This window comes from Erythranthe guttata, chromosome 14, assembly GCF_056151865.1.
Source record: "Erythranthe guttata isolate IM_541 chromosome 14, IM_541, whole genome shotgun sequence".
Taxonomy (NCBI): Eukaryota; Viridiplantae; Streptophyta; class Magnoliopsida; order Lamiales; family Phrymaceae; genus Erythranthe; species Erythranthe guttata.
In genome coordinates this window covers 1,258,079-1,811,244 of record NC_142546.1, presented here as the reverse complement: position 1 = coordinate 1,811,244, position 553,166 = coordinate 1,258,079, and the positions used below count along the sequence as shown (strand labels likewise).

Genomic DNA, 553,166 nt, shown 5'->3' with positions numbered 1-553,166 from the left:
GATATGAAAATTTTGATTATATATCATTATTTAATTTTTCTTGACATAATTTTCAGTGCCACGTCAACTCCCCCATTAGGTTTAGGGTTTTCAAAGTAACTTTTAATTTAACATTGATTTAAAAATGCACAAAACTTTTTTTTTAATATTCGTGTATATATATAGAAAATATAATGTGCATGCAATCTGCTGATTCTTTTTTCTTTTTAATTTATTTATGATTTTTTGGGAAAGATAACAACCCTCAACTTGGAGAAAAAGAGTGGTACTTCTTCACACCGAGGGATCGAAAGTATCTGGCCGATTCAGATAATATTTTCTGATAGAGAGAGAGAGAGAGAGAGAGAGAGAGAGAGAGAGAGAGAGAGAGAGAGAGAGAGAGAGGAAATTCATATTTTCTATTTTTTTTTTTTGAAAACCGGTTCAACCGGTTAGAACCGACCCATAAACCGGTTGTTCCAATCACTATTAATAAATTTTACTAAATAAATTTTATTTTGGAGGGAACTCGTTAGTTTTGAGCGGTTTATTTATTTTTATTTTTGAATGTTCTTTCATTCAAAAGAGCTATAATATTGCAACCGATATCTTCAAAATATATATTTAATCACGAAAAAATAAAACTATTAATTTTGTGCAAACGTGATGAAAGCACAAAACTCTATCTGAAAGAATCCTAAATGCAAACAAACTCTAACTTATTAAATAATATATATAAAAATATATAACTACATAAGTATATAATATATATAATATATATACTAGTAGTAAAGCCTCAGCTAAATCACAATTAATTATAATTATTAATGGACAATCAGGCGTACATTGCACCAAAATCGGAGAAGATGGAATCTTGTTCAACCTCCGGCGAAGCAGTGATTCCGCCGGCGGATGATAAACCTAAATATCCGCCGGGTTACCGCTTTGTGCCAAAGGACGCAGAACTCATCGTCGACTATCTAGAGGTGAAGATAAAAAATCTGCCGATTCCACTCGATGAAATAAACGATGTTCATCTTTACGAACACCATCCTCAATTCTTGGCAGGTTTGTATTTTTAATCCCTTTTTTTTATTTTTTATTTTATTTATTTAGTGAGTGTTGCGAACGTTCGTTTGTTTAAAGTTTTTTGAGTTTTAATTTATCGAGCTTTGTAAGTTGTTTTGTAGGTCGTTCATAATCGAGTTGAGTTTAAACGAGTTTTAATGGATATGAATACGAGTCAACTATACTTGATTTAATTTTATTTTTTTGAAGTTTTATGAGTCGAGTCGAATGTCTGTTTGTTTAAAATTTCTTGGATTTTTATCGAGCTTTGAAAGTTGTGTTTTTAGGTCAGTCGTAATCGAGTTGAGTTTAAACTGAGTTTTAAAGGATATACGAATACGAATCAACGAGATTTGTTTCGATTATATATAATTATTTTATTTTTTTCTAATCTGAGATCGATTGTATTTTGAGTAACGAATTAGTACCTGACAGGTTTTTCAGGTGCCTAACTGTTGGCTCCACCGTTAGGTTTAATTTAGGGTTTTCAATGTAACTATATTCAAGATGATGACGTGTCAAATATTAAACAGTTTTCATGTTAGGTTTAATATAGTAATTTTTTGTTAATTTTTTATATTTTATTTTGGTAATTATCTATTAATTTATAGAGTTTAGCCCCCAAAATTTAAATTTTGTACATTTTAGCACATAAAAAATATTTTTTACCTTCTCTTAATTCACACCCATATTTTAGTCCCTTAGATCCGCCCGTGTAATAATATATATACAATTTTACCGATATCGTTAGTAATCGAGTTGAGTTCAAACGAGCTTTTAATCGATACGAATACGTGTCCACTATATGAAAATTTTGATTATATATCATTATTTGATTTTTCTTGACATAATTCTCAGTGCCACGTCAACTCCACCATTAGGTTTAGGGTTTTCAAAGTAACTTTTAATTTAACAGTGATTTAAATGCACAAAACTTTTTTTTTTTTAACATTCGTGTATATATATATAGAAAATATAATGTGCATGCAATTTGCTAATTCTTTTTTCTTTTTTATTTATTTATGATTTTTTGGGAAAGATAACAACCCTCAACTTGGAGAAAAAGAGTGGTACTTCTTCACACCGAGGGATCGAAAGTATCAAAACGGACAACGGCCTAGTCGATCGGCAGGCAATGGCTACTGGAAAGCTACTGGTTCCGATAAAGTGATCTCTTCCGGGGGTAAAATCGTCGGATACAAAAAGTCTCTCGTTTACCACGAAGGGAAAGCCCCAGCAGGAATCAAGACTAACTGGATTATGCACGAATACAAAGTCAATCAGCCCGGTCGAGCAAAAACCTGTCCTACCGATATGAGGGTATACAATCTCAAACCCTAATTAAAACCCTAATTTTCACTACACGAATATCACTTTCATTTTTTTTCGATAAGAAAATATATATATTTTTGTTATTTTACTTTTTTGCAGCTAGACGATTGGGTTTTGTGTCGGTTATATATAAAATCGGAAAGGGCAAACAACAAGCGAAAGAGAGGTGACGAAACTGCCCAATTAGTGAAAGAAGAAGACGAAGAAAATAATGAAAATCAAGAAGATCAAGAAGGAGAAGAAGCCGCCGAGACGAATTCCGGAAATGAAGATCAAGAAGCCGCCGAGACGAATCCCGGTAATTATAACGAACACGCCACTATTGGTAGTAACGAATACGCCAATAATATTTGTTATATCGAATACCCCAATAATATTTGTTATAACGGATTTGGCGAAACTATTAATAATACGGATACTCTGTTATTCGATCCCGTCTCCCCCTTCTGCACCAACATCGAAGACCATCTAGTGGACACACCTCCTCAAGTTTATAATTTGCCTCCATCTTCGACTTTTCCCGATTATCCTCAAGTTTATAATTTGCCTCCATCTTCGACTTTTCCCGATTATCGCAACGACAGTCTAGTATTGAGTGATAATTATAATCGGGCCCCACATTACATCCAGCCGCCGGCGCAAGTTTATTTCGAGGATCATCGGAGCGTGCACATGCCTTATGATATCGATTATCCGAGATACCAGTTCATGGAAACTCCCGGAACATTCCAGAACAGTCACGGGAATCAAGGAATCTACGAACGAGCTCCTTCGTCGTTTGGTAGTTCGTCTTTACCTTCGACCAATACTACCGGTGCCTCCGATCCTACGGTAAAACCTCAGGATAATTGTAATGATCACCTTGATTATAATCAGTCGATGCCAAGGAAAAGACGTCAACAGTAGGCGTAAATTTAGCTTAGTCTTAATATGTTTAGCTTTACTGTTTTTTTTTCCAACTAATTATGGAGTTTGGAGTAGAGGTTTTTTAAAACTAAGCTGTGAAACCTTTTTGCAACAATTATTTGTCATTGCTCAAATACAGTTCATGCTTGTGAATTATTACATTTTATTTTTTAAATATCATAAAATATATATAATTAATTACATCTGCATTAAAAAATCATTATTTGGGTAGCTTCTGTTCAATACTAAATAATACTTTCTCAGAAGACATATTCATGTCTATATATTGGCTTTTGGCTTACGAGCAGGAATTCGCCTCGTCGCAGATCGCATCGTCACAAACTCCTCTGCAGCAGAAGGATGAATACCAATCTGATAGAATATCAAGAACATTATAATTAATTAATTAATCAAAAAAATTTGCCATAACTTTTAGTTTATATACCTCCTCTGGTAACTTTGACGAATAACCGATAAATATATATTTCATATTAAATAAGTCGATGAAACTTAATTACCGTGCTGTCAAATTGAGCTTTGGTTGCTCCACATTTGAGTGCAACAGCAACACCCTGTAAAACAAATCCAGAAAAATACGATTTAAAATCGTCTTTTTTCTATATTAAATTAACGCTCGTAAATATTGCCTTCTTTTAATGATTAAATTGATGTGCAATACTTTATATTTTGAAAAATAAAAAAGAGGGAAATAATTGTAATAATATACGAAGTGAATTTTACCTGCATAATCTCAGGTGCGTCGGGCCCACACATGGACGCTCCAAGAACTTTATCACTCTCGGCATCGACTACTAGCTTCATCATCGTCTTCTCTTGGCGTCTTTCCAAAAAATAAAAAAATAATAATAATTAAAAAAAATGCATAACCATAGTAATAAATAAAATAAAATTAAAATATACCCCGAAATGGTGTTCTTCATTGGATTAAATGTCGAAGTAAAAACCGAAATATCGCCATTTGAATTCTCCAAAGCTTGTTCCTCACTTAAACCAACTACAGATAGTGGTGGTATGCTGTCAAAGTAAACATATACGGTACGTACATACAAGTAAGATTGTGTATAAAAATATATCTTTCATTTATTTAATTAATTAAAAATAAAAAATACGGCCCGTTTTTTAAATTCCCGAACATTTGACAAACACAATGCAGTACCAAAGTTTCGGTAAGAAAAATAACGGTAGTACCAGAAAACAGCACATGGAATATGGTTATAATCAGCTGCGGTAGGCTGTCCACCGAACACTGTTTTCTGTAAAAATCAAATAAAACAACTCGATTAACGGAAAAAAGTAAAATAAATTAAATTATATACCATTGCATTATCTAAGTCGATTAATTCATAAATGAAAATGGAAAGTAGAACGTACAGCGAAGCAGGTTCCTTCCATCAAGGCAACGGGAGTGAGATTCATTCGGTTTGTAACGTCACCTATTGCCCATATGCTCGCTATGTTTGTGCGAGAATATTCGTCAACCTGTAATATAATTGGATAATTAAACTATAGAATACAATTATATGATATGCAACAAATCAAAGATTGAATATCGAAATTTCTGCAACAATAATATGGTAAAAAAAACCCGCGATAATGTTACCTTTACAGCTCCGGTTCTGTTATCAAGCTCGACTCCTACAGATTCCAGATTTAACCTTTTAGTGTTGGGGGCCCTACCTGTAATAAATTAGAAGATAATCATTTTATCGGCCTCTGACTTTACGGAAAAGGTTAGCTCGATTAAGTTCAGAAAAAAAAAATTCTAAAAAATCTACTCGACGGAGTACAGAGCAAATTATCACATGCCCCGTTTCCCGAATCAGAACATCGAAAAATTGCATAAATTGTAAAAGCAAGTGCAAGGATGGCAATAATGTCAAATTACCAGTGGCAAAGAGTACAACATCTGCTGTGATTTCTTGGCCATGGTCGGTTCGAACTTTTATACAACCTTCTGTTTTCGTCAGCTGCATCACAAATATATTATCATTAAGAAAATAACACAAAGAGATAGACAACGCATCATTTCCGGGTTATAGTTATTTTATCGTATTTTTCTCCTTTTAAATAAATTTGTACGTCTCACGAAACGAATATTTAAAAATTCATAAATAAAACAGCACCTCAGTTAAGGTTGTGTTAGGATGCAAGTTGATACCCCTGCCTTCCAGATTTTTCGCAACCACTGTTCTCATTTCATCATCGAAACCTCTGATACGAAACAAATTTTAAAAAATCGAATCTTTGCTTAAATGTAAAATGTGTTATGCAGACGGTAAAAGTTAAAGAAATAAATTGACCTTAAAGGAAGTTCTTTTCTGAAAAACAAATCCACAGTCGCACCCATCCCTCGCCATATCGAAGCAAACTCCACAGAAATATAGCTACATTAAAAACAAGTGATAATCTATTAAATTTCTTTATTATTAAAAAAAAAAAAAACAGAGCATAATCAGAGAATATACCCTCCACCAAGTATGACAGCTCGTTTAGGCAACTCTTCCAAGCTCAATGCCTCGTCTGATGTTATGGCTAATTCCTGCACATCATATCAGATAATATTTTCTCATATTAAACAATCAAGATATTAAATAAATAAATAATAATAAATAAATAAATAAATTGCACACACTTGGCCAGGAATAGCTGGACGATGAGCCCGACTTCCAGTGGCAATAAGAATGTGTTTTGCGGAGTAGCTAATTTTAGTTCCGTCCAGTTGAATCAATTCAACTTGATTAGGGCCGATAACTCTTCCCTCTCCTTCGAAAAGCTTTACTCCCGCATTTGAAAGTAAGCGCTTGTAGATTCCGTTTAATCTCACTATTTCTTCTGTCTGCAAGTTTATTAACAAAAATCAAGAAAATACGTATAGATAACATTCTTGAACCTGAATATATGGTATTTATCGAACGAAATCCTATACATTCGACCGACCTTTTTGTGTAGAAGTTTCTTCCAATTGAAATCAGTTCTCTCGTTCAGTTCCCACCCGTAATTCTTTGCGTCCTGCAAAGCCCAATAGTATTACTTGACCAAATAAACTATTCAACTCACTAAAGATAGGAATTGCATAAAGAATCTCACCTCGAGTTCAGCACCATAAGCAGCACCGTAGACCAAAATTTTCTTAGGCACACAACCACGAATGACACACCTGAAACAGTGAAATCATTAATTTCTTAAGCTTCACTACCGATCACATTACTAAGGACATTAAACGTATCCACAAACAAAACAGATTGGCTTAGAATACAACATTAATCAGTGACGTAAATCAATACTCAGAAACATTGCAGTATAATTTTAAATGTTGATAGCTTGATTTCAGAACATAATAAAAGTTAGGAACGAATTTCACCACAACTTCTCGAGTAATTGGAAAATTAGAGACTGTTCTTAAGCATTCGGACTGTTACTAAAATCTTGCACCTTCCAAAATACAAAAAAAAAAAAAAAAAAAAAAAAAAAAAAAAAAAAAAAAAAAAAAATCAACTTGACAACTAACTACCTAAGTAAACAAATAATCCAATTGCAGCTCCATAGTCGAGCATTCCATTATTGACACTATTTTCAAAAGATAAATTTCAGGAGAAGCCTAGAAAATACAGGAAATTAAGAATAAGCCAGTACCAAATCTTCGATGCAATATATATCCCAAGTACAGCATTCACGGTTAGAAGTAGCAAATCTATTGTAAGTAAACCTAATATTCATATTAACTTACGTTCCACCAACTCCTCCAATAGTTTCAGAGCTGATAGGATGAAATGGAAGCTCGCAGATACCAACCTGTAACACGACACATTTTTTTCGTGACAGATCAATTAGAAGCACATGGCACTACATAAATAAAAATCATAAATAAATATAATTTTTTTTTTAAAATGGCAGAAGCATAAGAAACATGCAAGAGGATTCTTTGACACAACCTATACAATCGGAAACAAAAATCAGGAGAGACAACGACAAAGATAAATATCTAACATCTTTATAGCATCACTTGACTAGGAAAAATTCTTAGCCTAATGAACAAATTACACGATTTGTATACATATAAAATTGTATATCTGCATTTTTCGGTATTTATACCTTAGCTCCATACTGGGCTGAAAACCGTGAGGCACGAACTCCGCCACTCCCTGCACCAATTACAAACAAATCAAAGTCATAGTGAGTATTCTCTTCGTTGGCTTTTTCCACCTCCCCATCGATAAGCATCTTCCTCGCCATTTCGACTATTCTGTATGAAAAAAATCCCAAAAACGAGAACGGTTACAAAAAACCAAACAATCGACGAGGAAAAAAAATATAAAACGAAGCCCAGATCACAAGCAAACTAAGATCAATCTGAGTTTAACAAAATAAAGTACACCTTTATGCAAAATTGTAAAGGATCATATGCTAATAAGAGATTGCTTCAACTTATCTATTTTACTTTATTTCGAAAAAGCCATTGATGAAAATCACGTTTAGGTCAAAAAGTTGACAAAAGTGAAAACAGAATCACAAGCAAACTAAGATCAATCTGAGTTTAACAAAATAAAGCACACCTTTATGCAAAATTGTAAAGGATCATATGCTAATAAGAGATTACTTCAACTTATCTATTTTACTATATTTCGAGAAAGCCATTGATGAAAATCACATTCAGGTCAAAAAGTTGACGAAAGTGAAAACAGAATCAGAAATTAGGATAAACAAATTCAGGATCAAGGAATTAAAAAAACCGGATTAAAATTACTACAAACAGAGTACATGCAATGGAAATTAAATTAAACAAAAAAAAAAAACCCTTACTTTCTGGATGCGTTTGAGGATTTTGAATTGAATGCGAAGAATTTGATGCGCTGCTAAACTGTTTTTCGGCACTGGTAATTACAATCGATCGTCAATTTTGGGAGCAAAGGAATTTTGATTGGTGATGCTTACGTAATATCCTAAATTAGTATCCAATTGTAAGGAAACCAAATCGTCTGTATAGAAATTGATATGGCAAATTTGAGTGATCTTTCCAATATTCGAGCATCAATTATTTCCTAAGGTCGTGTTTGCAAAACTTTTTAGAACAGCTTCTGAGTTTTTTATGTATATATATTTTTTTCCTTTCTTATTATAATCTGTTTTTAGGGGCTTATAAAATTAGTTTTTTGTTTTTTCTTCTATTAAAATAAGCTGTTTTAAGTTAATTTTTATAAGCTCTTCTTGACCTGCTTTTTTTGTTTAAGTTTATTTTTCAGCATATTTACAAACATTCACAACTTTAATAATACACACTTAACTCATATTAAACTTCTGCTTCTCAATATTTTTTTACAAACACCACCTAAGTTAGTGATAGGTGCTTATTTTTAAAATCAACTTTAAACAATTTATGTGGTGTTTACAAAAGCTTTTTAAAAGCAAAAGTTAGAGATTGTGAGTTAAGTAGATTTTAAGTGTTTATTTCTAAAAGTTAGGGGTGTTTGTCAATTCACTCCAAAATCAACTTAACTTAAAAAGACAGGATCATGGATGCTTAACAAATTATAGTTTAAAGTTGATTATTTTAAGAAAAGCAAAAGCAAAAATTCATTTTACAAAACACTTCAAAGTGATTATGAGCAACAAAAAAGAGAGCTGCAAATCACTTTTCAAAAGCGTTTGCATACACCACCTTAACATTTTTAAGTTTGGAAAATGCAATTGGCAGAATTCGTATTAATGGAAGTGATTGTTACTCATTTTTTTGAAAATTACAATTAAAAAAAAAAAAATCGAAAATTTCCAGACTATCGAAAGTATCCAAAATTTCAAAACTTTACGGAAATCTAAACTGAAATCGAAAATGATTGCTTATACAATTACCAAAATATCTTAATAAATAAAAACTCATTTGGCTTATAATTAACCTTATTACCCACAATGCATCAAATTATTAGCCAGTTTCGAAGTGGAATACATCTTTACAAACGCGAAAGAAAACGAATAAATTTACACTTCAACACGAAAATATCTATCACATAACACAACATATCGATTCACCATCTCTCACTTCCCTTCGAGAAAACTTCGATTCGAAGAATCAAACAGAAAAATCCTCCGAAAAAACTCTCAACACGAAAAAAGGTGGTGGTTAGCACGAACAGTGGAAAACCGCATTGCCGAAGCACTTTGCTTTGGTTGCAATCTTCTTAACACCGGCTTCGTTGTGAGAAGAATTTACAACGTGGGGCGTTCGATCCATTAAATGTATTTGTGGGGGCTTTAGTACAGTTTTAGAAGTTGATAGGGCCCACTGCATTCCCCATATAGAAAGCGGCCTCATGTATATTAGAGATCGAAAGTGCCCGTCCATTGTCCAACCTTCTGGAGTTTGAAACGCGTATCTACATCGAGAAAATACGATGAATAAAGAAATTAGGAGATATTAAACGGCGCATCGATAAATCAATTAGCATGTAAACGAAGTCTCGAAATTGAAATTAAGTTGTTATGATTCAAACGAGACGGATGTATAGTTTATCAGAGTACGGAACAGTGATTCGAAAAGTTAGGGGATTGTTACTAGGGGTGAAAATCGGACGGATTGGATCAAAATTGACACGTCGGAAAATTTCCACAAAAAAATTCGGAAGTGAAAAATTAATTTCAACTCTGTTAAGAAAAATTGGAAAATCGGAAATTGGAATGAAAAAAATTGTTTCAAAATCGTAAATTTTGGGTCGAAATTGGCGGAATTCAAAATTTTGAATTTTTTAGTCGCCTAAAATATAGAATACATAATAATATTGATATTATAAGTGTAATTTTCGCGGTGTATAATCGAAATTTTCAGAAATTAATTTGTGGAAATCGGAATCTATTTTAAAAAAATTCAAAGAAGTCTTGGTGTTCCAAAGTGGTAAATTTCCGGATCGGAATCGGGGGAGTCTGAATTTGCGAACAAGAAATAGTCTTGGTTTTAGTATATAGAAATTCCCCCTTTTTTTTTTTTTTTTTTTTTTTTTTTTTTTTCTTTTTGACGAAAAGTATATAGAAATTCTTCTAAAATATATCAATTTAAATACAATAAAAAAAAAAGTAATTGAGATTTAGACACGATAGTGACGACATACCCGAATCCTTCTTCAGACCATCCTGCAGTAAAAATGCCCTCGGCAGTAGCAAAAGCCTGCTCCTTCATCCCAGCGTGAATCATAGTAGCGGCAGCCCCGTAAGTGACACCTGTCCAAATCTCGCGCGACTGCATGCAAGTCTCGTCCACCTTACCGTTAGGGTGCATCCCGTTTACCGCCCCCATCCTGCCCCCCCTCACCTTCATCACATTAAAATCGTAAATCTTCTGCAGCGCGCTACTAATCTTCTCGCCGGAAAAAAGATCCGGCAACCCCGACGCCGCCGTGTACCACTGCCCCGCCAGCTGGTCCGCCTGTATCGACTTACTATTCCCGCTCGACCCGCTATCGTAATTAAAATACTCCCCGTTCCAAAGCTTCTCCTCGAAGACGGCCTTCCCCTTAACAAACTTGTGGGTGCACTTGTCGGCAAACGATTGGTCGCCTAGCTGGAGGGCCATGGCGGCAGCCGCCTGTAGCGCCGCCAGCCAGAGGGACCCGCAGTACGCACTTACACCGTGGACCGTCCACGTGTCGTAGGTTTGATCCGGGAAGCCATCGTTTTCGATTAACCCGTCGTTGTCGCGGTCAAACTGGTCCATGTAGTCAATGGCGGCACAAACGGCCGGATAGACTTGGGCGGCAAAGGAGAGGTTTCCGGTGGCGGCAAAGTCCCGGTAAACTTGGAGGACGAATTTAGGGTTCAGGTCCTTCCATCGGCTTGTATCGTGTATGTTGTAAGCGTTCATCTCGTGCCAAGGGTCGTGCATCCCGAGGTCGTGCGGGACCGCCCCTTTGACTTTTCGCATTCCCGAATTGCCCTCGGCCAGGAATTTGACTTTTCTCGTGTCTTCGGATAAAACGGCTCTTGCGAAGTCGCGTTGGATGGAGAGTTCGATTTGGGGGAAGAGTTCTAGAAGGGCGAACGAGGCGTAGAAGTGTACGTCGTACGTGCACCACATTATGTACTCTACACCCTCGAGGTAGAGGAACCTACCCACGTCGTCGTCGCAGTCATTGTTTGTGGGCCCCGCGGAGTTGCTATTTACAGCGCAAGTTTCGAAAGTGTCGGATTCTTCTCCTTCTTCTTCCGAGGCGCTTCTAGAAGGATCATCTGCGGAAGTATCGGAACCGTTTAGTGCTGATCTGTGAACTACGCTTGCTTCGGTTTTATTCGATTTCGTGCTATCCGTGATTATTGACTTGATACCACTCGAATTTTCAGCTGGGGTATCCGAATCTATACAAACATATTTAAAAAAAAAAAAAATTTAATTTAACATCCTTCGATATTAATTAAAAAACCAGAATGCGAATCTGGACTCGAATAAGAGAAAGAAAAAAAACGAAAAAAGAAATACATCGACGATGGATTAGTATTTATTACCAATCCAAACTGTTCCTCCAGCAACTAGAAAATAAAGCTCGTTGAACAGAGTAAATTTGTACCTGCAAAAAACACATAGAGCAGAAGCATTCTTATTAATTATTCTTATATACGAAATAGTACGATAAATTCGTAAATTCGTTCTATTTTTCTGCCAACGACAATAAATTATTATTACCATTCGGGCAAACCGTCGTCCCTAAGAACAGGGTTCTGCCATTTTTCGATCTCTTCCTCCCATAACATATAATCTGTTACATATCCAAACAAACGGAACTTAAGGAACGACTCGGCGAATATTACGACTCAACGAAAGATAAATTTAAGCACTGACTTGTAAGAGAATCGTGCACCAAGTCCTTAGCCGCCATTTTCGAAGTGCCGTAGTATTTAGTGTACCTCCTGCACTCTCGTAGAAATAATTAAAAAAAAAAAAGGGACAGGTGGCAGATCATCACGATGTAAGTATCGGAAAAAATCGAGTTGAATGAATTTACCTATTGTACGATTTTCCTTTACAGAATTTAATCTTGGGAGACGACCAAGCGACGGAAAATGCAACAGTGCACTTGCCGTGAGGTTCGACCCACGCAGTAGCGGAAACGGCAGCGCAGTGCGTCTCTCCGGGCGACGAAGGCATACTGGGTCCTTTGTTGTAATTCTCTCGATCGAATTGCCCATCCTAAATATTTCCGGATTAAATAAATATAATTAAATTAATGGTGCGAAATACGATGCGTCGACGTAGGTTAGTGATCTTCACCTGCACCATCGTAGCCCACATGTTTTTTGCAGTTACGCCGCTACCTTCGTTCAGACCGAAACAGGGCAAAACCGACACGCTCACGTTCTGAGTTTCGCATGCAGCTATTGCGTACGTCACGGGAGGGTTGTTTTTCGCGGTCCTGAACGCGATTATTAATTAAAGAAAAAAAAAGGGAGGTACTATTAGTAAACAAGTAATCGAAAATTATAAATTCTCGTGTGAACCGTACATAGTCTCGTATCGTAAGTATACAACAATAAGAAGAGTTTTTGCTTTACTTCAAACGGATTAAATATTAAAGCAGTTATGATGGCAAGCAAATATAGTCAGCATGTTTGTTAAAGCACGGGACTTTTTTAGGGATATAAGACTAATACTATATAATAGGGTAAATTATGGCCACCCCTGAGATAAGGTCAATAACAAAAAACCCCCCCATGTTTGGGTAATTACAACCCACCCCTCAATTACAAACTTCTTACACGCCCACCCTTACGGTATCAGATTTAGTGGAATCTTCTAGATTATGTGGAATATTCTCCTGTTTGTACCCGTTTTACCCCATTCGAGCTCCACATTTTGAAACAAGATGATCATAAGGTGTGTCTCTTATAAGATGTGTCTCTTCAGATGCTGGATTTTTGCACAAAACGAGTACAGACTAGAGAATATTCCATAGAATCTAGAAGATTCTGTTGAATTTGACACCATAAGGGTGGGTGTGTAAGAAGATTCATAATTGAGGGGTGGTAGTAATTACCCAAACATGAGGTTTTTTTTTCGTAATTTGACCTTATCAGGACGTAACTAACCCTATATAATAATGTTGTCCAGAAACATCAGGGATCGTAGACAGACTTACGTTTGCCTACTTAAACATTTGGACAATCAAATAGAAAACATACAAACCAACCGTCATATATAACAATAGAGTTTGATGACTTGCTTGTGATGCAGTAGCACTCCCGATACTCCATCTTCACCGCTATTTAATAATAAAAAAAAAAACGAAAAAAAAAAACAAACCCAGGTGTCAAAAATACAATTTACGTCGTAACACGTTACTGATAAAAAAACACTAGTTTGTAATATCTACTCACATAAATGGCTCGTTCACATGATTTCCCGATAGATGCGATATACCTCCAATAGAATTCTGCATCCGAAACAAACGAGTAATAACTAATAACTGATTTACGAGAGTGATAGTTCAAAAAGTAAATAAAATAAACTCACCGCCCACGTAAAAAGAAGGCTGACTTTTGCCCTCTCCTTTCCGGTATTTACCAACTACACAGAAGATACGTATAGTTTCGTGTAAGACGTAATTGAGTTTATAATACAAAAGAGTTAAATATGTAATGCAGAAGTTACATACAGTGTAAACAAATACAGCTGTCGGAAGACTGCTCTCCCGATAATTATGCGGTATAAATGGTGATATCTGTCGACAAGATATTTTCAATTCTGGGTCCGGTTCACCTGCAATAACAAAAGAACGCAACAACATGGTCCATTAATATATATATATATATATATATATATATATATATAAATCGTTTTACACAACAAATTACCATCGTATATAGTCCAAGCCCTAGGAAACAGTGCATGGTACGTCGAATGCTGACCGTTCAAGTTCCATCCCCATGATGATATACCATGATCGGTCGATTTACTGTCAGATAAATAATAAAATAAAATTATACAATTTAAATATGGGAAGAAATGTTGAATTCCAGTTAGTAATATTGACTAGCGGACGCCGTATATCACAAATCAAAAAGGAACAGAATCATGTCAAATTCCAAAATCGAATAAAATGGTAAAAATTTTATGGCAAGAAATAAAGTGTATAAATCCATACCCTAAACCTTCGTGCTGGCCAGGAGCTAGAACAGATGCGTATTTTTTGTTCCCTCCATCTCGAGATATGAAAATCTGTCGAATCAGAGCATTAGTTTAATATACTTGCAGATATATATATATTATCGTACTATATTATCTTTTTAATCACCGGAACCATGAAACGAATAACGAAAACAAAAGAACAATACATTATTCATTTGTAATTTCTATAAAAAAATATTGTTCACACGGATCACCAAACGAAAAAAAGAATCAAGAGCGTGTTCAAAGTTTCCATTAACATTGAAGAGAAGCAAAGAGAAGAGCTTTACAGAGAATTGATTGGCCATGACAGGCGAAGTCTCGCATGTACCAGGAAGTATTTGGAAATGTCTGAATTCCCCTCGGAAACCTCTCGATATGCTACCACTTCTGCATATTACATACAGAAAAAAAAATAAAAAATTAAGGTCTCGTAAAAGTTAAAACCGAGATGAGAGAAAGAAATAATTTCAGCATAGTGAAACTGTTACGTACCCCATTCCACCGAGTGGAACTCCTTGTGTTGCAGAAGGTTTGCAACTTTCTCGAGTAAAAGGATCTATTGGTGCTTTCTGTACAAGGAGGGCAAATAAGTCAATACAATATACGTGCTCAACATTTTATTCTCGTTTTCGCATTTATCAAAGTTGGTTGTTTTTTTTTTTTTTTTTTTTTATTAAAGAATGTTCAAAAGGGTAGGCGATTTACTCTTCCGTGAGATGCCTCTTCTCGTATGTAATGCCAGAGACGTATTCCGAGCCGAACCTGTAATTTTGCAACGATTGTGTGAATGATCATTCGAAAGTTACGATTTTTAGAGAGAGGTGATTTACCATTTTAATGGCTTCGGTAAAGGTGATGCTGAATTCTTTAAGAATACTAGCATGGCTATTTAATTTCCTTCTCAACGCTTGCTCGGGAGGGGCGGCACTTTCAAAATCAAACTGTCGACACATGCAAAATAAAAAGGGCATTATAGTCAGTCCCCGCTAAATCTATCGAAAAGAAAAAGAAACACGAGGATCGAACAAAAACAAGAAACAATAATCTCTTAAATTGTTAGTTTTTTGCTTTGCTTCAAACGTTTTTTCGAGAAAATACCATGCCAAAATCCGGCTTCGATGGAACAAATACGAAAGAAAACCAAATCTATATGACTACTTTGCCCTTTCTTATACGCAACCAATTCAGAGCAACTAGTTAAACCGAACAAGAAGGATGGCAACATGTCGTGTAATTACGTAAATGCCAGAGCAAAACTACATTCAAATTGCTTCATTACTCAAACTGCAACATAGGTAACTATTAACAACGAAGGGCAACACGCATTTTATCTTTTTAATCGTCAATATTAGAGAATATCGGCAACCACATTGTCAAACACACAACACCTACTAGTCAATACACTCGATACCGCACGAAATCATAAACGATCACATAAACTGCAACCTTCTAAAGCCACTAATCATAGCATCTACAAAATAAAAACTCAAAATTTCTAAAAAAACAATATATATAATAAAATTCTAGTCGAAGCAAACGGAATTCGAAAGAGTAAAAAAAGCTTACCAACTGCAAAGTTGTTCGAGTTATGTACTCTTCGGGCGGCCAAGAATTCTTTCTAAAATGAAACAAATTCCCACTCACCATCCTTCACTTTTCCTTACAAAATTCTGTATGTATATATATTGAAGGGCTAAAGATTGGGTTTTTAATCAAAATAGTCAGAAACCCAAATGCCCCAAAACTAAAAAGACTTGTTATAACTACTTATATGTATAGACTATATATATATAATCAAGAAAAACAAAAACCCTCTAAAAACTTAGCGTCAAATCCTCCCTAAAAATTCAATCTTTAAAGCTAATCCACTTGCAGAAACCATCTAATCTAACTACTCCAATCAAATTCAGAATCCAAAACCTCAAGAAACCATATATATATGGCGGGTCAGATAAGAAGAGAGAGAAAGAAAGAGAGAGAGAGGGGGGATCGAAAATATAGGGATTGGATTTGGAGTACTTTTAGGAGAACAAACAAATAATTTATTTTTAATTTTAATTTGTGGGTTTTAATTTAGGGGAAAACTAAAAAAAGAAATTGGAGTAGTGAATTTGATGAAAGAAGAAAGGGGAGAGCATCCACCACCTGGAAACGATGGAGCTCTTCTGAATTGCCAGGTGGTGTGATTCGATATAATGACTAAACAACACTACTAATGTATCTCTCTCTCCTTTTTCTCTCTCATCTTATAATGTTATTGTGTGTACATAATAATATCTGGTAAAAGGTTTCTAGAGAGAGAGAGAGATGAAAATTGTTGGATGAAGAAAATAACGGGGATGTAAAATATTGACTAGGAAGTAGTTGCAGAGGGGATTGCATCAGTTTTCCACTACGGAATTGTTGAAAAGGGACGCCAACTTGTTCGCCGCCATACTTTTGGTAGCTTCTTTTTTCTTTTCACGTTTGGTTGGCACAATTCAACCAATTTTTTATTTTTTTTGGGGTGGAAATGTAACTGCAGTTAATTGTCGAGTTGTACCCGATTGTAGTAAAAGAGTTGGAGTTTGAGTCTAGCCGAACGTACGGTTGTTCAATAACAATAGTCAACAAAGGGGAATTTTCCATCAACAAAATAACTGATCTTGAATTGTGTGATAAAAGTTTGGATATTATTTAAAAATAATAATTTAATGTATTTATTTGCAATTTATACCAAAAACTGACAAGGCCTTTTTGTATATATCTAAGATACAATATTTGAGAACTGTAAATATATGGGGTGGTGGCGCAGTTGGCTAGCGCGTAGGTCTCATAGCTATAGAGTAATCCTGAGGTCGAGAGTTCGAGCCTCTCTCACCCCAATTTTTTTTTACTTTTCTTTTAATATTTATTTATATTTATATCGTTTTATGTTCACGTAGAAAACAAAAGGGGTGGTGGCGCAGTTGGCTAGCTCGTAGGTCTCATAGCTTAAGAGTAATCCTGAGGTCGAGAGTTCGAGCCTCTCTCACCCCAATTATTGTATATTTTTGGTGGCAGAAAGTTGTGGATGTTCGTTCGTAGGGCCGTCTATGGATCGATTTCACCAACCAATCCATTTTGAAATATCTTTTTTTTTTTTTTTTATTATAGATAATCAGCCATCAATCATCAATAACAATCATTGAGCTTAGTTGGTCGTGTAATATCAGTCAATCAACTTTTTTATTTTTATAAAAAATTCTCTAATATTGACTAAACTCAAAAACATAAACATAATTACGATAAAAATTTGAATTCTTGTTCAATTCATGTTAATTGAGAAACACATAAAGTTTCAATATGTTGGGACATCAAAGCTGCTTCTAAGTCAAAGTCAGCCATGTACGACGAATACTCTATAAAGAGTTGCCAAAAAAGACAAGCAGATGACGAAGTATTGTTCAGAAAGATGGAGAAAAGAAGAGAGAGGAGCAACTCGTTCAAACTGAAAGTAAAATTGCAATCTAGACGTCAAAATCAGAAAGTTAACTCTGGGCTGGGCTTTCATTGTCTCGGGCATTTTCATAACTTTGGGCCCCGTAAAAAAAAATATTTAAAGGCCCAAAATATTATATTGATTATGAAGCGTACTAATTAAGTTTGGGCCGAGTCAAAAAAAACATTTATAGGCCCAAAAATATTATATTGAATATGAAGCGACCACAGTGGGAGTCGAACCCACGACCTTTTGATCCGAAGTCAAACGCGCTAATCCACTGCGCTATGCGGTCTCAATGGGTTACTACTTATACCAATATCAAACTATAAATTTTCATAAAATGTATCTTCCGAATAAAATAAGATAAGAAAACAAATCTACAAACAAATATGAGAGAATTCACCTTGCATTTAAAATTACAAAGTTCTTTTCTTTCTAATATTGTTCCTCCAAAATCTATTCAAGAACATCATCAATCAACTTCTTTATCTTCAAACAGAAAAAACAAAAACGAAAACACACAGTGAAACGTGCAAAGTGAGAAATCAGTTCGTCGCCACTAAAGCCGAGTCGAACTAATGCCACTCAATTCCTCCAAGTGTGGTGGACCCCACTCCTTCCCACGAGTTGGTGCACCCAACTTCTTCGTTATCAACGCCTTCCATATCTTCGCTCCACCAACCCCGCCCATTCCCATCTGTCACAAATGAAGGAGGCACAAAACTTTTTATGTCATTACGAAAAAAAAAAGTGTACTAATGTATGTAGGATAAATGGATTAAAAGAGTACAAAAATTTCGTGACATTTTGTAATTAATAACGTAGGAAAAATGGCGACTCACAATGATTGAAAAGAGGTTTAGTTTCCTCATGAGTGGCAAAAGCCTTCCTTCTCGAACATTGCACTGGTTTCGAATCCTCTCCAAGAACCGCTAATCGCTTCCGCGAACATGGCTTTTCTTGATTCTCACCTTTTTTTTTTTTTTTTTTTTACATGGAAAAGTTAATATCTTGTAGAATTTTCTACCACTTGCAAGAATTTTTCTAGTCATTTCCATTCCTCAAGAAAGAAGATAAAGGAAGTCGAAGAAAATCGAAAAGGGCTACTTGATCGGGAAAACAATCGGCTAAGTATATGCTAGCAAGGGCAAATTTCTCAATCAATTTGTTGATAGATTTAAGACATATATCTTATGAGGGCTCAAGAAGATTACACTAGTAGAAACTAAGAAAAAAACGATAGGTCGTAAATATTGACAGAGTGGAAACTAAGAAAAGCTTCGATACAGACCCGTTTTTTGATCTACAAAAGACAATCAATCGAGAAAGAAGTAGCATCAATTGTCAAAGTAAATTTTACATGCTTTGTAGAAAAACATATATCTTACGTGGGATCAAGAAGATCTAAATATAGATAAAAAAGGATTTATCCTATATGTTAATGAACGTTGTTCCATGATCGACAATTACCCTTTTTTAATTAAATCTTCTTCATAAGCTACGCTACAAGTTGGAAGCAATTAAAACGATTGAGATTGAATGAAACCAAGATTAGTTACGGATGAATGCTAGAAACTAAGATTTCTGACATATAAACCCGTCTTGGTCTAAAAGACAACCAATCAAGAAACGCACGTACAACACAATGAAGTTGCACAAGTAAATCAAATCACTAGGATTTAAGATGCTCACCTTCGAATACATTCCTTCTCTTTCGTGCTTGCTTAAATTCATCGATGTCAATAACCTCAGTCTTGTCGGTCGGACAAGAATTCCTCGTATCATCTTTTTCGTTTTTAACATTCTTGAACAAATCGAAAGCATCACCGATTGAGAACTTTGCCCCTGCTTCCCTTCCTTTCTTTATATTACTCTTAATTAAATGTTCATCACTTAATTGAGATGAACAAGGCTCCTCTTTCACCTGCCATAACCCAACATATAATTTTACAGAAATTTAACAATGAGCCTGTACATTAAAAGTTTGGATAAATTACATATACACCCCTGAGGTGTTCTAAAATAACTTTAAGGTCCCTATGATATTAGTAATTACAACCACACCCCTGAAACAATTACCGGAGCCAAGATTTCATGTTCTGGGCAACCATATGAACTATATTCATTTTAGCATACCTCAGGGGTTGTTTGTAATTTGCCCTAAAAGCTTTTGTTCGATTTTGAAGATATTGTTAACGAAAAAAAAAACGAACAACATTAAATATATTCTCGAAAACACAGACACACAAAAACCAGACAAAGGTTACCTGAACCGACGAGGGTAGCACAGAACCTCTGTGCAACTTCTTGTTAAGGAAATCGGAGAACGAAAGCTGCGAACCCTTTTGAGTGGGAGCTTTGATTTCGACGTTTCTCTTACAATCACTCGACCTAAAACACATAGAAAATAATTGCCAGAAAATAAAATTAAAAAATTGAAATGTTCATAAATTGGGGAAAACAATTATTGAAATTGGAATTTTTTTTTACCGATTGGAGTCACGGAAGAGGAAAGTAGAATCAATTGAGCGTTGCCCAACTGGCCTGAGTGCACATTTCTTCGACTTCATCTCTCTATCGCTGTTTGCGTTCGCTTTTTTTTTTTTTTTTTCTTCCTTCTGATTTTCAAATTTGGTAAATTTTGGTAAGGAGATTTGGCGCCAATTTTCAAATAATTTTCAAATAAATTGGCGGCTATGAAAATGAGGTGGGTTTTGTGTGTTATTTAAAGGGAATTGTTTTTTACGGTTTGAAAATTGCTATTTGCGGTTTATAATAAAACCCCCCAAAAAAACACTTTATTTCACTAAAACCCCTAAACTTCCCAAAAAAGTTCAAACCCCCCCCCCAAAACGCGTAAAAGCCCAACTTGGGCATCCATTCATGCAGTGCACGCCCAAGTTGGGCGTGCAAACTGCATTTGGGCGCCCGAGTTGGGCGTCCAGTGCAAAATTTTTTTTTTTTTTTTTTTTTTTTTAATGTTCGAACGCCCAAGATGGGCGTCCAAGGCGTGTACGAACGCCCGGAACGGGCGTTCGTACACGCCTTGGGCGCCCATCTTGGGCCTTCGAACATTTTTTTGCGAAAAAAAAAACCCTACAAATCGATTTGTAGGGCTTTTTAACATGAAATTGGTTCCGTAATCGACCTACCCAATGCATATTACACATAAAAGAGTCAAAATTACATCAAAAAATCGAAGCCCAACCCTTCTTCAAGCTTGATTTCGAATTTTTGATTTTTTTTTTTTTTTTTTGCTATTTGCAGTTTTGGGGGGTTTTTAGATATTTTTAAAAGTTTTGGGGGGTTTTGTTAGAAACCGCGAATAGCAATTTTGTGACCGCAAATAGCATTTCATTATTTAAACTAGGAGATTATTGTATTTACTACCCCTGTGGAATTCGCAATTTTGAAATTCCCCCCTTTCATAAAAGTATTAGCAAAAACACCCATGTGCCTTTTTGAAGAGGAGAGTGGAGAGGGGAATGGCAATTTAACCTCTTTAAGCTTCTTGAATTTAAAAAAAAATCAATTTGGTCCTTTTACTTTTGTAAATTACAAGTTTGAGGGCTGGGACTTTTCTTGTTGCAAAAAACTCGCGGAGCATTTTTGTCATTTCACAAACTGGTTGACGGGAAAAAGGTAGATATATAAAATAAAATTGAAGTTCTTTTTTTGAGTCGATATATAATTGATGTTTATGTATATTATAAATTTCAATTATCTCAATGGCGGATTTGGTGGAGAACTGTAGCGGCGGATTTGGAAAAGAAAATTAAAGTTTTTGGAATCTTCAATTTAATCCCAGATTTATGGTTTCTAAAATTTCAGTTTCGTTAGGGTAGTTTTTGCAGTTTACTCTATATTAATATTATAATTTTCTATTGTTATAAATTATTTGTATTATTATATAAATAATTACATAGATAAGAAACGAACTGACATCAATTTAAATTCGTTTTCTATATGTATTAATTATTATATTATCATTATTATTATACACCATTATTTATAATTTAAATACACATAAAAAGAAAATTAAAAAGCTCTCAATTAGAGGAAAATATATTTATATTGATCAAATCCAAACAATTTAAAAAACATCAAACTTCTATCCTAAACTAAATTGAAACAAATTCCTAAGAATCCTCCTATCTAGGTTGATGATCATTGGCCATGTTCTTCATCACCAAGCGGTGAAACGAGGGTTTCAACATAGACAACCGTGTCGATTACACCGTCAAGCATACCAACTCGGGACTTCCGCACCACGTTTCTTCCGTTATAAACAACCACATTATTTCCAAAAGCGACCGTGATATCTCCATTCTTCTTCAAACATAACGGCGACGCCCCACAAATTACCTTCCCCGGATAATCCAATTCGAATTCCGAAGACGTCCAAATCTTAGTCCAAGATTCTCTCACGCCGTACTTCATCATAACCCAAACACTAATATCGTCGACGCTACTACTTAAACTAATCAAACTAAGATAGCCTCCCAACTCTCTCAAAAACGGTCGAACGCGTTTCGAATAGTTTTCTGGCCGAGCCACAACTTCATATTTCTCCTTCCTCAAATCAAGAGAAAAAATCTCGCGAACCCCGTCATCTTGCGCGGCCAGCCAATGCAGCTTCCCGTTCACAAACTTGCCAGTATCATCCAACAAAATACCCTTGTCGAAACTTTCGATTTTCTTCCAAGTGTTATTTTTGGAACTATAGATATGTGTATGATAGGGTTTCGCGTAATCACTAATTATGCAAACAACCTTGTAATCGTCCGCGTACTCATCGTACCCCAACGAGTACGTAAAAGGTGGTGCATTCAATAATTCCGATCGTGTAAAAGAAGAGGCGTGTGGAATATTCCTCATGTTTCTAGTAAAAGGATTCAATAGAAATAAATATCTCAAATAATTGACGCTGATGAGTATCAGCCCGTTACACGATCCCAATATCCGAACGTCCTCGATCTGAATATCGTAACCGGATTTTTTCATGCGATGACTATCAAGAACCGTGTCGACGGGATCGCCCTTACGTAATAAATTCTGAATCGGACACGAAACGAGGCTTCTCGGTTGGCAAAATACACGCATATATCGGACATTCTTATAGGATTCATCGTAGTTTAACATCAGCTTACTACAGTCGAGATTTCCGTCGGTGCTCGATTTCTTGGCGTGCTCTTTGATGAAGCTGTTGCTGGAGATCAAAGAATTCCACGATTTCGAAACGCACTTTAATCTCAACAGGATTTTGGCTGGCAAAAAGTATAGGATTTCTTCGATTAGTTCTTCAGGAAGTTCGAGAGAGGTTTCTCTCTCCACTCGTTTCTCCATTCTCTGTAAAGAAAAAAAAAAACAATCTGGAAATTTAGTTTAACAAAAATCTAAAAGGAGATTCATGATTTATATAAACAGAAAAAATAGATAGAATCCTAATAGAATTTGAACTCCGTTAAGTTATAACGCCGATAAGGAATAAGGATTATTATATTCTAATATTAGGATTCTAGTATGATTCGATTACCTAGATTAGTTAGGATTTAGTTATCTAGTCAAACTCTATTACCTTGCAATATTTCTCTATATATATTCCATGTAATCAATTATAACATAATAGGGGTTTCTATCACGTATTATTATTTGTCTCCTTCTCCATTTCTATTCTTCATATATATTCAGGTTAAACTGCATAAAACCCCTCTGTGTTATGGAAAACATGCACCAAACCCCCATGTGTTAACTTTATTACGTAGAATCCCCTGTATTTTATTTTAGCTTGCATAAAATCCCCCATTCCGTTAACAATTAACACCTTTAACTATTTAGGGGGTTTCTTGCAAGTTTTTCATAACACAAGGGGGTTTGGAGCATATTTTCTTCAATATATGGGGGATTTATGCAAAAATGTTTTATTTATCTAAAATTCGTATTTTTTTTAAAATTAAGTCAAACACATATATTCAATTGAAATATAAATAATTAAAGACTACTGATAAGGATGAAATTTCTAACAATTTTTTTTTTTTTTTGGAATTTTGTCGTTTCCAATTCAATTTTTTAAATTTTAGAACATTGTTTTTCTCATTTGGATTTCCAAAATTTGATTCCATTTCTTAATAAAAAAAAAAACAATTGCATCAAAATTGAAATTAAATAAAAAAAATTGGAAATTTCCAATTTTGAATAAAAAAAGTATTTTATCAATATATTTTAAAAAAATCAAAATTATATACTTATAAAATTAATATTGTTATTTATTTGTATAATTTATGTTAGATGTATTATATAAAGAATATAAATAATATGAAACTTTGAATATAGTTTTGATATAAATAATTATATTAATAATTTTAAAAATTCGTCTTTCAAAAATTGAATAAATGTATTTGAATTAATTTCAAAAAAATAATTCAACATTTAAATAAATAAAAATAAATTTTATATAAATTTCACTTGTATTATAAATAACATGCACCAAACCCCTTGTGTTATGAAAAACTTGCATGGAATCCCCTAAATAGATAACGGTGTTAATTGTTAACGTAATGGGGGATTTCATGCAAAATAAAATAAAACACAGGGGGTTCTATGCAATAAAATTAACACAGGGGGATTTGGTGCAAGTTTTCCATGACACAGGGGGTCTTATGCAGTTTACCCTATATATTCATAACGCTCTTAACTTGGTAATTTCTTTTGCTTGATTTTTTTGATTTTTTTTTTATGGTAAGAGAATAATATTACAGCCTAACACAATAATATTAAAAATATAATAGAGCACAAATTGCAATTTACTAAACTTCTAAAACTTTAAATTAGGGGGCTAAATTGTAATTTTCCCAAACATAAAATCAAATTGGATTTAAGTATAATAAATCCAAAACTTTGGATCAAATTGCAACTTTTAAAATTTCTTAAATAAAGAAAATAAAAACACATTTGTTATGGGAAAGAAAAGGAAAAAGAAAAGAGAAGAGAGAAAATTGGTCTTCCCCAAAATTCTTCTTCTCCATTGAAATCACCACCACCACCAAACTCGCAATACCACCTCCGGCAATCACATCTTCACGCCACCGCCGCCCTTTCCTTCCACCACCCCCCTCCTCCACTCTTCTCGTCCTATCAACCGCCAACTTCTCCTTGACAGTTCCAACCCAGCCGATTCTTCTTTTGCAAATTCTGGAATCTTAGCAAGTTTAGCAAAAATCCAAATTAAAGTGTGTTGTATATGGTTGAATTAATGGTACATGAAATTAATGAAAACTTAATTTCATTAACTAGTATTATCAAATACTCTTAATAGAAGTTAAGTTTTTGCAAGGAGAGTATTTTCTGGCTTATAATCTATTTTGTAAAAATATTTGAAACATATGTTTTTTTTATATATTTTTGCTTTGCTTAAAATAAACAATTTTAAGCTATGATCTCCAGACTATTTGCATCAATTTAATGGTTTAGAGATAATTTATAATTAATTGACATTTAAATTGGACATTTTTTTGCAAATGAATGAGTAATCTTAAATGTCAAGTTCTTACTTCTTAGCAAGCATAAACAATAGCAATAAAAGAAAAACATATTCATATCTAACCAAATTACTAAAATCAAGCCCTAATTGATCCTCATAAGATGATGATGATCATATGCCAACTTCTTCGTCACCAAACGGCCATACTAAGCTTTCGACGTAGACAACGTAATCATTCATATAATCAAGCATCTCAACTCGCGACTTACGCAACACGTTTTTCCCACCATAAACAACAAGCAAATTACTTCCAAAAGCCACCGCAACATCTCCGTTTTTATTCAAACAAAACGTCGTCTGTCACCTGACTAATTTGCTTCCCCGGATCAGTAAAATCCGAAAAACATCCAAATCTTAGTCCAAGATTCTACCACACCATACTTCATCATAACCCAACCACTAATATCCTCCAACCTATTGCATAGGCTTATCAAACTAAGGTAGCCTCCGGAATCTTCAAGACTCGGTATGACATGATTGGAGTAGTTTTTCGGCCGGCCCACGATTTCGTATTTCTCCTTCACCAAATTAAGAGCAACAATATAATCTCTCGATTCCCGTTTTCGTGCACAGCCAGCCAATGCAGCCTTCCGTTCACAAACTTGCCCGTATCATTCAAAAGAAAAACACCCTTGTCGAAATATTCAATATTCTTCCAAGAATTACTTTTGGAACTATAGATATACGTGCGATAGGGTTTCTCCTTTTTAATGCAGACAACCTTGTAGTCGTCACTACGGTACTCGACGTACCCGAAGCCGCATATAAAATTTCGAAAATTCCAAAGAAAAGGAATCTCCTTAATATTGCCCATAAAAGGGTTCCATAAATTAAAATAAAAAAAACCCCAATTGATGGCGATGAGTATTAGCCCGTTACAAGAACCCAAGATCCGAATCTCCTCGATTTCGATATCGTAAGAGTTTCAATATGAGCTGATATCCGAGAGACGGGGTGATGGAATCTTCTAGTTCGTTCTCGAGAGAGAATGCCATTAGGATTTCTTAGGTTGCCCTAGCGTTTCTTTCTTTTATATATAAGATAAACATTATTTATAATTTAAATACAAATAAAAAGAAAATAAAAATGCTCACAATTAGAGGAAAATATACTTATATTGATCAAATCCAAACAATTTAAAAAACATCAAACTTCTATCCTAAACTAAATTGAAACAAATTCCTATGAATCCTCCTATCTAGGTTGATGATCATTGGCCATGTTCTTCATCACCAAATGGTGAAACGAGGGTTTCAACATAAACAACCGAGTCGATCACACCGTCAAGCATATCAACTCGGGACTTCCGCAACACGTTTCCTCCGTTATAAACAACCACATTATTTCCAAAAGCGACCGTGATATCTCCATTCTTCTTCAAACACAACGGCGACGCCCCACAAATTACCCTCCCCGGATAATCCAATTTCGAAGACGTCCAAATCTTAGTCCAAGATTCTCTCATGCCGTACTTCATCATAACCCAAACACTAATATCGTCGACGCTACTACTTAAACTAATCAAACTAAGATAGCCTCCCAACTCTCTCAAAAACGGCCGAACGCGTTTCGAATAGTTTTCTGGACGAGCCACAACTTCATATTTCTCTTTCCTCAAATCAAGAGAAAAAATCTCGCGGACCCCGTCGTCTTTCGCGGCCAGCCAATGCAGCTTCCCGTTCACAAACTTGCCAGTATCATCCAACAAAACACCCTTGTCGAAACTCTCGATTTTCTTCCAAGTGTTATTTTTGGAACTATAGATGTGTGTCTGACAGGGTTTCGCATAATCACTAATTATGCAAACAATCTTGTAATCGTCCGCGTACTCATCGTACCCCAACGAGTACGTAAAAGGTTGTACGCTCAAAAATTCCGATCGTGTAAAAGAAGCGGCATGTGGAATATTCCTCGTCTTTCTAGTAAAAGGATTCAATAGAAATAATTTTCTCGAATAATTGACGCTGATGAGTATCAGCCCGTTACACGATCCCAATATCCGAATGTCATCGATTTAAATATCGTAACCGGATTCTTTCATGCGATGACTATCAAGAACCGTGTCGACGGGATCGCCCTTACGTAATAAATTCTGAATCGGACACGAAACGAGGCTTCTCGGTTGGCAAAATACACGCATATATCGGACATTCTTATAGGATTCATCGTAGTTTAACATCAGCTTACTACGGTCGAGATTTCCGTCGGTGCTCGATTTCTTGGCGTGCTCTTTGATGAAGCTTTTGCTGGAGATCAAAGAATTCCACGATCTCGAAACGCACTTTAATCTCAACAGGATTTTGGCTGGCAAAAAGTATAGGATTTCTTCGATTAGTTCTTCAGGAAGTTCGATAGAGGTTTCTCTCTCCACTCGTTTCTCCATTCTCTGTGAAGGAAAAAATAATAACTTTGGAAATTTAGTTTAACAAAAATCTAAAAGGAGATTCATGATTTATATAAACAGAAAAAATAGATAGAATCCTAATAGAATTTGAACTCCGTTAATTAAGTTATAACGTCGATAAGGAATAAGGATTATTATATTCATAATCCTAATAGGACGCTCTTAACTTGGTAATTTCTTTTGCTTGATTTTTTATTTTTATTTTTTTATGGTAACAGAATAATATTACAGTCTAACACAATAATATTAAAAATATAATAGAAATCAAATTGCAATTTTACTAAACTTTTGAAACTTTAAATTAGGGGATTAAATCGTAATTTTCCAAAACATAAAATCAAATTGAATTCAAGTATAATTAATCCAAAACTTTGGATCAAATTGCAATTTTTAAAATTTCTTAAATAAGGAAAAGCAAAAACACATTTTTTTTGGGAAAAAAAAGGAAAGAAAAATGAAAAGAGAGTAAATTGCGTCTTCCCCATTGAAATTGTCGCGACCACGGGCGAACTCCCACCGCCACCACCTGCAATCACCTCGTCAAGCGGTTGTTTCCATACAGAGAGAAAGAACATGTCTTCCCCAAAATTCTTCTTCTCCACTGAAATTACCACCACCATCAAACTCACAACACCATCTCAGGCAATCACATCTTCACGCCACCGCCAATGCCTCCGCCGCCGCCCCTTCCTTCCACCACCCGCCTCCTCCGCTCTTGTCGTTCCCTCCACCGCCAACTTTTCCTTGCCAGTTCCACACCAGCCGATTCTTCTTTTGCATATTCTAGAATCTTAGCAAGCCCAACAAATTACTAAACTCCAGGCAAAGCTCTAATCGCCACCATTGTCAAAGCCCTAATCGACGCCATCATCGGAAAAGATGATAAAAAGCAGAAAAACAACGGGGAGGTTTGGATCCGAAGGCATCAAGTACCTTGCATAATGGGGAGCTACTATCGGGAGACGCCGGAGAAGACTCCAAAAAATGCAAAAATTAGTTTTTTTTCGTGAATTTTTTTCTTTGAAAAACTCTATTTTCGATGGGGGCAGATATTTTCTTGGATTTTCACGGGTTATTGATGGGTTTTGCAGAAGAATAATGAGCTTGAATCTTAGCTTCAAACCGAACCGAATTTCTTCAGAGAGAATGTTGGAGTGATGGGGCGAAGCGGAGGCTGAGGATATGGATGGAAGTGAGACTGGATAGAGTGTTCGCCGGAAGGAGAGCGGCAGTCAGCTATGTTCAGTGTATGTTTTGAAAATTGCAAACCAACCAATGACTTAAGGAAGAAGAGGGCCTTTCTGAAACTTCAAGTTACTGAATTAAAGAAAAATTGAAAACTTTATTTGGGATTATTTTTGAAATTTATAATTTAAAGTGTATTTGGGTCTTTTCACGCCAACAAATTGAACCCCAATCACATAAGGCCCTTATGTGCCTTATGATAAGGGCATCTGTAGTGAAACCCCAATAAAACACTCCCCAAATAGTGGGGTCCACATGCCACCTACACAATTTACTATCTCCCTAAAAAGTAGGACCCACATTTAACACTCCCTAAAAAAAGGTTCTCTAGTGGTACATTTAAAACTCCCTAAAAATTTGTTCAAATATCTTAAATAATAATAAAATATTAAGAAAGTAAATATAATAATGTAATTAAATTTGATTCTTTGTATTTAATTAAATTAATTTCGTATTAGATTACATTAATTAAATATTAGTCACCATTTTTCTTACGTTGTAATATGTATTATTTTATTTTGTTTGTATCTATATTTATATTGATAAAATAATACAAAACATTCAACAAACATAAATGAAATAAAATTAACAAAAATACATAATAGATTGTAGTAAATTGAACAAGCTTGTTAGAACATTCCTCCAACTCTAGACATAAATAGATTAAAGAAAAAGACTTCATAAAATTAGTTTTTATTTTTTCTAATACGGCTTAAGATCTCTATTTGTTGTTCAATAATCCAAGCTTTACCTTCCTCTGTAGGTGCCGATTGAGGATCCATCAACATTATTTCTTGCTCGCGTTGTTTTTGTTGATGTTCTTGTTTAGCTGCAATTTCCATTCTCTTTGTTTCTATTTTAGCTTGTAATTTCTGATGTTCGATTGCATTTCTCCTAATGCCCTCCTCTTCAAAGCGACTTGATTGTTTTTTTCTCATATTAGAAAACTCCTCTACAAATAAATCGATGGAATCGAGATTTTTCTTTCTTCTAGCATTTTTTGCATTTTTGCGACCATGATGACGTGGTAGTCCATGTGCGCCATCATTAGATACCCCATCATCAATTTCATGGCCGGTTGAAGTTGGAGTCGTAGCTGGGGCTGATTGATCAGATGATGGAGGTTGGGTATTTGATGAATCTTCAATTTCATCATCATCCAAATCAATTTCAACCCTTTTTTTTTGGAAGTTTTTTTCTGCTTTCCCTTCTGCTCAATGGTATAATTATACCATTTGGAAGTGTCTTTCAAAATCATCCAACAAGAGTCATATTTGAATTGATGCTCTTCTTTGTCATTGTATAGTTGTTTTGATGCAATCATCTATAACAAAAATCATAATATATTAATGGTTGAACGAAAATTATATATAAATACATATATGAATTTTATTTACTTACATTATCTTCTGCATTGTTTCCACTACGTTGAGCTCTCTCAATCGTACGAACATATCCAGAAAATTTGCTTACACAATGTTGAATGATTTTCCATCGGTGCGCTAGCCCTGACGCATTTCTACCTGGATCATATTCTAAAATAGATATAAATTCCACTCTAATTCTCTCCCACAACCTACCTCTTTGTTGGTCAGTACCAACTATTGCATCTTCTGAAACACGTAACCAGGCCTTGCACAATGCTTCATCTTCTTCCATATTCCAGTTTTTATTTCGCCCTAGACCCTTGGTCTTTTTACCTGATTTGCTTGTACTTTGTGATTGCTCTTGATTTGGTATTTGAGATGGTCTCGCATAGACGAAAGGATTATAGGAAAATTGTGAAAATGGTTGTGATTGTGTATTGAAATTGTAAGGATTGTATGCAAATTGTTGAGGAAATGTTTGAGACTCGTTTTTTGGTGGTGGTTGAGAGCTATACTCAGGATTGATTCCATAATTGAAGGGAAAACGTGGATTCCTAGTAAATTGAAAAACTTTATTGTTATAAGTAAACCGGAGGGATGAATGATAACATCATGTACAACTAGTATTTATAGAATTTTGTAGATAGATTTTAACATGTCAGTAGATTTTGTAGATAGATATTTTGTGGATAGGTTTTGTTGATAGATTTTTAGTGGATAAATATATGGATAGATTTTAAGTGGATAGATTTTGTGGATAGATTTCTCGATTTTCTCAATTTTAGTGTTGTAGACATGTCAGAAGACCTCAATTATTTTTTCTCAACTTTACAGACTGTCTATAAGTGCATTATTTTCTCGATTATCTCAATTTTAGATATTTTGTCAATTATTTTTTACTTTTTTTCCAACTCTAATTATCTCATTGGTTTCCGAACCTCAATTATTTTCTCGAGTATCTCAACTTTAATTATTTTATCTTTTTAAATTCAATTATCTTATTGGTTTCTCAACTTCAATTATTGTAATGATTTTCTTAACTTCAATTATCTTGATTTTCCAGCTTCTATAAATATTTTCTTCTGATAGAATTATATATGCACAATAAATTTTATCCCATAATATGGCTTCTTCATCTGGATGGTTTCCTTCAAATGAATTTTCTCACATTAAATCATCTAGTTCTTCATCTTCATCTTCATCTTCATCTTCAGAGGAGGAAGAACTTCTTTCTCTTCGTATGGAGAAAGAATCTCAAGAAATGATTAATTTTATCCCCGGGTTAATTTTAGCATCTGAGGAACAACCGCATCAGCGACAATATATATATCGTGATCGCGAAGAGAGTCATAACTTATTATGGAAAGATTATTTTGCTGAAAATTGTATTTTTCCATCATCTTATTTTCGCAGGCGTTTTAGGATGCGCAGGGAGTTGTTTCTTCATATTCATAATGATATTGAAAAGCATAACAGATACTTCATCCTTAAGAGAGATGGACGTGGTCGTCTTGGCTTCTCATCTATTCAAAAGATAACTGCTGCACTTCGGATTCTTGTTTATGGAGCATCCGCTGATTACTGTGATGAATATTTAAAGATAGGGGAGGCCACTGCTAATGAAACTTTAAGAGAGTTTTGTTCATCGATAATCGAACTTTATGAAGAACAGTACTTGCGGTCACCAAATGCGCACATGATATCCATCGTCTCCTACAAGAAGGTGAATCCCGAGGTTTTCCAGGTATGCTTGGATCTTTAGATTGTATGCACTGGCAATGGAAAAATTGTCCAACTGCTTGGCACGACACACACAGGAGTCACCACCACAAACCAACTTTAATTTTAGAAGCAATTGCATCGCATGATACATGGATTTGGCATTCATTTTTTGGCATGTCGGGTGGAAATAATGATATTAATGTCTTGGATCATTCTCCACTGTTTGATAATATCATACATGGTAGAATGCCTCCGGTTAATTATACTGTGAACGGTCGTTCATATACGATGGGTTATTACTTAACTGATGGTATTTACCCCAAATATGCAACTCTTATTCAAACCATTGCTCATCCCACCACTGCGAAAGAAAAATTATTTGCGGCAAAACAAGAATCAGTTAGAAAAGACGTGGTGCGTGCATTTGGTGCTCTACAAATTAAATGGGGTATAACGCAAGGACCCGTTCGATATTGGTCAAAAGAGGATATATGTAATATAATGAAAACATGCATTATACTCCATAATATGATTATAGAAGATGAACGTGGAACTGACCTCGAACCATGGGCACCACTTCCAGAAGAGAATTTCCGCCCCCTTCAATATGAACGAGATCCATCGATTTTGGCAGCCTATATCTCAGCACGTCTTAGTCGGATCCGCAATCGACGAACCAATGAAGATTTGAGATATGATTTAATGAACCATTTGTGGAATATCTACGGAGAAGAAGATGTCTAAATATTTATTGTTTATGTGTATTTCTAATTGTAGTTGTGATTTAATGTTCTTTTATTTTCACATTGTTCGTATTATATTTTATAATGTGATCGAATTTAGTAAAATTAAATTTCATGAAAATTTATTTTGAAATTTCTTATAATAAAAGTTATGAATATGAGAGACATGTGTGGACCAATCAAATAAATTAAAATTAACGAATTTACAAAATTTAGATTTAATTGTAAAATAAATATTTCTTGTATTATTATAGTGAAATTGAATTATTAAAATTAAAATATAAGTTTTTCTTTTACCATATTAATGAATTTAAATATAATATTTATTTTACTATTAATATTAAAATCAATGAAATTTAAATTTGTAATTTCTAAAAATTATAGAATAATTAAATAATTATTAGAATTAATTATTACTTATCATAATGGAAAAAAAGAAAAAGAAAAAATAAATAATTAAAGTCAGATTTGGTTGGCACGCATTCAGAAAATACATTAAAATAATCAAAAAGGGCTCCACATACACTCCCCAACCATAGATTAACTGTGGGCACTTCAATTGGGAGTCCCTTGCCACATTGCACATTTAGGGAGGCTGGAGAAAAGCACTAGAGGAGTTAAAATCATCAATTACTCCCAATATTTTAATGTTCCGACAAAAATAATAAATTGGGAGTGGCACTACAGATGCCCTAATTGGTGAGTGTATTGATAAGTGTTCATTTTGCATGATTTTCATTTATCAATTCTTCGAGTTTTGGTCTTCGTTCGTCCGAGTTTTCGGCTTTATTTGTATATATTATGTTGTTTTTGTTTTATTTATATTTTAGGTAAAGATAAGCTATTTTTGCCGATTCGAGACGATTTTGGAAGCGAAGTCGAGAACCAAACCAAACACGTGCAAAAGTGCATTCTCGCGGATTGTGGCAGTGTTTGGTATTTAAAGCATAACTTTCTCATGCGACCTCCGATTGAGCTGATTCAAGTGGATTTAGAAAGCTAACTTCAATGGCTACAACTTTTGTGAAATGCACAATTGTCGAATTCGGGGTGAAAAAGGGTCAAAACAGTGTTTGAAGTTGATGCAGAGGCCAGATCGCGATCCAGCATCACCGGATCGCGATCTGGTGGCAAATTCCAGTCGCAGCGAAAAGTTGGGGCAGATCGCGATCCGCACTTCCTGGATCGCGATCTGGGAAGGCGGTGGGCAGTTTTCGAGGTTGCCAGATCGCGATCCAAGAAGCCCAGATCGCGATCTGGGCACAAAAATCGAGACTAGATATTTTTCTTTGATATCTCACTATAAATAGAAGGTCTCCTTTTCATTTTTCACATCTCGACCATCTCTCGACTTTTTCTTCGGTTTTCTCTTCGGTTCTCGCCTGTTCTTCGCGGGAAGCTTCGACGAGGGTTTCGACTCGGGTTTTTCATAAGCTTTTCTTTACGTTTAGTTTATAATTTCTCGTGTTCTTCATTTTGATGCTATGTTTGTAATGAACTGAGCATTTTCTTTTAGGGAAATGAAACCTTGTATATATTGATTTTGATTTCCAGATCTGTGATCTATTTGTCGTTCTTTGATTCTGTTTATGTTTTCCTGTATTAAATGCTTTCGATTGTTTGGCCAACAATTGAATTGATTCTAAATGGGAATGAACTCGAGAGAGGATTTCTCGTTTGATTTTAGGAAAGCATAGCTCGGGTTGTGGAAACGGAGACGTGATGCACCTCGGGTAGCCCTTAAGGACTTGACCTAAATGCTCTCTTAATATCAGGTTCTGAACGGAGACGTCGGACCTGTGGGTAGACTCTAACTACACTGGAGACGGGGGTTAGGGTACTTTAGTGTCTGGGTTAGCGAACATAGAATTGACAATATATTTCGATTTGTAGATCTTTATCGATAGTACACTGGTTGATTTTACCCTAGAAGCCATCACACGTCGGAATTCCTCGCGTATACTAGCGGACCGTTGTTTTTATTATTTTTGTTTCCTTTTGGCTTCATGTCATCTCCCATCTTTTTCTCCCGTCTAGATAAAGTTTAGGATAGTATAATTACGGTACTTGGTAGATTTAGGAACTTAATTCCCTGTGGATCGATATCTGGAATTCACTATTCTACAAAACGCGATACTGTACACTTGCGGTTATTTATACGTAGGTTTTACGCGTATCAAGTTTTTGGTGCCGTTGCCGGGGAATTAGTTTATCTTGAATTTACTAATATCGTTACCAACTATCCTTACTTTACTTTAGACATTTTTTCTTTTTTTTTTTCTTTTGATTTTTTTCATTTGTTTTTGCAGATTTGTATACATTGATGGCCTCAATTTTTGATATCTCTCTTTACGATATTCAATCCAGAGCTGATTACATTCAACAAGAGTTGGAGGATATTGAAAGACATCGAAGGTTGAACCCAGAAAATGGAATTGCACAGACAAATGAGCACTTGTGCTATTTACAAGACGAACTCCTCTTCCTGGCAAATATTTTCGAAAATTTTCATAGATGTCACATTCATAAACCACATCCGACCATCCTTTATGAAGACAACGCGGTATTTACAGATTTTCGTATAAACGATGAGGTTGAGCACCTTGAGGGAATTATTCATCCCAGTTCTGTAGATACTTTTGCGTGTGAAGAGAATGGGATGAAGATGATGGTAGATGCGGAATTTGACGAAGAAAATCCTATCCACATCGTAACTCCGGATTTGAGTGTGAGCGAGGAGACGAGTTTCAAATTTGAGGTAGAGCTTACTCCAAAGCTCGAATATCTTGTATACGAGTTTGAGAGATCGGTAGGCAAGCAACTCATCCTAGTCTCCTACCGACTGATTTCCAAAGCAAACGAAAAGTTCCATGGGATGGGATGTGCACTGCAAGATTGCAATCTAGTCCATGATATGATTGCAAAGTATGTTTCAAGACTGATGGATGGATGCGCAATCTACAAGGTTTTGGATTGGACATAGTCCGACCAAATCATGTCGAGCCGTCGACAGTAAAACATGCGCTGAATGGGAGGCAACCTACTATTTATTTTACGTCATTTATTTTGTTAGTTTTCTTTTATTTTTGCATTTTTTGGTTTAAATCTAAATTTCACCCATCTTTCTTGATTTTTGCCGGTATCTCGTCCCCAAGGAAAGAAGAGTAAGAAGTTCGGAAGTCTAGACAACTCCGGCAATTCGCCCTCGGTGCCAAAATCCACGGCACCCCGTGCAACCAAAGAACACTTTCGCAACCGTAGAACACTGATCAATCTGCGGCACGACTGTTCAGGGCGTATTTCTTTCTCATATCTTTTATTTTTCGCATTGAGGGCAATGCATGATTTAAGTTTGGGGGTGAGTTTAGCTTATTTTGATTTGGTCTTTTCATGCATATCATATAATTTAGTTTCGTTTATGTATTTCGATTTCCGTAATTGTGTTATGTTTGTCACATGCATTTCATTTAGGATCGAGTGTAATTTGCATTTCCGGGTTCTATTGAAGCAAAGCAATTAATGAATTAGTAGATGGGCTAGTTGATTTTAAAATTGAAATTATGGATCACCGGCTAATTATAGATGAACCTTCAGACTGCGTTTTTGCAACTTGTGTGGATAGCCTTTCGAATCCTTTCCGATTAAGCTTGAGCGCATTTTTCTGAGGGGTATAATAGCCTGAGGTTTGGGGGGCGAGTTAGAATTGAATTATGTGTTCACGATTTCCAGTTGTTGGCTAAAAGTTCTATCAATGGTCTTTACATTTTTATTTTATGTTCGATGTAAAAAAAAAAAATATATAAAAAAAAAAGAGAAAAATAATAATTTGTGGTATTGTTGTGATTCACGCTCTGATTTCCCCGCCTTTCTGACTCGAGCTTAACCCGTTGGGTGCACCTCGTCGCCTAAGTCTCTCGAGCTTTCGAGCTTGGGGGTTTCTTGGACTAAAGTTCGATACATGGGTCAGGGAGATAACACAATGGTGTCGAGCCTTGCACGAGTCACGATTATGCCCATTTCAAAAAAAATGAAAAAATAACGAAAAAGTTGTGATGAAAATCACCAAAAATATTGTAGTTGTCATTTCTTTTATTTGAATAAATAGACCTACTTATGCCCAACTCGAGTTTTTGAATTTCTGAATCAAAACTTACTTTTCACCCACATTTCTACTCAAAACCCTCGATAATTGTGTTTATTGTTTAATTACGGATTCTTGAGTCTATCTTTCATTTTGGTGTAGAAACAACTAATTGCGTCGGTAAGAAAGTCGAATACCTTAAGCCGTATGCCATTCTAAGATTTTAGGTTATCTAGCTCGTTTCATCTTTCGAATTAATTGCAATGCTTTGACCAATCCGGCAACTTTGTGGGTGTGTTGTCTGAAAACCCTCACGAGACACAACTCGTCCTTTGGGGGTACCCAGGGGTTCAACGGCTTGTTGCATACGCTAAATGCAATCGTGTTTCCCTACGTTAGTGGCCTAGGTTTAGTTTTTTTTGCTTTCGTCGTTTTTGTTTTTGGGTTGTTGTTGTTTTGTTTTGATTTACTCGGGACGAGTAAAGATCTAAGTTTGAGGGTGTGATAAGTGTTCATTTTGCATGATTTTCACTTATCAATTCTTCGAGTTTTGGTCTTCGTTCGTCCGAGTTTTCGGCTTTATTTGTATATATTATGTTGTTTTTGTTTTATTTATATTTTAGGTAAAGATAAGCTATTTTTGCCGATTCGAGACGATTTTGGAAGCGAAGCCGAGAACCAAACCAAACACGTGCAAAAGTGCATTCTCGCGGATTGTGGCAGTGTTTGGTATTTAAAGCATAACTTTCTCATGCGACCTCCGATTGAGCTGATTCAAGTGGATTTAGAAAGCTAACTTCAAGGGCTACAACTTTTGTGAAATGCACAATTGTCGAATTCGGGGTGAAAAAGGGTCAAAACAGTGTTTGAAGTTGATGCAGAGGCCAGATCGCGATCCAGCATCACCGGATCGCGATCTGGTGGCAAATTCCAGTAGCAGCGAAAAGTTGGGGCAGATCGCGATCCGCACTTCCTGGATCGCGATCTGGGAAGGCGGTGGGCAGTTTTCGAGGTTGCCAGATCGCGATCCAAGAAGCCCAGATCGCGATCTGGGCACAAAAATCGAGACTAGATATTTTTCTTTGATATCTCACTATAAATAGAAGGTCTCCTTTTCATTTTTCACATCTCGACCATCTCTCGACTTTTTCTTCGGTTTTCTCTTCGGTTCTCGCCAGTTCTTCGCGGGAAGCTTCGACGAGGGTTTCGACTCGGGTTTTTCATAAGCTTTTCTTTACGTTTAGTTTATAATTTCTCGTGTTCTTCATTTTGATGCTATGTTTGTAATGAACTGAGCATTTTCTTTTAGGGAAATGAAACCTTGTATATATTGATTTTGATTTCCAGATCTGTGATCTATTTGTCGTTCTTTGATTCTGTTTATGTTTTCCTGTATTAAATGCTTTCGATTGTTTGGCCAACAATTGAATTGATTCTAAATGGGAATGAACTCGAGAGAGGATTTCTCGTTTGATTTTAGGAAAGCATAGCTCGGGTTGTGGAAACGGAGACGTGATGCACCTCGGGTAGCCCTTAAGGACTTGACCTAAATGCTCTCTTAATATCAGGTTCTGAACGGAGACGTCGGACCTGTGGGTAGACTCTAACTACACTGGAGACGGGGGTTAGGGTACTTTAGTGTCTGGGTTAGCGAACATAGAATTGACAATATATTTCGATTTGTAGATCTTTATCGATAGTACACTGGTCGATTTTACCCTAGAAGCCATCACACGTCGGAATTCCTCGCGTATACTAGCGGACCGTTGTTTTTATTATTTTTGTTTCCTTTTGGCTTCATGTCATCTCCCATCTTTTTCTCCCGTCTAGATAAAGTTTAGGATAGTATAATTACGGTACTTGGTAGATTTAGGAACTTAATTCCCTGTGGATCGATATCTGGAATTCACTATTCTACAAAACGCGATACTGTACACTTGCGGTTATTTATACGTAGGTTTTACGCGTATCATGTATGTTTTGAAAATTGCAAACCAACCAATGACTTAAGGAAGAAGAGGGCCTTTCTGAAACTTCAAGTGACTGAATTGAAGAAAAATTGAAAACTTTATTTGGGATTATTTTTGAAATTTATAATTCAAAGTGTATTTGGGTCTTTTCACGCCAACAAATTGAACCCCAATCACATAATTGGTGAGTGTATCCCATGATCAGCTCGTACGGGCCTTAATGTCGTTGACTATGCAACACAGAGGGGTATGTGGTAATTGTTTTGACAGAAAATTTTACAAGGGGTGATGTGCAATTTTGTAAATCGTTACAATCCAAGGAAGAATGGTTAATTAAACTAAATACAAATTACTTAGTTTTGCATATCTCTAGTTCTTAATATTACTATAAATAAAAAAAAGAACTGAAATCTACTTATTTTCGTTTTCTATATGTATTCACTATATTACCATTATTATTATATACATTATTTATAATTTAAATACGAATAAAAAGAAAATAAAAAAGCTCACAATTAGAGGAAAATATATTTATATTCAAATCCAAAAAATTTAAAAAACATCATATTTCTATCCTAAACTAAATTGAAATAAAATCCAATGAACCCTCCTAGCTATGTTGATGATCATTGGCCAAGTTCTTCATCACCAAATGGTGAAACGAGGGTTTCAACATAAACAACCGAGTCGATTACACCGTCAAGCATATCAAATCGGAACTTCCGCAACCCGTTTCTACCATTATAAACAACCACCTTATTTTCAAAAACGATTATGATATCTCCATTCTTTTTCAAACACAACGGCGACGCCCCACAACAAATTTCCGTCTTCGAATATTCCAAATACGAAAACGTCCAAATCTTAGTCCAAGATTCTCTCACGCCGTACTTCAGCATAACCCAAACACTAATATCGTCGACGCTACTATTTAAAGTAATCAAACCAAGATAGCCTCCCATATTTCTGAAAAACGGTCGAACATATTTAGAAAAGCTTTCTGGCCGAGCCACGATTTCATATTTCTCCTTCCTCAAATCAAGAGAAAAAATCTCGTAAACCCCGTCATCTTGCGCAGCCAGCCAATGCAGCTTCCCGTTCACAAACTTGCCACTATTTTTATGCAACAAATAACCCTTGTCGAAACTTTCGATTTTCTTCCAAGTGTTATTTTTGGAACTATAGATATGTGTATGATAGGGTTTCGCATAATCACTAATTATGCAAACAACCTTGTAATCGTCCGCGTACTCGTCGTACCCCAACGAGTACGTAAAAGGTTGTACGCTCGAAAATTCCGATCGTGTAAAAGAAGCGGCATGTGGAATATTCCTCATCTTTCTAGTAAAAGGATTCCATAGAAACAAATATCTCCAATCATTGACGCTGATGAGTATCAACCCGTTACACGATCCCAATATCCGAACGTCCTCGATTCGAATATCGTAACCGCATTTTTTCATGCGATGACTATCAAGAGCCGTGGCGACGGGATCATCGTTGAGTAAAAAATTCTGAATCGGACACGACACGAGAATTCCCGGTTGGCATGATACACGCATATATTTGGCTCTCTTACGAGAGTCATCGTAGTTTAACATCAACTTATTACGGTCGAGATTTCGGTCGGTGTTCGATTTCTTGGCGTGCTCTTTGATGAAGCTTTTGCTGGAGATCAAAGAATTCCATGATTTCGAAACGCGCTTTAATTTCAACAGGTTTTTGGCTGGCAAATAATATAGGATTTCTTCGATTAGTTCTTCAGGAAGTTCGAGAGAGGTTGAGGTTTCTCTCCCCATTCGTTTTTCCATTCTCTGTAAACAAAAAATAAAAACCTGGAAATTTAGTTTAACAAAAATCTAAAAGGAGGTTTCTCTCTCTACTCGTTTCTCCATTCTCTGTAAAGAAAAAAATAATAACTTGGAAATTTAGTTTAACAAAAATCTAAAAGGAGATTCATGATTTATATAAACAAAAAAAATAGATAGAATCCTAATAGAATTTGAACTCCGTTAAGTTATAACGCCGATAAGGAACAAGGATTATTATATTCATAATCCTAATAGGACGCTCTTAACTTGGTAATTTCTTTTGCTTGATTTTTTTTTTTTTTTTTTTGATGGTAACAGAATAATATTACAGTCTAACACAATAATATTAAAAATATAATAGAGACCAAATTGCAATTTTACTAAACTTCTAAAACTTTAAATTAATGGACTAAATTGTAATTTTCCCAAACATAAAATCAAATTGAATTTAAGTATAATTAGTCCAAAACTTTGGATCGAATTGCAATTTTTAAAATTTCTTAAATAAAAAAAAACACATTTTTTTTTGGGAAAGAAAAGAGAGTAAATTGTGTCTTCCTCCTTTGAAATTGTCATTATCACCGGCAAATTCCCACCGCCACCACCGGCAATTACCTCGTCAAGCGGCTGCCTCCATACAAAGAGAAAGAACTTGTCTTCCCCAAAATTCTTCTTCCCAATTGAAATCACCACCACCACCACCACCAAATTCACAACACCACCTCTGGCAATCACATCTTCACGCCACCGCCGCCCTTCCTTCCACCACCCGCCTCCTCCACTCTTCTCGTCGCAAAACTCCAATCGCCACCACCGCCAAAGCCCTAATCGCCGCCATCATCGGAGAAGATGATAAAAAACAGAAAAATAACGGGGATATTTGGATCCGGAGGCATCATGTACCTTGCATAATGGTGGGCTACTATCGGGAGACGTCGGAGAAGACGCAAAAAAATGCAAAAAATAGTTTATTTCGTGATATTTTTCTCTGAAAAGCTCTGCTTTTGATGATGGCTGATATTTTCTTGGATTTTCACGGGTTGTTGATGGGTTTTGCAGAAGAACACTGAGCTTGAATCTTAGCTCCAAACCGAAGCGAATTTAGTCGGAGAGAATGTTGGAGTGGTGGGGCGAAGCGGGGGCTGAGGATATGGAGGGAGGTGAGGCCGGAGAGAGTGTTCGCCGGAAGGAGATCGGCGGTCAGCTATGTTCAGTGTATGTTTTAAAAATTGCGAATCAGTCTCTGACTTAAGGAAGATGAGGGCCTTTCTGAAACTTCAAATGAATGAATTGAAAACTTTATTTAGGGCTTATTTTTGAAATTTATAATTTAAAGTGTATTTGGGTCTTTTCACGCAAGCGAATTGAACCCCAGTCACATATCTGATGAGTGTATCACACGACCAGCTTGTAGGGGCTTTAATGTCGTTGACTATGCAACACAGATGGGTATGTGCTAATTGTTTTGACACGGGATGTTTTTTTTTATCCATTAGAGATTACATAGGGATGCCGGATGCTAAAACCTCCAAGTATAACATTTTGAAGGGGGACAATTCACTTTAGAAAAAAAATTGAGGGAGTAAAGTGCGGAAATTAGAAATTTACGAGGGGTGATGTGCAATTTTGAAAATCGTTACAATCCAAGGAAGAATGGTTAATTAAACTAAGAGTTAATAGCATTTCGCCACCTGGACTTTGCCCGTTTTTGCACTTTGCCACCTTAACTAAAAAAAGTTGCACGGTCGCACCCAAACTTGCATTTTTGATGCACATAACCACCTGAAGGGAATATTCTGGCGAATCTTCCCACTTTCCGGCGCACGCACGCTGCACATGCGAAAGTACATGGGTTTTTTTGTCTTTTCCTTTGCATATCCTCCCAAAGACCTAATTTCGCCCAATTTTCCCTCTATCTTCTACCTCCATCTCTGATTTTCTTCCCTTCCTCATACCTCATCAGCAGTGAGAATCCACAAACCCCAACAACTTTCTCTGATTCGATGATCGTTTCCTCACCATTTTTTTTTATCGGAAAAAGAAAGTGTTTTTTTCTCACTCCTTTTCGACTTCTGAGCTGTGACTTGTGCAAGAGGAAAATAAAATAATCAAGTCCCATTTTTTCTTTGACTTTTTATGATGTACGTCTCTCTCTAAATCTAAATCTCCAGAACCTATGTTCGGTAGAGAATTTCATAGTGGCAAATTCACACTTTTTTAAGCTATCTCATACTAATTTATAATCTATTTTTTTTAGATCAAGGATGTAATTCCGAATGAGTGGGTTGCACAGATAGAGGCAGGTGTATTGATTACATTCATCTTTCCGATTCGGAATTATCAGTCATCTATGATTAAAGAAAAAAAATAGATTTTTCACAATTATTGGGTCATAATTGTTAAGGGAAGGAGAAACAAAATTTTCCAGAAAATTATTCCTCGGAATTAAAACCTAGTTCTCGATTTTGAAGTATGATAACGATAAATGGGAGAATTATTTTTGGGCCACAATCCGATATATTCAGTCTACCTGCGGCAGAAGACGCCACCATTAGCAGCGACCCTCTAGATGTTGATGTTGATGGGCGGCGGCGAAGGAAAATGAGGTCTTTGGTACACGAGAACCCCCTCTAATCGGCCTCATGAAACTGAGTTCTTTGCAGAAGAGTCCTTGATGGAGGAGGTGCTGGGGCGAATGGAAGACACCAGCGCCGTGGAGGAGCCGCCGTGGAGGAGGTGGCGGTGAAATACTGATTCGAGGGGGAGGAGTTATCTTGTGAGAATAATGTTTAGAATAATCAGTGGAGTTGTTTGAAGAATGCTTGGCAATAGCGGCCATCGAAGAGGAGATAAAATTGGTGGAGTTTCTTGAATTGATGGCTCTTCTCCAGAACGCCATATCCACCACCTCATCTTGATCGCAAGTTCTTCTCTCCAGCCGCTTGAAGAAGATGATAAAATTATGAAAATAATTAGGGCCCACAATTTTTTTTAGTGGAAATGACCAAAAAATCCTTACATTAAGCATGTGCATCGGGCGTGTGCCGGAAAATGAGAAGATTCGCCGAAATATTCTCTTTAGGTGGTTATGTGCATCAAAATAGTGAGTTTGGGTGTGCCCGTGCAACTTTTTTTAGTTAAGGTGGTAAAACGCAAAAACGGGCAAAGTATAGGTGGCTAAATGCTATTAACCCTTAAACTAATTACAAATTGCTTAGCTTTACATATCTCTAGTTCTTAATATTACTATCAAGTTAAATCTGTAACGCTTGCTTTGGGTTATTTGGTAGTAAGGATTAGTTGGATTTCGTCATTTTCTAATTAATAATTGCGACTTAAGGGTGATAATATTCAAAGTGTATATATGTAGATTGATATACTTTTATATTTGCATCAATGATCAATTTTAATATTCCGAAGGTGGACGTTAAATTCAACCAATGTTTGTTCTCTTGATAATGTTTTCTTATAATTATTCCTCGACGTTCCTTTAATTTGCCCTTTTCGTATATTATTTTAACTGTATTCACAATCCCCAAATTTTTTTTCGCACACGCATAAAAGAAAATTAAGTAAGATACTCTTTGTGGAAAGTGGCGAAGTCAGGATTTCATCACTGAGGGGCCCGGATATGTATATTCGGATCTTTTTTTACAAAATCAGAAGATAAGGAAAATGATTTTTTTTAGTATTTTTCGCATTTATTTGGGTTTTAGGTGCATTAAATAATAAAAAAATGGTAGATTTAATATTATAAAGACGTAATACAATACAATGAAGATTTTTACAGTTGAGGATGACTTGAGTCCATCACTTCCCAAAGGTGGATTCGCCTCTGATTCCAAGATATAGATCCATTTATTATAGGAGGACAATGCAAAAACAAAAAAAAAACTATTCAAAACATACATAGTAGTAAAAAATATTAAAATTTGATGGGCTCCCGGACGTACACTGGCTTCCCCACTGCCTGTGGGATCGACCGGAGATCGAACGAACGGCTGCTAACGCCATGCAAGAACCTTTTGGTTGAATTCGAACAGGGTTTTATGACGGGAGAATCGGGCTTCGAATTCGATTTCTTGAGGTGGAGTTCGATGAATTTTTCGCAATAGATCGTAAAACGCCACCGTTTCGAAACGCACTTGAATCTCAGGAGGGATTTTACCGGCAGATTGCAGAGGATTTCGTCGATGATTTCTTCGGGAAATAATTGATGGTTTCTCTCAGTTTTTGCCATTCTCTGTAATCTTTTCTTTTTCCCCTTCTATTTTTTATTTTATTTTATTCCAATATATGCAGCAATTTATTCGTTATATAATTTTAAAAATTACCACTTGCCTCCACAACTGAACGGCCAACCCCATTTGAATTAATTAATTTCTGGATGCGCAACTGTACTTTATTTACATTTCTGACCATGGAATATCGAGAATGTTACTTTAGAGTCCAAGTTGTGGAAAATTTAGGAAACTACATTTTTCTACCCTAATATTTACCTCAATTTCATCTTTGGTCTCCTTGTTCACATAAAAAAAAAATTTAGTTCCTAATATTTCAACAATTTAACACTTTCGGCCATTTTCATTGATTTTCCGTTAGTACTAACGGAATCAAGCATGTGTCATTCTTAACTGACGAGTAAAGACCAAAAGTGTTGAAATGTGAGGAACCAAATATATTTTTGGTGAATATGTGGAACCAAATATGGAAACATGTACAAACTTGAGAGGCAAAAACTGTAATTTTCTGAAAAGATATAATTGAATAATCAATACGATTGGTTTAAGGGTCAACTAATCTTGGACATAATAACACACCTGGTTATTTACACCGGGTGGATTTCAACCGTAGATCTACACATAATCACGCAAAATTCGACACCGTTTGGGGGTTCACAAAAGCTTCACATGATTTTACGATTGGGTGAAATCTATGTTGGTTTTCGATTTGTCGATTTATTATATTTTTACTTTATACATTAATATTTTCATTTTTTGTTACATAAATAAAAAAAAGAACTGAAATCTATTTATTTTCGTTTTCTATATGTATTCAGTATATTACCATTATTATTATATACATTATTTATAATTTAAATACGAATAAAAAGAACATAAAAAACTCACAACTAGAGGAAAATATATTTATATTCAATATGAAAAAATAAAAGCATCATATTAATATCCAAAACTAAATTGAAATCAAATCCTATATATGAACCCTACTAGCTATGTTGATGATGATCATTGGCCAAGTTCTTCATCACCGAATGGTGAAACGAGGGTTTCAACATAAACAACCGAGTCGATTACACCGTCAAGCATTTCAACTCGGGACTTCCGCAACTCGTTTCTTCCATTATAAACAACCACATTATTTTCAAAAGCGATTATGATATCTCCATTCTTCTTCAAACACAATGGCGACACCCCACAAATTTCCGTCTTCGAATATTCCAAATACGAAAACGTCCAAATCTTAGTCCAAGATTCTCTCACGCCGTACTTCATCATAACCCAAACATTAATATCGTCGACTCTACTACTTAAAGTAATCAAACCAAGATAGCCTCCCATATTTCTGAAAAACGGTCGAACATATTTCGAAAAGCTTTCTGGCCGAGCCACAATTTCATATTTCTCCTTCCTCAAATCAAGAGAAAAAATCTCGTAAACCCCGTCATCTTGCGCAGCCAGCCAATGCAGCTTCCCGTTCACAAACTTGCCACTATTGTTTAGCAACAAATCACCCTTGTCGAAACTTCCGATTTTCTTCCAAGTGTTATTTTTGGAACTATAGATATGTGTATGATAGGGTTTCGCATAATCACTAATTATGCAAACAACCTTGTAATCGTCCGCGTACTCATCGTACCCCAACGAGTACGTAAAAGGTGGTGCAGTCCAAGTAGAAAATTCCGATCCTGCAAAACAAGAGACGTGTGGAATATTCCTCATCTTTCTAGTAAAAGGATTCCATAGAAATAAATATCTCCAATCATTGACGCTGATGAGTATCAACCCGTTACACGATCCCAATATCCGAACATCCTCGATTTGAATATCGTAACCCAATTTTTTCATGTGATGACTATCAAGAGCCGCGGCGACGGGATCCTCGTTATGTAAAAATTTCTGAATAGGACACGACACGAGAATTCCCGGTTGGCATAATGCACGCATATATTTGGCTCTCTTACGAGAGTCATCGTAGTTTAACATCACCTTACTACGGTCAAGATTTCCGTTGGTGCTCGATTTCTTGGCGTGCTCTTTGATGAAGCTGTTGCTGGAGATCAAAGAATTCCACGATTTCGAAACGCACTTTAATCTCAACAGGTTTTTGGCTGGCAAATAGTATAAGATTTCTTCGATTAGTTCTTCAGGAAGTTCGAGAGAGGTTTCTCTCTCCACTCGTTTCTCCATTCTCTGTAAAGAAAAAAAAAACAATCTGGAAATTTAGTTTAACAAAAATCTAAAAGGAGATTCATGATTTATATAAACAGAAAAAATAGATAGAATCCTAATAGAATTTGAACTCCGTTAAGTTATAACGTCGATAAGGAATAACGTAGATAGAATCCTAATGGAAGTTGAATCGATAGATAAGGATTATATTAGATTCATAATCCTAATAGGACGCTAACTTTGATAATTTCTTTTGCTGCATTGATTTTTTTTGTAACAGAGTAATATTTACGGTATTAAAAGGGTAAACTGCACAACACCCCTGTAAATTTCTAATTTTCTCACTTTACCCCTCAATTTTTTTAAAAGTGAATGTCTTCCTTCAAAATATTTACACATTGCCCCTATAACAAAGTTCCGATGGATTATTCATCGGTTGGAATTGAGTATTTTTTGTTGCATGTTGCCCCTTTAAATGTTATTTTTGTTGCACTTTATCCCCTTAAAAACACTAACTTTTTGCATGCTGATCCTTTAAAATGTTATTTTTGTTGTTCAATCCCCTCCCAAAATTGGCTTATGAGGCAAAGTGCAACCAATATAATATTTCGAAGAGGGATTATCCTTTTTTTTTTTTCTTAATTATTTTTTATTAATTTAGGGGAAGTGCGAAAATGAAAAATGTACAGGGGTGAAGTGCATTTTGTCCTAATAAAAAAAGGGGTTATTTTACATACCCCTAGCCACCAAATAAACTAGGGACAAAACCAAGCCCAAATCATCCTTTAACATACCCCTGAAGAAGCGAAAGTAATATACTACCTTTATATGCAATTTTCGACCAAACTGCATTCAATATTTCTGGTTCTGCATTTATCACTTTCGCTGATTTATTTATTTATTATTATTATTTTTTTCATTTTTTTAATAAACTTGTTTGTTAAATTTATATATATATATATATATATATATATATATATATATATATATATATATATATATATATATATATATAACTTTTTTATTTTTTAATTTTTTTAATTTTCAAATCAATATGTTTCCAGTACTGAAAATAACTACATGTACTGTACTGAAAATAATTATATGTAACTGTAGTAACTATAGTAATGCGTAGTTATGTTCCTTTTTTTAGAAAATATTTTTAGTCGATTAATTATATACACACACGAATACTGGCTAATACAAAAGAAATTCATAAACCCAAACAACAAAAAATTACAAATTTCAATATTTGTATTATAAATCACCTCAAAACCAATAAAATACAAATAAAAAATACACAAATATATGCATATGTAACTACATGTTACTATAGTAATGTATAGTAATATACAGTTAGGGGTGGTAAACGAGCCGAGCCGGCTCGTGAGCTCGACGAACCGGTTCGTAAAAAGCTCGAACTCGGACTCGAGGTTTTCGAGCTCGAGCTCGAGCTTTCTGACGAGCCGAGCTCGAGCCCGATTTTAGTTGTTCATCAGCTCGCGAGCCGGATTTATTAATATTTTTTTATTTTTTTTTATTTTTTTTTTATTTTTTATATGTTATTTTTATTTAAAAATGTATAATAATATAAAATATTATAGAAATAAATACAAATATTAAAAAAAATATATAATCACAATTTTGTGTTTATTTTGTAATTATTGAAAATATTTTTTAATAATAAAATAATAATAAAATAATATTTAAAAAAAGAAAAAAAAAAAAAAAAGGGATTGGGCTCGAGCTCGAGCTCGAGCTCGACAAAATTAACACGAGCTCGAGCTCGAGCCAGAAAAAGAAGAACTCGACGAGCTCGAGCTCGAGCTCGAGCTCGACAAAATAAACTCGAGCTCGAGCTCGAGCCAGCCAAAAGAGGCGAGCTCGGCTCGAGCTCGGCTCGTTCACACCCCTATATACAGTACTGTATACAGTCTGTTGAACAAAGCAGATGTAACTTCAAACAAAAATTTTGACACCTTCAAGGAAAAGATCAATGATATTCATTAAGCTGCAATTGCAAAATCAAAACAAAAAAAAATTATTTTAGTGCAAATGAACAAAAAATAAAAAAACATCCTCAAAAAACAACAAACACTAAGAGATTGAGAGAAATAAAATCTGAAAATATAAAAATAAAATAAAATATAAAAATATAGAAATAAATCTGAAAATATAAAAATGAATGAAATTGACATCAAAATATGGATCCCGGCGAAATAAATTCAACGGTGAGTGGCCCGTCAAATTCCGACTGACGAAAAACAAATTACATCTATTGTAAGAACACCATCGTCGAAATACGTCGACTAAAAGAAAATGCAGAAACAGATCTAGCATTCCAAAATGAATGAAATAACCATCAAAAGAAAGAGCTCGACGAGAGGAATCCAACGATAGTTGAACCATCGAATTCCGACCACCGGAGAGAGAGTTATGACTCCGAGCCGCAAAATCGCCGGTTAAAGACCTTGGGGGGGGCGTGATTTGGATCTGGGAATTGAAAGAGGAAAATAAACACCGATATGGGTTGGACTAGGGTTTAAAACTACTTTAAAAGGGTATTCTGGGTACTTCAGGATGGGTTAAGGGTATGTCAAATTGTTATCCAAATAGAGGAAGTATGCACTAGGGTGTAAACAACATGGTAGTTAGTGGGAAAATTACAATTTTCGTCCTCAAACATTACCCACTTTTTCGATATTGTCCCTAAACATTTTCGAGTTACAATAATGGTCCGTAATGATGTCATTTTTCGACAATTTTCGTCCAACCGTTAGTTCTTGCTGTTAGTTTTGATGGAAGTATGACGTGGAATTATAAATATCATTATAATGCATATGACATGAATAGTTAATCTACGTGGCCGCCCACGTGCTTCTTGTGCAGTTGCACCATAGCTCCATCAGCGTCGCCATGCACATGGGTAGTAGAGAACCAAGCAATACGCATTTTGACGTTGCAAGAGAATCACCAAGCACATACATGACCCCCAAAAGACCCATTTCGAGTCTCCCAAGATTAAGTTGGTAATAACTTCAACACAATATATTTTAGTTCGAATTTGAGTTTTTCCGATAAAATAGATCCAAGGTACTAGAGCAAACAGCAAACCTCTGTTTCAATGCCAATTTGAAATCCAGAAACTTCTAACTCACAATAGCAAAATTTGCGATTAATTTCAAAAACTCTATAGCCAAAGAAAGGATTTTTGCTACCATTTATTGATTAGTTCCAATTAAATAATACAAAACATAATTAATTACTTAATTCACATTAAGTCCTCTGCAGTTCATAAAACATAATTCAATAATCAATGAGACCTCTCTCAACTGCATCTCTCTCTCTCCCATTTTCTATTTTTTTTTTTTTTTTTTTTGACAAGCTCTACCTTCATCATCTGTACACCATCATCCCAAAATTATTTCTCTCTCTCTCTCTCTCTAACCAAACAGGAGTCTCTTTTACCCCTCTCTGCACCGATATTTTTTGTCTCATTTTTAATCATCAACGATTCAGTCAATCTTGCTTATACCCATTCTCTTCACTACAGCATTTCTAATGGCTTCTGTCTGCATGCAGAACCCATTCGGCTCAGGCTCAACCCCGCCATGTAATTCCTCACCTCCTTTCTCACCATCTCCTGCATCACCGCCAGAAACTCCGCGCTGAAAAACTGCTTCTCCCCCACAACTCCTGCTGGCTGAGCCGCCGGAGAAAACTGGTGCATCTGAAGAGGCGGCGCCGCCGCCGGGGGAGGCGGCGGCGGCGGAAGAGATGAGATCATTTGATTTGGGTGCTTGGGTGGAACCATCATTGGTTTTAGAGCATGGTTCGGGTCGGGTTCGGGTATGGGGTTATGGATCGGTTCAGTAATAGAATTTAGATTCGGGTCGGATCCGGGAAGTGAAAGGCTGAGTGATGTGACCGGTTCACGGGTTGGATCGGGCGGGGACTGGGAGATCCCGCCGGTTCTGGCAATCGGTCGGTAGATAAGGTGGCCGGAATGGCTCGAATCGCTCATATCCGAACCGGACGGGCTGCCCGGGTTGAAACAGAAGGCGGAGGTTGCCGGACCGAGGCTGGCCGATCTCTTCAGCGGCGGCTGCGCCTCCGGATCGAAGTTGTTGAACTCCTCCGACATGGAAACGCACTTGCGCTTGAGCGTGGAGTTCCAGTGGTTTTTGATTGCGTTATCGGTCCGGCCGCAGAGCATCCGGGCGATGGTGGCCCACTTGTTGCCGAACTTGGCGTGGGCGCGGACAATCGTCTCGTCCTCCTCCGGCGCGCGAAAACGCGCGGTGCTCCACCTGCGGCGAGAGCTAGTTGGTAATATATTCAAAATTCAACAAAGTGAACATACAAAATTCAAAAATGAAGTTATATGGATAGGTATGTGTGATGATGTATCTTAGTTGGTGCTTCAGTGTGCAGAAATGGAGAGCAGAGAGGTGTTGCACTGTGAAGAAATGGAGAAATAGGTATGTTGCCCCTTCAACCTACATAGCCCAATTAATTACATTTTTTTAACAAAACAATTAGCCACGTGTATTAGTTGTTCATATAAGTCGTCAACATTTCAAGTCCATGTCATACTTCCATCCAAACTAACAGTAAAAACTAACCGGAGGACGAAAATTGTAGAAAAATTGCATCATTAGGGACTACTATTGTAACTCGAAAATATTTAGGGACAATATTGAAAAACTGGGTAATGTTTGAGGACGAAAAATGTAATTTTCCCGTAGTTAGTTATATATATTTTCGAAATGATGGGTCCCTAAAATAATCCCAATAAAAAATATGTGATACACCGTATTTAATGCCATACGTTTACTTTGCCGATTTTATATCCACGACAAGATTTCTAAGTAATGACAATATAATGCATTTACTTTGCCACGAGAATTCGATTTCTTGTGGTGGAGTTTTTATGACTCCGAGATGCAAAATAGTCGGTTAAAGACTTTGGGGGGCGGGATTTGGATCTGAGAATTGAAAGAGGAAGATAAACACCGATATGGGTTGGGCTAGAGTTTAAAACTGATTTAAAAGGGTATTTTGGGTACTTCAGGATGGGTTAGGGGTATGTCAAATTATTATCCAAATGGAGGAGGTATGCACTAGGGTGTAATCAACATGGTAATTAGTTATATATATTTTCGAAATGATGGGTCTCTAAAATAATCCCAATAAAAAATAGGGATTATTTGAGATAACCCCCTTATATACAATGTATCATTAGACTAAATTTTTTTTTTCTCCTTTTTGAGATAAATCCAATTCTATTTTATTAAACAAATTATATTATTAATAACTTGTTATACCCTTTCTGAATTTTTTTAACCTACTCAAAATCCGAAACACGTCCCTTCACTTATTCCTCTTCTCCCTTCCTTCTCTCCACAATCACGCAATAATCTCGCCCCACAACCTCGCTTCACCTTCTTCCTTCCTTCTCTCCACAATCACGCCATAATCTCGCTCCACAACCTCGTCGCCTCACCGGATGACCACACCATCTCCGCCCTTCTTCTCTTCGGCCGCAGCCCCTCTCTTTTCCCTCCACCATCGCCGCCCCTCGCTACATAGTACCAGATCTGTCCAAATTCGTAATCCTCTTCTCACTCGCTGACGAGATCCGCTTACCCACGAAGTTGGTATGTGTTCCCAAAACGCAGAACGATTTGTCTCATTCCCTCTATATTTTGTCGGCAAATAGATAAGTTCACCGCGGTTCTCTTTCTCGTCGGCGGTTGTTGATTATAAGGTATGCGAAAATACTTCGTCGCTTTAGGTTTTTTGATTTTTCATCCCATGATTTCATATTTTTTTTATATAAATTCTTCTGATTTCAAACATGGTTTGGTTTTGAAATTTGATAATGTCTGATTTCAAACATGTTTTGGTTTTGAAATTTGATATTTTTTTAGTAAGGAATACAATACGAATTAATAAGGTGAAGCACTAAATATTATCGAAAATTCCATAATTTCCAAAAATATTTTCAAATTTTGAGTATTTTTTTTCTGAAAATTTAGAATTATAATTTATTTATTCTATTTTTTAGCTACAATTGGCTACTGTTTGGCTGTTATTTTGCTGCTGTTTGCTGTTTTTTTGCTGCTGTTTTTGCTGCTGTTTTCTTTTGGCTTTACTGCTGTTTGGCTCCTAATTTGCAGCTGATTTTGTTTCTGTTTTGCTGTTGTTTTCGTATTGCTTTGCTGCTGTTTTAAGATGTTGGTTTGCTGCTATTTCTTTTGCTATTATTTTTTCTTTATATCCATAAATAAATTCTATATGATGGTTAACAAAATAGAAGTGACAACTAGTTGAATTGTTGAATGAGCTATTATATATATGAGATTTTCAATATACTTTTGAGGCTCCTTCATGTTTTCGGTCACTATTTGAATATTTGTTATTATACTTTTGTTGTAATTTTTTAGTGGATTAACTTATTTCGTAGTGGATTATGTTAATATTTTAGTGGATTTCGATAAATTTTGTAGTGAGTTTTGACGAGATTATAGTGGATTTTAAATTCTTGCTTTGGAGACCGAATTTTAGTGAATGAATTAAATTGACACGTTGTTGTCTTATTTTTCTTTAATTTGGTTTAGGTTCTTGCACAAGCGGGTGATGGCAACAAGTGAGACGATGTTGGGTGATGATAAGTTTGTAGTGTTTATCACCGGGTCACTCTAACCTAACGAAAACCACGAGCAACACTATCATAAATTCGGAAGCTTGTAGTGAATTTTGATAATTTGTTGTTGATGCATAAGTGTTTTTCTACGATAATTTTTTAGTGGATTAACCATATATTACGTTAATTTTGTAGTTGATTACTTTAACCTATAAAGTGGATTTTGATAACTTTGTAGTGGATTTTGATAATTTTGTAATGGATTACGTTAATTTAGTGGATTATTTAAATTTATATTCGATTTCGATACGTTTGTAGTGCACTATATTAATATGAAAGTTGATTACGATAATTTCATACCGATTTCTACGTTAATCGAATAGTGGTTTTCGATGAATTTATAGTGGTTTTCTATGAGTATGTAGTGGATTTCAATCCATATATTACGTTAATTTTGTAGTGGATTACTTTAACCTATAAAGTGGATTTTGATAACTTTGTAGTGGATTTTGATAATTTTGTAATGGATTAAGTTAATTCGTAGTGGATAATGTAAATTTATATTCGATTTCGATACGTTTGTAGTGCACTATATTATGAAAGTTGATTATGATAATTTCATACTTATTTCTACGTTAATCGAATAGTGGTTTTCGATAAATTTATAGTGGTTTTCAATGAGTATGTAGCGGATTTCAATCCATATATTACGTTAATTTTGTAGTGGATTACTTTAACCTATAAAGTGGATTTTGGTAACTTTGTAGTGGATTTTGATAATTTTGTAATGGATTACGTCAATTCGTAGTGGATTATGTAAATTTATATTCGATTTCGATACGTTTGTAGTGCACTATATTAATATGAAAGTTGATTACGATAATTTCATACTGATTTCTACATTAATCGAATAGTGGTTTTCGATGAATTTATAGTGGTTTTCAATGAGTATGTAGTGGATTTCAATCCATATATTACGTTAATTTTGTAGTGGATTATTTTAACCTATAAAGTGGATTTTGATAACTTTGTAGTGGATTTTGATAATATTGCAATGGATTACGTTAATTCGTAGTGGATAATGTAAATTTATATTCGATTTCGATACGATTGTAGTGCACTACATTAATATGAAAGTTGATTACGATAATTTCATACTGATTTCTACGTTAATCGAGTAGTGGATTTCGATGAATTTATAGTAGTTTTTAATGAGTATGTAGTGGATTTCAATCCATATATTACATTAATTTTGTAGTGGATTACTTTAACCTACAAAGTGAATTTTGATAACTTTGTAGTGGATTTTGACAATTTTGTAATGGATTACGTTAATTCGTAGTGGATTATGTAAATTTTTATTCGATTTCGATGCGTTTGTAGTGCATTATATTAATATTAAAGTTGATTACGATAATTTCATACTGATTTCTACGTTAATTGAATAGTTGTTCTCGATTAATTTATAGTGGTTTTCAATGAGTACGTAGTGGATTTCAATTTTTTGTTAAACTTGCGGTAAAAAAAATCAATTAAAAAAATGAAAATTGAAAAAAAAAAAAATTTAAATCGAAATTACAAAAAAATTGTAAAAGATGAATTTATAGTGGTTTTCAATGAGTATGTAGTGGATTTCAATTTTTTGTTAAACTTGCGGTAAAAATCCAATTAAAAAAAATGAAAATTGAAAAAAAATTTATATTTTTTAAATGGAAATTACAAAAATATTGTAAAAAGAATCAAAAGAAAAACAGAAATACGTGACTTAGAGGGTGTTTGGCTAAGGTTATAAGATGTTAGAAGGAGCTTATAAGATGTTTTAGAGCTTATAAGCTCTTCCAAAGCGTTTGGTAAATTTTTAAAAAAAGATCTTAATTTTTTAAAAAATAAGCTGTTGGAGACCAAATAAGATCTTTTTAAATAAGTACATCTACCCCACATTTTTTATTTAAGATCTTATAATGAATAAAAATAGGAAATAAGCTCATTATCCAAACACTCTAAAAATTAATCCTAAAAATAAGATGTAAAAGCTTATCAGCTCTAAAAACATCTTATCAAATGTAAGAGCTTATCAGCTGTTTAAAATAAACTTAGCCAAACATCATCTTTGCATTGTGAGAGAGATTTGGGGAGTCGGTGAGAGATTTAAGGGCAGTTATTTTAACGGAGTTATTTTTAGCAATACTAATTTAATTATATTTTTATGAATTTAATAAAGGTAAATGAGGTATTAACCTTAATAAGGATTATCCTAATAGTAAATAAAAATATGGATTTATGCCTTAAAAAGTTTGTATGAGGGGTTATCTCATATAATCCCTAAAAATATGTTATGTGATACACCGTATTTAATGCCATACGTTTACTTTCATACCCACGAGAGATTTCTAAGTAATGACAGTATACGCCTCTGGAGATTTTGTAGGAAAGTATTTGTATTGATCGGATGTCTTAAATTTGTTAGATGCTTACAAATGAAGTGTCTATTCCTATTTATACTAGGCCACATTCTTAATAAACGGGTGGAGATCTACTTGATTTAATTTAATGGCTAGGAATTGTTCAGTAGAACGCTCCAAATAATTCCTACAAAATATCTACAAAGGAGATGGTTCTAGAAAATTTTCTAGAATATCTACAAGACATTTGGGCCATCTTGGGCCTAATCCTATTTGGTGTAAGTCTTGGAGTCTTTAACCTTTTCAACTCAAGAGAAACTGGCAAATGATTGGGCCAAAAGTAACTAACCGTGTACTTAATCAAATCTACACTTCAAATCCAGATGTAGATTTGACATGGGTCCGGCAGGAGAGAATACTTACGAGGAAAGACAAACTTGAAGAAAAAAAAGAATATAATAATATAAAAAAAAATAGTAAATTGGTGAGTGGTGAGCCCCCACCATTCGTTATCGAAGGCACTATTCGTGGCTTATTTTTCTTTCCAACTTACCTCACTAATAAGACTTTGCAAAAATGAATATGATACTCCAATATGTCAATTTCTGCAACCAAACGCTATTTCCTATTCTCTCTCTCTCTCTCTCTCAACAAATTCCACACGCTTATAGTTATGATATATATAATATATGTTACACTTGTATGCATTTTATATATAAATTTATAATCTCCCTCCCTCTTTCTCTCTCTAGGAATATGGTAAGAACTGGTGAAGGCGAAGGTGCACCACCACCACCACCGCCGTCGCCACCAGCAGTGCCTTTGCCTGAATGTTGTATGTGTGGAGATTGTGGACTATCTTCTGAGATCTTCACATGTAAACACTGTCGATTTCGATCCCAGCACAAGTAAGTTGTCGAATTGATGTTCAGATATCAATCTTGATTTCTATACTCATTTTGTTTCACCGAGTTTACCTCGATTTCGCAGTTGGTAATCCTTGTTCACGAAGAGTTGATTAATTAGTCTTTCATTTTTGAAACTTCTGAACACTTTCTGTTACTTCTTGTCAATTTTTCCGTTAGTACTAATGGATCAAGCTCGTGACCATCACTGCTGACGGACTAAACGATAAAATTAACGGAAATGACAAAAAATGTTACATTGTTGGAACATAATAGACTAGATATATTTTTTTCTGAACAAGGAGGACCAAATGTGAAATTGAGGTAAACTTGAGGGAGGAAAATTGTATTTTCCCATAATTTCCAATCCCACATACATCTTAATAGGGATAAATATACTTTGTGCCCCTCAAGTTTACCCTAATTTCACATTTGGTCCCCCTTGATCAAAAAAACATTTTCAGTCATCATGTTCAACAATATAACACTTTTGATCATTTTCTGTTAATTTCACTGTTAGCCGCTAGATTATGCTAGCAGTACTTTTGGACAGTGATTGGTACGTGTTTGATTTTGCTAGCACTAACAGAAAATTGACGGAAAAGACCTAAAGTGTTAGATTGTTGAAACGAGTGACTAAATCAATTTTATGTGAACAAGATGAACCGAATGTAAGATCGAACTAAACTTAAGGGACTGAAAGTATAATTTTCCCCGATCCTAATATATGCTGCAGATATTGTAGCAATCTGTATCCAGAAGCTGAATCCTACGACACCTGCAATTGGTGCCTCAGCCAAATTAAGGATGTCAAGAAAAGTACAGGAGAATCCAACACAAAGATCACATATCCTAAGTCAGCATCTCGCCGAACCACAACTAGTACTTACCATCAAGATCGAATAAAAAAGTCAAACAAAATTGATCATATCAAGAAGCAGAACAAGTTCTCGAAGGATCGATTTAATGGCGGAATTATTACGAGGGCAAAGTCGTACGAGGAGATATCTAATAACGGTGGCGGGATTATTATAAAACAAGTGTTTAGGAATAAGGTGAGAAGGTATAAGCTTTTGGATGATGTCTCAAGCTAGCTAGCTAACATATACATGAACAAAGCAATTTACAGCTATTACAGTTTTCATCCCTAAAGTTTTTTCCGATTTTATATTTGGTCCCATATGTATAAAAAAACACAATCGGTCCCTCATGTTTCAGTGATTTAACATACGGTCATTTCTGTCAATTTACGGTTAGTTCATCAGTTAAGGTAGAGATGTGAACACACTAAAAAATAGTGATCTTTTTAAACGAGGGACCAAATATGTTTTTTGTAAACATGGTGGACCAAATGTGAACTCAGTGAAAACTTGAAGGATGAAAACTATATTTTATTATTTCCACCTATACTAATACGTGTATGTGGTTTTGCTTGTATTTCATCTGTTTTTTTCTCTTACTACCCGACTAATTTTCTTTGGGAAAATTACAGTTTTATTCCTTCAAATTATTTGTTCCCCCATGTTTACAAAAAAAAAAAAAAAAAAACAGTTGGTCCCTCATGTTTCAACAATTTAACACTTTTGGTCTTCTATGTCAATTTATCGCTAGTCCGTCAGAAAAGACATCGATGGGCAACGAAAAATTGACGTAAAAGACCAAGAGATTGTATTTTTGAAACATGAAGGGCTAAATCAGTTTTTTGTCAAGAAGGATCAAATGTGCAATCGAAGTAAACTTAAGGAACAAAAGGTGCATTTTTCCAATTTCCTTTATAAGACAAATTTTCCTATTTCTTATTTTAATACAAATGGATACTGTAGGACAAAAATAATTTCATGGTGACAAATTAACAATAAATTAAAGTTGACAAGAAACCACTACCAAACTATTTATTTGTCTTAATTTGACAGCGTTTGTGCCACGCTCTTTTATAATATCATAATTGACTTTTTAGCATAACAAATAAAATTGAATCATTATGGAAATATCTAAGTAGTAGGACCCTAGATGTTAATCTGGTGTAATAAAATGAGTGATCTTGAATCATTGATCTGTACATAATAATATACACTTTAAGAATCGACTTGATGAAATCCACTATTTCATATATCGCAAAAAGAAACGATCCATCGGGATCAGGATTGCATAATGGATCAGATTGCACCAATATCAAGTCAGTTTAGTGAATGATTATTTATATTGATCTATGATTCAAATTTCGAATTTTTTTTCTTCCGAATTTCTCATTTTTTAGATCTTTTCAGCATTCCAAAATGCAAAATAAACCAACCCTCATTAGGAGAGTTGGTACCTAGCCTTACCAATAGGGTAAAAGGTCTAGGGTTCGAGTCCCCCCTCCCCTACTTCACCTTGTAATGACTTGAATTACTCAAAAAAAAAATAAAAAAAAAATGCAAGATAATCGAATTATGAACCTCTAACATACGTCTTCTGACCAACAAAATCCGAAAGTGTCCAAATCTTAGTCCAAGATTCTCTTAGACCATTCTCTTTCATAATACAAACACATGTATCAATCATAGGTGCATAACTAACCAAACTAAGGTACCCTCCCAAATCTCCCAAGCTTGGTTGAAAAGAAATCCAAGTCGAAAAATTCTCCGGCTTAGCCACAATTTCATATATCTCCTCCACCAAATCAAGAGAAACAATATCAAGATCACCGCCGCCATATTGTGTCGCCAGCCAATGACACAAACTTGCCGGAATAATTGGGGTAAATTGGGTTATTGGTCAAAATTGAATAATAGTGCAAAAATATTATTGTTTTCTATGTAAATCTAATGCATAGATGGTGATACTAAGCTTTCAACATAGACATCGGACACAAAATTAGCACCAACCATATCAATTCGAAACTGACGCAACTTCTTTCTCCCGTTATAAACAACAATATACGATCCATAAGCCACTGCTATATCTCCATTCTTCGTGACCCACAGATCACCACAACCCGAACTTTTAGTCGTCCAAACCCTAGTCCAAGACTCCACATCACCGTACTCGATCATAACCCAAACACTTGTACCTTTCTTACGCTCGGGACAAATCAAACCGAGGTAGCCTCCCAAAGATACCAATTTCGGTATATTACGCCCATAATTACTCATGTACTGTCGCGGACAAGGCACGATTTCAAATTTCTCGTCCGAAAAATTAAACGAAACTATATCCCACCAACCCCAACCACGACGACTGTCAGTGGCTAGCCAATGCAGCTTTCCGTTCACGAGCTTGCCGGCGAACCCTTTTCGAAGTTATCGATTTTCTTCCAATAATTACCCTTCAAACTATACATCTCCGTCTGAAAGGGCTTCGAATGCAGGTAAAAACAGACAACCTTGTAGTCATCGTTCGCCTCATCGTACGCGAACCCGTACATGAATTCTCTAACGGATGAATCGCATCTTCCGTCGAAATACACCGACGGAATATGCTTGGCATCCGTGGTTGTGGGGTTCCATAGGAAGAGATGGCCTGTTTCAGCGAACATGAGAACTAGACCGTTGCATGCGCCCAAGATTCGAAAGTCGAAGCACCACTTTGCGAGCGGACGGTCAATGAGAATTTGGGTTCTCGGATTTTTCTCGTATGTCTCTTCGTATAAATATCCGAGAGAACACGATCCGAGGTTGTAGTAGTTAGTACTCTTGTCGTGGGATTTTACGATGACCTTGTGATGGGTGAAACGCGGGTCGGCGCTTGAGTTCTTTAGGTGGCGCTTGACGAAATCTTTGTCGGTGATCATAGAAAGCCATGATTTCGAGACACACTTGAATCTCAAAAGGGATTTCACTGGCAAATTGTATAAGATTTGATCTATTATTTCCACAGGAATATGTTTTCTATTATTTCCCATTTATCTGGAAAGAATCTGTATTTGATTCTGAATGCACGAGTTCACTCACCTTAAAATAGATGGTATTTTAGTTATTATCTCTAAAGGAAAGGACTGGCTAATTTTTAGGAGAAAAATCAGAAAGAAAAGTTATTTCTTACTCGCAAGTGAAAGGACCAATTCTCACTTCTTTCGTGCGGCGGAGCCAGTACAGGATCAGAGGAGCTTGGCCCCCACAAGAATTCTGGAGTCACTATTTTTTATGTAAATATTTAGAAAAAATATTGTTTAATTGGGATAGAGGGGCTATGGCCCCCACAAGAATTCTCGAGTCACTATTTTTTATGTAAATATTTAGAAAAAATATTGTTTAATTGGGATTATATATCGGCACCCATCATACAAGTTTTAATACATTCGGCCCCGCAAATTTAAAATCCTGGCTCCGCCAGTGAGTGATGGTAAGACACAAAAAAACCATGAAAATGCTGCATTTTAAATGCATATGCTTCTACGTCTCGTTATTATCAAATCCCATGTATTTCTCTCCATCGAAACAAAGAAATTAAATAAGAATAAGGTGTTTGTCCCTCAAGTTTGCATCAATTTCACATTTGGTACTCCATGTTGGGAAAAAAACACATTGGGTCCCCCGGGTTTCAGGAATTCAACATTTTTAGTCATTTTTATCAAATTTTCCTATAGTACTAACATAATCAAGCGTGTGCCCATCGCTTTCTTAACGGCGGACTTGCAGTAAATTAATGGAAACGAAGAAGTTTCGCATACCCATGACGAGATTTCTAAGGCAAAAGCTAATCAACACGAGCTAAAGAGATAATCAATAAACACACCAAAAAATAAAACATAGAGTAAAATACAGTTTTTATATCTCAAGTTTGTACCGATTTTACATATGGTCTCATATTCACAAAAAGAACATTTGGTCCTTTATGTTTCAAAGATTCAACATTTTTAGTCTTTTCCATCAATTTCCCGTTAAAACTAACGGAATCAAGCTTATGCCTATCACTGCCTTAACTAACGTACTAACGATAAATTGACGAAAATGATCAAAAGTATTAAATTACTGGAACACGAGGAACCAAATGTATTTTTTGTGAACATAGAGGTCAAATGTGAAATTAGTGCAAACTTGAGGGATGAAAACTGTAATTTCCCTTAAACACATACTTCCAAACTACTCAACCATATCAAGTATGATATCACTTAAAAAAAAAGTTGAAACCAAGAGTACCGTGCAGCGTCCGGAAATTCAAAATACCGAAATTCAAAAAAATCTTACTACGTTACGAACTACGTTTTTTTCTTTATCACCAAAAGAGGAAAATCAAAAATCGAAAGGTAAACCGAACCAACGTTTGAGAAAGCACGCCTCCGGCCGGATAATACGTTGATCACAAGAAACCTTCTTCTTTATCACCAAATGGCGAAACTAAGCTTTGAACACTTACAACGGCCCTAAACAAATCGTCAATGGCAGCGGCCCGAGACTCGTGCAACTTGTTTTTTCCATTGCAAAGAGCTACACACGGTCCGAAAGTAACTAAGATATCTCCATTACTCTTCAAAAATAACGGCATTGCGCCTCTAACATACGTCTTCGGATCAGCAAAATCCGAAAGTGTCCAAATCTTAGTCCAAGATTCTCTCACGCCGTACTTTTTCATAACCCAAACATATGTATCCAACATAGGCGCGTAACTAACCAAACTAAGATACCCTCCCAAATCTCCCAACATCGTTTGATACGGAATCGAAGTCGAAAAATTCTCCGGTTTAGGCACGATTTTATATTTCTCCTCCGCCAAATCAATAGAAACAATATCAAGATCACCACCACCACCACCACCATATTCCACCCGCGCCGCCGCCGCCTCCGCCAGCCAATGCAGCTTCCCACTCACAAACTTGCCGGGATCATCCAACGGAACAAGACCCTTTTTGAAATTCTCGACTTTCTTCCAAGAAAGACTCTTGCAACTGTAGATTTGCGTCGTGTAGGATTTCGGATTAGTGACGTCATCAATGCACACAACCTTGTAGTCGTCGGTCGACTCGTCGTAACCCAACCCATATACAATATGATCCCCAAGATATCTCTCTTTAGGGTTAGAAGCCGGAATTTCATTCGACTTTGTAGTTGCAACGTTTAATAGAAATATCATACCTTCCGCATTCGAAGTGATGAGAGCTATCCCGTCACACGATCCCCATATTCGAAGGTGGCACCGGATACTTTCCCGCCGGGGAATGTGGGCGTCTATAACCGCGGTGGTGCCCTCGAGCAAATACGGAAGACTATACGAACGGGTTTGCTCGCCCTGTAAGTACCTGTGTTTGAATTTCATGGTGATCATATGATGGGTGCAGTTAGGGTTTGTGCTCGATTTCTTGAGGTGCTCTTTGATGAACTCTTTGCTGGAGATGGTTGAACGCCATTGTTTCGACACGCACTTGAATCTCAACAGGGATTTCACCGGTAGATTCGGTAATATCTGGTAGATTATTTCTTCCGGAAGATTCATGGTTTCTCTCTTGATTTCTTGTTAACCTAATAATAATGTAACCCTATTTGATTTTCTTGTTAGCCTAATAATATTGTAACCCTATTTGAACGTGACCTAAAAGAATATTCCAATATCTTGGAATGAGACGTGGCTCAATTAACTTATGGGTAAATTAGGACTCTAATTCGCCCTAATATACGATTCCATATATAACAAATTATTCCCTCTCAAGAAGTGAAACACTTATTTTGGAATACAAAATATTAAATTTAAATTGTTTTTGTACCATGAACAAATATCAAATTTAAATAAATATTTGGGCAAATAGTACTTAACCACCTGCAGATGACCTCCTTGTACTTGTAATATCAACACATAACCCTTTGTGGTTCAGGGGTAGCTTCCGTTAATTTTTCCAGATATAATATATTTTAATTTATGGTAAATAGCATTTTGCCATATGTATTTTGTCTGTTTTTGCACATTGCCACGTTAACAAAAGATATTTGTACGAATGCACTCAAACTCGTTATTTCGAGCCACTTAACCACTTAACCACTTACTTTCAGATTTTCAAGCGAATATTGGAATAGTATGGCACACACACAAGGCACATGGGCCTCGCGCATATGCTGAAATATTCCAATATTCGCATGAAAATTAGACGTAGATGGTAAAGTGGCTCGAAATAACAAGTTTGGGCGTGCCCGTGCAATTTATTTTTTTGTTGAGAAGACAATGTGCAAAAAGGGCAAAGTACAGATAGCGAAATGCTATTTACCCTTTAGTTTATGTTAAAGTCTACAAAAGAAAATCAAGAGCCCTGCGTTCAAGACCCCGTAAAACTTCTCGACCCCCAACCTAAATTTCGGGTTCCGCCCTGTTTGGATAGTTCGTTTTGCAACAAGGTTCAAATTCGAAACTCTATTTTGATAAAACAAAATTAAAGTTTAACTCCGCATGGAAATTGGCTGATCCATGTTTACTATCTGGTGTATTTCACCAGACATCCAATAGATTTTTATTGTGTGTACACACTCGGCATTCTTCGAGTAATTTTCAGAGTTAGTACCAGTTAATATTGTTCAACGGAGCACCAGTAAAAAAACTATACATTTAATTAGGACAAGGTAATTTATATTACACAAGGAGAAGCTCGCAAATTCATACAGTAAACAAGGTTAGATTAACTTCATGGACGACAACCAACAATTCATGCCTGTATGCAACGCACAAGTCTACTCCTTCACGAACAAAATTATAACCAAGAACTCATCAAAGGGCTAAATAAATTAAAAAAATAAAGTATCCCGATTCTTCAATAACAACGTGAACAAACATTAATGACAAGTAAAAAAAATAAAAAATAGTTTAGCTTAAATTATGAGAAACCCTAACCCCGGGAAAATAAGGCCTGATTACGAAAACCCCTCTGACCAGTGTTTGACCGTTTAGTGTGTCTTAGCCTCGTAGGCATCGAAATAACTTTGCCATTAATGTTAATCTACTACCGTGAGCTTCCTCTTCCGCTTCCTCTTCGGTTTCGGTTCCTCAATGGGGAAGTAGAAACTCTCGATATATGGAACCGGAGCCATCTCAAGGAGCAAAAGCTGTGTATCGCCTTCAATTGTTTCAAACTTCTTCTCAGAAGGGCTATAACTAACTAATATTCTATAATATACTTCAAACACGATCTTATTTTCGACAAAAAATAGTGGCCGCAAATATTCCAACATGTCAAATTGAACAGTCATCAGCTCCTTCCAAGAATTACTGTCCATGCCATTTTCCTTTGTCCAAATTTGAACCTTGGTTCCCGCGCAGAAATAGCCATACACGCACAAAGAGCTCCTCAAATTAACCAAGAAAATTCGTTCGCAATCCTCTAATTTTTCCGGCTTCTGCAACATCTTGAACTTGTCATCTCTCGGATCGTAATAAATTATTTTTCTACGCTTCCAAACCCAATAGCTCTCACCGTCAACACACACACCGGCCGATCTACTATCCACTAAACCTTCACCAGAGCCTTCAATTTCGTATTCTTCTTTCATCGTTATCCAGGATTGTTTCTTACAAGAATAAACGGAGTAGTAGTACCAATCCGCAACAACAACCTTGAAATCGTCCGTGTTTGGATCACGACAAAGCCCAAAAGCCGCCGCACTGCAGCGATACCGATGCCAAAGCTTTTCGGCTGTTCGAGTGGATGGATTCCACAACACAAGTCTATGGCGTGTACCGCAGGTTAAGAGTATCATCCCTTCACAAAAGCATAATACCGACTCACAACCAAAGGGGGCTTCAATTTCTACAGGTAGGGTTTGGAATTTTTTATCTTCCAATTTAACCATGGAAAATTGGAAAGGAGAAGTCTCGTACGTAAGACATAGAACAAGGTTCGTCGAGTTCGAATACTTTGATCGACGGATATGATTTTGGACGAATACCGGATCTGTGATCATAGTATTCCATGACTTGGAAACTGATTTGAATCGAAGAAGAGATTTAACTGATAGCTTCGATAGAATAATTTCTATGATTTCCGGTGGAAGATCTGATTTATCATCCGCCATGGTTTCAGAGTTTGTAGGCGGCGTGGTTATTGATTCTGCGAGAGAGTTGTATGGAGCTAATTAGAATATTATTTTTCCTTTATCTTTAAAAAGAGAGATTAAATTTTGAGCGGATCAACTGATATAATTTCACTAATTTTTTGACACGTGGCAATCTTAAGTCTAACTCTTAATAAATCAACGTTGTAGAGGGGTTATGGATTTTTATTTAAATTATCCACGTGTGAATCATTCTATGACATTCGATTTTCCTATTAAAATAGACCAGTCTAAATTTTCCAAAAATAATAAGCTTTTCAAAATATTGTTCCAAAAATAATAAGGGTAAATTACACCTACACCCCTAAGTTATACTAAAAAAAATTGATGGTCGCTGGAGTATTGGTAATTACAATCACCCCTGAAATATTGTTAAAAATCCTAACGAAATAATGCATTGGATAAGTTATAATTTCAGGCTGTGGTGGAGACATCATAGAGCTAGGTGTTGACATGGCATCTAACATTTTTCTAATTCTTATTATTGTATATAAGATTTATAAATTTCCGGTGTTGACATGGCATCTAACATTTTTCTAATTCTTATTATTTTATATAAGATTTATAAATTTCCGTCTATAGTAGCATTAACCCCGCCGAAAACTAATATAATGCATATCCATCCCCAAAACATGAAATCTTGTGCTTGTAATATCAGCACATAACCCCTTGTGATTTAGAGTGCTTCCGTTAGTTTTTTTAAATATAATATATTATAATTGATTATAACTAACATTTTGCCATCTGTATTTTGCCTTTTTTTTTCACATTGCCACCTTAACAAAAGAAATTTGCACGAGCGCGCTCAAACTTGTTATTTCTAGCCACTGAATCTCTTAAATATTCTGGCGTACACACAAGGCACATGTGCTGAAATATTTCAATATTCGCCTGAAAATTAGACATAGATGGTTAAGTGGATCGAAATAACAAGTAATTTCCAGAGTTAGTACCAGTTAATATTGTTCAACATATATTTAGGACAAGGGTAATTCTATATTAAATCAGGAGAAGCTCGCAATTCATACAGTAAATTAAACAAGATCAGATTAACTTCCTGCACGACAACCAACAATTCATGCCTGAAAGGGCTCAATAAATAAAAAAATATATATCCCCTCTTTTCGAAAAGAGAATCGACTTGTTATGCGTGGATAAAAGAATCTTCGACACTGAACTAGATCCTATACGAAGAGACGAAAAAAAATAGAGACTGACTATATATCTATCGAACGCTTCCGTTTCCACTTCCTCTTCGGTTTCGGTTTCTCAATGGGGAAGTACATACTCTCCATATATGGAACCGGAACCACTCCACCGCGAAAAAGTAGTTTGTAATCTTCACTTTCTTCAAACCTCTTCTCACAAGGGTTGTAAATTATTAATTCATCGTCAGTTACTCGGAATACAATCTTATTTCCCACAGAACATACCTGAAACAACGACGAATTCGACATATTATATTCAACAGTTATCAATTCCTTCCAGGAATTATTGTCTATGCCATTTTCCTTCGTCCAAATCCGAAACTTGAATTTGCCAAAGAGATTGCAATACAAACACAAAGAACCCCTGAAATTAACCAAGTAAACAATTTTGCTCTCCCCTAAATTTTCCGGCTTACCCAAAATCTTGAACTTGTCGTCTCTCGGATCGTAATACACTATTTTGGTAACATACATGTCACTCCAAAACCAATAGGTAGCCCCGTCAACACAGACTCCTTTCGGTATATTATTCTTCATTGGATTTAGACCTAAACCGGTGTATTCAACTTCGTATTCCCTTTTCATCGCTATCCAGGATTTGTTCTTACAAGAATAAACCGAGTAGTCGTACCAATCCGCAACAACAACCTTGAAATCGTCAGTGTTTGGATCTCGGCAAAGCCCGAAAGCCGCCTTCCTGCAGCAATTCCGATGCCAAAGCTTTTCGGCTGTTCGAGTGGACGGATTCCACAACACAAATTTCATGCATGCACGGTTGGTTAAGAGTAGGATGCCATCACAAAAGCATAATACCAACCCACACCCAAAGGGGGCTTCTATTACTACTGGTAGGGTTTGGAATTTTTCGTCATCGTCGAATTCAACCACGGAAAACCGGATTGGAGAACTCGACCTCACACGACTTAGAAAAAGATTCTGCGAGTTCGATTCCTTAGATTTTTGGATATGATTTTGGACGAATACAGGATCTGTGATTAGAGTATTCCATGACTTGGAAACTGATTTGAATCGAAGAAGAGATTTAACTGATAGTTTCGATAAAATAATTTCTATGATTTCCGGTGGAAGATGTGATTTATTATCAGCCATGGTTTTGAAGTCTGTTGGCGGCGTGGATATATTTGCAGCATGTTTGTGCATATATACAATTCCGTGAGTTACCGGTTCTGCAACAGAGTTTGTATGGTATTTTGCTTTTTCCTTTTCTTTTGAAAATATGGTAATTTATAATATTTATAAGAAAAAAAAAATCTCAATTTTCCATAATTACATCGTCCCTTGCAATTTGTAGATTTCTTATATTAGGGTGGTAGGTGTAAAAAATTTATAAACTGTAGAGGTTGGATTTAGTTTCACTAAAAGAATGGATTTTTTTTTTCGTAATAACACTTTATGTTAGAAAGGTGGTTGTAATTTACCCTTGAAAATATAGTTCCGAAAAAAAAATAGAATATACAACCAATTCCAAAGTCTGATATTTTGTACATTTTTTCTTATTCATGTAAAGTCTAAAAAAAAAGGATAAATATCATTTAATTTCCTGTGGTTAAAAGCTTTTCTAGATGACCCATTTTGCTTATAATATCAACAAATAACCTCCTTGTAGTTTCGTTAGTTTTTCCGTCAAAATTAATCGCGTGTGTCAAAATTCAAGGGGTCATCTGCAAAAAAAAGAAAAGGAAAATGAAAGCACAAAGGGGTCATCTGCAAAAAAAAGGGAAAATCAAAGCACAAGGGGGTCATCTGCAAAAAAAAAGGAAAAATGAAAGCACAAGGGGGTTATCTGCAAAAAAATTACGGCAGCTAAGTTTGATGGAAAAACTAACGAAATCTATCTCCATCAACCACAAGGGAGTTATGTGTTGATATTACAAACACAATGGAGTAAAAGAAAACACGATCCTCTCCGCTCGCTATCCGCAGGTATCCGCTCCGTTTAAAACCCGCTGCCGAAACTATTAAGGTTTGATAATGATTTTGGTAAAAGAAAAGCAAACCGTCATGGTTTTGGTAGGGTTATGATTTTACCTCTACGGTCATGGGTACCCGATCATTTAATATATATATATATATATATATATATATATATATATATATATATATATATATATATATATATATGCAAAATCTTAAATAAAATATTAAATAATTTAGGAATGATATATTTGTATAATTTATTTATTTTTCTTTTCTTTTTTTCTTCCTCTTTTTTTAGAGTTGCTTAAACGTTATTGGATTTGAAGTCAGGTTTTGGTATGCTTTTGATTTGAGTTATATTAAATGGTAATGGTTCTGATATTACACTTTTTCGAGGGTACCCTCCGTTGCCATCCCTACCGCAAGCTCAATGTGCCAAGCACTCGCCGTTTGTGCGAGTGGGCATCTGATTTTGGACCAAAAAGACCCAAATACAACAAATTTATCCAGGATTTTTCACAAGCCCAAAGTGAAGTTTTTAGAATTTTCAGTTAAATCCCTAATAATATCAGAAAAACCTCTCTCCAAATTGCATAGTACTAAATTGCGATTTTCATAACTTCTTAAAACCTAATCATCTTTTTTCTCCCTCTTTTTCTTTAGCAACAATAAATTAGAAAAAAATGAACGGTTGGAGCAAGTGAAGTCTGTATGAATTGATCCAGGTTTGAATTCTCTTGTCAATGGTCGCTAGTTCGATCTTGTCATACATAGTTAGCCTAGTGTGGTTTACATCTCTCGTATGATTTGCAAGCTATTATACGAGAGTGTTGGCTTATCCAGTGCACCTAAAAGGTAGTCTGCGGGTTCCTTCATTGCTAACAAATGAAGGAATGGGTTTTATAATTTTTGTTTCTTTTCTCCGTTGCGATTTAAGAAAGCAGCCGGCCGTCCTTCGGTTTCTCCAACTGGTTTTTGCAAGAAAAAGTCACCGCTGAGAAGATGGCTTTTTTGGAAGCATGAATGACTGAATTAAAAATTATAAAATTTTCACTTCAGTACTGAAACTTTTGGGGTGAATCCGTAATTTTAGAAATTTACAATTTAAAGGGTATTTAAATCTTTTAGGTCAAAAAACGCACCGCCACTCGTATATATGGCGAGTAGCGCACGGTAAACTGTCAGGGACCTCTTTTAACTTTGACTAAAACTTCTCGACCCCCAACCTAATTTTTTTGGTTCCACCCTCCTTGGATAGTTCGTTTAGCAACAAGGTTCCAATTCTAAACTCTATTTTGATAAAACAAAATTAAAGTTAACTCCCCATGAAAATTGGCTGATCCATGTTTAATATCAGGTGTACACACTCGGTATTCTTCGAGTAATTTTCAGAGTTAGTACCAGTTAATATTGTTCAACGGAGCACAGTAAAAAACTATACATTTTGGACAAGGTAGTTTGTATAAGGAGAAGCTCACAATTCATACGGTAAACAAGATTAGATTAACTTACTGGACGACAACCAACACAGGCGGTTAAGTTTGCCAGAAAAACTAACGGAAGCTACCCCATCAACCACAACGTAAACAGACATTAATGAAAAGTAAATAAAAATAAAAAGTTTTAGTTTAAATTACAAGAACACCAGAAATAAGGCCTGATTACGAAAATCCCCATGTTTGCGTGATAACAAAAATCCCCTTTGACCATTTAAATTCGCAGAAAATTTGTGTTTTTCTTTTTTTCAGTGTGACTTAGCCTCTTAGGCGTCAAAATAATTTTGACATTAATGCTGATCTAATACCGAAAGCTTCCTCTTCCGCTTCCTCTTTGGTTTCGGTTTTTCAATGGGGAAATATAAACTCTCTATATATGGAACCGGAACCATACCATTGAGCAAAAGCCGTGTATCGTCTTCAAATTCTTCAAACCTCTTCTCAGAAGGGCTATAAATAACTAATCTTTTAAAATCTACTCGAAACACGATCTTATTTTCGACAAAAAAATATAGTGGCTGCAAGTATAGAAACTTGTCACATTGAACCGTCATCAACTCCTTCCAAGAATTACTGTCTATGCCATTTTCCTTTGTCCAAAATTGAACCTTGTCTGCGGCATAGAAATAGCAATACACGCACAAAGAGCTCCTCAAATTAGCCAAGTAAATTTGTTCGCAATCCTCTAGTTTTTCCGGCTTCTGCAACATCTTGAACTTGTCATCTCTCGGATCGTAATAAGTTATTTTTCTATTATTCCAAACCCAATAGCTCGCCCCGTCAACACACACAACGGCCCGTCTACTATCCACTAAACCTTCACCATAGCCTTCAATTTCGTATTCTTCTTTCATCGTTATCCAGGATTTGTTCTTACAAGAATAAACGGAGTAGTAGTCCCAATCCGCAACAACAACCTTGAAATCGGGCGTGTACCGCAGGTTAAGAGTATCATCCCTTCACAAAAGCATAATACCATCCAACAGCTAAAGGGGGCTTCAATTTCTACAGGTAGGGTTTGGAATTTTTTATCTTCCAATTTAACCACCGAAAATTGGATAGGAGAAGTCTGGCTCGCACGACATAGAATAAGGTTATGCGAATTCGATTCCGTAGATTTTTTGACATGATTTTGGACGAATACAGGATCTGTGATCATAGTATTCCATGACTTTGAAACTGATTTGAATCGAAGAAGAGATTTAACTGATAGTTTCGACAGAATAATTTCTATGATTTCCGGTGGAAGATCTGATTTATCATCCGCCATGGTTTCAGAGTTTGTAGACGGCGTGAATTTATATATATATACACACGTACAATTCCAGGGTTATTTATTGATTCTGCAGGAGAGTTGTATGGAATTTGGCTTGTGTATTTAAGGGAAAATTACATTTTTCGTCCTCATACTTTACTCACTTTTTCAAAACTGTCCCTAAACATTTTGGAGTTACAATAGTAGTCCTTAATCATGCCATTTTTTGACAGAATTGGTCCGCCGTTAATTTTTGCCGTTAAGTTGGATGGAAAATGGCATGTGCCTCTCACATGCCTTCAATTTACAACACTACATGAAAATGGACTTTCAACAACACGCATTGCGTCTTGTTAAAACATATTTTTTATAATTATTATTTTTAATTAAAATTTAATATAAAATCGAAATCACGTAAATTCCAAAAAAATCAACTCATTTCGGAAATATTATTTAAAACATCAAAATATAGTTTAAAAATTTAAAATATTGTTCCAAAATCGGCATTTTTGGAATTCAATTAAAATATATCGTTTCAAACCAAAATAAAAAAACCCCATAGGAATTGGGAAATTAGAAATCTCCATTCCAATTTTCACCTCTAGACAATTCCAAAAATCTCAATTGTGAGACAATATGTCGAGTTTTAAATCATTCAATAAGGGTGAAAATTGGAAAGGATTTTTCTTATGCCGCCTAGTTTGATCGAATTTTTATTTTATTTTAAAATAATATTTTCATTCAATTTCCAAAAATTCCGATTTTAAAACACAATAATATTTTTTTAAACAATATTTCTGAATTTATTTTGAAAAAAAATATCGAGTTTTAGATTATTAAATAAGGGTGAAAATTGGAACGGAGTTTTCTTACTCCGCCTATTACGATCATATTTTTATTTTATTTAAAACAATAATTTTCATTTGGATTCAAGAAATTCCGGTTTTAAAACATTATATTATTATTTTAGACAATGCTTCTAAAAATATTTTGAAACAATTTATCGAGTTTTACATTATGAAATTAGGGTGAAGATTGAAATGGAGGTTTCTTATCCCACCTATGCGGATCGAATTTTTATTTTATTTTGAAACAATGTTTTCATTTGAATTCCGAAAATCTTGATTTTGAAAGCAATATTTCATTTTTTAAAACAATGTTTCAATTGTTTAAAGAATATTTCTCAAAATAATTTAAAACAATATATATCGATTTTGTTTTTTTGGAATTTATATAATTTCGAATTTCAATCAAGTTTTAATTATGAAAATTATGTTTTAACAAGACGCAATGCGTGTTGTTGAAAGTCCATTTTCATGTAGTGTTTTAAATTGAAGGCATGTGAGAGGCACATGCCATTTTCCATCCAACTTAAGGGCAAAAATTAACGGCGGACCAATTCTGTCAAAAAATGGCATGATTAAAGACTACTATTGTAACTCCAAAATATTTGGGGACAACTTTGAAAAAGTGGGTAAAGTATGAGGACGAAAAATGTAATTTTCCCTGTATTTAATTAGAAGATTATTTTTCCTCTATCTTTCCAAATATTGTTCCAAAAATAATAAGGGTAAATTACACCAATATCCCTAAGTTATGCTAAAATAAATTTTCGTCTAAGTGTATGTCGATCGGTCCTCAGGACATAAAATCTTGGCTCCGATAATTGTTTCAAAAGTATAGCTGTAATTACACATGGACTTTAAAATTATTTTAGCATATCTCAGAGGTGTACGTGTAATTTACCAAACTAGTAATTCACCCGTGCGATACACGGGATCAATTTAAAAAAAATATATATTTTGGATAAAATAAAACGAACGAAAACTTTGAACAGTTGACATACATGTAAATAATACCAAAAAAAAAATGTTTTATTGCATCAAAATATTCATTTGTTTGTGATTTACCTTCATATTCGCTGAAAATCTTTTGTGCACACAACATTGCTCGTAATTTTAGTTATATCTCCCGAATCTGAGTTGATAAATATCTTTATCTCAAATCTACTTTTAACTCTGGACATTGCGGTGTACAATTGCCTATCCACCTTAATATTAACACTAATATTACACTAACAACAACTACTACTACTAATACTAAAACCAACATTGATAATACTAATACCAATACTAATATTAATACTAAAACCAACACTAATAATAGTAATATTAATATTAATCCACCCGCAAGGGTGGCCTAGCGGTTGGAGCAAGAGAGCTTGTGTCAATTGACCCAAGTTCGAATCCCCTTGCCAACGGTCGCTAGGTCGAGCTTGTCACACATGGTTAGCCTAGTGTGGTTTACATCTCTCGTATGGTTTGCAAGCTATTATACGAGAGTGTAGGTTTACCCAGTGCACCTATATGGTTGGCTGCGGGTTCCTCCATCACCAAAAAAAAAAAAAATATTAATATTAATCCTAATATTAATACGAGCCAATACTAATAACAAAACTAATACTAATACTAATACTAATGCTAATGTTAATACTAATACGCCAATACTAATAACAAAACTAATATTAATACTAATACTAATGTTAATATTAATACTAATACTAATACTAATACTAATGCTAATGTTAATGCTGACTTGCGTAGATTGTACAAGCTCGCTCCCTTGTAGACAACATGGGGAGTTAATGTGAGGGGGAGTACCCTATAGGTACTTAGTATCCAGAAGATACCCTGATGCCCTATTGTACTCTTTTTCCTTCGTGCGATGTTTATTTTTCCCAAAGGGTTTTCGTTAACCGCCAAGGTTTTAACGAGGCAACATATGTTGATTGAAAAGATTGTGTGTTGTACTCTTTTTCCTAACCGATGTTGTTTTTTTCCCATTGGGTTTTATTACTCGGAAGGTTTTAATGAGGCAACATGAAAAGCACAATAGTGGTTCGATAGGAATCCCCAAGGGGGAGTGTTGTAAATAATATATAATGTGGTTATTCCTATCTTAAGCCACTCGGAGTTTATAACTCCCCACTACGCCACTATAGATTCTTAACTTACCCATTATCCCATAACTCCTCCATCCATGATCTATGTAGGGTATAACTTCCGTGTAACTCTCGTAACTTCCGGTGGTTTGCACCTATATAGATGAGAATCTCAATGATCCACAATTTTCTCTCTACGGATTGTTGTTTTTGCTTTCTCTCTTTGTCTTGTTATTTATATTCTTATGTATTTCCACAAACACAAACCAAAGAGCTAGATAAATAAGCCATTTTACAACAATTAATAAGAAATAAAATATTTAATGAGTATAGTAAATTAAAAGAAAAATGGGTTTAATACGTAAAACCATTAAAACACAGAAAAATAGTATTTTTTAAGTATTAAAATTAATAAAAAAACTAATAAAATAATTAAAAATTAAAAAACCCGGGTTGACCCCGGTTGAACCGGTCCAACCGTGACCCAAATGCCTAGCCGGTTTTGTGTTCGGTTCGGTTATGATAACGTTGCATTGAAGTTTGAAGGAAAAACTAACGAAAACTACCCGTCAACCACGAGGGAGTAATGTGCTGATATTAGAAGTATAAGAGGTCATCTGCAAAATCTTGTAATAACCAAAGGTAGTAGGATGCCATCACAAAAGCATAATACCGACCATAGCCAAAGAGGGCTTCTATTACTATTTCTAGGGCTTAAAATTTTGTACAAAGCATATCAAGTGTTTGCTTGATACTATAAACTGCCAACTAACTGTGTACTGATTAGAAGTAAGAAGCATATATGAATTTATAACACATACTTTTTATATACAAGAACTGAAACAGCTAAATAAATTGCTGCAGGAGAAACCAAATAAATCCCACGTCTTCGAAACAAGAATAGACTGTAATTTCACTGTCTAACATGAGGGAGGGGTCTCTAATTTCACTATCTAACAGGGGTCCAAGTGAAATTAACCCCATCACATGAATGGCAAAAATAAATACAAGGGAAAATTGCACATCACCTCCTATAAATTTTTTATTTTCGCACTTTACGCCCTCAAAATTTTTAAAAGTGAATGCCCCCTACAAAATGTTATTCTTGTTGCAGGTTCCCCCGATAGCAAAATTCCAAGCGATTATTCACTGGAACTCAGTATTTTTATTACACGTTGCTCCTTTAAATGTTATTTTTGTTGCACGTTGCTCCTCCTTGAAACACTATTTTTTTGCACGTTGCCCCTTTAAGTTTTTATTTTTATTGCACAATGCCCTCCAAAATTGGCTTCCGGGGCAAAGTGAAACCAAAATGGTATTTCAAAGGGGAGTATCCCTTTTAGAATTTTTAGGGTGAAAAGTGCAAAAATGGAAAATTTATAGGGAGTGAAGTGCAATTTTTCCTAAATACAACAAAATAAATATCATTGGAATATCTCTGACACTGAACTAGATCATGTATGAAGAACATAAAACATAACTCACTCAGTGTGACACTAAACTATGAAATGCTAAATAATACTCTATTGCAAACACTTTCGCTTCGTCGTGGGCTTCGATTTCTCAATGGGGAAGTACAAACTCTCCACATATTGAATCGGAACCGCTGCAACGTCCAAAAGCTGTGAGTCCTTATCAAATTCTTCAAACCTCTTCTCGCAAGGGTTGTAGATTACTAATTTCTCACAATCTTTTCGGAATACGATCTTATTTTGGATAAAACATAGTGGCTGCAACACCGAATACATCGACACCCTGTCATATTTAACACTTATCAACTCCTTCCAAGAATTATTATCAATGCCATTTTCCTTTTCCCAAATCCGGATCGTGTTCTTGTCCAAGCCACGGAAATCGCAATACACGCACAAAGAGCCCCTCAAATTAACCAAGAAAATAAATCGTGTATCGTCTGTGTTTTCCGGCGTATCCATCATCTTCAACTTGTCATCTCTCGGATCATAATACATTATTCGAGTAACGTATTCGAAACTCCAAACCCAATAGCTAGCCCCATTAACACAGACTCCTCTCGGATGGCTGTCCTTTAGACCTAAACCGGCGTTTTCAATTTCGTATTCTTTTGTCATCGTTATCCAGGATTTGTTCGTACAAGAATAAACTGAGTAGTAGTACGGAGCCACGACAACAACCTTAAAATCGCCGGTGTTTGGATCACGACAAAGCCCAAAAGCTGCATACCTACAGCTTTTTTGATGCCAAAGCTTTTCCGCTGTTCGAGTTGATGGATTCCACAATACAAGTCTCTGGTGTGTACTGTCGATTAAGAGTAGTATGTCATCACAAAAGCATAACACCGATATACATCCAAAGGGAGCTTCTGTTACTACCGGTAGGGTTTGAAATTTATTATCTTCCAATTTAAACGCGGAAAACCGGATAGAAGAACTCGTAATCGAACAACTTAGAAAAAGCTTATGCGAGTTCAATTCCTTAGATTTTTGGATTTGATTTTGGACGAATACGGGATCGGAGATCATAGTACTCCATGACTTTGAAACTGATTTGAATCGAAGAAGAGATTTAACTGATAGTTTCGATAGGATAATTTCTATGATTTCCGGTGGGAGATCTGATTTATCATCAGCCATGGTTTTGGAGTTTGTTGGCGACTTCGATTTGCAGCAGGTTTGTGCATATATATATAGAGAGAGAGATAGATAGTTTTATACGTTGTATGGAATTTGGGTTTCTCTAACTAATTAGAAGATTAAGTTTCCTTGTCTTTTAAAATTTGGTTAAACTATTATAAACAAAATTAATTAGAAGATTCTGGTCTAAGAATTTCTTTTTTATTGCAAACTACACTAGAGACGTAAACTATACTAGGTTAAGTATGTGTGACAAGCTCAAGAGATTCGAATCTGTGTCAATTGACACAAGCTCACTTATTTCAACCTCTAGACAATCACCTGCGGGACAGGGACAGGGTCTGAGAACCCTTTTTTGTTAAGGAAAATCATCGCCAAAACTTCGATATATTCAATTTATTATAGCATAACTTAGGGGTGTAGGTGTAATCTTCTAATTAGCTACAGAAGCCAAATTCCATACAACTCTCTCGCAGAATCACTAACCCTGGAATTGTACGTGTATATATATATATATATATGCACACACATGGTGCAAATACACGCCGCCTACAAACTCTGAAACCATGGCTGATGATAAATCACATCTTCCACCGGAAATCATAGAAATTATTCTGTCGAAATTATCATCAGTTAAATCTCTTTTTCGATTCAAATCAGTTTCAAAGTCATGGAATACTATGATCACAGATCCTGTATTCGTCGAAAATCATATCCGTCAATCAAAGTATTCGAACTCGCAGAACCTTCTTCTATGTCGTACGAGCCAGACTTCTCCTTTCCAATTTTCGGTGGTTAAATTGGAAGATAAAAAATTCCAAACCCTACCTGTAGCAATTGAAGCCCCCTTTGGTTGTGTGTCGGTATTATGCTTTTGTGAAGGGATGATACTCTTAACCTGCGGCACACGCCACAGACTTGTGTTGTGGAATCCATCCACTCGAACAGCCGAAAAGCTTTGGCATCGGAAGCGCTGTTCGCTTGCGGCTTTTGGGCTTTGTCGTGATCCAAACACGGACGATTTCAAGGTTTTTGTTGCAGATTGGGACTACTACTCCGTTTATTCTTGTAAGAACAAATCCTGGATAATGATGAAAAAAGAATACGAAATTGAACGTATTGGTTTAGGTTTCATGGATAGTAGACCGGCCGGTGTGTGTGTTGATGGTGCGAGCTATTGGGTTTGGAATAATAGAAAAATAATTTATTACGATCCGAGAGATGACAAGTTCAAGATATTGCAGAAGCCGGAAAAATTAGAGGATTGCGAACGAATTTACTTGGCTAATTTGAGGAGCTCTTTGTGTGTGTATGGCTATTTCTGTGCCGCAACCAAGGTTCAAATTTGGACGAAAGAAAATGGCATAGACAGTAATTCTTGGAAGGAGTTGATGACGGTTCAATGTGACAAGTTTCTATACTTGCAGCCACTATATTTTTTTGTCGAAAATAAGATCGTGTTTCGAGTAGATTTTAAAAGATTAGTTATTTATAGCCCTTCTGAGAAGAGGTTTGAAGAATTTGAAGATGATACACGGCTTCTGTGCATTGGTATGGTTCCGGTTCCATATATCGAGAGTTTCTATTTCCCCATTGAGAAATCGAAACCGAAGAGGAAGTGGAAGAGGAACCGTAGATCAACATTAATGTCAAAGTTATTTCGATGCCTAAGAGGCTAAGACATACTGACAAACGAAAAAAAACGCATTTTCTGCGAATTTAAACGGCCAAACACTGGGCAGCTGGTCAGAGGGGATTTTCGTAATCAGGCCTTATTTCAGGGGTTCTCGTAATTTAAAGGTAAACTTTTTGTTTTTTTTTTTTTTATATGTTTGTTCACGTTTGTTGTTATTGAAGAATAGGGATATTTTTATTTTTTTAATTTATTTACCTCTCTGATGAGTTCTTGGTTGTGCGTTGCTAATCTAATCTTGTTTACTGTATGAATTGCGAGCTTCTCCTTGTGTAATATATAAACTACCTTGTCCTAAATGTATAGTTTTTTTTTACTGGTGCTCCGTCGAACAATATAAAATTCAGGTTTTGTTTTGCAAACATCACCCCTATGAAATCTCTAATTGCTCAAAACACCAGTGTGTCAAAAAAAATTTAGCAAAGACCCATTTGAAAATTAGTCAAGGTTAAAAAGGCCCTTGACAGCTTATCGTAACAAGACCTTCGCTTGTTGACAACTTTTTGATGAGCAGATATTTCGCTCAATTACGATCCATACTAAAAAATGTTCTTCGTTCGATGCCTCAACTGCCTTCTCCCACATATCTCTTTCCTTCGCTCTAGACCCACCCCCTTCCGTAGAACAACCCAGTCGATCCCTTAGTGGAGGGAAACCAAGGAGCCTTTGCATATCCCAAAAATGGTGCGTTATTTATGAAATTTCTAATTTAAAGGGTATTCCAGTCTTTTCACGTCGAAAGATCAACCCCCGGTCGCGTTTGTGGGGAGTGTATTGCACACGGTCAACTCACAGGGACCTTTAGAGACTTTTGTGATAATTGGAGATTACACAGGGTGATTAGTGCTAAAATCTTTTTTAGCATGTTCTACTGTATTGAACAGTAACCAAACGGCTAAATTATTAAAAAAAAAAAAAAAAAACATTCCACCTCGAAAACCAAAACAAAATCGACTTGTTACGACCTGATTAAGCAACATAATAATAAGCAAAACAAACATGAATGAAAACTGATAAGTAACTACTACGACCAAAACATTAAACTACGCAAAAACGTGTGCATAGACATATTTACACAAATCAACAACTTTGCCTATGTCTGATTGTTGAATGACCATCTCAACAAAAAGGTTAAGTTGTTAGTGAAATATATTATTTAATATTAATACCGATCATAACTTCAATTGTCACTTCTCCCTTAGATTTTTTTTTCTTCATAAACAACAATCAAATGGCTGCATTACGATACGGCGAATTCAAATAAAAAATATCGAAAACATACTAATTGTTAAGCAAAAACATAGACTATGAGATGTACTTTTTGCGAACTAATAATTAATTCTATTCGTTGAGCCTTGATCATTTTTCGCTTCGTGCTCCTCTTCGGTTCGGGTTTCTCGATGGGGAAGAACAAAGTCTCTATATAAGGAACCAATCCATATCCAAAATCCTGTGTATCTTCAAATTCTTCAAACCTCTTCTCATTAGGGCAATAAACTACTAATCCATAACCTTCCATTCCCTTTACTCGAATCACAATCTTATTTCCGACGAAACATAGCGGCTCAAACAACAAAATGACATCTCCACATTCTCAACAGTTATCAACTCCTTCCAAGAATTGTCCGCAATGAGATTTCCCTTTGTCCAAATTCGAACCGATTTCTTGTCTCTACCACTGCAATTAAGACACAATCGCCCCCTCAAATCAACCAAGTTAATCCATTCGGTGTCCACTACATTCTCCGGCTTCTGCAAGAATCTGATATGAGTGATGATGTCATCCCTCGGATCGAAGTAGATTATTTTTGTAACATCCAAGGTACTCCGAACCCAATAGCTAGCTCCATTAACGCACACTCCCGGTGCACCTCTTGTTCGACAACGGCTAATGGATTGATCGTATTTAATCCGTTTCTTCATGAGTTATTCTTACAAGAATATACCGCGTAGGATTTCCCATCAAGAATCGCAACCTTAAATCATTTGTGATTGGATCATGAATCATGATAAAGCCCGTATCTCGAACTAATCGTGTCGCATTCACCGGGGAGCCGAAGGGCTTTCTCTTCTCCAGTCGACGGATTCCACAATGCAAAATTCATTTGAGTAGCAATCCATCACAGAATCATAATACCATTTCTAGTAATTTTACAATTTGGAGTTTTCGACCTTGTAACCCCAGTTTCCCGAGTTATTAACCTTTTCAATGAACATCTTAACTTCAAAGTTTGAAGGAATACAGTCAGCTATGCTAAGAACATCAACATCAGTTTCGATTGGCCTAAAACAGTTGTCATGTTTTAGCCAAATTTTGAAACTTCCCTTCTCAGTGTACCCTAAAGCATTTGGAAAATCCTACATATCAAATATACGAAATTGGTCAATATCCACAAAATCAAAACATTCTACTTGCCCTCCTATATATATTCTAGTTGGTTCATGCCTCATAATTCCACCATAAAAAAGATTTATGCTAAAACATGTGTGTTCACCCATTTCAGCTAAGTTTATTATTTGGGTGTTTGAGGAAGAAACAAATCAAAACAAAAAAACAAAAAAAAAGTAAAAATGACAAAACAAAATTAGACAAAACAAAAATCACATTTTCACACAATTTAACAACATAGCTACAAAGTTAAGGATACTTACGGTAGTTTGGAGTCCACTGAAAGCCGGATTCACTCCTTCTTGACATTTTTTTCTCCATAAATCACCCAAAGCAGCGCAGTGTCTGAGAAGGGAAAAACTCTTTAAATGTGAAAATGTTTGGATTTTTTTATGGGTTTATGACTTCGAGTTTGGTATGGATTCGAGCAAGAATGCAGATTGGATTGAAAATTTGGGAGTGGGTTGAGGAGATTGAAATTGTGAAATATGGGAAACTTAGGGTTTATGAGAATGAAACGTGAACTGTGAATTGGTAATTTGGGAGAGTGAGTTAGAGGAATTAGTATATTCGTGTGTCAGGTCAACATTTAATATTCAATATATTATTCCACGACACATTTAACGGCCACATAGAGTAATCAAAAGTGACAAGTTAAAGAACATATTTCGTGTGAATTGAAATATTTGAAGACATAAATTATTTTAGTGGTAAAGTTTAGGGACATAAACTGTAGTTTTCCTATATTAACTGCGTACTATTCTAAAAATATCCAACAAAATTAGTTGGGTATTTTTGTAAGGAAATCATCGCCAAACTTCCACTTCTGACCATGTAAGTATTTTTCATCATAATTAATGATTGAAGATAATTATCTTACAAATATTGGATACATTTTTAAATCCAAAAAAAAAAAGAGAGAGAGAGATATATGGAAATAGAGACTATCTATATATCAAGCAACAAGGATATATTGGCTTGCGCGGTAAAGTGCAACCAAAATAGTATTTCAAAAGGGGAGTATCCGATCCCTTTTTTGAATTTTTTGGGTGAAAAGTGCAAAAAACGGAAAATGACATTGAACTAGATAATGTATGAAGAGAATAAAACATAATAAATTAAGTGCTAAATAATACTCTATTGCAAACACTTCCGCTTCCTATTCGGCTTCGATTTCGATTTTTCAATAGGGAAGTACAAAGTCTCCATATATTTAACCGGAGGCATAGCAATTTCCCAAACCGGCGTGTCCTTTTCAAAAGCTTCAAAACTCTTCTCGCAAGGGTTGTAGATTACTAATCTATCACAATCTTTTCTGAATACAATCTTATTTTCGATAAAACATAGTGGCTCCAACTCCGAAAAAATCGACACATAGTCATATTCAACCGTTACCAACTCCTTCCAAGAACTATTATCTATGCCGTTTTCCTTTTCCCAAATCCGAACCGTGCTCTTCTCTACGCCTTCGAAATAGCAATACAGGCACAAAGAGTCCCTCAAATTAACCAAGAAAGCCACTCTGTCGTCTACTTGTTCCGGCTTATCCAGCATCTTGAACTTGTCATCTCTCGGATCAAAATACATTATTTTTGTAGTAACGGATCACATAACCCAATAGCTAGCCCCGTTAACACAGAGTCCACTCGGATTTGTGATCGTTAGACCAAGACCATCGTGTTTCTTTCTCAGCGTAATCCAGGATTTGTTCATGCAAGAATAAACCGAGTAGTGGTGCCGATCCAAAACAACAACCTTGAAATCGCCGGTGTTTGGATCACGACAAAGCCCGAAAGATGCGTAACAACAACAATCTTTGTTCCAAAGCTTTTCCGCGGTTCGAGTGGATGGATTCCACAACACAAGCCTCCTGTATGGAACGTTGGTTAAGAGTAGTATGCCGTCACAAAAGCATAATACCGACCCACATTCGAAGGGGGGGACTCCGTTAATACTCCTAGGGTTTGGAATTTTTTATCTTCCAATTTAACCGCCGAAAACCGGATAAAAGAACTCAAATTCGAACTACGTAGGAAAAGGTTATGCGAGTTCGATTCCTTAGATTTTTGGATTTGATTTTTGACGAATAAAGGATCGGAGATCATCGTATTCCATGACTTTGAAACTGATTTGAATCGAAGAAGAGATTTCACCGGTAAGTTTAATAGGATTGTTTCTATGATTTCCGGTGGTATTGTTTTGCATAACGTGTGTGTATGTATATATATATATATATATATATATATATATATATATATATATATATATATATATATATATATATATATATATATATATATATATATATATATATATATATAAACCCCTCATGTTTGGAGGAAAAAAAAAGGGTAAATTACAACCACCCCTGAGATATGGTCAGATTACGAAACACCCCCTTTTGTTTAGGTAATTACAACCACCTCTTAACTATAAATCTTCTTACATAATTCATCCTCGTGGTTTCAAATTTAGTGGAATTTTCTAAATTATATGAAATATTGTGGACCCGATTTATTCCATTCGAGCTCCACATTTTGAAGCTAGATGATCATAAGATGTGTTTTTTTGGCTTGTATATATCAGATTGTGGTGCATCAGAAGCTGCATCTTTGTACAAAACAAGTATAAACTAGATAGTATTTCACGGAATCTAGATGATTATGTTGAATTTGATAACATAATGGTGGAGACGTAAGAAGATTCAAAGTTGAGAAGTAGATATAATCATCCAAACATGAGGGGTTTTTTCGTAATTTGACCATTCCTTATGGTGGTTGTAATTTACCCTAAAAAGAAAAAGGATGATTTTTTATTTTTGATTTTTTTCCAGCTATATATATATATTCAGTGCAGTAGGAAACGTGTCCAATCAGAATTGGGCCAATATAATAACTCTACCGGTGACCAAAGTCAACGACCTAAATCGTTAACCCTAATTATAACCCTCACTTCAATTCATCAATAATAACAATTCCAGAAAAAAAAAAAAACTCTGAAAACCCTAGGCATGGCTGTGGAAGAAAATAATTCAGTTCTTCCACCGGAAATCATAGAGTTCATCCTGTCGAAATCAACATCGAAATCTCTCCATCTGTTCAAAACGGTTTCAAAGTCATGGAATATTCTAATCTCCGATCCCGTATTTCGGCGAAGCCATCTCCACCAATCAAGGTACTCGAAATCGCGGAATCTTTTTCTACGTAGTTTCGACTCCAACAACTCCCATGCATGTTTTTCGTTGGTTAAATTTGAAGATCGAAAGTTCCATACCGTACAACAACAACTCAAAGTCCCCGATAACTTCACCAAAATATTGTGCTTTTGTGACGGTGTGCTCGTCTTATCCAAATCCGACTCGTTGTACGATAGATTTATGTTCTGGAATCCGTCAACTCAGAAAATATATATTTCTCCATTAAAAAAATTCAAGCCAGCTTGCAGTTATGGGCTTTGCCATGATCCAACGATTGGTGGTTTTAAGTTTATTATCGTATACGGGATGCTCTACTTTGTTATTTCGTGCAACGGCAAACGCTGGACTCTGACTCGAAAAATAATGGAACACAATATGCATGGAGAGATGAGTTCTCCGGTTAGTGTTGAAGGGGTTGTCTATTGGGTTAAATGGCACTTGGATTCTAGAATTATTAGATATCGGATAACGTATTTCGACCCGAAAGACGACAAGTTCAAGATTTTGCAGAAGCCGGAAAATGTGGTGGAGACGACGAAGTTCTACTTGGTTGATTTGAGAGGGCGCTTGTGCCTGTACTGCAACGGCCCCGGAAACAATATGTACACGGTTAAAATCTGGATGAAGGGAAAGGGGAGGGGCAATAGTTCTTGGAACGAGTTGGTAACCATTGAGAATGTGGAGACTCCGATTTGGTGGTTTAAGCCACTAGGCATCGTGGAGAATAAGATTTTAATTCGTTTGGCATCGGTTGCAAAAACGTTGCTATACAACCCTTTTGAGAAGACGTTTGAACAAGTTGAAGATCTTACTTTTACGGAATTGGTTCCGTATATGGAAAGTTTGTTCTTCCCCGACCCGATAATTTGAAGGTATAAATTTTTTGCAGATGACCCCCTTGTACTTGTGATATCAACACATAATCCCATTGTGGTTGATGGGGTAGCTTTCATTAATTTTTCCGTCAAACTTAACTGTCTGTGTCCAACGTCAAAGTAACTTTCATTTTTCCTTTTATTTTTGCAGATGACCACCTTGAAGTTTGACACACGCGGTTAAATTTGACGAAAAAACTAACAGAAACTACTTCATAACCACAAGGAAGTTATGTGATGATATACTAACACAAGGAAATCATCTGCAAAAACTTGTAACCACATAAAGTTAAGTGTTATTTACCCTATTTTTGTGTAATAAATTAAGCCTCAATTCTTGTTTCTGATTAGAACTAATTTAATTTGGGGATTTAATTCGGTTTCAAAATTCTATACATTCCACGGAACATGTGGTTTTTTTTTTTTTATTCATGGATATGACTCATATATATATATATATATATATATATATATATATATATATATATATATATATATATATATATATATATATATATATATATATATACTCTCTCTCTCTCTAACTCATGTTTGTATTTATTTCCGAAATTAGATAATAGATAGGGATAATTACACTTTTCGTCCCTATAATTTGCCACTTACACGATTTTCGTCCCTAAACAAGATGAAGTTACAATTTTCGTCCCTAAACATGTCACTTTTATGCCGTTTTTGTCCCTCCGTCCATTTGTCCAGTTAGTTTGGACGGAAAATCGCACGTGCGCCGCACGTGACACACAAAAACACCTCACTTCCCCTCATAATGTTCAGATTTTCAGAATATTACATAAATATCCAAATTCTCGGCCAAATCCTAAGCCCAAATTTTCGAAGCAAGAGTTGTGCGTTAACCTTCTGTACAACTTCATTTTGCAACCGAAATTCTCTGCAACGAAATCTCTGAGGATGAGGGCTTCTAAAATAGCTCTTGTTTGTAGAGCAATTACTGCTAAATCTTCTCATGAACGCGGTATTTTTACTTCTTCTTTCTCTTTCTCCTGCCACAAATTTTCAACTGTGTCCAGAGCAGATTCGATTTGTATAAATGAATTAGATGATACTGTTTTCTTGATTCGTAAAATGATGAGAGTGCGGCCACAGCCCTCCGTTTTTGAACTCAACAAACAATTGCAAGTTATTGTCAAGATGAAACAATACTCCGTCGCCCTTAAACTGTTCGACGAAATGCGTCAATGGGGTGCCCCTGTAAATGTATACACGATGAACATCTTGATTAATTGTTGTTGCCATTTGAGAGGGGTAGACTTCAGTTTTGCTGTCTTTGGCAACTTCCTTAAGCACGGTTACGAACCAAATGTTACGACATTCAACACTCTCTTAAAAGGTCTCTTTTTGGATGGTAATGTGGCCGAGGCAGAGAAATTGTTCAAGAAGATTTTGACTTTGAAACTCTGTGAGCTAGACGATGTTACGATTCTTACTGTGATTGACGGGCTCTGCAAAGCTGGACGTGTTCATACTGCCCGTGATTTGCTTTTGTTGTTGGAAAAGACTATCTATAAACCCAGTGTTAAGGCCTATAGTGCGGTAATTGATTGTTTATGCAAGGGCGGAATGGTGGATAATGCACTCGAGCTCTTGTTTGCCCACTTTCTAATTGTGCTTTCAATGATGAATTCATAAGGAATTGAGAGGTTTCGAAAATTGGGGCTTAGGGTTTTCCGGAGAATTGGGGCTTAGGGTTTCTAAAAATCTGAACGTTTTGAGGTGTAGAGGTGCTTTTGTGTGTCACGTGCGGCGCACGTGCGATTTTCCGTCCAAACTAACTGGACAAATGGACGGAGGGACAGAAACGGCATAAAAGTGACATGTTTAGGGACGAAAATTGTAACTTCATCTTGTTTAGGGACGAAAATCATGTAAGTGGTAATGTATAGGGACGAAAAGTGTAATTATCCCTAATAGATACTTACACCACTGGATGAAATTGAACCGTAGAACTACGCATAATCACACACGCAATCATCTGTATGTGTGGTTAGTGGGTAGTTATTTAATCAAATCTACGGTTCAAATCCATTTCGTGTAAATAACCAGGTGTAGCATCTAACTACCCGTATTTATTCGTACTAAGTTCTCATGGATTTGACATTCTTTCCATTACAATATCCGATTTCATCTGTTCTGTAAATTTAGATTATCAGTTGTTTGTTAAGCTTTTATTAGTTATAATTAGGTGACTTACGAATCCAGATACTATAGGATTGGAATCTGGCGATAGTATGATTCAAGGGAATTGAACATTATATTCCCGGAACGCATATACAAAAAACTAGAGTGGCAAGGGACCGATTCGACGGTAGTGTAAACAACAGATATTCAATTTTTTTTCAATTTCCGATTCTACTATTTTTTTTTTTTCGTGCAAAACTCTCGAAGAAGGTGGTAAACGAAACCGGCATCAAATTTTAACAAAGAATTAATAATAGCCTCTAGCATTGGGCTAGTATAGATTATAGTTACACTCTCTTAAAATATAGCATAAGAAAACGAGTGTCTCGTTTATCGACTACCATATCTCAGCCTATTATCAAAACCGGACAGATAACTCTCGCTTCCTCTTGTTATTCGTCTTCATAACAGGGAAGAACAGACTATCCAGAATCGGGTACAACTCAAAGTTGAATAAATCGTTGTCTTCAAATTCTTCAAACGTCTTCTCACAAGGGTCGTAGCAGACGATTCTTGTACCTTCCAATCGAAGTACAACCTTATTTTCCACAAAGCACACTGGCTCGATCGAACGAATATGAATATTCTCCAAACCCTCGACGGTTATCAACTCCTTCCAACAATTCTCGAAAACGCCCTTCTCCTTTATCCATATCCGAACCGCCGTCCCGTCTCCGATTTTGCAGTAGAAACAAAGGCCGCCTTTCAAACAAGCTAATTGAAATAGGTCGTCGTCGTTTACTTGTTCGGGCTTCCGCAAAGTCTCGAGTTCGTCGGTTTTCGAGTCGAAACGCACAACTTGTTTCGTTTTCCTCTCGTCGCGCAACACCCAATAAACAGATCCGTCGACGGAAATTCCCGGAACGCTGCCGTGGTACGGAAAACCTAACTTCTCGGTCCACGAATTGCTCTTGCACGAAAAAACGGCGTACATCTCTTTACAAGTAATCACAACCTTGAAATCGTTTGTTGTGCGTTCGTAACAGATTCCGAAATTAATCGAACCGCTGTAGACGAAATCAGGCGGGAAGGAGAAACGCGCCGTCTTTCGAGTTGACGGATTCCACAAGGTGTATCCCCTCGTCCGCCAGTGTATCCAATTCCAATCCGACGACGTTAACAGCAGAACGCCGTTATCACAGCACAACGCGTTATTCCATCCGTAGAATACTACTTCTTCCTGCAATTCTTTACCGTGAAATTTAACCAGAGAAAACCCTCGGTCAACGGATCTCTTGCGGAGAAAGAGATTCGGAGGGTTCGACAATTGGGGGTGGATCTTGGCGAAATCGGGATCGGAGATTGTTCTACGCCATGATTTCGAAACTGCTTTGAATCGGAGAAGAGATTTCGATGGTAATTTTAATAGAATACTTTCTATGATGTCGAATGGAAGAAACTCTTCTGTTGCCATGGCCGATTACTTCTTCTTCGACTACTGGTTTTAGGGTTCGGAGAGAAGTTTTTGAATGGTGGCGTGGTTTTTCAGTTTTTAAAATGGAAAAATTATACTTTTCACCCCCTTAAGTTTGCACCAATTTCACATTTGGTCCCGCATGTTCAGAAACATTACATTTGGTCCCTAATGTTTCAATAATTTAACATTTTTTGTCATTTCCGTCATTTTACTGTTAACTCGCAGTGATGGGCACTTGCTTGACTCCGTTAGTAATAACGTAAAATTGACGGAAACGACTAAAAGTGTTGAATTTTTGAAACATGAGGGACTAAATGTTTTTTTTTGTGAACATGGGGACCAAATGTGAAACTTGTGCAAACTTGAGGGATGAAAAATATATTTTTTTCTCTTTTTAAAATTTTAAAGAATCATTATTGGGTGGGAGATAGATAATAAATTAAGAAAAATACATTTGTATCCCTCAAGTTTGCATAGATTTCACATTTGGTCCCTCATGTTCACAAAAGACACATTTGATCTCTCATGTTTCAATAATAACACTTTTGGTCATTTCCGTCAATTTACCATTAGTCCGTCAGCTAAGACAGTGATGGGCAAATGCTTGGTTCCGTTAGTTTTAACGGAAAATTGATGGAAAGGACTAAAAGTGTCGAATTTTTGAAACATGAAGGACCAAATATGTTTTTTTGCGAACATGAGGGACCAAATGTGAAATTGATGCAAACTTGAGGGATGAAAACTGTATATTTTGCCATAATTAATTTGGTAGGGATAGCCTTTAGATAATCTTCTAATTAAGGACAAAATTGCACTTTGCCCCGAGAAATTTTCATTGTTTTACTTTCCCCCTACAAAATAGAAGAATTTGGCCTTTCAAAATTTTGTTCTAATTGCACTTTGCCCCAAATTACAATTTCCGGCGTATGTTTCACCGGAATCGCCATTTATCCGTCCATTAAAGAGCATTTGAGTCATTTCATCATTCCCACCCAAATCCTAATATTCTTATATGTTCTAGCGGAAGAAAAATACAACTCATTCAATAATTTTAGAACAAAAAGGGGCAGTTTTTCACCGGAATTCACATTTTTCTCCGTTTTCAACTCATAATTTATTAACTTCTGCAACGGGATCACAATAATAGCTTATAAATGAAGAAGAAATTGAATATTCTCACAATTTTGGGATCACAGTATATACACAGTTCGTTTTAGGAGAAGAACCCCCAACTTTTTTGTTCTTAATGTTTTTATCATTATAACAAATGAGGGTATTAGCATTTTGATGAAAATGAAGAAATGACTCAAATGTCCTTTAAGTGGACGGATAAATGACAATTCCGGTGAAAAATACGTCGAATATTGTAATATAGGGCAAAATGCAACTGGAACAAAATTTTAAGGGTAAATTACAACTACACCCGATGTTAGCTAAAATAACTTTAAGGTTTATGTGGTATCGGTAATTACAATCATCCCTGAAACATTCTTAGAAACTCTAATGAGAAAATACATTGGATACTTTATTCCGATAGAGTTCTAACGGACTATTAGTTTCAGGAGGTGGTGAAGATAACATAGAGCTAGGGGGTGAAACGACTATCCCAACATTTTTTAAATCACCGCTAGCTCCCACTAGAGCTTCTAACAATGTCTCAGGGGTGATTGTAATTACCGATACCATAGAAACCTTAAAGTTATTTTTAGCTTACCTCAGGGGTGTAGGTGTAACCTTTTTGAACTTGTATGGGAGGAAAGTGCAAAAATTGAAAATTGCTAGGTGCAAAATGCATTTTGTCCTCCAATTAGATATGGAAATCGAAAACTCATACGAATCCTCTAGCATTATTTTTAGGCTATTATTTTTAACAAAGAATCAATAATAGCCTCTCTAGCATTGGGCTATTATCGATCATAGTAATACTCTACTAAAATACAGCATAAGAAAACGAGTGTCTCGTTTATCGACATAGTAATACTCTACTAAAATACAGCATAAGAAAACCGAGTGTCTCGTTTATTGACTACCATATATCTCGGCCACTTATTACCAAAAACCCGACAAGTAACTCCGCTTCCTCTTGTTACTCGTCTTCATAACAGGGAAGAACAGAGTATCCATAAACGGAAACAACTCGATCCCAAATAAATGAGTATCTTCGAATTCTTCAAACGTCTTGTCACAAGGGTCGTAGCAGACGAATCTTGTAAATTCCAATCGAAGCACAATCTTATTTTCCACAAAACACAATGGCTCGATCGATCGAATAGGAATATCCTCCAAATCCTCGACGGTTATCAACTCCTTCCAACAATTCTCGAAAACGCCCTCCTCCTTTATCCATATCCGAACCGCTGTCCCGTCTCCGATTTTGCAGTAGAAACAAAGGCCGCCTTTCAAACAAGCCAACTGAAATAGGCAATCGTCGCTTATTCGATCGGGCTTCGGCAAAGTCCTGAGCTCGTCGGTTTCCGAATCGAAACACACAACTTGTTTCGTATTCTTCTCGTCGCGCAACACCCAATAAACACCTCCGTCGACGGAAATTCCCGGAACACTGCCGTGGTACGGAAACCCTAACTTCTCGGTCCACGAATTGCCCTTGCACGAAAAGACGGCGTACTTCTCTTTACAAGTAATAACAACCTTGAAATCGTCTGCTGTAGCCAAAATCCCCAAATTAATCGAACCGCTGTAGCCGAAATCAGGCGGGAAGGAGAAATCCATCTTCATCCGAGTTGACGGATTCCACAGGAAATATTCCCTTGTCCACCAGTGCACCCAATACGTCGCCGTTAAGAGAAGAACGCCGTTACAACAGCACAACGCGTTGTTCCATCCGTTGGGGCTTTCCAAAACTGCTTCTTCCCGTACTTCTTTACCGTGCAGTTTAACCAGATAAAACCCTTGGTCAATCGATCTCTTGAGGAGAAAGAGATTCGGCGGGTTCGGGAATTGGGGGTGGATCTTCGCGAAATTAGGATCGGAGATTGTGCTACGCCATGATTTCGAAACTGTTTTGAATCGGAGAAGAGATTTCGATGGTAATTTTAATAGAATACATTCTATGATGTCGAATGGAAGAAATGTTCTTGATGTATTCTCTTCTTCTGCTGCCATGGCGGATTACTGGTTTTAGGGCTCGTAGAGAAGTTATGAATTGGCGAGAATTATTTGGCTTTTAAAATGGACCCCACCCACTAAACAAGCGACACGTGGCTTGTTAGCGTAAATAATCAAAATAAACGGGTAAATAATCTTCTAGTTAAGGACGAATTAAAATATTTTGACTTTCCCCCCTACGAATTCAAAATAAATACAAAACTGGCCTTTAAAAATTTTGTTTTAATTGCACTTTGCCCCGAATTGCAATTTCCGGCATATTTTTCACTGGAATTTCCATTTATCCGTCCATTAAAGGGCACTTGAGTCATTCCATCATTCCCACACAAATTCGAACGTTTTTTTATGTTCTAGCGAAAGAAAATACAACTCGTTCGCTATATTTAGAACAGAAAAGGATTTTATTTTTACACAATAAATAAAAATTGCACCGAATTACTAGAAGAAATTATATTTTCTTACAAAACAAAATAAAATAAAAATAGATTTTTATCACTAAATTGTTCGATCAATGAATCTTTTATTGTAGTTAGTGAAAATATTTAGTAGAAATCTTTGATATAATTTTCATGTAACTTGATAACAAAGTAGTTGAAGCATTTTTTTGTAAAATAATTATTTTGTGATAAAGAAAAATAATTCGATGTGATTTATTTTTATTTTGCACTTCATAGTTTTGGAATGATTGATGAAAAAATAATTTGACATTTGGCTTTGTAAACAAATACCACTAAAAAATATTAAAGGGTAAATTACAAACACCCCCTGAGGTATGGTCAATTTACAAAAAATCCCTCTTGTTTAGATAATTACATCTACCTCCTTCAATTATGATTTTTTCTTACACCTCCACCCTTATGGTGTCAAATTAAACATAATCATCTAGATTTCGTGGAATGTGTTCTAGTTTGTACTCGTTTTGTGTAAAAATACAGTTTCTGATGCACCATAATCTGATATATGCAAACCAAAAAACACATATATATATTATGATCATCTTGCTTCAAAATGTAGAGTTCAAATGGGATAAAACGGGTACAAAAGTGATAATATTCCATATAGTCTCAAATATTCCACTAAATTTGAGGAGTTGAGGGGGGGTTTGTAATTTGACCATACCTCAGGGGTTGGTTGTAATTTACCCAATATTAAATTGTCTTTTATTAGCTTTAAAAATTCATTCGAGGTGCATTATGCATTATATATTGTGTTTCAAGGGTGAAAAATGCTATTATTTTTTTTCGAGGGTGCAAAGTGTTGAAATTCTATATTTCAAGGATGTAACTGTAAAATGAGATTAAGCCAAAATTTTGAGGAAAAAATCGATTTTGTATAATTTATACGGGGCGAAAGTGCAAATAATGAAAATTGCCAGGGGCCGAAGTTCATGTTGTCCTCCAATTAGGAAAGCTAAAACTCATACGAATCATCAACGATCAGAAGACTATATATACTCGCACGCTGCAAAACAATTTTAATTAAAAAAAAAAAAAAAAAAACTCCCAGAAATTAAACCACGCCGCCATGGCTTCGTATGATGTTCCAAACGACATCGTAGAGAATATTCTGTTAAGATTAACGGCTAAGCATCTTCGTGGACTCAAAGCAGTTTGCAAATCATGGAATACTATGATCTCCGATCCTGTATTCATCCAAACACATCTCCACCGATCCAAGTATTCGCACCTTTTCCAATCTAAGTTGTCGTTGAATTATTACGGCGAAGGCGCGTGTTCGTCTTCGTCGTCGGCTCGATCGAGAGATAAGTACCGTTTGTTTGAATTGCAAGGCGAAAAAAAATTCCGAATCGTAGAAGAATTAGTAAGCCCCTACTCCGGCTGGAAGGCGGTTTTGTGCTCTTGCAACGGTGTATTGCTTCTAACCGACTCTTTGTCGAGACTATATGTGTTGTGGAATCCATCTATTCGAGCGGAGACGGAGATTTGGTTCCCGTATGATTTTTACGACCGTCACATGAGTTACGGGCTTTGTCACGACCCGACTTTCGACGATTTTAAGGTTGTTTTTATTTGTCTGGACTACTATGCTGTTTTCTCTTGCAAGAACAATTCATGGTCGATGAAGAACCGGTTCTCCTATACGGGGCGGGTAAAAAATTATTCGAGGGGAATCTTTGTTGACGGGGCGATCTATTGGGTTTGGAGGCGCGAGACTAGGGTTGAAGAAATAGTATATTTTGATCCGAGCGATGACAAGTTGAGGGTTTTGGAGAGGCCGAAATATGTTGAGGAGAGAGGCAAGCCGATTTACTTGGCGGATTTGGGAGGGAGATTGTGCGTGTATTGCAACGGGAGGGATAAGTCGGTTGTTCGAATTTGGACAAAGGAGTTAAAGGGTTCAGACGGTGGTTCTTGGAAAGAGGTGATGACCGTTGAAAATGTGCGCGCGCCCGTTCGTTGGTTAAGGCCGTTGTGCTTCTTGGGGGACAAGATTGTAATTCGGTTGAATGTTTTGAAAATAGTGGTGTATTGCCCTCGTGAGAAGACGTTTGAAGAAGTTGGAGTCGAAGGCTTTCGGTTATCGTCTTTTGAATTGGTTCCGTATATGGATAGTTTGCTCTTCCCTACTCGAACAAACAAGCAAACGAGGAAGCGGAAGTATATAGAATCTACTTAAGGCTCAATTTCGTGTCCTTTTATTTTTTGGGAAAAAAAATTTCTTTAAAAAAAATTCAAAAACGTGATCGTGCATGTATTGCAACGCGAGAGACGAGTTGATTGTTCGAATTTGGACAAAGGGAGAGGGTATTATGGATAAGAATTCTTGGAAGGAGTTGATCGATGACGTACCGTTGAGAATGTTTCTCGGGAAACAAGATTGTGACTCGATTAAATGTTTTCGGAAATAGTGTTGTGTGAGAAGACGTTTGAAAGCGAACGAGGAATTGAAAGTGTTTAGAAATATAGATTTAGGCTCAATGTGTAGGCTTTGTAGAGAGTCTCTCTATAAGTCGATTTCCATCTCGTCAATTCGTGTTTCGTGTTTGTTCATTCTAGATTCTTATCGATTTTTGAAATACTCTCCATTGCGAATATTCATCTTCAATCTGTTTTAAAAAATTGAGATGCAAGTGAAATCCGATTTGTTGAGAAATTTATCGGTTCTCTGTTAGTTGAGAACGACAAGTGCAATTAATCGAGCTTTTTTTCTCCGACAATGCATTGTTCTTGCACGAAAAAACCGGGTAGTAATTTCAATACATGACAACAACTTTAAAATTTAGATTTATACGGTAACCGGTTCATAACACAAATTTATTGCCCGAATAGTCGGTTAAAAGTAGCTTACGGTCACAATCGGTTAAAATTATACGGGCCTTTGGATTCTTGTACGGTTCGGATTTTTCCATATTCAAATTAACCAAAGAAAAGTACTCGATCTTTGGATGACGTCTTACATAGAAAAAGATTAGCTGATTTTTCGAGATGATTTTCGACGAATACCGGATCGGAGATCATATTTTCCATGATTTGCAAACTGTTTTGAATCGAAGAAGAGACTTAAGTGATGGTAATTTTGACAGGATAATTAGAAGATTAATCTTTCGATGAAGAAAAATAAAATAAAATCAATTAATTAATTCCATAATCGTCTTACAATTTGATGCAAATTATGTGAAGGATGGAAATTCAGAATTCCAAAGATTATATATCACATTACGATTCCCATCCGATTTTTTACCAAAAAAATTGGAAATCCGGAATTGAAAAAACCGTTCCAAATTTGAGATTTTTCATAAAGGAATCGGCGGAAATCGGAATTTTGTTCCAATTTTCACCCCTAATTGTGACAAATATGTACCTATCCCACCTTAGACTGCAAAAGGTGGGGGATTATTTTAATATGTTTTATAGTAATAGGGTGGCTAAATGAAATGACCAATAATTTAAGGGGTCAAAGTAAAAAAATAATTCTTTCTTTTTTCGAATTGCTTGAACAAAATAATTAACGAAATCCCTAATTGAACAACTAGCAACAAAATCCAAATTATCGGCAATCATAAAATCGCTTACGAATCGTTTGCCTCGCAATTCTTGGAAAAACCCAGCCTCCTCTCAGCTAATTTCTCGTCCACCTCGCCCAAATTGAGAATTTCTCTCTCTACGCCTCACTACTGAAGGTGAGTATTTCTTTTCGTAGTTGGAATTGATTATTTATCCTTAATTTTACGGCGATTCAGTGTAGAAGATACTTCGAACCCTTAGCCGCTGAATGATTTTTCATATTACCTGCGCGTTTTTGTTCTGTTTAATGTTTTGTTTCTTACTGTCATTCTGATTTTGAATTTTTGCAAAATAATTTTAACCCTTTAGTTCTTTTGTATGGTTTTTGTTGCTGAAGAAGCTTGGCCAACTGGGTTCCCTTTTTGAAGTTTGATTTTTTTATTTTATTTATCAAACTCATGCTTGTGATGTATACATTTCCGTTTTCGTCGTTTTCAACTGTGGTGGTACATGAATGATTTCTTGTTAGTTGTGAAGAAAGTTATTATAGTTATTGTAAATTAAGGAAAGAATGTAGCTTTGTGGAGCAGATTTTTCAATTGCTCACCTACTGTTTCACTAGTACAGTTTGAGCTTCCTCGATCAATGTGACGTGTTTTTAAATTGTAATCGACACGTTTATGTGACGTGTTTCATGGGATGTACTATGACACTATTGCTAGAACTTATTTTTATTCTCATGGTTTACAACGTCCAATTAGTGAATTCGGTTGCTAGCCGAAGGTGGGAAAGAAAGTATGTTATATAGTTCGTTTTTAAAGTCATTCGTAAATTTCGGACTAGTCAGATTCGTACGTATGTTTGATCTGAAATTCTTTGAATATATAGGGAGTGTGTTTTCGTTACCAGTTGTAATTCTTTTTTTTTTTCTTTTAACACTTAAATCGGTTCTCTTGCAGAATCTATGTTAACACCTGGTTCCTTTGCAACTGGATCAGCAGTACAAGCGATGGAAGGAAACTCACTACATTCTGCAAATTTTTCTTTCAACGGAAATGTTCAGTCAGCACAGGCAGATCAACCGAATAGAACAGTATGTATTAGCTAAAATTAGTTTCTTTATTCCTTCAATTTCCGTGATAGTTTTTGTGCATGAGATGCGACACATTGTATTGATGACAATCGAACTTGCTATTTAGTTCCCGTCGTGAGTTTTTGGTTTCTCGTTCGCATTCGATATCAGTAGATGTTAGTTTGACTGTCATGCTGCACAACTGGTATTCATCAGTTCTAAGCTCCTTCTTAACTAATGTATATAATTAACAGTCATTTTGCTTAAATTTGTGCATAAAAACCTACATCAATTGTGCCTTAAAAAGTGGCAGTTTCTGACAAGTTCTTTCCCTCTTGCCAAGCATTGTCTATGATGTTATAATTGTTGTACTAAGTCTGACCAAGACTTATATTACGAAAACATAATATAAGTCTTGGTCAGACTCAGTACCTTGGCTGTGAACTTGTTCGTTATTCAACTGCTGCAGTGTTACAGATCTTATTCTCATAATTGGGTTAAATGCTATTAGCCATTTCTCGTAATTTAATTAATAGTTCTGTATTTGTTTCCGGCTGTAGAATGTGAGAGGTGACGGTACTCAAGAAACGGGAGCAATTACTTCTTCACCAGCCTTTATGCAGTCTTCTTCTTCTCAGCCCGCCCGTCCAAATTCAAGTCCCTCAACAACTCATTTTGCATCTAACAAGTTCAGCAATACCACATGGATGCCCACTGCCCCGACATTTCAAGTGCCTACAGGAATTCTCAAAACTCCTACACCGGGTCCACCTGGACTAACTTCCTCTGCACCTTCTCCGTCAAATCTAGATTCCGGTGCACTTATAAGACCATTCATGCATACCGGCCCTTTTCTCTCTAACCCTTCCATTCAGCATAATGCTGCTCCGCCTGGACCGTGGTTCCGTCCACAGCAGATCGGTGCTTTTGGTAGACCACCATTTTCACCATATGCTGCTGTTATTCCTGGTCCCTATCCAATGCCGACTCGTGGTACACAACCAGTTTCTGTTTCATTTCCTGATATTCAACCTCCTGGAGTTTCCCATGCTGCATCAGCTTCCATTTCTGGACCGACGGAGTTACCTCCTGGAACTGGTAAGCCCTGAATTTCACCTTTTTAATATTGTTGCATTTTTTTTAGTCAGGCTACTTTATTCTGTCATGTAATGCTGCGAGAATATTCTGTAGATAACAGTAAACATGGTGGTAATGCTGTAACAACCAAAGATGAAGCTCCTACCAAAGAATTGGATGCTTGGACTGCACACAGGGCAGAAACTGGGACTATATATTATTACAACGCATTGACGGGGGAATCTACATACGAGAAACCTTCTGGTTTTAAAGGAGAGGTACTGCAACCATTACTAGTTTCAAAAAATGAGTTTTAAGGGGAGTCTATGTATTTTTGCTGAAAGATTGTTGGACAAAACTGATAATTGCTGATGATGGTTCTGTTCATTATGTTTTATCTTCCAATATATTTTTCTTGATGGTTCTGATTGTATGTTATTTTTATGGATGCAGTCGAATAAACCAACTATGCAGCCAACTCCTATATCATGGTGAGTTCTCTAACAGAACACTACTAATTTTTGTACCTGGACTTCATCTTTTGCTATAGTTATATTTTTTGTGTCAATGTCCTCTTTATTAGCTCTCCTGTTATTTGTGTCCTCTTGACTGATTGGCTTATCGAGGAACTCTTCAAGCTAAATGGATAAACGTACTACTGATGGTTTGTGACTGATATTAATGAAGTCGTTAATTGTGTAATTGGTAGGAATGAAACAAGAGAGCTTCTTAACAGAAATGTAAGAGATGCAACATAGCTGTCCTCAGTGAAAAACCTAGGGAAACCTGTACTTGGATTCTAAGAGTTGTGTTCGAGATAGTAGCAACTATTTTTCCCTTTGCTCTTTAGGGATCATTACTACGAATTTCATAGCATGTTAATTTAACTGCCATTGAGAGCGGTCTTCTACTTTAATGATTCTGTTGTCACCTCTATGTTTCTTGAGTGCTGATTTAATTGTTGGCACTGGATACCTTTTTATCTCTGTAGAAACTAACACATACAAGTCAAACATAAATAAAGAGCTTTCTCATCTATTATTTCGTATATCTGACTAAACCCCGAAACTGTTTCTAAACCATGACAACTTTCTATATTCAGGTTATTCTGATCTCGTCTCATGTTCTTATGTACTCAGGGAGAAATTGATTGGTACTGACTGGACAACTGTCACCACTAATGATGGAAAAGTATATTATTACAATGCTGCAACCCAGGTATGATATAGTCAAATTCTACTTAAGATACTCCCCCATTTTGAGGCATTACCGAAATGAATAGTAGATAGAAGTTTACTGGTTTATCAATTGTAAGCTAGTTATAGGTTTTCCATTGTCGAGTCAGGTGCACGCTATCAATATGTCATATGCCTTAAATTGACTGGATTTATAAATAAATGCATTCGTCAGTAATTCTTATACGTAAATATTATAAAAGTTTCTATTGGAATTCGTTGTGAATATAAATGCTTTATAAATAACATTGACTGGATGAAGAGAAGTTGTTAGATTGATAAATTTTGGTGTGCATAGTGTGAATTTACAGACAATCAGGGTTGTATACTTGCTGTAGGATCATCAATGTAATACTAAGGAAAATTTGGATTTTCACTTTTGTCTTTTGCTTGTGTCGTCTTTGTTCGTTATGGTTACATCTTTGTAATTTCCTGTATTGACAGTTCATATTGTTTCTATAGCTTTTTCTGTGACGACTTTACGGGTAATCTTACAATATCATCTGCTTTTTAATCAGTTAAGTAGCTGGCAAGTACCTAGTGAGGTAACAGAATTGAGAAAGAAGCAAGATGCTGATGCTTTGAAAGCTCAATCATTGTCGGCAACATACACTAATGTAGTAGCTGAGAAAGGATCCGACCCTGTTAGTTTAAGTACGCCCGCTGCTAACACAGGTGGCCGTGATGCGACAGCTGTCAAATCTTCTAGTGTATCTGGTTCATCTTCTGCATTGGATCTCATAAAGAAGAAATTGCAGGATTCTGGACTCCCTGATTCTACTTCTCCAGGCCCATCTTTGTCAGAAATTAACGGCTCAAAATCAATTGAGTTTCTTGAGAATGAGAATAATAAAGATAAGCGCAAGGATGCAAATGGTGATGGTGATTTGTCCAATTCCTCTTCCGATTCAGAGGATGAAGATGGTGGTCCCACTAAGGAGGAATGTATCCTCCAATTCAAGGTTTTTTTTTTTCTTTTTTTTTTGTTAGGGAAAAACTAATTCTTTTATGTCAAATATTTATGCTCATATTTCACATCGTGTTAAATTCAGTTAGTTCTCACTTCTCATTTTTACTTTTGGAATTTCTAGGAGATGCTCAAGGAACGAGGAGTGGCTCCATTTTCCAAATGGGAGAAAGAACTTCCTAAAATAGTTTTTGATGCACGTTTTAAGGTATGTTATAAGTTAATTCTTTTATGGATGTGGTATTTTATATATCTCTGGTTTCTACATGTATGATTGTTACTTTATGTTCGAACATTTTAGATGTTTAGATCTACATGTTTTATTTTCATTTATTTTCTACATTCTCCTTGCATTGCTATCACCAAAGTCTTATAGAGTATGCTATCTTAACTAGATGAAATATTAATGATTAGTTGGTTCCGATTCGCATTTGTGCCATTTTGGTATCAATCTCTTCTAGAATTTATTTATCTACCACGCTTTGTATTCCTTAGTTTTAATTAAGCCAATCTGTGCAGGCTATTTCAAACCACAGTGCCCGAAGAGCACTTTTTGAGCACTATGTCCGCACACGTGCCGAAGAGGAAAGGAAGGAAAAACGAGCCGCTCAGAAAGCTGCTTCGGAGGGTTTCAAGCAGTTACTGGAAGAAGCAAAGGAGGTTTGATGCGATTGTCTCCTATTAAAGTATTCTCTGCTTCTTTTGGCATTTGAATTCTCGATGCACATTCGTGGATATAATATGGGGATTAAGACATGTCTTTTTAACGTTCAGGATATTGATCATAACACTGATTATGAAACATTTAAGAGGAAATGGGGACAGGATCACCGGTTTCAGGCCTTGGAACGGAAAGAGAGGGAGTTTTTGTTAAATGAGAGGTATGATTCATTGCTGCATTAATACTTATACCATGGTGCTAACTATATTTTTGTTTGCACTGAAAAGATACTTATCCATCCAATCTAACAGGGAAGGTTGGAGTAATTTTTAATTTAAGAGCGTATAATTATGACATCTAAAAGGGGGTTCTGTGTAATTTACAGACCATAGGTGTTGCAAGTAAATGTAAATAGTTCAAAAACATCGCAATAAGGGGAGGCGTTAACCAGCGAGTTATTATTTTATTTTATTTTTTTATCACTTAATAACCCACATTTAACAAGTTAGATAATTAGGTTTATGTCTCATAGACTTTTAGTAAGATAACAGAGTAGAAACTTAAAATTAAAATAAAAATATTAAACAACTGAAATAAAATTAATAAATAATAAAATATAAGTTGTTTGGTCGATATTACTCGACCAACCAATCCAATTATAAACTATCCAATTATACATGGGTTGGTTTAATTGTTAATTATCAATAAAAAATTATGGATCGGAAAGGGGTTTAATATGTGAATAAAAAAATATTAACCGAGTTCTTTAAGTTCTTGGATTTGTTTGATGAATGCAATGAAGCTTCAATATGTCCTGTAGACTACTTTTCATAACCTAAATTCTGCTTTGCTTTCAGGGTTTCTCCTCTGAGAAAGATAGCTCAAGAACGAGCTCAAGCAGAGCGTGCCGCTGCAACATCTGATTTCAAGTCGATGCTTAAGGACAATGGAGATGTTACTTCTACTTCCCGTTGGTCCAAGGTAGTTATTTTTTTTTTCTTTTAATAAAAAGTAATAACTGGTCTAATAAATCGGCCTACAATAAAACCCAAAGGGGATAGAATGTGGTCAAAGGTGGGTTTATGCCAAGAGGTGATGTTATTTATAGTTCTTGCTCAACTGTAAACCATATGTCATCATAGTTTCCACAGTCGTATATGAATGTTAGATAGCATGGAGATACTCATTGCCCACTGATATTGTAGATTCTTTCAGTCAGTACTTTTAAGGGTGAACAATCAATCGTTTGTCTCTCGTTAATGGATGGTGGTAAAACAGGTGATGATAAAACTTTTCTTACTTTAATTTTGTATAATTTATATCCCCAAGGATCGTAAATAATATAATTTGAAATGCGTATCTTGTGTGTTGTTTGTGTGTAAAAATTGCAAGCGTGAATAAGAATTTTGGTATTACTAGATACAAGTGAATTTTATTTCGTAGCTGTCGTGAAAATCTGTGAACTATTCCATTTTCTTGAAAGAATGCAAAATGCAGTTAGTTTCAACTTGTACCTTAAAAGGTCTGTTGTCTCTGATAGGTCAAGGATAGCTTAAAAAGTGATCCCAGGTACATGTCTGTCAAGCACGATGATAGGGAGAAATTATTTAATGAATACGTAGCTGAACTAAAGGCTGCTGAAGAAGAGACAGTTCGGAAAGCAAGGGCAGTACAAGACGAGGAGGTAATAGAAATGCCCTTAAAATTGCCAATTCTGTTTGAAATATGTTTTTTTTACATTCTCATTTGCTCCAGTTGTTTTTTTTTTAAATTATTTTATATATATAATTGACTATTTTAATTATTTTATTTTATTTTTATAGTTGAAAGAATATGATTACTTTCTTCAAAATGAAAAAAAAAATCACTTCCTGCTCTCTCTGTTATAGTAATTGATTCTGTCTCGAGCAATGGAGGAGGCCAGTAATTAGCGGATAAACTATCGATTTTTTTATTAAGTTATCTAATTTCTGCTTTCTTTGTTGTGTATTTTAATTGATTATAGGATAAAATAAAGGAGAGAGAAAGAGCTCTACGCAAGAGGAAAGAAAGAGAGGAGCAAGAAGTTGAGAGGGTGAGACAGAAAGCTCGACGGAAGGAGGCTATTGAATCGTATCAAGCTTTATTGGTAGAAACAATAAAAGATCCTCAGGTATTTTATATGATTCTTCGAATATCTCTATTTAATATTTGTACTATCTATCCTATCCGATTGGTCGAAGCTTTAAGTATCTTCGGGAACTAATTATCCTCTACCGGAAAGATTCTTGGAATATATAACATTATTTTTGACAATCAGCCATGGGCACTTATCATTGCTCTTTGTATAAAGGCAAAATATCTCTTGAAATTTGAAACCGTTGAAATTTTTAACCGGTGTGGTCTTATGTGTGCGTCCTTATTTCGATTCTCGTTTGCTTGATTTTTTTCCCTGAATTAATTGATTTATCTATTCTAGGCATCTTGGACAGCATCAAAGCCTAAGTTGGATAAGGATCCTCAAGGACGTGCCGCAAATCCTCATTTAGATAAATCCGACTTGGAGAAGCTTTTCCGGGAGCATGTCAAGTCTTTGCACGAGGTTAGCTTTTTTTTCTTTTTCCCCTCGTGTGAAGTCTTCCGAATTCGTTTTAACAAAAGAACAGTTCTTTCATTAACTAATTACTTTGGTATCGTCTGAATGAGGTTGATAATAGTGTGCAATGACAAAATGAAAAATAAAGAATTATCAGGCGACGTGTGATTGGCCAGATGGCTGAAGTAGCAAGAAATTTTTCTGTTCTAAATATAATAATTTCCTTTGTAGTAAATCTTTCTTTTACTATATAAGTAGAGGGCTATTTCAAATTCTTGCATACGAGTCTTGATAACAAAACACTTGCAATGGTTCTTGTGTCTTTCCTCCTCTCGTTGTACATATATGTAGCGGGTAAATTACGGCCACCCCCCTGAGGTAATTCCAAATTACCAAAAAATCCCTCTTGCTTGGGTAATTACAAGCACTCCCTCAGCTATGAATCTTCTTACACGTCCACCCTTATGGTGTCAAACTCAACATAACCTTCTAAATAACCTTTTAGATTCCGTGGAATGGTCTCTAGTTTGTAGTCGTTTTAAGGAAAAATACAGTTTCTGATGCACCACAATCTGATATTTATAAGCCAAAAGACACATCTTATGATCATCTTGTTTCATAACGTGGAGCGCGAATGGGGTAAAACGTGTACATACTAGAGAATATTCCACATAATCTAGAAGATTCCACTAAATTTGACACTGTAAGGGTGGAAGTGGAAGAAGATTCATAGTTGAGGGATGGTTGTAATTACATGAAGGGTTTTTTCATAATTTGACCTTACACCAGTGGCCGTAATTTACCCTATACTTAGCCTCTCAATTTTGTTTATATGTACAACTTATCCTTATTCAATTTTAACAAGCAACTCAGCCTCGGTTTTTTATTTTTTATTTCTTTCAATTGTCTTATTGGATTCCTTGATGATTGTAGAGATGCGTGGGGGAGTTTAGAGCTCTATTGACAGATGTCATAACTGCGGAAGCTTCAGCTCGAGAAACAGAAGATGGTAAAACCGTAATCACATCTTGGTCTACAGCTAAACAAGTCCTAAAGAGTGATCCTAGGTATAACAAAATGCCGAGAAAAGAAAGAGAGTCCCTGTGGCGTCGACATTCTGAGGAGATCCAACGTAAGCTGAAGAAAGATAGCGATCAAGGGGAAAAGCCCGTAGAAGGAAAAAGTAGAGCTTCTGCCGAACCTGGGAAACACTTGTCTGGTTCAGGTAGAACGCACCACAGAAGATAACTGCCCCTTTCTTTTCGTATCTTGTGGATCTTTTAGGTGAGTTGCAAGTTGTAATAACCTTCTGTGTTATTTATTTTGAGTTGGCTATGTATTAACTAACATGATTTTGCAATGTGAATTTTGCCATAAATAGAAGAATTAGGGAAATTTATTTGTTTTACATTTTTATTAGATTCTATTGTGCATATTTCGAATACTTTTTACATATTTTTCTGTGTAAATTGCACTTACTCCCCCTGTGGTTTGAACTTTGTGCATGACCCCCTTGTATTTTCGCCCCTCATGTTTCGCTCTTTTGATCCCTGTTGTTCCCAAGTACACATCAAAAGTTCAATTTTAAACATATTTAGTCCCCTCCTTTACATCTAACGGAAAACACTATTTTGGGCCCAAAATTGAAATTTAAAATTATTTTGGGCTAGAAAAGATTATAACTTTGACTATTATCTTAGGGAGAATTATACTTTTGGTCCCTTATGTTTGGTTCGATTCCACTTTTGGTCTCGCTTGTTCCAAAGCGAACAAAGTTCACCTTCAAGGTTCAAACCTTCAAGGTTCAATGTTAAACACTTTCGGTACCCGTCGTTACATGCCCGTTAGCAAGTAACGAAAAACCCTATTTTGGGGACAATTGAAATTTAAATCTAAACCCTATTTTGGGGACAATTGAAATTTAAATCTTTTTTAGGCTTGAAAATAATTAGAAATTTAAAATATACTACATATAATTAAATTTTTAATAATAAAAAAAGAAATTAACTAAACAAATTATTTTTATAATTAGAAACTCTCTTTAAATTTTTAATAATAAAAAAAGGGTAAATAGCATTAAACCACCTAAACTTTTTAAGATTTTGCGGATCACCACCTGAACAATTTTTTTTTGCACAACTTCACCTATACTCAATTAATTGTGCCACTTTGCCATTTTTTGCCTTTTTGCAGGTCAAAATGACCGGTTCTCAACCCATGTGCGTCGCACATGACAAATCCAAGGCTATTGACGTCTTTTCCATTTTTAAAATTGAATAAATGTTAAATAGAATAATTAAAAAGTTAAAAAAAAAAAAGAAAGAAAAAAAAAAAAAACAACAAAGGGCTTCGCCTTGTTCACCAGCAGAAGATTCTGATCCACCATAGATACTACTGCTGCAATTTTATTTTCCCTAATCATCACCGTCATCAGAACAAAAACGCCGCCATTTACAGCCCTAATTTCACATAGCTCCTCCTCATAAACTCATCAAGGACAACAGCGTTGGCGGCGGCATATCATATCCAACCACCCCCACCCTACTCATCTAACTCACAACTTTCATCAACCATTTCTCTCATGTTGCAGCCGCTCACCACGAGGAACCAGCTCTGCCCTCTTGCACAACAACGAAGCTCACCACCATCACCACATCTTCTTCAGATCCGCCGCTATCTTGACTGAAATTGGACCTAAAATTAGGTCAAAAATGTTCATTTAATTTCCCCCTTTCCCCAATTCAGGTTATATGAACACTATTTTCTCTCGATATCTTCCTCCGAATGGACTAGATCTTCTTCCAACGAATGGATGATTAGATGAGATTCTCACAATTGAGGCCGTCCCATGCCGCGGCGGAGGTGTGCGGCGCTCGGCCGTGAGATCGGGTGTGCGCAGGTGGGCGGTGGGTGGTGAGATTGGTGCGACGGCAGTGGTAATCCTTGAAATTGCAGAGGCGAGAAAGTATTTATGTCAGTGGTGGTTTGTTCGGAGTTTTCGGGCCATGGGTTCAAAATCAAGGCAGAGTTGCTGGGAACAAGATGACGTTTTACTTTTTCTTTTTCTTTTTTTAATTATTCTATTTAAGAAAATTCCATTTCAAAAAAGAAAAATAAAATAAAATAAATTAATAAAAATTAACATTTATTCCATTTTAAAATGGAAAAGACGTCAATAGCCTTGGATTTGTCATGTGCAACGCACATGGGTTGAGAACCGGTCATTTTGACCTGAAAATAGGCAAAAAAGGGTAAAGTGGCACAAGTAATTGAGTATAGGTGAACTCGTGCAAAAAAAATTGTTCAGGTGGTGATCCGCAAAAACTTAAAAAGTTTAGGTGGTTTAATGCTATTTACCCATAAAAAAAAAATTAACTAAACAAATTATTTTTGGTTTACCGAAACTCCTAAATTGTAGGTTAACTAAGTAGTAGTTTCGACATATGTGCTCGAGTCTGACAGATTCAAGAACACGAAGAGTTTGTCGCAGAGGTCGAATAAAAGCAGCACCCCATCGCAAACGTGCAAATGTCACAGAGGTCGAATAAAAGCAGCACCCCATCGCAAACGTGCAAACATCGTAAACTCTCCAGCTATAACTTTCATTACTTGTACAGTTTGGAGTTTCCGGTCCTCTAGTTTAACCCAAGAAAACGTCTCTTCGGAATGTAACAACTTGCGTAGAAAAAGATTGTGCGAGCTTGAAGTTTTAGATACTTGGAGATGCGTACGGACGAATATGGGAACGGACTTGTTCCCTTAACAACGAACTGTGCGGCCTTAACTCTTTTCCGTCCCTCGTCATAGTTAAGTCAGCCTCCCCGAAAGTGTTGCGAAAGCTAAATGATAGAAAACGAACAAAGAACTTAAGAAGATAATAGAGTTTTGTAGGAAAGTACTGTATTGCTTGAATGTCTTGGATTTACAAATGAATCTCTACTCCTATTTATACTAGGCCACCTTATTAATGGAGGTGGAGATCTACTTGATCTAAGTGCTAGGAGTTGTTCACTAGAACACTCCAAATAATTCCTACAAAATATCTACAAGGGGAGGGTTCTAGAAAGTTTTCTAAAATCCTCCGAGAATATATACAAGGGCCTATTTACATTTGTGCCATTTTGGGCCTAACCCTATTTGGGTTTAGTCTTAGACTCTTTAACCCCCTCAACCCAAGGGAATCTGACAAAGGGTTGTGCCAAAACTGGCGAGCCATGACAACACGCTTGATTCCGTTAGTTTTAACGGAAATTTGATGAAAATGACTAAAAGTGCTAATTTTTTGAAACATAAGGGACTAAATCTTTTTCTTTTGAACATGGGAATCAAATGTAAAATCCGTGCAAACTTGAGGAAACTGTATTTTTCCCTTTTATATTTGGTCCCTCATGTTTCTATAATTTAACATTTTTTGTCATTTCGGCTAATTTACCGTTAGTTCGTCAGTTAAAGCAGTCATATACACACGCTTCGTTCCGTTGTTACTCAAGGAAAATTAACCATAAGGATGGAAAGTGACGAATTTTTCAAATATGATGGACCAAATGTAGTTTGGTGTGAATATGAGGGAGCAAGTGTGAAATCGGTGCAAACTTTTGGGATGAAAACTGTATTTTTCCATATATACGTACTATTTAGTTCTCGTTAAATAATTTAACAAAATTCAGTTCAAATCTTGTTACAAACTAGTGAGAAAATTACAGTTTATGTCCCTCGACTTTACCACTAAAATGATTTATGTCCTTAAATATTTCAATCCACGAAATATGTCCTTTAACTTGCCAATTTTGATCAGTTTATGTTCTGCCGTTAACGCCGGCAGCTAACTTCGACGGAAATAACACGTGTGGCTCACGTGACGTCTATGAGGTCGTTAAATGTCGAGCTGGACAACACCCAGTGTCTACTTGGCCGATGAAACGTGATGTGGAGCGACACATAAAATCTCTTCCCCTATTTCTATTCTAAAATCCCTAATTCACCATATCCCCAATGAACCCGTAAATCCAACCTCTAAAATTCCATTTCGAATCCTTCAATTGAGGTGAAATTCGAAAATAGCAGAATCGTCTTCTCAAGTTTTTGAATGTCCGCGTAGTTAAAGCTTATTATTTAGGTGTTTGAGGAAGCTAAAAAATCGGAAAAGAAATAAAATAAAATAAAAACAAAAAAAAAAAGCAAAAAACAAAAATTAGACAAAACAAAAATCACATTTTCACGTAATTTAACAACATAGCTATAAAGTTAAGGATACTTACTGTAGTTTGGAGTCCACTGAAGGCCGGATTCACTCCTTCTTCACATTTTCTTCTCCATAAATCACCCAAAGCAGCGCGGCGTCTTAGAAGGGTAAAACTCTTCAAATGTGAGAATGTTTGGATTTTTTTATGGGCTTATGACTTCGAGTTTGGTATGGGTTCGACCAAGAATGCGGATTGGATTGGAAATTTGGGAGTGGGTTGAGGAGATTAAAATTGTGAAGTGTGGAAAATTAGGGTTTATGGGAATGAAACTGTGAATTGGTAATTTGGGAGAGTGAGTTAGAGGGAATTAGTATATTCGTGTGCAATGTCAACATTTAATATTCAATATATTATTACACATCACATTTAACGGCCACATAGACGTCACGTGAGCCACACGTGCTATTTTCGTCGAAGTTAGCTGCCGGAGTTAACGGCAGAACATAAAGAGATCTATGTGGCAAGTTAAATGACATATTTCGTGGATTGAAATATTTGAGGACGACATAAATCATTTTAGTGGTAAAGTTTACGGATATAAACTGTAATTTTCCCCAAACTAATAAATGTTATTAAATGCTAATAACATTTAAAGGGTTGTGTGTTTAAAAAAGAAGGGTAAATTACAAACACCCCCCTGAGGTATGGTCAAATTACAAAACCCCCCTCTTGTTTGGATAATTACATCTACCCCCTCAACTATGATTTTTTTCTTACACCTCCACCCTTATTGTGCCAAATTCAATATAATCATCTAGATTTCGTGGAATGTTCTCTAGTTTGTATTCATTTTGTGTAAAAATACAGTTTTCGATGCACTACGTACAAACTGATATACACAAGCTAAAAATCACATATTATGATCATCTTACTTCATAATGTAGAGTTTGAATGGTATAAAACGGGTACAAAAGTGATAATATTTCATATAATCTCGAAGATTCCACTAAATTTGAAGAGTTGAGGGGTGGTTGTAATTATCCAAACAAGAGGGGTGTTTTTGTAATTTGACCATACCTCAGGGGGTGTTTGTAATTTACCCAAAAAAGAATGTATCATGTGGTCTATTTTGTAACTTATTTCAATCAATTGGTTTCAACGTAATATAGTTTTCATTATGTATTGAAAAAAAAAAATTCGTCCCTCAAATTTATCTCTATTTCATATTTGGCCCCTCAAGTTAAGAAAAATAGATTTAATTTAGTGCTCGTGTTTCAACAATTTAACCATTTTGGTATTTTCCGTTAATTTACCATTAGTCCTTGAGATAATACAGTAATGGAAACATGCTTGACTCCATTAGTGCTAACGGAAAATTGACGGAAATAACTAAAAATTAAAAGTTTGAAACATAAGGGACGAATTTTGTTTCATTATGAACAATGAGGACCAAATATGAAATTAGGGTAAACTTATAGGACGAAAAATGTATTTTCCCTTATGTTATTTATTAAAATTTAAAGAGAGTGCTCTCCGCAAGAAAACCATTTGTTGCCCATAGAAAACTGACGTGTACAACAAATAATCTTATAATCTTTTGGAGTAAGTAATGGTTCAGAGTTATGTAGTACCGACACTTCAATGTCTTAATGTTTCCGTGTTTCAAACATATTTTGTGCCCGACAAAGACACCTAATGGACACCTTATGGGTCATTTAGCAATTTTTAAAAGTTAGAAAAATGTTTGAATAGGAAATTTTCAAATATTTTTGTTGCTTGTATGAAAATATATAAAAAAGAATTTATGTATAAATAAAATAAGAACTTATATATGTTTATATAGAATATTTATAAATATATCCTTATACTTTTAATATTTACATGTTTTCCCCAAACTCTCATTCCCCATTTTTTGGATATTTCGTTTCCCCGAATCCGTTTCCTCTATTGTGTGTGTGTGTGTGTGTGTGTGTGTGTGTGTGTGTGTGTGTGTGTGTGTGTGTGTGTGTGTGTGTGTATATATATATATATATATATGGGGGGAAAATACTGTTTTTGTCCCTTAAATTTGCACCTATTTCACATTTGATCCCCTCAAGATCGCAAAAAACACATTTGATCCCTCATGTTTCAAAAATTCAACCTTTGCAGTCATTTCCGTCAATTTTCCGTTAGTTTTGACGGAATCAAGCGTGTGTCCGTCAATGCCTTAACTGATGGACTTGACGGATATGACCAAAAGTGTTGAATTATTGAAACACGAGAGACCAAATGTGTTTTTTGTAACTATAAGGTAATCAACCATATGTGAAATCAATACAAACTTGAGCGATGAAAACTGAAAGTTTTCCGTATATATATATATGGCTTTGGTGAACTTAACATATGAAAAGGAACTTAACTAAAACGTAACGAAATCAAGAAAGTAAATTTCAAATATATAGATTAAGAATACATACTTAGATACTCTCCGGAAACGGAACCATTACATCAACGCAAGCTAAATCCGCGTCGTCGACTAGTTCAAACGTCTTCGCCCAAGGACTGTAGAGCGACATCGAACGCTTCGACACAATCAAAACCTTATTCTCCACAAAACACTGCGGCTTAAAGCAACTAATCGGCGTCTCCACATTCTCAATGGTTATCACATTCATCCAATTATTAGTACTATTGCCACACCCTTTTTCCTTTGCCCAGATCTCAACCCTAGTTTCGTCCTCCCCGTTTCGATACAAGCACAAGAAACCCTTCCAAATAGTCAAATGAAACGATCTATCGTCGTCTTTTAAATACTCCGGCTTCTCCAAAACCCTAAACTCGTCGTCTCTCGGATCAAAATATACTATTTCCGTACAATTATCCCGCTGCATGGCCCAATAAACAACCCCATCAGCACATACTCCACAAAAATTCATCAATTCCGAAGAACCATGCGTAGTTTGATCGTCGAATTCTCTTACATTGACGATATCTTTATCCCTGGTTGAAAAAACGAGGTAGTGGCTTCTGTATACGATAACAGCCTTAAAATCGCCGGTGATCGGATTGTGACAAAGTCCAAAGTTCAAACGAGACTCAAATTCAATCGGGGAAGAGAATTTCGTCTCGGTTCTTTTTGATGGATTCCACAAGGTGAAATTCCTGTACCAGAAGTCGGATAAGAGAAGAACGCCGTCACAAACGCAGAGGATCGTGTTCCATTGATCCGGGCCTTTGATTTTCTCGACGGTTATAAACTTTCGGCCTTCCAATTTGACAAGAGAGAAGAAGTTGTGGTAGCCGAGTGAAATCTTGGCTAGGAAGAGATTTTGGACGTTGGAAAACATGGATAGGTGCCGATGGTTTCGGACGAATACGGGATCGGAGATTATCGTATTCCATGACTTGCAAACTGATTTGAATCGAAGAAGAGACTTAACCGGTAATTTCGACAGGATAAATTCTATCATGTCCGCTGGAAGATCAACTGGTTTTTCTTGTTTTGCATCCATATATGGTTTTTTCTTTTTTCCTTTTCTTTTTTCTTCCGATCTTTTTTCTTCCGAGTTTGTGGGATTGTTTGTTTGTTACGTTGTTGATTTATATATGGAAGAGGTGTTCTAATTTGCGTGGGATTTAAATAGCTGTGTTGATGAATGGCCGAGAAGACATGTTTTAATTAAGGCAGCGACTATTTGCAAGACGAAAATTACTTAGGGCAAGACCAATTTAATTTTTTTTATTAAATTCAGTATAAAAAGACTATAATAATCTTAATAAAATACAAACAAAATAAAAATTATTTTATTAATTTCCTCAATTTAAAAAAAGAAAAATTAATAAAAAAAGAAAGGAAAAAGAAATTGAATTGAGAATTGAAAAACGAGGAGGGAAGAAGGAAAGAAGAAAACAAACAAATCAATTGCAGCACTCAACCGTCGCCCCGTCGCCCCGTCGTCGTCGCCGTCGCCGTTGAAGTCCACCACCTCCCCGTCGCCGTTGAAGTCCGTTGTTGCCCCAACCCCGCCACAACATCTCACGAAAAGCAAGTAAGGAAATTACTTTTTGAATTAACTTTTTCTTGAGGAATAAGTGTGATAAACATGATTTTATTGTTAGAATAATGAATTCAAGTTATTTTAGAACATATAGTTGATGATTCTGGGGTTCGATTGTAGCACTATTGTTGAAGGAGTTGCGATTTTACGAAAAACGACCTGTACTTGTCGATTTTTTGGAAAAATTTCGACACACCAGCGTCGAAATATTCGCTACCAGAATGTCGAAAATTTCAATATAATTCGACAGTTAAGGAGTGTCGAATTATGTTGCAATTTTCGACACTACTGTGTCGATATTAACCGGATATTTCGACCTGTACATGTCGAATTTTTTGTGCGTGAAATGAGGTGCGAAAAACGAGAAAAACGATCACAAAGTACAATATTTCTTACCTCTTTGTGTTCTTCGACCTTAGAATCCTCCATATTTATGTCTTGTGTATCCATAATGTCCTTCTTTTCAAGTTTTAGTAAGATTTGAGGGTTTTATGTGATAAGGGTTTTGGAGAATATGGAAGATTTTTTTGTGGAAAAAAATGTGTAAAATGAGGGTGAAGAAGAAGATGTTGGTGTTTTGTTGGGGGAGTGAGTTCCCTCTCTTTTTTCCTTTTTTTTTTATTCTTTTTTTTGTATATTTTTTTTGTCTTGCAATAGCAATTAGCTTAATTTAAATTAATAATATCTAAATTATTATTGGGGTTATATTTGTAATTTATAGTCTTGATCTTAGTAAAATTATTTATATTTTGGTCTTGCATGAAGTAAGGTCTTGCACTTAGTAATTTTCGTCTTGCAAATATTCGCTGCCTTTAATTAATTTGAGTAGGTAGGATTTAAATTGCCGTGTTGGCCCTGGAAATCTCGTTTTCAGGTCCCTCAAATTTGCACCAGTTTCGTATTTACAAAAAACACATTTGGTCCCTAATGTTTCAACTATTGTTAGTCATTTTTGTTAATTTACCGTTTTAATCCTATATAACAAAATAACATTTGGAATCCACCGAAAACTCTGGATCCACCAGAAAATAAAGAAAACTCTAAAGATTTTATTAAAATTCGAAATTCTTCTCAAAATAAAGTCCTAATGCAACTATTTATACTAAAAACTGAAAACCCTAATTAAACTAAGAAAATACTAAAAATTACCAAAAACGGCAAAAACAAGTTAGAGTCTCGTCTCGTGGGAACAACCCAATTTACGGAATCCTAATCAGATTTTTCTATGATTTGATATTAATTTTCTAAAACTTGCCCAAAATAGCAAAAACGAACTTTTAGGAGTCTAAACGACGTTGGATTGCTGAAATTTGACGTGATTCATAAGCTTTGCTCATGAGTTTTGTTCCTTGCGCCGTTTCACTTGAGATAGAATTCGTTTCGTACTCAAATACAATTTGAGTTCGTCGAAAACCCTTATTTTTCCATAATTTATTTCGGTATCTCCACCAATGCCCATCAATAACTCTTTTCTGAATTAAATAGTTATTTTGCAATTCGAATTCGATTTGACGTTCCTTATCAATAATATACAATTTATTTGTGATTTTGTTCGACTATCCAGTAACTTGTACTGCATAACACTTGATACTGTATGGGCAAAAGAAGAAAACACTTGATACTATTGAAAGAAAAGCTAAACTATATGCAATACAATGTTTGGAGTAAGCTGTATTATTAGATCATAGAAGGAATTCGCGTACGCGTACTGGTCTCTTGACTGCATTTGTAAAGCCCTACGTACACCAAGATAAACGAAAACATGTCAGAATCATGTCGGCAGTCAAAATATTAGTGGATATTTCGTCCTTGAGTTCGATTTGATGGCGCGAAAGGTATTAGCATTTATTTCGTACCTCGTTAAACTTGAACAGCAAAGGGTGCGAATCTCTCTGCGCTATACAAGACTTCTGCGCAACCTTGTTCGTAATTTGAGAACCTTCTTTATTGACCTTTTTGAACCTGGTCAACATACACAAAAATATCATAAGATTCCTTTTAAAAATAGTAGTATCGAAAAAACATATCATGAATTAGTTCATCGTACAGTGGAACCTCCATAAAATTAATAACCTCGCTGAAATAATACTTTCTTCTGGTTCCAACTCGGTAAAAACGTATTAAATTATTAGTTCGATAATTTAATATTTCGCTAAACTAATAGAATTTTTTTAACCCCGACTGTATTAATTTAAAGAGGTTTAACTGTAATTATCTTTTGTATTACAAAAAGAAACTGGAAGCAATATTATAATTCATAAAAGGAATGAGAGCAAAGGCTTAAATACCGAGCAAAGTAATCAGTCTGGACACCAGAATGTTTTTTTGTCCTTTGAACCGATTTTACTTCATCGATAGCAGATTTGGATGAGAGAGAGAGTCCTGATTTCTGTATTTTCGTCTCGGCAGATCCATTTGTGTTAGTAGATTTGAACGGCAGTCGACTTTCGGTGTTACTCCTTGTCAAGGCATCGTGTTCGTCCGTGTGCAGTTGGGTAAATTTGGAGAGGCTACTTTGCATAATCTTTTGCTTTTCCACCTGCAAGTTATTTCAAATTATACTATATAATTTCACCGCAGTTATCTAAATTGCGATATAGAGATTCCACTAATTCATTCAGGAATGCTTTGAGCTAAGTATAAAAAAATGCGACGAAAATAATCTGTGTAGCACAACATGGTTTCTATCACTTACCTCGTGAACCAGGACCTGCTTCACCGCTGACGCAAGATTAACGTGACATGAATTGTAAGCCTGCGAGAGAGACAAAATAAATAAAGGTGATGGTTTCAAAGAACAATACCGAGTGTTTTCGTAAATTACATACAGCATTATTTGCATGATTGACATATACTAACCTTGAACTGTATAAATTCACTGAGGGGCGGGTCGAGCGAAAGTGTGGTTGCATCTGAAGAATCTTCATGTCTGAAAGTAACGGAGCGATCAGATTTTACGTTCTTGAATGTTATAGCATACGAGACCATGTTCTTTACTAACTGCCCCAGTTCATTCTTCTCTTTGTCCGAAAGCAAATGCAACGCCACCTGCATATAAAGAATGCACTTATAAATAAATAAATTATTAATAAACTGCCAAAAACCAAGCATATAAGCTTGATTACGTGACAATAACTTGCAGTTATTTTGCTCATCAGTTTTTTTTTATTTTCACACATAAATTACCGGTCTTAGGGTAGGTGGTGACAAAATATGCAGCATCGGGGAAATCGAGTCTTCCACAAATGATTTGGTAGACAAATGCCTCGAAATATGCGGCGATATTCTGTTGTGCCATGTTTGGAACATGTCTGCCCTTTCAGCCAAAAGCGTTCGCTGTCTGTCGAAAATAATTTTGACATTACGCAAAGGTACAAGAAAACAGTGGGGAAAAACGAAGAACCGGAGGTAATATTGTACCTGTAGAAAGACTTTGGCCATTCAATATCTTTTCTCTCGAGTTGAGCTACGAGACCGTGTATGCATATTGCAATTGGAGGCTGATAAACTGCGGAAAGCAATTCAAAAAGCAAACTTAGAACCAAATTAACGAGATTTAAGGGGATTCGACATTTGCCGACGACTAGAAGCGCATTCATTACCTTGAAGAGCCATTCGTTGTGTACGCATTACGTATCGATGAGTAATGTCAGAAATTAGCAGATTATCCAGACATTTTACCTAAAAGAGACGATTGGTTAAAAAATTCCTTAACGAGGTGAGTAACAAGTTCAATTGAACTAAGTACTAAGGCCCCGTTTGGTTGGCAAAATAAGATTAGCCAAAATAAGATTAAATAATGTAATGAAACCCAATTATTTTATTGGAGCTTGCGACGTCCAAAACAAAAACTCATTAGAAGGCAAGATAAGTCAAGATAAGCCATGATTATATAATTTTGGCGGGTCGACCCGGCAATTTATTTGGGATACCAAAGATCAAATTAAGTCCAACTATTTAGTTAATCATGGCTTATCTTGGCAACCAAACGGGGCCTAAAAGTTTAAAAGTCACGAGACTTACGGTCTTTTGCATCATGGGATCAACATAATTGAGCTGCAAAATATTTTCGTGAATCCCATCCATTATTAAGTCATAGTCGCCGCTGGGATGGTAAAGAAAACAAGACGTAATCTTCGAATTGGACTAATTGAAGATTAATATAAAAAATTAAGAAAAAAAATTCCTACTTACCGGTTAGATATCACAGAGTAGAGAAATTCAAAGTCCTTGGAGTTGCTGCTGCTAGAATTATTAGATTTTCTGTCCCGTTTGCCCTTTCTCTTTTGGAATATCTTTGTAAAAAGAAGAAGAAAATAGGCGAGTGAGGATGATAAGTGAAGCACAAGGCCGTGAGATTTTCGGAAATGTGAAACCATTTATTGAACTTACCTCTTTCCATACATCGAAAGCAGTTTTTGATGAATCCTTCCGACCAACCACTTGTGCACTTATCTCCAACTTAAATAAAAAAGGAAAAATTGTCTCAACAAAGTTGACAAAAAAATACTGCTTTTAACGTAAATATATCTGCAATCAAGAATTAAATGAGCATGAGAGAGAGAGAGAGAGAAAGAGAGAGAGAGAGAGAGAGAGAGAGAGAGAGAGAGAGAGAGAGAGAGAGAGAGAGAGAGAGAGAGAGAGAGAGAGATGGTTGAATCCATACCACATTGAGGACTTGCTTCTTCTTGTTGAGGAACTGAAGGGTGTTCAAGCACGATCTTATATCGCATTCTGAGGAAACGTAACAATCAGAACACATTTAATCACAGACGAGTGAAGTTGAATTTTTTTTTAAATTTTATTTCAGATTTACAATCATCGATCGGGAGATATCATGACTAACCAGTATATTCTGCAAGTGCAGTAAGAGCGATGGAACTCGTTTTCACTCCTTCCTTATTACATATATACTTCAACCTATCATTTCACAGTTATGTGGTCAGCTTAGAAAGTAGAGGGACGCATCAGTAATTAATGACTTTACTACTACATCTTCGATATGGAATCAATCGGCTTAACAAAACAGTTTTCTAAACAAATGTTACTTGTCCTGCAAATAACGCAAAAAATAATAAAAACAAACAGGTCGTCAAACTAAAAAGAATTACCTATTTACAACACGACAAACAGTTGGTTGGATGAAAATGTGAACCCTGCAATGGAAAAAAAAAAGTCGTATTTCAATATCGATTGACAACAAGAGCAATTTATATTTTCGGGCATGATCTTAATATTAAGTCCAAGAACTTACTTGGCCACCTGACGCAATGGTCTTAGTGCTGGTGCGTATAAATCATTACAAATACATATCACCTGCGTATATGACACACAGTGAAGGTGTAAGAGGCTTTTAAATGTATGTAATATAACCGACAATATGAATATAAAGTCATACTTACGGGCCTCAACAAATGTTTCTTTTGCTTCTTTCCAGAACTCTTCTGACCAGAATGCGCTTCTTGAGATGCGTTTTCTTTGCCAGTATTACTTTTTCTTTCAGCAGAAACCTACATACGAAAAATTAAAAAATGTCATACAAAAATTGCTGAACACACGATTCTTACACCGAAGGCAAATATCATAAGAAAATAAATAAACATCAGTCCACAAAAATATACAAGAAATAAGCAGCGAGAAATAACTCGAAGATTACGGTACGTACCAATCGAAGAATGATCTCCACGGCACCCTTCCCATCTCCTAGGGACCCATCGATCTCGTCAATAACCTTCAGAAGACCCCAATTTTGCGTCAGATGAGCACAGTATGAAAAAATGGAGAGATTTCAATTATATAAACAATTACGCATTGAGACGAACCAAGCATTTTGGCTTTGAATCGGCAATAACCGAATTCATCTGAACCACATCTAGGATTTTAGCTTCAATCGTTGATGCTGAGCGGTCGTCACTTGCATTAATCTGTCGAAGAAATAACTGCCAGTTAGTGGAAAAGAAAAGCCTTGCTTATTGGACAAAATTTTCAAAAATTTCTAACGGACGGCTTTCGAAGATTTCTATCACACTACACTTGATACACTAAAGTTCCGGATAACAAAGCCAAGTCAGCAGCTTATACGCTACAGGTAGCAAAACGAATATCTAAAATATAATGAGATATGCGGACAAATTGATGGATGGTAAGTTTCTTCGTGATCAGAATGGAAATATAATCATTCAGTGTACATTCACCGTAATTTGGAAAAGATATTTTGTAAGTACAACAAACTGATTTCACATTCAAGAGATGGGCACGAAAAAAAAAATGTAAGTGTTAAAAATTATAGTACCTCGACGACACGGTACCCACAATGCCTAGCAGCTACATGTGCAAGTGTTGTCTTCCCGAGCCCAGGTGAACCGCAAAGTAACAGAATCTGCGACGAATAATCAACTTTAAGTTGTTAACATTCATATACATACACAAAGATATACGGTTAAACCTCTATAAATTAATACAGTCGGGACTAGGGAAATTCTATTAATTTAGCGAATTATTAAATTATCGAGTTAATAATTTAACACGTTTTCACTGAGTCGGGACCGAGAGAAACTATTATTTAATCGAGGTTATTAATTTATCGAGTATTAATTTATCGAGGTTCTACTTTACGTGGAATTTCAAATAGAAATTAAACTACTCCATGTGGCAAGTACTTCTAAATATGGGGCAGTTCATTGACATAGTGAAGAAAACTAGTAACAATATGTGCATCAAAAAGACAAAACCAATATATAACAAGGATAAAATAGATAGCAAAGAAACACAGAACAAACAGGGAAACTAAAAAAACAGACGAACGAGGACAACCAAGCACTAAAAATAGATGACTAAAATCTGGGTGTACTCGTATTCGACACGTGGCATCTAAGCAAAACATGAATACAGCAACATATTAGTATACTACAATCATGAAAATTAAAACGCAAAATTTCAGCTTTTCAACACATGAAGTGAAGAAGTCGAAAATTGAAAAGTTAAAAGACGTACGATGCCACAGTAATGTTAGGCCTCGTTTGGTTGCCAGGATAAGATTAAATAATCTAATGAAACCAAATTATATAATTGGACCTCTGATGATCCAATAAAAAAACATGCCTAGAAGGCGGGATAAGCCATGATAACATAATAATTGCAGGTCGACCCGGCAAGTTATTAGGGATACCAAACATCAAACAAAGTCCAATTATTTAGTTAATCATGGTTAATCTCTCCAACCAAACGAGGCCTAAAAGGACAAAGTAGGAGGATATCAACTGACCTTCTGTTCCGGAGGACCGGAACTTTTTTGCCCCTTGTCCCATACCTCTTCATTGCCTTGGGAAATGTTTTTGTCTTTATCCGCCTCGTTATGAACCCTCAGTGTATCTTTGCTGAATCTGGTTTCTCTGTTTCTTCCTCCGTAATAACTCTTGGTTGATTGCTTCGAATTTTGAGACCCCGTCGAATGTCGTCTCAGAGCAGACAAAACGTCGTCCATCGTACTCTTAACTTCAGATCCATAAACACAAGAATCCCATTGTTTCAACCACAAGAGAACCTGCAGTAAGTAGAAGGACAAATAGCTGTTAGAAGAAAATATATTCGTGAAGTAGTACAGTCAACGTAATTTCTTCAAGAGGGAAAAAAAACGAGGCAAAACAAACCTCACGATTAGTCTGCTCGTCACTAAGAAGCTCTGTGAATGAACTTGGAGCATATTTATCCACCCAAAGTTGCTCGTTAGTCACTAGCGCTTTTTCAGGAACAACCTCAGTTGGAACACCTTCGGCACTCGCTTGCAAAGCCTTTCACAAAAGAACATTAAAATGTTTAACGCTTATTATTTTATCGAGGATAAGAAACGTAGATCACACCATTTTGGACAAGACAAAAACCATACTGGTCACGGTTTCACATTCAATAAGAATCTTCAACTATGCCCCTTAAATTATTATCCATTCCTATAAAATAATATAATCCTTCTTCGATTTCAACAATTTCAAACACAAGTAAACAAATGAATAGATGGTTTTTGATTGTCTTCGAAAAGATTTTCTGTAAGCTACATCAGTTTGTATTAAATACTAAATATTTATCTAATTGGAGAGAACAAGAAGAAAAAAAAACGCATCAGAACGAAACTTACCTTTGTCAACTCCTCTTGCTCAACTTTTTCCATTAGAACTCTAACAGATTCCTCAAGCAATCCTGCATGTGAGCAAAGTTCCCTTTCATCAAGCTTATCCATAGTATAATTGTAGAAATCTCGTGTGAACATATAAGAAAAAACATAAGAGGAGTGCAACGTGGATGAAATATCCTAACCCTTAATGAAACAAGAACTCACAACGTGCTTCCGTTTCATTTATATAAAGTACATCGACAAACTCAGGAGAACAAAAGAAACTAATGCAAATAACCCAATTGTACCATCTCAGTAGCTAATGTAACAACAACGACAAGAGTATGTTCGCCTGAAACTATTACAATTCCGTATAGCATTATCGTTTAGTATTACTATGCAAAGGCAGCCACCGATCAAGTGAAGAAACTTCCGACCATCTAATGATATATTACCAACCAAATTCTTTCTTACACCCCCATAGTTCGATAAGTATATGAAACTCCAGTAGGGATATCAAAACTCTCGGCACCTAATTGAAAGAAACTACCTTAAAACGGAAACACGTATAATAGGAATCGAAAGAAACAATGATAATTCGAAAGCATAAAGCTCATACTAAGCATCAAATGTGGAAAAATTGTTACCATTAAAGTTTCCTCTGCAACTCGATTTCCTTTTCGTCTCCTCGTCGTCAATATCAACTCCGCGTATCTTAGCGTACACCCTCTCCCCATCCAACCCCGTCACAGGTACACAATCGCCGTCTATCTCGGTTGCGTATCTAGACAAAAATCTCTCGCCCTCGACAACCTCCATCTCTTCCACAGTATCTCTTGGGGGTGAGTATCTTAGCCACTCCTCCTCGTCATTATCATCAATTCCTCCATTATTCTCAGCGGGGCCCACATTTTCATTCAATAGAACTTCATCTGGGCATTTAGACCCGACCCGTTTCTCCATCGGGGCTTCCACTTGTCCGATTCGGGTTCTCTTTCCTTTGGGGAGAAATTCATCGAGGTCGTAGTAGTAGTTGTCTTCCACATCTAATGATATGGGTTTGGGGAGATCGGATCCGACCCGTTTATTGGCACCGGGTTGAGGTTTGAAAGGTGAGGGTTTTGGTGGGAGGGAGAGAGTTGGTCTTTCGGGAGGGTTGCCGGATGAGGGGGGCGAAGGGGGTGGTTCTTCGGTTTCAAGTTCAAAATCGTCGTCGAACTGATCGTCTGATGCGTTGGATTCCAGCCATTGAAGCTCTTCTAGATCGGGAATATCCATGCTACTCTCGAAGATTTTGTGTTTCTGTGTATGTGTGTTAGAAAGTGAGTGTGTGTGTGTGTGTGTGAGAGAGAGAGAGAGAGAGAGAGAGAGAAGGCGCTGCTCTGTGAGTGTGCGAGACAAATTGGCGGGAAAACGAAGATGAGGCGGCAGAGAAGACGAGCGAATCGAGCTTCTTGGTTGTGATTTGACCATCTTACCCTTCTATATTTCTTGTTTCTTGATCGACGGTGGAAATTGGACGAATAGAAATACTTTTCCAGAAAAATCTATCTTTGTCAAAAATTAAAAACTAAGTTCGAAAAATTTTAAAAATATCGAAACTTCGGAAATTGGAACCGAAAAAAATCCAAAACCAATTATTTTTGTTCCGGAAATTGAAACTAAATATTAGGACTGAGTAGTATCTCGGACCCTAGACAACCCCAGTATCTATTGGAAAATATAAGTTAAAGCTCATATTTTAGATGTCGTGTACCAATAAAACCATGTTCTAAAATTTAGTCTAGAGAAAATTAAAATCTAGTGCAATGCGGATGATTTTTAAAAAATGTAACACGCTCATTCCAGAATGATAACCAGTCGCAGAGTAAGGTCTGGAATGAGTAAAAGGGCTTCTATAGATATCAAAGTCTCCAAAGTTGCAGCCTATTCATAAGCAAATTCAATATCAACTGACATCCATACAATTACAAAGAAAGATCCTGACCAGAAAAGCCTTAACTCTTGTTTCTATTTCTATTTATTTTTTATTTTTAAATAATATATTAAGATTTTTAAAACATCATCACATGAGGATAAGCAGTAATTGATTCCACCTCAGCACAACAGTGAAACCTTGTGATCGTTCGATACACGTGTCACTACCACCACTCTCTCCAAGCACGTCTGATTAGCCTTCACCGCATTATCATATGGAGCCCTAAATTTTGACATGGAAGCGAGCTCGTGGACCGAGTCGGCTAACTTAGCCGTGCAAGAGACCATTTCAATGAGCAGTAGAGCCACCGCTGCCGCCGGTATCATGTCACGGAAATCGATTTCAAGCCACTTCCCGTTCTGCAACAAAGACTCGAGACTCTTGGCGGCAGCCTCCGCATTTTTTATATGAGGGTCGCTCAGCATCGCAGGGCTACTCATTTTCTTGATCCCGACCGATAGTTCTCTCAGAGCGTGGCTGCATTGTTGGCTTATTGTCGTGCACGGTTCTTGTATCTTCTCTCGGATTTCCATCGGTGTCTGTTAAATAAAAATTGCTTAGCATGATAATTCCCTAAATGGTGCGATTTTTTTAGGGGTAGTTTGCTAATGTTTATAATGTGGAGATTTTTTTACAAATAGAATAAATACATAGGTCTAAATGCAATAAACCCTATATATAAATATACCTGTATCTTTGAGTTGAGATAGCAATTTAATGCATCAATTTTGCATGCACATTCTCTAGTATTGGCTCCAATCTTAAGGTATTGTTCCCATGGATGCCAATACTTAAACCTACCATGCCTAGGCTCCCATTTTGCAACATTCACCTAGAAAAAGAGAATGGAAATCAAATCGTACATGGTAGGAAGAATTATATTCGTAATGCACTGAATAAGGATGTAAATCGGACGGATCGGATCACATCGAAATAAGTACTCTTGGAAAAATTCCAATTCTTTTCGGAAGTGAAAAAATAATTCCAATTCAGTAAAAAAAATCAAAAATCGGAATTTTAAAAAATTGGAATGAAAACTCTTGTTTCCAGTATTTGAATTGGAATCGGTGGAATTCAAAAATTGTGTCCCGGTTTCAACACCCAACACTGGGTAAACCTCGCTCTCGTTCAATAGTCTACAAATTACACAAGAGAGGTGTAGACTGCACATGAGTAGATAGTTTGTATTAACTAACCAATGTATCAGCGGTGCTTTTGGAATTAATAACCGTTATGTATCCGTCCGGTGACGCTTTCTTCTCTTGCTTTTTATCGTTGTTTGTCTCAAAGTATCTTCGTTCGAAACCTTTTGGCAAAAAAAAAAAAAAAAACTACATTCACATCAATACATACATTATACACATATATCCCATCATATATATATTGCCTGAACAATCTAATTAAATTATACCTTCCATGAAAATCCCAAGCTTTTCGATGTTATTAGCCGTGAGATTGTGAAGATCTTCACCTGCCCAAATCGGGCACACAAATATGGAGATGAACACAGTAAGAACTCCACCAATCATAACTGTCGACAGCCTTCTGTATGCCATCAGCATGACCTCATCATTCCGGTAGCCCGACACCGATATCAGACAAAACGACAATATAAATACTAAAAGTCCATAATCATATCTCGCCTGTACTTTCGGAAAAAATCTAATAAATGTCGCCAAAGCAGCTGCACCATTAAAAAATAATAGAAGCCCAAGAAAATATACACTAATCATCAATCATATATACACAGTAGAACCTCAATAAATAATACTCGATAAATTAATAATCTCGCTTAAATAATAGTTTCTTCTGGTCCGGACTCAGTAAAAACCTACTAAATTATTAGTTCGATTATTTAATATTTCTTTAAATTAATAGAATTTTACTAGTATTAATTTATAGAACGATTCAAATTTGTATAATCAGAGTAACTTTTGCTTACATATCAAGAAAATGAAAAATCCGAGCACACTAAATTCCACGATTCTTCCGTTAAAACTCGTTAACCGGTGCGCAGCGAGGCCTAATGCACCTCCTATCAATGTGGCAACCCCTCTATTCACACCTTTTCCAAGTGTTGCACCTGAAATAATTATATAAAATCCTAATTAATTAGTCAAGAAGATTCGAATCGAAAAAACGAGTGGAACCAAATAAATATTCTTACCGACGGTAAAATCGAAGATGATAATGACAGTCATGACAGCCCACATTGCAGAAACGCCGAAACCATCGTACAAGAAATCGAAATAGTAGAGCAAAGAAACTAGGGTTACGGCCAATCCGACTTTACACGAGTGAGTGATTCTTCTCGGATCTTGTTTTCCGAGGTTTTTCGCATCTCTGACAGGACACATCACCGTACTAACAACCTTGTCCGAGCAACACTTCAAACGTGTCCATGCAATTTTCGGCAACTCTTTAAGAACACTACTTTCTTGATTGTTGTCGGATGCCATTTTAATATTGTTGTTCCTCCAAAACCTCAGATGTTACTTAAGTATTAAACCCTCTCTCAAACAAATATGTAACAACACGTGTGTGTCAAGAAAGGGGCACTAAAGTAAATATTAAACTTTGTGTTCCATGTAATATGTGTTGAAAGATTTGGTCAATATTTAGTTGTTAGCTATTTTCTCGGTATTTTCTGTTGTGATTTTACATATTTAGAGATGATTTACTCAATGAATAAAATAGGGGGAAATTATAGTTTTCACCCCTCAAGTTTGCATCGATTTCACATTTGATCGCTCGTGTTCACAAAAAAAACATTTGGTCCTTCATGTTCCAATAATTCAACATATTTGGTCATTTCCATCAATTTACTGTTAGTCCATTAGTTAAGCAGCGATGCGCACACATTCTGATAGTTTTAACGGAAAATTGACGGAATTGATTAAAAGCGTTGAATTTTTAAAACATAAGGGACCAAATGTGTTTTTTTGTAAACATTGGGGACCAAATATGAAATCAATACAAACTATAGGGATGAAAATTGTATTTTTCACATAAAATAATCTCGGAAAAAAATACAATTTCCATCCCTCAAGTTTGCATCAATTTCTCATTCGGTCCCTCATATTTCAGAAATTCAACATTTTAACTAATTGGCTAACGGTAAATTGACGAAAATAAAATTAAATGTTAAAATTATTGAAACATAGGAACCAAATGTTTTTTCTGTGAACATGGGCGACCAGATGTGAAATCAATGCAAACTCGAGGGGTATAAACTATATTTTTTGCAAATAACCTCAGCAAACACTTTATTCTTCATAAAAATTGTATCTTTCTTCATTTATCAATCTATCATATTTTTTTTAACGTAAAATATGTCAGTCGGTAAAGAAACAGAGTGGGAAAAAAAGATCAACATGCCAATTGATCTCTGTACGATATAATTTCTTCGAAAATCGGGAGTCTTTTCGATCTAACGGGGTTCCAGCTGTTCATCAACTGATCAAGTCCACCAATGAACGCATCTTCTAAACTTATACCCGAAGAAGCCGAAGAATCGGATATTGAAGATTTAATCGAATTTTCCAACTCCTTCAAAAGCTCCTCCGAACGATTCTTCAATTTCGGATCATCGGAACCTGGAAGTTCGCCTTTCAACACGTTTTCAAGAATCGATCTTGCTTCGGTATACCTTTCTTGTTTTACAAGGCACGTGCATAAATTGCAGGCTTTGTTTGCATCTGGGTCTATTTGCTGTGCTTTTCGATAAACGGCCTCTGCTGCAGTATAGTTCGTTTGCTGCATATACGCCCAACCTAAATTCCCCTGCAATAATAATATTGCAATAATGAGGAACTTTTTACTTTACTCACAATTGTTCAAGCACACAAATGATTTTTTTTTTTTTTAAATACAGTTAAACCTCTATAAATTAATAGAGCCGGTACTATCAAAATTCTATTAATTTAGCCAAATATTAAATTATCTAACTAATAATTTAGTAAGTTTTTACCGAGTCGGGTTTAGATGAAACTATTCTTATTTAAGAAAGGTTATTAATTTATCGAGGTTCTACTACAACTAATCATTATTGGGAAAAATATACTTTTCGTCCCTCAAGTTTAGCTCGATTTCATATTTAGTCCGGCTTGTTCACAAAAAAAAAAAAAGATTTAGTCCATCATATTTCAAGAATTTAACATTTTTGGTCATTTCTGCCAATTTACCGTGTCAATTTACCGTTAGTCTATCAACTGATAGTGACGGGTACATGCTTAATTTTGTAAGGTATTTATGGAAAATTGACGGAAAGGACCAAAAGTATTAAACCATTGAAACATGGGTACTAAATCTGATTTTTGTTAACAAGGAGGACCAATTGTGAAATCGAGGTAAATTTAAGGGACGAAAAGTGTAATTTCCCAATTATTATTATTAGACCGAAATTGTGGGTTTCTAATTACCAGTATTCGAGATGTCTCTTGCTTAACGGTAACCTGAAATTTCCGTCCATGCGAACGAGCCGTTTTTGTAGGTTTTCCATTAAAGGCTTCTCCTTGGCCAATAATCCTTAACTTCTGCTTCAGCAGCTCGATTTCATCGTCTATGTTACCACATTTCTGCAAAGTCAAATCATATTTAAAAAAAAAAAGTCAAACGAAAAATATCGAGGATAAAAAAAACACACAAGTGGATAATTATATGCACCAACGAAAAATTTAAACGTTATTTAGTCGTTACCTTGTATAAATCAATAAGCACGTTGTCTAGTGATTCTTGGGCATTTTTGGAGCACCGATCTCTGAAAGATTTTATAGCTTCGATTGCTTCTTCGGCTCGATTTTGTTGTTTCATAACAACCGCCATGTCTTTGAGTGCACTGTCTACTCTATCTCCCGTGTTTATTGCCTTCCAGAATAAGACTATTGCGGCTTCCGGATCCTTCTCGGCCAACTATTACAAAATACGGATTTTACCACGTTAGAAAATTCGATTAATTAGACAAACCGAACATTTGACATTTACATGACAAACATGTAATTAAAAACAGCAATGGTAATAGTAAAAAGTGTCGTAAAATACAGCGTCGGTGGATTTGAATTGTAAATTTGTTCATTGCAAGAAAGTGAACTAATGGCATTTGTGAAAAGGCAGGATATTATAGGTGGGTGCCCCTTCACACTCCGAAAGGGTAATTTAGTCAATAATTAATCAGAGCTCGGGGGGCCAATTGCGGTAGCGCATAAAATCAACTAGAGCCCACATAAATTATATCTACTACAGCCTCACTAATAATTATTGGACAACATATTAATGTACAATAAATCTGGCATAAGGTTTTAATATAATCATATTAGCGGAACCCGGATTTTAAGCCCGAGGGAGCGGAATGCATTAAAAACAAATATGAGGGGTGGCCGTTAATGCTATTGTACGCACAAAAAAAAAATTATATTTATATATAAGTTAATAGAGATTTGAGAAATGTTGGGGGCCATGGCCCCCCTGCCCCTATGTTGGCTCCACCACTTGCCCCTATGTTGGCTCCACCACTGCATGTGGAACGACAAAGTCCAAGAACTCCTACACATCTATATGGAACAATTTTTGGTTGATAAGCAATTGAGTCGGGCTTTAATCGATCCCAAACACGAATCGAGCTCGAGCCAAAATTCATAGTTTATTTAACGAACCGAGCTCAAAACCGAGAAAACAAGACCCCATAAATTTGCAGGGAAAATTCCACTAAACTCATATCACACGAACAACAAAACTAAACAATTGGCTTGGTTTCAAGAAGTACATTTACAAGATTAATTAAGCACTAAAAAAAACACAAAAATCTCACCCAATTTTTTCCCTTATTCTTGTTCAGTCAACTTCAAAATTCCAATCTTTAAAAAGTCAAACCAACTAATTAAAGACCAGAAACCATGAACACAGTATATTATAACGCAAACATTAACATCTACAAGCTACGAACGAATCTCACTCGCAGGAAACAGCATATATACATAATAATAATAAATAAATAAATGCAATATTTAAAATAATGAAAAACCTGGAAATACTTGGCTCTGACATAAGGGCTGTCACCAGGAGGTAGTTTATGGATCGCATGATACGTTTCATTTTTCTCTGTTTTTCTTGGACCGCAGCTATTAATATTATTCCTCATCGATCCCTCTAAATTCAAATCTCTCTAGGGAAAAAAATAATATAATTATTATTATTATTTTTATTTTTGTAAAGAAATGGCAAATGGGTTTAGCTCAGATACAGTGAGAAGAAGGTTTTGAGGTTGCAGAAAAAAGAAACAGTCAAGAAATGATGGATATATTGGGATCGTTTGGATGGAATGAACCTGGACGTGGGCATGTCCAGGTTCTTACCTTCCTGGATTTTCTTATGTTCATTCAGTTCATATGGTGCTGTTTGCTTGCCACGTCTGCCAAAACAAAATTTTAAATAGTGGTGCCATTTTTTTATTTTTTTATTTTTTGGAAAAATTACACATCACCCACGAGGTACGCTAAAATAGCTGTAAGGTCCTTGTAGAATCGGTAATTACAATCACACCTGAAACATTGTTAGAAACCCTAACGAAATAATGCATTTGGTAAGTTATTTCGTTACGGTTTTAACGGACTTTGTTTCAGACAGTGGTGGAGACAACGGGGTGACATGGCTCTCGTAACATTTCTTAAGTCATTATTATGCTGTATAAGATTTATAAATTTTAGTCTATGTTAACGGCCCCGCGGGAAATAAATACAGTGCATATCGATCCCCAGGACAAGGAATATTGCTCCGGTGATTGGTTTAGGGGTGTGGATGTAATTACCAATATCACAGGGACCTTAAAGTTATTTTAGTATATCTTAGGAATGCAAGTGTAATTTACCAATTCTACAGGGGTTTAAAAGTTGTTTTAGCATACCTTAAGGTGCAGGTGTAATTTACCCTAATCTTTTTTTTTTACTTTTTTTTTTTGTCGTGCTTATTTATTCTCAGGAATGCAGATGCTTATTAAGGCCCAATAAACCTATCTTGGCCCAGTTGGATCTATAAATGAAGTCTAGCCCAACTACTTTATTTATAATAAATCAAGGGTCGAAATTGTACCGATCGGACCGGTATTAGCACTTTCGAACGAAACAAAATCTAGAAGTGGAAAACTTATTCAAATTCTCCTCCATAAAAACTCGAAATTGCAGTTTCGTGAATTTGAATAAAATTGTTTATATTTGCATGCTTACGATCTTTATCTGATTTTTTCAGTTATTATGATTAATCACAACTCTATCCAATTACGAACAGTTAGATAATATTAGGATCATTCAATGATGCAATATTCTAATTAGCTTGGATTGAAATGATGCAATTTTTTTTTATTACATAGTAAACACCATGGAAACATTACACCATACATAGAACAATCAATACAAGTACAAATTAAAGACAAAAAGCCTTATTATGTAATAATATTCCTTAATTACCACATTGATTCTGGCTTAATTATTTATTCAAACAACTTGAATATAACAAAATACTTAAATCTTGATGGGGTCGACGAACAAGGCAACGATGTGAGGTTTAAGGACCTTTTCGGGTTGAGTGTATCCATCTTCGTTGTTCTTGTAAGTGACATCGATTATTCTTTCAAGATTAAGGATTCTCATTAAAACATCCCTTGGGTGAGACGACGGCTTTAAACACTCCTCGTTCGTATCTTTCCATGAATTTGTTGCTATTTCGAAAAATTTGTCCATTGCTTCTTCCTTAGTTGCTCCAAATTCCTTCATGTAGGATTCAATTCCGGTAGCTATTTGTCCTCTTGCCTTCTCAACCTAGAAATCTCAACAACAAATATATATTTACGAACTCAAAGAAAAAATAATATTCAATTGAGGTAAATTCAGATGCAGTTATTCAGCTAAATACGAATGCAGTACTTATACAGTTCCAAGTACAACTTGAAGTATTAGGTATCTATATTAAGTTGCTTCGTTTGTATACCTCATAAGTAGCGATATCATCAATGAGACGACAAATTTTGAGACTTGCTACAAGCATCTTAGGTTTCTGACTAAGCCATTCGAAATCGGGCTCGTTTGCGGATTTTGTTCCGAGCAAAGCGGTGGTTGTGTGGTAACAATAAGTGCATGTGATCAAAGCATTGTCCAAATATTCATTGAATGGAGGCAAATATCCTTCAATGAACCACTTTGCTTCTACATGGTAGCTCCTCACCAATTCCTTAAGCTACATCACATCATATATTATATGACAAAAATTAGTACATCATATATATATATATATATAAACATGCAAGGAGAAAGAATCTTGATTTTTTTTTTGTTAGGGCTTAAAATTAAGTCATACAGATTCTTTGGCATAGGTTATGGCATATGATCTTCTTTCTTGCTCTAGTTCTTTTTCAAATTGTACGTAGAGATCCAAAAGAGCCGAATAGAACGGTTTAATGTATTGGGGGAGTCGATCGATTTGGCTAATATCCCACCTAAATAAATTAAACCAAAAATATATTAATTAAAAAAACTTATAAGCATGTATGACAAAATTTTAGGTTTTTAAAAAAAAAATAATAATTACTTTTCAATGGCGTCGGTGAAAATATTGAGTTCTTCGATAACACCATAAGCATCGTAAGTGTCGTCGATTATGGAAGTCATGATAATGGTTTTAGTGAGCATGACTCGAGCGCGAGAGTATTGAGGCTCGTGGTACACTCCCACTGCCCAAAAGTAACACTCGACCACTCGATCTCTTGCGTACGGAAGCTTCGAAACAAGGTCCAACTCTTTCCACCACCTAAATCCAAATAAATCAATTATAATTAACAACATATTTAATCGTCGAAACAAAAATGTATATTTATCTCGACGACATTATATATATACCTCGAGACTTCACGGAGCTCGTCTTTGTAAAGCATCTGCAGTAGATTATAGTCCAATTTGGCAAAAATAAGAAGGGTTTCGTTTTTGTTTTCATCTTGTTCGTAAAAAGAGATGAAATTACGCGTTTCGATTCTCGGATTCCCGAAATGCAAGGGTTGAACTAGGGCATGGAAAACATGTTCTCTTAAGGGTGAGCTTAGATTTGGTGCAATGGACTTAAGGTTGCTTGTGGCGAAAGCAAGAGCATCTTCGAGAATATCCTCTTCGTGCACTCGAAGATACGATGCTTCGTACAAACTCAACAAACCCTTTGCATCACTCTTGATAACCTCTTTGAATTTCCCCTCACCATCCTTGAATTTTCTAAATATATCTGATAAAAAAAAAATTAATAAATCGAGTACGTACAAAAAACACGCGTATGTGTGTATATATATGTATAATAATTAAATACACGCAAGCACCAGAAGATATACGGTGACCGTGCTGTCTGAAAACACGGAAATGAAGCGAAACGGTGTACAAATCGTAGGTTTCGTCCTCGTAATTTGTATTCAGATTGAAAAATTGTTCCAATTTTTCTTCAATCTCGTTTTCGAAGTGGTACGAAATGCCTAAGCGCTCGATCGTGTCGATCAGATTCAGACCGTCGAGAATTTTAGTCTCCTTGGCTTTCAGCATAGTCCAAACTTCATTCCTCAACACTTGAATCCTCTCGGAATATTCTTCTCTCACCTGTTAATTAATTAATTAAAGTATTAATAACAAATGAACAATATTTATGTACTTTAGAGACAATAATATATGTTTAATTAGAGTGCATGTATACTTATATAATATATATATACATATATTACCTGAAGATCAGAAGTGTAATTGATGAACTGATCACCCCATAAACTGGGAGAGAAGTTAGAAACAGGGCGAACAATTTCATTTTCAAGAAGTGCTGATGAAGCCATACTATCAAAGCAGTTTTAATTAGTACTTGCTTAGTAATTAATACTTTTGAGGATTAAGCACAAAATTAAGTAATTAATTATTGCAAGTAATTAATTATTGCGCTTGTATTTGCTGTGGATAAAAGTGTTGATGAAACACCTTTATTTATAGTGGAAATATAGCCAAGAATTTTCAATTTCTTTTTGGACGAATACAGTTTTCATCCCTCAAGTTTGCATCGATTTTACATTCCTCAATATTCAAAAAAACACATTTGGTCCCTTATGTTTGAAAAAATTAACATTTTTAGTTTTTTTCCTCAATTTTTTGTTAAAATTAACGGAATTAAGCATGTGTCCACTACTACCTGAATTGGCGGACTGACGGTAAAATGACGAAGATGACCAAAAATGTTAAATTATTGAAACATACGAGACCAAATATGTTTTTTTTAACATGAGGGGTCAAATATAAAGTAGATGCAAACTTGAGGAATAAAAACTGTAACTTTCTTATTTATTTTTTCTTTTCTTTTTAATCAATTTCTGGATCCAAAAAGCAATCCATTATTGATTGAAGCTAATCAACTGATTCTTAAACAAATTTGTTTTTCAAATAAAGGACATATCATCAATTTCATCATGAATTTTCTTATTTTCGAAAATTCTAATTTTCAGTTTTCTTTTAATCGAAATCGGAAATAATATATATGAAATCCCGCTTATTCCCGATAATTACATTATAATAATATCGATTATATGTATTTTTTATTACACTCGAACAAAAAAATGGAATATAATATGAGGTATTTTACCAATTTCGATCTAATTTTTTTTTTTTGGAACACAAAATATTCTTCCAATTTCAGAAAGAAAGAAAAATCAACTCTCTATTTGTCCAGATATTTTGTAAGGGAATTGGATTTTTTTTTTCGAAAATATATATATATATATATATATATATATATATATATATATATATATATATATATATATATATATATATATATATATATATATATATGAACTTTAATTTACACGGAACAAATGTGTACTCCTAAATCACATGCATCAAGGGACAAGTCTATGATGATGCATAGCTAATTTTGGCAATTTCATTTTTTCAAAAAGTATTCAAACAACAATTTCAAATAAAAATCACATTTTTTTCACAAATTATTCTTTCAAAATACTTTTCCCACATTTTAAACATGAATTTCAATTAACTGCTACATTTTATTTTGTCTCTTATTAAATTATAGGGGAGATGTGGGATAACCCCTAGTTTTGAAAATATATAGGTATAGTTCCTATAGATTTTTTTTTCCTAGTCAAAAATCCAAATTCTAATCTTAATTTAATAGACCCCCTAGACAAATTGAAATACTCATTTTGCCCTTTCAATTACAATTTAAAACCCTAAAACCTAGTTTTTTTTTTTCACTCCCACATTAACTATGAGTCGTTCCCTCCCCACTCTCTATCTTTCTTTCTCTCTTTAATTTTCTCTCTCTTTAATTCTCTCTCTCTCCTCTTTCTTTCTTTCTCTCTCTTCATCTCTCTAACTCTCTCTCTGCCCACAGCCCTCCACAGCCTTCGTTACTCCGCTCACCTCCTTGTGCCGTCGCCGCTGCTCATCTACCTCCTTGCGCGCCGTCGCCGCCGCTCCCCTCACTTCCTTGCGTTGTTGCCGCCGCTGCTCCACCACTGCCTTGCGTCGCTGTTCCGTCACCGCCTTTTCGCCGCTGCTCCGCCACGGCCTTGTGCCGGCCGTCGTTACTCCTCCCACCGCCTTCAACTCCGTATTAAACCATCCACTTCACCTTTTTAAGTTATTTTTTTAATTTATGAATGTCCACCCATTTTTAATCTATTTTTTGAAACTCTGAATTCTTACTATTTCACCTTTTTTAATTGTTTTTTTTTTTTTATGTAAAACAACGGAATTCGAAAATTTCAAACCGTGATTCTACAATTTGTAGTCAGATCTAATGGTGAATTTCAGATCTGGAACCGGTGGTGTTTGATTTGTATATATTTACTGCATTTATAAAAAAAAAACCAGATCTGCTATGTTTTTGAATTAATTTAATTTTTTTGGATTAATTTATCAAAAAAAAACCAGATCTACCATGTTTTTTAATTAATTTAATTTAAATTTCTTAGATTTTTTTTTTTATTATAAACATATGTAAATTCGTTTTTTGTATTTATTTGAAGATGATTCGAAATGCCTCAAGTGTGAGAGGTTTGTTGGTCTGTAGTAGAAATATAATCAGTAGTGGTTACTTAGTCATATACAGTCTCATATGTAGTCATGTATAGTCATGGCTACATATAACTATACATGACTATAGGACTTGTACATATGCAGTCATACGTAGTCATGTATAGTCATGGCTACCTATAACTATACATGACTATAGGACTTGTAGTATACTATAGTCATTTGTTGTCGATTTCAGTTCAACAAATTTATCAACAAAAAAAAATTATTTTCTTTTGTATTTTTCATGTAATCTAACTCGCATGTTCTATTTTTCTTAACTCGTATTTTTTTGTCGCATATTTTGCTTTTATTATAATTTTATGACATGCAGAGAATAAGATGTGATGAAGTGTCTTGTGAAGTTGGATTCATGCAACAGTAGTCTAGACTTTTGTCACTATATATAACTATAGATAATTATAGATAATTATAGTCACATGTAGTAACATACGTACAGTATATGTATGATATTGTTTTTTTAATGTAATAATTCTTATTCATGTTTGAAAAATATATGCATATGATTGTATTTTTTCATTTTTTGTTTGTTAGTTGATTTTATAATATCAAGATCTAAATTGTGAATTTTATTTGTTGGTATAGATGAATTTTGGGGTAAAAAGACAGTACATGACTACATATAACTATACATGACTTTTGAACTTGTAGTACACTGTAGTCATGTGTAGTATACTTTCAGTTCAATAATATTACCAAAATTTGAATTTATAAAAAAAAATTAAAAAAATAAAAAAATTAAAAATTAAAAAATTAAAAAAATTGAAATATTAAATTTTTTTAAAAAAAATGCAATAATAATAAAAAAATGTGCAATATATATACACAGGAATAAAAAAAATATTAAATTAAAAAAATGATGATATATGCAGTACAAAAATACTAAATGCAGGTCCAAAAATGATAAATGCAGTTGGTGAAAATGTTGAATGCAGTTGGGTGAAAATTGCAAATAAGGGCACACAAAAAATATGGTTTTTTTTGGGTAAATTACATATACACCCCTGAGGTATACTAAAATAACTGTAACGTTCCTATAGTTATCGGTAATTAGTAATTACAATCACCCCTGAAACATTATTAGAAACCGTAACGGAATAATGCATTGGGTAAGTTAATATGTTAGGGTTCTAACGGACTATTTGTTTCAGGAAGTGGTGGAGACAACATATAGCTAGGGGGTGACATGACTCTCTCAATATTTCTTAAAACCTTATTATGTTATACAATAAATTTTCGGCTATGGTAGTAATAACGGCCCCCGCAAGTTACAAACATAGTGCATATCGGTCCCCAGGACACGAGATATTGGCTTCGGTAATTGTTTCATGGGTGTGAATGTAATTACTAATACTATAGGGACCTTAAATTTATTTTAGCATACCTTAAGGGTGAAGGTGTAATTTACCAATACCACATGTACCTTAGAGTTGTTTTAGCATACCTCAAGGGTGCAGGTGTAATTTGCCCTAATTTCTTTAACTTTTTTTAATTTTTTTGGTCGTGCTTATTTATTCTTTTAGCATAAACTTATCTGATAGGAGTTGTGACATTGGCTTAATAAGGCCCAATAAACCTATCTAAAAATTGAAGCGTAGCCCAACTAGTTTGTTTTATACTGAATGGGGGTCGAAATCGTACTAATCGGACCGGTATTAGCACTTGCGGAAGAAACAAAATCTGGAAGTGGAAAACTTATTCCAATTCTACTCCATAAAAAAAAAATCGGAATCGCAATTTCTGGAATTTGAATAAAATTGTTTGTACTTGCATGTTTACGATTTTTATCCGTTTTCAGTTATTAGGACTAATCACAACTTTATCCAATTACGACCAGTTAAATAATATTAGGATAATATAATTATATTACTCAGCATTAGAATCCGATCATTCAATGATGCAATATACTAATTAGCTTGGTTTGAATTGATGTAATTTTTTTATTGCATAGTAAAACATCATGGAAACATTACACCATATATAGAACAATCAATACAAGTACAAATTAAAGACAAAGAGCCTTATTATGTAATAATATTCCTTGATTACCACCTTAATTATGGCTTAATTATTTATTCAAATAACTTGAATATAACGTAATACTTAAATCTTGATGGGGTCGACGAACAAGGCAACGATGTGTGGTTTAAGGACCTTTTCGGGTTGAGTGTATCCATCCTCGTTGTTCTTATAAGTGACATCGATCATTCTTTCAAGATTAAGGATTCTCATTAGGACACTCCTTGGGTGAGACGACGGCTTTAAGCACTCCTCGTTCATATCTTTCCATGAATTTGTTGCTATTTCGAAACATTTGTCCATCGCTTCTTCCTTTGTTGCTCCAAATTCCTTCATGTAGGATTCGATTCCGGTAGCTATTTGTCCTCTTGCCTTCTCAACCTAGGAATCTCAACAACAAGTATATATTTACGAACTCAAAGAAAAATAATATTCAATTCAGGTAAATTCATATGCAGTTATTCAGCTAAATTCAGATGCAGTACTTATACGGTTTCAAGTAAACTTGAAGTATTAGGTATCTATAATAAGTTGCTTCATTTGTATACCTCATAAGTAGCGATATCATCAATGAGACGACAGATTTTGAGACTTGCTACAAGCATCTTAGGTTTCTGACTAAGCCATTCGAAATCGGGCTCGTTTGCGGATTTTATTCCGAGCAAAGCGGTGGTTGTGTGGTAACAATAAGAGCATGTGATTAAAGCATTGTCCAAATATTCATTGAATGGAGGCAAATATCCTTCAATGAACCACTTTGCTTCTACATGGTAGCTCCTCACCAATTCCTTAAGCTACACCACATGATTTAATGTATGACAAAATTTAGTAAATCATATATATATATATAAAAGGAGAAAGAATCTTAATTTTTTTTTTGTTAGGGCTTAAATTAAGTCATACAGATTCTTTGGCATAGGTTATGGCATAAGATCTTCCTTCTTGCTCTAGTTCTTTTTCAAATTGCACGTAGAGATCCAAAAGAGCCGAATAGAACGGTTTAATGTACTCGGGGAGTCGATCGATTTGGCTAATATCCCACCTAAATAAATTAAACAAAAAATATATTAATTAACAAAACTTATAAGCATGCATGACAAAATTTTAGGTTTTTAAAATTTTTTTAATTACTTTTCAATGGCGTCGGTGAAAATATTGAGTTCTTCGATAACACCATAAGCATCGTAAGTGTCGTCGATTATGGAAGTCATGATAATGGTTTTAGTGAGCATGACTCGAGCGCGAGAGTATTGAGGCTCGTGGTACACTCCCATTGCCCAAAAGTAACACTCGACCACTCGATCTCTTGCGTACGGAAGCTTCGAAACTAGGTCCAACTCTTTCCACCACCTAAATCAAAATAAATCAATTATAATTAACAACATATTTAATCGACGAAACAAGAAATGCGTATTTATCTCGACGACGTTATATATATACCTCGAGACTTCACGGAGCTCGTCTTTGTGAAGCGTCTGCAGTAGATTATAGTCCAATTTGGCAAAACGAAGAAGGGATTCGTTTTTGTTTTCATCTTGTTCATAAAAAGAGATGAAATTACGCGCTTCGATTCTCGGATTCCCGAAATGCAAAGGTTGAACTAGGGCATGAAAAACATATTCTCTTAAGGGTGAGCTTAGATTTGGTGCAATGGACTTAAGGTTGCTTGTGGCGAAAGCAAGAGCATCTTCGAGAATATCCTCTTCGTGTACGCGAAGATACGATGCTTCGTACAAACTCAACAAACCCTTTGCATCACTCTTGATAACCTCTTTGAATTTCCCTTCACCATCCATGAATTTCCTAAATATACCTGATAAAAAAAATAATTAATTAATAAATCGAGTACACACAAAAAAACATGCGTGTATATATATAGACTTGCACTTAATTACCGGAAGATATACGGTGACCGTGCTGTCTGAAAACACGGAAATGAAGCGAAACCGTGTACAAGTCGTAGGTTTTGTCCTCGTAGTTTGTATCCATATTGAAATATTGTTGCAATTTTTCTTCAATCTCATCTTCGAAGTGGTACGAAATGCCTAAGCGTTCGATCGTGTCGATCAGATTCAGACCGTCGAAAATTTTAGTCTCCTTGGCTTTCAGCATAGTCCAAACTTCATTCTTCAACACTTGAATACCCTCGGAATATTCTTCTCTCACCTGTTAATTAATTAATTATATTAATAACAAATGAACAATATTTATGTACTTTAATTTAGAGACAATATACGATACAGTTGAACCTCGATAAATTAATAATCTCACTTAAATAATACTTTCTTTCGGTCCCAACTCAGCAAAAATATATTAAACTAGTAGTTCGATAATTTAATATTTCGCTAAATTAATAGAATTTTGTTAGTCCCGAATGTATTATTTTAAATAGGTTTAACTTAATTAGTGTGCATGTATACTTATATAGTACACATATATGTAAAATAATAACCACGTGTGCATATATATATATATATATATATATATATATATATATATATATATATTACCTGAAGATCAGAAGTGTAGTTGATGAACTGATCACCCCATAAACTGGGAGAAAAGTTAGAAACAGGGCGAACAATTTCATTTTCAAGAAGTGCTGATGAAGCCATATTAACACAGCAGTATTAATTAGTTGCTAATTAATTAATACTTTTGAGGATTAAGTAATTAATTACTGCGCTTGTATTTGTTGTGAAGAAAAGTGTTGATGAAACGCCTTTATTTATAGTGGAAGTATAGCCAAGAACTTTCAATTTCTTTTTCGGATGAATACAGTTTTCATCCCTCAAGTTTGCACCGATTATACATTTGGTCCCCGATATTCACAAAAAATACATTCGGTCCTTCATGTTTGAAAATTTTAATATTTTTAGTTCTCTCCATCAAGTTTTTGTTAAAATTAACGGAATCAAACATGTGTCCACCACCACCTTAACTGACAGACTGACGGTAAATTGACGAAAATGATCAAAATTGTTAAATTATTGAAACATGCGGGGCCAAATATGTTTTTTTTGTGAACATAAGAGATCAAATGTAAAGTAGATGCAAACTTGGGATGAAAACTGTAAGTTTCCTATTTCTTTTTTTCTTTTCTTTTTAATCAATTTCTGGATCCAAAAGCAATCCATTAATTTCAATTGATTGTTGAACAAATTTGTTTTTCAAATAAAGGACATATCATCAATTTCATCATGATTTTTTTATCTTCTAGAATTCTGATTTTCAATTTTCTTTTAATCGAAAATAGGAAATAATATATATGAAACCCCACTTTATTCTTGAAAATAATTACATTATAATAATATCAATTATATGTATTTTTTATTACACTCGAACGAAAAAATGGAATATAATTTGAGGTATTTTACCGATTTTGATCTGACAATTTTTTTGGAACACAAAATATTCTTCCAATTTCAGAAAGAAAGAAAAATCGACTCTCTATTTGTCCAGATATTTTGTAAGGGAATTGGATTTTTTTTTCGAAAATAGTAACTACACTTCGATCCGTACGATTTATGTATATACGAACTTCAATTTACACGGAATAACGTGTACTCCTAAATCACATGCATCAGGGGACAATTATATGATGATGTATAGCTAATTTTGGCAATTTCATTTTTTCAAAAAGTATTTGCACAACAATTTCAAATAAACATCACACTTTTCTCACAAATTATTCTTTCAAAATACGTTTCCCACATTTTAAACATTAATTATCTGCTACATTTTATTTTGTCTCTTATCAAATTATAAGTAAATGAACAATTTCAAATAAACATCACATTTTTCTCACAAATTATTCTTTCAAAATACGCTTCCCATATTTTAAACATGAATTATCTGCTACATTTTATTTTGTCTCTTATGACTTATCAAATTACAAGCAAACATTACTCTAATGCTCAAATTATTCCATTAAAATACATTTCCACAAAATAAAATTAAAATAACTCCCGAAATAATTCAAACATTGCACGAAATAATTTGTGGTGCGTAATGGATATCGTAATTCGTAATACTATTCAAACTTTCTAAGCATAGGAAAATTACAAGGCATATTGTACTACATATTAGAGACTGAGTTTGTTGATGAATCAATATATATATATATATATATATATATATATATATATATATATATATATATATATATATATATATATATATATATATTTTCACATTTGGTCCCTCAAATTTGTATTGATCGATTGCACATTTGGTCCTCCATGTTTACAAAAAATATATTCGGTCCCTCATGATTTCGAATTTCATCATTTTTAGTCATCTCATCAATTTTCCGTTCGTTATAACAGAATCAAATGTGTGCACATCAATTTTCTTAACTTAAGAACTAACAGTAAATTACCGGAAATAACAAATAGTGCGAAATTATTGAAACATGAAGGACTAAATATGTCTTTTTTGTGAACATGGGGTAACAAATGTAAAATTAAAATTAGTGCAACTTGAAGGATGATTTTTTTTTCATTTGTCATTTGTCCCACTATCCATAAATGGCAAAACACAATTGTTCTTTTATTTAGAAATATTTGTATAAAATTAAGAAAAATACAAGTTGTCGGTATGTTCAATGGTTTTCTAAGTCGAAGTTATTTGTCAGAAAAGTCTAGTGTTTTTATTGACTAGAGTAGTAGTAACTCGTGCTCAAATTCTCTGACTAAGAATACATTTGTGATTTGACTGATTAACCATGGTTAGGAGCAATGAACTTTACAAACACGCGCCGAAGAACTAAGAACTTTACTTTATATGCATGTAGTAGAAAAGTCTTATTTAATTAATTAATATATAGATGGTGTTTGCAAAAAAACTTATTTAAAAAGCATAAGCTTGGATCGTGAGTTAAATTGGTTTCAAGTTCTTATTTTTAGAAGTTGATGGCGTTTGCAAATTTACTGGAAAATAAATTTAAATAGAAAAAAATATAATTATCGGTGTTTAACGAATTATAGCTTAAAATTACTTATTTTAAGAGAAGCAAAAACAAAAATTGATTTTATAAACACTTCAAAATAGATTATGAGCAAAAACAACTTATAATCTATTTGTAAAAGTTTTTGCATATAAAATACTCAAAAGCAAAATAAAAGTTGAATAGTACAAATATTATATGGCCAAATAAGTTTCAATCTTGACGATTTTTGTTATAACTAGTATATATAAATTACCAAAATAATACTTCAATCCTACAATTTTTTATTGTGTGCAGAAAATTGTATGACTTCTCTATCATACAATTTAAGTTGGACTAGTTTAATCTAGAAGTAAAAAATTAAAATTTATTCCATAGGTTATGAGGGGATATAAGATCCGGCCCGGCAAAATTTAATTAACCGAAAACCGGACACTTTCTACCCATTAAACTATGAATCTCAAATACTCAACAAATGCCATTCTTGCAAAAGCCCAATCCAATTAGCCGGGCGACAAGATTTCATCGAATATTCGTTGTGAATTTTCAAATCTACCTTGATGGACGTAATTATAATATATTTTCTTACCTCAAGGGATACGAGTAATTTATCTATAGTTTGTTTGTTTAATAAAATGATAATTGTGTCAATTCGTTCGTCCCGTTAAGTTTTATAGCGGGCAGTTAGTTTTAGGGATTTTTGTAATTATCAATATGATAGAAATTTGTAAATTGTTTATTCTTACCCGAAGGTTATCCGTGATTTACCATAAAAAAATAAAAATGAAATGGTACCCTTTAAATGGTTTACATATTTTCAATGGGCTGGAAATGAAATTACTTGTTAAAAGGCCTATTAGGGTTAGCTTGCTACTGATACAAGGCTTTGCAACCACCATAAATTGGGCCAATTTGATTCTAGTCCAAACCCTTTGTAACCCTAACAAATCTTAATGGTGTTTCTGTAATTATTTATTTTTAATATTTTTTTCTAGTAATTTTTTTACTATAATTTTCAACAATTATCAATCTCCTATTTTTCATCAATATATTTTAGATCAGAAAGGTAAACATAGAAATTCAATTTGTTAAATCTTAATCTATATATTTGGATTATAAATCTTAATCTGCAGTATTTAAAAAAACTAATGTTATCTATAATATGAATAACACTACATTATTAAATTTTACTATGTAGTATATTTTCTTATTATATATTAAATTGATTACTTTCTTCAATTTTTAAATAATATCCCGTGCATCGCACGGGGAAAAAATGCTAGTAATATAAACAGAAAAAGAAAAAAATTGCATGGAGGTTATTTGGATTTGTATATTTAAAGGTTATAAAATATCCGAAATATCCGATTTTCGTCGATTCTGATTCAACTTTTTTTGGATTATGGAACAATATTTTTCGTTATGAATTAAAAATCCGATTCCATTTTGTTTGGACTGGAATAGAAATCTATTTGAGATTCCGTTTTCTGAAACGATATTGTTTCCCGAAATTTATGTATCTATATATTTATATTTCAGGTGAGTAAATACATGGAATTTTCCGAATTTTGGGGATTCCAAACTGAAAATTTCCAATTTTCGAAACGAGTTTTTTCATTCCAATTTTCAAAATTCCAATTCCCATTTGCTGATTTTTTTCAAAAACGATAATTTCGATCCTATCAATTCAATTTCGTCCCATAGTACAACGACCATAAATAATTTTAAATTAGCAAATCCAAGTTCAAATTAATTTGAGTTATTACGGTAAATTTGAATTTTTTATCCATAAAATACAGTTAAACCTCTATATATTAATACAATCAGCATCGATAAATTCGATTAATTTATCGAACTAATAATTTATTCAAAATTGTACAATATTATGGGCTAATTACGGCTTTATCCAAATATAGCTTTTCCAACAACCAAAAGCCCAAATTCTCTGCTGTCACACTACACTACCCATCTTCATCCTATTCAGTAACCCCTCCCTTAAACCCCAACCACCACCACAAACCACCGCCGCCGCCGCCGCCGCTCAGCCACCATGCAGGCCTCCTTCCTACTCCCCCACTCACCACCACCAACATCCCTCAGGACCCAATTCCCACCATCCTCCGCCCACCTCAAACCCCCCTCCTCCTTCACAATCCGCGCCGCCACCACCGAAACCGACGTCCCACCGCCCCCGGCGGCGGCCGCGGCCGCGAATCTCAACAAGTACAGCTCGAGAATCACGGAGCCCAAGTCGCAGGGCGGCTCCCAGGCGATCCTCTACGGCGTGGGCCTGTCGGATGACGACATGCACAAACCCCAGGTGGGGATTTCTTCGGTCTGGTACGAGGGCAACACCTGCAACATGCATTTGCTGAAGCTCGCCGAGGCGGTGAAGGAAGGCGTCGAGAACGCCGGGATGGTCGGGTTCAGGTTCAACACCATCGGCGTGAGCGACGCCATTTCAATGGGGACCAGAGGCATGTGCTACAGTCTGCAATCGAGGGATTTGATCGCCGACAGCATCGAGACCGTCATGGCTGCTCAGTGGTACGACGGCAACATCTCCATCCCCGGCTGCGACAAGAACGTAAAACCCCGATTCCTCTATCTTCAGTCCCATTTTGATTTCGTTTATGTTTGATTCAATTGTGAATAAAATTGGATTCGATTAGGTAATTTCGTCTTTTTTTTTGGTTAATTGGTAATGTGGTTGAGTCCCGAAAAGCTTCTTTGATAGCCAATGCTGTATCTCAGCTTCTCTGTTCTGTTAGTTGTTGGAGTAAATCAGTTTCGTGGTGTTATTTTGTCGTACTAGATCATTGAAATTCTTTACTTGCAGATGCCAGGTACTATTATGGCTATGGGAAGACTGAATCGACCGAGCATTATGGTCTACGGTGGAACAATTAAGGTTAGATCTCGTTGCTAATTCAATATCCGTTATCGGTAAAAGGAATTCCTGTTGTTTGGTTAATGAGATCGTGTTCATTTCAAAGTCGTGCACATCGAGTTGTCCGTTTTGTAGTTGATATCATAGGATTACGAGTACCATTGTATTGTCTTCAAAATATATTTGAGTAGGTTTTCGTTTTTCACGTCTATGTTTTTTTTTTCTTTCTTATTTGTAAGTAGACTAGTAGTTTATTTTCGGACTCTACGAAAGGGATTAGATTATGCCTGAATCGTGATCCAATTTGACTTTTGTTTCTTGAAAAATAACACAAAAGCTTCGTTGGTAATTTTGTTTCAGACGAATCAAAAAATATTTAATCATCGTTCCGAAAGTATTACGATACGTCATAGTTGACTCTATACATTTGTACGCATTTGTAAATTCGCCTCGAAGGTGATACTGATTTTTCGTATTATTGGTCTCGTTGCAGCCAGGTCATTTTCAAGGTCACACATATGATATAGTATCCGCTTTCCAGGTAAGTCCGTTTGTTTATCTTGAACTTAGCCATCTTTTTTCCCTCTACGGAAAAATAAATATAAAAAAATAAAATCACTAAATGATTGTTTCTGTAGGTTTATGGAGAGTACGTGAATGGTACTGTAAGCGACGAAGAAAGGATGGCAGTAGTTCGTAATTCTTGCCCTGGAGCAGGGGCGTGTGGTGGAATGTACACCGCAAACACAATGGCCTCAGCTATTGAAACAATGGGCATGTCTCTTCCTTACAGGTAAAAAGAATACAATCGAGCACTTTATTTAATTGTTTTACAATCTTAACAAATTTGTATGCATAACTATTTTTTTAACTATTTTTTTTCTTAAAGTTCTTCGACCCCAGCAGAAGACCCTCTGAAATTAGATGAATGCCGCCTCGCTGGCAAATATTTGCTAGAGTTGCTTAAACTCGATTTGAAGCCTCGTGACATCATCACCCCTAAATCCATACGTAATGCGATGGTTATGGTGATGGCGCTCGGTGGGTCCACTAATGCAGTTTTGCATTTAATTGCCATTGCAAGGTGGGTTATTTACCAAGTTAGTACAATTCCTTTTTCATGAAAACAAAAAAAAAAAGTAAAAGCATTTTCATGACAATAAATAGCATATGAATTTGGCAGGTCTGTTGGTCTGAAATTAACTCTAGATGATTTCCAAAAGGTCAGCGATCAAGTTCCGTTTCTTGCAGATCTTAAGCCTAGCGGTAAATATGTTATGGAAGATGTACACAAGGTATTTTAATTTAAATTTTTACAATCTCGTTTTTCAATTGTACCTCGAATAGTTTCTAATATTTTCATAATTTAGATTGGAGGTACACCTGCAATCATTCGAATGTTATTGGAACTCGGGTTTTTAGACGGGGATTGTCTTACAGGTAAGTTCCTCAATTTTTTTGTTGATAATACAATACATACATACATATATGTTATATAAATGGACACCATAATTTTCACTTTTATTTTTTTGAAGTGACGGGACAAACTTTGGCTGAGAATGCGAAGCTATTTCCTGCCCTGTCCGAAGGACAGGTATGTTTGTGGCAGTAAATTTTTTTTCTTCTCGTAAATTGTTTATTTCATGCTTCTGCTCCGAGTAAGTGCCTCTCGTTTTCTTGTTATAATTGTTTTATTTTGCAGCAAATAATTAGGCCCTTGTCAAACCCGATCAAAGAAACTGGTCACATACAGATACTGTACGGCAATCTTGCACCAGAAGGCTCTGTGGCTAAAATCACCGGGAAAGAAGGGTTATACTTCTCAGGTAATATGCTTATTTTTTGTTTTCGTATTATCCCGATTTTTTCATATAGTTTGCGCTGTCTCATTATTGCATAGGAACTAATTCTTGAAATTTTTATTTTATAGGCCCTGCACTCGTATTTGAAGGAGAAGAATCTATGATCGCAGCTATCTCCGAGAATCCAACAAGTTTTAAGGTAAAACCGATTGCTTCCTCTTTAACAAAAAAATGCATCTTATTCTTTTTTTTTTTCCTTTAAATTAACCAGATATTTTTTTAAAGACACTGTAAAAATTGATGATATTAATTTTTCAGGGGAAAGTAGTTGTTATTAGAGGAGAAGGACCCAAAGGTGGTCCTGGCATGCCTGAAATGCTGACCCCGACTAGTGCAATAATGGGGGCTGGACTTGGCAAGGTTTTATTTTGATAATTTAAAGTTAATTTAATTTCATTGCCATTTAGCCGAAATTTCATTTGAATTTTTCTTTTCCCAGGAAGTTGCGTTGCTAACTGATGGAAGGTTTTCTGGAGGCTCGCACGGTTATGTGGTGGGCCACATTTGTCCCGAGGCGCAGGTAATCTTGCCTTCATTTAATTCATTTTCTCGCGAAGCACAAAGTTTTCGTCATATTAAATTAATAGAGGGGTAAATGCAAATGCAAATGCAAATTTTGAACAGATAATTTCATTGTCTTGAAAATGAAAATTTATTACATTTATATAAATTTCAGGAAGGGGGTCCGATTGGTCTGATTGAGAATGGAGACATTATCACAATAGACATTAAGAATCGAAGAATGGATGTGAAGCTAACAGACGAGGAGTTGAATGAGCGCAGAAAGAGGTGGGCCCCACCTGCTTACAAGGCTGATCGAGGAGTTCTTTACAAGGTACGTAACGTAAATATATTATATATAATGTAGTCAATTGCACTTGTCTGAAAAGCTCCGATTTAAGTTTGTATTTCTTGCTTCTTTTTTTCAGTACATTAAGAATGTACTTTCGGCCTCGAATGGATGTGTGACGGATGAATAGAAGATTGGAAGGTTCCGTAGGACATGTAGAGATGGTTCGGTTTCTTCGATCAATGATTCTTCATAAGCCTACAAATTTGGTATTTATCTGTGCGGCTATTTTTGAATTTTACGAGTTTGTGCTCGACTTTTTTTCCGTGTATTCGGACTAATCGATGATGTATCGTTCTCCTGTATTGTAAGATCTAATTATGGAGAGTAATGGCCAATGTAAGCGGATCACTTTTTTTTTTTAATATTATTTATTTATGTTGAATTGTAAAATACATAAATTTTGTTAACAAATTGGCTTTAGATAGAAATAAGGGTAAATTACAAAATACATAGAAATATTGGTAAGTTTATTTACGAAAATACCCCTCCACTTTTATAAATTACATCAAAACCCAAGTAGTTTGTAAAATTAGTTTAATGTAAAGAGAAAATTGTAGTTTTGGTCCTCTATGTTTGCCTATTTGGGAATTTAATCCTCTAACTTGTCATGTTTCAGTTTTACATTCAATAATATTGCAAATATAGTATTTTTAGTCCTATTTTACATGATTTTTAATTTTATGATGCGGCAAATAATCTTGGAAATCTATAAATTCGACATCTAGCTTACCATTGGTACAACATTAATTATGCGAGACGACTCATCTATAAACCAAATTAGAGGAGCATTTATAGTTTCTAAGTGTCCATATAAATAAATTTCTGCAGTTTGTTAGGTACATCATTAAACAACGGCTAAAATTCAAAGTTCGGGTGAAATATGACTAAAAATACTACTTTTGCATAATTATTGCGCGTAAATTGAAATAGAACAACTTATAGGACTAAATCCCTAAAGATACCAACATATAAGGCCAAAATTACAATTCTTCCTTAATGCAAACCCCATAAATTACTATACTTTGCCCAATAATCGTGTTTCTGGGAAGCAACTTCAATGTACACTCTGTCGTCTTCTCCACACACTTTTGGAACCAAAACCCCAATTGAAAAACCCCCTTCTCAATTCTGCAAATTTCTTTCATCAATGTCGTCGAACAATCCGTCGCAGCTCTTCCCATCAGGTTCGTTTTTCTAAACGGCTGTTTAAATTTAATTCCCCAGTAACCCTAACTTGAATTTTGAAGAAATCGCCTGAAACTAATTAAAATTGATTTTAATGGGTCTTTGTTTATTGTGTTTGATTTTGCAATTCAGAGCTGATTGATCGGTGCGTCGGGTCGAAAATATGGGTTATAATGAAGGGAGACAAAGAGTTGGTTGGTATTCTCCGTGGATTCGATGTTTATGTTAACATGGTGTTGGAGGATGTTACTGAATAGTAAGTCTGTTAATCGAAATCATCTCTCTTTTTTTTTTTGAAATTAATTTTTTTTGTATGGTGAATTCTGCAGATGAATTGATTATATTGATGTTGGTTTTGCTGTTTGTATGTTGAGTTTTTGTGTGTCTGAATCTGATACAGCTAAGAACTATAACTGTTTGAATCGTAAGATATCATCAAGTAGTTCGGATGAAACCATCGGGTCTTATTTTCTCGTTCGGCTACATTTAATTAACTAGGTGTGTTTTGTTTTTTTCCTAGCACTTTTTTATGCAATGAACGAATAGGAAGACAACTTGTACGATTTCCGTTTTGATTTGGTTATATTTTTAAGGTAATTAGTGGTTTCATTATTGCTTCTGAAGATCCACAGTGGTCGATAATCTTGTAACGAACAACTTTAGTATCATGCTGTGACACTTCAAGTTTCCAGTTAACGAGAATTTAGAATTACTCGGGTACTTGGAAACCGTATCTTAAGATAGTTCTATGTCAAGAAAAACTCGCGTCTAACCTGTTATAGTGGCAGAAATGCAAATGTAACCCAAATATGTGGAGGGAATATTCTTATTTGCGGCACCAAATCATCTCAATTAGGGTTTGTTGTAGTCCTTCGATTGAGAATGCCAAACCAAATATGTAGGTATACTATTACATTATGATGGCTGCACAATAACTAGAATATTCCTATTTTGAAGGATATTGAGTTTGTATTCGATTGAACTTGAATAACGTGTATCCCAGATATTGGTGGTCATCACATTTAGGATAATGCTTCTCCTCGTCTATATATTCAATTTGTATAAGTTGTAAAATTTACTTAAAAATCATGACCAATTATTGAATGATTACGTGGTGACTAAAACGATGAAAAGTATAAAGGTATAATCGGATTTAGGAATTCCTCTATTTTGCTTCTAATTTTGTGTTTCGGAGAGGTTTCAACTCTATATTTTTTTAGTCAGTCGAGCTCAGAATTTTGACAAAGGTCATCGTTATATTACATAACTGACGAAGTCAATGTTTTTTTTAATACTTGTTTGTCCTTCATAGTTGTTATAATTACTACTCTCCTTCATTCAATTTTTTTAACTATCGATTTTGTTATCCAATGTGTTTATTCAGCGAGATCACCTCCGAAGGAAGACGCATTACAAAACTCGATCAAATCTTGCTTAATGGAAACAACATTGCAATAGTAAGTTTACGATAAATCCATTGAAAATTTATCCTATATTTTCGTGAGTGCCATAAATTTCGAGGCTAATATATTTATGTTTTGATTGCAGCTGGTTCCCGGTGGCTCACCCGACTCGGAATGAGGGGTTCATTAATCTGATATTAGGTATCGATTTTTAGGAACAAATTCGTATATCTTCCCAAAAAAATCTGTTTGGGTTTTATTTTTGCATGGCTAAATCTTGCAGTAATTGTATATCTGTTTTTTTTTTTTTTTTTTTTAAGCCTTTTATATTCAAAATGTTATTGATTTGTGTGCTGCCATCTATCTACGACACAAGCTTTCTGCGCTTGTTTTATTCATGAATTCTTAGTTTCTTACATGTTAAGGTCTTATGATATAACACACACACACACACACACACACACACACACGCACACTCATATATATATATATATGGGCTATATGTTGTCTCTATGGGCCGCCCAAATAAATAAGACCAATTGCACGTAAAGCCCAACAAGAGCAGCCGGAAGAGAGAATGAAACCCTAGCAAGGAGAAAAATGTAGTTTGCTCTTACGGCGTACGACGATGCGAGATAAGGCCATAAGGTGTTGTGGTATGACTTCGGGTCGGGGTTTTACGCGATCTGATGCTTGTTTAACCTAAATGCCAATTAAATACGACAAGCCCAAATAAGAAAGTAATTACTATTTAGATAAAAAAAAAAACAGTAATAAAACATACATATCAAGAAAAATAAAATCTATAAATAAGGGGTTCACTCCAATAATAGGATTGTAATGTTAAAACAATACTAATACAATTTGATTACTTTAAATAATTTATTTTTTATTTTATAAAACCGAATGAAGGCCCACGGGTAATGGTTTAATTTTGGATCCAGGAAAAATTGAAAGAGAAAGCCCAAAGTGAGTGCATAACCCAACTCTTCAACTTCTCCGCAGTGACTGAAATTACCATTCTACCCATCTGAAAGATTCGATAATCGAAGGTGAAGATTTGGCTATGGCTTTTTCCTTGTATAATTATCAAACAAATTCTCACTGTTTACTGTTGCTGTGCCTGTCATCGTTCTCTTCCTGTTGGTTGCCATTGCATTTCCGACCAATTCAATGACGGAACAGGTGAAATATCCTAATTAGGGTTTCCGGTTTTTTTTTTTCCTTTTTCGCTCTTGAATATTAAAATTATGATTCGAAAAGGTGCGATTCATCTGTTTTTTATGTAGACATTATTTATTTTTTTGTCGGTAAATGGTTTGAACGTTTCCCCAATTTTTGTTTATTTTCTAATTTTTAAGTGATTTTCTAATTTATTTTTGGTTTCGTTTGTTTGTGGTAGGATGAGGTGAGGGTCGGAATCTAACAATTTTTTGTTTATTTCCCTGTTTTTTTCAGTTGATTTGTTGTTCCTCTGATTTTGTTCTAATTTTTTCAAATATGTTTAGTGTTGATTATCCCCATAAATCAAGGGGTTTCATCCTTGGTTGTTAAATCAAAATTTTGAATTTGTATACCTTGTTTGTTACGTGGTTAATTAATTGGATCCCTTTCTTCGGGAATATCGAATAAAATTCTCACTCCTTTGGCTCTTCTATGAAAATTCAGATGAAATCAATATTTGTTTTAGTCCATGAGTGGAAAGTGTTGATCTTGAGTAATACTAATCATTAATAACCAATAGTTTCTAGATTAATTTAATCCGTTCCTTTTGTTTGTCCTACAGATTATGGATGAAATGGACATTGATGATATAGTAGAAGTTCCCGACACTCCCGATAGACTAGCTACACAGCGGATCAATGGGAGGAGTGGCGTCAGAGAAGGAAATCAGCGTTCATCATTTCCTTGTAATAATTCACTGCAGCAAAAATTTCACGAACAAGGCTTTAAAGAAGAGCCAATGGTAATTGAGGGTGGGAGAAGAAAGCTTCCCCTGCATCCTCCAAAACTTGCAAGCAGTTCTAGCAATTCTCGAAATCCCATTAATGCCACAGGGTTTACATCGAATACGAGTTCATCTTCCTCGAGAAACGCACTCCTATTTCGGAAAGGGGCGACTGAGAAGAACCCTAGTTTCCAAAATCGTGTTTCCAAGTCTTCTTCTTGTCAAGACGATAGTTTTATAGATCTTACAGAAAGGGATCTGCATAGACCTGGCAGTGGAAATATGCGAGCTGAGTTCGGGAAAAGATCGGGATTAGCTAATGGGGCTTCTTCGTTGCATGGGTTGACGAATTTTTCAACTAGGTCATGCAATGAAAAAAGAGACGGTGTGAGTGGAGGTGGTTCAAGTACCGTCTTTGGAGAAAGACTCGATTTTGTTGTTAATAATCAGAAAAAACCTGTTAATAATGGTTTTCTCTCTCGTGATCCGATTTCCTCGCCTAAAGTGAATAAGCAAAAGAGATTGGTACGAAATGGATGTATATCTCCCAATAACATAGCCAAGGCTGAGCAGTTGTCTGGAAAGGATATTAATGGCTCTGTAGGTGTTGCATGTTGCAATAATGGCTCTGTAGTGTCGAGTGCTCCACCTATTTCTGTTGATATAAGGGAATTGGTTGCTGAAGATAGAAAGGGCAAAGGAGCGTTAAATCATTCATGGTCATCAAAGGGATCTGATATAAAAAATAAGATTCCGTATGGCAGGTATTGTTTTTATCCCGAACACAAAACTAGATGGTTATTTCCAGTTCTTATAAAAGAAGATACATAAATGCATTGGCATGTAATATGTAATATATATATTGTACATGCATAGTTGGTTCTATAAGTAGGTAATATCTTCTTCAGACGATAGTTTAGATGCATATGATGTAAATATATATATGCTGAGTGTTTGTGTCAAATATCTAATCTGTTAATATTACGTGATTCAATTGAAGTACAGATACATGCACACAGCACACTTCTTTTTCACACATACACACATGAGCATGCAGTTTAATTAAGAAGTTTTGTGAATTGAACCTGAAGAGACCTTGATGCCTTTTCAATAATATAAGCTGGAACTTTATGAAGCAACTCTTTTTCTAAATTACTAGACCACACGATAAAAATTTCAAAGAACGAATTTCATTGTAAATTAATTACTTGCAGGAGCTCTACCGGATTCGATAAGAATGCTTTTGGAAGCAGTGATCACATCAGGGGTAATGTAGGTAAAAGCATTGAAGAAGTAAGTGGGTGGAGAAGCACTCGTAATCGAAGTAGCGAAATAAATCTCTTGTCACCTGATACGGAACCGTTTTCGATTAGGGAAACCGAAGCTCTGAGATTTTCCAGTCAACTCCATGATAATAGGCTGGAAAGAAAGGGGAAAGCAATTAGTGTTCCAAATGGTGATAACTATCCGAAGGATGCAAATTCAATCTCTCCAAGTTTAAATGGGCCTGGGACCCGCCTGGGACGATTAAATGGGCCCCGTTCTGTAGCAGACACATTTATCAAAAGGCAGAAGCAGGGTGAATGCTCTACATCAGTCTCTAGTGATCAAGAAGTTGTGTTTCTTAGTTCTTCTCAAGAAGAAGCCAATCCGAAATCTTCTAATTCACGCAATACAAACAATTTACAACCAATTATTGAGGTTGATGAATCTTCTCCTGAATTGAGACGTAACAATGACCGTGATGAAGAAGTTAGGGCAAGACAGGTTGAAGCGGATGAAATGATGGCACTTGAACTACAAGAACAGTTTTACAGTGAATTGCCTGTTTTTGGCATTGGAGAGGTTTGTATATCTAAGTATATTCAATATTTTTATATACGTTTTTGGCATTGGAGAGGTTTGTATTTCTAAGTATATTCAATATTTTTATATACGTTTTTACCTATGATGTAGCAGTTAAATGGATTTTTTTATGGCAGATGGATGAGAATATAGCACTGGCTTTGCAGAACCAGGATGATTCGAATCTTGATTTGCCTCGGGCAAGGCATCCTTTATTAGATCCAGTGAGTCACCCTGTTTATGCTTTATAGTTTTATAGTACTCATAGCCTTCTGAAATCTGTTTTTTTTTTAAACGTGTTCTTGATATGTATTTCTTACAACTCATGTATTGGTTTGGGTTTTCTTTTTCACTGTTGGTGGCTTCAATAATCTCTGCAAGTTCCTCTCTTTGAACCGTATGAAGAGCAGAGGTTATTGGATGTTTCTGAGCATTTGCTGATTTACATTAATGTTGCTGGTAAGAAAAAATGGTACATGTTAATTTATCTGTTAATAGGGTAAGATGCATCTTCCATCCTGGTTGAACTTGTCCGAATTTGATGAACTGTCTAGATGTTTCCAATTTTTTAATTCAAATTCATTTAGACATGTCCTAAGTTTGACTAGTTCTTTCCTTATTTCCAGTACAATGTGAGAATGATTTATGTATTGATTTGTGATCATCGAATAATTTGGATGTTCTATCATTTGCTACTGAAAGCCTAAAACTTTTTCGTGACAATTTTCCGATGGTTTTATGCAGGTACCAATCCCCAATCTGCATGGACAATCCCAGCCTCGTTCTTCGTCAAATATAACTCGTAGAGGATCTCTATCTCGAGCCGCGACATCGGGGAGAATGACTAGGCCAAGGAATCGTTTTCCTGGACAACCTCGTACAATGTTACCTTCTCGTCGAGGAAGATCTTCCTTATTCCCCGCAGACATGGATGTTGATATGGTATTTTAGTCTTTATTCCTTTAATCTTGATTTTTCTCAGATTATTTGTTCTTTCTTTTTTTCTTAATAAGTTTCCTCGTTTTGCAGAGAATGCATATACTAGGAGCATTAGAAGAGCTGAGTGGCTTGGAAGTTAGCCCTGGCATGCTTCAAGCCAACCGTGATTTTAATGAGTAAGAATTAATTTTCTATCAAATGGTTGTCGAAATAGCATTTTCCCTTTCTCTCTTTTATTTATTTTTTAATTTTTAAAATATGCCATTATATTTGATTAGGAATGATTATGAAATGCTATTGGCTCTTGATGAGAACAATGATCGCCATGGTGGTGCATCTACTCGTCAGATTAACGGCCTCCCCCAATCCACAGTTCAGGTAATCAAGACAATTATCTCAGTATGACAAATATACCCTCCCGTAACTAAGTTGTTCTACATGTCAAACATGCTTCTTGTCAGAACATCGATGCATATTATGTTATCTATCTTCTTATGCAGAGTGATAATTTTGAAGCTTGTGCAATTTGCCTTGATACTCCAATCATCGGAGACACCATCCGCCACCTCCCTTGTTTACACAAATTTCACAAAGATGTATGGACTTTTTACAATTTTTTTTTGTTTGTCTTCTTCTTTTTTTTTTTTTTTTTTTTGTAATTTCATCATTTATTTCAGTTTAAGGTTATAACGAGTGCTTAATATGTTTTTGAGATTTCAGTGTATCGATCCATGGCTGAGGAGGAAAACATCTTGTCCAGTATGCAAGTCATCCGTAACCTAGGTGTGTTCGAGGAATAGCATTATCAGTCCAAAAGTTGCCCTTTTTTGCAAAGATTTTGAATTGTAAAAAGATCTTTATTTATTTGCCTAGTTTGTCGCATAGAAATTAGAAACACAATAACAATGCTCCTATTTTCGTTTTTCGCATATTGGCATTATTGAAACGTATTTACATGCATGATGCAAATCTTGTCATCCATGGAAATTATAAGTGATTAGGTATTGAAAAAGCTTTTGTACGGATCGAAAGCTCTCCCGAGTTGGAGAAATAAAGCTCGGTGTATGATCCGATCCCTCTGTTCCGATTTCTAACTTTTTTCCTTTTATGTTGGTTTTAATTAATTGAAAGGCTTGAATTATGAAGTACTTATTCATCTGCCATCTTTATCGTCACTCATTGATAACAGGTGATTGTTATGAGCAATGCTTATAGTAGCATGACCATTAACACTTCTCGCGTATTCTGTTTATAAAAGTAAATGTAGTCGAAACATCACAAAATGTGTAGATGGGAAGACATTAGAGAGAGGCAGCGCGACGGAGACAAAGAAAGGTGAAAGTTGAGGCTATGTTTGCAACGACTTTCGAGAGATGTTAATTAAAGGTGATAGGCTGTGTTCAGAAAGACTCCTATAATTTTTTTTTTTGTTCCCTTCCTTTCATATATTTTTTCGTTTTTGCAGTTCTGGGAGTCGAGATGTTTTGGGAATTCATATGTTCTGTAAAAATGTTTCGCAGAGATGGGGAAGAATTATTTGGCGAGCATTGTTCACTCATCTTTGCATGTATCGTACATACGTTTAACTGACGGGAAAATATCATAATTATTACTCAAGTGCATAACCAAATTCACAATGAACAATCAATCTATAAATTGGAAGATACAATGCAAGAATGCCTCCATAATGCATAGAGTAATACAAAGAGAAAAGGTTCTTTCTGAAACAAAGATCGTTCAACTTACACCATACACCACACCCGTCGTGATTGATTTGGTTATGCCTATGAAACTAGGGTTTCACTGGGGCGAAGTCGAGAATCGCCCAGAAATTATTACATGATATTATTGAAATCTGAATGCCAATATAATACTAATTATTGAAAGTCGTGAAGCTGGGAATGGAGTTTATCGAGCATCCTTGGACAGAAAGTTCTGTGCTTCGATCTTGCGTGCATTGGAAAGCTCATCACAAGAATCACCTCTTTCAAAAACAGCAGCAGCACCCATCCCAGTGCCTGCAGTTCAGTTTCCAACAAGTTCAAGCTTAGAAATGCGTATGCACACCAAGTGTGTGTGTGTGTGTGAGAGAGAGAGAGAGAGAGAGAGAGAGAGAGAGAGAGAGAGAGAGAGAGAGAGAGAGAGAGAGAGAGAGAGAGAGAGAGAGAGAGAGAGAGAGAGAGAGAGAGAGAGAGAGAGAGAGAGAGAGAGAGAGAGAGAGAGAGAGAGAGAGAGAGAGAGAGAGAGAGAGAGAGAGAGAGAGAGAGAGAGAGAGAGAGAGAGAGAGAGAGAGAGAGAGAGAGAGAGAGAGAGAGAGAGAGAGAGAGAGAGAGAGACCTATACACATTGACACCGCACCAAATCGACAATCTTTGCCTCGGCGCTTCATTTCATGCAATAAGGTGGCAACACAGCGAGCTCCTGTTTAACAATCGAGCAATCACATATCTGATAGAATTATAATGCTCAATATGTTTAAATACCATCCAAAAACATCCCGATTTTCATTTTTCTTTTTCTTTTTTCACTAAATGAACTCTTATATTCGTCAACTTACAAACGAGCCATTGCTCATTTACACTTGCAAGTATGCTAATCTACAAATTAGTTTTAAGTGTTCCTAGAATTGCTTTTGGGTGAAGGGACTTGGATCTGTCCACGGGCTTCTAAGAACTCAAATTATTCTAATATTTAAATCTATCACAATGATTACAAATAGCTTAAAAGTTAAAGGATATAATTTCCAATACTAAAACGAAGTACCTGTTGCACCCAAAGGATGTCCGATTGCCATGGCACCTCCATTGACATTGATTTTAGCTGGATCAAGTTCAAGCTTCTTCTGGCAGTACAAGAATTGCGAAGCAAATGCCTGGATATCATTCACAATGAGAACGTTTGCAGCACTTGAAAACTCAAAGTTACTTCATATTTTTTTCTTTCGTTGGGAAAAAATAACTTTTACCTCATTTATCTCGAAAAGATCAATATCCCCAAGTTCAAGACCAGCAGCTTTCACAGCCGCAGGAATTGCAACAGCTGGACCAATACCCATGATTGCAGGATCTACACCAACAGCACAAAAGCTCCTGCACAAGCAGCAAAACGGAGATTACTCACACGACTGCTATTAGATTTCTATGTTAAAAAAAATATATATATATATTTTTTTTGGCCCATATACTTGTTTCTGAAAATTCGAGATTAATAATGCAAATTTTCACAAACCTGAATACACCGAGGATGGGGAGTCCTTTCTGCATGGCGATACTTCTCTTCATGAGTAGAACAGCTCCAGCACCATCACTCACTTGGCTAGAATTGGCTGATGCCCAAAGTGAAAAAGTTAGAATATGAGATAATAGGATTCCAAAATAGGATTGGGTGATGCAAAAGTTTTATTTACCAGCAGTGGTTGAGCCATCTTTCTTGAAAACGGGTTTCAGCTTGCCCAAATCCGCCACTGAGCTGTTTGGCCGTATACCATCATCAACAGATATTGTAACTGGTTTCTCATCCCCAGTTTTTGGGTCTACAATCTTTTTTAAGAAAGGCAACAATAATCAAATGGAAGCATAATAGATGTTTCAATTAAGTGAAGACAAAAGAAAGAATATGCCTCAACAGAAACATTATTTACCTTGGTTTTCACTGGTACTATTTCATCTTTAAATTTTCCTGAAGCAGTCGCAGCAGCAGCCTTTCTATGCGAATCGACCTGATAAGGAAGTTGCGGAAATATCAATGACAAGGTCACGTTGATCCTACCATTTGGAAAATGCATATTTAACTTACAGCAGCCTGATCTTGCTCCTGCCTAGTCACTCCGAAACGATGGGCAACATTCTCTGAAGTAATACCCATGGGAAGAAGGCAATCTTGCGCTTGTGCCATTGTTTTTACCTGAAATTTGTTCAATAGTGTTAAAACTCAGCAATTGCCAGGAAAAAAACTCAATATAAACTGGATTTTGAATCTGAGGATTACTCTTGGATTGACTGATCCTTCCCAAGCCATAGGATTCACGGTCATCGACTCCAAACCAGCACCAATCCCTAAATCAGAATGAACATTAAGCACAGATCACCTAAATATCAAAGTGCAAACGATTCCGCCCCTTCTTGTATGTCGTGTGTGTTTCAGTGTGTGTTCAACTAAAATACAAACAAAGTTGCAAAGTTGTAATACCAATGTCGTAAAATCCAGCTTTGATAGCTGCAGCAACATCAGCTACTGCTTGAAGACCGGAAGAGCACTGCCTATTCACGGTTCTAACAGGTACAGTTTCTGCATTCAAAACAGTTATATAGGATATTCGTAACATTCTTACAGCAAAGAAGAAGTGAAGAATGATGAAACCTGTAGAATACCTGGGAAACCGGCATAGAATGCAGCCATCCTGCATTCACTTGCTCTCTGGGAGCCCGGTGCCAAGACAGTGCCCACAACAATATCCCCAACTTCACTTGGATTTACATTTGTTTTTTCCATTACTGCCTGTAGCACAAAAAAAAAAAAACATTACGGACTCAACTTGAAGCTTCAAAAGGATTATAATAGTGGCAAAAACAAACCTACCCTCAAAACAGGTGCTAGCAAATCATCAGGATAAGTGTCCTTGAAGCCACCCCTCTTCGACTTGCACAAGGCAGTTCGATAGGCACTACACAAAGTAACGAACAGAAGATTTTAGGCAATGACATCTTTAATGAAAACAAGAAATTTACTTACACAATGTGGAAAACTTAAGTTAAAATACATCTCCGAGACTATATAGATCACTTACGCCACTATGACTACATCATCACCGAATACAGAAGATCGATGGTATGCTGCACTATCCCCTGCTGAACATACAGATGCCTGTTTGAAATAATGATTAAGTTCAATTAAGAAAAAAGTACAAAAGGATGCATATGCTTGTCTTTTGGGACAGAATGAAGTGCCTATAAAGAAAACATCTACGGCACTTTGCACATATGCATTGAAAATCTTGTAGAAAGTGCAGCTCTAAGCTGAGTATATTCCACAAAAAGGAATTTTAAATACCACTTCCTGAATCACACTCTTTCACAAAGCAATTTTGTCTACATACAAAATCGAAAACAAACTATAAGCAAGATGATAATATCAATTTAACAACAAGCGCAACACAATAATATGCTTCGTCTCCATCAGCACTGAGAAAATGCATAAAACTTAAAATACACTTTCTAAGTTCTACACAAATAAAAAGCAAAAAAAATAGAATTATCACATAGGATCAGTGAATATTCTATTTAATCAGTGTCCATCATCACAACGTCTTTATGTGTGATGCAGGAAAAAACTACTCTGACATACTATAAAGCTATATGCTAAACTCACGCGCTTAAATTCTTCAAAAAAATAGGGATTCCCTTCTTTCATTCGCCATATATCTTCCCATTACCCCCTTATGTTACTTACTGAATTGATCAAACATGAAATTTTACCCCGATCGAAGACCATTATTTACTAATTTACCCATGCAGGAGCATAGTTACAAAATCAAAATTTACATCCACAAAATCGAGTCAGAGTGCAATCGGACGATGTAAATTTTATCCAAAACAGAATTGGTATTTCTCTAATTCGAATTATTCACTTCAATTTCAACAAATCGAAACTTCAATCGAACAAATTTTCAATCACACCGGATAGTCGATCCAATTCAGATAACATGAATCCGCGATTTTCAAAACCTCGATCCCGTCGAATTGATACGAAATTCAGCTACGCGATTCAAAATCTCCCAAAAACAATAATTGAACAAACAATTTTGAAAGGAAAACAAAAAATCGGAATTCAAAAGATGCGAGAAAACTAACGGAAAGTGAAGACTCAATATCCTCAAGCGACGACGAAGTGAAGGAAGGACGAAGGTGCTGCAGCAAAACTCTCTGCCTTTCAACTGCTTTCTCCATCCTCTTTTTTCTCTCTCTAAAAAAAGTATACGTATGTATGTATGTATGTATATATCTGCAAAAAATGAATACTGTATCGATTCTGATCGGAGGAAGCTTGTATATATATATATATATATATATATATATATATATATAGTTCTTATAGCCTACTTTCTATTGGGAAATGTGATAAAGATGAGAGTTTCTAGATTGCCACCGGCACATGTATGTAAGAAAATTATATATCTATCCATCTTTTATAGAGTATTTTCATTTAGATCCTAATAGTTTACAAGATTAGCATCAATGGTCCCTAATATTTTGATCTTTGCAAAAAGATCTCCACTTCAACTTATTTAAATATAATAAGTTGAATATTTGAACTATTCTGAAGGAAAAGATTGTTGACTACAAACAAATGGTTGTGATTTTTTTTTAATAATATTTATTTATTTATTGAGCTATGTATAAACATATTTTAAGTTATCACACATTTAAAAAGAATTAGAGATGAGATTTAATATTAATTTCAATAAATGAAATGACATGTAGACATATTTTATGAAGGATTACACTTATTCATAAATTTATTACTTAGTAAAGAATTATTACTATATTGTAAGGTAATATTATCTTAATCGATATATAACAACAACCTCCCATGAGATTATGTATAATTAAAATTGGATCCATATTAGTTTAGAAATTTATGCATACATCTCTTCAACTTTAATATCAGCTAACACTTAACCAATTTGATCGTCGCATTTTCCTCAAATTGCATTTTTACCCTTAATTGAATATCGATTAAACTATATTGTCCTACCCTAAAGCTACATTTAATCATATATAAACTCCTCGTATTTTAGAATATTACGAAATTCCCCTTGATGTTTAGTTTTAATGAAAAAAAAATATGCTTAAATGCATTAAGATAATTTATTTAATTGGTTTAAATTTAATTATTAATGAAGTTCACATTTTATTATATATGTAATCAGACCTAATATTAAAGGGAGGACGTTATAATTTTGTTAATAAGATATGTGGTTAATGTTGAAATACAATTTTAGGGTGTCAAAGAGGATCCGGTTGTAATATAATGGGAGGAATGGGAGGTAGGTGTAATTTATAAAAAAATGTAAAAATAGAGCGCGATTGAAAAGAGCATGGGCGGAATAGCGGTGGAAATGTCTAAATATGCGTGCTTGTGGATAGAATTGATGATGCCCATAAATCAATTTCTAATGATTTAATCCAACTCGTCCGGTTCAGATAATTCATTCTTGCACGCCACCCTATTTCGGTTCAATCACTCGGTTTTTTTTTTTTTTTTTTTTTTTTTAGCTATCCTATGTTTTTTGTTAAATAATTAAAAAGAAGGGTCCATTTGATATACACCCTTAATATGAAAAATATATAGGGATAGGTCCACCCCTAAAATTCTTTCTTTGAGATAACCCCCTGGAGAGGCAAAAGTATTATTGTGCCCTTATATCTAATTTTTCTTCAACCGCATTCAGCATTTTTGCTAACTGCATTCAGCATTATGGTCAACTGCAATTAACATTCAGACCTGCATTTATCACATTGTCAGATTTTTTTAATAAAAAATTATAAATGTTTATTTTATTATTATTTTTATATATACCTCTGTTGTATTTTTTTATTTTTTTTATTTTTTTAATTTTTTTAATTTTTTGTAATTTGTAATTTTAATATTTTTTTAAAAATTTTAATTTTAATATTTTTTTAAAAATTTAAATTTTTAAATTTTAAATTTTTAATTTTGTTTCATTTTTTTGATAAATTTACTGTATTCAAATTGAGTAGATATGACTCTTGTATATATATTACATATGATTATATAAAAAAAAATTCATCTACACCAAAAGCAAAAATTCACAATTTAATCTTGATATTATAAATCAATTAATACCCAACAAAAAATTGGAAAAACACAATCATCAACATCACTGTACATCAGAAAAAACACATAACTTATATAGCTTATATATAACAATATATTACTACGAGTTACTACACGTGACTATAGATGACTACACATGACTATATATGACTACATGTATATGACTACACGTGACTATATATGACTGCACATGACTATATATGACTACATGTATATGACTACACGTGACTATATATGACTACATGTATATGACTATACGTGACTATATATGACTACATATACATGTATATGACCATATGTGACTATATATAACTACATATGACTACATGTATATGACCATATGTGACTATATATAACTACATATGACTACATGTATATGACCATATGTGACTATATATACCTACATATGAGTATAGTCTTTTTCTTATTGTTGAGTAAATATGAGTATAGTCGTATATAGTGTAATTTGGATTTATATCTTCAAATCCCACATTTCAACCCGACAACAGCTCCGATCTATCGAATGCAAAAGAGTTGTTTCGAATTGAAGAACACCATGTCCTCTCGGCAAAAACTTGGTGCATATAAGTTGTGCAAATACCAAACCTGTGACAGAAAATCAAGTTCAATTTAAATATTTACATTATAAATCAACTCACAACCAACAAATGCAGAGGAAATACACAATCGTGTGCATATGTTACTACATGTCACTATATATTACTATATCTTACTACATGCGACTACATGTCACTATATATGACTATAATTATCTATAGTTAAATCTTCATATATATTCAAAATATACGGAATCATACACCAGGTGTCTAGCATTAGTTGTTATTCGACTCTAATTTATATCAGAAATTTTCAGTCGTCAATCCATCAAAATTGAACCTCTTTATGAGATTAAAAGTTCTTACTCAATTTGTCCTTATCTTCATAATCATAAACCTATAAATAATAACATTTTTATAAAAAGTAAAATAGCTCAACATACTTCCTTCGTTGCTGCCATTTGAATCAAAAACCACATTAAATCAATTCTCAATTCCCAAAGAGAAGAAAAAAAAAGTTGAAAAGGGGAAAACCAAACGGTGGCAAAAATGAAGAAAATACGAACAAATAAAATGAAAAAATTAACCAAGAGAAAATTTGGGCAAAACCACTCAATCATCCAATCCATAACTGGATTAATATTAAAATGACCAAATCCCAAATATTTAATTCGTATAATAATGAATTGTAGGAAAATTGTATTTTTAGAAAAAAAAAAACAGAATGAAAAAAGTGAAATAGGAATACCAGTACAACACGGTCGGCCGAATCAATGAAAAATGCAATGCAAACCATCAGAGTTCTTCGAGCCAGAAGCCACCAAAACTACGTCGGAGAAACACGGTGTGTTAGATCTGGTGATGCAATTAGGGCCAGCAAATCCAGTCTCGAGCACTCGCGACGATTTGATGGTGGCGTGGGCGTCGACGACGGTGGTGGAAGGCGGAGGAAGACAACGCCGATGGTGGAAGAAGATAGGGAGCGGAGCGGCGGTAGGAAAAGCGAAGAGGAAGACGAAGAGAGAAGAGAGGGTCTAGGGTTTGCCCGGGGGAAGGGAATTGGAGAGAAAACGACAAACGATGAGTTGCAACGTTATGATTTAATAATTAATTCTTCAAGGGTAATTTTGGTACTTCAAGTTGTCCAGGAGGGTCTACCAAATTAAGATAAAAAACTTGGGTTTTGATCAAAAGAGTGAAAAAAGGCAGGGATCTCCTCTAATATATTTTCAAAACTAGGGGGTTATCCCAAATTTCCCCTAAAAAGAAATATCCATATTATGTTTTTGGTAAATTTGACTTTAGGCAAATTCCGGCTACTCTTGTGCTGAGGTAAGTAAGGTGAAATTACGAAGAAAATCCTCTTATTTTAATTATTACAACCACTAATCAACTATATATTATTTTATAAACAAATCTATTATTTAATAGATAAATTAGACCATGACAAAATACTGATGATTGTAATTACTAAAATATGAAGAAAAAAAATCTGCAATTTAACCTAAAAAATAAATAAATCTGTCTATTCGATAATTAATATTTGATATTTTAAACACATTTATGAAGTCATGTTCAAGGTCAACTCAATTCCTAAGTAGATGTTCTAATATAAGTATAACTAACTATCAAACTACTCGAATTTGATTCGTGTTCGATTCAATTAAAACTCGTTCGGCTTACAAACTACAAAGTATCGATTTCAGAATAAATTCGTCTAATAAACGGATCAAGAAGACGAAATCTCGTAAACTCGAGATATCTCGTCTTCAAAATATATCGAAAACCACACATAAGTCTCTATTTATTCCTCACAAACACGAAACGAAAAAAATAAAATCGCAACCGATGTAGATCATATAGCCCTTCGCCATTTCCTTCATGTAGATTTTCATGCACAAAAAAACCATCTGCAGTTTCACTTAACTTGATCTGCAAAATCAAGATCGTAAAAAACCGCTAAAAATCAAAATCAATAACGAAACACAAACGAATAAAAACATTGAAAAAAAAAGAACGTTTATCGAACTTACAATATGAAAGAATCGCAAACACCATTTGCACAACACCAACTCCAAGCAACACAAAACCGGCAACCAAAGAAATGAGTTTCCAAGGGGTATTAAAGTAATCCCGCCTCAAAACCGCGACCCACCGATTCTTCCGATTCCTACAATGAACATTCACATCACGAAAAACATCATGGTACGAAAACTTCTCCGAAGTTTGCACGTGACTCCCTATTTGATTTATCAAACGGTACACCATTTCATCGCCACCCAACCAATTACTCACGACCCCGTATCTCCTCAACAACTCCGCATCCTTCGGCGCGTGTATTAAACAATGCAAGAAGAATGTATAATCCGTCACGTATTTCCGTTCGTCGCACGCGAGATTGTAATACTCGTAGGCGATCATATTTCTAATTCGTGACTCGGTTAGATCCGTAATTTCCAACGTGGGCATGCGGATCTTTTTGTTCTTGAATATAATGTCCAACAAATTCTTACTATCGGACTTCTTGAATGAAATGCCGGCTTCACTCAACTCCGTCGCGGAGTTTATGTTGTCCATTACGTAGTGCTCGTCGGGAACTGTCGGAGAAAACCCTAGTCGCTCGGCGTAGTGTACTAACCCTAGGAGGTGGTGTGGTTTAGTATGATCATCTTGAAACGATATTGCTTCTTGATGCACGATAATCGGTGATATTAAAGGATATATCAAATGAGTAATTTGAAAATCATCGTTCGTCATAGATAGTAGCTTTTCGAGTATAAATAACGGGATTTGATTCTCGAACAACATTAAATCACGGAGAATATGGCTCTTCATCTGCCCTAATTGGAAAACGAGATTCGAACCGAAAGTGCATTCGCGCAGGAATTCCAGGATGAAGATTCCGTCGAGGAGCAGCATAAGGGCGAAAGCGTACTTTCCTAGTACGGCCGTTTCCTCTGCGTAAAATTTGCGTGCTTCTTCTTCCGATTCGAGCATGGAGTTTACGTATCGATCCGCACTCGACTCTCCTCTTGATTGGAGGATTAGCTTGAGGTACCTCTTTTTGTGATGGTCCATGGCTTTAAGGTGGGCTTTGCCGCGGTGGAACGGGCCTATGGCGATGACCGTTGGATCGTACGATGACTCGTTTGTGGTTCGTATCTGCTCGCCGACTCTGCAGAGACTAGAGTTCGAGGAAGCATTATCGGATAATTCCTCGAGCATTTGGTTAACCGAAATTATTTCTCCATTTAAGCTCATAATGCTGATTGGTCTGCTGACAAAATTCCAACAGGCAAAAAACAAATCTTGATTTAGGACAAGAAAAATGTATGGTTTATGACAAGTGTACCTCAAAAATAAAAAATAAAAATAAAAATAAAATAAAAAGGCTAATCCTAGTCTTCTGAGTTGACTTCGAGAAGACTTTATGAAAAAAAATTCCAGCTTGATTACCTGCAGAGCTTTTATGGTTATTGAATTCCCAACCAAATTTGTGGGGTATTATTTGGCTGGTTTTTTTTTTTTATTTTAATATTTTAATATTCATGTCGGAGATAACTAACGACGATCTTGTAGAATGGTACATCCGGAATATACTGCGAATTTAGACGACATCAAGAAAAGTTACTCGTATTAGAGGATGTGAAATTTGCTTTATTTGGATTGAAGAATTTGATGTTCAGAATTTCAAATTTGTAATAACAAATTAATTTTGTTCGGATTATTAGTTTTATAATGAATTTCGAACTCGGGATTTTTTATTTTTTTTTTCTAAAGGGAGGATTTTTTTTGTATCGCAAACCTATGACCAAATAGTTCTAAGTACAAGGTGCTTACCAACGGGCTTTCTGAACTCGTTTGGAGAGAGAAAATAAGATTTAATTTTGAGTGATGCAAAATGGTATATACCCTACTTATCTTTATAGGTAGAATGTGTGATGTAGAAGTGGAAAGGTAGAGATATGCTACAAAGTTTCTACACTCGTTCTGAGTTGTGAAACCGAACCGAGTCAACTCAAATACATTAACCATATTGATGTTGTTTCAATCAAGTAGGGTAGCTATTTTTACAGATTGAAAATAATTCTGCAAATCCAATAGATATAAACAAATCAAGAATATTCAATTTCAGTATATCGTAAACTTTCTAAATATAATTAGTGTGTGCATAAATTAGGTTGGCGAACAACGTAAATTCGATCGCCGTAACTATGTTCTTGGTAAATATCCTGATTCCTATGCCATGTCCATAATGCATGTGTCGAATTCACAACCTCCGGGGGAAAAAAAAAGTACCGATTTCCATCAAAAAATCAGGACAAATTCGAGAAATAAATCAAATAAGACCACTATGTATGTATATATATTACCTCGAGTATACCATGTCCAAAGCTGCTTTCTCGATAAGCACTCCACTCCGGTTGTCTATCCCAACAAAAATTCCCTTTCGCGGGTCCCGACGAGAAATTCGTACGACACACACTTCCAATCTCGGGTACATTATCACCGATCGAAGGGCATTTTCCTATTTCGTCTGCATAATCAACATCCACTTTCTCGATATTACCGCCATCTCCAGTCGTTATATATATAGGTCCGCACGAATCTAACGTGTAGTTATACACTCTATTCATCCTCTCGTACGCGTGCACCTGCAAAAATGGCTGTAAGTATGTAAAGAGGCATCGAATATGATATATATATATATATATATATATATATATATATATATATATATATATATATATATATATATATATATATATATATAGATCGACTTACGTGACCGGAAAATACAATATCGACTTGATATTGATAGAGAAGTGGTTCCATTTGTAGCCGCATGCATTCGAATTCTTGATAGTGCATTGTGAATGATTTATTGTATTTTGAGGGTGAAAGTGCTATTGTTAATTTTTTAAGGGTGCAAAGTGGCAAAAAGTTTCATTTCAAGGGTGCGAAGTGGGATTAAGTTGTACACTGTTTGTACTTTATTTCATATTTCTTTTAACTTTGATTCTTGTTTGTCTTCTTATAGTCGTTTTTATTTCATTTTTCTTTAACTTTGATTCTTGTTTGTCTTTTTATAATCGTTTTTATCGATTTTACGCGGTTTTATTTTTCTTCGTATTTCTATACATAAATGGCTGAATATTGGCGAAAAATATATATTAGAAAGAAAAATCAGCTTCGAAAAAAATTAATCATATAACAATTTTGGTAGTGCCCGCAGTTTTTATCACAACTCAGTCATACAATTTGAGATTGGCCTGATTCAAGTGGCATTAAAAAGCTAGCTCAAATGACTACGACTTTCACGTGAGTTTTGCGCAATTCGTACGAGAACTAATGAAAACGCCAATCTTCATTTTCACCATAGTTTTAGCTTTTCTTCTTCTTCTTTAGTTCATGAATTTATGTAATATTGATCGAATATCATTTTAAATTAAGTAATTCTTTTTCAATTAATTTTGTTTTGGGCTACAAGTTGGGTTATAGGACGAACCAAAAAATAGCAGCTGGGCCCAATATAATTGGATACAGTTATTCATTTGATGTTACGGGCTTAATTGGAGGCCCACGATAAAATACAGTGTCTTTTTAACCCAATAAATTCCAATATGTTTGACATATTTACCCCTTCACTCAAGGTTTAGATATAGGCCCAAGTGCTAAAAATTTCTTTAAGCGTTCAAATTTTAAATATATAAAAACATTTTTTTTTTCAAATTAAATTAATTAGATAGACGGGAAATTACATGGTTATTTACACCAGGTTAATTTGAACCGTAGATTTTATTAAATAACTATTCAGTATTTACTAAGCACGCATATACATGGTTGTGTATGTAAGTTCAGTTAGTATAAATAATCAGGTGTAGCATCTAATTTCCCGTCTAAAGCAATATAATAATAATAATAATAATAATAATAATAATAATAATAATAATAATAATAATAATTTATAAAAGATAAAGAAAAGAAAATACAACGAATTTAGGTCAATGAGTTTATGATTACTATTTTTTTATTCCTGGTGTGGAGCAGTCAGCACCTGGCTTTCTCCTGGACATCTGTAAACATTCAATTGGCTCTTGAAGATGCTTTAGCTAAACATCTTTATTCTTTAGTGATGAAAATGCATTTAGGTCAAATATGATTTAATTTTTCATTTTAATTTCCACCTTCAAAATTTGATGTTTGCCTAGTAATCCTTTTTTTAAATGTATTTATGTAATCAGTTATCAAATAAGTATTCCATAAAAAAATAAATATTAATTTTGAAAATAAATTTCTCTAATTCTTTATTAGTTGTTACACCTGATCATTTACACATAATCACCCGCGCTAAGCACATATAAACATATATCTACGTAATTATGTGCAGATTAACGGTCAAAAATCATCTGATATATTTCACTAGGTGCAGCAGCAAATAAACCCCTTTCCCTCGAGTTTATTTGATTTGAATTGCACACAATATGAGTTAAATCTTCCATATCTTAGGCTTGAATTTTGGTAGAATGATTAAAATATTTTTGTGAAATAATTAATATGTGCTGTATTTCTTAACATAATTGGCCCACTAATAGCCCTCATGGAAGACAACATGTATTGATATTGGATAAGACGTACGCTTGTTATTTTCATGCATTTATTGTCATCATAGAATTAATTATGTAAGGGTTTTTAATATAAGAAAAAAAAATCTATAAATATGAAATAAGAGTAAATTACAGCCACCTCCCTATGGTAAAGTCTATTTACAAAAAAGGCCCTTATGTTTTAGAAATTACATTCAAACCCTTGCACTTTGTAAATGTCTTACATCAATCCCGATAAAAGGGTTATAATGTAAGAAATCTACAACTTGCATGGGATGGATGTACTTATGAGAAATGAGGGGGTGTTTCGTAAATAGATCTTACCTTAGGGGATGGTTGTAATTTACCCAATATAATTTTGAATAATTCTTTCTGCAAATAAATACGAATAGATTGAAAATATTATTTTAAAAAAAAATAATTATTTATGTTCTACTCCTACATGTACATATTTACAAGAAAAAGAAGAAATTAAAATGAAAAAACAAAATTGGAATAATTTAAATATGCATGAAGATTGAAAAGGATTCAAGAAATGGTGAGCAAAATGATGTGATGGATGATGACCAATATGGTTCCACTGAGCACATGGTGGTTGCACACATGCAATGCCTAATTATGGTATTTAAATCAAAAATTAAAAACTTAAGTATGTGATTAGGAAAAAATGAATTTTTGATTGAATTTGTTGAGCAATTAATTGTAGGTGGAATTAAGAAAAATGGCTGGATGAAATTAAACTCCATGTGCTCCATGTAATATGGTAGGGGACAAGGTGGTGGTCAAAGTAGGGCACTAGTTTTTACTTCCAAAAAAAAAAGCAAATTTTCAATTAATTGCATTAATCTTATCTTAATTATATCTAGAGAATTATATGGCCTCACTTATAAATATAACAAAAAAATAAAAATAAATAAGAGATGGATATGTGGGACTTTTGTCTCCACAAAACGGAAATTGATGTTCATTAATATATGTGTGTATATTTCTTTGTAAATCTCATTTATCAGAAAAGTAAAGCAAAATCTCTCTAAATATGGTTGGTTTGTTTTTTTTTTTTTTTTTTGGTTTTGCCCTGCCTAATTTAACTTTTTTTAATGTCATTTTGGAAAATTTTAATTTCACAATTAATTATTTTCATGTTGTGTAATTTAATTTTTTTATACAATTATATTTAAAATTTCTTTGTTTTCACAACTAGTTAGTTATAATTGAAGGATGACGTCCCGTAAGGGATCGGATGATCTAGCGGTTGGATCAAGTGAGTTTGTGTCAATCGATCCAAGTTCGAATCATCTTTCAAAGAGTCGAAAGGTCGAACTTAGCGTAGTGTTGTTTACGTCTCTCGTATGGTTTGCATGCTATTATACGAGAGTGTAGGTTTACCTACTGCACCTATATGGTTCGTTGTGTATTCCTTGATTACCAAAACAATAATAATAATAACCTAAATAACATTTATATTGAGAAAAGAAGTTGCGAAAAAGGTTCATTATGGGGGGGATTAGACTTGCCAAATTTTTGGTAACATTAATCTTGGCCTACAAAATCTAACATTTTCAATAATATATCTTAATAATATGTTTCAATATTATTTCTAAAGAAAATAGACAGATTTTTTTCGCAGCAAATAGTTCTTAAAAAAATCTATTCATAGAGAGATCGTGTTAATTAAGGAATGGTGTTATAACATACTTAATGTTGTGTAATTAATTCACTTTCCTAAAAATAAAACATGGCAAAAGGTAGTTTGATTTAACAAGCATGACATCTTAGATCTAGTGATGATGGGAAACACTATCTATGTTCCATGATAGTGCCCTGTAAAACGTGCAATATTTACTAAAACTCGATCGAAAAGTTGCTAATACTCCCTCAAAAATATTTTGTACAGTTAAATTTCGTATGGATATTTAAAATTTATTAAAATTAAAATTTATCAGGTAGTTTAGTTGAATAACCTAGATTCAAAATAGACAAATTCGTTGAAGAGTGTAGACTTAAAAATAGACAGTTTAAACTGAAAATGGACAGCTTAATTAAATAACTTGGCCTAAAAATAGACGTCTCAGATGAAAATAACATTTTTTTCCCGATTATTGTGATGATTTCATTGCATGCAAATACATTAGAAACAAAATTATTTTCCTTGGCAAAATTCAAAATAAATTACAATGGTATGTTATAGTGGGCCTGCACTTGTATTTGATGCTATATAGCAATCAATTCTAATAATGAAAATTTTCGTTACCTCTTGATTCAAAACCAAGCATAAGTAAAATCATGAAGGTCATAAATAAACGGATATAAACAATTTTTTTTTTTTGTTTATTTGTTGAGTTATTTAATTAATTCAAAATTTCATACATAATTTATTCTCATACTTATTAGAAAAAAAAAGTTGTTACTAACCGTATAAACAAATATTGAATAACATAAGAAAATTATTTAAAAATTTATTACAAATTAGAAAAATTTAAATTCTACAAAAATTTATAATTTATATCCAAGTACTAGCCAAAAAAAAATCTGTATACCTTAGCAGGAAGCCCTAATTTTTGGCGGTGTGTTTGGCTGGTTAAAATAAATATCTTAAACTACACTCTAGGCACGAGTATGAATTCCCATAATTCCTCCTTTATTTCCTATATCCAAACCCACCCCAGAAAATGTGGGAAATTGAAAATATATTTTGATGTAAAAAATATTAGATACATATTTGGTACCAAAATACGAGAGAATAAGAAAATTAAGTCAAAATTAAAAGATAAATTGTGCTAAAAGTTAGAGCACGTTGAAAATTACCAAAAAACCCACCCAAACTAAGCCTAGTTAAAAGGGATGGGATTAATTGATTATGAATACGGTTAACCGGTAATTAGTGGCATCGGCAGTTAACTAACGGACGTTAAGTTTAACGTTTCCCGAGTATCTCAAGTCTATAAAAGGAGCAGAGACCGTTACGGTGGTCGTAGCTTTTGGTTTCTCTCTCTAACTAAGAGCTCCTTCTCTCTCTAAAATCCTTCGGTTCATGATCTCCATTTTTACAGGCTATACATACATACATTACATACACGTTCACTTACGTATGAGTGATTATTCCGCGTCAATATACATATAGTCATATAGAGAGAGAAACTAGAGAGAGAAACAGTATGGGAATATCAATTGTGTGGCCGTCGAAGAAATGGTTGCCTCTGTTTACTTTGCTGCTCTTCGTGCTCGTCGTCGGAGCTCTGTCTACTGTTCACGGAGACGAAACCCTGAATTTAAGGTTTTCTTTTTTAAATACTTCTTCAATTTATATATATATATATATATATATATATATAGCAAATTTTATTAATCATAATTTTGTCCTGTTTTTCTCAGAGATTTTGAAAAAGAGGAGTTGCAGAACTCTCCAAACTCGACAATGGCGGAAAAGTGAGTCTACTCGGTTTCACCTAATTCCTTATACATTACAATCTCTCTCTCTCTCTCTCTCTCTCTCTCTCTCTCTCTCTCTCTCTCTCTCTCTCTCTCTCTCTCTCTCTCCCTAGTGGGATTTGTATGTATATATTGTATGCATCTGCCGGCCACTGAGTGTGAAGTGTGTGCAACACAACACAGTGAACCGAAAAATAAAAAAATAAAAACTCGAAAAAAAATTGTCGGTAGCCACTGACACGTGACACCGCCATGTGAAATTACTGAAATCACCTTCATTTTCTCACCCCTTTTTACTTTAAACCCAAACAAGGTCTCTGCAAAACCCAGCCATAGTTTGTTTGGGTCTGTCCTAAATGGTAAATTCCTGGTCAAGAAAAAATTTCCATGGATCACTAGAACAAGTTCTTGTAAACATACATAAATACTGAACAGTGGCAGTTTCGTAATAAATTTGAATTGACGGGATATTTATTTGTCTTTTACTCTCAGATTAGAAGGAATTGACGAGGATGTTTTGAATGAACATGCAGTTGATGACCCTGAAGAGGTTGTAAGAATGGTCGAAATGTGAGTACTCTTTTTTCTCATCTTTTTTTTTTTCTTTTTTTTTACCTCTATTATTAATAATAATAAAAAAATGATAATAATAATATTTATTTATATATATTTGTTGTGCATTTAAGTGTGTGAGTAACTGACACACAATGCGGTTGGGTAGCAGTTGCTGTTAGACTTGTTCTTTCTTCTGTTTTTTTTTTTTTAAAATTAAATGTTACACCACTATAGTTTTGTAGCAGACCCTACTCACATGCTATATTTATTTATTTCTGTTTACTCGCATCTATTTGTGAAATTTAATTATTTCTTGAATAAATCAAGAAGGCTTTATTTATATTCCATTCCATGCATATTATTACAGCACTGGGATTCTTCTGCTGTCAAATATTACTCTGGTTCTTTTATTACATCATTTCTTTGTCAAGAAATGTGAGAATCTAAATTGTACATATGGTTAGAAATGTGATAGAATTAATTGGTGATGTGAATTGTGATGAACACAAAAGTATCATGTACGAAGAATATTATTGATATATGTAATAAAATAGCAAATCCTATCTTTATTTTTATTTCTTTTCGCCCCCGTGACAGCATCATCACCCATGTGTGTGTGCCCCTCAAACAAAGCCAAAAGTTTGTCCACATCAATCTTTCATTCGAATATATTACTATTAGTCTATGTATGTATCTTCACCGACACATAATTAGAAATGTAATCTTTCTTAAATATGCGTAGGGCCACGAGAAACAGCACCGACAGGAGGCGAAGACTCGGGTACTTCTCGTGCGGGACCGGCAACCCTATAGACGACTGCTGGCGTTGCGACCCTAACTGGCACAAGAACCGCAAGCGCTTGGCCGACTGCGGCATTGGCTTCGGCCGCAACGCCATTGGCGGCAGGGACGGCCGGTTCTACGTCGTCACCGATTCTGGCAACGACGACCCCGTCACCCCCAAGCCGGGCACCCTCCGCTACGCGGTCATCCAGGACGAGCCCCTTTGGATCGTATTCCAGCGTGACATGGTCATCACACTGAAGCAAGAACTCATAATGAATAGCTTCAAGACAATCGACGCTCGTGGGGCCAATGTCCACATTGCCAACGGGGCGTGTATAACAATCCAATTCATCACAAATGTCATCATACATGGGCTCCACATACACGACTGTAGGCCCACGGGGAATGCTATGGTGAGAAGCTCCCCGTCGCACTACGGGTGGAGGACTATGGCGGACGGTGACGCCGTCTCAATTTTTGGGTCGAGTCATATTTGGGTTGACCATAACTCGATGTCCAATTGCGCCGACGGGCTTGTGGATGCTGTGATGGGGTCCACAGCTATTACGATTTCGAACAACTACTTCACGCACCACAACGAGGTTATATTGTTGGGGCACAGTGATTCTTACTTGAGGGACAAGCAAATGCAGGCGACCATCGCTTACAATCATTTCGGGGAGGGTCTCATTCAAAGAATGCCGAGGTATATACACATACACAGTCGATTTTTTTTTCCACTTAATTTTCTTGAATTCGGATAGATAAAAAGAAAACGAACTTCAATGCTTTTAACAGGTGCAGACACGGATACTTCCACGTGGTGAACAACGACTACACGCACTGGGAGATGTACGCAATAGGAGGGAGCGCGGAGCCCACAATCAACAGCCAAGGAAACAGATATCTCGCGCCGGTCAATCCTTTTGCAAAGGAGGTACTAATTAATACTAAACGTTAAATCTATTTTCGGGTGGATAATTAATTAAAAGTAAACGAGATGCAAAAAATGTTAATTGTGGAATCAGGTGACAAAGAGGGTCGACACGGCACAAAGCAGATGGAAGGGGTGGAACTGGAGAACGGAGGGTGATTTGATGCTCAACGGTGCGTATTTTATCCCGTCTGGAGCCGGAGCTTCCGGAAGCTACGCTAGAGCTTCCAGCTTGGGTGCTAAATCTTCTTCCATGGTTGCTTCTATTACTTCTGGTGCCGGTGCACTTGGCTGCCGTCGGGGCCGCCAGTGCTAGCGGCAATCTCTTATCCCCTATTGCATAAAATATCTAGAATGAGTCTTTTCTTTACCTTCATTTGCCTACAAAAAAAACCTACTTGGAAAACTTCATTCACATTGGCAAGTGTACATTTTTTACACATGTCAAACATTCTTCATTTGCTCCTCCTCGTTGTCCGATCGTTTTTTCTTCGCTCCTGGCAGTGCCAAGGTTTCCTCTGCCTCTTGAATTTTCTAACACATTTTATATCTATATATATTTGTCTGCTATCAGTCCTCCACAAAATGTGTTTGGGCATTTGTTCTCTATAGAAGCTAAATTATATCCTATTTCCTTTCGACCTTCTTATTCTCCGTCATACAACGTATAGTATGAAATTGTGAATGTCAAAAAACTCGTGTAAAAAAACGAAGCAAAAAAGAGAGTGTAATAGATGATGCATAGTAGTAAGGCTATCTTTTACTACTACTTTTTTGCCTCGTCTCTGTCAATGTAAGCAATCTGTATTGGTTTGTTTGAATGATGAATTGTGTTTATAACTTATGTATGATTATCAGACAGTATTATCTCCTCTGTGTGATTATTACAGCAAGTTAGCCTGATTAAGTAATACAAAGACTTGTTGCATTAACCTTAATCATTACTCTCTACTATATATAATCCTGTGGAGAAAACGGCATTCTACCAGCTTAAAATATATTTCGAATCTTTTGAACTACCCAAGTTCTTTTCATAAGTATAGACTTTTACCATCTAATTGCATCCATAATAAGCAAGGCTCGAGTTTCACATCGGATGCTCTTATATTCTTCCTTTCTTTTCTCCAACCCGTAAGCTCTGAAGGACGTGAATTATCGTAATTCTTAAAATATAAATCCAAACTAACGGGATTGGTCGTTCTAACTTCACACCTAATTGCGACCCTAAAATGTTTAAGCTAATTCCATCCAGCCATAGAAAAACTAAAGGCACTGTTGTTGACATAGACAAAACAAGAACCATAAATATTATCCTTAGAAGTATAACTAATCACATGTAAGAGCCTAAATGAAGATGGTGTGTACCTAAACTCACAATTCATACCATATGAAATCGAAAGATTTGTTCGAGTTCCCAAACTCCAAGTCACGTGGAAAGGTTGATAAAACCACTAACTTAGCACGTGATTTCGGGCCCATATGGTTTAGTGAGTCAAACAAATAAATTCCTTACGTCTGCACATTTTGGGGCCAATTCTCATTTAATTCACAAAACTATGCTCACATGCATAGCCCATGTTATATGTTTAATGTGCATATTGTCTGTCACATTCAATACAACCCGATCCACATTCACTTTTCTTTGCAATTATTTTCAGCCTTTTCACAATGGATCATCTCATCAGCATTGTTAGATACATGTATTATCAAAAGCTCGGATTTGTTTTCAAATACGTGTACTTTTTCTAAGGCATGACGGTTAAGGTCGAGACCCCTCGATTCACAGGTCGGAACTCACGGGTCAATTTGGATGATTTTATTTTTTATTTTTTTTCAAATTGGACTATTCAAATCGCCGATTCACATTGAGGTCAAGCAAGAGTCAATTAATAAAGGGAAAATAGATAAATTCAGCTATACTCCCTTGAATACGACTAGTGGAAAATTTCCAGCAAAAAGGGGTTCCACATATACTATTTTCATTAACTATGTACGGCTTTGTAAAGCCCACTGATAATGTATCGCATTCACAGAAAAAGTCAATTCAACTTAAATTTTGGCCTGAGCACAGAAATAAATGAGTGCTTATTCAAAATAGATTTTAATACTTGAGAAAGAGAACAATAAAAGAAAATAGAAGGTACTACTCGAGAATCCATCTGCTCCCGCAATGATTTAATAACTGGGACTAGTTAGATGTACTGATATTTCAGCACATTCTAACGGTTTTTTGGGTTTTGTCAATCATAAATTCGACAATCAAGTTCATTGATGGCTTTATCCAAATTAAATCAATCTCCAACAAAAATAGTTACCAGTGCTTTTCAAGAGTACCTTACCTTACCATCTTGACAAACTCAAGGTTCTGATTGGAAAGTATATTTAGCCTCGGCAAAGTGCGATTTCACCTGTGCGAGAGCCCTATAACGGTGAGAAATCGTGTTCTTCTCTTCCTTGGCCATTTCAGCATAACTATAGACAGACGTAATTCAGTTAGTTGGGTAGCTTTTATGGCAAGTTAGTTGGCTAGTTTTTATGTAACATAAATAACAAAATTAATGCAGACTAGGGAGCAGGAAGATTAACTTACGTCTGATCATACCCATCAGGTTGAAAAATTGGATCCCATCCAAAATCATTTGGTCCCCTAGGAAGAACTATTTTACCCTGCAATTTCAGCCACAAGTTTATGTCAGTGCTAATCAGTTTATGTAATAATCCAGCAAGACGCAACAAACATAATTGTGTACACACTCCAAAAGAACTTATAAGCTAATTTGAAATTCAAAAGAACGTTTATTAGGATGCAGCTCGTTGATATATCAACATTGTATAAGAGCAGTATGGGTCAAGCTGAACTGGTTAATTACCACTGACATACAAAAGCTGAACTGGTTAATTACCTCTCACGAATCGTCAATGAAAGTTCCCTTGATTACTAGGAACACAAAAGTGTACAGATGACAATTCAGAGATGCTGAAGAAATGATTCCACATGGTCAAAATAACCTTAAGCTAGATTGAACTTTAAGCAGCATAAGCTTCAATGCAATTACATCAAAAAATTTGAAACCTTGAGCTAGAGTTCGATTGCATATCTAATATACGCTCGCCTACTCCTTATGGCACATAAATTTTGTCAATTGTATTACAAGGGTCAGATTAGACAAGCAAAACTTAATTTTCGAAGTTCTGCTAAAAGAACATGGAAATTTTCCAATGAACTCATCACATTTACAAATAGAAGGTGGGTGATATATCTAAAGTAGCTAAGAGAACACAAGAATTACAAGTATAGTACGTAGCCATCTCCAGTAGTAGTGAGGCCACATCAGAGGCTGTCAACTAAAGCCACTGAAAAAAGCCGACTATAGCAATATATGTTATATACAATATATGAAGTATTGTTGGTTTATTTAAATGTGGCAACACAGAAGCACCGGAATAAGTTCAGCAAAAAATAGGTTTATCTTTACTGTAGGCAAAAGATTCTAGAGTTGCGTTTCAAAAAAATCTTTCACTGAAACATTCTTTAAATATATTTTGTTCATGTTATGTGTTCACTTGAAGTTACATTTGCTGCTTGAATTCACCACAATATACTAATATGTATCTAATGAAACTGATGACTTGACTAAGTTCAGTTAGTGAAAGATTGCTTGCTCGTATTTACTGATATGATACCAAACTAAACACTGAGCTCAGTATGAAACATGCTAAAGTATGAAATATCCTTATGGATATGATACGAAAGTAGATACTGCAGTCAGTGTGAAACATGATGAAGAATGAAATATCCTCAAAGATGGATGTAAAAATATATTATATCTTTATTTAATTTTAGTAATGATGTACACTTTTACTTGTTTCGACTTAAGCTAAACCTTAGCATTAGAACTTTTCAGAATCAACACTAACAATAATTGTTATTTTGAGCAATAAAATTCAAACATTAGCAGAGTGCAACTCATAGATTATCATGTTCATCAATTTTGAAAAGACTAAGGAAGAGGAGCACTTTTATTTTGTTTGCATAAGGACGTCAAAGTCTTCACTTGTTTTTCAGTTAGCTTTATCTGCCTAAATACATGGATAGTCGGTACCTCGGGGAACCAACGCACACATCTACCTCTCTCACCACATTGCCAAATTTTATTTCACTTGCTTGTAATTTCAAATGTTAATATTGTACTGGAATAGAGTTCAGACAGAGAGCAATTTAAACTGTAGGTGCAGGGCACTTCTGCTATATTCACAGATTACTATATCATTGCTTTGTTACCCTCCGAATTTTTTGTGTTCTTCTCCTTTTCTTTTTTCCTCACCATTCTACTTTTGTCTATTTTAGTGTTTTTTTCTTCTCTTGTTCACTTAAATCACATAACTCGACTCAGAAAACAACGAGTAATAGAAGATCAGGCCAGTACATCTATTTTGCTGGAATATAAAGCATAAAAGCAACTTTGTATTCCTGGAAACTAAAGAACTCACTGGAGTTTTCCCCAAAAACGTAATTGGATCTGCATTTGGCCCGAGAGCAAGAGAGAATACACAGAGAGCATAAGCCGATTTATCCTCATATGCCATCAGTAAATTGTTCAAACCTAAAAAAAGAATATAGCATAAACTACTTTAAAATAATAAAGTTGGAGGCAAGTACAATGAGCTTTTAACAGTGATTGCTCAACACAAGAACAATATCGAACAAAAATACCTTGATGGCCTAACTTCTCCAGAAACCACTTGCTGCAATTTCAGTTAATCCAGTTAGTAAGAGCTATAAAAACATAAAAGCAGCTAAAGATAAGTAAATAATAAGGAAGGCTGAACTATCCAATCAAGCCTCTATTCTGATAAATAAGTGTACAACGTAAATATCAATATAGAACTAAGAAGAGACAAAACCGTTATGTAACTGGTTCAGTTTTCCCGCTTAATATCATTTTAATAATTTGCATGCAATCACATAGTCAGAATTATGCCAAGGAGGTTGAAGAGTGAATGAAGAATTATGCCAGTTTTTCCCGCTTAATAACATATCGAGCACAGCTGGACAACCACCATGAAGTACAAGCACAATCATTAAAGCCCAATACAAAGATGAAAGAAGAAACACAAGCTTTATTTTACTTATTTTCTCAGAAGTGGGTGTTGTCTAGTAAGCAGATGAACATAATTCAGACAAGAAAGGGGCACAACATACAGAAAATAAAAGAATATCAAAGTAGCTGATAGAGTCATCGTTCTTCACATACAAGATCCTATATTAGTTTACATCGTTAGCATTGTCTCATTACACTCACCAGAGACGATTCACGAGCACGGAGTTCGTATATTTTAGTTCACCATAAATAAGTTTTACCAGTGTATTTGAATTTCGTATTTCCTACACAGAAATTTGAAAAGACACTTCACCTCGATGGAAGAATAAGCACAATACTTACATGTATGGTCCTGTAAAAAAAAAAATTAACCATCAGCAAATCCACATTGAGAATAATTGCCATTTTATAAAGTACGCACATACACTTAAATTACCTGGTAGACCCTTTAGAGCATTGAAACAAAGACACGTGTCCTCCACCAACACCGGCCCATTCACCTTCCATTTACAACGAAATAACACAATCAACATTCACACCCACAAAATATCCATCATTCTCTTCTAGACATTTCTACAAACAGTTGTGGGGTGTGGTACCTCTTTTGCAGCCAATCGTGCCTTCTCTCTCGATATCTCCTCAGGCTCACCTTGTAATTCCGGCACTGTTAAAACCATACACAAATCAGGGAATTAAGGTCAAATAAAGAAAAACCAATCGCCCGCACAAAAAGACGAATAGAGCCTGAATTTGTAACGTACGATCAAGTTTGAGGGAGCGAAAGGGAATCGAATTTCCGAGGATAGCGCGAACTTCTTCGAGCTTCTTGGCGTTTCCGGTTACAAATGTCACCGGCTGTGCCAGCGCCAGTGCCCTCCCACCACCTGCCACCGCCATTTTATCGCGCCTTTTTTTTCTCGTTTAAACTCTTTTTCTCGTGAAGAAGAAAAAAACTTGTGAATTAAAACGTTAGGGCTTGTGTTACAAACTTATTGACATTTTAAATTTTAAATAAAAATAAGGGAAAATTGCACTTCACCCCCTAAGAAATGCATGTTTTGCACTTTCCCCTCTCAAAGTACAACAAGGAGACTGTCCCTTTCGAAATATACAACTCGGTGCACTTTGCCCCAAGCCAAATGTGTATTTCCAGTTAATACGCGCATATGGTAAAATACATAATTTTCCATACTAACAACAACCTACAGAGTATATTGTCAAATATACAATATACGAAATGCTTTAGCTGCACGTTGTTGAATTCAAGTTGTTAAAAGTCATTCTTCTTAGAGCAATTCCTACATTTAAAAATTGATGCATACAAAGTCGTATTCTTTTACCGAAGCGGCACACTAGCGACGCAATGTACGATACATTATGCGTGACTTTGCATCACATAAGAAACAATTTTCCAGACTGTCCCTTTCGAAATATACAACTCGGTGCACTTTGCCCCAAATGTGTATTTCTAGTCTAATATGCATATGGTAAAATACATATTTTCCAGACTAACAACCTGCAGAGTATATTGTCAAATATACAATATAACAAAATGCTTTAGCTGCACTTTGTTGAATTCAAGTTGTTAAAATTCATTCTTCTTAGAGTGATTTCTACATTAAAAAATTGATTCGTACAAAGTCGTATTCCTTTACCAATGCGGCACACTAGCGAAGCAATGTACGTACAATACATTATGCGTGACTTTGCATCACATAAGAAACCATTTTGGTTTTGTGAAAATTAACCACAAAATCTCTATTATACGTCGTCTTTTCATATATATATAGATGTTTTAGATTTCTCATTCTATTGCATCATAATCACAAACACAAAGTCACTCTCATTTTAAATACAAGTTTAGTATGCAACGACAATCGTAAATTCGTAACACGGTGCAATGTCAAAACACTTGTTTAACTTCGTAGTGTATAACTCACCCGTATGCTAATGAAAATAAAGTAAACTACATATATGTAACGAACAACAGTAAGAGGTATTGATCGAATGCTCTAAATTGCCCTATCACTTGTTATCATTTTTCTCCGTTTTCTCCTTAAAAGCTTCTGAAGCGGCTTTGGCGGTGTCCAAAACATCCTTGCTTTTTTCACTTTCTGCATTTTCCGACGCTTTCTCAAATCCTTTTTTGGCCACATCCGCCACCATCTACGGTTTTAAAATAAAACAAAAAAGTTACTTAGCTATAGATTTCTTTCCCTTTTTCTATAACCAATATTTATATAATGCGCAAATGGCAAATAAGTCCTCTAATTTCAACGATACTTACTGCATGTCCGTACACTCCAAATATTTTCTACATAAAAAAGAAAAAGACATGAACCGTCCCAAAGACTAAAATACCTCTTTAACATTTCATTTCTTCAATTTCATCCACAAATCCTAATTTTACCAATATTTCACATCGACCCCATTTTTAACAAAAATAGCACATTGACCCCTCATTTTTTTTTTACCAATTTTAGCATTTAATATACTCCAATTTCATCCACAAACCCTAATTTAACAAATATTGCACATCGACCCCAATTTCAACAAAATAGCACACCAACCCTTCTATCAATTTTAAGATAGGTCAAAACTGGTAAATTGGTGAAATTCAGATTAAAATGAGTGAAAAACATAATATCATAACACATACATTTCCGGTGGTATTAGCAACTCTTCCGGCGACGACTTCACCGACACGCTTCACTTCCTGCACCACCTCTTTCGTCCCGTCCTTCACCGTCTCCACCGCTTCTATTATCTTCCCGCACGTCTCTTTATCAATCTTAGCCTACTAACACGTACATACAATTTATTTTTTATTTAATGAATTTAATTTTTAATATTTGAATTATTATTTACGTTAGTATTTAAAATAATGGTTTTGAAGTGATGCTGTGACTTACTTTCTGTGACAGCCTTGTAACCGAGACAAATCCCCTACAAATCCATTGATCGCCGTTGAGCAGTATCTTTCCGGTGGAAATGCTTTTGGATGTTACTCTGAAAAACGCCATGGTTTTTTTTTTTGGATTTATTTTCTACCGGTTAATTATTAGTTATTATTTAAATAAAGAATGGAGGAGGTGGTCCACGTGGCAGTCGGAGAGGTGCGGTGGAGGAAGTTTAGGTACACGTGTGGCTGAAAGTTGTAGGATCTGGAATATCGGACCTATAAACTTGTCAATTCTTTAATTTATGGAAACATACAGTTTTCATCTCTGTAATTTGGATCGATTACATATTTGGTCCCTTATGTTTCAAAAATTCAACATTTTTAAACGGAATCAAGTTTGTTTCCCATCACTTCTTTAACTAATGGACTAACGGTAAATTTGACGGAAATGACCAAAAGTATTAAATTATTAAAATATGAGGGACCAAATATATTTTTTGTGAATGTTATGGACCAAATATGTAATCAGTGCAAACTTGAGGATGAAAACTGTATATATTCCTTAAAATGAGTAATACATCAAACAAGGCCTTGATTCGGCCCGTTTTAAACTCGGCCTCAATCCATTTAGAGATAATTGACATTCAGCCCTTCAAAGGTCAAACTTTGCCTGAGCCAACCCATTGCATATAGTTTTATTAACGAACTAATCCCTCATTTTTCTGTAATTACGTCTACTATTTTTAATTTGTAGATTTCTTACATAAACACCATTTTCTGGAGGTAGATGTAAAAAATATACAAAACTGCAGGGGGCTGGATAAAATTTCTAAAAAATGGTTTTTTCGTAATATTTTTTTACTAATTGGAGATATATTATATTTACATTCAATGAAATTCAGCTGGAATTTGGTAATGTCTTCAAAAAAATAAAAATAAAATACCAAAATTCATTAGCTTTTTGACATGAGCTTGGCTAATGTTAAATTAACCCCTCCAATTTGATAGCATCATAGATTAATTAATGAATTAATTAATAAATCCATAAGAAGCAAGAAAATAAGCAAATTAATAATATTTATTATTTGATTATTATTATTATTATTATTATTTATTATTTAATATTGGAGACACAAATTAATCAAGTAGTGCAACAACAGTATTGATAAAGAGGAGGGTAGCATTGTCCTGAACTGAAACCTGTTCTCTGGCAAAACTCATTACAATCAGCAAAATCTTCACACTTTCCTTCACATTCAATTCTACTTTCTCCTTTTAATATTGCACAATCTGTAAATTTGCATTTCAAAAAATAAACAATAATGAAAAGATTAATTATATTCACAAGAAATTCATCAAAATTGTACATGGATAATTTATATTTTTCTATATGTGAGAGAGAGAGAGAGAGAGAGAGAGAGAGAGAGAGAGAGAGAGAGAGAGAGAGAGAGAGAGAGAGAGAGAGAGAGAGAGAGAGAGAGAGAGAGATTTGAAATACCAACATACCAAGAGAGAGAAGTAAAAAGGTTAACATGGTGGCTAGTGCAAGTTTATTGGCAGGGAAATTGATTTTCTCCATTTCTGAGATCATACAACTTACAATGAAGAGAGGTAATTAATTACTAATCACTGTTTGGCTTTATATATATTATACCTATTGGATTTTTACATTATTACCAAAATAAAATTTCCGTAATTTTAGGAAAAGCACTTCAATAATTGGATTTATCCATTTAAAAAAAATGTTTTTTATTAAAGGTAATTTTGTCAAATTATTGGGAAACTATATTGAAAATTCGGAAAAACTACATAAATTTTGATACCTTTACATGTAAAAGGGCAGATCTACTTCGATAAAAATGAGGTGGAACTGAAAAGTGGAGACATTATCGTATGAAAAATTAAAGTTTTTCAAATGATTTGAGGTCTATGTTTGGGTGACAAATTAAAAGTTCTTTTTAATAATTAAATTTGAAAAGTACTTAATTAAATCATTAAATATATATTTTTATCCGATGTTATCGTTCGAAAAATCATTTTGATAAGGAAATGTCCAAAATGAATTTAGAATGCGGCAGATAGGGGTATAAACGAGCCGCACTTGAGTTCGAGTTCGAGTTCTTCGAAAATTTGATTTTAGGCTCGAGTTTGAGCCATTTTGTTGTAATTTTTATTCTTATTTTTAATTAATTTTGATTTTTATTAATATTAGTATACGTAGAATTTTATTATTATAAAATTACAATTAAAAGTTCTAAATAAAAAAATGATCTGTAATTTATTATTTAAATTATTTATGTGAATTTATTATTAGAAAAAAATCGTAACCGGTTCGCGAGCTCAAGAAACAATTAAGAAGGAGCTCGATTGGGCTTCAAGTTCGAGCGTTTATCGAATCGGCTCAACTCATTTACATCCCTAAAGCAGATCCTTAATTCTCCATAATTAACTATACTTATTAGGAATTCATTTTAATAACTTATGCAGCAACAATAAATATTAAATAGCAACCAATTTTGTACAGACAATAAATATGTCTCTGTCTGATATTGCGACAAGTGTAGCTACGTAGCATATTATATCTTGTACGAATTGCATGGCATGCATGCCAAGTGTAACGCGATCAAAGTAAATGTACAACCCCTTTTGTCTCAATTCTTTGGGAGAATAAATTTATAATAATTTTAATTAAATTTATTTTGTGCATTTATTTATCATATCATTATTGAAAATAAACAATCAATCAGCTAGGACTTACTGAGGATCGAGTTTATAATTAACTGTCTTATATTATCATTTTTAGTAATTAATGTATTGTTGGAAAATGATTTACAATTTCATAAATGTATTTTTTTTTAACAAAATTAGATTGAAACAAAGTTGGACGAAATTGTAAGAATAAAGTGATATTGGGATTAAATTATCAATACAGGTAAAAAGAAGGGGTTAATTTGCATCGTCGCGTGACTTTTCCTACCAAATAGTGGACGAAAATTGTAAAAAAACTGATTATTTGAGGACCAATATTGTGCCAAAAAAAGTTTAAGGACCAAAATAGACAATAATGTATAATATAGGGACCAAAACTGTAATTATCCCAATATTTGACCACGTACATTTGTTACCGCGCGTCTTGTTAATTAATTGATCACTCCTTTTGATTCAACTAACTCTGCCCTAATTATTACGGGCTGAGAAAAAAAATGGGGTTCTCGAGATCGTTATATATTACAAGAACAACTTCAATGCAAATATTAATTAATTCACTGTATACCGTGTCTTCAATTTTCACAACTGTCTCCCACCCTAAATATTTGCCTATAAATACTCATGCGCTGCAGATCAATTAACCAGACATCCAGAGAGTGAGGAGAGAGAGAGAGTAGAGAGAGAGAGAGGAGAGAGAGAGAGGAGAGAGAGAGAGAGAGTAGAGCTAGAGAGAGAGATAATATGGCAAAACTGTACTTAGCCCTTGTTCTTGCAGTACTTGTACTAGCGCATGCAACCGCAAGAAACATTCCAACCGATGATGAAGCAACAAGAAACCCTAGTACTAACACCGCATTAGCCCCTGCCCAAAACACGGCAGAAAATGTCGTCGCCACCACCGCAGCTGCTCCGGGGGCGGCGGTCGGCGGCGTCGATGATGAGAAAAACTTCATCTCGTACGGCGGGGTGGGCGGCTGGGGAGGCGTTGGTGGGTACGTCGGGGTGATGCCTGTTTTTGGCGGCATTGGAGCTGGCATGGGCGCTGCAGGTGGGATCGGAGGAGTTGGCGGACTTGGCGGCGTCGGGCTCGGTAAAGTTGGCGGCATCGGCGTTGCTGGCGGCGTTGGCGGCGTTGGTGGAGTTGGTGGCATTATACCTTAAGAAACAAAAATTATGATGTTATTTTAATTAACTAAGTGTTGTTGCTGTTGTTATTTTCCTTGTGGATTGATTATTCGAGTTTAATTATATTTGTAGTACTGTGTTTGAATTTCTTGGTGTAATGCATGCATGCATGCATATTGTTGGCTTCAATTTAATGAATGTACTTTGTTATGCTCTGCCATTACTTCAATTTTTTATTTATTTTTGTTTTTGTTTTTTTCGGGGAGTTAGATGTTATATCTGTTTATTTATACGGGGTGGATTTCAACCCGATTAAATAACCATTTACGAAGCATACATACATATTGATCTCTATGAATATGTAAAGATCTATGGTTTGAATCCACCAATGTAAATAATTAGGTATAAAATCTAATTATCCGAATTTTACTCTCTCTCTCTAGAGGAAAATATTTTTCATTATAATTGGAGCCACGTGGGTATTTACATCTAATTACCCGAGTTTCACCAAATAATTGCGGAGCCTCGTGGGTATTTACATAACGAAATACAAGTCAATGTTTTTAGATTTAATTTAAAAAAAAAAACCAAATTAAAATAGTAAATATTTGTAAAGTTTGATTAAATTTAAAATATAATATATTTTAAAAATATTTTATAGAGAAAAATAAATAAATATATAATATATCATATTAGCCTCTAAATCTAAATTAGCTTGAAGAACCCATTACTTGTGGGCTTGGCCTGTTGAGTGTAAATTAGGGGCTGTTTGGGCCCAAACGTACGGACTTTCCGGACCTAAGCCCATCAGATTTTATTTCATCTGTTGTGATAATATTTTTTTATTATTATTTTTTTTTTTTTGAGAACATGCCAAATGAAGCCCTACAAAGTTTTATGAATTGGCGGGAAAGGAAAATGAAAGAGAGAGAAACAGTGTTGTAGAGAGAGAAAGTGCTCGAAATAGGGGGAAACAGAAATGAAGAGCTCGAGCTCGGGGAGAAGATTGCAGACCTTACTGGAAGAGATCAAGTCTTCCGAGGCAAGCTTCTTTCCGAAATGTATCAAATTTCGTTCTGTTTTCCGATTTTAAGTGCGAATTTCACAAATTGTTTTTATGTTTATGAGGTTAACCATCAGATTTGTGTTTGTATTTTTTGAAATTGTGATACTATTATGTATGTTCTAGGGCGAATAATTTGATTTTTTTTACTTCAGTACTCAGTATGGAAATTGAGGGACCTTCTTCTGAATTTTGTTTACCATATTTATTTTTGGTATATAAGCCCAGAAATTGAGGTTGCTTGCTATATTTCACTGCAAATAATTTTATTTAGTTTAATTGCTCGATGCAATGTTTGATATGATGGTGTTGTAACTTGTGTGGCGATTTTCTGATATTTGAAATTTCTGGCAATAATTTGCAGGTTGTTGAGAATCGTGTACAACTGATAAAGGAATTGGAGGAATTAGATATAAACGAGAAGTCTGAAGTGAAATCTCTTGTTGAATCATTAACAGTATCCTAATTAACCCGATGAGATTTGGTTATTTGCTTGTTAGATAGAATAAAGAAGAAATTGTGTGAATCCCTAGTTCCTTTTGTGAGTTACTTGTGATATGATTACTTTTCCATAGTTTTGTGCTTAATTATCCATTATTTTTGTGAATTAGGATCGAAATGCAATTAACTGTTTACTTCCATGACGTCTCTGGATATTCGAAATTAACGAATCCATGACATGACTCTGTCAAAGCGATTGATATCAAATATTTGCTTTTACCGTGTAATTCCATCCACGTTCTGTCTTATTTTGTTACAACTTATATCATTATTTGCCTTAACTTTTTAGACATTCTGGGAAAACTTTACTTGTTTGGATATATCTCAGTGCACATTGAATAAAACTATTTTAGATGTGGCTGCAAAACACTTGGATTCAGACATATCAGGATGTCTAGTACAATTTCTTGTACTAGGAACACAAGTAAGCTCCTTATTCTTCAAATAAGTAGTAGATATTTCTCACTGGGGCATTGTTATCTGTTGGTTCTCGTTCTGATGTCTGAGTATTATCTTGACTATCATCATCTTAGGCAAACATATGGTGCAGAAAGCATCTTCAAATGACACTAATGTCAATTGAGGATTCTCCGGAAGAAGAGCATTCTAGTTTCTTTTATCAGGTAAAATGTCTTTGTTTGGTATTATGTCGTTGTCTTCGCTGGTTACAAGTCTGAATTTGCATTTTGATGGTTGTTACCTCATAATAAAGTGCATTTATGGATGATAGACAAGTGAGAAAGTTTAAGGTTGATGATGTCTGCCCTAGCGGTATCTATTCCATTACAAAAGTAATTTTGAAGATGAATGCATAACTTACATGAATAAAGTCTTTAAGTCTTTTTTGACATACTTCAATTTCTTTGTAGTTGGTTCTGGATTTGCTCAGCTACTCTGCTGCCAGTTATTCAGCTTTAGCAAGATACCCTGTTCCCGCAAATAAGGAATTGGTGGTCAGCCTAGAGAATTTTATTTCAGAACAGTTCAACCTGATGAAAGATTTGGTCTCCGAGATAAAGGTAGTTGCACGCACATTAAATTTTCGACTTATATTATCTGGTAAAGTTGATTTATCATTGGACTATACGTAACCTAGTAGTTGTGATTATGCTTCTATCATTTGCCCGTCATGCTTTTATATAAGTATAACCATTATTTCAGCATATGAATTCAGTAATGTTGTTTTGCGGAAGATTTAAGAAGAACCTGTGGTCTGTCTTTCCTTCTGGTATTGCTTTGTTGATGGAAGTATAACCATTGGGTTTGGGTGTTTTATCGGCGAAGTAATGGACATGCCCTTTCTCCTATTAATATGTGGCCAGTAACTTATTTTGAAATTCAGAGTCGATATGGGGGACATTATGCTCCACATTTCTGTGTCTGGATATGAGCATGAGTTATGTTTTGTTCCGATTAGTAAGCCAATTAGATTTTTACACATCAGTCTTTGATGGTCGTACTCGTATTAAGGTTTCTTTGCACCCAAAGCATTCATTAATCATAAGTGGTCCATGTTTTCTTTGTACTTTATTGTGTCAGATTGAGCCTTGATGCACATTCACTGCACTTATTGCTAATGGTCATTGCACTCTGTGATTGTTCCACAGAGGGTTCACGTGATAGGTTCGCAGTTGTTAAAGGGAGCCCAGGTTGCTGTTGATGCCGTGACTAGATTGTGCAAGGTATATGCGGAAGCTGAAGATAAAAACATAACTGATTCGAAAGAGACTGAAATTGGCGACCATGTCATCCACGTAATCAATTGTACGGTAGAAAACTTATGTGAATTGGGAACAGTTGCTGCTACTGATGGTGGCAGTCTCGTAAGTCTACTGAATATGTCGTGGAAAGGTGTTGTTTCATTGCTTCACTTAGGCAAGGGTGCGTTAGCATCAAAGGTGAACGTAAAAGGTGTTATTACGAACCTAATTTCACTGGCCACAGAGTCATTAAGATGTGCTGCTCAAACATGGTCGTCTTCGATGACTGAAAATGTGTCTGAAGCAGAAGCCAAAAGGATTTTCCTTCCAGTTAAGTTTTATCTGATCACTGCTGTAAGAATTATATCTCACTACCAAACCCAAGCCCTTTTCGTGTACAAAGAGATAGCACTTTGTGCTGTCATGATAGTAGCCTTCCGAATCTCACTCTTTACGATGGAACATTTGAAATGTGCTAGTGAAGTCTCGGCGGATGTTCTGGAGCCGACATGCTTGCACTTGCTCAACTCTCTATTAAATTCAGCTCAGGTGAGGCAAGAAAACAAGTACCAGATTTTGGACTGGTTGTTTAACAGTGAAAGTGACATCAGTTCTGAGTGCATTAACAGTAGCCACAGTTCATTAGATTCGATATTTTCAGTAAGCCCCGATGCTATCAATAAGGACAAGACCCTCTCCCTTGGTAGAGTTGTCTTATTTATTAGTCTTCTGGCATCTGCTCCCGATCTAGATGCTGATGTCAGACTTGGTATTGCTAGAAAGCTTGGATGGCTTTTGGACATACTCGTGGACGAAGATGTATATTGTTCTATTCTTGTTTTGCAGAATCCTACACTACCTGGTTCTAGCGAAAACCAGAAATTAACTTACCAACCGATGTTTGAAAACCAGAAATTAACTTACCAACCCATGTTTTCTGCTGTACTTCATACACTGAAGACGTTCGTTATTGTGGTCGCTTCGAGTCTTGCATGGAATGAAGTAGAATTATTCTTGATGGAGAACATTTTCCACCCTCACTTCCTTTGCTGGGAAATCGTCACTGAACTATGGTGTTTTATTCTAAGACATGCCGAGCCCGATATGGTAAATGATATTGTCGATAAACTCTGCGCAGTATTGATGCTATCATCTCAAGAATCAGTTCTAATTCCTGAGAGTGCTCTTCGTAAAACTGCAAGAATTATCTGTATTCTTGTAACACATGGGCCGGAATTCACGGTTGATCGAGTTTACACTTCTATATTCGAAAGTAGCAGATCCCAGAATGCATTAAACGTGCATGTAGCACTACTCATGGAAGGCTTTCCCCTAAATTCTCTTTCGGAAAAGAAACGAAGTATTGCTAAGCAACGAATCGTAACTCAATATTATCATTTCCTGGAGAGCTTTGATGACGTGTCACCTGGAGAAAGCGGTTCTGATGTTTATGGTGCTCCCGTCTTTGCTCTCTGTGCCGCATTGCAGTCTCAGTAAGTTTTTGCAATTCTAAATTTCGAAACATTAACCCTTTAAGAAAAATAATAAATAAAACCTTTCCCTTTATATAATTAGCCAGGTCAGCCTATCAGATACTGACATGAAGACATTGAAGTTCCTAGTTACTATCATTCACAAGTACAGAACCTCCTCAGACAACACAACCAAAGATAATCTCCGAAGGCTTCTCAGCGAATTGCTAGGCATCATTTCCAACATGAAGCACTTGTACTCATTCGATGAAATGGAAGAAGTTATTTTGGAGCTTCAACACCTTTTTATCTCGAAACCAGCACCATCAGACAATCAACTGTTTCTGTGCAAACCCAACCTAGCTAATTTCATGGCTGGTCTAGGTCACGTGGAATTGTCTGACAGTGACGACAGCCCCAGAAGTATAGCTGCATGGGAGTTGTACCACATGCTACTAAAGGAGCGCCATTGGGCTTTCACTCACCTAGCTGTCACCGCCTTTGGATACTTCGCTGCCCGTACTTCGTGTAATCAGCTGTGGAGATTTGTACCGCAAGATGCTGCACTCTCGTACGATTTAGACTTAGCAGATTCACCGCATGAAGATCGATTTATGTCGGAGCTGAAATTGGTTTTGGAGAAAGAAACTGCATGCCCGACTATACAAGCTAGCCCCATGTTCGTTAAAGAAGGTTTAGTGTTGAAAGATATTGTTAGAAGCTATTTGAAAAAACGTGATTTGGGGGATAAATTATTCGATGTGATGGATATTGACGAGGATGAAAAACCGAATAATAGTAAGAAGAGGAAATTTCCGGATGGAATTTGCAGAGGAGTGGAGTTGCTGCAGAGTGGTTTGAAAATTATGGGTGATGGTCTTTCTCAGTGGCATCAGAATCGAGACGAGTCGATGGAAGTTCATGAAAAGTTTTTGAACCATTTTTCTCGGCTCGAAGATGTAATTGCTCACTTGGTTAGCTTAGCAGACAGTAGGTAATCGAGTTGCTGCTCAGAGTCTGTATATATTGGAGGAGTTTTAGGCAGGTACCCTTCACTTTCTTGCTTTTTAATTTTTCAATGTTAATCGTTATTCGAATTCCTAAATTCATGTTGATTTTTGGTGTCATTTTGGCGCCAACCCCCCAAACAAAAATAAAATAAAATTAAAAAGTAATATGAAAAAGTCTAGATAATGAAATTTATCGAAATTATTTAGCCAAGTATGATCCATTTTTTTGTATGAACAAAATATGATCAATTCTCGCCGAAGATTTCATAAATGCTACGGATTCATATAACTTGATGCATAAAATATAATTTGATTTAGGTTGATTTAGCGTGTTCGAGTTGGTCAGTTAAAGGTCGGTTCGACCTCTACTTTTAATCCGTCTCATAATTACGTTTTGAAAACATAAGATTGCATTCTTATAAAGGTAAATCCAAGGTTTTCTTTTCCCCAATATTTGATGAATTTTACATCGTATTCATATTTCAATCCATTGAATACAGTCAAATCGTGCATTTATAACATCGACTTTCCGTCATGGTCTTATCTATACTACATCGGGTGCATTACGCCGAACTTTACGGATATATGTGAATGATAAAAATAGGTAGTGACCAATACACGTGTATGGTAAGATCTACACCACCGAATGAAGTTCATCGAGAGTAGTATAGGTCGAACCGCTCTAGATAATTACTTCACCAAAAGAAAAAAGCCCCTATCAAACTCAACAACACCTATATTTATAAACCCCATTATTTTCCCCATGTAAACAAACACACACCTCCAAACAATGAAACCTGCAGATGCTTTGATACTCGTCCTTTTCGGTTTAGCGCTCTACACAACTTTCATCGTGTTCATACAACCTGCCTACTTTGGCATCACTTTCGATGTCCGAATAATCAACGGCTTCTCCAACAACTCGTCGTTGCCTTTGGTGGTGTGGTGTGTCTCTCACGACAGCGGAGATATCGGTGGGCGGGCCCTACAAGAGCGCGACGACTACAGCTGGACAGTCAAAATCAACCCTTTTTGGAGTTCGTCTAGATTCGTTTGCACCATGAAATGGGACGAAAAGACGATGAAATTCGAAGTTTTTCGAGCAAGCCGAGACAGGTATAGGTGCGGTGATTGTGGAGAGTGTTTTTGGCTTGTAAAAGAAGATGGTTTTTATTTTAGTAATAATGGGATTAATTGGATCAAAAACTTCCCATGGATGTAATAATTAACTTTTTAATGTGTTCTTGAAATGGATATTTTCAGTTTTTATTTTATTTTAAAGAGTAAAGGGAATTAATTAAAATAATATTTGCATGATTTAACCATTTATTTGTTCTTTTAGTGTGATTGATTCACATTCACAAGTTTAAATAGAACATATTATTCATAAAGAAAGGGCATTTTTAAATGCTATACTCGGCGGAGTGTACGAGAGTAAAGCAAGGGTATTTACGTATGCTACACCCGACGGAGTATACTAGAGTACTGGTAGAGATCTACCATTTATTACATATATCCAAGGTTTTTAATGCGGATGAACGGTAGATAATCAAATGTAGCATTTAATAGACAACTAGAAATGATATAATCGCCATTACGAACTTTGGATGTGTCCGAATTAAATCTCGATTTTCTATTAGTATTTTCGGAAATGAATATTTCATCTTAAAAGAAGAAGAAAAGAACATTTTTTTTTCAGAGATAATTCTTGATTGATTACCATTATATTCCTTAGAAATAGTGGCCATTATACATTACTTGTGACTTGTGATCTGCAATTTGTTTCAAATGATGAAATGATTGTTATAATATATGTAAGGCTTTTTGCAACTTCCCAACCATAAAAAAAAGTTGTCTTGTGAGCTTTTGCTACATGTGGTTTTATTTATTGTATCTTGCCGAACTCTCTTTTGAATTTTCTTGCAGTGTACTGCAAAAATTCGAAAAAAGATAGAATTGTCAAAATTCTCATGATATCCGAATTTGGAATAAGCGTTCATTAATTAATATTTATTTTTTCCGAAATTTCTGAAATTCCGTCAATTGCGCGACATTCCGAAATCGAAATGAATTTTTGCATTCCAATTTTTTTAAAACGGAAATTAGAGCCCATTTTTTTACTTCCGAAAAAACCATCTCTGATCCATTCCATTCGATTTCCACTCCTACTGTATACAATATACATAAAACTAAATGTTGAACTAGTTATTTACTATATAGCCAAAAAAAAAATGAGGTTATGCAAATAGATCTGAATATACAACTAATTCTGCATCAACATGTTCTCTTCAAAAGGAAATTACATATAAAAATTTCTATAATCTAATAACAAAGAGTCAAATCTAAGGAAAAAAAGGGGTTACATTAATTGTAAAAGCAAAATAAAAGTCAACATACTTACACTCATAATCCATTCTCTTTCGGAGAAACGTCATAATCCGGTGGCGAAACTGCGTAACCATTCGCTTCTCTCTCGTTCGATTCAATCAACATTATTACAACCTCACGCATAGTCGGCCGATCGTACGGTGACATGCTCGTGCACATAAGTGCTACTTTCAGCACATTAATCATGTGACTAACATTGACTTCATCTTTCAAATCCAAACGACTATCTAGAATCTCGGTTGACAAAGAGTGGGCCCGAATGTAATTACGGGCCCACGTAACGAGATCACCGCCTTCTTCTAAGGGCTGTACGGGGGTTTTCCCAGTCAACAATTCGAGAAGTACTACACCGTAGCTGTAGATATCACATTTTTCCGTTACCTTCATGGTGTATGCATACTCTGCACACGAAATAAAATAAAATAAAATAAATAAATAAATAGATCATTACTAAAAGAATATACATTAGAATATTATTGCTATTATTATTATTATTTTTCTAAAATAGTGTGGCTTTACTTAGGGGTGGGAATCGGATAATTGGATCGGAATTAGCACCGTTGGAATTTTTTTTTCGAAAGTAGAACTAATTCCAATTCCGTTCTAAAAAAAACCGGAAATCGGGATTTCATAAATTGCAACGAAAAAACTTATTCCAAAATTGGAAAATTTTGGATCGGAATCGGAAATTCCAATTTTTTTAGTCTCCTACAACACAAAATGCATAATAATATTGATATGTAAGTGTAATTTTTGTAAGATAATCAGAATTCTTAAAAATATTTTCGAAAATCAAAATCGGAATCTAAGAAAGTTAGAAACTTCAAAAAAAAAAAAAAAAAAACGGGAATCTTACCGGGGGCTATGTACCCGTACGATCCAGCAACTGCAGACATGGACTTGGAATGCGGCATATCAATCACCTTCGCCAAACCAAAATCACCAACATGCGCCTCAAACTTCTCATCGAGCAATATATTATTCGACTTTATATCACGATGCACAATCCTCGGCCTACAATCATGGTGCAAATACGCAAGCCCCTCCGCCGCTCCAAGAGCCACCGAAAATCTCGTCGGCCACCCCAACTCCGCCGCCGCCCCACCATGAAGCAGCTCCCCCAAACTCCCCCTCTCCATATACTCGTACAACAAAAGATTCGATCCTTGGTGGTAGCAAAAACCGTAAAGCTTCACAATATTCCGATGCCTTATTTTCCCCAAAGTCAAAATCTCCGCCCGAAAGCTATTTTCAATGCTATTTCCATTACCCTCTCGATTGGACGACAGTTTTTTCACCGCGATTATCTGAGTCGCTTGCAGTTCGGCTTTGTAAACGGTCCCCACAGCTCCCCTTCCGATAATAAAAGAATCGTGGAAATTATTCGTCGCCTCCACAAGGTCTTGAAAAGTGAACCCTTCTTTCGGAGGGAAGTAAATATCCGAATCGTTTGAAATTACGTTTACGTCCTTCTCTTGCGAGGAAGGAGGAACTGAGTCGACCGGGTGACACCTCATCACGTACAAAATAACCGCGATTAGTATGAGAGAAACTCCGCCTATTACAGCAGCAACTACAGTTATGATCTTTCCTCTGGAAGCTTCCGAGCTTCCAAGACTAGAAGGAACTGTGTTAAAGGGATTTCCGAAGCCCGTACAATTACCAAGTTGCCCCCCACAGAGGCCTTTATTTCCGACGAAACTAGCAATGCTCATGTTCTGGAACAGCTGTACAGATGGGAGTGGGCCCGTTAGTTCGTTGTAAGAGAAGTTGCATCCTAAAAGAGACGACAAGTTCGCGAACGAGCTCGGAATTTCGCCGCTCAAATTATTGTTGTTGAGAAAAAGATATTCCAATAAAATTAGATTCCCGAGCTGAGGCGGAATATTCCCCGATAAATTGTTGTAGCTGAGATTCATCGCGATTTGGAGCCCGACGAGATTGCCTAGCTCCGCTGGAATCTCGCCGGAGAACAAATTGCCGCCCATCTGAAGCTCCGTCAGGTGAGAGAGTTCGCCTAGCTCCGCCGGAATCTCTCCCGAAAAAAGATTCTCCGACAGAATAAGTCGCTCGAGCAGAGAAAGATTCCCTAATTCTTTAGGTACGTTGCCGACGAATCTATTCTTGCTAAGATCGAGCCTCTGCAAGGCCTTGCAGTTGACAATCTGCGACGGAATTTCACCGACGAAAAAATTCGACGAAACATTGAATGCAACAAGCTGGGACAAATCACCGATTTCCGTCGGTAATTTATCCGAAAAGGAATTCCCCGACAAATCGAGCCTCTGCAGCTTCTGGCAGCTTCCAATCTCACGAGGAACCGCTCCACTAAACTTATTCCGACCCAATTCAACAGCAGAAAGATTCTTGAGTTTGCATACATTACGAGGGAAAGTTCCGCTCAGCTTATTACCGCTCAGACGCAGCTGCACTAAAGAGCTACAATTAGTGACGCCAAACGGAATATTCCCATACAACCCATTCGACTCAAGATTCAGCAAAATCAAATTCGAATGCCAGCATATATGAGGTGGGATTCTCCCCATTAATTGATTGTCTGAAAAATCAACCACCCAAAGCCGACTGTAAAAACCGAGTCTTTGAGGTATATTCCCACTCAAGTAATTATCAAACAGCTGCAATTGGCTCATTCGAGGAAGATACTGAAAGCCAAACGGAATGGGGCCCGTTAAATAGTTAATAGACAAATCGAGCTTTGTGAGGTTTCTCAAGTTACTCAGCTCAGGGGGGATAACACCCGTGAGCTCGTTTTGAAAAAGGTAGAGTAGATAGAGACCTTTTATCCAAGTCAACTCAGTCGGGATTTCACCGGATAAATAATTCTCGGAGAAATCGATTTCGAGACCAGAATCGAGGTTTCCGATTTCTCTCGGAATAGTTCCGTTTAATCCGTTTCGATAAAGATACAATCTTTTCAAGAACTTGATATTTCCTAGCTCGGCTGGAATTTCTCCGACAAAATTGTTTTGGTATAATGCAAGTGTTTGAAGGCTCGTGCAATTTCCCAACTCCTTTGGAATAAACCCCGAGAACTGATTATCCCAAAGAATTAGATCCGTTAGCCATTTGAGCATGCCTAGCTCTTTGGGCAAGTTACCTCCGATTCGATTCTGTGCAAGACCAAGAATTTCGAGGTTTATGCAACCGCCTATTTCGGATGGTAAATTTCCAGAAATTGCGTTTTGGCCCGCTCGAAAAACTCTCAAGTTCGTCAAGTTACCGAAGGATTGAGGCAACGAGCCGGAAAGGTTATTAGTGTACGCCACAAACTGGACAAGAGAAGTTAATTTTCCGAATTCTTCCGGAATTTGACCGGATATTTGATTGTTGCATATATTGAGGCTCACCAAACGAGAAAGATTGCCCAATTCGACTGGGATTTCTCCGTCGAACTGGTTATCGTTCAAGTTGAGGGTTTCCAAATTCGAGCAATCTCCAATCTCCTTGGGAATATTCCTCGAGAACCCGTTGAAAGAGACGTCAAGAAAAGTTAGATGCGATAGTCGGCCAATCCAGGAGCTGAGAGTACCCGAGAGATTCCGAGAGCTCAAATCGAGAGAGCAAACTACCGGATTGTAATCTTCTGCTGCTGCGGTGCAATTGACACCTGTCCAATTACAAGGTGTGTGGTCATTCGGATTCCAATTCGATAGAAAATTACTGGGATCAAGAATGGTTTTCTTCAATTCGAGAAGGTATATTCCTTCGTCACTTAACGCTATCGAAGGACGAATCAACATCATCAAGATTCCTATGAATCCCCAAACATGATACCAAGACAACACCATCTTTGTCTGAATCTTGAATTTATTCCTTGATTCTGCTAAAATGGGATTTTTGGATTTAGTTGTGAATCATAATCAACAACTGTGGGAACTAAAGAATTCCAAATATGAATACACAAATTGATGAGCAATTCACTCATCCACCAAATTGTGACATCTGCATATAGTCAACAATTTGACAATATCAGAAACTACACAGAAACCAATTAATTTACCAGGAAAAAATTTTTGAAAAAAACACACACAGAAACACACACAGTGTGCGTACCTTCAGCTCCATGAAATTCAACCCCGGGTTGTAATCAAGTGATGCCTTGGGAAGAACACAGAGCAAAAGTCATGGGAATTTGAGTGAATTGAAAAATTAAAAATACCCTTTATTTATTTTGTTTTCTTTTCCAAGAATGGTGGGTAATTCAAATCCACATGCGGGATTTGAGATGATGAGAGAGAGAGAGAGAGAGAGAGAGAGAGAGAGAGGGATAAAGATTCAATTTTTATTTAAATGGTAGAAGCATGGAAGAAGGGGGAGGGGGGGCAAGACTCCAAGTGCAATGAATCGAATTGATTACTTTGGTATTTAATTTGAATTGAAAATTGTGTTGCTTAAGAAGCAAAAAAACAACAGCTAAAAAAAAAAAAAAAAAGATAACCCAAAATTCTGTCTTTGGACTCTTTCTGCAATTACAGCAAATGGAGGGAAGATTTGCCAGTCCTTTCACTGAAGCTTTAATGGCCGACAAAGCATGCTTTCTCTCTCTCTCTCTCTCTCTCTCTCTCTCTCTCTCTCTCTCTCTCTCTCTCTCTCTCTCTCTCTCTCTCTCTCTCTCTCAAGTATATGTGTACACTATGTATCTATATGCATGTGATTCACTCTCTTTGTTTTGTCTTGCTGTTTTTCTTGGAGATTTAGTAATGGCTTCTCTCTATCGTCAAGATTTTCTCTCTCTATCTCTCTATCTTCTCTCTCTAAAAAGTGGGATCTTTTTAAGTGCTGGTGAAAAGGTTTAACTTTTTAGGCAAGGGAGGAAAACTGGAAAGTGCACTATTATTCATTTATTTATTTATTTAATTTTTCTGAACATTTTGCCGATGGAGACAGGAATTGGTAGGTAAGCCGGTGGCGTTGAGATTTATATACTCCATAGAAGTTATGTCAGACGCGGTGCTTGAAACGATGTCGTTTTCTACTTCAATTTTTTTTTCCTTTTAGAATGGGTATTTGCATATTTTAGGTTTCATCTTAAATCAAACGAAATGCTATTTGCGGTCACAAAATTGCTATTCGCGGTTTATAATAAAAACCCCAAAACTTTTAAAAATATCCAAACCCCCCCCCCCCCAAAACTGCAAATAGCTAAAAAAAAAGAAAAAAAATTCGAAAATTCGAAATCAAGCTTGAAGAAGGGTTGGGCTTCGATTTTTTGATGTAATTTCGACTCTTTTATGTGTAATATGCATTGGGTAGGTCGATTACGGAACCAATTTCATGTTGAAAAGCCCAACAAATTGATTTGTAGGGCTTTTTTTTTCGAAAAAAAATGTTCGAACGCCCAAGATGGGCGCCCAAGGCGTGTACGAACGCCCGGAACGGGCGTTCGTACACGCCTTGGGCGCCCATCTTGGGCGTTCGAACATTTAAAAAAAAAAAAAAAAAAATTTTGCACTGGACGCCCAACTTGGGCGTGCACTGCATGAATGGGCGCCCAAGTTGGGCTTTTACGCGTTTTGGGGGGGTTTTTGGATTTTTTTGGGAAGTTTTGGGGTTTTAGTGAAATAAAGTATTTTTTTGGGGGGGTTTGTTAGAAACCGCAAATAGCAATTTTCAAACTGCAAAAAGCAATTCCCTAAATCAATTACTCGAAGACACTGTCGGAAATATTATGGGTTATTTTCAATTTTTAAAAACTTAGAAACATGTTTGAAATTTTGAATAACGAATTTTCAAATACTTTTGTTGTATTCATAATTATTTATATAATTTAATGACCAATTGCAAATTAGTAGTTGATAATAATATTTATTTGAATATATTTGTATGAAAATATATAACATAATTTATATATAAATAAAATATTATATATGTTTATATAGTATATTTATATTTAGGCTGCGGCTATATACAATACTCATTCCACTTGTGCAAGACCAAATTAAAAAAAGATTCCAAAAGATTCTATTTTATTAAGATGGAATGACAAGTATGCCCATAAATTAAATTGGTTTTTTTTTTCTCATGTAAGACCAAATACAAGTAATGAGAAAAAAACAAAAATCGACACCAAGGTGTCGAAAAACTATGCTACAAATCGACACTTAAGCGTCGAATTTCATAGGTAAAAATCGACATTGACATGTCGAATTTATAGCACAAATTCAAATGTTGAATTTTATACCTCAAAATCGACATCTGAATGTCGAATTTTATGCCTCAAAATCGACATCTGAATGTCGATTTTTACCTGTAAAATTCGACCTGTACATGTCGAATTCGTTTGCGCGGTTTTTTTTTTGGAAAATCGATATTCTATCTAAAAAGCCCATAAATGCATACATTCTTGGGTTCTTCCATCATAGAATCTTCTATTTTGATGTCTTCTGACTCCATACTTGCCATCTTTGTAAGATTTGTTGAGTTTTGATGATTTTGAATTTCTAGGTTTTGTGGGTTAATGGAGGAGGAAGGAGAAAAGTCTTGTGGGTTTTGGAAGATGGAGAAGATGAGAGTTGGTCTTGTGATAGGGTTTTTTGTGTTTTTGAATTTTTGGTCTTGCATATTTGGAATTTTTTATTTTTTTAATAAATAAGGGTATTATAGTATTTATACATTGAAAATTTTAATTTGGTCTTGCAGAAGTGGAATTAGTCTTGGATATAGCCGCAGCCTTATATTTATTTCTCAAGTTCTCGTATCCCATTTCCGGGACATCTCATTTCCTCGTGCCCGTTTCCTCATATCTCTATTTCCGTGTCCGTGCTGCACTGTATATTTGTATATAAATAACCCGAGTTTCTTGATAATATATTTTTCACACATTACAACATTCAAACTCTTCATGCATTATAAAGTTAGATAACTCAAGTTCAAATTTTATATATTTTTTATAATTACATTTATTTTTGTCATACCTTTTTCATGAGAAAAATAAATGTGAATAATAAAATATTTAATGACTTTATGTCCTTTAACAAACCCATTCCTCTTTATTCTTAACCTTTTGTATGGCTCACATGTTATCCAAGACTTGCACCATGATGTAATGCTATATTTAGATTGGCTTCAAAACTCCTTCCATCCATAAATGAATATTTTTTTAATTATTTTATAGTCAACTCGGCTATTTTGTTGATAAATTTTAATAGGTATACTCAACGTACTTAAATGTTACGATTATGGTGGAAATTGGAACAAACTTTCCGATTTCCGACGATTTTGTTCCAATTTTGTCGATTTTGGAACAATATTTTTCAATCCGAATTCTGAAGTTTCGACTTCCAGTTTTTTTTTTTAAATTATTTGGATCGAAATTGGAATATATGTGAGATTTTGATTTCCTATCCGATTTAAGTTGTGAAAATGATTCTGAAATTTTGAGTTTTTTCCGAATATCACACTTAAAATTCCAATTTTATTATGTATTTTATATTTTAGGTGACAAAAATTTGGAAATTTCTGGATTTCGTCGATTCCGCGATCCGAAATTTTCCGATTTTGTAACAAGTTTTTATATTTCAATTTTCGGAGTTCTGATTTTCAATGTTGTGGGAACGAAATTGGGATAGTTTTCTACTCGAAAAAAATGGATTTTTTTCGAAAATACTAATTTTCGATTCGATCCGTCCGATTTACAAACCTAGTTAAGATTGATGGAAATTCATGGTTAGTTTTTCTCCTCAATAAATGTGGATAACCAACCATGCCCAAAATTATCAAAAAAAAAAAAAAAAAAAAAAAAAAACCAACCATGCCCAAACAATATATAAGTCAATGTTTTCTAGAAACTAAATTAAAACTAAGGTAAGCACAAATCTAGGGTCAATCAGTCAATCAACATTATTATGTATTTGAACTTCTTTTGAATAATATTATGACACTCCATCACTAATAGAAAATACAACTATTTGTGCTATTATTAATCATTTAATATGATCCATATGAAATAAATCTTATTTTTGCTTTTTCGTAATTTTTTAGGCTATTATTTTTTTCTTAGAATGTACAACGTGATAAAGCATACAAAACACAAGTGGACCCTACATGCAGCCCAATATATTAGATGGGCCCCACCAAAAAAGAAGGCCCAAAATTGAAGATGATTCGGCTTTCCTAACTCTTAAGCTATGGCCCACCACCCACTTGCTTACGTGTCCAAATCAATGATTCATATATTTTCTGCCCTCTTATAATTGGATATTGAGACATGTGTACCAAAATATTGACATTTTATTTAAAGAATAAAATATTTATAGTATTTAAACAAAATTTACATTATAAAAGTATGAGTATACAAATTTACAAAATTATATATATATTTGTTCGATTCATACCAAGAAACCGCGTGTATAAACATGTCGTATTTCACAAACATTTACAAGTACAATAGAAAATCGATAAATTAATAATATTATTAAGATAATCCTTTTTTGTGGTCCCGGCTCAGGGATAATTGTGTCAAAACATATTTTATTAAATTAATTGACTATATTAATTTATAGAAATTTAATTGTATATATGTATGCAATGTGAAAAAATTGCCATTTATTTATTTTTCCAAATTAGGTAATTATAGAAAAGACTGAAAAAAATTAATTTGGTGGAAGGGCAAAAATGTCAATTCTCAGGTCATGATAGTGACTTTTGATATATTGTGGCTGTGAGTAGACATTTGACCCCACCCACCATTAGTGGTTACTTGCCCCAATGATGATTCTTCTTTCAGTTTTGGTTCAAAACCACTAACACCGACCCCTCAACTTTTAATTAATTATCTTTTAACCCCATGTTACACCTATGTATTTCATAATTATAGGGCTCCTAATATAAAATATACATTCAATCCTTTTATGTAGTTAGGAAACATTGTTTCATGTGAAGATGTATTAAAACACGTCTGATGATGTAACTCGAATACCTATACGACTGAAAAGAGAATGCTAACGTGATGCACGAAGATAATTTATGAAACGAAAATATGTTTTAAATAAAACAATTGAACGAAAATTTTGAAGAGTTGATATCAGAATACGATATACAATGTGTCTAATTGCATAGAACATATACAACTCGTATGCGAAGACTTCAGAATAAATGATTCAATTATCATTTTTTTGATGAAATTGATTTCATTTTGAGTCTAATCTCTAACTTTTGTCATTTTATTTGTCGTTGTGGATTAGTGCATGTGTATTAAGAAAACTAATAACGAACGTAGATTGAAAAAAAATGTACACTGTAACTTGCCAACTGGTATTATAACATTATTATAATCTTTGAACTAACCTATTTAGGTTTAGATTGTCCCTAATTAGCTATGCCTACTTATTAGAACGTTGCGAATCTTCAACTAAAACCTAGTTTACTTTATTTTTTAAATGATTTTCTTTTACATTTTTTTTACAATTCTAAGAAGTTAGGCACCAATAAAATTGAAATGAAATTTAGTATTTTACATTTTGATATCAAATTGATAGTAAATTGCAACTAAATGACCTAAGAAACTTCTAAATTAGTTACTCTCTCAGTTCGACAATAACTGTTACTAAAGATATATTTGTTTTATATTATCTATCACTTTAGAATTCAAATATTGTATTAAATGTGATTTTTTTCCTCTTGAACCCATATTTATTCAACTCTAATATTACTTATCCTTATTACATCATTAAACGACCGTCAAGGTTATTTTAGTCTTTTTACTTTATTTTTTTCCCATAATTAAGAATAATTATTGAAATTCTTAATACTCGTGCAAAGCTGAGAAACGTCTATTATTTAGGAACGGATTGAATGAAAAACTAGAAAAATTTGCTTGATTCCTCACAACTTCGCACTGTAAATGTTCCTAGGGGTCAACTTTTACGGCTTATGTGATTTTAAATAGTAGATCTACGTAAATAATCACCCACCAAGTAGACATATATATGGATGTATGTGTTATTATATATAAATTAATGGTATAAAACTACATGGTACTGTATTTCACCAAGATTAAGCTCTACGAAACCAAACTTTTACCCCATTTTATTTAATGTTATTTAAATTTGATTTATTTAACTATTAAATGTGATTAAAAGAAACCTTAACCAATTTCATGAGATCCACCATCACTACCTGTATTTAATTTATATCTAGTTTATAATAATCTTTTTTCATATGGATAATTGAAAATGGGATAAATTACAATTTCACATGGTAAGTTGGAATTAACAAAAAAGAGTTAAAAGAATCAAATATTATTGAATTGGGGTTTGGAGATAGAGCCGCTGGCAAAGGTTGACCACACAGTCAACTCGAATATTAGTCAACAATAACAAATAATTAATTACTTATTTAATGTGATGAATCCAAGGGCCAGTCATTATTTAGACGTGTGGAAAAGGACTTTGATTTTTTCTGCTTCACTAATCACTCCTAACAAGATGTGGGTCCTCGATTTAATTTAATTAAAAAAAAATAGTATGATTTTTTTTTATATTATTTTTTAAAATTTTACAATAAGATTCCATTTTTTTTAAATACAATAACAAACTCTGATGTAAATAGACTAATAGTAAATATTTAATTATTCTAATTATATTTCGAATGTACCAAACTCTGATGTAGACTTTGTTTTGACTCACCAATTCAAATGTTATGCAATATTACATGTGACTAATAAAAAGTATCTATTCCAACTTGTTACAGATTTCAAGCCATAGTTTGGGATTATTCATTGGTCGGTTTTACTCGACAATCGTCTGACCCATAAATTCCCGATAAATAATTACTCTTCAATCAACCGGTTAAATCACTTGATAACATTAAAAACTAAAATTATTTGAATATTTTTTTTCTTTTTTAATAAATAAAAAAAAAAATAAAAGGAAGAAACTACTAACGCACATAATCATAAATATATTTATGTAATCATTAATTAAAAATCTGTAATTTTGAATATTGATAATAATAATAAAGGAAACGAGGCCCAATATATCTTAGTAAATCATAACTTTACAAGAAAATTGCCACGATTGCTTGAAAAGTAATGGGCCACCCATAAAAGTGACATGCTGCCAAATTTACATATTTGGCCCAATTTTGGGAAAATGTGTTTTCGAAAAAAAAATATTTAAAACAAAAACCCCTCATTTTTTACGTAATTACTATTAACTCACTCAACTATGTATCGTCTTACACGTCCACCCTTACAGTATCAAATTTACCTATCGAAGGAGCAAATTTTTACGTAAAACAATATATAGTTCAGGGGGCCGATTGTAATTATCCAAACTGGACGGGATTTTTCATAATTTAGACGTACGTCTGGGGTGGCCGTAATTTGCCGTAAAATAAGTACGAAAAACTTTCCAAAGGAAGGATATTGTAGAGCATAGAAGATGGACCAAGTGATGTGTGATTGACATTAATGGGAACAAGAACCACAAGAAAACACACTGCGTGCACCTTATCTTGACAGAATTCCATGACAACTTTCAATAACAACAAAACCATAAAATTTGAATTGATTACATATTATATTCCCCATTATTTATTTCAAAACATGATTTTTGCCACTTTATATAATTCAATTTCTTGTTGGGTAACAAGTCCTGCGTGATTTTTACCCACCTTGTCTTTTATATTATTTCAAAAAAATATTTTCGGAGTTGTGTTTGAGCTCGATTTCAAATATGTTGTATTCGTGTGCATGTTTTATAAAGATAGAACCGAGCTTCATAAGTTATCGAATGAAAATGTGTACCCCATTAGTTTGTAATATCAATAAATCAAACTCAAACGAGCGAAATATCGAATAGAGTATGGAATAGTTTAATTTTATTTTCAGTTCTAGCTACTATATTAAAAGTGCCAATGTAACGCGAGTGGGGTCCGGTACTATAATCATTGACAACAGTCGCTAGCTCGAACTTGTCACACATGGTTAGTGTAGTGTAATTTACATCTCTCGTATAATTTGCAAGTTATTATCATACGGGAATGTACGTTTATACAGTGCACCTATATGGTTAACTACTGTTTTTTTATTGGCGAAAAAGAAAAAGGGCAAAAACCAAAAGAATTCAAACATGTTTACAAAGTATAATTCATTAGAAGAAAAACATATATTTACTCCCCACCAAGGACTTAAACAAATCAATGGTGAGTTTTGAGTTGTTCATTCTTAATTGTCAATAATAACTCAAAATTGCATGATAAAAAATTTGATGAAGCAAGAAAACAAATATGGCTTCACTAACAATCTAAGTTCATTACAAAGAAAGAACCACCCCCACCCCCCCACCCCCCACCCCCTAATCAAATTCCATAGAGACTAACATGAAATGCTAAACTCTAATCTAAAACTATTCTAAAACAAATTAAATAAATCAAAAAAAAAAAAAAAAAAAAACTGCGAAAACTGTATGTAAACTAAACTACTTCACTACTATTGTTACCCAAAATATCCACAACTCACATTCACTTCAATTCCGTCACCGGGCACCACGACCGCCTGCTTCTGCCGCCTCATCTCCACCACCTTCCGATGCGAATTGGAGTGCAGATTGCTCGAGAAGGTCGGGCTGTTCGCCGGGCGATACTCCGGCAGGAGCCGCCCCGACTTGTACCGTACCCCACACGCGTTGCACAGTGTTTTCGGCCCCATGGGCCCCGCCCGCCACTGTGGCGTCTTGTCCGCCTGGCAATGCCAGCACCTTCTCCCCATGCCGCCGCCGCCGCCAGTGGTACTACCACCACTATCGGCCGTTGCCGCCGCCGCCAACGGCAAAGGCGGCAACGAGAGCTGCGATTCTTGTTTTTTGTTCTTGACAACAATGTTGACTTGGTTCATCCAAACGCATTGCTGCTGACTTGGCAGGTCGGTGAATCCGGTTCTTCGTCTTCTTCTCCTCTTGCTCCGGGCCCGCACCGGGTACTTGGTCGGAACTTTGATGCTGTTGCAGCAGCTTGCAATGGAACCGCCACTGCTGCCGCCATTGCTTCCGGCACTGATGCTGCTGTTGTTGTTTTCGAGCACAGAAACCGGGCTTTGGTGGTTTAATATAAGACCGGGATTGTCGGATAAAATTCCGAAACACGTCTCCACCGCCGGAAAAGCGTCCTTGTTCGATAGCCACTCCAGTTCCTCCTCCACAATTTCCTGAGAAAAAGGAAAAAAAGAAAAAAAAAAAAAAGATTACAACTTTAACCACAACCCAAACTGAGTTAACTCATTCATGACTCGGTTGTAACTCGGATCAATATTTTCAAAAGTAGTTTATTTTATTTTATTTTATTTTTTTTAAATTTAAATAAATGAATGATACTAATGTTAATGGGATGTTATGAGGTGGCATATTCTCTAAAGTGGGGTTTATTGGATTTGGACCCTAGGAGAGAGAATAATGTTTCATAGGGACAAATATGTCTTTACAAATATGGAAATAATGCAAATATTTAATTTTTTTGCTTTTAATATCACAAACGTCTGAAAAGGACTCTTTAGCCAATTTGAATTAAATTTTACAGCTCATTTCCCGTTGTGAGGAATAATGCTTTGCATTCTTTAATAAGAAGCGTCACGCGCATATTTTGGAAATTCCGAAACTACCCTCAAATTAATGAATTCCGAAAATACCCCTAACATGTCACAACTGGTCTAGGGTTTTTAGGGGCAAATTCGTCCATGCATGCAAAAAGCTGTGAATTCACATATTTGTCAAAATTCATTCATAATATCCGGCGAAGAGTATCTATCATGTGAACATGCCGGCAACTGACTCGAGCTTCACCAACTCCGAGTCGACTCGGTAAAACTCGGTCCCGAAGTTTCCGAGTCAAAACGGTTCAATTAACACAGTTCGTAAATACACCCGACTCGTCCGAGTCACAGCCGGACTCGGTCAATTTTTTTTACACCCCCCATCTTTTACAGACTCAAGAGGTCACAGTCACACACATAACAGGGTGAAACTTACAGGAAATGAACCGGTATGAGCCGCACGGCAAAGCGCCGTCGCCGCCGCCGCCGCCGCCGCCGGTTCCTCTTCTCCTTCGAGGCAAAAGTTGAGAAGGTCGTCGTCTACAACGAAACCGGCCTCTGTCACCAAACTCTCCATTTTTTTTCTCTTCCGAATGTTCTGGTTTGGTTTGAGATAGAGAGAGAAAGTTAGAGAAACGTTAGGTTCAGAAGAGAGAGAAAAACTCTCTTTTTTATTTTTTTTCTTATTGGGAGAATGATATAATTATCGAAATGTGTTGATTGAATTCAACGAGGCAAAATCTTTTTGTTTTCCTTTTTCTTCTTTAACGTTAATACGTGTACCGGAGGAGTTATATCCTGCTCACGCGGTGCAGGGTATTGCTGTGTGCCCACACTATCTCATCTATATTTATTTCACTAATTTAATATTTGATGGACCATCAATTATTTAAAAAAATTATTCTTTTTTTCAAAATAAAAATTCAAAATTGGGGAATGCAAGTGGAGGTTGAGATTATTTTGTTAATTTAGTCAAATATATAAGATGGAATGTTAGGGGTGAGGACAAAAAGAATATCATGGTATTTAAGTGGTATTTAAGACTCGATCGTTACTGTAGATTTTGTGTCGTACGTTATATATCGTTGTGTTTTTTTGTATTATTATTATTATTAATTTGATTCGATTGTTGATTTACAGTGCCATTCGAATTTTCTGGAACCTTTCCAACTACTTTTTTTTCAACCATAATCGTGATTTTTTGAAGCTTTCACTATGCTACGATTAATCAAAAAGTTAAAATGCATTTTTTTTTTAAATCTAAATGAACCAATTCACGATGCGATATTGAATGCCTCTTTCAATCTTTACTTCTTCCATGAAATTTTAGTTTTCCAATGTGAAGGTCATAATATTAATTATTTTGTTGAATTATACAAAGTACATTTTTGTCACACACAAAATGACAAGCATATGCATATAATTAAAAAAAAAAAGTTATATTATGATTTTATAATTTAATTGAGTAACGAGTCAATTTTGATATCTTGATGATAAGTGAGGGTACACCAGAGTAACTGTGGGGGTGACTCTACTTCATCATTTCCCATTGAGGGCAAATTCGTCAGATCAGATGAGTTTCCAAAGGCATTAATATGCACGGGCGGCGCAAGCAACACGTTGTCCAACCAATAAGAAGATGCCACATGGCAGTCAATTCTTTTTATGAAAACCAAATGGTTGACTCTCCAACACTACATGAGGTAGTGAAGATTTGACAAAATCCTTGCAATACATAGTATTAAAAAAAAAAAAAAAGTTTTATTATTGAAATGAGATATTAATTAATGTAATACATTAAAAATCGATATAATATTGAGTAGGATGTCATACTAACACCTAAAAATTACTAGCATAAGGCCATATACTATAAAATTAGGTGATGGGTCCTAGTAAACTAGGTCAATTATTTAGTATTCGTTGGTCATTTTGAAATATGCACAATTATTTGAGATGAATATTTAAAGTTAAATATATAATTAATTGATTTGAACTCACTACTTACTTAATCTAATTAGGAGTCCATAGTGCGACCCGGTCTCACCGTTTGTATCGTGCGACTATGTCTCGAAACTAGTATTATTCAACCTCATGTTGTAGTTTGCATCCTCGACACAATCGGCCCCTAACCTGAGAGGACCCGTGCTACTCCCTCGCGTACGAACAACTAGTTGAGGTCTCGCCTTGTCCTCAACCATACACCCACGTTGAACGGTGCTCGTACCACACCGTGGGCCCCACGACTAAAGGACCCCTCCCTAACACATCTCATGGACCCCCTATCACGACTCGTGGACCATCTACCACGACTTGTGGACACTCCCTACCACGACTTGTGGATGCTTCATGGACCGTTCCCCCATCACCCCCATCACGACTCCCTCTATGCGAAGGAGAAGATCGTGGACTAGCTACTACTGCCGGTCGGTCTGAATAAATTCGCACAAATAGGGCCTGATGATAGACCCTAGTAAAATAGGCCCAACTATTTAGTATTTGTGGACCATTTTGAGATAGGTCAAATTATTTGATATGTATATTTAAAGCCTAATATACAATTAATGTCCTTGAATCCTATGATGCACAAATACGGAAACGCGGACACAGCGATATGCAGACACGGATACGGCGATACGACATTTTAAAAAAACTATGATACGGGTAAGCAGGGGATACGTGTAAATATTTAAAATATTGGGGCATATTTATAAATTATAAAAATACAGGGGTATATTTATAAATTGTAAAAATACTTATATATAAATAATCTTTTTAGAAATTTTAATCTTTTGTATATTTCAATTTAAAATTGTAATGTTTTCAATATTTTATAAAAAGTGGCGCCCGTTAGTGATAAGAAATGAGAGTCACTATGAAGTCTCATTCAGAAAGTTCTTTGAAGAAGTTTCAAAGTTACAATATGTGTGTCCTCTATTTTCCAAAATTACAGATACGCCCCGATACGCGAGTCCTATTTAGATGAATTTACGGACACGGTCCGATACGGGTGTACGAGGAGTATCCACGAGTATCCGAGTGTCCGAAACGCGGATACCTCATGTCCTAGAAGTGTCCGTGCTTCATAGCTTGAATCCATTACTTACTTAACCTAATTAGGAGTTGTAATCCTAATCAAACTCTTTAATCTATCCCTATAAATACCTTAAAAGCTCATTATTCAGATAAGTAACAATTTATCTTTTGAGATATCTCTAACTTTAATTTTTGCTCTCAACAATTTTTAAATTAAGCGTCAGAGGTTTTCACGGGGACACCCGACGCCTCTCATGATCTTCGTGAGGGCATGTTCTCGCATCACATTGGAGAGATCCCATAAAAGGAGCTCGCACCAACAATCGTTCTCCACTCGAAGTGCTCGCCTCTACAATATTCTCCTTGGTTGCTCAACCATTCTTTTACGCCACGTAAATTGAACTCCTCATATGCATTATTAGCTCCAACTCCAAACCGTTACTTTTCAGCTCGAGCTACCCTTCAAGTGGGGTCATTAATTCCAACTACCCTTGAAGTGATATCGCATTACTTCGAACTACCATTAAAGTGAGACCACGTCATTAGGGTATGTTTGTCTAAGGTTGTTGTTTTAATCAGTAAATGTGAACTTCCAATTGATGAGTTGATTTAGTATATAAATGTAAAATGTTTTGTATAACATTGAATAAGATTATTTAACTATCAATAACTTATATTGCAAATCAAACGAGTACTTGTATTGCAAAAAAATAGTATTGAAATCCACTATGCATGCTCTTAAAAAAAAAAAAAAGGAAATCCACCATGCATGTTTCCAACGCTCCAACCAATCTCCAAAAGAAGCACGTGCTGCTCACTTGCAAAAGAAAGGAAAAATAGTTGTGCTTTTATATATAGCTTTAAATTAAATTTAAATAAAGTAAATTATGAAAACATTTAAAAAAGGAATAAATATGTAACGTGATTGATCCATCATCAATTATTGACTCATCGACACATGTAGGAGCGAGCGATGTGGGTTGTGACCAATCAATTTCGACCAATTTTTTTTTTTTTAAATTCAATATTATTACAATTATAATTATTATTTAAAATGGGAGTAAACTGCAAAAACTACCCCTGTGTAATCTCGAAATAGCAAAAACCCCCCTGTGATAAATAAACTAGCAAAAACCTCCCCTGTGAAATTATTTAAATAGCAAAAACCCCCCTATGGAACTATTTGAGGGTTGACTTGATATAAAAAGACACAAATACCCCTGGAGTCTTGCAATTAATAAATTCTTATATTTTATAATATTTTAATTATTTTATTTAAAAAATAATCAATTTAGTTGTTTACTATTTTTTTTTAATTTCTAAACAAACAAATTAAAAAGAATAAATATACATTTAATATATATATATATATATATATATATATATATATATATATATATATATATATATATATATATATATATATATATATATATAAATACATTTTGAGGGACAATTTTGTCATTTCAAGTCTAAAAAATCAGCTAGGGGGGATTCTGCCTTTGACTAAATTTCACAGGGGGATTTTTGCTATTTCAAGATAACACAGGGTTAGTATTTGCAGTTTACTCTTTAAAATGGAAGGAAAATATTATTTAGGTCAAATCAGCATAATAATGTAGATGAGTGATGAGAACATGTGTCCCACTTTCTTGATTTTGTTGGAACAATATATATATTAAACATTGATTTGAACAATATCACCTTCGATCTTTTCTCATTTTTTGTCCCCATACTCTACACTATAATTGTTTCCATGCATATCATACCAATTTTGTATCAACAACTTTGCCACGTCACATATTTTTTTACATTATTAAATAAAGTGTTAAAATTTATCAGTATTTTTGTATCTTAATTCAATTCTACTTACAAAACTTTTTAAAATACAACAAGAAGAGAATTAATCCCTCCAAAAGAATGGGCTATAGCTGCAACTAATTTAAATTGAAAATAAAAAACAAAATCAAGAATGTCGAGAACTCGAATTATTCATCCAAACAAGAACCCGTTTCGTTCGACAAAATCTGAACAAGACGTCTCTCAAGCCTCTTAGCTCCCTCGCCCGGCTTCAGAACTTCAGCATCACCCCAAACGGAGCATATGTCCTCGCCGGAATCACCCAAGCACCACCCGCCGGGAACAGCTCCGGTGGGATTCCGGCGAAGGACCTCTTGGTCAATTCGGTCAAGAACGGGGTCGTTGGGTTGAAACGGGGAAGCAAAGGCTGCTCCGCTTTGGATGAGGTCATCGAAGTGGGAGGAGTTCAGAAAGTGTGGGCCCCGCTTATTTCTCGAGTCGAGAGAAGCGGAGTAGTGCAAGGAGTGGTTGATTGTGGTGCGGTTGAATTTACGGGAGTTGCATAAAACGGTTGGGAAGTAAACGGAAGTGGATGAAGGTGTGTTGGAGAGGTACATTAGCAGAGTCCTAGGTAGGTTGTCTGTACCTAGTATGCAAAACTCGATAAACTTGCGGCTCAATATAGCTGATGAGGAGCCTGTATGAAAAAAACATATGTCATGAAATTAATTAAAACCCGAAATTTACCATAAGATTGTAATGACATGATGCAATCATATATTCTTCGAATCCTCCGATTTTGTGAAGTCGGAGTTCATAATCATCGAAAATCTACTTAACAAATAGCAGGAAACTATTAAAATTGAATTTGACACCATAAAGAATAAACAAACACTAAACGGAAACATAAGCCCGTTGTGCTATCATTAATCAAGAAACGGACAAAACGTTAATTCATTAAACATTAACAAAAAATAGAGATTTTGTCAACTAAATACACCAAAAAAGAGCCGGATATATTTTTTCTTCCATGTCACTATCGAGCAATCACGCAGACAAAGATGAATGAAACAATATATTTAGTTTAATAAATTATAAAAATATTAATATTGCCAACTAAACACACAAAAAAAGAAAAAAGAAAAAAAAAGCCAAATATATTTTACGAGTCGCTATTAAGCCATCAAGTTGCTTGTTTAGCCAGACTCGACGTTAATAATAATAATCAGACAGCAACCGTAGAACAAGACAATTACAAACCATGACATAAATAACAATATAATGTATAGAGTAGCATAGTGCAGTTCCTTTTGTCTTCAATCATTATTTAAATTGCTAAAATGTAATAAGTATCTAGATTTGTCGACGGCAATTGAGTGCAAAAATTTGAACTGGAGGATATTTTTTTTGTCATTTGGAGCTATAAAGTTCTAATACGCAAAACTCGAGGTGGAACTAGTCGAAATAAATTTAAAATAATAACTCCCCACCATTAATTTTATTTAAAAAACAATTCACTAATGTTGTATTCGGAAAACAAATTTTGGAGGATTGGGTAGCATTGATCTTTCTTTGCGGTTTTAACTATTTTAAACACTACATTAAGCTAATTAAAACGGGCCTGCTAATTTGTTTGCCTTTATTACCCTTCTTTTATTTGACCAAAATAGGCCTCGGGTCAATTCCAGAGTTTCTCGAAGGAGCTCAACAAGAGTCCTATAATTTGCGTGCGGATAGAAAATTGAGAAGGTACCAGAATTTAAATGAAAATTTTCGAGCATTTGAATCACACCCTAAATATTGTTTTTACACACAAACAACACAAAATCCCGAAAGAAAAAATAAAGAGAGTACGAGAGTGACCTGTGAATAAACGGTAAGCATCGGGGAGTGGTCGTTTTTGAGTGGCAAAAAACATATCGGTGTTCTCTGCAAGGAAGAGTGCTGGATCAACTATTATCGGCTTCAATTTTCTTGATCTGAAAAACATAACAAAAAAATAAAACAATAATCAAAATGGTTGTATACAAGCGTACGGCTCTCACTCCTCTCATTATATCCACGTGTTTATATGATCCGGAAAAACGAGAAAAAAAAAAACCCGACTTACTCTCTCCAACCAATATAGCTTGTATGATTCACAAAATTAAGATCCTTAGGCAGATAAGACAGAATGTGCAAAAGATCTGGACAAATACAAAAACAAACAAACATAAAAGAAATTAAAAAATCATAAAGAAAATCGAGTAAAACGCTCTACGTACATTGATGTATAAGTAGACATCAAAACATAATTTGCTCAACACAATTTGAATCAAAATACTGTAACGCAAACGCAGACGAGCCCACAAATTACGTAAAGACAGCTACTACTGTTTCGACTGAGAAGTCGGTAATTAACTTGAAATATATATTCATCACCGATCATATACGTAAAAGTACATAAGCATGTAAATCAAATACAGATAATCGCACTAACACCGATTACATAAACGGATAAACCAATGGCAGAAGCAATTTCCTCAATGTAGCAAAATTAACAAGCTCAATTGAACCACATTAACATTGCACATAAAACCCTAATTATACACAAAAGGAGGAAAACACATAGTAAAAGGGGTACCATCTTGAGTGAGAAGGGGGTAATCGGCAGCGGAGAGATTAATGAACCAATCCCAATTAGGCGATAGGCGGAGCAAAACAGAGGCGCCGTGAAGTGTGGATGAGAGGGCAGACGGACCGTTGGAGAAGACGAAGTCGGCCTTGCCGATGACGTGGACATTCTGGGCGGCGCTGAAGAGGGGGACTGATTGGACGGTGACGGCCAATTCGTCACGGTGGGATTGGGTGGTGGAGCGGTCGAGGTGGAGGAGGTACTGGTTTCTGGGGTGGTAGACGGAGTGGAGGAGGCGGAGGATCCGACCCGAATCGTTGGCGGATCCGGAAATGAGGTAGGCTAGGGAAGGGGGGCGGGGTGGGGGGGAGGAGTCTCCGGGGGTGTTTTGGTTGTCGTGGAAGAGGAGGCGGTGGTGGTGGGGGAAGAGGGAGGGGTGGGGTTGAGATGGGGGCGGTGGTTGAGAGGGGGCGGTGGTGAGGGAGAGGACGAGGAGGAGGGAGAAGAGGGTGGTGCCCAGTAGGACCCACAGGGAGGGAATAGCGGCGGAGGTGGTGGTGGTGGTGGCGGCGGCGGAGGGTGGTTGGTGGTGGTGCATTGCCCTGATCTTCGCTTTAAGAAACGGGATTCTTCGATTCTTTGATTTTTATTTTTTTTCTCCTCTGTATGTGTGTGGTTGAAGGAGAATTGGTGGGCGGTGGCGGTGGCGGTGGCGGTGGTGGGGAAGTGGATTCCGATTCTTAGCTGTGTGGGTGTGTGAGCACGTCGTTGTGGAGTTGATAACAAGAAAACACAGTTTGAAAGTGTGAGTTTTAATTTGGAATCCGCTGCCGATTTGTGCTCAGTTCAACTGCAAAATTTATGGGTAGTGTTTTGATATTACCTTAAATTAATGGGGCCCATTTACTTATTAGACAGATTGTATTTTGGGCCTGGCCCAACGGGTATTTCAATTACTTTATTTAACTATTGGGTAAATTACAACCACCCCTAAAGTATGGTTAATTTACAAAAAAACCCCTCTTGTTTGGATAATTCCGTCCACCATCAACTATGATTTTTTTCTTACACCTCCACCTTTGTGGTGTCAAATTCGACATAATCATCTAGATTTCGTGGAATGTGCTCTAGTTTGTACTCGTTTTGTGTAAAATTACAGTTTCTGATGCACCACAATCTGATATATACAAGCCAAAAAACATGTAATATGATCATCTTGCTTCAAAATGTTGAGTTTGAATGGGATAAAATGGGCACAAAAGTGATAATATTCCGTATAATCTCGAAGATTCCACTAAATTTAAAACTGCAAGGGTGGACGCGTAAAAAGATTTATAGTTGGGAGTAATTGTAACTACCCAAACATGAGGGGATTTTTCGTAATTTAACCATACCTCAAGGGGTAGTTGTAATTTACCCTTAATTATTATAGGTTAATAACAACCGCCCCCTCAGGTTAAGATTTATTTTTGGAAAAATCTTTCATGTTCTTATAATTACATCAATCTCTAGTAAATTCCGGATTTCTTACATTAACACCATTTTGTAAGGGTGGACGTAAACATTCTACAAACTATATGGGGCTTTATGTAATTTCCAAATAGACTTTATTTTAGGAAGGTGCCCTTTAATTATTTGAACGCAGTGATTGTAGTGTTGAATTGGGTTCGGGCAAATTAAAGACCACCCCTGAGGTAAGATCAAATTACGAAACCCCCTCTTGTTTGTATAAGTGCAGCTATCGCTCAATTATGTACTGTCTTACGAAAAAACCCTTTCAATTGGTAAATTTAAAGGTGTTCATTCGGTAAAATCGTATCGAAATTTCAGTACGCCAAATTTTTATACCGTTTATCGAACGGTTCGGTAAATAACTGATTATCAAAATTTTATTAAAAATGTTTAAAAATTTGTTTTTGTTTTAATTTTTTTTTAAATACTAATATTTCATATAATAATATATATTATAAAAATAAAAAACTGAATATGAAACCGAATTATCGGTTCGGTAATCGGCATGTACCGAATTTTCGTTCGGTCGGTAAACCAACTAGATGACCAACGCTATGTACATTTGACAATATAAGAGTGAACGTGTAAAAAAATATATAGTTGAATAGTGACCAAAATTACGCAAACGAAAGAGATTATTTCGTAATTTAACCTTACCTCCTTGGGCTGTCTGTAATTTGCCCAATTGGGGTTTTATCTACAGTTAATTTCAAATTTGGTTTAATCGCCACCGTCTGCAAATAATTCGTCGCCGTTTTTTGATGCTTTCTATTGGGGAATGTACGAGGTGGGCAATTGAAACAAGCTTCGCAGGTACGATGTCAACGCTTATACTTGTAATGCAGCCATGTGTGTGTTCTTGCATTTATCTCTGTAATTGTGATTTTTAGGGTTTTCCGAGGTGCTGATTGATTTAGGAATTTTGAGCTGTTGTTTTATGAATGGGAGTAAATTTAGGGTTCTTACCTTCAATTCCTTGATAACTAAATACTAGGTTAGTCACTTGCCATTCAGATTTTATAATTAAGTTTCTATTTTATTGAAGAGAGGAGTGATTCTTATATAATTTTAATTTTTGCTTTCACATTAATATAATGAAGAAACAGAGTGTGGTAGCAAAAGCCGATCGAAAACCCCCAAATAAACGCATCGTTTCGTGTAATTTGTACAATTTTTTATCCGTATATATATGATTCGATGATGATTATCGTGTTACGGCCATACCGATCTTTCTCACGATCCCTTTAGCTGTAAAAAGAAGAGTTTTAAGACAAGACAAATAGGGTAATATTCCGTGATATATATTGTTCGTCTAATGCGCTTTGAGCAATTAATTTCAGGTTTATTCAGTGCTACACAAGATGAAGTACACCTGAGTTTGTAAGAAGTCGAACAGATTGCCAGCTGGACTACGGACTTGTATTTCTCCATGCAATCTTGTTCTTGAGAAGATTAACTGGTAAGTGAAACCTAACTGTCACATCTAACCCCCACCTAACTAGCAAAAAGTAAAAAAAAAATGAAAATCGAATGTAGTTGTCGTTTATCACAAAACTGCAATAAAATAGAGACACCGAATCTAAGTGACCGCACATCGTAGATTTGGAACTTAGTAAAGACACCACCTTAAATAGCACATTGTTTGGTTGAGCCTGCACCAAACGACAGTTCCTACATTTCAAGACTCGTGAAAAAAAAAAACACATTAAGATAAAAGGCATATCACAAACAACAAGGGATGGGGGTTTTTTCGTTTTATTTTAATGCAATACGTACAGGAATTGGATAAACTGCGATCTCGTATAATAGCCCGTAAACCATATAAAGTATTGTCAGCCTTGTACATAAACTTTTGGTGTACATTTGGTCCCAATGAATATCAAATCTTGACTCGGCTACTGACCAAGAGTTTGACCGGAAAAAAATGACTCTTGTTACACACCATAGGTTGTGCCTCAATGGTTTGATTATCAAACTTTTCCCAGGAAATTTGAATCTTTTTCGTTAGAGCAAGAAAACGAAGAAAACTAGGTTTGGAAAAAATAGATTAATTTGTTTTTGAACTTTATCCTTACTGTGGGCTCTAACCATGTGCTTGGTATGGACTTTCTAAGAGATGTTTTATTTAATAAATAAATAAACATATAGGTACTTCCTAAAAAAAACAAAGGAGTGAAGAGTCAGTATCACATTGAATAGAATATGGATGCTGGAGAATTATGGATACATTCTCCCTCCATATTTAAATCTTTAATGGGTCCCCCCATATATATATGGACCAATTTTCCCATCAAACACTTAACTAAGTGTGGACCAATTTGTCTGTGTGTCTGCGTCTGTGTGTGTGTGAGAGAGAAGTTATATGTTACATCTGGTTATTTACACCAGATCTGTGTTAACAGATAAACAACCACATATTAAGCATAAATACGCATGAGTGTGTGTGCGATTATGTGGAGATCTGTGGTTAACAATCACCAGATGTTAATAACCGGGTGTAGCATAGAATTTAGAGAGAGAGAGAGAGAGATGGATAAAAACATTTCATCAAACACTTTGTACAAATAACTAAGGGAAAGAAAGAGAAAAAGGGATAAAGCCTCATCTTCCTTTTTTCTTTTGTACAAAAATGCCCAAATCAAAGTCTTGGGACTCCTAATGAAGAGGGCGCTTGCTTTTAACTAAAATCAAAATAAAAGAAAATTAATATAAAAAAAAAAGACAAGAAATAATAGAAACATAGGAGTCTGCTAAAAGATGGTCATAAAACACTGATTTTTCTGCCTTGTTTCTTTTTGCCAGATTTTACCAATATCTTGTGCAACTCTAACTGCATCCTCAGATGCACCAGATATACCTCTCCTACTGAATCCAACTGCATAAATTCCAGATTTACCCTTCCATCCATCTGCAAATCCTTCCTCTGAAAACAATTCACCTTCCTGCATTTCAACACACACACCAAAGGGTCAATTAAGTCATTTCACATTTATCAACTTAAAAAAAAAAAAAATCTAAAATATGCCAAATAGTTAACAGAGTTGCCGAAGGGCAAAATGGGTAATCCAGTTGTGATTAACTGCATGTGACTATTTCATCATCCACTTGAAGAAATCAATCCTCATCTGGAACACAGTTCCAGAGGAAAAAAAAATCTCTGTTGCAAATATCTATTTTTCTAAGACATTAATAAAATAAAATAAAAATTCTGTTGTGTGTAATAAAAACACATTTCAATAACCTGACTTAGTGTGTGACTAGGTTCAGAACAGAGAATCTAGAGTGAACCCCAACTTCCATAACTGCCCTATACATACAAATAGATACACACTCACAAAACACACACTAAAACACACACCTTTAGCCATGAAGGGACATTGCTGCAATATCCAGTAGCCAAGATAACGGAATCGATCTCGAGTTTTTCTCCGTTAATGAACTCAACCCCTCCGTTAAAAAACCTTCTAATTGCAGGTACAATCTTGATTTCACCCGTCTTGATCTTCGAAAGTGTGCCTATATCCAACACCGGTGTTTTCCCCTTCGTTTTCTTGAGTTGCAATGGCCCCACGGACGGCCGTTTCAGCCCGTATCTCTCTATATTCCCGAGAACAAATCTCGCCGCTAATAACAGTATCTTGTCCACAACCCAAATTGGCATATTCCATTTCATCAACCGAACACCTAATTCGAACGTCGATTTTCCCAATATTTCCCTCGGTAATACATGAACCTACAATAAAAAAAGAAAAACTTTTAGCTTTTAGGTTTTTTAATAGCTTTTAGTTTTTTACGTGTTGCTGACTCTAGTTCTGATACCATGTTAAATGACTGGTTTTTTTTATCTTAAAAAGAAAAAAAAAAAAGAGTTAGTTTACTCACCGAGCTTCGAACCACCATCGATGGAGCGGCATCGTGGTGGCAAAGATCAAGAGCCACTTCCATTCCCGAGTTTCCGCATCCAACAACTAAAACACGCTTTCCACTATAAGATTCCCCCGATTTATACTCACAAGCATGCGTTACATTCCCGTTGAATAACTCCTTCAACCCTTCAAACTCCGGCACTACTTTCTCCGCGTTTTCTCCACTAGCCACCACTAGCCACCTACTAATATACTCCACACTCGAACCATCACTTCCGTTAACCGTCTTAACGCGCCACAAACCGCACGTTTGATCGTACTTTGCTGTCTGAACCGACTCGTCAAACCTCGGATTAATATCGAACATTCTAGCGTACGTTTCCAGGTATTCGATGAACTGGCCCTTCGAGGGGTATTTTGGGAAGTTCTGTGGGAAAGTGACGTGCGGGAGCTGGCAGAATTGCTTCGGGAGGTGGAGTTTGAGGCGGTCGTAGGTTCGGTTCTGCCATAGGGAGGCAATGCAGTTGGCCCGTTCGAGGATCACGAACGGAACCCCCTGCTGCCTGAGGCCAGCCCCCACGGCTAGACCGGAGGGGCCCGCTCCTACTATAACGGGCCCGTTTACGAGTATGCAGCGGCCTGAGAAGAAATTCTCGGGCTCGAAAGTGGGTTGCTCACAATGAGCCATCAAGAATGTGTTCTGTTTTTTTTTTTTTTTTTTTGGCGCTAAATGAAGGAATATTCTTGAGTAGTGAATATGACAGAAGAGAGGAAAGAAGAAGCTTCAGTTTGTTTTCTGATGAAAATGTGTGGAGGGGGTTTAGAGGTTTAAATAGGTGAAAGGTAGAGCCAAAAGGGTATAGTTTGTAATTATGATTTAAAATGGATGGTTTTTCTGTCTTTTTTTTCTTGTTTTTTTTTTTTTTTTTTTTTTTAAATTTAAAAAACTTATGTTTATATAGTTTTAAAAATTGGTTCAAGTTAGTCTTCTTCAAAGTTTGACTTTGCCTCTAATGTAACTACACTTTGATTAAACATGCCTAAAAATGTCACATTCTGGTCCTGATTTAACTCAAATTAGTATAGATGGCATGACTTCTCAGAGGGTTTTTTGGTTGAATTAATGTAGCATACATAATTACATATGATAGGAATTAAATTAAATATTTTTTTAAAACAAAACTATTCTCCAATCTCATAAATATTAAAAAAAAAAAAAAAAAAAAAAGTCGCCACGAGGCGACGGTGTGGTCGAGTGATCAACGCCGCCACACGTTAAGTGTGCGATGGGGACTGCCAATTTGCACCACCAGCATAGGGTGGCGTGGGTGGGGGGTTCACAAATTAAATTCTCCCATTTGAATTTTTTTCATTTTTTTAATAAATGCTACAAAATTGGGAGATCGATAAAGATATATCAACTATAAGCGCGCGCAGTGGCGAAGCTAGTATAAGGTTACAGAGGTCGTAGATGTCACAATTTATTGAAATTCTGTATTAAAAGATTATTATTAGTTTTCGAATAGTATAGTATTGTGTGTGTATGCTGACTGTGTAAGTGACCCCTTGAAAAGCTCTAAATTGCATAATTGGCATGGCGTTTGCAGTATTTGTTGTTTTAGGTCCACTTTTGTTGTGCCTCCCAAGTGCCAACCCATGCTTTGCACATCTGTGGCAGGACCAAATTTAAAAAGCTAACATTATTATTATATACACATGTATAAAGATCAAGATTGTAAATTATATATATATATATATATATATATATATATATATATATATATATATATATATATAATTTGAGAGAGAGAGAGAGAGAGAGAGAGAGAGAGAGAGAGAGAGAGAGAGAGAGAGAGAGAGAGAGAGAGAGAGAGATTTGTTCATTAACTTACAATTAAAATTTCTATTTCTTTAATTAATAACAATTATGATCTTATTATAAATCTTCCATCTTTTTAATTAGTGCATGTAAAAATAAAATCGGTATTCTTTGGGCTTTGCTTACGTCGGCCCATCAAAGATCGCTACCTCGACTTTCAAGCCCAATAGATTAATGGACTTAGCATGTTTGAATTAAAATAATATCTATTTACAAAATACTCCCTCATTTTTCTATAATTACATCAACCCCTCTGCAATTTGTAAACTTCTTACGTTAACACCCTTTTAGGGGATTGGATGTAAGTAATTTACAATCTGCAAGGGGACTGAATTTAATTTTTCAAAACAAAAGGGTTCTTTTGTAATTACACTTCCCTTACGGAAAGTGATTGTAATTTACCCTAATAATTAGAGAGAAAGGGATATCTAATTAGTATTTATTTTTCAATTAAATCACAAGACCCAAAACTTTCATGTGACCTAGTAACACAAGAATCAAGATTAGCTAGAAGGGGTAGTAATTATTTAATTATTAAAAAAACAATTCATATTATATTCATTGATTAATCATACTACTTAATTTGAGTATATGACACATTTTTTCATGGTTAGATCCTGTTAATGAGGTCGGTAATTTAGTTATGAATGAATGCAGACTATTTTTTTAAGTAATTAATAAATAAAAGCACCTAAAAATATGGTTTTAAAAATAAAATCAATGTGATAGGGAATGCACCTATTGTAGACAAACAAATCCACCTCGTGCTACCAATCCTCCCAACATATCTATTCTATTGCATATTTTTATAGTGTCTTTACTTTGGTAATTAATATTTAATAATTGTATCTCCTTTATATTTTGAGTAAATAATTAATATAAACCCAAATGTGTTAGTTTCTTGAAACAAGTTTCATTGTCCTTAAGAAATATTAAAATTCATATCGGAGTTCAATGTATTATTAAGATTTCTAACTTTGTTCTCAAGCAACTCCATAGATTTCATTGTCCACATTTTGTTTCATAAGATGATATATATCTAAAATGTTAAGAGTCATCGTTTCAAATTTATCAATACTGGGTTTTTTTTTTCTTCGAACGTGACTTTGACCCTTTTCTAGTTTAGTTTTGGCAAAATTCAAAAAAACGAAAAATGTAGTCCTTTCGGTTAGCGTACGTAGTCCTGTCATCAGCCTCTAGCTACACTACTTGACCATGGTATCAACCGATGTGAATTGATTAGTTGTCGGTCGGAGTGCAAGAAGAGAGACTTTTTTCTAATACCACTTGAATCAATTATATTGGATGTCGGGTGAAAAAGTTATGCATGAATGAGTTGAATTTTGAATTTTAAACAACTTATGACATCAAGATTGTGTGCAATGTTCATTGGTTCATGCATATATTTCTGACGCGACATCCAATCTTGGTGACTGAAGTTGGATTAGAAAGCTGACTATAAGAAGTACAAATTACGCGCTTGGAATCTTGCCAAATTCAGGCTTGAACATACTGAAAATCACGTTTGAAGTTGAAACGACAATATTAAAACTGAAACGACATTTATCATATATATTTATAGTAAAAAAGTACATGTCTTCGTCCAAAGAATGTATCCACAATTTTCACATTAAAAGACCCCCCAATTAATTAAACAATATCCCAAGAACAAGGTTCATACCATATGCTTTGTGATTTTTTTGCAATTTTATAATGCAACTAACTCTATAACTGTAAAAACTGAATTATCTTAAAATATTTCTGACAATATATATTATATAGTATATATGTGTGTTTGTGTGTTTGTGAGGATCATTCATGTGATCACATGACAATGGAAGAGATTGGTTTTTGAATTGGCCAAGAATGGCAAATGGGGCCTAAATAAACGTTATTTGTTTAATTCTCCCCAACAATTTATTAATTAATATCTTTTTTATTTTTTTTAATAATTGCCCACTAATATTAATTAGTATCTTAGGCACGTGCAGTCAAAGTTGAAATTAATTAGATCAAGTTACGAATTCGGTTATTTTCAGTTATGTATTCCATTCCATCTGTTTAATAATGGAAAATCGTGTTCTTATAGTTTATGTTTTTCCAAAATTGCCCTTCTGGATCTACTTCTAAAGCCCAATGAGATAGGGGCCGAATCTCATTGGTAGTCAATATATAATTTCTCTCATTTTAGTCCCTCTTATTTTAAATGTACCATATTTATCCCTTTTACAATAAATTTGTCTCAAACTAGTCCCTCTCCATACATTCTAATTAACTATTGCCCGTTTGTCCTTCGGGCCTCGGATGACCCAAAATATATTTTAGAAAAATAAGTACGAATTTGCACTTATAACCACGTAATTTGCACGTGAACTTGAAGTCTTGAACCAACACACTGCGTTAACATAATTTTACCACTTTTATCACTTCTTTTTATCGCATTCATTGATTTTCTAAAGTCAAAAACCTAACAACACACACTGCATTAAGACAATCTTTTACCACTTCTAAGTTGGTCAATCAAATTAAAAAGACGACGATCATGATTTATCTGGACCTACTGCTAAGAAAACCGATCTCTCAATCTGCAATGCAAGATTCACTGTTTATATTCTCTTCCTCCTCAGACCATTGTCTTTTCCACTGATGTTGATCTCAGGTACTGGTAGAACATAGAGGCAACCTAATTTTCTTTAGGTTTGTTCGCATAAAAAATATCACAAAATGATGTATCAATTTTAACTAAATAATAGGTTATTTTACATCGGGATTAGTGGAGTTTGAGAGGGGGCTGAAGTCCACCCTTGCAAAATGGTGGACCGGCAAGAAACATCGGATGCTACATCGATTTATCATAGTCTTGGTCATGCATGTAATAAATTCTTCAACGCATTAAAATATGTAGGACCATTCATCCGCAAGAAACATCAAACATCACCCAATACTTCCAAAATTAACCTAAATAATTTTTAATGCCAAATTCTATTATATATATATATATATACGAGGACCAAAAACGAAACCGAAAATCCGAAACCTGAAATCCGAAAAATGGAGGGGGAGCCCCCTCTCACGAGCAAATTTTGACAGTGTCATAAATGATTTGATTTATTGAAGAGCCTCTTTCATGGTAGGGACAACCATATGTATGGTGTGTTAGGTATGTATTTTCACGTACGTGTGGGGTAAGTGGTATAAATGAATCAAGAAAATCCAACACTTAATTTTACCATTAATCATGTTAAAATTGGTGGAACTTAATTAGAGGTGAAATTGAAAATGGGATTTTCGATTTACGCCGATTCACCAATATTCGAGCATTTTTTATTTCGGAACAATAATCTTCAATATAACTTCCAGATATTATGATTCCGTTTTTTTTCGATATATTTTGGACTGGATTTGGAATATTTATATGAAATTTTAATTTTGATATATGATTCTACAATCGATTTTTTTTTTTCGAATCCTACCGATTTCGGTTTTGGATAGTTTTTTCATTCCAATTTCCAGATTCAAAATTTTGAATTTTGAATTTATATTTGTTGGAACATAATTGAAATTGTAGTTTTCATTTTGTTAAACGCTCAGGCAATGAACTAGCACATGCCCTTGTTTCGACTCTATGTCATAGTGGTGGTGATGGTTCTGTCCTCCCATCCTCTCTTGCCAATTTGGCTTAATAAAATTCCGTTTTGTCAAAAAAAAACATAATTGAATTAATTTTACTAGCAAAAATATTATTTTTCTTTCAAAAAATAATTTCGATCCGATCTGTCCAATTGTAACCCCACCCCCCATTCAAACCATTTCAAATTTGCACACCTGCCGTTTTTTTAACAAAAGTTCCACATAGGGAGAGAGTTTTAGGAACAACACTAAATGCCCGCTCTCTTTCTCAGCTAAACTAGAGAGAGAGAGAGAGAGAGAGAGATGGGAAGTTGTCAAACGAAAGAAAAGAGCAGCAGCACCACCACCAGGCGTAGCGGCGGTGAAACGGCGGCGGTGGACCGGTGGTGATGGGGCTCAAGAACAAAGTAGTTCTTCTTCAACAAGATATAAACGAGATAATGTGCATACGAGAGACCGGAAACCAAATGTACGAGCGAGAACTAATGCCTTTCGCCTTCAAACAAGCGCACCAAACTCCGCAACACTTTAGCACACAAAGAAGAAACCCTAATTAATATTACGTACTGCATAAATAATAATGATAATAATTTGGAGGACCAAACAGCAATTAGGAGAGATGAGACTGTGGACAAGTGGAAGAAGCTCTATTTTGCCATCAAGAATGAGCTTGATCATCTCATTATTCAGACCACACATCAAGGTTAGTTAATTAATTAATTAGCAACAGTGTTTTGTGGGTAATAAGGTTTTGATTGGTTCGAATCGTTCGATATTGCTCTACAGCTCTTGGGCGAAGACGTTTGAACAAGTCGAAGATGCAGATTTAGCTTGCGTGGATGCAATGGTTCCGTTTCTGGAGAGTATCTGAGTATGCATTCTTAATCTATATATTTCAATTTTTTTTTTTTTTGATTTCGTTACGTTTTACTTAAGTTCGTTTTCATATATTAAGTTCACCAAAGCCATATATATTATTTTTCATCGCTCAAGTTTGCATTGATTTCACATTTGGTTCCTTATTATAATTACAAAAAACACATTTGGTCCATTGTGTTTCAATAATTCAACACTTTTGGTCACATCCGTCTATCCTCCATTAGTCCATCAGTTGAGACAGTGAGGGGCACACGCTTGATTCCTATAGGACTTACGGAAAATTGACGAAAAGGACTACAAAGGTTGAATTTTTGAAACATGATGGGCCAAATGTGAAATCAATGCAAATTTGAGGGACGTAAACTGTATTTCCCCCATATATATACAAACACTAGAGGAAACGGCATATCGAAAAAATAGGAATACGAGAATTTGGGGGAAACATGTAAATATTAAAAGTATAAGGATATATTTATAAATATTCTATATAAACATGTATAAGTTTTTATTTATACATAAATTATTTTTATATATTTTCATACAAACATATTCAAAATAAATTTTACTATCAACTATCAATTTGCAATTGACTATTACATCATGTAAATAATTAGGGAAACAACAAAAAACAAATTTCGTATGTGGTCCCCATTGTTTCTTAAAAAAACAATTTCGTCCCTTATGTTTCAAATTTTAAATTTTTAGTCATTTTCGTCAATTTTCCGTTACTAATAATGGAATCAAACACGCTCCCATTAGTGTATTAACGTAATGACTAATGGTAAATTGACGGAAAAACCAAAAAGGGTTAAATTGTTGAAAATTGAGGGACTAAATCAGTTTTTCTATGAACTTGAGGGACCAAATATGAAATAGAGGTAAGCATGGGGACGAGAAATATATTTTATCCAATAACAGAATATATTACGCTCAAACGAATCGATTGAAATAAATTACAAAACAGACATAGTAGTTTGTAACAAGATTTGAAATGGAAAAAATTTAAATTATTTAATGATATATATATAAAGTATATATATATATATGTGCATCGCCCCATTCTTCCCCAAAATTATTTTTGCTTTTTTTTTTGGCCCGTTTATTCAGGAAACGGCGTCGTCTCTTCCCCTCCTCCCAATCAGCATCGTGCATTTTTTTCTTTTCCCTTTTCATCCGAAGCAGCCTGCTCGAAGATTAAATCAAGCTGCCTGCTATATCTTTCTTCTTTTCTTTTAATATATAAATAACAAACTACAAAGTAAAGATTAAACATGGCTATCAAAGAAATATCACGTCTTCCAGGGAAATTAAATAGTCGAAAGTATCCTATTGAAACTCCCCATTAAATCTCTCGTTCGATTCAAAATAATTTCAAAATCGTGGAATAAGAATGTAAAAATTCAAGATCGCACGATCTTTTCCTCAGTGACGGGGTGGTACTCTTAATAGGATCTCGCACCCAAATTTTTATGTTGTGGAATCCGTCAACTCGAACACATTGAGTGTTCGAGCTACCTTACGATGGGGATGGTGAGAGATTTATCCCTACAAATCGTGGGTTTTGTCACGATAAACTAGCTGGTTTTAAATTCGTTGCAAATGAAATGTTTAGGTATATAGTCTGATAGGTTTAGGTATATAGTCTGAAATGTTGCAAATGAAATATTGATGCTTAAATACTACCCAACCTCCATTAATGCATAGTGGCCATTATTTAATTTCACGGTTGATAGTGGCTGAAGAAATATTTTTAGATACATTTTAGAAGGTTAATGGCAGTATGGAAAGATTTTTATGGAATTTCTAGAAATATCTATGCATGTTTTAGAAATATCTAAATTGGGCGCGGAAAATGTCTTAAATGGGCGTGAAAAATATTTTCATACACCTGTTTTTGACGTGGAAATTAATAGCGCAGATCAGCAACGAATAACAGCCCCAAAACGCAATTTTTTTGGGTTTTCACATGATTAACCACAAATTAAACATATAGCTAATTTAGATGAGAAATTACTTTCAATTTAGAGAGATTTTCGGATTTAAGAGGATTTGAGACAATTGTTGAGGGTTTTTGCGAATTTTGGGGCTTTTGGGGTTTGGTTGGGTTGATTTTAGAGGGATAAGGACAAGAATACAATGAACGGTATTTTAGTACCATGTAAATCATTTCAGGTTTGAGAAACAATAAACTTTAGTCGCACCAAAATTCAAGAAAAGGAAATATTAATAAATAAATGAAGATATCTTATATATAAAAGAAAAATATCTTTATATATAAAAGAAATGTTTTGCCCGAAACCTTAATTCCAATTTTGTAAAATATTTATCCGTTTACTTGCAAGTCAATATATTTTCTTTTGTTTTTCTCCCGTCAGTTTTCTACATATATATATTTCCACGTTTAAGAAGAAACCGTCCACTTCTCCACTTATGTCTCGCTCGCTTATAATTATTATAACTCCTCAGGCAAACTTCCTTCTTCCCCCTTTTCTCGATTCCATATCCCACGATGATCTGCCTTATCGTTCATAAGTTCATAGAAGCTTTGATTCTTCCATAAATATTTGTGAAATTCTTCCCACTATTTATGGATTCTTCTTCTACGCTGTAAAACATTCATATATTCTTCTTCCTCTTCTCGCTTAAACTGTCCTCATTATTTGCTGCAATTATTCATTAAACTTTTGTGTTACATCATCTGTCTCTGCTCTAAAATAACGACCATATTGATTATTTGTTTTTTGCATTGCCTGCTATATGCCTCATGTATATCTATGGTATCTCTAAATTTATTTTATATAATTCAAATTCCAAAAGTGTTGAATTATTGAAACATGAGGGATCAAATGTGATTTTTCTGAATATGGAGGACCAAATGTGAAATTGATGCAAACTTAAGGGGTGAAAAGTTTAATTTTCCATTTTAAAAACTGAAAAACCACGCCACCATGTATAGTATTTAATCAAATCGTGTAAACTCGTAAAATCACCCTAATACACTTCCACAATTTTAATGAAATTTTGAAAGACAAGGAAACTTAATCTTCTAATTAGTTAGAGAAGCCCAAATTCCATACAACGTATAAAACTATCTATCTATCTCTCTCTCTCTCTATATATATATATATATATATATATATATATATATATATATATATGCACAAACCTGCTGCAAATCGAAGCCGCCAACAAACTCCAAAACCATGGCTGATGATAAATCAGATCTCCCACCGGAAATCATAGAAATTATTCTGTCGAAATTATCATCAGTTAAATCTCTTTTTCGATTCAAATCAGTTTCAAAGTCATGGGATACGATGATCTCCGATCCTGTATTCGTCGAAAATCATATCCAAAAATCTAAGGAATCGAACTCGCATAACCTTTTCCTACGTCGTTCGAATTTGAGTACTTTTATCCGGTTTTCGGCGGTTAAATCGGAAGATAAAAAATTCCAAACCCTAGGAGTATTAACGGAGACCCCCCCTTCGAATGTGGGTCGGTATTATGCCTTTGTGACTGCATACTACTCTTAACCGACGTTCCATACAGGAGGCTTGTGTTGTAGAATCCATCCACTCGAACCGCGGAAAAGCTTTGGAACAAAGATTGTTGTTGTTATGCATCTTTCGGGCTTTGTCGTGATCCAAACACCGGCGATTTCAAGGTTGTTGTTTTGGATCGGCAGCACTACATACTCTGTTTATTCTTGCACGAACAAATCCTGGATTACACTGAGAAAGGAACACGATGGTCTTGGTCTAACGATCACAAATCCGAGTGGACTCTGTGTTAACGGGGCTAGCTATTGGGTTATGTGTTCCATTACTACAAAAATAATGTATTTTGATCCGAGAGATGACAAGTTCAAGATGCTGGATAAGCCGGAACAAATAGACGACAGAGTGGTTTTCTTGGTTAATTTGAGGGGCTCTTTGTGCCTGTATTGCTATTTCGAAGGCGTAGAAAAGAGCACGGTTCGGATTTGGGAAAAGGAAAACGGCATAGATAATAGTTCTTGGAAGGAGTTGGTAACGGTTGAATATGACTATGTGTCGATTTTTTCGGAGTTGGAGCCACTATGTTTTATCGAAAATAAGATTGTATTCAGAAAAGATTGTGATAGATTAGTAATCTACAAGCCTTGCGAGAAGAGTTTTGAAGCTTTTGAAAAGGACACGCCGGTTAGGGAAATTGCTATGCCTCCGGTTAAATATATGGAGACTTTGTACTTCCCCATTGATAAATCGAAATCGAAGCCGAATAGGAAGCGAAAGTGTTTGCAATAGAAGTTTTATTTAGCACTGAATTTATTATGTTTTATTTTCTTCATACATTATCTAGTTCAATATCATTTTCCCTTTTTTGCACTTTTTACCCTAAAAATTCAAAAAAAGGGATACTCGTATTTTGAAATACTATTTTGGTTGCACTTTGCGTTTCGACAATATATGTATTAAATACTTGTGAGATAATTATCTTCAATCATTAATTATGTTTACCTTTGTTGAACGGTCAACATATTAATATCACATTATTACACAATAATAATGACTTTTGTTGTGTTAATATTATTGTGCTAGAGATGTAATAATGACTTTTGTTGTGTTAATATTATTGTGCTAGAGATTAATTTAACAATATTGCTGTGTTAAAATGTAGTATAGTTAATTTTACTGTGTTGAATAGTAATATAGTTTATAATATTACTGTCAACCACAAAAATACCGATCTCTCGATCTGCAATGCAAGATTCACTGTTTATAGTCTCTTCATCCTCGGATCATTGTCTTTTCCACTAATGTCGATCTCGAGTGGTAGAACATAGAGGCAACCTAATCTTTTTTAGATTCGTGGCCTTAAAGTATCGTATCGATTTTAATAAAATAATAGGTTATTATATATCGGGACTGAAGTTCACGCTTGCAAAACGGTAGACCGGCGGCACACACAAGAAGGTTCAATGGGGAGTTAGGCTCATAGGATGCTACATAGATTTATCATAGTCTTGGTCATGCATGTAATAAATTCTTCAACGCTTTAAAGTATGTAGGACCATTCATGGCAAGAAACATCAAACATCACCCAATACTTCCAAAATGATCCTATATAATTGATATGTGTCCTTAGGTTTATCAATCAAAATCATTTTTTTTATTAATACCAAATTCTATTATATATATATATATATATATATATATATATATATATATATATATATATATATATATACATACGAGGACCGAAATCGAAAATGCGAAACCTGAAACCTGAAACCCGAAAATTAGGGTGGGGGAGCCCCCCTCTCAGGAGCAAATTTTGACAGTGTCATAAATGATTTGATTTATTGAAGAGCCACTTTCTTGGTAGGGAAAATCATATGGTGTGTGTGTTAGGTATGTATTTTCACGTACCTGTGGGGTAAGTGGTATTATTGAATCAAGAAAATCTAACCCTTATTTTACCATTAATCATGTTAAAATTGGTTGAACTTAATTACAGGTGAAATTGAAAATGGGATTTTCGATTTACGCCGCGATTCACCAATATTCGAGCATTTTCGATTCGGAACAATAATCTTCACTATAACTTCAAGATATTATGATTCCGATTTTTTTCGATATATTTTGAACTGGAATTGGAATATTTATATGAAATTTTAATTTTGATATGATTCTACAATCGAATTTTTTTTCGAATCCCACCGATTCCGGTTTCGGATAGTTTTTTCATTCCAATTTCGAACTTCGAAATTTTGAATTTTGAATTTATATTTTTGGGAACATAATTGAAATTAATTTTACTCTAACAATATTATTATTTTCTTTCCAAAATAACTATAATTTCGATCCGATTTGTCCAATTGTAACCCCACCCCCCATTCAAACCATTTCAAATTTGCACACCTACCCTTTTTTTACAAAATTTCCACATAAGGAGACAATTAGGAACTCCTAGAAATAGTTTTTGGAACAACACTAAATGCACACTCTCTTTCTCTCTCTATAAATTCAAAACAGCAGCTAAACTAGAGAGAGAGAGAGAGAGAGAGAGAGAGAGAGAGAGAGAGAGAGAGAGAGAGAGAGAGAGAGAGAGAGAGATGGGAAGTTGTCAAACCAAAGAAAAGAGCAGCAGCAGCAGCACCACCGGGCGAAGCGGCGGTGAAACGGAGGCGGTGGTGATGGGGCTGAAGAACAAAGTGATTCTTCTTCAACAAGAAATAAACGAGATAATGTGCATACGAGAGACCGAAAACCAAATATACGAGCGAGAACTAATGGCTTTCGCCTTCAAACAAGCACACTGGAACAGAGAGAACAAGTCCCTCAAAGATGAGCTCATCAAACTCCGCAACACTTTAGCACACAAAGAAGAAGCCCTAATTAATATTACGAGCTGCATAAATAATAATAGTAATAATTTGGAGGACCAAACAGCAATTAGGAGAGATGAGACTGTGGACAAGTGGAAAAAGCTCTATTTTGCCATCAAGAATGAGCTTGATCATCTCATTATTCAGACCACACATCAAGGTAATTAGTTAGTTAGTTAATTAATTAATTAATTATGCTTGTGCTCTTTTTTTTATCATGCAATCAAGAAAATTTCAGTTAATGATTAGGGTTTTATTATGTCTATAGTCTATAAAATATATATAACGGTCAAATCTATATGCTATGGTAATATTTTATCGTCAGTCTTCACACACCAACATGGGTATGTGTGTTTTGTGTGTGAATAAAAGAATGATATATACACCCGCCCAATAGTGTAATTATATTCACCCATTGTAGCATGGGATATAAACTTACAATCGAGTAAGGCCCGATGATCGGTGAATACACATATTTTTATCTATGTACTTTTAATTAATTTATTTATTATTATATATTATTATTAATAATATTAATTATTAGTTATTTTTGTAGAAGAAAGAGTGATGTGTTGGAATATAGCGGATGAGGAAGAGGTGTTATTGGTGGAGATGACGAACGAGCTGAAAGCCAAAGAAGAAAGAATCGAGTTTCTGCAAAACAAGTTGGTATCGATGGAACTTCAAGAATCGAAGAGGGAGAGAGAAATCGACATTTTAAGACAAAGTTTAAGGATTATGAGCCACAATAATAAACGTTTTTAATTAATTAGCTGATTCTTTTAAAAACGTGTTTAATTAATTAGTACTTGTCGTTCTACATATGTTGTCAAATTGAATACTTGACAAATTAAATTGCCAAATTTGCATTGGTACTCAAAATTCTATTTGTTTATTACTACATTTGACAAGATTCATTACACATAATTCTTAAATCAAATGACAACTTTATTATTGCTACCTAAAATAAAATAAAATAAACCAAAACACTATCTATTTCTAACCATAGCTCTTATTTCATCTTGGGATCGATCTTTATTAAGAAGTCCCAATGCAACTATCGAAATTAAATAAATAAATAAAATAATAGAAAATAACCAAATTGCCCTTCTCTCACTTCTTCTCGCCCATGCCAAGAGTGTTCTTCACACCATCAATGGCGCCTTGAGCCATGTGAGCCACCTGCTCTCCGGTCTGTATACAAAGGTATGAAAACAAAAAAAAAACAAAAAAGAAATTGTGGTGGTATTAGTAGTTTTTTTAATATTAAAGGAGTGAAATGTAATAAAAAGAGAAGTTGAAGGACCTGTTGAAGAAATCCAGCACTCTCCTCCTTGCTTCTATGGGCCTGCTCTTGGGTTTTGCCCGCTGCATCGCAGGCCTTATCATGGGCCGCATGTGCTGTGTCCTTTGCTGAGTCAACCCATTCCTCCGCCTTGGCCTGTCAATTTATTAATAATATTAATTAAGATAATCTGATAAAAAAATATATTTATTTATTTATTTCAGAATTGTTTTCATGAGAATAAATAATTATGAGTTAATTGCAATTACCACCCCTGTGAAATCTCTAATTGTCAAATAACCCCCTGTCAAAAAAAAATTAACTCATACCCCCTTGTGTAACATGTTTTGAAGCACACTGCACCCATTGTCATTTTAATCTATGACCAAGCGTAAAAAGACGAGAATGCCCCAGGGCTTTATTGCAATTCGTAAATCATATTAGTGTTTATAATTTTTTTAATAGTTTTTCAATTTTAAACAAAAAAATCGAAATATAATAATAATAATAATAATAATAATAATAATAATAATAATAATAATAATAATAATAAATAGCTCGACAAAAAAATGCCCTCCGACGCCGACGACCTCAATTTCCGTCCGCCGCCGCTCCCGTCTTCTTCCGCTGAGAGGAGCTGCTTCAGTAGCAAAGGCGCCGCCACCAACGACCAAATATATGTAGAAGAAGTCGAAACCCTCGTCTTCTGGGCCAAGCCTCTCGCCGGAAGTCAACCCTCACAAGCGGCGTAGCAAAAGGGGAGTCTCCCAAGCTCCCAAAACCAAGAAAAGAAAACCCCACAAATGTAGTCTAGAAAATTCATATTAGACTAACAAATCTGAACAAAATGGTCCATGATTCCTCTTGTAGAGAAATCAACTTGTGTGATAGAAAAAATTAAAATCATCAAAATCATGCTGGCGGAGATGGAATCATCATAGATCGTGAGTTGCCGATTGAATTTCATTATCCGTATGTGGGTGGTGGTGGTGTGATGGCGGAACAGAGGTGGTAGTGTTTGATTTGTAAGAAATCAAACTTCCCCTGTTCTGCTGCCCAGAGGAACGCGAAGAAGGTGAGAGCTGGGCAATTTTTTTATTTTTTATTTTTGATTTGGGGGTGTTTCTGACATTTCACACGCAAAAAGGAAGAAAAATTCGCACTAGCAGCGCGTGAGGGACACGATTTACTCGGAGGGGCCTCGATGCCTTGACTTTTGTTACACAGGGGGGCATGTGTGAATTTTTTTTTGACAGGGGGTATTTGACAATTAGAGATTTCACAGGGGTGGTATTTGCAATTAACTCAAATAATTATTTACTGCATGTAAGAAATACCTGAGTCTGGCCGTGGCTTTGTCCTGCGTTGAACTGAGTGCTCGACATTTTTTCTTATATAAATAATAAATATATATGAAATAGTTTTTGTTTTGAATGTTTGTAATAGAAAGTAATTGTGTTGTGAATGATTAAAATCGTTTGAGTTTATGAGGTATTTATAGTGTTATTTGGATTAATGAAGTAACGACACGTGGCAATTTTTAATCGGTTGAAAAATCGTTGGTGATGAGTGATTTGCTGCATGCTGCCTTTGACTTGTGCAATGTGAGCTATTTATTGTATACAAGTTTTAGCAAAGAATGTGCTTCTCCATGCATTAATGCGATTGTTAATTGTTTGTTTTTTATTATGTGTTAACAACAATTAAAATCAAGTTTTAATTTAAATTGTTATTACTTTTCAGCAATAATGTTTATTATATTTAAAATTTATGATATTTTGTGAAGTTGTTCATGAGTCCTGCACTAGAAGTGCAAGATTAGCAAAATAACAAGAATAATTTAGATGGTCCTTGCTTTAATTTTTTTTTATATATATATATATATTTTTTAAATTAGCTAATTCACCTTCGACATTTTTTTTAGTGTTTTTGTCATTTTAACGTTCCCCTAAATTCCAGAATGATAATTCATCAATTATTTAATAATCCGCGAAACTAATAAAATTTGTAGTCCCAGCTAATTAATTTGTAGATATTTAACTGTGACGTGAAAATCAACATCAATCAATCAATTCCGTGAATGCAGGTCGTTGATTTCGACCATTGGCATGATCGAAACATGTTTACAGGCAGCGTAACTTTGTGACGGATCGTTTAGGCGATTGTGCGCATACACATCGAACTCACCAGGCAAATTTTCGAGTTCAAACATCATAATTCATATCACAATGATCGCACCGGAAAATGGATTTTTCGACCTTAGCAAGATTTGCACCGACTCAGAAGGCTTCGCCGTACGTGAGTATATGGTGACGCCAAATGCATATTAATTCAGTCGTTCATAGTCATCGATTTATAGGCTTTAGTTTATTTGCTATTTTGATTGTGGTAAGCTTAAGAAACATATATAGTTCATACATACTCAAGCTTTGTAAGATAATTCATGGCCTCTGCATTTCTGCATCACAAAGTTGACTTCTTCCCATAAGCAATTTATTACATAAACTGAGGTTTTTCATGTCAATTATATCTGCTCATACATCAGTTACCAAAAAAAAAAAAAGTTTACACATTGCACACAACCTAGAGAGTTACAAGCCGTCGCCGAAGAAAATAACTTCAAAATTACAAGAAAACATAACTTAGCGCAGGTAATAATACAACCAACGGAGCTTCAAAATAACCCTTATTTCAACGATAGAAATAGATAAGGACGTTGCAGAATGAATCAACCTTGACAAGAAATGTTATGTAATGACGAAGAAAACCAGATATAAGCACAACAGATAATGAAAATGTCGCCAACAATAGACGAAGCTACAAATAAAATTTGAAAAAATCAAATGCATACAAGAAAGGGATATCAAGAAGATCTAAAACTCTGTCGAAAATGGGAAAAAACAATTCTTGTAATAAAAACTTCATACATATAACAATGCTCCGGAAAACGAAATGAATTTGACAAAATTCAGCGTACAAGGAAAGGCCGCTCATAGCTTTTACTAATAAAGTGCTACACAATCTCGGCATTAGTAAATTCATACGAAAAGCAATACATCTTATTCGTGGTGTTTATGATAGGTAAGAATGAATTTTGATCTGCATAAATCAATATATACAATCTACAATGTTTAATACTTTATACAAGTGTTGACAACTATATCCGTGGATTATAATCAACCATCCTAGAAGCACGGCATTATTTACGAGCCCTACGAAGAATAAAAACAAAACACACACAAAGAGTAAACATAATAACCAATGATTCTCACAACACAACATCAAATTAACGATTCCTCGTAAGAATCAACAAGTCATGTAAATTTCTAGCAAATCGAAAAATTACCTGGAAGAAGAGCAAGGAGCAATAGAATCAATCGTCATTCGAACAGCAAATTTAACTGATGTTTATCGAATACCTATTAGATTCGTGGTGGTTTTTATCGAATAATTCATGTGTGCAATGACGAAAAGAAAAATCATCAACTTAGTGGATAATCAACTGAATGGAAAATGAACTCTACTTAATCAGGGTTTCACCCAAAAAAGGGGGGAAAAAACATCACAAACAATCGATCAATCACAACAAGAAAATCCCCAAAATAAGATCTAGAAGAATCGGAAAAGGCGAATCAATCAATATATAAACCATAGAAGCAACACTAGATTAAAAAATCGAACGCCAGTCAATACATAATATTTTTCATCTAAATTAGGATCGAAGAAAAAAAAAAAAAAGGAAGGGGGGGAATACAAACAGTAGAGAATCAGTTGATATCTTCGTCGTTGAAATCGTCTTGGAAGGAGTTGAAGAAGTCGGAATCAGCCAGACGGTGGAGATCCAGTACGGGGCCCTCGCCGAATATATCCAGAGATGAATCCACGTCGTCAACGTCCATCGCCACCGTGACGCCGCCGCTCTGCTCCTCCGCCTCTCCGAAATAGTCCATCGCTAAACTCTTCATTCTATTTCTCTCTCTCTCTCCCTCCAATAAATGGGTTTTTTAACGGGTCAAAAAAAATCGGGTCAGATTATTTTTTTATTTCGGGTAATTAGCACTTTGCACCCTTTAAATACACCAATTTGGCACATTGCACCCTTATATTGCAAATTTGGCACTTTGCACCCTCCAATTAGGATATTGAAGGTGCATTTTGCCAAGCAAATACTAATTGAAGGGTGCAAAGTGACAAATTTCTAATTTAAGGGTGCAATATGCCAAATGATGTATTTGGAAGCTGCAAAGTGTCAATTATCCTTTATTTTTCGACGATTTCGACTTAATATTTTATAATTTTTAAACAATATTTTTTAGTTTAATTTCGGGATGATATTTATAATTTTTTTATGTAATGGAATATATATAGTTTCTTAAATTCAATTCGATTTTAATTTAAGAAAATAATAACTAGAGTTCTGATTTTACTCCAAAATTATATTTACAATAAAAACGGAGTTTCCAAATTTTCGAATTGAAAATTTTCCGACTTTTTGTCTATTTAAAAAAAAAAATTGAAATTAGTCTCTCACTTGTATAAAAAAAATAAAAATACATTAAATGATTATGAAGGGCTAATCTAAATTCTAATACAAGTTCTCATACCACAAAACAATTACTTGTATTTATATAATTTATAAGAAAAGAAAAATAAATAAATAAATTTCATTTTATGACATTACTTACAAAATAATAAATATATAAATACACTTTAGTCACTGGATAAGAGAATTGTGGCCGTGGCGGCAATGGCGAAAGCTGCCTTTCATCTCCACCACCACCGTACTTTCCTCCTCCTACGTACCCAAACAAACCCCCTTCCCCACTCAATTTCCATCTCCGATCACCGTTTTCTCCTCCACCTCCTCTCCTCACCGCCGCTGCGCGTGAGCTGCAGGTCCCGCCGGTGGGACTCCAACGCCGAATCCTACAACTCCAAGAACTTCAATTTCGACGACAACGATGAAAGCCAAGGATTTTATGACAGCACTACGGACCAGTGGGATGTTTTTGATGAATATATTGACAGCATCTGGATTTTTAAGGTTTTTTTTTTTTTTTTTTTTTTTTTAATTTCTCGTATATAAAAAATATTGTGTTGATTATGATTTCTGCAATGTGGGTTTTAGCTTATACTTATAATTTAGAGTTGATTTACGAGAATTAATCGTAAACTTGATTTCTCAATAGGTACACAGGGGGGCCATGACCCCCTTTAAAAAAAAATACAGTAGTATTATTATACATAGAGATTTGTTATTTTTCGAAATTAAGTTTAAACGTTTTTTTTTTCCTTTTCAATTTAGGTTTTTTCGTCGTTCGGTTGGATGCTTCCGATTATTATAGCATCGTTGCTATTGGCGAATGGTCTGAAAGCTTTTCTATTGGCGTTAGCACTTCCTCTCGGACAATCGACTTTTGCATTCGCTATACAAAAGTACCAAAATCGGGGCAAGACAAAGACAAAGGCAAAGCCCGTTAATACTAAGACCAAGAACCGAAGTTCACGTTCCTATAATAAATCGAGGAATTCGAAGTTGGAAGAAGTTGCGGAGTGGATTGGTAGTGAAAGATCCACAAAGAAGAAGAACAAGAAAAGGAATAATAATGGATATCAATCTTGGGTTTTGAAAAACGAGGATAAGTCGATGAGTAGCATCGATAGAAGTCAATCCGATTTCGGCGGATGGGATGAGTTCGATGAAGGGACGAGGTTTTACGAAGAATCATCTAGAAGGGAATCTCGGGAATCGATTGGATTGGAAGGGAATCTTGTAGAGAAGAAGGAAAACAGGGGATTGAGTGACAGTTATGGTCCTTCATTGCTTAAGTTGTTGGTTTCGATTTTTCCATTTTTGAGCTCGTGGATGAAAGTGCTATAACGTTTTTTGTAAGCTAATTGTTGGGGTACATAAATCACTACTTGTCTATTTACATGCATAAATTATCGAGGAAATTTTGTTGGAAGCCCCTCAAAAATATTTTCTATAGCCGAAAAATGTTTTTAGCAAGTTACCCCGATTATATTATAATATATATGGTTATAATTAAATTTGGTATTCGTATCAATTTATTTCATCCATTAATTTTGGATCACGTGAATCTTTCAACTTTCATGTAAAAGACCTTCTTCCCCGTGACATTTGGAGGTAATCCCAATAAAATTCTTGAACATTAATTTCATTTTAAAATTATTTCTCAAAAAATATTTCCTAAAATAAAATTAAAATGTAACTCAAAATACTTCCAAACGCAATCTTCAATCTTAACAATGGATTAGAAATTAAAACTAGCATCGTTGACAACTTTTTATACAAAGAAGCCTAAATTTTGAACCAACTATAGTAAAAGCACAAGAATCGAATTAAATCGAACGATATCGAAATATATTAATCTCTTGAAGAAAGACGAATATTCGTTTTAACTTCCGCCTAAATCTGTTCTCCCATTTTGGTATGATTCTGCGGATCATCCTCGTAAGCGTACGCGAATCCCCCGTGTCGGGTCAAATCCATACCCGACAATTCGTCGTCGGGCGAGATCCGAAGAAGGTTAAGCTTATGCAGGATATAGAACAAAGGCCCCATTGTTAAGCTGACCCAACCGATAATCACCACAATTTGGATAATATGGGCTGCCAAAAGCCCGTACCCGCCACCCATGAATAACCCGTACGGCCGACCCGGTTGGCCCGGGTACACCTCGTTCACGTACTTTTTCGTAGCGAACAAACCCGTGAATATGATGCCCCACGCGCCGCAGCCGCCGTGGAGCTGCGCCGCCTCCAGTGGGTCGTCGTATTTCACCTTCTGCGCCAGCTTGTTGCACCCGATGAGCACCAGCGCCGCCACGAACCCGCAGATCACCGCCGCCCACGGCTCCACCACCGAGCAGCCGGAGGTGATGGCTGCGAAGCCGCCGAGCAACCCGTTGCAGACGTCTGTCACGACCCAGTGGCCGGAGATTACGCGCTTCGTGAACAAGGTCGTCAGCGCGGCGGTGCAGCCGGCGAGAGTGGTGGTGACAGCCGTCCGGCCGACGGCGGACCACTGGCCGTAATACTCGCCGCTTTTGTATGGGCTGAGGATCTTGAAAAACGAGCCGGGGTTGAATCCGTACCACCCGAACCATAGCAGAAATGTACCCAGCACCACCAGCGACGCGCTGTGGCCGCGTAGCGCCACCGCCCGGCCTTCATGGTCGAACCGGCCGATTCTGGGGCCTTCTATTAATGCTCCGTACAAACCGGCGATTCCGCCGACCATATGAACAACGCCCGACCCGGCAAAATCGATGACTCCGGATCCGAATAAGAGGTTTTCGGTTTTTCCGGCGCTTGCCCAGCCGTCGGTTGACCAGAACCAGTGAGAAACAACTGGGTAGACAAATCCGGTGAGGAAGGATGAGTAGATTAAGTATGCGACGAACTGGGTTCTTTCGGCGATGGAGCCGCTGGTGATTCCGGCGGCGGCGATGGCGAAAGCCCATTGGTAGAGGAAGAAGCTGTAGTCGAAGAGGGAGGAGGGCATCTCGCTCAAGCCGAAGAAGTGTTTCCCGATGAAGCCGTTCGACGGCGCGCCGAAGGCGAACGCGAAGCCGAAGAGGTAGTAGAAGATGCCGCCGGCGGCGGCGTCGAGGACGTTTGTGAGCATGATGTTCATGGTGTTCTTGGCCCTGACCGAGCCGGCACAGAGCATGGCGAAGCCGAGCTGCATGGCGAACACGAGGTAGGCGGAGAAGAGGATGTACGTGGAGTCGACGGCGTAGGACGTGTCGACGAATCTGTCCGACACGGCGGTGAACTGGCCGCAGATGTAGTCGGCGGCGGCGGCGGCGTTTGTGATGTTCTGCCCGAAGAGCGGGGCGAGCTGCTCGGCTGAGCAGATCGAAGAAGCCATGACCGATTTGGCTTCGAGCACAGAATAGAGAAAAGCAAAGAACAGTAGGGTTTATAACTGGAGAGAGACTGTTTCGGAATAAGAATGGATGATTCTGTTTTGATCCGAATTAATAGGGAGAACAGAAGCCTCACTGTGAACTGGTTTTTAACCAAATAATTCTAATCTTTTATATATATATATATATATATATATATATATATATATATATATATATATATATATATATTTATTTCTGTTATAATAAATTAATAATTAATTTATCATGTACTATGCAAAAATTAACTTTGAAATGGAAATTATTATATAGGAAAGTATATAAAATGGGATACGGATTATTAAAACTTAAAAGTATATAATATCTGAATTTATTAGCTCTAGATTTTAAATTCTTTAAATTTTTTTAATTTATTTTTTTGTGAATGTAGAAGAGTGTGACGTCAAATAATTCGATTTCGTAATTTGAGACTTAGGATTCGACTTTGTATAATCATTTTAATTATGCATTGTGGACAAACAAGGAAAATTATGTGTAATTAATGTATATTAAGAATAAAATCATATTGCAATCATATGTACTTAATATAAGAAAATTAAAATAAAGAATTCAAATTTGCAGAAATAAGTAGATCAATTAATTAGATTTGTTGGTAAATGGTAACTGATGGAATCTTGACCAACTGTGTGCGAGTGTTACGCAGTTTGTTGTATTAAGGCCGTTGGATTTACTGGTTTCTTGGGGAATCAGAATCTTGTGGTTTGTGTTTTTCAAAGAAATAAATAATAATAATAATAATTAATAATAAATTAATTAACTTGAAAAAAAAATCTTAGGGTTTGTGATTTTGTTATGCTTAAAGAAGATAAATAAGATTTTGGCTGTTCTTAGTATATGATATTCTTCTTTTTGAAATCAGTATATTCAATGCTTTTATTCGTAATATGAGATTATTGAATCCGTTTAGATTTTATTTACCAACAATAAAAACGGATCGGATTGTAAAATTATCATTGAGATTTACTATAATCACAAACCCTTAATTATTTTCAAATAGCTATTAAAATTTATTTTTATCTTACAAATCACACTTTGTACCCTTGAAATATGGTCGTTTGACATTTTGCGCTCTCGAAAAAAATTAATAGCATTTTGCACTATCCAAACACAATAAATCATGCATATACGTCAAGTCAGAAGATACCGTAATATATTTTGTGGGTAAATTAAGAGATAAATGTGATATAAAAACCTACCCCTTTTCTAGTCGGATGTATACTTACTTATAATACATCAAGGCGGACCTCAAGGCTTCACGAAAATCGGGACAAACATATACTTGGCGCACTCGTTACCTCTATTGTCGGTCCCCACCCTTAGCCGAGTAATTTCGGGCCATCATCCTTGGCTAATCAAACATCTTCGCTCTCGTGTCTTTTGGTAGATAGCCACTCCACACGTTCTCCTCCCCCCTTTCTTTTCTTTTCGTCCGTCACCGGTCCTTCGGCCATTAACGATGATGTCAGTGCATTTAATACACAGACGGGTTGTGTCCGGTAAGGTCTCCCATACTTTATCCACTATCTATCGGAGTCATTAATAGTTGTGCTGAGTCACCGTATTGCTTTTCCGAGCGCCAGATATCCCTCGGCCCTCAGTAGTATATATCGCTCGCCCGACTATACTGCCGAGAGGGGTCTTTCACATGAGTTGCTGCTCTCTTGGACCGTGCCTCTAGGTGGGCCCTAGCGAACTGGACTCTATTCAAGTGAACTTTGTTTCTTGGGCTCTTTATTGGTTTGGATCAAACAGTACACTAGGGCCTCTTTTGCTTTGTATGAGAGGATTAATCAAAAATATTGATTATACAATTTTGGGATAGACAGTACTATATAATTTTTTGAACACCATGTTTGGTTCTAATGAAGATAGTGTGAGTGATAGTGAATTTGGTGTTTGCTTTTGGGTCAACCACGAGGATTGATTATTAAATCCCAAAAATACCCTTCAAACTTCATTACATATTTTTATGAGCCCCCTCCCCTCACCAGAAATTGCGTTCATCTTTCCCCAAAATTATGAAATAGGGTTTCGGCCATTATTTTCGCACGGTAAACACCCACTCCTCCAAGCTGATTTGAAGTCATGTCTACGAGTTCTAGAAACAGCAGATGTGAACGGGACTACAATCGCAGCAATTTTGGTGGATCTCACGAGGTGCCGACTGATCCAGAGTTCTGCAAATGTCAATTGAAATTACGGGTGCAGACGTCCTGGACGGCGAGCAACCCTGGTCGGCGTTTTATTGCCTGCCCACGACGAGGGGTAAATTTGTTGAATCCTCTGTATCTTCCTCAAAAAAATATTGTTAGTATAAATGAAAAAATGATTTTCGAATTGTTGATAAAAAGTGATGGGTCTGCTCTTCCAGATTGGTTTTTTTTTTTGTGTAATTACAAAAGTTATAGATTTTAAAATTTTTTGGCGTATTTGTCTATGTTAGTGTCTTAAACTTATGTAATTGTTAATGATATTTATTTAATTGCAGAAACAAAGTTGTGGATTATTCGTATGGTGTGATCCACCTATTTGTGAACGAGCAAAGCAGATAATACCGGGATTACTGAGAAAAATCGAAACCTTAGAAACAGAATTGGAAGTTGCAGTGAGAGAGCTTTCGGAAGCAACTAAAAGAGAGATTTCGGAAACGGCAAGACGAGAGTTTTCCGAAGGAAATCACATTACACCTAACCATGTTGGTAACGTATCAATCTTATTCTATATTAAAATTACATTCATGGTTGCAACAATATTGTTTGCCTGCTGTGTTTTGTTTGGTAATTGATTGTGTATGATGTGGTTTCTGTTTGCTTGGGATCGTTCATCAGATATTTTGACGTTGTGAAGCTTTACGTATGTTTGTGCTTTATGTTGAACATCATTGTTTCACTTAACAGTAAAAATGCATTTAAAATAGCTAATGTTAATTAAACTTAGAACATTTTACTACTAGATTAAGGGGTTGACTTAACATCTTACAAACCAAACCTTCGAAAATTTGCCTTTAACGGCCGCTAGTTTCTCTTAATGGAAACAGTCCATGGAATGAACTAGGTAGAACCACTAATAACTTAGGTAGATGAACGGATAAAATACAACAGTCTTCAATCTAGATACTAAGACTTGTTGTAGAAACATTACGATCCCATTACATTATAAACGAGTTGTTGCTGTTGATAGACCCTTCCTCCTCTGAGTCACCCACATCTTCCTCAACCAAACCACCCGCACCTTCCTCCTCTGAGTCACCCACATCTTCATAAACCGAGCCACCCACATCTGCCCCCACAGAGCCACCCACGTGTACCACCATCGAGCCTCCTATATCTTCTCCCACCGAGCCACCCACATCTGCCCCCACTGAGCCACCCACATATACCACCATCGAGCCTCCTATCTCTGCTCCCACCAAGCCACCAACTTCGTTCGCAGTAGCCTCAACTGCCTTATCCTTTTTTGCCTCTTGTGCACCAATGTTTACGTCGTCTTCTTTCTCTTCACCATCATCGATAATCAGTGGTTCGTCAACGTTATATCCTGTCATTCCACTAAAATCAACGGGGGCAACGTTCTGGAAGTGAAATACGACCATACATGTGTCGTAAAGAGGGAAACCATTGACACGAAACCAGCGTTCTTCCATAGTTTCCTGCCATTTTATTATAAATCATTTCAATATGTTTTTGTTAGTCATGAAAGTAGTAAATAATTATAGTTTAGAAACTTACAGCCTTGTCCTTGGTGAATAGTGGCATATCAACTTTTAGCTCCTTCGAGCACGGGTTAAATTTGACACCGTTGCTTGAAATGTACTTTAGAAATGCATAAAATCGCTTTCGAAGTGCATGAACACGTAGTTTGACCTCCTCCAGAGTTATATTCTTCGATATCCTTTCCTGTAAGACCTTTGTAACACTCACTAGCACTCCATTGAACACCTCAACAGATTCGAGGTTCTCCATCCTCTTAGTATGGACATAGATTGACCGCATTAGTACTTGATCGTAGCACAGTGGCCAATCCATACCATTGAAAATGTCATTGATGCACTGATTTCTGGTACGAGGCATTGTTTTTGCACTTTGAGAATATAGAATATGAAAGATGTACTGTGTGTTGGATTAATTGAATGAGAAACATGTATAAATAGCATGAAACTAGTAGTTGAGGTTCATTAAATGAGTTATTATGTAAGTTTATTCCCACACGTTTTATCACAATAATTATGACTCTTGGCATTTCAAAACTGATGAGACTTTACTCATGCATTAATTGAGTATTGATGTTAACGATGAGACATTTATCCAACTCTGGTAGGTCAATGTCTTTAACCAGCCTTTAATAACCTCACACAAGTACCAATTTATAAAATTGTGTGGTTCCAATGCAATGATAACTATACAGAAAATTTGTGTGTACATGTAAAAGAATGTTGTAAAGGGTAAATTCAATTAAAATCAAATCTTATGTACTGCTACAATTTCGAATTTTTTTTCTTCTTTTAATTCCATGGATATTCTTGAGTTGTCAATCAAACATGTCCATCGCATTTACTGCCATATGTGCTTAGTAGGTTGAGTACAAGCAAAAAATCAATGCATTTATGATGGTTGTAAATTATCAATTGCATCTATATAAGTATTGTTGGTGTTTATATTAAACATCCATTGGTTGCAATTGCATATACACTAAAAAAAATATGCCACTGACAATGAAACCCACTGTCCGACCAGAAGACTTTCAGTTTCAATTAGGTTGGAATGAAACAATTGATAACTATTTCATTGAAGTTTTGTTGTTTGAATCTCGGTTGGAAAATTTTAAAAGTGGTGCTAAAAATACTATGGCATTATTTTCTGCTCAAGGAGCAATCCACAAAAAATTTGGGCTTTTTTTCTCTTTGGCATACATAGCCAAAAGGTGTTGCGTTCTTGAGAAAAGGTTCAAAACATTCCAATGGATGTTATCAATTGACGGAGTTGTGTATGATGCAACGACTAACCGCATTTCAGCCTTGAAAGAGACAATGGAATCTATTTTGAAGGTACCCGTATTATGTATAAGTAAATTAATTTAATTTTTTTCGTTCGTAGATAAATGCATATCATCAGATATAAAGATTATATGTCATGTTTATGTGTTACGCAGCATAACAAATTCGCAGTTGCATACACAACGAAGGGGGAGCCCAAATACCAGGAGCTGAAACACCTTTTCCAAACAGCCCCAGTCACCACCGAACTAATTGTCGTATCATCGGATGACGAGGACGGCCCAACAACACTGCACACCGCGCCCCTGAACCCAACCCCGTCAACTTCTGTTGTAAACATTTCGTCTGGAAAATCAACTAGTGTAGAGTTTAACGTGGCAGAATACTTGGCAAACTTTTCTGATTCAGAGGGTTCTAGAGGCACGGAATTTAGCACAGCAAATTCGACCCGGAAAAATGAAAGTGAAGCCCGGTACCGTTCTCATTTGAACAAGAGGATCGTATACATGAAAAAACTCAATCCGGATGGGGAATTGTTGAGCTCGTCTGGATCTAACCAACCAGATCTTGGGTTTAAATCGTCGAACAAATGATGGGTTCACGTTAATTAAACTAGTTTTTGTTGTATTCATTTTCCCATTGTACTAGTTATTAGTTATGGGCGGTTGTATGTTATTTTAATTTAGACTTATCTTCTTTTCGGGTATTTTGTCTATGCCTATATTTTGGGTATTGAAAAAAGTTGCAGTACTCTTTTTTCATTCCACACAGTATATTATTTTTCATTTCACACAGTATATTCCACGCAGTATATTATTTTTCCTCACATTATAAAAATTTTATTTCTATTTTAAATTCAAAGTACGAGATATGTAAGAAGTAAAATTTACAAGAAAAGGGAATATCTAATAATTGTACCAGTAATACAAATTACAAAAGTCAAACTAAAATACTTAAAATGTATCGTACCAACATAAGCTACAACACCATCGTTTAACAATTACATTCCACCTAATATGCTTCACCTGTAATATAACAAAATACGGTGAAACATGGGCAACTTAGTGATCAACTTCACCTATAATACAACAAAACAGTGGTGATGCAACACCAAATTTAATAGCCATTTACTAGTTCTAATATACTACACCTATAAGTTAAGATTGTTTGTAATTGTTCATACGAATAAAACACAAAAAACATACGCTAGCTAGAACCGACCGTTAAGAATCATATTAACCATAATCGCCTTGTGATCTTCGTTGACACTAAAGAATATGTCCATGTTTTTCGTGCTTTCGCATATTACCTTTGTCACGTGCAATTTGTTTTCACCACTCAAGAATTCAAACGGATTAAGTGCATCAAAAACCTTTTTCCTTGACTCGGATACATCAAACTCGAATCCAATTTTATTCACTATACGGCCCAACTTGTCATCTGCTTTGTCAAAGAAAGTGGACATCATGTCAACCAAGCGAGCATCGATGTCATTGGTCCTTCCTCTTTTGTTTTTAGATTTAGGCTTACTCTTCGAACTAGATGCACTGTCTGCCCCGGCAATTGACATAAGGTCGTTGCTGAACTCATCATTCGGTGCATCAACAAACGAATAGTCGTCACCTCCAAATACAGTGTGGTCATTCCCCTTCGTAGGATGCACCAAGTTGTTGACAGCTTCAGTGAATGCCTCAGCATATTCTCCAGTAGCACGGTCCTTGCCAAAGATAATTACCCAATCTTTGTAGTATGGCCATGCTTTGAAACGCATGGTCCGTGCGTGGGTGTCTGACTACATTATGTAAACGTATTCAATTAAGCATATGCTAATGAAAATAAATAAGTTTTTTATACAATATTAGCTTACCTTAATGTAGTCTGCCCAAACTTGGTCATCGTGCACGTCAATAGTGCACGACGAATCATTCCAACCGAAGCCTGACCGTGAAAGCATAGTACTTAAGGAACCGTAGTATTTCTTCCACACATGTATTTTTGAATGTATGTGTGGTTCGGCTTTCAAATCTGTGCCCGGAAATGCCACCGACATAGCCCCCTCAAGTGCGGCAAGGTATCCCGTTTTGAAACCGTTATCGCACTTCCACCCGCGTGCAACAATGTCCTTCAATGCCTGAAGCAATCCCTGTTCTTCTTGCAATGTCCATGTCCTTCGTGTGTTAGTAGACCTCCCTTTCGAAGTTGCAACCTTAGACGATGAACCAGTTCGATCCATGAAGCTACAATTCAAAACAATCTGTTGCATTTATTTAGGATCCAAAACATTTTATAAGTACGAATACAAGTTTGAATCCAATAAAAAAAAAAAAAAAACCCGACAAATCAGCCAATAGATCAGTACAGCAATACATATCATTCAACCAAATTAAATTTGTTCAGCCAATAGAAAAGTACAACAAACAAAGTAGCACGAAAAGTACACAAATTAAACAAAATAATCAGGTACAACATTAACCAAACACAACAAATCAACAAACAACTAATGGCCGGTACGCCATTCATTATACATCTCTTGAGCCAGGTTGTCTCTCCAATTAGTCCATTGTTGTGATGGTTCAACAACATTGATGTATTCAGCATCATTGACATCAATGTTGTCATTTTCTTCATCATCATCAGATTCTTCTGGGTCTTCCGGAACAACGGCTTCTTCGGGATCATAATCATTCGTAGTCCTTATGAAGTTATGAAGAAGACTACATGCCATTACAATTCTATTTTGAGCTTTGATAGGATAATAGGCAGAACTTCTAAGAATTGCAAATCTGGACTTTAAAATACCAAATGCCCTTTCTATCACATTACGTGCCTTTGCATGTGTCATGTTAAAATATTCCATATAATTTTGAGGTGCATCGGTACCTTGACCATAATATTGAAGATGATATCTTTTTCCCCGATAAGGTGATAAGAAACCATCTCCATTGGTATAACCATTGTCGACAAGATAATAATGACCTGTACGTACAAATTAGATAAGTTTTAGGTATTCCAATTTTAAGGTATCATTAATGTGGATGTATTTCCAGCAATAACAAAGATTCATACCCGTCGGAATCTTTAAACCATTAGACCTAGTAATAGCATCACGAAGGACTCGACTGTCCGCAGCGGACCCCTCCCATCCAGTCAGCATATATACAAAATTCATGTTAACATCACAAACAGCAAGAACATTGACGGCTATGTCACCCTTTCGATTCCTATACCTTGGCTTATCAGCTCGAGACACCCTAACATTAATGTATGTTCCATCTAGTGCACCAAGGCAACCCTTTGAGGAAAAATTATACACTGACTTATTAATGTAGTTATTTTATCTTCAAATTCATTTTTCAAGAAAACACAATATGCAATATTAAATTTTACCTTGAAAAACTTCCACCTTTGGTTATCGGAATCGTCTGAAACTGGTTGGGGGGTAACCAATAATATAGAATGCAACTTAAGAAGTGCAGCTAAGACTCTATTAAAGTGTTTGCTAACAGTGAATCCAGATCGTTTGAAGGAAGAACGAATAACAACATTTTTTGTATGGTGAGCCAAAATACTCAAAAACATTGCAACTTGTTCGGGTATTTGAACATTTTTGGTTGCTAAAAGCCCACCCCTATGTTCAAGTAGATAACACAAGCGTTTGAAAGTGTCCATATTCATTCTAAGATTATCCCTACACGTGACATCGTCAATACCCACCAGATCATGCAATATTTCTTGGTGTTTAGGTATCTTTGCTATTAAGCTGTATGTTCTCCCATTGTTTGGTGTATTGGTTAAACGACGCCGCCCAACAGACATATAAATACGAAGAAACAATAGTAAGCGTAACTTGATGTCATCCAAAATTTGATCCAACACAACAATAACCTCCCCCTCGTCGGTGACGGTATCCATAGGTTGGAAATCGGAAACTGTATAAATCGAACTAATAATTAATTTAAAATCGTAATTTCTTCCTTAAAATGCAATCCAAAAATCAAATAAAATTACCTTAAAACCACAGTACTTAGTAAACAACAACTTATTTACCAGAATGAACTCACATAATACCATTCACATCTAACCACATAAATTGATAAATATTTAATCAGAAACACAAATAAAATTATCTTTTTAAAAAACCCCAATAAAATCGACGCCACATTTTTTTCTAGGATAATGTATAGGAAAAAACGGATAAAACCCAGATAATAAACTCAACTGCATAATGATTCAAAAATATAATGGAATGATTTAACAAAAACAAACAAACATTCAGACATTCATCACAAAGAGCAAATAACCAGACTTACCAACTTGTTTAGAAAACGAAACGCCAGAAAACGCAGAAATCCACTTGCAGAAAAACCGTCAATCGATCTATATCTACAAAATGTGACAAGTATTTATGAGTGAGAATAGGTTATCAAAATCAAAGAAAAAATCTGATACAGGAAGATGCAGATTTTACCCTCAATTTCAGCTGCTAGGGTTCTGGGTACTGATGAAATGGGAAAAAAAACCTTTATATATGTGGGTGGTGGTAAATATGAAGAAATTGGAGGGTTTTCTCGTCTTATCATCTATAAATTCGGGACTGTATTGTCTTAATTAAACGTGGGCCATGGAGATTTAAGCAGAGATTACAGAATCTCATCTCCCCCCTGGGACAGCAGTATCATAGTGTTGTGGGATTGGTGGGTGGGACCCACAATTAGTCCACAATGAGCAAATTACAAGCAAACATGGTATAATTAATATAATATAATATATCACCTCTGGATCAAGTATAGCAAATGAGGCCTAGAGATGCTAGTATAATTATGAAGTAACAGCAAACTTATAAATTTTGTGATTTTACCAAAAATGGTACTAATTTTATGAATATTGGCAGGAAATTATGAAAATTTCAAAGCGAAATTGAACTTCTACAATCGACAGTGACCTTTAAAAAATAAGAAATGAATTTACGAAAACGAAATACTTATAATAGCTAGCTTTCGAAAAACGTTTAAAAATTCTTCGAAAATTGAAATTTAGCTTCTGTAGATCGGGTAGTAGCGAACTTCTGAAAATTGACAATAAAATTCGAAATCAAAAAAGTCACAATCTTTATTACTAATGAAATAAAATTTGGCGGACTTTCTTTAGTTAATGTGTCACATAAAGAAATCCCATTTGTCAATTGTCGCTTTCTTACTTTTTTACCCCTCTCTATTCCTTAAAATTACTGTTTGAATCTCTGTAATTTCTCCCTCAGCCAACACTGCTTCCACTCACTCTTCACCTAGTACCAAATTACCAAAACGCCACCCACATTTTAACTAATGCCGCTCCTCTGTTTCAGAGCACCCCTCTTCTTCCATCACACAAGGGCATTTTCGTCAATGACTCCCATCACCTCCTCCTCCTCCGCCGCCGCCGCCGTGACCACCAAGGCCAGCCTGCGAGGCGTGGTGTTCGACATGGACGGAACTCTAACGGTCCCCGTCATCGATTTCCCGGCGATGTACAGAGCGGTGCTCGGCGAGGAAGCGTATGTGAAGATTAAGTCGGAAAATCCGTCGGGGATTGATATTCTGCATCACATTGAGACGTGGAGCCCCGATAAGCAGAAAAGAGCTTACGAAATTATCGCCGATTTTGAGAAACAGGGTTCCGATCGCCTCCAAATTATGCCAGGTTATAGGCTTAATTTTCCCCCCAATTTTCCTGTTTATTCGTAGGATTGATACCTATTTAGTTATTTACCAAGTACTTATCCAGATTCATGCTGGTATGTATGTGAAAATGTAGTATACAGCATACCTAATCATGGTGGTAAATACCTGGGCACACTGCTCTGATTAAACCAGTTAGAAGAATCTTCACAGTATAAGATGCAAATTCCTTTCGAATGTTTTTTATAACTATCATGAAGTGAAATCATTGATTGGTACATCATGTATTGATGTATTCCGATTTGCGTTTAGATCGCATGCCATTTACTTATTTAGACGAGAGTAAAAGGGGTTCTGTATTACTGGCATTTGTATGTATATATGTATATATGTATCGATGTATTCCGAGAGTTTCTGTAAAATGGTGTTTTAGTTTAGGAAATCGAGCATTTATATTGGAACCTCACAAAATTAATTGGGAGGATTCGATTTCCAAGGTCCGTTTAATTTAGTAAATCATGTCTTTCAAATTGATTTGACAACACTTATAAATATATGTAGATCCGAGCTAATCGGGTCTTTTGAGTTTCCTGGATAGGGAAATGAAATGTTTGGATCTGTCTTTGCTTTCTTGATTCTTATGCTACGTTTAGAACCCTCGAATAAAGGATTCAACTTACGCTTCAAAGTTATGCCTTTTCAGTATACTGTAAATTTGACGCAAGAGATTGACGAGAAATGAATTTGACGCTGGTTTTAACAGTTCAATTTTGTTGCAGGTGCTTCTGAACTTTGTGAATTTCTTGAGTCTAGGAATATTAGGTAAATCCGTCTCTACATAACTGAGTATAGTTTCACTATTGATTTTCGCATGCTTAATCTTATTACTATAGCTTTATCCGTATACATTATCAGGTTATCTTCCTTCCATAATCTGAAGTGTTCTTTGTCTTCTTTATCTTGTTTTGTCCTCTGAAAAAAATTAACTACTGAATTGGGAATATCCTTTTTTTCTGAACATACGATAATACGATCAGAAAACACCTTATCGCTTATCAGTATAAAGAAAACTCATTTATCCAATCTTTTTTTTTAATTGTGAATATTGGAAAATATGGTTTTTGACATTCTTTTGCAGTTTACTTTTATGGTATCCAACCTTCATCATACTTATGTTTTAGTATTATACTTTGCATCTCTATATCATGGAATTGTTGATTTTTTTATTTATTTATTTTGTTGGTGTTAATTATCATATTCAGAAGAGGACTAATCACTAGAAATGTCAAGGAAGCAGTCGATTTGTTCCATCTGAAGTTTGGGGTAAGCTTCAATAAGCAGATTTTCTTTATCCAGTTGTTCATCTATAATTTTGAGTTTTTGACAGATTTTTTACACTTGAAAATATTATTATTGACAAACAATTAATTAACTTAAAAAATGTTTTTTCGCTGCAGAAAGTATTTTCTCCTGCACTGAGCAGGGAGTTTCGACCTTATAAACCACACCCAGCTCCTCTGCTACACATATGTTCGAACTGGGATTTGCAGCCCAATGAAGTTATGATGATTGGTGATAGTCTTAAAGACGATGTAAGACCATTCATTTTTCGTCATAATCAATTAATCGGATATTTTTCTCTTGCTAATTCGAAGGTTTTGAAAATTGAATTTTTGTGTGTTAAAAAGGTGGCATGTGGGAAAAGAGCAGGAGCTTTTGCTTGTCTGCTAGACGAAACAGGAAGGTACGATGCACCTGAATACGAAGACGTCGAATTTAAACCAGATTACAAAGTGTCTTCTCTTCTAGAAGTCCGTTCGCTCCTAGAGAAAAATTTCGAGCTTACTTCTTGATCTATAAGCGCATTAATTTATTAGTACCTAGATATGTTTTCTTGGTTATTGGACTTTGTTTGGCGAAATTGACCGCCAATTGTTAGGAATCCTTTCTCATATTCAGGTATAGCTATTCTCTGTATTACAATTGACAATCATACGAGACATTGCTCGTGTCTCGCATATTTGCACGACTCTTGTATGTGTACATCATACACATGTATTTATAGGTTGGATCTCAATAAAATTTTCGCCAATTCATGTCGATAACTATCCTTTTGTGGATTTATTATTTATTTTCTGGGAATATTATATAATAAAATTTTAAAAATATTGTAGTACTATTTTTCTGTAAATAGTATATAATAAAATTTTAAATTTTGGAACTTTCTAATTTAAATATTTTCATTTTTGTATAAAAAATATATTTTATAAAACTCGGAACCGACTCTTAAAAATTTTAGCAGCTTCCGATAATCCAACTGTACATGGATCAGTTGAGATTTAATTACCGGCAAATTTTATGGATCCAAAACGGGTCGATTGTCGAAAAAAAACAACCGATGAACTTGCCTCCCACCCCGAACTGCAGCCAATATGTTGGTATGTGACAAAATTGATACTTGGCTTAATTGCCTCTTAAAAAGGCCATATATAGAAGATTACATTTATTAGGCTTTTTCGACTAAGAACAATCATAATCACCTCTCGATTATTGAAAAACCGTCTTTGGTTTCAATCTCGTAGTAGTACAATAATAAAAGCCACATCAGGCTGAGAGAAATTACGGGGAAAAAAAAAACGGAGGGAAAATTCAGTAGAAAGCTGTAGCTAAATTATGCTGGTAATTATTAATATTAGCATTGCCTGTGAAATTTCCATGGAGAAGATACTCTTCATCATCCAAATTCCAGAATCCATTATCCCATATAATCGTATCCTGATTATTCGATACCTGATCATTACTCACGCAGCTCGCGTAATCATTAATCATCGAGTACAGCAGTTCTTGATCGTGATCAAACGCACTCGGATACGCATTTTCTTGCCTCACCTGACCGAAACTCGTCACTGACCTGTTCTCACTTCCGTCGGTATTAAAAGACACGATTTTCGTCGCCGTGCCCGTTATTTGATGATCTCGTTGCTGTTGAAACTGCTGCCGCCTGAGTAGTTTGGCCCGAGTTTTTTCGGGGGTGTCGGGGGACGATTGCGTAACCTTTTTCTTGAAATGAGTCCTCCAGTAGTTCTTGATTTCATTGTCTGTTCTTCCAGGTAGGCTTCTTGCAATTGTTGACCATCTATTTTACATCAACAAAAAAATTATTCATATTTACAGAATGGGTCATAAACTTTCTATTTATTAAACTTGCACCCCCAGTAATTTACAAATTAATACCTGTTACCCCATTTAGCATGTAGTTCAAGAATAATCATTTCTTCATGAGGGGTTATTTGGCCCCTCTTGAGATCTGGCCTCAAGTAGTTCACCCATCTCAATCTGCAGCTTTTTCCATTCCTTTTCAATCCTGATATATATTAACAATTAATTAACCAAAATTATTATAATTAAATCGTTAATCGAATTTGTAACACGATTTCAATTTAAATAAATAAATATAAATAAATAATATATACCTGCAAGCCTAGCTACATTATTCCATCTGCCTTCACCATGCAAATTGACATACTGAATGAGTAATTTGTCTTCTTCAGCAGTCCAAGGACCCTTTCTCCATCCTTGTTCAATCACACCCCATCCCATATTTTGTGACATTTTATTAATTAAATTATTACTATATATTATATAGATATATGTATATATATGTTTGTTTTTTAATAGGTGTGTTGTGTGTGTGTGTGTGTGTGTGTGTGTGTGTAAATATTATGTTTGTACTCAAAATTCCCTGACATGAGGTGGTTGTGTTTGGTGCATATTTATATTGAAAATCCTAATTAGCCTAAGTATTTATGTCATTATCAAACTAATTATCATTGTCACCTCTTCACAATAAGCTAAAGATCAGCTCAATCGTAATGCTATAACATGTTTAAATTACTCAAATACCCTTTTCTTTTTTTTGTCAATAGATTTTCTAAGTATGTTTTGACGGATGCATATGAGCTATAAACGAATTACTCCCTCCGTTTCGTTTTCTTAAGTTGCGTTTTAGCAATTTTTTTGTTTATATTGCATGTGTATTGCGTTCTTCAATTTTAACGCAACCTTACCCTAATATTAATGACAGATTAATGAAATGAGAAGACGAATATAAAAAAAAAAGTAAAAAAAGGGTAATTTTGTCAATGAATTAATTCATCTACTTTGAATGTAACTGAAGAAAACATGGAGGTTGACCTAGCCGTTGGAGCAAGTGTGTCCGTGTGAATTGACTATAGTTCAAATTTTCTTGATAGCGGTCACTATATCGAGTTTATCACATGTTAGCTTATGTCGAGCTAAACGAGAATGTAAAATTATTCAGTGCACCGTTAACACAGTACACCTATATGCTTTGGCTGTGAATTCTTTAGTTTAAAAATATAAAATCAATTATAATATGCCATTTTAAAACTTGATTTAAGGGCAATTAAGGCAACACGTTTTTTGGCCAAAGGGATTTGATTTTCAAAGAAAGGTTAAAAAAAAATAATTACAAGAGGCCACGTGGAGACTAGGGCTTGTGAATCTAGACACTAGACTATATATTAATAAGAGTTAAAATTAAAGCACTAATTGTCTTAATTATTCCAATTAAAAACAAAAAACACTAAATGGGTGGTTAATTCTTTAATCTTGAAAACCACTGCATGGCCAATGGCTACTCACCAGGTGTTGGATTTGCTTGCTTCTTAAGGAGATATAGGCTAGCTAATCATCATTCTTTTTATTAATTAAATATTTGTTTGATGCTATTTTGGGCATTTTAGCCATTTTAATATTGGGCTAAGCGTACCCTTAATTACGTCATTAGGAGACAGGTGGTACTATTTTGATGGGTCTGGTTATGACAGTGTGCTTCATTAATTATTAAAATATTGTCCCAAAAATAATGTTGATGCATGTATAATTAGATTGTTGAATTAGCACCTTATAATTTAAAATGTTTTTGATGATTTAATATTGATTTTATATGTTAGTATTTCATTAAACTAGGATAAGAAGAGTTGAAATGGTGGGTGGGGGATGCTTAATATTTAATTAATTAATGACATAATTATCTTTTGATTTGGTTGGGAATTAAGGGAATGTTAAGACATGACAAAGATTTTCTAGAAGCATCACCACCTTTTTCTATTTTATAATTTGATATTATCTGTTATGTCTGATTTTAGCTGAATCATCGTAGTTGCAAGTCCTAATAGAACTTCGTTACGATTTGACAATAATTGTCCACGTAGGAAGATCCGGATATGAATGATTCACAATCGAATGTCATGGACGTTTGTATATGCTGAATATATTCTTTATTTTGCTTTACCTTGGGAGATTTGATGAGCATAAGATCCACTAAGATTGTATAATAATATAATTATTTGATTCACCGATCAAATTATATAAAATAAGATTACGCGATTATATTTATTTATGATGTACTTAATCGTAATCTATAATGGGAAAAGAAAAGGAGAAGAGTTTCATAATTTTTTTAATTGGTGTACATTAATCTTAAACGACACTTAGGGGCGGATCCAGGAAGAAAAGTTAGGGGACGCGAGTTAAATTTTTAGGTTCACAAAACACTGCAAAAAGAAGTTTATATTGTTAAATTTTAATTCAAATAGTACATATTATAATCTTGTCATATTTCAAGCATCAAAAAAAAAAATCCAAATCATTCTAATAATTTATTGCATTTAATTATTTAAGTAGTTCAAAAAAAATAATCCAAATTATTCTAATAATATTCAAAAAAAAAAAACCTACAAAATAGGTAAAAAAAGTTTTTTTTTTCTTGGGGGCTACAGCCCCCTGCCCCTTCAAAGATCCGCCACTGACGACACTTAAAAAATTACAGATGGAGGTATGAGATTGATGAAGATTTACAAATTCTTTTATATTTATATATACGATAATAGGGATGGGGGAATGTGGGATAACCCCATAGTTTTGAAAATATATAGGGATATGTCCTATGTATTTTTCTTCTCTAGTCAAAAACCCAAATTATAATCTTAATTTGATAGACCCCCTAGACAAATTAAAATACCCGTTTTGCCCTTTTAGTTACAATTTAAAACCTTAATCCCTAATCTTTTTCTCCCACTCCCTTCCCCTTTTTGTGCCGTCATTTCCCCTCACCCACTCTCTCTCTTCATATCTCTCTCTCTAACTCTGTCTCTTCTCTTCATTTCTCTCTCTTCATCTCTCTCTCTCTCTCTCTCTCTCTCTCTCTCTCTCTCTCTCTCTCTCTCTCTCTCTCTCTCTCTCTCTCTCTCTCTCTCTCTCTCTCTCTCTCTCTCTCTCTCTCTCTCTCTCTTCTTTCTCACTCTTTATCTCTCTCTCTGTGGCTGCCCACAACCCTCCGCTGTCGCGGCTAGCTCCCCCACCTCCTTGCGCCGCCGCCATCGCTGCTCCCCTCACCTCATTGCGTTGTCGCCGTCGCTGCTTCACCACCGCCTTGCGCCGCTGCTCCGCCGCCGCCTTGCGTCACTGCTCCATCACGGCCTTGTGTCGGCCGTCGTTTCTCATCCCACCGCCTTGAACTCGGTACTAAACCATTCACTTCATTTTTTTAAGTTTTTTTTTTTTTTAATTTATGAATGTCCATCCATTTTTAATTTATTTTTTAAGATCTGAATTCTTTTCACTATTTCACCTTATTTTATTGTTTTTTTATGAAAATCAACTAAATTCGAAAATTTTAAATTGTGATCCGACGATGTGTAGTCAGATCTAGAATTTCAGACATGGAATTGGTGGTGTTCGATTTGTATGTATTTACAACATTTATATATATAAAAAAAAACACAGATCTACTATGTTTTTGAAGATCTGTGAACAATTAATATTAAAATATTTTTCTTTGGATTAATTTGATTTTTTTATTATAAATCATATTATAATTTATTTTTTGTATTTATTTGAAGATGATTCAAAATGCCTAAAGTGTGAGAGTTTTGTTTGTCTGTAATGGAAATTTAACCAGTAGTGGTTACTTACGTGAGTGATTTGAGTCAGGTGAATATACAATTATATTTAGTCATATACAGTCATATATAGTCAGTCACATGTAGTCATGTATAGTCACGACTACATATAACTATACGACTATAGGACTTGTGGTATACTATAGTCATTTGTACTCGATTTCAGTTCAGTAAATTTATCAAAAAAAAATCATGTTTTTTTGTATTTTTAATTTCATGTAATTTGATTTTTTATTATAAATCGTATGTAATTTATTTTTTGTATTTATTTGAAGATGATTCGAAATGCCTAAAGTGTGAGAACTTTGTTTTTCTGTAATAGAAATTTAACCAGTAGTGATTACTTACATTGGTGATTTGAGTCAGGTGATAATACAATTATATTTAGTCATATACAGTCATATATAGTCAGTCATATGTAGTCATGTATAGTCATGACTACATATAACTATACATGACTATAAGACTTGTATATACTATAGTCATTTGTAGTCGATTTCAGTTCAGTAAATTTATCAACAAAAAAAAATTGTGTTTTTTTTGTATTTTTCATGTAATCTAACTCGCATTTTCCATTTTGCTATTTAACTCGTATTTTTTTGTCGCAGGTTTTGCTTTTATTATAATTTTATGACATGCAGAGAATAAGATTCGATGAAGTGCCTTTGTGAAGTTGGATTCATGCTACAGTAGTCTAGACTTTATGTCACTATATATAACTATAGATAATTGTAAATAATTATAGTCACTATAGTAACATACAATTATATGTATATGTTATAGGTTTTTAATGTACAGTAATACTTGTTCATGTTTGAAGAATATATGCATGTGATTGTATTTTTTTTCTTTTTGTTTGTTAGTTGATTTATAATATCAAGATAAATTGTGAATTTTTTTTGTTGGTGTATATGAATTTTGGGGTAAAAAGACAGTACATGACTACATATAACTATACTAGGACTATTGAACTTGTAGTAAACTGTAGTCATGTGTAGTATACTTTCAGTTCAGTAATTTTACCAAAATTTGAATTTATATAAAAAAAAATTTAAAAATTTAAAAAATCGGAAAAATTAAAAAAATCAAAAAATTAAAAAAATCAAAATATTAAAAAATCAAAATATTAAAAAAGTTATTTTATAAAAAATACAATAATAATAAAAAAAAGGTACAATATATATATAGTAATAAAAAAATAATTAAAAATAAAAATGATGATATATGCAGTACAAAATACGAAATGCAGGTCCAAAATGATAAATGCAGTAGGTCAAAATGCTGAATGCAGTTGGGCGAAAATTACAAATAAGGGCACAATAGTACTTTTGCTTCTGCAAGGGTATCTCAAAGGAAGATTTTTAGGGGTGGACATATCCTTATATATTTTCTATATGAGGGGTGTATATCTAATGGACCCAATAGGAATTTGAGAAATAGTGGGGACTATGCTGCCTCCGCTACTGTAACAATTTTAGAAAATTAAAAAGAACTATGTTTTTTCTAATTTAATAATAATCACTAAGTAATAAATAATAATTGCCTGCAAAATCAAAATAAGATTTAAAATGACTAAACAATATTCCAAAGATACTCGTAGAAGAAAATTTGACCAAGATTTCCAAATAGCCATGCATGCATAATCTTTGTTGACCAGACCATTAAAGTTTGTGATCTTGCACGTGTTGACTCTTTTTAAAGGCCGGTTTGAATTCCAGTCGTCGTTTCATCGGTTCAGTGCATTTAACGCGATTTTGAACCGCGACTTTCTTTTGACTACCAATCTGCTGTGTGTGTGTTTTTTTTTTTTTTTTTTTTTTTTTTTTTGCTTGTAACTATCAATAATGCAGGTAAAAAGAATAATAAAATAATGATAAATTAAGCGTTAAGATCAGAATAATTATTTTATTAGATTAACTTGTGATAATATCTTGACTCCATTGTGACACTGATATTTATTAATTAAATGTTTATTTGGGTAGTCATTTTCGATCTAAAGTCTACAGTTGCACGGAGTGTGTGATCAAAATTAACGGCGTTGAGTTTTTTCTGCCATCTTTTGAACTGCCACCACTCAAGCGTTAGTACGTACTTTCCGAAAATTTCCAATTTTTTTTTTCCGAAGTGAAAAATTATTTACGATTAGGTTAATAAAAACGGAATATCGAAAAATTGTAATTTGTTTTCCGAAAGTGAAAAAACTAATTACAACTCAGTTAAAAGAAATCGGAATATTGAAAATTGGATTGTCGAAAATTGGAAGAAAGAGACTGTTCCAAAATTGAAATTTTTGCGATAGTCGGAAAAAAACACAATTAATGAAAAACTACCAAAATAATAATTATACGCAATTTTTCTTCCTTTTTTTTTTTTCATTTGTAATGAAGGAATCCTCAACCAACTATTTAAATGCACTATGTAAACTTACACTCTCGTATAATAGATTGCATGGCATACGAGAGACGTGAACCACACTAGGCCAACAACCATCAGTGACCAACTCGATCTAGCAACTGTTGACAAGAAAATTCGAACTTAGACCAATTGACGGGATAAGATGATTCGAACTTAGGTCAATTGACGGAACAATGTCCTAATCCTGTCCTAATCTCACGAAAAGAAATTAGGTAAACACAGAAGCGCTAAAAAAAAGTAGCAACTTATAAAGTGCAACTCGTGTATAAGCGCTTTTAGAAGGAAAAGCACTATCAAATGTTGGTTATTTCCATAGCAAGTCTAATTATAACATTTGACTGTGCTTCAAGATTGATTTGGTAGGAAAACATAACCATCTTTTTTTTAAGGGGAAAAATATATAATAAGTAATTTTGAAGTAATTAATAAATATCTTATTAATTATTACTTTATTAGTCCCAACTCCAAATAATTGCTCAAAAAGATTGACTTGGGTTGGAAAGCAGAAAGAGAGTCAACAACCGAAAGAAGCTTATGAAAAGATTAGGGAGATATTTAACTTAATCACAATCTAAGATTTGATTAAGTTTCATTATGAAGATCAGATCATTAGGGTATTTTCTTCTCATCAATACAAGAAAAGTTGCATAAAAACAATTTTACTTCACAATAATGTACTGAGATACATTTGAATGTTACTATCCAAAAAATTAGTAGTTGCCTTTATCCTAGCGATTTTTTTGTAGGTGGCGAGTAAAAGAAGAAAAAACTACCACGTTATTACAATGGAGGAAGGATGATTCCCATTTCCCAAGTTCGAAAAAATCGAATCCGAGTTTCGTTAGTCTTAGATTTGAAGTAGTTAGAATACTAGAAGAATCTCAAAGCTTTATTTGTTACAATTTGTTGTTTTCTTGTTTAGTTAGTGTTGTTCCCGATATATAAAACGGGTAGTGAATTTAGTAAAATGGTCGAACAAATTAATTAGTGAAAATACGAAAAGATTAGTCGAGGCGAGAATACTATTTCCTTAAGACAATATTGCCCCGCTACGGTGCTTACGGTTATTTGGCAATGGTCTCCCAAGATACAACGGCTAACTCGGCATATGAGCACTCAAAATACCGAGTACGTACAACGAACGTTACTTTGTGTCTCAAACTCTCGAATCGAATACGGAAGAAAATATTCTATGAAGAATATTTTCGGGCTAAAGAAAGAAGAATTTCATAGAACAAAATTATAGAATTGAATTGATTTTTATGTTGTTATTAAATCAAACATGTGGAGTTTCTATTTATAAGTTTCCAATGGTTGTGATTAATGAACACAACCCTTAATTAGGAAATTAAACAAGTGAAGAGGTGTGACCACACCTCTTTATATTGTCACACCTATTTCATCAAATAGGTGCCTAAAAATATTTTTAAATTTTCATTCAAAAAATAATTTTATTCTAATAAATAAAATTCCCAACAGTTAGGATTTAAGATTATAAGTGTTGGCGCCAGATTTCTGTTAGTGAAGATTGAAGAAATCCGCCATACGTGGAAATTAAAGATTGGCAAATATTTGTTTTCCATGTTTATTTTGGAATTAATTAGAGTCCTATTTTTGTAATATTGTTATTATGACTTAGATTTATTTCCATGTATTATATTCTAATTAGATATCTTTTGTACTTATCTAGAATAGAAGTAGAAATCGACTAGGATTCTATTACCTAGTTAAATCGATTTTTTAGGGCCCAAGTTAGGTTTATGGTGGTACGGTGATTTCGTGCCTATATAAGGCCATCAACCTCATATGAGTCCCATGGAGCTTTAATAAGAAAAATCCCAGCATAAAGGCTTTGAAGGGTGCAGCCCGTGCTGCAGCCCCGTCGGCACATCAGGTGTGGGCCGTGTGGCAACATAACAGGTTTCTTCTACCAGGCCATAAAGAAGATCGGCGTTTCGGGCTTAAAAGATCTCGGGAGGTCGATCCACCGTTTGAAGGGAGTTCAACAAGTCCAAGAGTGCGGATGGAGGAATTGCTTTGATTATCAACAAGTTCGAGTCGTGTGCAAGAACGACATATTACATAAAGAGGGAGTCTTTAGTGTTTTTATTAAGTCCTATTAATGTACACTTAAATCTGAACTAATTTTTGCAAGTCCTCGTGAATGTAGAGTACATTTATATATGAACGACATTAAATTCTTGTGTTCTTTATTCTACTTTTAGTAAGTTTATTACTGTGTTGTAAGAATTTTGTAAGAATTATGTTCCAACACCTAATGTCGTAACACATAGTCGAAATGAGTAGATATTCATAGGCATTTAAAATCAACAATAAGGAAATATAAAAAGAAGGTCAAAGTTGAACCTCCAATGAGTCGGTCTAATCGTGTCACAGTCGTTTGTCCGTTTGGTGTAAAACCGAACCGATCGAGTTACTAAATTGAGATTGCATCGTGAAATTTTGCAAGTTGATATTCGTATGTCTTTGTCAAAATTACCACCAAATTTGGTTGTTCTAAAATGTCTAAATTGTCATTCCGCAAATTTAGTAGTTAAGACTCGAATAACGATTTTGCCCCCCAACGAGATGGAAGAACAGCCATAAAATGAGGGCGAAATGGTCATTTCCGCATTAACAAGGCTGATGGGCCTAGGTGGGCTTCGATTAACAATATTAAACCTGGGCCGAATACCATACTTAACTCGAGCTCAAATCAACAACAATATATCAACTGGTCAAACTTAGGTCAATAAAACCGCACCAGGCAGGCATAACTAAAACGACAGACAATAAAGAACAAAACGACAACAGAAAAAACATGCAGCAGTACAATTCAGGCTTCATACATAAAAAGTATTAACCAAATTAAAAGATGTGTTATTCTCACTAGCTACCCTAGCTAATATATATATATATATATATATCCATATTATAAACCGGGTTTAATTAAACTCCGACTCCAGTACCCGTCACACCCTTGGGCCGCTCCGCCCCGGGTCCACCAACTCCATAATCCGGGTCCCTATAACCCGGCCCGTATCTGCTGCTGAAAAACCCGGCATGCAGCATCATTACGTACAGGAACTGCGTCACACCGAGAACGATGATGAAACCCTCCACCACCCTCAGCCTCCATCCCCGCCACCCTCCTATGTTTATCTCCTTGCACGCCAATCTGTCATTATTATTAATCCAAATTATTCAGTGTTGATCAAAAACCATATATACAATATACATACGTGTGTGTGTGTGTGTGTGTGTGTGTGTGTGTGTGTGTGTGTGTGTGTGTGTGTGTGTTAAGAGATTTACCCGAAGGCGAGTGCGGTAACAGCCCAGGCGACTATGGAGGAGGAGCCGGCGGCGGCAAGGCTGTCATTCCGCCACGCCCTGAGGTGGCTGCCGCCGGCGATCTTTGATACTATTCCAAGAACAGCTGCCAGTAACGCGAACGTCAGAAAATGCCCCGTCGCCCCGTTTCCTCCCATACCTGTACATACATGATACATACAACAACGTTGGAACCATGCACTGTAAGAAAGAACATATATATATATATATATATAAATGTAATAAGAACTTACTAGGATGAGATGTCTGGCCATTGATATAGCGATTTAAGCACCAACTAGCGAAACCCAGCACAATTAAATACATAATCAAATTCAGGAAAAGCAACGGCGCCGCCATTGTTCTCGCCACAGTTCTCGCCATTTTCTTCTCTCTTTTTTTCCCTTGAAAATCAAAAGCGATAAACGTTTTTCGATTCTTCTCTGCGTCGATCTGAATTAACACGGAAAATGTGATGTCGTAGGAATTGCCAAAAAATGGAGAATAATGAAATTATATAGGGGTTTGGTGGGAGTAAAACGTGGCGTGCATGTGGGTTTAGGGGTTTACATGTGTAGAGACACGTGTCGAGTTCTTGGTGTACGTATTGTAATCTAGGATCTTCTCTTCGGTTTGTAAGTTGTGCGAGCGAGCGGCGTGTGTATATCTCTCTATATCTATATCCAGAATTGAAGATAACTTCGACACAAATTCTGGTTGTTTAAATTAATCACCGTATTTATTATTTATTACACACAGCAAGTAATGAAAAGCACGGTGTAGTGTCAGTTGGATTGTGTAGAGCACGTGTGCGCTCTGAATTTACATTATTTTATATTTATATGAATATTCATATTTTGTCCAATTTAAATATAATTGTTTAAATTACTTCTATTTCAAATAGCGGGTTTGTTAAATCACATACTAAAAGTTATTAAACTGAACCGTACTGGAATTTCGATTTTCGTAGATCGAAATTTCGGCCTCCGAAAATTTGTACTGTCTAACCATACCGAACTATTTTCTGGAAGTCGTATTAGATTTTCGATACGGTTTTTCATCGAATTAATTTATTTTTTTAGGTTACCGATTAATATTTTAAAAAATGTAAAAAAATTTATATTGAAACAAATAAATTCTTGATTTTGACATTCAAGTTTCAATAATGGACACTAAAAACAAAAAGTGATTACCAATAAATGCTAATTTGTAAATAATTGAATAAAATATCAATCTAAAAGTATTTTATAATTTGTTATAATTTAAAATAAAGAAAAAATAAATATTTATTAAATATTTCGGTATCCGGTACGGTTCGGTATACTGGACATCAATACTGTACACTGCACCGAATACTGGAATCCCAATTTTTGATTCGGTATTTGAGATGTAGCGAGTTTTCGATTCGATTCCGTTTCACCAAAAATACGAATTGTGAAGCATACTCTCTCGACCTGAGCATGTTGGGCCATAATTGGGCTTTTTTTTTTATTAAGAACTAAGTCCATTGTTTGAGCCCAAGGCTGAATACGTTCGTCCGGGCCGAGCTATCTAAAATTCCTAATTGAGAGTCTTTCTGAAATTAATTAAAATTGTTTCTTTTATTTTTAATTACTGTGAGCTAAAATTATATAGATAAAGGAAAAATTGTTTCTTTTATTTTTAATTACTGTGAGCTAAAATTATATAGATAAAGGAAAAAGAATATTCCAAATTCAGCACGGTTGGAGATGCCTTCAACTTTCTTTTACAATTTAGCAATTTTACATTCTTCCTCACTAATTTGAGTATACTTTATAAATAATCATATCAAACTTAATCAATAAAAGTCTAATCAAGGTTTAAAAATGCGACTTAAGTAAATTTGAATGTTGAAGGTCAGTTTGGTAAATTTAGGTCGAACTCCCTAGAAATGGGCCTACTAAGTAGTGTTGGTTTGTGCCAGGTGAGTCTGGTGGATTGAAGGCCCAAAAAGCCCCTGAATATGGGCTATGAGGTTCGTTTGAAGAAAGAGGTCGCTGAGGTGTCTCTTGTTCGCCCCATTGAGAGATCGCCGTTGTAACATCTGCTCGCCTTGATAGGAGGATGTCGCGTAATAAGCAGTGAGCAGTATGTTGGAGCCGTTGAAAGCATGTACTCGAAGATTTCTTGCATAGGGAGAAAAAGAGAGAAAATAAAGATCGAATTATTCAAATGAAAGCATGCACTCGAAGATTTCTTGCATAGGAAGAAAAAGAAAGAAGATAAAGATCGAATTATTCAAAGGAGCGTATATTATGGGAGATATTAGTTAGATACACGTATGTTTAAAGAAGGAAATAACTAGGTGAATTCTTCTATATAAATATCCATGTACAAACCTTAGTTAGAGTTACGTTTACATTATTAATAATACGCTCTTCTTAAACTTTCTCCACTTTACTATATTCCGTCCACTGCTTTATCGCCATGGGCCATAAATCCGACATGTGTCCACCGCTTTATTGCCGTCGGCCCTAAATCCGATGTGTGGTGAGCTTTCCAACGACTAAATGAGTAGGAGGTCTTGATGGTTCGAAATTTTGGCACCATTACTTGTGATTAATGATTATAATCTATATACATACTCTCAACAACACCACAATTGTAATTGTTTATCTCATATTTATACCTACGGTACCGATATTAATTACTCAAGCGACTCGACGTCCGTACGAAGATTTCGGTATAAGAAAAATCCGTACCATTTTCGAAACTGAACTATTTAGTACGATTGGATTCTAGGCATTCTAAATTCGGTTTTTTCGATTCGATTCAAATTTAGTGGGTATATCTTATCAATGAACACCCCTAAAAGCAACTAAAACCATTTAATTGATATTATTCATGACCTCTTAATCATATTCATGATTGATACAGCGATGAAATTTGGGGATAAATTCTGTGAGGTGAATCGTAAATTCCCACTAGCAGATTCTAAATTGCCCCCGGTAAATTTTGGGTGTAATTACCATAATAGAATCCTAAAGTTTATCCAGAAAACATACTACAAAAGAAAGTCAAACGAGGGCTATATAGTCATTTCACACGCCACCACCAACTCCAGTTCGCCTCGGTATCTCAGTTTTTTTTCTTACAGACAAGAGTAATTATTTCTCTCTCCTCCATTTTTCTTTCACGGGTTCTTCTCTCCGAAAACACACAGCGTACACACACTCAATTTCTTTTTTTCTTTTTATTTTTAATTTTATATTTTTTTGGTTGGATCTTCATTTCTTTTGAAAAGGGTAAAGAAATCTGAAAATGGAGTCTAATGGTATCTTGCCATTTCAAAACCTAGAACTGAGCCTATATCTACAACCACCCACCACCGCCGCCGCCACCGCCACCGCCACCACCCTAATCACTCCCAAAATTGAACCCAAACCTGAACCCGTAGATGAATTCACACGGGTATCACCGCCGCCGGGGTTCGAATTCCTCGCCCCCTCCCTCGGCCCGCCCCCGGGGTTCGAAATCCCCATCCCCATCCCCGCCCCCGCCCCCGCCCCCGCTCCGCCTCCCGCCGTCTCCGCCTCCGCCACCGCCAAGAGCAATCCTTCCGAAGGTGACGTGCTCTCCCACTTACACCGCCTTTCTAAGATGTTCAACGACGCCTTAGGCGCACAATTCCAGGATTACGGAGATGTTGCCGTCTTACCCGATTTCGACACCGACACCGACTCACGCGCCATAGTCACCGTGCCGAACCCCGAAACCCAGGTATCTGACGCCGTCGTCACGCCGCGCGGCGGCCGTAAATACCCGAGCCGATCCTCCGAGATGGTCCGGGTCACGGATCTAAAACCCGAGGACCGCCTCTTCTTCCGTGACCTAATCCGAAGAACCCGGATGCTGTTCGACTCGCTGCGCGCATTCTCCGTCGCCGAGGACGAGCGCCACTCCGATACCTCCGCCCCTCACCGCCGAACCCGAGGCGATCTGAAAGCCTCCGCCTTCATGAGGCACGGCGGCCAATGGCTGAACCGCGACAAAAGAATCGTGGGAGATATCCCGGGCATTTCAGTTGGCGACGTCTTCTTCTTCCGGATGGAACTCGTCGTCGTCGGAATGCACGGCCACCCCCAGGCTGGAATCGATTACGTACCCGCCAGCCAGAGCTCCAACGGCGACCCGATCGCCACCAGCATTATTGTCTCCGGCGGTTACGAAGACGATGAAGATGCAGGCGATGTGATCGTATATACGGGGCATGGAGGGCAGGACAAAAACAACCGACAGTTTACGCACCAGAAATTGGAATGTGGAAATTTAGCCATGGAGAGGAGCATGAATTACGGTGTCGAGGTTAGGGTTATCCGCGGCTTTAAATACGAAGGTAGCATTAATAATGGCAAAGTTTACGTTTACGACGGGTTGTATAGAATAATCGAGACTTGGTTCGATGTGGGCAGATCCGGATTCGGGGTTTTTAAATTCAAGCTAGTTAGGATCGAAAATCAGGCTGAAATGGGTAGTGCAATAATGAAATTTGCTGCGAAGTTACGATCGAACCCACTTGAAGTAAGGCCTAGAGGGTACCTCACATTCGATCTTTCGAATAAAAAAGAGAACTTTCCGGTGTTTTTATTTAATGATATCGATCGTGATCATGAGCCTCTCGATTATGAATATCTTAAAACAACCGTTTTCCCACCACACGTGTACACTAGCGCGAGCAGTGGCAATGGATGCGACTGCATCGGAGGGTGTTCGTACGGTTGTTTCTGCGCCATGAAAAATGGAGGAGAACTCGCGTACGACACGCATGGGATTCTCGTAAGGGGGAAGCCATTGGTTTTCGAGTGTGGGCCCCACTGCCGTTGCCCCCCAACTTGCAAGAACCGCGTTTCGCAAAAGGGGGTCAAGAATCGGTTCGAAGTGTTTAGGTCAAACGAGACAGGGTGGGGGGTGAGGTCGTTGGACTTGATCCAGGCTGGCTCGTTTATTTGCGAGTACGCCGGGATTGTTCTTACACGCGAACAAGCTGAGTTAGTCTCGATGAACGGCGATAATTTGGTTCACCCTAGTCGATTTGCTGAGAGATGGAAAGAATGGGGTGATTTGTCTCAGATATTCTCGGACTATGTTCTGCCAGCTCATCCGTCGGTCCCGCCTTTGGACTTTGCCATGGATGTGTCGAGATTTAGGAACTTGGCTTGCTATATGAGCCACAGCTCAAGCCCTAATGTGTTCGTTCAGTATGTGCTGTTCGATCACAATAATGTTTATTTTCCTCATTTGATGCTGTTTGCGAGCGAGAATATTCCTCCGATGAGGGAGATCAGTGTCGATTATGGTGTTGCTGATGAGTTGATGGGGAAAATGGCCATCTGCAACTAGGTATATTTTAAATTTCTTTCCTTTTTTGCGATTCGTTTTGAGTTCGATTTATCGTTTACTTTTTCTTGTCCGATGGTTCGTAACATTCGTATATCTACTCGTGTTCTAACTTTCCACATTTGACTATAATATCCTTGGCATTTACGTGCATGAGTTTGTAAGCAAATTTTAATTTTTAATGCAACCGATCCTAGTTCGTTACCGACATAATTGAAAGCGGTTAAATTCATTGAAGAAAGGTCAAATTCCAGTTGCATTTATAATTCATAGATTCTTGTTTACTTTATATGTTTTATTCCGAAAGCGACTCGTGTAGTTTCACTCATTATTAGTATTCTTGCATCATATTTTCCTTACACGTGTATGAAGCCGAATCATGGAATGCATTTTCAGCTTTCCGTTATTTTCTTTCGAAACGTGGCAGCAGCATGTGGCTGTGTTTTTCCGTAAGATTCTGTGTGTTTTTAAGATCTTTAATTGAAACCCTAGCACAAGCTGTATTTTCGCCGCTAAATCCTTAATCAATTTATTATTTTTCCATATCTTAATATAAAAAAAAACATATTTTGGTGATGAATACATTATCTGTGGACCCACTTGTAAGTTATCGTAAAATCATTATTTGCCAATTGCCACCTCTCGAAATTTTGATTTACTGAGGTGGCTGAAACTTATGCTTGAATCGTCTGCCAGTTTTCGTGTTTACTTGTTCAGTGGATATATGAATTTATATACAGTATATGCGTGGATAACTTTTTGACAGCTTATGGTATTTCTCCTTTAGCCGTGTGTGTGTGTGTGTGTATGTGTGTGAGTTTCTTCATGGGAATGTGATTTTTAGGTACTTTCTTTGTTTCCGTACATCATTCTTTATAAACTATTGTGAAGATTTGCCGAGTCATGCACTAGACTCGAGATTGTATGATTTTGTTTATCGAGAGGCATGTTTTTTGAATCGAGAGGCATGTCTTTTGAACAAATAATGGCTAACGCTATATGATTTGCTGTTATATGATCAATTATCGATTCATTTTAGTGTTATATGATTCATTTTTTTAATGGTAATACTTTCCGGAACTTCTGGTTTCCTTCATGTATGTCCTAATTATGGCTAGGCATACGTTGGCTGCAAAATATAACGAACAAATTTAAGTTTTTAAATATTCTCGAGTTTGTTTGTTGATTCTGACCTTTTTTTTTTATTTATTTTTTAATTTAATGTTGCTGCAGATCTGAAGCCAGAATGAAAAAAGGTTCAATTTTGGATTATTTTTCCGAGGACGAATCCGTGGAGCTGCTTTAGGTTTATATCGATAAATTCCGTTGTAGCAAATGATCATATTCTAGCAGTACCCATGGATTCTTTTTACTGTCAGCCTGTATATATATAGTCTATATATATATAAGAATCCAAATTGAATGAGTTTGTACAGAATCTCTCATGCAAGTGTTTTGAAATGGTTTGTTTAAACTAGCAAAGGAAGTTTATTTATTTATTTATTAATTTTTTTTTTTTAATTTTAAGAAATTCAAATCATGTTACAAATTGGGGAAGTAGGGTAATTTTGCAATTTCTTACTATCTATGCGAGGAGAGAAAGGGGTAGATGCTGGGCCTTTGCTAAGTTTGGGCTTTTACCGAGTTTGGGCCTGGGCAAATCGGCCCAGATCACCTACTCCCCCGAGTTCGTTGCGAGAACTGTGTTATAACTAGTCGTGGCGAACTAATCGCTCGAAATGCTTTGACGAGGTGAAAAAATCGAACCAACCTACTTGCCCCAGTTCGTCCACTAGTCGCGGTGAGTTTGTTTTGTTCGTTTTGTTTTTGAACTCATGCTCGCTACTTGAATATATATATATATATATATATATATATATATATATATATATATATATATATATATATATATATATATATATATATATATATATATATTTTCTTCTGTTTAACAAGGCTCTTGTTTTGTGGGAGGCCATTTCTAGCCCCGACTTTTTGCGAACGCGGTCGTACTGATGGCGTCTTGCCTTGAATGCGAGGTCGATTCGTACCTTGCATTTCAGCATTTTTAATTCAGACCTTTTCATTTTCGAAAAAGCCATCTTCTTCATATCTGCATGCCTGCCATCTTCATTATCAAACAATTCATAAATCACCAAAAAAATGAAGAAAGCAGCCCCTGCTTTTCTCCGCCGAATTAGGGTGATTTTTTTTTTTTTGTTTAAATTTAATGTGTGTTTCATTTTATTTGTTTAAATTAAAATATTATTAAAAAAAATTGCTGTGATAGTTTTATCAGTTTCTCTAAGTCAATAGCTAAATATGAAACAAGGGACGGTGTGTTGTATAAAACACAACATATGGGGATATTTGCTAAATTTTTTTAATATGTTTTTCGACAATTCAAAATTATACAAGGGGTTCTATGCTATTAACTCGTTACTTCAAATTGAATCCATGATGCTATAATGTTACTTTAATTTGAAAACATAATTATTTTGTTACTTACATTATTGATAAGCAATTAGGGGTGAATATTTTGAATGTAACTGATCAAAACACTGAAAATTTCCATTCTTTTTTTAAGTACAAAAGTAATTTAAATTATAATTCGAAAATTTTTAGAATCTAGAAAATCATTCCAATTCCAAAAGCTATGGAAATTTAGTAAATGACATGAGTTTTAACATTTCTAAAAAGTTCTGAAAACTTTCGTAAATTTTTAAAAATAAGAACACCTACTTTTATCTGAAAATAAATATTACTATCTCCTTCCCAAATTAAGCGGCATTTTAGCAAAAATAAATAAAAAAGGGGTAATATGCTATAAGTCCTTTAAACCAAATCTAATTTGAACTAAATGACAAGTTCAAATCAAATCTTTTAATCACATCTTTAGTTTAAAATAATATATGAGCAACATCCTAAAGTTTTTTTTATCCCTAGATTACCCTAATACCATAAATTTTATAACCTACGTATTCACGTTTCTTTAACTCAGATTTATTTCTTTTTTTTTTCATATTTTATCTCACTTTCTCTCTCCATCTCTCTCTTGCGTTTCCTCTTCTTCCCTCTTTCTCTCGTTTTTTCTCCCTTTGTCACCTCTCTATCCCTCTTCCTTTCTCCACGAATCTCTCTCTTCCTTTCTCCATGAAGGCCGTCGGCGGCAACCACGAAGGGAGCAGGAGCAGGAGTAGGCCCAGCGTAGGCAGCGGTGGAGAAGGCGGTGATTGCAAAGGGTTGTGCGGCGGAGGGAGCAGGACTTTTTCTATTTTTCTATAATGATTGGGTAATGAAAATAGAATAACAAATCGATTTTCTTCATTTTTTCATAAAGAATTGCAAACATATTTTGATTAATTGGATTTGATTTTCTTGATTTTTTAAAAGTTTTTCTTGGTTTGGATATGATTTGTTATTGTTTTCGATTTGTTGCTGTTAAGTGTATATTTTTACACTTTATCGTACCTTTTTATTTGAGCTTTTGGTGTGTTTTAACGATACTTGGTGCTTAAAAAGTTGATTTATTATATTTTAGGTACAAATTGAAGAATTGGAAAAGTATGGGGTCAAAACTGCAATTTTGGAGAAAATATGGGCCAAAAGTGAAAAAACCAAAATATGGAGATTTAAAGCTCGGACGGCCATCCGAGTTTTAGTTCAAATTATGGGACGGCCGTCCGAGACCCCGAGACAGCGCAGTAAAGGGATTTTAATTGCACAAGGAAACTGTCTTCTTCCCCAAGTTCTTCACCCTATATAAGACCAAGCCAAGCACACAAATGGGGATCTTTTTTACGCAATTTCAAGAGCAACAAAGCAATAACGAAGACGAAGAATTCGAAGACTCTAAGCATAGATTTATCGTTTACGACTTATTTTATTTGCGTTTTTACTTTAATCATGAGTAGCTAAATTTCTTATTTCTAGGATTTTATTTGGAACCCTATGTGGGATTTATGAACCCAATTCTATGAATTTATGTAAGTTTTAATTCCGGATTATTTCTTCTACTTGTTTTATTAAGTTCATGAAATTGGCCACTTTATGCGCTTTTATGTTATTGTTAATCGCATGAATCGGAAGATTGGGTTAATAATTAGAACTGTGGTAGAAGAGCCTTTGTGGTATTAACATATGAATATAGTTAATCTCTTAGGTAGCCATTATTGAGATTTGTGCTTAATGCTGTGTTCTAGAATTAATTGCATAGGAATATATTAATTGAATCTAGAGTATTAGAATCGTAATACACGCGGAAGCGTGTTATGATTATTTTAGCATCTCCGGTTAATAATCCGGGTTAATTGCTTGCATAATTGAAGGAATTGGGGGAGTAATAATCATATAGGGGGAAGAATAAAATCCTAGGCTTGCTTATCTTGATTAAATCTTCGTTTTAAATTGCTTTCTTGTTTTTGCTTGCTTTTAATTTAGTTTAATTTAGTTAATTCTCTCTAAAATTCGACTGTGTAGGGTGGGCTTGATAATAATTGGTAGAATTTAGCGTATATGATTAGATAATTAAATATTCCCCGTGGGTTCGATATCCGGACTTTTAGTCCACTATATTACTTGTACGATACGTGCACTTGCGTGTAGGTATTTTAACCAACAAGTTTTTGGCGCCGTTGCCGGGGATTATTTTAAGTATTTATTTTATTCTAGCTCTAGATTTGAACAATTTTCACGATTCACCCATTTAATTTTTGTTTTATTTTTTTAGGTACTGTGTATGCGTAGAAGACTCGATCTTGCTAGAGAACCGTCTGATCCCGAAATCGAACGTACTTTTCGAGCGTATAGGAGACTTCAACGCGAAAAAAATATAATGGAGGACGAAGAACGCATGGCAGCAGGCTATTTACTCGAGGCCAATGGAAACCAAGTCCAAGACCCACCCCCTCAACTTCCAGCACAGCCAGCAGTTCGTCCACGGGCACTTCAAGATTACATAATCCCAACTCTAGACGGATTCCGCCCGAGCATCCAATATCCACCCATTGAGGCGCACAATTTTGAGATCAAGCAATGCCTCTTGACGATGCTCCAAAATAACGGGTTATTTAGTGGATTGGCAGGTGAAGATCCCCATCTTCACATTGTCAATTTTCTAGATATCTGTAACTCCCACCGTCAAAACGGTGTTTCCCAAGAGGCGCTTCAATTAATTCTCTTCAAGCACTCCTTACAAGGAAGAGCTCGCCAGTGGTTGATGTCCCAAGCCCCCCACTCTATCTCATCGTGGCCTCAACTCCTCAACCTTTTCATGAAAGTTTATAGCTCACCCGAGAAGGACGAGAGAATCCGACGAGAAATTCATAATTTTGTCCAAGAGCAAGACGAGTAATTATACGAGGCATGGGAGAGATTTAAAACTCTTTTGAGGCAGTGTCCAACACATGGAGTCGAACAATGGCGGCAAATCCACATCTTCTACCAAGGGATCAACGAGAATGCACGAACCGTTTTAGATGCCTCAACCGGAGGTAATTTTATGAGTCAATCGATACCGGATGCATTTATCATGTTGGATCAAATTGCACAAAATCGGTTTGCCAAGTCAAGCGAAAGGACGGTTAGTGGAGCCAAGAAAATTCCCGGAGTATTGGAGTTAGATGCAATTACGGCCCTTCAAGCTCAAGTGACCCAAATTGCTCAACAAAATCAACTCCTTCTGCAGCACATCAAAGCAAGTCCACCACAACAAGTCCAAGCCATTGATTTTCCATCTTGTGAAATTTGCGGTGGAAATCATTACACGCTCCAATGCCAACAAGATGTGGAGTCGCTCAACTACGTCAACAATGCGCCTCGCCAATTCCAAAATCAAGGGTGGAGATCACAAGGGCAATATGGAGGAAATCAACAAGGCCAAGGATATCAAAGACCTCAAGGTCAATTCCAAAATCAAGCCCCTCATCAACAAAGCTTTCAAGGCAACAATTCACCGGCCCAAAAATCAAACACGGAGGAGATATTGGCCCAATTCATGACTGCTACCCAAGCCTCGCTGCGAAATTTGGAGAATCAATTCGCTCAATTCGTTGTGAACCAAGAGAAACGTCCGGTGGGAGCATTGCCATCAAATACGGAAGATCCTCGAAAGAAAAAGTTCGAGAAGTGCCAAGCTATCGATTTCAAGATCGAGAAAAAAGAAGAAATTCAAGTAAAGCCGCAAGTCACTGTAGCCGAATGGGTCGAGCCAATCCCATATCCACAAAGATTGCTAACGAAAAAGATCGAGGTCGAGACATGCCAAGCAGTCACCTTGAAGAACGGTAAGAAATTGGAGGAAGCCCCACGAAAAGAGAAGAGAAACACGGTAATCGAGAAGCCGAAAGTGAATGAGGAAAAATAATCAACTCATGAAGAGCCACCATCAACGGTGCATTCACAAGTCCCTCCAATTCCTTATCCTCAAAATTTTATAAAGAAGAAGCTCGATGCCGAATATCAAAAATTTTTGGACAAGTTGAAGGAAATTCGCATAAATATTCCTTTCATTGAAGCACTTCAAAAGATGCCAAAGTGGGTGAAGTTCCTAAAGGACCGCGTGAAGAAAAGTAAGAAATTACAAGGGAATGAGATGATCCAACTCACGGAGCAAATTAGTGCAATTCTTACTCGGCCTCTTCCACAAAAACTCGGCGATCCAGGTAAGTTTACTATTCCTTGTACTATAGGAGGTAAAAATTTTAGATCGCTCATTGATTTAGGTGCTAGCATTAATCTTATGCCGTACTCTACTTTTAAAAATCTTGGGTTAGGAGAAATTGAACCGACGGCTATAACTCTTCAATTAGCCGATAGATCTTTAGTTTACCCAAAAGGTATTTTAGAGAATGAGCTAGTGAAAGTCAATAAATTTATCTTCCCTGTCGATTTCGTTATACTTGATATAGATGAGGATAGGGAGATACCTCTTATCGTAGGGAGACCTTTTTTAGCCACGTCGAAAACGCTAATTGACTGTGCTAGTGGTGATCTTACAATGACTGTTCATGATCAAACAATCAAATTTAATGTTTTTAGTGCTAATAAAAATCCATGTGATAATAATGATTGTTTTGCTATTGAACTTATGGATTTTACAACTCATGAAAAATTTGATGTTTTGAACTTGGACAACGGGAAAGTATCTTTGAGCGCAGGAGATGATGGCAGAAACGGGAATCGGACGGAGCAAGTTTACTTTATGGACTCAATTTTAACTCCTCCGAGAGAAAGTCATATGAGTTTGAGTCTTAATGGCGATGAAAGTGCAAAGAAGATGTTACCACCCAAAGACTCGAGCAAGTCACGAGAGAAGGATGAGTCAAGCTCTTGTGGTCGTAAGGAGAATGTCAAAAGGAAATTGCACAAAGGACAATTGGTGTTATTGTGCAAATCACGGCTGTGGTTATTCCCAAGGAAGCGCAAATCAAAGTGGTCGGTACCATTTATTGTCCAAGAGATTCTTCCTCACGAAGTGGTCAAAATAAAGGAGCGAGATTCAAATCATACGTTCAACGTGAAGCGGAGCCGGCTCAAACCGTATAGGGAAGCGAGTGAAGAATGCCAAGTGACCTCGGTCACTTTTGCTTGAAAATAACGAAGCAACGTCTGGCTGAAGACTTTAAACTTAGCGTTTCTCGCGAGGCAACCCGAACTTTTTTGTTTTTCGTTGTTTTCTTTAATTTTTTGTTTCGTTTTTAATATCATAGGCATGCATTCTAATTTATTTATTTGAATTTTACTTTTCAGGGTCGAAAACATGATCGAGGGTCTAGTCGGCCGTCCGCGGAAAAAAAAAAAAGGGTTGAGACGGCCGTCCCAAGAAAAAAGGCATAAAACCGGGACGGCCGTCCCCAAACCAGTGAGGAACCAGCACATCTCGGACGGCAGTCCCAGAAATAGGTTTAATTACGGGACGGCCGTCCCGTGAGCAGTGGTGATGCAGAAGACTCGGACGGCCGTCCGAGAAATAGGCTTAAACGTGGGACGGCCGTCCGAGACTATAATTGGGCGTTATAAATTTCTAAAAATATGATTTTCTCCCCCATTATTTCCTAAACCCTTCCATTTCTTTCTCTCAACCTCCCACACACTACTTTTCGAATTTTTGAATTTTTCTTCCAAAAGTTCTTCAATTTCACACACATAATTCACTCACGCACTCTCCAATTCTTATTGTGTGTTGGTATTGACAGGAAGGCTAGAGAATCGAACCAAATTCTTCAAAATCTACTCTTTCAAGGCACGTCCACAAGGTGTTCGACAATTTGCCTCAACCAAATTTGGGGGTCGATTCTCGTCCAATTCTTACCGCATCCATTCCAAAACTTCTTCCAAATATGTCGTCCAACAAACGAGGTCGAACGGATGAAGCTTCATCTTCCAAAGGCAAAGGCAAAGGCAAGAAAGGTGCCACCAAAACGACGATTCCTTTTCCCGAAAAAGAAGCCTTTAGTGTGGAAGGCGCCGTGGCTCTATTTACTAAACAAGGAAAAAAGACCGTCATCACGGAACGGGCCTTGACAATCACGTTGCCACACTTCGCCAATCTTAACCAAGAAATCATAAGACGAGGATGGCAAAGGTTGTGTGAACCGGAGTCAATTTACAACATCTCAATCGTGCGAGAGTTTTATGCGAACACGTCGGTAGTCAAGCATCCACGAGAATTCACAAGTGTGGTACGAAAAATTTATGTTATTTGGGAGACGAATGATATAAATCAATATTACGGGCTCCCGTATTTGGGTCAAAATTGGCGAGAGATGAGCAACGAAGTCACCAAAGAGCAAATTGGGGAAGTGTTGAGTGATGGACATCCAAGATGGATCGAATACCCGGACAAGGGGACGTATGAGCTCAATTGGAAAAGCATCAATTATGAAGGCAAGGCGTGGTTGACGTTTATTTGCACCAACATAATCCCGACCACCTCGTTTAGTTGGATCAACCACGAACGGTGTGCGCTCGCTTATTACATTATCACGGGGAAGCCGATCGACATCGGGTCAATTATGTCCGATCAACTTTGGCTTTCCATGCGCGACAATACAAAGGGCATCTTCTTCCCTAGCCTCGTCACGGGGTTGTGCAAAAGAAAAAGGGTCCCCAAATTACCAAACGATATCGAGCTCAACATCCGGAAGCCGATTGCCGATTTCGCGGCCTTGCTATTCAAAGAAGCCACCTATGACGAGCCGGAAGCCGCTCTTCAAGCCCGAGACGAGCCCGAAGCCTCAAGCTCCCGTGCCGATCGACGATTCCGAAAGAAGATGGAGCGAGAGATGATAATTACGAGGAACCGATTGACTACCGTCGAGCATAAAGTCAATACGGTGGAGGCACTTCAACGGTGGTCGAGCAAAATGCTACAAGCTATTGTCCAACACTTGGGATATGGGACGCCCGATTGCATCGAGCCGGCACCTTTACCAACGGGTTTTTTGCAAAATCTACCCCTGTATAATCTCTAATTGCTAAAAACCCCATCGTGTTAAAAAAATTAGCAAATACCCCCCTATGAAAATAAGTCAAAGCCAAAAAAAACCCTAACAGCTCAACGTACATTGCACGCGCGAATAGTGCGAGTAGGAATGTGTATTTTTACTTGAAAATTCGAAAATACCCTCTGATTTTTTTTTTTGTAAAAAAAAAGAAAAATTACAATTTGATTTAAATATAAATAACCCAAAAATTTGGATCAAATTGCAATTTTTAAAGTTTCTTAAATAAAAAGAATAACATATATTTTTTATGTAAAAGAACAGAGAGAAATTGATCTTCCCCAAAATTTCTTCCCCCTGTTGAAGCGAGAGTGCGAGACCACCACCACCACCACCACCACCACCACCACCACCACCACCACCGGCAATCACCTCGTCAAGCTACCGCCTCCAACAGAGAGAAAGAACATGTCCTCCCTAAAATTCTTCTTCTTCCCTATTGAAATTACCACCACCACCAAACTCACAATACCATATCCGCCAATCCCCTTTTCACGCCGCCGCCGGTACCCCTTTCTTCTACCACCTGCCTCCTCCGCTCTTCTCGCCACGCCACAGACACCCTGACCCTCCACCGCCAAATTCTCGAAATTCTTTCCCCGCCCATCTATCTCGACGGTAGTGTTGGACCGCTCGCCGGAGAGTGGAAGAGGTGGTTTCATACTGTATATCTTCCTCGTCAGCCGAGATTTGATTGTGGCAAGATATGAGGTATGGAAATTATTTTTCCGTAGCGTTGGAGAAGAAGACATGGGTTGGGTTTTGTTGCAATTGATTTTAGCGTTTTGTTAGGGTTTTTTTTTTTTTTAATATTTCTTTTGTAATGGTAGTTCAGTCATTTCATAGAAGTCAACATTCAATTTTGAAATAGGGACTGGTGTGCTTTGCAAAACACTATATAGGGGGTTTTTTGCTAATATTTTTAACACGAGGTGTTTTTCACCAATTAGAAATAACACAGGGGGATCTATGCTATTAGCTCCTTTACCAACACCCATTCTTGAGCCCGTACCCGAGCTTTCCGATGAGGACGAGCGTGAGAGAGCGAGGGAGGAGCACCCCGATCACATAGACTCCGACTAAATCAGGTGTTTTCTATCCTTAAACTTTGTGCTAAATTCGTTGAGGGCAACGTAAATTTTAAGTTTGGGGGGTGAAAAACATGTTATTTTTGTGCTTATTTGTTTTAGTTTGCATGTATTAGGTTTTATTCGTTTTTATTGTTTTTCTTGTTTTTCCGGAATATAAAAAAAAATAATAATAATTTTGCTTGAGTCGAATGCATCGATGATTTATGATGATGAGAGATGATCAATGTTTGATGATGAGATTGCTTGTTATGTGTGATAAGGATTAGATGTTTGTTTAGCTTTCGATTCAACGGAACTTAGAAACGAATTATTGCTAGGAATCACACTTTGTGCATTGCTTTGGTTGAATGTTTTGTATTTTAAATTTGGAATTAATTTGTGCTAGATCATGCTATGTTCAGTTTTAGAACTCACCTTAGGAAATTTATGATACGAAGTATTGAGTAGTGAGTGATTTGGGATATGATTTGGGCCTTCTTTGAACCGTTTGAGCCTTTCAAGCCGACCTTTTTATCGAAATTATCCTTAGAACCTTGATTTAAGCCTCGGAGAAAAGGTGTTCTTTCTTTTAGCCAATGTGTAAGGTAGAATATGTGGAGATTCTTGAAAAATTACCCCTTGGAGTTCGGTCGAAAATTGTTATAAGGTCCTTCTTCTTCTTCTTCGAAAAAAAAAATTTTAAAAAAAAAGAAAAAAAAAGAGAGAGAAAAAGAGAAGAAGAAGAGAAGAAGAAGAGACTAGAAGGGAGAAATAAGGACTAGTTGTGGAATTATTTTTGAAAACTCGATCCATTGCCTCAAAAGCAAAAGTGGAGACTTTTGAACTTTTGAGAATCGAGTTTATTAAAGTCCGTAGAGGTGAATTCATTGTTTCAAACGCCTGTCTTTCGAATTTTGGCGTAATCACCTAAATTCAAGAAGAATAGCCACATATACCCATATTTCCTACCTCGAACCAAAGAGCCTAACAATTGAAAGCCACAAAGCCCCAATGATCCCAATAGCTTAATGTTCGATATTAGTAGAGTAGAATAATTTGGTGAGTATTTGGAGTCAAGCATATGCATGCAAGTATAAATTCTTTCTATCTTTAATTTGCAAATATTGGATGCTTGAAGCAATTGTATGAATTGTGGTTTTTGGTAATGGTGAGTGACTAAGTGTTGTTGAATTTTGAGCTTGCGAATGCCTAAGAATTGTCATTATAATTACAAGTCCTGAAAACGTGAAGTTGATCATTGATCTATGTAATGAGATGTAGTAGTTGAGTTATTTGCTTATTGGTACATTTTTCTTGAGGACGAGCAAAAGTTCAAGTTTGGGGGTGTGTTAAGTGTATATTTTTACACTTTATCGTACCTTTTTATGTGAGCTTTTGGTGTGTTTTAAGTTTTTAACGATAATTGGTGCTTAAAAAGTTCATTTATTGTATTTTAGGTACAAATTGAAGAATTGGAAAAGTATGGGGTCAAAACTGCAATTTTGGAGAAAATATGGGCCAAAAGTGAAAAAACCAAAATATGGAGATTTAAAGCTCGGACGGCCGTCCGAGTTTTAGTTCAAATTATGGGACGGCCGTCCGACACCCCGAGACAGCGCAATAAAGGGATTTTAATTGCTCAAGGAAACTGTCTTCTTCCCCAAGTTCTTCACCCTATATAAAACCAAGCCAAACACACAATTGGGGATCTTTTTTACGCAATTTCAAGAGCAACAAAGCAATAACGAAGACGAAGAATTCGAAGACTCTAAGCATAGATTTATCGCTTATGACTTATTTTATTTGCGTTTTTACTTTAATCATGAGTAGCTAAATTTTTTATTTCTAGGATTTTATTTGGAACCCTATGTGGGATTTATGAACCCAATTCTATGATTTTATGCAAGTTTTAATTCCGGATTATTTCTTCTACTTATTTTATTAAGTTCATGATACTGGCCACTTTATGCGCTTTTATGTTATTGTTAATCGCATGAATCGGGAGATCGGGTTAATAATTAGAACTGTGGTAGAAGAGTCTTTGTGGTATTAACATAAGAATATAGTTAATCTCTTAGGTAGCCATTATTGAGATTTGTGCTTAATGATGTGTTCTAGAATTAATTGCATAGGAATATAGTAATTGAATCTAGAGTATTAGAATCGTAATACACGCGGAAGCGGGTTATGATTATTTAGCATCTCCGGTTAATAATCCGGGTTAATTGCTTGCATAATTGAAGGAATTGGGGGAGTAATAATCACATAGGGGGGAAGAATAAAATCCTAGGCTTGCTTATCTTGATTAAATCTTCGTTTTAAATTGCTTTCTTGTTTTTGCTTGCTTTTAATTTAGTTTAATTTAGTTAGTTATCTCTAAAATTCGACTGTGTAGGGTGGGCTTGATAATAATTGGTAGAATTCAGCGTCTAGGATCAGATAATTAAATATTACCTGTGGGTTCGATATCCGGACTTTTAGTCCACTATATTACTTGTACGATACGTGCACTTGCGTGTAGGTATTTTAACCAACAGTTGCAGATCTAGATTTTTCAAAAGGGGGTAGCTGACTACGGTTGCGACGACTGCGATTTTTGGCTGCTAGGGTTTGGGCGGAGGTTGCTTTAACTGCTAGGGTTGGCGGCTAGGGTTTGGAATAGACACCGTAGTAAACCATAGTGTACCATATTATACCGTAGTATACTATGGTCTACTACAGACTGTGAATATAGAGGATACCATAGTACACCACAGCCTACTACAGACTGTGAACATATAGAGAATGTACGATGAAGTGAAATTTAAGTTTTAGATGTCTACAAGCGAAGATAGCGACTACGATGACTATATTTATTGATAGAAGAAAAAAAATTAAAATAAAAAAATGAAAATATGCAAATCGAATTCAAAAAAATAAAAATTAACATGTCTTTTTTTGTAATTTTCAATATTATGTATAAAAAAGAAAAAAAAAAGTTTTTTTATAAAATTGTATAAAATTTTGAAATGGAGAAAGAAACAAAAAACGAAGACAAAATGGTATTCTGTAAAACAAATAATTAAAAAAGTTATATGGAAAAATGAAAGTATTAAATGAAAAAAAAAATGATAAATGCAGTTTGAATTTACTTAATACTGAGTGGAGGGGTGTTTTTGGAATGAATTTTATAAAGAATGTGAAGCAAATGTTTAGTTGGACTTGTCATTTAGTTCTAATAAGTGTTGTCATCAGGGATCTATACCTTAACGCCCCAAAAACAAAAATTCCATATTAAATGTCATTTTAAGTTTTCAAGGAAAAAATAATTTTTTTTTACCAAGTTTGCCCTTAATCGTTGATTGTTCAAAGTCATTAATTCCTATTTTTTTCTTTATCGACAAAAGTAATTAATATGAGAAGTAAATAATTCCTCTCGTATTTTACTTTAATTCGGATTCAAGATGAATATGTATCCACTGAGGTTGTATTTGATTTTGATCTATAATTTAAAATAGTTTCAATTTAATACAATTTTATATTTATTTTCTAAATTATCTGCCAACAATACGGCAAGTGTCACAATCAGCCAAAAAAAATCTGCAAAATTAGTTAGAACCACAGCAAGCGCCGTAGAGCTATAGACAGACACTTTTTTTTTGATAAATCGCTATAGACAGAGACTACACTTCATTAATTTATTCAAAACAACCACGTTTTGATTGAACAACACTTTTTATGAAACAATGAGTTAAATGCAAAAACACCCCCTGTGATTTTCCTAAACACCAAAAAACCCCCTAGGTAAAATTAAGTGACTAAAACCCCCCTGTGATTAGTAGTCAAAGTCATAAACCCCCCTCTATCTCATTCGTGTCATGCACGCGCTACCAAAGCGACTGCTGGTGCGATTTTTTGTGTGAAAAGACGCAAGTGCCCCTCTAAATCTCTCTTAGTTTTTCTGGTACCATTTTAAACAAAAACAAAAGAAAAAAATCACTAAATATAAATGAATTAATTAAAAAAGAACAAAACACAATTCGACGAGGGTACCGGGGAGCTGCCATGGCTCGCAAACATGGAGGTCGATTTCGACGAGGGTAGCTCGGAGAATTTGTTCATTTCAAACTTTCTTGTAAAGATAATGGCAAACCAATTCTTCGTTTTTTCCTGAAACCCGGTGGCAGCGTCTCTCCTATATCTTTTAATCCCATTTTTTTCGTTTTTTCCCGAAAATTATATATATTTTGACTTTTGTGCAGAAGAAGCATACTGATTTTTTTTTTCGTTTTCAAGAACTATGGGATTTATATATATATGTGATCTTCTTTTCTGGTTTTTTTTTTCTTTTATGGGGGTGGGGGTGTAATCTTTAAGGTTGATTGTAGGAGAAAGTAGTGTGCTTTTATAAAAAAAGATTTTTATAAAAAAGAAATATCTTTTCTAATTTTTATAAAAAAGAAAAATCTTTTTTCCTCCCCGTCAAACTGAAGACCAACCTCAAATTCATCTTCTTCGCCCATTTTGTTGTCCGACATCGCCATCTTCTCCGACGTTGCCCAGCGACCGCCGCCGCCGCTGCTGCCGCTGCCGCCGCCGCCGCCGCGAGTTCAGATCTTCTCTAAAGTCGTCGCCAATCGAGGTCCGGCGAGCTACACTTCGCCGAATTCTCCGACGAATAGCAAAGCCCATCGCAAAATCCTCTCAAATACAGCTGCCGTTGCAGCCGCCGTTGAGCTATGAGCTGAGAAATTGAAATTGAAGTGTGCGTTGTTTTTTTTTTTTTCAATTGGAGAAGAGGGCTAAATTGAAAGTGCTAGGGACTGAATTGAAAATTTTGAAAATTTCATTTGAGTCATAAAATTCTAGAGGTTGGATATATTTATCTGAAGGGCATTTTTGTCTTTTCGCGAGCGGTCAACAGACAAAAACAAAAAAGGGTCGAGTGTGCTTCATTGAACACTTGTTAGGGGGGTTTTGGTGACTTATTTTTTCCTAGGGGGTTTTTTGGCCTTTAGGAATTACACAGGGGGGGTTTTTGCATTTAACTCATGAAACAATCATAAGAGTAAACTGCAAATACTACCCCTGTGTTATCTCGAAATAGCAGAAACCCCCCTGTGATAAATAAACTAGCAAAAACCCCCCTGTGAAATTTAGTTAAAGGCAGAATCCCCCCTAGCTGATTTTTTAGACTTGAAATGACAAAATTGTCCCTCAAAATGTATTTATATATATACATATTATATGTATATTTATTCTTTTTAATTTGTTTGTTTAGAAATTAAAAAAATAGTAAACAACTAAATTGATTATTTTTTAAATAAAATAATTAAAATATTTATAAAATATAAGAATTTATTAATTGCAAGACTCCAGGGGTATTTATGTCTTTTTATATCAAGTCAACACTCAAATAGTTCCATAGGGGGGTTTTTGCTATTTAAATAATTTCAAAGGGGAGGTTTTTGCTAGTTTATTTATCACAGGGGGGTTTTTGCTATTTCGAGATTATACAAGGGTAGTTTTTGCAGTTTACTCACAATCATAATAAGGTCGGTGGGAAGTGAAAAAAAAATATTAATTAATTCACCTACCAATTTTTGTTATCCTATTTACCAAAACATAATGGGGCCCAATTTTTCTTTTCAATCCTTATATATATTTCTATCGGAAGTCGAAATTCCTCGTTTTACAAGGAACGAACCCTCGTTGGAGTTGAAATTTTTACACTGCAGCTGGCAATAATTCAATCCTAGAATCTTATACCAACTTACAAACTCAGAAACCAGTTGAGCTATAGAGATGCAGACTTTTCTCGATATATATTTATATATAGTGTGTTGTTTATTATGATTTAAAAAGCTTATGTATTGGCCCCAATTAAAAAATAATTATTATTAATACCTTTTTAATTTAACTTTGATAATTAATCGTATAAGCTTTGTTAGTGTCTTTTGAGTACCATATCCCTAGTTCTAGTGTTTCACTCACGTATCGTATAATGCGCTTGACTGCATTTAAGTGACTTTCTTTGGGGTTTAATTGATATCTAGCACATACTCCTACATTGAAACAAACGTCAGGTCTACTTGCAGTAAGATAAAGTAAACTTCCAATCATACTTCTGCATAGTGTGGGGTCAACGTCTGTGCCATCACAGTCTCGTCCCAACTTTTCGGTAGAGCTCATTGGAGTTTTCAAGGGTTTTGCATTGTCTAACCCAAACTTACTTACCAGATTCTTAGTGTATTTGCTTTGTGTGATGAAAATACCATCATTCATCTGCTTTACCTGCAAACCAAGAAAATATGTTAGCTCTCCAACCATACTCATCTCAAATTCTTTTGACATTTGAGAGATAAATTCATCTTTCTTGTGGTTAGAAGTAGATCCGAAGACAATATCATCCACATAGATTTGGGCCAATAGAATTTCGTTTTTAAATTTTTTGACAAATAACGTTTTATACACTCCACCTCTTATGTACCCTTTTTCAACTAAAAGGGTCGTAAGTCGCTCATACCAAGCCCGATGAGCTTGTTTGAGATCGTATAGTGCCTTTTTAAGTTTATAAACATAATGAGGTTTGAGAGGATCTTGAAATGTCTTTGGTTGTTCGACATACACTTCTTCATTTAAGAGACCATTTAAAAACGCACTCTTAACATCCATTTGAAAAATTTTAAACTTTAAAACACAAGCTACCGAAAGTAAAAGTCGTATTGACTCAAGACGAGCTACAAGAGCAAATGTTTCATCGAAGTCTACTCCTTCAATTTGAGTGTACCCTTGAACAACTAAACAAGCTTTATTGCGCGTTATGTCGAGTTCGTCCGTTTTGTTTTTGAACACCCACTTAGTACCTATACCATTTACATGGTCGGGTCGTGGAACTAGTTCCCACGCTTCATGTCGAGTGAACTGTTCAAGTTCCACTTGCATGGCTTGTACCCAAAATTCATCAAGAGTAGCTTCTTTGATGTTTTTTTTGGTTCTATTGTAGAAGTGTAGCAGACATACTGACCATTTCTTGATAATCAACTTTGGGCTTATTTCGAGTTTTCATACCTTCGTCGATTTCTCCTATCACTTGTTCAGAAGGATGATTTTTTACAACTCGTTTTGATGGCCTTTTGTCTTCTTCCGCGATTTCCTTTACTGATGTCACATCTCATGTGCTGACTTCTGGAGTTTCAATTGGAACAATGGTTTTTCCAAGGCTAGAGTCATCATCATCCATTCCTGCAGATAAGACTTCATTGAAGCTTACATTTATGGATTCTATGACAGTCATTGTACGTTCATTATAAACGCGATATGCCCTGCTGTTCAGAGAGTAACCAAGAAACGTACCTTTATCTCCTCTTGCAGAGAATTTACCTAGTTGTTCTCTATCATTCAATATGTAACATTCACACCCAAAGATATGAAAGTAGCTTAAGTTGGGTTTCTTACCTTTCCATACTTCATATGAAGTTTTCTTGGTACCTGGCCTGAGATGTACACGATTTATGGTGTAGCAGGCAGTACTCATAGCTTCAGCTCAAAACTTTGTGGCCACTCGTGCTGAGATAAGCATTACGCGGGTCATCTCTTGGAGAGTTCTATTCTTTCTTTCTACCACACCATTCTGTTGTGGTGTCTTTGGTGCTGAGAACTCATGTGAGATACCCTGTTTTTCACATAACTTTGTGAATGAAGAGTTTTCAAATTCTCTTCCATGATCAATTCGAATTCTCCCAATATTGCTGAATTTTTCAATTTGCAATTTTTCGCATACCATTTTAAATTCATAAAAATTCTCTGACTTTTCCATAATGAAGCGTACCCAAGTGAACCTTGAGAAATCATCAACACAAACTAACACATACCTTTTTCCACCAATGCTCTCCGTCTGCATTGGCCCCATTACATCCATGTGAATGAGTTTCAAGGTCCTGCTAGTCCATGCATGATCTGTGTTCTTATGAGATGTTCGTACTTGTTTCCCCAATGGACAGTCACCACATGACTCTGGTGTGTCAGACTTTAGTTGTGGTACTCCTTTCACACAGCATGCATTAACAAGACGAATTAGATCATGAAAATTTAGATGACTTAGTTTCCGATGCCAGAGATCGGTGAGATCAGAAGTTGTGTGATGAAATTGATCCGATTTATCTATCTGATCAATTTTGTAGCAATTATCTGATGACATGTATCCAGTTATAACACAATTTTTGCTTTCATCAAATACTTCACACTTACGCTTTGTGAACAATACTAAGTCGTATAGGCCACACAGTTCACTTACACTCAGAAGGTTTGATTTTAAACCTTCCACATACAGGACATTGTTCAGGTTTGGTAATCTTCCAACACTCAAGTTTCTTTTTCCTTTTACGTAAGCCTTATTTCCATCTCCAAAGGTGACCTGTCCACTAGACATGTTATGCAAATTTGACAAAAAAATCCTTTCACCTGTCATGTGTTTGGAGCATCCACTGTCAAAATACCAAGAGTTAGTAGCACATGCATTTAAAGATAAAATAGCTGACCAACAATTAGTATTATCTTTTGTCATCCATTTTTATTAGAATTTTTTCTTTGGGAGTAGATATCTCACGCAGCGGAATTGGATGATTGATATGCTAATTGTTTATTTATCAGTTTCCATCTTTTAAAGCATTTAGGCCTGACATGCCCCACTTTATGACAGAAGTGACAAGTAGGAACAAACTTAGTTGCATGAGTTTGGGTAGTCACACGCGGAGATATGGGATTGACGAATCTAATTCTCTGGTTCGAACCAGTGTTAGCATTAGATTGTCCACCAGTAATCCCAGACCAATTTTCTTGGGATTAGAAGGATGAGCATTTATGATTTCATCTAATCTATTTGAGGGAAGAAACGCAGTGCGATTTAACTTACTGACAGAAGCCTCAAACATTGTGGCAACAGGTGGTGAAATATCTTGGTGATCATGCTCAGCCTGTATTTTTGAAAAAAGATTTTTCCTGATTCTTTTTGCTCTTTCACCATCATATTCATGCCAATACTTCAACAGATCTTTTAGATTGTCGATGTCTCTCTGTGCGAAGTCCTGTTCCACTTCAAAGACTTCAATCTCCATCTCAAGTTTATCGATTATGTCATTCAGCTTTGTTATAACAACTTCATTCTCTTCCTCTCGTTCTTTGATTCTTTCTTTCAAAACTTTATTTTCATTACTGACTTCATGACATTGCTTCAGGAGGTCATTCAACTGTTGTTGAATTTGTTGGATAGAATCTCCACATTCATCTTCTGATTCGTCATCTCATGTGGACAGAAAATATGTATTTAATTTTTCGTGATTCTCATTTTTCTGTGTGACATACCTGAGATGTGGTGGTTCTGTGCATATATTGTCTTCTAGTGTGTCTTCAGTGATTCTGCATGTTCCACACAAATCATTATTTGTGTCATCGTCACTAGCTTCACTCTCATCATCAGAATCTGAGTTGTCATCACTCTAGGTTGTGGCAAGTTATTTTCCTTGTTTTTTCAGTGTGTTAGCACATTCTGCCTGGATATGACCATAACCATGACACTCTCTACATTTAATTTCCTTCTTGACTTCTTGCTTATCTGTAGAAGTCCTGAGTTTTCTCTCAGAGTTTGTAGGATGTCCATTTGTTTTCATGAACTTCCCGAAGTTTTTTGCTATCAAGGAGATGGATTTTGTAAGCTTGACTTCAAGTGCTGTCATAGGAACAATGGACATAGATGGTGTTGTGGCCGATATAGTTTGCAAAGCAATTTTTCTCTCTTTGTTCATTCTGCTGATGTTCAACTTGTTTTCAAAAGTTTGTAAATTTCCAATTAAATCTTCAAGTCGCAATGAGTCCACATCACTAACTTCCTCTATAGCAGTGATCTTGTATGCGAATCGATCTGGCATGGATCTGAGTACTTTTCGAACAAGTTTAACTTCAGGATAGGTTTCACCGATGCCATGAGCTTCATTTGATATGTCACATAATTTGGAGTTAAATTCGCTCACGGTCTCATTTTCTTCCATTCGAAGATCCTCAAACCGGGTGGCAAGCATCTGGAGTTTGGATAATCTGAAGCAGTTCCCTCATAGACTGTTTGGAGTTTTTCCCATGCTTCTTTAGCACACTCACTTGCAGAGATTATCTTGAATTGATTGATATCAATTTCATTGAATATTGCATTCAAGGCTTTGGAATTCATATTTGCTGCAATCTGTTCGGCTTTACTCCAGTCTTTCTCATACTTCTCAGTTTCAATTTTTTTTTCATCATTGGCAACGGGTCGTTTCCATCCAGTCAACACTGTGCGCCACGCGTCTTCATCCATTGATTTTATGAACATCTCCATCTTGGTTGGTTCCCGTAAGCAGTGGTGGAACCTCCTTCCATATGAGAACTCATAATACCTATGAAAGATAAATGACAAATAAATCAAATTCCCAAAATCACACACTATGTATATCTAGTGAGAGGCTCCTGATGCCAATTGAAGATTTATATGCCTATGAAAATCTTTTAACCTAAGTTGTAATAGTTGCTGTGGGAACAATATTCAGTTACAACTACAATTCTTGTGTTAACACAGTTATAAACTACTGAAAGCGAATAAACAAACACAAGAATTTAATGTGGTTCAGACACAATTGTGCCCTACATCCACGTGGACCTGCAAACACGATTTTATTTGTTCAGATTTACAGTGTACATTAATAAGACTTATTAAAATAATTAAGACTCTCTCTTTAATTCTTTATGCCGTTCTTGTACACAACTTGAACCCCGTGTTTCTTCCAACAACAACTCTACACCGCGTGCCTAGAACTTCTTTCAGACCTGAACTCCCTTTTAGTGGCGCGGTTGATCTCCCTTGAGATCTATACAACAGATCTGTATATGTTGACACATGCAATGATGACACAGTTCCGTCCAGCAGAATGTTTCAGCAATTTCTTCAAAGCTATGGAGTGATTCTTCTCCCAAAAAATGTCACGGTCTTTGTGAGTCGATGAGACTTATATAGACGCGAAGTCGGCCTCCAAAGACCTACCTTGTTCCCAAAGAAATCGAACAACTAGGAAACAGAATCCTGATCAATATCTAATTCTAATTTAGATAACTATAACAGATTCCTAACTAGAGTAGAGTACAAGGATATAATTCTAAGTCCTAAAGTATTACAAAGGTAGGATTCTAAATTTTCAAAATAAACATGGGAACAAATCTTTGTCAATCTTTACTTCCCAAATGTGCCGGATTTTTTTATCGTGAAATCTGGTGCCAACAAATACAATTTTACAATCATTTTCTAAACTATCTGCCGACAATACGGTAAGTGTCACAATCAGCCCAAAAAAATCTGCAAAATAAGTTAGAACCAGAGCAAGCGCCGTAGAGCTATAGACAGAGACTTTTTTTTTTGATAAGTAGCTATAGACAGAGACTACACTTCATTAATTTATTCAAAACAACCACGTTTTAATTGAACAACATTTTTTATGAAACAATCATAATAAGGTAGGTGGGAAGTGAAAAAAAAATATTAATTAATTCACCTACCAATTTTTGTTATCCTATTTATCAAAGGGAATTGCTATTCGCGGTTTGAAAATTGCTATTTGCAATTTATAACAAAATCCCCCAAAAAAATATTTATCTCTCTAAAATCCCAAAACTTTCTAAAAATATTCAACCTCCCTCCCTCAGAACGCGTAAAAGCCCAACTTGGGCGCCCATTCATGCAGTGCACGCCCAAGTTGGGCGTGCAAGCTGCATTTGGGCGCCCGAGTTGGGCGTCCAGTGCCAATTTTTTTTTTTTTAATCGAACGCCCAAGGCGTGTACGAACGCCCGGAACACGCCATGGGCGCCCCATCTTGGGCGTTCAAACATTTTTTTGCGAAAAAAAAAGCCCTACAAATCGATTTGTAGGGCTTTTTAACATGAAATTGGTTCCTTAATCGACCTACCCAATGCATATTACACATAAAAGAGTCGAAATTATTACATCAAAATATCGAAGCCCAACCCTTCTTCAAGCTTGATTTCGATTTTTCGATTTTTTTTTTTTTGCTATTTGCAGTTTGGGGGGGGGGGGGGGGGGGGGGGGGGGGGGGGGGTTGGATTTTTTTAAAAGTTTTGGGGGGTTTTGTGAAGCAATTTTGTGACCGTAAATAGCATTTCATTTACCAAAACATAATGGGGCCCAATTTTTCTTTTCAATCCTTATATATATTTGGATCAAAAGTCGAAATTTCTCGTCTTATGGCCCTCATAGTTTTAAAAGGAACGAATCCTCATTTAAGTTGAAATTTTTACACTGTAGGTGGCAAGGATTCAATTCTAGAATCTTGTACTAACTTACCACCTCAGAAACCAGTTGAGCTATAACGATGCAGACTTTTCTCCATATATATTTATATATATAATGTGTTGTTTATTATTATTTAAAAAAGCTTATGTATTGGCCCCAAGTAAAAAATAAATTATTATTAATACCTTTTTAATTTAACTTTGATAATTAATCGTATAAAATATGTTTTCACAATCTTTATTAAAACCTACAATAAAAATAAATCAAGATAAAATATGAAAATATTTGTTCTTTGACAAATTACATCTTCTCAATGCTAAGTTTTCGGACATTACACAATCTATTATTTTAAGGAGTTCTAATAATTATACTATTTTGACATACAATATTATGAATTATTTTATTTAATTAATGCATAAATAATTACTTATTTGTGTTTCTTTTTATCCATGAATAGATATTTGGGGCGCTCCCTCCGAACTCGCGATAAATTTTAATTCACCATGTTGAATATGCATGCGTCCCTGCCCAAGAGATAAATCCTGATTCAACGACCCGTGATTATACATGCACCCGATAAATTTATCGGAGTTATTTTTCACATTTCATTTACGTACAATCATGCACATATATATATACACGTATATATATATCGAAAGCAAAACCACAAGTAGCTAGTGATATAAGCATTGTTGCATGCACATTCAAAAGATGGGGTTCGACGAGAAAGAAGCGCGGGCTCGAGCACAAGTGTGGAATTACGCTTTCGGTTATATCAACCTGAGAGTCGTGAAAACCGCCGTCGAGCTCGAAATCCCGGACATTGTAGAAAAGCATGGCGGCCCAATCTCCCTCCCCGAGCTATCATCCTCTGTGGGCGTCCCCACTGAATCCCTCCACCGCATCATGCGGTTCTTGATCGTCAACGGCATCTTCAAGAAAGCTCCGCCGCCGCCGCCGCCGCCGCCGCCGCATGGCGAAGTCTCCGGCGAGGTCCACTACTACGCTCCGACGCCGCTCTCCGGACTCATGACGAGGGAAAACCTGGCGGCGTTCATGCTGCTGCAGGATATGCCGACGGGGTCCAACTGCGGCATAACTCCGGCGGCTCTGAGAACCGGAAAACGGCCGGATGTGAAGCCCGTGAAAGAGGAGGACACGTGGGCAGACCCGGCTCACGGGAACCACGTGAAGCTGTTCACGGAGTCCATGGAGGCCCACGCTAGGGTGGCAACTCAGGCGATGGTCGATAACTTTCCGGCGGGTTTTGAAGGAATCGAATCTTTGGTGGATGTCGGCGGCCGCCATGGAATGGCACTGAGCATACTGGTCAAGGCATTTCCTTGGGTTAGTGGGACTGTTTTGGATCTGCCGGAGGTTGTGGCCGACGCTCCGCCGCGTGGTGGGGTCCACTTCGTCGGAGGGAGCATGTTTGAAAAGGTACCCAACGCCGACGCTGTTATGCTCATGGTACGTAATCATGATTTAATTTGGGCTAAATACAGTTTGCACCCTTAAAGTATAGGGCTGGTAACACTTACCCCCTTAAAATTACAAATGTAACACTTGCCCCCCTCATTAATGAATTTAATGTTAAACTTTGACTTTGAATGATGTGGCATTTTTTCTCCCCAAATTGTCCTTCTAGCTATTATATTAATTCATATATAATAATATATTTTCAATAATATTTCAAAAACTAAATTTTATAAAATGTAATAATTATTAAAAAAATATTTTGATTTATGTTTAACCCCACATTTTAATTACTATAGACCCTAATATAAATAAAAATCTCAATATTTTAAAAAAAATGTTTAAAATACGTTAAACATTTGCAAGAAAAAAATAATTTCAAGACTTAAACGTCCAATTTGTTTTATAATAATTATTGATTTGAAAATTTATTTCAGTTACTTAAATACAAATTTCAATAAAAACATATTTAAATATTTAGACGTTTAAATTATAATTTCTTATTAACTTTTGAATACATTTTGTGATTCTCAAAGTAAAAAGTCGGATGATTATATTAGAGTCATATACGCATTAATATAACTATATAAACTATAAAATTATTATTAAAATTCGAATAATTGTTAACTTTTTATTAGCTACAAATGAACACAAGATAAAACAAAAATGAAACTAAAATTCAATTTTTTTCATTCGTAAATTTTCAATATTGAAATAATAAAATTAAGTTTTTGCAGAGTTGCCGAATTTTTTATTATTACATATTCATTATTTATATAATGGCTAGAAAGATAATTTGGGAAGAAAAAATGCCACATCATTCAAAGTCAAAGTTTTACCTTTAAATTCATTAATGAGGGGGGTAAGTGTTACATTTGTAACTTTAAGGGGTAAGTGTTACCACCCCTATACTTTAAGGGTGCAAACTGTATTTAGCCCATTTAATTTCACACGTGCTTTTAACATTTTTCTTTTTCATTTTTAAAATCAACACGTACGTTTAACAAATTAAATCATTATCTAGTATTAAAAATAGGAATTACGAAAAAACACTTATGATTGAGTAATTACTACCACCCCGTCAACTATTAATCTTCTTACATCTCCACCCTTACGGTTTCAAATTTAGTGGAATTTTCTAGATTATATGAAATATTCTCAATTTTGTACCCGTTTTATCCCAATCGGGCTCCACATTTTGAAGGAAGATGATCATAAGATGTGCTTTTTGGCTTGTATATATCAGATTGTGGTGCATCAAAACTATATTTTTGCACAAAACGAGTACAAACTAGAGAATATTACACGGACTCTAGATGATTATGTTGAATTTGACACCACAAGAGTGGATATATAAGAAGATTCATAGAGGGATAGATATAATTATCCAAACAAATTCGATATTTTTATGTTGATATAAATCAATTATTCATTCCGATATTTGTTTTCCTTTTGATGCATGCATGGTAATATAATATATAGTGGATATTGCACGACTGGAGCGACGAAGCGTGCATAGACATCCTGAAGAAATGCAAAGACGCGGTTCCGAAAGATACCGGAAAAGTAATGATTGTGGAAGCCGTGATAGACGAAGATGGAGAGGGAGACGAGTACGCGGGTGCTCGTTTATTGTTGGATATGGTTATGATGTCGGTTACGGTGAAGGGAAAGGAGAGGACTTACAAAGAATGGGCATATCTTCTTGAAGAGGCTGGCTTTAGTAGGCACAACGTCGTAAACATCAAAACCGTCGTTTCCGTGATCGAGGCCTTCCCTTAATATGTGTCTGAGTATGTGTAGATCTACGGTAATAAATTTAGCTGGTGAAGCATTGATCACCAGGTAATAGATAGATCTACAGTAATAATATGTATTAGGGTTTGATGTTGTGATTCCATTTTTATTAGTTACAATCTAAGGTGCGTAACATGTTATGCAGCCGAAGATTGAAATACAAAATGGGATAGATAATAAATTGGAATATATGAATGATTAATTTATGTATGTTTGTTTTGTTTGTCTTTTGTTTCAAGTATAATAAAAGAATGCTATATAAATTCTGATAAAATTCTTCAAGTTCATGTTGTTTGTCTTTTCGGATTTATTTTCGAAACTTTTAATAGAAGATATATTCCATTGTGCCCCAATCCATTTTTCTAATATAACCAATCGAAAAAAAAAGAAAAACTATCTGAATAATAATAATTGGGTGGACAAATCCAAATACAAAGATTTAACATGTATAATAATAAATTTATCAGAGTATTATTTTACAAGGTTTAGCTCAACTGATTAATGAGATGATACATTGATGCAAGAATTGAACTTAGAGAAATATATTTTACGTAATAATAGTATAATATTTTTGAAATTGTAAATATATTTTTGAAATTTTAACTCCAGATGTTTTTCGCTATAAGAGAAGTTTTCTCCTAATATCATTTACACTGAACTTTTTGTGAAAAAAAATTACATAAGTAAATCCAACATATAAAACCTGGCATGCTGAATATATATATAGTAGAAAAATATATTTTTTATACAAAAAGTGCCTTAACATGCCGAAATCATGAAAAATTAGATGATACACCTGATTATTTACAGTGAGTAGATTTAAACCGTAGATCTACATATAATCACACACATACACATCCATGTATATGTATATGTGCTTAATGGATAGTTATTTAATTAAATGTACGATTCAAATTCACATCATGTAAATAACAAGGATGGTAGCATTTACTCCCATGAGACCACTGTCACAATCATCACATCTCTGCCCTTAATCTCGTAAAATCCCAGATCGAGTACTCTCTCTCTCTAACTTTATCTCTCTAGATCTCTCTCTATGGAGCGACTGCGCGCGATAGGGTTTGCCAGGCGCACGCGGCCCTGCTCCTTCAAAACCCTAGACAGCGACGGCGACGGGAGGGTGAGCATCAACGAGTTCTTGTCACTATGATGAAGGAGCAGGGCCGCGTGCGCCTGGCAAACCCTTACTTCTTCAGGGAGCTCGACAGCAACGGCAATGGCAGCCTGGATTTCTGGGAAGTGCTGACGCTTTACTACATCGTCAAGAGTGGTCGGCCACTGTGTGGGATCCTCGTAACCGGGACTTTCTTCTCGTGCGTGGAGTGCTTCGACAGCCCAACCGGTGCTTACAGCTTGTGTATCTATTGTTACAGGTCGAATAAGAGTGACCACAATCATGTTACATTATGGCTAGGGTTTGACTTTAGGTATACAAACATGGAGTTTTATATATTTTGGGAAGAGATGCTGAAATGATCGGAAGGGCAAATAAAGTCAACTCATGCATGATGTCTAGCTAAATTACAAAAAAATTAATTTTTTTTAAAATAAATAAATATTAAAAGAAATAAAAAATACTTATGTATATTAATTATATATGAAATTGTAGTGATGTCTAGGTTAACAGTTCAAATAAAATTACTTCATCCATTTTCAAAGAAGTGTCGTATAAGGTTCCATTTATGTACAATACTAAGTACTAAGTAAGAAAGTTAATATAGGGGTAATATGCTAGGACACAAACTTAATTTGAAGTAGATGACAACATCAAATAAAATATCTTAAATTATAAATCATTAGTTCAAAATAAAATTTGACTCACATCCTTTTATTTTTGTTTAATCCGAAAATACCCTTCATATAAATAATAAAAGATTAGGTTTATCTCTCATTCATCTTATTCTCTCTTCTCATGGTCTTTTTTTTCCACTCGCTACACCTCAATCTTTTTTCTCTTCTTCTCAACCGTTCCACATCTCTCTCCTCTCATATTTTTGTCATCAGCCCATAACGTTCTCTCTCTCTCTTGCAAATCAATGGGTGCAAACCGAGGATACCACCACCACTATATATGCCGAGATGATCTGAAGATTTTGAGGATCCATCCAGATCCGTCGCCGAGCAGCAAGGTAGAGTGAAGGAGGGCCGGAGGCGATGCATAGATCTGAAGATCTCGGGGTTCTTGGAGACCTCGGCGACGGTGCGGTGGAGGGGGGTGGTGTAGACAGGGGCGGAGCCAGGATTAGAAAGTAGGGGGGGCTAACTAAAATTTCGGGGTTCGGGGCAGTGCCGCGAAAAAAAAATTAGGTTCACAAGACATTGAAAAAATAGGGTTATACTGCGAATTTTTAATTAAAATAATATATATGTATATATATCAAGCATGACAAAAACATCTAAATTATTCTAATAATATATTGCACTTAATGGGATTCATGGCACCGTCTCGTATTATTTTTTAAAGACATTAATATAAAAAATCAAAGATCGATAAATAAATATATTCATAAATTTTATTTAAAATAGTACAAGTTTTAAACATTTTATTTTATATTTCTATATTAAATATGAGGGTCTTTCTAGGGTGAGATCCCATGTTCTAAACTTTTATGAGATACCCCTTTATAATGCGCCACGTGTCCCTGCCAAAAAAATCCAATTTTTTCTCTTTTACGTATTGTCGTAAATACCCTTCGTATAATTAGTATTTTCAAAAAATCGGCCATTGTATATTAATAATGTAATGTCAATTTTACCCTCTATATTTTTAATGCAATTTTAATTAATTTATTACTGTTTTTTTGAATGACCATAATAACCTTATACACAAACGTAATAAAAAAACTAATCGATGTTATTTCCTAATTATGCTGATTTATCCCCTAATCTCTAACCAAATCAAATACGTTCTCCATCTTCATCTTCGAAACCTGGTCTTACGGTTTCACGATCAATTCAATTGTTCATCATTTTTTTCGATCCATTAATTTATTCTTACTTTGCTACAAATTCGAATTGGTGAATCGTTACACTATTTCTTCAGAATACGTTTATTCAAGGATGTCTAACCCCGACGAAGTTGGTATGTTACTTGTATTTCAATAATTAGGGTTTTGGTCGAAATCCTTAATAGTTTTCTTGTATTTCAATAATTAGGGTTTTGGTCGAAATCCTTACTAGTTTTCTTTATGTTACTTGTATTTCAATAATTAGGGTTTTGGTCGAAATCCTTACTAGTTTTCTTACTTTAATCCCATATATTTATTTATTGTATTGAAGATCGAAGGTCTTCTAATTGTGAATCACAAAGGAATGCTGAAGACGAAAACGAAAGTGTTATGAATTTCAATTTGCAAGGCAACACCGGCGACATTGACGAGAACGATGATCGTTTGCAATTAATTAAACGCATGATGTCATTAACCTTTACTGATATACATGAGGCCGATCAATATTATTTTAGGTACGGTCAGTTAACAGGATTTGACATTCGCAAGCACTCTTTGAAACGAAAAAAAACAGATTTAAACATCGTTCTGAATAGGGTTTGGGTTTGTAGTCGAGCTGGGAATCGTGACACACGCATTAAGGATTATGATCGACTGCGTGCACCGAAAGAAGACAAGCGGTGTGGATGCCCAGCTATATTCCGTATTGCACTTGATCGTTCTACCGGAATATATCGGGTGACTACATTCAATCCCGATCACAGTCACCGCCTTGAAACGCCCGACACGAGTCATATACTACGTTGCAATAGGTAATCTAATCATTCCGGTTTTACTTTTATATTGACATCCTTGCATGATGGTATGACATATTTTTTTCCTTATCAAATTTGCCTTGTAAACTGAATCCATTGTATACTTATATAATTCCATATTGCATGCAGATTAATGAGCAACGAAACAAAAAACGTGTTGCGATTGATGACTGATGTTGGGATGAAACCAAGTCATGTTATTGATTTTTTAGATGAAGCATGTGCAGGGAACCAAACACGTCTATTTAATCGTAAAGACGCGTACAACTATCTGAATGGGGAAAGGTTGAAAAGGATTGAAGGAGGTGATGCGAACACTATGTTGGGTCTACTGAACGGCATGAAGGTAAATGATAAATCAATTGAGTACCAGCACAGTGTCGACGCAAACAATGCACTTACAAGAATCTTTTGGTGCGACGGGATTTCAAGAGCCGAGTATGAACATTTTGGTGATGTTATTCTATTTGATAGCACCTACAAGACCAACATGTATAGGTTTCCTATAGTGTTGTTATCTGGAGTCAATTCTCATTTGTGCACTTGTATTTTCGGAGTTGCTATTATGTACAAGGAGACGACTCAACAATACACTTGGTTGCTACGAACGTTTCAAAAATTCATGAACGGAAAAGCACCCACAGCTGTTTTGACGGATCAGGATGCAGCAATGTGCCCAGCCATTAGAGATGTTTTTCCAAAAGCAACTCATCGGCTTTGTTGCTGGCATATTTCACGTAATGCCGAAACTAATATAAAAATTCCCGGATTCTCAACATGTTTTTCCAAGCTAATGAAAAGTACATGCTCTGTGGCCCAATTTGAAGCTAGATGGTCTACATTGATTGCTAAGTTCGGTGTTGCCGACCATCCATGGATACAAGACATATACTCAAAACGACATTTATGGGCAGAAGCATTTTTTCGAGGCAAGTTTTTTTCTATGATGAGAAGCACCCAACGTGCAGAGTCAATGAACGCTTCACTGAAACAGAAAGTGAGTTCTGGTTGTAGCCTTACAGATTTGTTTAGGCAGTACAACAATAATTTCTTGAAGAGGATTCGAAAGAGGTTTCACGTATTGCAGAAGGAATCTGAGAATCCACCAAGAAAAGTGAAGCGTATAGGCTTATTAAGCGGTCTTGAGAACCATGCCGGTCGCGTATGCACTAGAGCCATATTCGATTATATACAAAAGGAGCTGAAGGAGGAGGCAAACATAATTGTACTCAACAAGAGTGTACTTGTTAATCGGCGGCACACATTCATCTTTGAAGATCATAGCAAGGCAAGGCCTCGTACATTTACCACCGTAATTGATTTGGACAACGAAGAATTCCAATGCGAATGTAGTAAGCTCGAGTCCGATGGCATCCCTTGTCGACATTTAATATGTGGTTTTAAGAATTTGACACTTATTAAATTTCCTGATAAGAGTATCCATCCTCGGTGGTTTGTTGACGTTGGCAAGAACCTCACATCTCGTTTCTCATACTTGGATCCTACTATGAAAATGCACGGCAGAGTATCGAAGAAGGCTTTGGTTGATCATCCTGATGATGATGATGATAATGATGATGATGATGATGATGATGATGATGATGATGATGATGATGATGATGATGAAGGTGATAATGAGGAACCAATTGAAAATTTTAAACACGTCCCACATGTCGGTGATCCCGCTAAGATTGTTCCTAAGGGCGGATCCAAAGCTAAGAAGCATCTATGCGGATTATGCAGGTAGGTGTATTTCTTATTGTTTTGTCAATATTATTTGAATTTCATATCCTATATTGTTTACGAATTTCGTTGTGCAAACGTTGAAGGAAACCTGGACACAAGACCACAACTTGTGAGCAGAACCCAGCTTCTCGTGCAAGGGCTAATGCGAAACATTCAGCACGTATTAACCCATTAGAAAATGCTGGTTATGGTAACGCTGTCACAGAGGACTCCTTTGTCCAACCTTCGTCAAACACATCGCAATTTGTCACACCGGAATACGTTGGATCACATACTAGCCTTCTTTTAAATATTGAACGTCAACAAATGCACAATTCTGCAGGTGGAATCCATTCACAGGTTTGTAATGATATTTATTATTCATATTCAAAAATTTTGCATGTGGGATACATTCACATGTTTGTAATGATATCTATTATTCATATTGAGACACGAATTTGTTAACATTTTCATATTAATTTGTTAACACGAATTTTCAGGAAGGAACAAGTCATTCGACGTCTCATTTGAACTCATCATATTTGGATACATACCGTCACATGAGGGAACAAATGTAATTTAAATTTATTCAAATGTTATTTATTGACTCCTTTTTACCTTTTGGATTACTATAAGACAGTTGTATTAAAACTGATTTACTTTTGGTTCACTATTATAGTCTATGTTGCATTAGGTTTTACAATTCATTTATTGAGTTATTGCACTAGGGTTTGATGAAAAACTTTTACAAATATATTAAATTTTCAGTTACATTCAATGTAAAATTACACCGTGTTATTTATTGACTCCTTTTTACCTTTTGGATTACTATAAGACAGTTGTATTAAAACTGATTTCCTTTTGGTTCACTATTATAGTCTATGTTGCATAGGTTTTACAATTCATTAATTGGGTCATTGCACTAGGGTTTGATGAAAAACTTTTACAAATATATTAAATTTTCAGTTACATTCAATGTAAAATTACACCGCCCTCAAGTTGTACATGTTTCAATAAGTTGTATTAAAACTGATTCCCTTTTGTCACTAACTTGTACTATGCCTTTTCATTCATAATAAACAGATGGTACCCTAGCATATATAATATTAGTAAATACAACTGCAATTGGAGAAGCATAAATACAATATAAAAACCTTATTTTGTAAGCAAAATCGTCATAGATAAAAACAAGTTATCAAATTAGAGTAACGCATTACTTAATTATGTCCACAAACTACAAACTATACTATAAAAACAAAGTTAAGTCTAGGAATATTGCACTCGCAGTACAAACTATGAAAACAAAGTACAAATTCTGTAATTTACAACAATGATATTACACAAAACTACTTACACGATTCCAAACAAAATTAATATACTCAACTACAAATCCAAACATAAATAGAGTACATTATAACATCCAACTCAAATTGAAACCCAAAGAAAGCAGACCATTTACTTGTTCCTACAAATCCAACAACCATATACATAATGCAAAATATCAAATAACAAGAAATCCAAACAAAATTGTTCATATTCAAAAAACATTCTCAAATTGAAACCAAAACAAAAACAGATGATCTACTTACACCTGCCAATCCAATAATCACATAAATAATGCAAAATATCCAATAACTAGGTATCCAAACAAAATTGTCCAGATTCAAAGATCTTCCTCAAAATGAAAACAAAATAAATTATAGCATTTACGTGTACCTGCAAATGCAATTATCACATACATAAGGCAAAAACTACAAGAACAACAATCAAACGATTATTGTTCAAATTCAAAAATCCTCCACAAAGTGTATCAAAAATAATTCATAGCTAATTCAAAAAACAAAACATAACATTAAATATGCAGATTGGGGTAGCAGACCCAATCATGCATCAAAAATCAACTTGTCCAAAATAAAAACAAAATATAAAATATTGTTCCAAATGTAATAAATTGTTAAAAAACAAACCAGCAACAAAAGACTTTTTTTTCAATGACAATCATGGAGAGGCAGAAGTTGATCCGGGAACTATGCTTGCACCAGGGGCAGAGAGGGCCTGTATCTTGGCTTCCATAGCAGCGACTTCTTCAAGCCTCACATGCAGCTGTCCCAGCAACATTTCACGGAATGCAGTCTCCGGAGTCGGAATCACAATTGGATAAGCAGGAACCCTATTACAAGTTGCATCCTTGCTGACAACGTATTTCTGTTCACAAAGCAAAGAAAATATTAAAATAGGAAATATTAAAACATCAGAAACACGCTCCGCCTCTTCCAATATTCGCCGGAAAATAAATTCGCCGACATTGATTTCAACACCGCGACCGACAGCATACATGAAATCAGCTTGATCCACAGACACAAGATTCGAAGTCAAAGTTGGAAACCAGTTTGCACAACCTATCTCATGCAATATGGTGTAAACCTTCGTTAGTTGTGTACGCTTCAGACCAACCACAGGCCATTGCTTCATCTTTCCTCCGGTCATCTCTTTTGCCAAATCCTCGTGGGATACTCCTGATCTCGAAGCTCCCTTCTCATCCGTGCCAAGTATCTTATTCAACAACTTCGGGGTGAACTCGTACACTTTGCCACGAACATAAATTTGCCCAAAACGGCAAGATAACTCGTCACCGACAGCCCTCTCCAGATTTGCATAGAACTCACGGATAAGATTCATCTCAAACTTAAATTTCGTCGGATTTTTCGCCATTTTAACAGTACCCAACAAGTGCCTATCCTTTAACAGCTGTTTCACACCCCAATCTGTGAAAGTCTCGTCGTCGATCGGCCTTTCTATCAAAAATTTTACGCCGGCCAACTCTCCGCCCAAAACCTTCGCCCTCTGACTGAAATAAAGATACTCAGAAGCTACGTCTGTGTTGTAAGGGAAATCGTTGAACATAATTTCAATGTCGGAATCTGAATCCGCCTGCTCTTTGTCGTTGCCGGAATCATATGTGGTCTTCGGTTTCTTGCTGCTTTCTGCAAAATCGTGAGTGGGGTCACGTTTTCCAGTCATTGTTTTTAGTGTGGAGAAGGATTTGGCAGTGGATATGAACGGTGTAGAAAGATTTGGCAGTAGATATGAACGGTGTAGAAAATCAAGAATGAAAGTGGGAGAGGATGGCGGTGAGAGAGATTGATAAAATCAAGAATGAACGTTTGGAACATAAAGCGATTAGGGTTTTCTGTAAGGGGGGAGGTTGAAGAAGAGTGGGAGACGTATTTCATAAGATTTGCACGATTATCTAGAGGAGAAATTAATTGTGCAGATTTATCGCCGATTTACCCACACTTTAATGATTACACCTTTTCGAATTCCGTAATATTATTTTTATTTTTTCAGCTTAATATTTTTTTATGTGGAAAGTATTTTTAAACCCTAATAAAAATTTAAGTAATAAAAATCAACAAACAATGAAAACAAAATAATTGAATTTGCAATATATTTTGTATAAAAATAGACATTAATTATAAATAATTCATATGCTAATACTAATTATAATAATTAATTTTACAATTCATATAGGTGGACCGTGGATGCTACGTCAGTTAATTGATAAATATATATAGAATATATTATGTGACATATATTCAGAAATAATATAATAAATTCTTTACACTAAATATAGTTTCCTTTTTAATTTCCTAAAATTAATGTTATTTGAAAATAAAAGGTTGGGAAAATATTTATGGACATTATCCCCGCCGTTTATATCCACGTTCACACGTAAACAATCATGGCAATTATGTTATTTTCCTAGATTATTGTGATTTTTGGTTACATATATATCGAGAATCACGGCACATTTCCATATACCGGTTGTGTTTAATTTATTTTATTTTAAAAAAACTTAAAATATTAATAGTCACAACAGGTGGTGATCTTTGGTTTACTGCCGTTGAATTTTACGATGCAATTATGTTTAATTTAAGATATTAAATTAAAACCGGACGTTCCATTTACCACCAAAAAACGGACTCCAATGACTAAGCGACACGTGTAATTAATCTATACGAAATTTTTTTTATGTCAATGAGCAACGATTCAATGAAGCAATTCCCAAATCCAATGTTGTTAGAACCGGACCGAACCGGCCGGTTGGACCGGTTCGACCATAACCCGGCAATAAAACCGTCTGGTCTAACATCTAAAACTGGTTCGACCGGGTAAAACCCGAGAACCGACGAGTCAGTCAAGGAACCCGGTTTTCGGCCAAAACGTCTCGAATCACCGTTTCAAATCGTGTTAGTAGACCATGAAATTAAACATACTAATAATCAGCTAGTTAACAATTCAACTTTATCATGCATTCAGTCTCCTAGTCCAAATTGATAGATTGATCACAATTCCCGTACGTTAATGATGCACTGACGAACATGTGATAACAATTCCACCAAATTCCAACATTTATCATAATCCAGTTATTCAATTTCTAATTTGATACACCTACCGACAAAATTTACTTTCAAATCGTGTTAGTAGACCATGAAATTAAACATACTAATAATCAGCTAGTTAACAATTCAACTTTATCATGCATTCAGTCTCCTAGTCCAAATTGATAGATTGATCACAATTCCCGTACGTTAATGATGCACTGACGAACATGTGATAACAATTCCACCAAATTCCAACATTTATCATAATCCAGTTATTCAATTTCTAATTTGATACACCTACCGACAAAATTTACTTTCAAATCGTGTTAGTAGACCATGAAATTAAACATACTAATAATCAGCTAGTTAACAATTCAACTTTATCATGCATTCAGTCTTCTAGTCCAAATTGATAGATTGATCACAATTCCCGTACGTTAATGATGCACTGACGAACATATGATAACAATTCCACCAAATTCCAACATTTATCATAATCCAGTTATTCAATTTCTAATTTGATACACCTACCGAAAAAATTTACTTTCAAATCGTGTTAGTAGACCATGAAATTAAACATACTAATAATCAGCTAGTTAACAATTCAACTTTATCATGCATTCAGTCTCCTAGTCCAAATTGATAGATTGATCACAATTCCCGTACGTTAATGATGCACTGACGAACATATGATAACAATTCCTCCAAATTCCAACATTTATCATAATCCAGTTATTCAATTTCTAATTTGATACACCTACCGACAAAATTTACTTTCAAATCGTGTTAGTAGACCATGAAATTAAACATACTAATAATCAGCTAGTTAACAATTCAACTTTATCATGCATTCAGTCTCCTAGTCCAAATTGATAGATTGATCACAATTCCTGTACGTTAATGATGCACTGACGAACATGTGATAACAATTCCACCAAATTCCAACATTTATCATAATCCAGTTATTCAATTTCTAATTTGATACACCTACCGACAAAATTTACTTTCAAATCGTGTTAGTAGACCATGAAATTAAACATACTAATAATCAGCTAGTTAACAATTCAACTTTATCATGCATTCAGTCTCCTAGTCCAAATTGATAGATTGATCACAATTCCCGTACGTTAATGATGCACTGACGAACATGTGATAACAATTCCACCAAATTCCAACATTTATCATAATCCAGTTATTCAATTTCTAATTTGATACACCTACCGACAAAATTTACTTTCAAATCGTGTTAGTAGACCATGAAATTAAACATACTAATAATCAGCTAGTTAACAATTCAACTTTATTATGCCAAAATAGCAAAAAAAAAACAAAAAAAATTTCTTGGGGGGGGCAACAGCCCCCCCCCCCCCCCCCCCCCCCCCCCCCCCCCCCCCCCCTCTTAAGTTCCGCCATTGGGTGTAGAAGGGGGCAGCGGAGATGGGTCTATGGCGATGGCGGTGGTGGTCGTGGTTATAGATCAGGTGATGGTTATGGTAGAGGTGGCCATTGGAGATGGTGGTGTGAGGTTAGATCAATGGTTGGAGGCCATTGCATCAACTTAGGGTTTTTTTACGGCGCTAGGGTTTTGCTTGACGGCTAGGGTTGGTGGATAGTAGTTGGCGGCGGCTGTGATTTGTTTGCTCTAGGGTTTGCCGACGGGCGACGGCTGATAATTTTTTTTGATGCTAGGGTTTAGAATAATACGCCGTAGTAAACCATAGTATACTGTAGTAAACCATAGTACGCAGTAGTAAACAATAGTACACCGTAAACTCTAGTACATCGTAGTATATTATAGTACACCAAATTCTACTATAATATTATTAACAACAGATAAAATAAACAAAATATAAAGCCATATGTAAATTGGATTTTAAAAAAAAAAACATGTTTTTTTAATTTTCTATATTATATAGAAAAAAAAAGGATTTTTGTTTTGTTTTACATGTGTAAAAACTTGCTTAAATGAAGAAATATAAAAGAAAAAAAGAACAAAAAGAAAAAAGAAGAAAGAAAAACGTGTCTTTCGTAAAAATAAAAATAAAAATATAAGATGGAAAAATGAAAATATTCCAGACTAAATAGATGATAAATGCAATATGAATTTTAATTAAAGCATATTTCAAATTTGTAAGTGGGGGGCATTTTTGGAATGAATATTATAAAGGATGTGTAGAAAAGATTTATTTAAGCTTGTCATTTAGTTCTATTAAGTTTTTTTCACTAGGAACCTATATCTTAAGACCCCTTAAGACCCCAAGTTAATAAAAATACATTTGATTTTAGGAAAAATAGTTCAGTACTAAGTACTAAGTAATACATTTGATTTTAGTAAAAATAATTCATATTTGACTCTGCCTTTAAATCTCTCTTTATTAGTTCATTAACATCTCATTAGGGTAAAATTGAATTAAAAAAAATATCTTATCTTAAAATTTTAAAGTGACACTTAATATGAAAAATAAAGTTATATCTGAAACGACACTTAAAAAGAAATGGAGGGAGTAATAATTAATCTGTTTTATTAGTTCATAATTGTCTTCGTTTTATACGTAGAGAGTAGAGACAAACCCTTACAATTAATTTCATATAGGTTAGTTTATGTAAATAGGTGAATCTATAGGGGCAGTAAGTTGAATATGTTAATGTGTAATAATTAGTATAACTTTAAATCCAAGATAAGTCGTGATTAACTAAATAGTTTGACGTAATTTGATGTTTATTATCCCCAATAAATTACCGGGTCGACCCGCCAAAATTATATAAAAATGGCTTATATATATTGGCTTATCTTACCTTCTAATGAGTTTTTTTGTTGGACGTTGCAAGCTCCAATAAAATAATTGGATTTTATTAGACTATTTAATCTTATTTTGACTAATTTTATCTTAACAATGAAACGGTACAATAGAATTATTAATTTTTAACTAATAAAATATGATAAAAATTATTACATGCAGCAAAACAGTCTGCACACAGCACATGCAAGTCACGTGTATCATAGCAATGAACCACAACCGCAACCCTGGACTCCTCCTCCTCTTCCTCCTCCTCAAACGCCTGATCATTATCGCGCCATTGTTCCATCAACAAATATGGTGAGTATTATTATTTAATGCAACTGCATGCATGCACAACTATTATATATCGCGCGGCCTTTAATTCGCTACAATTTTTTTCCGATTATCGATCGATGTGGTATATAATAATTAATTCGTTAAATTATGCATGATCCCATGTATCGAATTTTATAGTTTGGTGAATATGATTTTAATTAATTTAGAGCAAATGTGGCAAACTGCACTAGCAACACTTGAGGTAGAACTCAACATTGGAAGCATTTCAACCACTCTTTGTACAATCCTGTGACCATTTTTCCTTCTGCTTCTGATCGATCATCATATTACATTTAAATGGGTACAAAAGTGATAATATTCCATATAATTAAGAAGATTTCACTAAATTTAAAACCGCAAGGGTGGACGTGTAAAAAGATTTAAAGTTGAGGGAGGTTGTTATAATTACAAAACTGGAGGAGAGTTTTCATAATTTTATCATACCTCTGAGTTGGTCGTAATTTATAAAATTTATGGCACGATTTCAATGCTATGCAGATGCAGGTCTGGCTAAGGGTGTAAATTGGAATGGAATTTCCAAATTCCGCCAATTCCGATCCGAAAATATCCGAATTTGGAACCTGTTTTTTCATTCCGATTTCCGATCCGATTTATATATATATATATATATATATATATATATATATATATATATATATATATATATATATATATATATATATATATATATATATATATATATATATATATATATATAATTGTATTTATGAATTGTTTTTCTATTCATGTTTTGTAAGAACTATGTTTGCTTTGATAAGCTGATTATGTGTGTTTTTACAAGTGTTTAAATTTCATCTTATTGACCTTTGTTTTAGATTCTTGCATTTTTTCGAAAAATTACGAAAACATTAGGAAATAAAATCTTAAAATTACCATTATTTCCGATTTTGGAACAAAAAAATAAGACTTAATGCAATTTCCGAAAATTTCGAAATTCCGCCGATTCTGAGGTATTCCGAATTTAGAATGGATTTTGAAATTCCGATTTTTTTGGAATGCAAATTGGAACCTATTTTTAACTTTCGAAAAAATTGAAAATTTTTCGAAAAAGGTATTTCCGATCAATTTCGTCCGATTTCCACCCCTAGGTCTGGCCCTGGGCCTTGCTGCTGTATAAATTTGGTGGGAACAATGCTATCAATAAATGTGGAATTAATGCAATTAATTTCAATTCAAATTACCCATCAATGTATCACCTAAAAAAGGAAATTGTTATTTATATAGAGAGAAACACATAAGTAATACTGAATTGATCAAATATGGTAAGTTGGTAGGTGGGTAGGTGAGGTGATTAAACATACCCACCACCTACAAACTCGATCGGACTGGCATATTAGACCCGTTCAACCCTGATCCGGCAATGAGGCGATTCGGTCTCATCTTTAAAACAAGAAAAATTAAAAATCGGGTTCAAGTAACCATATTTCCGGAACAGGTGAATTGGGTCAAGTAACTCGATTTTCGATCAAAACATCTTAAATTACCGCTGAGTTGATTTTGTGTGTGTTGGGATGTGAATCCCAAGATTCAATGAAAATTCGCAAGAGGATCTAGATTAGCCGGTTTTAATTTTATTAACATGCTTTGATTAGATTCGTTTAAAGCGGAATAAATCTAATCTAGCAACTTACAGTTTTCACGTGAGCAGATTCGTTTCTATCTTCGGCGCACGAACGAGGATCCACGTCAAGTCAAGCCTTCAACCTTCGTAAAAGTTGCTGTCCAGAAATTTCCATTTCTCTTCCTTCACCGATATCTCCGCGATCGTTGATCCGACCGAGAAACCCTTTGGGCATATTGTATATCTAAGGGTTCGGAAGCTACTGTATAAATTTCGAGCCTATCCGACTAATGGTTGATTTATGGTGATTTTCGGCTGATTGTATATCTAAGGGTTTGGAAGCTACTGCATAAATTTCGAGTCTATCCGACTAACGGTTGATTTATGGTGATTTTCTTCGCAGGACTGCTTAGAAAATTCGGGAATTATAGTTTGCTCTAAAAACCTATAATCTTCTATTGTATATCCCGAATTAATAATTCTTCTACAAGGGTGGACTTGTACTTGAAGAAATCTAAACCTATAATCGAGAAATTTAGAGAGAAAATAAGAAGAGAGAAATATTTTCTCTTCACGTGAAATAGGCGTGTGTAAAAACTTATTTCTCATCAACCTAATCTCTATTATATATAGCACAGGCAATCAGAGTCTCACTTAGATAGGATTACATGGAAACAAATCCCACTCCTTCTATAACTCTATAACTTAATTTTCGGCTATATTAATTCCAATATATAATATTGGTTGAACTTTATTTTCTCGATTAATTAGAAAATCCATTGGGCTGCAATAGGGACTAAAGGAGAAAATATAAATCGAGCAACTAATAATTAATTAAATCCAAAACTCTTAAAAGAATTCATTTAATTAATAATTAAATAATTATTTATTTTTCACTACCAAATAATTATTGAACTCCCGTTTATATTCTCAAATATTACATTCGAGCTCCGGTGAATCATTACTTAGATTCTCCCCATATTAAGATATCTTATAACCACCAAATAATTATTCACTGCTAAATAAATTAAATGGTTTCTTTTCATGAGTCTTACCCACTTAACTTATTTGAGTATGCCGGATACGAAATCCACCTGGCCAGGACTTGCCATAAACAAATCTTATAAGCTACTCAAGGGTTATTATCAATCCCATATTTCAGAGATGTGGATTCCTTTCGATAATTAATTTCCACCTATTAATTCTTAATGTCTCTACCCAACGCACCGGGGGCCATTTGACTCAATATAGGAATCTCTCCCATTGTGACATCAAAGTAGAGATCATCAATTAAATATGTACGTTAATTATCTAGGGATTAAGAGACTCAGTAATTTATTGTCAACTAGAAATAATACAGTTTCATTTTGAACAGTGATGAAACAATTATTTCACTTTGTCCGGTTCAACACATGTCGGGTGTGCTAGCACAATAAGTCAAAACAATAACTACAAAAGTTATTCGCTGTTTACTGTGATCAAGACCAATCACTTAAATATTGTGCTACAATCTTTTACCAATGGTTAGTCCATTTCCATCTAAATTGTGAACGTTTATCTTTATATTCTAAACGAACTTTCGAAATGATCTTTCAGTGCGCCATAGCACACCATCTCGAATACTATTAGAGTATTAGACTTATACTTTTAATTAATTGACAAACAATCAATTAAATGCATTAAATACCCTAGTGCAGATTCTCATAAAATGATAATAAACTTTTATTAATTCAATAATAAAATTATGTAGCTAAAAGCGAGACTTTTACTCTACTATCCTAACAGTATGAATACATATATATATATATATATATATATATATATATATATATATATATATATATATATTGTTGGAATAAATTGAATTAATGTGAATTCAATATTGGAATTAGTGGTATTCATATTGGAAGAAGTGGGCATTCTTGTTGGAAGAAGTGGAGGATTGAATAAATGTGAATTTGAATTATAGACAATTGTCTTTTGATTTTCCTAAGTATTAAATTAGAATTAAAAGAGTTGTTAGTCTGTGAGTTATTTTGTAATTTATTGGTAGATTAATGTACTCCTCACTATAAATATGGAGTAGTAGAGATGATTGTAAGCAAGACAAGAAAAACAAAAAGAGAAGTAATTTTTCCATCCACAAAAACACTTGTATTTTACTTTCTCTACTTAAAAATATTATTTTTTCAAGTTTTCACAAAATCACTAAAATCAAAATTCGGGATTAATCATTTTAATTGTCATTTTCACTATTATTAATAATAAAAAACCCCACTAATAACAAATACATATATATTTAATTTTGAAAAATATAAAAAAATACGATTCAACCCATGTAATTTAAAAGAAACATTGAATTTTGATTTTTTTTTTGAATTTTGAAATTTTGAAAATTTTCTCAATAATTATTTTCACTTATAAATACCCCTAATCCAATCTTCACAACTTTCATTTTATTTATTTTATGTCTCGAGGTCTTAATTATTTGCAATTTGAAGACATAATCGTAGCTTAGTTGCTTGATGTAAATCAATTAACAGTGTCTAAGTAGACTTTTTCAACACAATTCCAATTAGATTAGCATGTGAAGTCAAGTCAACGCCACATTTAAATATTATCAAAATAACGACACCGTCCCTGCTAAAATTAATTTATTACTTTCAAGTCCTATTGCATTATTTATTTCGTAAAAACCCAGATCAAGTACTCTCTCTCTAACTTTCTCTCTCTAGATGGAGCGACTGCGCGCGATAGCTGTTGCCCATTACAGGGCGAGCCCGCCGGCGGCGTACGAATTCTTCAAAACCCTAGACAGCGACGGTGACGGGAGGGTGAGCATCAACGAGTTCTTGTCGTTGATGAAGGAGCAGGGCCACGTGCGCCTGGCGAACCCTTACTTCTTCAGGGAGCTCGACAGCAACAGCAATGGCAGCCTGGATTTCTGGGAAGTGCTGACGCTTTACTACATCGTCAAGAGTGGTCGGCCGGTGTGCGAGTGCTGCGGGATCCTCGTAACCGGGACTTTCTTCTCGTGCGTGGAGTGCTTCGACAGCCCCGCGGGTGTCTATAGCGCCGACTTACACTTAATTAATTTAGGATAAATTAATTTCATTTTTCTCTTTGTATTTTGTTTCGATATTACTTTACCCTGTTATACTAACTACTGTATTGATTTTTCTCCCTATACTTCAAAAAATGTCTTAATGTGGCCCTCGCTCAGACAATTGGCATTAACACCGTTTGATCTAAGTCCGAAAATTATAACAAAAAAACCACCCCTCTCAGTTTAAATAATTATTTAAAAATAAATTGTGGCTGCCGTCGTGAACTATGTTTTCTCGTTGTTTTGAATTATTATTATTTTTTTTCTGTTTTTTAATTTCTTAGAGGTGGTTGTTTTTGTAATTTTCAGAGCATAAACCAAACGGTCTTAAGGTTAAATGTATGATAACTAACAACGAGAGTCACATTGAGATAATTTTTCAAGTACATGGGGCAAATAAATGCAATCGAAAGTAGGAGCGGACAAAATGAAATCGAGCCAAAGTACAATGGGTAAAGTGAAATTTACCCTAAATATAAAAAAATGGTAAATTAGAACCACCCCTGAGGTATTGTCAAATTACGAAAATCCCCTCTTGTTTGGATAATTACATCTACCCCCTCAACTATGAATCTTCTTACACCTCAACACTTATGATGTCAAATTCAACATAATCATCTAGATTTTGTGGAATGTGCTGTAGTTTGTACTCGTTTTGTGTAAAAATACAATTTATGATGCACCACAATCTGATATATACAAGCCAAAAAACATATCTTATGATCATCTAGTTTCAAAATGTGGATCTTAAATGGGATAAAACAGATACAAAAGTGATAATATTCCGTATAACCAAGAAGATTCCACTAAATTTGAAACATCAATGGTAGACGTACAAGAAGATTTATAGTTGATGGAGATTGTTGTAATTACCCAAACAAGAGGGGCGTTTTCGTAATTTTATCATACCTCAGGAGTGGTCGTAATTTAAAAAAAAAATGGTTGAATAATTTTTTTTTTTTTTTTTTTTCTTTTATAAAGGAATATAGTTGAGTACTTGAGTGACCACAGTGTTATAAAATCTATGGCACGATTTCAATGCTATGCAGATGCAGGTATGGGCTAGGGGTGCAAGTTGGAACGGATTTTCCAATTTCCGTCGGTTCTGATCCGAAAAGTTCCAATTTTGGAACAACTTTTTTCATTCCGACTTCCGAAATTCGATTTCCGAAATTTTCCGATTTTTTTGTATTGGAATTGGAATTATATAAAATAAATTTGGAATTTCCGATTTTCGATCCGATTTAATTCCGAAATTAATTCCGAAAAATTCCGATATTTTTCCGAAAAATACACATATAAATAGTATATATTATATGACACTTATTTTCCGAAAAATACACCTATAAGTTTTGTTTTAGGATTTTGACATAATGAATTGTTGTTAGAAGTTTTATTGGATATTATGCTGTGTTTATTTTTATTTTATTTTTTTGAACTGAAATTTAGTAGTTATTAGTTTTACTTTTATCGACGTGGATGCTCTTATTTTCGAAAAATTATGAACATTTTAGAAAATTTCGGCTAAGTTTTGAAATTTTCAAGCTTATGTGATTTCCGATTTTTTCCGAAATTCCGAAATTTCCGGGCCTTTTGGAATTGGAATGAATTTTTAGATTTCGAAAATTTTGGAATTGGAATTGGAATTGATTTTGTACTTCCGAATTTTTTTGGAAATTTTCCGAAAAGGCTAATTCCGATCCGATCCATCCGACTTTCACCCCTAGTCTGGGCCTTGCTGCTGTATAAATTTGGTGGGAACAATGCTATCAATAAATGTGGAATTAATGCAATTAATTTCAATTCAAATTATCCGATCAACGTATCACCTAAAAACAGGTAATTATTATATAGAGAGAAACTCAAGTACTCAATTGATTAATTATGGTAAGTAGGTAGGTGGGTGAGGTGATTAGACATACCCACCACCTACCCAAAGGTTCGGACCGGTTCGACCTTGACCCGACAATGAGGCGGTCCGGTCTGATCTTTAAAACCAGAAAAATTAAAAATCGGGGTTCAAGTGACTAAAATCCGGGAACCGGTGAATCGGTCATCGAACCCGATTTTTTATCAAAACATCTTAAATCACCACTTAGTTGATTATTTATGGTTGAATAAGAATATAAATAACAAATATACATATATATATATTTCACCCGATGTAGCATTGTGTAAAACTGTGTGTTGGTTCGAGCATTATATTTGACAAATGACAACTATATATATCTATCTTGGAATATAGAGACATATTATATATTTGACAAATCGGGGTTAAGTGACCAAAATTCGGGAATCGGTGAATCGGTCAAGAAACACAAATTTTCGATAAAAACATCTTAAATCACCACTGAATTGATTATTTATGGTTGAATAGGAATATAAATAACAAATATATATATTTCACACGATGTAGCATTATATAAAGTTTGTGTGTGGGTGGAGCAATATACTTGACAAATGACAACTATATATATCTTGGAATATAGAGACATATTATATATTTGACAAATCGGGGTTAAGTGACCAAAATTCGGGAATCGGTGAATCGGTCAAGAAACACAAATTTTCGATAAAAACATCTTAAATCACCACTGAATTGATTATTTATGGTTGAATAGGAATATAAATAACAAATATATATATTTCACACGATGTAGCATTATATAAAGTTTGTGTGTGGGTGGAGCAATATACTTGACAAATGACAACTATATATATCTTGGAATATAGAGACATATTATATATTGGGTATACTTGATTGGATTTTAATAAACCAAAAAAGGAAAGTTGAAAAATTAGAGATGGGATTGGATGAAGAAGCGCGTGCACGAGCAGAAGTGTGGAACTACGCGTTTGGGTATATAAATTGCAGGGTAGTCAAGTGCGCCGTCGAGCTCGAGATTCCGGACATTGTGAGGAAGCATGCAGGCGGCGGCGGCGGCCCAGTCTCCCTCTCTGAGCTATCATCCGCTGTGGGCGTCCCCACCGAACCCCTCCACCGCATCATGAGATTCTTGATCCACCACCGCATCTTCAAGACATCTCCTCCGCCGCCGCATGCCGAATCCTCCTCCAACGAGGTTCACTACGCTGCGACGCCGCTTTCGGGGCTTCTGACGAGGGACAACCTGGCGCCGTTCATGCTGCTTCAGGGGACGCCGCCGGGGCCCAACCGCGGCATAACGCCGGAGGCCCTGCGGACCGGTAGGCGCCCGGATTTGAAGTCCGTCAACGGGGAGGACACGTGGTCGGTGCCGGACTTCGGTTACCACATGAAGGTTTTCACCGATTCCATGGCGGCCCACGCTAGGGTTGCGACCCAGGCGGTCATCGATAACTTCCCGGAGGGTTTCGAAGGAATAGAAACCCTCTTGGACGTCGGCGGCCGCCATGGAATGGCACTTAGCATGCTGGTCAAGGCATTTCCATGGCTCCGCGGCACTGTTCTCGATCTCCCCAAAATTGTCGACCACGCGCCGCCTCTTGAAGGGATCCACTTCGTCGGAGGAAGCATGTTCGAAAATATCCCAAACTCCAATGCAATTATGCTCATGGTACATTAATTATTTATACATATAGTAACAAATTCGATACAAGACTATATATTTTTTTACGTTGATCTTAATCAATTCATTCCGATTTTTGTTTTTCCTTTGGATGCATGCATGGTAATATAATATAGTGGATATTGCACGACTGGAGCGACGAAGCGTGCATCGACATCCTGAAGAAATGCAAAGACGCGGTTCCGAAAGATACCGGGAAAGTGATGATTGTGGAAGCCGTAATAGACGAAGATGGAGAAGGAGACGAGTACGCGGGTGCTCGTTTATCGTTGGATATGGTTATGATGTCGGTTATGGTGAAGGGAAAGGAGAGGACTTACAAAGAATGGGCATATCTTCTTGAAGAGGCTGGCTTTAGTAGGCACAACGTCGTAAACATCAAAACCGTCGTTTCCGTGATCGAGGCCTTCCCTTAATATGTGTCTGAGTATGTGCAGATCTACGACGGTAATAATATGTATTAGGGTTTCATGTTGTGATTCTGTATATTTCACTTTTGCTATCCCATTTTTATTAGTTACAAATTACAATCTAAGGTGCGTAACATGTTATGCAGCCGAAGATTAATTAAAATACAAAATGGGATAGAGAAAGTTGAATATATGAATGATTAATTAATGTATGTTTGTATTGTTTGTCTTTTGTATCAAGTATAATAAAAGAATGCTATATAAATTCTGATAAAATTCTTCAAGTTCATGTTGTTTGTCTTTTCGGATTTATTTTCGAAACTTTTAATAGAAGATATTCCATTGTGCCCCAATCCATTGTCTTGTAACCAATCGAAAAAAAACAATCTATCTGAATAATAATAATTGGGTGCACAAATTCGAATACAAAGATTTCACATTTATAATAATATTTTTAAAGACTATTATTCTACACGATATAGCTCAACTGATTACCGAGATGGTAAATTGATGCAAGAATAGAACTTGGAGAAATATATTTTACATAATAATAGCATAGTATAATATTTTTGAAATTGTAATTATATTTTTAAAATTTTAACTCCCGATATTTTTTGCTATAAGAGAAGTTTTCTCCTAATATCATTTAATTTACACTAAACTTTTTGTGAAAAAAAAATACATAAATAAATCCAACATATAAAACTTGGCATGCTTAATATTATAATATATATATATATATATATATATATATATATATATATATATATATATATATATATATATATATATATATATATATATATATATATATATATATTAGAAAAAAATATTTTCTTATAAAAAAAAGTGTCTTAATATACCGAAACCATGGAAAATTAGATGCTACACCTGATTATTTACACTGAATAGATTTAAACCGTATATCTATGTATAATCACGCACACTCACACTCATGTGTATATGTGCATAGCAGTGTTCTAAAAATCGGTCGAGGCGGCCGATTAATCGGCCGCCTCGGCCGAGGCGGTCCAAAACCTTTACGATTTTCGTGTAAAGGTTTGAAAAATCGGTTTTTTGCCTGTGAGGCGGTTTTAGGCGGTCTGAGTCGGTCCGAGGCGGTCTAAGTCGGTCCGAGGCGGTCTGAGGCGGTCAAACCTTTAAGGCGGGTCAAACTCGGTGGCAAAAAATCGGTCAAAAATCGGTTAAAAATCGGTTTTTTTTTTTTTTTTTTTAATTTTTTTTTATAATTCAATATAAAAGTTGGATTTTAATAAAAGAAAATATGAGTTTATGCCTTATTTTGTTAATGTTAATTGTTATTGTTAAAGAACTAATGATGTATGCCACGAATGTTCAAGAATAAATGTAAATTCAAAAAAATTGTTTTTTTATTTATATTTTATAAGGATATTTATGTATTATGATCTTATGATTATTAAACTTTTATTGTGTTATTAGAATATATACATGATGGAGATATAACTATGTTTAAATATTTTTTTACATATGTTTGGAGTATTTATAAATAATATTTAGAAATATATTATATTAAATTTTAAAAACCGATTTATTTCCGATTTATCACTGATTAATCACCGCCGCACCGATTAATCGTGAGTCGGTGCCTGACCGACTCGGACCCGATTACCGATTTTTACAACCTTGGTGCATAGTAGATAGTTATTTAATTAAATCTACGATTTAAATCGACCCGGTATAAATAACAAGGTGCGTAGCATTTAACTGCCCGGGGCCCCGGGACCACTGTCACAATCATCACATCTCTAGCCCTTAAATCTCACCGTTTGAATCTGCAAAATAAATTTGATCTACAAGCTATAATATATACATCGGACTGAAGTTATAGCCATATGTTAAATGCATGTAACAAGTGGTGATAGAAACATTGATCTTGTATGAATTTTGTGGTCAATATTAAAGTTGACTGGAAGCGACATAAATTGGTGCATGGTTGATCATAAAATTAAATAATTATTATCTAAAGTAGCACGAAAACTTCAACTTTCTCTAAGGTATTCGTGTTTTGACACGTTTTGGTGTCCGATCGACACTCGAGGACACCTGCCTGACACAATATTTGGGCGATTTTGCAATATTTGAAAAAGTCAGAAATTTAATATATTTGAATAGTGAACTTTCAAATGTTTGTTTTGCTTCCCTAATTATTTACATTATTTAATGATCAATTGCAAAATTGATCATTAAATCACGTAAATATTTAGAAAAACAGCAAAATTTGTTATTCGATCATATCCCTATTTTTTTAGAAATTGCAAAATAACCTATGAGATGTTCGGCAAGTGCTCTCGAGTGTCGGACAGACACGAAACGTATTCGAAAGACGGAAACGTTTGAAAGAAAATAACATATGTGTTGTATTTGTGGGCATGAGACTACTGGACTTTCATGGTTATGGGTTTTCATAAGGTTCGTCAGTGGTCCATTGTGCTCGGCCCATTGGATCGATGGAATCTTATTGTAGGGATATGGAATTCTTTTAGCGTTATCGTGTACTTATCGTGACTTATGGTAAAAATATATTTTACAACATTACTGTACCAAAACATTCGATATACAGTTGGTTTTAATACGATATCGCGGTACATTGTACTCTACAATTATCTTTTACCAAATAAAATTTAAGAAAAAAATGAAAAAATTGCTCAAGACTATATTTTCTCACAAATGATTGAATATATACTTCAAGTCGGCCCTATTTCAATTATTATATACTCCCTCTGTCCCATATTATATGTCTTTTTAGAGAGGTTTTTTTTTGTCCCAAATTATTTGTTATTTTAGATTTACAATGCATCATTAATTGCATTATTTTTAATTTTACCCTTTCTCACTCCTGATTTGTTAGTGTAAAATAATTAATGTCAAGGATATATTAGTATTTTCCAATGTTTTTTACTATAATCTATACACATTTATTGATTTTCTTAATATGTGTGTAACAACTCAAAACGTCATTTAAAATGGGACGGAGGGAGTACAATTTATGAAGACATAATCGCAGATTAGTTGCTTGATGTAAATCATTTAACAATGTTTAATTAGACTTTTTCAACACAATTCCCAATTAGATTAGCATGTGAAGTCAAGTCAACGCCACATTTAAATATTATCAAAATAACGACACCATCCCTGCTAAAAATAATTTCATACTCTGAAGTCCTTTTATATTATTTATTTCGTAAAAACCCAGATCGAGTAACCCGGCCCCTCTCTCTCTAACTTTCTCTCTCTAGATCTGAATGGAGCGACTGCGCGCGATAGCAGATGCCCACTACAGGGCGAGCCCGCCGGCGGCGAAGGCGCTGGCGTACGAATTCTTCAAAACCCTAGACAGCGACGGCGACGGGAGGGTGAGCATGAACGAGTTCTTGTCGCTGATGAAGGAGCAGGGCCACGTGCGCCTGGCGAACCCTTACTTCTTCAGGGAGCTCGACAGCAACGGCAATGGCAGCCTGGATTTCTGGGAAGTGCTGACGCTTTACTACATCGTCAAGAGTGGTCGGCCGGTGTGCGAGTGCTGCGGAATCCTCGTAACCGGGACTTTCTTCTCGTGCGTGGAGTGCTTCGACAGCCCCGCCGGTGCTTACAGCTTGTGTATCCTTTGTTACAGGTCGAACAAGAGTGACCACAACCATGGCGGCCGCCAGCAGTTTCTGGATGCTTTCACTTTGCTCGAAACGAAGAAGCGGTTTTCGGCCAATGGGAGATCAGCACCAAGACCTGCAGATGTGAATCATCATCCCCATCATCATCATCATCATCAGGTAATTTATTAATTAATGTTGATCTTGTTATGTTAAGGCTAGGGTTTGACTTTTTAGGTAATTAATAAAGTCAACTCATGCATGTCTAACTCAATTACAAAAAAAAAAAGACCAAAAGTTATAAACAAATTAAAGATATATAGTAATTAATCTGTTTTATTTTTATAAGTTGATTGTCTTTGTTTTGTACGTAGAGATAAACCCTTGCAATTAAATTCATATATAGAGTTAATTATAATATAGGGTAGTTTATGTAAATAGGTGAAACTATAGGGGCAGTTTAATTAATGTGTTAATTTGTAATTAGTATAACTCTAAATTCAAAGTGTACATAGGAGAATGTGGTACAATAGAACCACAATAAATCAATATTCGATAAATTAATAACCTCGCTTAATTAATAAATTTTTATGGTCCCGACTCGGTAAAAACACATCAAATTATTAATAAAATCTGATATAATTATTACATGCAGCAAAGCAGTCCGCACACAACGCATGCAACTCAGGTAGTGTATCATAGTAATAGACCACAGCCACAACCCTGGACTCCTCCTCCTCTTCCTCCTCCTCAAACGCCTGATAATCATCATCATGCCATTGTTCCAGCAACACATATGGTGAGTATGCCTTTAATTCGCTACAAATGTTTTCCGTTTATCGATTGATGTGGTATATAATAATTAATTAGTTAAATTATGCATGATCCCGTACGTGTATCGAATTTGATAGTTTGGTGAATATGATTTTAATTTGCAGGAAATGTGGAAAACTGCACTAGCAACACTTGAGGTAGGACTCAGCATTGGAACCATTTCAACCACTCTTTGTACAATCCTCTGACCATTTTTCCTTCTGCTTCTGATCATCATATTACATTCTTTTTTTCTGTAGCTTTTTTTTTTCGATTTTTTTTTTTTTTGGTTTTAATTTGTTTTGTATTAATGGCAATGTAATGATTTTGATGCACACGGGTCGCTGTCTTTGGTTCTATTTTATCGGCAACGTACACATTCATAGGGGCTCAAAAGTTATTTTTATTTTTAATTAATGTAATTCGGTCATCCGTACGTCAATTTGCAAAAAAGAAATCTGCAGAATTTGAACAACTTGGAGCTAGCTATAGATCGCGTAAAAAACAAAAAAATGTCTTGACTGGCCAAGTTCAGCAAAAAAAAAAAAAAAAAAAAAGGATTAACTAAGATATCCTCTCGAAATACATATTCGTGCCAATACAATATAAATTCTAGTTTGATTAATCATTTCTTAAAAAACGAGACCTAAACCTATGATCATTTCTTTCTTTTTTATCCTCAAAAATATATGGATTAAAAAAAAAAATTGGATTAAAACGAGACCTAAACCTATGATAAAAAATATATGGATTAAGAAATGAATTATAAAAAAACCGTGGTCGGCAGGATTCGAACCTGCGCGGGCAGAGCCCACATGATTTCTAGTCATGCCCGATAACCACTCCGGCACGACCACTCGATGATTAAATATTGTGAGTTGTAAATTAGACTATTTAACTAATTTCCAGAGAAAGTGGTGCTTAAACTACAAAAACGTGGTCGGCAGGATTCGAACCTGCGCGGGCAAAGCCCACATGATTTCTAGTCATGCCCGATAACCACTCCGGCACGACCACATTTGATATTAGTTTATCCCCAGTGTCATAGAATTCACCGAATCCTTGACAAACTATATTACATCAATGGTTCTCTTTTATCTCGGCAAAAAAATAAATTAATGGCTCTGTTTTATGTTCTAGAACTTTTGACACAATATACATTCAAGGTACGTGTAGTCTCATATTCTCATTTCTTGAAGTTATGTGTTTCGGTCAGGGCCGGTTCTGATGGGAGGCGAAGTAGGCGGTCACCTAGGGCCCCCGAATTTTTACGAAAATTTGGGGGCCCCAAATTATTTTATTTACACTTTATATATTAGTACTTATTTTAAAAAAATATTATATATAATATTTTGAAACATTGATTCTAAAATAAATTTAAGCTAAATGATCAATAGATATTTTTGCAATTTTCTTAACTTTGGGTCCTCTAAATATTAAATTTATATGGTGTTAATTACTTATTTTTATTCTAAAATAAGAATCAATATTCATTAGTGTATTCAAGTTTATAAATATTTATGAAGTCTATTTGCTATAAATATTATATTTCACGGTAAATATTATATTTCACGGGAGGAGGTGAACTAGCAAATCATATTGTTAATTTGAATTTTTTCCCATATTTTTCGCTACTTTATATTCATACATTTCAAAAAATATTTCGGGGGCACCGCCCCCGAACCCCCGTAATCTTTTATTTCATCATTTTTAGAAAAATATTATTTATATATATTTTTTAATACATTCAATTTCGAACACCCATTAATAAAAAAAAATGGTTTATCAAATAGGAACCCATGTTTTCAGTTGTTCTTTAAACCTCGCCTAGGGCCCCCGAATTCTCAGGAACGGGCCTGGTTTCGGTCAATCATGCATATTTCCACGCATGATGTTTGAAAAAGTGATTTCCATTTTATATCAATATTGCTTTGTAATTTGTATTTATTCCGCATTGCAAATTAGTTAGACGTACGATGTTTATCGGCAAATATTGCTGTTTCAAATCTAAAATGTTACGCATGCAACTTTTTATCCTTCGCGCGAGAGGATGTTTCGACTTGTGTAAAAACGGAACAAACTTTGCAATCTTAAAATTCGATGTAGCGTGTTTCCATTGAATATCAATGATTTTCTTATATTTATGTTTCTTGCTCATATAAAATGTAGTTTCGATTCTTACTAATTTACGCTTATTCGAACAATCTTGCTAGACACAACATGATAAGAAAGTGCATATCAAAGTCTATAAATTAAAGACAGATTTTATTTAGTAGTACACACAAACATAAAACTCACAAAGAAAGGCAATACTTAAAAGACTCATTTGCCCTTTCGCAAGACTTATTTTACACACAAAACAAAAATAAAAACATACTACGCACTTTGTAACAAGTGTCGCTTATTCAAGACAGAAAGACGTGATCGCGGTTTTTAGGCGCAGATGCTAGGGTTTGCAAGAAGGGTTTCTTCGGCGAGAGAGTAGTAACCGATGTTTTGTTCCTTTGCCACCTTAATTTCATCGTCGCTGAGCTGGACATCCCCCTTGGTGTGGTACTCTGTCTCTAGCTTGACAATGCACCCTCCGTCTTTCGTGTCCACGATTTTTTGGTCAAAGTGAATTGATTCGAGCTTGTCTCCTAGGGTTGACCCTTCGATCATACTGAATTTACACTCGTAGTTCTCCGTCTCAAGTGCATGTATCTTGTATGTGGCTGCAGAACCTGTTTGTATACATACATAACCGGAATTAATATATATCATACGTACGTAACATACCTCTTAGATAGTGAAATAATTACTAAGAAAAATACGAAAATGTTACTAAATACGGCATAAGCTATTATTAATAGAAATTAATCATGTACGTTTTTTACGGTATATATATTGTAACTAACCATCGGCGAAGGTTGTTTTCCGAATGGTACCGGCGCCACCGTCTCCGTGGAGAATCTCGACGCTTTTGATGGCCTTTGGAATTACTTTCGGTAAGTTGGTTTCGGATTCGGTAACCATGGCTTTGAAAAATCTCTTGGGGGAGATTTGGACTTTGATTTCTTGGCTCAATTTGGTGATTCCCATTTTTTTTCTTCTTTTCTTTTCTTGAAAGAATAATGTAATAAGATTTTTTTTTTCTCTTTTCTTTCTTTTATGAGAAGATTGTAATTGTTGTGATGAAGGTAGGAAGTTGTGATGGAATTTATAGGCAAAAAAATTATAGTATAAATTCTGATGCTACTAGAATTTTCCATTAATTATACTATTAAAAAAATTAAAATAAATAAATGAAATTGCATTAGTAAGTTTGAAATTTCAGTCTTTAGAGCACTCCACATTGGACTTTCAAGGCTTGTAATTTAGATATTCTAAGATAAGTTTCTTCAGTTTGTCAGTAGTAAGAATAATTTAGTACTAAAGGACGAAGACTGAATTTGAATTGAACACCATTTTATTAAGGTTAGTCCAAGTAGTAGGCATGTAAAGAAAAGTCCAAACTTCGAGATCTTATAAGAAAAGAGAAAAAAGAAAAATCATATTTGTGTGACTTATTACTTGGAAAATCTATAGTATTCAACTTTTATTTTATTTTTTTTAGTTGTTTATTTATATGGATTTGTTTTGTTCATGACTTGTTCTTTTAATTAAATGAAACTAACGCCATCTTCAAATTAAATGTGTGAAGTTGTTTTATTCATTGGGCTGGGCAAGTACGGCAGAGGCCCAAAATGCAAGGCCCATGTACGGGAGCTCACGAGTTCGAGCTTTCTAATGAGCCGAATTCAAATTTACGAACTTTTTTTTTTTTTTTTTAATTTTAATTTTTTTTTTATTATAAATATAATGAACATAAAATTAATAATATAGGGCACATTACGGCCACCCCTTGAGGTATGACCAAATTACGAAAAAACCCTATTATTATGATAATTACAGCCACGCCCCTCCTCTTAAATATTTTTACATAAAATGTATGTAACTCGGTTATTTACCGAACCAAATTGTATATTCAGTTCGGTAAACTGCATGAAATGTTGGCGTACCGAAATTTCGGTTCAGTTTTACCGATTTAACATCCCTAAATTTACCTCCGAGGGGTCGTTTCGTAAAATAATACATAGTTGTGGGAGGTGACTGTAATTACCCAAACATGATGAGATTTTCGTAATCTGACCAATAACTCAGGGGTGGGCGTAATTTGCCCTGGTTTTACTTACTTTCATTGCACCTGGGGATTAACATTTTATTTGTATAAAAAGTAAAAAAACAATTCCAATTAATATAATTGGTTTTATACTTTTTATGATTTTATCAGATGCTAGCTACCTACAACGAACCAAAATAAAAGTATTATAGATATTTATGATTTACAATCTAGTTGCAATATATAGACTTAAATATTACAATATAATTCTCCCACATTCAAAATTACAAAATAATTCTTTTATTACATACAGGAACGACACTGTTCCTTTATTATTAATACATCCACTCAATCAGAAAAAAAAAAAACAACAACAAAACAGACAAAACATAATATTTAGAAATAAATAGTTTCTCTAATCATGGATTTAATGAATCCAGAATAGAAAACACATATTAAATAATCAATCAGGCACAAACATGAGGATTAGCGATGAGATATTCTTCACAAGCTTTGTACAGTCCCAAAGCTTGTTCTTTCCCAGCTTTGATTTCTTCGTCATTAATTACGAAATCACCCTTTGTGTGGTACTCACTCATCAACTTAATATTGCATCCTTCTTCGGAGGCCTCGAATTTGATTTCGTAACAGATTTTTTCGAGCTTGTCTCCAAGTATATCTCCTTCGACTAATGTGTACTTGCACACGTAATTCTCCGTGTCGATTGCATCGATTCTGTGCTTCACGCACTTCAATTGTGCACCTGCCAAATTAAATCAAACCAAATTAAAATTTCTTAATAAAGACACTAAAAAAACATCAAAGATCAATATATGATTAATTTCTTGGGATATTTAAATTAGGGCAATCACAATGAGTATAATTCTTACTTCATGCATGCATGCACGCACGTAATTTGCGTCGGAAATAATATAGTTTACTGCAATTAGTAGTACCCTGTGTTATATCGAATTTCTAAATTAAACTCGATGATTAAAATAAATTACTATATTACCCTCAGGGAAGTTGGTCTGCCTGATGCAACCAGGGGTGAGACTATCGCCTTCAATAGTCACGACGCTCTTGATAGAAGTGGTGACTTTCGGGATGACGTCATGCGATTCGGTGATCAACGCCTTGAACAATCTCGATGGCGATACCTTTGCTTTCACCTCCTCGAAAAAACTCTTCACTCCCATTTTTTCTTCTTTTTTCTTTTTTTGAATATTATTTAATTAGAAAATTAAATTGTGGGTTGTGAAGAAAATAGAAGCTGCAAGAGGGCATTTATAGGAAAATGACATATGCCATAATTTTCAATAATCAAGTACTGTATTTGCTTTAAGAAATCTATAGACTATGCATGCATAAAATCTATGGGCTCCTAATTAAGCCGCCGTGGACCCCTTTGTTTACCGGCAATAATTTTGAAGCATTAGCATTTGGTTAAATTACGGCTATCCCCTGAGTTAAGGGCAAATTACAAAAAAACTCTTCTTATTTCGGTAATTACATCCACCTTATTAACTATGAATCTTTTTACACGTTCAAACTTGCAGTGTCAAATTTAGTGGAATCTTGTAGATTATGTGGAATATTTTCCAATTTAACCCATTTTATTTCATTCCAACTCCACATTTTGAAACAAGATGATCGTAAGATGTGTCTCTTAGTTTGTAAATATCAGATTGTGGTGCACTATATATAAACTGACATTTTGCACAAAACGAGTACAAACTAATCTAGAAGATTCTGTTGAATTTGACACCATAAGGATGGACGTGTAGGAAGAATTATAGTTGAGATGGATGGTTGTAATTACACAAACATGAAGGGTTTTTCGTAATTTGACATTAACTAACTCATGGGGTCGGCCGTAATTTACCTTTTTTTTTTAACGTTTATTCTTACATTATATTTATTCGCTTCACACACTATAGTACTATACTATATAATGATGTGGCATGTCTGCTAGCTAATTAAGCACACTATAATGGAGCACTCTTTTGGACATCATGCAGAACATTGGTGGATAAGGTAGATACAAGAAATCCATCATAGATAAGGTAGATAAAGAATTACAGATTTGATCCACCGACGAATTATATTTATCAACACCATCATAATTATAAATAATTTAATTTGATTTAATTTAATCTTATCTTCATGAAATTCAATTGATCTTTAATTTTATTGCTTTAAGCTTGTTTTCACAAGAATAATTTGGAAGAAAAAAATACACATGCATAAATTTTTCGAGGATTTTGACGGGGCAAGTACTAGTGGATACCTGCATAATGTTCACAGGGACAACCGACAAAAAAATTTACAGGGACAAAATAGGGATTTTGAGACGGAACATTACCATCCCGAAGAATAAAAAATGGAATATGGAATAAAACTCAATAATTATCTACCTACTTAACTTAAAAAAAAAAAAATTTAAGAAAATAATTTGTTTTCTTTTATTAATTTATTTTACTTACACTTAGGTGCTTTTAGAAATAGAAGCTTTCTTCTGCAAACAGTCTATTTTTAGGTGTTCGCAAAACAAGCTTTTGCTCTTAAAATAGATTGTGTGCGGAAGAAAAGAAAACTTCTATCTCTAAAAGCATCTGCAAACACCACCTTAGTCGATAAATATTAATTTTGCTAAAAATCTTATTATTATTATATACTTGATGGATACATACTCTTAAAAAAAAACATATTACATAGAATCAAGATAGAAGCTTCCATAGAATTTATGAAGCAAACAATATATAGTCTATTTTCAACAACTCTGAAATCTGAATGTTGAAATTTTGAGCACCGCTGTTCAAATTTGACAATGACATCCTTTTTTATTTTTATTATTTTTTTTAATCCCTTAAAAGTTAAAAACAATGCCTATAAGTACTCTCTTCAATTATCTCCACAACTCATCAACAAGCTCAATTTTCCCTCTCAAAAATCAATACTCTCTTTTAATTAGCAATTAAAAAAAAAAAAAAAGGAAAATGGGAGTGAAGAGTTTTTTCCAAGAAATGAAAGCCAAGGCTTCACCATCAAGAATGTTCAAGGCTTTGGTCACCGAATCACACGACATCGTCCCTAAAATCACCACCTCGATCGAGAGCATCGTGACCGTCGAAGGAGAAGGTGTCACCCCTGGTTGCATCATGCAGACTAACTTCCCCGAGGGTACGTAATACGTAATATATAATTTTAATTATATTTCAAAAATTCAATACTAATATTAAATATTAGTTACATAAATTTTATTTAAGTATATTTTTTGATTTATGACAGGTGCACACTTCAAGTACGTTAAGCACAGAATCGATGCAGTCGACACGGAGAACTACGTGTGCAAGTACACATTAGTCGAAGGAGATGTACTTGCTGACAAGCTCGAAAAAATTTGTTACGAAATCAAATTCGAGGAGTCCGACGGAGGATGCAATATTAAGGTGACAAGTGAGTACCACACAAAGGGTGATTTCGTAATTAATGACGAAGAAATTAAAGCTGGGAAAGAACAAGCTTTGGGATTGTACAAGGCTTGTGAAGACTATCTCATTGCCAATCCTCATGTTTGTGCTTGATTAATTATTTAGTGTATGTTTTCTATTTTGGATTGATTAAATCCATGATTAGAGAACTATGTACTATGTATTATGTTTGTTTGGTTTTCTTGTTTTGTTTTGAGTGAATGGATGTAATAATCCTAATAAAGGAACACTAGCTAGTTCCTGTGTTTGTTTGTTTTTTCTTCATATCTTATTTCTATGAGTATGAATCTTTGATTATATAATATCTTGCAATCGCTTTTCGTATCAATCGATCAATCCGTAGTTGAACTAAACCGATTCATGTGCAAATTGCAATGAATCGTTAATCAATCCATCATCGAAGCAATTTTTATATTTCAAGATACAGTCATGTCGGTCGCGAAATCAAGAATATATAAACGGTAAAAGGGGTCGAGAATCATAGACAATGCACTAAAACACTATAGAGAAGAGAAGAAGAACAATAATAGAACTAAATAAAGTAACCGATGCAAGCCGAAACGCGCAATGAGGAGAATAATTGAAAAATGATAAATGACCGAGAATCACTGAACCGGCGGCAGCGGTCTCTAATCGCGGAATCATTCGACGCGACTGAGTCGGTCACTTCTATTAAAGAGGAATCACGCACTAATTTTATGTTGATTTTATTTATTGAAAAGGGGTCTATATAGGAATTTTGGAATATCCTCCAAAATATTGGAAAATAGATAGATTTGACATGCATTGACTCATGAAAGACAATAGGATAGACCTTATTATCTGATAAAAAAAATCAAACCAAAATTATTGCTATTTGATTCAAGATCCTTCGTCAAAAGCTTGTACTACGATCTCGGTTTCTGAACATTACGAACCAATTATGAGGCTCGACACGAGCTCAAGCTCGATTATAATAAAAAGCAATAAAACATATGCAACACATCAAGTTATTCAAGCTAAATTAAAACTCTTTGGAGCCCGATTCAATTGCTTACCTAACGAATTAACTCAAACACAATTTATAAAAATCGAAACAAATTTATTCATTATATTATATGAAGTCCCAATAGAAAAATCGTTCGGTCTAGAGAGAATCTAAACAGTCAAACACTGGTTAAATAAGGAATTTCGTAATTTACGCAAATAAGAGAGAAATTTTCGTAATTATGTAAGTATAAGGGGATTTTCATAATTAGACCCTCAGGGGTTTTTTCGTAATTTAGTAATATCCATCATAATCAGTTTTATTACGTGTCCCAAATCCCAATTAGGACTTAATTTCCAACAAGGATAGGTTAAATTCTACTACTATTTATTCCCGTTCTCAATTCTTCCTTTCGTGTTTTCTTCTATCTTTGGGTTTTGCTTTGAATTTCTTTTTTGGCGCGAACGATAAATTGAAGAAGGTGAGTTGCCGCTGTTTATTGTTTTCTCGATTCTTTTGTGCTTTTCTTCTGAATTTTTTTTGGGGGTTTGGTTGAAGATAATGAAAGATCTGTGCTTTGATGTGTTATATTATGTATTTTCATCCGATCCTCGTGTTTAATCTGAATTTCTTTCTTTTTTTTTTTGATAAATTTCTGAATTTTGTTGTTATTTTGGTTCGAATTTGGTTGAAGATAAGGGAAGATGCGTTGGTGTTTTAATTTAATTCGTCAATTTATATTATAATCTGATTTTCTTTGGTCTTAAATTTTGAATTTCATGCTCTTTAAGAAACAGTAATATAATTTTTGATTTTTTTTTTCTTTTTTTTGTGTTCGTGGATAAATTATTGCCGTAGTTATTTTTTAAGTTCTAAATTGTACCTATCTGAGCAATATATCTGTTGTTTGATAGATCTTTCGGTTTCGGTTTCGGTTTCGGTTTCGTGTTACATGTATACTTACATATTAAAATATTAAAAAAAATTATGAGGTTTTGTTTGATAAGTCTAATGTTTGAATTACAGGACTGCATATTCAGGAAGCAGAAATATGTATAAGTTGCGAGAATCAAAGTGCTCGGACGAAGAGTTCGTTACTAAATCAGAAGAGTTAGCAAAGGAAATCGAAGACGCAATGGACCAAGTTAAAAAGGATCTGTCGGCCTACGTCAACGTTGAAGGCATATTCAACTACATACTCCAGGCACCTCACATATTCCCCGACGAACAATACAATGTCATGCTGCCTCAATATAACGACGACTTTGTGCAAGACGATGCTGACGAGGTGGGGAAGAGATTCGACGAGCTATGCCGTAGCAGAAATAAGCGAATGATGGACGAGATGAAGAGAATTATGAAGTTGAGTGCGTATTTGATGAGGCCGTTGAGCGAACCCCAAATGTACTGCCCGTGGTACGACCGTTTCGACATGATTTGTTCTATACGATTACGCTATGTCAAGAGGGTACGCAAGGCGTTGGACGCCCATTCTATGGCTTTGTTTAATACCCTTGCCCCATTTCCGTTGCCAAATATCGATTACGCCACCATGGTGAAGAAGTACAAACGCAAGTTTCGGCAGCAACACATTGAAGCGGTGAATCGAAAACAAGGCCGGGCGAGCAAGAATTAGTCTGTTTTATTTTCTTGAGTTATATTTTACTAGTATAGTGGTTGAATTGTGAATTTCTCCCGTCTTAACTTATCGGAACAAATACTGCCTAGCTAGTAGTAGCTTCTCTGTCTTAATATCAATTCCAATCCGAAGATTTTCGATTTTGGAACAAGTTTTTTCATTACATATACCGATTTTGCCAATTTTTTTCTTTATTTTTTATTTTTGGAATAGAATTGGAATTAGTTTTCCTTTCCAAAAAATATATATTTTTCGAAAGTGCTATTATGATCCGATCCGTTCGATTTTCACCCCTACTTTCAAATTAATGGAGTATTTGAAGATCTTATCGTTCGTTAAAAGCTCGTTCGAGCTCGGTGTGTTAACATTACGAACAAAAGATTGAACAAATATTTTCATTCAAGCGACAAGGCTCGATTAGAAAAGAAAATGTTAAAACACATACAAAAAATCAAGCTACTTGAGCTAGATTAAAGCTCGTTGGAGCCCAATTCAATTGCTAACCAAACGAAGCTCAAACACGAATTTAAAAACCAAAAAAAAAAAAAAAAATCGAAACAAATTTGTTCGTTATATTATATAAAATCCCAAATAGCAAAATCATTCAGTCTAGAGAGAAGCTTCCATAATAGTCTACTATCAACAACTTTGAATGTTTGAAATCTTTGGCACAGCTGTTCAAATTTGACAATGACTTTGTCCTATAAATACCCTCCTATTTTCTCCTCTCTTTACATCATTTACATACATTAGTAATATATTTCTCATTTTTCCAATTTATTTAAAATAAAATTTAAAAAAAATGGGAGTGAAGAGTTTTTTCCAAGAAGTGAAAACCAAGGTTTCACCATCAAGAATGTTCAAAGCTTTAATCACAGAATCACATGACGTCATCCCCAAAATCACCACCTCAATCAAGAGCATCGAGACCGTCGGAGGAGATCGTGTCACCTCTGGTTGCATCATGCAGACTAATTTCCCCGAGGGTACGTACATACGTAATATAATTTTTTAATAAAAAAAAATTCAATAATAAAAATATTTCATTAGTTATGTATTTAATTATGTATCTTGATTTATAACATCAGGTGCACAATTGAAGTATCTGAAGCACAGAATCGATGCAATCGACACGGAGAACTACTCGTGCAAGTACACATTAGTCGAAGGAGACGTACTTGGAGACAAGCTTGAAAAAATCTGCTACAAGACCGAATTCGAGGCATGCGACGAAGGAGGATGCAATATTAAGATGACGAGTGAGTACCACACGAAGGGTGATTTAGTAATTAACGATGAAGATATTAAAGCTGGTAAAGAACAAGCTATGGAACTCTGCAAGTCTTGTGAAGAATATCTAATTGCTAATCCTCTTGTTTGTGCCTGATTGATTATTTAATTATGTATTATTTCCTATTCTGGATTGATTAAATCTCTGATTATAGAGAACTATGTATTTATTATGTTTGGTTTTTTTTTCCCCCCTTTTTTCACATCTGATTTCTATGAGTATAAATCTTGAAACTATATAACATGCAATTTTTCATATTTCAAGATCAAAAATAGTAGAAGACAACCGATTCAAGATCGATCGATCGATCAATCAATGAATATTTGATCACAGTTAACTAGAAACTTATTCAACACCGAAAACGAAAAAAAAAAGTATTTACGTGCCTAATATTCTGCTAGAGAATCTCAGTCGGAAATCATCGTACATATATCCGAACACAAACTAATACGAAAGTATAGACAGTACTCAGACAGTACTCAAAAGGGTTCTTGGTAAAACCGAACGAGAACGAAAGGATAGTGAGCTGTTCTTTGCAGTCGATTTCTTGATCCAGCTGGCGATCAAAAGTTGGTCAATTTGTAGTAACAGTTGTTGCCAGAAAGCAGAATCTGATAGCCGTTGCCACACGGGCACTTGAAATGAAGAACGAGGCAATCTCCATTCTTCTCCACCCACACGGCTTCTTGTTTCGGGTTTTCCGTATCACTCTCACATTCTTCCTGCAATTTTTTAACACCAAAAAAAAAAATCGTAAGCCGAAAAATCGAAGTTAAAGCACCACTTAGTTATACAGAAAACAAAATTACACATACGAACACTTATATCGGTCGATATTCACCATTATCGACGCGAGTAAACGTAATACAGCAAGAACGATAAGTCGAAAAATCGAAGTTACACGTAATTTTTCTCATGCTTGTTAACTGAAAATAATACGACAGATGAATAAATTAACCGATCAATCCCGATTCCGAGACGATCGTAAAACAATAATATATAACCAGAAATAGACAATTTTTAATAATAATAAATAAAATTAATTAAATAAATAATGAAAAAGGGGGAATTAAATTAATTAAATAAATAATGAAAAAGGGGGAATTAAATTAATTAGACCTTGTGAATGTAATTCTCTGGTTCATCATCTTCATCTTCGCCCTCAAGAACAACTTCATTCCACCATTGGCTCATCTCTCTCATCCGCTCCTTCATCCTTTTCAGCCTCTGCAGAAATTAAACAGAAATTACTAATTTAAAAACGGCATTTATTTATTTTTCTTCAATTAAAAATATTCTGGAAGAATTTAGAAACCCCACCTTTTGGCTGGGGCTCTCTCCGCAGCTCGGAGACCTAGAAACGTGCCTCGACTGATTTGGGCGTGGCGGAGTGGCGGCGGCTGCCGCCGCCACCTGGCAGTTGAGAACGGGGCTGGGGTCGGACACTGTGCGGTAGATGAATGGCTGGGTATTTGGATATGGGAATGAGCTTTCTTGAGGCGGCGGCTGGTGGTTCTGGAGTGGGGGTAATTCGGAGAATTGTGGAGGCGGAGCTTCGGAATTGGTGGGTTCGGTGAGCTGCATGGGCTCGGAGAGGGTGCGGCGGAGAGGGGACGGTGGAGCGGCGGTGGGGAACGAGTGCGGGAGTTGGAGTTTAGTGAAGCCGAGGAGGTGGCGAGTGTCGTCGGCGGCGGCGGCGGAGGAGGGTGGAGGGGGGCGAAGGGTGGCCCTTTTGGAAGCTGGTTCGTAAAACGACGACGGAAATAGAGGGGAGTGTCGTTTGGCGGAGTTGGTGTATGTGGTGGCGGTGGCGGAGTATTTGTCCGGTGAGTCGAACGTAGCAGCATTGTGGGGGATGGAGGTGGTGGGGTGGTGGTGGTCGGCGGCAGCGGCGGTGGAGAGGTGGAGCATGGATCTACAGATGCTTTCTTCTTCTTGGAAATCTTGGAGGGAATTCATTTGTTGATCGCTCGCCATTTTTTTTTTTTTTTTGTTCACTCTGTTCTTTCAGTCTGTTTTGGTTTCTGTTTCATCGGAGGAAACTGAATTATTTATAGTTTGGGGAATTATTGGCAGTTACTGGAGAAGTAGCCCAAGGGAGTTTTTCGTCATTTCACAGAAGTTTACTTTCTCGACAATAATTAGTACTCCCTCCTTCCATTAATATTTGACACTTTTTCAATTTTTTCATATTTCAAATTATTTGTTGTTTTACTATTCTAATGAATAATTAACTACAATTTCTTCAATTTTGCCCTTTCTCATTCATAATTAACTGAAGTAATTATTTAAAAATCAATTAATGGTATGGGCATTTTAGTAATTTACTATACTTTTTTTTTTACTATTTATACATATTTATTGAGTTTTTTAATACGTGTGCAACTAACAAAAGTGACAACTATTGAGGAAGGATGGAGTACCTATGTGTGTGTGTGTGTGTGTATATATATATATATAGTTCAATTAATTTGATGGCTAATTTAATTTAGATCATTCATTCCGATGTCTCCAAAATAATTTGAATTGGAACTGAAATTATATATAAAAAAAATAAATTTAAATTTCTGATTTTCGATCAGAATTTCTTTTCGAAATTAATTCCTAATATTCTGATTATATGTGTTATAATACTTTATTTATTTTACTTAGTGTAAAATAAATTTGATATTTAATCATAGTTTTACTTTATGCTCCATATTGGCAAGTCAAAGTCTTTCATTTGCTATTTCTCACGTAAAAAAAACCCTAGTTTCGAACATAGAACGGGCATCCAAAAAGTTGGCCGGATCGCAGAGCAAGCATGAAAATACGGCACCAATATATCGCACTTTCAGATAGAGGATTTCTGCATATATCGGTCGAGTACGTACTCTTGAAGTGGTAATAGATCGTATTAAAGAAAGAATAAGATGCACGTTCGACGGCTTGGACCGGAGATTAGTCTTCTCGATATCAATTAGTCGTCTAATTTATTTTTAATTAAAATGATATATATGTGACAAGAATTTTTTTAAATGAATTGATTAGGTCTATATGTTAGGTGTGTAAGCTCCATCGTCTCCAATATATAATAGCTAGTTAAGTGCTCATCAAATAGTCGTTACGTTATATATTTCCCGATCGAAAAGTTGAATTCGTTTGTTTTAGTTATGTCCATGATCACGACGATATATGTAAGGTTAAATTACGTACATACAGAAAACATATATATATGATTGAGCTAGCTCGAAAACGAAATCAACTAATGTAGAAGATATATATACAGTTAATTAATTTGACAAAAAAATTATTTCAAATTAAGTTATATTCACTTATATATAAGTACATAACACATCTTACATATTCTAAGATATAGATACAGCACACTTAATTATCCCAAACCCTGCATGATCTGATAACTGCATATATATTACAGACTATATATATATATATATATATATATATATATATATATATATATATATATATATATATATACCTTCCCTCCATATATACCTCTGTCCAAACAAATTTAAAATAAAACTTAATTAATAACAAACCAAACATAGCAGGTAATTAAATTGTCGTCGTCTCAACTTAAAAACGAAGACGATTACTACATGATGCAACAGCCGGCGACGACTGCGAAATTGCCAATGTGAACTGCGGCATTGCCAATCTTTACACCGTTACCAAACGCGTCGAAAAGTTCCTTTGCCGTCACCTAATCATCATCATCGGATCAATATCGAAAAATTAATAATATATTAATTAATTAGGCCGATCGATCGAGTAAAATGATATATTCACCCGAATGCTTCAAAGTAAACAGGGTCTAGAAAAGCTTACCTTTGTCGATTGAGATCGAACGATTGATCGTTGGGAATTGTGCAACCTTACCTATTCGAATTTGATCAGAGTGTCAAAATATATATAGTCCATACATATTGAATTAATTAATTAATTCATTATGATACATATACACTGCACACAAATTAAACTAAATGACATATTAATGTAATATAATTACTAATTTAACCTCGTCACCGGATTCGCTAACTTCGGCGTGTTTCATGATCTTATCAAGCAGCAACCGTATCGAACGGTTGTCGATGAATTTGGACGGCGGGTGGTGGTGCTTGAACGCCCCACCGCCGTAGCAGCGGCAGCAGAGGTCGAAGGAATTCGGAAGGTGCTTCTCGCAGAGCAGGCAAGAGAAGTACGACGTCAGCAGGATATCACCGCACGCATCGCACAAACGCGCGCCGCATTTCTGGATGTAGTAAAGGGCCAGGACCTCGTTGAAATCAAGTGTGCCGTCGTTGTTTTTGTCGAGCTCCTTGAACAGTTTGTCGGTCGACAAACATGGATCCACTAGTTTCCGGATGGCTGATTGTGCCGTTGTTGTCGTCGTCCAGTGATCAGAAAAATTTCAGCGCCGAGTTTTTCTCATCGATTGTTGCTCTTGCGTAGTAAGCCTCTGCCACTTCACGTATCTCGTTCATCTCTCTCTCTCTCTCTCTCTCTCTCTCTCTCTCTCTCTCTCTCTCTCTCTCTCTCTCTCTCTCTCTCTCTCTCTCTCTCTCTCTCTCTCTCTCTCTCTCTCTCTCTCTCTCTCTCTCTCTCTCTCTCTCTCTCTCTCTCTCTCTCTCTCTCTCTCTCTCTCTCTCTCTCTCTCTCTCTCTCTCTCTCTCTCTCTCTCTCTCTCTCTCTCTCTCAAGATTTTGTTACAGAGTACGTGTATATATATATATATAATTTGAAGACAATTCTATTTTGAAGTAGGTGCTACTAATACTAAAGAAAGAACAAGATGAGAAGCCTTGGAAGATGGTTATATATATATAGGGTTCCATCGCCGTTTTCGTCGAGTTCCCTAAAAAGTTTGTCGTTCGAAATCATTGTCTTGAACTCCGCAAGGCTGATTCTGCCGTCCCCGTTTGCGTCCAGTGATCGGAAGTACTTCACCGCCAAATCTTTCTCGGCCGGCGTTGCTACCGCGTAGTATGCTTTGGGCCTCGGGGAAAAGGTGTTCTTTCTTTTAGCCAATATGTAGAAGGTAGAAAAGTGGAGATTTTTGAATAATTATTCCTTGAAGTTCGGTCGAAAATTCTTATAAGGTCTCTCTTCTTCTAAAAAATAAAAAAAAAAAAAAAAAAAAAAGAGAAAAGAAGAAGAAGAGACTAGAAGGGAGAAGTAAGGACTAGTAATTGAATTGTGTTGAAAGCTCGATCCATTCTCTTAAGAGCAAAGTGGAGACTTTTGAACTCTTAAGAATCGAGTTTATTAAAGTCCTTAGAGGTGAATTCATTGTTTCAAACGCCTATCTTTCAAAATTTGGCGTAATCACCTCAATTCAAGAAAATTAGCCACACATATCCATATTACCTACCTCGGACCAAAGAGCCTAACAATTGAAAGCCACAAAGTCCCAATGATCCCAATAGCTTAATGTTCAATATTAGTTGAGTAGAATAATTTGGTGAGTATTTGGAGTCAAATATATGCATGTAAGTATAAATTCTTTCTATCTTTAATTTGCAAATATTGGATACTTGAAGCAATTGTATGATTTGTGGTTTTTGGTGATAGTGAGTGACTAAGTGCCGTTGAATGTTGAGCTTGCGAATGCCTAAGAATTGTCATCATACTTACAAGTTCTGAAAACGCGAAATTGAGCCATTGATCTATGTAATGAGATGTGTAGTTGAGTTTTGTGCTATAAAATGATTTTACTTGAGGACAAGCAAAAGTTCAAGTTTGGGGGTGTGTTAAGTGTATATTTTTATACTTAATTGCACCTTTTAATTGGGGCTTTTGGTGTGTTTTAACGATAATTGGTGCTTAAAATGGTTATTATTTGTATTTTAGGTACAAATTGAAGAATTGGAAACTTTTGGGGTCAAAACTGCAAATTCGGAGAAAAAGTGGGCCAAAAGTAAGAAAATCAAAACTTCTGAAGAATTAAAGACCGGAAGGCCGTCCGGATTTCAAGCCTAATTCTCACACGGCCGTCCGGGTTCACGAAGTGGCGCAGTGAAGGAAGTTTAATTACACAAGGAAACCAGCCGCTTATATTTTTACACCCTATAAAAGGCCAAAAAGCACACAATTAGGAATCTATCTTTTAATCTTTTACACACGCAATCTAGGAGCAAGAGAACGGAGCAACGAAGACGAAGACTTGACGAATCTTCATCATAGTTCTTCCTTTACTTTTATTTCTAGATTTTTATGAACTTTCATATTTTTATTATGCTTTTCGTTAAGAACATGAGTAGCTAAGTTTTTATTCTAGGATTTTGTTGGAACCCTATGTGGTGATTCGAACTTATTTTTCCAATATTATGCAAGTTTAATTTCTTCGATTATTTCTCCTATTTGATCTTATTTAGCGCATGAAAGTAGCTAATTTATGTTGCTATATGTTATTGTTAGAATTGATTGACAGATCGTTTTAATAATTAGAACAAGGATAGGAGAGCCTTCGAGTAGTTTTCACCGGATGAGTGTGTTAATTGCATGTATTATCGTAGACATACAGATAATACCTTAGGTAGCCGTTTACGAGACTTGTTATTTTAATGCTTTATTCATACTAGGTTTGCATAGACATATAGTGAATCGTTTATGAATAATAGACTCATAATACACGCGACAGCGGGTTATGAGTAATTTCGTGTCTTGGGTTAATAATCGGGAATTGTAACTTGCATGATAGAGGTTTAATTGGGTGAAGAATTATCGCATAGGGGGAAGATAAATTCCTAGATCCGTTTTATATTGATATTTCCTCGTGATTATTGCTTTCTTAATTAGTTTAATTGATTAATTGATTTAAATTGACAAACTTGCGTAGGCTGGATAAAAATCATAATTGTTAGAATTTGGTACTTAGGATTAGGTAATTTGCGTATTCCCTGTGGGATCGACATCTGACTCTCACGAGTCCACTTTACTACTTGTTTGCGATACGTGCACTTGCGTGTTGGTATTTAGCACCCAACATAGGGCTATAGTCTAAAGAAGCCAACTTGGTGGTACGCGTCATTTTTTTTTTTTAATATTAATAATAGTGTACTGCACCAAAAGTTGAAATCCCACGTTCCCAGAGCTCCGATTTGTGAGAACGGGCCGTTGAGTCACCATTAATTGCATCCTTCCATCAAATATTTGTCGGGCCAAATGATAGGAGCCCTGGGGACGAGGGATTTTGCCTTTTGATGTAAGTAAGTGTATATAAGTGTGAATGGTATCTCCTTTAATACGAGACATTTTGGGGAAGCCCAGGCCAAGAACAAAACCCACATGGGCTTGACCTTGACCTATGTGGACAATTTCGTACTTATGTGGGAAATGAAATTGCACGCATCCATCCGAGAGGGAAATTGCACGGAGAAATTTCTCGAACCGAGATGTGCCCCTGGCGTGCAGGAGGGGAATTGCACGGGAAAATTCTTCGGTCCAAACTCAAATTATAGTCCTAAGGGGAAGCTTGGTGCAGATCTAGAATTGGTGCCCACAAAGAACCAACCCTCGTCAGAGTTGAAATTGAAACTCTATTATTCATAGTACTTGAATTAATTGAAGATGAGTTTTATTTGTTTCAAACTATATATATTATCTATTGTGGTCTATTATATATCATTACTTAACTCAATAGAGATTAATTAATTACTACTTCCCTGTTCATATGAAGTTTTACTTTATAAGCTATATATTAATTTTCCATATTAGATCTGACTTTAACATTTTAAGGTAAGACAATTTTCTTTGTCCAACTCTACTCCAATATCAATGAAGTGATAAAGAGACATAAATGGGTAAAATGTGTAAATTAGTAAATGATTATTTATATAAATATACAGTTTAAAATCACTCAATGTATTTTATCGGGTGTAGCATCCGATAGACGCCTATACACCGAGATGCGACTTCTCCACATTAGGAAATACTCCATATATTTCATTTTATTTTCCAACTTTTTATGAGTTGTCGAAGAAAATGAAATTACTAATGCAATAAATTCGTCAATTCTTCAAACCGGACAATATTCATGATTATAGATAGGGCATGCATGGTATGACTATTCCAATTTCCACACTAAAAGACGATACTCCATATATTTCATTTTCTTTCCCATCTATTAATTATGAGTTGTATAATAAAATAAAATTATTATGCACATTAATTAATTTTGGAGTATATGTTGGTGTTGTTTGTTTGGTATGATATTTATTTTAATCTTTTTATTTTATTTTTTAATTTAGTTTGTGTTTTAATTGATTTTTTTTTTTTTATGGAATAGATCATTGAGCGAGAGAGAGAGCAGGGAAAATTAAGTAGCTAAATTTATTTAATTGGACGTCATAAATTCCAATTAAGTATCTCCCTTTAACTATAATAACTATAAGCCATGATATGACATAATAAAAATATTTTTTTGGGTAAGAACTGAAATATTATTGGATTAATCAAACATCAAATAAAATTTTATAGTTTCGATATAAGGTGAGTACGATAACGTAATAATAACTATATACTATTCGTATTTTTCGAGAAATATCGGAAGTACTCTCATCCGATCGAGCGATTACCGGTTCCAATTCAACCCTAAAAGTTAAGGGTATAAAATATAGCAAGACTTATACATGTTATGAAATGACTGGCACGTATCTAAGTCTTTCATTTGCAAATAAATTATTATGAATTATTTATTTATGGAAAACCGAATATTATTTAGCATGACTCGTCAAATTCGAATGAAATTTAAAAAAAAAAAAAAAAGATATAATTGTACTTCAAGTGCGGCAAGTATTAAAGAAAGAACAACTTGAAGAAATAAACAACAACTTGAAGAATAAAAACAATATATGTTTATAAAAAAAAAAAAAAAAAAGCATTACCGCGATTTTTTTCGGTAATTTTCAGGATGACGATAAAATTTTGGATCGAATGATTAGGGTACGTAGAGAGAAGTTTCAACTCGTCCTCGAGTAGTTGTTGGCCGGGTATATATACATCGGAAAATAACCGAGTCGAGTGGCATGCCGGTAATTACATGATAGAGCAGCCAGCTGCAACTCCAAGGGTTCCAATGGTAACCATAACACCTCCAATATTTAGTCCATTACTAAATGCCTCGAACATTTGCCTTCCAGTCCCCTAATTATACATAAATTAATAATTAGGCATCTCAAACTTTAAGATTGGTAAGTATTGATCTACTTTTTAGAAAGGGAAAAAACAATTAAATTAACTATTAATATTTTTTATTAAAAGAAAAATAAAACAATTAACAGTTAATTACTATATCATCATTAAGAGTCTGAAAGAGGGCTCACCGGTTTAGATAGAGATCGGCTAATTGTCTGGACATTCTCCATCATTACCTGTCCATATAATCGAGCACTATTTAATTTGTATTTTAAATTTTAGTATGTTGGAATTTTCTTTTTTACTGGATGGAATATCTAAAAAGAATAATTAAATACTAGGGTAAATTACAACCGTCCTGAGATATGGTTAAAAAACGAAAAAGAACCCTCATGTCTGGATAATTATACAACTACCCTTCAACTATAAATCTTCTTACACGTTTACCCTTAAGGAGTCAAATCAACGTAATTTTCTAGATTCCGTGGAATATTTTCTAGTTTGTACTCGTTTTATGCAAAATGTAAATTATGATATATATATATATATATATATATATATATATATATATATATATATATATATATATATATATATATATATATATATATATATATATATATATATATATATATATATATATATATATATATATATATATATATATATATATATAAGCCAAATAATACATTTTATGATCATCTTGCTTCAAAATATGGAGCTCGAATGGGATAAAACGGGTACAAAATTGAGAATATTCCATATAATCTAGAAGATTCCACTAAATTTGACCTTGCAAAGGTGGACGTGTAAGAAGATTTATAGTTGAGGGTGGTAATTGTAATTACCCAAACATAAGGGGTTTCGTAATTTGACCATACCTTGGGGATTTTTTCGTAATTGTTGTTCCCGATACATAAAACGGGTAGTGAATTTAGTAAATTGGTTGAACAAATTAATTAGTGAAAAAAGATTATCTGCAATGAACGTAAATTTGCCGAGGCGAGTTGACTCTGTCCTTAAGACGAAATTTCCCCGCAACGGTGCTAACGGATTAAATGGAAATCGTCTCCCAAGATACAACGGCAAGGCTTGGAATAGGAGCACTCCAAATCCCAAGTACGACGAACTGTACTTTGTGTAGAACTTTTCGAGAGAATCTGTGAAGGGTAGGCTTAATATGAGTAGGCTTATTTTTTGGATTGAAGTGAGGAATTGTGGGAAAGTTAGGGTCTATTTATAAGGTTCGAAAAGTAGTGTCCTTTGGAGCAAAAAGGTACATTTGTTTGAATGGTTGCACCATTTCAAAGGTACCTTTTGTTTGAATGGTTGCACCATTTCGAGTTGAGCCAATTGGGAGTGGTGCACCATTTCGAGTTGAGCCGAATGGTTTGCATTGGTTCGGCCGCACCAATTCAGACCAGTCAGACCAATCGAGATGGGCTTCGACTAATAAGGGCCCAATGGGTTAAAAGCCCATGACCTAATGTTTTTGGCCCGTCCCAATATTTTGATATATATACAGCTCAGTACTTCTCTACTTTTCCAATGTGGGATAACTCAAATCCCACTTTCCTTATATTTTGGACTAGTAATTTTTTCATTCACCACAAAATTGGTTCTAATCCAAAATTCATTTATATACTCAATTAGACCGTACAATAACATTGATAAAAAATTGTTCGTGACTCAATTTTTAACCAATTTTCCCAACAATCCCCCACATGAATGAAAACGAGGGCGTCGATTCTCTCTAGAGTTCCCACGAATAGTATTGCATCGGGATAGGTAGCATATAGCTTTGAACCTTCCGTAGTGGAGTTACATCGGATTTACTAGGCTGAGTAGTGAACGCGATGTCTTGAACTGTCAGCCGTTCGTGTAAACCAAGACAATGCAACCCACACAATACTATTCTCACATTTCCTTAGTTCTCATGATTGTGTCCGTTTTGGCCATGGACACACATCTTGGATTCATAAGTGTTTGTCAATTCTTTTGAAGCGGCCCTCACTTCATACACTTACATAGGTGATCTCCTATTAAAGGTATCCTGCCAATACCTCACCTTTTGTTACAAGGTTTTGGAATCATTAAAAACTTTCGCTTATCCTTTACCCTCTCTGCAGGTAGCACTATTATCTTTCGCGGGAATGAGTTAGGAATGAGTTCCTAAGTGCTCAACTGAACTTTCTTAGCTTAGTTGTCCCTTTTGAACCAGTTCTTGGGATCTCCAGTCAGCATGGTTGGGTTACCACCAAGATTGTCCTTAATTTATGGGTTTTAATCCCATTCCCCTAGATAGGCAATATGTTTGATCTCTTTAGTTGACTTTTAATCGCGGATCCGCTATTAACCATTGATTTTCATAATCAATATTATTTCTTTTGAGATCAATTGCCTAATGGTCTTATGTGTACGAGTGTATCGATACTTGCCATTATACATGTCGTTTGTGCCCTTAACGTAACCGATTGGTTATCACAATTTATTCATAATTGTAGACACCGACTAAGTCCAACACGGAACATCCTCCAATAATTTTATGAAGTTTATTCAACTTCTTTTCTAACCTTATCTCAAGTTATGCATTCGAATTCGACCATGAATCGAGCTATTCAATTTTGTTTGAGGATTTCCAAGATACATAATCTTAGTGGACTCATATATCCAATGTACTTTCCTAATACAATAAGATATTTTCTTTAATGTAATCCATTTAAAGGCGATACTTAGATTACCTAAGAACCCTTATAATATCATTGAATGATTATTTATTTTGGAATTACATATTTACTAGTTTGCAATTCATTATGCTGCCAAGCTGTCCAAAAATATTTGTAATTGAACCATTGTTCATCATTATTTTTGGCAAGGTAAACACTTGGTTTTTTAGACAACTAGATCAATATTCTAGTAGTGTCTCAACATGAGACTTTCAATAAGACTATCTTTGTTTTAGTGACTTTAATCTATAAGATTACATCGTCTAAACCCTCGTCTTTTGACATCAAACATAATTTTATTTTTATTTTCAATATTTTCTCAATGTTCAAAATAATATCATGATCATTATCTCATGATTATAATGTCGTCTATGGACATATACTTCCATGTGCTTTTAATATAAACACACTGGTCACACTCGTTATTACGAGAACTATTTTGATAACACAATTTTATCAAATATTACTTTAGAATCACTTAACGAGTTTCAATATCTTGTTATAAATAATCAAGATTTTCCATAGCTATTTAATTTAGCTTAATTGGACCACCATTTTAATTCTTCTTTTGAATAGTCCATCTAAACCTTAATGGTTTACTACTTGAAAGAAGACAATTGTCCATCGTTCATTTTATAACTCATAAGTTAATAAAATCAAATCAAAATCAAACGTATTGATTTTCTTTGCCATCTTGTTGTATCTTGATTGTTCATCAATTTGATGATTTACCACTCACACATATATTAACTTGGTTGTTCATCACTTTGATGATTTACCACTCACACATATGTTAACTTGGTTGTTCATCACTTTGATGATTTACCACTTACACATTTATAAGTTCTTTTATTACGAACTTATTTATTTTCTTATTTTACAAGAAAACACAATATAATCAATTTGCATCAAGAGTGACTATCTTGTGCACAATCATTATTTATCCACTTAATTATACTAGGCCTTACACCCCCACATTTCTAAATATTAATGTGATTACTGGTTAGGGCCTAAAGACCCCCACATTTTTTAAATATTAATGTGGTTAGCTCGGGGTATGTAATTTATGTGTTTAGGGCCTAAAGACCCCCACATTTCTAATTTTCCCCACAAATTCTAGAGTATGTATTCTAGAATTTATCATTATGATATCCATAAATTTTTCAAGAGTTTCAATACTCATTTTTTAATTCATTTGTCAAAGTTGCATTTTCCAACTTTCATTCAAATAGCATTTAAATGCTTTGAAATCCTTATTTTTATTTATCAATAAGGATACACAATGTAACAAAATACATTTCTTCTTTAGTTAGAGAAATATATTGGATCACCAATATGATTTAATTACAAAAAAATTGTATTTCAAGAAATCACAAAAAGAGAAATCTTCTCAAGATACTTAAATCTTGTCAACAAATGAGATAGTAAGATTTCTTCCTTTTCCTCAAAAGAGAAAATTCGTCAAGATACTTAAATCTTGTCAATAAACAAGAGAATATTAATCTCTTCAAATGGTGGTTGATCTCCACTATTCAACATTAAAGTTAGAATATATAAATTCTAATCTTAATCATTCATAATTTAGGATTGCATGTCCTAAACATGCTGCTCAAAATTCAGTCAAATCCAACGATTTAATTCTACAAAACGAGCTCTTAATTAAACTGCTCGAATTTTATTTCAACAAAACATCCATTGTTGTTAACAACTATTTCGGATCTTTGAACAATCAAAATCTGATCTCATCCATTCACATTGTAGATCATTATTTTGCAAAAAATCAAATCGAACCCAACGACTCGATCTTCTTTTATGTTCTTGAGGCAAGAACTACTCATGTGCTCTCATGAATTGAGCTTCTTTTTTTTTTTTCTATTTTATTTCAAATCATGCTTTTAATTAAACCGTAGTATGATTCATATATATAAAACATATGTACATCAATATTATAATAAACATAATATGTGAGATGTGAGCACGTCTTTCATACTAGTTGATCATAGAAAGAAACAATATATCAAGCATATTACATCAACATATACACGAGTACATAATATTTCATGGCATAAATAAATTCATGTCCAACATAATGAATTGATAAAAATTCTATAGCACGTAAACAATGCATGTCCATGCAATAACACAATTCTAAGGAATTAGTATGGTTTACGCAAATAATAATATGTATAATAATATTACTCTTACTAAGTAACTCATACTTAATATACGAGACAATAATAAAAAACGTTAATAAGATCACGTACTCACATATTCGAAAATCAATCAACCGGAAAGTTCCACATCAAATGAAAATTGGGAGAAAGTTAATCCCATATCAAACTATAAGCAATTTATGAAAATAAATATTGCATTTTCATGAGAAATGTCATTAGTATAACACTTATCATGCGGTTTATGATAAACTTATTCAAATAATTAGCACATACGCTGTCACTTCAAAAATATTTCTTTTATTAATGTACATACACAAACATAATGAACATCCATTAAGCATATATATTGTATATAGTTTATTGTATATAGTTTACCATTCTTCCACATATTAAAATTAAACTATCATGCAATAATACACCATTATATCATATAGCATTATCAATTTATTGCACAAATAGATATCCTATAATTAAAAAACGTACCCGATAAATTATATGTTCGTCAATTCAAACTTTGTGGGTAGCACCAAATCGTGTCAATATTATGGCAGTGCTGAATGATTTAATCATATCTCTTCCGTCTGAAGTCCGATTATGTTGATTCAATATGATCCGAATAGCCAACAAAATTATCTACAACTTTTATGTTTTACGTTTTCTGAGATTCGGACTGGATCATGATCAAAATAAGCCTCGAAGTCGGAATAGGTGTGCTGTAAATTTGCACCTACAATGGAACCACAAAAAAAATATTAAATAATATTCATGAATCGAAAATAATATAAAACCTGATCATTATTCTTCGACTCAGTCTTCTTTCAAAAAAAATTTCGTGCATTGGACACTTGTGAGGCATTTAATATGCGACAAGTCGCATTGGTCACGAACGGTTGTATATGAAAAGGTGCATCGGCAGTTCTGCCACCCTTTCGTATTTTCGTCATAACTTCTTCGTACGAGCTCCGATTGTGATGATTTAACATGTTCTGGAAAGCTAACTTGATTATCTACAACTTTTGTGAAATGTTAATTTTCCATATTCGGACTTTAACACCTTCGAAATGGGGAAGGAATGTGGACTTCATGTTCTGTCCGAAAAGGAACTTTCTCCAATTGTATTTTGTAACTTCTTGATTTTTGACAGACTATCTTCTTCTCCATCCCGTTTACCAACGTGTGCAGAAAACACAATTTACTAAATCACAATGTTTCGTCTTAAGATTGTTGTTCCCGATACATAAAACGGGTAGTGAATTTAGTAAATTGGTTGAACAAATTAATTAGTGAAAAAAGATTATCTGCAATGAACGTAAATTTGCCGAGGCGAGTTGACTCTGTCCTTAAGACGAAATTTCCCCGCAACGGTGCTAACGGATTAAATGGAAATCGTCTCCCAAGATACAACGGCAAGGCTTGGAATAGGAGCACTCCAAATCCCAAGTACGACGAACTGTACTTTGTGTAGAACTTTTCGAGAGAATCTGTGAAGGGTAGGCTTAATATGAGTAGGCTTATTTTTTGGATTGAAGTGAGGAATTGTGGGAAAGTTAGGGTCTATTTATAAGGTTCGAAAAGTAGTGTCCTTTGGAGCAAAAAGGTACATTTGTTTGAATGGTTGCACCATTTCAAAGGTACCTTTTGTTTGAATGGTTGCACCATTTCGAGTTGAGCCAATTGGGAGTGGTGCACCATTTCGAGTTGAGCCGAATGGTTTGCATTGGTTCGGCCGCACCAATTCAGACCAGTCAGACCAATCGAGATGGGCTTCGACTAATAAGGGCCCAATGGGTTAAAAGCCCATGACCTAATGTTTTTGGCCCGTCCCAATATTTTGATATATATACAGCTCAGTACTTCTCTACTTTTCCAATGTGGGATAACTCAAATCCCACTTTCCTTATATTTTGGACTAGTAATTTTTTCATTCACCACAAAATTGGTTCTAATCCAAAATTCATTTATATACTCAATTAGACCGTACAATAACATTGATAAAAAATTGTTCGTGACTCAATTTTTAACCAATTTTCCCAACAATTTGATCATATGATTACCTCGTCATCAGGTACAGTAACTTGAGATTGCTTCATGAACTCAGCCAGCAGCAACCGCTGAGAGCGGTTATCCATAAAGCTGGCGCGTGGGTGGTGGTGCTCGTATTTCCCTCCGCCGTAGCAGCGGCAGCAAAGATCGTACGAATTGGGGAAATCTTTTTCGCAGAGCAAGCATGAAAAGTATGACCCGAACAGCATATTGTTACATGCATCGCACCCGGGAATAGGTACTCTCTGCATGTAGAAGAGGGCCAAAATCTCGTCGAAATCTAGGGTTCCGTTGCCGTTACGGTCGAGTTCGGTGAAAAGTTTGTTGTTCGAGAACCTGGGTTGACCATTTTCTTGTACTCCGCTAGGCTGATTTTGCCGTCGCCGTTTAAGTCGAGTGACCGGAAGTACATCGTTGCCATTTTCTTCTCCTCCTCCGATGCCCTCGCGTAGTAGGCTTTCGCCACTTCTCGTATCTCGTTCATTATCTCACTAACTAATTATCTCTCCCTCGAAACAAACAAAAATGAAATTGCAGAAACTTTAATTTGTGATTAATATCTTCTGGCATGATTATATTTAACGTTTATTAGGATTTGACCAAGTTTAATTAATTAATTATAGTTTCAAGAGGGGAATTTTGTTTATTTATTTTTTTCCTTAGACAGGTTTTTATCAGGGGAATGTAAATCATTACTGGAAATTTAAACACTCTAGCTGTCAGTACTCGATCCTAGGATCTTGAAAAAACTTACCATTGTGAAATCGATTGAGTTATACATATGCAGGCTGTTTATTTATTTTCTCAGAATCACTTAAAATATTCAAAGTAAAGAATTATTTGGAAAATCACACATCTAAATAATAAATACTCGTTCAAACAAAAAAAAATTTAATTTAATTCAACGAAAATGTGTAATACCATTTCAATTATAGTTTTTTTTCTAGCAAAATGTCATCACAACCTTTTATAATCTATATATTTCTGAATTTATTGTTGAATTAATGGGGATACACAACTTGTACATTTACTGAGATAAGAAAGAAAAAAAACAATTAGAAATATAACCAAAAGATTTGTAGAGAAAAAAAAATAAACAAAAATAATTATAAATATGTTATCATCAGTTGTTTAGGGTTGGCCTAACATTAAGTCTTTTTATAATATATAAGATTCGACGATTAGAAGCTTATTGTTAGAATCTAGATGTATTAATTATTAGGTCAATGTTTAATACAATTGGTATTATCCAACGTGGCCACCTCATTTAGAAACTAAGCCTAGTTTTTGATTGGTTAAATAAGACATGGTTAATTATGTAACTAGGGTGACATTTTTTAATTGGTTTATACAGTTAATCGAGCCAAACATGAGAGACCAAAAGCGTAATTCTCTCGATAACTTTTAACAAACTGTGAAAATCCAGATATTCTATTCTGAAAGAGTATTAGTGTACACGAACTTTTAACAAATAATTGTCACTATTAAGGTTAATTACCTACCAACAATGAAAAATTAATTAAAAACTAAAAAAATAAGAGCAAGAATTTAATCAACAAACTGTCAACTTATAAACAGAGAGACATATTGAAAAATGTATATAAAATAAAAGAATAATCCATTACAATTTATACATGAAAGAGAATTTAAATAAAAAAAATTAAAAAAAAATATGGTATGATAAGAACATGAAAGGAAATTATAAACTAGTTAGGAAAGAAGTTACCTAATTCATAACTTCCACATAACACATGCCCTTCATCACCATATATACTCAAATATAGTCTTATAGTTATTTATTTTTTTCCCCTAATCCCCCTTTTACCAATAAATATATATATATAACAAGAAACAAATAGAAAAAATAAAAATAAAAAACATTTTTTCCCACAATTTTTTTAAATGATGCAATAAAAATCTCAAAGGAAAGATCTCCCCGGAGTGCCGACGGACGAGCTATTATACCTCGAGCTATAGTTCTTTCTCCCCGGCGGTTTCCCACAAACGCATTGGCACTCGTACCCGCAAATATTCCCAAAGCACGAAAAAAGGCCACTTCCTCCGCTGCCCTCGTTTCTCCGACGAACCTGGCGGCCGGACGACTTGTAGCTGCTCGACGAAAAGCCGTTGTCGTAAAGCGGTGGGAGCTCCATCCGCCACCTCTCGAGCTTCGATCTAAGCCCTTCGACGCTCTCGTCCATGCTCCACCCGTCCAAAACAGAGCTCTGGTTGTCGTCCAAAGGGTACCGCCTCTCCGCCATCATGGCTGCCGCCACCTCAGACGGCGAGGGCCCCACCTCCGAGTCCGACCATATCGAGCTCGCCTTGTATTGGGGGTGGTGGCCCCCACCACCTCCATATTTCGTGGGTCCCTTAGCAATAGGCTTCCCGATTGTTGGAATCGGAGGCTTCGCCACATTTTGGACAGGCTTGACTTTCGTCACTGATTTCTCGTCGACCACCTTGTTTGTAGGAACCCCGTTCGATTCGTCACTAATCTTTGTCGTCTCCTTTTGACCGATCTTGAAAAAGCTGGACGACCCTTTGCTGTAAACGGAATCGCTGACAACGGAACTCGGTTTGCCTCCCTTTTTGTGTTTCGGTTTTTTGTCTCGGAGCTCGGCACCACTAATGACCGAACTAGCCTTGCCTTTCTTTTTCATTAGTATAAACGGATCAGCAGATTCGGAAATGCTAATTACAGAGCCGTCTTTCCCTTTCGGCACCGCGACAATCGAGCTGCATGGTGAGTAGTTATCGAACGTGACCCGCTCGCTTCGCTCACTTCTCGATCTGCGAAGTATGGGCTTCACATTATTATTACCATTGTTATTATTATTATTATTATTATTATTGTTGTTTTCGTTATTTTGATTGGCCTTTTGTTGGAGGTGCTGAAAGCTTTGAGGATCCTGCATTAAGTCGCGATATCCGACAGCCGATGCGCTTAGTTGTCTGTACAAAGGCATGCTCCTCATAGAGCCGTCGAGTAAGGCTACACCGATGTTTAGTATTCCTTGTGGCCGCCCCGATGGACGACGTACCTAAAACCCGACAAATCAATTTAACATGTGAAAAATATGATCCAAGTTTCAATGCTCCCAAATAACATCACACTACAGAGCACACTTAAAAGTGGCTGCTGATTTTATCTATATCGACATTGCTTGACCGTCAAGATTCGACGAAATCGATCGGTGTGTAACGGATTAGGAATTCGATGTTGAAACGAGTAATTGATTCGATTGAAATGTTTATAAAAACAACATTGATGTTCAATTACTCTATATTTCATGTTTTAGCAAATTGATCACATAATTCAATTAAAAAATTGACCTTTTTCGATATCGAAACACTCTGATTATCGGAATATCCACAATTAAAAAATCGACGTTTTTCGATATCGAAACACTCTGATTATCGGAATATCCACAATATTCAATCCTTGCATGGCAGTTTCAATAAAAAAAGAAAAAAAAAAAAAAAAAAAAGAAATTGCATGTGTCCCTTATCAAATTTCCGATCAATCCAAAGAAAATTGAAGAAGTGCAGAAAGAAAGAGAAAAACAGAACCTGAAGAGCAACAAATCGCATGCCAATGGGGCCGCCGCCGTTGCGGCGAGTCATGAGAGGAGGAGGAATGAGGTTTCCGACGAGGACACGAACAGTACCGACGATGACGTCACGAAACCAATGGGCGGCGTAGATCTCAATCATGACGGCGGAGGTGTCTTCACCGAGAAAATCATCGTCCACCCTGAATACAAACTTGTCATTCCACGTTGGATTATTGTTCCCCTCGGTATCAACGCACGACGAGAGCTTCCGGCCCGGGTTGACCCAAGCCCGAGCATACGTCCGCATCTTCTTCAAAACGGGCTGCAAATCCTGCCCGGAGATAATGTTTATTTCCAGGAGCTGGAAAGGCTTCATCCCACGCGCCGCCATATGGAAAAAAGACGATGAAGCATATATAAGATGAACAGGGGGGAATTGGGAATTGGGAATTACAGGGATTGATTTACACGGTGGTGGTTGATCCGCCGCCCGCCGTCGGGAGACGGGCCGACGAGGGAATGGGTGGAGAGAACCAGAAGATGGCGGGGAAGGAGAGGATGTGGGCCTCTCTAGAGAACATGAAATCGGGGAGAAATAAAAAAATAAAAAAATAAAAAGGAATTTTTTTTTTGACTAAATGTTTGTGAATATTGGGAATGGTTGAAAATGGGATAATGCACGTAAGGTGTTTGTTGTTTTGCTTAAAAGAACTGTTTAATTTCTTCATCAAATGTGATAGGGATAATTACTAATTAGCAATAACCCCCTCACCTAGGAAAATGAGTTAAGGAAACACCCCTCCTCAAAATAATTAGAGAAAACTCCCTCTCTAATATTCCACCTAAATATTATTCTTATAATCCCAAAACTATCCTTCTACCGCCACAACTCGTCCCATTAATTCCATTTTCCAAAACATATGGCAACTGCCTGACAGCACATCTGCAACGTCGCCACCATCACAAAATCTCCTATCGGGAAACCCTAGCTGCCCAATTTTCAGGTAATTGTTGTTGTCTATTTACTTCGTGCGTTCAAGTTTTTTCACCAATTATCAGTTTTAATCTAACTTTGCGCAATATGTGTTATCGGCTTAATTACTTGTTAATTTTTTTAATTAGCAGATGTAAGCGGAGAATGATTAGTTGAACTTTGCACTTTCAACCGAGATAATAAGGTGTGATTGTATCTCTGTAGTTTTCATTTCACCGACATTTCACTAATCCTTGGCAAACTGTAAACATGGTTGGAGTCAGATAAACTCAAATAAGAAATGGGCAATTTAATTTTGTGTAGAAATTGTAAAGACGACGGCGGTGTGGTGACGATGGAGAGGTAGATTTATGATTTTTTGGTTGATCGGACGGAGGATGGCGCGGGTAGAGAAATTCGCGCAGGCTGAACCCTTAATCGACTACGTATTTTGGTAGTCGATTAAGTTAATCGACTATGCTCTAGTAGTCGATTAAAGTGTTAATTTACGGTTTTGATAGTCAATTAAGGTAACTCGATTTCAAATTTTTGATTCATTTCTGAATTTTGGTAGTTGATTTTTTCATTTTTCCGATTTGAGCTGTTATGCTCTATAACATTGATTATTGTTGTGCATTATGTATATTGATAGATCTTTTTTTTTTTTTTTTTTTTTTTTTTTTTTTTGGTAATGCAGGAACCCGCAGGCCGCAGCCAACCATATAGGTGCACTGGGTAAACCTACACTCTCGTATAATAGCTTGCAAACCATACGAGAGATGTAAACCACACTAGGCTAACCATGTGTGACAAGCTCGACCTAGCAACCGTTGACAAGGGGATATGTTCTTACTTAGTAATAAAGTAGATTTAGTTTATTATTATTGTTATATTACGATTATTGTTATATTTATTTGAGATATTTTGCAGTAGTTTTTCATTATGTATTTAGTTGTGCCAACAGTATGCAATTGCTCCTTTTGTTTTTGTTATGTAGTTTCCGTATATGGACAACAATACTAATTACACTCAGATGTGCTGATTCGGCGGCGGAGAGGTGGTCGATGTTGGAATGGGACGTGGCGAGGCGAATGATATTAATGGTTGTGGATGGTAATGGTGTGGTGTGGTGACGATGGGTGGCATATATAGGATTTTGAGTATATTAAACGGACGATGGCGCGGGCATAAAAATTCTTGCAGGCTTAATCGACTATGTCCAAAAGGCTTAATCGACTACGTCCTATAGTCGATTAAAGTTTAATCAACTCCAATTTTTTTTTTTTTTTTTTTTTGGATTTTGTGTTTAGATTCTAATTGTATATATTAATTGTAATATGTGTATATTTTTTGTTTTTGTAAAATATAGTTGATTTTGCATTTTTTATAGTTGCGATTTGTTATTTTTAAAAGTTAGATTTTAAATCGACTATCTTAATATCTCATAGTCGATTAATATACCTGACAGAAAAAAAAAAGTTAAAAAAACGAAAAATAGATATTAAAAAAATGGAAAAAAATAATAATAAAATAATAGTTATTAAAAAAGAAAAAAAGAAAGGAAACAAAAAAGGGAAAGGCTGATGGGCGGGGGGCGCGCATAGTGCTCATGAGGTGGCAAGAAAAAAAAGGATATAATTGGAAAAATAGGTGGGTAAAATTAGGAATGGGTTTTTCTCAAATGGTGTAAAATAGTTTGGGTCTCTCTCTATTAAAAGAAGTATTGAAGGGGTTATATCAAAGAGCCCCAATGTGATAATACGAAATTATTACTAATGATAAGTAATTATAGTTAATCAGAATAATCATAGTATATAAATTTATCATTAAAATTTTACGACAAGACAAATTTAAAATTTTAAAATTAGATTTAACAAGTGTGCATTCATTAGTGTTTATACTATTAACAAATTTTAAATTATTGTATTTATTTATATTTTTATTTATAATATTTAGTGCAAATATTATTTTTTATATATCAAAAATTAAAAATTGTATACATAATTGATATCTTTATTCCTTTTATGTTGGTCAATGGTCACTCGAATAGTTTATTAATAAATTATAATAAATAAATTTTATACATTATTTTCCAAATTTAATGATGTTAAGTGTTTAAAAATCACAGTAATACAACCTTTAAGGTAGAAAATCAAGATTAGTATTTATAATTTCTTCTAATAAAGTAATATTTCCATATTTAATTAATGATTAATATTATTAAAATATTAACAATAGGACAAAAAGATCGATAAGAAATTTTACTTCATCTGAGGACCGTATTTATACATACGCAGTTTGCAATAGCTAAGCTAATCCAGAAACACTCCTCTTGTTGACTAAAATCCATGGCACACGAAAAACCCACCTCCGCCGTCGCCGGCGCCACCCGCCCCCTGAAAATCATAGCAGGAGCCGACGACTTCGGCAGCAGCCTCAAGGATACGCTCGTGGCGCAGCTCCGCTCCCTCGACATCGAAGTCGAAGACCTCGGCACCACCAAATACTACTCCGTCGGCGAAGAAGTCGGCCGCCGCGTCAGCCAAGCAGCGAAAAACACCGAATCGGCCGTCGAAACGCGTGGCCTCGTCGCCTGCGGCACCGGCGTCGGCGTCGCGATTTTCGCCAACAAGTTCCCCGGCGTCTACGCCGCCACCTGCCTCACCCCCGGCGACGCCCTAAACGCCAGATCCATCAGCAACTGCAACGTCCTCGCAGTTTCCGGGATGTCCACCGCCCCGGAAGCCGCCGCAGAGATCCTCACCACCTTCCTCAACACACCGTTCAAATCCCCCTGCCCAGCCTCCGGATCCAACCCATGGCCGGAGGAGATCCAGTCCTTTCTCGACGGATCCGTCACCGAAATGTCCAAAATCGGCGACGAAACTACCACCACCGCCGCCGCCGCCGCCGATCCGCCGTGTTTCATTTGCTCAGTGGCGAAATCGCGGCAGGACAAGGAGTTCACTCCGGTGGATATAATGCCCGGAGGATCGATGAAGATTCTCCGAGAAACCCCGACATCGGCCATAGTTAGGTTTAAGGCCGGCAGCGTAGAGCCAGCACACCACCATACATTTGGGCACGATCTAGTGGTTACAAAGGGGAGTAAATGTGTGTGGAATCTGACCAAATCGGAGAAGTACGATTTAGGGATTGGGGATTATTTGTTCACTCCGGCAGGAGATGTACACAGAGTAAAGTATTACGAAGATACAGAGTTCTTCATCAAATGGGATGGGCATTGGGATTTGTTCTTGGATGAAGATATTGCTTCTGCAAATGCTGCCATTGATATTCAGAAGAAGTAAATCATCTATCTGCACATAACATGTTTGAGAAAATGTCTGTGTGTGTGTAATCCTTGTGCTTTGAGTCTTTTGTACTGATCTTGAAACTTGAATTTTTTTTTTTTTTTGCATATTCAATAAAATTGTGCTTCGATCAAATGTCAAATTACGAAAAAAATTCTTCATGTTTGTATAATTACAACTGTATATTTTCTTTTGAAAAAACCCGTCTTTGAGTAAATAAATTTAACACCATAAAAATAATGGACGATTGTAATAATTATCCTAACATAAGGAATTTTTTCTTAATTTAACTTTACCTCAGGGGTGTAGTCGTAATTTTAATAATATAACAAAAACCAAATTCAACTAACCTATGCTGCTAAAGTAAAAAAAAAAAAAAAAATCCTTAAAATAACCTCATTTAATTAGTAACAGCAAAAAAAAAATAACAGGTAAATAGCCCCCAAAAAAGATATACTGCAATGATCCCCACCAGCATATTTAATTTAATTTCCTTTCTAAAACTTTATAAATAAAGGGAAAAAAAATAAATTAATATTTGAAAAGACGTTCTATTCTGTTTCTCCCTCATCTTCAAACAGGTGAGTTCATTCCGAAAAGTTTTGCCAGTCTGCCGATTCTTGCTGGTTTGCCCTTTCTTGTCGAGGATTTTGCCTATAGTAACCGTTGGCATTCCCATTCCCTCTAGGGTTATTGTTGTAATAACGATCATATCCGTCTTGGTTAACCGCCCTTCCAAAACCGCGGCCCCCAAATCGCCCTCTCGTTCCTTCCATCTGGTAGCTTACCCTGCCTCTACCCCTTCCTCCTGTTCGAGTCATGAAGGACATTTTAATCAATAATTTATAATGAATATCATCACGATTGAAATAAAATGGATGTTTTTTCGTTTTTCGGTTTTCATTCAGCTAAAAGAACTTGGTAACTGAATTGAATTCAAAACGTAAATGTGTCCACCACTACTGAAGGTCAAGATCGACTAAATGCATGACAAGATTCTAGAAGTAATTAATGCCTAGAAAAAGATTGAACTTGAATAGAAACGGAGAGGAAAAAACATACTTCCTCCTCGGATATAGTTAATTCTGTTCGGTCTTCGCCCTTCAATGTAGAGTTGATATGCACCAATCTGAACTGTGGATGCCTATTAAGGAAATAAATAATGCAGCATAAGGGTCTAATTATGGACATATTAAAAAAAAAAAAAAAAAAAAAAAAAAAAAAAAAAAAAAAAAAAAAAAGAGTCATTTTGAAAATGGAAGCGCAAACCTTAATTGCATTCTGCACACCAGAGACATCTTCAAATTCAACAAAAGCATAGCATACGTCTATATCCTGCAGATATATATAACGTGTAGAATTTGAGAAAGATGACAAAATAAAAAATAAAAAATACAAAGAGAAAGGCGCCCAAATCTGACCTTCCGGGTTCTGATAGCCACTCCATCAGGCCTGAGTTTACCAAACTTTTTAAATTCCTCCCCAATTTCAGAAGCAGCCATTGTTGTTGGTACGTTTCTTACATACACTGACTTCACTTCAACTGTATACCATATATTTAATAGTACTTATTATGCTGAATTTAATACATCAGAAAACGAAAAAAATCATTACAGCAAAGTAGGAAAAAGTCACCTTCATCATCCATAACTGATGTCTCGTCTGGGGTTTCAATCCCATACCTCTCCATTGGATCAGACGATGGCTGACTAGGCGTTTCATGTGAATGCTGCGATTCTTGAGGAGCGGGCTTGTTAAATGACGGTTGAGAAACTACTGCTGGAGCAGGTTGTTTCTTAGCAACCTGTAAATTCCGATAAATAAAATCAATGATTTAATGAGCTTACACTCTTTTGAGTTAACTGCAGTTATGGAAGTGCACTGTACATTTCAAAGAAGTGTGAGAATTAGTTGTGATCACGTACTATAGAAGCGTAAGTATGTTTTTGCGGCTCCGAGACTGGCTCTTCGAAAGGTGAAGATAAACGGTCGGGTACATAGTTTGTCGGCCCTGAAAGTGAGCCATTTGAATGCAACGCAAAATTTTCTTCCAAAATGTGTTCTTCAGGCATTTGCTGTATATGTTCCTCGGTATAGTTGTAGTTATGGATTTCATCGTCATCTTCAATTATTGAAGGAGCAGCAAACTCGTGGGGCTGAATATCTCCACCCAACATGTAACTGGGCACTGTCGAAAATAGTCGGATATGTGCATACGAATTAGAGTCAGAACTTGTTTTATTAATGATCAATAGATATATTCAATTGTACAAAAATAAATGAATACATTTGAATATTAGAAATATATAGAACAAAACAAAAAATTGGACTAATTCGTGATTGCTTCATGAATTCTGGGAATCTAATTTAATTTTCAAAAAATTTCTCAATAAAACCTAAATGTTCAACCTAACCACCTAAGAAAGTACTAAAACATCCTACCACCTCTCCTCTTCTCTTTGAGAAATCCCCATAAGATCAAAGCAAATTCATATTAGGTTTGTTTGTTAAGTTCAGGTTGAATAACAATTTCAACATGCTGCAAAAGAATCCTTTTATAGTGAATTTCATCTAAAAGAGTCAGACTCAAGAAACGAACCTTGTTCTCGAACTGTAGCAGGGGAAAAGAGCTTGGAATCAAGATTGCTCTGCGGCAAATATGCAATTGGATGCAGCAGATTTTGTTCTTCATCAACGTAATGGAAAATATCATTGAGAACAAAGTATCCCTTCTCCTGAGGTGCAAGGAAAAAAGTTTCCACAAACTTCTTCCTCACATTGAAACCCTTTACGTGCGCTGAACCTGAAACCATCACTATCACTCCACGATTCCAAGATTCTAAGGAATGTGCAGTCTTGATCTCTATTGAGGTATAGTGGAGTGACATGACGAGATGGTGGATTTGCTGCAAAAAAATGTAAGAAAATGAAAACTTAATGTACCCCCCATCGACGCAGTTAATTTTGAGCATTTAATTAGCTGCTTAAGGAAAATGATTGACATTACTAGTTGAATTGTAAAATGCAAATTATTACTTGAAAATTTTCTTTTAGAAATTTATTAAATGCTCCTATTAGTTTGAGATTAGTTGGTGGATGGGATGAAAAGATCTAATAAAATAAAGGAACTTAATATTGATCCCTACTAGAGCAAGAAAATGATGTTTCATGACAATCATAAAAAAAATGAACAGGAATAAGTATTATTCAGTTAGTTTTGAGCAATTAATAAGCTGCAAATATACGCGTTTACTATTCATCCAAAAGACTCTAATTACATCTATGTTGAATGAACACAAGATAAAATAAATTTAGAAAATCTTAGGACGCATGATGGTGTGATAAAGTAGAGTAGGGATGGGGAAAATAAATTGGTTTAAACACAAATTCTCAATAAGAGAGAGAACGTGGTTTAGATGCGGTAATGCTTTTTTAATTTGGTTTTACGGATTTTCTTTTAGCTCTCTTTTTACGATCTCTAAAATTTATGAATATGAAAGAGGAAAAAAAAAAAAGGAAATCTGATACAAATGGGATATAGCACCAGTTTTGACAGTCTACGTTGGATGATTTTCCATTTACTTAATGACATGACAAATGTCGTGAAGAGCACGTGTCAGTTCCTAAATCATACTGAGAAAGCACAAGTTCTTTTTTCGAAGTGTTGGTGCATAAATAACACATATAACAATAGATTACAAGCAAAAGTGAATGTTAACATTGGATCAAATACAGATTAAACATACATTAATATTAGCGTTCGAACTAGTCAAAATAAAGCATTAATAATTTTGAAAATAACATAAACTATCAATTATAATCAATAAACACACCAGAAACAGAAAAGAATCAGGCAAACCAATTTAAGAGTAGTCGAGTCATGCACACAACTTAGAGAGCCTCAAAAATACTATAGCACATTCGTTTCCATACAATTCAATGTAAAGCTTCATTTTTCTTCTTTTAATTACTATTACGATATTAGTGGTCCTCTAGACATCTTCTTTAATGCATATCCATAAGTCTAAAATTCGATAGAGTGATTCACAAATTCATGTATATGAAGATAAGGTTCAATTAAAATACCAGCATAGCAGTAGCATTCTCTCTGGCGTTTCCATCAATCCGAAGCATGGTACTCGCATCGCTGTAGAACTGGTGCACAAAATCTGGCTGGTTCTGTAGCATCTGATAGTATTGCCCGACAAAGTACGTCCCCACCTGAAATTCACAAGGACTTGTGATTAGTATGAAAATTTGAAAATTATTCGAATGTCAATTTGATGGATAGTTGTTTCCTCTGGTGTTCTAACTTCTAAGAGATCGAAAATCTTAGACAGATTGAATTGTAAGCAAAAACATAATCAATAGAGATCAACGAAAAACAAATTAACATGATTAGATAAATTAATGAAAGGATACTTTTTTAATTGAAAAAAAAACACACAATTGCACCAATAAATCCACACAAACTTAGGGTTTTTGCACCACATACGTATAGAATGGATAAACGATATGTATCTAAAGGTTTAGAGAGAGAAGATAAAATACCTGAGCAGCAGTGACAGACATCGGAAAAGCCGTTGCCATTGAGAGAGAGAGAGAGAGAGAGAGAAAGAGAAACCCCAGATTCAAAAGAGAAACCCCAGATCTAGAAACCCCCAATTATCCCCAATTTATCAAGATCTATAAAAGAAATTAAAAAAATAAAATTAATCCCAAACAGGATTCCGCTCCACCATTTCACATTATCCACTTCATCGAATTCAAAAAAAAAAAAGAAACCTCCCCCACCGACTGCGTACAACCACCCTAGCCGCTCGTACAACTGATAAATAATCTCAGCCGGGAAGCAATGGGGATGAGATTTTATGGTGTTCGATTTTCTGTATACTGATTTTCTAGGTTGGATAGTGTTGTGTGTGTGCGCGAGTGTGTGTGTGTACCTACACTTATATATATATATATAGACTGTTTTACAAACATATAAAAACCAGTGGTTTTTCAGCTGCCCTTTTTGGTAGTATTTGTACGTGTGTGTGAAAGTGTGTGTAATGCAACCCAAAGAGGAGAAATGCGTATACCTTTTTTGTATTATTTGTGCCTCTATATTTTCTTTTTAACCTTTTATTTATTTAATTATTTTATTTTATTGTCTTTTAAAATTGTTGGTGTGGAGGTTAAAATTGGAAATATATGTAATTAATTGAGGAGAATTTTTTTTTTTTTTTTGCAAGAGTGTTTTGGGTAATTTTCGTTAAATATATTATAATGGGCTTCGTCGAGCAGCCCGAAAAGTTTCCAACCATAATTAATGGGTTTATTGGGCAGATCATACGATTGTATGTCATAGGTTACACTTATTTTCTAGTTATGGGTGGACGAATTATTTTGATTTTTATTAATAACTCCGATTGTTTCAATTGTAGTAGAATTATTATTTTATTTTAATAAGATAGTTAATAATATATAAATCTACATGTGTATGGAAAATAAAACAAATTGTGGAGTTTAATAAATGTCTTTATAGAACATAAATTTTTAAATCCAATTCTTATTATATGGAACCTCAATTGAATTTTCTTTTAAAAATTTAGCAATATAAATAATTAAAATATTCAAGAGTAAAGTAAACTACACAAAAAGAAAATATATACATTATATTGAAAATTAGTGTTAAATTTGGAATATAAAAATTGGCCAACACGACAGGGTTTTATTATTAAGTATATATATATATTTATTAACACAAGGGTTTTAGTCCAAACACAACGCAGAGACTCGCACACACCACCAACAATGGCTTCTCTCCGACTCCCTTCTTTGAAGAAATCCGGCGGCGACGACGGCGGGATCCTTTCTCGTCTGTCCGATTACCCGATCGTGAAGAAGGGGAAGAGCACCGCCTGCGATGCGGCGTACGTAGCCAAGCGCCTCCTGAAGAGCACCGGCAAGGCGGCCTGGATCGCCGCCACCACCTTCATCGTGCTTGGTATTCCGCTCATCATTGAAATGGATCGGGAAGCACAGTTCAACGAAGTCGAGCTGCAGCAAGCCTCTCTCCTCGGCGGCGCCGCTCCCGCCCACCCAGGCTACATGTAATGATGTTTTGATCCGTTAATTTTTTTTATGATTCTGATATGGTTTGCCCGGCTAATTGACGATCGATTCCAATTTTTTTAGTTTTTTACATTTTCCTAAATTTTTAGGGTTCAGTGTGAGATTTGAATTCAGTGATGATCTGAGTTGTTGCTATTAGGTTTTGTTTGAACAATTAATTCCTATTATTGAGTTACTTTTGCGTGATCTAGATTTGCTTCACAGCCTTTTGATTATTTGTTTGTTAGTTGAAGTAATATTTTTCTTCATTTTGACTTTTTCCGCAGACGGATTAACTTAATTTCGATGGTAATTAGGCAATAGACTGATAATTTGTTATCAATGCCACAGCTTCAGTATATCTTTTGCTTTATTTGTGCGTGTCTCTGCTTTTTCGTGGATGGAAACTGTGAAATACATTACATTAGTGATGATGATTTAACGAAACTCAGATGGTGATCTTTTCTATTTACTGCAAACGAAAAATCGAAAACTTCTTCTGCAGTTGGAAAATGCCAAGTCATCTGATTCTCGTCATCAATATGTTTGCTCGAGATTTAAAAGTGTTTTACTAAATTAAGGTTTAACAATAGATCAGTTATGATTGAAAGACTGTTTCGATGTTGTTTAAGATTCCTTTTTGCTTTTAGTATAACATAGAAATCCTAACTACTCCGCGTTTTATTCGATTGATGTTCGTGCTGCTATTCACTGTTCTGCACATAGCAATATATGTAGTATGAAGGTTTCATATATCGTCGCATAGTATCTGCGTATTTAGAGATTTTAACAGCTAAAAACGTATAGGATTTTTTATATGGTCTCTCTCTTCTTTAAATCATGATTTCTCATACTATTTATGTATTATAGTTTGTAGCAGATTTACATTATCGATTAGTTATATATTTGTTCAAGATCCAAATTGTCGGCTCGTCAAGATTGCTATACGTGTTCACTTTCTCTTCCTCTGTTGTTAAATTTGTTGCACTAGACCGTTTCATAGAGTGTGACGTTGCAGCAGATATACAAAGGTTAGATGCTTAACATCTTTGATTAGCGAATTGTGTATCATGTTAATAATACTTGAAGACATTTTAAACATGTTAAAAAAACGGGTGTAATTGAGTTTGAAGTTCAACAATAGTCTGTTTCTTGTTGCTTAAAACTGTATATCAGTTTTATGCATATTATCGATCTTCTTCTGTGAGATGTTTCGTGTAAGTTTCTTTCCCCATAATTTACTCGGCATAATTTCTTGGAAACGGTTTATTTAAGCCGGAAATACGAGTAATGTTGACAATGAATCAGTTCCGGTTGGTATTTTATGAGCATTCGGAAATAGGGGTGGCAATGTGGATTCGGATCTTACACGATCCTCATGAAACTGATCCATATTGGATCCAATCAAAATTCGATTTGTCTGGATTCGATTGGAATTACAGTCTGGCAATCATCGTAAGGTGTGGATATGCAAATGGATTGAGCATGAATTCACTGCGCATCCACCACTTTTCGTTTTTTTGGATTATACGTTATTTGTCCATTTTTATCCATTTTCATAAGGGTGCTTTAAGTCTTTCATTATTTGGGTTATAGAACGTTATTTGTCCATTTTTATCCATTTTCATAAGGGTGCTTTAAGTCTTTCATTATTTGGGTTATAGCTAGCTACGAGTGCAACTATACTCGTGTTTATGAGTGGAAATCGAGCGGATCAAATCGAAGTTACCACTTTCCGAAAAATGAAAATCCAATTTCGTTTCAAAAAAAAAATTCGGAAAAATGAAAATCGAAAGGAAAAATACTTATTTAAAAAGGAATTTTATTTGGATGAGAACTGACAGTAATCCGAATTTTCATTTTGTTATTCACCTATAATATAAAATACATAATAAAATTGACATCATAAGTGTATTTCCGAATCTCATATGTACACTTCCCCAAAAAGTACAAATAAATAAATAGATAAAAAAAAAAATCGGCCAAATCCGAAACTTCCGTTCCAATTTTCACCCATACCCGTACGTAATTCAGCAAATACATTCGGAAGGAATGGCAACTCAATCAAAATCTACAAGGTGGAGTCTACTCCGACACACATTACCAAGAATCACCACAGCTGCAGCTCCCATTCAAGAATCTATGGTACCTGTGCACATCCCTCACAATAATCTCCCGCTCCGCCACCACACCGATATACTTAAACGCCTCATGACAATCTCTACACATCCTCAAGTTCTTCAAAATCCTCAACGGCTTACCACGTGGCACCACCCCCTCCAACAACCCGAAAGCCACCGCCAACTTCTCCCCGTGCCACCACAGAAACTCCCTCTTCTCCTTCTCCTCCACCTCGTGCAAAATCTCATCCAACTTCGCCACGTACCCCAATTTCTCAATCTCAACCATCAACTCCTTCACCTTTGCACGAATCTCTTCGTTTCTATAATGCCTTTTGTCACCCGCGAAAAAGACGTGATTTTGCCCCCGCACTTCGATCCAACTCCTCGCCACCTCCTTTTTCACTCCTCTCTCTCTCATCATCTTCCACACTTTCTTCACCTCCTCCCACATTGATGCTCCCGCGTACACGTTAGATAAGATCACGTACGCTGAGTCATCATTCGGTTCGATTTCCCATAGCTTCTCCGCCAAACTCCACGCTGAGTCAGCATTTCCTATGCTCGCGCAGTTAGAGAGTAAAACTCGATATACAGCTGCGTCAGGCTCATAGGGCATTGTGGAAGCTACTTCCTTTGCTTCCTCTAACCTTCCGGATCTTCCCATTGCACCGATCAAACACGTGTAGTGCTCGATCCACGGGTTTAATTTGTAATCCAATTTCATCTTATTCAACCACATTTCGGTTTCGATTGCCATTCCTGCGTTGTAGAATGCAGTTAAAATAGCCAAGAAGGTGTATTCGTCGGGTCTCACACCTCGTTTCTCCATCGAATTAAACAGTTCGATTACGTTTTCTTTGCTCCCTTGTAGAGCATATGCTGCCATCATTGCATTCCACAGAGCTAAATTTGATCCAATCTCAAACTCGTTAAATAATTTCCTCGCCTCTTCCACGAGGCCGCATTTTCCGTACCCATCGATCAATGCTGTCGCAACGTAAATATCTAAATCCAATCCGGTTATTACCGCGTGCGCGTGAATAGCCATGCATAGTTCGAGCATGGCTGCTCTGGAAATAGCACATAGTACGCCGGATATGCTGTGAAATGTCGAGGGGATGCTTTGTCTCTTCATTAGGATAAAATAGTGGAGCGAGTCGATAGGCCTTTTATTTTGAGCCAGGCCGTTAATTATGGCGGCGAAACACACCTCGTCTCGATAGGGCATTTCGTCGAACACTTTGCAGGCGGCGTTCCAGTTACCGGACTTTGAGTAGACGGAGATGAAAGCTGAGGCGACGAAAGGGCTGTGGTGCAAGCAGAGCTTGAAAGAGAGGGAATGGAGCTGTGGGCCGAGGGAATGATTGGGCAAGGAGGCGCAGGTTTTGAGTAGAGTGGCGAACGTCCGGGCGTTGGGGAGAGTTCGACGGGGGTGGCGGAGCATGGAGATGAAAAGGCCGACGGCGATTGGGGAGTTCGAGAATGCGGTGATTATGGAAGTCCATGTGACGGTGTTCGGCCGTGGAATGGAGTGGAAGAGTTGCAGGGCGGAGGAGTGGAGATTGGAGTTGGCGTAGACGGTGATAAGGTTGTTGAAGAAAACTCTGTTTTCGCGTGAGGAGGGGTTTATGCCTTTCTTGATGGCTTCCACGTGTACGCAGCGTGGGTCGATGCCTGATTCCGCCATTGTTATTTCTCTGTGAGCTCATTTGCCGATGTGTACTGTCGTTGTCATCGGCTTCCCTCCCCCGCCTTCGCGGCGGCGCAAAACAACTTTATTTGGGTATGGACAAATTACGAAAAATCCCGTCTTGTTTGGATAATTATAACCAACCCCCCCTGAGGTATGGTCAAATTACGAAAAACCCCTCTTGTTTGGATAATTACAACCACCCTTTTCAAATTTAGTGGAATCTTCGAGATTATATGGAATATTATCACTTTTGCACACGTTTTATCCCATTCGAACTCTACATTTTGATGCAAGATGATCATATATAAAAAGTGTTTTTTGGCTAGTATATATCAGATTGTGGTGCATCAGAAACTGTATTTTTACACAAAACGAGTACAAACTAGAGCACACTCCACAAAATCTAGATGATTATGTTGAATTTGACACCATTAGGGTGGAGGTGTAAGAAAAAATCATAGTTGAGGAGGTGGATGTAATTATACAAACAAGAGGGGGAGTTTGTAAATTGACCATACATCAGAGGTGTTTGTAATTTACCCATATTATTTTTATTTTCTGGTTTGATATATTATATATTTATATATAAAAGTTTAAAAGAAGAAATTTAATTAACTTCTAAAATTTAAATATTCACATAATATAGTATTAATTAACTTCCACGGATTTATCTTTATTTTGCAATTGCCTTTATCCTTTAATTTAATTGGTATAATTTGTAAAATGAGAAAATATTTTTTAAAATAGGCTAGAGAATTAACTTCTAATTCTTAAATCTAAAAACTAAAATTCAATTTCTATTTCTAAATGCGGAAATATTTTTAAAATAAACAAATTAGGGTAGAGAATCATGTTATTATTGAGAATATTTGTTACGAATAGGAAAACAAGAAAGAAACATGGTTCGACCTTCGAACCATAGACTTTCTACGTAAATAATGAAGGTTATGTACTTACTCTTTGATCGAATTTCGTTCACCGGTGTGATGATGCCAGCCTAGTCTTGCTTATTGTTAGTCTTTATTAGCTTCCGCCGGAATCTTGATCGGACGTCGTTCATGCAACACCGGGAGAAGTTTCTCGAAGCATAGAAACTCCAACGATCAAATCAGAAAGAGTGTTTTTAAGTGCATAATATGTGTTTTTTTTAATAAAGAAGCATTACAGAACGAGAGTTGAAGTCCTATTTATAGATAGTTCGTGCATTTAGGTTAAATAAGTTCCAACGAGCTTAAAACAACGACTTTTTGTTTAAGCTCGTGTTTTATATACTTTTTTGGCAGGACTCGGCTACTATCTCTGGGTTCCTCTTCTTAGGCCTTATGCGCAATTAGTCTTATTCGCTTAGACGAGGCCCATCATTCTTTGAGTACAGATTGTTCATAATGTATTAATCAAAGTTATTCGAGTATATATATATATATATATATATATATAATTTTATGATTTTTTTAACTTGTAATTTTTTGTTCAAGACCCTCCAAAATTTGTATGATTTAGGAAGACTTGAAAAGGGGTGGCGTTGACTGTCATAAGAGCATCTTTGCAGTGGTCCAATGTAGTACTTGTTTTACAACCTGGACACAGGTTTTTTACACTCCTATGATCTGGATCTTTGTCATTTTTTTTACCTAACTTAAAATTAATAAATTAAATAAAAAATAAAATAAAATAATTTAATACAAACATGCAGAAAAAATGAGATCTTTTTCCTAAAAAGAATAAATCTTTGAAGTAAAAAGACAAATAATCACATGGCAAAAAGATATAACAAGGCCAAAAATTTCTGCTGCTACTCTCCCATTTTCTCTTTACAACCAAAACCAATACATTATCTTTTTTTTTTCAAATTAAAATTAATTAAAGATAATTCTTTTTCTTTTTAGTAGTAATAGTAAAAAGACAAGTAATTTTCTTTCTTACCAAAATGGGAGATGCTACATTACATACACATCTCCTATATATTTCTCTCTCAATAATCTGCAGAAAAGTGAAACATTAATGCATGAGATTATTAATTAATCAGAGAAAAGAAAGAAAAAAAAAAGGCAGAGAAGAATAATTAAAGTTTACCATCTTTTTTCTTTGTTAAATTTCTTGCAAAGAGCAAGAAAATGACCAAAAACCCCACTCCTGCTGCCCCTCCTACTATTATAGCCACTGTCTTTCCTGTATTTGACCCTGAGTCTGACCCTATAATTAATTAAATCAAAACACACAAACTTACATTAATATTTAATAATAATAATCCATTAGCACTTTAGATCATCAATAAATCCTTAGATTAAGGACCACCAAATCTAAAGCTAAGACAAATAATCTTGTTTTAAGTGTCGAAATCTTGAAAATATACAAATGTAAAACATCTCCTATTTATTTAGCTTCCCCAGATTATTTAATGATATCACAAATCTAAGTTCACTGGTCTCAATAATATGGACAAATTACGGCCGCCCAATGAGGAAGGTCGAATTACAATTAAAAAAACCTATTTTGTTTGGATAATTACAATCATGCCCCCTCAACTATGCATTGTCTTACGAAAAAAACCCCTCTTTGAGCAGGTAAATTTTGACATTGCAAAGATGAACGTGTAAGAAAATACATAGTTGAACAGAGTGATTGTAATTACCCAAACATTAAGGAGTTTTTCGTAATTTGATCTTACCACAGAAGATGTGAGAGTAATTTGCCCCAATGATTTGCCCCAATAATATCATACTAATTCATATCATATGCAATTTAAACTAGCCTAATGTTACATCTGGTTTCTCCATCCATGTATTAAAACAGGTAATAAAGAATGCATATAGGCCTCGTTTGGTTGCCAAATTAGTTGATATTACATTAAATAATCTAATGAAAACTCAATTATTTAATCAGATTAACGTTCAACAAAAAAGCTCTTTCGAAGGCGGGATAAGGTAAGATAAACCACAATAACATAATATTTACGGGACGATCCAACAAGTTATTAAGGATACCAAACACCGAACAAAGTCCAATTATTTAGTCAATCATGGTTAATTTTCCCAACCAAAACGAGGCATATGCAATACTCTTACCTCTCTCCATTAACAATTTGATTCAATGTTTGGAATAAGTACCTGAAGAAGAAGTCGAAGACGACGAAGACGAAGGAGAAGTAAACGAAGCGGAACCCGATTTCTTCGGTTCGCCATTCGGATAATATCTATAGCTAATGAAGCACTTATGGAGATAGATTTGACCAGAAACAGAGCTCCCACATTCAACCTGAGATTTCTGAACCGCATTCTTCACACACTCCACACAGTCGGAGCTCCCCACATCACCTTCGCACTGCCCCAATACATACACCGATTCATAGCTCGTCGCATAAAACCCACCTCCGCCGCCGCCTGCGGCGGCGCCGCCGCTCATCCCATTTTCGAGAGAAGAGAGAGCGGTGTCCCTCCTCTCCTCGAATCCAGCGCCGCCGGCATTGGTCGCGCTGCAGCTCTTGTACAGCATCTCCATCCCGGAAATCTGGGCGAACCCGGAAACCTCGTACAGCATGTAGCAGCCGAGAAGCTGCATTCTGGCGGCGATGGGGCGGCCGCAGAGCTTGTCTATCAGCACCGGGAGGCCGCTGACGCAGGTGTAGCAGTCGACGTTCGACAGGTCGCCGCGGCACTGGAAGAGGCCGGTGATGGTGGTCTGGCCGCCGCCGGCGGTGGTCTTGAAGAACCTGGAGCTCGACGACTGGGCGATTAGGGTTCCGAAGAGGGATGAGAGTGCTTGTGAGTAGACACCTGTCGGATCTGATAATGACTGGTTCGCGCAGCCCTTGTAGACCACGGTGGTGTAGTCGGCGGCGGCGGCGGCGGAGTGGGCTGGTGGAGTGAGGTGGAGGATGGTGATTAGAAAAAAGGGGAGGAGCAAAAATGGGTGGTTTCTTGGTGAACCCATTGGTTGAATCTTGATGGGTTTAATAAACCATAGTTAAATCAAGAATCTGAAAAAACTTGAATCTTGAAAACCTATGAAACGACAATGGTGGTTGTAGGTTTTTATGTATGTATAGTGTAAGGATTCATTCAGTTCATACAGAGGAGGTTTTCACACTATAGTGTGTGTCTATATCTATTTGCAGACCATTTTTTTGCTGTACACATGAAGAGCTGTACTTAATGTTCCTTTTGATAATAGAGAAGAGTAGGGCTGGAAAATAATTACCGTCTACCGAATACCACGGTATACCTACCAAACAATACCGAAAAATTACCGAAACTTCGGTAACCACTACATTTGGTACGGCATTTGTACCGTACCACAATTATACGGTACGGTAGCGGTATTGTATTTTCAATACCATGGTAATTCCGTACCGTACCGCAAATTTGAATTTTATAATTTAATTAATATATATTTATTTTATATTAGTTAATAATTAACTAAAATTAAAATTACTACATAAAATAAATAGGTCAAAACTTTAAAAAGTTAAATTACAGTTCTTCAAAATTTATGGGACAACATTGAATCTTAGTGCAACAAAAAGGTGTACATCGCATTTGGTTTTCACTGAAATAGTACGGCTTCAAATTGTGATTGAAAAAAAAATCATGACTCTAATTATCTTATTTTGCATGGTGTGCTAAATCAATGAAGTTGAAGTTTGATAAATATTCAAGGAGCTTTGAAAAATTGAATAAGATCATATAAATAGTCAATGTTCTCGTTTAAAGTGTTGTGTTTTTATAAAGATCGTCTTCAAAGTATAACAAATTACAATTAACGGTAAAGTACCATGTACCGATATACCGTACCGAAAGTAACGGTATACCGAATAACGGTATACCGCACTTGTTGGTACGGTAATGGTAGCGAATTTTTCAATACCATATAATTCGGTAGGTACACGGTATTGATCAAAATATTCGGCAACCGTACCGAAACCACCCCTAGAGAAGAGCGTCTAAAAGAATTACTAAATTATTTTTAGATATTTTGAATTTGTAATCAAAGATTTATTGGACTTGTTTGAATTAAGTTATTCAATTAAATGAAAGGAAAAAAAATATCAAACTGATAGCTCTAGTGTTTTTTGGTTGGTGGATTTTAAATATTTCAAATCTGTCTCGTTTGAACTCATTTTTAAATATTTTAATTAAGAGCTATTTCAAATTCATTTCATTTTTAAAATTTAGGTAAATTACAGCCGTGAGGTCAAGTTACGAAAAAAACACGCATATTTGGATTATTACAACCACCTATCATAATTATGAATTTTTTAACATGTTTGTTCTTGTGGCGTCAAATTGAACATAATTTTCCAGATCCCGTAGAATGTTATCTAGTTTTGTGCAAAATGGCGGTTTCAAATGAATCACAATCTGATATTTACAAGTCACATGACCCATTTTATGATCATTGCGTGTACAAATTGAAGAATATTACACATAATGTAAAAGATTATATTTCCCTAAGTTTGACACTATAAAGATCGACGTATAAGAAGATTCATAGTTAAAGATGAACGTAAATAGAAAGAGTTTTTTTTATAATTTAACCATACATCAGAGGTGGTCGTAATATTAAATTTCGGCCGTGAATTATATATTTGTTTTTCGTTTTTAATTTTTGATTGCCTTTTGTTTTAGTTAATATTTTACTATTCTCTCAAAAGGTAAGGGGAAAATATTCTCTTGGTTGGGGAAAACTCTGAAGAAAGGAATCTAATCAGGAGTACAACTCTGACTGCATAAGGTACCAGGCAGCTGGTGGGCCAAGAAAGAGGTCAAATTAGCAACCGACGGCCCATTTTTTCAGAAGATGGATCTCTTTAGGGCCCATTTGCTAAATTTGTTTCAAACAATCCATTTCAAAAAATATCTTATGAGTTAATATACTATTTAATTTTATTTCACATTTTAATTTTTAAGGTGTCTTTATAATTTTTTATTACTTGCTCTTTAAAAAAATGATCAAGCAATCCAGCTAAAGAACAAAGGTAGACTTGGAGTGTTCAAGAGTTCAAGGTGGCAAGTGATTGAAGGAAATTAACTCTGTGAAGTATGACAGGTTCGGCCGTTAGTCGTAATTAACTGTTGAGCTGGCACTTTGCTATTGGAGAAGAGTTCATTCCAAAAGATCCCATGCGTGCTAATATATAAGTAGGTTCGACCTTGTTAGCTATGAGTCGGTTAGTTAGATCATAATGACACACATTAAAACAAGACGTGTGGGATGAGAGATCTGTAGAGAGAGAAGTAGAGAAGAAGAAAATCTGGAGAAATTGAGTTGGCGTTTGCAAGGCAAATTTGTAATCTCTTGTTTTGACCTTTATATCTTTGTGTACGTAATCGTTGGTGTTCATGGTGGATTTTGCTCTCTCTTTCAGTGGATGTGAATCATTCTGATCGAACCATGTTTTTTTATAAAGCATTCTTGTTTATTTGCTTGATTTTTGATACTTTCCATTATTGCATGTGGATTAGGGTTCTTAGTTATCCTTAAATCTATGAAATAGTTAATCGAATTGTAGCTTGATTTCCTTTTCAACTCTTGAGTTTGACAATATAAGTTACTTTTATTTTAAAGACAAAAAAAAAAAAAAAAAACACTACCCCAAGAAACACTCTTAGTTTGAATAGCCACTTTTTTTGCAAGTAGTTCTTATATAGAATGAAGGATCCAAAATTATATATGGGACTTATTCAAATCAAGATTCTTTTAGAAATAGGGTTTTAAATGTAAATAGAAAAAAGAAAATGGTCCACTCAATAATAATTTATTAACTAACTAATCAAGCTAAGGCTTCGTGTGCAATTTTTTAAATAATTAAAAAGTCATTTTTTTACAACTACCCCTAAGGTATGTTCGAATTACGAAAACCCCCTCATATTTGGGTAATTACAATTACGACCCGATTTATGAGATAATATATGTTAGACAAACTTTAATCGTGTTGCAACATTATTAATTATAACTTATTAATACTAATAGGTATTCATAATTTGCTTTGAAACCCAACACACATATCTTATTATAAAAATATTTCCTATAGTAATATTTAAATCTGCAAGGATAAAAGTGTTATGCCAACTGTTTAGATTTGTGACCCGCCGACAATAACGGATTGACTTTCAATGTATGGACAAACATCGTCGACGCTTTCAAATTAACAAACTCTTGTTTTTTTTCTTTTCTTTTATATTATTATTTATTTATTTATTTTTTATGTTAAAAAAAAAAGAAAAAGAAAAAGAAAAAGAAAATCTTAAACGGCGGCCCCAATGGTGAGTTTTCCCCCCCATTCTTGCATCATATTTTCTCCATCACGTATATATATATACATATATAATTTGTTCATTTTCTTGCATGCATGTTGGAGAAATGTGCTCTTTCATAGCTAATTGTAGCGTGTGTCTGCGTGTGCGTGTTATTTTACACGTACTCAAGGTGGGAAAGATCAATATTAATCCTGCAGAAGAATATGGTTCTTCCTCAAGAACATCTTCCCGTTGTAATTGCATGCATGCCCTTTAATTCTTTTTTTTTTCCCTTAATTTTTTTATAATTAATATCGACGAATTATTTACCATGCATGCATGCATCGTTTATTTATTACATGCATTTCCATGTCACATATTCTTGCCCTAACATCTTCAAACCCAGAAAAACCTAGGACACGTATTTCATTCATTTTTTTTCATCCCTTTTTTCAATTTTCCCCTTCAATTCTGTATTTTCAACATTAAAAAAAAAAAAAACTTTTCGTTTGAATTTTTCGTGTTCTGCAGAGTCGACGTATTGATATTATTCGTGTATATAACGCATGGACGTTTGAATATAATACCAAACATATCGTATAGATTGTTGATGCTCTTCTGTAATTAATTACAGAAATTATAAGCAACATGTTTTGTTTTGACAAAAATTGATGCATACATGCATTAATTATTAGTGCCAAAAATGGCTGATTCTTCATAAGATCTGTCTACTTCCTTTTCAGTAATAACTTCCTAATTAATCAAAATATCTTCTTATATGCTCAAAACCATAATGGAAGAATATATTATTTAAGCTTTTCCAGCTTATACATTAAGTTTTTCCATAATCTCGATTCTTTTATTCAGTTACGATGTGAAAAAAGGAATTTAAATTCGACGAAAAAGCACTTCACATGCGTAACACAATTACGGTTCAAAGTTCCTTAGGTTTGTCCTAATATGGATATTAATCATTCTTGCTTACCAGCTAATTTCCTTGTTTAGAAATTGCTTCATATTCCCATAGGCATAAATTCGCAAACTTTTTTTTTCTGTTTTCTGCAACGAATATCGATATCAGATCATCAAGAGATTTAAGGGTTTGATTCAATGTAGTCATGTAGATGCCGTAATTTACAACGAATTCTCGTCTTTATTTATTCGTAATCGATTTTTTTTTATGAATTAATTTATGGGATTATTTTTTTTTTGTTGCAGGAGGAAATTACGAGCCCGTTTGGAGCTCAAATGTTCGATTTTTACGAGTCAGAATTATTTCCGGAAACCCTACAAAATTCGGAAGTTGCTTCAAGTTCGAATTGCTGCTATGAAGAGCACTCTTCGTATCAAACACCTCTCGACACAAACAATTACCACAACAATAATAATACATTAGATAATAACGATATGAACTCCGGGGGAGGAGGCGGCGGCGCCGCCGGACCTACAACTCCGGCTGCCGCGGATGCCGCCAGCAACCTTTCAGTATTTCTGGAAGAATACCAGATAGACAACAACGACATATCAGCTTCCATAGATTTTACACTTTCTCCGTCGTCTTTTCCGGTCGTCGCTCAATACCCGGAACCCTTTTCACTGAACAACCATACCTCGTTTGCCGGAGATGCTGCAGATATCGGGCAGCTGTACACCTCCCACCAATACACGCCGCCGGAGCAGCGGCAGGTGTTGGGGCCTCCGGCGAGTTTTAAAGAGGAGCTCATGATGCGTTGTGTGCCGCCGTCGTTCATCCACCTGAGGAGTTCTTCTTCTCCGGCGGGCGGCGGGAGTCCGTTTGACCACATGATGGGACCCAGCTATCTGCCGCCGTCGGCGCCGCCGTTCGCGGCGTTCGATAATAGTTTGTTTTTGGGAAGCGATCAAGAGTTGGATTTTCAAGGAGATAATATTGGTGGACTTTTTTTACAGGATTCCATGGCCAGGGTTTTTAATTTCTCCAGCGGCGATCTTCAGGTACATATATATATATATATGAATATTGAATGTTTTAATGAATGGTTTAATTAATGGGAAATATAATAATTAATAAAGGGATTAAGCGGCGGCGGCGGCGGTGAACAGAGGCAGCAGCAGAATAATATGGTACAAGGTAGTCCGATAAGTACAAATCTGGTAACAGAGATTTCGGGTCTGGAAGATCCGAGTTTTAAGGTTGGTAAACTCTCTCCTGAAGAAAGGAAAAAGAAGATCCATAGATATTTGAAGAAACGAAACGAAAGAAATTTTAGCAAGAAAATCAAGGTCCTCTCTCTCTCTCTCTCTCTCTCCTCAATATCTCTCTCTCTCTCTCTCTCCTCAATCTCTCCCTCTCTAGTTAAGAAAACCTAAATTATAAAAAAAAAATGCAGTATGCATGCCGGAAAACGCTAGCGGACAGCCGGCCGAGGGTAAGAGGAAGGTTCGCGAAAAACGATGAACTAGCAGAGCTTGCAAGAAATGCATACACAAACCATGGAGATGACACTGATGATGACGTCACCCTCTTCTCCAGTCTCATCCCTGATCACCACAACCACAAGGTATATATATATATATATATATATATATATATATATATATATATATATATAGAATAAAATGATATCCTCAATTTAAATTAATTTTTTTTTTAAATTCTGGATTTAATTTTCATTCATTTAATTTGGTGTTGTTGTAGGTGGTGAAAGAAGCAGATGGAATGGAATCGGCAGATATGTTTGCACAGATAAATGGAGTAAATAGTTCATTCAAAAGCAATTATCCAATCCAGTCTTGGATTTAATTGACCTAATTTTATTTAACTATTTTTTTTTTATTTATACCAAATTAATATTATAATTTAAATCATCAAATTAAATAGTGGAAAAGCTCGGTTGTTAGCCTTTGTATTGGGATAGTAGTTACTATGATAGTTTGCAATTTTGTTAATAGTAAATTGTGTGTATCACTATTTTATAAATCTTAGCAATCAATTTTGTATTGATACTATTTACTATTACTTTCAAACAACAATAATATTATTTTATTTATTTCTCTAGAATTGAAATATAAATAAATAATATTATGTTTTTTTTGGTATTGATATAATAATATTATTTTATTTATTTGACTATTTTCAACTCAAAAATTTGGCTAAACTCCAAACACGGGATTCGTAGTTCTTTAAGCTAGCTTTGTAATCCAAATTGAATCGCCAATATTGGATGTCTGGCGTGAAAGATATACATGAATCAATGAACATTGGTAGAACTTCGATGTTTTTCTAGTTATCTAAAATTCAAAATGTAATTCGTTCATGCATAAATTTGTCATCCGACATCTAATTTAATTGATTCAAATTGAATTAGAAAGCTAATTGAAAGGACTACAATTTCAGTGCTTTGATTCTTGCCAAAACCAGACTAGAAAAATATCAAAATCACATTCGAATTCAAACCGGTATTCGTAAAATTGAAACGACATGTAACATTTCGATTAAAAGAATTTACAAAATTTATAAAATTCTTAAACCCAATGTCATATAATCTTCATATTCGAGGATATTAAGCCCATTAAAAAGCCCAAATCAAATTTCTAATTGAAAAGCCCAAATCCTAAAGCCCATACCGATAGCTATCATTTCAAACCCTAAACCTAATTTCGCTCACCTTTATAACAAAACCCCCTTTCTTCCGACACTTCACTGAAAACCCTAAACCAAAATGTCGAAGAGAGGTCTGGTTTCTGCTACAATTTTTGCTGCATCTTGTTTGATAAATTATATATCTCTACAAAATGGTTTGAATTTACTTGATTTTTTTTTTTTTTTGGTTTTCAGGGCGCGGAGGGAGTGCCGGAAACAAGTTCCGGATGTCACTGGGTCTGCCGGTGGCGGCGACGGTGAACTGTGCCGACAATACCGGCGCAAAGAATCTCTACATAATTTCAGTAAAAGGAATTAAGGGAAGGCTCAACAGGCTGCCGTCGGCGTGTGTCGGCGATATGGTGATGGCGACGGTGAAGAAGGGGAAACCTGAATTGAGGAAGAAGGTCATGCCAGCTGTCATCGTCAGGCAGCGCAAGCCGTGGCGGCGAAAGGACGGCGTCTTCATGTACTTCGAAGGTGAGATTCGTGTTTACATATTCCACGTTTGTTTTGCAATCTGCGATTTTCAATTTTTTTGGTTGATCTTGTTAATTATATGCGGATCTATGTTTTTCCTGTAAAGATTGAATTTTTTTACACTTTCGGATTCATATTGGGGTTAATTGTAGCTAAAACAATTTTTTTTAGCTGGAAATGGAATATGGATTAGTTTCACTTGAACAAGTTTATTACAAGTTTTGTATTGATCTGTAATAAAATGTGATGATTCCTTACCAGCCATAGTCATGTATCCATCTAGATTTAATGGTGAAGATACAGTTACATGTCTGGAAAATTAAATAAAAAGTATCCTTCGTTACAGGTGTTATTATATACTCCATGCTTACACCTGCTCCATTAGGACTCTACATTTTTCATCTTGTCAATAGTTATTTATTTATACCACTTTCTTATAATCTATATATGGAAAATAATTTGCGTCCTTGTACGAGTCGAAATGCGCATGATGTTGGCTATTGAAATAAATATAAGCTAAATCTTTCGGTTTTTTATTTTTGCAGATAATGCTGGTGTTATTGTTAACCCCAAGGGGGAGATGAAAGGTAAATTTAATTTATCCGTGATAATTGAAGTTTGCTCTATATCAAGTGATGCTTAATTTATTCGTTTGTAACGAGTGTTTTAATATTATGTGCTTGCGGTTTTGGCTTTCAGGTTCTGCTATTACAGGACCAATCGGAAAAGAGTGCGCCGATCTATGGCCAAGGATTGCTAGTGCAGCTAATGCCATTGTTTGAGTGTGTTTAACTTTATTTTAGTTTTTAAGATTAGATTGTAATCAAACTTAAAGAGGATCAAGTGGTCTTTTGTGAAGCATTTGTTTTTTCATGGATTCTTGTTTCTCAATGTGTGTTTTTTTTCGTTCTCTCTTAAGAAATGTCCACACTTATCATATATTGCGATTTAGTTCTTATTTTGGAGAAATTATTGCTTTTGATATACTTGAATGTATGTACTAATAGTTGGAGATTATTTTTTTTCAAAGGACAAACTCTACATAGCTTTACTTCATCTTCCTTTGATCTCTCATTTGCATGTTAGCACAATACTCGAACAAACTGCCATCAAAACACCGTCTAATCGCCTCTTTCGATAGAAATCCATCCGGATCCCTTGCTAGAATGTATAGTAATGCCCACTCGAATTTATTCGCAACCCTACAATCTCCGACGAATTCCAATTAAATATAACATTAAATTGAACAAAAAACACCAATTATAGAAAAGTGGCTATAGAGCTCAGACACAAAACCATACCATCCGAAGAAGTCGTAAGCTTCTCTGTTTCCTTCAGTCATGTTCCATAGTTCTCGGAGTGTAAGCTTGTCGGGAAATGCTCGACCGTACTTGCTAAACATGTTCTCAAAATTTACTGGCATGTACCTGGAAAAAGTGAAAATCTAAATATATACAATTGAGGATATACTGATACATATACATATTACACATATAATTTGCATATATGATATATGTATATATATATATATATATATATACCGTCCTTCGGTATCGTAGGTTCCAGAATCACTTCCATGCTTGGCCCTGTGTATGTTGCAAAGGTATATTGGGAAGAATGGAGAAGGAAACCATCCCTAATTTTACACCGAAAAATAACATGCCTATCAGGTGTTTGATATTATGCTCAAGAAAGAATCAACCTAAATAATATATATACTTACTGGTAGTGTAGGATAACTCAATCCTACATTAATCAAAATAGCCATTATGAGCGATGCAATCACATTGAACCCGATCTGCCGAAACCCTGTGAAAAATCCAAGAACGACAATTTCCATCAATAAAATCGAGAGAAATTTGATTCGATTTGTTGCTTGCCTGTATAAGTCTCCCATGGATAAATGATGCCATTATTATCTTGATCGAAGAAAGCACAATGCTGTTGAAGAACACTCATGTTGTGATGCATATGCCCCGGTGTTCCGTTCGGGTGTTCTGTATCGGGAGCAACCATTCCTCTTGCCATATCTGAATTTCAAAAATGATGTTCGAAAAAGATAATTGACAGATTGCAATTTCTGTTGGGATTATTTTCTGCCCTAATTCCCAATTATTACATCCATAATCAAATCCCTAATTAGAACTAGGGTTCATAACAATACGAACGAGAATGAGCACTCACAGGGTTTAGGAATTGAAGATTCCAAGTCTGTGCGGACCGGCGGTCAATAGTCACCGGCGCGAGCTCCGCCTCCGGCGACAATGCCGGAGTAATTTCGGCGGCAACAATCGCCATCACCTCTCCTCTGATCTGTATCACCTGCAAATAGTAAAAAAAAAAAAAGCTCCGTTTGCTGGAGGTCAATTTAACGAACCGGTTTGACTGCACGAACACGCAAATGCAATGAAATTAACGTTGTAAAGAAGGTACAGACATGCAAATCGTGACAGTTTCACGCTGTGGATCCAATCTCTTGTGTTTCTTCTTCTTCACGCCAAGTTTGAAAAGGTGCAGAAAAAACGGCTGATTTCTTCTGCTTTTTTCGAATGGTTGCCATTTTAACTTGTTTATATATTTTTATTAATTTTATACATTATAAAATACTAATTTTTACAGATATTTTAATTAAATAAATTTTAAAGAAAAAAATATATTTTTTTTACGTGTCCGGGGCGGGGCGGGGACGAAACTCGGAACGGGTACAGGTGAGAAAGTTTACTAGCGGGGCGGATGCAGGTTTTCAGCCCCCATGGCTATCCCTAATTAAAATATTTCGTACGCTTGTGTTTGACAACAGTTATCCATGTAGGGAGGTCTGGGTGCAACGACTCGCAATCGAATATTGTGAATACTTATGGAGTATTAAATGTACTATAAGATTAGTGTTTGCGCGTTTTCTGCCTTCACTTGATGGTGATTTTGATGGTAAATTAAATTTGCTAGACTTTGCATTTATTTGTATACACGTGAATGGATCACAATTTTGTAAAGCCCAATAAATAATTTGCCATGTTATAATATTTTATTACATATTAGATTGGGTAACATAGTATTTATTGAGTTTGAGCCCATCAATTTTTGTAAATTGATTGATTATATTCGTTAAATTGGAATCCGGCCCAGACTAGTATCCTTCAATTCGCAGACAAATCTCCCTATTCTCTCTCTCTCTCTCTCTCTCTCCGTTAACCCTTTTTTTCGGAGATTTGATTTTGGTTAATATGGCAACTGAGGAGGCGGCTGCAGCAGCATCAGAAATTCCGGCGGAGGAGGCGCCCGCGGCGGAGAAGGTGCCGCACAAGCTACAGAGGAAGTGGACCTTTTGGTACGACAATCTGTCGAAATCGAAACAGGGCGCCGCGTGGGGCAGTTCTATGCGCAAGGCCTACACCTTCGACACCGTCGAAGAATTCTGGTGGTGCGTACCGATTTCACCATTCGATTTTGATGATTTTTGTTTTTGGTGCCGGGCAACCGGTTTTCCTTTGTCAAAATTATATGTTGGTCCGTTAATAAATTGTTTAGTGTTGGTGTGCAATTTTACCTGATGCTGTGTTTGAATGCAATACAGTTGAATCTCGATAAATTAATACCCAACCCCGGTTTAATAATAGTTTAGTTTTTCTCTGTATTAAATTAATAATTTAATATTTCGCTAAAATTAATAGAATTTTGCTGCGCCAGACTCTATTAATTTATAGAGGTTTACCTGTACTCGTGCAATTTCGTTTATCTATTGATTATTGGATTTTTATCAAACACCTTGTTTTAGGTATTTGTACTGTATTAGACAATAAAATTGCTAGGGTTCTGACAGTATCAAGACTTATTAAAATCCCATATCGCAAGTTAGCTAAAGGATTAGACCGTCTGGCGATGTCGAAATTCAGTTAGAGTTGCAATTTTTAGTTCATAAGTTAAAAGAATGAAGTTTTAAATCAAATATCTTGTGAACTGCGATTTGTGTCAGAAATTGGCATTTAAAGATGCATAGTCGTTTGTTACGTTTCTGGCCCTGTCTCGCTTCCAGTTTGTCCTAATTTAAGACTAGAGAACTATATAATCTTTTCGAGACTGGTGATTTGTAGAAACGGGAGTGAAATTTCTTCAATGAAATATTTTTGTTTATGTCAAAGCTGCTAGATAAATACTTCATTATACTATCTCGAGTGACAGTGAATGCAAAATATATTCTCATGGCTGTAAGTTCTAGTTAAAAGGTTCTTAAAAATTTTAAAAATTCGGTTGCATGGGATGTGTTTTACTCCTGCGGAAGCCCAACACGTTCAGTTTCGTAAGCCCGTTAGGGTCCTCTAGCATCATTTTTTAAAATTTGATTTCAAAGATGGAGTAGTGTTGCTAAGAGCATCAACACAATCATATGAATGTAAGCGACGATATTTTTTACATATATTCATTTGTCAAGACAAGGTAGCCTGTTGGAGCACCTTTACCAACTCTTCTAACGAGGGTTGGAAATTTGAATTGTAAGACGTGTGGTAAATTTGTTATTCTTTATGAAGTGAAATGGTGACTTTTCTTTTTAATTGTAAGACGTGTGGTAAAGTTGTTAGTTCTTATGAAGAAGTGAGATGGTGACTTTTCTTTTGCAGTTTATACGACCAGATATTTAGACCGAGCAAATTCCCAACAAATGCTGATTTTCACTTGTTCAGAGCGGGAGTTGAGCCCAAATGGGAAGACCCCGAGTGCGCTAATGGCGGCAAGTGGGCCGTTAATTGCAGCAAAAATGTCAACATGGATAACATGTGGCTTGAAACTGTAAGAAAAACCTTACTGAACTTCAAAATACGAGATTCAAACGCAAAACATTTCTATCTTTTCTTTTTTTGTTTGAATTTAGATTTTCTTTTTGACCGGCTGCATATTTGTTTTCTTTGTTAGTTAATGGCTCTAATTGGAGAGCAGTTTGACGAGGCCGATGAGATATGCGGAGTGGTTGCCAGCTTGCGCCAAAGGCAAGATAAAATCTCATTGTGGACCAAAACTGCAGCCAATGAAGCAGTTCAGGTATTTATTTTCCCACAAATTCCCAGTTTTGATTTACAACGTGCCTGATTTTAATCATCGTGTTTTTAGTATTGTCTTAACATTAGTCGAAAAAAAACTTGGTGATTATTTTATTTTTATTTTTTAATTCGATTCTTGCGATGCAGATGGGCGTTGGGAGGAAGTGGAAAGAGATCATTGACGTCACCGATAAGATTTATTACAGCTTCCATGTACGTTCTCTTCATATTTCTAATTAATATCTCACACACAAACGTGTATTTTTCTCACAATCTTTTTTCTCTTATGTTATTACAGGATGATTCCAAAAGCCAAAAGGGAGGAAGCAAAGGTCGATACGGTGTGTGAACAAAGATCCCGATGTATATCGACGAGCATGTTTCTGGTCTATTTTCCAAACCTTGGTGTCAATTTCATTTACATTTTGTCTCAGTATTTTACCTCTATGGTGGTTGTTTTCATCATACATTGAGTTAGTTTATGTAATCTCAGCACTTTTCAAGATTGTCTCGAGCACCGTTTTCTTGTCGAATTCTTTGAAAAAAAAAAAATTAATCATGTTTCAGTGTTAAAACTTTTCGTATCAATCTCGTGTGTCGATTGGCATTCTCATTCTCAACTGAAGAAAAACATGAATAAAAACATATAAAGTCGAAACAATATTCATCGTATCTTAGATTACGTGTGTAATGAGTAGTACAATCTAAGACGCGAGCTAAGGCATGTCGTTGAGAATGATGTCTATATATACTAGTACACACAAGATTTTTTGTTCAGGCAAGGAAACCGAGCTTCTCTCCGTTTTTCTTGGCTAGTCGAATCAGCCCTTGCCTTTGCTTGGAGTCTGCTCCTATCGATTTGCAGAACTCGTTTATCACCTGGATAATTTGATCGAATCATTAGATTCACGACTCTCGAATAATCAACGATAAAATTGTAAAAATATACATGTACACATACAACAATATCTATAGACACATACAACAATATCACTGATTTAAAGTTAACAAATTTATACTGAGACGAATTACAAAGATGAAGGACTAAATTGGAAGTGATTATTAAGATGAGGGACCATTAGTGAAATTTGGCCTAAATATAGTTACCTGTGAGTGAAGAGCAATGGCTTTGCCCCTAAGCTGGTTAAACGTTTTCTTCCCGACAATGTTTCTTACGACAACAACTACTGGAGCGAAAATACCTTTCCCTTCATTAACATTCTTCATCATCGGCCGCGGTCGGACTGCCCGCCGCGCCATCCTCACTTGCGGCGGCGCCGCCGCCTTGGCCTGCAGCAAGGTGTGGTCTTCGCCGGCGATGGTGGTGGCCCAGCTCCCAAGAAACGGTGAAGCGGAAACTGAAGTAGCAGCCATTGAAGAAAGAACGATGATGTTTGCGCTACTCAAACCAGTGCCGGAGAAATAATCAATTAATTTTTATTTTGGTGGAAGATTATTTGAGAGATTTTTGGCTCAGAAAATTCAAGTTGAGCTAGGCATTTTGAGAGCCACAAGAAATCAGTGGGTGGGATTTTTGATTTATCTTTTCATTTCTTTTTTTTTTCAAACAAATAAATTAAATAAAATAATTAATAATAAATAATAAATAAATATAAAAATTGAGTAGAATGAAGACGTTTCTATATGGTTCCAAGTCATTTGGAGATCTTTATCTTCTATTTTACTGGCTGTGTTTGTTTGTCAATGGTCCCTCTCTCACATAGCTGACACGTATTTATATTAGGGTAAATTACGGTTGTTTCTGAGATAAAAATCAAATTACGAAGTAATCTTTTCTTTTTGGATAATTATAATCATCTCCTCAACTATGAATCTTCTTAGACGTCCATTGTTACAGTATCAAATTTAGTGGAATCTTCTAGATTGTATGGAATATTCTCCAGTTTGTACCCGTTTTGCTCAATCGCAGCTCCACATTTTGAAACAAGATGTGTTTGTTGGCTTGTAAATATCAGACATGTGGTGCATCAGAAATTGCATTTTTGCATAAAATGATAACAAACTAGAGAACAATCCACGGAATCTAAAAAATTCTGTTGAATTTAACACCATAAGAATGGACTTGTAAGAAGATTCATAGTTGAGGGAGGTGGTTGTAATTACCCAAACATGAGGGGTTTTCTTCGTAAACTTCTGAGACAGTAATCTGCAGTTTCCGAATAAATTTTAGCATTTGTACTAGTATTTAAAAAGATATATTTCACTGAATTTATGTATCTTGATTCTAAGCAGTTATTCCAGTTTTATGTATCTTGTCACTCGAGAAAATTTCGGCAATTTCAACCATCGTCTTCTAAAACGACCGACGAAGCTATGTATCTTGATTCGAAACCGAATCCGCTTAATTTTATTCATCAACTTCCGTCTCTTTCTAACGATCTTCGATTTCGAGGCGTTTATCCATTTCTTGACTCGTTTGCATCCTGCACCACAGTTCTTAGCTTCAGCAATTTTATTTTGTAGCAACGCTTTTTATCGATGATGCAATAAGAATGATAAAAATAATACCTTTGGCTTTCTTTTCAGGACGTCGATCTTCTTGATCGACATCTACATCATCATGCAACGGCTGTAACACGAGAAATAAATTAATCAACGTCGCCATTAATTAGTATAGTTAGTTCATTATCGAATATGTCGGATTTGATGTTACCCGAATCAGCTTCTCTAAACGAAGTCTCATCCTTCTTTGTATAAAACCTCTCGTGCTCTGATCAAGACTTCGTTTATCTTTCAAGATTTTCGATTAAAAAAATAATAATAATAATAATAGTAATCCTGTATCGTATATACAGCTTACGAAGATTCTCTTACCTTCACGTAATACTTCACAAACGTATAGAAATTCAGTAGGTTCCATACAGTTTTGTCTAGGTTCTTTCCTTCCACGTGACGCGACGTAATATCTATAACACACATTTCTTGAATATAATTAGGAAACGTATAAACATGCGTATAAAATGTGGAATTTAATTTTTTATTAATACCGAAAGTGACGAATCCGCAATTTGTGCACAGGTCTTCGATGGACTCTCCTCGTAATTCCGGAGGTGGAATAGGTGACCAAATGCAACGAGGAGCCTTACGACATTTTTCCGAATTTCCTACATCTGCAAGTTCCTGTAAATATATTATTTTTAATTCCGAGTTAGAGGTAAACGAAAAATCGTAACATGTAATGAAAGTTACCTTCATATAGATGGATGGATTAATTAATTAATACCTGAAAGAAGGATGTAGCAATAACTACGTCCTCGTTTTCCTTAAATCGCATCGGAAATACTGCGGTGATTTTCGCTTGCTGTCGTTGTTTTAATCCAATTTAGTTGTTTGAATTTAAATAATTCATTTGAACTCGGTTTTTTTTTACCTGTTTGATGAGAAAGAACGGTTCACTTGGACGATAAACGAGTTTGATTGGTTTATACATCCCGTTTGAATCAACCTTTGTTAGAATTTCTTTAAGGTGGGAGCTAAGTATTACTGCTCGAACCGAGGATATTTCTGTTATAATCTTTGTGGAAGCTACAAAATTACGCGAAAAAACAGAATTAAATATTTTATTTCTTCTAATAAAGACGGGATTTTTTTATCGAGTCGGGAACCACCAACCTTTACTGTGTGGAATTCTCGAGAAGTCGAGCTTCAAAGTGAGCTGGTAGCCTTCTTGCGAGGGCTCTATAGTTTCGATAATCCGAGGGAATACTCCATTAACCGTTTCTAGAATATGCTCCGGAAGATGTGACGAGAATGTGAGCCCTCGAGATAGAAGAGGTGTTGATAATGATAAATAGGCGCAATGTGGATCCGAAGCTGAACACTGCTTGAGAATTTTTTATTTTTTTTCCGTATTTCGTTAAGTGAGTTTTCCAGGAAATCGTAACATAATATAAAAGAAATAAAATAAAATTATAGCAAGCATAACTAAAATTTTCATCGACAGATAGCTTAATTGTTTACCTGAACATGGTAGTGTACGGAACCAAATTCGTGCACGTGGTAATCTATTTCCACGGGCCTCTCGGCTCTGTCATTAAAAAAGAAAATCGTGTCTTAAATTATGTGAAGGTTGTTAAATGGTGAAGATCTTTTCTATCTAGGTAACGTAGAATGTGAACGTAAATATTTTTTTTACGATTGATGTAGTAGTTTACCATTCGTATGTTGTGTAATGTAGTAGTTTATTAGCAATGCAGTTTTTGCCAACTTATGTGCTCCAAAATCGAAATCTTTGAAAATGGTTATTTTTTTCAGATAGATACCGAAACCGAAAACCGAAAAATCAGACTAGTAGTGAAATCAAGCTCATCCATTACCTGTGTATTTTCAAAAGAATTTCCCTCAATGCTGGTGAAGCCCTTTCAAAGCATGCCATCATCTCTCTCTCTCTCTCTCTCTCTCTCTCTCTCTCTGTGTGTGTGTGTGTGTGTGTGTGTGTGTGTGTTTATGGGGAATAAGAATGAAACCATTGTTGAGTAAAATGCAAGGGGTGTGTGTGTGGTGCAATCATGGTTGACAACTTTTGAAGCAAAATTACATACCTAAAAACAGAGCCACTCTCTTTCACCTCTAACCAGGGTAAATGTCTTCAATTGCAAGCATTTCTTGGTGTATAAAATAAAAAAAAATAAAATTAAAATATATATATTCTTTAAAAAGAAAAAAAAATAATTTTTGGGGCCATATAGCAATTAATACATGCACCTGAAGGTAAAGTATTAGTGAGGAATTGATTTATGGCTTTGTTATGTGACAAATTTCCCAACCTAAAAAACACAAGATTCTTGATTTTAATCCCATCAATTAAAACAATATATATATACAAATATAATATTCTTCTTGGAAATTAGGAAAAATAAAATGAAATAAAAAATGAATGTTATTTATTACTACACCACAAAATCTCAGCCGTTGGATTTGAGCCCCACAGATTCCGACAATGTCAACCGTCATGTGTGAACTGTGAACAACTACGAATCTACGATAATTTTCTTCGACGCCGGTAAAACTCACACTCCATCCCCCTCTCTCTCTCTTCTCCAAAATCAAATCTTTCGATTAGGGTTTTTGCGATTTGCAATTCCGCAATTCTGAATACTCCTATTTCTTGGAAAACCCCTCTTTTTTCCTTTTCCGGATTTGTATATTGATTAAAGAATGTTTTGATTTCACAGCTGAAAGGAAAACATTTCGATCACAATCTCGCCACCGCTTATTCTTCCATTTTCAATAAATCTCCGACATCAAATCAATCCATAATTCATCAACCCTGACCCTGTAATGTAATGAATCGACTCGGGTGCATATCAATTGCTCCCTCGGTCAACCCCGCGTTGACCTTCCACAGTTTCTGACAAACATCCACCATTGATCCCCCAGTTTCAAATGTTGGGAATTGAATGTTAGATTCTTCGATTTTAGGAAAAATGGGTTGTGCTGAGAATGGCGGGTAGATTTTTTTTTTTTTTTTTTTGAAGTAGTTTTGATGCAATGGATATAAACATCGATGCAATTAGTGGAAGTATGAACAGTATTTTGGAGTCTCCAAAAGTAATGATCATGGAAGAGAGTGAGAGTGATGTGGAAGATGAGTCCCGAGCTTTGTTGCAGTCGGAAAACGGTGGTTTGTCGAAGAAATCGGAAAAACCTAAGAGGAAAGTACAGTGGTTAGATAGGAGTGGTGATAATAAGCTCGCCGAAATCTTGGAGTTTCAACCGAGGTATATATAAGTTAACAAACTTCTTTTTTTTTTTTCGCTGTTTGAATTTATTGATGTTTTGCTTGATTTTGATCGGCTTGTTAAGGAATTGATTTTGAATACGAAGAACAACGGTATTAAGGGTAGAAAGACGATCGTAACATTGTTTAAGGTTTTTGAGCTTTGATGGATAGAAATGTTAGTAAAATTGGTGGATCTTGATTTGCTTGATTTCGATCTGCTTGTTTAGAAATTGATTTTCGTGGTTGTTTTGAGTATTTTGAATACGAAAAACAACGGTATTCAATGGTAGAAACGCGATCGTAACATGTTTAAGGTTTTTTGAGCTTTGATGGATAGAAATGTTAGTAAAACGAGATGTATCTCGATTCGTACTTTCTATGGATTACCTAAATGCTGCATAATCAGTAACATTGGTCGAAATTGGTTTTTGGATGTCCGAAATTGTTTATTCGTCAGGAGCTTGGAAATATTTCTTGCAGATTCTTGAACGTTCGATTTCTGATAGATGATGGAAGTGAAATCGGCACTTGTTTTGCCCGGTTTTTGTTAAATTAATAATTTAATTTTTGTTAAGTCGACGAGGATGATGCTAATCTAGGATAACATTTTTCCTCCATGGAAGTTATATAAATAAATAAAGTCATACTTCCCTAATTACAATGCTTATTGGTCGATCCAAGACTGCTTTATTTTAGTCGTTAGCTGAAAATCGAAGCATTGGATATATATTTCTCAAGAAGCCATTCTATATACAATCACACGCATAAGAGATTTAAGATTAACTTTACATTCAGCATCAATAAAGTTTCGCGTTTATCCTGTAATTGTAAGTCGACATTTTATCGTTCCTTGTGTTAATATGGTTCCTTTTTTTTTTTTTTTGCAGTGATGTGAGCGACTCGGAAGAGGAAGATTCAGATTCTTGCATCTGTAGAATAATGTAGACCAGATTCATTATACCGTTCTGAGATTCGCTGCAAACGGAATATGCCAAATCCAACGGCTCTGGAGTTTCCAGAGGTTAATTTTTTTTCCTTCTCGTTTTTTATCAAATAGTATATCGAAATGATCATAGTGTGTGCTTTTTATACTCCGATTGTTGTATAGGAAGTTACAGGTGCCTCTGTTTGCTTCACATTCTTCGAAGTTTGTAAAAAAAAAATAATCGTGTATCAAACTGAATCGTGTCTTAATTTATTAAATTTCGATTTTTCTCGTGATATCAGTTCTCTTACAGATCTCGATGTTTTTTTATTTAACGTAAAATTACAGGGATTGCAATAAATGAATATTCCAATAATAAATTGACAGTGTAAGAAAATGCCCTACAAAGAACACTCACTATACATAAGCACAAGGTACACTCTTGTATGGATCACCAAATGCAGCAACATTTCCCGGTCGACTGAATACAATCTGATTTTCCGAAAAAAAAAAAAAAATTAATATTCGGGTAATAATAATCGAGAAAAAAATCGATAATTAAGTAGCAGCTATAGGAAAAGTGTATACCTGATAATCTCCAAGAGTACAAGTTTTGAAGCCAGCTGCACAATAGTCGAAATAATATTCCCACGTCCTGATGAACTTCTCGTCGAACCCCAGATTTTTTATTTCGCTGAAAATGACAGATTGTTTATTAAATTAAAAAAAAAAAATTGAAATATTTATATAACGTATGATACAAGTCTGCGTTTCTTGATTCTTTACCTCGTCCGATTGAGGAAATTCTCCCGCCAACATCGAAGTGTTTGGTAGTAATGAATTCCGATGTCTTCAACGTGCTCCACACTGCGTAACGAGTATAGTCGAATATATTTATTAATTTGCTTAATTTAATTTTTTTTATATTGATATAAAACGTGAAAAGGACGAAGATGGTAATTACCAAAGTCTAGAAGCAGCAGCCATTGCTGATGTCACTCGGCTAAGTGAAGGCAAGCATCCACCGGGGAATATATACTCTTTAATGAAATCCGAGCTACGCCTGTATTCAGTGTACCTCTCGTCTGGTATCGATATAAACTACACGAAAAAAAATAAAAAAAAAATAAATAAATAAATAATCATAAATAAATCGTTTTGTACGAGTAACTAACTAACTAACGAACCTGAAGAACAAAAAGACCGTCTTCTGCTAATGCAGATTCGCAGCAACCGAAGAATTCTTCCATATATTCATGACCTACAGCTTCTAACATCTCACTGCACATATCAATATTTTTCAAGACAAAATTAAATAACCGATTATCGAAAAAAATTCAATTTTTACATAGCCAAAAAAAATAAAATAAAAAATAAAAAAAAATAACCATGATATGATCCTGTTATATTTCTCGGTTTTGGGCAACTGGCGATAGTCGCATAGAAGAAACTTTATTTGATCCTGAAATCAAATTTCACATTATAATATTTCACATATTTGAAATGAAATATATAACAAAGTACCGTAAATAATTTAATTATAATTTTTTTTTTCGTCTAAATTTAATTTATACCTGAAGGCCAGCTTCTTTAACTTTGAGTTCAGCATATTCCAACTGCTGTTCCGATAGGGTGATGCCGGTATATTTACATCCGGTTCGTTTAACCGCTTCGATAGCTAAAGTCCCCCAACCGCATCCTATCTCTAAAATGTGATCGTTTTTACTGATTTTCGCCTGTTATCGAAAAAAAATCACTTTACAAATAATCATTTTTTTATTTAATAAAATCAAAGAGGATTTCAATATTATTATATAAAAAAAAAAAAAAAAAAAAAACATTTCACCTTTTCGATAAGAAGCGAAACTTTCCGGAGCTGAGCGATTTTCATGTCTTCGTCTTGAGTCTTTCGATAGAAACAATAATATATATCAGAGGGCAGTTTATTTATAAATAAATGATTTAAAAAAAATAAATAAATAAGAACACTAACCTTAAATATTGCACAAGAGTACATCATTGTCTCATCCAAGAACAGAGCAAATAGTTCATTGCTCTGCACAACCGAAAAAAAAGAACATGTTTTTTTTTTTTTAGTTATTTGCAAATAATATTAGACGGAATTTATAGTTTCGAAAAAACTTACGAGGTCGTAATGTCTTGAAATGTTACGTCGTGCTTGCGTTAATGAATTCTGTCTCGACACATGGTTATAGAAATATTTCGCAGACGATATCGCCGAAGTTAATAGCAACGGCGTCCACCAACCCCTATATATATACATAAATATTCTTAAAAACCCTTTTCGCAATAAGATTAGTAGTAGATGAAACAAATGTAGCAAAAAATTCGATAAGTTGTTACCTTTTGTTGTTTAGTTTTGAATTAGAAGTACTTAATTCTCTATTCGCAACAAATATCTGCGAAAAAAAAACGGCATTCGTAGGAAAAAACCGTTTATTACCAGACGAAAAATCACTAAATTTAATTCATTTTTCTTACCATGAAAAGATTGAGCATGCCTTCATTCTTATCAACGAAAGAGAAATCCCCGTTTATATACGCGTCAGCTAACCCTAAATCTGCTTCAGTAGCAACCTGTGACATATGTATTTATATATAATATATAATTAAACATAGAACGCAAATGACAAAACTTAATTAGTAATAATTAGAGTTTTTATTTTTATTTTTTTTACCTTCCAATAAAACTGTGGAGTATGAATTCGCAACGAGACCTTTAAGAAGCTCTTCTTTTTCGTGCCTTCGAATGTGAACATTGTACCTCCATCTTCCAATAATCTGTCATGGCACGACTTCTCGATTATCGATTAAAAAAAAAGAAAAAAAATTGTTGGTTTAATATAAATACGAAAAACTCACATTAGAGTTCCGATAGATATAAGACTTTGAAGAAACCTAGTGACGAGAAGACGGGCTCCGGTTTCAAGCCACGACGGTACCATATGTTTCGGGTTGTACCTAAGTGTACAACTCTTTCCAAGCAAGCCATTTGCAGCCACTATACCGGCCTGCATGTCAAATTCAAGATTAATATTTTTTCTCTCCAAAAAAATTGCAAAAAAAAAAAACCTCGTAAATATACCTTTACTCCGTCCTCATGAAATCCGTAGCCTGGACAAACAATGCAAACGTAAAAAGTCGTGTAACAAAAAACGAAATATTCAACGTATAATTGTATTGTTTAAAATAATAATGCACCTTGATATGCTCCGGCGAACCATATTCTTCTTTTTCCTTGGATTAGATTTAATTCAGACGAAGCTTTATTTGCAGCAACCGATGGAATTGGATGACCAGTTGACCATTTAAGCAGTGTATTTTCCGGTGTCGAAGGTGGATTAAGTGTTATTAGAAATGGAGGCCCTGTTTGGCTGATATTCTGCAAATTTTTTTTATATATATACATATTATTAACACGAATTTATTTAATTAGCAAAGTAAAAAAATGATTTTTTTTTTGCTGAATTAAAAAAAATTACCTGGAGTATATTGAGCCAATATGTCACACAAACTTTATTATTGATGGTTCCGAGAAAATTCCACGCGCTCCAAGCTGCCGTATTTTTCGGCATTAATTTTTTGTCGCGGTGAAGGAAAATATCACTGCAATAAAGGGTTGTTAAAAAAATAATAATTCAGAAATAAATTAGCATGATAAAAAAAGTTTCGATAAACGAAAGTAGTAGAATTAACAACCTATAGGCATATTGAAATGCACCGAGTATTCTAGATTCGTCGTACGTTGCATGCTGCCCTAGCATCTTCAGAGCATCTGGTGCATGTGCACCAATTATGCACGCGTCGTATTTATCCTCTGAACCATCCTTACAACTTATAGTACAACCTGAAAAAAAAATCGAGTTTCGATATTTTAATATCAATTAATACAGTGTTGGAATACGAAAATGAGTTTGCTCTCACCGTCATCGTCTGCTGAAACAGAACATACTTCGGAATTGGTTCTTATTTGACACCCTCGACTTTCGAGAAATTCCGTAACCTTCATTAAAACAGACATATATGTAATAAATACTATGATATTCACTAAACAAACGTTGTTCTATTCGAGTTGTGTTACCCTATGGACGTAATCTTGTGAGCGCCACCTCACGGTAAGCCATTGTGGACGACCAAAGAGCTGCGAGACGACATTTGATTATTTTGAAGAAAACGAGAGAAAAATATTATATTTGAATTAATATTATTAACTATTATATTACCTGCAAAAGGTGGTGATTACGACAAAACGAAAGTATGGAATACGCAGAGAAACTCATTACTCCTTCCGAAGAACACGACCATATCGAACCGCAAATCGGTATCTGGAAATAAAATTCCAAATAAATTAGTAAATATTCAAATATATATTAAATATATATTTGTGATACTTTCTTACAAGATAGGCCTTTTGGAATAACTCGGAATAGCCACGTGACTGGATGAAGTGGCCTAGTGTTTCGTTTCGATCGATATCCGGATTGTTGTCGAGCTCTTCAACGTAACTGCAAAACGTAAAAAAAATATTTAGTGGCAAATACGAAAATGTACTTACGAAATCGAAACGTGGGATTATGTAAAAAGGCTTACTTAATGACATCATCCTTAAATTTGAGGATTTCTTTGATCATTTTCCAAAAATAAGGATTAATTGCATTCTTTTTTTGTGCAAACAATCCCGAAAAACCGGTACGGCTACCCCATTCGCATCCTTGGCCTTTGTCTAAGCTCACCGAGAATGACATGTCGGATATTTCCATTTCGACTCCGAGGGTTTCGAAGAATTCCATCATGTTTGGATATGTAACCTGTTCAATACATATACCCCAAACTTTAATTTTGTTGCATTTTTTTCCCTCCGATTTTATTCAAAGGCGAAAAAATAAATTATTGGATTATTTTGTTTGTATCGAGAAATAATTTTGAATTGGGGTGTGATAAATGTCGTTTCAGTTTTAATATCGTTTTTACTTTAAACGTGATTTTGACTATTTTCAATTCTGAATTTACCGACTTTGACTATTTTTGGAGCCAAAACCAAGCCATTTCTGAGCATTTAGGTGGTGTTTGTAAAAGCTTATTTAAAGATAGAAGTTAGTGATTGTGGATTAAGTTGGAATTAAGTGTTTATTTCTAAAAGTTGAAGGTGTTTGTAAATTATCTGGAAAATAAACTAAATTAGAAAAAACAGATACATTGGTGCTTTTAAAATTATACCTTAAAACAGCTTATTTTAAAAGAAGCAAAAACAAAATCTTATTTTGCAAACACTTAAAAATAGATTATGTGCCGAAAAAAACTCATAATCTATTTCTAAAATCATTTGCAAACACCATCTTAGTAATTTACCGGTTTACTAAAAAAAAAAAAAAGTAATTTACCGGTTTTTTGTACTAATATCCTAATGGGCCCAGTTTTATTAAATATAAGATTTGTGGGGCCCAATAACTTATAAATGGGCCCCATTGCAGGCGTAACGTACATCCCGACAGCTATTGATGGACAGGAAACTAACAATTGACAATTGTAGCCCTAATTTATTTGGCCCAGCTGTGAAATTCTTGCATGTGTTGGGTGCAATGCACCCGATCCATTGGTTACCGTTAGTTGAGTGGTAATAACACATTCTTGCCGGTTCTTATAAAAAACAAAAATGGGGAAAATTACAATCGCCTCCCTAAGGTAAGGTTTATTAATGTAAAACCCCCTCATTTTTCTATAGTTACATCCTCCCTTAAATTTATAAATTTCTTATATCAACACTATTTTCTAGGAGTTAGATGTAAGAAATTTATAAAATGCAGGGAATTGGATGTAATTTCGTAAAACGAAAGTATTTTTTTAATAAATTTGAAGGTGGTAAAAAATGAAAAGTTTGTGATTATTTAACAAATTATTTAAAATAAAATATGGTAATAATATCCAATAATAATTCACAAGATGCACGAATTACTAAAAAAAGAAAATCTAAAATAGAATTTAACCAATTATAAGTTGACACGTAAAAGGGTAAAATCTAAAATAATTTAACCAATTATAAGTTGACACGTAAAAGGGTAAAATATAAAATAAATTTAACCAATTAAGTCATGTCGTTGTCTGAGTCTCTAGCAATAGAAATGTATAACATAAAAAAGGGATAAACGGACAATTGAACCCTATGCGTGTCAGCTTTTCGTAATTATATACTAATAATATAAGAATTAATTAAAATAATATCCATCTTTACAAGATTACAAACTCTCCCAACTAATTAATCATGCACTAATTAATGATTGGATCCGGTCACAATTTACACTTCTCGAGGGATTTTTTTTTATTTTTTATTTTTATCTCAATAAAATTATAATGCCGCACGGATATAGTTAAATTTCAATAAATTAATACTATCGAAATTAGTAAAATTCTATTAATTTAATAAATTATAAAATTATCTAACTAATAATTTAGTGTCGAGCCTGTAATATATTATTATTCAAACAATGTTATTAATTTATTGTTGCTCTAGAGTAATTTAAGGTCACATTTTAGTTAAATAAACTAATAATATTTTGGCCTTTTGCTAAAAGCTATTTAATATTTATATATAAAATTAATAATTAAAGAAAATGAGGAAATTATATATAAAAAAAGAAAAGAATATGAGGCCATAATGAGATATTGTGCAGCAGAGCAGATAGACCAATAAGAGTGAAGAAAATGAAAAAGAAAAAAAATTAAAAAAGTAAATAAATAAATAAAAAATAAAAAAAATATATATAAAAATAGAATAAATACTTACTCGATTAAAGACCATAAAACCAAGGTCTAGAGAAGTGCCATCAACGGTAACAGTTTTAGCATGGCCCCCCAAGTAATCTTCCTTCTCGTACACCACCACCTCCACTCCGCCTTTCGCCACCACATAGGCGGAGACCAGCCCACTTACGCCGCCCCCCACCACCGCCACTCTCATCTTCTCCGACATATTCCCTATTAAATCAAATCGCCTTCAAAATTTATCAAACTGCATTACCGGAGTATACAGATACAATCATGTTCTAGTATATTGAACTACCTGAAAATGTAGTGTTTGAGAGTGAGAGAGAGAGAGTATAGAGAGAGAGAGAGAGAGAGAGAGAGAGAGAGAGAGATGAATATACAGAGAATCAATATTGTTCGGAGTGATATTTATAAAGATAAGGTTGTAACAATATTAATTTCTCAATTGATATAAAACTGAGGTGCCCACAATATTTTGTCCTATTTGCAAATTGCTACCTAAAACCCATATATAGAGATCTATTTCTCACTCCAAAGAAAAAGGTTTTCTGCAAATTCCAGTTAGACTATATATGAAAACGTGCAGGAAACTAGAGAGAGAAAGAGAGAGATCTAGAGAGAGAGAGAGAGAGTAATATATAACACTTAATGCAGGAAACTATTTTTGAACAAATTACAGAAACGTACTGATATATTTTTAGTGAGTTATTGGAGCTGTTTGGCCAATGTAATAATACTCCGCCAACTCATATATTGTTACTTTTGATCTGAAATTAATTGATTTTAAATTTAATAAAATTAATTTGCCCTATTTTTTTTTTATAAAACTAAAAATATGAAGGGGGGGCCGTGACCCCTCCCTACAGCATGTTATCCTCTTCTGATTTGCCAGTTTCCAACAAGACATAATAAAATGTTTTCATAATATTGAAAAGGGAAGGCATTAAAAGAGGCCACGACTCGTTTTGTGGTACTATATTGCCATACGAATTAATCAAATAAAAAAGACCCTTTAAAAATTAGCTAATTGGTGAACATCAAACATAATTATTAATTATATTTTAATATGTCATAAAAAGAAAATTAATAATAAGACAACAGAAATTGAGTTTTATTAATGGTAAGGTTTGGTGAGAGCTGAATTTTCTAACATTGATTTGTCAGAAAAGGCGCGTGTGTTGGACTGTTTAATTCTGCAGCTGCTGTGTGACCAACGTGGTGGCTTTGCTACCAGTTAGAGTTTCTTGGTTTCAAATGAGGGTTACGTTTAAAATGAATATAGTTGATTTATACTTAGATTCAAGATTCGAATATTTATATTAATTTTTTTTTTGAAACTTGGCGTTTTTGTATTTGAATTTTATTAAAAGTAATATCAAACTAATTATAATGTAGGGTATAAAATGCCTCACACCCCTCAAACCAAACCTAATTTGATATGAGTAACAAACTCGAATAGAACATTTTAACTATATCCATATTTTAAAATAAAAATTGACATACATCTGTTATTTTTTATTTAACTCAAAATACATTTACAATACCTAATAAAAACCCCTCTCTCTTCCCAGGCGGCTCAGCACCCCATCTCCTCCCACTCTCTCTTTCTCTCTCTCTCTCATATGTCGTCCCCAAGCCCCCTTTTTTTTTTTTTTTTTTTTTTTTTTTTTTTTTTTTTAACATATTTATATTTAATAAATGATTAAATCCAACTCTCTCTCTCTTTTCTCTCTCATATGTCGTCCCCAAGCCCCCCTCTTTTTTTTTTTCTTTTTTCTTTTTGAACAAATTTATATTTAATAAATGATTAAATCCAATTATAGTGGAATAATTATGGAGGCTATAACGGTGGTTATGGCAGGTGGCGACGGCTATGGTGGCGGTGGTTATGATAGGTGGCGACGGCTATGCTGACGACGACATGGGACTGTGCGGCGGGGGCTGTGGTTATGGTTGAAATGTTATTGAAAGCACATTTTGAATAATTAATTGCATCTGATTTTCTTTTTGTTTAATAGAATTTGCTTAGATTGGTTTAAATGACAGATCTAGGTTTTCTCAATGTTGGTAGGTGACAACGATCGCGGCGGCTGTGAGCGTTGGCTACTAGGGTTTGCGTTGACTGCATGGGTTCGCGACTGTTGGGAGTTGTTGACAGCTAGGGTTTGGTAGTAAAACATAGTACACCGTAGTACACTACAGTACACCGTAGTATGCTATAGTACATTGTAGTATGCCATAGTCTACTACAAACAAATCGAAAATACGTAAATTGAAAAAAAATAAAAACAAAATAACAGTTTTTTATTTTTTTGTGTGTAATTTTCAATATTATGTAGAATTGAAAAAAAAAAGAAAAAGAAGTTTTTATAGTAGTGTATAAAATGCTAAAATGAATAATGAAAAAAAAAGGAAAATGAACAGATACTAGTAAACAAAATTAAAAAAAAATGTTAAATGAAGATAGGAAATATTAAATGCATAATAAATAAAATGATAAATAAAGTTTGAAATTTACTTAATGTATATTTTGAATTTGGGAATATAGGGACATTTTTGGAATGAATTTTAGATGTGAAGCAAATGTTTAGTTGAGCCTGTCATTTAGTTCTAATAAAATTTGGCACTAGGGACCTATATCCTAAGGCCCCTAAAATATAATACACCTTTTGGAGACAGACTATATGTTAAGCTCAAACTAAAGGTGAAAGTCGGATGAAACGTTTTATAATCGACTTCTTTGAAAAAAATAAGGGCAAATTATACCAACCCTCTGAGGTATGACCAAATTACGAAAAACCCCCCTTCTTTGGATAATTACAGGCACTCTTTTTTAAATATTTTTACATAAAATTTATGTAATTCGGTTATTTATCGAACCAAATCGTATATTCAGTTCGGTAAACGGTATGAAATGTTGGCGTACCAAAATTTCGGTTCGGTTTTACCGATTTAACATCCCTAAATTTATCCATGGAAGGGTATTTTTGTAAGATAATACATAGTTGAGGGGGTGGCTGTAATTAACAAAACATGAGGAGAATTTTCATAATTTGACCATACTCAAGGATATGACCGTAATTTTCCCAAGAAATAATAAAAATTCAAAAACTTTTCTTCTCAATTTTAAAATTACAACTACCTCCCTTCATCTTAGATGTAATTTTATATAGATCCTCTCTAGTTTGAAAAACTTACACAGATCTCCCGTCTAGTTTGATATTAGTTAACACAATTACTTTGACCATGGATTTTCCTTTTTTTTTTTTTACATGAATTTGTCAAATGAGGGGTAGTGCTAATCTTCACTTAAAAAACATACACAATATTAAAAGGGTTAAGTGCAATTTGCTCCCCGTACTTTGACCATTTTTGTACATTAACCCCCGAATAAAAAAAAGTTACACGATCATACCTGAACTTACTAATTTATAGCACCGGTGACTTAAAAGTCCAATTTTTGACAAAAGTATCCCTTGATCAATTGCACACGTGCGATACACACGTGAGAATGGAGGGGCAATTTGGACAAATCAATAAAAAGTTCACAAACCAAATATAGAAATATTCCTGAAATAGTTCATCTTCTCCAAAAAACATGAACCTGCGGTGGGCATGTCACAACTCTCGACAACCTTTGTTTTCTCCTATTCTTAGTTTCTCAACTTTTAGCAGAACAACTAAAAAACCAACCATCTCTCTTCTTCTTTCTCTCTCTATCTCTCTCCATCTCTCTCTCTCTCTCCTCTCTCTTCACACAAAACGACCCCAAAAAAATTATAATGTGAGCCAGCTTTTTTCTCTCTCCCGCCAGATATCTGAAGACGACGTAGTTTTCTTCTCGCCGGAATTTCGACCCCTTTCCGTCAATGGGTCGTCATTTCCTCCTACCCAGCATCAACACCGACCCCACCTCCCCACGCCTTTCGCCGGAGCCAACCCGCCCGGGCTCCGCGGCGGAGCTACCGTCGCCGTTCGGCAATCTCGACGGACTCGACCTCGACGACTTCCGCGAAGCCGCATACGAGATTTTCTTCACCGCCTGCAGATCTTCGCCGGGGTTCGGCGGCCGGAGCGTGTTGACGTACCATAACCCCTCCGACAGCGGCGGAGGCGGCGACGGATATGGGTCGGCTCCTGGATCTCCGGTGAAGCCGCCCGGGGTTGGGATGGCGGTGACTAGCCGGGTGAAGATGGCGTTGGGGCTGAAAATGCTGCGGCGCTCCCCGTCTTCACGGCGGACGAGCTCGTGCGGGTCGAACCCGTCTTCCCCGAGCGGGTCGGGGTCCGGGTCGAGCCCCAGGGTCGGGTTCACGGTGCCCCATGCGGGGAGGATGAGGCGGCCGTTGACATCGGCGGAGATTATGCGTCAGCAAATGAGGGTGACGGAACAGAGTGACAATCGTCTTCGTAAAACTCTAATGAGGACACTTGTTGGCCAAGTAAATATATATACATATATAATATATATATATATATATATATATATATATATATATATAATGTTTATGTTGCATGCATGCATGTATAGACATATGTACGATAATGTATTATCATGGAGATTTATTTGGAAAATATTTCAATTTATGTCAAATGTACTTTATAAAAGAAAACCTAAATTTTGAATATACATAGTTTTTGTTTTTTATATATATATTTTAAATGAAGGAATTCGCAGCCAACTATATATAACATGATTGAATTTGATGATCAGATGGGAAGGCGTGCAGAGACAATAATCCTACCTTTAGAGCTTCTACGCCATCTGAAACCATCGGAATTCAACGACCCTCACGAGTACCATCTATGGCAAAAACGCCAGCTCAAAATCATAGAAGCGGGCCTATTGCTCCACCCGTCAATCCCATTAGAGAAATCGGACACGTTCGCCGCTAAGCTACGAGACATCATCGATTCTTCCGAAACAAAAGTAATCGACACCGGGAAGACCTCTCCAACCATGCGAACCCTCTGCAACTGCATCGTCTCCCTAGCGTGGCGGAGCCCCGACGGTGGGACCACGGACATCTGCCACTGGGCCGACGGCTACCCTCTCAACGTCCACATCTACACCGCCCTCCTCTCCTCCGTCTTCGACCTAAAAGACGAAACCCTAGTTTTGGACGAGATCGACGAGTTGATCGAGCTCATGAAGAAAACATGGTCCATGTTGGGGATCAACCGTTCGATGCACAACTTGTGCTTCACGTGGGTTCTTTTCGAGCAGTACGTCCTTACAGGACAAGTGGAGCCCGATCTTCTAGGCGCTTCGTTCGCGATGCTGACGGAGGTCGCGAGCGATGCGAAGAAGGTCGACAGAGATCCCGTTTACTTGAAGATGCTCGGGTGTTGTTTGAGCGCGATCAAGAAGTGGTGCGAGAAGAGGTTGCTCGATTATCACGGGAACTTTAATAGGGGCAATATTGGAATAATGGAAAACATGCTCCCTCTGCTTTTTTCGGCTACCAAGATATTAGAAGAGGATGTCCCTTGTTATGTCACTTCTTCCCAAGAAAAGGGAGAAGCGGTGGTCGATGAGCACTCCACCGGTAATAGAGTCGATCATTACATTCGATCGTCGTTGCGGAACGCATTCGCTAAGGTTCGTGCATGGCTACAACATGTTATATATAAGTTTTTAATTTGTATATATCTAACGCAACTCTCGTTGTTTTATTGATAGATGTTAGAAGATCAAAATGTGAACGGGACGACAAAATACACCGAGGCGCAAGAAGTGAGTGAAGTGCTCATTAAAATTGCACGAAAAACGGAAGAATTAGGTATAAAGGAGAAGGATATTTTCAGTCCCGTTTTGAAGAAATGGCACCCGATTGCGGCTGGAGTTGCGGCCGTGACACTCCACACGTGTTACGGGACTTTGCTTAAGCAATATCTAACGGGGAAATCATCGATCTTGAACGAAACTGTGTTGGTTCTGCAAAGGGCGGGTAAACTCGAGAAGGCTTTAGTGCAGCTCGTGGTGGAGGACTCGGTTGAATGTGAAGACGGGGGCAAGACCATTGTGAGAGAGATGGTTCCTTACGAAGTCGAATCGTTTATAGCGAGACTGTTGAAGCAGTGGATTCAAGAGAGGCTGCAGAAGGGGAAAGAATATCTCCTTCGAGCAAAACAAACCGAAGTAAGTTTTGTTACCTTAAACGAAGTAAATGATCATATGCTGTGGTGGAAATTAAAACGAAATTTTTATATTTCCGCAGAATCGGATCCGAAATTTCCCAATTTCGAAAAATATTTTTCATTCCGAATATTCGGATTCCAATTTTTTCCGAATATTTGGTCCGGTTTTAATTTCTGATTTTTTCCGGTAATTACACTTGCCAATATTATAATGCATTTTATAATTTTGGTTAATAAAAAATGAAAATTTCCGAATACGGCTGATTACGATCAGAAAATTTCCGACTTTGAAACAATTTTTTTTATTCCAATTTCGATTTCCAACTTTTTCGATTTCTTTTGGAAAGGAATTGGAATTTATATTTCACTTCCAAACAACATCGGAATTTTTCCGAAAGCACTAATTCCGTTCTTGCAGACATGGAATCCGAAGTCGAAAACGGAACCGTACGCTCATTCGGCAAGTGAACTAGTCAGCTTTGTAAAGGAAGTTGTGGATAGTTTCTTTGAAATTCCGGTGACTTTATCAGAGAGCTTGTTCTATGATTTTGTCAATGGTTTGGAGAATGTGTTTAGAGATTACATTGCCTTTGTTGCATCATGTGGTAAGAAAAGTGTTTCACACTTTCTTAAATCCTATTTTATACCCCTATATTTACTCTAATTATCAAAAAATCATCATGTTATAAATAATAACAAACCACCCCTACACGATTCAATTCTACCCCAAAAAAGAACTATTTAGGGGTTCGTATGCTAAAAAAAAAGAAACGCATCGTAGGAGTTAGTTTGCTGATATTTATAATACACGATTCAATTCTTAGCAATTCTGTATAATATAGGGTACTAAATGCAATAAATTTAATTTAATTTATTTATTTGGAAAAATACAATTTTCATGCCTTAAATTTGCACCAATGTCACATTTGGTCCCTTATGTTTAAAAAATTCAACATTTTTAGTCTTTTACGTTAAACTAACGGAATTTAGGGTGTGCCTATCACTGCCTTAGCGAACAGACTAACGATAAATTATTAATTTTCGAATTTGCAGGATCAAAACAGAGTTACCTCCCAACGCTTCCTCCACTAACAAGATGCAGCAGAGACTCAAAAATCTTCAAACTATGGAGAAAAGCGGCGTGCAGCGTCGGAGTGGAAGATCGCAACCACACGATCGGCGGCGAAGAAGGAAACAATCCACGGCCGTCGACGAGCCGTGGGACCCAACGCCTCTACATCCGCCTCAACACCCTCCACTACCTAGCCTCTCAGCTCCACTCCCTCGACAAAACCCTAGCAATTTCCCCCAAATTCACGCCGTCCAAAATCCCCTCCGCCGCCAGCCGACGGCAGCAGCAGCAGCAGCAGCCGAACGGATCCTTCTTCGAGCACAGCCTCTCCACCTTGCAGATCGTCTCCCAGCACGTCTCCGAAGTCGCCGCCTACCGCCTCATATTCCTCGACTCCAATTTCGTCTTCTACGGCAGCCTGTACGTCGGCGGCGTGGCGAACACGCGGATCCGGCCGGCGATCAGGCTGATCAAGCAGAACCTCACGCTCCTCTGCGCGATCGTCGCCGAGCGGGCTCAGCCGCTCGCGTTGAAGGAGGTGATGAAGGCCTCGTTCGAGGCGTTCCTCATGGTTCTCCTGGCGGGTGGGGGTTCCAGGATGTTCTCCAGATTCGATCACGAGATGATCGAGGAGGATTTCGACAGCTTGAAGCGCGTGTTCTGCACGTGCGGCGAGGGTTTGATTGTTGAGGATATGGTCGAGATGGAGGCCGAGGCGGCAGAAGGCGTTGTCGGGCTTATGGGCCAGAGTACTGAGCAGTTGGTTGAGGATTTCAGCAGTGTGGCTAGTGAAGCCGCCTCCGGCGGCGGGGCTGGCCGGAAGATTCCGATGCCGCCAACAACGGGGCGGTGGAATAGGTCCGATCCGAATACTATATTGAGGGTTCTTTGCTATAGAAATGATCGATCTGCTAATTATTTTCTCAAGAAAACATTTCATTTGGCAAAGAGGAGGCCTATGATCAAAATGATTTAAAATATATATATATATATTATATATATATATATAATTTTTTTGAAAATAAATGAGAGAGAATGTTGATTTTAATTTAATATATTTGATGTTACTTTTGGTAAGCCAAGAAAAAGATAGAGAGAGATTGGGAGATTGTTCTTGCTCAAAAAAAGATTTATCTGTTTATTTTGCTTAGTTTTAGGAGGGAAATTATATTGGTGTTCATATTTCTTTTTCTTTCTTTTTAGATTTTTTCTTTGTACAAATTTCTGTATTTAATATACTACATTAGATTATATATCATTGTAAAATGATCAAGGGTCGAGTTGCTACAAAAGTACGCTATTTCACCCGGTGTAGTATGGAATAAACCATTTTTTAGTCAATCCATTGAATAAATGTGAGAGTGTTTCTTTTTTTGTAAATTCAAGAATCATCCCAAATCATTCCTCTCTTTTTTCTGTGATATATATATTAGAACATCGATAAATTTAATAACATCGTTTAAATAATATTTTCGTCTGGTCCGGACTCAAAGACAATGGTCCCGATTATATTAATTTATAAAGATTTTTTTTAGAACAATTTATAGAGATTTAATTGTATATAATATAGTTCAGTTATTTCACTTAATTGAACCATCAAGTACAAATTACCAGTGCCATTGTCTGAAATACTACAGTGATAATACAAATTAAAACCTATAATACAACAATTATCAAACATATGTAATTCACAAGCAAAGTGGAAAAGAACTTGACATTTTATTTTCTTCACAGAACCTACTATTGGGCTACAACTATTGCTTCTTCATTAACCACCTTCTGCCTCGAAGCCGCGAGTTCTTCACCAAGAACCTTCATCGAATCCGAAACCTCCGCCTTGTACACGTAAAACCTCACAAGAACAAGAAACAAACCGAAGTTCAAGAAATTCAGAATCGCGAAAAACGCATAGTAATAGTCCAAATGCGACGCATTCAAATTATTCCTAATCCACCCGTCGCCACCGTCACCCTTCGTAATCTTCGAAACCGTTGACAAAAGAAAACTACTAATGAAATTCCCCGCACCGAGGCTAGTCATCGAGTAAGAAGTACCCAAACTCTTCATACTCTCAGGGGCTTGATCGTAAAAAAACTCAATCTTTGCCACTTCCAAGAAAGCATCCGCCGCTCCCATTAATATAAATTGAGGCAACAAAATAAATATCGATAACGGAACTTGCTTCCCGTTTTCCACCACCCCGTTTTCCTTTGCAACCCTAATCCGATACATTTCGGTCAACGAAGCAACGACCATTATAACTATGTGGAATATCATGCCAATGCCCATTCGCTGAAGAAGGGTGATGCCTCTAGGGTTTTTGGTCCATTTTTTAATGATTTTCACGAAGAAACGGTCGTACAAAACGACGTTTATGAGCATGGATAGTGTCACGAAGCCAGCTAGACTAGCGGGGGGTATGTTGAAGTTGCCGACTTTTCGTTCGAGAGTTGTGCCTTGTTTTACAAAGAGAGTTCCTATTTGAGCTATCATTGTGCTCGGTATGAACGTGGCTATTAGGATCGGAATCATTCTTAGCATTTGTTTGGTTTCTTCGACTCGGGTGATCGGGGATAGCATCCATGGGGTTGTCGGGCCCGTTTTTACGCACGCTTTGTTGAGGAACCTGCATACATATAAATATGGACTGATTAATTATCAGGAGTGTGATTAAAATGTCAAGAAAAGGAGCATTGCCTACATTTGAAAAACAAAAAATCATTTTCGATAGTTATATGAGAAAGAAATGCATGGAATTTGCATCTTTGAGACTTTGACCAGTGTGAAAAAAATGTTTGGTCCATTGACTAAAAACTTCATTGGTCCAAATAAGACATGGATCATGACCCTACCCACACACTAATTTCTTTTTTTTACTAATAATAAAAAGGGCAAATTACGGGCACCCCTGAGATATGGTCTAATTACGAAAACCCCCTTCTGTTTGAGTAATTATAGCCACCCCCTCAACTATGTATTATCTTACGAAAATACCCCTCAAGAGGTAAAGTTACGGATGTTAAATCGGTAAATCTGAACCAAAATTTTGGTACGCCAATATTTCATGCCGTTTACCGAACTGAATATATGATTTGGTTCGGTAAATAACCAAATTACATAAATTTTATGTACAAATATTTAAAAAGAGGGGGGCAACTGTAATTATCCAAATATGATGAGTTTTTTCGTAATTTGGCCATACCTCAAGGGGTGGCCGTAATTTGCCCTAAAAAAATAACTATTTAATAATACAACGTGAGCTACAACACACAACTAAAGGGATAAAAGACAAACCTGAACGTAGGTGTAGAATCGATTCGATATTTCCCGTTCTTAGCGTACACTTCCAAATCGAGCTCATACAACTCCTTAGGGTCCGTCGGAACATCGACCCTCCATTTTCTCATAGAAGCCACGATAACCTTAGCCATTTTCGTAAAAGGGCTACCTGTGGGCACCTTGTGCCGATAAAAGGGGGTACCGATCAAGAATATGACTATCGATATAGCAAGCCCAATAGCGGGTAGCCCGTACCCGAGCGTCCATCCCACGTTGTCTTGTATATAGACGAGGACCGTGTTTGCAAATAGTGTGCCGAAGAATATGCTAAACATCCACCAGTTGAAAAATGAGATTTTATGGGCTTTCTCTTTAGGGTCAAATTCGTCAAATTGGTCGGCTCCGATGGTCGAAATGTTTGGCTTTGTTCCGCCGGTGCCCAATGCCAGTGTGTAGAGTGCACCGAAGAATACGCCTATTTGCAATGGGGTTGCCTTTTCGCAGTTCGCGATGATTGGATCCGAACATGGAGATGGTTTGAGAGGATGTATCGTTACCGATAGAGTTAGGAGGCACATTCCCTGTTTTCATATTGAAAAAAGAAAAAGAAAATTTGAAATAATCAGTTTGATTAAATTTAAATAACTTAATTATTTTCATTTTATAAAATAAAATAAAAAATAAAAAATAAAAAATAAAAGCCAACATGTGCAATTGAATGTGGATTAAATACAAAAGAAATGGTGGTCCTGTGAAGGTGCTTAATTTGTCAGGTTAGTTACTAAATTTTGAGTAGGACCTAATTCATTTTGTATTTTTGTTGAAATAAATAATTAATTTCATTGTGTCACACTTGGCTAGTCACGCTTTATATTCGCATAAATTATCCAATTATTGAACATAGATGTTGCTTGTAATATTTAAGGTAAATTACAAACACCTCCTCAAGGTAAAGTCTATTTATGTAAAAATCCCTTCTTTTTGAGAAATTGCATTAAACTCCTTGCAGTTTGGAAATTTTTAACATTTACCCCTATAAAAGGGTGTTAATGTACAAATTGCAAAGGGTGGATGTAATAATAAAAAAACGAGGGGTTATTTTGTAAATAAACTTTGCCTCAAGGGGCGGTTTTAATTTTTCCTAATATTTAAGGTTCGGTACCTATTCTTGTAAAGACTTAATGTTCAATAAAATCAAAGATAATCAAAGAAGTTGAATTATTAAGCCACCTACCTAACTTATTCAATTAGCAAATAAAAAAATTTAGCAAATTGTTATACAAGTCTTCTATTAATTATAAATATTCTTGAAATTAATCAATTATTAATGTATGAGCAATTATAAAATTGACAAATGGGATAGGTATAGCTACCGGTTTGACTTAAATTCAACTTTGATTTTTGAAGTTTTTTGAGGTATACGTACAAATATTATATCTAGACAATGAATTGAATCTAGTCAGACAAACGTAAATCCAAACAAAGTTGTACCCGAAATCCAAAGAGATAAGACTATGTTTCTTATCCAATTTTTTTATGAGATAAAATAATATGTTTATTCATAATAATGCAAGAATCCAAATAAATTACTCTCTTATGTGCCATATTAATACTAACACTAGTCACTAGGTGACAATTAATGTGATAATACACACAAATCATTCATGGAAAAACGCATCTTTTTAAAAAATACTCCCTCCGTCCCAATTTAAATGACGTTTTGGGTTGTTTCACACATATTAAAAAAATCAATAAATGTGTATAGATTATAGCAAAAAGCATAGAAAAATACTAATATATCCTTGACATTAATTGTTTTACAACTAACTAATTAGGAGTTAGTTATAAATGGTAAAATTGAAAATAGTGCAATTAATGATGCATTGAAAATCTAAAATGACAAATAATTTGGGACAAGAAAAACTCACTAAAAAGACATATAATATGGGACATAGGGAGTAACTAATAATTTGTTTGACTAGGCTTATAAGTTGTTTAGAAAGACTTATAATATTTAAAAGCTTATAAGCTCTTTCAATGGATTTACATTTAAAAAAAATTGTTAGAGAGCTTTAAAAAATATTTTTAAAAAGTACATTTACATCATATTTTTATTTAAAATATTATAATAAATAAAAATAACTTATAAGCTCTATACACTCTATTAATTTTAGAAATAAGATGCGACAATTTATCTACTTTTAGGTGGTGTTTGCAAACGCTTTTTGAAAGTGATTATAAGCTTTTTTTGCTCATAATCTGTTTTTAGGTGTTGCCAAAATCAACTTTTGCTTTTGCTTCTCTTAAAATAATCTGCTTTAAGCTATTTTTCTAAAACATCCATAACTTTGATTTTTCTATTTAAGTTCATTTTCTTGAATATTTGCAAACACCCCCAACTTTTAGAAATAAACACTTAAAACTGACTTAACTTATAATCACTAATTTCTGATTTTAAATAATCATTTGACAACAACACCTTAAAACTTTATCAAATGTTTTAAATAAGTAATTGGACCACCACTAATTTTTCAAACTAAGCCATCAAAATCGGTTAGACAATTCAATAAATTTCATCGATTTAAATTTCACCATAACAGCCAAAATATTCCACATGCATGCAAGACTTTAAGCCCTTTACTTTAATAATTTTTTATGAGACTTGACGTATTACTAATTAAATTTTCATTTTATAGTCTAGCTATTTTGAAATTTGATGTTACATAAATATCAGATTCAAAATTAGAAAAATTCAATTAATTTAGCGAAACATTAAATTAACGAGTTAATAATTCAACACGTTCTTTTCGAGTCAGGACTTGAAAATTTATTATTCAATAATTATTAATTTGTAAAAAAAGAAAAAAAAACGTACCGAGAGATAAATAGCAGAAGCGCCGAGAAAAGTCCAATAACGGCCCAAAACGGCGTCGGCGATGTAGGCACCTAAAACCGGAGTCATCCAAATTGTTCCGACCCAATTGGTCACGTTATTCGCCGACTCAACAGTACCTTCTCGAAGCTTCTTTGTCAAGTATATGAATAGATTCGAGGATATTCCATAGTATGCCATACGCTCAAATACTTCATACACTGCACACACACACACACACAAAAAAATTATAATTTTTATAAAGTTATTTATAAGAAATTCATTAAATCTAAAATTGAATGACAATTTAGTAGTCACCATTTTTAATAGGAAAGATTACGAAAAAAATCTTCAAGTAATTACAATCACTCCTCAACTATTGTATTGTCTTACACGTTCATTCTTATGGTGCAAAATTTACCTACTGAAGGAAGGATTTTTTCGTGAGACAATACATAATTGAGGGGATATATGGATGTAATTATTCAAACATGAGAGGTTTATTCGTAATTTATGCTTACACGAGGGGTGGCCGTAATTTCTGATCTTTAGTATTCTTTTGACAGAATTTAAGGTACCAAGTTGTCTGAATTGGTTGGGGAGATTGTAATTGACATGTAACAGATGACCACACAAACAGATAAATTGTTATAACTAGTATTAATTATATCTATATATAGCTTTTTATATTTTTTTTAATTGAAAAAAAAAAAGAAGAAGTTAAACTTCATGCATGGTTAATTATTATTTGAAGGGTGAAAAAAGGAGGTAATTAATTAAAATTTGTAGTGCTCCTCAATCTTTGGATGGGAAAGTACAGGGCAGCTAGCTAATAATTAGTTAGTAATTAGTTAATTACCTTTTTGTTGATATGATTTTGATTGGTGTTTCACTTAGGTCCAACCAAACACAATCACATATTTTTATTCCAAATTAATATATATTATAATATAATCAACAACATAATTATGAGAAAAAGAAATATAGATTATTTTGAATCTGGAAATTAAAGAACTGATTGTGTAATTAAAGCTACTATCTGACTTTTTTGTTAGTTAATTAAGCCGGCCGGAGAAGATCTTAGAGAGAGAAAGCAAGTTAGAGAGAGAGAGAGAGAGAGAGAGAGAGAAAAGAAATATATATGTATAGGTGTATGTATATGTGTATGTATACCAACAATGAAGGAGCAAGCAGTCCATCCACCCCTCTTGGATCTAAGAATAGGGTTGCCTTTGAGATCCACTGTTCCATCTTTTGTGTATCCATCACTTCCATTTTCTTCTTCCATATGTATCATATATATATGTTGTATGTATAGATGTGCTCTCTACTTATATATACTCTTTGTAAGTAGTGCTTCAAAACCTTAAAACCAGAGCCCCCTTTTATATAGACTTTTGTAAGATTTGTAGTGACACTTTTTGTCAAATATAGATAGTAGATAGGCCCCAAAATATTTATTTGGATCTTTTTATTGTTCAACTCTTTTATAAAGAGTTTCTCAGCTTCACACACACACACACACACACACATACACACATGAGATATTATTTTAGATTTGAGCGAAAATGAAGACTAGTAGACTACTTTACTATAAGTCAACGCAAGAGAGCCATTGTGGTCAACCCAAGAATCCTTTTTGCATTAAAAAACAAGAATATAAATACACCTTAATTGTTCAACTAATTAGGGCCAATGAGGGAGGGATGATTCATATTAGCCAATTGGTCGTCGTTTTCCTTCTTGATTTTTGGGATATGTGTGATGCATTTCCTTGCTATTTTAATTTACATAATATTTAATATCATAGATTACGACCACCCTCTTGAGGTAAGGTGCAATTAGGAATAAATATCGGGAAAAATACAGTTTTCATCCCTTAAGTTTGCATTACTTTCACATTTGGTACTCCATATTTACAAAAAAACATATTTGGTCCCCTATGTTTCAGAAATTCAACAATTTTAGTCATTGCCATCAATTTTCCTTTAAATATAACGGAATCAAGCGTATGCACATCACTGCCTTAACTAACGGACTAACGATAAATTGACGGAAATGAACAAAAGTGTTAAATTTTTTAAACATGAGGGGCCAAATGTGTTTTTTGTGAACATGGAGGACCAAATGTGAAATTGGTGCAAATTTGAGGTATGAAAACTGTAATTTTTCCAATAAATATCTCTGATTTACATAAGAGATGTGAAAAATGTCGATCGTTTCAATCTTATCACGAATGTTTCGATTTCAAACGTGATTTTCACCATTTTCGATGTTGAATTAGACAAAACTCAAAACACGGAATTTGTAGTTTTTTGGGAGTCAAATTTTCTAATCCGACTTAAATCATCAAGATTGGATGTCGAGTGAGAAAAATATTCATGCGTCAATGAACACAGCCCACAATTTTGATGTTTTCAATTATTAAAAATTTAAGGGTAAATAACACGTAAGTCCCCTATGGATTTGACCATTTTGCACATGAACCCCTTGCACTTTTAATATAAGGACATGGCAACCTTGTATTTTTAAAACAAGCACATAACCCCCTTGTGTTCCACTTGACAAATAATCATGCTCATTAGAGAAGAAGAGTATTTTGAAAGTACAAGGAGGCTCGTGTTAAAGTACAAGGGGTCATATACTTATATCGAAAGCACAAGGGGGTACGGTTATGTGCAAAAAAAGACAAACCATAAAGGGCTTAAATGCTATTTACCCAAACTTCATAATGTAACTCATTTATTCATAATTTTGCCACCCAACATTCAATCTAGTTGATTCAATTTGGATAAGAAAACTACCTAAAAGGACTACAGTTTTGATATTTTGAAATTTGCCAAAATCAGAACAGAAAAAGACCAAAATCCCGTTCAAAGACAAAACACTATTAATAGTTGAAACTTGAAACGAAATTTAACATTCCAATTTGGCATAATTACATTTTATCCTAATCTCCGTATGGATTACTCCCCTAATGGCAAATATTACGATAAATTGGATCGGATTTCTGTAATTTTCCCTATTTATTCTATAATAAGACCTTCTTTTGTTGCCCGATTCGAATATTAAAGGTTGGCAAGTACCTTGCCGCCCTGCCACCTTAGACCTTACCTACCCACATTAAAGGCTAAAGCTAGAAATAAATGTTTAAATTAAAAAAAAATAATAAATAAATTAAAAACTTTTAATTAATTAGCATCTCTAATGGACCCGACCAATATTATTTGGCCCATACAAATTTAGGCCCATACAAGTTTAGGGCCGAAAACAGGCCTATCTCAAACATACGAACTATTGACTTACAATTTTTTAATTTTTTATTTTAATTTCTTTTAGAAAACAATTTTTAATTCATATGGTCAAATTAAAAAAAAAAAAAAAAAAAAAAAGAAAAAAGATCTTAATAGTAGGTGACATTAATTTTTAATTAATATGGCCAATTGGTTTAGGTCCGTATAAGTTATAACTACGTGGGAAGTCATTTTAATTTTAATACGGCTTCGTATAGAAAATTATTAATTATAATAAATAAAAGTGGGCATATTGTACATTTTTTCACGCCAGAGTGTTTTTCTATGTTTGTGCATATTTTAATTGCTCACATTTGTTTTTCCTAATTTGGGCCAATTGGTGAAGAGGAGGACACGTCACTTTTATTTCAATTTTCAAATTTGATGCATTAATGCCAGCTGGCATCTGGCCTTTGATAATTAATATGTATAACTAACAAAAAATATTACTAATCCCTCCGTTTCCTATTAAGTGTCGTTTTTGGCTTTGCACAAGAATTAAGAAGTTCAATAAATGTGTCTTGATTTTAGGTAAAATATATTAGAAAAACTAAAATAACCTTGATTATTTAATGATGTGATAAGAGAGAGTTAATACTTATAGTTGAATTAATAAGGTTAAAACAAGAAAAAATGCATTTAATGCAGTATTGGAAATCTAAAGTGACAGATAATATGGAACAAAATATTTTAAAAAAGAGACAGTTATTGTGAAGCATATGGAGTAATAACTAATAATAGTGAACGAACAAATAAAATCGGGAGTTCAATATAATCGAATATTATTCGTGATCAAATGAACAATTGGCTCGAAAAATACAAGATGGAGCTAGAGCTTTTTGTCGAACTGATACATTATGATGAGCCGATTCTGCTCATATACACCGCTAATTGAAAATAGTGTACAAATGATCTATTGAAGTTAACGAGGTTACTCACTCATTACACATGTATGACTATGCTTCAATTGTAACATATACCATTTATATAAGAATGATGAATTGGCATATTAATTTCGAGTATATATAAATCAAATACCAATTGCTTTAATTTAATAATTTAATATCGTTCTCGAGTAACGTAGAACCACATAGTATGATATTGTTTTTATTTGTATTGAGAAAGCATAATAACATGATTATTTTAATGAAATAGTCATTATTCAAACATATTTCTGAATGAGTAACGAAATTGATAGAGTAAGAGCATCTCCGACCGGACACCATAGGTCCACAACACCATTTTTTCATCTAATTTAGATGTTTTTAGCCTCCCACCCAAAATTCATATATCACCATTACACCTAAAATTATAGAGATTTGGTTTTAGACTCCAACCGTGGTCAACCCCCATATCACCAAATACTCAAATCCTATTTTTCCACCAAATGTTTTGGTGAAGGAATTTCCATCTCCCACCGGTCCACCATTTTCCTATTTTTCCACCAAATCCTATTTTTCCTACCAAATATAGAGGTGAGAATAGGATTTGTCGTAACTAACACCATTTTATTAAGTACCATATAAAATGACAATTTTAACTAATTGCACCCGATTACCAACTTATTAGCATATTTATCGTAAATACATTGGTCTTAATTATTATGTTAGTTTTTAAAATATAAATACATTTGTTATTATTAATCAAACATTAATTCTAATAATATTAATATGCTTATTTTTAATTAATTTGTATATTTTGTTGGTATCAATGTTTATTAGTTCGTTTCTTTACTTAACTAATACGATTATTGCTATTAATAAAATATAATAAGAAACGATAGAATAATTAACGAAACACACTTTAATTGATGAAATACATGACGAGACATTTATAGACATTTAATAGAATGATAACATAATTTTTAAATTATATAGTAAAGAAAATTTATTACTTAGCATTGGGTCTATAATTAATATTTATGAAATAAAATATTATAAAATTACGATTAACATTAGATTTACATTTTTGGGGCATATATGGTGAAATGCCATGGGAGATCAAACCAAGTCCCATTTTCTATAAGTGGTAAAATGGTGAAATGTTATTATTTTAATATTTGGTTTAAATTTTGGTGAAACCATTGGAGACTAAAAACACCATTTTTCCACCAAAAATGGTGGAATAGTAAAATGGTGTGCTACCGGTGGGAGATGAACCCTTTTCTTCACCACCATAAATGGGATTTGGTGAAAAAATGGTGAGACCGGTCGGAGATGCTCTAAGAGAATAGGATGTCGAATGACCCGAGTTTAATTTATATTTTTATCTTTATTGACTCGAGTTTGCACAGATTATGCACATTGTACCTATGTGATTGATACACCTAAATGAGCCACATTGAGCAATTTACATTATACTACAACTACAACGTGGGCTGAAATACTACGGCCCAGAGCCCGCCAGATAAAGACTCGAGCCATTCTACTAACTGGGCCTCTATGAGCCCACTGCGTATAAGCATATTAGGAGTCTGCTAATAATTAAGTATAAATAACACCTCAACTTGAGGAAAAATGTATGTTCTAATATTTCTCTCATGTGCTTGATCTTTATTCTCTACTCTGTGTTAGCATCTGACTTGAGCGTCGAAGGAGTTTCAACCGGATTAACCCTCGCGTACTTTGATTTTACAGAATGGGTAATCAAGTCTTTAACTCTGCATGGTTGGATCATCTACTCGCGTGCAAAAAACCTACTCCGTGTTCCCGTTAAATCTATCTGGGTGATCCACACATCATCAGTGATTAACAACAATTTTTTTATTTTTTTATATATTTAATAAAGAAGTTAAGAAACTAATAAAAAAGCATGTGAGGAAATCAAGGGTTTTGCCCCGGTATGCTAAAAACAAAAGAAAGGATTACCACAAGTACTTAAATTACCTAAACACCCTCACTAAAAACCCTCATATCCCCGATGTGACAGCCAAGACCCACAGAGGGTATTATCGACATTATACTCCAGCCCTTGATCAGCGAACAGGTGGCTGAAAACATTATCCAATGGTATTTTGGTAATAATATCACAAATCAAAGGGCAATAAACACGGGCAAATTTCTATAAAGTCAAGGAGTGCAGGCTGCCCACATTTCTCCTCAGGCCCTCTTCTCCCCTCCCCCATCTCTCTCTCTCTCTCTATAAAATCCCTTTCTCTCTCTTCTCCGTCCTCCCTCCTCCGCTCAATCCACCGCTCACGGCGGCGACGGCAATCCTTCCGCCGTCTATTTCCTCCAGATCCACCGGTTACGGCCCAGATTTATAATTTCCGATAATCACGTCTCGCTATCAATAAATCTGTTCGTCGATATTTTTTCACGAATTCTGAATAATTCTTTTATTAATTTCTTTTTAATTGAAAATGCATCTTCTTTATTGGCTCTCGTCGTTTCTGAACTGTACTTGTGATTCCTGAAGTTTTAACTTTTCTCTCTCTCTCTCTCTCTTTTTATTTTATTTTTTTCCTTTTAAACCGTTTGGCAGTTTTCCCAATTTCAATTTTTTCTTGGTCCTTTGCGCGTGAATTTACCATTTTACCCTTCCAAAGGCTCTCGCTGACGTGGCGTTCAGTGTTTTTACCTTTTTACCCCCGATTCAAATTATCCGACGGTCACGATGAGTTACCACCCCCGCAGAATACTGACCCCTGGCGCTTCCACGTCACGGAAGCGTAAAGAGATGGAGGCGTTCCATCCTTCCACGTTACCGAAACCGTTAGTTCCGCAAACGTCCGTCAGTCGGGCCGTTAGTGGGAAGTTAACGAAGCCGTATAAGGCAGCCGAGCAGCAGCCGGTGTCGTCCAATCGGCTTCTAGCTGGTTACATGGCATACGAATTCCTGACAAAGGGAACGCTGCTCGGGCAGAAGTTCGACCCGGCCCGAGCCGAGGCTGTGCCGGTGAACCACCCAGCCGATTCGAAGAAGAACAAGCATAGCCATAGCCATAGCCAGCCGAGTAAGGAAGCCGAGCCGAGTGGGAAGTCGTCGAAGCCGCAGAGCTATGCTGAGGTGGCGAACTTGCTGAAGAGCGACGGGGTCCACATTCCTGGAGTAGTCAACCCAGCGGAATTAGCCAGGTGGATTCAGATGTAGTCTCTTTTCACACGTGGAAGAAACCCATTGGTTGTAGTTTGGTGGTCCACGTGATGTTCGTGTAGCTGCACTGTAACTGTAGAAATTTCCTGTACGTGAAGCTCAAATTCTCTCTCTCTCTCTCTCTAAACAACGAAATGAAATCTTGAAAATCTGATTCTGCTTTTTTTTTTTTTTTTGTTGACTCTCTCGATCTTTTTGCTCCAATGATAAGAAATTAAATTTGTTAGTGTTGTTATTCGTTTTTTTTTTTTTAATTTGCATGCATTTGATCGCAGAAAATAATATATTAATTTAGGTACATTGATTTGCATGCAAAGTAAAAGAAAATTAGGTTAAATATTTCTCGTAATAATATTCTTATATAATTCCTCATCTCATCAGAATGCAAACAATGTGACTTTTCTACTCATGGGTTTTGTTGGAAATGCAATTATGGTTTTATATTTATTTGTTGAAAATGCAATTATCTATATATCTCAATTTATTTGATTGAACTAGCTAGTTGAATGAATTTAAAAGTTTCGATATGAAAATGAGCAAAATCGTTGTGTGAACGACCAAGAATCGAAAAATCGAGATCCCTTGACCGGACCACGGAAGGTAGACGGTGGCCGATGAGTCCTAGCTAACACCTTTAATCCTTTTAATTCAAACTGTAATTGAGTGGCGAATTCTATCCACCGATTCACAACAGTCGATTTACGTGTAAAATATTGAATTAATGTGCGTACGAATCAACGGATGTTTCAAACCGTTGATTCAAGTGGTATTGAAGAAAACTCGTAATCCTTAACTGATTGGTCTACCTAGTGATTGATTTTGATTGTTCAACGATCCTTAATTACTCGGTTAACCAGCCAATACGGGGCCGGTTCTTGATGCGGCTCGTTCTTTGGCCAAATTGACCCTTACATTTTGTATAATAACAAATATTCATGCTCTCGTATCCTTTTTCTTTCCATGTTTACGTGTATCGCTGTCTCTGCGCTCGTGTGTTTATGTTACATAGGTGATGGGCCTTTAGCCCTTAACATTAGCCCATTATAAAAAAATGAAAAAATAACCCTAAAAAAAGCCAGCCCAATTATCATGTGAATTAGTGGGTTTTCACGTTTGATGGGTCCAAACTATTCGTTACGTTGATCCATTTAATTAATTTGTTGAAATTATTGTTTAAATAGTTACAAAATGAGTCATGTTTAAATGACCTACTACTTACTAACCATCTTTTGTCACGTCATTGATTTTCATTATAAATTAGACTACTTAACTAAGTAGCATTTTATCACAAATTTTGAAGATTTAAACTTTTAATGCTGCACAATAGCCACCGATTTCTTGGATTCGAGAAATAATTCATTAATGGATCGACGATAAGCGGCACTAATTTTGTTATCTTCAACAAACGAAGTGCACCGACTTTGAAAACCACAAACACAAAATTAGGTCAAATATTGTGTCTAAATCGAATAAGATCGATGATGGAACGGAGAAATTTTATGTTATTGAATGAAATAACGCAAAGAAAACTGAAAATCTTTGTTGAAGAGAAGAGCAGATCAACTCGAGTTTGTTGCAGAATGAGATAGAAAATTACAATATGTGTTGAGCTGCATGTGATCTGTAACTATTACTAATGTCGTATAAAAATGCTAACACGTTTTTGCTTGAGTAAAATAAAATGCCACTTTATATATATATATATATATATATATATATATATATATATATATATATATATATATATATATATGACTTTTTTTTGTAGTTACATAACTGAGTTGGGGGAAAAGTTCAATTGATAACCTTTCTACATAAGTCTCACTTATTTAGTGCTTTATTTAATGGAAATACCTTTTCATGGTTGAGTCTTTGTGTTTATACACTATCATATAGATAATGGTGTTATAATTGAAACATAGTTGAATAGTGAACAAAGTAAATTATGTATACATGTTTCAATTCTATCAAATTTGTGTGTACTACTTTGTTATGTACTAAATTTTATGGGAATATTTAGGTTTTAGTTGGGACCCTCCTATCTATTTTAACTTATAGAGTGACGATGAATCATGAATATGTAGCATATAATCTTTTGTTTTGTACAATATCTAATAAAATATTTAGTGGTTGGACTTTATTGTAGTGTAAATGAGTGGAGTTGAGCTAACTTGGTAGAAACTCATGCTTGCGAGCTCGAGTTTTCTGACAATGTTTAGTTGGAGCCAACTCTTAACCGTTTAAAAGTTCATCACTAGCCAAGTTTTGAAGATGCTTCACCCGATGAGTTATATTGGGTGATTCTGCACCATTGATCTGCACATAATAACACATATGTATATGTGTGCTTAGTGGGTAGTTATTTGTGTAGATTTACGGTGCAAAAGTACCCGATGTTCTGCATCGGGTGTAGTATCTCATAGACCAGCTACAATTCGAAAGATGAACTTGTGCAAATTAAATATAATGTGCAAATTACGGCCACCCCTCTAAGTTGTGGTTAAATTGTGAAAAGACTCCTCTTGTTTGGGTAGTTACATCCACCCCCTCCTTTTAAATATTTTCATATAAAATTTATGTAATTCGATTATTTACTGAACCAAATCATGTATTTAGTTCATAAATGTATGAAATGTTGGCGTACCGAAATTTCGGTTTGGTTTTACCGATTTAACATCCCTAAATTTACTTCTGAAGGGGTATTTTCGTAAAATTATACATAGTTAAGGGAGTGGTAATAATTACCCAAATATGAGAGGGGTTTTCATAATTTAACCATAACTAAGGGACGGCCGTAATTTGACTTAAATAAAAGAATAGCCAATTGAAAAATATTATTTTCCCTCTTTAGACCTCATGGATATCGTGCTCAACTTCATCAACCCACTCTCTACATATATAGGAAATTCAGACATACCCCGCATGGGTGTAGCTCAACTGGTTCCGGAGGTGGTACGTTGGTGCAAGGTCCTAGGATCGAATCCTGTGGGAATTTCAACTCCAATGAGGGTTGGTTCCTTGTGGGCACCAGGTCCGGGTCCGCTACCTTAACGGGCCGTTGAGTTACCATAATTTACATTCCCCCATCAATCCTTGTCGGGCCAAGGGATGGGGACGAGGGATTTCGCCTTTTGGTGCAAGGAAATTCAGACATAGTATAATACTATCTATTACACGTCATTTACACATATTTAATTCTTAATTAATTAACTAGGAAATCAAATATTACCCCATAAGGATTACTTAAATGGAACAAAGTGAAACGACATGAAAACTTTATCCCACTTAGGATTAAAGCACAAACTAAAGTGACTAGGCGATGCACTTAAATTCTGGTAAAGTTAAAAGCGTGTTTTCAGATGCAAAAATCTTTAGAACAAGTATATACTCATTAGTTATTTAGTTGTTACTTCATTAATCAAACAAAATTTAGTCAAAAGCTATTCAATTGTTTTTGTTTGATTAGATATTTAACTAATAATCACTTATAACATCAATTTAATTTTAATTTTATTTAAAAACTTGTGAGTAAATAAATAAATTTGAGATCACGTGTAATCATTAAGCTAATGTAAAACACACATTACACAAGGGTGAACCAAAAGAAGCATTATCGCTAGTTCCATTATAAAATAGTTTAGTGTAAAAAAAAATTGGCACATAATTTTTATTGAATGCAACTTTTTACTGTGTCTTTATATTACTATATTAATTGTCGACATGACATGTACAATTAGGTTCTTTCTTCTTTTATTAATTAACCAACTCGCAGTTAACCATATACAAGTGCACTGAGTAAATTTACACTCTCGTATAACAACATTGAGTAAACTTATACTCTCGTATAACAACTTTCAAACTATACGAGAGACGTAATCAACACTGGGCTAACTATGTGATTAAGATCCGACTAGCGACCATCGGCAAGAATATTCAAATCTAAGTCATTGACTTAGGTTCACTTGCTCCAACTGCTAGGTCATATCTTATAAAACACAATTAAGTATCTTTATTTTACATGTGGTGTGAATAACTAGTGCAATATTATTAGAAAATAGTCAAATACAACAGAATTTACATTTTTATTCATTAAACTTTAATGAATGGGTTTTCTTTTCACTTTTTTTTTTACTTTGCAATTGAATCCCTAAACATTAAGAAGTCCCCAAGTTGTCTAATTTAAAATCAATTTGGCAAATTTAAAACAAGTATGTAGCGGTAATTATGTGGTAGATGCTACATTTGGTGAAATACATCGGACACTTTTAAAATAAATAATTATTTATATACATGTATAATGAAATTTTACCTGTGAAGTTCACCGGCCAAATGCATCATATAAGTTTAATAAATTGATTATCATAATGATATTGGGTCTTGTCCATTAAAAAGAAATAAAAAAAATTGTATTAAAATATGAATATTAAGAATGAGAAACCACTAATCTCAATTAGTGCAGCGACAAATCCTGCAATTAAAAAAAAAAAGGTAAATATTCGAATTATTTAAGATGCAGTGGGATCCGCGGCGCTGACATGCCGGAATATTCTATTCCGACACAAATTCTGCCGTAGGTTTCTGACGAGGCAATCCTACTTTTCCACGTGACAAATCAATTACACTTTCTCTCAACAACTTAATTTAATTTGCAAAATTGGAGTCATAATTCTTTTATTATGTAAAAAAATGACTATTACATTTTATGTTACTATAGATAGAATATTATTAATAATTATTTACATTATTGCACTTCATGAGTAGTCTAAGAAGATCTTGAGATTAAACCTATCAATATAATGTACTTCCATTTATCATGCCATTAAACACAAAAAATAGCCAAATCAAGTAATATAAATAAGTGATTCTATAACATAAACCGTGAACTTAATTAGAGGATGTTTGTCTGAGCTTATAAGCAATTAAAAAAAACTCATATATAATATGTTTAAGAACTTATAAGTTCTCTCAAATTGGTAGGTAATTTTTTTTTAAATCTTAAAATCCAAAAATTAAGTTGCTGGAGATCGAGCTTTTTAGATTAGCTCTAAAAAGTATCTCTAATCTTACTTACAATGAGTAAAAATAGTTTATAAAATTATATTATCGTCCTTCTCTTAAAAATAAAATTTAAAAATAAGATCAGCTCATAAAATAACTTATCACCTATAAGAGTTTATCAGCTGTTGAAAGTAAATTATAGCCAAACGGGCTCTTAGTATGAATCCTACGGCAATAATTAATATTAATTGTTCTTGGACTTAGAAGCTCAAGAAGATGTACGAGAACTTCTCATTTCATAATTAACATGGTTCATGGTAATTAATATTCGGATGTTTAAATAAATATAAGTCCAATGAATATATGATGTATTAATTAAAACCGTAAATTGATAAAGAATATATTCCATGGATAATAATATACCAAATTAAACCCCTCGAACTTTTACTAGTACAAAAAAGATTTATTTTCAGATTTTGTTCCTATTTTAATTCTTTGCATATATATGTAACGTTGCCAAATATATAACTTTTCTTGGCAATTTTCTCACTTAAAAAATTGGCCAAATCAAGTGTATATATATATATACTCTCCTCTTAACCCCTCTCTCTCTCTCTCTCTCTCTAAAATATATACATACACACAAATTTCTTCTTTTCCATCTTTGTCCCTCCTCCACCCTTTCCTCCTCCCACAGCCGCCATACCTCCGCCACCCCTCCGGCAGGAATGGTGAAGTTCTCGAAGGAGCTGGAGGCGCAGCTAATCCCTGAATGGAAAGACGCGTTTGTGAACTACTGGCAACTCAAAAAAAACGTCAAAAAAATCAAGTTGGCAAGAAAACCGAAACACGTCCCGGACTCGAACTGCGGATACTTCGAACGACCCGTTTTCGACCCGGTTCGAATACTCGTCGGTAAAGTATCCGAATGGGCTAATAACGGCAAAGATAAACCAGAAATCATTCAGGTTACATATATTTAATTATAAATTTATAATCTCATTTTTTATGTTCTTTTTCCTTTTTTTGTAATTAATTAGTGAGAGAGAGAGAGAGAGACAAGCTGTTTTCTAACACACCCTCAAAAGGTGGCAGAAGATGTGTAATTTTGTTAGATGTTTTACACGAAACAATATAATATAATTATCAAAAATAAGATTGCAATAATATATAATGACGTCATTATTCAGAAAGTCGCACTTTCTGGTATTTTTTCTCTTTTATAAAAGCGCTAAAGCAGGAAACTGGTTTTCTGTCATGGAGTAATCGTGAAAAGGAAAACAACAACTTCAACAACCTAATTAATTTTTTTTAAATGTGATTACTAAAATTTAATCCTTATTTATTAATTTACTTAATTGCAGGTTAAGAGCAAAATTAGTGGTGGTGAAGAAGAAGATGGAGAAGATGAATTTCAACTCTATGAAACTGAGCTTGTTCAGCTTTTCTCTGAAGAGGATGAGGTAATATAATTTATTTTTTTAATTACTAAATTATTATTATTATTTTTTAATTTCCTTCTAACGTGCATTTTGTGCATGAATGCAGGTTAGGGTTTTCTTTGAAAAATTGGATGATGAGCTGAACAAAGTGAACCGATTTTTCAAGACGAAGGAGGGTGAATTTGTTGAAAGAGGAGAATTGCTGAATAAGCAGCTGCAGATTTTGGTGGATCTCAAGGGGGTATTAAGTGATCGCCGCCGTAAAAATCTAGCTGGCAAGGGTGGCGCCGCCGCCTCTGGATTTGTATCTAGGTCCGATTCGGAGTTTTCCGGTGAGTTTCTCTCTCTGAAATTGAAGTTGATTATGACGGAATTATAATCGGGCTGGGCCGGTGTGGGCCCGGTGAATTTGGGGAAATTGTGAATAAAATCTCACATCAATTTTTGTGTGTGACCTACCGTACAGAAGATTGCCGGAGTGAGCATTGTGAAAGCCCAAGCGATTCACAGACAGATGACGCCGTTAGTGTGGAGAAGAGAGGCGTTAATTCCGTCAATTCGCCGCGGCGGTCGAAATCGAGGAAGGGGAAGCCGAATACGGCGGCCATGAGAATAGATATTCCGGCGACGACGCCGGCGCGGACAATTGCCGCCGTCACATCAATGCTGTGGGAGGATTTGGTGAATAACCCTAAGAAAGGAGGAGGTGGAGATGACGTCAACAGAAAGAAGATTCAGTGCGCCGAGAAGATGATCAGAGGGGCATTTGTGGAACTCTACAGAGGTTTAGGCTTGCTCAAAACATACAGGTTTTTTGTCTTCTCCAATTTTTTTTTTTTTTTTTGCATTATTAAATTATTTAGGGGAAACAAAATTGAAGGTTCCTGCAATTTAATTATATTTGTAATTAGTGTGATTTTTTTGGCAGTTCACTGAATATGATTGCATTCACAAAGATATTAAAGAAATTCGACAAGGTAAGCCCCCAATCAGTTAATTCATTTTAATTAATGATTTAATTCTAAAACTGTTGATTCGACAAATGCGTTTCATTTTGCATGAACAGGTATCGAATCAGCAGGCGTCTGCAAGTTACCTCAAAGTAGTGAAAAGATCAGATTTCATTAGTTCAAATAAGGTATGAATAATTTGCTTGCAATTTGAGAGTTATGCTTTATTAGATCCTTTCTTGTAGAAATAGAATGCTCGGTATTTTTCACTGACTAGTTTAGTTATTAATTCGAGCTTTCGTTTTTTAGCAGAGTTATATATAATTGTTCATTCTTTGTGGTTTAATTAATCAAAAATTGTACGTTGTATTGTGGGAAGGTGGTCAAACTAATGGACGAAGTAGAGACTTTATTCACGCAACACTTTGCCAACAATGAGAGAAAGAAAGCAATGAAGTTCTTGAGACCCACACACCATAAAGAATCTCACATGGTTACATTTTTTGTGGGTAAGGAAATATGCCATTTTAGTATGTTTATAGCATTTATTTGATAAATTTTATTGATAAATAGAAAAAAGAAAAAAAAATCGAACTCTCATGGACATGAGTCTTTTCGATATGACCAAGTTATTTGACCATATGATCTCTTACAAGCTCTAATTATAAGATCATGTGTCAATTTTAGATTGGTGATACAAAGATTTTTAGTTCGGAATATTGTGTTTGTTGTTGCAGGTATATCCACAGGCAGTTTTGTTACATTGTTCATCCTTTATGCAATATTGGCACATCTGAGCCGTATGTTCTCTCCAGCAACAAAGCAAGCTTATATGGAAACTATCTACCCTGTTTTCAGGTTAACTTTTCTCTTCTCTCTTGCAAAAATAAAGTAAATAAAAATGCTCAATGCTAAATCTATTATTATGTGTATACAATGTGCAGTATTTTTGCATTGCTAAGCTTGCACTTGTTTATGTACGGGTGCAACCTCTTCATGTGGAAGAGCACAAGGATCAACTACAACTTCATATTCGAATTTCAACCGAGCAATGCGCTCAAGTATAGAGACGCTTTCCTAATTTGCACCTCTTTGATGACAGCTGTCTTCGGGGCTATGGTCATCCACCTAATCTTACTCTCCAAGGGCATCTTCTCTCGTCAAGTCGACTTCATTCCCGGGATTTTGCTTTTGGTATATTTTCATATTTTTTTAATGTATTCATAGTTTTTGACTTGTTCAAAATCAAGAACGAAGTAGGAAAACTAACCAAGAAATTTAGACAAAGTTTTTTAATGATGTTGTTCTGTATGGAAATTTCAGTGTTCGGTTCTAATTCTGATATGCCCGTTGAACATCTTCTATCGGCCAACACGGTACTGCTTTCTTAGAGTCATACGAAACATTGTTTGCTCTCCATTTTACAAGGTACTTCTGAATGAGAATAATGCATTATATATTCGATTATCTGCTTCCCATGTGTCTAATATAGTAAAATGTTGTATGTAGGTTTTGATGGTTGACTTCTTCATGGCTGATCAACTGACAAGTCAGGTAGCCTAGCCACTCTACTATACTATCATTTTCTAGACAATTCGAAAAAAACGATGGCACCTTGTTTTTCCCCTAATCTTGATTTTTATTTTCGCAGATTCCATTACTAAGGCACATGGAATCAATAGCTTGCTATTTTATCTCCGGAAGTTTCAAAACACACCGTTATCAAACTTGCAAGTCCGGGAAGCTCTACGGGGAACTTGCTTATGTCATCTCCTTCGCGCCCTATTTCTGGCGTGCAATGCAGGTATGTATATTTTATCGAATATTTCCAACATACTGAATCAATTTTTTTCGTTTTTCCATTTAACATGTGACGATGTATGTTGTAATATCTTTTTAGTGCGCGAGAAGATGGTTTGATGAAGGTAACCCGGACCACCTTGCTAACCTTGGTAAGTACGTCTCGGCTATGGTGGCAGCTGGGGCTAGGCTAACGTACACCAGACAACCGTCACAGCTGTGGATGGTTATAGTTATAGTGACATCACTAGTGGCGACAGTTTATCAGCTGTACTGGGACTTCGTTAAAGATTGGGGTTTTTTTGACCGAAAATCGAAAAATCTTTTTCTCAGAGATGATCTTGTGCTGAAGAATAAAGGCATTTATTATGTATCCATTGTGAGTTCTCGTTTTTTTTTTTTTTTTCTTGTGTAAAAGAAAAGATCGGAGCTTATGATCATATGAAATTTTATTTCCCAGGCTTTAAATTTTGTACTAAGACTAGTATGGGTGGAGACTGTGATTGGATTAAATATCGGGATGTTGGAGACAAGGATGCTCGAGTTTTTCCTGGCTTCTCTGGAGGTCATTCGGCGTGGACATTGGAACTACTACAGGTGAGAATATCAGAATCAATTTAGTAAAATTGCATTATTTGAATTGTGTATAATAATATTAATAATAATTCAGATTGGAAAATGAGCATCTGAACAATGTTGGCAAGTTCAGAGCCGTGAAGACAGTTCCGTTACCGTTCAGGGAGATGGACTCTGATTGACGAAATATTAAACGGCACTTGTTTTGTACAATCGGAAATTTCTAACAGAAATTTGATTGTGTGAATATAATATCGGCATGAGAAATATATGTCTTTGTATTACAGTTGATAAGAAATCAAATTCATTTAACATGCCGAGATTTTTTCTTGTTGGCATTGTACATAGTATTTGACATTCCTATATTGAAACATCAACTTTGTTTCAATTCTCTCTTCTTCTTTCTCTCTCAATAAATATTTTAGGACTGGGCATTCAGATCGGGATTAGGAAACCCATCCTATCCCATTCGGAATTTTACTTATTGGGTCGAATCTTTTTCGGGATTTCAGAAAATCCCATTTTTTAAGAAAATTTGCTGCATCATCAATGAACATCAACTTTAAGACAGTGAAAATCACACACAATTTGATGGTTCCAAAGTAAATGTTTCAACAAAAATACACACAATCCTATGTGTACTAATACACATGTACGAAACACCATAGCATACGACATTAGATAATTCCCACATAGAATATTCAAAAAAAAAAAAAAGAAGAAAGATCATATGATACAGTACCTATAAACATAGCAGAATTCTGAAAGAAAAAAAACACCACAATAAAAAATAAAAACATTTAGGAAAAGAACAAGCAATAAGTCATTGCTAAATCCATGGCACTCTCTCTCTACAGCAAGTACCTCCACTGAGCAGGACGATCTTTCGATATCAGCAAAACCCTCGAAGACGAATAATCGAAAGAAGGATAATACATATCATCCGGCCCAATAGCTTCTTTCACATTTATCGGGCTCTTTAAAGACATTAATCCATCTTCCTTAAACGAGTCGAAAACAAACAAACCAAGCCCGCAAACTCCCATCACAAAGTTCGAATTTCCCCAAACCTGCGCAAGTGCTGCGTAGGTGCTATTAGCATTCGATTCCGGCAAAGCAAACGTGCTCACAATCCTCTGTTTGCGCAGCGAAAACTGCTGGATTTCCGAAGAGTACTGCTTCTTCGCAGCTGATTTTAAACTCGAGCATCCAACGAAAATTGAATCTCCACGAGAATATGCTGACTGTACGCTCACTCCAACTTTCGGTATCTTAAGGCCTATACCAGATGGGCTCCGAAAATCTAGCACGTTGATCGAATCAGAAGTGCAAAAAACACCGTCGTTTCCCTCTGCTTCCGCCGAACTAATTCTGCATTAAAAAAAAAAACATGTAAATATGTATATAAAAAAAATATCGATTCTTGAATTAATAACACGTTACCTTCGTCTAACCCCTCCGCCGATTTCTGCATCCGTATTATTCACATGAAGAGCAGTAATTCTCCGACCAGACGAAGAAACAGACATCAATGCCTGAGAATTAAGAGAGCTGACATCCCACAGAGAAACAGCATCCGATTCTGCAATTACCACTTTTCCTCTGTTTCTCCACTGCACAGGGTTAGCGTAATCCATCGCCATCACAGGCTTTTGCAGCTCCCATTTCATTACTTTCTCCCCATCTCGAATATCGTAAATTTGGACCGTCCTCTGACAGCTGGCAGCTGATGTAATAAGTGGGCCGCATGGACTATACCACCATTGTCTGTTTTCAGTAGCCATGGTAGTGAACATAGCATTTCTTTGATACATATTGTTGTTCGATAAAGGAGCGAGGACGGTGTTCACACATGTGGCTTCTTCGTCATCCATATGAAAAGCTCGTACTTCTTTTGTGTAGAAATCCCATGAGCAAAAACCCGTGTGGATCGAATTTCCGGCCGATGCCGCTACAACATATCTACCGGAGCATCCATCTGCACTCGGGGCTCGGATTATCCAACAATCTTGCCACATATTTGGTACCGCTCCACTCGGGGGCTTGTATTCAGCCTTCTCCTAAAAAAAACAAAAAAAATAAAAAATCAATCTTTTTTCGATAACTAATTCATTCAGCTAAATCAAGAATCAACAAAATGTTACAACGTACCTCACAGTTAGTAATGTCGTAGTACGAACAAGAGCTGTCATCGTGTGCAAGAAGAACAGCCTCTCCTTCTGAGACAAACCACCCTCCGGTCGATGTTTTGAATCCGATATCGTTCAACTTGTACTTACAATTTTCTTCCACCTCCTCTTCGAATTTCATGGCTGGTTCTCTCTCTTGGTCGTCGAATTCGTCGAGATTTTCGTCCGCAATCAGCATAGCCTCAATATCAGCTTCGTCTTTCAACGCATTTAGAGAAGAAGTTTCTGCTACAGAGGATGTAGAACTATCCATTTCTTGAACCTTACTTTCCCCTTCACCGACCAGCGATTCTTCCTTTCTCAAATAAACCGGGAAATTCAATGCAATAGAATTATCCACATTAACCTCGGAATCTCTGGATATTATTGCCTTTGATAACGTCCGATCTCTCATCAACTTATGATGAGGAAATAATCGTGCTTCCAACTCTTCAGCCTTCAAACCCTTAACGAGACTTTTAGCATCCGTAACTTCCTTATCTTCTTTCTTATTCTGATTTTCTGTACTTTTCACTAACCCTATCTTGCCATTTTCGTCGCTAGTAACATGAACCATCGCCCGCTCGATTCCTGTAATTTTTTCCTGAAGATCGGACAAGATCAACTTGGAAGCATCCGGATTGTTCATATCCAATATCTCTTTAGTCCTACTTATGTCGGTCGCGATTCTCTTCACTTTTCCCTCCAAAAAGGCAAGTTTTTCGTGGAGCTTACTAGGATACTTGTTGGGAACATTTGCTCTGACGATACCTGCACAGTTACCGTCTTTGTTCGTCATTTTCGACTCTCCTGTACCCAACCCAGATACAACTCCAGTGGTGCAAGATTTCGACTGTAAACTGGATTCCTCATTCGAATTCTCAACATACGATCTTTTCACCATTACCGAACCCAGACTCTGCTCTTTTTTACCGTTTGATTCCGTACTGTTGGCTATCTCATTTTCTTGAAAATCACCTTTCAACTCCTCCAATTGTTTCCCAGTTTTCTTGAAATCATTCGAAACCTTTTTCTCAAGATCTGAACTTCCTTTTATATAACTACTCTCATTATTCACAAATAAAATCTTGTCCTTCTCCTTTACTTGAAATCCCCCCACCAATTCACCAAGAGCCTCCTTATTTTTCGCAGGATCTTTCGAAACCCTTTTCTCAATATCAGATTTTTGACAGTATTTTTCATTCAAACCCTTCAAATTAACACCGTTTACTTTCCTCTGAGATGGGCCCACAGAAACCCTAGAAGGATTTTTCCTCAAATCGGATAAAACCCTAGTAAATTCAGATGGACTAGAGCTCCTACCTCTCGGAACCGACGAAGTCGACCACCTTGAATGTGGCTCCTCCACCGCCGGAGCCGCCGCCGCCGACTTGTCTGTCCGAGCCATGGGACGTATACTGGGCTTCTGGGTTGCAGATCGAAGCCGAGATGTTGGCCTGGGATTCTCCTTCCCTGTGGAAACAGACTTCCCGGTAGCTGGGGATATTTTTCCGGTAGGAACTGCGGCTATTTTCCCAGCGCCGGCGCTGGCGCCGACGCCGCGTTCTTGAACCCGGCGTGCCGATGACGTGGACATCTTGGAATGAAAATTAAATAGTGGTACTGTTTCTGTGCGTTTTTTCTAGTGTGTTGTAGGTGTGCAAATGGGGAAGAATGTGAAAATATGGATTTATTTGATTTTTCTTTAATTTTTCGAGGAATGGGGGGAAAATGCAAATCTTTTGGGATTTTGAAAATATTTGGAGAGTCGTCACTTCACAAACAGCGATTTTAAGTATATATATTTTGATGATTGCGACTTGTGCTTTACCAATAATTTCAGTGTTTGACAGATCTACTTTCTTTATTTGAAGAGATAATAAATAAGCGAAAAATACAGTTTCCACCCCTCAAGTTTACACAAATTACATAGTTGGTTCCCTTTGTTAAAAATAAAATACATTTGGTTTCTCATATTTCAAAACTTCGACACTTTTAGTCTTGTTCGTCAATTTTTCGTTAAAACTAATGGAACCAAACGTGTGCCCATCACTACCGTAAGTGACGGAATAACGGTTAATTGACGGAAATAATCAAAAGTGCCAAATTATTGAAACATGGGGGCCAAATATATTTTTTGTAAACATAAAGGATCAAATATGGAATTATTACAAACTTGAGGGGTGAAAACTGTACATTTCCCAATAAATAATATTAATTTAATTTCCTAAATTAGTTTTTGAAGTTTTATACGGAAAAAAATGAAAGAGAATATCTTTCTCGAGCTAGTTGGATTCATTGACACGTCACCACACCGATATTTCGAAGACACGCGTCACCATTTCAGCCCGTCTCTTTAAACCGAGTCCACCAATAAAAAGATGTGCATTTTGTATACAAACAAACACCTTCCCACCACACATTCAAAACACAAACACACACCGACGGAACTCAATCGGCAACAATGGCTTCTCTACTTCACCCAACACTTCCTCTCTGCCGCCGTCACAATTCGCCGTCGATAATAACCACCTCAATTTCCGCTTCCGCTTCCGGCGAATTTGTATCGATCCGCCGCCGGAGAAACTGTAATTTGAAGAAAGGAGGTGGCTGCCGGTCATCTTCTAGTGACGTCACATTCATTGAGCCTCCCTGGGCTGCACAGTCCAAAGCAGATCTTATTGCTTCCCTCAAGATCAAGTTATTGGTGTGTATTAATTCATTCATTCCCAATTCTTAATTATTTTTATTTGTTTCTAACTGAATCGAATCGAGTCGAGCCGAACGCATGTTTGTTTAAACTTGATTTCGTTTGCATATTTAATATTTTTTGTATGATCGAGCTCCGAACGAACTTAATAGCTTATCGAATGAAAGTACGTGTTCAAGCTTTGTTGGTCAAACAAATTAAGCTCAAACGAGCTTTTAACGAATGATCTCGAATTGAATATCGATTGAAATTGACTGAATTTATGTTGCTTGTGTCAAATTGATATCATGAGGTAAGGTCAAATTACAAAAAAAAACCCTCTTATTTGGGTAATTGCAACCACCTCTTCAACTATGAATCTTTCTTACGCCTCCACCTTATCAGTGTCAAATTTAGTGGAATCTTCTAAATTATGTGAGAATATTGTTTAAAAACCTTCAAAAGTTCATTCAACTTTGATACTCTTTCTTGCAATAGCAGAGTTAATTGAGCCGTGATTTGTAATTGCAGAGTGCTGTTTCTGGATTAAACAGAGGACTCGCTGCGAATGAAGACGACCTTCGAAAAGCTGACTCCGCAGCAAAAGAACTCGAAGCAGCTGGCGGCACAGTCGATCTCTCAGCCGACATTGATAAGCTACAAGGCCAGTGGAAACTCATTTACAGCAGTGCTTTCTCGTCTCGTACTCTCGGCGGCAGCCGCCCTGGCCCACCCACCGGAAGACTTCTCCCTATAACCCTCGGTCAAGTATATATAATACCCCTCCTATTTTCTCATGAAATTTTCGACTTCTTTAAAAATATCTTGTTAATCTTGTAGTAATACATTTCTGTTTTTGATATATAAGGTACTCCAAAGGATTGATGTCTTTAGCAATGATTTCGACAACATAGTCGAACTCGAATTGGGTGCACCGTGGCCTTTGCCACCTGTCGAAGTGACTGCCACCTTAGCGCACAAATTCAAACTCATAGGTATGAAGCTCTTATAAAAACTTTATTGATACCATAATTATTTTCTCAATTCATTTATTTTTAATTTTATTGTAATAACATTAATTTAAAACAGGAAGTAGTGGAATAAAGATAGAGTTCCAGAAAACAACTGTAAAGACAACGGGGAACTTATCGCAGCTACCTCCACTCGAGATTCCACAGTTGCCGGAAAATTTAAGGCCGGCGACTAATAGAGGAAGCGGTGAGTTTGAAGTTACGTATTTGGATTCCGATACACGCGTCACCCGTGGGGATCGCGGAGAGTTGAGGGTTTTCGTCATCTGTTAAGTTTTGATTTTTGTTATATTTATATGTACATCGATTGTACAGAAGTATACAATTTTGGAACATTCGAGTTTTTATGGAACTTGTTTTTCTTCTACACCATATTTGGGTACTGTTTTTCCAGGGTTAATTAATATATGCTACATCTTGTTTAATAAATATTTATTTTCTCTTTTATTTTAAATACTTTAAAGGTTATAATAATTAATATTTTCATGTAGTCCGATCCCTCAGCGACCAGCGTACGGTGAAGTCGATTCGCCGTGAGCCGTTTTGTCCTCTGGAAAATAAGATAGCTTTTCAACTGAGATAACTCAACAACACATGTGTTCTACTAATGCTACTTCACCTTTTAAAAATGGTGTGCTGTAAAATAAACTCTATATAGAACGAACGAGCACTTTGTCCATTTATCCATTTTAAAAAAAACAAAATGAATCGAATAGCACTACCTCCAATAATCTTCCTCAACGTGTCGATCAAATGGCATCCATAAAAACATTTTCCAAAACAGCTAATCGAGACGTGTCTATTGATCTTCCAGCAAGTTTATGTAACAAAGCCTGCATTGTAGTCTTCAAATGCTTCCTCTCGTTTGGCTCTTGCCATAAAGCTAATAGTACATCAGGTGGAAACACCGGTGCTGACTCAGCTTGAACTCGTGCACCGTCTATTTCCATTCCGTTCAATCTGCAAAATATTAAATTTGTTAACAAAATGATTATCTATATATACACACTGTGCGTAATGTAATGTGCGCGAGTAAATCACCTGTTTATGATATTTAACATGTTTGGCCACTCATCAAGTTCAAAGTGCACATCTAGCATACCGGGTGTTCTCGTGAAAGAAGCTCCAACTTTTCCGAGCAATCTACATTCCGCCAGAATATTCTTCAGCTTAAATTGATTCCTCGCTATAATCCTCACCACTGTAGTTCTTGGTGAATCGACTCTCAGCATTACCAAACGCCTTCCCAAAACATTGATCCATTGTTTCGCCAGAGCCCTTTCTTTCCCAATTTCCGACTGAAAATAAAATAATAAAAAATTCAAAATCTCGATTAGTGATCTATGATTCATTGATTTGAGAAAATCAGAACTTTATTATACCTCAAACTCAACATAAGCAACAGAATCTGAGGATCCCAAAAAATAACCGGATATATTGGTCTCACAGAATGACAGAGCTTCTTCAATATGATTTGAACTTATCTCACGGCTTAAAGATTCAATCTTTATTGTTCGAGTGGGGTTCTTTACTAATGCAGCTGGGGTACTACGGTCACCAATCAAGCTAGGAATAGGAGTTTTTACGTTTCTTTTTCTTGTCGAAGAAGCTGATTCTACAGTCACAATCCCACCAGCAACTAGCAAGTTAGTTTTTTTTAGTGCTTTGTTGAACCCTTCTCTCGTCTGCAGTCACAAAAAGAAAAAAGAATAAAACGGGATCCAAAATAAATATAACAAACAAACGGTAAACAAAACGTATATTTCAGTTTTCAGCAGCAAGTCTGAAAAAAGAATGGCCACTGACCTTAAAATAAATGTAGCCAGATTTGAACAGAGAACCTTCGGCGTAAGGAATTTCAATCTTCGATATTTCCCCACAAATCTCAAAAGATTGAACTATGTGAGCGTCGGTAACATAGCTGCGCAGGAATCTTATTAATACTTTATTTTCCTTCGATTTTTCTCCTTCAAAATGTGTCTTCTTTGTGGAGCGAGGTCTTTGCAAATTAGCTTCCGATGAGTTCTCTTTAACCACCACACTCACTTTGCTACTTGAACTCGAAGGTTCCGAATCCTCAGCCAGCCGCATAAAGTCGATCAAACCGGATATGACAGAACGTTTATCAGCATCCTCTGTACTAGGTTGTTCGTTTGAATTCTGGGTCATAGGTTGATGTGTAAAGGCGAAACTCCTCGGCTTATTATATTCAACCTCCCCTGCTGACTGGGCATTAGCTGATTTCGTAGGACAATCTTTTAAATCAAGTACCTTCTGAATGCTATTGGATGGAGTCGAACTTTCACCCCCTTCGTACCTTACATTCTGACATTCTTGAAGATTGTTTTTGCATTTATTATGAGGAAACTCCTTTGAATCGCCATCTTGTGAGCCGTTTGCTGGTTCACTCTCCAACGGACCGTTTGATAGAGACGAATATTCGGACTGTGTATCCCTGTATTTTGCATAACTCAAGACAATGTCAGAGATTGTTTCCTCGGGTTTTGGTTCCTTATTCTCGGTCATGGTTCCGGTTGGAACATTTCTGAATAAATCTGTTAATGTCTTGGGCTTATTTGAGCCGCTGTTTGCTGCCAATTCGTTCCTAATAAATGCTGACTTGGAGACGAGATCTTGTTTCTTCTCGGAATGCCTAGAGTTCGTTCAATCACGAAAGAGTTAATAAAACACAAAACAAAGAGTGGATTGAAATGAAAGCACAAAAATTAACAGCCCATAAGAAACAAGGAAAAAGCAAATTCATAGACAACATGTCCTCTTCATATAACCCGAACTCTAGTCACACAACACACACACACACACACACACACACACACACACACACACAACACACACACACTCACACTCACACTCACACTCACTCACACTCACACACAAACACAATGGGGAGCTAAAACAAGAATCCGGGTTCAAACTCAGCAGTAAAATTAGCATTTTATATACTAAATTTTTTTATTTAAAAAAAAAAAAAGAAAGATGATTTACTCTTGTGCAAATGGTTCCGCTGCCACGATACTCGTCTCCTGCTCGATAGATTCTGTATCCAACTGCGGTGGGTTGTCGTTGTCGACATTTGGCAGCGCAAAGCAACATCTCGTTCTTGCAATTGAAAACCCTGCAAAAAAAAAAATTTAATAAATAAATAAATAAAAAAAAATCTGATGAATCAGTACAATCAAGGACGATTTAGACCGATAATACCAGAATCGATCCTTCTATATTTTGGTGGAGGAAAATGAGAAATACGGTTGTGAGCATTTTTACCTAATCTGGAAATTTGAAGGCTCGATTTTGGTTTAAGGAGATGAAAGAGAGACATTTGCAAATCACATGAACATGAAATCAGCAGAGAGGGTTTTTCAGAGGTTTTAGTGAAAATGGAAAATTGTTGGCTATGAAATTACTTAATTACCCCTTCATTAGGAAATCTTTTATGCATTTATTTACTACGAAAATAGAAACATTTCAACCATAATTTTCCGTGATTAAAAATTAAGGGGAAATTGCATATAAACCCATGACACGTGCTTAATTAAAAAAGTGGACAAGCTACTTTTCTCTTTTGCGAATAAGTCCATTCCATCCAAAACAAACTCTACCATACCTACCAAAATTACCCCTAATCATTTTGGACACCCCTAGTTCGTGATTTAAACTTCAAGCGTACCCATTATTTCACATTAAACTTAATTTTAACAAATATTGTATATTAACCACATTTGACCAATTTTAGCTCACCGTTCCCCCACCACCACCACCACCCACAACCACCACCCCCACCACCACCCGCCGCCATCACCAATTCAATAGAGTGGCAATTCTGTAATCACTTGATGAGTAGCAGTTCTGTAATTATTGTATGAGTGTGTCAAAAGTGTGTTGAAGTGTGTGTATATGTGTGTGGTTGGGTGTCAAAAGTGTGTATGTTTGTATGTGTGTGTATATATACGTGCGTTCGTGTGTGTGTGTGTGTGTGTGTGTATCTGTGTCAAAAGTATGTACAAGTGTGTTTTTATGTTGACCAAGTCTTCTTCTCAAGCAAATTTGATAAACCTGTGGGGATTCATGTGACTTGAATGAACAAAACTAGTCCTTGCATAAATGCATATGCAAAGTCTGAATATTTCTCATGAAGGACTGGGCAAGAGCTCTTAAGTCAAATTAATAACAAACACGAATCGAATACATTATAAAATCGAGTAAAATGTGTCTTCGCATTTTCATTATAATATACAGCAAAGTACTCGACGTGTGTATTTTCTACTTTAGCGTCTTCAAACTCTACGATGCTACTTTCTTTTCACTTGTTTTGCTCCGGAAGGGCGACAATAAAGAGAAATGACGAGATGCTGCGGGCAAAGTAGGAATTATTAGTAAATAATATTTTGTCGAGTGAAGTAAATAATATAAATAGGCGCAACCAAACTTACTCTTTTGTGGAGTATTGCTAGCAGTAGAGGTTTCAGCTCCCGAGATTAGACTCTTTAATGTGTGAACTGCATTATTAAACACTTAATCACTCACTAGATTGTCTATGTATGATTTTATATGAAATCTTCAAATTAAAGAAAAACACATTACCTTCGTTTGTTGAAGCCGTTTTCTCAATACCATCAACATTTTTATCTACTGACGACGAACTCCGATTCTTCCTTCCAAACTTCAAAAGGCGTCTAAAACCCTTTGGTGATTCCTTTACAGAAGTTTTCTTCGAAGTTGCTTGATTTCTGTCCATTTTGGGGGCTTTTACACCATGAAGTTGAGTTTTCGCAGTTTCTTCAGCTCTTGATAGCAGCTCCGGTTTTGCTAACGGTGCTTTGCTATACTCTGACTGACGAGTGCAATGGTCTTTCTCTGAACAGGCGGCAGTCACCTGACAACACATCATAGTTGATTAGGATCCTAATTTAATATTTAAAACAGAGTAAACAAGGAAAAATACCTCATTATAATCTGATTGCTTTTGGACTTGGGAAGTTATAGATTCTTTATCAACTCGATACACGGTTGAAGGAGGAGCGTGTATAGGAGCCGACTCTGGTATCACAGTAGTTTTCTCTCCTTTGTCACGATAATTATGCTGCTTACTCCGTACCTCTGGTTCTCTTTGTGATGAAGACGAAGTTGGAAGAGAAGGCTTATTAGACTCAAGCACCAGAACAGTTTTCTCAACTACAGAAACGTCATCTGCATCAGTCTGGCGTGCTGTCTTATTATTACTTATATTTATTTCAGCATTTCCAGAAGGCCTTGTTGCATTTATCTTTTGGCTGTCCTTCACTGCTGATTTGCCCTCACCTCTATTTACGTGTAACTTCGATGTCTTGATCTTCGATTCAGGTAGAGTTGCAGTTTTACTTCTATCAGGGTTGACGGCAGCAGATACTTTGTTTCTCTCTGGACCATCAGACAACTTCCGCTTTAGTACCGATTCAGCACTTCGTGCTTTTATCGTAGTAAGAGGAGAGTTTGTGATTGTTTTAGGCTCTGATAACCTTCTAATCCGAGACATGGAGGCTTTAGTATCAGGTGTAACACCGTTGCTTTCTCTTTTCATCTCGGATATTGATGAAGAGGACCTGGTTACCCTATTCCCTGCCATGTGGATAACTTTGGAGGCTTTATATGACTCGGTTGATCCAGGCGAAATTCTGATTTTGGATCTCTGCAAGGGTGATGATAGTCCAGGCTCCGAATCACTGAACTTGGATCCTCTATTAGTTGTGTTAGAAAATTTTGGTTGCAATTGCTTTGTCTGAGGAGATGGTGTGGATACCTTTCCGGAGGTGGAACCGCCTCTAGCTGCAATTCTCTTTTGTCGCTGCAGCTTTAAAGATTCAATTCGCTTCATTTCTGTCTCTTCCTGTAAAGAATTAAAACTTTGGAATTTAGAAGTCTATTGATAAGAATAAAAATTGCATTATTACAAAATATAATTTATGTATGTAACGACAAGGTCCGTGAGGGCCTCAACTAAGCAACATGAAGAGGACTGAAAAATATACATCAATGTGTCATTCACTTCTAATTATGGTGTACCTTCTCTTTCTTCATTTTTTGCAGATTAGCTTTGTAGGATCTCAGACTTTCAGCCCGGGCTCGTGCCTCTTCTAAAGGACTCAGCTTCGACAATTTGCCCTTCCTAATAGCACCTCCACTTCTTTGTTTGTGCGAAGAGTCTGGAGTGACCTTTGACATCCTATCCTTGTCCGATTTCCTTGACCCACCCTTCACATCACTTGCATTTGTTTTCCCTTCCTCGCCTGACACTTTTGCACGGACCTGCATTTCGTAGTCCGGAGCAAGGTCATATCCGATGGACCTCTTATCTGTCCCGCGTTCAGGCCTCAAGCTCAAATCATGAGGCTCATAGTTTACTTTGCTCTTACTTCCCTTGGACTCCATCTTTTGGTACTTTGATGGAATCTCAGAATCTATGTTAATAGCAGTTCTATCAGTTCCTCCAACTTGATCTAATGACATTGACCTAAATGGCACAATCAAAGTTTCTTCTGCGATTCCATTTGAGGAATCTATATTTATTTTACCAACGGCACCCTCAAAACTGTCCATGGCTAATGGATCTGACGAATTCCTGAAATTCAAATGGTTCCGTTGACTGCCAACTATAAATTCTTCGTTCGACCTAAATAAAATCCCCCTTCCATTACTTTCGGAAGAATGGATGTCTGTTTCATCATTGCTTCCCTTGAAGTCATTATCTGCACCGGAAAATAAAAATTCATCACCTGATCCCCTGGGCCCACGAGACATACTTCCACTGATTCTGCGGATGTCTCTCATCCTAGTATCTTGTATTTCACCTTTATCCTGTGCACGAAGAGCCAATGTGTCATCACTTGCACTGTTTTTGTGTCTCTTTATCTTCACACCCTCATTTTCAGCTTGAGCATCTTCATCATTTCCTCTCAATAAACAATCTTGAAATGCCTGCCAGTGTCTATCATCAGTATCCTTTCCCAAAACAGAGACCTCGTCATTGCCCAAGTTCAACTTATCCCCAGACTTCAAATGGATTCCTCCACTTTTCGAAGATGCTTCATCAATATCCGAGTGTGAATCTGAGCTCGTTTCGCTACCAGTTTTCTTCTCTTTAGACGTGATATAATTAAGGTTTCGTATTACAACCGTGCCTGAATGCTTTCCATTAGAACCCACAGACTTTCTTCGTGGTTTTCGACTGTGTGAAACTTCTGCATCTGATGCCATGTCATCCAGCGATTCTGTTCTGTCAACATCTCTCGACCCTGACCCGTTATTACTGTTCCCAACATCAAAGGATTGCCTTTTCTTTCCTGAATGAGGACCAAAATCTGAAGGGGATTGCTCTGTAGAATAGTGATGTGGCTGATAAAAAGAACCATTTCCTGTGTAAGTCGGGTAGTATGGCATTCCTTGAACAGGGTACGCTTGAAATATGGGTTGGGCCCCACCGGGAGCATGCATAGGCCATGTAGGAAAAACAGGATGAGGAAACTGTCCTTGAAAATATTCGTGTTGACCATTTGGGGCTGGGCTACCTGCTGTAAGCCAAACAAATACATGATTACTCTACCATCTTCAAGAAGAAATATAGAAAGAAAGAAACCACTTAATTGAAGTAGAATACATTTTATATCAAATATAACATTGAGCGATTCTAGTGAATATTTTGTGCACTAAAAGACACTTCTAGAACAGATATACCACCTCTTGGCAACAAACATATAACGGTGTGTTTCATTGAGGTGGTCCAGTTTTAAGGCTAATTTCCCTCTGAACACCAACAGTTGGTTAAAAGGTGTTTCAATATTGCAACAGCTCATCGCCAAATAATATACTATTTCCTACTAAGAAATGATTGTAAAGCAACTCAGACGGTGTTAGACGTCAAAGTGAAATGCTATGGCGTATTGATATTTAATCGAATTCGATGGTAAGATTTAAGATATTCCGATGACACCCATACAGTAAAAGGTAAAGAGGAGACCAGGATTCTAAGCTAGTGAATAATTGATTACACATGTCATAGTAAATATGTTCAACTTGTGATATGTATTCTTTCTGAGGAGTTGAAGTAAAGAATTACCTGGAGAGAGGTAAAGTCCCTTCACTAACGGGTATGACAAGACAATATTTACAAAGGAAGGAAAATGGACTAATTTCAGTCAAACTAAAATACCAATAAGCAAAATATGTTCTATAGGATACACCAAAATTTGAAAACTCGAACCATGTTTCTGTAAGGATGCTAACATGTGACATGAAAACTAAAATATTTTATAGAGACGAAATAAAAGATGTAGTAATATGAAAATTAGTTGAATATAAGTAGAAAAACATTTATATTTTTGGTTAAACACAGGAATTTTCATTGGAGACCTTCAAAGACTTGATCTTACCAGAATTTATTGTTGATCCCGAATCCCCATTATTTTCTGCAGCCAGCTCAAGGTTGGATTTATCATGTTTGTTGGGTGTATGAGAGAGAACAACACCGGATGGCTTCATCGGAGACAATTCTTCAATATCAAGCCATTGCCCTGTTTCATGCTTACTCTTCCACAGATCCATGAACCTTGAGCATGCATGCCTGTTGAACAGATGGATAGAAATTTATAGACCGAGCTACCTCTAGCATTAAATGGTTCTGCTTCTAATCATGTATACACTTGCCAAAGAGGGGGCACAAGAAGAAGCTTACATTAAACGCATGGCTCCAAAGCTCTCAGCAAAAGTGACAAGAGGTGCGACGAGATCGATATCAAAACCTGCTGCTACAGCACGTGCAAAGGCCATTCCTTGTTCCTTTTGTAGCACTCTTTTACGTGTCTCGAGGACTTTGAGAAGCTGAACTCTGGTTCGGTAATTAAACAAAATAAATCAAAGTTGGTTCAACAAATCTCACATATTATTTCCTCGATCAATTATCTAAAGGTGAGAGCAACCACCAATCATAAATAACTAAGTCAAATTAACTTATTTTTCTCTAGGCAGGTGGCACTTTCTCAATGAAATCCCCGAGATGTTTACAAATACTCTCTTCCTTTATCTTAATTTTCCACTTTTCTTTTAGGTGATCAAATTGGATTGCAAGGGGAAGAAGGATGTATATAGGTGCATTGCCTTTTTTTGTCATCTGAAGACTAAGTTTTCAGAGTTTTCAGCATTAATCAGAACTACCCTATAACTCCAGGTGTCGATCCTATGGTAAACGGTCTAATCACTGCTAGAAGTCTAGAGATTTAGTTTATTCCTATATTCGTACAGGATGAACCTACAGTACAAATGAAAAGGACTCATCAAAGAACATAGATATTGTAGGGTCTATTCTATGATGCCACTGCATTACATACTTTGAATTCCCCTCCGGTGAACTTGATTCATTGGCTTCAGGTGGTGGTGCCCCAGGCTGTCGTAAAAATGAGATGAAGTAAGAATATATGTATAAAGGGAATCAGAGGGAAAAGCGAGCTGAGTGCCTAGTCACCGTGTAAAGGACAATTGCGTTTTCCACATTAGCATTGGGCGAAGATTTTTCACCTGTCCATAATTTTATGTGATTAGTACAATATTACTCACTGCAAAAGTCACTGACAAAGACTAAGATGTTAAGTAGTTACATATTCTCAGCACTAATTTACACAGATAAGGAGAAAATGGGTATATCAATATAGATGCCCACACTCTGAACTCAAAAAGCCTCATATTTTCAACTCTACCTTGAAATCAATTTTGAAAAACAAAGGATGGGTGCAAGGGTACAAAAACACAAAAGATTCAGTAATTAATACAGTTGAGATATATCATGAAAAATTGTCCAAAACAAGAGAGATTCAAAGACACGAGCTGCGCCTCTTTAGAAAATGAAAATATCGAAATATAGAGTTCTGTTTTTCAGGTACCTTCATATCCACGTAGAGGTTTACTTTGTGGGGTTTCTACCTGTCAATAAAAGACTATTAAATAAGCAAACATGAAGTGACAAGCTTTGAGAAATATCACATATGTCAGTAGCTTACAAGTCGTTGCCCTGCATAATTGCTCCTTTGTGTGGAAATTGCCTCCTCGATCTGTAAGATTTCAGTTTCTATTGTGTAGACGCGTTCCAGGATCTCAGGAGTGCTCACAAAACGGACAAACCTGTTCGAAATAGCAAATATTAGTTCTTTCTTATCACCAATTCTTGGTAAGGACATGTAACAAATCCCTGGGGCAGAAACATAGCTCCACTCTTTTACAAGGATTAATGAAGACCATTCACCAAGTAATAGAAACGATATCTATGCCAAGTATTGGTAGTATAGATAAATAAGATGATTGATTGAACATTCGAATTAATGGTGTACCAGTCAACCCCATAGTTTCCGTAAGATTGATCATAAAACTTAGTGGCAAAAAAAAAAAAAGCAACATATCCACTGGGTTTTTTTTTTAAGAGGGGAACTCCATATATTTAAATATTCTCCTTATATTTGAAGGAGGTTCCTTTTTTGTAGTATGATAGCATATAAGGTGGTCGAAGGATGAGATTCATTTCTCATATTTGGTTCGACTGCATATGAGGTTGGAGCTCCCATAGACAAAATAGGATTGTTAGACAAACGAACATCACAATCTCAGCAGCAAATTACCAAACCTTTAAATAAATTCGACATGCAATGTTGTTTTCCAAAGCAAAGGAATACACAACTTGCCAGATTTATTCCATTTATTATCTCTTACCAAAAAAATAATAATAAATAAACAAGATCATCCAAAAAGCATTCAATATCATCGGTGAGCAATCTTGACTTCAGGTCGTAACTGAAAATGCACTATAGTATCATTATGCTATTATTCTCAAATCAAATTTCTATGAGAAATGTTCATGCGGGTTTTCTAAGATAAGAAGAGTACGTATGAAATAACTAAGAAAGCATATAGATGATTAGGAGCCACATAAACATATCTCCGTCATAAAACCAGATATAAGCAAGTAAGGTAAATTTTATACACTAGATGCAATAAAATGCACCCAAACCTTTCGAGAGTAGCTTTTGTAAACCACGGTGCATCACTGCCAGTTTCTGGTTCAAGCAAGATTGAATAACCACCTTCAGCAATTTGATCTTGAGCAGTCTTCAGATGTGCAAGAAATGGACTTAACAGTCCCGAAGCAATTTTCTCTTTCTTGCCGTTTGCTATGATGATCAAGTCACACCTGATATACAGAGAAACACCGATATTAAACTTAATTGCTCCAACACACTTCAACTGCATAACCATCGCATTGGAAATTAGGACACTAAAACCAATCGATTTCATAAACAACCCCACAGATAACTCCATCCTTCAATTTTCAGAATCTTTTCTAGAATAGACTTCGTTCGCAATCCCCACGTCCCCAGCTAATTATGGTACCGACACCACAACACTTATCATCAACCATCAATTCACTAACTAAGAGTACAGATGAGTAAAAACTGCAAATTCACATGTACACAAATGACAGTAATTCAAAGGGAGAACTTCTAATGAAAGTTCTACATGATGGATACTATGCATGCCAAAATCTCCAAACACGGTAACAGACAAATGCAATTCACGAAAACCAGCCCAAAATAAAACCATTGAATAACTCCACACCATCAATTTATTTATTTACACCAGTACAAAAAACAAAAACAAAATGCCCACACATTCAAAACTACACAACAACAAAACACGAAATACATGAAAATCACGAATATACCTTGTCCGAGTTGGAGTGAGCTGAAAAACAGCGGAGCTCAGGCGAGTACTCTGCTTCATATCTTACAGCTGCGCTTCAGATCTCACCGGAAAATAATGTCTGGAAAAATGTTAGTCGCTCAGAGCGAGAGATAGAGAGAGAGAAAGTGAAGTGTTCGAGGAAATGCGTGACAGAAAATCAGCGGCGATAGAGACAAACAATTTGTATGTATGTATGTGTGTGTGTGTGTGTGTGTAAAGTGCGTGTGAGAGAGTGTGGCATTGGCGAATGATTGATTAAATGTTGAAGAAAGTAATTTCTGCTATTTGTAGAAAATAATTTAGATAAAGATTTGTAGGAAAGTTGATTCTGATAATTGTTCTGCCGACGGTGGACAATCGAATGAGTTTCCTTTTTTAATTGCGCTTTTATGTTTTAATTAATGATTAATTAATAACTCTTTTTGCAAAAATCCAAAAAAGAACAACTTTATTGTTTAATGATGATAAGTAAATATAGAAATCGGATGAATTGGATCGGAACTGGTTTTTTCGTCTTTCGGGTGGAATAATAATCGAGCGACAGAAGACTAATTCCAATTCAATTTTTTTTTAAAAATTGAATTTGAAACTTCAAAAATTGGAATGGGAAACTTTTGGAGTGGAATTGCGGTATTCGAAAATTCGATTTTGTATTGACTTAGAATTTTAGATTTCATAATAACATTGATAGTGTAAAATGTAATTTGTAAAATACATCGATTTTTTCTTATCGGGAATGGATTATGGAAATCGCAATCTTATGTATATTACAATTTCAATCGAAACAATTTTAGAAAATCAGAAACCGAATTTTTCAGAATTCAAAACGAAAAAATATTGATAGACATGAGATTTATTTTACAAAATAAAAAAAATGTTGATAATATTTTATATGTGGATTGAAATAATTTCAAAGTTCAAACATCGTATTTCTGTCATTTAAAAATATCAATACTGCATTAATTAATTTATTATATATTTGCCCTTACTTTTAATTTTATCAAACATTAACTTTCACATGTGGATAAAGTAAATAATAAAAAAAAATGGAAGGTCAATTTAGTTCCACTTCCATTACATATTATTTTAATTCAATTTTATTAACTTTTCTAATGCATGCTCAAAAATATAAGTATTGCATTGGAAGCAATAATAAGTAGGGAGAAATAAATATTAAATATAGCCATGTTATAATAAATATATATAATTAAATATAGAGGGGCCTTCATTTGGGACCATATTCATGATGAGCAATCAAGAAATAGACAAACACCATTAAATGCCCAACGGGACAATTGTGCTTTCCACAATATTGTTGTTTTTTTACCATCACTTTAATTCTTTTAAAATAATTTTCATTTTTTTAATAAATATGAATATGAACTTTATATACAAATTTACAAGATAATTAACATCTTCAATACTATATATTTGTGCGTTCAAAATATAAAAATGTATTTGAACATATAAGAGATTTTTAACAAAAAATGTGATCTATATAGTACACAAATTTCGAGATTCCGGTGGCGATTAAATAACTAGTGAGCCAATTTTTCGATGCTCTAGTCCAGGCGTAATCAAGAATAAACATATTATATACTATATATTTGTACATTCGAAAATATTAAAAGATGATAAACCATATAAGTGATTTTTGACAAAAACTATGAGCTATAGTATACAATTTTTTGGTGATTCTGCTCTAATTTAAAAATTAATGAAACAATTTTTAGATGAACTAGTTGTTGCCTAGTTATGAAAAAAAATCTTCTATACTATTCATTAGTGTGTAAGAAAATAAATAAAAATAATAATAATTTCAACATGTAATTAATAATTAGCAAAAAATGTGAGTTATTTACCTATTTGTGTATTAAATACATTTCCAAGTATTTATTTGAATGTGAATAAATATACAAAATAATTGAACATTTAAGTTATTTTTAGCAAAAACTGTTAGCTATAATAGCATACAATTTTCTGTGTTTTTTGTTTACGATTCAAAAACTAGTGAAACAATTTTTAGATGAACTAATTCATACATAATTACGAATAAACACATTCTATAATATATATATATATATATATATATATATATATATATACACACACACGCGCGCTTTATAAATATAAAAAAAATGATTTTGAACATATAAGCGATTTCTGAAAAAAAAATGTGAGCTATAGTATATACAATTTTCTGTGTTTTTTGCTTACGATTCAAAAACTAGTGAAACAACTTTTAGATGAACAAATTCATGCATAATTACGAATAAACATACTCTATGATATATGTACGCGCATTATAAATATAAAAATAATGATTTTGAACATATAAGTGATTTCTGAAAAAAAATGTGAATTTCGCTTGACGATTAAAAAACATAGTACGTACGCAATGACAACATACAGTAAAATAATAACACACAACGTATAACCTCGTTCGGGTAATACCCCAACTTCGCAGCCAAAATTAATATTATCCCAAACACCTTAATGGTTCAACACACAAACTGTTAGCTCGATTTTTTGTTCGACCCAATGCGGGTCGGACCGGATCAGTATGGATCCATATTACCACACCTAAATTTAAATATAAACTTCAAGAATTAGGTAATGGTGATCATCTCTCTTTCTAGGACCAAGAACACAAGATCAAGAAAAACGAAACGAAATTTCCAGAGAGCACCTTTTACTGCAACAATCATGTCTTCATTTGTACATCGTAAAAGTAAATACCCATATTTTTTTGCCTTTCTAATAAGCGACTAACCTTGCCATCAGTATGCAGAGGGTCACAGTCCTGAGAGTTAAAAGTCTCTTTGCCTGAAATCCCATTCAACAATTTCCCTTGTGCGTACTTTCACCGGGACAATGGAGAATATGCAGAAACGAATCTTTTAAAGAACACTGAATTATAAAATACGATAGCATCAAATGAATGAACTAACTTCGTTTGACATATTTACACTACTTAATTCAATAAACTGAAAGTCTGCTCACCTCTTTGGATTAGGGTTCCGAAATGAAGTAGTGCATACTTCTCTCTCTTCATGCTGCTTCATGGTATAAAGCCTGCAATGCCAGAAATCAGTTATATACAGCATACAGAATAATCGACTCGATACTAGTGGAAACATAAAGCTTATACACGAAGTTTTTTTTAAATAAATAGCGAAGAACAATTTATGTAGTGTTTATCTACAAAATGAAAAAGCTGAGGTACCAATCATATTCGGAGTTCAGACATGAGAATAACATGACATATATCCGAAGCTGAGGTACCAATCATATTCGGAGTTCAGACATGAGAATAACATGACATATATCCTAGGATAGGCTAAGAATTCGACATATGGCCATTCTACCTTACATATGACATCACTCCTACACAAACTCTACAACAAAAGAACATATATATAGAGGATTATCACAAGATTTAAAGAGTCATGGCCCCACAACTTCCATACACACACACACACACACACACACACACACCAACCCCACCACACACACGCAAGAGTCCCCGCTCCTATTCATAGTTTTTGTGCAACTATTTTCGTACGAACATATGAGTCGGATTTCAACCATTATTCCCAGCACACCATTTCTCAAGAAAATCAAGGATTTCAACAATGGAACGTAAAAAAACGAACATGAAGACCAAAGAAAACCAGAAATACACGAATGCAACAAAACCAATGATATAGTAATCGCAGTTCGGTGATAGATCAAAGTGATTTCAGAAAACACATTTGTCACGAGGAAAGATCAAGCCAATTATTTTGTATCAGAACGGGCTATTTCGACCTACAATTGCAATTTAATTTAATTTGGGATATGTACGTACGTGTAGGGTGGTTATCTGTATTGACCCTTAATGCATCTAGACATGTATGTATATGTCACATGCGAAATATCGAAGAATAATAACCAATGGAATTCATTTCTCATTTCCATTCTAATAAAAACTTCGCATCACAATAATGGCGTAAAAATCTCCTCTCCATTTTCATCAGTAACCAGATAAGGGCAAATTATTTCTTTTGCATTTTCCTCATTCAGTTTCAAATGGGAATTAATTTACGATAAAAAAAAAAAAGAGAAAAAAAAACATTTCTTTATTAAAAACATAGTACTACTTGGATGAAAACGCTATTACAGCATTCTTTGAAGGAACAGGAAAACAACCATACAAAAAGCAAAAACCATGCACGCATATCCAGCTAGAATCACACTAATGCAATTAATGAGTCTTTTAAAGCTTCAATTCCAAATCTATCTCAGCCGCCACCTCTTTATTGTCCTCCTCGTCTTCATTATTGTTCTCCTCGTCATCAGTTATGATAATAATATCCGGAATAATAATCTCCGGAACAATAACCTCCGGGATAATAACCTCCGGAATAATAACCTCCGGAATAATAATCTCCGGAACGGGCTGTACGGGCTGTACGGGCCGCCTGATTTGGGGATTCATGGATCTAGAAAGGCGCAGTTCTGCCCCAGTTATCTCCCTTATATGTAAGGGAGGTAAATGAGCCGAACCATTAGCAAAGCTCCTTGCGCCTAATTGAGGATACATTAATGGTTCACTTGATGAAGAAGCGGAAGTAGATCCGTAGTGGCTTATGTTTGGATGGGGGGTTGGTGGTGATAGACTCGCACGAGCATCAAAAGATGCCTTTCTCCTTTTCTCCAGAGAAGAAGAAAACTGCGATAAGTTCAAAGAAATTTCGTCTTCGATGTGACACTCAAAGTGCAACACGAGGCTGACGTTGTCATAGAAAACTCTATCACACACACGACATGCAATTGGAACTGAACGAGAACTCTTAGGACTTCGAATGGTTTCCGATTCATCAACTTTTCGGAAACCAGAAATTGGCTTACTCAGAGACATGGTGTATATAAATGCAGTTAAAGATTGGAAAGAAATCTAGATTTCTAAGGCTGAAAATACAGCCTTGAAAATTAGAAAAAAAATAAAAACGAATTGGTAAGAAATCTAGATATGAGAGAAAACCTAGAAAGCAAAGGGAAGGCTAAGGTAGAATGAAGGGAAGGCGATGCAATAGGTATGTGCCAGGAAACATCCAATTTATAGAAAAAAAAGAGGGCAGGCCGTTCAAATCCTATCTGTGCTCACAGGAAATAAGTGCTCCTATTCACTGGCAGTTATTGTAAAATACAATGTTGAACGGGGCGTTGAATGGATTAGTTAGAACCAATTGTATTTGTCTCACCTAACAGCGAATCGTTTTTAAATTTTAAAAAATGTTGTCGTTATTGGAAAATGGAAATTGTGGATGCACGCTAATTACTTAGTTGGCACATGCTATATGCTGTATCAGGCAAAAATGATTCACGTAATTTTCATGAATGATTTGAGAAAAAATCTCAGTAATTAATATATATATATATATATATATATATATATATATATATATATATATATATATATATATATATATATATATATATATATATATATATATATAGACACACAAACACACACATATATACATTAATATTTTTTAATGAATGTAGCCATTGTAGAAATCATTACTTCGAAATTTACCAAAATTACGAAAATTTTTAAGTCTAATAAGGAGTATTCACCTTATTAACTAAATCCGTAAATTACTTGAACCTCACTGTCAATTTGAAATCTGGCTCTGTATTTCTGGAATCTAGTAATGATATTTAGTGTATATGCACTTTAATTCTATGAATAGTGCTACAAGAAAGAAAAGCAGAAGACATTTAATGACCAAGAGGAAAGAGATTAGAGGAAAACTGCAAATGAACCAATTTAATCATCAAATAAATGTACCAACATTTGCGACACGTTACCGAATATGTAATGCAACTTCCAAAAGCAATTTGCTGGTCTACATAAAATTAGGAACTTTGATTCTCTTCTCAAAGTTAACATATGAAGAAACTTATGTACTTTCTCATGCAGAGTTGCCTTAATGCATCTATTACAAAAATTTGTATGATTCTCCCTAAACCCGAGACCCACCCTAACACGCTTTAGAGTTTGTATTAAACCCAAACTTGTCTCAATCCATACCCGAATTTAACAAGTCCGGCCCACCAAACCCATTACCACGAAACAAAACAACTTGATCTTTTAATTTCCTTAATATTTTACACGTATATTTATGATAAAAATTATCTCAAATTCAAATGCAACATTATTTCAAGTAGATAACAAAAAAATATCATTAACTGTTATTGATGGTTTTGCTTTAGACTAATGGTATTGGCTTCTTTTGCGTGGGGGTTCAAATTCCTTTGAGTGCGTGTGTTGTAGCCTTGTAGGCAATTATAATGCCACTTTGTTTATTTTTAAAATAGAAACATATAGTTAGAAATATTTGACTACTACAATAAATAAAGTTAAATTCAAATAAAAAATAATATCTCACTAATACATATTCATTTTCTCTATTGCAAAACCTACATATACCACAATCATATTGATTATCTCTATAGCCCTATGAAAGAAAAGGAGTGAAAATTAAACGTGAAACTGTAGAAATTAAAAGCAACTATCTGGGTTGGTATTTATATGGGGCCTTCTAGGTTAGTTCTTATACAACACGTTATCCGACCTAAAATCGGATGGGTCTAAAAACCTAAACTCATTACCCGTCTTAGAACCATATAACTTACCCAAACCCGACCCAAGAGGGTCGGTTTCGGGTCTAAAACCTGACCCATTGCCATCCACAGGAATGAATGAGATCTTTTCCATTTCTGTTATCCTACTCGACAAATAATATTCACATTCTTGCTTTTACTTTATAGTCTTATCTTAAATATATTTCCAACACGATAACTGTAAAGTTCACAAAACTATATCACTGTGCTTGCATTCATATGCTTAAACAAGATCTTTCTTCACAGAGGTTTTGAAATGGCTAACTTTCTATTACATCTAGATGAATTAGCATATTGAACATTATCGTGTCTATTGAACTTCTGCACTAGACAATGATATGTTAACAATTTCCAACTAATTACAAAATCAAGATATAAGCCGCATGAAAGATGTTTCTATCATGGCATGCAAAGTTTTCCAATCTTTTCTAACATCGGATACCAATTTTTAAGTCTCCCTCTAATGTTACCGTAACGTTAGAAAACAGACAAGACCACGAACACGACAGATTTAACCATTTCAAACTTATATATGCCTTACGGATAATATTGTCCAGTAGCAACGAGACAATTTTTCAAATATATAAGACAGATAACTGGAGCTTAAAACCCAAAAATAAAAATATGCACCGATGATTCAAAAGCAGAAAATGAACAGAAGAAATATATAGCAATGCCATTTCTTACAATCACAAAGCTATATTTTACACGCAAAAGTTCCATCTTAACGAAAATCGGGTTCGCCTGCGCTATGTTCGTCATCTCTAAACTATTTACTCATCAAAAGCGCAAGCCAGTAAAATACGCAGAATCAAGTCTGCCCATTTCAACATCTTGCTTAAACATAAACGAATTTTCTAGTTTGATACATCGCGGAAGAAAATAAAAAAATGGTGGGCTATTGAATGTACCTTGTACGCAATCCAATGGTTTGGCCCGAGGGAGGATTACTGTGTGCGCTATCGATGCCTTCCCCGAAGAAAAATCTCGCAGTTCCGCCAAAAATTAGTAGATTTGATCGGATAGAGCATAATTATGCGCGTAATTTGTTGTTTGGGAATTAGGGTTCTAAAAGAGAGTGATGAAGATGGACGCTTACTGGGAGAGTCTGAAATGAGGTGGATCTTTTCAAGAGAACAAATTATTATATATTTTTTCAATTATTTATTAATAATATTTTTTATTTTTTTTGAAGAATGAAATGATATTTATTTATATTTATATATATATTTAAGAAGGAAGATTTTATATTTATAGTCAGAAATTATTGATATTATTAAGACTATATTATTTAAATTATTAACGATATTAGAAATTAAATTATGCATGTGTATATTGTAAATTTTTGCGCCATGAAGAGGTGTTCATTCGGTAAAACCGTACCGAACCGTACCGGAATCTCGATAAACCAAAATTTCGGTACTTCAAGAATTTGTACCGTTTACCGAACCATACATTTTTTTATCGAATTAATTCGGTTCTTCCGGTTCGATTATTCCTTACTACCACCCAATGAATCCATACACGTATATAATATCCATACATATTTTACAAATGGTGATTGTATGCAAGTCAGATATAAAAAAAAAAACTACCCAGTGTACAGATTCCATATACGAGACCTGCAATATAGATGCAACGAGTCCATCCCACGTAGAATTCAACACTCTTCCCACAAATTAATCAAAAAAAAAAAATACGCAAGAAAACCCCCAACAATTCGGACAAATTAAAACATCATCGTCTTAAAACAAAAGGAGATTATAGCATGTGTGCCATAAGGCACCAAACACGTACACCGTTTTCCGAGACCAATCAACTAGTACACCCACATACAACGATTATAGTTTTTTCCCCTCAGCAATATATATATTCACCTCTCAAGGGTATTTTACATATCAAATATATCATCGAATCAAGAAATTAAGTAACGAGTAGTAAATGCATTCAGAACAAACATCTCAAATTTTTCGAAGGTTTTCTTCTCTTTTTCTTAAAACTCTCTCACCGGTAACAACATTACAGTGTGTGTTTAGTAACACTCGATTTATTATTATTTCCTTTTGCCAGCTCCAATAGTCAACAGCTCAAAGCTTCTTAGGGTTTCGTCACGAACACCTCTCGTAGCAGAAGCACGGGTGAAAGAAGAAGACTTGGACTCAAATCCAGGCTGTAATCTTTGAGTGGTGGATATCCGACCACTTCCCGAGCCTAGCCTGCTATGACGATTCTCACTCGGCTCGCCAGACGAGCTGGGCCTACTGCTTGATACTACGGCCCGCTTTGAAGTACTACTCGGCCGAGAAATCCGGTTTCTTTCCGAATCAGTTTGCTGGAGAAATCAACAAGCAATTTAAACATTTACGAAAATTCAAGAATTCGTTTATGAATGCATGTAGAGATAAAGAAAATGGCAGGGTTCTCAGATAAATAATAGCTAAATAAAGGGGTTTATTGCATTCAACACCCCTGTGCTTACTCTAATTCGTCAAAAACTCATGTGTTATTATTAATATTAGAAAATACTTATTACCTAAATAAAGGGTTATTTTTAATTATTATTATTGTTTTGCCCATTTCTTCCTATCATTAGCATGTGTCTATTTTGGCAGCTGTTATGTTTAGCCAATGTTTGGGCTATAATAGCGTGTATGAAACATTGATTTATTTCGTTGATTTTGCATTTATAGACAGGTTGTGGGTCCTAGCCTCACCCCCTATGGTTAATTTTTTTTAGCAAACTACCCCTAAAACTCACCGTTTAGGGATTGCATGCTAAACAAGTCCGTTGGGGGGGGGGGGGGGGGGGGGGGGTTTGCTAATATTAACCAGATGGGGACTTTTTTTAATAATTTGATATAACACAGGGGTACTAAATGCAATAAACTCCTGGATAAAGACTTCATCATTTTTTTTCATTTTATTCATTTATTTTTCTCACCGCATCTTTAGAAGATGGTACGTCCTCTGAAGCTCTGTGCCTAGAGTGGTCCCCACCGTTCAAGCCAGCAGCACTAGAACCATTCCTTCGGGTAAATGCTTCCATTGCTCCAGAGAATCTGTCTCTAACATCTTGTCTCACTAGATGACAAAACATCAACTTATTACATAATAATACAAGAAATAATCATCACTACAAAACTATACTTCTCGTCATTCTTAAAAGGCTATATGAACAGTAATACAAAACATCAGATATTGACGAGGACCAAACAGACCTGGAGTCCTTTCAACTTTGTCTGCAGATGCTCCAAGGTTCAAAGGTATTTTTCCAGTTGGCTGCTGACAGTAAAACAAAGTAAGACTCATAAATATATATTGAAATAAATTAATCTTTATCCAAAACGAAAAATCGAGTTAAAACTAACACGTGCCCTAGAACTGGAGCCAATCTGTGGGTACTTCAATATAGTCCAGTCAAACACATAATCAAACTGATAACCTGCAACAGTAATAGAATGACAATGAATTATGAATATTGCCAATCATATTATTTACGTTATTGAATAAATAAACGGGTCTTGGAAAAACCTCTTGAAAATGGAAAGATAAAGAAAAACAAATCGTGAATATCCTTCAATTTTTTTCTTACCTTCTCGAATAAATAGGTCCCGGAAAAGTCTCTTCAAGTATGAATAATCAGGTTTGTCATCAAATCGCAGTGATCGGCAATAATGGAAGTATGAAATGAACTCTGCTGGATATGATTTACAAAGCACCTGTCCGGAATTTTTTTTTGTTAAGGATCCAAAAACACACTCTATTTTCATATAACCACAATCTTGATAACTATAATATAATTTGAGATAAATGTCATATAGAGCAAGTTATATATTACTTCTACGGGTGTAAGCATCTTCTTCTCACTGATCTTGTCATACTTCTGCTTCTTTGTGCCAGCTTTTAGTCCCTGCCATGGAAGGCTAAAATACAGGAAATTGCAGGTCATGTAGGTGGGATCGAGAATCATGTGAAAGTGGAGAAAATCTAAAGTAAAGCTCTTATCTCAACCTTCCTCTGAGGAAGTACATAAGGACATAGCCAAGCGATTCTAAATCATCCCTTCTGCTTTGTTCTGTAATAATAAATCAAAAACATAGTAAAAGTTAGAATGAAAGCGAGCATGTCAGTGAGAAAGAAAATCATGAAACAATAAGGTCGTTTTCAGTCTACTAGTAATGATCGAAAGGCTACTCACCAACTCCAAGATGAGTGTTTACACTAGCATAACGAGCTGTACCAGTGAGATTTTTATTTTCCCTGTAAATACGAAAAGAAGTGAATGAAAATACTCGAGATCAAATTACGGAACACTGAAAAATTCAGTAAATTTTATTAGAGAAGCTTAATGCGTAGTTGACAACGTTTTACTACTAATCAGCAATTATTCATGTCACAAATCAGTTTTTTGTTTTCTTTGGTGGCGGGGGGGGGGGGGGGGGGGGATTGGATTGGAGTTGCAGGAGATGAAAATGTCAAATCACATAGTAAAATAATTTGTTGAGATAGTATTAGTACCTGTAAGGTATATGCTTGTGGGTCTGCAAATCTCTGTACTTTTTTGCAAGTCCATAGTCAATGATGTAGACCTGTTACAAAGATAACAAAGGTTAATTCTCAGCTGGTGCCAGATAAGTCAATTTGAATTCAATTTGACTTGTTTACCTTTAAGGTTTCCTTCAAAGTTCAACAAGGATTTATGGTATATTACATAATAAAACCATTTTTTTTTAAATACCGGTATAACAAATAACCTTTTTATGAGAAGTGGGATAGTTATAGCAAAAATGAGTTCTCCCAATCTAAATCTAATGGCAAATAGAAGAAAGAAATACCAACGAAACTAAAGTAGCAACAATGATTGAGCAGAAAAGAACTGGCATTAGCATCCATAAAAGGGGTAAATTAGATTTAGAAAAAGAGTTTGATTTCTGCTATAGAGATTGACAATAGTACGCATGCCTGCGATATGTGCTCCAATAAACTTAACTAAGATTCTGGTATAACACGCGGAGTGAGGATATATGATAAGTAATTCTTCCACAAGAAAAATCAAACAAATTCAAGCAGATAAAAATTTACGTTCTTCTGATCAGCAAAGCTGACTGGAAGATTTCAACAATTAGAGAAGTAACAACCGATGACAATGTCATGGCAATAGTTATGTCCTCCAAATTTAAGTAATCAACACAGCTACAAATAGCTTAGGAAATGAAGTCAATGCCAAGCAAACATAAAATCCAAGTGCGGAAACATATGCTATAAGTAAAGAAAGAATACCTGATTTGCTTTGCGTCCCAAGCCCATTAAGAAGTTATCAGGCTTTATATCCCGGTGAAGAAAACCTCTAGAGTGCATGTATTCGACTCTATTTATCTATACGAAAAATGGCAATAAGTAAAAACAGCTATAGAATCAAACCATGTAAAATAATCGTTCACAGCGCAGGCATACTTACTAATTGATCAGCAAGCATTAAAACTGTTTTCAGTGTCAACTTCCTGTTACAATAGTTGAACAAATCTTCCAAGCTTGGTCCAAGAAGATCAATAGCCATAGCGTTGTACTCACCTTCGACTCCAAACCATTTAAGGTGCGGAATCCCAGCTTCACATGAGAAACAAGAACATCGTTTAATTTAATTAGGTGTCTGTAGATAACTAGATAATAACCAAGATAATGCAAATATAGTGGTACTCACTTCCTCCTTGAAGAAGCATGTATAACTTCGATTCATAGTGAAGCTGAGGGTGCTTAGTTTTAACCGATTCCTGAAGAAAAAGTTGTCGCTTAGATGGACCAAAATACTACACATTCAAAATGAATACATGCCGACAAGATAACGGGTTCAATTCGATATGCATCATCAAATTCCGGACATAAGTCTCATTCAAGAATTGTACACCTAATCCAATTATCCAATTCGAAGACAAAAAAAGTCTACTCACCAGCTTCACAGCAACTTCTTCTCCAGTTTGTATATTTACTCCTGAATGAAATTTAAAACAGCATATATATAAATATTTATATACATTTTGCCTACAAATAAAAAAATGAGATAAAAAATAGCCGATGAGATTACCCAAATAAAGCTCTCCAAAAGATCCGCTACCAATCTTCCTCCCCAGCTTGAACTTGCCTCCAATAACATGATCCATAATTGATTTGCTACAGATTAATTAAAACCTAAAAAGGTATTGTTCCTTTTTTTTTATTTTACAATTACAACAAAACGTACAAAAAATCAAAAATATTCAACCAACAATCAGAAGCCTCAAATTTCTGCCCACGCCCTTTAGATCTACTTCAAACCCATTAAACAAAACGGTAATGATCGAGAAAAAAAAATCCCCTAGAAGAAAATAAAATTCCTCTTTCCAAAATCTGACCTACAACCAAAATATACAACAACAACAACAAAAAAAAATTACAAAAATCAACCAAGTCTGGGTTTCTTATTCGATGATTGGGATAAATAAACGGAATAAATTAAAAACTAAAGAAACCCCAAGAGGAAGAAATTCGACATCTTTTAGATAAAGAAAGTCAATATCTGGTACAGCAAGGAAGGTGGGGGGAATAATAGCAGCCCAGATTTTCTATTTTCATCAGCGAAACAGAAAAATCGATGAGGAAATAATTTATTCCAGAGTACAGAAATGTATGAACAAAAAATTGGGGGAAAATTGAAAATTGAAAAATTAAGAGAGAGAAAGTGAAGAATCTAAGGAGAGAGAGGAGAGAAAAATTGGGGGGAAATTTAGATGAAGAGATTCGGAAATGGATCCATCCGTGTAAGAAAAACAGCAGAGGGAAGGCAGAGAAAAGAGGGGGATTGAATTGAAGAAGAGCGAGAAGAAATTGGGCTGACGAACTTCTGAGGATATCTCATGGATGTCAGTTGACGGTATATATATATATACACACACACATATATATATATATATATACGTATAATAGTATATATATATATAATGTTATTCATCAAAAAAAAAATATATATATATATATATATAATGTATTTATTAGCTTTTTATAAATATAAAATAAAATAAATAAATTAAATTAAATGAATCAAAACCTAATAATGATTAGCATTTTTCAACACTTTAGGTTAATTGGAGTACTTAATTAGATTATATACGGTACAAGTTTGTTGTTTTCTGTCTATTCAAATTGACTTTTCATCTTAATAAGGATTAGCAGGTTGTTAGTATGGATTATTAGCACACAGTTTTTTTTTTTTTTTTTTTTTTTTCTAATTGAAGTATTTAAATTTTATTCGACTAAATACGAGGGTGGGTTTCTTTTTTTTTTTCCGTATTTGTTTATTTGTCGATTGAGTTGCGGTTCATTTTTTCCACCAATTAAACTATATTTACGTGCACGGTATACTTCTTTTGTTTCTAAATATGTGTCGTTTTTCACCTTGGCACAAGTTTTTAAAAATCTCAATAAATATGTCTTGAAATTAGAAAAATAGATGTTGATACACCAAAATACCTTTACTTAGGAATAAATGCAGAAATAGTGTTGGGGAGTTAGTAAGGGTATAATTGAAAAATGTATAATTAATGCAGTATCGGAATTGTAAAATGACAGATAATATGAAACAAAAGAAATTCTCAAAAGACAGAGATATTGTGGAACATGTGGAGTAATTTAATCGATTAAGTTGGAGCTTTTACGCTGGAAAACCCTTCCTAATGTTGCAGGAACGACGGTCGACCGATATTCTAGTGAAGTTGGAAACTGATGCAGGGAAATCAAGCTAACACCGTGTTCCTACCGAGATTAATCAATTAAACGAACCAAGGAAAGACGATTACAAACACGAATTTGTACAAAATTGCTCAGCCATTGCAATATAGTTTCGTCTCAAACTTTTACACCTAACAATAACAACAAGAACCTTCCACGAAAAAATGTCCGTAAGGGGAACGGAGATGACCGAAATAGCCTTCGTCTCACCAAAAATCGCCACACGAACATTTCCCATCCTTGAAATGATGAAATCGAACGATATCTCTAACGATTATCTCTCTGTTCAAGATCTTGGACATGTACTTCGAAGCAGTGTGGCAGTCCACGCACACCCTTAGATTCTTGGTCACACGAACCGTGGTCCCCGCAGGAGTGCTAATCACACCAAACGCTATCGCGAGACGCTCACTGTGAACAGACAACAGATACCTCTTCTGCTCGTTGTCCACGTCATGCAGCACCGTGTTCGTATCTGGAATATACCCTTCGAGCTCCATCCGCTCCATAATCTCGTGGAGCGCTCCGTTTATCTTCGGATAGTCCGGGTGGTTTTCATCTCCCGAGATGAAAACATGGATCTTGTTCTTTACTTCGATCCAACTACAACCCGTTTTCTTTTTCATCCCTTTCTTCCTCATAGAAACCCTCGTCTTTGCAGCATCTTTCCATCTCCCAGCAGCAACGTAAACATTGGACAAGAGTACATAAGCACTCACATGATGAGGGTCGATTATTAATATTCGTTCAGCAACTTTTTCTGCCAGCTCAACGTTTTTGTGAACCCGACAAGCAGACAACAGCATAGACCAAACGGTGCTTGTTGGTTCGATATGCATGCTGGATATAAACTCGTAAGCTTCATCCAGTTTCCCCGTTCGACCAAGAACATCCGAAACCGCGGCATAGTGCTCTACACACGGAGAAATGGAATAATCCCGCATCATAATCTTGAAATATTTTCGAGCCTCGTCCACCAATCCACCGTGGCTACAAGCTGTCAAAACTGCGAGGAAGGATCCGGAATTAGGTTTTATTCCATCTGCAACCATTTCGTTAAACAACAAAACCGCGTCATGCGCACGGCCATGCAATGCATAAGCCATTATCATGGCTGTCCAAGAAATAGTATCACGAAATTCCATAGTATAAAAAATCCACCTGGCAACACCTATGTTGCCACACTTTGCGTACATGTCCATTAAAGAGCTCGCCACATAGATATTATCGAAAAATCCCCGTCTGATAATATAGCCGTGGAGCTGTTTACCAAGGCATAGCGTCGTCAGATGCGCACACGCCGGCATTATACTCGAAAACGAGACAGCCACGGGCTTTATGCCAGCTGTCAGCATCTCCCTAAAAAGTCTTAATCCATTATCGAAGCTGCCGTTCTGGACACAAACTGCTATCATGGCATTCCAAGAAACGCTGTCCTTCCGAGGAGATGAACTGAAGATAGTGTACGAATCTTCAAGCCGTGTACAGTTTGCGTACATATCGATCAAACTGCTTCCGATGAACACATCTTTGTCAAAACCGTGCCGAACTGCGTATCCGTGAATCTCTTTTCCTTTGATGATGTCTACATACTGCGCAAAGATTGGAAGGATGCTAGACAAAGTGTAGGAATCGGGCTTAAAATTCGTCTTCCCCATTTCTCTCACTGTCAGCAAAGCTTCCTCGTACATCCTATTCTGCACATATCCTCCAATAACAGTGTTCCAGGAGACGACATCTCTAATCGGCATGAGCTCGAAAACTTTCCTCACACTATCCACAAGAAGAGCTCCCTTCTTATCCGAAATGTCGACTTCTTTACGAAATCCTTCACACATTTCCTCAGAAACTTGTGTAGATCCAGTCTTGATCATATCACTGTTAAAACTGAAAAATCCATTTGGTTCAGAACCACCATCAAGCACATTCCGTGCATCCAAAGACTCCATCTTTGCATACATATTCATCAACGCATTCCCAGTGAAAAGGTCAGAATCCAAACCGAGCCTGACCACGCAGCCATGGACAGACTCACCGAGCCGCAAGTCGCCCAAATAGGCGCAGGTTTTCAGCAGAGAAGGGAACACGTTCCTATCTGGGCTTTTCCCCGAAGCAATCATTCTCTTGAAAAAATCAACCGACTCCATGAAATTACCAGTGGAAGCGCAGCATTTGATGATGGATTTCCAGGCTTTCGCCGGCGGTGGTGAGGGGAAGGCGTTGAAGAGTGAGAGGCAGTCTTGTAAGAGGTTGAAGTTGGTGTAGATAGAGAGAATGATGGTGGTGAATTGAGGAGATGAGATATCTCCATCTCCTCTGAGTTTGATTGTTTGGGCATGGAGTTGTTTGGCCTGGGAGCTCGTTTTGATGTGAGACGGATTGCTCAAGAGGATTTTGAGGGTCTGACTCGAACTTTTCATGGGATTCTTGGCGGTGTTCTTTGGCCACTTTGTTGAGAGCGATACAGGTGTTTGTGTAAATGCCAAGCTGAAAATTTTACCTTCAGGGGTGTCCGTAAATACAACAAAAAAGCCACTTTTGTAACTGATATTTGTTGGTTGATTTTTCTCTAAATTGAAAGTAAGTACACTAGAATTTCGATAAATTAATACTCGGTGTATTGACAATTCCGTTTTACACTCGTCGATATATGTGTGTGTGTTAGGTGAAATGTTGTGAATTTGTGATTCACTCTGATGCATTATAAACAAGACTGTAAAAAGTGTCTAGTGACCTACAAAGTGTCTAGTGACTGCCAAAAAATAGCTAGAAATCACGTAAATTGAGATGCTACATCGGTGAAATACACCGAGTGATTTTTAATCATTGATGTGGTGAAATAGCTTCCCAGTAAACACACATACGCATGTGTGTGTGCAATTATATGCAGATCAAACCCGAAACCCGAAATAATCACCCAATACATTTCACTTTGTATATAGCATCAAATAAACCAAATATTATGTTACAAAATATTATGTTATTACATGACTAATGAATAGATTATGATTTGAGGAAAATAAATATTTATCTGTATTTTAAATTATAATTCAAAGGGAACGTTCTACACTGCTAAAATCATATTGTGAAATTATATCTAAAACTAATCCGCCGAAAGGAAGCAAATTTCGAAATAAATTGTTTATGTTCACATCATAGGTAACAAGACGCAACATCACAATTATAGGTACTACGAAACAACGTTAATACAAACACTAAACGATTGCATGTTTAAACAGTTCAAACACAAGCATCAAATCTTTACAGTAGGATGAAGATCAACAACAATTAGAAGCAAAATCATTGCTTAGGAGACAATTTCCGAATGAGTGCCGTTTATAGCCTCCAATCCATAATCTCACAAGTCACTTCATTCCTCTTCTCTCTCAGGAGGAAGACCACACGGCAAAAGCATTTTCTGTATATACATCAAAACACAATGAAACATTAGCATAAAATGGATCTCGTAAACCCTAGCAACAAGATAAGTACACAGAGCAGCAGTTTTTTTTATTATTCAGATCCATAGAAAATGACGAACGCAATTTCGACGCATTAAGCTGGCATAAATCTCTTGATTGAAGTATCATGTTCTTTCGACAAGAAATGCTTTCGCATCGAAAAATGTGAATACCTCATATGGTTGATAATCAAGTGAAACTAGTCAAACATAAGATATTTTTCACAAAAATATTGCAAATTCCGTGGGGATGTCGATAAAGTCATTAACTATAATTTGATAATGCACTTTGGGAGGACGTGAACCAGAAGAAGTCAAAATACAGAATATGATGCAAAGGAAGCTTCAAAATCAACCTAGAAACTATGATGTGTTTTTGGTTTTACCATTATATAGAGTAAAAATCCCAGTTTGTCCTAACAGCATCTCAACTTATATTTCGTTTCACCTAAATATATAATAAGACTCGGGCAGTCAAATAGACAAATTTGACGTACAACCGTCATCATAAGAAAATTATATCCATTGCTCTAGCTGTAAAATATTATTTTATAAACTTATAGTCGGTGAGAAGTTTACAACAGGCATCCAGTCTAGCCATTTTCTTTTCCCGTGTCAGTTCGCGCAAACTTTAAAACGCTTATGTGAATAAAACCGCACTCATGTTAATCAAAAGATCCTTGCACTGACCCAAGCATATGTAATGTCGTACGAACTACTTATCCAAAAACGTTGCAGAAGCTTGTGAAGAGTTCTGATTAAATTGTTTGACATAGAATATCTCTTATGATTCGATGTGTTCGGTCATCAAAACAAACAATGTAAATCAGAACTTTTCACAAAACAAATTTACAGCCCCATACAATACACATGCAATTCAAGTACCAAAGGACAAGAATAACAATTAAAATCACGAACACCAAATAAAGTGCCTAAAATTAAAAATTAAAAACTAAAAATTAAAAAATAAAGAAAAAAAACATACAGTACACAAAAAGGGATAAAGTAAAAAACCTGCATGAAATTGTAGCGCTCTCTCCCAATGGATTCATTTTCCGCAACGGCAAAGTAGGCCAACATCGGATAATGCCCGACATACGACGCGTAGCTATCTCGGTGGATATTCACAGCCCATTCACTGTAACCAAAAAAACAAAAATTTCACAAGAAAAAACAGAAAATCAACAAATAATCAACCCTAAAATTCTATTACAAACATGGTTTTATTTTTTTATTTTTTTTCAAAAATTGAGTAGAAGTACTTACAATCGAGTCAAGTCGGCGTGCCCTGTGCCGACATATTTGGCCTGCAGATGCTCAAGCTGGGAGTTTATATTAAACCTGTCACTCGCCTACATCATAATCAACAATGGCAGACAAACACGATGAAGATCAACGAGAAAATATACAAAAGAGAAAGTGAAAATTAGGGTTTCTGATTGGGGTTTTTAATTTTAAATTACCTGCATGTTGAATTTTCGATGAATGGTAGAGGAGAGAGAATGAACTTATACGCGTGTGGAAAGAAATTATACAAAATAGAAAAAAAAAAAAAAAAAAAAAGCGTGTTTCCTTAATAGCGACTTATCAAGAAGAGCAATCCTTATTTTCCGTTTTTCTTTTATTTTCTTCCAGAAATTCCCATTTAGATGCTATTTGCTTTTTATTTTTAATATTATTTTCTCTCAATAATTTATTTTTAAAACACAATTAAGTATGACAAATTATAATATCAAAACATGAAATTGACAAAGGAAAATCTGTCAAACAATACATCAATTTCTCAAAATTAATCTTTTTCTTTGTCTTTTGTCTAAATTGATCATATGAACAACAACAAATCAATAACTTCTACAGCTTGACAACTGAAAAAAAAAATTACAGACATCAACTATGACAAGGATACAAAAAATTAAGATATTTACAACGATACCGAAAAAAAAAACCCGGTTGTACGCTTTACAACAGTTGTCGGAAGCTATTAAACATAACGGTTGAGCTTCAGTATTCGTGTGATTTTGAGGTATCTAATTTGGGCGGTAACAGATTAAGGAAACTTCCTTGTCCATATTGAGTGGATGCCGAATTCGATTCCTCATCTGTCACATGTTAAAGTTCGAAAGATGTAAGAAAACGAGCATTATATACAAAACTCTCTATATTAGTAGAGGGGGAGAAACGAGTCGTACTAAAGAGGGACTTGACAGTAGGTCTCTTCGGTTTGTTGCTCTTCTTCTTCAGTTCAGCTGGTAGTAGAAAGAGACCATATTTAGAACAGCAAGTAATTTGTAATTTTCCGAAAATGGGTAGGAAAAAACAAATACGATATGTATACATACCTATTCCTGGGACTTCGTGATCTTTAACAATTTCAAAGTTCTTATAGGTGTAACCCACGAAATTCGCATCCTTCGATGGAATCATCTGCTGGCATGAAAGAAATAAGGATTAGATGTGATTGTAATACACCCTCATGAGTTTACTCAAGAATTAAGATCGTAATAAAAGCTTCACATGTGACAATTACAATCGGTACCTCGCTCAGCATCCAATTACAGAAAGCAAAAAAAAATAAAAAATCAAGTTCTCCTAATTAACGAACAACCGTCTTTACTCAAACGTTATGACTCTTTCAGTCGTTAAAACCAAGATTTTCAACGAACAATCAAGATTTCAGTTTATATAAATTATTTGGTAGCACAAAATGTTCATAGCAACATGTACCCACCTTCCTCCAAGGCCCTGATTTCGTTGCTGATGTGGCTTGACTGTCGGTCTGCGAAAAAAAAAACAAGAAAATGAGGAAAAGAAATGAAAAGTTAAGAACGCAAGAGATATGCGTAAACTGGAAACGGAGAAAACCTCTTCAAACTTTTCAAAGTTTTGAGTATCCATTTCATCATTAACTTCTGGAATAAATGCAGCTTTCATTTGATATAATCTATTCCAATCTACACCTCTGAACCACGGGTGAGCCTGGAAAGATGGTTGAAACATCTAAGTTGACAGTTTACTAGAACAGTACAGCATTTTGAAAATTCTAAATTAAATCAGTGCAAAGCACCTTAATTTCGTCGGCACCCCTTGTGCCGAGCCTTTGCTCTACATTACACAAGAGTTTACAAATAAGATCCTTGGCTTCTACTGATAGTTTTGCCTCTTCCGGAAATTTCAAATGCGTTCTCCAGTTCACTATCTGCACCAAAGCAAAAGAGCAAACTGTAAACATCAAAACGACAATAAAGTCGAGACAGGGTAAAAAGGTCATCTGTGAAGAGAAGTCTAATACAAGGGAAGCTAGTCCAAGTCTTTTCCGCAACACGAATTTTTTTTCTTCTTATATCCAACTTTATTTGGCGTTTACCTTAATAATAAAACATGTATTTGGCATATGGTATTCAACACTAACATATTAAATAGAAAACCAACAGTAACTGCATTTCAATGCGAAAAGGAATGTAGTAAGGAATTCATTATCACCTTTCTGCATGTAGTCATGGGATCGTCAGAATAGAATGGTGGATACCCCACAAGCATCTCATACATAATTGCCCCCAGAGACCACCTAAGGCATATATACCCACAGTCCAGACGACAGTCTCAAATCAGACGAATAACTATATCCTAATTTCAGATGGAAAGTAAAATATTGATGTAACACGTACCAATCGCATTCCATCCCATATCCTTTCTTGAGCAGAACTTCTGGAGCAATATAATCAGGTGTACCAACAGTTGAATATGCCTATAATAAAAATATAGAGGACTTTCAACATAAAATTATGTGCTGGCGTTGCAACAGAAAACATTCTTCTAAAAGAGGATGGCATCTCTTATACGATTATACCGGTAATTCAGTGAAACTATGGATCCAAGACATAAAAATGGACCAAACATTGATCCCCTTTTTCCTTGTCAAGATCCAGAAATGAGATTCTAGGAAGAGGATGACAATTTCAAAAAACAGGAAAAGTGACGCTAATGCTTGACTATGTTAAATTTTTTGGGTGTTTTGAGAATACATTCTGAGAACGATTAAATGTTTTTCAATGTTAGGAATATAATTGAAAATATGATTGAATTTGAAATATCAGCATAGCCTATTGGAGAATGTATCTTGAAGGTGGTGGTATAGGTGAATGTTCGGAGAAAGAAAAACTGAAAAATTACTGCATACCTCTTTTCATAAACTAATGGAAGTTAATGGTTGAGAATGTATTTATACTGAGAAATAAATAGAATATAAAAATGTGCACTGAGATGTAAAGACGAAGAAGGGTTTCGCAAAAGGAAAATTCATTCTGGGAGATGTTTTGAGGTATTTAGGGATGGGAATGAGTTTATGCATGGTGGGTATGAAACTTACAAGCATCCTCCTATTCCGCTGCCAGTGTTGCAGTTGCTCCTGTTGAGTGCGTTTCGGTACTGCTGGGCGCCCATCCCTTTGAAGAGCCCCACTGTAGTTATTTCCTACAGAAAAATCCTTTTCTTGAATATTACTGCAATCCAACGGTTTGCATAATCCAAAATCAGATAACTTCATGTGTCCATTTCTATCAAGAAGCAAGTTATCAGGCTTGATGTCCCTGAAAAATATTCCCAAAAGAAAAATAAAATCAGATACAAATCTAAAAATACCAAGACAAGAATCTAGGGCATTCTGATCGAACCATTCGAACATACCTATGAACATAACTGTGTTTGTGGATAGATTCAATAGCAAGAACAGTTTCCCCTACATAGAACCTGCCTTCATCTTCCGTTAATGTATCTTTACGCATCAGTAAAGTCATCATATCTCCACCGGGAAGATATTCCATTATTAGATAAAGATACTCTTCATCTTGGAAAGAACAATAAAGCTTAACAATGCAATTGCTGTCAACTTCCGCTAGTAGATTCCTTTCTGCTTTTACATGCTCAACCTAGATAAATGGAATGAGGATAATAAGGAATAAGCACAACAGAGAAACTCCACATAATTAGACTTCTGTTGAAATGGTAAATTTATTTATACCTGGCCTCTTCGTAGCATTTCAGACTTCTTAAGCTTTTTCATGGCATAAACATGGCCAGTTGACTTCTCCTTACAGATCCTGACCTGCAGTGGGCAAAAGTGGAAGTTGATAAATGCAAAAAAGAAAAAAATCTTAACTAGAAATAATGGCAATCAGCATCATAAGCTAGTATTTCCTACAAGTTTATCTCTCTAGAAGAACAAGTGAACTAAATATCAGTCTACGCAAACTAGATAAAAATCCAACTAAGAGATTTTCTTTTTGTCGGCTCGGCTGATGGAAAGGGAAGCGTGACTAAGAAGGTCAGTATAAGGAGTGCTCCACCCTGCATTATGATTTAACTACCTATGTAGAGTTCACTAAACGGCAATATTCAGTTCGCGCATAACTCTAGAAACTGGACGTTCTTTTGAAGGAATGGATGCACATATACATGAGCTAACCAACTGAATATATCTTGGAAATCTAGTATCCACTTTGGCATTATAGTATAAACATAAGACTTATATAAAGTCGGAGGAGTTAGAGAGAGAACCTCCCCAAATGCACCCTTTCCAATCATGGTTAATGGCTCAAAATCATCAGCACCCATTTTATGCCTCTGAAGGCGCATATACTCTGTTTCTTTTTTCTCTAGGTACTTCAACAGGTTACTTTGCTCTTCCTCAGTGACCTCTGCATCCGCTAGTTTCTTCTCAAGCATATCACGCCTACAAGGAAACGAAATATTTGCCGCTTAAGGTACTTTTGGACTGTGCTTCTATTAGATATATTTACATTTTACCCGAGGTTGGAGCACCTCCAAATCCCAATATATTCAAAATTTTATGCATAAAGGTTAACAAGTTGGAGCACTAAAACAATGTTTTTTTTAGCATAATACACAAATCTTAGTGCAATTCAGAACTCTGATTAGTCTCAGAGGGATATTACTCTGAAAAGCACTTCTCTGATGTACAAGAGATGAAGCATGGTTTTCTGTTTGTGGGCGTGTTTCTTATTAGAGTTTATTGTTCATGTTAACCAGCAAAAGAGCAAATATATCTGAAAGAAAGTGTACTCAAAAAAGGTAAAAATGCCAAAATTCTGATGGAACATTGAGATGCACAGATGACTATAAGTCTTTATCTACACCAAAGTTAAGGATGGTTAGAAGATCTGCTTTGTGAATAGTCATTGTACACATAAGTCATGCAAAAGAACACAATAGTTTGGAAGGTTAATTTCGGTATTTTTGTTGCCAACAAAAAAAGAACAGTCAAGGGTAAAAAGGAGATAACCTCTTTCAGTAAATATACATGGTGCCAAATCTGTAGACTTCCTAAATCTTAATTTTACATTGGCAAGTAAGAAACCAAAAAACTGAAGATGAAATTATCATTCATAACATCGATTTGGAAGAAACAACATAAAATCATTAAGCAATTTGAAACTGAAAAATTGGAAAGAAAACAAAAAAAAAAAAAAACCACTCAAGCACATTATCCAGCAAAAAATCGTCGTAACAAAATGGAAAAGGGAAAAGAAGTCATACCGCTCCCTCCTTTCCTGCAAGCTCTTCATTTGTTCCTTGTAATGATTTTCTATATACTGCTTGGCAGCAGCTACCTTCTGCTGAGTTGCATTTGAGGGGGTTTCCTCATTCAATGGTGTCTTGGAACCTTCTTTTCCATTAGTCCTAGATTCATTCTTGTTGCTTGAAGTCCTAGGCTTCTCTTTTGCTTGAAATTTTCCAAACCAACGCTTAGCGGTTTCCATCTACCTCACTCTTTTGCTTGTCAAAAGTCAGACACGAACAACAGTGCTACTACTACAGATAGGTGTCGTAAATAATTTTCCTCCTTCAACATTAAGCTTTGGGTACATCAGTTACACAATCAAATCATCCGGACATTTGAAAGAACCTACATCGTCAATGATGGATAAAGAAACAAATCAAACGCAGTAAATCAAAGAGATGTCGGAAATCTTCTTTCATAAGTCAAGAAAATCCTCTTTGGTTGGTAACAGTAGAATAATTCAATCGAAGCTTCCATAATCTGATCATCTGACGGTAAATGATTATGTTTCCATTTTCAGTTACTGCGATCACTTTAAAGTTTCTGCTCTGCCACAATTATTTCTCGATTAACTACACAAACATTGCTAATCAACCTTCTAAACTTAAATCCAAATTTTGAATATGAAAATAGAATTAACAAATCCACAACATGTTACTAAATCATAGCCAAAATTCAAAGAGGAACACATGATTGATTACACTAATCGCTCAAATCAAACGACAGAAGGTCAAATCAAACGAAGAACATGTAGAAACCAAAAGTACTCAAAGGACAAAATGCAACAACAATTCCCATCACTCTGCATACCACCAAAAGGGGAAATACAAGTACTTGTTCAGATACAAAATTAAGTAACATTTATAGCAAAGTAAATTTCCTGCAGCACAACTGACCTAAAAAACCGATCGAAGCAAAATAAAAAATAAAAAATTCCCCCAAATCGAAAAGCAGCAAAAGAAAAAGTCAAAGTTTCACCTTCAGAGCTGCGTCGCCGGTTCTCGCATCCAGAAAAACTGAAGATTAACGAGTGAAAATCTACTGTGCAATATCTGAACCGCGGAGTAAAAGCGAGGTATAGAAAACGAGACTGAATTTTGACCCAAATTTTTAGAGAGAGAAAGTTAGTTGAAGAACAAGACTGTCTGTAATGGTAGAGAGAGAAAGTGTGTGTGTGTGAGAGAGAGAGAGAGAGAGAGAGAGAGAGGGGGGTTTTCTTTTTCCTTTTTAGTTTCTCTTTTTTTGGCAATTGGAAATCTTTGTCAAATTAAAAACTTTATTTCCTTTTTTTCTTTTTCTTTTTCTTTTTTCTATTGGTTGTTTAGTGCATTAATTGTAGTTGTTGTAATGAATTGTGGTTACACTTAAGGATCGTAAACGAGTCGATTCGACTCGTAACTCGATAATGTAGAGAAAAATAATATACGTTATCTAATTTTTGACGAGTCGAGATCGAGCATTTTCTTAGTTGTTGATGAATTCACGAGTCGGCTCACGATGCTTCTTTTTATAACTCCATTTCATTGCTTATTGTATATTTTTTTAATTATAATATAAATAATTTTTAATAATAAATAAATTAATTAAAATGAGCTTAGCTAGAGTTCGAGCTCGAGCTCGACTTGTTCACTCCCCTATTGCTTCGTCAGGAATGTTTTCTTCAATATTTCCCCCTTGATGTCTAACTAAAACTCTTAGTTTTAAATGTATATAAATATGAAAACTTGGATTCACATATCACTTATAAAGTAATTGAAAAAAATAAAAAAGAATAAAAATGATAAAATTTGGTTCCAATTTGGCCCACAACAATGGTCAATTATGTATTGTAGGGGTTCACCATAATCAAGGGCATAATTGGGACCATCAATGGAACTTTATGGACAAGCAAATGAAAGTAAAAGGCATTCGAGGGAGACTAGCTTTTGATATCATTCAACTAGATTGCACTAGCTAATGAACTTTCAATAATTAGCTTTTGCAAAAGTTTTTAAAAATAGATTATGAATTTTTTTTGAGCTTATAATCTGTTTTAAGGTGTTTGTATAATTAACTTTTATTCTTACTACTCTTGAAATAAGTTTTTATAAGCTGTAATTTTAAAAGCACATATTGTCATGCCTTTTCAATTTAAGTTGATTTTCCAGTGTATTTGCAAACACCACCAACTTCTACAAATAAACACTTGTAAGTTGAAACAAACTTAAATTACAATCACTAACTTCTGAATTCGAATAAGTTTTTACAAACACCACCTTATAATTACAATAACTTCACATATTATTGGATTTTTTTTAATAAATTTAATCATATGGAGTTAAGAACAATTTATAGGGGACCAGATGTTATATATAGCATGTTCCCATTTGATTTTCCAGCATATGGATCCCAGTTGCACTCCATGTGCTCCAAACTTTATTTATTTTCTATTAAATAATATTCATAATTGTTATTATAATTATTAAAATTATATCTAATTTCATTTTTTAATGTGATGTAGTGGAGGAGAAGTTAGGGCATCTCCAATAGAGTCTTCAAATTGGGTCTCCAAATTTTGTTTTGGAGACCCAAATAGAGACCCGGTAAAATTTTGGGGTCTCTAAAAAACAAAATTCCACAATGGGAGGGCTCTATAATTTCGAGTCTCTAAATCATGTTACGGATTATTTTATGTAGTAATTTGTTTATGGCTCAAATTTTATTCATATACGAGATTGTAGACAGTTAAATTTTATTTGAACAATCTTAAATATTTTTAATACACATTTTGATCCAAAAAATGAAAATTTCTGAAAAGATATGAAATATTGAACTAGAACCGTTGAATATTATTTCAATTGATCACGTCCATTAAATTATTATCTAATTATCTTATTCACATCTCCTCCATGAAAAATTATGAAATTATCTGAAATATTGAACTACAACCATTGAATATGATTTCAATTGATCTCGACCGTTAAATTTTTATCTAATCATCTTATTCACATCTTCATAATTAAATAGTAAGTGATTAAACTAAATATAAAAGAATTAAATTTATTAAACCTAAATACAAAATAAACTAATTACTAAAAAAAGACTAATTAAATAGTTTTGAATAACTAATTAAATACTAATTAAATACTAATTAAATGCTTAACAATTAAGAGATTTATAAATCTCCACTATGTAAACCGCCTTTGACCTCCAATACGCGTATTTTCCTTTTTTTTTTCTTTTTTTTTTCTTTTTTTTTTCTTTTCTCTTTTCTAAACCTAACCCCTCGCCTCTTCTTCCCCAATTTTCACTCTGTTCACGCACCGTAACAGAGAGAAAGAAAAAAAAAATTTGCTCCTAATTATTTCAAGAATTCAAGTAAAACCCAACCCCCTACTTCTAATTTCTCCATTCTCTGAGCCATAAACTCAACCAAATTTCCAATTTCTACAAGTATTGAAGAGAGAAAAAAAAAAAGAAAAAAAACTCACAATCAGAATATTTAGAAGTGATGAAGAAGATGAAGAAGATGAAGAAGTTGAAGAACAATTAGAGGTATTTATGCTTTTTTCAATATTTTTTCTTACCGTTGAAAACCAACGGTCATATTTGCAAATCATTCAAATTTTAATTTTAATTTAAAAAAAATTAAATTCAAAATTTAAATTCAAGAAATTTTGTTTTGTTTGAAGATGGGTCCCATAAAATCAGAGTCTCCAAACCAGTACCTAAATTTAGAACCAAGTTTGCATATTTTGCAAAAATCTGAAAATTTAGAGCCCCTTAAATTTTCTTGTTGGTGTTGGATTTTGATGCACAATTTCTATATTATGCAGCCAAATGGAGTTTAGAGACTCCATTGGAGATGCCCTTAGTATAACAATTATAAAATAAATGATGCATGGCCTTAGGACAATATTGCATACGAACAAGTGTACTTTCTAATTTATAACAAGTGGCATTATAATTATTATTACAATAATCTTTAGTGCTTCCTTAATTGCAGCATTTGAACATGAGAAATTTTTTTATGTAAAAATAAATAAATAAAAAATATATAGAAAAAAAAGAATGTTTAAGTCTACTTAATTGATTAGCACGTGGGAAGAAGGGGTCCATGGCTATAAACTTGCATGTGTAAGTTTCAACCGTTTGTCTATTATACGCATTTAGCTAGGAAGGTTCTCAAATTGAATAATAGGGTAAATTTATATTACGGTCAAATTATAAAAAAAAAACCCTATCCACATCCCTCTTGTTTAGATAATTACAATCATCCCTCAACTATAAATCTTTTTACACGTCCACCCTTGCGGTTTCAAATTTCGTGGAATTTTCGAGATTATATTGATTATTATCACTTTTGTACCCGTTTTATCATATTCGAATTCCAATAAAGCAAGATGATCGTAATATGTGTTTTTAAGCTTGTATATATCTGATTTGGTGCATCAGAAACTGTATTTTAACACAAAACGAGTACAAATTGGAGCACATTTCACGAAATCTAGATGATTATGTTGAATTTGACACCATAAGGGTGGAGATGTAAGAAAAAATCATAGCTGAGGTAGATGTAATTATCCAAACAAGAGGAATTTTTTTGTAAATTGACCATACCTCAGGGGGTGATTGTAATTTACCCTTGAATAATATTATTATAATTGTGGCCAAAAAAGAATTTATTTGATTGCTGCTTAAGCGTACTTACAAATTATGTTCAAGGTGAATGTGGGGTTACAATCTCAATGTCAAGCGACAGTCGCCGTGCAGCATAGAATTCTTCACTACAATCGACAAAACTAAGGCAAACACTAGGTGATTCGTCGGGATTGACCCGACAATCAAGTTAGCAGGGATATTCTTCGTATAGTAGAAAGTTCACTAAATTGTTAAGAAAAATATTTACCTCAAATGAATAATGGTCCAATGGAGTCGAGTATTTATAGTCATCTTCGATGGGTTTTCCATGTATTGGGCTTTATTTAATTGTGTAACTCATGTTATAATTGTAATTAAGCCTCATAGCACAATTAATCAAAGCATCATGGCCCAAAACTCCAACACTTGCGATTTTCTTTCGGCATTTTTAAAGCAAAATCGGGTAGAAACTTTAATTATTTCATAAAAGTTTAAATCTTTGGGGTCAAAATAAAAATTTACCAAAAATAAAAGGACAAAAAGGTGAAATATATCAGCAGAAAAATATGTAATTCAGAATTATTAAGCATTTTTAGAGTGGCAGCAGCAATTCCCAACAATAAACTTTTACAATATATCAAGAATAGCCTATAAAATAGAGGGCTTTGTCTACTTAGCCAATAAAAAAATTACTAAAAGAAAACAGAAAAATAGAGAATAAAAAAACATTAAATAAATAAAATAAACAAAAAACTCTTGGGATATGCTTCTTAGATCCCAAGAATAGCTGAAACAAATAAAAAAAAGGATTAACAATCTAGTCAGTACCTCTGAAGCTTTCACTTGTCAACCAGAGCTTCTTCTGGATAACAAGCACCGCTTCATCTCCATCTTCCGAATTCGAATCAACGGCTGTGATCGCTTCCCAGTGCAAAGCAGCCAGATGCTTCTTCACAAACTCGATAACGGATTGTCTATCTCGAATAATAGCAAAGCCAGTCGGCCTGAGAATTCGATCCATTTCGAGCAGAAGATCTTCACCACTGCAACCTTTCTTCTCAATGTCGGAAAACACAGTCCATGCGTGGAGCAAATCGTAGGTTCTAGGGTATGTGGAGTATGCCTCACACCTGTATTAATTTCACACTTAAATATTTGCAAATAAAATATTATGTCGGAAAATTATACAAAAATAATAATTAATTGAAATACCAGCTGTGAACGGAGCCGATCAATCCTCGATCGTAAACAATCTTGAGTGTTTTCGGTCCGTCTTCAGGTACAACGTTCATTACCCATACATCCTTGTCTTTCAAGGCAGCTGCAAATGAACCCAAATGTGCCTTCATATCCATCACGTTTCTTATAGTGTCAGACGAGATTTTCGGGCTCAATAGACTCCAATAATTGTCGACTCTTCGACTCCAAAGTTCCTGTTTGCAACCATTAGCACAGAGTTTCATATGCATAAGATAAGATAGCACAAGATAAGATTATATGGCAACACGTATTGTCAATTTACCATGTCTTTTTCAAACATTTCGTTCGAATAGCCAAAATCAGCAAGGCGTGGGGGTGGAGTAGTTAATCGGGCAGGCCATGGTGCGAGCCCACTGCCTCTTGTTTTGTGATCATCTGATTATGAGAAATAAATAAATTAGGAAGTCGTATCTGAAGAATGTTCCAAATGCAACATTGTTATAGAGTATGCATGAAATGCAATTTTTGGAAGTAATAAGAATTACCCATCGATTTATATGCCAAAACTTTTTTAAGCTACAAGATATATACATCCTAGCAATGAACTAGCAATAAGGTAATAATATGTTTCTATGAGCGTAGCTAAAACATAGTAAGTCACTTACGCTCGGAATAAGGTGTAATGCACGTCTCCATTAAAACACCCCAAACTGCATCAGGATCATCATCAGATCGACAGAGAGGTGGTTGTGTACCAGGTTCTCTTTCCAAATAACAGTCGTTCGTTAAAGGCTTTTGCCAAATAACAGTTTGATTTTTCTTCGCAGCAATTCTCCAACACATACGTTCCACAAGAGCACTCATCTCCTTCCATATTCTCAAATCCTCTTCGTCTTGAGCATAAGCTTCTGGTGATGAATAGGCAAAGTAGCCTCCAGGTCTAAGCAGCCTGTCCAACTCAAGAAGAAGGATTCCATCCCTTTGCAGCCAGTCGATTCTACAACGAGAACAGTGAGCAAGTTCGAAAGATCTGCTTGGATATGGAAGCCTCTTTGTACCAAGAACACCAAGATATGCAGGGATTCCTCTCTCTAGAGCAAATTGGATCTGATTCTGGTGCACGTCGTTTGGTGCTAGCGACATTGCAATGATATCGGACGAAAGAAGGTAACCACCAAAACTTGCCACACCGCAGCCAACGTCGAAAACAGTGCGCAATCTTCCTTCGTTGTTTAAGATATCATTTGGAAAGTTAAGCATCTGCCAAATGAAAGCAGAATCAGAAACAGAACTTAAAGTTTTCTTAAGCTAGATGAACTAATCAGTTACTCTACTCGGGTTGATTATGAAATGATAAAACCTACATTTGCAATTGAAGCAATGTATTTATCTGCTCCGTAGTGAAAATGGGTGCCTCCTCCAGGAAAATGAATTTTATCTCCTCTGACAACCATCCAGTTCTGGTCAGACTTCTCATGTGCTAGGTGAGTGTGAGGGATGTTTGCCTTCCAACTTTCATCTCTACTTTTCGGCCACTTGATTGGGATCTGTGATTCCAACAAATAAGAAATAAATAAATAAAAAAGCACACAAATCAAAAGAACATTCATCACAATTTTCACTTTAAAAAAATTGCATAAATTACAACTCAAAGCACCCACCTTGTATCCAGGAGGAGGAGGAATCAAACAGTTGAACCGCCTTTCAGGTGGTGGGCAGTGTCTTTCATAATGCTCCATCACAGATAGATCCAACTTCAATCTCATCTGATAAATAAGATTTCTGTCCAGACAGGGAATCAGCTCTGAGTGGCGATCGTCACATACCTTAAGAATAAAACGGAATCAGATTTTAAAAATAATCATCAAGTAAAATAACAAGAGAACAGTACACAGAAACGTTTGTAAGTAGTGGAAATACTTACAGGGAAGCTCTTTGGAGTGATACCATCCTCACCCTCATCTAGGGCAAGCTTGACTGAAGATTCATCCTGTTTACCGCCAATATCGGAATCTTCTTCCCCGGCCAAATAAGAACCACCTAGTTTTCTCAAAGAACGGCTGCCATACTCTAAAGCAGACTCTCCAGAATTCTTGGAGCCAAAATAGACATACAGAAAAACAAGAAATACAGTCACAATACAAAGAGAAGTCAACAGTCTCTTCTTTTGTGCTCCATCTGCTCGTCCCCTCGTCATTTATATAAATTCAATAATACTCGAGAAATCTTCAGCTTCTTCAACTACCTCAAAGTTTGGACCTTATGAATGAAAAGATGATCTCATTATTGAGACTTTGGAATTTGAATGACTGTGAAATCGCACTCTTTACAATTTAATAATACTGGACTGTGAAATTATCTGCAACATCAACGGAAACTTCATGAAGAACTCCACGATAAATCCCATTTATTAGAACTAGGTTTACAAAAAACCATAAAATAAACCAAAGAACTCCCATCAGTAAAGATGCCTAGAATACAACATTATTCACTAAAAAGATGATCTCTTATGTTAATTCTGTCAGATATGTTTATTAAACGTGTAATAGATTAAGTAAAGTACATCCCAAGTTCCAGCTACTGGATACTGTTCCAAAGACATCTGAAGCAATGTCGTTTCCTTAAGCAACACTAATCTGACAGATTTCGCCACATCAAGAAACTGTATAATTAAAATAACTGAAAATATTTATTTTTTTTGGATAAAATTTAGTGAGGAAAATTAAACTTAAACTGCGTTCAGAAGTAAAGAGAAGTGAGATATTCAACACAATCACATACATGGGAGGAAATTCGCTTTGAACTTCCGGATATTCTTTTAATGACAATCTACGAATAACAATAATTTCTACCGAGAAAAAATCTGCTGCTATATTATCACCTACCTACCCATTGTTTTCCAAGTCTAGTTGTAATTATTAGAACTATGATATTCGAAGGTCCGGTAGACTGTTAATCAAGAATAAAATTACAGGGGTAATCAAACTGCAAGCAAGATTTACAATTAGCTCCAATATTTTTGCAGAAATAAAGAGTTTTTGGAGTAAACTTTAGATCGAGAACATTGTAATCTAGTCGATAATATTATCTAACAACATCTTAGGCACGTAATTGCTTAATTTCACTAATCAGCCAAATTAATAGCAAGTTATTGGTAATTATGGGTACGACTTATTACATACTGTTCGATAGAAGTTGGATAACACATAGATTCCTTTCTCAAATAGCATAATTCACCATTTACAACTCTTTCCCTAGATTATAACCATAAAAAATCAAATCTACACATAAGAAAATGCTTAACAGAAACAAAATTTAATTCCCTTCAATTAATTGATCGAAATCACAGCTCCCTGAAGGCAGATCTCCAAAACCAAAGCTTCCCAAAACATACAAAATTCATCACACAAATGCATTAACAGAAGCACAACAGCAACATTGCAAAACATTTCAATCGAGAAAACCAAAACAAAATTAAATTTCCATCAGAAAAAAACAAATAAATAAATAAATAATCACTGCAAATCAAACGTACGAGAAGCTTACTAAATAAAAAATATCGATCCGGACAGATCTCTATCAGATTATATGGAATGATTAATGGAAATGCAATGCGAAAAATTGATGCAATAAGAGATTCATACGGGCTTGAGTTTGTGAGTGATGCACAGAGCTAAGGTGCCGTCTTTTTCATGCCAATAGAGAGAGAGATGAGAGAGAGTAGAGAGAGAGAGATGAATAAATGGGGTTAGATCTCGGTTCTGAAATTTCTGTGATATCTGAAGAATTTACTGTGTGTGTGTGTGTTTTAATTACTTCGAATATTTAATTATTTAACAAAAAACAAATAGAATATTTTAGTTAAATATAATAATATTTAATATTTAAATCATTTTCACCGCAAATATACTTCTACTTGTCAATAACTAACCGTCGATTATTATTGATGCTGAATGTAGGCAGTATTGATCATTAAGGTTTTGTGAAAGATAATAAATGAAGTAATGGTGGGTGTCACGCGCTCTTAGCGAGAAAGACGGTTTTAACCTTGTGAATATATATAATTAATTAATTAATTAATAAATAGTGTCGGCGAGCTTTTATCTGAGCTGGACTGATACCGACATTCACAAAGGCCTTTTACAAATATATTTGGGCCCAACTTCAATTGTAGCCTATTAAATGGGCCTCAGACAAAACTAATAAATCCAGATAGTATCATTAGTCAAACCAATTTAAAAGGAAAGAAATAAAAAAAAAAAGAAGTCTTCTTACATTTTTTTATGCTACATAAATACATTCATATTGATCCGAAGTGGAATGCGGACGAGTAGACGAGGCCCGCCAAGACCCACTCAAAGATATGGCCCAACGAACGAAAGCCGCCAAGGCCCACTAAGGTGTGCCGCCTAGAAAGCAGCCCAAGCCAAACACGACTCGTCGATGTGTCTGAGCGAAAGGGAGGAGCCGCCGCGGACCGAGCAAACAAATGGTCTTAGGGGAATCGCCACGATGGCTCTGACTAAAGGCGGTTATGACCCTGACAAGTCGGAGAGGTGCATTAAATGACACTGACTAGCGCGTCTCGCATCCACACCGGTGCAACAAAATGTCCTGACACCAGCATGTATTGCCCGAATGACTAGTCACAGTTGGTAAAAGGGGAGAGTCTAAGGAAACGTGCGAACATGCTATCCACCGATTAGATATTAATGACGGTTCGGATTACCTGGAGAAGGCAAAAAATAGGCGACGGGGGTGGTGATAGGTATGTCCTCGCCCCAATTTTCAGGGCCGGTAAGGCTCGAATCTCGTATAATATTTACAAAATCATTTAAATAAATAGCATGGATGGGTTAATAATTTTTAGAATACAAATCAAACAAAATTGTAGTGGGCTTTCTTGGAGGTCCATTAATAAATAACATTTCAAAAAGAAAATGAATAATATGATTTATTCTGGACCGACAATTAATTAATAGAATTATTAGGGCTAAAATTTAACTTAACATATCAATATTTTATTATTTTATAATTCTATTCTATTTTATTTTATTTTATTTCCAGTAAACTAGTGAAGAAATAATAAGGGAAAAAAAAAAAATTGTATCTAGTACAGAGTCCCTACTGAGCTAGATTAGACTTGGCAATGGGGTGTATGGTCCACGTCAACTCAGACAACGTCAAAATTAAAGGGCGTGGATGCATCCACGTGGCAAGATCTCCGCGAATCACTCGGACTAAGTGGTGTATTTCTTCCTGGGTTGAAAATGGGCCGACATTAAATGAACAGCCCACGTGGGGTGTAGCAGAGAAAATGGGGCCCACGAGAAGGGGCTTTATGTCAATCCTGATTGGTCAGCTCAAACTGTAAGTTTCTGGGCTGATGAGTGGTTTCAGAGGGATTCTCGTACCCATTTTTTTTTAGACAGACAACCTACATTTATTTATTTTTTTTTGGCATTTCTATTTTTATTTTATTTTATTTTTTTATTGTTTTTTGTTATTTTTTGTAAGTACTGTTTGTAGAGAGAAGGGGCAAAAGTTTATGAAAAGGACAGCCTATTAGCAAACTGGGATGAAATATATTATTATTAAAATAAATCCTATACTAAAAATAATTCGTAAAATATTACATTTAGAGCTTAGAAAATACATGAAATTCAACTTTTAATATAATATAATGGTACTGTTTATGTAGGGAAAATTAAATTATCTTTATTTTTATGTATGAAATTTATAATTATTTTTGTTGTTTTTATAAAGAGGTGAGTAGCTCTGAAATCAAGGAAACTAAATAGATGTAATGACGTCAGGTATGACACGTTTGCAATACAACCAACCCTGAATATTTACAGACTAGTCAATTTAATTGGCTTAATTTTACTTTGCACCCCTCAAATATGGGTTTTTCTGCACTTTCTATCCGCGAAATACAATGAATTATGCGTAATGCAACCCGAATGAATATTTAAAGTTAGTGAAGGTGATTTAACATTTTATCAACAAAAAATATTGTACTTTGAAAAAAATTAAAAATCAGTTAGCTATTTCATTATCATGTTATTTCAAAATTATATTTTCTTCCACTGATTTATACTAAATATTTTCACTAATGAAGGTAAAAGATCCATCAAACGAGTAATTTAGTGAGAACATTTTATTTATTTTTTGTTTGTAAGAAAATATATTTTTTTTGGGTAATTTAATGTGATTCTTGGTTTTTTTTTTCGCACTTTGTATGTTCAAAATTAGGTTGGTGATTGAAGTAAATAACAATTTAATTTATTATTTTGCACCCGAAAAATAAAATTAAAAAAAAACGACGAAATATCATTATTTTTTTTTAAATATTCAATCCGTGGTGCATTTTGAATGATTCACCGTGTTCAAAGGCTGGTGGGAAACGCTATTATTTTTTTTTGAAGGATGCAAAGTCCTAAAATATTACGTTTTAAGGGTGCAAAGTGGAATTAAACCAATTTAATTAGACTTAGCTACTAACAAATAATTACACAATATTTGGAGAACTATTATCTATATTAATCATTCGCTCCGCAGACCAGAAAAATGTGATAAGGCAATCAATCAAATAAATGGGAGAATCAAATTAGTGCGTAACAGCTGCTTATACATAGAGATTATGATTTGACCTTTCATGTTTATTATATTATTAATGATGCAAAACATATTTATTATTAGGGTTCATTAGCATTGTTCTTAAATATTCGATTATTGGAGATATGCAGTTTCATCAATTATGAGTGGTTTTTAGCAAATTCCTTAAGTCTAATTGTAAGGTTTGTAAATTTTTTATATAATTTTAACTCTTAAACCCTTTTTTCAAGATTTTTTTTTTCAAAATGTTAACAAGTTTTTGTGTATCGTAAGTTTTATATTGCACGATAGGCCAAATGTAAGAATATCATAAAATTGAATTTATGACAATTTTTTTCTCTGTCATCTAATAATTTTAATGCATGGATATTTTAGATAATTATTAAGGTGGTGTTTGCAAATGATTATTTAAAAGCAGAAGTTAGTGATTGTGATTTAAGTTAGCTTTAAGTGCTTATTTCTAAAAGTTGGGGGTGTTTGCAAATATTTCGGAAAATGAATTAAAATTGAAAAAGCAGGGTTATGGGTGCTTTTAAAAAATAGCTTAAAGCAGATTATTTTAAGAGAAGCAAAAGCAAAAGTTGATTTTGCAAACACCTAAAAACAGATTATGGTGGTGTTTGCAAATGATTATTTAAAAGCAGAAGTTAGTGATTGTGATTTAAGTTAGCTTTAAGTGCTTATTTCTAAAAGTTGGGGGTGTTTGCAAATATTTCGGAAAATGAATTAAAATTGAAAAAGCAGGGTTAGGGGTGCTTTTAAAAAATAGCTTAAAGCAGATTATTTTAAGAGAAGCAAAAGCAAAAGTTGATTTTGCAAACACCTAAAAACAGATTATGAGCAAAAAAAACCGCATAATCACTTTCAAAAAACATTTGCAAACACCACCTATGAGCAAAAAAAACCGCATAATCACTTTCAAAAAGCATTTGCAAACACCACCTAAGTCATATTCGAGTTTTTTGCATGCGGTTAGTTTCAGGGTTATACTCATAATTATAAATAATAAGAGTTTTTTTCGTAATTAGACCTTACACTAGTCGTCCTTGTAATTGGTCTTATTATTATTTTTATTATTTATTTATTTTGACTCTTCAACACTAGATATTATACTAATTTAATAGTAATATTGGATACGTGGCTTATGAAAATTCCACACAGTCAAACTTCTAAAAGCCAATCATAACCAACCATTTAGGATAACAAAAAAATTAAATTAAATAAAATTAATTCAACATACTATCTAGGCCCTAACCCTATGATAATAGCATAGGTCAAGTCCCATTACGAGTCAAGACAAAATGCATTTATCCATAATTGCACCTCTAAATTATACTATATAGTAATTAATTAAAATTTTAAATTAATTACAGTTAATGTAGTTTAATTTCCACTAATCTTGGGGACAAAAGTTCCCTAGGGTTTGCTAATTACACATGGAAATTAAACACCCCTAATCAGCAGAACCGACAAGCTAAACGATACGATGGATCATTAAATATGTTATTAATAATAATATAATAATATTTATTATTAAAAATATAAAACACCATGAATAAAATAACAATTTTTCACTCTTATCACTAGGATGCATATATATATTGGTGATAGATACAGTAAGCCCACTTCCATTAATGTATATTGTCTTTTTTTTTTTAGATTTTTTTTAATAACAATATCAACAAATATATTATTACTGCATTAAAAAAATTACTACAAAAATTAAATCATTTATTTTTTCAGTTTAAAGGGTCCCCATATTTATGAAAATCTTACTAATTAAACTGATATACATTTAATTTCTAATCCAATGACCTAAAAATATAATTTATATATTTATATATAATGCCTTGTTTGCCTCCATATCTCCATGCAAAATTTAGCCATATCTACTGTTTCTTGGATACCAGCAAAAAACAATGGATCTTGAAAGATGGGGTTTTTTTGTCTTATTTTCCAAATGTAAATAAATAAATAAAAAATAAAAAAAATATAGCCTTTAATGAATATACCTAACTAAATTTTACTGTGGGAAAAAGTTCATGTTAGTGTTCTTGACTGGTTTAAAGCAATCTTCTCTTTGGGGAACATATATATATATATATATATATATATATATATATATATATATATATATATATATATATATATATATATATATATAAGAACTCATATCACACAATTGGGAAATAGGTGATAGATTTGCATATTTATCAATGAGCTCATATATACATACACCATTTCTGAAACACACACTTAAACATACAAACCACACACACATAGAAAAGAAAAACACACACACACAGGATAAATGTACATTAATTTATGTCCTAATTTTATATATATAGGTAAGACTAGTCAGCAAGAGTGACAAGTTTTAGTGCTAGACAATGCTGACATGTGATTCTTGCAAAGTTATGTATTCATTCATCCCTTTTTTCCCTTTCATATCTGGATTCATTGATTTGCCAAGACTCAATTTTTATTTCTAAAAAAAACCTTAAATTAAATATAAAAAATTAAATAATGGGACACAAAATATGTCATATGATATGCAAATCTTTCTTTCTTTTACTTGTCATAAATGATGGCTTTTCGGACAAAATTTGGTCACATATTTCTCTGCCACTAGTACCAAAATAACCAGGCAAATTCCATTTATAACACAACAAAGACCTCAAGATTTGTGTGTGTGTGTGTGTGTGTGTGTGTGTGTCTATATATATATATATATATATATATATATATATATATATATGATATGAGACATTTTTAACCATAACTGGAAAAGATGGCCAATTCCATTAATTTACTAGCTGCTAAAATAGAACTACCATATATAGAATTATTAAAAAATTCCGACAAAGTTATAATCATAGTTTTTTTACTAAAAATAACATTAAAAAAAAGGCAATAACAAATCTTGTGCAAATAAAGAGGGAAAATTTAGGGTACCTTCATCATATATATATAATATATATATAGTAATTGGCCGTGATCTTACTCGTGAAATATCCCATGCAGAGTAGTAATGTTGGTGGTGGTTGTCATAAGAGCCGCTGCTGCGGCGGCGGCAATGCACCTGACGGCGGAGGCGGAGGCGGGGGCGGAGGCCTCTTCCGTTTCTTCTTCTCGTAGCTGATGCCTCTTGCTTTGGACTGAGAATCGCGGACTTCGCGGAGGTAGAGCCGGACGGCGCGTGCGCCGAACGGGTTGGCTTCGGGTTTGCCGCCGTTTTCTTCGTAGGCGGCGCGGAGGCGGCCGATGAGGGCGTCGAGGCTTCCCCAGGCCTGGCGGAGGGGGCAGGGGCAGGGGGCGGGTGGGTTTGGGTGGCCGAAGAATGGGCAGAGCTGGTTGTGGACTTTTGTTTTGCCGAACTGATCGAGGTAGCGGAGGAACTCGAGCACGTGGGCGCCGCTGCAGCGGGACAGCGACAGCGGCGGCCGGTGGTTTCGGAGGTACTGCCCGAACGTGTTCCAGTCGCGCCGCTTCTGGTTCTCGTACCGGCTGAGCGTCGTCGGCGGGGAGGAGACGCCGGACGCTGAAGCGGATGAGGAGGAACCGGACGGCGAGCCCATCATCGACGAGCTGCCGCTCGTGGTGGCGCCGCCGCCGCCGGTGGTGAGTGTGAAACCAGCTGGGTTGATCTCGTGATGACTGCCGCTTGAGGAAAACATTTCTTGAGTTATTGGGTCCATGTCAATTGCCTCTCAGCTCAATTTTCCGATCTATATATATATATTGAGATTATATAATCTGTTCTTTGTCGGTTCTAGAGAGAGAAAGCTAGAGAGAGAGAGAGAGAGATGATCTAGGGTTTGTAGGGTTGAAGATAAAAGAAAGTGAAGTATGTGAATCAATGATTGATCATACTGAAGCAGCTAATAGGGTTCTGATCTTTGCCATGATATATATATATATAGTAGAGATGAGAGAGAGAGAGAGAGAGAGAGAGAGAGAGAGAGAGAGAGAGAGAATTGAAAGCTTTCTTTGTTGCTTTTGTTTAATTTGTATTATTAATAAATCTATATATATGTTTGATCAATCCTAGAAAACTTATATATAATGTTTTCTGCAAACATTTGAACACATTGGCTGATTTTTTCTTTCCTAGAAAAGGCAGATCAGTAACTGTAGCAGCATTCTCTAGTATGTATGTCTTTGTGTATCTATATGTAGAGAGAGAGAGAGAGAGAGAGAGAGAGAGAGAGAGAGAGAGAGAGAGGGGGGAAGGTTAGTGGTGAGTTAGGAGGGACCCCCTGGGTAGGGTTTATGTGGAAGAGTAGGGCAACGCTAGGGTCATTCTTTATTGGTAATATATGGGACTACCAATTTTATTTCAAAAATAATATATATATTTTTTTATAATTTTAATATTTTATTAATGTAAATTATGATGGAAAAAAAAATAATATTTATATGGTAGCAGAGAATCTGACCTGTAAAATTAACAGGATTCTTTTGTTTCTTCACCAATATATCAAAGACAGTTTTCAATTGATTGACAACACATTTTCTAATTAATGACCAAAATATCCTCACTTGTCTTCTACTATATATTTGAGTGAAAATTAGAGGAAATAATTAATAGAAACTATACTATGTATAATAAAGAGGTCTCCTTGAATTATTTTTGTTTTTCAAAAATTAAAATTTGTACAATGAGGGTGCAAATGAACTAAACACTCCATTTGACTAAATTTATTATAAATAACTGATAAGCTTTTACATCTTGCTACTGTGTTAACTCTCTTTAGAATTATTTTTTTAAAGAGCTTATAAACTCTTGTTTGAATTTTTATAGAGGTAATTTAAATGTTACAATGCATTTGAATTTGATTTATTACTCAGCCATGGAGTCGAGCTTGATCGTGCGAGTATAAATCCAGTCGAATAACTCAATTTTTATACATATATTCTTTTTTTCTAATCGAACTCAAATCAGAGATAGACAAACTTCATATATCGTTGAACTATTTTCATTTTATTCTAATGAAGTTCGTTATATACTAAAGAATTAGTTTGAGTTCCAAAAAAAATGAAATGAAAATAAGCCACAAAATGCTTCCAAACACTGCCTTTGAGCTCGTACATACACAATTCACACAAAATTACATGTAATAAACCCTAATTAATGTGTTCATGAACTAGGTTAATTAATTAAGTAGAATCTAGTTGGATGAAATGAATTAATAATATTATTAGTTAATTAATTGATAAAGTACATGAATAATATTATCACATGCATGGCTAGATTATCATGTGCTCCAAGTAAATTAAATGGATCGGATGAGGTACTTTCAAAACATCAGAGGGGGAAAACAACAGTTACTTGTGACTTGTGACCTACATATTATATTATTTTTTGTATGTATATATGTATATATGAAAAAAAATCATTGATGAGCAGATGGGAAAATATTTCCATCACGTTGTTGAATTAGGACTTCATTTCACTTTGCACCCTTAAATATATCATTGTGATACTTTGCACCCTTGAATAAAATTAATAATATTTTACATCCTCGAAACACGACAAATCATTCATAATGCACCATGAATTGAATTTCTAAGACTTAATGTGGGTGAAATTATTATTTCCTTCTACTCTCCAAACAAATTCCGAACATAAAAAATGACACACTGAGTTACTTAAGAATTATATTTTCTCACCAAAAAAACAGAAGAAAATATTTCTCACTAAATTGTTCGATTGGTGGATCTTAATTGATAGAAATCATTGTAAGAAAATATGATATTCAAATAACTTGGTAAAAGAAATAGCTAAAGGGATTTTTTTTTTCTGGTAAAATTATTTTTTTGAGAAAAAACAAATAATTTTAAATATATTGGCGAGATGTATTTTTCATAATACGAGAGGAATAATTTATAAGAAGGTGTTCATTTATATCTGATAACCAATATCCAATTCCTGCTTTGACTTTGAATAGTAGTGGCTAAAACTAGAAGCATGAAAAGGACTTGATGTATATAAGCAAACGAAAGAATGTGGTTCAATGAATTCAGAGAAGAAATGTAAATTTCCATTGACAACGACATTTAATTTCACAATAATTATTGTCACTTCAAAAAAAAAAAAAAAAAATTGCCCCATATTATTTGTTATTTTACATTTCTAATATTGTATTAAGTGCATATTTTACTATTTTAACCTTATAAATTCAATGTTAAGTGTTAATTCTCTCTTGTAAACAAAGGTTATTTTAGTCCTTTATATTTGATTTTACTAAAATCAATGCACATTTTTTTTCATTTCTCAATACTTGTGTAAACCTGAAAATAGACAATTATTTTAAAACGGAGGGAATAAAAATGAATTTCAAATGTAACTGTATTATTCAAACACACTACCCACTTTTATTTATTATGATCTCTTTGAATTCAAGTTCCAAAAAACGTGCCTATTTTTTTTAACTTGATAGCACATCTTTTTTAGTTTGATCATTAAGCCACATTTATCGAGTTTCTGTAATTATTTAGGAACGAACGGAATTAACGTTGTGGTCGTAAGTTGTAACATAATCTAATTAGTAAGGGTTTTTTTTTTTTTTGAAATTTATTCTATGCCAGTGAAAAGACAACACGTTTCACTTATTAATTAATTTTATAATGTGTATGTTGGCCTAGGGTTTGTCATAGAGTAATACTTTTGTTTATCTTGTTTAATTTCTAAATTATTTTAAGAACTCAAAACAAAACAAATGGACCACAATTCATACTCAAATATAATGTAATTCCTTTGGGAAACATATCCACTAAGTTGGTACGAACATATCGAATTAGATGCATACCAAAGCAAAAGTTATCAACTTTTACCAAAGCAAATTATGCATGTTAAAAGTCATTATTAATGCTCTAATTAACAAAAAATGACTTAATCCCACTTTGCACCCTTAAAATATAATCGTTTGACACTATTCACTCTAAAAAAATTAATACTATTTTGCACCCTTGAAATACAATAAGAAAAACCAATAAAATATGAAATTGCCCGCATTGAGTTTTAAATATTCAATTCTATGTGCAATGTGAATAATTTATTTTGTTATAGTGGTTCAAAGTTGTATTAATTTATTTCAAGGGTGCAAAATGCTAAAATGCTGCATTTCAAGGGTGCAAAGTAAGATCAAGCCAATCAAATTGACCATCAAGCAAACTATTTAATAATAGGGCTCCAAACGCAAATACCAAACAAAAAATAATAATTAATAAAAAAAATTAAAAAAAATCCAATGGAATTATTAAAAAAAATCCATTGAATTAGTGCTCTCACTAAAAAAAAAAGAATTCAAGCACAACAAATTAACTTCAGACCCCAAGTTAATGAATCTAATACTTCAACCACTCCAATATTTATTCATTACATATAAATTTATGTTCTGTCCTAAACAATCAACATATATAAAGTCATATATAAAAAATAATACAAATTACTGTTGTTTTACCCCTCTCTGCACTTAGCTGACAAATTAACCCCACAAGGACAATTCAAAGACTTGATTTTTTTTTTTTCTTTCAATTATTCCTTAATATTTTTATGGATGTGATTAAACTTAAATTAGGAACAGTAAATTCAAGAAAAATGTAAGAATTGAAGACATAGTGTAAAAGACCAGAAAGACTTGTAACAAACTTAAAACACCATATGCAATAAACCAGAAATTTTGTTCTTTTTACTATAGCAAACCGTTTTTACAGCACCATATAACATATTACACATTAAAACAGTGAGAATTTACAATACATATTTTCGGCTACACGGCACACAAGCACTTTATAAAATTTAAAAATCGAATTCTGTTTACTTAAATACAAATATAACGCTTCGCAGTTCATCATATCATACAAGGGATCGATGAAAATAAATACTTACATGATCGGCAGAAGAAAGTACTCTCTGGCAATAGCTCGATTGTACATTCTGCAGAAAAAATAATATCACCAGAAGCTAAACGGAATATATACGTATAACCTGATCGATTTTGGCGCGGCAAAGAGGGCAACCCCATTTCTTGGCCTTAATTTCGTTCAGACAAGTCATGCACCCAGCCAGGTGTCCACACGGTACACACGCACCCTCGAGCGGAGCATCCAAACATATCGTGCAGGAACTCGTAGCATCATCATTATCCTTTTTCTTTTCATCACCTGTATTAATTGAAGATAAGTCAACGGGGCCCACATCAATCGATGGATAGAGAATCGGACCATCTTCCACAGCTACATCTGCCAGAGGAGGAGCAGATGGAAGAGAAACAGAAGACGATTGAGTCTCGAGAGTTGTCTGAATATCACATTTGCCTGTAGTAGCCCCGTGCATGCTCTCTTCTTGGTTGGCTGTACTTGTGGATGCATCGTCTACTTCGGATACTATGTATGTATCTGTTTGCGATGGTCCTACGTGTGCGGCAGATTCGAGGGATGCGTTAATAGCCATTGTTAGTTGCTCTTCGTCTTCTGAATTTGGAGCTGTAGGGGCTTGATTGTTGAAAGGAAACAATGGATGAACCGCCTGATTTTTTTCAAGCATTCAGTTGTAAATATTTTTGTATTCGCAGAGAAAAAGATAAAACAGTGACTAATCATAGTTTGTTATCTACCACACACACACACACCAAAAAACGAAGTATGTCGTACCTGAGGAATTCCTTTACAGGCATTACAGAACCTCTGTAATTCGAGTTTTTCGCTTTCACTGGCAGGTGCGAGTTTAAGTCGTGTACCTGAAAACAGAGATGCGTATTAGCAACAGTTCTCGAGCATTTTCAAAGACATGAAATAGAATACCGATACACGAATAACTAACTTCACTTGGATTGAGGGATTTCAAGGGAGGATTTTGAATCAATAATAAATAATAAATTCATCGAACTTGTTTGGACGAATCTATACAATGAAGTTGAGAACATACTTTTAGAAACATCGGATATTATTGCTGCAGGATCAGGCTGGTTAAAATTTGGTTCGTCCAGATTGGCCTTCCACAGTGGCACGATCATGCGTGGTTGCGGATCCTGATAAAATACGGTCAAAACCCAGACTTTGAAATACGTGATAAAAATAAAATATAGATAAGAAAGTACCTGTGAACCAGAATATATAGCAAGCTCCAACTTGAGAGGTTTTCGAAGATTGCGGGACCCACAAGGCAAGATAACAACCCATCTACACAGGTATTAGAGAAACACATTCAAGATTCTTGCCATATGTAATGAACAGCGCAAGGAGAATATCAATAAGAATACGAAAGAAAGAAATAAAATAAAAAATAAGTATTACTTACACTTTTCTCGAAAGTAATTGAGGTGCAAGAAGTTCAAGAAAACCAGGTCCATAAAGTTCTCGCAGCCAACCAGAGAATAAGCACACATGGGCCTAACAGCATGCCGGAAAATAGTCAAACTGTCTAAATTACTGCAGAAACGGCATTAAAACGTAACCAAAAATGATTTTTTAGTAAAGTAATACCTCGATAGTTCGGACCACATTTCCATACCCTTTGGCTCTGGCAACATCGAGCGGAGTTTGGCAGTCATCGTTCATCACTAACGCATTTGCTGAAGTTTTCCCATAAAGACTTAAAATCAGAAAATAATACCGATAAATGCATGTGCAATATATATTTACACGTACCCCCATGCGAAAGAAGCAACTTTACAGTCTGTTCTAGCCCTCGTTTCGCAGCATGATGTAACGGAGTCCCTGCATGTCTACCTTCAAAGGAAAATGCAATTTAGGAAGATAAATAATACCGCAAGACAATCGTCAAAACACTGTAACTAGAAAAATGCAATTGAGCAGACGATTATTGTGAACGATCAGAGTCAATTCACTATAACAACAGTCAATGCATGTTTCTTTTTTTCTTTTTTCTACTAGACCATGTGAATTAATCGGCACTTTCTTTCAGTTTCATGCATTAGAAATCTAGTAAAGATTAAGACGAACTGAATCATGAAATATGACAAACCAGATAACGACAGGTACATCGAAAATGCACTAACCTGGACGATAAGCATTGACGTTGGCACCCAATTCGATCAAAGTTTTCGCTACATGATGAAGCTCTGGATTCATGCAAGCTAAGATCAATGCAGTCTTGCCTTCACTGTCGATCCACTGTCGAGCAAAAACCATTTCAGAACGTATAAAATAATTCCCCGAGCATTAAAAATAGTTTTACAAAGGCAGCTTTAAGAACATTCGATATCACATTGCAAGTTGATCGGGTTGAAACAACCTTCATTCGGAAGCGATTCAAAGGCATAACTAAACCCACACCCAACTCTTAACTACAACATCAGATCAGATACTTTATTTGTTTAATTGTCGTATAATCCAATCAAAATTACATGGGCATTGACTAAAATTCAGCAAGTCCTTAGAAGATAAAGCCAAAACTAAATTGCAGGAACGAACAAACACACACTAACACGCACTAATACGTGTAAATCCGCCATCGGAATATGCATAAAACACTGATAAATACCGGAAGAAATTTGAAAGGGATAGATACCTCGAGGCTAGCTCCTTGACTATGGAGGGCTTTGATGCCATCGACATTTCCATAATTGACCTGCCGATACAACAATTCATCTCTAGATTGCTGCTGCCCCATTCTTCTAGGTTGATTTTTTCCCCTTAATCAAACAGGACCAAAAACCTAAATACCCAAATTTCAATTTGAAGGAATAAAAAACAAAAAATCGGTTCCTCCAGAAAGGACAGAGAAAATAAGGTGTTTCTTAGTGAAGAAGGGATACGATAGGGAAACTGTTAATTAATATCTGATTTCTTTTAATTTATTTTTTTATTTTTATTTTTTTATTTTTATTTTCCATTTCGTCCGTCCTAAAATTATTATTTTTCCATAATTTTGTATATTTAAAATAGGAAAAAGTTCATAAATTCGATGTTTATTTTTTTCTGATACGCTAAATTACACATCAATTTTATCAAATCATACACACAATTGAAATTTTTTCTCTCTCTAAAATCTCATCTTCTCCTTCCCCACCCTTCTTTTTTTTCCTTAACTTTTTCATATAATCACACACTAAAAACGTCCATATCATTCCAAGTTCGAATTTGAGAAAAATCTTCATGTGTTCAATAATATTAATACGATGATTAATATTAATAGTCTAATAATAATATTAATATCAACCGATTTTATATATAATAACCGATTTTAACAAATTAATAGAAAATCTAATCTAAGAAACCGAACATGCTACTAACTAAATAATTAATTAGTCAGTAGGAAGTTAATTCAATCTCATGTAATCCAATCTAATCCAATATAGGTAACCGGACGCGCCCTAATACTAATACTAATACTAATACTAATATTAATATCAATACTAATACTAATACTAATACTAATACTAATACTAATACTAATACTAATACTAATACTAATACTAATACTAATACTAATACTAATACTAATACTAATACTAATACTAATACTAATACTAATACTAATACTAATACTAATACTAATACTAATACTAATACAAACATTAATACTAATACTAATATTAATACTAATATTAATACTACCAATACCAATATCAATACTAATACTAATACTAAGACTAATGCTAATGCTAATGATAATGCTAATATTAATGCTAATACGCCAAGACTAATATGACTTCGAATAATAATAATAATAATAATAATAATAATAATAATAATAATAATAATAATAATAATAATAATAATAATAATAATAATAATAATAATAATAATAATAATAATAATAATAATAATAATAATAATAATAATAATAATAATAATAATATTAATAATAATAATAATAATAATAATAATAATAATAATAATAATAATAATAATAATAATAATAATAATAATAATAATAATAATAATAATAATAATAATAATAATAATAATAATAATAATAATAATAATAATAATAATAATAATAATAATATTGATATTGATACTGCTACGGATATTAATATAGATACTAATATTAATACACATATTGATACTGGTATTGATATTGATATTAATACTATTATTAATACTAATACCAATACTAATACCAATATTAATATTCATATCAATACTCATACAAATGTAGATACAAATATTGATACAGATATTGATACTGATACTCATACTCATACTCATACTGATGTTGTTATTCATAATGATACTAATACTGATAGTGATACTGATATTGATACATTGATACTAATACTGATATTGATATTAATATTAATATCATACTAATACTAATACTAATACTAATACTAATACTAATACTAATACTAATACTAATACTAATACTAATACTAATACTAATACTAATACTAATACTAATACTAATACTAATACTAATACTAATACTAATACTAATACTAATACTATTACTAATACTATTACTAATACTATTACTATTACTATTACTAATACTAATACTAATACTAATACTAATACTAATACTAATACTAATACTAATACTAATACTAATACTAATACTAATACTAATACTAATACTAATACTAATACTAATACTAATACTAATACTAATACTAATACTAATACTAATACTAATACTAATACTAATACTAATACTAATACTAATACTAATACTAATACTAATACTAATACTAATACTAATACTAATACTAATACTAATACTAATAATAATACTAATACTAATACTAATACTAATACTAATACCGATACTAATACTGATACTACTACTGATATTGATACTGATATTGATACCGATACTAATATTGATACTGATGTTAATACTAATACTCATACGTAAGTAATGTTCACATAATTATAAATTAAACGTTTAAATTTAGTAATTTTGCCGCATAATGAAATTAGTGATTATTTGTTTATTGTTAGTTGAATAAAATTATTATTATTTGAAACAAATTAAAAGAAGATACATAAAACATGTGTCAAATGTAGGCACTACTACTTGTCAAAAATATAGTTTCCATTTAAACTTTATATAGAATCATATCAATTAATATCCACTATTAATTTCTTTTTGTCTCGAATTATTATTCTCAATATATGATAAACAATAAAAATAAGTTTACGATTTATATACTTCAACATAAATTAAATAGTAAAAGAAAATTGCTGAAGGAAAAGAAAAAAAAGATTGACACATATAATAGAAAGTAAATAGCAAATTATGAAACAAAAATCTGGAAATACAGCTATCAATATATAATTGCTATCGAGAAAATATGTGGGCATCTTTAAATATTTTATTTGGTCTAGAAAAAATATGTGGGTATCATCTATATGTAACATTTATATTGACCATTTAATATAGCAGATCATATATATATATATATATATATATATATATATATATATATATATATATATATATATATATATATATATATATATATATATATATATATATATATAATGTGAATATTAAAAAATGTTAAAACAATATTGTAGTTTTTATTGTAATGTATAAATTTAAGACGATAAATAATCAAATATAATTAAACAAAAAAAATATAAATATTCAAAATTTGTTTAGATATCACAAAATGTTTAAAATAATTAAAAGATAGAAATGCATAACTATTACATGTTCAATCAAGTTCATTAATCTCAATTTATTTTTCATCGAAACCAAGCTTACAATTATCTCACGTGTAATCAAAAGATAGAAATGCATAACTATTTTTTTCTAAATTTATCCTTGAAATATACACGGATTATATTTATGCGTGCTATACAACGTCGCAGGATTTCTCTCTTGCTAATGTCGCCGCGTATAACACAAATGATGATATTCATGGATCTGCAACAAAAAAAAAACATAAGTTAGATTGTTATATGTACACATACATAATAAATGAATAACATCATAAATATTCAACGACAAATAAATGATTCAAGCGAACACATGGATAAATACTACAAAACGAATACAAGAAGATTAATTATGCTTTTTGTCTGTAATTTATGCACAAACTTTTTGTCTGTGATTTATGAATTTACAAAACAAAAGGAATAAAAAAAACAGTTTTAGATGAGGACCTTAGTTTAGCATGATTATAACAAAATATGTAGATGAAGAGAGAGATGAATGAGTTAGGGTTGGGATTGGGGGTATTTGTACTTAATTTTCACACACCAAATAAGTAAACAAAACGATTTTAAGGAAATCATATATTGTTTATATTAGTTAATGTATATATAAATGCATATATACTAAAACATGTATACATATATATTTCACCATAATTGGACATAATTAAAATAAATGTAAATTGATTTCATAAAATAAAAAATAGACATGATTGACAACAAATCCGGTGATTGATTTTATTTGATGCAAATTCAAATAATTTATTAATAATCTATATAATATATAAAAGTTGAATTGCATGCCTAATTGATTGACATTTGTCAATTTCAAATGATGACATGTCCTTAATTTCATCCAATGTGGCAAATTGATTGGTGAAAATAAATCATCAAAAAACATGTCACTATTTTCCAAAATTAAAAAGATATTAATTATTTAATTATATTTTTATATCATACCATTTATAAAATACTTTAAATATATCAACTTTATTGGAAAACTCTAAATAGTTTTATTTTTTAATTTAATTTCAATAGTAATTAATTTAATTTAAATTCAATTTAAAATCTTCACCTATTATAATTGTATGATTGACGGTGTTACGAAAATTGTGTATTTTAATTCATAAACTTGGATTTATATAAACAAAATATTGCAGAATAAATCATTTGATATTATACATTATACATGAACATGACCAGAGAATGTGTATCGTAAAAATTTCCCTGATGGTTGCTTCCATCTTACATCGACCCCCTTGCGGTGTGATTTTTCACGGATTTTTTTTTTATTACGTGGAATATTCACCGAAAATGCAGATTCTACCTTGCACACGATATTTGTTTATGGTACTTTTCAAAGACAAAAATTACCGTAATGGGCACTTTACACGAAATATTTTTTCTTCTTAAAATCTTCACAACTTTTTAGTATTACTATTACCTCCCCTAAAGGTATTTTTTGTATTAAAAAAGTAAGATAAAAGAAATGTCACGTCTGCAAGGGTAGAATCCACATATTACATGGAATAAAAAAAGATTCCGTAAAAAATCACACCATAAGGGGGTCGTGTAAGACATAAACAAACATCTGGGGGATTTTGGTAATTACCGATAAATAGGGGTGCTTTCCGTAATTTAGCCTAAGTTCATGAGGATTTTCATAATTTATCCTATTAACAACGATTATCGTTCTTTTCACGTCTTAATGTTTGCTTATACCCTTACATTATTTCAAATAATTTTAATGTCAGTTTGATAATATAATTAAATATTAATTTCTAATATATTTAATATGTGTTTCTTGATGTATCAGGTACCACACATAAGGAATTTGATATAAAAGTTGCGACATTGAATATAATTGTTTATTATACAAAATAATAGATCATTGCAAAAACATTGATGCAAAATCAAAATTAGGATTGTGATTAGTATTAGCATTAGAATTACGATTATAATTAATATTCTTTGAATTAGTATTGGTATTAATACTATGATTAGGATTCGGATTAATATAGTATTATAATTAATATTAGGATTAGGATTATGATTATGATTAATATTAGTATTAGAATTATAATTAAGATTATGATTATTGATTAGTACTACAATTAGAGACATGTATTAGTATTATGATTATGATTAGCATTAGGATTAGGATTATGGTTAGAATTATAATTATAATTGTAATTAGAATTAACATTAGCATTAGCATTAGTATTATCAGTAGTAAAATTATTAGGATTATAATTAATGTTAGAAATAGGTTTAGGATTAGAATTATGATTAGGATTATAATCATGGTTAATGTTATATATGAATATGATTGGGAATAGGATAAGGATTTGGATAATATTAGTATTACACTTATAATCAACATAAGCATATCCAGATTAACATTAACATTAAAATTAGTATTAGAATTAGAATATGTACATTAGCATTAACATTAACACTATTAACATATTAGTATAAGAAATGGTATTAATATCAGTATTAATATTAGTATTAATATTAGTATTAGTAATAATATTAGTAATAGTATTAGTATTAATATTAGTCTTAATATTAGTGTTAATATTAGTTTTAGTATTAGTATTAATATTAGTATTAATATTAATATTAATATTAGTCTAAATATCAATATCGGTATCAATATCAGTATCGGTATAATTATCGATATCGACATTAGTATCGGCATCAGTATCGGTATGGGTATCGGTATCAGTATCAATATCAATATCAATATCAATATCAATATCAATATCAATATCAATATCATATCTGTATCAGTACCAATATCAGTTTCAGTTTCAGTATTTGTATCCGTATTAGTATTAGTATTAGTATCAGTATCAATATCAACATTTGTATCAATATCAATATCAGTATGAGTATGCGTATCAGTATCAATATCAATATCATTATCAGTATCGATATTAGTACCACTATTAGTATCAATATTAGTACCAATATCAACATCAACATTAATATCAGTATTAGTATGAGTATCAGTATGATTGTTAGTACTTGTATGAGCATGAGTATCAATATTAGTATGAGTATCAGTATTGTACGACGAGTATCAATATGAGTATCAATATTAGTATTAGTATTACTATTAGTATCACTATGAGTATCGGTATTAATATCAGTATCAATATTGATATCAGTATTAGTATTAGTATTAGTATTAATATTAATATTGCTATGAGTATCAGTATTAGTGTAAGTATCAGTATTAATATTAGTATTAATATAATATTACTATGAGTATCAGTATGAGTATAGTATTAGTATCAGTATCATAATTATTATTGTTATTAGTATCAGTATTAGTCTTAGTATTAATTAGTACTAGCATTTTTTCCCCGTGCCGATGCACGGTATCGAATTTTAAAAGTGAAAAAAAAAATAATCAATTTAACAAATTGAATTTCTATCTTTATTTTTTATGATTTGGGATATATTTATGAAAAAAAGGAGGTTGAAGTATTTTTCACGATTTATCAGTTTGATAATTGTTGAAAATATAGTTAAAATTAGTAAAAAACAAAAGTTAAAAATAAATAATTACAGAAATGTCATTAGGGTTTTTTAGGGTTGCCCAACGTTTCTTTCTTTTATATATAAGATTAGTATTACTATTAGTATTAATATTAGTATCAATATCACTATTAGTATCACTATAAGTATCAATATTATTATTAGTTTTAGTCTCAATATTAGTCTTATTCTTAGTATTAGTATTAGTATTAGTATCAATATAACTATCATTATCAATGAAAGTATCGGTGTTATTATCAGTATTAGTATCAATATTAGTATTATTCTTAGTATTAGTATTAGTATCAATATGAATATTAGTATTAGTACGTATTAGTATTATTATTAGTATTGGTATGAGTATGAGTATTAGTATTAATATTAGTATTAGTATCAGTATTAGTATTAATATTAGTATTAGTATTAATATTAGTATTAGTATTAGTATTAGTATCAGTATCACTATAATTATCATTGTAAGTATCAATATTATTATTAGTATTAGTATCAATATTAGTTTTATTCTTAGTATTAGTATTAGTATCAATATGAATATTAGTGTTAGTATTAGTTTTATTATTAGTATTAATATTTGTATTGGTAAGAGTATGAGTATTAGTATTAGTATCAGTATTATTATTAGTATTAGTATTACTATTAGTATCACAATTAGTATTAATATTTGTGTTAGTATCATTATTAGTATCGGTATTAATATTATATTAATATCAGTATTAGTATTAGTGTTAGTATTGGTATTAGTATTAATATTAGTATTAGTATTAGTATTAGTATTAGTATTAGTATTAGTATTAGTATTAATATTAGTATTAGTATTAGTATTAGTATTAGTACCAGTATTTGTACCAATATTAGTATTAGTATCACTATTAGTATTAACATTAGTATTAGTATTAGTATTAGTATTTAATATTAGTGTTAGTATTAGTATTAGAATTAGTATTAGTATTAATATTAGTATTAGTATTAGTATTAGTATTAGTATTAGTATTAGTATTAATGTTATTAGTATTAATATTAGTATTAGTATTAGTATTAGTATGAGTATGAGTATCAGTATTAATTGAATTAGTATCACTATTGGTAACAATATTGGTATCGGTATTGATATCGGTATTGGTATCAACATTGGTACCAGTACTGATAGTGGCATATACATCATATCTCTTTTGCTATATTTATAAGTTTTATTGTTGTTTGAGTAATGTGCATCACTAATTGAACGCCATTAGTCATAAACTTGCAAATTATTTGAATATCTATTGTGTTACTTCTCTGCTACCGTGTTGTTACCTTAGTTATTTTGCAGAAGATTCACATGTTGTAGTAGATTGCAATCCAAAAAATAGAGTTATACCATATGTTTTAAATGATTTCACTTAATCTTGATATCGTGTTTTGCGCGCTTCATGCTTTCTTATTTGTAATATATAACTTAATTTTATATGTTACAACTCTAAATTAAGAGATAAAGTTTGTTTTTTTATTTCCTTCCATTTTGTTTTCCTTGAATTGGTATTGTTATAAAGAGATAGTCGTTTACATAACTTTATTTTTCTTATTGTGAAACTGACCTCCGTGCAACGCACGGGTGAAATACTAGTTAATAATTGAAAGTCAAATTTTACATAAATTAAAATCAATTATGGTGATATTATTTCCATAAGTTATCAATATATAATAGATATGATATTGATGATATATATGTATATATATATATATATATATATATATATATATATATATATATATATATATATATATGTATGTATGTATATATAAATGATTTAGATAGTGTTATTATTATTATTATTATTATTATTATTATTATTATTATTATTATTATTATTATTATTATTATTATTATTATTATTATTATTATTATTATTATTATTATTATTATTATTATTATTATTATTATTATTATTATTATTATTATTATTATTATTATTATTATTATTATTATTATTATTATTATTATTATTATTATTATTATTATTATTATTATTATTATTCAATTTAATTTATGAAATACAATTATTATTTATAAATATATCTCACGCCGCAGCAACGCGGACATAATCACGAACTGTCAAATTCCTGTTCGGAGCTTTAAGGTTCACCAGGAAAATGTCTCCGATCACGAGCTTGAAAATACTGAAGCTCCCGTTTCTCCCCGGCCATCGTGCAACCGAAATTAGTTTTTGTTATAAGAAAAACAAACCATAAATACTAAATTTAATAAATATAATGTAACACGAAGAATAATGAAAATTAATTTCACCTGTAAGCCGAGGGTGCTTTCCGAAGAGAGCATCTTCGGCAACCTTGGCTTCCTTTGTATTGTTCGGAAGCAAATGCAACTGCAATTAAATCAAATTTAATTAAAGTGAGTTAGGGAAATTAAATATAACTTTAGATTATATTGAGAATATATATATATATATATATATATATATATATATATATATATATATATATATACCTGGCCAGATAGGGTAATTTTCGCGCAAATAGGAGACTGCGGATCTTCTTTATTGCAGGTGTCGAGCTCGTTTTCGCTAAGTGTGAAGGACGACTGGTTGTTGCTTAACGCGTTAGGGCCGGTCGGTCGAGCGTTTTGGACAAGTAGAAGTAAGGAACCCCGGTGGATGCGTCGCTGAGACCACGTTGCCGAATGGAGAGCCACTCATGGCGTCGAGTGTGGCTAGCACGCCCCACGACGACTAAGCTACGAGCCGCCTGGCAAACACCGCGGCTTTCTCCAGTGGGGACCTCGTGGTGGCAAGTATCATTTTTAACACTTGCCCCCAACATAAATTATTTTATATTTTAAAATTTAAAAGAAAATAAACATAACAATCTAAGGACACACGAAGGGAAATTGAATTAACTAATATCTATTTTCTTTTAATTTATTAAGGGATAACTACAGTTTTGGCATATAAATTATATGTCAAAATCAATTTTAAGCCTTATATTTTTTCCGACACAAAATTGTTCCTTAAAGTAACGATTTTTTAACGCTTTTTCAGTCAGCCGTTTAATTTTGCTGTTAGTTTGAATGGAAAATGTCACGTGCGTATTACGTGGCTATACTTAATAATCATCCATATCCACGTGCAATACACGTGCGATACATGTGAACAATTTTTTTTATTAGTGGTTGAATGCTTGTTAATTATACCGATTCTTCGATAAATATTCGTATTGTGGTACAATAACATTCGGATTATTATTGTTTTTTCAATCTCAGCAATATTCAAATAAAAAATAAATTATAATTCGAATATGCAATGTATTCATTCTCTAATTGATAACGAGGTTTCTATAAATAAATATGTATCTATATTATGTCGATATGTCCGAACCTCGTACTACTTAAAGGCACAATTTATTATTTTGCGCCCGGTCCGACCAATCTCGAACCGTCGGGTCGACCCGACCGACTTAAAATAATCTTTTTTTTTTTTTGAAAAACGGTTGGGAGAAAAATTAACCCTTAACTTGTCATGAACCACCCGGACCCTAGCGGATCATAACCTGTCCCGAAACGGATCCGACCGTTACATGTCATGATTTCTTGGCCCCGTGAGCTGGCGGTTTCGAACCCGAGGGGATGACATATTACAATATTCTTTGATATCCAATTATAAAATGACAAGTGTCCTTTTTATGTTAATATAATAAATAATAATTGCTTCGGGGCTAGAATATATATTGAGCCGATTAATTCAGAATTTCCTAGGCCCAATTAAGCCATGTCAATTATTTATGCGGCCCAATTCACCCAATATTTATTTCCCCTTCTGACCCAAACAGTCACCATTTGCTTCCTTTCGAAACGACGTCGTCACAAATTAGTCTTACTCGAAGGGTAAAGTTGTAAATAAATCATAATTCATATAAACCCTAAAGCTGCAAAACCCCCCATTTTTTATCAGCGTTCGTGGAATTTCTGGAGCCGAATTTCTCTGCTAATTTACCTCGAAAGTGAACACTTCGATTCCGTGGTTTGACATTGTTTCCAGGTACTTTCTCTCTACTATGGCACCGTCGTTCCTCATTTGTGTGTGTGTGTGTGTGTGTGTGTGTGTGTGTGTCTCTCTCTCTAGCATTGCATAAAGCTGATTGGGGGAGTTCCCACTCTGCTAATATGCAATTTTTTGTTTTGAATTGGTTACCTTTTTATTTTTAATCGTCCACTGTGATGCTTTGGTTATGTAGACGCAGGGTTTGATTTTTTGGTGTTAGGGCTCAAAATTATAGGATTGGAGAATGTTGGGATTTGAATATAACGAATCATGGTTACTATGTTTGTCCCACTTTTGAATTTGTGATGAAATAAAAAGAAGTTTGCTGTTTCACTATTCTGTATACAACGTAAATCATGATTTTGTAAATTGAAAGATAAAGAATCTTGGAGTTTATGATAACAGATGGGAAAGCGTTGCTATATTTAGCACTTCAGTTTCGGTTTTACTGAGAAATCTACTGTCACAGAAAATTGAAATAGGAGTGTCATGCTTCGATTGATATTATATTGGACATCCGATTTAAAATTTGATTAATGAGGAGAAAGTAAAAAGGTTTTGTTCCTTGAAACCCGAAGGAAAAATGGGTCGTCCGTTCCATGGTTTGAATATTTTGTCCCATTGTTCTTGCTGTCATATTTCTCATTTATAAAATCTGTGTCGTAATTTATCTTCGTATGCTTTAGGCCTTAGGTATTTGATTGTGGTTGAATTCGGTGAGAAGCTCCGCCAATGGCAGATGCTACTCAACTTGTATCGAACAATGAACGAATAAGCAGGTAAGCCTGATTCCATTTTTGTTGTTTATGATTTTTTTTTTCGTTTTCTTAATGAACCCTCTGATTCTGTATAAATTGAATGGTCCAGAGAATCTCCACAGTTGGTTCCTCTGTTGAAGGAAATGAAAGATAGTTTGGATTCCCTGGGATTTAAAATCCAGGCTTTTACTGATAAGGTATGATTAGATCCTTTAATCTTTTGTGTCGCCTATTATTGGCTTAAATAATGGCATCATGGTTATGTGTTGTAACTTACATTAATTCGGTCTTGGTACTAGTTTTATTGCTCATATTGTGGCGTATCAGGTCGACGTACGTATGTTACTACAATACCTTTTGATTTACAGAACAGAAAGAAGATTTATTGTCTCAATTTTGAAAAAAACTACAAAACGAATACAAGAAGATTAATTATGCTTTTTGTCTGTGATTTATGCACAAACTTTGAGTCAAAATCCCCAGTCGTTCCGGTTAATAGGAAATACTCAAAATTTCACCTTGTATTCCCTCTGCTTTGTGCTTTTTAAGCTGATTAACAGCTGTAAGATTTTCAATTTTGTAACACTACATTTGGTTAGTGATTCCGAGTCATTGGGGCAAGGTGATTGAAAATTAAAGTAATGTTTGTTTAGTGATTGTGGGAGACAGAGACGTCAAATCTTGTATGAATGGTTGTATCAAATGATTTTTTCCAGCATTATGAATTGTATTTCTCAATGTAAAAGAAAAGAAGATATAATGATCTTTTTTAATTGTGGGTCCTATTGTGGAGAAGGAAAATATGATGTTTAATACATTAAAGTGAAATGGGAGGGAGAGGAGACACGAGCTATTTATTTATTTAATTTTTTGAGTGGTGTTTATGCACAGGTGAAAGCAGGTAATTTCCCCACAGCAGATGGCATAAGCTATCTCGAGGCTAAACATTTGCTTCTCCTAAACTATTGCCAGTCGCTTGTTTATTTTGTGCTTCGAAAAGCAAAAGGATTATCAATTCAGGAGCATCCTGTTGTTAGGAGTCTTGTCGAGTCAAGATTATTCTTAGAAAAGGTATCTTATCATATATCTTCTTTTCATGTTTGTTTTCAAATTAAGGAAAAGAAGACAAGAAAAATAAATCTCATTGAATGTAGTATACATCTGAGATGGTTATTTTTTGCATTATGACTTTGTTTAATGCAGATTCGTCCAATCGACAAAAAACTCGAGTACCAAATTCAAAAGCTAACAAATACTAAACCAAAGACGAAGGGAGAACCAGGTTCGGTTCAGAAGGAAGTGGATGGAACTCAAAACACAGCGGACTTGTTAAAACTTCGCCCGAATCCTGACTTGCTTATTAGCAAAACAAATCCAGGCGAAGAGGTAAAATTTAAGCCATACTCATCGTCAAAATTAATTAGTAGAATTAGCTGCTAGCTATCGTTTCCTCTTTCCTTTTTTCTGTTTTTTTTTTGTGGAAAAATAAAGATGAAAATGTGTTACAGGATGGTAGTGGTGTATATCGGCCCCCAAAATTCGCTCCATCTGCTATGGATGAGAAGTCGTCAAAAGATAAGAGGAACGCTAGGAGAAAAGAAGAACAATTTGTGAGGCAGGCAAAACAGAATTCTTATGTTAGAGAGTTACTTGATGATCTCGAGGGAAAACCTGAAGAGGTACATGCACAGTATATATATATATATTCTTTATGCTATACGAATCTTTTGTTGTCTCAGTTGTGCTGATCTATTGAGAAAATACAGATACGAGAAAATCTTGGATCGGAGAGTAGAGAAATGACGAATTACATCTCGAAGATGGAAAGACGTGCTCAACAAGAAGAGGAACTTTTTACTCGCGCCCCTATCACTAAAGTCGAGAAAAAGAAGCTGAAATATTTAACCAAGTCCCGAAATGGGTAAGTCTCGAGTGAAAAAAAAAGGTCTATTGTTTTTCATCTTTAATTTTAATTTTAATGACTGATTAAGTGGTGGCGATTTTTTCTTGGTGATGGCAGGTTGAACGATCTGACTACGGAAAGTTTCTACGATGAGATAAAGACTCTGCCCACAGAGGGTGACACCACAGAGCAACCAATCAGCTTTAACGATGCTCCCAGTGGAGATAGAAAATTTAAGAAGCGCAAGGTATAGTATCTGCCTTTCTTTTGAATCTGAAACTTAATATTGTTTGTCGTCGGTGTTTTCTCATTTTTTCGATATTTCATTTAAATTGTAAAAACATCGTAAAAGAACTTACAATCATGTTGCTGTTTACAGAGAAAGTATTGAGTGGCAGCGAATTCAGATTATGGATCGACTCACGGGCAGTTTTCTGACGCAGAGAAGCATATGTTTCCTTGATTTTTACTAATACAATTTTTGTAGCGAGTAATTCGGACATTGATTTTTATTTCTTGAATACTGCTTAGTATATTTGTCCTGTCTAGTATGCATGTGTTCTTGTGGTATTCATTTTCATTTATGTGCAGATACAGTATATTGGAAGTATTTTATAGGTCAAATTACGGTCACCCTTCTAAGGTAAGATCAAATTACGAAACAACCCCTCATGTTTGACAATTACAATCACCTCTCTCAGCTATGTATTGTAATGAGGCTGTTTTTCGTAGGACAATCCATAGTTGAGGGGTGGTTGGAATTATCCAAACAATTGGGTGTTTTTGTAATTTAATATTACTTCAGGCAGGTGGCCGTAATGTGTCCTATTTTATATGATTGAACGACAAATTTTATTTGAAAAATTTAGCTTATGTTTGCAATATAAATCAATTATACTAATGATTTAAATTGATATAAAATAACAAGTATATAAATGTGACATGCAACTTTAAGCACTAAAATCAATTTATTCCAAAAGAATTAAAAAAAAAATTATTTTTGTAGACTATTTTTCCAAACACGTCCTTAATGGATGAATAGATAAATAACAATGCAAAAGTTGAAGGGGCAAACATTAATTAAATTAAAGTATTCGTTCTAGTAGACGTTATCATTTCCTTATATATATATATTTCAAAATTGAAGGACGTTCACAAAGATCTGTCAATGGCTACACCGTCAGCTTCTTCCGTTATCCATACATTTCTCCCCGATGGCAGAAGCTCCGGTCTCAACATCACTCGCAGCCACTTTCTCTCAGGCGCCACGCGCCACTTGGCCCCGCCGTGTGAAGGCGGGAGGAATCTCGCGTTGCTTCGGAAGTGGAAGGGAAATAACAAGAGCAGCTCGTTCGTCGTTTTCAGCAGCAACAAACGGGAAGAGAATGCGTTGCAGTACAATAAACTCGGAGACTCCGACCTTCTCATCAGCGAAATCACTCTCGGCACTGTAAGATTGATTGATTTCTTCATAATTATTATTATTGTTAATTTTTCATCGCTGAACCAAAACCCCTCTTTTTGTAATCAAATTGTAATGCCGCAAGGTTCAAATTGTGAAGTTTCAATTTCGGGTATTTTACTGAGGAAATTGAAATTACGGAGTTCAACAGAATTGGCCTAATTTGAGATGATGAATTGGTATGTCTGTGCTGTGCATATACTGCAGATGACATTCGGAGAACAGAATACTGAGAAAGAGGCTCACGAGCAACTCAATTACGCGTTCGAACGCGGAATTAATGCCCTAGACACTGCAGAAGTGGTAAGGCTCATTCAGACCTCTCTACTGATCACCCCAAATATATGTCATTTTACATTTATGAGTATGTATCTCAGATAGAGAGATTTTTGCTTTTCGAACACTCAAATATGGATTTTTCTGGTGTAGTAACATAATCGTATTTCGGTTTTCTTTCGTGGCATCGATGTTGAGAACTCGAAATTGGATTTCCGGAAAAAAAATGTTTGGTTGTATTTCACGACAAATTGTGCACATTTAATTTGGTCAATTGAGTTAAAAGGTTCACATGTGGTGGTCAGGTCTAAGTGGATTCACTTCTACTGGAAAGAGCTTTGCTATTGAATACTTAATACTATGTTACTTTCTATATAACTTTATCTTCGGTTCCCTTTAATGTTGACTGAGAAGTCTACCTTTCTCCTCTTTTTTGCCCTTAAAGTATCCGATTCCTATAAAAGAGGAAACCCAAGGAAGGACAGATGTGTACATTGGAAACTGGCTCAAGTCTCAACCCCGAGATAAGGTATACTTCAAGGTTACTTTGATACCAGAATTTGCTCTGAAATTTTCGTTTTAATAACAGGATTAAATTTTTGTGTAGTTTTTAATATCTTTTCTTATTCCGTCCCTCGTTTCGCAACGGTCTTCATACAATTTGGTATGACCCAAGATTTCTTGGGATGTCATGCAAATACCATATTAATGGGCTATTCATAATATAATCCTACCTGTAATGAGTTTGTTACGTTGTAACTTTCGACACTCCTTCATGGTTTAGTAATCATTTCTTTGTGGCCAAGAACTTCACCATATGTAAATGCTGCAGCACATAGTGACATAACTCAGGAAATAGCTTGATCTTCCTTCACCATTTTTTTGACAGTCTTTCATTCTCAGACTAATAAATCTGACCTACTAAAAAAGTGAAACTGAAGTATCTTGAGATAAAGGAGTATATGTCATGGACTGGTAGCTTTAAATTTAGTTATTAGAGTCGAGCTTTTCCTTGTTTATGATTTTCGTTGAATGTTATTTGATTGTCATGTAGTTATTGATATATACTTGCTGATATGGTCAGATTCTATGTCTTCGAAGATCAACATGCATTAGCGATCTAAGTAATGAATTTTAACATTTGAAGCTCAAGTTAATTCAGAGTTGCTTCAGTCTATGAGGGTCAATATTGCTGTAATGTTTTTGGGTGTTCACTCTTTATTAATAATAAAGAATTACAGATGTGACATATGCAACAAATTATATATCATTTCAAAGATTTTTGAGAACTCACATGTTATGCATCATATATAGTGATCCCACTGAGAGTGTTAAGCAATTTGGTTGAGTAGCAATATACAAATATTTTTTTTTTTCTCTTATTAGGTTATTTTGGCCACAAAAGTTGCTGGTTACTCTGAGAGATCGAGTTATTTACGTGAAAACTCAGAGGTTGTGCGAGTTGATGCTGCTAATATCAAGGAAAGTGTCGAAAAAAGTCTTAAGCGTCTCAATACAGATTACATTGACTTACTCCAAATACATTGGTAAATTTCTTTCTTATTCTCCTAGTTATTTTACAATCACAGACGTTCATCCTTACATATCCTCTTATAAAACCTAATCGATTTTTTTTTTCAGGCCAGACCGTTATGTTGCATTATTTGGGTCATACTTCTATGATCCTTCAAGATGGAGGGAAAGCGTGTCATTCGTTGAGCAGCTGAGAGGATTTCAAGAACTTATTAATCAAGGGAAGGTATGTATCCCACTATCATAAGATGATAAATATATTCGTTGAGCATGCAACATTTTTTATATTGCAAACTTAGATATCTTGTTCGGCCCACATTCATTCAAAATTTATACATACAGGTGAGGTACATTGGTGTATCTAATGAAACTTCATACGGAGTTATGGAGTTTGTTAATGCTGCTAAAGTCGAAGGACTACCTAAAATCGTCAGCATCCAGAACAGCTACAGTTTGCTAGTGAGATGCAAGTTTGAACGTAAGTAGTTATCCTCTTATATTAATAATACAATATTGTAGCCTTCTCTACAAAATTTGATAGGCAATAAAGTATACTCATCTTATTCAATTTAAACTGTTCCAGTTGATCTGGTTGAAGTTTGCCACCCAAACAACTGCAACATTGGCTTGCTCGCTTATTCTCCACTAGCAGGTGGAGCATTATCAGGGAAATATCTCGACATTACTTCCGAAGCAGCAAAAACGGGGAGGTTTCAACTCTTCCCCGGGTATATGGAAAGATACAATAAATCGATTTCTAAGGTATATGCATTATTATTATTATTACCGCCAATAAAAAAAAATGTCGTCTCCTACAAACATTTTACGTGTTTTGAAATTCTCAGGAAGCTACGACAAAATATCTTGAAGTGGCAGAAAAACACGGACTGAGTCTCGTGGAATTAGCTCTTGCATTCGCGCGAGACAGATCGTTCGTGACGAGTTCGATAATAGGTGCTACTTCTATTGAACAGTTAAGACAAGATATTGATGCCTTTCTTACGACCGAGCGGCCTTTGTCACCGCAAGTTGTGGCGGATGTTGAAAATGTCTTCAAGAGGTACAAAGATCCAGCAATTGATTAAGTTCAGAGTCATTTCACTGGGAATTATATATTAAATTTGCTTCTGATCTAATCTATGTACCAAAAATATTATTACAAATAAATTAAACTTCAAACAAATTTTTGCTCAAGACAGATTTTTTTATAAATATTATTAAGCTTTTTATCATGAAATTGGGAAATTATAGAGTACAGTATTTTTTTAAATTCAGTTTCACTAAATCAGTGGACCTTAGCGCAATCAGTGGGCAAGAAATCTATCTTGCGATTCTGAAGATCAAATCCGATGAGAAAATTCCTCTGTTGTATGTTACCGAAAGCAGGAAATTCAGACGTGGGCGAGAAAGTCAGACAAACCACCCCTTTCTTCTCCACCACCTCCACGAACGTGCTCTCGCGCGGTAGCGTCAAGTCCGCACCCTCAAAATGCATGGTCAACGCCGGATAATCCTTCGGCGCTGCGCCGGCGTAGCATAATCCGGCGGGACCTCTTCTCGGATCAGGCACACGCTTACTAGTGCCATTGATAGCGTTGACCAACGCAGACTCCAGCTGGTTATAAAACTCACTCGGCAGCATCGTCGACGCCGTGCGAGAGTCAAAGACGATGTTACCCATTCTTTTCAATGTCGGCGTCATGCCACCAACGAACTGCAGCCTTTTATCACCAACGGTAATGCCCTCTAACCTGACGTAATAATTAGGGGCATCGAATGAATACGCCTTCTTCAAAGGAGTCGACACCACATTAGGGCCAGCTGTCACCGCCGCATCACCGCCGAACCTTATCCTGCTCCCTGCCGAAACATTTGATGACGTTAGGCAATACGAGAATTTGGAACCTCCGAATTGTCTGACTATGGAAGACGGGCCCTGCCCAAGACCCACCACCGCTGTATATATTGCCTTGCCTTCATTTTTGTACCCACATCCAAACACAACCTCCGGAAATATTGCTAAATCATTATTATTACTATTATTACTACTACTAATAATATTATTATTATCAAAAGTGAAAGTATCTGCTGCTGCTTCTCCAGAAACAACAGTAGTAACATCATCTCCGTAGTAACTAAGGAAATCGCAGGGTTGTTCTTCTTCACCGCACCTGGTTTCGTCCAATAGTCCGCACTCGTCGGACCCGCACGAAATATTTCGAAAAGTTTTCGATTTCTTGGGATCGAATATATTATTATTATTATTATTACTACTACTACTACTACATTGTATCCATGTCAGGTCAGTGCCAATGTCGGCAATTCCGAAAACTTGGACAGGTGGCGTTCCGATGCGGAGTTTTATCATAAACACGCCGGACAACGAATCTGGAATGATGGGAGCTGATGATGATGAATTTGATTTGGTAATTGCTTCTTCACTCAAACAAATCATACAATTAAGGAGGATTAATATCGAAAAAATCGACAAGGGTTTTTTAATATTGTTGTAGGAAGCCATGGATAATAATATTGATGATGATATATATGCAGATGTATATATATCAGATGAATATAATTTGCATGTTGTGTGTGGTGAAGTATATCAGATGAATAAGTGTTTGTTACTACGTACCATCAATTTATACAGTTTGATTTTCTCACAAATTATGGCAAGTTATTTTTTTCTTTTTAATTTTCCGTTGACTCCACTAAACACAAAATCTTTTGTATATGTTATGTATGCATTCTGATTTTATGATTATTCAGTTTAAAAATTGTCTCCATATATATATATATGGAAAAACTGATGATGATAATCTGTATTAGTCAAAATTAGAATAAATTTATCTAATAATGAAGAAAAATGATTTTCAGAACTACTCCGGTTTGAACATAATACAATACATTGATTCATAGTATCTTTGACTACTTATATTGCCACTAACATAGTATTAATTATCATAATCATGAAATCATTCATCGATTAATTGTATTATAGCCGTTATTAATTAAATTATATAAGAGTGTGTTTGTTCTTCCAAGTTTATAAATTGATTGCAACATTATATATATAATCCCATCATATACATACATACATACATACATACATACATACATATTTATGAAGATCATGGCTTTTTACTACAAACCCTTGTCAACAATCTTTCTCATGTGGACAAATTTATTTATCCTTTGTTTGGTATTGATGACAACAACTGGTTACACTCTTGATTTAATCCACCGCGATTCGCCATCTTCGCCTTTCTACGACCCTTCCCACACATGTCTGCAACGCCAGGCGGGCTCGTTTCTTCGCTCGATCGCCCGCTCGTCGTCAAACTTGTTGTCCGCTCCGATTTCGCCGTTTTCCGGGGAGTATGTGACGAAGTTCCGAATCGGGACCCCTGCGGTCGAGGTATTGGCGATAGTCGACACCCACAGCGACTTAACGTGGACGCAATGCGTTCCTTGCCGCAATAATGATTACAAGATCATCGAGTGCTACAAGCAAAAAACACCGATCTTCGATCCGAGGAATTCGAAAACCTACCGAAACCTCACGTGTGGGTCCGACCAGTGCGCGTTGTTGGACGACGCATCGCCGGGGCTTCTCCCAGCTTGCAATCAAGAACAGCAGCCTTGTTCGTACTACGTCTTTTATAAAGAAGAAGCGATGGATGAGTCGCGTAGCGGTGGAGACATAGCACTGGAAACCTTTACTTTTGTCGACGGCGATAATATCGACTCGGTTAAGGTTGTGTTTGGGTGCGGCCACGACAACATGGGTGGGTTTGTGGAGAAGGCCTCTGGGGTATTAGGTCTTGGTCGTGGCTCGGTTTCGTTAGTCAACCAATTGGCAAGTGGTGGTGGGGCCAGGTACTTTTCGTACTGCTTGACGACATCGGAATCTGATCGTTCAGATTCCGACGCTTCGAGCAGGATAAGATTTGGTAGTACCGCGATTGTGGGCCCGGGCCCTAAAGTGGGGTCCACTCCGTTGAGAAACGGGCCGGGTGGAACCGTGCGGAACTTTTACAGCGTGACGTTGGAGGGTATTAGCGTCGGGAATCAAAGATTGGAATATTCTTCGAGTCCGAAGATAGTGAAAAGGATAGGAAACATTGTCATTGACTCTTCCACTGCGATGACAGTGTTGCCGAGCTCGTTTTACGACAGGTTGGAATCTGCATTGGTCAAAGCAATAGTCAACGGTACAGCTAAGCGCGTGCCAGACCCGAGAAAAACAAACGGGTTGTGCTTTGGGCAAGTGGCGACGGTCAATTACCCAGCCATAACCGCGCATTTTCAAGGGGTGGACTTGGTGTTGTCGAATAAAAACTCGTTTTTGGAAGTCGGGGTAGGGGTCGTTTGTTCGACTTTCTTGCGTGGGGTTAGCGACGAACCTTCGGTTGCTATTTTCGGTAACATGCATCAGAGGAATATTCTCATCGGATTCGATCTTGACAATCACAAGGTCGATTTCTTGCCAACTGATTGCGCCAAACCCCAATGAATATGACGATGGGTTTCAGGTTTTCGGGTTTCAGTCATATATAATTCTTTATCATCTTATTAATTAATGTCAAATAAGAGTAATGCAATGCATTATGTGTTTTTTCAGCTAAGTAATTGTTTCACAAAAACGTTCGCACACAACAATTTTCGACGAATAGTTGTCGAAATTCATCTCAAAAATCGAATTTCGAATTTTTGTCGTCGATTTTTACCTTACCAATCGAAGATGTATACGCTGATTTTTTGCAAACATATCGGATTATTTCATTTTCTTATGTCAATTCAACCAAGACTTCTAATTTTAACACCTTCAATGGAAGGTTCAAACATTTAATTTCACATTTCCATTTCCTTTTCAATCCCGTTCTCACTAATCACTATTGTTTCCTTGTTTTCGTATGTGAAAAACTAATCCCAAATCTGTTAAATAAATCGGATTTAAAAAAGTGGAGCGGAAAAACTTATTCCAAAAAAAAAAAAAAAATTGGATTGGAACCGACGGAATTCGAAAACAAATCAAATTTTTTAGTTACCTAAAATATACAATGAAGGATAGTTTTTATATTATAACTGTAAATTTTGAAAGAATATATATATATATATATATATATATATATATATATATATATATATATATATATATATATATATATAATATATATATTCAAACTTTGGCCAACAAAATCGGGATTAAATTTTTTAGAATTTATAATGAATAGATTGTTCAACAAAAATTAAAATTTCGTTCCAATTTCAACTTTTGTGTAGTGCAATTATGATGGCTTAGGGCATCTCCTTGGAATGGGGAGGTGTGGGGGAGGGCTGAGATGTTTAGTGAGTAGGGGATGGGGTTGGATGGGGGGCTGGGGTGGCTGGGGGTGGCTGGGAGGGGTGAATTGAGCCCAGGCATAAGCCCTCGCCCCTCACTCTCCTCTCTCTCACGTGAACTTCACGCATCAGTTTTTTTTTTCCTTCTCTTTACACGTTAGCATTTTTTTTTCTTTTGTTTCTTTGTATCTTTTCTTTATTTATTTTAGTTCTTTTTTTTTTCTTTTTTGTTTCTTTCTGTTTTATTTATTTATTTTTATTTTATTATTAATTTCTTTTATTTTACTTTAGTTTTCTCCTTTTTTCTCTAATTCAATCTTTTTAATTTAAAATAGTAATTTTTGTGTAAATATTCTATTAATTATATTACATTACGTGTTATTAATATTATTATTAATATTATTATTATTATTATTATTATTATTATTATTATTATTATTATATGGTGAGAGTGGTGATGGAAAAAATTGGAAGAAAGAGATTGATCGGCAGGACGATAAATGAGTTGGGGTCGGGGGATGGGGAGCCAGGGGGGAGCTGCCCATCGACAGGAGATGCTCTTAGGTACTTATGGCGGTATGGGATGAAAGATATTTTATGTGGATCTATATAAAATTAAATTATTGGACCAATGTTTAATTGGGTTTTAGCATCTTGTTAGCCCATTTAACAAAATAAAGAATATTTTATGTGGATCTAATAAAATAAAATTATTGGACCAATGTTTAATTGGGTTTGGGCCTATTTTTAACCTTTTAACATAAAAAAAAAATTAAAAAAAATGTGGAGTTGAAAACTGCGCCGAAGGGAAGTCGAACCACCAAAACTGAACAATCTCAGACTGTAACACAGCCAGTTAAGCTATAAAAATTAATTTCTTAAATATCTTTATTATAAAATATATATTAAATGTTAATAATCGGAGGCTCCAAAACGAAGGCCCAAGAAGGTGGGCCTCCTTGGGCTTGGGTCGGGCCTGCTAATATTACAATGCATTATCAATATTTGGACAACATTTAACCCATCAAATCTCGTCTCAAATTATTTTCTAGCTACGCAATTATTAATATAATTTTGGCCTATATATATATATATACATATATATTAACATTAGACGTCTATTTTCAATAATTTCAAAAGAATTAACAAATTCAGTAATTTGTATATATGTAGTAGCTTAATTTTGAAATTTTTAATATAATTTTGGCCTATATATATATATATATATATATATATATATTATTATTATTAGACGTCTGTTTTCAATAATTTCAAAAGAATTAACAAATTCGGTAATTTGTATATATGTAGTAGCTTGATTTTGAAATTTGTTTTCAATAATGTAGCAGTACATTTATCACTTATTTTCCAGCTATGCAAATTAATAACATAATATGGCGTTTATATATATGTAGTAGCTTGGTTTTGACATTTGCTTTCAATAAATTTCAAAAAAGTTAACAAAATTGTTAATTATTGATAGGCACTAGTGTAGCAGTACATTTTATGAAATTATTTTCCAACTAATATAAAATTGGCGTTTATGTGTATATAGTAGCTTGGTTTTGACATCTGTATTCAATAATTAATTTTAAAACAAAATTGGTAAATTCATTAATAATCACTAGGTGAGCAGTACATTTTACCAATTATTTTCCAACTATAGGCAATTAATAATATAATTTGGCGTTTATATATATGTAGTTAACAATAATTTCAATAAAAAAGTTAACAAAATTGTTAATTCATCAATAATCACTAATATTATATATATGCATGTAGGATCCAATTCCAGATGAAACATAAACCCAATTACTTCCACAGAGCAAAAAAAGAAAAGAAAAAAAAAGAAAAGATGATGATGAAAACCACAATCGCAATCCTTCTCTTGGCGGCGGCGGTGGTTAGCCAACTGCCAACTGGCTCACCGGCGGCTGACATATCACGACGGCCGCCGCCGGAGAATGGCCCGCTCTTCGCCAGGTGGCTGGTTGGAGAGTGTGAGTGGGGCGTCCTCAACACGCTCGACCGCCAAAACGGGTTCCCGTTTGGCAATGTGGTGTCGTACACCGACGCCGCCACAGGAGTACCATACTTCTACCTTTCGAAAACGTTCGACCCCACCGGGCCGAACGCACTCAGCAACAACCGCTCATCCTTCACCCTCAGTGAAGCGGAGCTGGGCACATGCAGCACTGTTGATCCCCAGTCTCCCCTATGCGCCAAAATCACACTCTCCGGCCAGGTCATCATTCATCAACTCTCTCTCTCTCTCTCTCCTCTTTTAATCATCAATGATTTATTTACTATTTTATAAATAATTTTGTATTGATTTTATTTTCAGCTTTACTTGCTTCCGGAGAACTCAAGCGAAGCTAAATCTGCTGAGAGGGAGTTGTTCAGAACGCACCCCATGTTGGCAGGTTATCTCAATTTTCATTTTTTTATTTTTTATATTATATATTTACTTTTATTGATAATAATATTACTGATTTTTTTTTTTTTTTTAATTTTTGTTTGTTATAAAATGTTGGTGCAGGGTGGCCGAAGACTAAAGGCAACTTTGGTGCCTTTAAATTAGTAATAGGGGAGATATTTTTAGTCAATATGTTCGACGCTTTCAAAAAGGTTTCTGTATTCGACTATTTTAACGTTACCTTTTGAAATGCGTAATAATGTAAAAGAATAATATAAAAATGGCAGCAGCTTTTTTTATTTAAGTTTTTTTTCTGTTTTTTCCATTATTCGGTTGTTATTAAGTTTAATTGATCAAACATTAGTTTCTATCTAATGAATAAATAAACAATTCAATATAAAAATATTAAATTAATTACGGAACAAGTGAAAAAAAATAAAAAAAAAATTGTACAGCAGGATGTGGCTAAACGACAGCGTCTTAATAGATTCTTCGGAATATCCAAATTTGCCTCGAAAAATGAACAGAAGACTTTACTAATAGCACAGACCCCCCTGTGTTATTTTTAATTGTCAAAAAAAGTCCTTGGAATAAAACAATTAACAAATACCCCCTTATATTTTATTTTATATTTCACGATAATCTGCTAGGGGCTTTTTCAGCTTTAACTACATTACATAGGGGTGCACATACAAATTATTTTAATACGGGGGGTTTATAGGCAATTAGAGATTACACCGTAAAAACCAAATAAATATATCACCCAAATCCCCACTTGATTTTCAGATCTCGTACTCAGTACTCAGTACTCAGTAATGGCAAAAGAACCAGTTCGCGTTCTAGTCACCGGCGCCGCCGGTACATCTCCACTCTCTCTTTCTTATAGCTCGCCGTTAATTTCTGGATCTGTTTCTTTTTTGCGTTTGTGCCTTTTCTGAATTATTACTATGATTGTCGGAGCAGTTTTTTCTTATGATTTAACTTAGTGGATCTTCGTTCTATCGATTTGATTTTAGAACTGCTTGTAATCAGTGTTCGAAACGACTTCGTGATTGAACCAGACAGTAATTACTCCGACTGGAAAAATGTTTATTTTATTTTAGTTTATATAATTTCGGAATAAGGACGATCAGATTCATCTAGTGGTATTGATTTGAATCGTCGGAGGAATCATCTAGCTAGTTAACTAATTTCTCACTTAATATTGTGTTTATGCTTGTTGGAATTTGTTCGAGTTTCGATTCGGAACAAGACAATTTGGATTAAGTCGATAAACATTGATATTCGTAAATGCTGTGGCTATTATTTCTGTTTTCCGTCGAAAATAAAACTGATTCATATCTGTGCTAATTGGATTTAGTCTAAGAAGCATCCGGTTGGCGGTTACTGAGCAGTCGTTTGTTTTACAGGACAAATCGGATATGCTCTAGTTCCCATGATTGCAAGGGGAGTTATGTTGGGAGCTGACCAGCCAGTGATCCTCCACATGCTCGATATTCCACCAGCTGCCGAGGCACTTAACGGTGTTAAAATGGAATTGGTGGATGCAGCATTTCCTCTTCTTAAAGGTAGTAATTTTCGCTTCCTTCCTCTTTATCGAATGCAAATCTCCCAATTTTATTTTCATTCTCGATGATTCTTTTGCCATATCCGATTCTTGTTGATTTAACGTATGCCCGTTGTGATGTTTTAATTCAGGTGTTGTAGCCACAACTGATGTCGTTGAAGCTTGCACTGGTGTCAATGTTGCTGTTATGGTCGGTGGGTTTCCGAGGAAAGAGGGTATGGAGAGAAAAGATGTCATGTCGAAGAATGTTTCGATATACAAGTCTCAAGCTTCTGCTCTCGAGAAACATGCTGCAGCTAACTGCAAGGTGGTTATTTATTTAATTAAATTTTATGAGTATTATGTATAGGTATATCTATATATATATATATATATATATATATATATATATATATATATATATATATATATATATTTTCAGGGGTCTGGTTTAATTCTTTAGCTTTTCACGTGCAGGTATTGGTTGTTGCTAATCCAGCCAACACCAATGCATTGATTCTGAAAGAATTTGCGCCATCAATACCGGAGAAAAACATCTCTTGTTTGACTAGATTGGACCACAACAGGGCTCTTGGCCAAGTCTCGGAGCGATTGAATGTTCAAGTTTCGGATGTTAAAAATGTGATTATATGGGGAAATCATTCGTCAACGCAGTACCCTGATGTCAACCATGCATCAGTCAAAACTCCAGCCGGAGAGAAGCCCGTACGCGAGCTCGTCTCTGATGATGCATGGTATACGAAATTCGATTGAACATTATTGTGTCGTAGTTGACAAGACTATGTATTTCAATAAATTTCTTTTTCGTTACTTGCTTTAATTTGGGATTTTTTTAGGTTGAACGGCGAGTTCATAACTACCGTCCAGCAGCGTGGTGCTGCGATAATTAAGGCTAGAAAGTTCTCTAGTGCACTTTCTGCTGCTAGTTCTGCATGCGATCATATTCGTGACTGGGTTTTAGGAACTCCCGAGGGTACTTGGGTTTCCATGGGTGTATATTCTGACGGCTCGTACGATGTCCCGTCCGGGCTCATTTATTCGTTTCCGGTTACGTGCAAGAACGGAGAATGGTCTATCGTACAAGGTGAGTACCACATAACTAGAAAATAAACGAAATGTATACAAGATTGATTATTTGTGTTTGTGAAATTCTATAAATCGATGAATTCTACTGTATTGTAGGTCTTTCGATTGACGAGCTTTCGAGGAAGAAGTTGGATCTGACTGCCCAAGAGCTCAGTGAGGAGAAAGCGCTTGCGTATTCTTGCCTTTCTTGATTTTCTTTCATCGGCAAATATGCATTTTTCCCGTGTGTGGCGATAGAATCAATTGCGAATTTCAATAATGCCATTGTCAATTGTTGTTCAATGACCTATGAACTTTGCTTGGAACTGTAATATCTTTGATTTTTACAACACTTGCTAATCATGTTTGTGGTGAGATTGTCTCTACCACTTGAATAATAAAATTTGTAGTTCTACTCTTCTAGATTCTATGATTTATGCTATTTCAACTGTGGATGATTTTAATTAAAAATTATTTACTGTGGATGATTTTAATTAAAAATTAATACTAAATATTGCAATTTTTAGTTGATTTATTGTTTGTTATATAATTTTTTTTTTTTTTTTGGGTAAATGGTGAACCCGATATAGGTGGTGCACTGTGTAACCTTATACTCTCGCATAACAACTTGCAAACCATACGAGAGATGTAAATCAAATTATTTAACCATTTATAATAAGTTCGACCTACCGACTTTTGATAAGAGAATTCGAACATGAGTCAATTGCAACGAAATCTCTTGTAATAGACAGACGACATGATTGAAAGTTGATAATGTGATTTTAATTTCGGCCACTTTTGCACGGCCCATTAAATTTTTAGACCCATTGGGCTTGGTAAATGTAAATTAAATATTTTTAATTGGATTTATTATATGGCCCAATCCTGAAATTTGACAGATCGGAAATTATAATTTTTCTAATTCTGAAGTTTTTGGACATGATATATTAAAAAATAGTATTGAAGTTTTAATTGGATTGGGCCATTGGGCTTAATATTGAAGTTTTTGGACATGATACGAGGGCTTAATTTAATTCAATACTAATTTTTAATATACAAAAATAAATAATTTTTAATTCACTAAATAGTTAAATTCAATTAAGCCCTCATATCATATATAATATCTACGTGTATACACATATATGAAATGAATCGAAGTTGTCACATTCAACTTTATTGTGAGTGTCTTTTGCTTTGTCAATATTATTCTCACAAACATGTGCACTCTCAATATCAAAAACAAACAAAAAATAAAAATCCATTTTCTGCATGAACCCTTTGCTTCCTTCAAAAGACATTGAAATCCGGCCTCAAATAACTTCCATACCAAATTGTGTTTGTGTGTGTGTGTGTGTGGTGGTGGGTGGGTGGGAGGTGGTGGTGGTGGTGGGGTGGGGTGGGGTGGGATACATTCATATCAACATATATATATATATATATTACAAAAAAGACACTACCTAATGTTATAAGTTATCAACTAAAAGAATGTTAGATATTGTTATAGGTAGCCTTCTCTATCACTCTTCTTTGGTGTTATTATATTATTATATTCTTTTTGGAATTTCAATAAATGCAATCTATGTCGTCAACCAAATTGCATACCAAGTGGATTAATAATATTTATTTCAATTTTCCTATAATTAAATTATGAGTTTGTAGGTTGATTACATTTACTTTGAGATTGATGATACATTTGCTTTTGTTATGTTCAGTGTTACAGTAGAAACTCGATAAATTAAAATAGTAATTTCTTCCAGTCCGACTCGATAAAAATATAGTAAATTGTTAGCTCGATAATTTAGTATTTTGCTAAATTAATAGGATTTTATTATTTATATATATTAATATATATATATATATATATATATATATATATATATATATATATATATATATTGATAATTATCAAAACAAGTTATATTTCTTTTCATCCATTGAGAGCAATGAAGGGGTACAAATCAAAGGTACAAGAGGTTAAAAAATGTGGGACCCATGTTCCCTAACATTGGAGAAACTCATATAGACCACATGTAGGCCCCACCCAAACATCTGCCAATGGCATTCTTGTAATAAAGTTGAGAAATTATGGGCAAATTAGTAGGATCATGGATATGTTATACGTATATCTGATTCTCGAATCCAATTATACTTGTACGGAACCTATAAATTCTTTCATTAACTAACGCCGTTAACTAACCTGGTGTTGTGCGTTGATATTCTGTTAAATAGAATTAGGTGATTACTATATAGTTAAATATTTAGAAACATTAATTAATATAATTAAAGGGATTAAACATGCAGCGAGCATGTGTCACGCAGCAGAACTTTCTGGAATTTGGATAAATATTAATTTTTGGTCAATGTAGTAATATTATTTAAAAGATTGAATTCATATTCATATGACTAATGAAAAAATACTATAATTCTATTCTGTAAATTAGTAAATCATGGAACTAATGATTCTTTATTTGTTCAACATTATTATTGTTATTATTATTATTTCCAATTCTACATTTATTAACTATCTGCAACGCTCTCTCTTTTAATACTTATAACAATTAAAACAATACTGCAATTTTTAATCTTTTACTCCATATGTGAACGCATATTCAACATTAAAATGCACTCCACTTGCATCAACAATCAATTTATTTTGAAATTAAAGAGGGGGTTATCTCCTTTTTATATTGATATTGCCGGATCCCACCTAAGTAATGAAGGATAATGACTAATTAATGTGGAGGAAATATATTAGTGGGAGGTTTATTGGGGAGAGGTTAATGGAGATAAGGGCAATTTAGTCCAATATTTTTTTTTTTTGAGAATTAAGCAATGTTTAATGACATTCTTAATTCATGTACATCAGGTTATTTCTATGCTACACCAGGGGAATGTTACACTGGGTGGATCTTCACCGTAAATCTGCACATACCAGTGTGAGTTATGTGTGTTTGTGTGCTTATGAATTGTAAAAATTTACCCAATGTATTTTACCCGGTATAGCATCGCATAAACTATGTACATCATGAAAAACGTCAATTATATGGATACAAATGGAGTAATTGTTTTCAATAAATTCAGAGTGATAAAAAACATGAAAAAAATGCAAATAATGTATTATTGAAATTCTAAGATGATAAATAAATTCGGATAAACAAATTACTCAAAAAGACAAATAACAGCGGAAGCATGGAGTAATAAATAGAAAAACAACCGCGACATACATTGTTACTCCTTCGTTTGCAAAATAAGTATCGTTTTGGCTTATTACACTAAACACATGCTAAAATAAAAGTAAAAAACTAATAAATATGTGTAGATTTTATTGAAAATATACTGCATGTCTAAAATATCTGTCATTAATTATCTCTTAACTAATCAAGAGGCAAATTCGTAAAAAAATAGTAAGTGATGTATATTGAAATTACAAAAGTCAACAATAATACAAATAAGATAAATATCCAAAAGCTAACGGTTAATTTGGATCGGATAAAGTAAAAAAAGATGTTCATGCCTTTCAAGGACTCTTAGCAATTGTAATTAATTTTAATTGCTTGTTAATAAAAAAAGGACTCTTTCTAGTTTGTTCCGTTAGAATAATGTAACCCAATTTCCTCCGTTAAAGTAAAACTAAAATCTCACTTGGATTAGAAGATGATTTGATGTAATTAACTTAAACAAAGCATAAAGGTTTAACAAACACACTCCCCACAACAATTATAACTCCTGAAACTAAACTCCGTTTACCCTCCGTCAACTCCACCCGAATATTCCTCCCCCAATATTCCAACTACCAGTTTCTCTCTCTATAAATGTACCCCACACCCGCGCACCCACCGTACGTACTGAATTAACCTTTTAGAGAGAGAAAAAGAAAAAAAAACAAACAAAAGAGAGAGAGAATGAGTGGTGCGTTAGAGAGAGAGTACAGAGTGGGAGAGGAGATTGGTAGGGGCAAGTACGGCGTCGTATCGACCTGTCACTCCTCCGTCACCGGTCAGTGCTTCGCCGTGAAATCCATCGACAAGCGTGTCATACAAAACGACGCCGTCGACAGCCAGTGCATCAGCAATGAAGCCAAGCTCATGCAGCTCGTCTCCGGCCACCCCAATGTACTGTCGATCTTCGATGTTTACGAGGACGACGATTTTCTACACTTTGTTTTAGAATTTTGTGGCTCCGGCGATCTCTTCGAACGGATCACCGCCCGACCCGTTTTCGGTGAATCCGAGGCTCGCCGAATTATGGTAGGTTCATCCTTCATTTTTTTTTCAATTTTTTATTTTTTGATTTTTTCAGTGTAGGTAGTAAAGAAGCTAAAGAAAAACTGTTAATGAATTCTTCTAAACCCTAGGTTTTTGGGGGCACATTGTACCTGATAATTTTGATTTTGGGGTAAAATTAGGGATCTCTCTAAGCAGGTGGTTTGATTTTAATTATTTAAATCTGTTCTTAATTAAGAAAAATTTCCCCTAAACTTTCGTTTAATTATCATGCAATTGTTGCCCCTGAAATTTTATTTCTTACCTTATTGTTGTTGATGATGAATTTTGCAATTTAAGATTTTAAGTTAATAGCTCTGTATAAAATCTTCTTGATCTACTGCAATTTTAATCTGCAGATTACTTTCCTTACAATAAGATATTGCTCCCACACATGCTTACATACGCGTTCAAATTCTCGTACAGGTTCCGTTAATGGAGGCGATAGCTCACTGCCACCGCCTCGGAGTAGCCCACAGAGACGTAAAACCAGACAACATCCTCTTCAACAGTTACAACCAGCTGAAACTCGTTGACTTCGGTTCGGCCGAGTGCTTCGGTAACGGAGGACTTATGTCTGGTATTGTGGGTACGCCTTACTATATTGCCCCTGAGGTGGTATCCGGTAGGCCGTACGATGAAAAAGTTGACGTGTGGAGTGCAGGTGTCATTCTGTACATAATGCTGGCCGGAATCCCGCCTTTTTACGGGGAGTCGGCTAAGGAGATTTTCGAGGCTGTGCTGAGGGCAAATCTGAGATTTCCTAGGAGCATCTTTGCCTCGGTTTCTTCCGAAGCTAAGGATCTGCTGAGACGCATGCTTTCCAAGGATGTTTCTAGAAGGTTTTCGGCCGATCAAGTCCTGAGTAAGCACTCCGTGTTTTTCTAGAATTAACTATTGTTGTTATTAAGGCCTCGTTTGGTTGTTAAGATTAGCCATGGAATTGGGCTTTCATTAGATTATTTAATCTTATCTTGGCTACTCTTATCTTGGGAACCAAACGAGGCCTAAGAATTCTAATTCATGAATGCACAATAATTTTTAGGAGAATAAATAAGGTATAATGGCGAATTCTGAAGGTGCAGATAATACGGACATGGCCATGGGAAAGTTGAAGAATGACGATTGGGAAAGTTGTACGAAAATAAATCGAATGCGACTTAATTCCTTGTTTCTAATTTTTACATGATTTGATAGTAATATATCTGTCCTTATTGGATTAATTTATACAGGGCATCCATGGATGACGAGCGGATGAGGATCGAGAGAAATGGATATTCTGGTTGAGAAGAAGCTACGAGGTTTACGAGACGAGTAGAAAAACCGTATAGGCGGACGCCCCTTGTTCATATACTTACCTACATATATAATAATAATATAATATAACTAGTAGAATCAAGAGTACTCTGCCACAAAGGTTTTTGTACAAACTTTGTGGAGGGAAGCAAGAGCTCAAGAAATGGCAAGAACCTTCCAGGCTTATATATATGGAAGTGTTCATATAATCTCACCTGCCATTTTTGCCCCTTGTTTTTTTTTTCTTTTTTCGAATCGATGAGTATGGAGAGAGGGACTTTTTTGTAAATTCGCTTCTGTTCGAACATGTAATGTAGTTTCTTTTAGTATATGTTTGCTCTTTGAGTAAGATCTTGGTCTTCTATGCTTGCTCTAATGTTACATATCATATACTATACTCGTGACTCGTTAAAGTTCTACCGACCAAATAGCAGGGGCTAGTATTATATATTCGGTTGATAAAATTCATACTTTTTCAAACCCGTTATTAAATGCTACTATTTCATTAAAATAAATTAGTGGCACCCCTCCCCCATGTTATTAATCTAACAGGGGTGACGAAACAAGTAAAATACTGTTTTATTTTATCCTTCAAACTACATGTTAATTTTATTAAATAAAAACGTTTTTATGGACAAATCACGTATAATACCAGAACTAAAAATATTTAATACAAGATTTAATCCAATGAAGTACGACGACTTTGAAACATAGGAAAAACGGGGAAACGCATGATCAAGAGGGAAACTGTCGACCTACCCGAAGAAATAGTCGAAGAAATCCTGCACCGTCTGCCGATAAAATCCCTGTTGAGGTTCAAGTGCGTTTCGAAATGATGGCGTTCCACGATCTCGAGCGAAGTATTCATCAAGCACCACATGAAGAAGAATTCGAACACGAAGCTGATTTGTCTCTCTTATCCCTACAACACTCACCGGTCGTGTTCTCTCCGACCGTTACTCGATGGTAATAATAATAATCCCGTTACAATCACGAGTTTGGATCGGCATCCGGTTGGACACTTTATCACCTCATGTTCCGATCCATCCGAAGAGGAATATTCCATGATCCATAATTTGAGTGTACTATCCGTTAATATCTTGGGATCGTGTAACGGGCCAGTACTCGCCACCGTTAATTGGAAATACTTAATTATATGGAACCCTTCGACTAGAGAGGCCAAGAATATCATTTGTTTTGTAGGTGGAATCGTACGTGAGCCGGGGTATTTCGTGTACGGGTTCGGGTGCGATGAGCACACTAACAACTATAAGATTGTCCGTTTTTTCTTCTCCGTCAGCACCTGTCACGCGGAGATGTATAGTTCGAGGACCAATTCTTGGAAGAAAATCGAGAATTATCACAAGGTATTTGAGTATGGTTATTCGGGCAAGTTTGTGAACGGAAGGCTGCATTGGATGGCGGTGAGTAGAGGATGTTATACTAGTTGGGAGATCGGTTCTCTTGATTTGGTGGAGGAAAATTTTGGAACCTTGGCTAGGCCCGATTACTTTCTGAAATATAGGTCTCGACCGAATTTGGAGAATTTGGGAGGCTATCTTAGTTTGATTTGTTTTGACGACGGTAACAACATACATATTTGGGGTATGACAAAGTACGACGAGGCAGAATCTTGGACCAAGTTTTGGACACTTTTTAACTGGATTGAGGATTTTAAATATTATGCAACGACTACCCCGTTCTGGGTTACGAAGAATGGAGATACTGCGGTGGCTTTTGGACCATACATAATTGTTTTTGATAAAAAAGACGAGTCAGCGTCAATCTCGAATTCGTGTGGATCGGTTGAGGTTAGATTTGGATGCTATTTTAAAGTGCCCGAGATTCAAATTGGGCCTCACTTATTCGTTGAAAGCTTAGTTTCACCATTTGGAGACGAGCAACCTGCGAAGGAGCTACGAGATTTACGAGACGAGTAGAAACCGTATACTAGTACTCAGGTTTTTGTACAAACTTTATGGAGGCAGCAAGAGTTGAAGAATGGCAAGTACCTTCCAGGCTTATTTATATGGACCTTGATATATTATTAATAAAAATCATTTTTTTTTATTTCATTATATTTTTTATTAATGAAATAATCATATATTCATCACAACCATCGCGAGAATTTGAAAAAAATAGAAATAATAATAATAATAATAATAATAATAATAATAATAAATTTGAAAAGTCATAAATCAAAAATTGAATCGATGGAATTTTATGTTTTTTTTTTCAATTTGCACAATAAGTCAAGACCAATCAAAAGTGGTGACAAAAGAATTTATTGAAGTCAAATCGGACCGTCCTTTTTTTCCTCTGCAGCGCCCCCTTCAATAGAATCTGTGCACCCCTCTAATTCTACTTCCACAGAGTACTCGTACTCTGTGATTCTAAAAGCGAATCTATTTTTCCGACATAAAATTTCTTCAAAAAAAAAAGTCAACACCATCGTCAGCAGCAAATTGCAGAGATGGGTAGCAGAAGATTCGAATCTTCGAATTACAGAAATCCATGTTTAACGATGCATCAGCCATGGGCTTCTTTACTTGTTTATGGCATCAAACGCATCGAAGGCAGATCCTGGCCCTCCCCCATTAGAGGTATTTAATTTTGCTGATTCTCAATTAGGGTTTCAATTCATTCAATCCCCCAAATTAGGGTTTAGTTGTTCATTTTGCTGATTCGAATTAGGGTTTGAATTCATTCAATCGCCCATTGGGTTTAGTTGTTAATTTTGCTGATTCGCAATTAGGGTTTGAATTCATTCATTCCCCCAAATTAGGGTTTAGCTGTTAATTTTGCTGATTCGCAATTAGGGTTTGAATTCATTCAATCGCCCAAATTTGGTTTTAGTTTTGTTTTTTTGCACTGCAGTATGAATTTAGGGTTGTGAGATCACCAAATTTGAGGAATTTAGGTTATTGATACAACTCTGATTAGGAGATTTGGAGTTATGTAGTTTTGTGTATATATGTGTGTTGTGTATGTATATATGCGCATGTAAATGCGTTTATAGATTTTAGAACGGAGATAATATTACATGTTTGTCCTTTTCATTTCCCCTCCAAAAGGACGACTCTGGATTCATGCTGCTGGGAAGGTTCCGGAAGCTGAGACGATAAAAGCTATGGAAGATTTTTACCGAGAAATTTACGCAATGAATGGAATTACGGATATTAAATTCCCCGAGCATTACCCTGTCTCGAGACTCCTTGGTATTAAATTAATTATATATATTCATGTAAATATTTTATTGCCTGATTATTTCAATGTTACGAATACGTCATTTTTTAATTTTTTTTATCAGGTTGTGTTGATGTAGTTGGTTGTGTTACGTGTGAAGAGCTAGTGAATTGGGAAGATGTACCTGCATCGGTAAAAGCTTCTAGAATATTCTATTCGTGTTAGTTTTTGGTATAGCTTACTCTTGATTTTATCGGGCTTAATTGTTTATGCTCGTTTATTTTTGAATCTTTTGAATTCAGGTGAGATTAGAAGGGCAAACAGCTTTCTGTTGGCTTTGCGAACAACCTCAGGTTTTTTCTTCAAATTCTGATGGTTTTAGTTTGGTGTTTATTTCGTAATTAATTATTATTTTTGGCTTAATGAAGAAATTAAGTAATTACGAATGTTAATTAATCCACGCAGAAATTGATAGTGCCGTTTGAGATGCGCGGGCAACAAGGTGTTTATAATCTTGAAAGGAAGGTAATATTATGAGAAACCATTGTGTATATTTTTTTTTGGTTTCGGCTTGATTTTCAAATCGCCTTACGATTTATTTGATTTTTTTTTTTTTTTTTTTTGGAAAATTGCGATTTATTAGATATATGAAGCGGCTGTGAGAGGTCTCTGTTCGGTGGAAGCTCCGTTACCGGTGAAATTTCCGCTTCCAAATCCACAAGATCGTTTTTCTTTGAAACCGTGCTCACTTGCTTCTCGTTCGAATTCCGTGTCCGAAGAGGAGAAATCACCTAATCTTGTGGCGGCAATTGCCGGTGCTAGAGCTGCTGCAACTCAATTCTCGAAAAATAATAACAATAATTTGCAATCTTTTAACGGGGCCGATATTGAAGGCGAAAAGACGCCTGTGTCCTCTAGAACAAGGAATAAATCCCATGACAGGGTTCAATGAAAACTTATAAGTGGTGAAATATGGATTTTAAGGAAAGTTTACATGTAAATATCTAGTTATTATTTGTGTATCATATGTACTTTAGGAAGAATTTGAAGATTTTTAAATTTTGAATGAATACTTTGATTTTTTTTATTTTTTTTAATTTACGATACTAAATTCGAGATTGATTCGATTATGTTCGAACCAAAAAAAAAAATCATTCATTAAGCTATGAAGCGCAACTCGAGCTCGATTAGAAGAAAAAAAATGACGAAAGAAATGGCTCGATTAAAACTTAAAACACGAATTTTCAAACTCGATAAAAATTAAAATAAACTTAAAACAATTATATTTTCGGTTCGACTCGATTTCTACATTCTTACCATCAATTAAATCTCAAGTTAATCAATAAGACAAAAAGTAATTAAGACATAAGATAAGAAAAGCTATCTCATAGATAAACTCGATTATTAAGAATCACTTATCATCACTTCACTTTTATGCAATGCTAGTCAACGATTACAAATTGTCCAAAATGCCCTTCGTTGCAATACCCCCAACGCCTATATAAAGAAATCGTGGCACACTCTCAACCAACACACAAAAAACATGGCTTCTCAAATATTCATCCTATTGCTAATCACTTTGATTAGTTTCCCAATTATTTCATATGGTTACTATGCTAATGAGAATAATTTGGATGCACAAACACTTTCTCTCACTAAAGATGAATCTCTTGTAGAGAGAGAAAGTGAGCTCCACATAATAGGGCATGACAAAGAAGATGGCCCCATACCATTTGAAATTAAAAGGAGAAATAACAGAAGACCACATCGTCCGGGCAAGAGGAGGCCGCCCCGCCCTAATCGCCGCCGGCCACCACCTCCTCCATCGGACGACGGTGACGACTGACGATGCTCGATAAATTTATTCGAGTGCTAGTATATGAGATACATGCATTATTGACTAGGAGGAAAAACTTCTAGCAAATATTTAATAAACATGTATCTAGATAATGAATAAAGTTGCACTTGTTTTAATTTGATTGTGTTTTATTTCTTTTTCTTTTTTTAAAATATATAGTTGCCTTTTATCACTTTTAATTCTTTTAATGCTTAATCATGATAAAAAAAAAAAAAAAAAAACCTCCATATCTACATGCAGATAAAATCACATTTAATATCTCTCTACTTTACAAGAACACCTCACTATAAAAGGGTCATAAAATTCCAATTTTTCGTGAGCAAACAATAATATTCAGATTCCGTTTCATAAAAAAATCGGAAAAATCAAAATTGGAATTTGGGAAATTGGAACCAAAAAATTGTTCCAGAATCGAAAAATTTCGGATATCGAAATCGGTAGAAATTGAATATTCGTTCCAATTTGGACCTCTAAGTTGATTGAATTAACAAACAAAATTCGGTTGACTTTTAAACATAATAAATAATCGTTTCAAGTATCATTTTATTGAATTCATAAAAATTCATTTCTAGGTTACAAATTGTATAAACTAAGTTGAAGGAAAATGATTAAAATTTGGCAATTTCTTTTATTAAAATAATTACCCAACAATATTACTACACGTGTCCATCACTCCCGACAAATGCTCGATACTCGTCTCTCCTGGTAAAATCAGTGGCTTCGTATTTCAAACTCTGGGCAATCATTTTCTGGACATTATTCGCAATAATTTGGTGGCTGCTCGTTTTCCGGCCGGAAGAAGGTAACCTCGTACGCCGGCAAAGGGTTCATGTAGAAGAAGAAAGGGTCATCAAGCCACTTGTACCCCCTCGCCGTCGTTCCGTGGAACACGCTCGTTTTCACGGCGATCGCCACCGGCGCAATCTGATCGGAGAGTTCGGCGAACAGCGGCGAGAATCTCAGAAGGTAGGGCCCACGGCCGGTTGTCTCCTCCGGGAACATCACCAATGATTTTCCCTCGTCCATAAATTTCCGTCCGATCAGTTTGGCGGCGGCGGAGTACGAGATGGTGGTGGTGGTTATGCGGCGGCGTCGAGGGTGGTTCTGTGGGAGCAAACGAACACCACTCCTCTTCCTCCGGTGGCGGCGGTGCCTTTGATTGTGATTGGGCAGGCGAGTAGATTCATGATATAGTAAGATAATGGGGATTTGTGGGAAAGCGAAGCGCTGAAAACGCGGAGGAGAGATAAGAGAACGCCGATGGGGAACCAGAGAACAACTAGCAGCGCCGTCAGTGGAGTGGGCTTCCCGACGAGTCGGCCGTCGTGGAAGATGACGGGCTTTGGGAATGCTTCCTTTCTCATATAATATTATTTTAATATATATTATAAAATACAATATAATACTGAAATGTTAAATGTCGTCGTTTCAATTTGACCAATACTGTATTGACTTCGAACTTGATTTTGACATATTTTTATTTTTATTTTGGCAAAATTCGAAACACAAAAACTGTAGTCTTTTAGGTTAATTATCTAATCCAACTTAGATCCGCTAGATTGGATGTCGTGTGACAAAATTATACATGAATGAGTCACATTCTGAATTTTAGATACATCAAGACATCAAAATTGTGAGCAGTATCCATTGATTCATGTGTATCTTTCTCATCCGACGTCCAATTTTGGTGATTCAAGTTGGATTAGAACATTAACTCAGAAAACCACAAATTCTATTTTTCGGGTTTTGCAAAATTTGGAATTAAAAATGATCAAAATCACGTTTAAAGTCGAAACGGCATTATTAAAGCTCGAACGACATTTATCACATCCCTAATTAATATAATATTATTTTAATGTTCAAACCTTTCAAAAACGTTTCTGTATTTAAGTATTTTAATGCTACCTTTGGAAATACGCTATAATAATGTAAAAGAATAATATAAACTAAGTAATTACGTATGTTAATTAATCCATGGGGAATACGATGCTACACTCGGTGATTTTCACCGGGTGGCTCTTTTCTTGACAAGTGTCATTTTTTATTTATTTTATAATTATATTTCTAAAATCCATTGGGCCATAACTGAATCCGTAGTGAGAATTTTATTAATTAGAGTGTCTGATTATATTCACCAGGTGTAGCATAGAATTTCCCTTAATCCATGCAGAAACTGATAGTGCCGTTTGAGATTGCGCGGGCAACAAGGTATTATGAGAAACCATTTTGTGTATTTTTATTTTTTTATTTTTTTTTGGTTTCGGCTCGATTTTCAAATCGCCTTACGATTTATGTGATATTTATTTTTTTAGAGAATTGCGATTTATTAGATATATGAAGCGGCTGTGAGAGGTCTCTGTTCGGTGGAAGCACCATTTCCGGTGAAATTTCCGCTTCCAAAATCCACAAGATCGTTTTTCTTTGAAACCGTGCTCACTTGCTTCTCGTTCGATATCTATCTCCGAAGAGGAGAAGTCACCCTAATCTTGTGGCGGCAATTGCCGGTGCTAGAGCTGCTGCAACTCAATTCTCGAATAATAGTAATAATAATAATAATAATTTGCAATCTTTTAACGGGGCCGATATTGAAGGCGGAAAGACTCATGTATGTGTCCTCGAGCCTCGAGAACAAGGAATAAGTTCCATGACAGGGTTCAATGAAAACTCAGAAGTGGTGAAATATGGATTTTGAGGAAAGTTTACACGTAAATATATTTGTGTATCATATGTACTTTAGGAAGAATTTGAAGATTTTTTTAATTTTGAATGAATACCTTAGTTTTTTTGTTGTTGTTGTTGTTGTTTTTGTTTACGATACTAAATTCGAGGTTGATTAGATTATATAATGAACTAAATTTTGAACAAAAAAAATTAAAAAAATCGGTCGTTAAGCTACGAAGCTCAGCTCGAGCTCGATTTGGAGTAAAAAAATGACAAAATAAATGGCTTCGATTAAAACTCGTGATCTCGATTCAATTGCTTATCGAACTAAGTTAAAACACGACTTTTCAAACTCGATAAAAATTCAAATAAACTTAAAACAATTAAATTTCCGGTTCGAATCGATTTCTACTTTCTTAATTACCATCAAATCTCAAGTTAATCAATAAGACAAAAAGTAATTAAGACATGAGATCGATTAGAAAAGCTATCTCATAGATGAACTCGATTATTAAGAATCACTTATCATCACTCCACTTTTATGCAATGCTAGTCAACAATTACAAATTGTCCAAAATGCCCTTCGTTGCAATACCCCAACGCCTATATAAAGAAATCGTGGCACACTCTCAACCAACACACAAAAAACATGGCTTCTCAAATATTCATCCTATTGCTAATCACTTTGATTAGTTTCCCAATTATTTCATATGGTTACTATGCTAATGAGGATAATTTGGATGCACAAACACTTTCTCTCACTAAAGATGAATCTCTTGTAGAGAGAGAAAGCGAGCACCACATAATAGGGCATGACAAAGAAGATGGCCACATACCATTTGAAATTAAAAAGAGAAATAATAGAAGACCACCTCGTCCGGTCAAGAGGCGGCCGCCTACTTCTGCACGCCCTAATCGCCGCCGGCCACCACCTCCGCCTCGTACTGAGCCTCCTCCGTCAGACGACTACAATGAATGCCAATGACGATGCTCGATAAATTTATTCAAGTGCTAGTATATGAGATACATGCATGATTGACTAGGAGGAAAAACTTCTAGCAAATATTTAATAAACATGTATCTAGATAAATAATAAAGTTGCACTTGTTTTAATTTGATTGTGTGTTTTTGTTTCCTTTCTCTTTTAAAATATATAGTTGCCTTTATCACTTCTAATTCTTTTAATGTTTAATCATGATAAAACAAAAAAAAACAAAAACATACTCCATATCTACATGCAGGTAAAATCACATTTAATTTATCTCTCTACTTTACAAGAACACCTCACTATAAAAGGGTCATAAAATTCCAATTTTTTCGTGAGCGAGAAATTAATTCAGATTCTGTTTCATAAAAAAATCGGAAAAATCAAAATTGGAATTTGGGAAATTGGAACCAAAAAATTGTTCCAGAATCGAAATCGATAGAAATTGAATGTCCGATACAATTTGGACCTCTAACTACATTGAATTAACAAACAAAATTCGGTTGACTTTAAATATAACTAGTAATTCACCCGTGCGATGCACGAGATCAATTTTTTCAAAAAAAAATATTTTGGATAAAATAAAACGAACGAAAACTTTGAACAGTTGACATACATGTAAATAATACAAAATATTCATTTGTTTGTGATTTACCTTCATATTCGCTGAAAATATTTTGTCACACAACATTGCTCGTAATTTTAGTTATATCGCCCGATTCTGAGTTGATAATTATTTTTTATCTCAAATCTACTTTTATCTCTGGACATTGCGGCGTACAATTGCCTATCCACCCTAATATTAACACTAATATTCCACTAACAACTACTACTACTAATACTAAAACCAACATTGATAATACTAATACCAATACTAATATTAATACTAAAATCAACACTAATAATACTAATATTAATACTAATTTTAATATTAATACGATGATTAATACTAATAGTCTAATACTAATATTAATATCAACACTAATATTAATAATAATACGCCACTTCTAATATGAATATTTAATGTTTAAACTAATAAGCCAATACTAATAAGAAAACTAATACTAATACTAATGCTAATGCTAATGTTAATGCTAATAGGCCAAGACTAATATGAATTTGAATACTAATAATAATACTAATAATGATAATAATATTGATATTGGTATTGATACTGATACTGATATTAATTTGATACGAATATTAATACACATACTGATACACATACACATATTGATACTGATACCGATACCGATACTGATACTAATATTATTATTAATACTTATACCAATACTAATACCGATACTAATATTCATACCAATATTCATACCAATAATCATACCAATACTCATACCAATACTCATATAGATATAGATATTGATACATATATTGATACTGATATGGATACTCATACTCATACTCATACTGATATTGTTATTGATAAATACTAATACTAATAGTGATACTGATACTAACACTGATACTAATACTGATACTGATATTGATACTCATACTAATACTAATACTAATACTAATACTAATACTAATACTAATACTAATACTAATATTAATACTAATACTAATACTAATACTAATACTAATACTAATACTAATACTAATACTAATACTAATACTAATACTAATACTAATACTAATACTAATACTAATACTAATACTAATACTAATACTAATACTAATACTAATATAACTAATACTAATACTAATATTGATACTGATATTGATATTGATATTGATATTGATATTAATACTAATACTGATATTGATATTGATATTGATACTATTGATGATACTGCTACTGATATTATACTGATACTTATACTGATATTAATACTGATACGAATACTGATACTGATATTTATACCCATACTTATACTCGTACTCATACTCATACTCATACTCATACTCATACTCATGCATACTCATACTCATAGTGATATTGATACTGTTATTAATACTGATACTAATATTGATATTGGTATATACTGATAGTAATATTGATATTGAGATTGACATTAATACTAATACTAATACTAATACTAATACTAATACTAATACTAATACTAATACTAATACTAATACTAATACTAATACTAATACTAATACTAATACTAATACTAAAACTAATAATAATATTAATACTAATACTAATATTAATACTAATACTACTACTAATACTAATATTAATACTCATACTCATAGAGATCTTCCTCAAATTTCAGTTTGCAATCTCAACAAATCCGTAATCGAGACCTACTTCATAAAAATCAATCTCGTAATATTGTACGTCGATTTATTTTCATTGGAATATCAAACCATTTTGTTTTAGGGAAAGAGATAATTTCTCTAAAATGTTTTTAATGATCCAAAGAATACACACACATAATGTCCTCGTTGGATTGACAACATCGATTTTCACATATGTATATTTTACTATATATTTCACACATTATTTTTAATGTGTTTTTTTCCTTCCCCGATCAATGTAGAATGCTATATAATTTATATATTTCTCTAGTTAGTATAGGTTTTTCTGCAAAAACATTACTTCTAAATCCTAATATGCTTGCATAAATAATTATTCCTATTTCAAAACATACAAAATCAAATATTGTCACAAATACATCTAGGCACAATGTTTCTAATATATCATAATATTGGAATTACAGTGAATGAAGAAGGGTGAATCTAATGTCATGTATGTACATAAAGATTCAAAAGATTAACAGCAAAAAAAAAATTATGAACGTACAAACTAATAATATTTTACATAAATATTAAAAAATGATAAAAATAAAAGAATTATTACGATACGTACAAATTAATATTGTAACATAAAAATATAAACACTAAAGAAGATTTATTTAAACATATTCAACAAATTATATAAGAATCTCTATTACAAATAACGAAATACATACATGAGTTACTTTAGTATTTTTTTATTACATTATCACCTTCATTAAACTCAACTTCTTCATCGAAACTAAACTTACAATTATTGAATGTATAATCAAAGATGGAAAACCAGAAGTAAAAGTTTTTAAAACCCATCCATATAATATATCTAAATCATATATTTGTATTCTACGCAACGCCACAATGCTTCTCCCTTGCGGACGTCGCCGCATATAGCACACACGATGTTATCCATGGATCTGAAAATTAAAAGGAAAGCAAAACAATGATTTGTTAGATTATTATACATACGCATAAATAATAAACGTATAACGTAATAAACATTTGGCGATAAATAAAATGCTTCAAAGCGAGCATGCACATCGCACAATACTGATCGCATTATGAAATTACAAAACATAAATATGAAGAAAAAAAAGTTTTAAGGTGAGGACCTTGGTTTAGCATGATCATAACAAAACGTGTTGAGAAAGAATGAGATAAATGATCAGTTTGTGTTGATGGTCTTTATACTTCATTTTCACATACTAAATAAGTTAATAAAATAACTTTAAGCAAACAATATATTTTATTATTTTTTGTGTTACTCGGTTAGAACAAATCAAACAAATTCAAACAATTAGAATTAATAAGAATCCGAAATTATTGAGATGCATAATAAATAAATGCGATTGTTAGGGGTTACTAAAAAAATTATTCAAATCACATGTATTGATTTGATAATAACATTAAATAGTAATAAATTAATCAGAATCAGAAATAACATAACCAAGGAAACATAACAAAAGTAACCAATTTTAATATAACATGGCTTTTAAAATATTACCACTTTTACGTGTTTATTAGGTATAAAATATTATGCTCATAATTTATTTAGCATAATACACACATTGATTTGATACAGTAATAAATAGAAACCTAAATAACATCAATTTGTATATAACAAAGACAAACATAACAAAAAATAAATAAACAAATAAAATCAGTAATCAATCATATCCTTAAAATTCATACTTTAAATAAGAATATCAAACAAATGAAATCAAGTCATTAATCTTATCCTTAAAATCAATACTTTTAATAAGAATATCAAACAAATCAAATCAAATTATTATTTTATGCTAATGTAAGACATTATTTTTTTCCTTCTCTAAAGTATAAGTTGATATGCAAAATAATCATTACAAATACTTATGTTACAACATTATCGAAAATACAAAAAAAAAAAAAAATCATATAATGAAAAATGCTAGGAAAATTAAATAAATAAAGTAATTTATATAATTAAAAATTATTAAAATAATTAATTCGTAATAAATGTAATAAAAAATAAAAATCTAGTTAATAATGCGTTTTATTACTTCATTAAATATTTAATGGAATAATATTGAAATATGTTACTTATATATACCATTTATTAAATTATTTATGACAATTTAAATATATTTCATTCCATTAATTGACATATTACTATTCAATTAATATATTATAATTTCCTAAGATTGAGTATATAAAAAGGACAACTCGATACAATATTTTATTCCATTAATTGACATATTATCATTCCATTAATATAATAATGCATTAATAAACTAAATTAATGTACAATTATAAAACAATATAATTACTATATAATGAATTCGTGATAATATATTAGCACTCAACATTTCAATGTAGTTCAGTGAAACAAATTAAGAAAAAAAGACGAAAACAATAAGTTTCCAAAAACAAAAACGACAGATGATCCAACTTTACACGAATTAAAAAATGAAATATATAAAATTTTAAAGAGCGAAATTGCATATATAACCATATACTAAATGAGCTTGATGAAACAATATTAAAAATAATTACAGACATATATAAAGAATAGAAAATTGATAATTGCATATAATGTTTTACATTTATCACTTCGATGACGGTCTTTTAAGGATTGAAAAAAATGAGTATTTTTTCTCGCACAATTCATATGAGATTCACGAAATTCTTTCTATTCCTTTGACGCAACCAATGTCGTCACACATAGCCCATATGTCGATATTATCCATAATATCTACAAAAATAACATAAACAAACAACAAATAACATGTTAGACTAAATACATGTATATGTGTAAATAACCATTAGACACATACATTATATCAAAATAATGAAATAAAGAACATGTAAAACTATGAATATATTAACAACAAAAAAATACAATATTTCCTCTTTGCAGCCATTTCGGGCTGACCTATTTTTTTTATTTTTATGCGAGTGTAAAATTCGGGTGGAGAGTATGAGTGAGTGAAATGGATTGGAATGAGGGGTATTTATACTTGAATTTTATATAATAAAAAAATAAATAGTAAGTTCTTATGGAAATACACATTTAATGTTATAATCTTACCAATTATTTGATTAGATATTTTCCATGAATTAACCATATGAATCAAAACCAATCAACTTAAATAGGTAAGAAATCAAATTATATGACATAAAATTGGGGAATGATTGATAATTTATAGTAAAAAAATATTTGAAATTCAAAATTTGGAATACAAAAATTTTAATTTCAAATTTTAAATGTTGTTTAGTTATTAATATTCATAAAATTAAATTAATACATATACATTAAGTTGGCAAAATATTTAAACAAAAAAAATCCATGTATAGTGATTAATAATTATTAATGATTTGTAAAAATAATAATTATTATTATTATTATTATTATTATTATTATTATTATTTTCGAATATTATTATTAAAAAAACTAAATTCCAAAATATATATCATAAAAAATGAGTGTTCTATTTAAAAAAAAAAAAGACATTCGAAAAATATATTTCGGAAAATTAAATAAAAAACGTGAGATAAAAACAATTAATCAACCGTGTATAGATAATTAAATATAATAATAATTATTTCGCTATAAAAAAATAGTGTGTAAAATATGATATAAAAAATCGAATACTCGTTAAAAAATTGAGTGTTCTGAATTTAAAAAAAAAAAGAACAGACGAAAAATATAGTTCAGAAAATTAAAACTATAAAAAATATAATATTTTTAGAAATGATAGGAAATTAAATTCCTGAAATATTATATATAAATATGTGGTAATTATTAAATGATTGTGTAAATGTGAAATAGGAAAAAACTTAAAAACATACCTAAATAAAAATGACACATAATCAATTGAAGAATCCACCTCATCAATTGAACTACAACTAAGCAATTTTGACAAATGACATCATCATTTGCCACATGTCAATCATTGAGGGCATAGATTCTCTTTTTATATTATATATAGATAAATAATCGTTTCAAGTATTATTTTGAATTCATAGGTTATAAATTGAAGGAAAATGATTAAATTTCGTAATTGTTTTTTTTATTAAAATAATTACCCAACAATGTTATTACACGTGTCCATCACTTCCGACCAATGCTCGATACTTGTCTCTCCTGGTAAAATCAGTGGCTTCGTATTTCAAACTCTGCGCAATCATTTTCTGAACATTATTCGCAATAATTTGGTGGCTGCTCGATTTCCGGCCGCAAGATATGTAACACGTCTCCTCCGGCGAGAGTTTGTTCAAGAAAGTAACCTCGTACGCCGGAAAAGGGTTCATGTAGAAGAAGAAAGGGTCCATCCACTTGTACCCCCTCGCCGTCGTTCCGTGGAACATGCTCGTTTTCACGGCGATCGCCACCGGCGCAATCTGATCGGAGAGTTCGGCGAACAGCGGCGAGAATCTCAGAAGGTAGGGCCCACGGCAGGTTGTCTCCTCCGGGAACATCACCAATGATTTTCCCTCGTCCAGAAATTTCCGTCCGACCAGTTTGGCGGCGGCGGAGTACGAGATGGCGGTGGTGGTGGTTATGCGGCGGAGGCAGGCGGAGACCACGGCGGCGTCGAGGATTGTTCTGTGGGAGCAAACGAATACCACTCCTCTTCTCCCGGCGGCGGCGGTGCCTTTGATTTTGATTGGACAAGCGAGTAGATTCATGATGTAGTAAGATAATGCGGATTTGTCGGAAAGCCAACAGCTGAAAACGCGGAGGAGAGATAAGAGAACGCCGATGGGAAACCAGAGAACAATTAGCAGCGCCGTCAGTGGAGTGGGCTTTCCGACGAGTCGGCCGTCGTGGAAGATTACGGGCTTTGGGAGTGCTTCCTTTCTCACGGGCCGGACTCCGGGCCTTGCCGGTACTACGTACTTTTCCTGCATTGACGGAGTATCAAAGTTTCGGTTAATTCGATATTTAGTCCTCTCATTTTGACACAATTCAATTTTGAAGGCATTAACTTTATATATTTAGCATTTTTAATCCTATTGTGCAAAAGTTTTTATTTTCTTCTATTAATTATAGATATGACAAACAAACTCTTCAAAATTTGATTATATGATGCTTACAAATTACATATTTGCCTTTTAAGTTGCAAAATCAAATTTTATGGACAAATATAAGAATATTTTTTTCTGCGATTTTACTAATCAACTGAGAGAATCAAGATTTCACAAAGTTATTGTATGAAAAATTGAAACAGTGTGCAACTTAGAAGATTGAGTCCCTAAGTCGAACAATTTAGAGGACGAAAATTACAATTCTTTTGTTTGTATATGCGCGTCGAAAATTGTAGCATTTTCAATTTTTATAATATTTCAATTACTAAAAAAACACTTCAAAATTAAATAAAAACACATATTTCAAATTCCCTACTATATGGTATACACTAATAATGAGTGTGTTACACCAACTATTTCGTCATGAGTTCGAGTTATTCGGAGAAGAATTGGAGAACCAGTAATTAATTAACAACTATAGTTCTTTTATAATAAAAAAATAAATTAAAAGAATAAAAACATTTGCTATTATATGCATGCAGGCAATTAACAATTGTAGTAAATAAATGAATATATGGGAGCAATATAAAAATATTAAATAGGGATGATGGTGGGACGAAAAAAACCTTGCAAAGTTTCATGAAGGGCAAATCAGTCAATCTATCCCCAATTCCAATATCAGGCATATTATTCCCAAAAGTACCCCTAAGAGCAACAGCCTTATTCTCGCCGACAAGCACCGCCGTATCACCACCAACAAAACCCGTCGCGACGCCCATGTACGACGAGATCTCCGTCCCCAAAACATCGTCGACGCCCAAATAATTCTTCAAGAACGGCTCCACCATTATCCTAGGATTCGCCGTCACCACACACTTTCTCCGGCAAGACCTGAAAACCCGCCACGTGTCGGGGTGCATGTCCTCGGAGTAGTGCTTCGGCAGAACCGCCGCCGCCGCCGATTCGATATCGGAAACCTTCACTCCGGCGAACGTGGCGAAAACGAGCACCCGGATTCCGGCGGATTCGGAGATGAAATGGTACAGAAGCCCCGCCAGTGGGGCGGCCGCCAGCAGGAGGAGCAGCCGGAAAATCCCGCCGACGTCGAAGGCGATTAGCGCGAAATACGGGAAGGAGCTCCGCCCGACCAGCAGAGTTCCGTCCAGATCGGCGGCGACGGTGTCGTTTTGTCTGCCGTCGGAGTTGCATTGGTAGATTGTGGGGATTCTCGTAAGAGAATCGTGGGTGTTTTTTACGACAGGCATTTTAATTAATTCTTTTAAAATTATTTAATTGTTCACCATGAACATGAATTTGGAGTTTTATACTAATTAATTCTTAACTTTTGGCTAATCTAGTTTTTAGCTAGGGAGTTAATAATGTTTTAGGTTAGGCTAAGATCACAATTAGCTGTAATTAATAATGGTTGTTAATTAGTTAGTTAATGCAGTTCACTGCTATTTTTGCAAAGTCAAATGTTAGAAATCTAAGAATAAACAGTTTAGCCTTTCTTTCACCAATTAAAAAGAAGGGTAAATTACGGCCAACTCCCTGAGGTAAGATCAAATTACGAAACCCCCTCTTTTACTTGGGTACTTACAACCACGCCTGATCAATTTTTGATCTTCTTTCACGTCCATTCTTGCGGTGTTAAATTTAGTAAAATCTTCTAGATTATGTGGAATATTCTTCAGTTTGTACCCGTTATATCTCATTCGAGCTCCACATTTTGAAGTAAGATCATAAGATGTATTTTTTGGCTTGTATATATTAGATTGTGGTGAATCAGAAACTGTATTTTTGCACAAAACAAGTACAAACTAAAAAACATTCCACGGAATCTAGAAGATTATGTTAAATTTGACACCACATGAATGAACGTGTAAAAAGATTTATAGTTGAGGTGTAATTGTAATTACCAAAACATATGAGGGATTTTTCGTAATTTAATCTTAACTCAGGGGTTGTTGTAATTTTCCCTAAAAAAGAAAATAGTGGCCATAAATATTCACCAATTAGCACTAGCTTTTCACAGCGGAACAACTCAAAAGCTCTTCCAAGTAATCAGCACCCAAGTCTTGAAACACCACCACATCCTCCGCCACTTTCCCCTTCCTACCGCCGGAGCTCCGCCGCCTCATGGAATGTTTTCTCTTCAAAGCCATCACCGGCGAACACCCCTCCTCCTCCTTAATGCAATCCCTTATCTCCCTAAGAGACTCCCGCACCCTCTCCACCGGAAAGTTGAGGACCGCCGCCTGTCCCCGCATAGCGAAGGCGGCTTGGTCGTACGCTAGAGCGGCGGCCTCGGCCGTGTCAAAAGTCCCCAGCCACACCCTTGTGCCGTTTCGAGTGGAATCCCTTATCTCCGCCGCGAACTTCCCCCACGGCCGCCGCCTCACGCCGCGGTACGACTTGATCTCTTCCAGCGAGGAGGAGGAATTCACTTCGTCGCTTTCCTTGGGTTGTTGTAGGTTTTCTCCCTCCGCCAAGACCCCGAAAAGGAGCATTTCTTGCGAATCGTCCTCGTTAAAAGGAAGGGAATCCCATTCCCGTGACGGTCGGAATGATGATTCCGACGAATTGAAGGAGGAATTATCGGAGGAGAAATTGAATTCCATTTGGAAATTGAATTTTTGTAAGTAAGAATAGAAATGAACCAAGGTTGTATTTATACCCATGAGGAAATGTCAAATATAATATTATTTGGAAACTCGTATGAATCGAGTCGGGTCGAACTCATGGTTGTTGTTTGAATTTTTACTTTGATCTGATAATCATGCAATCGAGCTCGAGTAACTTAATATTTTATAAATATCTTATTATTGCATTCTTATTGAAGAAGCTGGAGCCGAGCTTCACAGCTTATTGACCGAAAATATATGTTCGAATCATATATTAATATCTTAATTTACTTGTCGGCCCTATTGTAATAAATAAATAGTTGATATATGTAGTCGTAACGTTAGAACGTTAGTATTAAAATTTGATAGTAAATTAGTATTTTTTTTAATAAAATTATGGTAAATTATCAAATGCAATACATAACGAGAGCAAAAAAGGGAATGACAAAGGCGAATGTCTGGATTTTATTTATTATTATTATTTAGTATTATTATTATTATTATTATTATTATTATTATTATTATATTTATTTTAATTATTATTATTTAGATATTATTTTTTGGGACACAGTAGGAGGAACAAGAGGGCAAGTATGACACGTGGGTCAAAGGTCGCCAGTGTCAGGCAGCCACGTCAGACAAATAGCTGACCGTTGAATTATTTCTAGATAATTAGATTCTGTCTGGGGGTGAAATCGAAATTTAACTTTATATTATTAGATTTTAATACCAATCATGTCACTGTTAAAATCTAGGCCCCCTCCCAAAGAAAAAGGAGTATCGAATTTAGTTGCGTGTTTGATCGCAATTTTCTTTTTACTTTAAAATTGGGATTCATTTGAATTGATTTACCAAATTAATTGTATATACAATTAAACCTCCACAACTAATAAATTATTTATTTAACGAAATAGATTGCGTGTTTTGTCCCACATGGTTATTAATTTATCGAGATTTTTCTGCGTACTCTAGTATTTCAAAATTTCACATTTAATTAATTAGAATCATCATACCTTAACTGTAGTATCTGTACTCATGGGAATTAACTGATACATGTTCACTTGTTTCAACCGTTAGATCATCTCTTACACAATCAATCAAGTTCGTTATTATTATGAGATATATGTTGGTCGTTATCCAACTGTGCAAGAAGGTCAATGAACAATAGTATTAGTAGTTGAGTTTGATGGATGAAATGACCAAATACAGACCCCTTGGAATTTTATTGATAATTGATTGGAACTCACCAAATTTGGTAACTTAATTGAAATTCAATTTAGTGATGCAGTCAACTTATTGGTCTATTATATAAGAAATATAAAAAAAAAAAAATATTTAATTATGAGATATTGTATTGTTTATTTTTTGTAATTTTAAACGATACCAATCATCTTCCAAACCTTAGTTTATATTATTTGAAGTCCCCAAACTCTTGCTCCAAAAAAAAAAAAGTCCCCAAACTCATAGTTAAACATATAAGCCAATTAAATTTCAAGCACATGAAAATGATATAATACTTCAATTATTTGTGGGCCTCCAGCTCATAATTAAATTATATAATACTCTTTTTCTAATTTTATTTTTAAAGAGTTTTCGTATTAAGTGTCACTATAGTTTTGCTCCATTTAGCATATCCGAAAGTTGCTAACGAAATTTCAAGATTTTTGATATTTCGAATTTGAAGTTTCACGAAATTGTCGATTTTCATAATTCGATTATTGCGAATATTTCGGTTTTAATTAATAATTGGTCTAATATTATATAAGAAAAATAATGTAGCAAAATAGAAATTTCCAAGAAAACCATTTTTTTGTTAAGCTTTTGGGCGTCCATTTTCATTTTATTTTGGAGAAAGATGTTTTGGGAGAAGAATTTGAAAATAAAATAAAGTTTGTTTGTATTTTGGGAAGAGACAATTTGTACTGTAGCAAGTCAAATCATGTCTAGAAGGTGTTGGAAAAAGGTATTTTAGAAGAAGAATTTGAAGGATAAAGTGATTTTAGTTTGTAATTTAGTGAAAACAATTTTTATTGTATCAGTCAAATCATGTCTGTTAGAGAGAGAAAATTTTAAATTATTTTTGGGGAAAGTTTTTGAAAATATTTCAGAAATATAATTTTATTTTGGGGAAAGAATGAAAATAATTTGAAAACCTAAACAAACATAGCCTTTATGTTCTCAATATCATGGTAGGGGACAAAATATTTCATGTCACTTAATTATATATGAAGTTATGAACCGATACAAAAATATATTCTTTTGGAAAAAAGCTTAGACAGTTAACAAATCATATTTTGCCACGTCATCCAAATTCTTTTTATTGTAACTTGTCCAAATTGCCCTATTAACTCTAGTAGAAGATAAGAATCCTTTTTAGGTTTAAAATCATGAGAAGGGGGCAATGTGGTCAATTTCTTGATGGCAAATCATTACAAAATGCCTATCTCAAGATGTTAGTTTCGGTTTATGGATGCTACACCTGGTGAAAAGTACCGGGAAATTTTGCACCATAGATCCAATCAGACCACTTGACCAAATTACGCATATTATCTGACATTTAACTCGTTTGACCATTGACTTTTTTAAAACTCAACTCCTACCCATGAACAAATTACATTTCCCTCACTGAGGTTCGGTTTACGCGTATATAGACCTCTCATATTGCAAAATTATTACAAATCCCTCCCTTCAAATTTAATTTTATCGCAAAATTAAATTTTAATTCACGAAATCATAAAAAAAAAAAAAAAAAAAAAAAGAATCCCAAGTGAAGGGCTAATTAGTAATATGGGCTCCAGCTCCACGAAAGTAGTAGATGGATCAGGATCCGAGTGCAGCTGGGTTCACTAATGTGGGCTCCGGCTGTTTGGGCTGCTAAGATTTTATTTTGGGCAAATTACAAGGAACCCCTGAGATAAAGCCTAATTATGAAAATACCCTCCTTGTTTTGCATAATTACGAGCACCTCCTGATGTATTATTCTTCTAACGACTTTACCCTCGCAGAGATAACAATAACGGAATCGTATATATTCCATGGAATATCCATTTTATAATGGGGTCTACTTGTACCGTTAGAATTTTTTTTATACTTTCAATTTCGAACCCTTTTTTCTTAACATAAAATTTGTTTAATGTTAGCGGTTTTTGTGTTATAAGGGGGTTTGTGTAAGGTTTTATATTGCATGAGGGGCCAAGTGTAAGAAAATCAGAAAATTAAATTTGTGATGATTCTTTTCTCTTTCATTTAATAATTTTTAACACATGAATATTTTAGATAATTATTAAGTTTTGTTATAATTTTTTACAAATAATGAATGTTTTTTCATAATTAGGTCTCCTTGTAATTTACCCCTATAAGTTTGAAAGGTCACTTTAACTTACAAGGCTTAGTTGAATTGATGTAATTCTTTTAATAATATATATTATCTTTTGTTTTTCTTTAATAATAAAAAAAAAAGTACGAATAAGTTTGTACTTTTGTACAAATTCACATGCATATATATCAAGTGTTGAAAAAGAAAGAAAAATAAAATAGAATCAATTCAATTCAATTCAAAATACAACAAACAGTTGAATACCCAGCTTGTAAGTCAATTCAAATCACATCAAAGAGTTGAACTTTTCAATTCGTCAATTCAACTCAGATACTTGACCACTTTCAGTTTATTTATGCAACTTGAGAATACTGTTTTCAAATATAGGAGTATTAAATTTTCGAATTGATCGAACTGTCGGTTAGTTAGTATTATCGGCCCGATAATAGTTTTTCAATAAAGAAAATTTATTATATAATAAATTAGAAATTAGAAAATATCGATCAATCAGATAATTAATATCGTCCAAGCCACTTTTAGAAATGTTGTTTGGCAGTTCATTAACTGTACACAAAATGGAAATCGGAATAAATTTCCGAATTCTATCCATTTCGATCCGAAAATATTCGAATTCAGAACCGTATTTTTCATTCCGAAATTCCGATTTTCTATTTTTATTTGAATTTATTTGAAATGGAACCGGATTTGTATATAAAATTGCTGGAAATTTCGATTTACGATTCGATTTTAGTTTTAAATTTTTTTAACATATTTAATATAATTTTATGATATATTTTCTAAATCTATAATAAAACTTATGTTGTATTTTATATTAAAAATATGAATAACGAAGGACCAAGTAAATTATAATCTTAGAAAAGATTAATAGGTACTAGAAACAAGAGATTATAATAAACTAATGTAATTTCCGAAATTCCCATGATTCCGAGGCATTCCATAATCGGAAATAATTTTTGCATTTCAATTTTTTAAGATCGGAAATTTGAACCCAATTTTTTACTTCCGAAACAAATTGATTTTATTTCCGAAAAAGGCATTATTTCAAATCCAATTTCCACCCCTAATTGACACATAAAATCCATTCTCGACACTCATTATATATATTTTACGTATATATAAAAGAACCAAATTTATAACCGACAAGCTTCTTTATGCTGACAACAACATATATTAGTTTGGAATAAAAACAACAACAAATAATTATAGTGACAAAAACTGTTCATAACATAGTTTATAAGCACAGCTACAGATCTCTCACTGATGATTAATTGCAAGCTAAGGAAAAATATTAAATATCTAATAAATCATTCCACATTAAATATTTATTTATAAAAAAAAAAAAAAAACAATTAAACCAGAAACACAGACAGAAATCTTAACCATTTGAAAATCTTAAAGTGTTAATTAATTATTAGAAATCTCTTGAAAAATTATAATTTATATTAATATTTATTAATTATTAGTGTTCTTGAAAAATATCTGGACGATATTTCTTGACCTAATAATAATAATAATTAATTAAGAAAAATTGCTTATCAGTCCCTTTTCTTCTCTCTTTTATCGTCAAGTAGTTCTTCCAACAACTTATCGTCGTAGTACTCGAACTCAAAAACCTCCCTCCCGCCGCCGCCGCCGCCGCCGTGCATGTGATCACCCGGCGTAGCAAAATGGGAGGAGCTGCTTGGCAAGTTGTACTCCTCGGGGAAGTTAAGGATCGCCAGATGGCCTTTCATGGAGTACGCCGCCCTGTCGTATGCCCTCGCCGCCTCCTCCGCCGTGCCGAACGTCCCCAGCCAGACGCGGGCGCCTTGCCGCCCGGTGTCGCGTATCTCCGCCGCGTACTTCCCCCACGGCCGCTTCCTTACGCCTCTGTACTTGATTTCGCCGGCGTCTTTCTCCCGGCCGGAGCCCTTCTCCGATCTGTTGCTCGGCCCTTCGTCGTCCATCGGTTTTTTTTTTTTTGTTGCTGAGTCGGCGGTGGATGAATTAATATGTAGAACCGAGTCGGCAGTTATATATATATATGGTGAGAAAATTCAAAAGTTGAAGAGAATTGTTTTTATTTATTTTAAGAAAAAAAAAGATTATTTAATTTGTGTAATGTAATTTTTCAAATCAGAATGCTCTCTTCTCTCTCTTCCCTTGCGAAAACCCTAACCCTAACCTAGCTTGTACGTCTGCCATGCCTGAACCAACGCCGGCGGATGTCGGCGGCGACGTTCCTCCATCAGCCTTCTCTCCATCGATGGATCCTATCAAACCTGTTGTTCGTACCTTCGCCCAGGTAATTACACCGGCTGCTCCGAAGCCACCACCTGTATGGTTCAATCCTATCAATCTCTCGCTACCACCTCAACAGTTTACGTCT

The 553,166-nt window shown here is 35.0% G+C and overlaps 103 protein-coding genes, 6 long non-coding RNA genes, 4 other non-coding genes and 2 pseudogenes across 142 annotated transcripts in view; 46 read left to right on the top strand and 69 right to left on the bottom strand.

The window, feature by feature from the left end:
* LOC105963104 (glutathione reductase, chloroplastic) overlaps positions 1–8,428 on the bottom strand; it is a 10,078-nt gene extending 1,650 nt beyond the window's left edge. The window contains exons 1-17 of the mRNA XM_088813016.1: positions 8,107–8,428; positions 7,399–7,549; positions 7,034–7,098; positions 6,394–6,463; positions 6,244–6,315; positions 5,939–6,142; positions 5,772–5,845; positions 5,607–5,690; positions 5,430–5,517; positions 5,192–5,273; positions 4,907–4,983; positions 4,678–4,785; positions 4,495–4,559; positions 4,207–4,320; positions 4,027–4,126; positions 3,804–3,857; positions 3,532–3,657 (exon numbers count right to left, since the gene is read on the bottom strand). Coding sequence (XP_088669142.1) covers positions 3,565–3,657; positions 3,804–3,857; positions 4,027–4,126; positions 4,207–4,320; positions 4,495–4,559; positions 4,678–4,785; positions 4,907–4,983; positions 5,192–5,273; positions 5,430–5,517; positions 5,607–5,690; positions 5,772–5,845; positions 5,939–6,142; positions 6,244–6,315; positions 6,394–6,463; positions 7,034–7,098; positions 7,399–7,539 — 1,491 coding nt within the window. The 5' untranslated portion in view covers positions 7,540–7,549; positions 8,107–8,428 and the 3' untranslated portion in view covers positions 3,532–3,564. The remainder of the gene's footprint in view (positions 1–3,531; positions 3,658–3,803; positions 3,858–4,026; positions 4,127–4,206; positions 4,321–4,494; positions 4,560–4,677; positions 4,786–4,906; positions 4,984–5,191; positions 5,274–5,429; positions 5,518–5,606; positions 5,691–5,771; positions 5,846–5,938; positions 6,143–6,243; positions 6,316–6,393; positions 6,464–7,033; positions 7,099–7,398; positions 7,550–8,106) is intronic.
* On the top strand, positions 746–3,373 carry LOC148764896 (uncharacterized). Its single transcript, XM_088813017.1, has 3 exons — positions 746–1,047; positions 2,087–2,367; positions 2,479–3,373. Exons 1-3 carry the CDS (start codon positions 807–809, stop codon positions 3,283–3,285), a joined length of 1,329 nt encoding a protein of 442 aa, XP_088669143.1. The 5' UTR covers positions 746–806; the 3' UTR covers positions 3,286–3,373.
* A 694-nt stretch (positions 8,429–9,122) lies between the features above and the next one.
* Positions 9,123–17,116, bottom strand: LOC105963103 (Beta-glucosidase, GBA2 type family protein). The gene is made up of 18 exons (XM_012987471.2): positions 16,016–17,116; positions 15,280–15,390; positions 15,155–15,211; positions 14,942–15,018; positions 14,737–14,836; positions 14,424–14,497; positions 14,134–14,234; positions 13,935–14,038; positions 13,793–13,846; positions 13,657–13,712; positions 13,503–13,541; positions 12,554–12,695; positions 12,288–12,472; positions 12,125–12,192; positions 11,969–12,041; positions 11,791–11,852; positions 10,404–11,643; positions 9,123–9,674 (listed from the first exon to the last, which is right to left on the bottom strand). The coding sequence occupies exons 1-18, from the start codon at positions 16,094–16,096 to the stop codon at positions 9,422–9,424; spliced, it is 2,877 nt and encodes a 958-aa protein (XP_012842925.2). The 5' UTR covers positions 16,097–17,116; the 3' UTR covers positions 9,123–9,421.
* Positions 17,117–17,228: 112 nt separating this feature from the next.
* Positions 17,229–17,313, top strand: TRNAM-CAU (transfer RNA methionine (anticodon CAU)). Its single transcript is given in 2 exon segments — positions 17,229–17,266; positions 17,278–17,313. It is a non-coding gene; the product is annotated as a tRNA-Met (tRNA).
* Positions 17,314–18,130: 817 nt separating this feature from the next.
* TRNAR-UCG (transfer RNA arginine (anticodon UCG)) lies at positions 18,131–18,204 on the bottom strand. Its single transcript has one exon. It is a non-coding gene; the product is annotated as a tRNA-Arg (tRNA).
* An 86-nt stretch (positions 18,205–18,290) lies between these two features.
* Positions 18,291–20,531, bottom strand: LOC105963367 (RNA-binding protein). Its single transcript, XM_012987760.2, has 5 exons — positions 20,403–20,531; positions 20,180–20,303; positions 19,605–19,836; positions 18,755–18,883; positions 18,291–18,609 (listed from the first exon to the last, which is right to left on the bottom strand). The coding sequence occupies exons 1-5, from the start codon at positions 20,480–20,482 to the stop codon at positions 18,488–18,490; spliced, it is 687 nt and encodes a 228-aa protein (XP_012843214.1). The 5' UTR covers positions 20,483–20,531; the 3' UTR covers positions 18,291–18,487.
* Positions 20,532–22,079: 1,548 nt separating this feature from the next.
* On the bottom strand, positions 22,080–23,258 carry LOC105963366 (F-box/kelch-repeat protein At3g23880). The gene has a single exon (XM_012987759.2). The coding sequence runs from the start codon at positions 23,256–23,258 to the stop codon at positions 22,080–22,082; it is 1,179 nt and encodes a 392-aa protein (XP_012843213.2).
* Positions 23,259–26,662: 3,404 nt separating this feature from the next.
* LOC105963285 (F-box/kelch-repeat protein At3g23880) lies at positions 26,663–27,835 on the bottom strand. The gene is made up of 2 exons (XM_088814288.1): positions 27,630–27,835; positions 26,663–27,371 (listed from the first exon to the last, which is right to left on the bottom strand). Exons 1-2 carry the CDS (start codon positions 27,833–27,835, stop codon positions 26,663–26,665), a joined length of 915 nt encoding a protein of 304 aa, XP_088670414.1.
* Positions 27,836–39,610: 11,775 nt separating this feature from the next.
* LOC105963283 (F-box/kelch-repeat protein At3g23880) lies at positions 39,611–45,046 on the bottom strand. Its single transcript, XM_012987676.2, has 2 exons — positions 44,751–45,046; positions 39,611–40,798 (listed from the first exon to the last, which is right to left on the bottom strand). Exons 1-2 carry the CDS (start codon positions 45,033–45,035, stop codon positions 39,611–39,613), a joined length of 1,473 nt encoding a protein of 490 aa, XP_012843130.2. The 5' UTR covers positions 45,036–45,046.
* A 935-nt stretch (positions 45,047–45,981) lies between these two features.
* On the bottom strand, positions 45,982–47,238 carry LOC105963365 (F-box/kelch-repeat protein At3g23880). Its single transcript, XM_012987758.2, has one exon. It carries the CDS (start codon positions 47,221–47,223, stop codon positions 46,042–46,044), a length of 1,182 nt encoding a protein of 393 aa, XP_012843212.2. The 5' UTR covers positions 47,224–47,238; the 3' UTR covers positions 45,982–46,041.
* A 3,160-nt stretch (positions 47,239–50,398) lies between these two features.
* Positions 50,399–51,807, bottom strand: LOC105963282 (transcription factor MYB44-like; annotated as a pseudogene). The gene is made up of 2 exons (XR_016029872.1): positions 51,802–51,807; positions 50,399–51,527 (listed from the first exon to the last, which is right to left on the bottom strand). The product of XR_016029872.1 is annotated as a transcription factor MYB44-like (transcript).
* A 309-nt stretch (positions 51,808–52,116) lies between these two features.
* Positions 52,117–54,159, top strand: LOC148764893 (uncharacterized). The gene is made up of 2 exons (XR_016029904.1): positions 52,117–52,975; positions 53,829–54,159. It is a non-coding gene; the product is annotated as an uncharacterized LOC148764893 (long non-coding RNA).
* Positions 54,160–56,925: 2,766 nt separating this feature from the next.
* Positions 56,926–58,615, top strand: LOC105963364 (uncharacterized). Its single transcript, XM_012987756.2, has 2 exons — positions 56,926–57,164; positions 57,898–58,615. Exons 1-2 carry the CDS (start codon positions 56,959–56,961, stop codon positions 58,253–58,255), a joined length of 564 nt encoding a protein of 187 aa, XP_012843210.2. The 5' UTR covers positions 56,926–56,958; the 3' UTR covers positions 58,256–58,615.
* A 1,796-nt stretch (positions 58,616–60,411) lies between these two features.
* LOC105963363 (F-box/kelch-repeat protein At3g23880) lies at positions 60,412–61,044 on the bottom strand. The gene has a single exon (XM_012987755.2). The coding sequence runs from the start codon at positions 61,042–61,044 to the stop codon at positions 60,412–60,414; it is 633 nt and encodes a 210-aa protein (XP_012843209.2).
* Positions 61,045–61,975: 931 nt separating this feature from the next.
* LOC105963362 (F-box/kelch-repeat protein At3g23880) lies at positions 61,976–63,668 on the bottom strand. The gene has a single exon (XM_012987753.2). It carries the CDS (start codon positions 63,570–63,572, stop codon positions 62,442–62,444), a length of 1,131 nt encoding a protein of 376 aa, XP_012843207.2. The 5' UTR covers positions 63,573–63,668; the 3' UTR covers positions 61,976–62,441.
* A 1,385-nt stretch (positions 63,669–65,053) lies between these two features.
* Positions 65,054–66,130, bottom strand: LOC148764892 (F-box/kelch-repeat protein At3g23880-like). The gene has a single exon (XM_088814260.1). It carries the CDS (start codon positions 66,128–66,130, stop codon positions 65,054–65,056), a length of 1,077 nt encoding a protein of 358 aa, XP_088670386.1.
* Positions 66,131–67,386: 1,256 nt separating this feature from the next.
* Positions 67,387–68,487, bottom strand: LOC105963281 (F-box only protein 8). Its single transcript, XM_012987674.2, has one exon. The coding sequence runs from the start codon at positions 68,485–68,487 to the stop codon at positions 67,387–67,389; it is 1,101 nt and encodes a 366-aa protein (XP_012843128.2).
* Positions 68,488–71,101: 2,614 nt separating this feature from the next.
* On the bottom strand, positions 71,102–72,081 carry LOC105963280 (putative F-box protein At1g14315). Its single transcript, XM_012987673.2, has 2 exons — positions 71,788–72,081; positions 71,102–71,728 (listed from the first exon to the last, which is right to left on the bottom strand). The coding sequence occupies exons 1-2, from the start codon at positions 72,079–72,081 to the stop codon at positions 71,102–71,104; spliced, it is 921 nt and encodes a 306-aa protein (XP_012843127.2).
* Positions 72,082–76,530: 4,449 nt separating this feature from the next.
* On the bottom strand, positions 76,531–77,619 carry LOC105963279 (putative F-box protein At5g47300). Its single transcript, XM_012987672.2, has one exon. The coding sequence runs from the start codon at positions 77,617–77,619 to the stop codon at positions 76,531–76,533; it is 1,089 nt and encodes a 362-aa protein (XP_012843126.2).
* Positions 77,620–78,185: 566 nt separating this feature from the next.
* On the top strand, positions 78,186–79,298 carry LOC148764891 (F-box/kelch-repeat protein At3g23880-like). Its single transcript, XM_088814255.1, has one exon. It carries the CDS (start codon positions 78,186–78,188, stop codon positions 79,296–79,298), a length of 1,113 nt encoding a protein of 370 aa, XP_088670381.1.
* Positions 79,299–84,711: 5,413 nt separating this feature from the next.
* LOC105963277 (putative F-box protein At3g10240) lies at positions 84,712–85,767 on the top strand. The gene has a single exon (XM_012987671.1). It carries the CDS (start codon positions 84,712–84,714, stop codon positions 85,765–85,767), a length of 1,056 nt encoding a protein of 351 aa, XP_012843125.1.
* A 2,577-nt stretch (positions 85,768–88,344) lies between these two features.
* LOC105963102 (F-box protein CPR1) lies at positions 88,345–89,400 on the bottom strand. The gene has a single exon (XM_012987470.2). The coding sequence runs from the start codon at positions 89,398–89,400 to the stop codon at positions 88,345–88,347; it is 1,056 nt and encodes a 351-aa protein (XP_012842924.2).
* Positions 89,401–91,178: 1,778 nt separating this feature from the next.
* LOC148764890 (F-box/kelch-repeat protein At3g23880-like) lies at positions 91,179–92,562 on the bottom strand. The gene has a single exon (XM_088814424.1). The coding sequence runs from the start codon at positions 92,524–92,526 to the stop codon at positions 91,453–91,455; it is 1,074 nt and encodes a 357-aa protein (XP_088670550.1). The 5' UTR covers positions 92,527–92,562; the 3' UTR covers positions 91,179–91,452.
* Positions 92,563–94,053: 1,491 nt separating this feature from the next.
* On the top strand, positions 94,054–95,166 carry LOC105963275 (F-box/kelch-repeat protein At3g06240). The gene has a single exon (XM_012987669.2). The coding sequence runs from the start codon at positions 94,054–94,056 to the stop codon at positions 95,164–95,166; it is 1,113 nt and encodes a 370-aa protein (XP_012843123.2).
* A 1,272-nt stretch (positions 95,167–96,438) lies between these two features.
* Positions 96,439–105,500, top strand: PRP40C (pre-mRNA-processing protein 40C). Of its 2 annotated transcripts, none has more exons than XM_012987469.2 (15): positions 96,439–96,670; positions 97,454–97,587; positions 98,127–98,664; positions 98,758–98,921; positions 99,097–99,134; positions 99,783–99,861; positions 100,397–100,840; positions 100,970–101,053; positions 101,365–101,505; positions 101,620–101,726; positions 102,364–102,487; positions 103,047–103,190; positions 103,512–103,658; positions 103,965–104,087; positions 105,015–105,500. In XM_012987469.2, the coding sequence occupies exons 2-15, from the start codon at positions 97,459–97,461 to the stop codon at positions 105,327–105,329; spliced, it is 2,577 nt and encodes an 858-aa protein (XP_012842923.1). In that variant the 5' UTR covers positions 96,439–96,670; positions 97,454–97,458; the 3' UTR covers positions 105,330–105,500. The 2 variants fall into 2 exon arrangements, with proteins under 2 accessions (XP_012842923.1, XP_088669002.1); XM_088812876.1 differs by having other exon boundaries at positions 96,530–96,670; positions 97,493–97,587.
* Positions 105,501–111,684: 6,184 nt separating this feature from the next.
* On the bottom strand, positions 111,685–112,829 carry LOC105963361 (putative F-box protein At1g47390). The gene has a single exon (XM_012987752.2). It carries the CDS (start codon positions 112,756–112,758, stop codon positions 111,724–111,726), a length of 1,035 nt encoding a protein of 344 aa, XP_012843206.2. The 5' UTR covers positions 112,759–112,829; the 3' UTR covers positions 111,685–111,723.
* A 1,933-nt stretch (positions 112,830–114,762) lies between these two features.
* CTF18 (P-loop containing nucleoside triphosphate hydrolases superfamily protein) lies at positions 114,763–122,907 on the bottom strand. The gene is made up of 23 exons (XM_012987468.2): positions 122,059–122,907; positions 121,436–121,497; positions 120,954–121,094; positions 120,569–120,847; positions 119,597–119,683; positions 119,127–119,228; positions 118,970–119,035; positions 118,707–118,814; positions 118,559–118,620; positions 118,416–118,460; positions 118,151–118,224; positions 117,971–118,038; positions 117,697–117,765; positions 117,499–117,599; positions 117,328–117,409; positions 116,907–116,985; positions 116,725–116,812; positions 116,491–116,644; positions 116,164–116,352; positions 116,000–116,059; positions 115,593–115,843; positions 115,161–115,266; positions 114,763–115,040 (listed from the first exon to the last, which is right to left on the bottom strand). The coding sequence occupies exons 1-23, from the start codon at positions 122,882–122,884 to the stop codon at positions 114,987–114,989; spliced, it is 3,153 nt and encodes a 1,050-aa protein (XP_012842922.2). The 5' UTR covers positions 122,885–122,907; the 3' UTR covers positions 114,763–114,986.
* A 354-nt stretch (positions 122,908–123,261) lies between these two features.
* On the bottom strand, positions 123,262–125,906 carry LOC105963099 (aluminum-activated malate transporter 2). Its single transcript, XM_012987467.2, has 6 exons — positions 125,557–125,906; positions 125,332–125,472; positions 124,801–125,073; positions 124,586–124,695; positions 124,078–124,221; positions 123,262–123,928 (listed from the first exon to the last, which is right to left on the bottom strand). Exons 1-6 carry the CDS (start codon positions 125,846–125,848, stop codon positions 123,509–123,511), a joined length of 1,380 nt encoding a protein of 459 aa, XP_012842921.2. The 5' UTR covers positions 125,849–125,906; the 3' UTR covers positions 123,262–123,508.
* Positions 125,907–126,627: 721 nt separating this feature from the next.
* LOC105963097 (Tetratricopeptide repeat (TPR)-like superfamily protein) lies at positions 126,628–129,784 on the bottom strand. The gene is made up of 4 exons (XM_012987466.2): positions 129,409–129,784; positions 128,088–128,300; positions 127,811–127,966; positions 126,628–127,172 (listed from the first exon to the last, which is right to left on the bottom strand). The coding sequence occupies exons 1-4, from the start codon at positions 129,523–129,525 to the stop codon at positions 126,759–126,761; spliced, it is 900 nt and encodes a 299-aa protein (XP_012842920.2). The 5' UTR covers positions 129,526–129,784; the 3' UTR covers positions 126,628–126,758.
* Positions 129,785–130,723: 939 nt separating this feature from the next.
* On the bottom strand, positions 130,724–133,309 carry LOC105963096 (germacrene A synthase). The gene is made up of 7 exons (XM_012987465.2): positions 133,129–133,309; positions 132,736–133,006; positions 132,272–132,644; positions 131,964–132,182; positions 131,733–131,871; positions 131,367–131,612; positions 130,724–131,197 (listed from the first exon to the last, which is right to left on the bottom strand). The coding sequence occupies exons 1-7, from the start codon at positions 133,231–133,233 to the stop codon at positions 130,901–130,903; spliced, it is 1,650 nt and encodes a 549-aa protein (XP_012842919.2). The 5' UTR covers positions 133,234–133,309; the 3' UTR covers positions 130,724–130,900.
* Positions 133,310–137,439: 4,130 nt separating this feature from the next.
* Positions 137,440–140,212, bottom strand: LOC105963360 (germacrene A synthase-like). The gene is made up of 7 exons (XM_088813189.1): positions 140,029–140,212; positions 139,414–139,684; positions 138,959–139,331; positions 138,650–138,868; positions 138,422–138,560; positions 138,067–138,312; positions 137,440–137,899 (listed from the first exon to the last, which is right to left on the bottom strand). The coding sequence occupies exons 1-7, from the start codon at positions 140,131–140,133 to the stop codon at positions 137,603–137,605; spliced, it is 1,650 nt and encodes a 549-aa protein (XP_088669315.1). The 5' UTR covers positions 140,134–140,212; the 3' UTR covers positions 137,440–137,602.
* Positions 140,213–144,285: 4,073 nt separating this feature from the next.
* On the top strand, positions 144,286–148,461 carry LOC105963095 (dehydratase family). The gene is made up of 14 exons (XM_012987464.2): positions 144,286–145,053; positions 145,306–145,377; positions 145,850–145,897; positions 145,995–146,149; positions 146,246–146,440; positions 146,540–146,651; positions 146,727–146,796; positions 146,892–146,950; positions 147,059–147,182; positions 147,287–147,357; positions 147,477–147,578; positions 147,658–147,738; positions 147,895–148,053; positions 148,148–148,461. The coding sequence occupies exons 1-14, from the start codon at positions 144,517–144,519 to the stop codon at positions 148,196–148,198; spliced, it is 1,836 nt and encodes a 611-aa protein (XP_012842918.1). The 5' UTR covers positions 144,286–144,516; the 3' UTR covers positions 148,199–148,461.
* Positions 148,462–149,120: 659 nt separating this feature from the next.
* Positions 149,121–151,075, top strand: LOC105963358 (sm-like protein LSM5). Its single transcript, XM_012987750.2, has 4 exons — positions 149,121–149,255; positions 149,389–149,512; positions 150,641–150,713; positions 150,805–151,075. The coding sequence occupies exons 1-4, from the start codon at positions 149,129–149,131 to the stop codon at positions 150,835–150,837; spliced, it is 357 nt and encodes a 118-aa protein (XP_012843204.2). The 5' UTR covers positions 149,121–149,128; the 3' UTR covers positions 150,838–151,075.
* A 426-nt stretch (positions 151,076–151,501) lies between these two features.
* On the top strand, positions 151,502–157,008 carry LOC105963093 (RING/U-box superfamily protein). Of its 3 annotated transcripts, XR_016029577.1 has the most exons (11): positions 151,502–151,844; positions 152,446–153,371; positions 153,822–154,452; positions 154,590–154,676; positions 155,197–155,394; positions 155,482–155,567; positions 155,670–155,769; positions 155,892–155,987; positions 156,112–156,174; positions 156,682–156,777; positions 156,857–157,008. XR_016029577.1 is itself a non-coding variant. In XM_088813246.1 (10 exons), the coding sequence occupies exons 1-9, from the start codon at positions 151,833–151,835 to the stop codon at positions 156,172–156,174; spliced, it is 2,199 nt and encodes a 732-aa protein (XP_088669372.1). In that variant the 5' UTR covers positions 151,502–151,832; the 3' UTR covers positions 156,682–157,008. The 3 variants fall into 3 exon arrangements, 2 of the variants coding, with proteins under 2 accessions (XP_088669372.1, XP_088669371.1); XM_088813246.1 differs by having other exon boundaries at positions 156,682–157,008; XM_088813245.1 differs by having other exon boundaries at positions 156,581–157,008.
* A 13-nt stretch (positions 157,009–157,021) lies between these two features.
* On the bottom strand, positions 157,022–161,549 carry PKT4 (peroxisomal 3-ketoacyl-CoA thiolase 4). Its single transcript, XM_012987462.2, has 14 exons — positions 161,241–161,549; positions 160,178–160,254; positions 159,970–160,054; positions 159,762–159,888; positions 159,580–159,678; positions 159,379–159,446; positions 159,187–159,294; positions 159,032–159,109; positions 158,798–158,930; positions 158,620–158,716; positions 158,357–158,480; positions 158,155–158,263; positions 157,729–157,812; positions 157,022–157,409 (listed from the first exon to the last, which is right to left on the bottom strand). The coding sequence occupies exons 1-14, from the start codon at positions 161,334–161,336 to the stop codon at positions 157,300–157,302; spliced, it is 1,395 nt and encodes a 464-aa protein (XP_012842916.2). The 5' UTR covers positions 161,337–161,549; the 3' UTR covers positions 157,022–157,299.
* Positions 161,550–165,439: 3,890 nt separating this feature from the next.
* Positions 165,440–168,460, bottom strand: LOC105963088 (UPF0481 protein At3g47200). 5 transcript variants are annotated; one of them, XM_012987456.2, is made up of 3 exons: positions 168,179–168,460; positions 165,839–167,082; positions 165,440–165,737 (listed from the first exon to the last, which is right to left on the bottom strand). In XM_012987456.2, exons 1-3 carry the CDS (start codon positions 168,307–168,309, stop codon positions 165,724–165,726), a joined length of 1,389 nt encoding a protein of 462 aa, XP_012842910.2. In that variant the 5' UTR covers positions 168,310–168,460; the 3' UTR covers positions 165,440–165,723. The 5 variants fall into 5 exon arrangements, 4 of the variants coding, with proteins under 4 accessions (XP_012842910.2, XP_088669815.1, XP_088669816.1 ...); XM_088813689.1 differs by having other exon boundaries at positions 165,839–167,079; XM_088813690.1 differs by lacking the exon at positions 168,179–168,460 and adding an exon at positions 167,262–167,612 and having other exon boundaries at positions 165,839–167,079.
* A 4,622-nt stretch (positions 168,461–173,082) lies between these two features.
* Positions 173,083–176,961, top strand: LOC105963089 (putative pectate lyase 8). Its single transcript, XM_012987458.2, has 6 exons — positions 173,083–173,687; positions 173,786–173,839; positions 174,335–174,412; positions 175,140–175,889; positions 175,982–176,120; positions 176,212–176,961. The coding sequence occupies exons 1-6, from the start codon at positions 173,569–173,571 to the stop codon at positions 176,431–176,433; spliced, it is 1,362 nt and encodes a 453-aa protein (XP_012842912.2). The 5' UTR covers positions 173,083–173,568; the 3' UTR covers positions 176,434–176,961.
* A 1,182-nt stretch (positions 176,962–178,143) lies between these two features.
* Positions 178,144–182,209, bottom strand: LOC105963090 (Inosine triphosphate pyrophosphatase family protein). The gene is made up of 8 exons (XM_012987459.2): positions 181,981–182,209; positions 181,819–181,883; positions 181,656–181,719; positions 181,562–181,571; positions 180,832–180,863; positions 180,609–180,721; positions 178,708–178,784; positions 178,144–178,589 (listed from the first exon to the last, which is right to left on the bottom strand). The coding sequence occupies exons 1-8, from the start codon at positions 182,114–182,116 to the stop codon at positions 178,475–178,477; spliced, it is 612 nt and encodes a 203-aa protein (XP_012842913.1). The 5' UTR covers positions 182,117–182,209; the 3' UTR covers positions 178,144–178,474.
* Positions 182,210–183,047: 838 nt separating this feature from the next.
* On the bottom strand, positions 183,048–184,274 carry LOC105963092 (uncharacterized). Its single transcript, XM_012987460.2, has 3 exons — positions 184,132–184,274; positions 183,879–184,016; positions 183,048–183,385 (listed from the first exon to the last, which is right to left on the bottom strand). Exons 1-3 carry the CDS (start codon positions 184,240–184,242, stop codon positions 183,245–183,247), a joined length of 390 nt encoding a protein of 129 aa, XP_012842914.2. The 5' UTR covers positions 184,243–184,274; the 3' UTR covers positions 183,048–183,244.
* A 3,220-nt stretch (positions 184,275–187,494) lies between these two features.
* LOC105963274 (uncharacterized) lies at positions 187,495–188,165 on the top strand. Its single transcript, XM_012987668.2, has one exon. The coding sequence runs from the start codon at positions 187,572–187,574 to the stop codon at positions 187,989–187,991; it is 420 nt and encodes a 139-aa protein (XP_012843122.1). The 5' UTR covers positions 187,495–187,571; the 3' UTR covers positions 187,992–188,165.
* A 662-nt stretch (positions 188,166–188,827) lies between these two features.
* On the top strand, positions 188,828–193,796 carry LOC105963087 (holliday junction resolvase). Its single transcript, XM_012987455.2, has 7 exons — positions 188,828–188,997; positions 189,383–189,475; positions 189,809–189,943; positions 190,053–190,142; positions 190,389–190,538; positions 191,127–192,712; positions 192,795–193,796. Exons 1-7 carry the CDS (start codon positions 188,935–188,937, stop codon positions 193,687–193,689), a joined length of 3,012 nt encoding a protein of 1,003 aa, XP_012842909.2. The 5' UTR covers positions 188,828–188,934; the 3' UTR covers positions 193,690–193,796.
* A 614-nt stretch (positions 193,797–194,410) lies between these two features.
* Positions 194,411–195,005, top strand: LOC105963357 (S-protein homolog 20). The gene has a single exon (XM_012987749.2). It carries the CDS (start codon positions 194,492–194,494, stop codon positions 194,921–194,923), a length of 432 nt encoding a protein of 143 aa, XP_012843203.1. The 5' UTR covers positions 194,411–194,491; the 3' UTR covers positions 194,924–195,005.
* A 933-nt stretch (positions 195,006–195,938) lies between these two features.
* LOC105963086 (uncharacterized) lies at positions 195,939–200,873 on the bottom strand. The gene is made up of 3 exons (XM_012987454.2): positions 200,164–200,873; positions 196,946–200,052; positions 195,939–196,490 (listed from the first exon to the last, which is right to left on the bottom strand). The coding sequence occupies exons 2-3, from the start codon at positions 199,896–199,898 to the stop codon at positions 196,105–196,107; spliced, it is 3,339 nt and encodes a 1,112-aa protein (XP_012842908.1). The 5' UTR covers positions 199,899–200,052; positions 200,164–200,873; the 3' UTR covers positions 195,939–196,104.
* Positions 200,874–208,315: 7,442 nt separating this feature from the next.
* Positions 208,316–210,401, bottom strand: LOC105963085 (GATA transcription factor 1). The gene is made up of 2 exons (XM_012987453.2): positions 210,072–210,401; positions 208,316–209,254 (listed from the first exon to the last, which is right to left on the bottom strand). The coding sequence occupies exons 1-2, from the start codon at positions 210,210–210,212 to the stop codon at positions 208,547–208,549; spliced, it is 849 nt and encodes a 282-aa protein (XP_012842907.2). The 5' UTR covers positions 210,213–210,401; the 3' UTR covers positions 208,316–208,546.
* A 4,039-nt stretch (positions 210,402–214,440) lies between these two features.
* On the bottom strand, positions 214,441–217,936 carry LOC105963083 (Core-2/I-branching beta-1,6-N-acetylglucosaminyltransferase family protein). Its single transcript, XM_012987452.2, has 4 exons — positions 217,092–217,936; positions 216,579–216,654; positions 216,332–216,447; positions 214,441–215,165 (listed from the first exon to the last, which is right to left on the bottom strand). Exons 1-4 carry the CDS (start codon positions 217,678–217,680, stop codon positions 214,657–214,659), a joined length of 1,290 nt encoding a protein of 429 aa, XP_012842906.1. The 5' UTR covers positions 217,681–217,936; the 3' UTR covers positions 214,441–214,656.
* Positions 217,937–219,297: 1,361 nt separating this feature from the next.
* On the top strand, positions 219,298–222,347 carry LOC148764889 (uncharacterized). The gene is made up of 2 exons (XR_016029562.1): positions 219,298–219,407; positions 219,935–222,347. It is a non-coding gene; the product is annotated as an uncharacterized LOC148764889 (long non-coding RNA).
* On the bottom strand, positions 221,131–223,329 carry LOC105963082 (putative indole-3-pyruvate monooxygenase YUCCA7). Its single transcript, XM_012987451.2, has 3 exons — positions 222,477–223,329; positions 221,953–222,327; positions 221,131–221,536 (listed from the first exon to the last, which is right to left on the bottom strand). The coding sequence occupies exons 1-3, from the start codon at positions 223,146–223,148 to the stop codon at positions 221,345–221,347; spliced, it is 1,239 nt and encodes a 412-aa protein (XP_012842905.2). The 5' UTR covers positions 223,149–223,329; the 3' UTR covers positions 221,131–221,344.
* A 4,490-nt stretch (positions 223,330–227,819) lies between these two features.
* LOC105963356 (uncharacterized) lies at positions 227,820–228,977 on the top strand. The gene is made up of 2 exons (XR_001173269.2): positions 227,820–228,672; positions 228,756–228,977. It is a non-coding gene; the product is annotated as an uncharacterized LOC105963356 (long non-coding RNA).
* A 5,846-nt stretch (positions 228,978–234,823) lies between these two features.
* Positions 234,824–236,103, top strand: LOC105963080 (uncharacterized). 2 transcript variants are annotated; one of them, XM_012987449.2, is made up of 2 exons: positions 234,824–235,381; positions 235,778–236,103. In XM_012987449.2, exons 1-2 carry the CDS (start codon positions 234,949–234,951, stop codon positions 235,984–235,986), a joined length of 642 nt encoding a protein of 213 aa, XP_012842903.2. In that variant the 5' UTR covers positions 234,824–234,948; the 3' UTR covers positions 235,987–236,103. The 2 variants fall into 2 exon arrangements, with proteins under 2 accessions (XP_012842903.2, XP_088669339.1); XM_088813213.1 differs by having other exon boundaries at positions 234,877–235,381; positions 235,781–236,103.
* Positions 236,104–236,148: 45 nt separating this feature from the next.
* Positions 236,149–237,976, bottom strand: LOC105963081 (uncharacterized). Its single transcript, XM_012987450.2, has 3 exons — positions 237,844–237,976; positions 236,528–236,662; positions 236,149–236,415 (listed from the first exon to the last, which is right to left on the bottom strand). The coding sequence occupies exons 1-3, from the start codon at positions 237,889–237,891 to the stop codon at positions 236,335–236,337; spliced, it is 264 nt and encodes an 87-aa protein (XP_012842904.1). The 5' UTR covers positions 237,892–237,976; the 3' UTR covers positions 236,149–236,334.
* A 1,473-nt stretch (positions 237,977–239,449) lies between these two features.
* On the bottom strand, positions 239,450–239,993 carry LOC105963355 (uncharacterized). Its single transcript, XR_001173268.2, has 2 exons — positions 239,853–239,993; positions 239,450–239,718 (listed from the first exon to the last, which is right to left on the bottom strand). It is a non-coding gene; the product is annotated as an uncharacterized LOC105963355 (long non-coding RNA).
* Positions 239,994–241,208: 1,215 nt separating this feature from the next.
* LOC105963079 (uncharacterized) lies at positions 241,209–242,484 on the top strand. Its single transcript, XM_012987447.2, has 2 exons — positions 241,209–241,550; positions 241,812–242,484. Exons 1-2 carry the CDS (start codon positions 241,254–241,256, stop codon positions 242,385–242,387), a joined length of 873 nt encoding a protein of 290 aa, XP_012842901.2. The 5' UTR covers positions 241,209–241,253; the 3' UTR covers positions 242,388–242,484.
* A 265-nt stretch (positions 242,485–242,749) lies between these two features.
* LOC105963078 (ammonium transporter 1 member 1) lies at positions 242,750–244,530 on the bottom strand. Its single transcript, XM_012987446.2, has one exon. It carries the CDS (start codon positions 244,401–244,403, stop codon positions 242,937–242,939), a length of 1,467 nt encoding a protein of 488 aa, XP_012842900.1. The 5' UTR covers positions 244,404–244,530; the 3' UTR covers positions 242,750–242,936.
* Positions 244,531–247,609: 3,079 nt separating this feature from the next.
* LOC148764888 (uncharacterized) lies at positions 247,610–248,557 on the bottom strand. Its single transcript, XM_088814247.1, has 2 exons — positions 248,190–248,557; positions 247,610–248,110 (listed from the first exon to the last, which is right to left on the bottom strand). Exons 1-2 carry the CDS (start codon positions 248,529–248,531, stop codon positions 247,610–247,612), a joined length of 843 nt encoding a protein of 280 aa, XP_088670373.1. The 5' UTR covers positions 248,532–248,557.
* A 6,052-nt stretch (positions 248,558–254,609) lies between these two features.
* On the top strand, positions 254,610–257,203 carry LOC105963077 (Haloacid dehalogenase-like hydrolase (HAD) superfamily protein). Its single transcript, XM_012987444.2, has 5 exons — positions 254,610–255,133; positions 255,891–255,933; positions 256,374–256,434; positions 256,569–256,703; positions 256,800–257,203. The coding sequence occupies exons 1-5, from the start codon at positions 254,779–254,781 to the stop codon at positions 256,962–256,964; spliced, it is 759 nt and encodes a 252-aa protein (XP_012842898.2). The 5' UTR covers positions 254,610–254,778; the 3' UTR covers positions 256,965–257,203.
* Positions 257,204–257,632: 429 nt separating this feature from the next.
* Positions 257,633–258,723, bottom strand: LOC105963354 (uncharacterized). The gene is made up of 3 exons (XM_012987748.2): positions 258,585–258,723; positions 258,346–258,475; positions 257,633–258,247 (listed from the first exon to the last, which is right to left on the bottom strand). The coding sequence occupies exons 1-3, from the start codon at positions 258,721–258,723 to the stop codon at positions 257,761–257,763; spliced, it is 756 nt and encodes a 251-aa protein (XP_012843202.2). The 3' UTR covers positions 257,633–257,760.
* Positions 258,724–267,245: 8,522 nt separating this feature from the next.
* On the bottom strand, positions 267,246–268,320 carry LOC105963273 (membrane protein PM19L). Its single transcript, XM_012987667.2, has 3 exons — positions 268,097–268,320; positions 267,825–268,002; positions 267,246–267,690 (listed from the first exon to the last, which is right to left on the bottom strand). Exons 1-3 carry the CDS (start codon positions 268,224–268,226, stop codon positions 267,462–267,464), a joined length of 537 nt encoding a protein of 178 aa, XP_012843121.2. The 5' UTR covers positions 268,227–268,320; the 3' UTR covers positions 267,246–267,461.
* Positions 268,321–270,908: 2,588 nt separating this feature from the next.
* LOC105963272 (histone-lysine N-methyltransferase family member SUVH9) lies at positions 270,909–274,682 on the top strand. The gene is made up of 2 exons (XM_012987666.2): positions 270,909–273,203; positions 274,434–274,682. The coding sequence occupies exon 1, from the start codon at positions 271,125–271,127 to the stop codon at positions 273,201–273,203; it is 2,079 nt and encodes a 692-aa protein (XP_012843120.2). The 5' UTR covers positions 270,909–271,124; the 3' UTR covers positions 274,434–274,682.
* Positions 274,683–296,368: 21,686 nt separating this feature from the next.
* LOC105963353 (flavonoid 4'-O-methyltransferase 3) lies at positions 296,369–299,628 on the top strand. Of its 2 annotated transcripts, XM_088813682.1 has the most exons (3): positions 296,369–296,436; positions 296,539–297,551; positions 299,040–299,628. In XM_088813682.1, exons 2-3 carry the CDS (start codon positions 296,778–296,780, stop codon positions 299,337–299,339), a joined length of 1,074 nt encoding a protein of 357 aa, XP_088669808.1. In that variant the 5' UTR covers positions 296,369–296,436; positions 296,539–296,777; the 3' UTR covers positions 299,340–299,628. The 2 variants fall into 2 exon arrangements, with proteins under 2 accessions (XP_088669808.1, XP_012843201.2); XM_012987747.2 differs by lacking the exon at positions 296,369–296,436 and having other exon boundaries at positions 296,515–297,551.
* A 2,807-nt stretch (positions 299,629–302,435) lies between these two features.
* Positions 302,436–305,441, top strand: LOC105957181 (protein FAR1-RELATED SEQUENCE 5-like). Its single transcript, XM_088814220.1, has 6 exons — positions 302,436–302,457; positions 302,655–303,135; positions 303,268–304,574; positions 304,767–304,881; positions 304,968–305,223; positions 305,364–305,441. The coding sequence occupies exons 1-6, from the start codon at positions 302,436–302,438 to the stop codon at positions 305,439–305,441; spliced, it is 2,259 nt and encodes a 752-aa protein (XP_088670346.1).
* Positions 305,442–316,681: 11,240 nt separating this feature from the next.
* Positions 316,682–317,050, top strand: LOC105963271 (hypothetical protein). Its single transcript, XM_012987665.2, has one exon. The coding sequence runs from the start codon at positions 316,682–316,684 to the stop codon at positions 317,048–317,050; it is 369 nt and encodes a 122-aa protein (XP_012843119.2).
* Positions 317,051–319,547: 2,497 nt separating this feature from the next.
* LOC105963076 (flavonoid 4'-O-methyltransferase 3) lies at positions 319,548–321,263 on the top strand. The gene is made up of 2 exons (XM_012987443.2): positions 319,548–320,609; positions 320,738–321,263. The coding sequence occupies exons 1-2, from the start codon at positions 319,857–319,859 to the stop codon at positions 321,035–321,037; spliced, it is 1,053 nt and encodes a 350-aa protein (XP_012842897.2). The 5' UTR covers positions 319,548–319,856; the 3' UTR covers positions 321,038–321,263.
* Positions 321,264–324,298: 3,035 nt separating this feature from the next.
* LOC148764887 (uncharacterized) lies at positions 324,299–325,867 on the top strand. Its single transcript, XM_088813732.1, has 3 exons — positions 324,299–324,840; positions 325,316–325,459; positions 325,599–325,867. The coding sequence occupies exons 1-3, from the start codon at positions 324,316–324,318 to the stop codon at positions 325,680–325,682; spliced, it is 753 nt and encodes a 250-aa protein (XP_088669858.1). The 5' UTR covers positions 324,299–324,315; the 3' UTR covers positions 325,683–325,867.
* Positions 325,868–326,248: 381 nt separating this feature from the next.
* Positions 326,249–326,330, bottom strand: TRNAS-AGA (transfer RNA serine (anticodon AGA)). Its single transcript has one exon. It is a non-coding gene; the product is annotated as a tRNA-Ser (tRNA).
* A 78-nt stretch (positions 326,331–326,408) lies between these two features.
* TRNAS-AGA (transfer RNA serine (anticodon AGA)) lies at positions 326,409–326,490 on the bottom strand. Its single transcript has one exon. It is a non-coding gene; the product is annotated as a tRNA-Ser (tRNA).
* Positions 326,491–327,721: 1,231 nt separating this feature from the next.
* LOC105963352 (major strawberry allergen Fra a 1-2) lies at positions 327,722–328,691 on the bottom strand. The gene is made up of 2 exons (XM_012987746.2): positions 328,371–328,691; positions 327,722–328,196 (listed from the first exon to the last, which is right to left on the bottom strand). The coding sequence occupies exons 1-2, from the start codon at positions 328,552–328,554 to the stop codon at positions 327,907–327,909; spliced, it is 474 nt and encodes a 157-aa protein (XP_012843200.2). The 5' UTR covers positions 328,555–328,691; the 3' UTR covers positions 327,722–327,906.
* Positions 328,692–329,870: 1,179 nt separating this feature from the next.
* Positions 329,871–330,891, bottom strand: LOC105963270 (pathogenesis-related protein STH-2). Its single transcript, XM_088814170.1, has 2 exons — positions 330,630–330,891; positions 329,871–330,377 (listed from the first exon to the last, which is right to left on the bottom strand). Exons 1-2 carry the CDS (start codon positions 330,811–330,813, stop codon positions 330,082–330,084), a joined length of 480 nt encoding a protein of 159 aa, XP_088670296.1. The 5' UTR covers positions 330,814–330,891; the 3' UTR covers positions 329,871–330,081.
* A 1,643-nt stretch (positions 330,892–332,534) lies between these two features.
* LOC105963351 (pathogenesis-related protein STH-2) lies at positions 332,535–333,410 on the top strand. Its single transcript, XM_012987744.2, has 2 exons — positions 332,535–332,797; positions 332,906–333,410. The coding sequence occupies exons 1-2, from the start codon at positions 332,614–332,616 to the stop codon at positions 333,199–333,201; spliced, it is 480 nt and encodes a 159-aa protein (XP_012843198.2). The 5' UTR covers positions 332,535–332,613; the 3' UTR covers positions 333,202–333,410.
* A 2,486-nt stretch (positions 333,411–335,896) lies between these two features.
* On the top strand, positions 335,897–337,260 carry LOC105963349 (pathogenesis-related protein STH-21). Its single transcript, XM_012987742.2, has 2 exons — positions 335,897–336,700; positions 336,803–337,260. The coding sequence occupies exons 1-2, from the start codon at positions 336,517–336,519 to the stop codon at positions 337,099–337,101; spliced, it is 483 nt and encodes a 160-aa protein (XP_012843196.2). The 5' UTR covers positions 335,897–336,516; the 3' UTR covers positions 337,102–337,260.
* LOC105963269 (uncharacterized) lies at positions 337,242–339,050 on the bottom strand. Its single transcript, XM_012987662.2, has 3 exons — positions 338,326–339,050; positions 338,125–338,232; positions 337,242–337,727 (listed from the first exon to the last, which is right to left on the bottom strand). Exons 1-3 carry the CDS (start codon positions 338,980–338,982, stop codon positions 337,569–337,571), a joined length of 924 nt encoding a protein of 307 aa, XP_012843116.2. The 5' UTR covers positions 338,983–339,050; the 3' UTR covers positions 337,242–337,568.
* A 1,456-nt stretch (positions 339,051–340,506) lies between these two features.
* Positions 340,507–341,411, bottom strand: LOC105963266 (uncharacterized). Its single transcript, XR_016029846.1, has 3 exons — positions 341,027–341,411; positions 340,837–340,887; positions 340,507–340,711 (listed from the first exon to the last, which is right to left on the bottom strand). It is a non-coding gene; the product is annotated as an uncharacterized LOC105963266 (long non-coding RNA).
* A 4,279-nt stretch (positions 341,412–345,690) lies between these two features.
* Positions 345,691–353,671, bottom strand: LOC105963265 (uncharacterized). The gene is made up of 3 exons (XM_088814157.1): positions 353,098–353,671; positions 346,332–346,379; positions 345,691–346,152 (listed from the first exon to the last, which is right to left on the bottom strand). Exons 1-3 carry the CDS (start codon positions 353,335–353,337, stop codon positions 346,045–346,047), a joined length of 396 nt encoding a protein of 131 aa, XP_088670283.1. The 5' UTR covers positions 353,338–353,671; the 3' UTR covers positions 345,691–346,044.
* Positions 353,672–354,671: 1,000 nt separating this feature from the next.
* Positions 354,672–357,392, bottom strand: LOC105963075 (uncharacterized). The gene is made up of 2 exons (XM_012987442.2): positions 356,660–357,392; positions 354,672–356,130 (listed from the first exon to the last, which is right to left on the bottom strand). The coding sequence occupies exons 1-2, from the start codon at positions 357,032–357,034 to the stop codon at positions 355,006–355,008; spliced, it is 1,500 nt and encodes a 499-aa protein (XP_012842896.2). The 5' UTR covers positions 357,035–357,392; the 3' UTR covers positions 354,672–355,005.
* A 2,429-nt stretch (positions 357,393–359,821) lies between these two features.
* On the top strand, positions 359,822–361,058 carry DRT102 (DNA-damage-repair/toleration protein DRT102). The gene has a single exon (XM_012987440.2). The coding sequence runs from the start codon at positions 359,965–359,967 to the stop codon at positions 360,925–360,927; it is 963 nt and encodes a 320-aa protein (XP_012842894.2). The 5' UTR covers positions 359,822–359,964; the 3' UTR covers positions 360,928–361,058.
* A 243-nt stretch (positions 361,059–361,301) lies between these two features.
* On the bottom strand, positions 361,302–365,972 carry LOC105963072 (nuclear transport factor 2). 3 transcript variants are annotated; one of them, XM_088813005.1, is made up of 10 exons: positions 365,716–365,972; positions 365,482–365,616; positions 365,017–365,151; positions 363,530–363,836; positions 362,856–363,118; positions 362,566–362,740; positions 362,352–362,473; positions 362,200–362,265; positions 361,993–362,074; positions 361,302–361,738 (listed from the first exon to the last, which is right to left on the bottom strand). In XM_088813005.1, the coding sequence occupies exons 2-10, from the start codon at positions 365,518–365,520 to the stop codon at positions 361,518–361,520; spliced, it is 1,410 nt and encodes a 469-aa protein (XP_088669131.1). In that variant the 5' UTR covers positions 365,521–365,616; positions 365,716–365,972; the 3' UTR covers positions 361,302–361,517. The 3 variants fall into 3 exon arrangements, with proteins under 3 accessions (XP_088669131.1, XP_088669132.1, XP_012842893.2); XM_088813006.1 differs by lacking the exon at positions 365,716–365,972 and having other exon boundaries at positions 365,482–365,535; positions 365,566–365,709; XM_012987439.2 differs by lacking the exon at positions 365,716–365,972 and having other exon boundaries at positions 362,566–362,734; positions 365,482–365,709.
* Positions 365,973–366,645: 673 nt separating this feature from the next.
* LOC105963347 (mitochondrial import receptor subunit TOM9-2) lies at positions 366,646–367,240 on the top strand. Its single transcript, XM_012987741.2, has one exon. It carries the CDS (start codon positions 366,730–366,732, stop codon positions 367,030–367,032), a length of 303 nt encoding a protein of 100 aa, XP_012843195.1. The 5' UTR covers positions 366,646–366,729; the 3' UTR covers positions 367,033–367,240.
* A 1,594-nt stretch (positions 367,241–368,834) lies between these two features.
* On the bottom strand, positions 368,835–370,931 carry LOC105963264 (putative pentatricopeptide repeat-containing protein At5g52630). The gene has a single exon (XM_012987658.2). The coding sequence runs from the start codon at positions 370,837–370,839 to the stop codon at positions 369,130–369,132; it is 1,710 nt and encodes a 569-aa protein (XP_012843112.2). The 5' UTR covers positions 370,840–370,931; the 3' UTR covers positions 368,835–369,129.
* Positions 370,932–372,628: 1,697 nt separating this feature from the next.
* LOC105963071 (plasmodesmata-located protein 2) lies at positions 372,629–375,023 on the bottom strand. 2 transcript variants are annotated; one of them, XM_088813831.1, is made up of 3 exons: positions 373,953–375,023; positions 372,919–373,032; positions 372,629–372,825 (listed from the first exon to the last, which is right to left on the bottom strand). In XM_088813831.1, exons 1-3 carry the CDS (start codon positions 374,773–374,775, stop codon positions 372,818–372,820), a joined length of 945 nt encoding a protein of 314 aa, XP_088669957.1. In that variant the 5' UTR covers positions 374,776–375,023; the 3' UTR covers positions 372,629–372,817. The 2 variants fall into 2 exon arrangements, with proteins under 2 accessions (XP_088669957.1, XP_012842892.2); XM_012987438.2 differs by having other exon boundaries at positions 372,919–373,038; positions 373,953–374,979.
* A 2,998-nt stretch (positions 375,024–378,021) lies between these two features.
* LOC105963263 (uncharacterized) lies at positions 378,022–381,120 on the top strand. Its single transcript, XM_088814155.1, has 5 exons — positions 378,022–378,107; positions 379,299–380,054; positions 380,133–380,342; positions 380,450–380,620; positions 380,758–381,120. Exons 1-5 carry the CDS (start codon positions 378,105–378,107, stop codon positions 380,860–380,862), a joined length of 1,245 nt encoding a protein of 414 aa, XP_088670281.1. The 5' UTR covers positions 378,022–378,104; the 3' UTR covers positions 380,863–381,120.
* Positions 381,121–381,675: 555 nt separating this feature from the next.
* LOC105963069 (Ribosomal protein L14p/L23e family protein) lies at positions 381,676–383,151 on the top strand. Its single transcript, XM_012987435.2, has 4 exons — positions 381,676–381,794; positions 381,898–382,182; positions 382,728–382,769; positions 382,882–383,151. The coding sequence occupies exons 1-4, from the start codon at positions 381,782–381,784 to the stop codon at positions 382,962–382,964; spliced, it is 423 nt and encodes a 140-aa protein (XP_012842889.1). The 5' UTR covers positions 381,676–381,781; the 3' UTR covers positions 382,965–383,151.
* On the bottom strand, positions 383,066–384,502 carry LOC105963070 (peroxygenase). Its single transcript, XM_012987436.2, is given in 7 exon segments — positions 383,066–383,384; positions 383,484–383,609; positions 383,724–383,818; positions 383,906–383,991; positions 384,063–384,212; positions 384,367–384,408; positions 384,411–384,502. Coding segments are annotated over 7 exon segments (723 nt in total). The 5' UTR covers positions 384,481–384,502; the 3' UTR covers positions 383,066–383,230.
* A 783-nt stretch (positions 384,503–385,285) lies between these two features.
* On the top strand, positions 385,286–387,803 carry LOC105963066 (eukaryotic translation initiation factor). Its single transcript, XM_012987431.2, has 5 exons — positions 385,286–385,603; positions 386,799–386,967; positions 387,091–387,216; positions 387,363–387,428; positions 387,514–387,803. The coding sequence occupies exons 1-5, from the start codon at positions 385,407–385,409 to the stop codon at positions 387,562–387,564; spliced, it is 609 nt and encodes a 202-aa protein (XP_012842885.1). The 5' UTR covers positions 385,286–385,406; the 3' UTR covers positions 387,565–387,803.
* Positions 387,804–387,862: 59 nt separating this feature from the next.
* On the bottom strand, positions 387,863–388,793 carry LOC105963067 (protein PROTON GRADIENT REGULATION 5, chloroplastic). Its single transcript, XM_012987432.2, has 2 exons — positions 388,323–388,793; positions 387,863–388,094 (listed from the first exon to the last, which is right to left on the bottom strand). Exons 1-2 carry the CDS (start codon positions 388,587–388,589, stop codon positions 387,990–387,992), a joined length of 372 nt encoding a protein of 123 aa, XP_012842886.2. The 5' UTR covers positions 388,590–388,793; the 3' UTR covers positions 387,863–387,989.
* A 600-nt stretch (positions 388,794–389,393) lies between these two features.
* On the bottom strand, positions 389,394–391,674 carry ARPC2B (actin-related protein C2B). Its single transcript, XM_012987430.2, has 10 exons — positions 391,553–391,674; positions 391,197–391,263; positions 390,849–391,056; positions 390,607–390,761; positions 390,460–390,537; positions 390,224–390,356; positions 390,051–390,142; positions 389,890–389,946; positions 389,745–389,805; positions 389,394–389,659 (listed from the first exon to the last, which is right to left on the bottom strand). The coding sequence occupies exons 1-10, from the start codon at positions 391,612–391,614 to the stop codon at positions 389,469–389,471; spliced, it is 1,104 nt and encodes a 367-aa protein (XP_012842884.1). The 5' UTR covers positions 391,615–391,674; the 3' UTR covers positions 389,394–389,468.
* A 510-nt stretch (positions 391,675–392,184) lies between these two features.
* On the top strand, positions 392,185–394,179 carry LOC105963068 (uncharacterized). The gene is made up of 2 exons (XM_012987434.2): positions 392,185–392,956; positions 393,846–394,179. The coding sequence occupies exons 1-2, from the start codon at positions 392,727–392,729 to the stop codon at positions 393,901–393,903; spliced, it is 288 nt and encodes a 95-aa protein (XP_012842888.1). The 5' UTR covers positions 392,185–392,726; the 3' UTR covers positions 393,904–394,179.
* Positions 394,130–401,785, bottom strand: LOC105963063 (uncharacterized). 3 transcript variants are annotated; one of them, XM_012987429.2, is made up of 25 exons: positions 401,310–401,785; positions 400,686–400,876; positions 398,495–398,712; positions 398,304–398,409; positions 398,128–398,229; positions 397,986–398,045; positions 397,829–397,907; positions 397,604–397,751; positions 397,387–397,510; positions 397,106–397,286; positions 396,990–397,018; positions 396,767–396,915; positions 396,583–396,685; positions 396,386–396,481; positions 396,248–396,303; positions 396,030–396,153; positions 395,877–395,939; positions 395,730–395,789; positions 395,458–395,619; positions 395,272–395,345; positions 395,071–395,164; positions 394,848–394,984; positions 394,670–394,750; positions 394,472–394,577; positions 394,130–394,375 (listed from the first exon to the last, which is right to left on the bottom strand). In XM_012987429.2, the coding sequence occupies exons 2-25, from the start codon at positions 400,869–400,871 to the stop codon at positions 394,301–394,303; spliced, it is 2,613 nt and encodes an 870-aa protein (XP_012842883.2). In that variant the 5' UTR covers positions 400,872–400,876; positions 401,310–401,785; the 3' UTR covers positions 394,130–394,300. The 3 variants fall into 3 exon arrangements, with proteins under 3 accessions (XP_012842883.2, XP_088669542.1, XP_012842882.2); XM_088813416.1 differs by having other exon boundaries at positions 400,962–401,386; XM_012987428.2 differs by lacking the exon at positions 401,310–401,785 and having other exon boundaries at positions 400,686–401,006.
* A 2,559-nt stretch (positions 401,786–404,344) lies between these two features.
* On the top strand, positions 404,345–409,132 carry LOC105963062 (protein unc-13 homolog). The gene is made up of 5 exons (XM_012987427.2): positions 404,345–405,108; positions 405,381–406,268; positions 406,350–406,808; positions 407,226–407,412; positions 407,861–409,132. The coding sequence occupies exons 1-5, from the start codon at positions 404,536–404,538 to the stop codon at positions 408,853–408,855; spliced, it is 3,102 nt and encodes a 1,033-aa protein (XP_012842881.2). The 5' UTR covers positions 404,345–404,535; the 3' UTR covers positions 408,856–409,132.
* A 302-nt stretch (positions 409,133–409,434) lies between these two features.
* LOC105963061 (protein NRT1/ PTR FAMILY 5.2) lies at positions 409,435–415,589 on the bottom strand. The gene is made up of 4 exons (XM_012987426.2): positions 415,204–415,589; positions 414,034–414,251; positions 411,174–411,739; positions 409,435–410,505 (listed from the first exon to the last, which is right to left on the bottom strand). The coding sequence occupies exons 1-4, from the start codon at positions 415,325–415,327 to the stop codon at positions 409,620–409,622; spliced, it is 1,794 nt and encodes a 597-aa protein (XP_012842880.2). The 5' UTR covers positions 415,328–415,589; the 3' UTR covers positions 409,435–409,619.
* Positions 415,590–420,400: 4,811 nt separating this feature from the next.
* LOC105963346 (uncharacterized) lies at positions 420,401–421,582 on the top strand. The gene has a single exon (XM_012987740.2). It carries the CDS (start codon positions 420,939–420,941, stop codon positions 421,413–421,415), a length of 477 nt encoding a protein of 158 aa, XP_012843194.2. The 5' UTR covers positions 420,401–420,938; the 3' UTR covers positions 421,416–421,582.
* Positions 421,583–426,952: 5,370 nt separating this feature from the next.
* LOC105963060 (phosphate transporter PHO1) lies at positions 426,953–431,572 on the top strand. Of its 2 annotated transcripts, none has more exons than XM_012987425.2 (15): positions 426,953–427,384; positions 427,781–427,879; positions 427,965–428,190; positions 428,328–428,667; positions 428,787–428,835; positions 428,925–428,996; positions 429,188–429,317; positions 429,546–429,666; positions 429,753–430,002; positions 430,132–430,236; positions 430,318–430,362; positions 430,460–430,612; positions 430,709–430,987; positions 431,069–431,205; positions 431,279–431,572. In XM_012987425.2, the coding sequence occupies exons 1-15, from the start codon at positions 427,145–427,147 to the stop codon at positions 431,364–431,366; spliced, it is 2,334 nt and encodes a 777-aa protein (XP_012842879.2). In that variant the 5' UTR covers positions 426,953–427,144; the 3' UTR covers positions 431,367–431,572. The 2 variants fall into 2 exon arrangements, with proteins under 2 accessions (XP_012842879.2, XP_012842878.2); XM_012987424.2 differs by having other exon boundaries at positions 428,325–428,667.
* Positions 431,573–431,771: 199 nt separating this feature from the next.
* LOC105963059 (KIN14B-interacting protein At4g14310) lies at positions 431,772–435,199 on the bottom strand. Its single transcript, XM_012987423.2, has 3 exons — positions 433,336–435,199; positions 432,628–433,244; positions 431,772–432,555 (listed from the first exon to the last, which is right to left on the bottom strand). Exons 1-3 carry the CDS (start codon positions 434,947–434,949, stop codon positions 432,036–432,038), a joined length of 2,751 nt encoding a protein of 916 aa, XP_012842877.2. The 5' UTR covers positions 434,950–435,199; the 3' UTR covers positions 431,772–432,035.
* Positions 435,200–435,699: 500 nt separating this feature from the next.
* On the top strand, positions 435,700–437,439 carry FIB4 (Plastid-lipid associated protein PAP / fibrillin family protein). The gene is made up of 4 exons (XM_012987422.2): positions 435,700–436,059; positions 436,573–436,809; positions 436,910–437,036; positions 437,131–437,439. The coding sequence occupies exons 1-4, from the start codon at positions 435,817–435,819 to the stop codon at positions 437,343–437,345; spliced, it is 822 nt and encodes a 273-aa protein (XP_012842876.2). The 5' UTR covers positions 435,700–435,816; the 3' UTR covers positions 437,346–437,439.
* A 267-nt stretch (positions 437,440–437,706) lies between these two features.
* LOC105963057 (RNA-binding (RRM/RBD/RNP motifs) family protein) lies at positions 437,707–440,644 on the bottom strand. The gene is made up of 6 exons (XM_012987419.2): positions 440,358–440,644; positions 440,079–440,208; positions 438,879–439,725; positions 438,455–438,757; positions 438,114–438,370; positions 437,707–438,032 (listed from the first exon to the last, which is right to left on the bottom strand). The coding sequence occupies exons 1-6, from the start codon at positions 440,410–440,412 to the stop codon at positions 437,822–437,824; spliced, it is 1,803 nt and encodes a 600-aa protein (XP_012842873.2). The 5' UTR covers positions 440,413–440,644; the 3' UTR covers positions 437,707–437,821.
* Positions 440,645–441,165: 521 nt separating this feature from the next.
* LOC105963056 (uncharacterized) lies at positions 441,166–449,230 on the bottom strand. 2 transcript variants are annotated; one of them, XM_012987417.2, is made up of 13 exons: positions 448,828–449,230; positions 448,117–448,296; positions 447,116–447,236; positions 446,999–447,038; positions 446,584–446,636; positions 446,450–446,505; positions 445,798–445,950; positions 445,496–445,686; positions 443,133–444,637; positions 442,036–442,956; positions 441,675–441,966; positions 441,524–441,589; positions 441,166–441,442 (listed from the first exon to the last, which is right to left on the bottom strand). In XM_012987417.2, the coding sequence occupies exons 1-13, from the start codon at positions 448,884–448,886 to the stop codon at positions 441,375–441,377; spliced, it is 3,705 nt and encodes a 1,234-aa protein (XP_012842871.2). In that variant the 5' UTR covers positions 448,887–449,230; the 3' UTR covers positions 441,166–441,374. The 2 variants fall into 2 exon arrangements, with proteins under 2 accessions (XP_012842871.2, XP_012842872.2); XM_012987418.2 differs by having other exon boundaries at positions 443,133–444,634; positions 448,828–449,206.
* A 2,034-nt stretch (positions 449,231–451,264) lies between these two features.
* LOC105963054 (uncharacterized) lies at positions 451,265–456,657 on the bottom strand. Its single transcript, XR_001173254.2, has 3 exons — positions 456,431–456,657; positions 451,851–451,922; positions 451,265–451,757 (listed from the first exon to the last, which is right to left on the bottom strand). It is a non-coding gene; the product is annotated as an uncharacterized LOC105963054 (long non-coding RNA).
* Positions 456,658–457,264: 607 nt separating this feature from the next.
* On the bottom strand, positions 457,265–462,478 carry CKL10 (casein kinase I-like 10). 4 transcript variants are annotated; one of them, XM_088813585.1, is made up of 14 exons: positions 461,602–462,478; positions 461,468–461,508; positions 461,221–461,290; positions 460,978–461,126; positions 460,800–460,895; positions 460,038–460,108; positions 459,718–459,779; positions 459,531–459,594; positions 459,358–459,442; positions 459,112–459,238; positions 458,894–458,961; positions 458,738–458,798; positions 458,461–458,600; positions 457,265–457,851 (listed from the first exon to the last, which is right to left on the bottom strand). In XM_088813585.1, exons 1-14 carry the CDS (start codon positions 461,675–461,677, stop codon positions 457,573–457,575), a joined length of 1,389 nt encoding a protein of 462 aa, XP_088669711.1. In that variant the 5' UTR covers positions 461,678–462,478; the 3' UTR covers positions 457,265–457,572. The 4 variants fall into 4 exon arrangements, with proteins under 4 accessions (XP_088669711.1, XP_088669710.1, XP_088669708.1 ...); XM_088813584.1 differs by having other exon boundaries at positions 458,888–458,961; positions 461,602–462,460; XM_088813582.1 differs by having other exon boundaries at positions 458,888–458,961; positions 461,468–461,827.
* An 823-nt stretch (positions 462,479–463,301) lies between these two features.
* Positions 463,302–465,861, bottom strand: LOC105963053 (Tetratricopeptide repeat (TPR)-like superfamily protein). Its single transcript, XM_012987416.2, has one exon. It carries the CDS (start codon positions 465,698–465,700, stop codon positions 463,487–463,489), a length of 2,214 nt encoding a protein of 737 aa, XP_012842870.2. The 5' UTR covers positions 465,701–465,861; the 3' UTR covers positions 463,302–463,486.
* Positions 465,862–466,406: 545 nt separating this feature from the next.
* Positions 466,407–468,289, bottom strand: LOC105963052 (Splicing factor 3B subunit 5/RDS3 complex subunit 10). Its single transcript, XM_012987415.2, has 4 exons — positions 468,204–468,289; positions 468,007–468,092; positions 467,755–467,878; positions 466,407–466,698 (listed from the first exon to the last, which is right to left on the bottom strand). Exons 1-4 carry the CDS (start codon positions 468,207–468,209, stop codon positions 466,651–466,653), a joined length of 264 nt encoding a protein of 87 aa, XP_012842869.1. The 5' UTR covers positions 468,210–468,289; the 3' UTR covers positions 466,407–466,650.
* Positions 468,290–468,501: 212 nt separating this feature from the next.
* LOC105963051 (AGC (cAMP-dependent, cGMP-dependent and protein kinase C) kinase family protein) lies at positions 468,502–474,654 on the bottom strand. Its single transcript, XM_012987414.2, has 14 exons — positions 474,296–474,654; positions 473,293–473,662; positions 472,294–472,468; positions 471,758–471,841; positions 471,424–471,665; positions 471,107–471,326; positions 470,406–470,485; positions 470,221–470,305; positions 469,805–469,936; positions 469,603–469,716; positions 469,469–469,516; positions 469,080–469,164; positions 468,930–468,986; positions 468,502–468,839 (listed from the first exon to the last, which is right to left on the bottom strand). The coding sequence occupies exons 2-14, from the start codon at positions 473,514–473,516 to the stop codon at positions 468,742–468,744; spliced, it is 1,644 nt and encodes a 547-aa protein (XP_012842868.2). The 5' UTR covers positions 473,517–473,662; positions 474,296–474,654; the 3' UTR covers positions 468,502–468,741.
* A 3,834-nt stretch (positions 474,655–478,488) lies between these two features.
* Positions 478,489–483,028, bottom strand: LOC105963049 (putative methyltransferase PMT3). Of its 3 annotated transcripts, none has more exons than XM_012987410.2 (8): positions 482,782–483,028; positions 481,062–481,496; positions 480,799–480,963; positions 480,502–480,684; positions 479,803–480,397; positions 479,460–479,572; positions 479,150–479,370; positions 478,489–479,067 (listed from the first exon to the last, which is right to left on the bottom strand). In XM_012987410.2, the coding sequence occupies exons 2-8, from the start codon at positions 481,332–481,334 to the stop codon at positions 478,755–478,757; spliced, it is 1,863 nt and encodes a 620-aa protein (XP_012842864.2). In that variant the 5' UTR covers positions 481,335–481,496; positions 482,782–483,028; the 3' UTR covers positions 478,489–478,754. The 3 variants fall into 3 exon arrangements, with proteins under 3 accessions (XP_012842864.2, XP_012842865.2, XP_012842866.2); XM_012987411.2 differs by having other exon boundaries at positions 482,684–482,942; XM_012987412.2 differs by having other exon boundaries at positions 482,673–482,934.
* A 5,506-nt stretch (positions 483,029–488,534) lies between these two features.
* Positions 488,535–489,782, bottom strand: LOC105963261 (protein LIGHT-DEPENDENT SHORT HYPOCOTYLS 4). The gene has a single exon (XM_088813928.1). The coding sequence runs from the start codon at positions 489,451–489,453 to the stop codon at positions 488,803–488,805; it is 651 nt and encodes a 216-aa protein (XP_088670054.1). The 5' UTR covers positions 489,454–489,782; the 3' UTR covers positions 488,535–488,802.
* Positions 489,783–493,427: 3,645 nt separating this feature from the next.
* Positions 493,428–496,580, bottom strand: LOC105963050 (putative E3 ubiquitin-protein ligase XBAT35). Its single transcript, XM_012987413.2, has 9 exons — positions 496,293–496,580; positions 495,781–495,895; positions 495,410–495,490; positions 495,245–495,333; positions 495,060–495,151; positions 494,860–494,941; positions 494,688–494,790; positions 494,414–494,499; positions 493,428–494,288 (listed from the first exon to the last, which is right to left on the bottom strand). The coding sequence occupies exons 1-9, from the start codon at positions 496,392–496,394 to the stop codon at positions 493,725–493,727; spliced, it is 1,314 nt and encodes a 437-aa protein (XP_012842867.2). The 5' UTR covers positions 496,395–496,580; the 3' UTR covers positions 493,428–493,724.
* An 8,440-nt stretch (positions 496,581–505,020) lies between these two features.
* LOC148764884 (uncharacterized) lies at positions 505,021–505,758 on the bottom strand. The gene is made up of 4 exons (XM_088814205.1): positions 505,699–505,758; positions 505,449–505,622; positions 505,248–505,326; positions 505,021–505,160 (listed from the first exon to the last, which is right to left on the bottom strand). The coding sequence occupies exons 1-4, from the start codon at positions 505,756–505,758 to the stop codon at positions 505,021–505,023; spliced, it is 453 nt and encodes a 150-aa protein (XP_088670331.1).
* A 1,029-nt stretch (positions 505,759–506,787) lies between these two features.
* On the top strand, positions 506,788–510,282 carry LOC105963048 (Sas10/Utp3/C1D family). Its single transcript, XM_012987408.2, has 9 exons — positions 506,788–506,994; positions 507,684–507,776; positions 507,865–507,952; positions 508,647–508,826; positions 508,959–509,141; positions 509,264–509,434; positions 509,522–509,676; positions 509,776–509,905; positions 510,038–510,282. The coding sequence occupies exons 2-9, from the start codon at positions 507,730–507,732 to the stop codon at positions 510,047–510,049; spliced, it is 966 nt and encodes a 321-aa protein (XP_012842862.1). The 5' UTR covers positions 506,788–506,994; positions 507,684–507,729; the 3' UTR covers positions 510,050–510,282.
* Positions 510,283–510,766: 484 nt separating this feature from the next.
* LOC105963046 (uncharacterized) lies at positions 510,767–514,166 on the top strand. Its single transcript, XM_012987406.2, has 8 exons — positions 510,767–511,108; positions 511,328–511,423; positions 511,842–511,925; positions 512,783–512,943; positions 513,038–513,155; positions 513,272–513,407; positions 513,513–513,691; positions 513,775–514,166. The coding sequence occupies exons 1-8, from the start codon at positions 510,827–510,829 to the stop codon at positions 514,012–514,014; spliced, it is 1,296 nt and encodes a 431-aa protein (XP_012842860.2). The 5' UTR covers positions 510,767–510,826; the 3' UTR covers positions 514,015–514,166.
* Positions 514,167–514,214: 48 nt separating this feature from the next.
* Positions 514,215–515,384, bottom strand: LOC105963047 (aspartic proteinase CDR1). Its single transcript, XM_088814202.1, has 2 exons — positions 514,982–515,384; positions 514,215–514,789 (listed from the first exon to the last, which is right to left on the bottom strand). Exons 1-2 carry the CDS (start codon positions 515,382–515,384, stop codon positions 514,215–514,217), a joined length of 978 nt encoding a protein of 325 aa, XP_088670328.1.
* Positions 515,385–516,137: 753 nt separating this feature from the next.
* LOC105963044 (aspartic proteinase CDR1) lies at positions 516,138–517,639 on the top strand. The gene has a single exon (XM_012987405.2). The coding sequence runs from the start codon at positions 516,138–516,140 to the stop codon at positions 517,443–517,445; it is 1,308 nt and encodes a 435-aa protein (XP_012842859.2). The 3' UTR covers positions 517,446–517,639.
* A 2,072-nt stretch (positions 517,640–519,711) lies between these two features.
* On the top strand, positions 519,712–520,990 carry LOC105963387 (uncharacterized). Its single transcript, XM_012987783.2, has 3 exons — positions 519,712–520,520; positions 520,620–520,698; positions 520,815–520,990. Exons 1-3 carry the CDS (start codon positions 520,071–520,073, stop codon positions 520,937–520,939), a joined length of 654 nt encoding a protein of 217 aa, XP_012843237.2. The 5' UTR covers positions 519,712–520,070; the 3' UTR covers positions 520,940–520,990.
* A 344-nt stretch (positions 520,991–521,334) lies between these two features.
* On the top strand, positions 521,335–523,746 carry LOC105963043 (malate dehydrogenase). The gene is made up of 6 exons (XM_012987404.2): positions 521,335–521,549; positions 522,101–522,259; positions 522,390–522,565; positions 522,715–522,992; positions 523,095–523,342; positions 523,441–523,746. The coding sequence occupies exons 1-6, from the start codon at positions 521,507–521,509 to the stop codon at positions 523,533–523,535; spliced, it is 999 nt and encodes a 332-aa protein (XP_012842858.2). The 5' UTR covers positions 521,335–521,506; the 3' UTR covers positions 523,536–523,746.
* Positions 523,747–527,143: 3,397 nt separating this feature from the next.
* Positions 527,144–529,230, top strand: LOC105963041 (phosphoenolpyruvate carboxylase kinase 2). 7 transcript variants are annotated; one of them, XM_088813669.1, is made up of 5 exons: positions 527,144–527,570; positions 528,012–528,165; positions 528,250–528,450; positions 528,644–528,721; positions 528,818–529,021. In XM_088813669.1, exons 1-5 carry the CDS (start codon positions 527,226–527,228, stop codon positions 528,841–528,843), a joined length of 804 nt encoding a protein of 267 aa, XP_088669795.1. In that variant the 5' UTR covers positions 527,144–527,225; the 3' UTR covers positions 528,844–529,021. The 7 variants fall into 7 exon arrangements, 6 of the variants coding, with proteins under 6 accessions (XP_088669795.1, XP_088669796.1, XP_012842856.2 ...); XR_001173253.2 differs by having other exon boundaries at positions 528,012–528,450; positions 528,631–528,721; positions 528,818–529,230; XM_088813670.1 differs by lacking the exon at positions 528,644–528,721 and having other exon boundaries at positions 528,818–529,230.
* Positions 529,231–529,759: 529 nt separating this feature from the next.
* Positions 529,760–530,821, top strand: LOC105963258 (F-box/kelch-repeat protein At3g23880). Its single transcript, XM_012987651.2, has one exon. It carries the CDS (start codon positions 529,760–529,762, stop codon positions 530,819–530,821), a length of 1,062 nt encoding a protein of 353 aa, XP_012843105.2.
* A 349-nt stretch (positions 530,822–531,170) lies between these two features.
* LOC105963345 (RNA-binding ASCH domain protein) lies at positions 531,171–533,154 on the top strand. 2 transcript variants are annotated; one of them, XM_012987739.2, is made up of 6 exons: positions 531,171–531,484; positions 531,956–532,099; positions 532,192–532,259; positions 532,370–532,420; positions 532,533–532,592; positions 532,711–533,154. In XM_012987739.2, the coding sequence occupies exons 1-6, from the start codon at positions 531,355–531,357 to the stop codon at positions 533,017–533,019; spliced, it is 762 nt and encodes a 253-aa protein (XP_012843193.1). In that variant the 5' UTR covers positions 531,171–531,354; the 3' UTR covers positions 533,020–533,154. The 2 variants fall into 2 exon arrangements, with proteins under 2 accessions (XP_012843193.1, XP_088670073.1); XM_088813947.1 differs by having other exon boundaries at positions 531,245–531,576; positions 531,637–532,099.
* A 10,644-nt stretch (positions 533,155–543,798) lies between these two features.
* LOC105963344 (glycerol-3-phosphate acyltransferase RAM2) lies at positions 543,799–546,582 on the bottom strand. Its single transcript, XM_012987738.2, has 2 exons — positions 545,464–546,582; positions 543,799–544,714 (listed from the first exon to the last, which is right to left on the bottom strand). Exons 1-2 carry the CDS (start codon positions 546,100–546,102, stop codon positions 543,908–543,910), a joined length of 1,446 nt encoding a protein of 481 aa, XP_012843192.2. The 5' UTR covers positions 546,103–546,582; the 3' UTR covers positions 543,799–543,907.
* Positions 546,583–546,651: 69 nt separating this feature from the next.
* LOC105963255 (ethylene-response factor C3) lies at positions 546,652–547,518 on the bottom strand. Its single transcript, XM_012987649.2, has one exon. The coding sequence runs from the start codon at positions 547,516–547,518 to the stop codon at positions 546,859–546,861; it is 660 nt and encodes a 219-aa protein (XP_012843103.2). The 3' UTR covers positions 546,652–546,858.
* A 4,662-nt stretch (positions 547,519–552,180) lies between these two features.
* On the bottom strand, positions 552,181–552,772 carry LOC148764883 (ethylene-responsive transcription factor ERF096 pseudogene; annotated as a pseudogene).
* Between the last annotated feature and the right edge of the window lie 394 nt (positions 552,773–553,166).

Bases quoted from the DNA above. Each gene is read 5' to 3' on its own strand.
- LOC105963263 (XM_088814155.1), top strand. The intron at 380,343-380,449 runs GTCCTCTCTCTC...AAAAAAATGCAG, and splicing joins ATTTTAGCAAGAAAATCAAG to TATGCATGCCGGAAAACGCT. The intron at 380,621-380,757 runs GTATATATATAT...GTGTTGTTGTAG, and splicing joins CTGATCACCACAACCACAAG to GTGGTGAAAGAAGCAGATGG.
- LOC105963063 (XM_012987429.2), bottom strand. From the start codon at position 400,871: ATGTCGGAGAAGATGAGAGTGGCGGTGGTGGGGGGCGGCGTAAGTGGG. The intron at 396,686-396,766 runs GTGAGTTTTTCG...GTGCCATGACAG, and splicing joins ATATCTATCGGAACTCTAAT to ATTATTGGAAGATGGAGGTA. The intron at 394,578-394,669 runs GTAAAGAATCAA...TGTCATTTTCAG, and splicing joins AATTTCCTCAATCGGACGAG to CGAAATAAAAAATCTGGGGT.
- LOC105963279 (XM_012987672.2), bottom strand. From the start codon at position 77,619: ATGGCTGATGATAAATCAGATCTCCCACCGGAAATCATAGAAATTATC.
- LOC105963090 (XM_012987459.2), bottom strand. From the start codon at position 182,116: ATGGCGGTGGCAGGTGGTGGGAGGGCACTGGCGCTGGCACAGCCGGTG. The intron at 180,722-180,831 runs GTATTTTTGTTC...TTCTTTTTTTAG, and splicing joins GGAGAAGTTAGGCCATCAAG to GTTTGAACAATTTACTGATG. The intron at 178,785-180,608 runs GTGAGTTCTTTA...CTGAAATTGCAG, and splicing joins CGTTTTTGGGGAAAACTCCA to GGTAAAATAGTTCTTCCTAG.
- LOC105963051 (XM_012987414.2), bottom strand. From the start codon at position 473,516: ATGGAAACCGCTAAGCGTTGGTTTGGAAAATTTCAAGCAAAAGAGAAG. The intron at 470,306-470,405 runs GTACGTGTTACA...TATATGCCTTAG, and splicing joins TATGGGATGGAATGCGATTG to GTGGTCTCTGGGGGCAATTA. The intron at 469,517-469,602 runs GTTTTCTCCGTT...TTTTTTTCGCAG, and splicing joins ACTTTGAAAAGTTTGAAGAG to ACCGACAGTCAAGCCACATC.
- LOC105963053 (XM_012987416.2), bottom strand. From the start codon at position 465,700: ATGAAAAGTTCGAGTCAGACCCTCAAAATCCTCTTGAGCAATCCGTCT.
- LOC105963347 (XM_012987741.2), top strand. From the start codon at position 366,730: ATGGCTTCTCTCCGACTCCCTTCTTTGAAGAAATCCGGCGGCGACGAC.
- LOC105963352 (XM_012987746.2), bottom strand. From the start codon at position 328,554: ATGGGAATCACCAAATTGAGCCAAGAAATCAAAGTCCAAATCTCCCCC. The intron at 328,197-328,370 runs GTTAGTTACAAT...GTATACAAACAG, and splicing joins GAAAACAACCTTCGCCGATG to GTTCTGCAGCCACATACAAG.
- DRT102 (XM_012987440.2), top strand. From the start codon at position 359,965: ATGGCACACGAAAAACCCACCTCCGCCGTCGCCGGCGCCACCCGCCCC.
- LOC148764890 (XM_088814424.1), bottom strand. From the start codon at position 92,526: ATGGCAGCAGAAGAAGAGAATACATCAAGAACATTTCTTCCATTCGAC.
- LOC105963274 (XM_012987668.2), top strand. From the start codon at position 187,572: ATGGCAAAACTGTACTTAGCCCTTGTTCTTGCAGTACTTGTACTAGCG.
- LOC105963261 (XM_088813928.1), bottom strand. From the start codon at position 489,453: ATGGACCCAATAACTCAAGAAATGTTTTCCTCAAGCGGCAGTCATCAC.
- LOC105963068 (XM_012987434.2), top strand. From the start codon at position 392,727: ATGGATATAAACATCGATGCAATTAGTGGAAGTATGAACAGTATTTTG. The intron at 392,957-393,845 runs GTATATATAAGT...TTTTTTTTGCAG, and splicing joins ATCTTGGAGTTTCAACCGAG to TGATGTGAGCGACTCGGAAG.
- LOC105963269 (XM_012987662.2), bottom strand. From the start codon at position 338,982: ATGGCGAGCGATCAACAAATGAATTCCCTCCAAGATTTCCAAGAAGAA. The intron at 338,233-338,325 runs GTGGGGTTTCTA...TAATTTCTGCAG, and splicing joins GAGAGAGCCCCAGCCAAAAG to AGGCTGAAAAGGATGAAGGA. The intron at 337,728-338,124 runs GTCTAATTAATT...AAAAAATTGCAG, and splicing joins CAGAGAATTACATTCACAAG to GAAGAATGTGAGAGTGATAC.
- LOC105963067 (XM_012987432.2), bottom strand. From the start codon at position 388,589: ATGGCTGCTACTTCAGTTTCCGCTTCACCGTTTCTTGGGAGCTGGGCC. The intron at 388,095-388,322 runs GTAACTATATTT...CAAATTATCCAG, and splicing joins CCATTGCTCTTCACTCACAG to GTGATAAACGAGTTCTGCAA.
- LOC105963079 (XM_012987447.2), top strand. From the start codon at position 241,254: ATGGCGAAAGCTGCCTTTCATCTCCACCACCACCGTACTTTCCTCCTC. The intron at 241,551-241,811 runs GTTTTTTTTTTT...TTTTCAATTTAG, and splicing joins ACAGCATCTGGATTTTTAAG to GTTTTTTCGTCGTTCGGTTG.
- LOC105963265 (XM_088814157.1), bottom strand. From the start codon at position 353,337: ATGCAGAGAGTACCTATTCCCGGGTGCGATGCATGTAACAATATGCTG. The intron at 346,380-353,097 runs GTAATCATATGA...TTATATGGACAG, and splicing joins TTACTGTACCTGATGACGAG to GTAATGATGGAGAATGTCCA. The intron at 346,153-346,331 runs GTGAGCCCTCTT...ATGTATAATTAG, and splicing joins GCCGATCTCTATCTAAACCG to GGGACTGGAAGGCAAATGTT.
- LOC105963081 (XM_012987450.2), bottom strand. From the start codon at position 237,891: ATGTCGAGCACTCAGTTCAACGCAGGACAAAGCCACGGCCAGACTCAG. The intron at 236,663-237,843 runs GTATTTCTTACA...ATAAATTGACAG, and splicing joins AAAGCCACGGCCAGACTCAG to GCCAAGGCGGAGGAATGGGT. The intron at 236,416-236,527 runs GTCCTTCAACTT...CTTTGTATACAG, and splicing joins GTGCTGGATTTCTTCAACAG to ACCGGAGAGCAGGTGGCTCA.
- LOC105963281 (XM_012987674.2), bottom strand. From the start codon at position 68,487: ATGGCTGATAATAAATCACATCTTCCACCGGAAATCATAGAAATTATT.
- LOC105963041 (XM_012987399.2), top strand. From the start codon at position 527,226: ATGAGTGGTGCGTTAGAGAGAGAGTACAGAGTGGGAGAGGAGATTGGT. The intron at 528,451-528,643 runs GTAAGCACTCCG...AGAATAAATAAG, and splicing joins TTCGGCCGATCAAGTCCTGA to GTATAATGGCGAATTCTGAA. The intron at 528,722-528,817 runs GTACGAAAATAA...TAATTTATACAG, and splicing joins GAATGACGATTGGGAAAGTT to GGCATCCATGGATGACGAGC.
- LOC105963072 (XM_088813005.1), bottom strand. From the start codon at position 365,520: ATGGCAACGGCTTTTCCGATGTCTGTCACTGCTGCTCAG. The intron at 365,152-365,481 runs GTATTTTATCTT...TGTGAATTTCAG, and splicing joins TGTCTGTCACTGCTGCTCAG to GTGGGGACGTACTTTGTCGG. The intron at 362,266-362,351 runs GTCAGATTTGGG...ATATATCTGCAG, and splicing joins TGGCTATCAGAACCCGGAAG to GATATAGACGTATGCTATGC.
- LOC105963052 (XM_012987415.2), bottom strand. The intron at 467,879-468,006 runs GTAAGTACTTCT...TTTTGGTTACAG, and splicing joins CACGCCGACTTGACTCGATT to TGAATGGGCTGTGAATATCC. The intron at 466,699-467,754 runs GTTTTTTACTTT...ATGTATATACAG, and splicing joins AGCGCTACAATTTCATGCAG to AAAATGCTTTTGCCGTGTGG.
- LOC148764887 (XM_088813732.1), top strand. From the start codon at position 324,316: ATGGAGCGACTGCGCGCGATAGCAGATGCCCACTACAGGGCGAGCCCG. The intron at 324,841-325,315 runs GTAATTTATTAA...TATTACATGCAG, and splicing joins ATCATCATCATCATCATCAG to CAAAGCAGTCCGCACACAAC. The intron at 325,460-325,598 runs GTGAGTATGCCT...TTTAATTTGCAG, and splicing joins TTGTTCCAGCAACACATATG to GAAATGTGGAAAACTGCACT.
- PRP40C (XM_012987469.2), top strand. From the start codon at position 97,459: ATGTTAACACCTGGTTCCTTTGCAACTGGATCAGCAGTACAAGCGATG. The intron at 101,506-101,619 runs GTTTGATGCGAT...TTTAACGTTCAG, and splicing joins TACTGGAAGAAGCAAAGGAG to GATATTGATCATAACACTGA. The intron at 103,191-103,511 runs GTAATAGAAATG...AATTGATTATAG, and splicing joins GGGCAGTACAAGACGAGGAG to GATAAAATAAAGGAGAGAGA.
- LOC105963097 (XM_012987466.2), bottom strand. From the start codon at position 129,525: ATGAGGAATAATATTAATAGCTGCGGTCCAAGAAAAACAGAGAAAAAT. The intron at 128,301-129,408 runs GTTTTTCATTAT...ATTTTGTAATAG, and splicing joins TCAGAGCCAAGTATTTCCAG to TTGGCCGAGAAGGATCCGGA. The intron at 127,173-127,810 runs GTAATTAGAAAC...TTATTATTGCAG, and splicing joins AAGAGACATCTCGAATACTG to GGGAATTTAGGTTGGGCGTA.
- LOC105963360 (XM_088813189.1), bottom strand. From the start codon at position 140,133: ATGGCTTCATCAGCACTTCTTGAAAATGAAATTGTTCGCCCTGTTTCT. The intron at 138,313-138,421 runs GTATGACTTAAT...CATGTGGTGTAG, and splicing joins TAACCTATGCCAAAGAATCT to CTTAAGGAATTGGTGAGGAG. The intron at 137,900-138,066 runs GTATACAAATGA...TGAGATTCCTAG, and splicing joins ATGATATCGCTACTTATGAG to GTTGAGAAGGCAAGAGGACA.
- LOC105963056 (XM_012987417.2), bottom strand. From the start codon at position 448,886: ATGAAGCAGAGTACTCGCCTGAGCTCCGCTGTTTTTCAGCTCACTCCA. The intron at 448,297-448,827 runs GTATATTCGTGA...TCTGTATATCAG, and splicing joins CTCACTCCAACTCGGACAAG to GTGTGACTTGATCATCATAG. The intron at 447,039-447,115 runs GTAAGCTACTGA...TTTTATTGACAG, and splicing joins ATTATGCAGGGCAACGACTT to GTAGAAACCCCACAAAGTAA.
- LOC105963283 (XM_012987676.2), bottom strand. From the start codon at position 45,035: ATGGCAAAAACTGAGAGAAACCATCAATTATTTCCCGAAGAAATCATC. The intron at 40,799-44,750 runs GTGTACGTCCGG...TTTTGTTTACAG, and splicing joins CACAGGCAGTGGGGAAGCCA to AGAATGGAAAAACGAATGGG.
- ARPC2B (XM_012987430.2), bottom strand. From the start codon at position 391,614: ATGATGGCATGCTTTGAAAGGGCTTCACCAGCATTGAGGGAAATTCTT. The intron at 390,143-390,223 runs GTATTAATAAAA...TGTGTGTTATAG, and splicing joins TTGCGGATTCGTCACTTTCG to ATATTACGTCGCGTCACGTG. The intron at 389,660-389,744 runs GTATTATTTTTA...ACTGTGGTGCAG, and splicing joins TCCTGAAAAGAAAGCCAAAG to GATGCAAACGAGTCAAGAAA.
- LOC105963346 (XM_012987740.2), top strand. From the start codon at position 420,939: ATGAGTTACCACCCCCGCAGAATACTGACCCCTGGCGCTTCCACGTCA.
- LOC105963344 (XM_012987738.2), bottom strand. From the start codon at position 546,102: ATGCCTGTCGTAAAAAACACCCACGATTCTCTTACGAGAATCCCCACA. The intron at 544,715-545,463 runs GTTTTTTTCGTC...CCGTCAATGCAG, and splicing joins CCTTCATGAAACTTTGCAAG to GAAAAGTACGTAGTACCGGC.
- LOC105963044 (XM_012987405.2), top strand. From the start codon at position 516,138: ATGACAACAACTGGTTACACTCTTGATTTAATCCACCGCGATTCGCCA.
- LOC105963087 (XM_012987455.2), top strand. From the start codon at position 188,935: ATGAAGAGCTCGAGCTCGGGGAGAAGATTGCAGACCTTACTGGAAGAG. The intron at 190,539-191,126 runs GTAGTTGCACGC...ATTGTTCCACAG, and splicing joins ATTTGGTCTCCGAGATAAAG to AGGGTTCACGTGATAGGTTC. The intron at 192,713-192,794 runs GTAAGTTTTTGC...TTATATAATTAG, and splicing joins TGTGCCGCATTGCAGTCTCA to CCAGGTCAGCCTATCAGATA.
- LOC105963080 (XM_012987449.2), top strand. From the start codon at position 234,949: ATGGGAAGTTGTCAAACCAAAGAAAAGAGCAGCAGCAGCAGCACCACC. The intron at 235,382-235,777 runs GTAATTAGTTAG...TTATTTTTGTAG, and splicing joins TATTCAGACCACACATCAAG to AAGAAAGAGTGATGTGTTGG.
- LOC148764896 (XM_088813017.1), top strand. From the start codon at position 807: ATGGACAATCAGGCGTACATTGCACCAAAATCGGAGAAGATGGAATCT. The intron at 1,048-2,086 runs GTTTGTATTTTT...TTTTTGGGAAAG, and splicing joins CCATCCTCAATTCTTGGCAG to ATAACAACCCTCAACTTGGA. The intron at 2,368-2,478 runs GTATACAATCTC...ACTTTTTTGCAG, and splicing joins CCTGTCCTACCGATATGAGG to CTAGACGATTGGGTTTTGTG.
- LOC105963357 (XM_012987749.2), top strand. From the start codon at position 194,492: ATGAAACCTGCAGATGCTTTGATACTCGTCCTTTTCGGTTTAGCGCTC.
- LOC105963362 (XM_012987753.2), bottom strand. From the start codon at position 63,572: ATGAATCTTCCGGAAGAAATAATCTACCAGATATTACCGAATCTACCG.
- LOC105963387 (XM_012987783.2), top strand. From the start codon at position 520,071: ATGAAACATAAACCCAATTACTTCCACAGAGCAAAAAAAGAAAAGAAA. The intron at 520,521-520,619 runs GTCATCATTCAT...TTTTATTTTCAG, and splicing joins AAATCACACTCTCCGGCCAG to CTTTACTTGCTTCCGGAGAA. The intron at 520,699-520,814 runs GTTATCTCAATT...ATGTTGGTGCAG, and splicing joins AACGCACCCCATGTTGGCAG to GGTGGCCGAAGACTAAAGGC.
- LOC105963057 (XM_012987419.2), bottom strand. From the start codon at position 440,412: ATGTCTCTCTTTCATCTCCTTAAACCAAAATCGAGCCTTCAAATTTCC. The intron at 438,371-438,454 runs GTATAATAAAGT...TTTTATTTTCAG, and splicing joins TTGCTTATGTTGAGTTTGAG to TCGGAAATTGGGAAAGAAAG. The intron at 438,033-438,113 runs GTGATTTACTCG...AATATTTTGCAG, and splicing joins ATGTTAAATATCATAAACAG to ATTGAACGGAATGGAAATAG.
- LOC105963275 (XM_012987669.2), top strand. From the start codon at position 94,054: ATGGCTTCGTATGATGTTCCAAACGACATCGTAGAGAATATTCTGTTA.
- LOC105963103 (XM_012987471.2), bottom strand. From the start codon at position 16,096: ATGGTGAGTGGGAATTTGTTTCATTTTAGAAAGAATTCTTGGCCGCCC. The intron at 15,019-15,154 runs GTAAATCGCCTA...CTCCTTGTACAG, and splicing joins AAGAGGCATCTCACGGAAGA to AAAGCACCAATAGATCCTTT. The intron at 11,644-11,790 runs GTAATAAATACT...ATGTTTGTATAG, and splicing joins TGGAGGAACAGTTTGGATTG to ATTCGGATACCCCAGCTGAA.
- LOC105963088 (XM_012987456.2), bottom strand. From the start codon at position 168,309: ATGTACCCGAGATTGGAAGTGTGTGTCGTACGAATTTCTCGTCGGGAC. The intron at 167,083-168,178 runs GTAATATATATA...GAATTTTGTCAG, and splicing joins TTGGACATGGTATACTCGAG to CAGACCAATCAGCATTATGA.
- LOC105963255 (XM_012987649.2), bottom strand. From the start codon at position 547,518: ATGGGTATAAATACAACCTTGGTTCATTTCTATTCTTACTTACAAAAA.
- LOC105963271 (XM_012987665.2), top strand. From the start codon at position 316,682: ATGGAGCGACTGCGCGCGATAGCTGTTGCCCATTACAGGGCGAGCCCG.
- LOC105963270 (XM_088814170.1), bottom strand. From the start codon at position 330,813: ATGGGAGTGAAGAGTTTTTTCGAGGAGGTGAAAGCAAAGGTATCGCCA. The intron at 330,378-330,629 runs GTAATATAGTAA...TTAATTTGGCAG, and splicing joins GCAGACCAACTTCCCTGAGG to GTGCACAATTGAAGTGCGTG.
- LOC105963364 (XM_012987756.2), top strand. From the start codon at position 56,959: ATGCATTTTATATATAAATTTATAATCTCCCTCCCTCTTTCTCTCTCT. The intron at 57,165-57,897 runs GTAAGTTGTCGA...TATATGCTGCAG, and splicing joins CGATTTCGATCCCAGCACAA to ATATTGTAGCAATCTGTATC.
- LOC105963049 (XM_012987410.2), bottom strand. From the start codon at position 481,334: ATGACGAGGGGACGAGCAGATGGAGCACAAAAGAAGAGACTGTTGACT. The intron at 480,398-480,501 runs GTAGGTTTTATC...TTCATTTGGCAG, and splicing joins ACATTGCTTCAATTGCAAAT to ATGCTTAACTTTCCAAATGA. The intron at 479,371-479,459 runs GTAAATTGACAA...GGTTGCAAACAG, and splicing joins AAATGTTTGAAAAAGACATG to GAACTTTGGAGTCGAAGAGT.
- LOC148764891 (XM_088814255.1), top strand. From the start codon at position 78,186: ATGGCTGATGATAAATCACATCTTCCACCGGAAATCATAGAAATTATT.
- LOC105963085 (XM_012987453.2), bottom strand. From the start codon at position 210,212: ATGGAGAGTTTGGTGACAGAGGCCGGTTTCGTTGTAGACGACGACCTT. The intron at 209,255-210,071 runs GTAAGTTTCACC...CCTTTTTCTCAG, and splicing joins CTCATACCGGTTCATTTCCT to GAAATTGTGGAGGAGGAACT.
- LOC105963048 (XM_012987408.2), top strand. From the start codon at position 507,730: ATGGCAGATGCTACTCAACTTGTATCGAACAATGAACGAATAAGCAG. The intron at 509,142-509,263 runs GTAAAATTTAAG...AATGTGTTACAG, and splicing joins AAACAAATCCAGGCGAAGAG to GATGGTAGTGGTGTATATCG. The intron at 509,677-509,775 runs GTAAGTCTCGAG...TGGTGATGGCAG, and splicing joins TTAACCAAGTCCCGAAATGG to GTTGAACGATCTGACTACGG.
- LOC105963358 (XM_012987750.2), top strand. From the start codon at position 149,129: ATGTACACTCTGTCGTCTTCTCCACACACTTTTGGAACCAAAACCCCA. The intron at 149,256-149,388 runs GTTCGTTTTTCT...TTTGCAATTCAG, and splicing joins GTCGCAGCTCTTCCCATCAG to AGCTGATTGATCGGTGCGTC. The intron at 149,513-150,640 runs GTAAGTCTGTTA...GTGTTTATTCAG, and splicing joins TTGGAGGATGTTACTGAATA to CGAGATCACCTCCGAAGGAA.
- LOC105963047 (XM_088814202.1), bottom strand. From the start codon at position 515,384: ATGATTTGTTTGAGTGAAGAAGCAATTACCAAATCAAATTCATCATCA. The intron at 514,790-514,981 runs GTAGTAGTAATA...ATGTTTCGGCAG, and splicing joins TGATAATAATAATATTATTA to GGAGCAGGATAAGGTTCGGC.
- LOC105963069 (XM_012987435.2), top strand. The intron at 382,183-382,727 runs GTGAGATTCGTG...TTATTTTTGCAG, and splicing joins CGTCTTCATGTACTTCGAAG to ATAATGCTGGTGTTATTGTT. The intron at 382,770-382,881 runs GTAAATTTAATT...TTTGGCTTTCAG, and splicing joins CCCCAAGGGGGAGATGAAAG to GTTCTGCTATTACAGGACCA.
- LOC105963076 (XM_012987443.2), top strand. From the start codon at position 319,857: ATGGGATTGGATGAAGAAGCGCGTGCACGAGCAGAAGTGTGGAACTAC. The intron at 320,610-320,737 runs GTACATTAATTA...AATATAATATAG, and splicing joins CCAATGCAATTATGCTCATG to TGGATATTGCACGACTGGAG.
- LOC105963361 (XM_012987752.2), bottom strand. From the start codon at position 112,758: ATGGATGCAAAACAAGAAAAACCAGTTGATCTTCCAGCGGACATGATA.
- LOC105963096 (XM_012987465.2), bottom strand. From the start codon at position 133,233: ATGGCTTCATCAGCACTTCTTGAAAATGAAATTGTTCGCCCTGTTTCT. The intron at 132,645-132,735 runs GTGCTTGCGTGT...TTTTTTTATCAG, and splicing joins CGGTCACCGTATATCTTCTG to ATATATTTAGAAAATTCAAG. The intron at 131,198-131,366 runs GTATACAAACGA...TGAGATTTCTAG, and splicing joins ATGATATCGCTACTTATGAG to GTTGAGAAGGCAAGAGGACA.
- LOC105963273 (XM_012987667.2), bottom strand. From the start codon at position 268,226: ATGGCGAGAACTGTGGCGAGAACAATGGCGGCGCCGTTGCTTTTCCTG. The intron at 268,003-268,096 runs GTAAGTTCTTAT...ATGTATGTACAG, and splicing joins TGGCCAGACATCTCATCCTA to GTATGGGAGGAAACGGGGCG. The intron at 267,691-267,824 runs GTAAATCTCTTA...TAATAATGACAG, and splicing joins GTTACCGCACTCGCCTTCGG to ATTGGCGTGCAAGGAGATAA.
- LOC105963050 (XM_012987413.2), bottom strand. From the start codon at position 496,394: ATGGGGCAGCAGCAATCTAGAGATGAATTGTTGTATCGGCAGGTCAAT. The intron at 495,152-495,244 runs GTATTACTTTAC...GCATGCTGTTAG, and splicing joins ATGTGGTCCGAACTATCGAG to GCCCATGTGTGCTTATTCTC. The intron at 494,942-495,059 runs GTAAGTAATACT...ATACCTGTGTAG, and splicing joins CAATTACTTTCGAGAAAAGT to ATGGGTTGTTATCTTGCCTT.
- LOC105963354 (XM_012987748.2), bottom strand. From the start codon at position 258,723: ATGTCACAAAATATGGGATGGGGTGTGATTGAACAAGGATGGAGAAAG. The intron at 258,476-258,584 runs GTATATATTATT...AATATATATCAG, and splicing joins TAATGTAGCTAGGCTTGCAG to GATTGAAAAGGAATGGAAAA. The intron at 258,248-258,345 runs GTATTAATTTGT...GATGTAAAATAG, and splicing joins CATGCTAAATGGGGTAACAG to ATGGTCAACAATTGCAAGAA.
- LOC105963258 (XM_012987651.2), top strand. From the start codon at position 529,760: ATGAAGAAGAATTCGAACACGAAGCTGATTTGTCTCTCTTATCCCTAC.
- PKT4 (XM_012987462.2), bottom strand. From the start codon at position 161,336: ATGGAGAAAGCAGTTGAAAGGCAGAGAGTTTTGCTGCAGCACCTTCGT. The intron at 159,889-159,969 runs GTAGGTTTGTTT...TTTGTGCTACAG, and splicing joins TGCTAGCACCTGTTTTGAGG to GCAGTAATGGAAAAAACAAA. The intron at 159,110-159,186 runs GTAAGTTAAATA...CTTCCTTATCAG, and splicing joins AGGAGCAAGATCAGGCTGCT to GTCGATTCGCATAGAAAGGC.
- LOC105963083 (XM_012987452.2), bottom strand. From the start codon at position 217,680: ATGCACCACCACCAACCACCCTCCGCCGCCGCCACCACCACCACCACC. The intron at 216,655-217,091 runs GTACCCCTTTTA...GTATTTGTCCAG, and splicing joins CCCCCTTCTCACTCAAGATG to ATCTTTTGCACATTCTGTCT. The intron at 215,166-216,331 runs GTCACTCTCGTA...TTTTTCATACAG, and splicing joins TGCTTACCGTTTATTCACAG to GCTCCTCATCAGCTATATTG.
- LOC105963071 (XM_012987438.2), bottom strand. From the start codon at position 374,775: ATGGGTTCACCAAGAAACCACCCATTTTTGCTCCTCCCCTTTTTTCTA. The intron at 373,039-373,952 runs GTACTTATTCCA...AATTAATTATAG, and splicing joins GTCTTCGACTTCTTCTTCAG to GGTCAGACTCAGGGTCAAAT.
- LOC105963093 (XM_088813246.1), top strand. The intron at 155,395-155,481 runs GTATTTTAGTCT...CTCGTTTTGCAG, and splicing joins CAGACATGGATGTTGATATG to AGAATGCATATACTAGGAGC. The intron at 155,988-156,111 runs GTATGGACTTTT...TTGAGATTTCAG, and splicing joins TACACAAATTTCACAAAGAT to TGTATCGATCCATGGCTGAG.
- LOC105963046 (XM_012987406.2), top strand. From the start codon at position 510,827: ATGGCTACACCGTCAGCTTCTTCCGTTATCCATACATTTCTCCCCGAT. The intron at 511,926-512,782 runs GTATACTTCAAG...TTCTCTTATTAG, and splicing joins AGTCTCAACCCCGAGATAAG to GTTATTTTGGCCACAAAAGT. The intron at 513,156-513,271 runs GTATGTATCCCA...TTATACATACAG, and splicing joins AACTTATTAATCAAGGGAAG to GTGAGGTACATTGGTGTATC.
- LOC105963077 (XM_012987444.2), top strand. From the start codon at position 254,779: ATGCCGCTCCTCTGTTTCAGAGCACCCCTCTTCTTCCATCACACAAGG. The intron at 255,134-255,890 runs GTTATAGGCTTA...ATTTTGTTGCAG, and splicing joins TCGCCTCCAAATTATGCCAG to GTGCTTCTGAACTTTGTGAA. The intron at 255,934-256,373 runs GTAAATCCGTCT...TATCATATTCAG, and splicing joins CTTGAGTCTAGGAATATTAG to AAGAGGACTAATCACTAGAA.
- LOC105963061 (XM_012987426.2), bottom strand. From the start codon at position 415,327: ATGATACATATGGAAGAAGAAAATGGAAGTGATGGATACACAAAAGAT. The intron at 414,252-415,203 runs GTATACATACAC...GTGTGTGTGCAG, and splicing joins TGCTTGCTCCTTCATTGTTG to TGTATGAAGTATTTGAGCGT. The intron at 411,740-414,033 runs GTACGTTTTTTT...ATATGAAAACAG, and splicing joins CTTCTGCTATTTATCTCTCG to GGAATGTGCCTCCTAACTCT.
- LOC105963351 (XM_012987744.2), top strand. From the start codon at position 332,614: ATGGGAGTGAAGAGTTTTTTCCAAGAAATGAAAGCCAAGGCTTCACCA. The intron at 332,798-332,905 runs GTACGTAATACG...GATTTATGACAG, and splicing joins GCAGACTAACTTCCCCGAGG to GTGCACACTTCAAGTACGTT.
- LOC105957181 (XM_088814220.1), top strand. From the start codon at position 302,436: ATGTCTAACCCCGACGAAGTTG. The intron at 304,882-304,967 runs GTAGGTGTATTT...CAAACGTTGAAG, and splicing joins CATCTATGCGGATTATGCAG to GAAACCTGGACACAAGACCA. The intron at 305,224-305,363 runs GTTTGTAATGAT...ACGAATTTTCAG, and splicing joins CAGGTGGAATCCATTCACAG to GAAGGAACAAGTCATTCGAC.
- LOC105963043 (XM_012987404.2), top strand. From the start codon at position 521,507: ATGGCAAAAGAACCAGTTCGCGTTCTAGTCACCGGCGCCGCCG. The intron at 521,550-522,100 runs GTACATCTCCAC...TTTGTTTTACAG, and splicing joins TCTAGTCACCGGCGCCGCCG to GACAAATCGGATATGCTCTA. The intron at 522,566-522,714 runs GTGGTTATTTAT...TTTCACGTGCAG, and splicing joins ATGCTGCAGCTAACTGCAAG to GTATTGGTTGTTGCTAATCC.
- LOC105963075 (XM_012987442.2), bottom strand. From the start codon at position 357,034: ATGGCGGCGCGTGGGATGAAGCCTTTCCAGCTCCTGGAAATAAACATT. The intron at 356,131-356,659 runs GTTCTGTTTTTC...GTCGGGTTTTAG, and splicing joins TGCGATTTGTTGCTCTTCAG to GTACGTCGTCCATCGGGGCG.
- LOC105963060 (XM_012987424.2), top strand. From the start codon at position 427,145: ATGGTGAAGTTCTCGAAGGAGCTGGAGGCGCAGCTAATCCCTGAATGG. The intron at 427,880-427,964 runs GTAATATAATTT...GCATGAATGCAG, and splicing joins TTTTCTCTGAAGAGGATGAG to GTTAGGGTTTTCTTTGAAAA. The intron at 428,997-429,187 runs GTATGAATAATT...TATTGTGGGAAG, and splicing joins ATTTCATTAGTTCAAATAAG to GTGGTCAAACTAATGGACGA.
- LOC105963086 (XM_012987454.2), bottom strand. From the start codon at position 199,898: ATGGTGTTGTCTTGGTATCATGTTTGGGGATTCATAGGAATCTTGATG. The intron at 196,491-196,945 runs GTAAGATTCCCG...TTTCGTGTGCAG, and splicing joins GTACGGGTACATAGCCCCCG to AGTATGCATACACCATGAAG.
- LOC105963099 (XM_012987467.2), bottom strand. From the start codon at position 125,848: ATGGCATCCGACAACAATCAAGAAAGTAGTGTTCTTAAAGAGTTGCCG. The intron at 125,074-125,331 runs GTAAGCAAAAGT...TTAATGGTGCAG, and splicing joins ATTTTTCATTTTCTTGATAT to CTGCTTTGGCGACATTTATT. The intron at 124,696-124,800 runs GTATAATTTAAT...TTTTGCCAAAAG, and splicing joins GCTTGGGATTTTCATGGAAG to GTTTCGAACGAAGATACTTT.
- LOC105963095 (XM_012987464.2), top strand. From the start codon at position 144,517: ATGCAGGCCTCCTTCCTACTCCCCCACTCACCACCACCAACATCCCTC. The intron at 147,358-147,476 runs GTAAAACCGATT...TTAATTTTTCAG, and splicing joins AGAATCCAACAAGTTTTAAG to GGGAAAGTAGTTGTTATTAG. The intron at 147,579-147,657 runs GTTTTATTTTGA...TTCTTTTCCCAG, and splicing joins TGGGGGCTGGACTTGGCAAG to GAAGTTGCGTTGCTAACTGA.
- LOC105963366 (XM_012987759.2), bottom strand. From the start codon at position 23,258: ATGGAGAAACGAGTGGAGAGAGAAACCTCTCTCGAACTTCCTGAAGAA.
- LOC105963367 (XM_012987760.2), bottom strand. From the start codon at position 20,482: ATGAAGTCGAAGAAATGTGCACTCAGGCCAGTTGGGCAACGCTCAATT. The intron at 20,304-20,402 runs GTAAAAAAAAAT...TATGTGTTTTAG, and splicing joins CTCTTCCGTGACTCCAATCG to GTCGAGTGATTGTAAGAGAA. The intron at 18,610-18,754 runs GTGAGTCGCCAT...CATTTGTGACAG, and splicing joins TAAACCTCTTTTCAATCATT to ATGGGAATGGGCGGGGTTGG.
- FIB4 (XM_012987422.2), top strand. From the start codon at position 435,817: ATGGCTTCTCTACTTCACCCAACACTTCCTCTCTGCCGCCGTCACAAT. The intron at 436,060-436,572 runs GTGTGTATTAAT...TTGTAATTGCAG, and splicing joins CCCTCAAGATCAAGTTATTG to AGTGCTGTTTCTGGATTAAA. The intron at 437,037-437,130 runs GTATGAAGCTCT...AATTTAAAACAG, and splicing joins GCACAAATTCAAACTCATAG to GAAGTAGTGGAATAAAGATA.
- LOC105963264 (XM_012987658.2), bottom strand. From the start codon at position 370,839: ATGGCGGAATCAGGCATCGACCCACGCTGCGTACACGTGGAAGCCATC.
- LOC105963102 (XM_012987470.2), bottom strand. From the start codon at position 89,400: ATGGCAACAGAAGAGTTTCTTCCATTCGACATCATAGAAAGTATTCTA.
- LOC105963277 (XM_012987671.1), top strand. From the start codon at position 84,712: ATGGCTGTGGAAGAAAATAATTCAGTTCTTCCACCGGAAATCATAGAG.
- LOC105963280 (XM_012987673.2), bottom strand. From the start codon at position 72,081: ATGGCGGATGATAAATCAGATCTTCCACCGGAAATCATAGAAATTATT. The intron at 71,729-71,787 runs GTATTATGCTTT...CCCGATTTCAAG, and splicing joins CCCCCTTTAGCTGTTGGATG to GTTGTTGTTGCGGATTGGGA.
- LOC148764892 (XM_088814260.1), bottom strand. From the start codon at position 66,130: ATGGCGGATGATAAATCAGATCTTCCACCGGAAATCATAGAAATTATT.
- LOC105963062 (XM_012987427.2), top strand. From the start codon at position 404,536: ATGGGTCGTCATTTCCTCCTACCCAGCATCAACACCGACCCCACCTCC. The intron at 405,109-405,380 runs GTAAATATATAT...TTTGATGATCAG, and splicing joins TGAGGACACTTGTTGGCCAA to ATGGGAAGGCGTGCAGAGAC. The intron at 406,269-406,349 runs GTTCGTGCATGG...TTTTATTGATAG, and splicing joins TGCGGAACGCATTCGCTAAG to ATGTTAGAAGATCAAAATGT.
- LOC105963345 (XM_012987739.2), top strand. From the start codon at position 531,355: ATGGGTAGCAGAAGATTCGAATCTTCGAATTACAGAAATCCATGTTTA. The intron at 532,100-532,191 runs GTATTAAATTAA...TTTTTTTATCAG, and splicing joins CCCTGTCTCGAGACTCCTTG to GTTGTGTTGATGTAGTTGGT. The intron at 532,421-532,532 runs GTTTTTTCTTCA...TAATCCACGCAG, and splicing joins GGCTTTGCGAACAACCTCAG to AAATTGATAGTGCCGTTTGA.
- LOC105963066 (XM_012987431.2), top strand. From the start codon at position 385,407: ATGGCAACTGAGGAGGCGGCTGCAGCAGCATCAGAAATTCCGGCGGAG. The intron at 387,217-387,362 runs GTATTTATTTTC...CTTGCGATGCAG, and splicing joins CAGCCAATGAAGCAGTTCAG to ATGGGCGTTGGGAGGAAGTG. The intron at 387,429-387,513 runs GTACGTTCTCTT...ATGTTATTACAG, and splicing joins AGATTTATTACAGCTTCCAT to GATGATTCCAAAAGCCAAAA.
- LOC105963092 (XM_012987460.2), bottom strand. From the start codon at position 184,242: ATGGCGTTTTTCAGAGTAACATCCAAAAGCATTTCCACCGGAAAGATA. The intron at 184,017-184,131 runs GTAAGTCACAGC...ACGTGTTAGTAG, and splicing joins TTACAAGGCTGTCACAGAAA to GCTAAGATTGATAAAGAGAC. The intron at 183,386-183,878 runs GTATGTGTTATG...TTAAAACCGTAG, and splicing joins TTGCTAATACCACCGGAAAT to ATGGTGGCGGATGTGGCCAA.
- LOC105963365 (XM_012987758.2), bottom strand. From the start codon at position 47,223: ATGGAGAAACGAGTGGAGAGAGAAACCTCTCTCGAACTTCCTGAAGAA.
- CKL10 (XM_088813582.1), bottom strand. From the start codon at position 461,677: ATGGATCATGTTATTGGAGGCAAGTTCAAGCTGGGGAGGAAGATTGGT. The intron at 460,896-460,977 runs GTAAGTATGCCT...TTTTTCGTATAG, and splicing joins TAATGCTTGCTGATCAATTA to ATAAATAGAGTCGAATACAT. The intron at 459,443-459,530 runs GTTGAGATAAGA...CCTGTATTTTAG, and splicing joins ATGTACTTCCTCAGAGGAAG to CCTTCCATGGCAGGGACTAA.
- LOC148764888 (XM_088814247.1), bottom strand. From the start codon at position 248,531: ATGCCTCGTACCAGAAATCAGTGCATCAATGACATTTTCAATGGTATG. The intron at 248,111-248,189 runs GTAAGTTTCTAA...ATAAAATGGCAG, and splicing joins TATTCACCAAGGACAAGGCT to GAAACTATGGAAGAACGCTG.
- LOC105963059 (XM_012987423.2), bottom strand. From the start codon at position 434,949: ATGTCCACGTCATCGGCACGCCGGGTTCAAGAACGCGGCGTCGGCGCC. The intron at 433,245-433,335 runs GTACGTTGTAAC...TGTTTTTTTTAG, and splicing joins ACGACATTACTAACTGTGAG to GAGAAGGCTGAATACAAGCC. The intron at 432,556-432,627 runs GTAACGTGTTAT...TTTTTAATGCAG, and splicing joins GGCGGAGGGGTTAGACGAAG to AATTAGTTCGGCGGAAGCAG.
- LOC105963078 (XM_012987446.2), bottom strand. From the start codon at position 244,403: ATGGCTTCTTCGATCTGCTCAGCCGAGCAGCTCGCCCCGCTCTTCGGG.
- LOC105963363 (XM_012987755.2), bottom strand. From the start codon at position 61,044: ATGGGAAATAATAGAAAACATATTCCTGTGGAAATAATAGATCAAATC.
- LOC105963285 (XM_088814288.1), bottom strand. From the start codon at position 27,835: ATGGAGAAACGAGTGGAGAGAGAAACCTCTATCGAACTTCCTGAAGAA. The intron at 27,372-27,629 runs GTTAAACTACGA...TCCTTTTACTAG, and splicing joins CTCGACCGTAGTAAGCTGAT to AAAGACGAGGAATATTCCAC.
- LOC105963082 (XM_012987451.2), bottom strand. From the start codon at position 223,148: ATGGCTCATTGTGAGCAACCCACTTTCGAGCCCGAGAATTTCTTCTCA. The intron at 222,328-222,476 runs GTGAGTAAACTA...TTTTTATTGTAG, and splicing joins CGATGGTGGTTCGAAGCTCG to GTTCATGTATTACCGAGGGA. The intron at 221,537-221,952 runs GTGTGTGTTTTA...GTTGAAATGCAG, and splicing joins ATGTCCCTTCATGGCTAAAG to GAAGGTGAATTGTTTTCAGA.
- CTF18 (XM_012987468.2), bottom strand. From the start codon at position 122,884: ATGGTCAAATCACAACCAAGAAGCTCGATTCGCTCGTCTTCTCTGCCG. The intron at 119,036-119,126 runs GTTCGTCTCAAT...GGTCTTCTGAAG, and splicing joins ATTCAAAGCCAAAATGCTTG to GTTATTGACGAGATCGATGG. The intron at 116,986-117,327 runs GTAAGTCTCGTG...CGTCTCTTTTAG, and splicing joins ATCCCATGATGCAAAAGACC to GTAAAATGTCTGGATAATCT.
- LOC105963272 (XM_012987666.2), top strand. From the start codon at position 271,125: ATGGAGTCTAATGGTATCTTGCCATTTCAAAACCTAGAACTGAGCCTA.
- LOC105963089 (XM_012987458.2), top strand. From the start codon at position 173,569: ATGGGAATATCAATTGTGTGGCCGTCGAAGAAATGGTTGCCTCTGTTT. The intron at 173,840-174,334 runs GTGAGTCTACTC...TTTTACTCTCAG, and splicing joins AACTCGACAATGGCGGAAAA to ATTAGAAGGAATTGACGAGG. The intron at 176,121-176,211 runs GTACTAATTAAT...TTGTGGAATCAG, and splicing joins TCAATCCTTTTGCAAAGGAG to GTGACAAAGAGGGTCGACAC.
- LOC105963349 (XM_012987742.2), top strand. From the start codon at position 336,517: ATGGGAGTGAAGAGTTTTTTCCAAGAAGTGAAAACCAAGGTTTCACCA. The intron at 336,701-336,802 runs GTACGTACATAC...TTATAACATCAG, and splicing joins GCAGACTAATTTCCCCGAGG to GTGCACAATTGAAGTATCTG.
- LOC148764884 (XM_088814205.1), bottom strand. From the start codon at position 505,758: ATGATACTTGCCACCACGAGGTCCCCACTGGAGAAAGCCGCGGTGTTT. The intron at 505,623-505,698 runs GTAGCTTAGTCG...ACGTGGTCTCAG, and splicing joins CGGTGTTTGCCAGGCGGCTC to CGACGCATCCACCGGGGTTC. The intron at 505,161-505,247 runs GTGAAATTAATT...AACAAAAACTAA, and splicing joins AAAGCACCCTCGGCTTACAG to TTTCGGTTGCACGATGGCCG.
- LOC105963353 (XM_088813682.1), top strand. From the start codon at position 296,778: ATGCACATTCAAAAGATGGGGTTCGACGAGAAAGAAGCGCGGGCTCGA. The intron at 297,552-299,039 runs GTACGTAATCAT...TATAATATATAG, and splicing joins CCGACGCTGTTATGCTCATG to TGGATATTGCACGACTGGAG.